The sequence below is a fragment of the Mobula hypostoma genome, chromosome 11, assembly GCF_963921235.1.
Source record: "Mobula hypostoma chromosome 11, sMobHyp1.1, whole genome shotgun sequence".
NCBI lineage: Eukaryota > Metazoa > Chordata > Chondrichthyes > Myliobatiformes > Myliobatidae > Mobula > Mobula hypostoma.
In genome coordinates, this window is record NC_086107.1 from 100838012 (window position 1) to 101414727 (window position 576716).

At 45.7% G+C, this 576716-nt stretch overlaps 6 protein-coding genes and 1 non-coding gene across 19 annotated transcripts in view; 4 read left to right on the forward strand and 3 right to left on the reverse strand.

Moving 5' to 3' along the window:
• The window catches only part of LOC134354016 (sterol regulatory element-binding protein 2-like), a 59370-nt gene extending 22175 nt beyond the window's left edge, over nt 1–37195 (forward strand). The window contains exons 9-19 of the mRNA XM_063062671.1: nt 2078–2262; nt 7560–7821; nt 9596–9762; nt 11848–12016; nt 13832–13925; nt 18829–18938; nt 19642–19774; nt 23198–23366; nt 29358–29543; nt 32572–32683; nt 35492–37195. Coding sequence (XP_062918741.1) covers nt 2078–2262; nt 7560–7821; nt 9596–9762; nt 11848–12016; nt 13832–13925; nt 18829–18938; nt 19642–19774; nt 23198–23366; nt 29358–29543; nt 32572–32683; nt 35492–35712 — 1808 coding nt within the window. The 3' untranslated portion in view covers nt 35713–37195. The remainder of the gene's footprint in view (nt 1–2077; nt 2263–7559; nt 7822–9595; nt 9763–11847; nt 12017–13831; nt 13926–18828; nt 18939–19641; nt 19775–23197; nt 23367–29357; nt 29544–32571; nt 32684–35491) is intronic.
• A 2549-nt stretch (nt 37196–39744) lies between these two features.
• nol12 (nucleolar protein 12) lies at nt 39745–67374 on the forward strand. Of its 2 annotated transcripts, none has more exons than XM_063062687.1 (6): nt 39745–39872; nt 46068–46173; nt 54275–54323; nt 56523–56665; nt 61337–61449; nt 66667–67374. In XM_063062687.1, exons 1-6 carry the CDS (start codon nt 39796–39798, stop codon nt 66821–66823), a joined length of 645 nt encoding a protein of 214 aa, XP_062918757.1. In that variant the 5' UTR covers nt 39745–39795; the 3' UTR covers nt 66824–67374. The 2 variants fall into 2 exon arrangements, with proteins under 2 accessions (XP_062918757.1, XP_062918756.1); XM_063062686.1 differs by having other exon boundaries at nt 56523–56664; nt 61333–61449.
• A 370-nt stretch (nt 67375–67744) lies between these two features.
• On the forward strand, nt 67745–373030 carry triobpb (TRIO and F-actin binding protein b). 12 transcript variants are annotated; one of them, XM_063062679.1, is made up of 29 exons: nt 67745–67921; nt 112448–112569; nt 139509–139587; nt 139690–139861; nt 141624–142041; nt 160609–160744; nt 162863–162940; nt 168875–168955; nt 174676–174756; nt 186087–186152; nt 195086–195154; nt 208137–208205; nt 212834–212911; nt 225642–225725; nt 230668–230751; nt 315792–315848; nt 318630–318698; nt 321476–321565; nt 323221–323330; nt 330128–330166; nt 335723–336275; nt 345672–345812; nt 348798–348945; nt 353652–353769; nt 355906–356065; nt 361139–361258; nt 369376–369462; nt 369596–369759; nt 371644–371782. In XM_063062679.1, exons 1-28 carry the CDS (start codon nt 67874–67876, stop codon nt 369755–369757), a joined length of 3519 nt encoding a protein of 1172 aa, XP_062918749.1. In that variant the 5' UTR covers nt 67745–67873; the 3' UTR covers nt 369758–369759; nt 371644–371782. The 12 variants fall into 12 exon arrangements, with proteins under 12 accessions (XP_062918749.1, XP_062918745.1, XP_062918742.1 ...); XM_063062672.1 differs by lacking the exon at nt 67745–67921 and adding an exon at nt 71016–72677; XM_063062673.1 differs by lacking the exon at nt 67745–67921 and adding an exon at nt 71016–72677 and having other exon boundaries at nt 141627–142041.
• Nucleotides 234019–234671, reverse strand: LOC134354382 (profilin-3-like). The gene has a single exon (XM_063063358.1). It carries the CDS (start codon nt 234669–234671, stop codon nt 234258–234260), a length of 414 nt encoding a protein of 137 aa, XP_062919428.1. The 3' UTR covers nt 234019–234257.
• Nucleotides 373031–433894: 60864 nt separating the features above from the next.
• LOC134354019 (histone H1.0-like) lies at nt 433895–436003 on the forward strand. The gene has a single exon (XM_063062688.1). The coding sequence runs from the start codon at nt 434048–434050 to the stop codon at nt 434591–434593; it is 546 nt and encodes a 181-aa protein (XP_062918758.1). The 5' UTR covers nt 433895–434047; the 3' UTR covers nt 434594–436003.
• A 37438-nt stretch (nt 436004–473441) lies between these two features.
• trnar-ccu (transfer RNA arginine (anticodon CCU)) lies at nt 473442–473514 on the reverse strand. Its single transcript has one exon. It is a non-coding gene; the product is annotated as a tRNA-Arg (tRNA).
• A 55031-nt stretch (nt 473515–528545) lies between these two features.
• LOC134354383 (histone H1.0-like) lies at nt 528546–529539 on the reverse strand. Its single transcript, XM_063063359.1, has one exon. It carries the CDS (start codon nt 529412–529414, stop codon nt 528821–528823), a length of 594 nt encoding a protein of 197 aa, XP_062919429.1. The 5' UTR covers nt 529415–529539; the 3' UTR covers nt 528546–528820.
• Between the last annotated feature and the right edge of the window lie 47177 nt (nt 529540–576716).

Sequence of the window (576716 nt, forward strand, 5' to 3'; positions counted from 1 at the left end):
TCAATATGATTCCTATAGTGTCAAGTTCAATACTGCACACAGTAACTGAATATCCTTTATATTTATAGGTTCAGTATGTTGTAAAACTATGCTTTCATCAGTTTTTGTTCAACGCCTTCAAATTGCTATCTGTAATATCCTATAGACCTCAACCCTCTCATTTCTCATCTGACCCAGAGAATTCAGTATTTAAATTTAGCTCATACTCTCATCTTAACAATATTCAAGCATTTTTGTCTTCAGAAAAATTCAGTATCTGGGTATCTACTGCAAATTTGGGCATTCTCACTTTTGCGCTATATCTAAATCATTGATGAATCCATTAAACAGATGTGATCCTAAAACGGAACCAATCTTTGCACCCTCAACTACACTTGTAGCCACTCTGAAAATCTATCTGTAGTTATATTTTTCCCTTAATAATCTTCCTCTTAAAACCAATCTTCCCTCAGCAGCTGGAGCATTTTTTTACCTCTAGTAATCTTATCACAGTGCTATCGTATCACAGGCAGAGTGTCCATGATCACAGCAGTTTCACAGTCCACTGTATCTGTTACTTCCAAGTAATTCTAGGAGTTGTGCTATGCACAGTTCCTTTTGAAATAATGTTGGACATACCTATTTTCCGTAACAAGGTCATCTCATCCTTACTTGAAAGGTTTTGAAATTTTCCATCCATAGGGTGTTGAGAAACCTGCCCTGTAATAACATGGATTACCCCTCCCTCTTTTCAAAACGTTTGGTTATTTTCTGTTTGTCTATCCATTTCGCATCCAATCTCAACATAGCCTGAAATATAATTTCTGAACCCTCTGTATTTTACTCATCTAACAGGATATATTCTGCTAGAATCTAGCAATTTTTCTGCCATCAACCTAACCAAATATTGCAGTCTTCCTTTTGCCTGTTACTAGATCTGTCATCTTTCTGTGAATATTTTCACCTCTAATAAGCTTAATAAAGGCTAAAATATTTATTAAATCTTTCTGACAGTTTTTGTTCACCACTTATTAAGTTTCATTTGTTTCTCAATACATCTGATTTTAAACATGCGTTTCTTTCTGGTATCTTAGTGAAGTATTTTGCACTTCACTCATATTTATCAAATAGCTGCCTCTTAGTTTTATCTTGGCTTATTTGTGTTTCAATCTATTATTTTCCTACATGTTTTGTTTTCACTACAACAATGGTGCTGTGGGGGAAGGGTGATGGAAAACAACAGGCAGTTTGACCTCTCTTGCCTGTTCTGCCAGTCAGTAAGGACATAGATCATCTTTTACCACAGCACCACTTTCCTGCATGAACTCCATATTGCTTGAATCCCTTAATATCTGAAAATCTAGCAATCCTTTTCTTGAATAAACTCGGTTTATGAGACTCCATAGACCTTGTGGATAGAGAATAGTAACAATTCACTACCCCATACCCTCTGTGTATCTTCCTTCCTCCTTGACTGAACATTTTCATAGTCATAGTCATACTTTATTGATCCCGGGGTTGTTTAATTTAAAGGAACACTCCTAGTAGCTTTCCTCCTCGGTGCATTGCTGTACTCAAATTTCAGACTGCACTTCGTCAACTTGAAGCCCAAGTTCCTTAAGCTCCAGGTGTGATTGGCATGAATGCCAGTGGTTTCTATTACCTTGCTCATTTAACTTCTGCATCAGTTCCATCAGTTCACTAGTGTTGCCATAATTGTCTTTTTTTAAAAATTTAATTCCTACGCCATCATTTTAACTCACCGACCCTGCACTTTGGGGACACCGTGCTGAAAAACATTGTGTTTTTCTGGACACACAAATTCAGTTTCCTGGGCACTACTAGAGTGACGACTTCAATTAAGCAACTCTACCTGGTAACTCAATAACCTGGAGACCAAAGCCTACCTGTTTGCCACTTTACATCATTGAATGGCTGCAGACACTGCTGTTATAGATAACCACAATGAGAATATGTTAGTTTTAATGATTTGTTAATATTGCTTTTGTTGTAAATTTCTACCAATAATATAACAAGTGCTCTGAAGCAATTAGGCATCATCAGTTTTAGTTTTTGAAATAAATCGTTTCTATTTTAGAAGAGTCCAAAGGCTGGTTTGATTGGATGCTCCCCACCCTAATCCTCTGGCTGGTGAATGGCGTCATTGTGCTGAGTGTATTTGTGAAACTCTTCATTTACGGTGAACCCATCACGCGTCTCCATTCTCGGTCCTCTGTCACATTCTGGAGGCACCGCAAGCAAGCAGATCTGGACTTGGTCAGAGTAAGTATTACACTTGAAAAATACGGACACTGGAAATGTGATCTAAAAACAGGCATTGACTAGAAATGCTCAGCAGGTTGGGCAGTGCCTGTGAGTAGAGGAACGGTAAACATTTCAGGTCAGTAACCCCTTATTGACCTGAATCGTCAACTCTGATTCTCTGTGAATGGATGGTGATTAACGTGCAGTATACTTCCATATTTTTACTCTCGTTGTGGATTACATTTGATTGGGACATAAGCGAGATAATCATGACTCTAGAAAACGTGTTACATGTAAATCCCTTGTAATGATCTCAAGCATCCTTAAAATCTGACTTTATACAAATTAGAGGGCTACTAAATACTTCTATAACAATTAAAAAGAGACAAGATCTGTGAGCAGTGGTGTTCTGCAGGGACCTCTGTAATTTATGGTATATCAGTGACCTGGATGAAAATGTAGGTGGGTGAATCAGCAAGTTTTCACACGACACCCTCAGATACAAGAGCAGAATTAGGCCATTCGGCCCCTCAACTCTGCTCCACCATTCCATCATGGCTGGTTTATTATCCCTCTCAACACCATTATATGAAGGGAGTGGGGGAATAACAGGATACAGTAGGGCATATTGTATAAATTGGCATCAAGACCAGCACAGTGCTGAGGGCTGAATGGCCTGTCTCATGCTGTATTGTTCTGTGTTCTATGAAAACAGGCTTTAAAGTCCGGGGGGGGGGTGTGGGGGGAGGAGAGAATGGGGGATGGTAGTAGCAGCTTTTGTGGTCTTTTTAGGCATCCGTTAGTCTCATGAGACCATGGATTTGCGCCTTGGAAGGTTTCCAGGGCGCAGGCCTGGGCAAGGTTGTATGGAAGACTGGCAGTTGCCCATGCTGCAAGTCTCCCCTCTTCACGCCACTGATGTTGTCCAAGGGAAGGGCATTAGGACCCATACAGCTTGGCACCAGTGTCGTCGCAGAGCAATGTGTGATTAAGTGCCTTGCTCAAGGACACAACACGCTGCCTCAGCCAAGGCTCGAACTAGTGACCTTCAGATCACTAGACAAACGCCTTAACCACTTGGCCACGTGCCAACACAAGCTTTGGTGATAATGATCATTGAATCAAAGTCACCCGACTGAGACTCAAGTCTCAAGCTTGGTGGTCTTGGTGTAGTATGGGTGTCTGAGCAAGTTGTTCAGTCCTTTGGAGATGTGCTAATTCAGACAGTGTACTGGGAAGACCATGTACAGAGTGATTAATGATGGGCACTCGTGGAAAATGCGATCCAAGATCCTGAAATGCATTGAAAAGACTGTTACGTGGGAAACAATATTGTCCCTTATATCCTCAGTTTGGAAATTGCATCTGTAAGTCCCTAGCTTTGTGATACAAAAAGTCCTAGGAATCCTTGTTTACGTGTTTCCCTCTAGAAGTAAATAAAATGATTTCTTAGTTGCTTAACATGAACAGAAAATGCAGTTGAATTTCTGGCATCACTGAGACATATGTCTGCAGACACTGGAATCTAGAGCAATATTCAGTCTTGGAGGAACTTGGCGGCTGACCGGTTGGGGCAGGGGAGGAGAGGAATTGTCAATGTTTTTGGGTTGAAACCCTGCATCAAGACTGAGAGGGAAGATGGCCAGCATGGCGATTAATGAGATGGGAATTGAAGGTGATAGGTGAGCTGAGGAGAAGTGGAAGATGGCAGGCAAGTTGTGCCAGGTAGGGGACGGTGGAGGGAATTGGTAGACAGTGGCATATGAATGATGGGTGGAAGCTGACAAATAGGAAAAAAACTGAGAGGCCTATGGAATGAGGTGGCAGTGGAGAAGTGTGAAGGCTGAAGACAGCTCCTAGAGCAGGAGTTCCCAACTTTTTTAAAGCCATGGAGCCTTGCCGTTAACCAAGGGGTCTGTGGACCCCGGGTTTAGAACCCGTGTCCTAGAGAGAGATAAGCAAGAATACCAAGGTCTGTCAGTACTGGAATCTGCAAAGTAAAGAAGGTGATAAATGGGAACCATAAGAGAAGAGGTGAATGGCACTTGGAACCAGAGCCAGATATGGTGGGGAGTGGGTATGAGACCCTGTGGATGTGTAGTGGTGGATAAATCCAGGAGTGAGATGGGGACACAGATGGATGATGGGGCTGCAGTGTGGTTTTGCTGGGGAAGGAGGCAAAAATTGGAAGACCAAAGGAAAGAGAAGGAGAAGGGTAAAAAAAAAACACTGGGCTTCTTAAAATTGGTTCCCTTCCACCAACCCCACTGCCAATCCTGGTGTTGTATCTCTCAGTAATTTGTTTACAATTTACAATTCTACTCTTGCTGAGAGTAAGGACACCTTTGTTATGTTCCCAGAAAAAATTTTAGCAGTCAACTCCTAATTCTGTTATTATTCTTCAGGGCTGCTCATGCTACCTATGTGCAGTCTATCTAAGCATTGCTGTAACTATAGTGATATGTAATACAATGCATATTGCTTTCCTTTGTTATTATTTCTTATTACCTTATTTAAACTTTCTGGATAAAGGGGTTTCTTGTGAAGAACTAATATTCTTACTGAGTTTTTTTTAACTGAAAGCTGACCTTTTCATGCTTTTTAAAACTTTTTTTAAAACCAAAAGGAGTCATCTACAAACCCCATTTCCAGAAAAGCTGGGATATTTTCCAAAATGCAATAAAAACAAAAATCTGTGATGTGTTAATTCACGTGAACCTTTATTTAACTGACAAAAGTACAAAGAAAAGATTTTCAATAGTTTTACTGACCAACTTATTTGTATTTCGTAAACATACACAAATTTAGAATTTGATGGCTGCAACACACTCAACAAAAGGAAGTTGGGACAGAGGCACGTTTACCATTGTGTTACATCACCTTTCCTTTTAGTAACACTTTTTAATCGTTTTGGAACTGAGGATACTAATTGTAGTAGATTTGCAATTGGAAATTTTGTCCATTCTTGCTTGATATAAGAGTTCAGCTGCTCAACAGTCCGTGGTCTCCGTTGTCTGATTCTCCTCTTCATGATGCGCCATACATTTTCGATAGGAGATAGATCTGGACTGGCAGCAGGCCAGTCAAGCACACGCACTCTGTGTCTACAGAGCCACGCTGTTGTAGCCCGTGCAGAATGTGGTCTGGCATTGTCCTGCTGAAATAAGCATGGACGTCCCGGGAAGAGACGTCGCCTTGATGGCAACATATGTCTCTCTAAAATCCTAATATACGCCTCAGAGTCAATGGTACCTTCACATACATGCAACTCACCCATGCCGTGGGCACCGATGCACCCCCATACCATCACAGATGCTGGCTTTTGCACCTTTCGCTGATAACAATCTGGATGGTCATTTTCATCTTTGGCATGGAAAACTCGACGCCCGTTTTTTCCGAAAACTAGCTGAAATGTGGACTCATCTGACCACAGCACACGGTTCCACAGTCTTTCGGTCCATCTGAGATGAGCTCAGGCCCAGAGAACTCACCGGCCTTTCTGCATAGAGTTGATGTATGGCTTCCTCCTTGCGTAATACAGTTTCAAGTTGCATTTCTGGATGCAGTGACGGACTGTGTTGAGTGATAATGGTTTTCCGAAGTACTCCCGAGTCCAGGTGGTTATAATTGTCACAGTAGCATGACGGTTTCTTAGGCAGTGCCGCCTGAGGGCTCGAAGATCACGTGCGTTCAACAGTGGTTTCTGACCTTGCTCTTTACACACCGAGATGTCTCTGAATTCTCTGAATCTTTTCACAATATTATGTACTGTAGATGTTGAAAGACCTAAATTCTCTGCCGTCTTGCTTTGAGAAATGTTCCTTTTGAATTGACTAACAATTCTCTCACGAATTTTGGCACAAAGGGGTGAGCCACGACCCATCCTTGCTTGCAAAGACTGAGCCTTTGATGGATGCTACTTTTATACCCAGTCATGATACCTCACCTGCTACCAATTAGCCTGCTTAATGTGGAGTCTTCCAATCCGGTGTTACTTGAATATTATGTGCACTTTTCAATCTTATTTTAACTCTGTCCCAACTTTTGTTGAGTGTGTTGCAGCCATCAAATTCTAAATTTGTGTGTATTTACAAAATACAATTAAGTTGGTCAGTAAAACTATTTAAAATCTTTTCTTTGTACTTTTGTCAGTTAAATAAAGGTTCACATGAATTAACATATCACAGATTTTTGTTTTTATTGCATTTTGGAAAATATCCCAACTTTTCTGGAATTGGGATTTGTACATTATTATGGACCTGTAATAAAATGGGAAACTATTTTCATGTACATTAGTTAAGGTTTTATGGTCTTTTACTTCAATGGAGTTGTACCTACAACTGAATAATATTCTTTTTCAACTGCAGCCTTTAGTCTCTTTTTATTCCTTGTTTTTTTTCCTACTCTCAGTTAATGTACTTTTGTTAAATATTGCAAGTAATCAACTTTCTTTGGACCTTTGAAGTTTGGGCTGTACTGATGGAGGATGTATCTAATGGACGTACATTCCGCTCTTTGCTCTCCAGACCTTTTATAGCAATGATACCTGGAGGACTAGATACACTGTTAGATTTTGGTACATTAACTTTGCAGACTGGGTTTCAAATCCAGAAGAAACCAATCAAGATTATAATCTACTGGCTGTGAGTCTAATGTGGAATGAATTTTTACAATTTTAACTCACTTCATAGGCAGCGTTGAGTCGCAGCTTCACACTAGTCCCAATGTAGAAATTCCACTCAAAGTTCACCGGAAAATTGGTTTAGAAAGGATAAAAAGACAGTTAACTTGGTCTAGAACAGGTGTTTTCGAATAGGGGCATATTGTTTTGCAAGGTAGCTGGGACTTTAATCTGATTAAGCTGATTTGAAATCTTGCTTATGGAATTCTGACACTGGGTTGTTTTGTAACAAAGGAATCAGTTGCTTGGATAGGCAAAGGATGGAAGAGCTTAATATAAGATTATGTTAAAGGTTATTGGTGCAAGGATATTATTGGTTACGTTATAATAAAATGTCAAACACACAAGAAAGTTTGTAGATGGTGGAAATCCAGAGCAACACACACAAAATGCTGGAGGAAATCAGCAGGCCAGGCAGCACGTATGGAAAAGAAGAAACAGTCAACATTTTGGGCCGAGCCCCTTCATCAGGACTGAAAAGGAAGGGGAGAAGTTAGACTTTTAGGTTTCTCCAGCAATTTTTGTGTGTTATAATAAGTCCTTTGATCAGGAATATGCCACTAATGATCATATCATGCATGTTAGGTACATTTACATTAAAATAATTAAGTCAAGGATTTACTTCTCATTACAGGGTGCCTTTATTGCTGCTGCAGGAAACTTACAGGCTTGTTTATTGGCACTGGGACGAGCACTGCCAGCTTCCCGGTTAGACCTAGCCTGTAGCCTATGTTGGAATATCATTCGGCATGGCATTCAGAAGCTGGTGTTTATGCGCTGGCTGCTGAAGTGGACGAGAGGTCTTCGGCAAGAAGCACAGCTTCAAGAAGAAGCCAAGACGAGTGCACGAGATGCTGCACTGGTATATCATAAACTCCATCAACTGCAGCTGACAGGTATTGTCAAATGATGAACATGTCTCAATTTATTTGACCAGATTACTTAAGGGAAGGTGGGGTTTAATGTTTATGATTGCATGCAATGCTGCTGTTTGCAGAATTTTACAATGCACAAAATGTCTGCTGCAAATGCCCCTATAACAACAGAGAAATTGGGCCATAGTTGAGACAAACAAGTCAAGTTGTTCTGTTTGAAGTTTTCCAAATTATCCTTTATGTCTTCATTTATTTGTCAGAGGACCTATTCTTGTGACTGGAATTACACCTTAACAAGTGCATCAAAATGCTTCCTATGACAAAAGGCAAAGACTTGAGAAGATTTTATATAGTCTTATTCATTACTTCCTGACTTGTTTATTCTATACGCCCTGTGGTAAGGTCTAAAATTCGTTTTTTTGTTTTTAATCCAGAATAGACTCGTACAATTTCTGTGATTGTTACCTTCAAATTCCTTCCAGTCAGAAACCAAAATTGCTGTTTGCTTTCTCTATATACCTGTTGGATTAGGGTCTAAATTCAAAGTTCAAATTAAATTTATTATCAAAGTACATATATGTCATCATGTACGACCCTGAGATTCATTTTCCTGTGGACATACTCAATAAATCCATAATAGAATCAATGAAAGATCACACCAACTTGGTATTCAATGAATGTGCAGAAGGCAACAAGTTGTGCAAATACAAAAATAAAGTAATAATAATAAATACTGTAAACATTGAGAACGAGATGAAGAGTCCTTGAAAGAGTCCATAGATTATGGGAACATTCGTGATGCAGCAAGTGAAGTTGAGTGAAGTTATCCCCTTTGGTTCAAGAGCCTGATGACTGAGGGGTAATAACTGTTCCTGAACCTGGTGGTGTGAGTCCTGAGGCTCCTGTACCTTCTCCCTGATGGCTGAGGGGTAACAACTGTTCCTGAACCTGGTGGTGTCAGTCTTGGGGCTCCTGTACCTTCTCCCTGATGACAGCAGTGAGAAGAGAGCACGTTCTGTGTGGTGAGGGTCCCTAATGATGGCTGCTGCTTTCCTGTGACAACTTGCTATTTAAATTGTTATTTTTCTTATAGTTTAACTTTCTTTATTGTTACCTATGTGTTTGTATAATCACCTGTTTGTAAATTTTCAATAATTTGCAGTGTACTTGCATATGTTCTTGTGTAGTTTCTTTGCCTGCGAGCCGGAGATGTCTTGGCAGCATTAAGCAAGCCTGACCTTGGTTGACAGACTTTTTGTCAAATGATACTGCATTATCTAACTAGCAGTACAAACCAGAACATGAGGTCTCCAGTCCTTTGTTACTTGCCTCTTCTCTTTGTTACTTGCTTGCTAGTACAGGCTGACTCTGTCTGACCATGTAATATGAAGAACATCTAATAAAATGGTTGTAACAAATAGATTTGCACTTTAATTTTTGACAGCCGAAAGACTGGACAATATGATCTCCAGATGCAACATACCATAACTGTCATAATGCACTTAATGACTTAATTCCACTGTAGTCCACCAGCCTTTTGGTTGCAATATTATTGATTATTTTAAATGGAGATACTGAAGCCATATGATAAAACTATTAAAATCATGAAAGGTTTGGACAGAATAGTTAGTAACAGATTTCAAATGCTCTGGAAGACTTGAATGTTTTTTGCCACCCTTTACCTGGAAACCAATAATCTCCCAATTTTTTTTGCAGTAAAATCAATTTAGCAAAGTTTAGAGCAACAAGCATTGTATTGAAGGGATTTTTTTTTCTCTCTTTTCTTGCAATGTAGATAAACTGGTGCAAAGTCCCGCAAGTGCAATCAATCTAGCTCTGTCCGCAGTTAATCTAGCAGAGTGTGCAGAGGAGAAAATCCCCCCAAGTGTCATGGCAGAAATCTATATAACTGCTGCCATCTGCCTAAAAAGCAACTTTAGTGGCAGATTCTCCTTCCTACTGGTAAGTAGATTCCCTGTGCTGTGCATTTTGTTATTACAGGTAAATTTATAAGAATGAATTATTTTGCATCTCCTTTTCATGAAGATTTAAAGTGGGGGCCCACCAGGATATGGATACAATGAACCAAAAGGAGTTTAACTCTGTTAAAGAATATGTAAAATCTGTGTAGGGGGAGTTTAAAAAAAAAAGCTGAAGCCTGAGCCTTTCTGAAGCCAAGAGTACCAGGAAGTGCACTCAGTAGCCACCTGATTAGGTACCCCCTGTACAGTACCCAATAAAGTGGCCACTGAGTGTATGTGTGTAGTCTGTCTACTTCAAGGTTTGATGTGTTGTGTGTCAGAGATGTCCTTCTGCACTCGACTGTTGTAACACATGATTATTTGAGTTATTGTTGCCTTCCTGTCAGCTTGAACCGGCCTGGCCATTCTCCTCTGACCTCTTTCATTAACAAGGCATTTTCACCCACAGAACTGCCACTCGTTGGATGTTTTTTTGCTTTTTTTACATCATTCTCTGTAAACTCTAGAGATGGTTGTGCATAATGCTTGTAGGAGATCAGCAGTTTCTCAGATACTCAAACCAACACCTCTTGCACATTCATTTCACAGTCAAAGGCTCTACTGATGTTTGGTCTGAACAACAACAGAACTTTTTGACCACGGCTCCGTGCTTTTGTGCGTTGAGGTGCTGCCGCGTGATTGGCTAATTAGATATTAATGAGTAGGTGTACCTAAAAAAAAAAGAAAAAGTAGCCACTGTGTGTATGAACATAAGTAGGCCACTTGGTCCCTCTTGATATCTGGCGTTCAATTTATCTGTCCCGTCTCACCATCTCTTATGTGCTGGTTCCCAATAGTCCACAATTGCCTGATCCTTAAAACATTATCTACCTTCTCACTATGAAATATGCTGTATACCAAATTATCCAGCCTTCATAGATCTCTGGAAAAGAGACAAGGTATTCTTCCACATCTCAGTTTTAAATGGCGACCCTTACCTAGTTACCATGTTCCTTTGTTGAAGGTTCTTCCATTGATGAAAACATTTCAACATATTCCTATTGTTACCCCTTAGGATCGTTAATGCTTCAATAAGATTATCCTCCGTTCTTCTAAACAACAAAGAATTTGGATGTGAATTCTTTACTTGCTCATGATTGGGCAACCCTTTCATTCCAGGAATTAGCCCAATGATTCTTGAACTCCTTCCAGTCCTTTCTTAAATAAGACAACCAAAAATATGTGGCTTTGTCAAAGTAGTGTATAATTGTAACACTGTTTCCCTGTTTCTAAACCCCAGCCTTACTGCAAAAAGCCCAATGTGCCAATTGCCTTCCTAACTACTTACCACATCTGCCTGCTGACTTCTGGGACAAGAACAAGATCCCTTTGTACTGCACTCAATTGTGATCTTTTTTCCCGTTTAAATAGTAGTTTTGGCTTCCTGTAATTGAGGTGCATGACCCCACTCCACTCCATTTGCTAAATCTTTGCCCACTCACTTAAACTGTGCTATTGCAAGGCTTATCTGTCCCCATTTAACCACCTGCTTTCATGGCAGCAGGTAGACTTGGACATCTTGCAATCTGTCCCCTCCTCCAGGTTGTTGATATAAATCGTAAGTAGTTAGGGGCCAAGAACTGAGTCTTGGGACACTCCATGAGTTGTGTCATTCCAGGCTTCTATTAAGACCATATTAACACACTTCTTCCAATAACATGACTTAACTAGTACACCAGTCTTTTATGTACCACCTTGTTAAACATCTCCTGGAAATCTAAATACACAATATCTAATGATTCCCCTCTTAGGAAGTGCATAGAGTTGATTGCTGAGAAGGCGAATTTGTGAGTTCTAATGCCACCAAGGAGTCTTGAATGATGAGATACAGCTACAACACTAAAATCCTGATTCTACAACAGTGCTCATTGATGGCATGCATCTACCAACAGAGTGGGGTGCAATTATCCTGGGAATGTTCATAATCTTCAAATGTATTGCAAAGTTACTTCAGCTGAATGTTTTTTTTTCCTAAACCACATTTAATCAAATAAATTCATGGTCTGTGTATTTTTCACATTCATAGCGCTATTTCCTGCGTCAAGCCCGGCGAGTTTGCCAATCCCAGTGCAGTTCTGACCCAGGCACCTATCACTGGCTTTTCCATCCCCTGGGGCACCGCTTCTTTGTGGACTGTGATTGGTCTCTTAAATCAGTTGCAAAGGAAAGTCTCTTCAGCTCTCCAAGGAACCCAGGTAGGAAACACTAAAGTCCAAGTACACTGTCCGCAATTCCTCTGAATTAAAAAGAATGCACTTTTTATTGATAGCTCACAGTTTCTGTAAGCAAATTGTCATTTTTTCTGCATGTAGTTCAGACACCAGAATACAAGAACAATAAAAGTGGATTCCAGTATTTGGGACAGTACTTAAAAGAACAAAAATGAAATTTAAAAATATAGTTGTGGATCCTTTGTTTATTTAGGACACTATGCCACTTAATTGGGGCAGGAAACTGTTTCTAACCCGCAGTCAGTCATGTTAACTTGTGTGGTTATTAGACACTACACAGTGCATCTAGTTTTTAAATAGCACCAGTTGTGTGTGTTTGTGTTTAAAAAAAAAGCAGTGATTATTGCCACTGATTGGCGAGAAATAAGCAGTAAGACATTTGGATCTGTTTTGCTCACTGCGGTTTCAAACATTCAGGCTTGAAAATGCCAGAAATGGCTGGAAGTGAAAATGAACGATTTCACTACTTCAACAAATGAGGAATTATAAAGAATTTGAAGGTATCGATAATCATCTTGAATGTTACAATGAAAATAAAGATTTGGAGGATGCAGTCATCTAAAACATTGTATGAAGGCAGGCCATTATCTGCAGCTAGGTGTCTGTGCTGATATTGTTCATTTAGAGTCAATCATAAGAACACAACAGATGAATTCCTCCGTCGATAACTATTAGGAACTAAGACACAGTTTTATTGTGCTGTAGAGGTATTGGTAGTGTTCTAATTTGTTCAGTATTTCATTTAAATACATGAATTGTTACTCGCTTAAATAGTAGCTTGTCTTTTTTATACCTTTAACTATTTCCATGAAACTTCAGCTAATTGGGGCAGCTGCTTAATTGGGCCAAAATGTACTGGTCCCGATGTGTTCCAATTAACTGGAATCCAGTGTATTAGAAAATAGTGGGTATGTGAAAGCATACTTGCTTAAGGAAACTTGAAGATACAAAGGAGAAAGGAAATAGAGCAGTGAAGGGGAGCCTTTAGTGGCTGGCTCATTGGAGATACTCTCCAATTAGTATACTGACTAATACCATAACAATTAAATTTTGATTAAAGGAAGGAAAAACAACAAGTTAGTTTAAGAATATTTAATAATGAGGCCCAGGCTCTGTCTTTAGATGATAAATGCTGGAAATCCTAGGTAGGCTAGGTAGCATATGTGGAAGAGGAAACAGAATTTAATGTTCTGAGGAAACATCATCAACTTGAAACAGTAGTTCTAGTTCACTCTTCCACAGATACTCTTGACCTTCTGAAGATTTATTCATAGCATTTTCTGTTTGTATTTCAGATTTCCAATAGCTAGTTTTTCTTACCCCCGGAGACTGGAACAATTTCTTGCTCTTCTATGGTAAACAGCAGCTTAGAATGCATGTAAAAAGGACTGAATTATAGAGTAAATATACGGTCAGAAATTGAAAACACTTTTTAACACAAAATATTTAAAGAACTTTGTAGGAATGTTATTGCCCTAAATGTGACACAGATACAGAGAAGATATGGAGGTTGACACCGGAAGATTTGGTTGACGTAGCACAAAGAGGAAGCTTAAAGGAAGAAAGAAGCAGGAATGCAAGGAGATGCAAGTTGAAGGCTGCATTGTTGAGGTCCCCAATTGGAACCATGCATTTGAGTTACCTGTTCAATGCAAATCAGTTGATGGGTTATTTAATACAAGAAAAAATCTAGCTTGTATAATTCACCATAGTGCCTATCTTGAGCCTGAAATGAAAATAGCTATTATTATAATTTTTTTTTTTACTTTCCTCTTGCAGTTGATCCGGTAGCCCAAGTGAACCAGGCATTTTGTGAAAATTTACTTGAGAAAGCCGTATACTCGCTAGTCAAGCCAGAGCTTGAGGATGCTGGGTATGTACGCTAGTCTGATGTCAAATCAAATCAAGTTTAATTATCGTTCGACCATTCATGGATACAGCCAAGGTGCAAAATGAACATAGTACATTCAAAACAGCGAGCAGAGCAAAAGCGTAAGTCATGCAAAAAAACCCACAGACGTACATGGCTGGGAATGGATGAGGTAGATGAACCAGTCCATCTTTTCCTAGAACAGTGGTTGGTTTTACAGAAAGCTAATTGTTTAATTGCATTGGAAAAAATCGTTCTTTATAGGGCAGAGATTTTTTATACAAATGGAATAAAGCATCAGTGGATAGCTTGCACTTGCTAGCATCTACATACATTATACTTTATTGTCACCAAACAATTGATACTAGAACGTACAATCATCACAGCGATATTTGATTCTGCGTTTCACTCTCCCTGGAGTACAAATTGATAGTAAATATTAAAAATTTAAATTATAAATCATAAATAGAAAATAGAAAAGGGAAAGTAAGGTAGTGCAAAAAAAAATCGAGAGACAGGTCCTGATATTTGGAGGGTATGGCCCAGATCTGGGTCAGGATCCGTTCAGCAGTCTTATCACAGTTGGAAAGAAGTTGTTCCCAGATCTGGCCATACGAGTCTTCAAGCTCCTGAGCCTTCTCCCGGAGGGAACAGGGACGAAAAGTGTGTTGGCTGGGTGGGTCGTGTCCTTGATTATCCTGGCAGCACTGCTCCGACAGCGTGCGGTGTAAAGTGAGTCCACGGACGGAAGTTTGGTTTGTGTGATTTGCTGGGCTGTGTTCATGATCTTCTGCAGCTTCTTCCAGTCTTGGACAGAACAACTTCCATACCAGGTTGTGATGCACCCTGGAAGAATGCTTTCTACGGTGCATCTATAAAAATTAGTGAAGGTTTTAGGGGACAGGCCAAGTACATGTTAAGTAATTGAAATGAAACTGCCATCTAATTTCAAAAAGGGATACATAATGAAAATCGATTCATCGTGTGTGTCCTAACTTGAAGCTATCATCAGAAAAAAAATGATCCTGTGGTTTTGTAAGTAAATTTCCTCGACTAACTCTCTTGAGAGAAACAAACCATTGTGGTTTGATTAAATTCCTGAAAAAATGCATATTGTCCTTCAGATTGGAATCGAGAAATCATTTCATTAACAACCTTCATAACTCCTACTTCTTTCAATTATGTTGCCTTTCATTTTGGGATTTAAATTTCCTCTTAAATTTATTTATTCATTCAATAAAGACATTAGTTTTGATTATTTTGGTATTATCAGGTCCTGCCCCAAGATTATTTTGCTTTAGGTAACAAAGGCAAATTACTTTAAACAAAATGAGTCTGAAAATAACTTGCAGTATAAATATTCTCATTCACAAAAATTACTTATGAATATCCAGAATTCCAGTGTAGAATCAATCAGACTTTTGCCAATTTTGAAATGAGGAATTGAAAAATTTCCATCAGTTTAATTTGGGTACGTTTATGTAAATATGGTTTGCCTAACTTCAGGAACCAGAAAAAAATATGATTTAAAATGTAAAGCAGCTGAGTTGCAACTGATCTTAAGTAGAAGATCTAGGTTGCATCTTTGTTGTTAAAAAACCACAAATTCTCTATCCATCCGTAAGAGCATAAGAAATAGAAGGGGGAGTAGGCATTCTGCCCCTCTTGCCCACACCATTCAATATCATACCCAATTACCCTATTCCTGCCTAATCTCATATTACTTGGTCTCTTAATATCCACTAATCTAGTTAAATCTTTGTATAATATATTCATTGTCAGAGTCTATACAGTCCAATTGGGTAAAGAATTATAGAATCACTATCCATCGGTTGAAAAAATTACTTTGAGACTGTGATTCCTTCTTGTAGACATCCAGGCCCATGGAAACCACACTGATCTTACCTTGCTGAGTTCAGTAAGAATTTTAGTATGTTTCAATGAGATCACATCTCATTCCTCCAAACTCAGAAATATATTGGCCCAGTCAACGTAAATTCTCATACAATAAAGCTGCTTTTTCAAGAATCAGTCTTTGAACTTTACTGCACTCAATTGCCTGTATACCTTTACCAAGGTAAGCACACTCGACTTGTACATAATATTCCAGATCTGGTCTTACCAAGGTCTTGTCTAATTGACCCATGATATCTCAAATTTTATAGCACTAATGGACACTATACAATTTCCCAGTTGCTGCCGTCTTTTGGAAACACTTCTCTCAAATGGGGACTTGTAATATGTTCAAAGTAAATTTATTATCCCAGTATGTATATGTCACCGTATACTACCCTATGATTCATTTTCTTGTGGACATTCACAGTAGAACAAAGAAATACGATAGAATCAATGAAAAACTACACACAGAGACTAACAAACAACCAATGTGCAGAAGAAGACAAACTGCACAAAAATAAAAACAAATAATAAATTCATTGAGTTGTAGAGTCTTTGAAAGTGAGTCCATAGGTTGAGGAATCAGTTCAGCATTGAGTGAGGTTATCCACACTGGTTCAGGAACCTAATGGGTGAATCTACGCAAACTTCTAAGAAAGTAGAGCCGTTGCTGTGCCTTCTTTATAATGGTACTTACAATCAGGTCCTAGGGCACAGTAATGCCAAGGAATGTAACGTTACTGACCCTTCCACCTCCAATTTCCCCTGATGAGGAGTGGCTCATGGACATCCGGTTTCCTCCTGTAGTAAATAATCAGCTCTTTGGTTTTGCTGACACTGAGTGAGAGATTGTTGTTTTGATATGTGGTATTGAATGACCAACCTACTGTAACTGCTGAGCAAAATGAATCAGAATAACTGGAATTAATATTGATATAATTGGAAATTGGATCTCAGGGTTGTATATGGTGACACATATGTACTTCGGTGTTAAACTTACTCTGAACTGTGAACTTTGGCTACTGTTTATGCTTTTATCCTTAGAAAAGCAAATGCCAATTTTAAATATGGATTTTTTTCTTTAAATGATGGAGCTTTAAGCTACAGAAATAACTATGTAAAATAATAATTTTGAATGTAGCAGTGAAATACCCTTTGAGAAGCACATAGATCATTGTAAGGTTAACCTACAAATCCTTGTGTGAGTTCAAACCACCTGTCTGTTTATAACTGCTGAGTTCCTCCAGCATTTTGCTTGGATTTCCAGCATCTGCAGATTTTCTCTTGTTTGTTTATATTTTTTTCCAGTTCTTTCCATTCATTTCTTCGACTCTTTATTTGTGACTACCATTTATCTTTCTCAACCTTAAACACTTTCACCACCTGTTAGTGACCAAAACTTCAGTCATTGCAGTCACGGCACTCCAGTTCTATGTAGTCACTCTGTAAAACTCTCTCCCCACCTCTCGCACTCTCTCCAAAACTTTGGGTCAATGGTTTCAACCAGGAACTTCTCCTCTGTGTCCTGCTGATCATTCTGTCCTTTTATTTTTGATTAAAAAATGCAGCTAGAGGCACCATTTATAACAAGTGCAGGTGACAGACGGGTTGAGGTAACATCAAATAGAATGGGGCTATCTAGAGATGGAGTATTGTGCCACAGCAGTTGGTGTTATTGCTCAGAAGTCCATATTTGATCCTGCCACCTGTGTGACGTGTGCACAATCTCCCTGTGACTCATGAGTTTCTTACCACTTCCGAGACATGCTTTTAGATTGATTGGCTACTATGTGTTATCCCCAGTGTAGGTACATGACCATAAGACCATTAGCCCTAGGAGCAGAATTAGGCCATTAGGTCTGTCATCTGCTCTGCCATTCAATCATGGCTGATTTATCTTCCTGCAGTGGGAAGGTGAGTGAAATTAGATTGCAGGTTACAGGGAAATGAGGATAAATTGGAGTAATGGAATTGTTCTCTTGGAAGCTGACATTGATCATATGGGCCAAACGGCCTCCCATTTTATACAAAGTAGATAACATTCCAATGTACCCATTAGGGTGCGCTAGAGTGTTATAGAAACAGGGCACTGAATTCTGACTCTCTTGGTTAGTCAACTGAGAAAACTGTTTTCCAATCTGAAAATGTGCTGCTGCTGGTCCTCATTTCCTGAGACAGGACTAGCAAAGTTATCTGGGAGATAACTCTATCTCGAATCTGGTGTGTCATGGCAGGACATGTGCACGAGGACGCAGGGGTCGGTGTACTGTGGATAGACCAGATGATTTAGGGGGTGGGGTGATGGTTAGTGGTAGCCCGTGCTGGGCCTCTGGAAGTAGTTCAGTGGAGCATTCTCAGGGACTGGGAAAGCAGGAAGCAGGAGAGTCTGCAATGCGGAGGTGTGGCGGGGGGGGGGGCGCGCCAATATATGTCCTGATGCAAATGGAGATTGGGACGACTAGTAAATGGGTTAGGTTGATAATATCATGGTAACTGCAGGGCATGCTGGAGATCAGAAAGGCTGGGTATTAGCTGGGTGGGGAGGGAAGCCTAAAGGTGTACAGTAAGTCAGTCATATCACGACCTAGTTTGCTGCTGAAATATGTAAAAAATCATGAACTACCCTGCAATAATGTTTGGAGAAAAAAAATGTTGTGTGTCCATATTGGAATTTTTGTCTGGATCACTGGGGAAACTGGTAAATATAGTCAGATTTTTTTTAAAGAAAACAAGCTGGAACTTGGAAAAAAACCTACTTTGAAATGCTGGGCTATGGGGAATAAAACAACATAATGCAATTGAATTTGTGAGCGGTTGCCTTCCCATTTAGGTGATAGTTTTTTTATGTAAATACCACTGCCTGGTCTGAAAGCATTTGTAGCCATTTCTGAATTTGTTTGATACAAATGTTAGTTGTTCCTAAACTAGCTAGAATATATTTGTGGGATCGTGATGTTCCTGAACTGACAGAACCTACATTATATTAACCAACATATATTGTCTGTTACAGAGAGTTCTCCAATGCTTTCGAGTACTTGCAGTTACTTAAAACTTGTGCTGATACAGCAGGTAATTGGACACAGGCATTTTCCATTGAATCCAGTCTGAGGAATACTGCAGGTGAGAGCTCAGCTTTGAAATGATCTAATACTGATCTAATATGGATATCCTTCAATAATTTTTACACGAGTTCAAGTTGGCAGGACATTTACAAGGACAGGTGTGTAAAGAGGTGTGTAGGATCATTGGAGACCGGAGTCACCCCAACCACAAACTGTTCCGGCTGCTACCATCCAGGAAATGGTACCGTAGCATTAAAGCCAGGACCAACAGGCTCCGGGACAGCTTCTTCCACTATGCCCTCAGACTGATTTACTCACGCTAATTTGAGTTACTCTATTTTACATTGACTTCTATTTATTATAAATTACTATGATTGCAAATTTATATGGAGACGTAACGTAAAGATTTTTACTCCTCACGTATGTGAACGATATAAGAAGTAAAGTCAATTCAATTCAAAGCTCTGTCCCAACTGTACCTTTTTGTGCAACATGTGACTTTCACTTTAATTTATCCTGAGTCCCTGTGATACTTGTCTCAGCCAGTATTTGATAAATTGTTAGCAAAAACTAAGACCGGTTTCTGAAACTATTTTGAATGATTTTGTTAGCTATTTTTCAGTATGTTAATTAATGGAAAGAATGCTTTGCTCTGAAGCTCGAAGTATATTTTTAATATTTATCCAAACAACGCGACCATCTTTGAAGAGCAAAAGGAATTGTTTGTGTCTGTAAATTAATCATTCATGTCACTTTGCCAGGTCCAGATCCTGTGAGTAAGTGGTGGACATCAGTTGTCGCATTCACTGTACACTGGCTTCAGGGTGACGATTCAACAGCGAAAGGATTGTTTACTGAAGTAGAACGAATACCCAAATCTCTGCAGATGTCTGAGTATGTCTATATTTCACTTTTCTCGCATTAAGTGAAGGTTTTTAACTTCAAGCAGCAGGATATAATTATGGAAGTGAAATAAGTTCCTTGCATGTACAGATTGGGTTTGCTTTAAAATGTTGTACTTTAAGGAAAAGTCTTGATCAATTTTTTTTAAAAGCACAGGAACAGAAAGAGACCCTCAAGCTTATTCCATCATTTAGTTAAGCAGTTGCTAATCTGCAGTTCCTATTCTCATATTTCTTATGACACAGAGGCCATTTAATTTATCAAATGAGTCTCAGAGCAATCTCATTAGTTATATTACCCCACTGACCAGTGTGTCCTCCAAGAGGACCACAACTTTGTGGTTGATTGGAGGATTGCGTGCTTCAATGACCCGGAGAGCTAGGTTGGCTGGAGTCAGGCTTTGGCTCTTGGTAGGGTCACCCATGCCAAACAGGTCAAAAGACAGAGGCCAGACTAAGAGTGGTCCACTGGTCTTCCAGGCTCGGGGGTTTAGCTGAGGGCTAACAACTCTGATTGGTAAAACAAAATTATTACGGAAACAGCAATGAAGAATCCTTCTAAATCTGAGTGCAACAGTATTCCTGACTCTCCACCCAGAACTTGCATGACTGACAGTAGTGAAAACCAAGAGGAGGCTACTGACACGATGAAGGAAGCCCTGAACCCCACCAGAGATGGAGGATCTTCAGTGCTGCCCTAAACACCAACGGCGTAACAGGCAGTAAGAAAACTGATCCACCTGAAACTTATTCCTTCCAGTTTGCCATTCAATTTCCCCATGAATTTTTTACAAGCCAGTTACCCTGGTCAATGAACCAGGCACCAGCTTTGGTATTTGTGAGGTAACTGCAGCACCAGGGTGGTAATGGAGGGAGCCCATCTCGTCACACAGATGTGCAAACTCCACATAGACAGCACTGAAGGTCCTGATCGATCTGGGTTACTGGAGCTGTGAGACAAGTTCAGTCCTCCTCTCACGTTGGGAAGTTCTGGAGGTTTCAAGGGGCAGCTATTCCCAGATTTTGAGAAGTGTATCCTGATATTCCTCCTAAGTGGTCTGGCTCCTCCTACCCAGCCACTTCCTTATTTTGAAGTCCAACATCATAGGAAGTGAATTCTCTCTTTAAAATTCAACCTGATTCAACTGAAACCTTTAATTTCCTGTGACCATGGGAATGAAAATGTATGCATCCTGACTCTCATGATCCTGGTTACGGAGTGTGATCTCAACTGAGTCATTTGCAAGTTCCTTATTGGAAACTTGCTTCCTAAAAAAAATTTAAAATAAATCAAAGCCTGAGAAGTTTTATCATAAATGTGAGCATGACCATTTACCCGTTTACACTCAGTGGCCACTTTAGTATAAGGAGGAGTGTACCTAATAAAGTGGCCACAGGAGTGAAATCCAGCGTGGTCTTCTGTTGCTGTAGTGCAGCCACTTCAAGGTTCAACATGTTGTGCATTCAGAGATGCTCCTCTGCACACCACTGTTGTATCACAAGGTTATTTGAGTTGCTGTTGCCTTCCTGTCAGCTTGAACCAGTCTAGCCATTCTCCTCTGACCTCTCCTATTAACAACACAAGTATGCAGATGCTGGAAATCCAGACCGACACATACAAAGTGCTGGAGGAACTCAGCAGGTCAAGCAGCATCTAGGGAAATGAATGAACAATTGACATTTTGGGCTGAGACCTTTCTTCAAGACCAGAGAGGAAGGGAGAAGACGTCAGAATAAAAAGGCCAGGGGAGGGGAAGGAGGACTAGCTAGAAGGTGATAAGTGAGCCAGGTGAATGGGAAAGGTAAAGTGCTGGAGAGGAAGTTAATCTGATAGGAGAGTTGACTATGGGAAAGAGGGAAGAAGGAGGGGCATCAGGCAGAGATAATAGGCAGGTGAGGAGAAGAGGTTAGAGTGCAGAATAGAAGAAGCGGGAAGGGGGAGGGAAAAGAAATTACCAGAAGGAGAACTAGATATTCGTGCCATCAGATTGAAAGTTACCTAGACGAAATGAGGTGTTGCTTCTCTACCTGAGAGTGGCCTCATCATGGCAGAAGAGGAGGCCATGGACCAACATGTCAGAATGGGAGTGGGTATAGGAATTTAAATGGTTGTCCACCGGGAGATTTGATGGATGGAACGGAGGTGCATGACAAAGCAGTCCCCCAATCTGTGACGAGTCTCACTAATGTAGAGGAAGCCGCATCAAGAGCACTAGACCCCAATAGGTTTGCAGGTGAAGTGTTGCCTCATCTGGAAGGACAGTTTGGGGCCCTGGATGGATGTAAGGGAGGAGGTAAATGGGCAGGTGTAACATTTAGGGTGCTTGCAGGGATAAGTGCCAGGAGGGAGATTAGTGGGGAGAGACAAATAGACAAGGAAATCACGGAGGGAGCGATCTCTACGGAAAGCGGAGAGTGGGGGGAAAGGCAAAGATATGTTTGGTGGTAAGATCCCATTGAAGAGGGCAGAAGTTGCGGAAAATGATGTGTTGGATATGGGGGTTCGTGGAGTGCTAGGTAAGGACAAGAAGAGCTCTATTCCTGTTAAAGCGGTGGGAGGATGGGGTGAGCGCGGATGACTGGGAAATGGAGGAGATGCAGGTGAGGGAATCATCAATGGTAGAGGAAGGGAATCCCTCCACCATTGATGCTTCACTCACCTGCATCTCTTTGAAGAAGAAAGACATCTCTGATGTCCTTGAAAGGAAAGTTTCATCCTGGGAATAGATACGGCAGAAACAAGAGAACTGAGAAAAGGCAATAGCACTTTTACAGGAGACAGGGTAAGAAGAGGAATAGCCATGGGAATCGATAGGTTTATAGTCAAGATAGCCATGGTAATCGTAGGCTCTCATTAACAAGGCATTTTCACCTGCAGAACTGCCGCTCGCTGGATGTTTTCGTTTCTCGCACCATTCTCTGTGAGCTCTAGAGACTGTTGTGCATAAAATCCCAGGAGATCAGCAGTTTCTGATATACTCAAACCACCTGGTTTGGCTCCAGCAATTTTTCCACAGTCAAAGTCACTTAGATCGTATTTCTTACGCATTCTGATACTTGGTCTGAACAACAACTGAACACATGCCTTTGTGCATTGAATTGCTGCCACATGATTGGCTGGTTAGAGATTTGCATTAATGAGCAGGTGGCCTCTGTCTCATATCGTCTCATGAGGGATGATTTATTCCTCCAATATCATATTACTGTGAGTTAAATGCCTTTATGGGGAAAGCTTAGAAACTTAATTTCTGGAAATAACTCATTATGTAAAATCAGGGGCTAGGGAAGTTTTAATTACAAATAATGTATGATTTGTCCTCCAACAAGAGAGTTAATCCAACTCTACAATAAAATTAACATTTCAAGGTATTCCTCTCTTGTATGATTTTGTTTTTTCTTTGTTTCCCCAATGTAGAAGCCCACTGCCAAAAGCAATTCTTTACGTCTATAAAGCGATGCAGACAACCCTTTTGGGGAAGCGAGATGTTCACCAGACAACATTCCTGCACTGCGAGAGAGCCAGTGGATACCTCTGCAACAGTTTGACTGTCTCTAGACCACACCAGGATACAAAGCTTCACAAGGTACAGAGCTGTGCATTGATATCATCCCTTTGTGCAAAGTGGTTTTCTGCACCTCAGCAGTAGGTTTGCAATGTCCCAGCTGCAGCTTTAAGCTTTATAGCATAAAAGGCACCTGCTTTTGTATGTAAATCCAGGGCAGAACAGGTCTTTCAAAACTGAGATGGTGGCCTCTGGGGTGCATTGTAGTTGCATTGCATGTGCCAGCGATGTTGTGCAATGTGTCTGCAGTGCAATACAGAGGTGTGCCCTGGGCATCGAGAAGTGAACATGATTTACACTAATCCTGGTCTTAGAACTCATGGCTGGTCATGTCCTTTCAATATTGTCACAAGTCTGGTAGGACTTGTCAGTGCCCTGCCATTCACTGTATGAGAGTTGTGGAACACAGAGACCTGGGAGTACAAGTTCACAGTTTGCTGAAAGCAGCCACGTTGAAGAAGGCATTTAGCATGCTGGCCTTCATCAGCCAGGGCATCAAGCGTAGGAGTTTGGGCATTACATTGCAGTTATATGAAGCTTCACTTGAGTATAATGGCCAGTTTTGGTCACCCTGTTGTAGGACAGACATAGTAAAGCTGGAGAAGGTACAGAAGAGATTTATGATGTTGCCTGGACTGGAGCATTTGAGTTATAGGGAGAGGTTGGCCATGCTAGATCTTTATTCCTGGAGCACGGGAGAGTGAGGGGGTGACCTCATAGGAATTTATAAAATCCTGAGGGGCATGGATAAAGTGGGCAGTCATAGTGTTTTCCCCAAGAATGGGGAGCCCAAAGCCAAGGGACACAGATGTAAGACAAGAAGGGAGATATTTAAAAGAGACCCAAGAGGTAATTTCTTTATATAGAGGGTTGAATAAACTGCCAAAGGAAGTAGTCAGGGTGGGTGTAATTACAACAGTTAAGAGACATTTGGATTGGTGCATGGAGGGAAGAATCTGGGAGGGTTAAGGGATGAACACAGGCAACTGGGATTGCAGACAGGATGTTATGGTCGGCATGGGCCAGTTAGAGCAAAGGGTCTGTTTCCATGCTATCTTATGACTGTAACATCAGACCAACGTGCAAGATCTTTTCAATATGCCACTGACATCTTAAAGCAACACCTAGCCTTTGTCAAAGGAAACAGGTGATTTTACACGACTGCTATATGCTCACTATGAGTCAGCCCCATCTCTGGTGCTTATCTAAGTTTCCATCGAATGTATCTGTGTTATAGATTTTCATTTCATAGGGTGTAGTGAGTCTCACGTTCCTACCACTGTTAAAGAAAGCTTGGGAGCGGCACGGTGGTGTAGTGGTTAGCACAACGCTTTACAGTGCAACCTGCCTGGGTTCAATTCCTGCCACTGCCTGTAAGGAGTTTGTACGTTTTCCCTGTGACCGCGTGGGTTTCCTCCGGGTGCTCTGGTTTCCTCCCACAGTCCAAAGACGTGTCAGTTGGTAGATTAATTGGTCATTGTAAATTGTCCTGTGATTAGGTTAGGGTTAAATCAAGGGATTGTTGGGCGGAGTGGCTGAAGGACAGGAGGGGCCAATTCCTTGCTGTATCTCAATAAATAAATAAATAGAAAGAAAAAAAGAGAAATAGATAGAGAGAGAGAAAGAAAAATACCTTCTACTAAATTCTTCATCAGTAATGTTGGTGATCATCTCCAACATTGTTCTCTCCATCAAGTTGAAATTGAAGTTATCTTTAGATTCAGAAATGGTTTTATTAAATGGCAAAACTAGCATAGGGGATCAGATGTTTGTATCTTCTCTGTCTACACTGTCCAAACTCGACCAGTCCAGCCTACTTCTGTGGACTGGGGCCCCAAAATGTTCAGTCTTCCTTGCTAATTAAGTTCTGCGATCACATTTGTAAATCTGTTCTGTACTTTCCCAAACACTTGGATTTTTTTGTAAGGTGGAAATCAATATTTGTAACAAATCTGAATAACATCTTTGCTTCTCATTGCTTTGTTTCTAGAAATTAACTCAAGTGATTGGTTTGTTCCTTCATGTCATTTTAACCTGTACTGCTGATTTTGGTCATGTATACCTTAGAGATCACTAATTTACAGTGGATGTTGTGAAGCCATACTTTTATCCACTCCTTCCTCTCTCAACTTTTCAGAGGCAAATAAAATCTGCACTACACAGATAAAATTTCAAAGGATCTTTTTATGGTTCTTCCTTCAAAAGTCTAAGCAAATTTCAATGCTGTATATCCCAAATTGTGTTTTGTACATAGCAATACTAATTTAGTATTAGGGAATTATGATGCTAGTTGATTTTACCTCAGTAATCACTGGAGGTATGGAGAAGTTAGATTTGGAGGAAGATAGGAAGTTATCAGGGAAAAGAGAACTTTTAAGAATATGAGCAAACATGGCAGATAGAAAAGAAAGTTGGTGAAGATTGAATTGGGGCAGTTCTCAAAGATGGAGAAAGTAGAGAACAGTGTGTAAGTTGGGCTGCAGGAAATCATAGTTAAACCTGGTGGCAAGGAGGAAAGAAGAGAGGTGGCAGATGCAACTGACTGGATGGTCTCCGTGAGAATGCTATGAGCTCATCATACAGAGATGCATGAGAGGGTTTGAAGAAGGGAGGGAAAGCAAGGGGTTATCTTTGTTGTCCTGCATTCCAATCATGTTTAATGTGATTGAGCTGGACTTGGCTTCATTCAACATGTTTCTGTTTTAAGAAATAAAATTACAAATTTTATAAAGCACTCAGCTGGTCAAACAACATCTGTGGAATGAGAAACAGAGTCAATGATTTGGATCAAAGGCCTCAGATTGATGGTACTACTTCTGTCCAGCTTATGTTCAGAATTCATATTCTCAATTTTTAAATTGCTGATGACATTATTAAAATAAAACTTGAATCAAAAGAGGAGGAACAATATGTTAGTTTTCTGTATAATTAGATGATAGAAAATCAATTAATTATGAATTCTTGCTGTAGTTCTGCATGTGGTGCTTCATTTTGTTAGTATCCCTATATTTTAGACAGCAGAAAATAAAACCCATTTAATTCCATGCCATTCAGTCTTTTCAGTTTGCCATTAAAACCTGGGTCGGTTTTTGTTTCTGTTCATATTTTAGCATTTATCACAGACTTTCACTTTACTCTAAACTTCCCAGAAGTGATAGAGACATAAAATATGGAAATAGGCCCTTTGGTTTACCAAGTATGTGCTAACCACCCATTCATACTAATCCCACATTAATCCCTTTTTTAAATTTTCCCTACATTTTCGTCAACTCCTCTGCCCCACCCCAGATTACATCACTCATTGACTAACTAAAGGCAATTTACAATGGCCAATTACCTACTAATCTGCAAACCTTTGGGATGTGGGATGAATCTGGAGCTCACAAAGGTGGAAATATCCACATGGCTCAGGGAGAATGTGGAAAATTAACACAGATGTCAGAATTGAACCTGGTCTCTCTGAGTCAGCAGCTGTGTGCCTTTCTCTTCTTAGGAAGGCGTTTGATTTGTTTTTCCAGTTTAACCTTGTGCAGCATCAATTATGAATGGTCAGTGTACAGCCCCAAAGAACGATACTGAAATTCATGTTTTGCCCATTAATCCTTGCTGACGGCTACTGACCAGGAAGATTATGCCATTGTTTATTGGCCCATTTCAATTAACTTTTAAATCCAGTGGTGGTTTAATCAGTAATATTTCATAAGTTAGTTAAATAAGTTTAAGCAAATTCAATGTGTCACAGTTGGCATCACTGTCAACTCCAGAGGGTTATATTCAAGCCCATCTCCATACACTTGACTTGGGTTATCATTTCACTACTACATTCCCATCGCTAAACTAAAAATCTATTTGCCAATTTAAAACAGAGATAAAGATTGCACAATTTTTTTTGAAGAGCAACATTTTTCCTGTATCCACCATAACTGGAAAGTTTTAATTGGCAATTTGTGTGATTCTGTTAATTGTACCTTGTTGAGAAGAAGCTGATTGCCAGCTTTCCTTCCAAAACAAGTCATTATACTTCAAGGGTAGTTTATTAGCTATGAAGCGCTTTAAAATGACGTTAAATAAGCTCTCCATAGTGTATTCAAATATTTAATTTTGCAAGTATAGTGTGAATTAAAATTCCTCCAGTATTTGTACTCATGTAATCAAAAATTATACTTTATGGAAAAATCTTTAAAATAAATACAGTGGATTCCAATTAATTGGGACACATCGAGACCAATAATTTTGGCCCGAGTAGGTAGCTGTCCAATTAGCTGAAGTTTCATGGAAATAGTTAAAAAGATGAACAAATTATGTATTTAAAAGAAATGCAGAACAAATTAGAACGCGACCAATACTACTACATTACTATAAAACTATGTATTGTTCCTAATAGTTATCGACGGAGGAATTCAACCAGTGTATGCTGCTGTGTTCTTTTGATTGACTGTAAATGAACAAAATCAGCGCAGACATCCAGTGGAGATAATGGATTGCCTTCCTGCATGGAGTAGTTTTGTAATCCAACAATAAATTTCCTGGCACAAAATGTTCAAAAAGCATTGCTTTTGGAATCAGCATTTTTCAGCCTAAGTGGATAACATAAGCACACACAACTGAGGCTTCTTAAAAGCTGTTTCCTCTAAGCATGGTGCAGTTTCTAATGGCCACACAAAAGCGTACAACTGATGCTCGTTAGAAACTGTTTGGCAACTATTAGTCTCCTGTTCCATTAAGTGACATAGAGTCCCAAATAAACAAAGGGAAGTTTGACTAGTTTCTCAATTAGTTTTTGTTCTTTAAGAATTGTCTCAGATAAGCAGCTGTCCCAATTAACTGACAGCCCAATTAACCAGATTATTACATTATTCCACTGTACTAGGAATAGGCACAAATTACCTCATTTGAACATAAAGTTAATATTTAATTGATAATACCTTCAACATGACAATCTGAGGCACCAATAATCCAGCCCTCGATTATTCAGAAATGCTGACCATTCAGCATCTGGCTCACGCATTAGTCTGAAACGTGAATCGACAGTGGAGTGTGCAATTAGGTTGTGTAATCGGACTGTAGCTAGGGCTTCGCTCTGGACTGCAGACCATGCATGCATCTGGAGGTTGGGTAACCAGAGCCGCAGTTCAAAGTGAACATGGAACTTTACAGCTCAGTATAGGCCCTTTGGCCCGCGATGCTGTGCTGACATTTTAACCTGCTCTAACTCTTCCCTCCTATATTGCCCTCCATCTTTCTATCATCCATGCACGTATCTAAGAGTCTCTCAAATGCCCCTAATGTATCTGCCTCTACCACCACCCCTGGCAGCATGTTCCATGTACTCACCACTCCGTGTTTACAAAAAATTTAAGCGGAAGATACATTCCTCCGACACTGGAGGAAAGTGTATTTAAGTGTTGACTTCCCTCCCCCTATACTTTCCTCCAATCACCTTAAAATTATGCCCCCTCATGTTAGCCATTTGAGTCTCAGGAAAACAGTCTCTGGCTATCCACTCGATCTGAACATCTTGTACACCTCATCCTCCTTCACTCTAGAGAGAAAAGCCTTAGCTCACTCAGCCTATCTTCATAAAGCTTGCTCTCTAATCCAGGCTGCATTCTGGTAAATCTCTTATATATTTTGTGTATTTCACACTCCCTTTAACCTCATCAGTTTAACTGGATCATTCATTATACTATTGTGAAACATGTTAAAAAAACGTGAAATAAAGGCATTTTTGTGTTTTAGTGGAATTCTAGTAACTGCTACTTCAATACTACGAAAGTGCCAAGGGTACTGGATTTTCAGAGTGTTACTGGTATCAAATAATGTTGATTTAATAATTTGCTGTAATTGTTTTTAAATGTCCTTTGCCTAATTTTTATTTTAAATTGGGTTATTATTGCAAAATTGGGGGAAAAAGGTAATGGTGTGAAATAAATTATTTAATAAAACAGAGAAAAGGTCATCATTGCTGAACTGTCTGGAGATGACATTTTTGTTTTCGTTCTGTACTTGCAGGCAATGCAGTTGTTGATCTGCGACATTATGCTCTCAATTCGTACCACCTTGTGGCAGAAACAGACGAATTCCGGCCAAGCTGTGGGCGAGACCTACCAAGCCTCAAGTCTAGAACTGAAAGGATTCCAACAGGACTTGAGCAGTCTCAGGAAGCTCGGCCAGACATTTAAACCAGCACATCGTAAGGTAAGCAAACACAGCATGTGAAAGATCTTGCCAGTTATTACATGTTGGGGCAGAAGATCATAAGCACATTGCCCAGAAATTTTTCATTACTCATACTGCACCCCTATTAAGTTGGAACTGAATTGGTCTGATTCATTGAGACAGTTGATTCCAATATCAATATTTTGTTAAGAAAACAGAGCCAGTCATAGACTTCACTGGTCTGGAGGGGCTCACTATCCACAGTTCCTGCATTCTTGCACTTGCCTATTACCCCTCCACCACCCTGAGTTGAGCAGCTTGATGCAAGTGTCAGCTCAGCCATAGGGGACACGGTGTGGTGTGAAAGGCTCAGAACTGATTCAGTAAATGAAAAAGTTGCAGATGGAGCTTTGACTCTTAACAAAACTCCTAAAATTATATATAGCTTTCAGTTGTCACTGAAACATTTTAATAAATTATTAAAACTGCACAAAATTTAAGAGTTGACAATGAAGTTAATTAAAAATAGGTGATTAAACATATTAAACTAAAGCAATTAATATTTAATAAAAATTTTGCCCTCACCTCCTACTTCAGAGGCTTAGAAATCACTGGGTCTGATCTGATGGAGTATTTTAGAGGTGTTTTTTATTGACTAATGCTGGAGAGTACCAGCAGAAAGCATATCGCTGTTGTGGAGTCATTGCTGGGCTGAGTAAGTCTAGTGACAGTTGTGGCACCATCCCTTTGGTATGTCCCAGAAAACACACGTCCAAGGCTTGCAGACAGTAGTTTGAACAGCTGAGTGCTGGTGATTGTCAGGTCAAGCCTATTTGTACCTCGGGGAACTTCACACAAAATGTAAATGCAAAGTTTGTTATTTAGGTGGTGGACAGATGTTAGTGCTGCTGCCTTGCATCTCCAGCAACCTGACCTTGAAATCTTCTCTGTATGAAGTTTACACATTCTCCCTGTGACCCCATGGGTTTCTTCTGGGTGGCGTGACTTGCTCCAGTCACCCAAAAATGTCCTATTTGATGGGATAATTGTAAAGTGATGGTAGTGTAGAAAGCTAGATGCTGGGAAAATATTCAGAGGAATGAGACTGATGGGATTCTTTGGAGAGAGGGGAGACTTGATGGGCTAACTGACCATGTGGTGTGGAAGTAGGTATAGACCACACAAAAGCCCATGCAATTCAGATAGTAACACAGTCTTTTTCATTTAACACCAGAACAGACAGACCTCAGTGTGTGTATCCTCATTTCTCTGTGTACCTGTTGTAAAGTAAAATGCCAATAAATTTGTAATGTGTGAATTGGTTTAATGATGGCATTACTGAAACACTAATCTTAAACTAACGGAGTCATAGTTTACTTTCGTAATCTGTTTGCGTCAGAATTTCATCTATATATCCCATTTCATTAAAAGTGGTAAATCAATAGAAATAGGTCTTTTTTTAAAAAGAAGATATTAGAATGTTATAAATAGGGTTCATTTCTAGAAATATTAAACAAGGTCCACTGTCCAAGTGTGCACTCCAGGACAGGCCTTGCCAGCCACATATGGACTTACCAGCAATGACTGCACAATTCTTCAACCAGTGACTTCTAGAACATAGTTCTTGATGAATTCAGGCTAATCAACTATAATACTGAAACGCTGGGTGTGGGCTAATCAGGACCTAGCATGAATCCACTTCATGGAAATTCAACCCTAGCGACATGGAAAAGTTGATGATTGAAATCCACATAATAAAAATGTCCCACAGCAGAATGATAAATACTAAACACAAGAGACTCTGCAGATGCTGGAAATCCAGAGCAACACACACAAAATGCTGGGGGAACTTAGCAGGGCAGGAAGCATCGATGGGCCAAAACCTTCCATCAAAACTGGAAAGGAAAGGGAAGAAGCCAGAGTAACAAGGTGGGAGGAGGGGAACGAGTACAAGCTAGAAGGTGATTGGTGAAGCCAGGTATGTGGGGGCGTGGAGATGAAGTGAAAGCTGGGAGGTGATGGGTGGAAAAGTAAAGGGCTGAAGAAAGGATCTGATGGGAGAGAGGAAAAGCGGTGAGGCATCAGAGGGGGACAAAAGAGAGGTGAGCAGAAGAGAAATGGTAAGAGGGGAGCCAGAGTGGGGAATGAAAGATGAGAGAAGGGGAAGAGATAATAAAATTACGTGAAGTGAGAGAGATTGATGTTCATGCCATCATATTGGAGGCTACCCAAATGGAATATGAGGTGTTGCTCCTCCAACCTGAGACTGGCCTTATCGTGCAGTAGAGGAGGGAATGGACCAGAATGGCAATGCAGATTGGAGTTTAAATGGTTGGCCACCGGGAAATCATGCTTGTTGTGGACGGAGCGAAGGCGCATGAAAAAGCAGTCCCCCAATCTACATCAGGTCTTAACAATGTAGACAAGGCGATATCAGGAACATCAGATGCAGTAGACCGCCTCGACAGATTTGCAGGTGAAGTATTGCCTCACCTAGAAGGAATATTTGGAACCCTGAATGGAGGTGAGGGAGGAGGTGAAATGGTGGGTGTAGCACTTCTTCCACTTAATAAGTGTCAGGTAGATTAGTGGGGAGTGACAAATGGATAAGAGAATCTGAAACACCTTTCCTCTAATCCTACAAACTATTGAAAAGCACCAATTGACATCTAATTTATGGTGATATTAAGTATTCGTTTACGGAGAAGACTCTGAAACACTTGTATGGCAACATCAAAAATCACAAAAGTAGCCAAAACTCAATGCTTGGGTGGATATAGTAAAGTGTAAAATGAGAGCATATTTTTCCTTCCCGCAATCTACAACTGCTCTGCTGTTTCCTCCTCACTGGAATGTGTTTACTTGGACAGTTATTGCGATGAGAAGCTGCAGGAGAAAGTGGAGGGATAGAGTTGTGGAGAAATTTATACAGGAGTATGATCATTTTAAAATCAATGTTCTCTTTACTGTTGTCACTGTAGATGAGTGAATTCAGGGGGTTGGATGAACAGAACATATTGTGTAATATTATTTTTAAATAGTTTTGCTTTGCTGGCATTGTTTTCAGATGTTTTTGCATGAAACAACGGTGAGGTTGATGGCAGGTGCAAGTCCAACAAGAACACACCAGCTTCTGGAGCATAGTCTGAGGAGACGTACTCCACACCCTGTTCAACAAGGTGAAGTATTGCCCCAGCCTTCCAGCTTCAACCGCTGGAGGTTTTTCTGTGAAATCCACTCTCAGTTTGACAAAGTAGACTGTTATAAGTTTAAAACTGTTTTAAATGCTATTTTTGCACCATTTTATATTCCTGGCTTATTGCGCTTGTGTCACTCCTAGAGAGTTATCCTGATCATCCCACTCCCTGCTCTTGCCCTGTAGTTCTGAAAATTTTTTCCATGTTCTACATCACTGTTTAATCTGCGTCCACTGTCCTCCCAGGCGGTGTATTCTAAGTCATAACAACTCATTGCATTTATTTTTCTCATCATGCTTTAGGTTTGTTGAAAAGTCACCTTAAACTTGTTATCTGTTTAGAACATAGAACAGTCCAGCTTGGTACAGGCCGTATGGCCCACAATGTTGTGTTGACCAGTTCGCTGACCTTTCTCCCGCTGAAAACAGATTTGATGCCTTTATTAAAAACCTTGCAAATGCCATTTGCCTTGTCTCCTTGATGTTCTCAATTCTAAAGAAAGATCCCACCTCCTTACTCCCATTACAGCAAATCTGTACTGCATCCTCTCCTCAGCTTTGATACTCCTCCATACAGTAATAATACAGGAGGCCATTTGTTTTGTTATTATGAACATAATGGAGTTTTTAATTTACTTGACCGTTATTTAGAAATGAAATAAACATGCACACATAAAAAAGACCCAAATCAGTGTGAGAGATTGCATTTAGTAGAGTTTTTAGTTTAAAGATGAATCGTTGATTTGCACCATAATTCTCTTAAAGTCTAATTTGTAGTTTACTATTATGGTTTGCCACCTTCTATCCTAACTCTACATTCTCCACTCTTTTATCAGGTAAAGATTTCTATCCCCTTGTCTCCACCACTGCAATAATTCTGTCTTGTGCTCTTTCTTCCTTCCCAATAACCTCCTGAGGACTTATCACTTTTTAAAGTTTGCTATTCACTTCTTGTAAAATGGTGTTGCATATTGTATTAGATAGGTTGTACTGCAAATCACTAAACTATCCTATATGTAGTACTGAACAATTGAATTGAAACCTACCTAAATAGGTTAGCGTCTGGACAGCCTGCTCCAGCACTTGAAAACCCTAGCAGTTCCTGATAATGTGTCCTGTTCACAAAAGGCAGCTCAAATCCAATTTAGTTAATTAGTACCCATCGGTATATTTTCAGTTGTCACCAGAATAATGGAAGGCGTAATTGATGGTTAGACTTGTTCTAAAATGCAATTGCACTCTGCTATAGTCATTCACACTTCCATTGATCATTACTAATCACTTTATGACACTGAGCCCATCTTTATTCCGAATTGCCACCTTCCTGTGGATCTCCTGGGCTTTTCCTTTTCTGATCAACTCTACATGTTAAACACTATGTAGAGTAAAACTCCACCAATCTGCTTTCCATTGTTTGGAAACTTCAATGGTTTGGCATCAAATCACTGGATACTGTTTCTCACACACTCCCATTTCCTGTGCTCCCTTTTAAATCCATCTTCTTTTGCTTCCCATCTTTTTAAAATCAGTGGGTTTGCTGAAAAACTTATAGTACTAGGCAACATTTGGAGTTAAAAGTGTGTTGCATTAATAGAATAAAGTCTGATAATCCACCAGTCTGGCATCACTAAAGTCCCAGAATTCAGGACTATTGGATTTCCATTGTCGTCGTCACTGTCACAAAAGATTCAATTTAGTTACTCTCAAGACTCCCCAAACAAGTCAATACTGATTGCCTTTCTTTAGCCACTGATGCTCTAAATGCTGGTTTACACCATTCCTCAGAATTGTTTCCAACAATCTGCGCACAACTGATGTTGGCCTCACCTGTGCTACATGGCCTATTGTACCTTGAAGAAACCAAACACAGGTTGGGTGATCACTTTGCACCCGGCCTGCAGGAGTGAGCCTGAGCTGGTGATTGCCTACTACTTTAACTCACCATCTAAATGCCACATTGTTAGTTGCCTCCTGCACAGTTCTAGCAAGGCCCAACAGAAGCTTCAGCAAGCAGTCTGGGCACATTTTTCCTGCCTGAAGAACTCAATATTGAATTCTTCAACTTGAAACTCTTTTGTGAAAACGGACTATTTTTGCCTACTCTTTTCTATTTTTTCCATTCTGTTTTTTTATATACAGGTAGTCTCTACAACATTTCCCACAGACGAAGAAGCTTAACTGCTCTATTATTTCATCCTATCAGAGAAATTACTTCTGTTTCACCTATCACCTTCCTCCATCTTCTCTGTTATATAGATTAGTTTCTTTCTTTTTCTCCCATTTCTGTTGAAGGGTCCAGGCTTGAAATGTTAACCAACTCTCTTTTCACAGATGCTGTCTGATCTGCTCAGATTTTCTGGCATTTTCAGGCCATCCTCAGTCAACCCATTTCAATCTTCCACTTCAAACACCGGTTTCACCTCAGTAGACTTCCAGTTCTCTGTAGCCAAAGAATATTTGAAAGTTCTTTCTTCTTTTAAGAGCCTGGGTTACATTTGATCTAAGTTTATTTTATCCACTCTTAAAAATGTTAATCTCCTTAACATGTCTGTGCACTTTGTTTATCATTTTCCAAATGTCACACTCATTCTCCTCAATGTGCTAATTTTGTTATCTGAGGCAGCTCAGTTTCAAGGAAATAATAGTGGCGGATGGTTCACCTTGCTGAGATTCACATTTTTTTTAAAGTTATCTCTTGTATGTAGAATAGGAAGTAAGTGCATTCCAATATTTGATCATTTCTCACGCGAATGGAAGCTGTAAAAATACTTTGTACTTTTTTAAAAATCAGGTGACCTGGATGCTCTTCCTGGCCAGAGAGAGAAGGCAACAGCAATACTGCTGGCATGTCGCCACCTTCCCCTCTCATTTCTCTCCTCTCCGGGTCAGAGAGCCATCATGCTAGCCGAGGCTGCGCGCACGCTGGAGAAACTCGGAGACAAGCGGTCAGTCAACGACTGCCAGCAGATCATCATGAAACTGGGCAGTGGCACTACAATTGCGGCAAGCTGATGACGGCAGTCTCTGGCAGATCTCCTGACTAAATTCTATCCTATTCACCAAGTGAAGGCCTCAGTAGGGGTTGGTGACCCGAAAGGAACAACTTGGCATATTCTTTTAAGGGTTTTATCAATCTTATCTAAAACTAAGATTGGAATGGAATGTAAAGTTGGATATTAACTGAAGAGGGCCATTAGCTTGTGCTTGCCTTATTGCTCTCACTACCAATCCCTGGACGCTTTAGTTCTTGATCAGAGTGCTGCACAATCCACAAGGTTCCACTCAATAATTTCTTAAATTGTTTCATCCTCATGATCTTGGATGTTTTTGAACTATAGGAATGTAAGTTATCGTGTATGCATTTATAAGAGTTTTTTTTTGTTTAAGATTTCACATGTGAAAGTACTTTGTTTGAATATACAGTCAATAAAGCCACAATAGCTAGTCAAGCCCTTCTCTTTTATAGATCACCTCCATCTAATTGTTTTCTCACCACATAATCCTGATTTGTATCAGATTGATCTCTTAAATCCATGTATTCTCTTGACTGCGATAGGCTTTCCATGCAATTTATTTCACAACTCTCATGCACATTGTGTGAAAAAATTGTAAGGTATTTAAGGCTGATTTGTTAAATGAAAGTTTGTTTTTTACGCTTCAGGTCTCTGTGATCAGTGTTGTTATGGGCTGATCAATTCACATGTTGAGCAAGGTGTTTGGGGCTGTCTCAAAGCTTTACCATAACAAATTCCACTGGACTAGCTTGTCTCACTCGAGTTCTATTTCCGAGTCACCGTTCATGTAGAACAATTCTGGTCCCAACTTAAAGGTTACTCCCAATAAGCTTTAAGTGTTAAAGACATTTGTTTACTGCAGTTGTAGTATTGATTGAATCTCAGAAATTGTTCTTTAACACTGTCATCAAACAAGTGCTCAAAGCTAGTAACTTGATTACATATCAACTCACTAATAGTTAAACATAATTTGAATAGTGCTTGACTCACTGCTGATTTTTAATGATGTAAATCGCAGAACTGAATGGTTTTAAATCTTTGAGATCGATGTTTCTTTTTTTTAAAAAAAGGTTTGAGCTAAAACAAAATGATGCCATAAAAATGTATGGTTGGTGTCGTGGAGTTAACAATTGTAAAATTGTTAATTTTTGGATCTAGCAACATAAAGATTAATTATGAATATTTGTTATAATTTATGAAAGTGTAAAGCGAGGCTGTTGTAGCTATTGTTTTTTATTGTTACACAGGGCATGACTGAATTTCCTCTTTTCAAAGAACTATTCATTAGCTGTGTATAGCTTCATCAAATCTTGGCTGCATCTGTAAATACTTAAGTGCAAGTTTCTTGTCATCTGTTTTCTTGGGTACAGTATGTAATGATGTTTTTGTTGTGCTATTTGGTGTTTTATTTAATTGATAAATATCGTGAAGCTGTAAGAAGATCTTAAGACATTGTATGCAAAAGAATAAAATGCATTTGTGCTGAATTAATTGCATAGAATGGTTTATTTTGTGCCAGAGACATAGAAAACAAAAAAAAACTATTTAATCAAAATCTCCAGGTCCAGACTCAACTTGTCTGTCCTTCTTTATTCCAAATAGTTATCTTCCTATGATTCTAGTTCACATCTCTCAAGCATCAAAGAAATGCTGGAGAGTTTCTGGATGAATGTCCAATCTCTTGGATTTATCAGTAAAACAAACACTGTCATATCCAGAGGAAGTCAAAAGTGCTGTTTAAGATTGAGCATTGACCCATTGCTTTCAATTTCAAGTTTATTGTCAATCAATCATACACATGTATACAGCTAAACAAAACATCATTCCTCTGGAGCTGAGGTGCAAAACTCAGTACATATAGTCACTGAGCTCATCATTATCCCAAATTGCCACTTTCCCTTGAAGCCCATGGGCTTTTCCTTTCTTGATTAATCCCGTGTGTGGGACTTAGTTGAACACCATGTACAGTAAAGCTCCAGTTATCTACAGTCAAGTTTCAGTCTCCATGCAGCTAGTCACAAATCAGAATAAAAAATCCCAATAATTTGAAGTTTTATTTGAATAGCGATTGATTAGAATATGGAACCCTCCATTCCAATTAGTATCTGAAGAAAACGGTGTATGGTTTTTGGATGATAGGTGAGTACATGAGGGAGAAAATAAAAGCACTTGGTGATAATTTTGTGGATACTTTGCCTATGAATCATGCAACTTAAATGTTACAATTACTTACCAAACACACAAACTGTTGGTTGAAGGGAACCTGAGAGAACTTCTCTGGTCTTCAAAGTTCTGTCTTGGATGTCCATTTGGGAAGACTTCAGGGTTAATGGCTCATCCTGTGTTGAATCACTGGTTTATGTTGAAGCTTCAGGTCCCTTGGCCTTGGACCCTCTGTGGGTGTTGGTTAAGGAAAAAAATAAGAAAGAACACATTTGTATTTCAATAATGGATATATGAATGGGATACAGATGGATGTCTGTACACCTGTAGCATATGGTTCAGTAAATTAGTGAATTCACCATTTATTTTTTCTAATTGATCCACATGAGCTGGATGAAAGGCAGACAAGGCCAAAGCAATTGTAGCACCAAAACACTCAGGACCATAAAGAGCAAAAGTTAATATTTTTCATCAAAGTACTGTACATATACTGTATGTCACTATATACATTTTCTTGCAGGCATTCATAGTAGAACGATAGAATTAATAGAAAAACTTTACACATAGGTTGTCACACAATCAATGTGCAAATGAAGGCAAACTGCAAATACAAAAAACCCTAATAAATAAATACATACATACATACATACATACATACATACTGAGAACACAAGTTGTAGAGTACTTGAAAGTGAGTCCATAGGTTGTGTTCACTGATCAGTTCAGTGTTGATGTGAGTGATGTTATCCACACTGGTTCAAGATCCTGATGGATGAAGGGTAATAACTTCCTGAACCTGGGACCTAAGGCTCCTGTACCTGCTTGTCAGCAGCTAGAAGAAAGCATAGGCCTGGATGGTGGGGGTATCTGATGATGGACACTGCCCTTCCACCATCAGATTTCTGAATGGACAATGAACCCACAAATACTATCTTCGTATGTTTATTCCCTCCTTTTCTGCACTGGTTATTTAATGCTTTATATATATATATATAGTGCAATTTTTAGTTTTCATTATTATGTATTACTACTGCTGCAAAACAACAAATTTCATTACATATGTCAGTGGCATTAAACCGGATTTTCATTCTGATTCTGACTGGGGTCCTGACGTGAGGAAATCGAGGATCTAGTTGCACAAAGGGGTATCGAGGCCTCTGTGTTTGAGATTGATATGTTTTGGGAAGACGATGGTGTGAAATGCCGAGCTGTAGTCAATGAAGAGCATCCGGATGTAAGCACCTTCACTGTCCAAACGTTCCAGAACTGAGTAATGAATGGATGAAATGGCATCTACTGTTGATTTGTTGTGCCGGCTGGCAAATGGAGCAGACCCAAGTCTCTCCTCAGGTACGAATTGATATGTTTCATAACCAATCTCTCAAAGCACTTCTTTACAACAGTTGTTAGTGCTACGGAACGATAATCATTGAGGATTTTCAACAAGAAGGTCCATGAGATGGAAGCACATAGAGAAAGAGTCACTTGGAAAGCTTCTTTTGATCATAGGAATTTCTAAACTAATAATAAAATCTACTTAAATACAGTTTTTTTCTTAGTATTTGATTTTCAGTCACAATAGTTCTAATATTAAGTGTTAGTGAGTGGAACATGCCTTAAGTGGGCTTAAAACAGAAACAGATGCTTAGACTGGTCTTTCTTTGCCTATTAAATAAGTTAATATGTTTAAATAATATCCTTTACTATTCTGGCTGTAAGGCGTTCTTTCATTTTATTAAACTGGTTCGACATAATTTGCAAGGTTCCACAAATGGTAAAAGGTGCTATTTGCTGAGGTAGTAGAAGCGGAACGTTTGTACGGGGGACGGGGATTCCGCTCAGAGCTCGGGAGGATTTGTTTGCTGCTCATAGCAACGTGCGTTCCCGGGAGAGGGGAAGGGTAGGAGGAACGGGGGGAATGGCGCCGAGGAATGGCCGTGGCCCAGGCAGGGGTCGGAAACGCTGTGTGCTCACCTTCAGCGAGGAGGACAGGAGGTGAGGTTCGGGGAAGGGATGGGTAGATAGCGCCCAGCCCGGATGCGGGGCAGGAGCGCCGGCGATCCCCATTTAAACAGCACTGCAAGCCGAGGCGGGGTCTGTGGCTGCCCCGCCACATCGTGCGAGCTCAGGCCCGCGGAGTAAGAGATGTCCATCTGGAGAGGGAAAAAAGACCCTTCCGTCCGTCTAATCTGAATTGATCCACTTAATCAAGCCAGAATACTGCAGAGCACTCCGTAGGCCTTCTCATTAACATCATCATCATCAGGGCCGTGCCCAGTTTGAGCTTTGACTGCCATGGCCCACACACTCCTGTTTCGGGTCAAGTGGATCAATTCACTAGTATTAATTTCCAGTTCTCTGGCTGCTGTCTCCATCATCATTTGTCTTTGTCTTCCTCTTGCTTTCTTCCCTTCAATCTTTCCCATAATTACCGTGCATTCTAACTCCTCTTTCCTGATGACATGTCCAATGAAGTTACGTTGCCGTTTCATCATCTCATACATTTCTCTTTTTGTGCTTGCTCTGTTCATGACTTCCTTGTTAGATATTCGTTTCGTCCATGATATTCTTTGCATCCTCCTCAATAACCACATCTTTGCTGCTTCAAGCAACACACATCAAAGTTGCTGGTGAACGCAGCAGGCCAGGCAGCATCTATAGGAAGAGGTACAGTCGACGTTTCGGGCCGAGACCCTTCGGCAGGACTAACTGAAGGAAGAGCTAGTAAGAGCTTTGAAAATGGGAGGGGGAGATCCGAAATGATAGGAGAAGACAGGAGGGGGAGGGATGGGGCCAAGAGCTGGACAGGTGATTGGCAAAAGGGATATGAGATCATGGGACAGGAGGCCCAGGGAGAAAGAAAGGGGGAGCGGAGCCCAGAGGATGGGCAAGGGGTATAGTGAGAGGGACAGAGGGACAAAAAGAATGTATTTATATAAATAAATAACGGATGGGGTACGAGGGGGCGGTGGGGCATTAGCGGAAGTTTGAGAAGTCAATGTTCATGCCATCAGGTTGGAGACTACCCAGACGGAATATAAGGTGTTCCTCCAACCTGAGTGTGGCTTCATCTTTATAGTAGAGGAGGCCGTGGATAGACATATCAGAATGGGAATGGGACGTGGAATTAAAATGTATGGCCACTGGGAGATCCTGCTTTCTCTGGCGGAGAGATAATGGCATGAACATTGACTTCTCAAGCTTCCACTAATGCCCCACCTCCCCCTCGTACCCCATCCGTTATTTATTTATATACACACATTCTTTCTCTCTCTCTCCTTTTTCTCCCTCTGTCCCTCTCACTATACCCCTTGCCCATCCTCTGGGTTTTCCCCCTGTCCCCCTTTTCATTCTCCCTGGGCCTCCTGTCCCATGATCCTCTCATATCCTTTTTGCCAATCAACTGTCCAGCTCTTGGCTCCATCCCTCCCCGCCTGTCTTCTATCATTTTGGATCTCCCCCTCCCCCTTCCACTTTCAAATCTCTTACTAGCTCTTCTTTCAGTTAGTCCTGATGAAGGGTCTCGGCCCGAAACGTCGACTGTACCTCTTCCTAGAGATGCTGCTTGGCCTGCTGCATTCACCAGCAACTTTGATGTGTGTTGCTTGAATTTCCAGCATCTGCAGAATTCCTCGTCTTTGCTGCTACAATTCGTTTCCTCATGTTACTAGATATTGTCCAACATTCTGATCCATATAACATAACTGGATAAACGTAACATTTCAGTACTCTGAGGCGGGTTGTCATGTCTAGTTTAGTATTGGTCAGTATACTCTTCATTCTTGTAAAGGTGTCTTTTGCCATCCCTATTCTTCTTTTGATGTCCATGTCACACCTGCCATCTGATGTCACCCAGCTTCCTAAATAGCAAAAGTTCTGTACTTGTTTTATGTCTTCCCCGTTTATTTTCAGCCTGCAGATAGGATTCTCCTTTTTGGATATCACCATACATTCTGTCTTTTTGCAATTGATAGATAGACTCATTTTTGCACTTTCTTCAACAACTATATCAATTAAGTTTTGTATTTCTTCCTCCGTACTTGCAAATAACACAGTGTCATCTGCATATCTGAAATTATTGATGTTTTCACTGCTAACTTTGATTCCCAAGATGTCTCTTATATTTTGTAATATTGTTTCGCTGTACACATTAAACAAATCGGGGAGAAAACACACCCTTTTCTAACGCCTCTCTTGATTTTAATTAACTGACTTCTCCATCTGTTCTTACAGCGGCAGTTTGTTCCCAGTACAGATTTCTGATTAGGTGGAGGTTTTTCGAATCTAGATCTAGAGTTTCTGTAATATTTCAAATAACTTATTGTGCTTCACTTTATCAAATGCTTTTGTGTAGTCGATAAAACAAACAATCTTTTTGCACGTGAATAGCTCGTTCTGATAGTATCCTTAACATCAATATCACGTTTCTTGTACCTTTGTCTTTCACAAAACCACATTGTTCTTTATCTATTTCAGCTTGTATCTTACTTTTAGCTCTTGTCATCAAAATTCTTAGAAGTATCTTACTGATATGACTCATTAAACTATGGTCCTATGTAATTCACATTCTTTTGCTCCAGGTTTCTTAGGAAGAGTGATAAATCCTGGTTTTACAATTCCATAATTTTCAAGGACAATAATTAGTTCTATTACTAATTCATCAGGACCTGCTGCCTTTCCTTTCTTCATCTTATTTGTTGCATTACGAACTTCAGCTTTTAAAATACTTGGACTTTCAATGTTCTTCTTAATTCCTGGTTCTTTGCCTCGATCGTCTTCAAACAATTCCTGAATATACTCAGTCCATCTGTTCATAATCTCATCTTTTTCCATCATAATGGTACCGCCCTTTGCTTTCAAACATCCACCTGAAGAACAGAGGAGCTTTTTACCAGTTATATTCTAGATTTGTTATGTACCGTTTTTCGATCAGTAATAGGGATTCTTTCTAGTTGCTCACATTCCTGGTTTAACCATTCTTCTTTGGCTTTTTGATATAAGCGTTTAATTTTTTTATCTAAGAACTTATATTCCATAGGATTTGCTTTCTTCCGTCTCCTTTCTTCCATTAGATTTTTGATTTCATCTGTCATCCATTTATTCTTTGTACTTTTTTCTTTTTTAGGAATCATTGACTGTTGATTCTACCAAGGCATCCATCAGAGAGTTAAACTTAATTTCTACATGACTGCTATCATCTTCAACAGATTCTATTTCTAGACTTTGAAATCTATTCCTTACTTCAATTGTAAATTTTTGTCTTAAGTTTTCTTCTTTAATTAATTGCGAGTAGTCAAAGCCTACTGGTCCTGGGTATGACTCTAAACTGCAACCGGTGATGAGGCTCTGATTTGGGACTTTCAGAGCTTTGGGGAAAGTGGAGTTACCCCTCAATCATTCATTGCTCCCAGGGCCACTGTGACCCGGAACGGTAGCACCTGCAAGGGTTCCTGCTCAGGATACGAGCAAAGGCCAACGGCAGATCCGGCAGGTTCAGTAACTGAACTTACGACGGAGAAGGCAGATGAGCTACGACCTCAAGTGACAACGGCTATAGTACAGGCGGATGAACACTTGGGAAGAGAAATGGCGATTTCTTCAGTTCGCCCAACGGAAGGCAATAGCAAACTACCGTTGTTAGATTAAAAACGCAAACAAACAGGAATTCTGCAGATGCTGGAAATTCAAGCAATACACATCAAAGTTGCTGGTGAATGCAGCAGGCCAGGCAGCATCTCTAGGAAGAGGTACAGTCGACGTTTCAGGCCGAGACCCTTCGTCAGGACTAACTGAAGGAAGAGTGAGGACTGTACCTCTTCCTAGAGATGCTGCCTGGCCTGCTGCGTTCACCAGCAACTTTGATGTGTGTTATCGTTGTTAGATACTAGGTTTCCTAGAATCTATTTGCTAAGAAAACCATGGTCAAACTCACAAAATGTATCGCACAACAACAGCGTCAAGAGGATCTTCAAGACAATTCTGAAGGTGCTTCGCTCGGTAGAGTTGATTCTGGGCAGCAGCGGATCCCCGACCGTCATCAAACTACTGCTCATAAAATAGGCCTTCTGCAAGTTAGGAAATAATGACCGCGCTTCAGAAATGGTAGATGCAAATGTTTAATAGACGGACAGAACCCCAAGGAGGGAAACATTTTTCCTGACCACATAAAGGGCTATTTGGGTTACAGAATCTAGGGTGGATCTCCCCGCAGTCCTCTCGGTTGCATTTCACATTTACCCTCTAGTAATCAATTCTCTCTGGTATATTTACCCACCACTCATCGGCACTTCGTGGCAAGTTAAATGATGAATGCCCTCAGCTTGAATGGTCGACTCCCCCCCGCCCCCCCAATGTTGTTGAGTTCCTTCAGCATTTTCTGTATGTTGCTGAAGATTTCCAGCATCTGCAGACTCTGTGTTTGAACCTAACTTGCATGTCTAGAGTACCTGAAGTAAACGTGCGCATTCACAGGAGGATTGCTGAATGAGTGGTTGAAGCTTGGTTGCTCACTGTAGATCAAGACCATGTATCTTAGCCATGGAGGGCCATTGACCAATGGGGTTAACACGGAAAGGTGCCCACTAGTGTGGGTCAGATGGGCAGAATGACTTATTTCCTTGCTGCATGATTCGAATAACGTGCAATCTTCACAGTTGATAGAATGGCCAGTGTACTGACTGGGGTTGGTGACTTTTCATCATGGCAGATTTGGTTACGGTTATTCAGCTGAATGCGAGTGGAAATATGAATGGCCATTGACTGGTGATTTGCTTCTTGTGGATGTACAAACGTAACTTGGCATTATCAGCTGAAATCTTCATCTAAAGGTGACCAAAAAATTCAAATTCCTGAGGTAAAGTGACAACGATGGACAGCAGCTTTTGACTGACTTGAGGTATCAAGGAACTTTGGTGAAACTAAAATGAATAGGAATTGAAAACTCCATACCTCGTGCAACGATTACCGTGGCTGCTGAAGGATCGGTCACTGATCCCCTGGAGTTTCCTCATCCTGACCATCCTCTGTTGCCTCATATTGTATGGGTCTTGTTTCATGAGCACACACTTGTTCAAAAGTTGCAAATTGTTTTGGAAACATCTCTTCTGACCTTATGATGGAAGGCAGATATTTAATTATTTGGACATTGACACATGTGTTGAATGTTCTCTGTCTTCCCTCTCCATATTTTTCTGATCATCATCTTGCCACCTCTCCCCCACAAGACCATAAGATATAGAAGCAATTAGGCCATTTGGTCCATTAAGTCTGCTCCACAATTTCGTGGCTGATCCAGTTTCCCTCTGAGCCCTAATCCCCTGCCTTCTCCCTGTATCCCGTCATGCCCTGACCAGTCACAAATTTATCAGGGTAAATATACGTAAAGACTTGACCTCCACAGTTGCCTGGGGCAACGAAGTCCACAAATTCACCACTCTCCGGCTAAAGAAATCCCTCCTCATCTCCAACCTAAAAGGACGTCTGTCTATTCTGGGATTGTGTCCTTTGGTCTTAAACTCTTCCACCAAAGGAAACACCCTCTCCACATCCACTCTATCAAGGTCTTTCACTATTCGATATGTTTCAATGAGGTCACCCCTCATTCTTCTGAATTCTAGTGAATACAGGCCCAGAGCCAATGGACATTGAACCCATGAACACTACCTCGCTATAAAAATATATATGTGTGTCTCTGTGTGTTTACTGGTTTATTTATATTTTAATATGTATTGCAGTGTACTGTTGTCGCATAACAACAAATTTCACGATATATGACAGTGATATTAAATTTGATTCTGATTACTTTCACAGATGAACCCGGCACCCATCTTTGTTTTCTCAGTAAGACACTTGCCACTCCTCCCCTAATTTCCTCACACTTGTTGCAACCTTAATCTGATCTAAAAGCACTAACTTCCAAATTTCCACATTCCACAGTGGCGAGAGGCTGTTGAGAAATGACATTTGTGCTGGCCTTTTCAAGGTCCTTGTCAGTGATGAAATGTCCAAGCCTCAGCTGTATGAAGGGTCTCGGCCCGGAGAATCGACTGTTTACTCTTCTCCATAGATGCTGCTTGGCCTGCTAGGCTGCTTCAGATTTTTGTGCGTGTACAGGTGCTCTAACATGATTGTAAATTAGTTTCAATTTCTTGACCCTTTTTGACAGTTAGCTTTTGCTATTTTGTATTGAAGGGAGTTTCTAACTGGCTTTCATAAGCGAAAGGTGGAGAGAAAGAAAAAGGCCTTGGAAGAAATTAAAAAGAAACTGAAGGAGGAACACAAACGTGTGAAGGAGGAGGTGAGAAAGCATTAATTCTACCAGGTAGCCAAGTAACAGAAATGTGAAAACATTTGGTTTAATATTCCCCTTTGGTACCTTCAATTGAACCTTATGACCAACATATAGTATTGAAATCTTTGGAATCAGTGGTATTGCTTTCATGACAAAATTACATTGCTTAATCAAAATCTGATGCTGATTCACACAAAGTAATATTCACCCAGAATTTGTGGTCAGCAGCAAAGCGGGTATGCTAAGGGAAGCCAGTACCAGAGGTTGTGGAGGTATTATTTATGACCATAACCCAGTAGTATGTCATGTAAAAATAAAACTTAAAAAACTAAAGAAGCAAAAACCTAAACAATCCCTTGACTACTTGCAATTGATTGAAGAAGAAAACTTAAGACCAAAATTTACAATTGAAGTAAGGAATAGATTTCAAAGTCTAGAAATAGAATCTGTTGAAGATGATAGCAATCACGTAGAAATGAAATTTAACTGTCTAAAGGATGCCTTGGTAGAATCAGCAAAGTCAGTGATTCCTAAAAAAGAAAAAAGCACAAAGAATAAATGGATGACAGATGAAATCAAAAATCTAATGGAAGAAAGGAGACGGAAGAAAGCAAATCCTATAGAATATGAGTCCCTAAATAAAAAAAGTTAAAAGCTTATGTCAAAAAGCCAAATAAGAATGGTTAAACCAAGAATGTGGGCAAATAGAAAGAATCCCTATTACTGATCCAAAAAGGGTACATCAACAAATCAAGAATATCACTGGTAAAAAGCTCCTCTGTTCTTCAGGTGGATGTTTGAAAGCAAAGGACGGTACCATTATCATGGAAAAAGATGAGATTATGAACAGATGGACTGAGTATATTCGGGAATTGTTTGAAGGCGAAAAACCAGGAACTAAGAAAAACATTGAAGGTCCAAGTATTTTAAAATCTGAAGTTCGTAATGCAATAAATATGATGAAGAAAGGAAAGGCAGCAGGTCCTGATGAATTAGCAATAGAACAAATTATCACCCTTGAAGATTATGGAATTGAAAATCTTGCTGATTAAATCACTGACGTTTATGAGACTGGAATAATACCAGAAGAGATGAAAAAAATCAGTATTTATCACTCTTCCTAAGAAACCTGGAGTAGTAGAATGTGAATTACATAGGATCATAAGTTTAATGAGTCATATCACCAAGATACTTCTAAGAATTTTGATGACAAGAGCTAAAAGTAAGATACAAGCTGAAATAGATAAAGAACAATGTGGTTTTGTGAAAGACAAAAGAACAAGAAAGACAATATTGATGTTAAGGATGCTATCAGAACGAGCTATTCAAGTGCAAAAAGATTTGTGTGTTTGTTTTATTGACTACACAAAAGCATTTGATAAAGTGAAGCACAATAAGTTATTTGAAGTATTACAGAAAACTCTAGATCTAGATTCGAAAGACCTCCGCCTAATCAGAAATCTGTACTGGAAACAAACTGCTGCTGTAAGAATAGATGGAGAAGAGAGTCAGTTTACGAAAATCAAGAGAGGTGTGAGACAAGGGTGTGTTTTCTCCCCTGCTTTATTTAATGTGTACAGTGAAACAATATAAAAAATAAGAGACATCTTGGGAATCAAAGTTGGTGGTGAAAATATCAATAATTTCAGATATGCAGATGACACTGTGTTAATTGCAAGTACAGAGGAAGAACTACAAAACTTAATTGATATAGTTGTTGAAGAAAGTGCAAAAATGGGTCTATCTATCAATCGCAAAAATACAGAATGTATGGTGATATCCAAAAAGAAGGAGAATCTTATCTGCCGGCTAAGAATAAACGGGAAAGACATAAAACAAGTACAGAACTTTTGCTACTTAGGAAGCTGGGTGACATCAGATGGCAGGTGTGACATGGACATCAAAAGAAGAATAGGGATGGCAAAAGACACCTTTACGAGAATGAAGAGTATATTGACCAATACTAAACTAGGCATGACAACCCGTCTCAGAATACTGAAATGTTACGTTTATCCAGTTATGTTATGTGGCTCAGAATGTTGGACAATATCTAGTAACATGAGGAAACGAATTGTAGCAGCAGAGATGTGGTTTTTGAGGAGGATGCAAAGAATATCATGGACGAAACGAATATCTAACAAGGATGTCATGAACAGAGCAAACACAAAAAGAGAAATAATGTATGAGATCATGAAAAGGCAACGTAACTTCATTGGATATGTGATTAGGAAAGAGGAGTTAGAATGCACAGTAATTATGGGAAAGATTGAAGGGAAGAAAGCAGGAGGAAGACAAAGACAAATGATGATGGAGACAGCAGCAAGAGAACTGGAAATGAATACCAATGAATTGATCCACTTGACCTGAAACAGGAGTGTGTGGGCCATGGCAGTCAAAGCTCAAACTGGGCACGGCACCTGATGATGATGATGATGATGATGATTATTTACAGATCCTCCACATGCTTTTGAACACCCAGCTAAGGTACAGTCTGTACAAACAAGTGAGTGTTTGGGACAACGGTGGGATCAATCTGCTGATGCTGCAAGGCTGCGATCATCTGTAATATTTCAAAAATATTATTTATTGAAATATAAGTAATACTTATTAACTTAGGTGGCGTGGTAGTGTAGCAGTTGGCAAAACACTTTACAGTACCAGCAATCCGGGTTCAGTTCCGGCTGCTGTCTGTAATGAGTTTGCATGTCTTCCCTATGACCACGTGGGTTTCCTCCGGGCGCTCCAATTTCCTCCAACAGCCCAAAGACATACCGGTTAGTAGGTTAATTGGTCATTGTAAATTGTCCCATGATTAGGCCAGGATTAAATCGGGATTGCTGGGTGGCTTGGCTCAAAGGGATGGAAGGGCTAATTGCATGCTGTATCCCAATAAATAAAACATCTATATACAAAAAAGAATCAGAGTAATACTTCTACATTCATGTTCATACTCATTAGTGTTAACTTAAATGATTTTAGAGCCATAGCATCATTACCACTGATGTGGCCCCCTGGGGTGATTTACTCTCAGGGTTTTTGCACCTTTCTCAGTCTCTCTATGTGTGTAAGTGGGAGTGGACTGTGGTCTTTCCCCACAGAGTCATGGTGGTGGTTATACTGAGCTTTGATGCATCCCTCGGCCTGGACTATGCGAGTTGGCAGCATTCCATTACGGACCTCACTGTGCAGAGGGACCAACAAGTCTTGGGCAGCCCAAAGGGTGCCTTTCACTAAGTTGATGGCTTTCCAGGTGCACATGATGTCCGTCTTGGTGTACGTCCCTGGGAACAGCCCATAGAACAGAGATTCCTTTTATGCAGCTGCTGTGAATGAACTGAGACAAAGACCCTTGCATCCTTCTCTACACCCTCTCAGCACAGTCTGCAAAAAGATGGGTGACTGTCTCCCTCTCACTGCAGCTGTCCTGAGGGTGTCTGTACAGAAAGGATCTGACTGTGAGGGCCTCTTTTACCACTAGTCTTAGTTGTTGTTGGTGAGTTATGGCGATCAAGCAGCTTCAACCATGTGAAAACTCTGTTCAAGGCTGCATTTCCGAGTTGTGTACTGTTTAGGTTGCAGGAATGGTACCCTGCCTTAATCTGAGGATGACCTGTACCACAGCGTTCCTGAGCAGACCCTTTGTCAAACCCACTGGAAGAAGTGGAAGCTGACATTACCTCAACTCCTGGTTTATCTGAGTGTCCAAACTAACAAAGAATATTCAGAATAACAATTTAAATTATACAGTTGTTAAAAATATTTTAATTAATGTATTGAACATAAATTTTAAGCATTTAGAGATAAAGATTGAGGGAGCATCCGGCCCACAATGTGCCGACCTTTTAGCCCACTCTTAGATCAATCTAACTCTTTGCTCCCAAATAGTCCTCAATTTTTCTGTAATTCCTGTGCCCATCTAGAGATCTGAGACTTCTTTTTTCCGTCGTGAAGGTGTTTGGAATCTGCAGCACACTGCCTGAGGGGGTGGTGAAGGCAGGAACGCTTGTAATATTTTCAAAGTATCTAGAAGTCCAGTTGAATAGCCAAGGCACAGAAGACTGTAGCCCAGGTGATGATAAATAAGATTGTAATGGTTGGTTGTCATGGAGGTAATGGGCTGAAGGGCCTGTTTCAGTACTGTGATTTTTTCATTATGATAAATATTTTTTGATTATGTTCACTTTAAAAATATGAAAATATTAATGCTACTTCATTTCCTCACAACTGATCAAGTTAATTGAACTGGCTGACAGTTTCATGGAGATCCGCCAGCTATCTCCTCACTGCTGAGCTCATGTCAGACTTCCAGATGGGTGATGATTGTGGCCTCCTTTGTTTCCCAGGCTCTCTCCATTCTGCAGGTTGGAGCGTGACTGATGGGAATTCTCTGTCACTTTGGATTCTGAGGAGCTCAGTGGAAAATGTAGTTGAACAAATGCGGAGGAACAGCTGTCAGCAGGCTTGGGGCTTCCACACATGAATCTGCAGAAATCCCAGCACTGTTAACCATACCCTGCAAATTCCTGGGTCATGGGATAGACAACCAAAAGTTTGGTCAAGGGGGAAAATTGCACTTGTATTGCTAATTACATGGGTGGCGGGGCGTAGATGCATCTCTACCAAAGGAGGTGTAAGGCACTCCTTCCCTCTGCTAGCCTGCTGATCACCCTTGGGCAAGGTGTAGCATCCGCTTAGCCACCCCCCCCCCACCCACCGATCAGGGTCACGTGAAACCATGGGAGCAGGTGATGGATGGTCGTATGAGCAGCTGGTGCATATCACAAGTCCTGGTTATGCGACCACTGACACTAGGCAGACAGTCTCTGAAGAGTATTGACAACGGCTGGGGTCACCCACCTTGTAAAGACACTGCCCAGAAGAAAGCAATGGCAAACCATTTGTTTAGAAAAATATGCCAAGAGCAAACCTCATCACTATGATCGCCCATGTCATACAACACGGCACGTAACGAACAATTAGCAATCACAGGTGCAAATTAGAATTATTACGAGGAAATTTATCTCGTGTTCTTTGTGAGTAATTATTATACTTCAGATTGCTTATGGTAGAATTTAAATTTTAAGACTTAATAAAAATATCATATCAATATAACGTCACACTAAATCTCAGTCACTGATGTGGGAAATAAACTGATCATTTTTGGAACTACAGATTTAACATGGATGGGTGATTCAAGTTTGTACCATTCTTAGGTAAAATTTGAGCTATCATTTTGTAAAGTGTGTTTGCAGTGTAAATTATTGGTGCATTGGCTTCCATTAGGGACTTTGTGCATTTGATAGCTATTAGTAACTCGATATTCCCCACTGACTGTAATAGACCCTGTGTCAATACCTCTTCACTTCTGGAGATTAGCCACTAACTTGAGCTACAAGCAAAAGTATCTTCCACAATCTGTTAATTTAAAAAATGAAGTAGCATTTTTTAGTTCCTTTGATGACATAGAAGGTTGCTCTCTCTTGATTGGGATCGACCATGGATATTACGTCCTAGTTGTCTACATGAGAAACATATTATTATACAAACCAGGGCAGTACGATCTGGAGAGCCCATGCAGCAGGCTCCCTTTCTCCACACAGCTGATGAATCCAAAGAAACGGCAGATATCAACACAGTTTGGCATCAGTGGTGTTGCAGGACTTGCCAGTCAGCGTTGAGCTCAATGCAGGACTGCCTTAGGGACTAGCTCCAGATTTTTCCTCGGGGTTTACTCCCAAAGCCTTCCCCATAGGTCGGTATAGCCGCAAGGCAGTGAAATTTTGGGATCAGAGTTTTCTTTCTAGATTGCTGTGACCATGGTTGACGAGCCCCATCTTCCCAAAGTGACTGGTTTTAAGACCAGTAACGGACCTTCGCCCTTCTTCTGTCGATAGAAACGGTTCTGCCTGGCTTAGTAGCTAAGCCACACATGAAGGCCGGGAGCTGGACTTGGTTGTCAGAGGCTATTTGAGATGTACATCATTGGGAGCATTTTATAGGTAGTTGGAGCTTATCCCCACCTACACATAGTCATAATCATACTTTATTGATCCCGAGGGAAATTGGTTTTCATTACAGTTGCACCATAAATAATTAAATAGTAATAAAACCATAAATAATTGAACAGTAATATGTAAATTATGCCAGGAAATAAGTCCAGGACCAGCCTATTGGCTCAGGGTGTCTGACCCTCCAAGGGAAGAGTTGTAAAGTTTGATGGCCGCAGGCAGGAATGACTTCCTATGACACTCTGTGAACACCCCTGGCTATAACAACCTTAAGGAACCAGTGTTCTGATATTCATTGTGAAGAGCTGTGGCCAGGAACTGATGCCCGTGACATTCCACTAGTTAAGTTTCTCAACCTGAAGATGACTTATTTATTCATCCCCATTAAGAGCAGGTGATCCCATGCTATAATTCTTAAAATGGCAGTAATCAATATTACATATGTCACAGTCCCAGATTCAATCCCCATTTTGCATCGTGTTAGCTGCAATAAGATGTGTAAATCACGTCACTCAAGGTGATTTTGTGTGGCTCTTTTGGGAAAGGATAGACAGAATGTTGTTCTCAGAAAAGTGATTATAGATGCTGTGAGCCTGCGAATCTGGGACCTGAGCAAAATTACTGGAGAGGAAAAAAATCATTCCCAATACCTTTATTCAGAATAAGAAGAAAGACTTGAATTAATCTAGTGCCTATTTTGGAGTGTGACTAAAATATTTTGCAGTGGATTTAGTCTGTGTTAGAATGTAAGATGTCCTTGTCAGGAATAAAAGAATGGCATTTAAGCTCTCCTGAAACCTCGCCCTTCTTGAAACCACCTTTTTTCCATGAATATTCTTCATCTTGTGCAATTCCAAAACTTTATTGCCCATTTTTTGATAGGAAGAGCCTAAGCAGTCCAGACCCTGGCTGTCACCAATGTGCAAGCACATTGCATTAAAGGTTATTGGAAAAGATTTGGAAGCAGCAACCATAGTTAATTTATTTTCCCACCTCCTATCTTAGGGGTACTATAGTGTTTCTTATTTACTGCCTAGTTATCTTGATAACACTATTGCATTGTTGCTCTAATCTAATTAAATTTTCTATTAATCCTTTGGGATGGTTCAGTGGTTCCATTCAATATCAGAGAATGTATATAGTATACAACATGAAGTTCTTGCTCTTCGCAGACATCCACAAAACCGGAAGAGAACCCCAAAGAATGAAAACACAAGAAGGACCCCGAAGCCCCCTCTCCCCCCTCCCATGCACAAGCAGCAGCAAAGCATCAACCTTCCCCCTCCCACTTATTTCTGCCTGAAGCATCAGCACCCTCCACCCACCAAGCAAGCAAAAGCAAAGCCCCCAAACAGACCATGATCTGCAGTCCACCCAACACTATTATTCAGCCAAGACTTCGACATGCTGCAGGCGTGCGTTTGTTTTCTCTCTCTCTCTCTCTCTCTCTCTCTCTCTCTCTCTCTCTCTCACACACACACACACACGGGACAGAGAGGTATCACCCTTTCCACAGCGAGAGGGGAGACCAAACAACCCATAGCCGCTGTTATAATGTTACAGTCTGCCATGTTGCTTTTATTTCCAATATTGTGAAAGTATGTGATTTGAAGGCGGTCCTACAACTGAGATCACATCCCAACCCATGTGAGCATTGGGATAGGTGACCAGAAGCTTGGTTAAAGTGACAAAGGTCGAGAGGTTTACGAAATATTTGCAACATAATTGTACATTCCTCTTGGCTTCATCAATTCTGATTTTCATGTTGTCTATAAGTTGTCTTCTTTCTCACCATGACTCACCCCTTCATCAAATCCACCTACTCCTTTCTCTCATGTACATTTAAGTGCATCTATCCTAGTCTCAACTACTGCCACTGTTAATGAATTCTATGTTTCCGAGTAAGGATTTTCTTTCTGACTTCCCCAGTGGCCATCTTATATTTATGGTCCATGGCAGTATGACAAGAACATTTGTTTAAAAAAAATGAAGTGCAGAGTTTGGTTCTAGATTGCCAGTAATGAAGCAGTGAAAGTTGGGGTGTTACAATGGAATTATTCTGAAATATTTCCTAATCTTCATCTTTTATTGATTTGCAGAGGCGTAAAGAATATTTGAAGATGTACAAAGAAAGACAAGAAGCTTTGGGTAACTTGCATTTTTTTAATCAAAGTAGATGCTGATTTTACGTGCAGTCGAACTACACAGCCAGGGTTTTTGCTTGGGGTTTTTTTTAAGGGCACATTCTCAGCACCAGCCATTTTCCAGCCACATTTATGACTCTGGAGTTCAACAGCTAGAGTCTCAGCTCTCGTTCATGACTGAAGTATGGTGATGAACAGACTAAAACTCTGCAGAATCTTTTTCCACTCCTCTCCTGACTCTCATTGGGAATGAAGTTATATACAGGCTCTGTTAAGTCTTCTAGCTTCATGTTATTTGTCCATGTGCAAATCTGTATCTAACATCCCTCGTGAATAATCCTCATGTCATGAAATATAAGTGGTTCTTTGGAAGTGCTAAGCTCCTCCCAGCCCCTCTTTCTTCTGCTCTTTATTAAGTGCTTTCTTTGTCTTTTATGTGTCAGGATTTGTCCACTGGGGTTGGGTGGGATTACAACCAGAGGTCATGGATTGAGGGCGAAAGGTGAGAAGTTTAAGGGGAACATGAGGGGAAACCTCTTCACTCAGAGGGTGGTGAGAGAGTGGAATGAGCTCCCAGCATAAGTGATGCATACAAGCTTGATTTCAAGAGAAGATTAGATATCAATCAAATCAACTGAGAAAGACACTCAAAGACACTCCCACTTGACTGGAAACATTTCCACTGAAAATATTTCACTGTTCCTTGCAGCTAAGAAATCCTTTAGAATTGTACTCACTGCTGGAGGAAATGAGGTAACCAGATTGGGAACGGCAAGGTCCCACAAACTACAACGTGTTAATGTCCAGAGAATCTAATGATCTTGGTTTTGGGATAATTTTGGTAAGGATATTGAAGAGCACTCCCCTTCTGTATAATACTTCACAATCTTTTTGAGAGAGCTGGAAGTATTCATTGAAATACCAGCATTCATTTGGAACATGCTCTTCACTTTAATGTAGCTGTTTTGATTTGTCCTCGGAATGGAGTCTGGGACATCCAGTTTGTAGCCCTACCACCTCCATGACGAAAAGTAAGGGATCATCTAACTTATTCCGGGCAGGGTAGCTCAGTGGTATGGCAGGCCTTGACTCCGGGTCATTAACCAACATCCATCAGACCCTGCATAATCCTATAGATCAGGCAGTAGCTAACGCAACTCACTTAAAAAAGGATGGAGGGAGAAAACCGGGAACTATAGATTAGTTAGCCTGAGATACAGAGAGTGAAAAAATCGGTCAAAGTTAGCATAGATTTATGAAAGGAAAATCATTGTGCTTGACAGATTTACAGGCAGGATTTGAGTATGGAACTATTAGAGGGAGAAGCAGTGTATGTGGTATATTTGGATCTTCAAAAAGATTCAGCAAGATTCCACATGAGAGTCGCATGTGGGAATGAAGAACTGGTTGGCAGACTGGAAAGAAAATGTGCCCTTTTCCAACTGGCAAGCAGTAGCTAATGGAGTACCATGGTGTTCTAGCAATGGCCTGATGTATGAAGAGAGGAGTGACTGGACTTCTGTTTGCTAGAATTTAGAAGAGTATGAGAGGGACCTTGCAGAAGTTTGAGGAATCCTAATGGGACTAGACAGACTGAAAGTGTAATCCTAACTGTGGTGAAGTCTGAACGTAAGCCGTTTAGAACCGACATGAGGAATTTCATTCAAATGTTTGGTGAACCTGTGGTTTAGTTGAACCCAAGATATATTAAAGAAGAAATCGAGTTTATGTTTTTAGGGTTAATGTGATCAAGGAATATTGGATCAACTGTGATGCTCTTAAATGGCAAAATAGGCTCAAAGGGCCAAAAGGCCTTCTGCTACTCTTAATATCTATGTAAGGAAATATGTGCACAGAAGGAACTTGTATTTCTTCACTTATTTCACTTGTATTTCATAAACCTTTCTGTTTCACTCATCACTTTTAAAACACTGCTTTAATTTTTACATTTTGCTCTTTTTTTTATTTTGGTCACCTTGTCTAACCATATTGTGTATCTGTGTAAAATTGTCTTATTGTGCTCCTTTGAGAAGCTTGGGATATTTTATCAGGTTGAAGACTATATAAGTGTAGATTATTGGCACGTTTCAGATCTCAAAAGGTCCCAGTACAGTTTTTAATTCCTGTTAGATACTCTGTGCCCATTGCATTCTGGGAATACATGTGCTTCAAGATGGTTGTGTTGTTTCCTGTTTACTTACAGAGGAAGCTGATGAGTTAGATCAACTGGCAACCTCCAAGAAAGAGTCTATTCAATATGACCATCCAAATCACACGGTCACCGTGACAACGATCAGCAATATTGATTTGGCTGGCAGGAATTTATTCCCCCATCGTGCCAATCAGGTAACTAAATAGTTGAAACTGAAGGAGAGGCAAGGGCAGAATTATTTGATTGGTAACAATCTTAAAAACATATGGAATATTTTAGTATAAATATACGATTTGCCACTACGACATCTGCTATCATAACGCTGTCAGTTTTGACGAATGGTACGCAACTGAAACTTTCCAGAAGCTATCACTACTTGCTATAAACACAAGAAATTCTGCAGACACATAAATATAAAATTTGCCACTATGACATTTGCTATCATAATACTGTCAGTTTTGACGAATGGTACACACCTGAAATTTTCCAGAAACTATTACTACTTGCTATAAACACAAGAAATTCTGCAGATGCTGGAAATCCAATGCAACACACACAAAACCCTGGATGAACTCAGCAAGTCAGACAGCACGCATGGGAATGAACAAACAGTTGATGTTTCGGGCCGAGACCCTTCTTCTGGACTTACTACTTGCTGCTCTCTCTCTTTATTCTCCTGCTGGGAATCCGCTAGTAGAGGACCAATAGGCCTCTATTCAATTACACTGCTATATAATCTTAGAGAGCAGATAATTCCACCTCCCCATCACAAAGACGTGGGTGGTTGGTTAATTAGCCACTTTATGTGTAAGTGGTAGAATCTGGGGGGAGTGAATGGGAACGTGAGGGAATAAAATAGGATTAGTGTAAATAGATACTTGACAAAGGGCCTGTTTCTGTGCTGTGTGACTCTATAAATACTGTTCAGTCAGCAGCTCTAGGAGGAGTTTCAGTTCTAGGTTCTGTGTGTACTTGTACATCAGCAACTTGCATTTTATTAACACATATCACATAGTAAAAGGTGCAAGGCATTTCCCAGAAGTGACATCAAACAAAATCTGATATTTTGAGGAGTTAGGGTGAATGACTCCAGGCATGAAGGGATACGGGGAGAAGGCTGGAGACTGGGGCTGAGAGGAAAAATGGATCAGCCATGATGAAATGGAGCAGACTCGATGGGCCGAATGGCCTAATTCTGCTCCTGTGTCTTATGGTCTTATTGTTTGTTCGTTATGTGCCGTGTCATATGACGTTGGCGAGCATGGTATTTCCATGATCATGATTGTTCTTGGCAAATTGTTCTACAAAAGTGGTTTGCCATTGCCACCTTCTAGGCAGTGTCTTTATTAGACGGGTAACCCCAGCAAATATCAATACTCTTCGGAGATAAAACCATAAGACATAGGAGCAGAATTAGGCCATCTGGCCCTTCGAGTCTGCTCCGCCATTCAATCATGGCTGATCCTTTTTTTTCTCCTCCTCCCATGGCTTCACATGACTCTGATCGGGGCCTAAGCAGGTGCTACACCTTGCCTATAGGTGACCTGCAGACTAGCAGAGGGAAGGAATGCCTTACATCTCCTTTAGTAGGGATGTATCTCTACACTGCTACCTTTATGGTCTTAAAATCTACCACTTTGTCCAGGCTACCTTTATAAGATAATATCAAATTTTGATAACTTGCAAATTGCCCCTATCTGTTACTCCAGAGCTGTTATTTCAACACAATTTATATTTTTATGCATTTTAATCTGCCTCAAATTTCAATAGGAAATAAACTGAATCTGAGCAGCTACTTCACTCTTCAATCTCATAACTGAGGAATTTACACTGTTGGAGGTATTCCTTTACTCTTCATTGCCACTGGAGACCAAGTGTGGGGGTTACTGAAATTGTCTTTGTGCTACAAATGTAAAGGAAGCATTCTTAAGGTTTAGAAAGCAAAAATCAGACTGGGTTCTTATGGATTAAAAACATAACAGGAAAGTGCTGAAGCAGGGAATTCTGGAGGCCAAAAGAGGCCTTGAAATGTTCTTGTCAAGCAGGGTCAAGAAAGTCCTAAGGCATTTTAACAAGAGGATAACTAAGGAGAGGGTAGGTCGACTCAAAGATAAAAGAAGGGAATTTGTTCTTGGAAGTCAGAGCAAGTGTCAAAGGTATTAAGTGAGTGTTTTGTGTCGGTATTTACTGAGGACGAGGATTTGGAGTAGTGTGAAGACAGAGCTGGGCATGCAAATGTGCTGTGATGTTTTAAGAATAAGGGGAGAGTCCAGAGTCTGATGAAAAGCATTGAGGTGAATAAGTCCCCAGGGCCCAGAATATTGAAAGAAGCAAGTGAGGAGATTGCTGTGCCTTTGATGAAGATCTTTGTGTCCTCCCTGGCAACGGGCAAGGACCCAGAGAATTAGATAGCAGCAGATGTCGTGCCTTTCTCCAAGAAAGGAAATAGGGATAACTCAGGTAACTATAGGCCAGTGAGCTTCACACTGGTAGGGAAGCCTTTGGAGAGGATACTGAGGGATAGAATTTGTGCACATTTGGAAAGGCATGTTTTTGTGTAGGCAGGTTATGCCTTACAAATTTGATCAAGTTTTTTTTCAGGAGGTGACAAAAGAGGTTGATGGAGTGAGGCAGTGGACTTTATCTACATGGATTTCAGTAAGGCATTTGATAAAGTTCCTCTTGGTAGGTTGATGCAGAACATAAAAGTGTCTGGGATTAAGGGTGAATTGCAAGTTTAGATTCAAAACTGCTTTCCCCATAGAGGACAGTAGGGATGGAAGGCTGTTACTCTGGAGATCCGTAACCTTTGTTGTGGAGACTTTTGTTTATGATCAACAGGCAACCTCTGATTGTCTCAAGATGGCGCCAATAAGTATTGACTCTATGTGTGCAGCTCTGAAGGAAATCATCAAAGATTGCCATTTAGGAATCCACAGACACAGCCACAAGTACTTCAGTAAGCAACATTGTTAAACAATCTATCAATATTCAAACCTAGCAAATCAGTGGACCCTGGACAGCAGAATTCATGCTGTGAATGCATTTCCCCTCTAAGAAAACAGAAGCGTGGAAGCTGAGCCAGTCTGTAGGTACGATTGAAACACAGGCTTTAGACCCCCACTCCTGACTATCCTGCTGGTAAATATAGTGTCTCTGGAAAATAAAACTGAAGATCTCAGAACTAGACTGCAGTATCAGAGGGACATCAGGGACTGCTGTGTACTTTGCTTTACGGAAACATGGCTATCCCCTGCATCACTGCAGCCCGATAGCTTCACTATTCTCTGCAAAGACAGGACAGCTCAGTCTTTGAAAGGTAGATGAGATGGAGTATGCTTTATGATTAACTCATTGAGGTGCACAGGTTCCGGGTCCAATGTATTGATGCAATTACAAAGAAGCCACAACAACAGCTATATTTTATTTGGAGTGTGAGGAGACTTGGTATGTCACCAAAGACTCTTGCTAGTTTCTACAGGTGTGCCTTGGAGAACATTCTAACTGGTTGCATCACTATCTGGTGTGGAGGAGCCACTGCACAGAATCAGAAAGTTATAAACTCAGCTAGCTCAATCATGTGCACTAGCCTCCCCAGCATTGGACATCTTCTAAAGGCAATGCCTCAAGAAGGCAGCATCCATCATTATGGACCCCCATCATCCAGGACGTGCCCTCTCATTGCTACCATTAAGGAGGAGGCACAGGAGCCTGAAGACATCCTGTCATTGTTTCAGGGACAGCTTCCTCCCCTCCACCTTCAGATTTCTGAATGGAAAATGAACCCATGAACAGTACTTCACCTTTTTGCGCTCTCTGTTTGCATCACTTAAGTTTTTATATATATCTTATTTAAAAGTTATATTTTTATTATATATTGCAATGTACTGCTGCCGCAAACCCACAAATTTCATGACATATACCAATTAAATTAAATTTGATTCTGATTCTCATGTATATCAATGATTTGGATGAAAATTTAGGTGGGTGGAGTTGTGGACAATGTAAAGGACTAACAAAGAATACGGTGGAATATAGACCAGGTACAGGCATGGTCAGAGTTTAACGGACAGGTGGAAATTAATCCAGGGAAAAGTGAGGAATTGCACTTCAGGAGGTAAAATGAAATACGAAAATATACGCTTAATGGGAGACCCCTTAATGACGTCAAGGTACAGAGGGACCTTGGGGTCCAGATCCATAGTTCATTGAAAGTGCCTACACAAGCTGATAAGGTAGTAAAGAAGTTGAATGGCATATTTGACTTTTCTGAAATGGAAGTTGAATATAAGAGTCAAGCTGCAACTTTATAAAACTTTAGTCAGACTGTACTTGGAGTATTGCATTCAATTCTGGTTGCCCCCTTATAGGAAGGGTGTGGAGAGGGCACAGAAGATATTTACCCAGATTCTGCTTGATTTAGAGGATTTGAGCTATAAAGAAAGGTCGTACAAACTTGCTCTCCCTAGAACTTCAAGGGCCGAGGGGGAAGCCTGATAGACGTTATCAAAATTATGAGAGGCATAGGATGGGGTAGAAGGTCCAAATATTTTCCCCAAGGTAGAAACGTCAAACAATAGACATCATGCTTTTAAGGTTACGGGGAGAATTTTAAAGGCAAAGTGAGGGCAACTTTTTTACGCAAAGAATTGTAGTTGTCTGGAATGGGTTACCAGGGGTAATTGTGGATTCAGGGGCGGTCTCATGGAATTTAAGAGGCTTATAGACACATGAAAATGAAGAGAATGGAGGTATTTGGAGAGAGCTTTAGTATAAATGTCATAAGATTTGTATGGCCTGTCCATTACTGTCCTGTTTCTATGTACTAATTGTGTTTAAGTGGCTTTCTTTTCTTATTTTTGGAGTCGGAAGAAAATGAGGAAGAGCAGGCACAGGAGAATGATGTGGAAGAGGAAATGCTTGTGAAAACCAACAACCCATTACCGAAGAAACGAGATGAGCCCATATTATCTGCAAAGTAGGTGGAGTATTTTGAAACATATCATTTGGTAAACTTTTAATCTATTTAGAGGTCAAGTGCAGCTAAATTGAATATGTGATGTCCTGTAGAACAGTATACTATAAACAGATCCCTGTTCAGTCTTTTCTGTCTTGCAGTGCCACGTCTGCCAAGCTCCTAGCTAAGTCTGACAAGTTGAGCCTCTGGCAAACTACTTCAGTCATCAATTAATAGTAGGTGGCAGAGTCTATGTATTCAGCTTTGACATGTGATGTGGATTCCTCCAGCTGACGGACAAAGAAATACTTGGGAAGCATCTATCACTGTTCCTTTTAAGATTGCACCTCATTTTTGCTTATCACCTCAAGTAAGGGCACAAGGAATTAATCGCCTAAGAGGAAAGTACATTTAAAAATACAGTACTGTGCAGAAGTCTGAGCCACGTATTTTTCGGTAGGAGGGTACCTAAGGCTTTTGCACAGTACTGTAAATGGCAATAAGGTTCGTTCCCTGATGACCTCGATGCCTTTTATGCTTGCTGTTAGGGAGTATTCTGGGGTTATGTGAATATAGCAGATATTAATTCAAACAAGAACCAGTCCAGTTCTTAAATGTAAATGTAAATTGCAAGCAGTAAATTGATATTATAGTACTGTCAAAAGACTTTTGTACTTAAAATCTGCTTTACCCTCTTTTTTTATATAATGCATCGATGTCCATCCCTCACTGTAAGACCGAGGCTCACACCGTATATCCTCCCACGCTCCCTTTTTTTGGGATTTCACTGGATCAGAGTCCCCCTGCCACTGCGAACAGGAGAGATTGGTCTTAGCTAGGGGTCGGCAACCTTTTTGTCTCTGTGGGCCGGATCGCGTATTAATGAGCAGACGGTGGGCCAGATAAATGCCATAAAAAGCTTGAAATATAGGAATTATCCATTTAAATATACCTAGTTATGTTTTGCCTCAAATTAATAAACAACGCATGCTAGAAAATCAATTGTGCTTAACCAAGGATGCCAATTAGTAATCAAGAACTCAGTTTAGTTGCAATTTATTTTAATCAAGGCATCTTTTGAATCTATTAAAAGGACACAAAGAATCTTTAAACATAAAACGTATGAACATGATGCATTGAATGGTGGTAAATTAAGTATAATAAAAAGAAAATTTTAATGCAAACAGTCGATAAATCACTGTGAAACTTGATGCTGCTTGTTGCTTGAAAGCTTCTCAATATCGGGTGTCAGACTTGTTGATGCCAAGAGCAAGACTTTATCCAGATGGGCATCAGTCAATCTTGTTCTCAAATGGTTCTTGGTGTGCTTCATTTTTGAAAATAATTGCTCGCACAGATTAGTGCTGCCAAACAATGATGCCATCTTTTTTGCATGGTCCACTAAGTTAGGATACTTCCCACTTGGATGAATATATTTTCAATAGAAGTCAAGCACTGACACATCTTCAGAATGAAATTTCGATCTCAATATGTCATCACACTGCATCTCAATCAATTCCATTTGAAAAATTTCTGATGCAGTGTCCACTTCCACATCAAATGGAGTAGCAAACAGCTCGAACTCATTTGCATGCAAGTGAAAATCAGCAAAACGAGATGAAAACTTTTCTCAATTCTTGGACCATATTCACAAAAAATGCCTGGATCTTGTGCTTTACTTTTTTGAAAAGTGGGAAAATGTGCACAATTTCCTTTTTGAAGCTGGTGCTCCCACAATTGCAGCTTTCTTTCCAATATGGCGGGTCTTGTAATGTTGCCTGATATTTGCAACCTTCTTCACAGCAACATTTTCTAGGCAAATGAGACAAACTGGTATCTGAAAACCTGCGTGTGCACAGAGAGTATCTAATACATATTAGTAAGGTAGTCTGCCTTCCCGTCATTCGTATATACCAGTGTTTGGTTTGGAACAAAACAGAACCTGGGGCCAGTGTAACAAGACACCATGCATGTCCATCAGTGTGGTCGCGTGAAACACCCAGAATAAGGAAAAATCGCTTGTGGGCCGGATAAGCATAGTATCCCAATATTTGCTCGTGGACCGTAGGTTGCCTACCCCGGTCTTAGCGGTGCATTGAAGAGTTTGATTTGCTAGGAAGCAGTAGGTTGGAGATCTGGTGATCACTGAGGGATTGTGATCTGACTACTTTTCCCAAGCTAGTAAATACAAGTAATGGAAGTTATTTTAGTATTGCTGATGTGAGGTCAGGTGACCTGCAGCTTTCAATGTACATGATCAAAAATTTGCAGAATGAGAGCAAAAGCCCACTCACTTCACATCCACTGTAGCTGGTCAGCTGCTCATTCAGTTAGATCATGGCTGAATACATCTTAATCTCAACGTCTTACTTTCATGCTTCCATAAATCTTAATACCCTTGACTGATTAATAACCTCAATGCTGTATGTCTAGATTGACCATTATCCACCACCAACCCTCCAGCTTCTCACAACATGTAGAAATGTGGGAGTTCCAGATACCTGCACTAGTCCTCGCATTGTTTCCTGAATCACCCTGAATAAACTGTTTCCAATCCCAGATTATTTTTTTTACTGGCTTGTTCTAAAATTTCCCATCAGAAGAAATAGCTTCTCTGTTCACTCTATCAATGCACTTAATCACATTAAACACTTCAGTTAGTTTATCACGTAATCCTCTGGATTCAAGGCAAGTAAATCATAGAATAGTTATGCTGTAAAAGCAGTCTGTGCCAATTCCTAATAGAGCAATCCCATCAGATCCCTTCCCCTGTTTGTTTCCCATAGATTGACAAATTATTCTGCTCTGAAAGCATGTATTAATTCTAATCACCATCTCTACAAAGTGAATTCCATAACTGAACTACCAAATTAATTATTTTCTTCCTGCATCCCTGGCATTCTTTTCTCGGTTTTAAATCTTTGATTATGGTTTTGGTCCACTTAGTAATGGAGATTGGCTTCCTTTTATCTATCTTCTCTTAAGCCACTCATGGTCAGGCACATCTCTACAAATCTCTTCTTGGCCATCTTTCCTCCAAGGGAAATCTCATTGCATTAAACTAAGAGCAACACAAACAAAATGCTGGAGGAAAGCAGGTCAGGCAGCATCTACAGAGAGGAATAAACAGTCAGCGTTTCCGGCTGAGATCCTTAATCAGGACTGGTTTCCAGTATCTGCAGAATTCTGAACTAAATAATTCTAATTTGAGCAATTGTTTGGCCTTTCCCATTATTATTCTAAACCAGGTGTTCCCAACCTTTTTTTCTAATGCCTTGGACCCCTACTGTTAACCGAGGGGTCCATGGACCCCAGGTTGCGATCCACTGGTCTAAACCTAACGATCCACTGACCGACAGACCAGTAAGTCCAACTCTTTCAACAATCAGATCCAATAATGCCTCCTTCAGAAAGTTCTCACCTTTTAATGTTGTTCTAATCAATATCGGGGTAACTAAACTCCTTCTCTGTGATCACCACACTCCATTTCTTGTAAATTTCTGTAATTTGCCTGCCGATCTCTCCTCACAATTTTGTGGTCTATAGAAAACCCTTAGTAGTTCCATTCTTGGTTAACTTTAACCATATGGATTCTATACTTGACCTCTCAAACACCCCTATTCCCCAGGATTAATTAACTTCCTGGAGATAGTCTCACCTAACATTTTCTCTTCTCTTTCTTTTCAAAATCTTAGTCTTTCTTTTATTCTATTTTCATTGTTCATGCTATCATTACCTTTATTTAAGCAACACACATAAAAGTTGCTGGTGAACGCAGCAGGCCAGGCAGCATCTCTAGGAAGAGGTACAGTCGACGTTTTGGGCCGACACCCTTCGTCAGGGCATTAATGACCCTTTGTCATTAACTTTATTTGTAGCTTGCCTGGTACCTCCATCTTTTGATTTGGCAGGATTAATTTCCTAGAGAGGTTGTATTGTCCTGACTTAGTGGAAGGAAATGTTCTAAGTTTAAAACACATTTATTTTCAAACTGTGTATGCAGTATACAATGCTGAGGTTCTTCTTTCCGCAGGCAGCCATACAACAAACACCATGGAACCTGCTCAAAGAAAACATCAAACACACAATGTGTGGGGGAAGAAAAGAACAAATCATGCAAACGGCAAAAAAATAAGTGAATAACACACAAAATATTAAATATCAAACCGCAGGGTCCTTGAAACGGTCCATGAATGTTCAGTTCATTTTAGTGCCGCGTGCAGGCCACAGATCCAGTCCGCGTCAAAGCGCCCCGATCAAAATCACGCAGAATAGCAACTTTAAAAAAGTAACCAGAGACACCTGTAACATGAACCACAGACTCCTCTAAAAATGAGTCCACTCTATGAGCCACGCTGATCAAACCTTGCCCAAGACCCCTTGTCCTTCCTCTGGCAGCAGCGAGTGAGAGGGAGACCGATCAAACACAGGCAGGCAATGCGGAACACCCGCTTGCCTTCCGCTCTTGTCCTCGTTGATTTCAGTCTTGCTCGGCGCTTTAATTGGTGAGTAACGGGTTCGTGCTCCGCCAAGCCACCCACTCTGTTCTCAACTAGCCGAATTCTCCCAGAGACCCCAAAAGCACCAGATCACTGAGTTGGCCCAAAAACACATCATCAAAATGTAAAATTACAGGTTCCAGTTGCACACAGATTTCTAGTTCATGCATTATATTCCTGATTATAATCCATCTGATCCTTATTGATTTCATCTCTGCCTCCCTCCACCCTCTTCTTTATTTTTCCTGCAGATCTTTTAATTTGATATATTTAGTTTGTAAACCTGAGTGTCTTGTAACCACAGTTCAGAAACAGCATTCCTTCTATCTACACTTCATTAAAATTATTTCTTACACTCTCTGCTTGTAAAAAAAGTTATTTAAATCACACATTCCACTCTCAGCTCTGTTCTTCTCTCATGTAATTCATGTCCTAAAGAATCATTTCAGACTTCCAGCTAGTTATCTGTTTATTTAATAATTCTTTCCTTAAACATTAATATTTTAACAACTTGAATAATAAGTGCACAATAGTTTATAATTTCATTTACTTTGTAATCATTATTTTAAAAAAACAATTCAAATTACTGGTTAATGTAAAACACCAGTGCTCTTTGTATTTCTTTGTTACTAGTAAAGTATATTAAATAGGCTAGGTTTCAAGTTTCATTTTAAATAGACTGAAGCTTCCTCACAATGTTTTAGACTTTGAAACAACTATCACTGTTTTGTTTTGCCAGGATTTCTTCGCTGACGTCTGCACTACACACAGCAAGTAGAAATAAGAAAGGAAAGAAGAGGAAACATTCTCGTGATAAGGTCCAGCCCCCCATCAAAGGCAAAACCACAAAATCACAAAGGAGAAAACGGACGGGAAAACTAGGGGGTGAGATGTGAGTCTCATGAACCCTTTCTCTTGGACCTCTCTGCTCCAAATCACACAAGAAGTGATATCAGTGCTTGAACTGAATAATCAAAATCTCAAGGCCTCTTTGTAACTGGAGGCAGTTTGGCCAGAAGATTGTTTGCTACACTTGGAAGATGCCAGATCAATCCTTGTAAGGGCCCTGTGTTTGAATTTTGTTTTTAAGATAATATTTCTCCTCCTGATAAATATGAATAAGAGAGTATTTATTTTAGAACGAATGTTTCTTATTCAGGTCCTTGGCATCCAATATGCATTGTTCTTCATCTACCAAGTTCCTCAATCCACAACATGGCTGTCACCTGTGATATATGTGAAACCTGCTAATGTGGTCCATGTAACCTTACAGGAGTTTGGGCATCTCTTTGCCAACTACTTAAAATCTACAATGAGATAAAGGCTATTCAGTCCAGCCTGCTCTGCTTGGAGTTACAGGTATTCTGAGGTGGACTTTTATCTTCATTTGGCCTCTGCTACCTGTCCTGAAAGGCACACAGAAGTTCCACGAGGTACACTTGGAATATCAAATGATTTTATTAATAAATTTCTATCCTTTTTTTTCCACTATGTCTTCTTTAAGCTCACTTGTGAAGGTGCCAGTTAAACCTGAGAGTCCATTACTGTGTTGATACGTGGGGAATTGGTTTCTGATTTGTTCCAGCTTAAGAATTTAATGTTGCATCTTTGGCCTGATGCTGAATGTACAGGTTATATTGTTTTTTTTTAACCTGACTGAATCCATTCTTTCAAACTATATTTTTTTACATTTTGTGAAATATTTTTATTCTCTAGTCAGCAACACTGGATCTTCAAAGGTTTGCCATGTTCTCACAATAGTTAATGTACTGGCGTTGTTGGTGTTTTCTGGGGCAACCTTGAAGCTTCAGAACTGAACAGCTGTAAGGCGTCAACTCTCTTCAGCTGCTTTCTCCATTCTGCACCCAATAATTGATCTGTTGTTCGAAGGAACTTGATCCATTTGCAACTATTTCAACAATGTGCGTTGCAGCATTGGACAACCTATGAGATTACATTCAGCACGGAATCAGCTACAGGAGTTGCCAACATTTGTACGTATTTTGCAGAGCAAAAACATGTGGAATTGTCTTCTAGAAGGTGGAGTTTTGCAAAATGATAGGAGTGTATAATCCTTGCACTTCACACAATGCATCACCATGTCCTGCTATGATTGCTACTGATTTCTTAACAAAAAGCATGTACTCTTGCTGTCAGAAGTTGTATGATATTGTACAAACATATCTGTCTCAGTTTGGGAAGTCCCTGCAGTTCTCCTTTGTAGATGGGATTTCCCTCAGAATTCCCAAAAGCAATCCAGTGCTTTGAATTATTAATATCAAAGCTGATGGTCAAGGCTAAGCACCTACCTGAAGACTTTTGTTTTACTGGCAAGAGTTGCTATGGAGTACTTGTGTTTGTTTTCAAGTGAGCTTCCAGAGCACTGTTGGCTGGGGAGCATACTTCAGACTGACTACTGTGTTAATTAAGGAGTGCTCTGCAGTCTTTTGTGTTGGATGTGAAGCCGAGGCTCGTGTCCTCTCAGTGATAGAAGATCCCCTGGCACAGCTTAAAGAGTAGGGATGTTCCTGGCCAACATTTATCCTTCAAAATCACATTTTTTCAAAAAAAAAAGAGAATTATCATATTGTTATCTTCACAAACAACAGGAATTCTGCAGATGCTGGAAATTCAAGCAACACACATAAAAATTGCTGGTGAACGCAGCAGGCCAGGCAGCATCTCTAGGAAGAGGTGCAGTCGACGTTTCAGGCCTGACGAAGGGTCTCGGCCCGAAACGTCGACTGTACCTCTTCCTAGAGATGCTGCCTGGCCTGCTGCGTTCACCAGCAACTTTTATGTATATTGTTATCTTGATGGTTTTTGTGGAACCTTGTTGGCTTCTGTTTTCCAAATTACAATGGAGATCATGTTTTAAAAATACTGAATTGGCAGCTGTGCACTAGGACATCTTAAATTATAACACTAGTATTTTTTAAAAATTTATTTTTGAGATACAGCATGGAACAGGCTCTTCCAGCCCTGCAGCCCACTGATTTAACCCGTGCCTGATCACGGGACAATTTACAGTGATCAATTAACCTACCAACTAGTATGTTTTTGCATCATGGGAGGAAACCCATGCCCACGTGGGAAGGAACGTACAAACTTACTTAGAGAAGACACTGGAATTGAGCTCCGAATTCCAACGCCCTGAACTGTAACAGTGCCATGCTAACCACTATGCTACTTTAGTAAACAGGGGTGTAATCTTCTGTCCCAGAGGAAGGTTTGTACTTCCCATTTGCAAATCAGAATAAAAACAAAAAAATGCTGGCAATATTCAGCAGGCCAGACTGCATCTGTGGGAAGAGCAACAGTAAACATTTCAGATGAAAGCCCCTTCGTCAGATCTGGGAAGGAGACAACATCTTGATAAGCTGCAGGGAGGATTGGGGAGGGGAGATGTCTGACAGAGTAAAACCAGGGGTAAATATCCCTCCTTCCTCCCTCAGCATCCTTGCAAGTTTCTTTTCTCCTTCTCAATTTTGTTGACGTGCCTTCCACTTGAAATGTTAATTCTATTTCTCTTCCCACAGATATAGCCTGATTTGCTATTTCCAGAACTTAAAGTTTTAATTTTAACTTGCCATTCGATGTAGTGTAAAGAAATGATTTATAATAACTAATTTGTTGTCTAACATTGATTATAGAGAGCTGTTACAGTCTAGAGAGGCTAAATGTTGAATCAGCCCTTTAGGCTGAATTCAGAACATTCACAACTTTCAGGATCTTGATCATATTTTATATTCACTTCATTTGAATGCATCTTAAGAAGGTGCATTGGCAAAGATTGGATACAGAGGGCAGAAAGACAAAAAAGAGAACAAGGAGTTCCACGATTATGCTTTGAGAAATCCTTTGCCAAGTTTCTTGAATCTGGTGGAATGCTCATTTGGCAATTGAATATGGAGTTTAGCAACATTATCAGTTTCACAGTTGGAAAAGGTCAAAACTTTTGGAATGGAATGGTAAGAAGGGTAAAAAGTGAACAAGACAAAGTGGAACACTGTAGAGCTGGAAATTGTCCAGTGTTAAATACATGGTGCACAATTGGAAATGTGTTTTCTGTGAGGGTCTGCTGCTGTTAGATGTGTTGTGTACAACAGATCTTTCAAGCTCAATGTGCCTTTCCTTGGTTTGCACGGCTAATGCTGGTTGGTTATGGGAACTGGGACATCATGGATTGGATCCTGGTATTTGGGAGATGGGTGGTGGTGTGCAAGGATGAACAGTGAGGTAAGGGGACCTACCTGCAGACTGTTCCAGAGACTCTTCCTTGATCACTTACTCTGTCCTGCATTGTCATTAACAAGTGTTTCCTGAATGGCATAATTGTACCTGTTTCAACCGCTTCCTCTGACAACTCATTTCATATACTTTCCACTGTGTGTGAAAAGGCCCCTCTTAAATCTTGCCTGTCACACTAAATCTGTGCCCCCTAGTTTTGGATTCCCCTATCCTGGGAAAAAGCCTGCTACCATACACCTTATCTATGCCTCTTAAAATTTTAAACATTTCTATAAGGTCACCCCTTATTGTACATTCCAACAAATAATGACGTCGCCTGGCTAAACTTTCCCTACAATTCAAGCCTTCTAGTCATGGCAACTTCCTCACGAGTTCTTTTCTGCACTGCTTTCCAGTTTAGCTGTGCCCTAGCCATAACAAAGTGACTAAAACTGTGGACAGTAATAATAAAATGTACTGCCAGGTGCTTTGATGTGTGACGACTATCAACACCATTTACACTAATCTTAGTTCGTCCTCTACATTTCTCAACAACTCCCACACAGATTCTATTATTCATTTGCACTCTAAGGCCACACAGAACATGAGTTGAAGAGTCATGTTCTGTAGTGAATCTGTAGCTTGTGGAATCCGTTCAGACTCGGCCTGATGGCTGCAGGGTAATAATTGTTACGTGCTGTCTGACCACGTGGCTTTTCTTCAGATGCTCAGCTTTCCTCCCACGTCCCCAAGTCGTACGAGTTGGCGAGTTAATTGGCCGCAGTGAATTGCCCCCAATATGTAGGTGAGAGGTAGAATCTGGTGGGCGGGAGAAGTACCGATTAAGTGGAATTAGTGAGGGTCGTTAACGGTGAGCACAAAAAGCGCGGGAGGGTTTGCTTCCTGTGAGTCAGAAATCTGATGAAAGGCCATTTCGTTGAAATTGTTAACTCTTGCTCCTCTGGTATAAGGAGCAGTCGAACATTTCCAGTACACTGCGTAATGTAAATTCTGTAGCAGCATTTTGCCATTTAGGCGTTAGCGCTCGCGTCCTAGCAAAAGTGCAGAAAGTTATCTGATTTCATTGCGAGATCTTACTTTGCACAGATTGCCCGCTAGTTTTGCTCAACACGGTGATCTCACTGCGAAACTACTTCGGCCTGGGCTGTGAAAGGCGGGTCATAGAAATGACCCCGGGAATGAAAGGATTGAAGTAAGAGGAGCGTTTGATGCCTGTACTCTTTGGAGTTTAGAAGAATGAGGGGGGAAAAGTCATTGAAACCAATCTAATATTGAAAGACCCAGAGTGGACGTGGAGAGGATGTTTCCTATAGTGGCGGGGTCTAGGACCAGAAAGCACAGCTTCGGAACAGAGATGAGAAGGAGTTTCTTTAGCCAGAAGTTGGTGAATCTGTGGAATTCATTGCCACAGACAGCTGTGGGTGCCAAATCATTGGGCATATTTCAAGCGGAGGTTGATACATTCTTGATTAGTAAAGGCGTCAAAGGTTACGGGAAGGCCCGAGAATGGTGTTGAATAGGATAATAAATCAGCCATCAGTGAATGGCGCAATTCTGCTCCTAGGTATTATGGTCTTGTAAATAATTATTTTGTCCTTTCCTACAAACTCCTATTCCATCGCTCGCCAGCAGATGTGCCCATTGAAGCGCACTTGGAGGCGGTTCCCTCTGTAATTGACAGCACAGCCCACCAATGAGCCTATGCTCCGAGTTTGGTACTCTCCAATTAGGGGCCGGCGTTGTCCGGCCCTGGTGATTGACAGCCACTGATTGTCCCGCACCACCAGGTACGATGGGTTGTAACCGGGCAGCTGCGAGTTGATGTCAGATTGGAACTCCTAAAACCTGTCCAAAAAGCGCCGCGTGTAAGTTTATTCAATGTACTGGAAGTCTGTGAAGGAGGCAATCATTTGAGCGAACTTTATGAATGTTTGCTGAAGTAAATTTGGCAGCAAAATCCAATTTTGACCACGGACTTCGGCAAAGCGTCACTTTATAGACAATAAAATGTCTTTTAAAGAGCAGCATTTTAAAATACTGGGGAATTATTTTCGAGAGCTTGGAATATTGCTGCTTGTGAATTGTGCAGGCATGTTCTCGGGATGTGTGCTACATTGAGCTTGCTGCTTGGATAACTACAGATTTGCTGCATTTCTTGACAAACAATTCCGAAATTGAGCCTCGGCTGCAAATATCTAATTGATATTTATGTAACTGGCCTCTTGTGGGGACGAAGAGAGTTTGCTCTGGTCCCTGGTTGTAAGCATGAGGCGACAAATGACCAAGTCCGCAAGGAGGGTACAGCCATGCATTGTGTCTTTCTAAGGCAATACAACTTTTAACTTGATGGCTCCGAGTGAGTTTTCGTGGATAATGTTTGTCGTTAACCCACGGGCCTGCTTGAAGTTCCAAGCAAATGTTTTTGACAGGAGCAGGTGCCAGAATTGTTTCAAAGCCTTTGATCTCCATCGAAAAGACTGCGGTCGCGATGACAACCAGGTGAAACACGAATCGAGCTTTAATAATTAATATTTTATTTTGTATATTAACGGAGAGCCCCTGCCATCAGCGCGCAGAGAGAGGGAGAGGTTGAAAAGGCACAGCTTGGCCTATTAAAAATACATGCTAAGTTGAGGAGTATTGATGATCAGAATCCTGTACTTTCTGTTGGTCAAAGGGCTGCATGCCGAGAAGTCTGGTTAAAGTATATACAGTTATGAGAGTAACACTCTCAAATTGCTGGAAGTTTCTCAGCAGGCCAGGCAGCATCTATGGAAAAGAGTAAACAGTGGACGTTTTGGGCCTAGACCCTTCCTCGTGACTAAGTGGGGGGGGGGAGATGAGAAGTCAGAGTAAGAAGGTGGGGTGAGGGGAGGAAGAAGTATAAGGTAATAGGTGAAACTGGGAGATGGGGAGGGAGGGGTGAGGTAAAGAGCTGAGAAGTCCATTGGTGAAAGAGAGAAAGGGCTGGAGGAAGGGGAATCTGATGGCGGAAGATTATAGAAGAATGGGAAAGGGAGGGAGCTCCAGAGGGAGGTGGTGGGCAGGTAAGGAGATAAGGTGAGAGAGGGGAATAGTGAAGGAGGGGGTTGGGGCAATTACCAGAAGTTTGAGAAATCGATGTTCGTGCCATCAGGTTGAAGGCTCCCCAGGTGGAATATGCGGTGTGAGAGACATAGATAAGGTAGACAGAATCCTTTTCCCAGGGTAGAAATGTCAAACACTGGAGGCCATTGGGTTACGGTCAGAAGGGGAATGTTTATAGGAGATGTGTGAGGGGAGAGTCCTACACAGAGGGTGGTGGGTATTTGGAAAGCCTTGCCAGGGGATATAGTAGAAACAATAGCAATGAATCAGAAAACACAAAATACTCTGCAGATGCTGGGGTCAAAGCAACACTCACAACACGCTGGAGGAACTCAGCAGGTCGGGCAGCATCCGTGGAAAAGATCGGTTGATGTTTCGGGCCGGACGAAGGGTTCCGGCCAGAAACGTCGACCGATCTTTTCCACGGATGCTGCCCAACCTGCTGAGTTCCTCCAGCGTATCAATGAATCAGATTTCTGATTCGGTTGTCTCTGAAAACAGAGTATTCAGTATAGACGATCAGGCAGGCAATGGAGGGACAGACCATGTGCCAGAGGATGGGATTTATATAATTTAGCATTGTGGTTGGCACAGATATGGTGCGCTGATTAGCCTCTTCCTGTGTTATGTTCTGCTGTTTCTATGTTTCTGAGATAGGCAGTATAATAAGAAATTTGTAACTTTGACACTGCCATGTGTGAAGGCTGGATTAATGCAAGGGATGAAACCATTCAGCTGGTGTTTATGTTCAGTACTGATTTCCCATTACTCCTATCCATCACAGTCCTTTCTCCCTCAAACTTGCACTTGAATGCACCTCCTTCACATCTACTCTACGTGGATTAATTGGAGAGGATATTTCCAATGGTGGGAGAGTCTACAACCAGAGGACCCAGCCTCAGAATAGAGGGGCATCCTTTTAGAATGGAGATGAGGAGGGATTCCTTTAGCCAGAGAGTGGTGACTCTGTGGAATTCATTGCCTCAGGCATTTGTGGAGGCCGAGTCTTTGGGTATATTTAAGGCAGAAGTTGATCGATTCTTGTTTAGTCGGGGCATGAAGGAATACAGGATGAAGGCAGGAGACTGGGGCTGAGAGGAAAAGTGGATCAGCCATGATGAATTGATGAAGCAGACTCGATGGACCAAATGGCCTAATTCTGCCCCCTTTTCTTATGGTCTAAACCACTCTCTGGGTAAATGAAATCCCTGCAAATCCTTTGGATGTATTGGTGACCTACTCACCTGTCCTCATTGTTTCCCAGTGGAAAGCATCCTTAATTTAGCCAGCCCTTTCAGGTCAAGGACACCTTGCTGCTTTTGCAGTTCTGAGATGGACGATGAGCACCCTCTGTGGGATCTGCAGACTGCCACAGGTGAGGTAGGAGGTGCTTAACTGCGCGTGTGGGTAGTTTGGGAGGTAATGTGCTTCTGTTGCCTTCTTCATGCTCTCATGAATACTGAATACTCTGTTTTGAGCAGTTATAGGCTATGAGTCAATGATGATGCTCGATTGCTTCCTGAGAAATTTCAATTGGTTCAGCATGGACTAGATGGGCCAAAGGGCCTGTTCCTGTGCTGTACTTTTCTATGACTCTAACCCTCAAAGTCCTTTCCCTGTCTAGCTGGTGATAGAGCTCAGCACAATGTGCCTGTTTCAGGAGACTAATGTCAGGCATGCAGATGATGTGCCTCACCCTTGGATCCGGTTGTATGTGATTAAAAGGTCTGCTGGGGGTTCTGGCTGAGGACCCTGTTGGTGGTTCTTACTGACGAAGTTCTAGGAGTTCAAGAGGTGGCATTGCTGTTACCTCTCCAGTGCTTTGCGATACCTTCTGTAGGTAATCCACATCACTTCTGCTCAGCACTGGGGACTGGAGCCTTGAATGCTCTTTCCTCATACGGTCAGAGAAATTGTTACTGAATTTCATGAGTTCAAAGGTATGGAGAGTACTCCATGTTTTCTGGGGTTTTGTCATTCATTCATTATTGTTGGGAGTGATAGCATTATGTGGCACGGGCAGCTTGTTTGTGAACCTTCGTTTACAGACATTTGATATAAATGCTATTCTTTCTTGTTCATCAGTCAACACGTTAGTAAAGTCTAAGATGTTGTCCTCAAAGTGTACTCCTACGCAAGTGTCATCTGCTTATTGTAAAATTGTTGGCCAAATGTCAGTTCTAGTGTAAACTACAGAAAATGGATGGTTTCCCTTTCTTCCTACCCGTTTGCTGTACTTCACTGGGACGATTGTGAAGATGAGATTTATTGATACGCTTTTTATGAACTAGCTTTGAACTTCCATGAGAACTACTTTCACTGTGTGTTCCCTACCAAACTCCAAACAGTTCTTAGCATTCCCTTTCTGGAGAAAGGATACCATGTACAATTTTTAGCATCTTTAATCTGTTTATTAAGAAGATATAAAATTCCTTTCACAAACAAGAAACAATCTGCAGATGCTGGAAATCCAAGCAACATACACAAAATGCTGGAGGAACTCAGCAGGCCAGGCAGCTTCTATGGAAAAGAGTACAGTCGATGTTTTGGGCCAGAACCCTCTTTTTGTCATGTATTTGCTGATATTTTAAAGCTGAATCTTTCTTTAAATCGGGGGTTCCCAACCTTTTTTTTATACCATGGACCAATACCATTAAACAAGGGGTCCGTGGACCCCATGTTGGGAACCCCTAGTTTAAATAGTTTGGAATGTTACCCTGTTGAAAATGGTTTACTGATGTAAGGTCTCAACCCAAAACTTTGACTGTCCCAGTACCTTCTGCAGTTTGTTTTCCTCTTGCTTCAGATTACAACATCTGTAGCCTTTTGTGTCTGCTCTCTGAAATGTTACCCATTGTGCCATGAGACAACTGTATGACAAAAGGTGCATGTCGAGTATTTTTCCTATGTCTTCTGAATAAAGTATTGTGTTATATAATAATGGGTGGAAATTGGTATGTGGTGGGAATGAGAACGAAACCAGTGTAACACGCTGAACCTGGGTCTTTGACAATAGGTTTCAAGTCTGGCCCACACTGATCAGAGGCACTCTCCTGATTTATAAAGGATATGAATGAAGTGAACTTGATGCAAGTTGTGTTGGGCTCCCATCAGACATGGCTATTTGGGGTGCCACGATAGCGTCGTGGTTAGCATGACACTTTACAGCACAGGTGACCTGGGTTCAATTCCTGCCGCTGACTGTAAGGAGTTTGTACGTTCTCCCCGTGACCTCGTGGGTTTCCTCCCACAATCTAAAGACGTAGCAGTGTGTTGACCAAATGATCACTGAAAATTGTCCTGTGACCAAGCTAGGATTAAATCGGGGGGATTGCTGGGCGTCATGGCTTGAAGGGCCAGAAGGGCCTATTCTGTGCTGTATCTCAATAAAATAAAATTAAATTAAAAAATATAAATTGAGAGAAATGCTGAATGGCTTACAGAGAAAATTAAGAACCTTGTGGTATGGTGCAAAGACAATAACCTATCCCTCAACATCAGCAAGACGAAGGAATTGGTTGTTGGCTTCAGAAGGAGTAGCAGACCACGACCCAATTTACATTGGTGGTGCGCAAGTGGAACAGGTCAAAAGCTTTAGGTTCCTTGGGGTCAATATCACAAATAACCTCACTTAGTCCAACCAAGCAGAGTTCACTGCCAAGGAGGCCCACCAGCGCCTTTACTTCCTGAGAAAGCTAAAGAAATTTGGCTTGTCCCCTAAAACCCTCACTAATTTTTATAGATGCACCGTAGAAAGCATTCTTCTAGGGTGCATCACAACCTGGTATGGAAGTCGTCCTGTCCAAGACCGAAAGAAGCTGCAGAAGATCGTGAACACAGCGCAGCACATCACACAAACCAATCTTCCGTCCTTGGACTCACTTTATACTGCACGCTGTCGGAGCTGTGCTGCCAGGATAATCAAGGACACGACCCATCTAGCCAACACACTTTTCATCCCTCTTCCCTCTGGGAGAAGGCTCAGGAGCTTGAAGATTCATACAGCCAGATTTGGGAACAACGTCTTTCCAACTGTGATAAGACTGCTGAACGGATCCTGACCCAGATCTGGGCCGTACCCTCCAAATATCCGGACTTGCCTCTCGGTTTTTTTTGCGCTACCTTACTTCCCATTTTTCTATTTTCTATCTATGATTTATAATTTAAATTTTTAATATTTACTAATTTTTACTATTTTTAATATTAATATTTGTAATCAAGGGAGAGGAGAGCACAGAATCAAATATCGCTGTGAAACTCTTTCAGCAAGGGGCCTGCACAAACACCGTGTGTTAGCTGGCTTCCCTCTGTTGTATAGTCCTGTGATTCAATGAAATGGATATAGGGCAGTTCTGCATGGTAAAAATGGATAAAATCTCATGTCAGGAGATTTTCCTTTAGGTTGCGGGATATTGTTTGAGGCTATAGAGCAGGGGTCCCCAGACCACTCGGTTAACGGTAGGAGTTCATGCACCCCAGCAGAGCATTGCTAATGTACATCCAACTATTTTTTGGAATTTAGCTTACTCCAAGAAATGGTACTGTAGAGGGAAGGAAGTAAATGACTAACTTATTTAAATATACAGTCATTTGTGGTGCACAAGCACACGTATGGGCACAAAGGCGCACACATGCATAAACATTTGCACACACGTTGCTGGAGGACCTCAGCAGGTCAGGCAGCATCCGTGGAGGGGAAAAAAGGGTGTGGACTGTTTATTCCCCTCCATGGGTGCTGCCTCGCTTGCTGAGTTCTTCCAGCATTTTGTATGCGATGCCCAAAATTTTGGAGGTTTTTGATTAGAACTGAGGGTATGATTGTATTGAACACTGAGCTGTAGTCAATAAACAGCAGCCTGACGTAAGTATAACTATTGTACAGGGGATCAAAGGTCAAGTGGAGAGTCAGTGAGATTACATTCGCTGTAGACCTATTGTGGTGATAGGCAAAATGAAGTGGGTCCAGCTCCTTGCTGAGGCAGGAGTTGATTCTAGCCACGACCAACCTCTCAAAGCACTTGATCGTAATAGATGTGAGTGCCACTGGTTGATAGTTACTGAGGCAGCTCACCCCTGCTGTTCTTGGTCACTGGTATGGTTGTCGCCCTTTTGAAGCAGGTGGGAACCTCCAAGTACAACAGTGAGGGATTGGAGATGTCCTTGAACACCCCTGCCAGGTTTTCAGAGCCTTTCCAGCTACACCATCATGGCATGACGCCTTGCAAAAGTTCACCTTCTTGAAAGATGTACTGGCGTCGGCACCCCCCCCGCCCCGAGACGTAGATCACAGGGTCACTGGATGCTGCAAGGATTCGCAGAGATGTAGTTTTATTCTCTCTCTGAAAGTGAGCACAAAAGATGTTGAGCTCATCTGGGAGTGAAGCAGCTCTGCCATTCATGATGGTAGATTTCACTTTGTCGGAAGTAATGGCCTGCAAATCCTGACATGCATCTGATTCCATCTCTTGCCTCAATTGGAGTTGTTCTTTTTGTTCTTACGATGGCCTTCCATAGGTCGTACCTGGACTTCTTGGATAGTTCTGGATCAGCAGACTGAGAATCTCCTGGTTCATCCACTGCTTTTGCTCTGGGTATGTCTGGTATGTTCTCGAAGGCACACACTCATCCACACAGGTCTTGGTGCTGGTGACAACAGTGGCATATTCATCAGACTCGAAAGTGAATCTCAGGCTATTGACGAGCTGCTCTATGAGCAGATGGTTTAACCATATAACAATTACAGCACGGAAACAGGCCATCTCGGCCCTTCTAGTCTGTGCCAAACTCTTACCCTATCCTATTCCCGCCGACCTGCACTCAGCTCATAACCCTCCATTCCTTTCCTGTCCATATAGCTGTCCAATTTAACTTTAAATGACAACATCGAACCTGCTTCAACCACTTCTGCTGGAAGCTCGTTCCACACAGCTACCACTCTCTGAGTAAAGAAGTTCCCCCTCATGTTACCCCTAAACTTTTGTCCTCTAATTCTCAACCCATGCCCTCTTTGTTGAATCTTCCCCACTCTCAATGGAAAAAGTCTAACCACGTCAACTCTATCAATCCCCCTCATAATTTTAAACACCTCTATCAAGTCTCCCCTCAACCTTCTACGCTCCAAAGAATAAAGACCTAACTTGTTCAACCTTTCTCTGTAACTTAGGAGATGAAACCCAGGCAACATTTTAGTAAACCTCCTCTGTACTCTCTCAATTTTATTGACATCCTTCCTATAATTCGGTGACCAGAACTGTACACAATATTCCAGATTTGGCCTTACCAATGCCTTATACAAATTCAACATTACATCCCAACTCCTATACTCAATGCTCTGATTAATAAAGGCCAGCTAGTTTACGCTTGCAAGCATTCAGAGGCCAAATTCCAAGCTGTTGTCAGCTCATTCACTGAAGCATGCAAGAGAATGGGTCGTGCCCCTATCAGTGTGATGGAAGTCCTCTGCTAACTTGCTTCCACTGTACAATACCGCCCTCTGACAGGAGAAGTCTATGATGAAATTCTGGAGCTCATGCTCCACTGCTTTGTAATCTTGGGAGCCACCAATTAACAAAGCAGGTACTGATGAAGAGTATCGGCCGGAAATGTCAGCTGCTTATTCCCGTCCATAGATGCTGCCTGGCCTGCTGAGCCCCTCCAGCAGATTGTGTGTATTGCTGCAGATTTCCAGCATCTGCAGTATTTCTTGTGTCTAGGTTTTGATGAAATTTGCTATCACTTTCAGTGCACCAGGGCAACCTTTGGTTAATTGAGGGAAAAGTCAAGGACTGAAACCTGGTGCAGAGCACAGTCTGTTTAGCCGCAGTGATTCCTGTCTTTCCGTACTGCCTGTAAAATCCTCCAAATCCACTGAAGATGGATTTTCAATGTTCATGGATGGATGGATGGATTTCATTTCTTCAGCAGGTCAACATCACCAAAACCGGGTTTGTTGGGCAGGCCACATCGCTTTCATACTTGCCACCAGACTCCATTAAAGTTCCATTATATAGCTGGAGATTACCAGGCAGACAGAGGACGTTGTTCACAACCCCCTAGAAAAAAAAAGGGAATGCAACATCTGCACTGACACTAAGGAACTTCTGGCCTGTGGTCATTCAAAGAAGGAGCTTTCAACTTGGAGCCATGTGTCAAGAGCGGGCAGAAGCCTTGTGTACATATCTCAAGGAGTGCACCACCTTCGAAGCTACAAACTTGTCCAACCTGTCTTGACGCCTCCTCTTCCCTCTGGCGCTCTGTAACTCCCACAATGGCATCATCATTTGTCTCAGAGCTCACAGAATCTGAGGGGAAGGAGGTTCTCCTCCATTCCAAGGTACTGCGCCTTGTGAAAACAATAAAATTTCAGTACAAAAGCTGCATTGAGGCAAAGGGTTTGAGGAGTCAACTACCCCTCGTGCATTGGTATTGGATTATTATTAACTCGTGTACTAAGGACCTCGACCTTGTCATGTTCTGGAGGCTTGCATGCCTCAACGACCCTGAGAAATATGGTGGCTGGAGTCAGGACTTTGTGCTTTGGCTCTTTGTAGGCTCACCCATGCCAATCAGGTCAAAGGGTAGATGACAGAGGAAGAGTGGTCCATCAGTCCTCCAGGTTTAGGGGTTCAGCTCAAGGCTAGCAAACCTGACTGGTCAAACAAAATTGTTATGGACACAGCAATGGAGAATCCTTCTACATCTGCGTGGTCAAGGATAGACAGATGGAGGACCTTCATTGTTGCCCTAAATGCCAGCAGGTGTAATGGACAACTCATATGTACTAAGATGCTGTGGATAATTAGTTTTGTATGCCATCCATAAAGGTCATTTCAAAGCGTAACCACTTTGAGGTAGTAAAGTTGAAGTTGAGTTCATTGTCCTATACGCAAGTACATGCAGCAGCCTCACAGGTAGAACGTGTCATATAAGCAACATTCACAAGAAAAAGCGTGCATTAACCATAAATTATTCACAATTTTTACAAGAATGACACAATCTAGGTATGAGGAATGAAGTATACTTTAGTGCAAAGTGATCAAAGTAGTCATCATGTTGCTAAGTTGTAGTGATTAGGGTTTGCTGGTTGGTTTATGAACTGAATGGTTGATGGGAAGTAGCTGTTCAAGAACCTGGAAGTATGGGACTTTAGGCTTCTGTACCTCTTGCCTGATGGTAGCTGCGAGAAAATGGCATAATCTGGATAGTGGAGAGCTTTGATGATAGATCTTTTGTAGACTCAGTGGTTTCTGAAGTACAAAACAAAAACAATGACAATGCAGAATAGTGTTACAGCTATAGTTCTTAGAAGTTAGATTGAAAAGAGGAGAACAATTGTAATGTATGTAATGAATAGACCTACACAAAATGCTGGAGGAACTCAGCAGGCCAGGCAGCATCTATGGAAAAGAGTCTTGCTGAAGGATCTCAGCCCAAAACATTGACTATACTGTTTTCCATAGATGCTGCCTGGCCTGCTGAGTTCTTCTAGCAGTTTGTCTGTGTTGCATCTGCAGATTTTCTCTTGTTTGTAATGAATAGACCTGCTGGGAGCCATCTGCTCATCAGTATAAAGGGGAAGTCATGGCTGGGTTAAGGATTTGAGGAAGAAATTATGGTGCGGACACTGGTAGGCCTTAATGGTCTGTGCAAACTGGTGACCATCGGACCTACATGTCTTAATGTCTTTACTCGCAGTGCTATGTGCTGGTCAGGGCAGGAATAGAATGATAGTACAGGTGAATGAGTGGCTAAGGAGGTGGTGCAGGGGGCAGGGTTTCAGATTTCTGCATCATTGGGATCTCTTCTGGCAAAGGTATGACCTGTACCAAAAGGAAATTTTACACCTGAACCCAGGAGGGACCGATAACCTTGTGAGCAGGTTCGCTTGAGTTGTTCGGGAGGGTTTAAACTCAGTTGGCAGGGGGATGGGAAGCAGTTTGATGGGCCAGTTGGTATACAAGTCAATGCAGTGTGTAGTGAGACTGTGAGGATGGACAGGCAGCTGATAGGGCAAAATTGCCGTCAGTGAGATGAGGTGAAGTGTAACATGGGGGTAAAATCGAAAAGGGTGATGAATACAGGTCTGAACGTGTTATATTCAAATGTACACAGTGTACGGAATAAGGTAGATGAGTTTGTGGCGCAGTTAGAGATTGGAAGGTATGATGTTGTGGACATCTCTGAGACATGGCTGAAAGAAGATCATAGTTGTGAGATTAACATCCAAGGATACACATTGCAATGAAAGAACAGGTAGTTAGACAGAGGGAGTGTGGTGGCTCTGTTGGTAAAAAATGAAATCAAATCCTTACAAAGAGGTGACAAAGGATAGGAAGATATAGCATCCTTGTGGGTAAAGTTAAAAAGGATCTGCAAGGGTAAAAATAAACCCTGATGGGAGTTATGTACAGGCCCCTGAACTGTAGCCAGGGTGTCCGATATAAGCTTCAATGGGAAATAGAAAAGGCATGTAATAAGGGCAACGTTATAGTTTTACAAAAGGGATTTCAATTATACAAATAGATGAGGAAAATCAGGTTGGTGCTGGATTCCAAGAGAGAGAATTTGTTGAATGCCTACTAGATGAGTTTTTAGAACAGCTTATGGTTGAGTTCACTCAGGGCAAGGCAATTCTGGATTGGGTGTTGTGTAATGAACCAAATTTGAATAGGGAGCCGAAGGTAAAAGGAACCCTTGCGAGACAGTGATCATAATATGATAGATTTCACCTGGCAGTTTAAGAGGGAGAAGATAAAGTTAGATTATCAGTGTTACAGTGGAGCAAAGTGAATTACAGAAGCCTGAGAGAGGGGAGCTGGCCAAAGTTGATTGGAAGGGAATACTAGCAGGGATGACGGAAAAACAGCATTGGCTCGAGTTTCTGGGGGCATTTCGGAAGTCGCAGGATAGATACATCCCAAAGATGAAGAAGAATTGAATTTAAAGGGTAGATGATGCAACTGTGGTGACAAGGGAAGTCAAAAACAGCTTAAAAGCAAAAGAGAGGGCATATATTAGAGCAAGAAAAAGTGGGAAGTTAGAGAATTGGGAAGGTTTTTAAAAACCAACAGATGGCAAAATATGAAATATGAAAGTAGGCCAGTCAAAATATTAGAGGATACTAAAAGTTTTTTCAGATATGTAAAGAGTAAAATAAAGGCAAGAGTGGATATTGGACCACTAGAGAAGTAGTAATGTGGGACAAAGAAATGGTGGATGAACTTAAGTATTTTACATCAGTCTTCACTGTGGAAAACACTAGCAGTATGCAAGAAAAATTTGAGAGTGTCAGGGGGCAGAAGTGAGTGTAGTTGCCTGACTTCAGTGGTTGGGAAGATGTTGGAGTCCATTATTAAGGATGAGGTTTTGGGGTACTTGGAGACACATGATAAAGTAGACCGAAGTCAGCATAGTTTCCTTAAGGGGAAATCTTGCCTGACAAATCTGTTGGAATTCTTTGGGGAAATAACAGGCAGGATAGATAAAGTAGAGTCAGTGGATGTTGCTTACTTGGATTTTTTAGGAGGTCTTTGATGTGGTGCCGCACATGAAGCTGCTTAACAAGATGAGAGCCCGTGGATTTACAGAAATAATGTGAGCATGGATAGAAGATTGGCTGATTGGCAGGAGAAAAAGAGTCAGAATAAAGGGGGCTGCTGGTGACAAGGGGTGTTCTGCAGGGGTCGCTATCGGGACTGCCTCTTTTAAAGTTACATGTGAATAATTTGGATGACAGAATTGATGGCTTTATGCCCAGGTTTGCAGATGATACAAAGGTAGGTGGAGGGGCAGGTGGTATTGAGAACGCAGTGAGTCTGTAGCAGTTGAACAGATTGGGAGAATGGGCAAAGAGGTAGCAGATGGAATATACTGTAGGGAAGTGATGGTCATATACTTTGGTAGAAGAAATAAAGTTGTAGACTATTTTCTAAATGGGCAGAAACCTCAAAGATCAGAGGTGCAAAGAGAATTGGGAGTCACTGTGCAGAATTCCTTAAAGGTTAGCTTGCAGGTTGAATCAATAGTAAGGAAAACAAATGCAATGTTAGCATTGATTTCAAGAGGACTAGAACATAGGATGTGAGGCTGAGGCTTTGTGACACATTAGATGGCACTTGGACTTTTGTGAGTAGTTTTGGGCCCCTTCCGGAGGAAGAGGTGTGCTGCCAGTGGAGACGGTCCAGAGGTTGTTCAGGTGAATGATTCCAGGAATGAAAGGGTTAATGTATGAGGAGCGTTTGATGGCCTTGCTGGAGTTTAAAAGAAAGGCGGGTGGGGGAACCTCATTGAAACCTGTCGAATATTGAAACACCTAGATCAGAGTGGATGTGGAGAGGATGTTTCCTATAGTGGGGTGAGACTAGGACTAGGGGCACAGCCTTAGAAGAGAGGGATGTCCATTTAGAACAGAGAAGAGAACGGTGCTCCCGATGTGGCCTCCTCTACATTGGTGAGACCCACCATAGATTGGGGGCCTGCTTTGCTGAGTAGCTTCGCTCCATCCGCGACAAGTAGGATTTCCCAGTGGCCGACCATTTTAATTCCAATCCCCACTCCCATTTTGACATGTCGGGCCATGGGCTCCTCCACCTCCATGGTGGGGCCACTCTCAGGCTGGAGGAGCATTGCTTCATTTTCCATCTGGGGTAGCCTCTGTTCTGATGGCATGAACGTCGATTTCTCTAACTTCCGGCAAATTTTCCCCCTGCTCCTTCCCTCTTCTTCCTTTCCCCACTGTGGAGCCCCTCTTATCTTCTCTGTTCCTCACCTTCCCTTTCTCCCATGGCCAACTCTCCCCTCCAATCAGTTTCCTTCTTAATTGGTCCTTTACCTATTCCACCAATCACCTCCCAGCTTCTTATTCCCCCCTCCCCTACCTATAGGCTTCACTTATCACCTTAATGCTTGTACTCCTATCCCTTCCTTCACTGTCTCATTCTGTCTTCCTCCCCCTTCCTTTCCAGTTCAGATGCAGGGCCTCGGCCAAAAGCGTCAACTGCTTATTCATTGCCATAGGTGCTGCCTGACCTGCTGAGTTCCTCCAGCATTTTGTATGTATTAATCTGGATTTCCTGCAGAATCTTTTGTGTTTGTCATAGGTTATAGAAAGTTATTTCTAAAAATACTTGTGCTTGCCACTCATTACATATTAAACATCCAACTGACTGGTATGCAGCTGGGAGAGTGAGTGAGCAGCTCCACAGATCCATGCCAATCGAAGGAACAAGCAAATTATAAAGGCAGATTCAGGGGAAAATTTCCTGGTGGGAGCTGGCTTATTGTGCCTGAATATGTGCCAATTCAGGTTTAAGATTTTTATGTAAAAGGTCCTTAATGCTAATTACTTTTGCAGAGTATTTGGCTAGGGAATTGAAATATTGGAAAGCAAGGAGTTGTGTGTGTGTGTGTGCTGGAATTCAAGATTCAACAGAAATCACATTACAACAGATTAACAATGTACCTATTGGCCTAAATCTTGCTAGAGAAGCGATGTGCTGTGATGCATGCTGTTATTAATGCACAGTTTTGCCAGCAAATTTAGGGGATTAAGTGATTACGTTGTCAGTCTTCAGAATTTGCAGACTGATTAACTCCATTTACTTTCCATAAACAGGATCTCACCCTTTAACCTCGTTTTTTTTTAAAACTTGCTGCATTTGCATAATAATTCCCCATCAACTTGACACAAAGTTGGGACTTGCATTTAACATCATAAGTACCCCTTTTAATCCTGTGATAATGAATGCTCTACCGGTCAAATGCAGAAGGGGAAAAGAATTAATCGGTGGAGTATTTTTTTTTCATGTTTCAGATTATTTTAAAACTTTTCAAACATAGCAACTTTTATTTATTTAGAGACACAGCTCGGTGACACAACCTTCTGGCCCGATGAACCCGCACCACCCATGTGACCAATTGTATGTCTTTGGAATGAAGCTGGAGCACCCGGAGGAAACCCACGCGGTCACGGGGAGAACTTGCAAACTCCTTACAGACAGCGGCAGGAATTGTACCTGGCACTGTAATAACATCACGCCAGCCGCTACACTACCCTTTACAGTACAGGAAGATGGACTTGAGTTCATGATGACCCCAGGTCGAGCAGTCGGCTAAGTCCTGTAGCCTCACAAATTAATTTTCCTCCAGGGCTCCGTCCAGTTCTTGTTTCTACAACATTCACAGGTGGTGAATCCCAGAACATGTCAGCCCTTGGCATGTTTTTTTAAAAATCCTTGAGCGGGCAGGAGAGATTTAGTTTAATTTCGCGTTGTGTTTGGCCCAGACAAGGTGGGTCGAAAGGCCTGTTCCTGTTTTGTGAGTCTTCTGTTCATCCCTTTGATCTGTGTGCTCCTGGTCCCCAAACCTTCTAATGGAGACGGCTCCTGTTTATCTGGTCAAAACATGCCATTTCTCTGTCCATTCTGCCAGCCTGTCGTATACTCAGTGGCCACTTTATTAAGCAGCTCCTGTACCTAATAAAGTAGCCACTGAATTCATGCTTGTGGTCCTCTGCTGCTGTAGCCCATCCACTTAAAGGGTCGACATGTTGTCTGTTTAGAGATGCTCTTCTGCACACCACTGTTGTAACACGTGGTTATTCAACTTATCGTCGCTTTCCTGTCAGCTTGAAGCAGTCTGGCCATTCTCCTCTACCCTGTCTCATTAACAAGGCGTTTTCACTCGCAGAACTACCACTCACTAGATAGTTTTACTCTTGCACCATTTTCTGTAAGCTAGAGACTCTCTGTGTGTGAAAATCCCAGGAGATCAGCAGTTTCTGAGATACTCAAATCACCCCGTCTGGCACCAACAAGCATTCCACTGTCAAGGTCACTTAGATCACATTTCTTCCCCATTCTGATGTTTGGTCCGAACAACAACTGAACCTCTTGACCATGTCTGCAAGCTTTTGTGCATTGGGTTGCTACCACACGATTGGCTGATTAGATATTTGGATTAATGAGCAGGTGTAGCTAATAAAGTGGCCACTAAGTGTATGTCCTCTCACAGTCTATTGCTTTCCTCTGCACCATTTATCACATCGCTGAGTATTGTGTTGACTGTAGCTTTGTCCCCTTGTATACTCACATCGATCATTAAAGTTTCAGGCCCAGTTACTTCCCTCTTAAGAGTCCCAGTGCCCAACATCCTCCTGTCTAGAAAACAACCGTTTACTAGCCTTTCTGCTTTCTGAGTTTGAACTAATCTTTTATTTGTGCTGTCACTAGTTCCTTTATTTCATTGTCCTCAGTTTTGCTCGGTAACCTTTTTACACGGAACTTCACAAAATGCCTTGTGAAAATCCACAGTGAAACTCTGCGCCCCCTTTGACCTTCTCTTGTCAGCAAAATTGAGTTAGTCAGATATGATTTGATTTTAACAGGTCTGTACTAGCTTTCTGACCGTCTATTGTTATTACTTTTAAAACCTATTCCCCTACTACAATTATGTTGACTGGTTTACAGTTACACAGCATACTCTTTCAAAAAGTTACTGCGTTTGTCATTGTCCAGTCTTCTGGTGTCTCCTCTATTTTGGGAGAAGTTTTTGTCAAAATTCTTGTACAGCATTTATTCCCCTTTTCCTCCACCTCCCCTTTACCACTTTTTGCAGCATCAACTTTACCATCACCAAACCTATTGGCAGCATCCTCTTCTCTGATAAAGTATTCAGCCATGCTTTATATGGATACTCAAGCTTCTGATTTCTAATTGGCCAAAGTTCTCCTGTTGCTACTTGCTTTCTGTATGGATTTGCTTTGTATTTCAATCATACATGCCTTTGTTTGGATCAGCTTTATCCTGCTAGTCCCCCTCTCCTTGCATTAAAATTAGCTTCTCTCCCATTACATCAGATTCAAAATCAGGTTTATTCTCACTGACGTATGTGGGGAAATTTATTGTTCTGTGGCAGCAGAAAGGAGAAAGATATATAACAAATACTATGAAGTTATAACAGGAAATTATACGTATTAATTTGGTGCAGAAGAGGAATAGTCATTTAGTGTTTGTGGGGTTCATGGACCACTCTGATAGTGGAGGGGAAAAAGCTGTTCGTAAAGAATGGTGGAAGAGAAAAAATGTTGTGTGTCTTCAGGCTCCCGTACCTCCTCACTGGTGATAATAATGGGAAGAGGGCAAGTCCAGGATGGTGTGGGACCTCGATGATGGATGCTGCCCAACTCTACTGCAGAAAGAGATAGAGGAGCAACTACCAGGAAACTCAGAGTGCTGACGTTGACTGACTGTAGTTGCTCTGATACTGAGTGGTGTAATCTTCGACTAAAGGAAAGGAAAGAATATTTAAAATATGTCCATGCTCATCCTCCTTGATGAGTATGTTTTTGTTCTGGGGAGTGGGGTGAGGGCTGCAGAAGGACTTAGACAGATTAGGAGAATGGTCAAGGAAGTGACAGGTGGAATATAGTGTAGGGAAGTGTATAGTCACGTACTTGGGTAGACATAGGCTATTTTCTAAATGGGGAGAAAATTCAGAAATCAGAGGTGCAAAGGGACTTGGGAGTCCATGTGCAGGATAACTTGCAGGTTGAGTCAGTGGCGAGAAAGGCAAATGCAATGTTAGCATTCATTTTGAGAGGAATATATAAAAGCAAGGAGGGTTTATGAGGCATTGGTCAGACCACACTTGGAGTATTGGGAACACTCTGGGGTCCTTTATCTAAGAAAGGATGTGCTGGCATTGGAGAGAGTCCAGAGGAGGTTCACAAGAATAATTCTGGGAATGAAAGAGCTACTGTACGAGAAACATTTGATGTCTCTGGGACTGTACTTGCTGGAGCTTAGAAGAGTGAAGGGGATCTCAATGAAACCCACAAACACTATATCACTATTTCTCTTTTGAATTATTTATTTATCCATTATTATACTGTAACTTAATATTTTTAATGTCTTTAACTACTGTTCATAGAATCTTGAGGGATATAAAGCACAGAAACAGGCCCTTCGGCCCATTTGCTCTAAACCTACGTTAATCCCTTTAATTTTTTTCTCCTCACAGTCCCCATAGATCCTATGATAGACCTTCAGCTGGGGAGGGCTCTCTGACTTGCATGTCCTTTGAATTTGGGAGGAAACCAGAGCTCCTGGAGAGAAGCCGGGTGTTCACAGTGAGAATGTACAAACTTCACACAGACAGCACCTGAAGTCAGGACTAAACCAACTCTCTCTGGTGCTGTGAAGCAGCAGCTTTTCACCCTGCATCACAGTGCTGCCGTCTTCCTGTGTTCTTGAATACGTCCGTACCCAGCAAAACCAGCATCAAATAGTGAGTAAAAATTAAAGCAGTCAGCAAATTCTCTGTGAACTTCCTGCCTCTAATCCAAAGATAACTCCTCTGTGTAATTCCTTATTAAATACATATAATTTAAAGCAGAGAATACGGCGAATTGAACTGAATGATTCAGTTTATAATTACGCACAAGCTTCCTTTAACTTGCTTATCAGCAGAACTTATTAATTTTTCCCTTTTCCCTGCTGGCTTTAATAATGACCAATTTATATTCATCCCGCTTAATCTTCATCAGTCCTGTTCAGTAATTTCATAATGTTAAAGACCTTTGTGCTTGAGGTACCATTGTATGTTCTCAATAACATAAATGGCTATTCCCATTTCCTCGGCCGAAGTATAACCCAGGGACAGGATTAGAAGAGTGAAAGTTGGTTAGTGATCACCAGCAGTTTGACAGGTAGCATGCAGATTTGAGTTGCCTGCCCTCTTCTCCTTGCCATCACCACTCTCCCACCAAAGACACTTCGGCACAATCCAATCATGAAAATTTGTCGTGTTCAAAGTAAATGTGACTATCAAAGTACATATATATCACCATATGCAACCTTGAGATTCATTTTCTTGTGGGCATACTCAATAAATCCATAGAATAATAATCATAACAGGTTCAATGAAAGACTGCACCAACTTGGGTGTTCAATCAGAGTGATGATGGATGCTAATTTCCTGTAACAGTGTCTCATGTAGATATGCTCATCGGTGGGGAAGGGTTAACCCGTGATGGATTGGGACATATCCACTGCTTTTTGTAGGATTTTTCCATTCAAAGGCATTGGTGTTTCCATACCAGGCTGTGAAGCAGCCTGTCTATATACTCTCCACCACACACCTATAGAAGTTTGCCAAAGTTTTAGATCTCATGCCGAAGTGGTAAACTTCTAAGAAAGTAGAGGCGCTGCCATACTTTCTTTGTAATTGCACTTAGGTGATGTGCCCAGGACAGATCTACGAAATAATAACACCAAGGAGTTTAAAGTTGCTGAATGTAAAGAAGAGCTGTTATTTGGAAAAGTAAGTTTTACTATGCTATTCAGCTTGTCTGAGTGAATGCAGGTCTTGTCCTCTTTTAATATCTATAGGCCCTACATAATATGGGTTTAGTTTTACTTGACCTAGTTTATGAGTTTTGGGTCCATAATATTTATTTATAATTTTTAAGGGGGGGGCATGACAGTGTACGCTGTAACACTTAACAGTGCCAGTGACCCGGGTTCAATTCCCATGCCGTCTGTCAGGAGTTTGACAGACCATGTTTCCTCCGGGTGCTCTGGTTTCCTCCCGCATTCCAAAGACGTATCAGTTATAGTAACTTGTGGGCCAGCTTTGTTGGCACCTAAAGCCACTTGCGGGCTGCCCCGAGCACATCCTTGGTCTGTGTTCGTCATTGACACATTTCACTGTATGTTTTGATGAACATGTGACAAAAGCTAATCTTGAAATTGATCACCACCGTAACTAGAAAAAAAAAAGTGCTGGTGCAGAGTAGATGGCACTTCCCATCAAAACGTGTTTTATTTGTCTGGATTTCAGGAGTGTGTAAACTATCCAAGGCTGTGTGATAACTACGACTCAGTATTGGGACGACCAAGATGAAAGATGCTTCAAATACTGCAGGGGGTGAGCACTGTCACAGTCCTTCGGTTCGAAGGCATTCTACCCTGGAAACCAAAGCTGCTAAAGCAGTGGCAAGTCAATGAGTGACCTGGGAGTTTAGTTTTGAGTGGAACAACAGAGTACCTAGAACTTACTATTAAACCTTGTGTCTGATTATCTTTGGGAAGACGGTGGTGAACCTCCTTAAAGCACTTTAGCAGGGATTCCCAACTATTTTTTTATGCGTGGGACCCCTACCATTAACCGAGGGGTCTATGGACCCCAGGTTGGGAACCCCTGCACTAGTCTTTCTGACGATGGTGCTCCAGTGGTGCTATTAGATATGGAGTGCTGATGGAGCTAGATAACTCTGGATAGCATATAGCTGTTGTCCTGAACTTCACAGGAACAACTATAGATTAAGGAAACGCACTCAAGGAAGCCTTGGTGGGTTACTACATTACGTTTAGTGTATTGCACAGTGTCAGACATTCATTTTGCCTTTCTATTGTGCTTCTACGCAACTTGTCTGCTTCATTGTGTACAGTTCTGGTCACCGAATTACAGGAAAGATGTCAATAAAATTGAGAGAGTACAGAGGAGGTTTACTAAAATGTTGCCTGGGTTTCATCTCCTAAGTTATAGAGAAAGGTCGAACAAGTTAGGTCTTTATTCTTTGGAGCGTTGAAGGTTGAGGGGGGACTTGATAGAGGTGTTTAAAATTATGAGGGGGATTGATAGAGTTGACGTGGTTAGACTTTTTCCATTGAGAGTGGGGAAGATTCAACAAAGAGGGCATGGGTTGAGAATTAGAGGACAAAAGTTTAGGGGTAACACGAGGGGGAACTTCTTTACTCAGAGAGTGGTAGCTGTGTGCAACGAGCTTCCAGCAGAAGTGGTTGAGGCAGGTTCGATGTTGTCGTTTAAAGTTAAATTGGACAGCTATACGGACAGGAAAGGTATGGAGGGTTATGGGCTGAGTGCAGGTCGGTGGGACTAGGTGAGAGTAAGAGTTCGGCACAGACTAGAAGGGCCGAGATGGTCTGTTTCTGTGCTGTGATGGTTAAGTGGTTATATGATTACTATGCAGGTTCCTTTCTAGGGTTCTATTAAATCTGAGGAGTCTGCATCCGACATTCCCTTCTGTACATGGATAGAGGAATGTGCAAAGGGAGAAGTTGATAGCACATGTCTTTGTTGACTAGATATGCTGTTCCCTTTAGTGTGTTCATTCACTGTGCTAGAAATGAGTGGAGGTGCCTTTGGTGTGGCCCTCTGAAGCCAAAGATGAGCTCCGGTAAATCCTACCGGAAGCCTAGGCCAAATAGTTTTCACATGTGCTGTAAAGCACCGTGTTCTGACCAGAGTGCATTCTGGTTCCATTCTCGGGTTGTTGGTGCCAGATGGGGTGGTTTGAGTATCTCAGAAACTGCTGACTTCCTTGGGTTTTTTTGTGCACAACAGTCTCTAGAATTTACAGAGAATGGTGCGAGGAACAAAAAAACATCAAGTGAGCGGCTGTTCTGTGGGTGAAAAAAACCTTGTTAATGGGAGAGGTCAGAGGACAACGGCCAAACTGGTTCAAGCTGAGAGGGAGGTGACAGTAACTCAAATAACCACACGTTACAACAGTGGTGTGCAGAAGGGCATCTCAACACACAGCACGTCAACCCTTGAAGTGGATGGGCTACAGCAGCAGAAGACCATGAACATACACTCAGTAGACACTTTATTAGATACAGGAGGTACCTAATGAGGTGACCACTGAGAGTAGAACATAGAGCAGTGCAGCAGAGAAATCCTTCAACCTAACTTGTCCAGGCTGACCGTGATGTCCGTCTATGCCAATCGCATTTGCCTGCATTAGATTTGTATTCCTTTCCTAGCTAAGTACAGAGCCTTTTAAATGCTGTCGTCACATCTCCCTGCACCACCTCCTATGGGAACACTCACAACACGCTGGAGGAACTCAGCAGGTCGGGCAGCATCCGTGGAAACGATCAGTTGATGTTTCAGGCCGGAACCCTTCATCAGGACTGTAGAGGGAAGAGGCAGAGGCCCTATAAAGAAGGTGGGGGGAGGGTGGGAAGGAGAAGGCTGGTAGGTTCCAGGTGAAAAACCAGTAAGGGGAAAGATAAAGGGGTTGGGAAGGGGAGGCAGGGAGGTGATAGGCAGGAAAGGTGAAGAAGGAATAGGGGAAAACACAATGGGTAGTAGAAGGAGGCGGAACCATGAGGGAGGTGATAGGCAGCTGGGGGAGGGGGCAGAGTGAAATAGGGATAAGGGAAGGGAGGGGGAGGGAATTACTAGAAGTTGGAGAATTCTATGTTCCTACCAAGGGGCTGGAGACTACCTAGACGGTATATGAGGTGTTGCTCCTCCAACCTGAGTTTAGCCTCATCATGGCAGTAGAGGATGCCATGTATGGACATATCCAAATGGGAACGTGAAGCAGAGCTGAAGTGGGTGACAACTGGGAGATCCTGTCTGTTGTGGCGGACGGAGCGGAGGTGCTTGACGAAGCAGTCCCCCAATCTGCATCGAGTTTCACCGACGTAGAGGAGGCCGCACCGGGAGAACGGGATGATTGATACGTTGACTGATCGTTTCCATTGATGTTGCCCGACCTGCTGCGTTCCTCCAGCGTGTTGTGAGTATTGCTTTGACCCCAGCATCTGCTGAGTATTTTGTGTTCACCTCCTATGGGAGTTTGTCCCATATGGCCATCACCCTGACTGTGCAGAAATCTGCCCCTCGGATGGCCTTTGAATTTCTTCCCTCTCACCTTAAACCTATGCCCTCTCATGTTGGGTTTCCCTATCCTGACAAAGAGACTGACTATCCTGTCTGTGCTTTTCATTTATAAACCTGTACAAGGTCATTCTGATATTCCAGCGCCAGTAAATGGAGCCTTTTTGATTTCCCCTTTGTAAGTAAAGTTCAAGGCAAAGCTTTGCTGAATATCTACTGTATTCGTTCTAATGATACCATATCATTCCTTTGTGAGGTGACCAGAATGGCAGACATCCTTTGACACTACCTCACTTTTTTAATATACAGTATTTCTGTTTTCTGCATGTTTTTTAAATCTATTCAATTTACATATACTACAATTGATTTACTTGTTTATGTATTATTGTTAATATTTTTATTTTATTTATTATCTATATTATGTATTGCATTGAACTGCTGCTGCTAAGTTAACAAATTTCACGTCATATGCCAGTGGTGATGAACCTGATTCTGGTTCTGACAAAGCTGCAAATCTGGCCAGGTGCGTGTTTAGTACAACTGTGGCGCGACTCTTCACACTTCTGTTCAGACTTGGCCTATGAAAGCAAGCACGTTGAATCACAAACTTGAGATTCTGCAGATCCAAAGCAATGCACACAAAATGCTGGGGGAGCTCTGCAGGTCAGGCAGACCTTTGGAAAAGAATAAACAATCAATGTTTTAGGCCGAGACCCTTCTTCAGGACATTACTTCAGGGTAATGCCTTCACTGCCCTATCCTCACCCTCTTCACTGCTCTATCCAACCTTCCATTTTCTGGGAGCTATGAAAATGCATCCCAGGGTCCTCTGCTGTTTATGGCCCTTTGAGTAGTTGACATCCAAAACAGTAAAAGTTCAAACTGCAAACCTGGTTTGACAGAGGCCATAGGACATATTCCTGCTGAGAACTCACCTAGTTTCATCTGAAGATACTATGTTTGAAAATGACTACAATTCTGCGTCACCAAGGCTCAGGACTGCACGTACACACACCCGAATTCAGGCCTGCGTACGCACATTCTGCTGGACACAGACAGTCCCAAACCCTTTGAAGTCAGTGTGTAATGCTTGAGATGGGCTGCTGTATGTCCTTTGTGAAGGAAGGAAGGAGCGACTTTATTCGCCATAAACGTTTACATGGACTAGGAATTTCCTGTGGTGAGGGTGCAAATACAATAAAAACCAACAACATTAGACAATTGTAAAGAATAAAGTATTACATAAAAATAAAGTTGGAGGTTGAAGTATAGATATGGAATAAAATGTGAATAAATACATAAATCCCAGCATGTATTTACCATGTAAACTGCATCATAAAAACTGCTTTAAAGTTTTTACAGTGCCATACAATGACTGGTTAGTAGGTAGAGAGGGGCATGGGGAGTTAAATGAATGGCTGATCAGATTAACTGCCTGCAGGGAGGAGAAATTTCAAGATGGCTTGAAGTCTTTCCTCTCAGTTGATCACAATCTCTCTGGGACTTGCTTCCACAAAGAGTGGTAGAAGCAGTCTAAGAATTTTTAAGGCAGGGATGGAGAGATTGTAGACAGGCAAGAGGGTGGAAGGTTTTGAGCATTGGCCAGGGTATGAACTCGAGATTACCATCAGATCTGATCTGATCTTGTTAAATGGTAGGGTAGATTGGAAGGGCCGAGTGGCTTACAAATGCCCATAATTTGTAAGTACATGTCTAACATTTTTTTATATATAGTTTATATGAGACAACAAACAGTTTGCTGGAGGAACTCAGTGTGTCGTGCAGCACCTCAAGAAAGGAATTCTGCTGATGTTTTGGGCTAAGATCCAGCATCAGGATTGAGAGGGGAGAGATGTGATAGCCATCATAGAGAGGAGAAGGGGACGAGGTGAGACAGGAAGCTGAGGTGATTGGTGGACTGAGGAGGAGCAAAAGATGAGAGGTGGGAAGGGAGCACAGGGATGGAGTTGGGAGGCAGGTGAGATTAGATGTACAGTGGATTTCCCCTTCTCCTTCCTGTCCAATTGGGACACATTGGGACCAGTACATTTTGGCCCAGTTTTGCTGCTGCCCAATTAGACAAAGTTTCATAGAAATAGTTAAAAAGACATTAAAAAAAAGACAAACTGAGTAACACATTTTGCATTTAAATGAAATACAGAAAGTAGAACACAACCAACAGTGTTTCCTCTAAGCTGCGCAGTCGCACAATTACTGAAATGCTACCGTGCACATAGCCTTTGTTGCCGCACAGCTGGAATTGGATGTAGCTAGAAAAAGTTTATGAAACATGAAAGATTTTCTTTGTTGTCGTGCATTTCATTATACCCTCTAATTAATAAATAAAATCAAAAGTATGATTTTTCTGTTTTCATTCTAAATTTTCATAATATGCATATTACAAAAACATTTAAGGCACCACACAGTTTTCAGGCCATTTAAAAATTTCCTGCTCATAGCAATGGTTGTTCCTTACAGCTGTAAAAAACATTAGAGGGAACATTGCCAACAGTACTATAAAACTATGATTGTATCCTCCAAATTATCGTTATAACCTTCGAGATGATTATCAATACCTTAATTCTTCATAGTTCCCAACTTGTTGAAGTAGTGAAATAGTTTGACTTTTCACTTCCGGTCATTTCTGGCATCTCCAAGCCTAAATGCTTGATACCACAGTGAGCAAAGCAGATCTGAATTGTCTCACTGCTTATTTCTCACCAATTATCAGTGACAAAAATCACTTTTTAAACACAAAAATGCACAACTAATGCTGTTTAAAAACTGTTCAAGTTACATTTATTATCAAAGCAAGTATAAGTTATACAACCTTGAGATTCGTCTGCTTACAGGCCGGCACAAAACAGAAACCCGAAAGAGCCCAATTTTAAAAAAAGACCAACGCCCGATGCACAGAGAGAGAAGAAAAAAACACCAATCATGCAAACAGTAAAAGCAAGCAACAGCATTCTGAATGAAAGTGAGTCCATAGACACGAAGTCCAAGGCAGACCCATAGCCTCAGCCTCAGTTCACTCTAAGCACGGTGTAGCGTCTAACGACCACACAAGTGCGCACAACTGATGCTAGTTAGAACCTGTTCGGCAAGCCTCCTGTCCCAATTAAGCAGCATAGTGTTCCAAATAAGCGTAGGGAATCCCAGCAATTTTCTCAATTTGTTTTTGTTCTTTAAGAGTGGTCCCAAATAAGTGGTTGCTCCAATTAACCGGAATCCACTGTATTTATGTGGAGATTGCTTATGTGACCAGTACTTATTAGCCAATGCAAGTTGTCCGTAAGAAGATGGAGGCAAGCTGACATCTGGTGCAGGCTCTTCCGTGACACTGCTGAGGAGGGAATTCCAAGATCAGGATTCAGTGAGGATAAAGGAGCGGTGACACGTCTCCAAGCAGGGAAGATGACAGATGACTTATAAAATAGTCATGACCTACACCAGAGTTAGCTCTGAGCCGATTGGATTACAATATTGTTCAAAGCCAGATATCTCAGGTTTGTGTGGGACAATGGACGCTGTTGAACGATAAATAACAGGTTAGTGTGTCACATACTCTGAGCAAGTTGAATAGTGATGAGTAGGGGTGAATGCCTATGAAGGTGAGTGTAACTGAAAGGTAATGGGGCAGCTCTGTCTATTTTTAGAATCTAAAAGATTAAGTAAAATATTACATTGAAGATGCAGTTTCCTTAGCAAAGTGTTCTCTTTTCTCATCTCCCTGTATCAGTTAATGGATGATATTTATACGGTGTGTTGGAATAGACAGTCTACCGTCTCTTAGGGCATCAGACCGATGAAGCTTCTCTCTGGGCTGAGTACAGTCTGTGTTTTGGGTGCTGGGAACGGCCTTGAACGTGGTTAATGCCACCCTGTGGATGCCTGTAGTTTGACTGGAGCCATGGGCTCCTGTCTGTTGCTCCCTTAACAAGAAAGAGTTAACTGTAATTATCTGTCGTGAACTAGAGAGCCTTGGTGACCTTCCCTGCGCGTCTGAGTTTTGCAGATATCCCAGCTCCAACCTGATTGAGCGAAAATACTCACGTTGAGGGAGACTGGCACCGCTGCCTCGCCCTCTTCTGACCTTCCCGCTGTGAGCGTGGCAGGATGAGTACTTCACTGACAGTGTTCTTGGTTGAGGGGAGACTCACTCTCTTGTTCTGAGGTTTAGGGATTCGGATTCAGGTTAAGATTCAAATCGTGTACATCGAAATGTGCAGTGAAATGTGTCATTTGTGTTTAGCAACCAACACACCTGAGGGTGTGCTGGGGGCAGCCCGCAAGTGGTACTGCACATTCCTGTACCAACACAGAATGCTCACAGTGCCAGGCAGAACAACACAAAGCAGCAACAATAACAACAGTTTAAAAAAAAACAGCAAAACAAACAAAAGAAGTCAACTACTCTCCCACCCAGCCAACCCTCATACGTGCCAACAGGCCTCGAAACCCAGGACAGGCCACCTCTGGGCCTCCACCCTTGGCTCTGGACACTCAGACTCAGGACACTTGGACGTTCTGCCCCCCACCCCCAGACACATAGAAACACAGAAAATAGGTGCAGGAGTAGGCCATTCGGCCCTTCGAGCCTGCACCGCCATTCAGTATGATCATAGTTGATCATCCAACTCAGAACCCTGTACCAGCCTTCCCTCCATAACCTCTGATCCCTTTAGCCACAAGGGCCATATCTCTCCCTCTTAAATATAGCCAATGAACTGGCCTCAACTGTTTCCTGTGGCAGAGAATTCCACAGATTCACCACTCTCTGTGTGAAGAAGTTTTTCCTAATTTCGGTCCTAAAAGGCTTCCCCTTTATCCTCAAACTGTGACCCCTCGTTCTGGACTTCCCCAACATTGGGAACAATCTTCCTGCATCTAGCCTGTCCAATCCCTTTAGGATTTTATACATTTCAATAAGATCCCCCCTCAATCTTCTAAATTCCAACGAGTATAAGCCTAGTCAATCCAGTCTTTCATTATATGAAAGTCCTGCCATCCCAGGAATCAATCTGGTGAACCTTCTTTGTACTCCCTCTATGGCAAGAATGTCTTTCCTCAGATTAGGGGACCAAAACTGCACACAATACTCCAGGTGTGGTCTCACCAAGGCCTTGTACAACTGCAGTAGTACCTCCCTGCTCCTGTACTCGAATCCTCTTACTATAAATGTCAGCATACCATTCGCCTTTTTCACCGCCTGCTGTACCTGCATGCCCACTTTCAATGACTGGTGTATAATGACACCCAGGTCTCGTTGCACCTCCCCTTTTCCTAATCGGCCACCATTCAGATAATAATCTGTTTTCCTGTTTTTGCCACCAAAGTGGATAACCTCACATTTATCCACATTAAATTGCATCTGCCATGAATTTGCCCACTCACCTAACCTATCCAAGTCACCCTGCATCCTCTTAGCATCCTCCTCACAGCTAACACTGCCGCCCAGTTTCGTGTCATCCGCAAACTTGGAGATGCTGCATTTAATTCCGTCATCTAAGTCATTAATATATATTGTAAACAACTGGGATCCCAGGCCTCCCAGACACTCAGGCCACCCCTGGGCCTCTATCCTTGGCCCCAGATTCTCAGACTCTCAGACATTAGACCTCTGGACTTTAGTCCCTGGCCCAGAAATGCAGACTTGACCTTCAGGCCTGAGCTTCCGGACTTGCTGACTTCACTCTTCGACCTTCAGGCCTCTGACCTTTGACCTCTGGGGCTTTCTGTGCTGTGTACCTCAGCCTTTGGCTTTGGTTTCCGGACTTTGCCGACCTCTAGGCATCGAATCCAGGGCTCTCCGATCATCAGTGAGCTGTGAGGTTTGACTCCCTGACTTGAATGACTGAGGTGACAGGGGAGGATGGAACACCAGCCCTGGTGACTTCCGCCCATATGCATATGGATATCATGCTGATGTGTACATTGGTGGTGGCTGAAGATGTTGAGCATGCAATTGCTGATAATGATATTAGTGATGCCTGTTTACAGCTCAGCCCTCCAGATAAATCTTCTTCAACTCAATACAGCAGGGAGATATCTCCACCATTCCCCAGTGCTGTTTGGATACAACAAAGAGATACAATAACAACTTTTGAAAGGTACTTGTGTAGGTGGATAGGAAAGGCTTGGAACAGGGGTTCCCAACCCTTTTTATGCCATGGACTCCCTACCATTAACTGAGAGGTTGGTGGACTCCAGGTTGGAAACCCTTGGCTTGGAAGGATATGGGCCAAATGTGGGCAAATTGGATGAGCTTGAATGGGTGTCTTTGTTGGTGTGGACCAGATGGGCTGAAGGGCCTCTTCCCATGCTCTGAGTACAATGGAATGGGATTTCAGAGGCGGGTAATGAGACCATGGGTGCCTCTGATACTTGCTGGTTACTGGTCAGACAAATTCACCATCTAAACTTGGTACCATTGTCCAGTGGGGTCACTGGGAGGGAAGAATCAGTGAAATACAGAATAAAGAAGATAACTATAAGTTAGCAGTAATTCAACCTCAAAGGAAGATTCCAGCCATGACATTTGAGCAGGCCTAAAGTTACTACTTCAAGTAGCTGTAATTTTTAATTGAAAGGATTTAACAAGTACAGAGTAATTGTTCCTTTGATGTTATTTTTCTTTCTGATGGTTGTCTGGAGGTTACGGTAGAACTAAAATATTAGTTAGACCTCAGCTGAATTACTGCATACAGCTCTGGTTGTCACACAGCAGGAAGGATGTAACTGAAATAGAATGGGTGTGGAGGAGACTCTCTGAGATCTTGTCTGGGATGAAGGGCTTCAGTTCTGAGCAGAGATTGGATAGGCTGGCTTTCAAAGTTCAAACTAAATTTATTATCGAAGTTACATCACCCTGTACTATCCTGAGATTCATTTTCTTACAGGTGATCACAGTAGAACAAAGAAGTAAAATACAATCAATGAAAAACTACATGCAAACGAAGGCTGACAAGCAACTGATGTGCAACAGACAATCTGTGCAAATACCTGTAGTAATAATAGTAATAAATAACTACAGAGAGAACGTGAGCTGTTGAGTCCATAGGTTGTGAAATGAAAGTGAGTGAAGTTATCCACGCTGGTCCAGGAGCCTGATGGTTGAAGGGTAATTATTGCTCTTGAACCTGGTGGTGTGGGACCTAAGGCTCCAGTACCTCCTACCTGTTTTCCTTGAAGTTCAGGAGGGACATGATGGAAGGACAGGATATTATGAAGGGCACAGATAGGATAGACACCTCATAACAAGGGAACAGTTCCAATAACAGGAGGACAATAGGTCTAAGGAAGTTAGCAGGGACTTGAGGAAAGGCTTCTTCACCCAGAAAAGTGATTGAAATCTGGAACGCACTGGCGGCAGTGGTGGTGGAGGCAGGTACTTCTCACAACATTGAGGAAGTATTTAGATAAGCAATTGAAATTCCACGGCTCAAAGGCAAGTACTGGGAGATGGGATCAGGAGGGTGAGGTGCTGACATGGAAGTAATAGGCAGTTAATTGAGCACATTGATTACACATTGCTCTGCGACGACACTGGTGCCAAGCTGTATGGGTCCTAATGCCCTTCCCTTGGACAATATTGGTGTTGTGGAGAGGGGAGACTTGCAGCATGGGCAACTGCTGGTCTTCCATACAACCTTGCCCAGGCCTGCACCCTGGAGAGTGAAGACTTTCCAGGCGCAGATCCATGGTCTCGCAAGGCTAACGGATGCCTATAATAGGCAGTAGGGTCTGCTAGTGTATGACTCTATGAGCGGTTTACAAATATGCCCACAGAGAAGACCTGTGCCTCCAGCATTTATTACTTCAACGTGAACCAAAAACTTCACACTATACGGTACAGTGTTAACGTTGTGGTTAACCAACCTGGCTGCTAACCCGGAAACCGACAGTTCCGAGACCCAAATTCATGATCCCACCATGACAGCTGTGCAATTTGAGTTTCACTAAGCATCTCAAGTTTGGGTAAAGGGTTGATTGTAATGATGGTGACTGGATTTTTATAAAGCACCATCTGTCAGCCTTGCCCGGTTTGGCCGATATGAGACTCCAGACACAACCCACGTGGTGGATCCCTTCATCTCCTCTGCAGTGGCCTCCGTTGTGTCATTGCTGCCGTGTTCAATTTGGGGGCAACCTCACCTTCTTAATGACTAGTCGGAATGGACAATAAACACCACTGACAATGACTCTGTGGAAAATGAATAAAATTTAAAAATCTTGAGTCATACTGGCCTGCAGGTCGTCCTAAATGATACAGAGCTCCGGAGTTCTGATACCCGTACATTGAGCAGGAGGTCTAACGTAGCACCCAGTCCAAAAAGTGTCCTGTCAAGACTACCGGGAGCTGTGTAGTTGTACTTGCAAAGCCCCCTATTGAGGGTCCATCTCTCAGACTGTCACATTTACCACCTGAAATTAGAATGGTTTCCCTGCAGAGCCACTGGGAGAGCTTGACTCCATATGGTCCAGAACAAGTAAGATACTGTAGTGACAAGTAATTCAACCACAACAAGGCTCCTGGCATGACACTGTAAAATGCTTATAGTTACTGCTGTTTGGATTTACAGTTATTATTTAACGGGTTAGTTATTGAGTACACACGTTAGTAGTTGATTGATGTTTTCCTCCTGGTGGTTGTCAGAAGTTTCTGGGATTGATGAGAACATTTTTTCCAGAATCCATTCTTTTGCCAGGGTTGAATATACTACTAGCAAAAGTCTTCGGCACATGTACAGTATGTAGCCAGGGTGCCTAAGTGCACAGTGCTGTAGTAATTTTATGTATTGCACTGTATTGCTGCTGCAGAAAGAAACAATTTTCATGACGTATGTGAGTGATGATAAACCTGATTCTGATATGGGAATTTATTGTGGACTGAGAGTGGGAAGGGGGCAGGGAGAGGGGTATTATAGTTGGGAACAGGGGAAGGGAGAGGGGAGGGAGTGGGAAGCACCAGAGAGACATTCAGTGATGATCAGTAAACCAATTGTTTGGAATCAAATGACCTTGCCTGGCGTCTCGGGGCTGGGTGTGTCTGTATGTGCACCAGCACCCCTGTCTCTGGCACTCCTCCTCTGCCACCTCTCCCACCCCCCTCCTGTGGCGCTCCACCCTCACCATTCCCAATATCCTTTACTCCCCCCAGATTTACAAACTCACTCTCCGCTCCACTTCGACAAGTACAGTACTGTGCAAAAGTATTAGGCACCCTGTCTATACATATGTGCCTAAGACTTCACAGTACTGTATTGATGTAAACCTTTGGAATATATCTCGAGCAGGAGACTGAACAAGGACGATGCTGAGCTAGAGTTGCTGTTGGAAGAGAGGATGAGGAGGGAGAGAGGATGTTCAATACACAAGTGTGTCTGGCTACAACGTTCAGAGAGCAACACTACCTAACCTTGAAGTAGAATACTGTCTGCTCTTGAACTGGGCCATCTTCATCAAAGTGTTTCACTTGCTACAGGGAGGTCAGAATATTGGTGCCCATGATTGTCAGGTTGTGGAGCTATGTGCTGTTTGGCTGGTTATGGACACCCACACCCACTTTTGTTTAAGGCCCTCTATTCAAAGAGGGTGTGGGGTGAAGGCAGGGGAGTGGGGATGACTGGAAGAATTGCATCAGCCCATGATTGAATGGCGGAGCAGACTTGATGGGCTGAATGGCCTACGTCAGCTCCTATATCTTGTGGTCTTATCGGACCAGTTATAACGAATCCTCTCCTGAGCGCGAGGCTGCGTGGTTTTGCAGGGTGGCATTTACTGCCAGTGCAGGAGCTGTGGTCTGCTCGGTCTCTGTATTGTATTACCGTCCAGATACAGCGGAGCCAAAGGCAGCAAGTCACCTGGTATCCTGGCACAATGTTCTCATCCATCGGTAGTCCATTGAGTCATGGTGAAGCTGAGCCCCCACAGCAAACACTGCTGAGGCCATGGCTCCTGTGCTCCGTCCACGCACAAGTACACCACCAGCTAAGGCACTCCCACCATATCACAGGCCCCTCCACCGCTGAGCCGAGGTACCACTTCTGCGTAGACTGTTCTCAAGGAGGTTCTGCAGTAGTTGGAGGAGTGGGTATCAACACTTGTGGATGTCTACAGGAAACTCCACCAGGAGAGGGGAGCCCTCCCAACCAGCTATCCAGCAAACAACAAAGGAACGGGAGAGTGGGGAGAGTGAGGAGAGGGGAAAATCCAGTTTGTGGGACGTCCATGATGAACTAATGAAGCTGTAACTACAAGCTCAGTTTCCCATTTATCAGCAGCCTTGCGACAGGCTTTCCCACTGCAATGATCGTGATGTTGATTGTCTGCAATACAGAGAGCCCCTCAACTGCAATGTGTAAATGAATGATTATTACTTCATACTTTATTGTTGCCAAACAATTGATACTAGAGTGTACGATCATCACAGTGATATTTGATTCTGCTCTTCGTGCTCCTTGGAGTACAAATCGGTAGTAAATATTAAAAATTTAAATTATAAATCATAAATAGAAAATAGAAAAGGGAAAGTAAGGTAGTGGAAAAAAACCAAGAGGCAGGTCCAGATATTTGGAGGGTACGGCCCAGATCCCAGTCAGGATCCGTTCAGCAGTCTTATCACAGTTGGAAAGAAGCTGTTCCCAAATCTGGCTGTATGAGTCTTCAAACTCCTGAACCTTCTCCCGGAGGGAAGAGGGACAAAAAGTGTGTTGGCTGGGTGGGTCGTGTCCTTGATTATCCTGGCAGCACTGCTCCGACAGTGTAGATAGATAAATAGATATACTTTATTAATCCTGAGGAAAATTTGGTTTTGTTGATAGCGTGCGGTGTAAAGTGAGTCCAAGGATGGAAGATTAGTTTGTGTGATGTGCTGGGCTGTGTTCACGATCTTCTGCAGCTTCTTCCAGTCTTGGACAGGACAACTTCCATACCAGGTTGTGATGCACCTGAGAAGAATGCTTACTATGGTGCGTCTATAAAAATTAGTGAGGGTTTTAGGGGACAGGCCAAATTTCCTTAGCTTCCTCAGGAAGTAAAGGTGCTGGTGGGCCTTCTTGGCAGTGCACTGTGCTTGGCTGGACCAAGTCAGGTCATTTGTGATATTGACCCCAAGGAACCTAAAGGTTTTGACCTGTTCCACTTGCGCACCACCGATGTAAATGTTTAAATGATTATTATTGTGCTTACAAAGTCAACTAATTAATCTTTTGAATGGTCTTGGTTTCTACCTCCTTTGTTCTTCGGATTCTAAGCTGTGCTATCCTTGGCTCTACAGCACAACATAAGAAATAGGAGGAGGCCATTCAGCCCTTCAGGTTTATCCTGTATTTATCGAGGTCAGAGCAAATTTATTCCTCAGCGCCTTTACCTGCTCTGTTCCTGGATCCCTTGATTCTCTTAATATCCAGAAATCTATTGAGATCTGTTTTGAATAAATTCTGTGACAGACTTCATGGTTCCCTGGGTTACAGAACTGCTGTCGCACTCTGCATGAAGACATTTCTCCTCATCTCAGTGCTAAGCAGCCTGCTCCTTATCTGAGGCTGACTACTGGTCCCAGGATCCTCACCCAGGAGAAATGTTGCATCCAGTCTGTGCAGAGCCCTGTACGAATCTTCGAAGGAAAATCCCTTGCACTCTGCTATACCCCAGAGATGACAGGGGTGGTCAACACAATCTCTCGTGGTGGTAACAGCTCCCTCCGTTTGCAGTTCCCATACACTGTCCCTCCCCATTTGATTTTACCAGTGAATCTATTTAGAGTTTTAATCTATTTGCTGTAACTAATGCTTTAAAGGTCTAAATAGCGTTGTAACTAATTTATCAAGTTCATGTAATGCCCATTGTTGGATACATTGTACAGTTCAATGTAAAACAAGTTCTTTGTATAAAACCTTGGCTGATTTTTCCCATACTAAGCTTAGGAATCTCATAGACTGTCATGGAGTTGCAGCATAGAAACGGTCTATCCAGTCCGAACTATACCCATTATTTTACACCAATCCTTCATTAATTCTATTTTATTCACCCCACATTTCCACCAACTCCCCAGGTCTCTTCCCTGAGAAGTCAAAGCAGTAGTATTGCTCATAATCAGCATTTCATGTAGCTCCTGTATAGGCTGCTGCCGGGCCAACCTATTGTTCCAGGCACTGCAGGTGCCATGAGAGGGCAGTGGCCAGGTGGATCATATCTCCACTCTATTTCCAGAGTTATACAGTGCTTTGCAAAAGTCTTAGGAACATAATATATAGCTTGGGCGCCCAGGACTGTATTTGTCAATGTGGAACAGAGAACAAGTTTGTAAAATATGGCAGGAGCAAAGGTTGTTGGGCACGTGGCCAAGTGATTAAGGCGTTCGTTTAGTGATCTGAAGGTCGCTAGTTCGAGCCTTGGCTGAGGCAGCGTGTTGTGTCCCTGAGCAAGGCACTTAACCACACATTGCTCTGCGACGACACCGGTGCCAAGCTGTATGGGTTCCTTCCAAGGTGCAAGTCCATGGTCTCACGAGACTAACAGATGCCTATATGCTCATTACTGTATACACTGGAAAAATTAAAACCCAAATAAATTTTCTGGAGCCTTGCGTTCATCTTCTGGCCCTGGGTATTGTCCTCGCACTGAAAAAGGCCGTGATGCTCACTATTTGATCCATACTCTGTGGCCACTTTATTAGGTACACCTGTACACCTGCTCATTAATGCAAATATCTAATCAGCCATTCATGTGGCAGCAACTCTATGCATAAAAGCACGTAGACATGGTCATGAGGTTCACTTTTTGTTCTGACCAAACATCAGAGTGAGGAAGGAATGTGATCTAGGTGACTTTAACAGTGGAGCGATTGTTGTTGCCGGATGGGGTGGTTTGAGTCTCTCAGGTCTCCTGGGATTTTCACGTACAACAGTTTCTAGAATTTACAGAAAATGGTATGACAAACAAACAAAGGAAAATCCAGTGAGCAGTAGTTCTGTGGTGAAGCAGGTCAGACGAGAATGGCTGGACTGTCTCGAGCTGACGGGAAGGTGACGGTAACCACGCAGTTCAACAGTAATGTGCAGAAAAGCACCTTTGAACCCACAACACATCGAACCTTGAAATGGATGGGCTACAGCAGCAGAAGACCATGAGCATCCGTTCAATAGCCAGTTCGTCAGGTACCAGAGGTACCTTATAAACTGGCCACTGAGTGTATCTTCAGGAATTGGATACACCAGCAATGTCTACATTAACTGCCCAGCCCTCATTGCACTTGAGAAGGTGGTGTTGAGCTGCCTTCCTGTACTGCTATAGTCTTTGTAGTGTTTGTATTCACACAGTGCCGTTGGGTATAGAGCACCAGGATTCATCCCCAGTGACAGTGAAGGAGAAGCAGTATGTTTTCACTTACTGCCTGTTACACCGCTGGTGTTTAGGGCAGCAGTGAAGGTCTTCCATCTCTGGTGGTGTTCAGGGCTTCTTTCATCATGTCAATAGTTCCTCTCGGTTTCCACTACTGTCGGAAACGCAAGTCCCGGGTGGAGACTCAGGAATACCATCACACTCAGATTTGGAAGGATTTGTCATTGCTGTTTCCGTAACAATTATGTTTTACCAGTCAGGGTCGTTAGCTCTGAGCTGAACCCCCAAACCTGGAGGACCGGTGGACCACTCTCAGTCTGTCCTCTACCCTTTGACCTGTTTGGCATGGGTGACCCTACCAAGGGCTGAAGCATAAAGCCCTGACTCCAGACAACATAACTCTCTGGGTTATTGAGGCAGGCAAGTCCCCAAACCACAACAGGGTTGTTGGTCCTCTTGAAGGAGTATATTTTCAAGCAATGGTAAGCTCAGACTGCTTTCTACTTTCTACAGTGACCTGTCGTGGATCAAAAGTAGGTGGTATAAGGCCAAGGGCCAATAAATCCAGTGGGCCATCTCTGTACGAAGTGCTGTACACGTGACTCTCACTACCTCAGACAGCTGAGATGAAGATGCAGATGTTGGGTAAGAGTACAGTGGAGAGGAAAGCAAGGATAAGGGTTATCCAGGAAAAGGCAGGGACCTTGTGCAAAGCCAAAAGAACTGAAGGTAGTGAAAAACATCAACAAAGCTAGACTGCACTCAGAGTATTGTGAGCAGTTTTGGGCCTCTTATCTAAGAAGGGATGTGCTGACTTTGGACAGAGTCCAGAGGAGGTTCACAAGGATAATCTCATGATTGGCGGCAAGGTAGCACAGAGGTTAGCACAACGCTTTACAGTACAGGCAACCAGGGTTTAATTCCTGTCACTGCCTGTAATTTGTCTGTTCTCCCCGTGACTGCATGGGTTTCCTCCGGGTGCTCCCGTTTTCTCCCACAGTCCAAAGACGTACCGGTTGGTAGGTTAATTGGTCATTGTAAACTGTCCCATGATTAGGCTAGGATTAAATCGAGGGATTGTTGGGCGGTGTGGTTTAAAGGGCCTATTCTGCACTGTATCTCAATCAATACTTTATACTTTATTGTCGCCAAACAATTGATACTAGAACGTAAAATCATCACAGCGATATTTGATTTTGCGCTTCGCAATCCCTGGAGTACAAATTGATAGTAAATATTAAAAATTTAAATTATAAATCATAAATAGAAAATGGAAAGTAAGGTAGTGCAAAAAAAACCGAGAGGCAGGTCCGGATATTTGGAGGTTACAGCCCAGATCCGGGTCAGGATCCATTCAGCAGTCACAGTTGGAAAGAAGTTGTTCCCAAATCTGGCCGTACGAGTCTTCAAGCTCCTGAGCCTTCTCCCAGAGGGAAGAGGGATGAAAAGTGTGTTAGCTGGGTGGGTCGTGTCCTTGATTATCCTGACAGCACTGCTCCGATAGCGTGCGGTGTAAAGTGAGTCAAAGGACGGAAGGTTGGTTTGTGTGATGTGCTGTGCTGTGTTCACGATCTTCTGAAGCTTCTTCCGGTCTTGGACAGGACAACTTCCATACCAGGTTGTGATGCACCCTAGAAGAATGCTTTCTATGGTGCATCTATAAAAATTAGTGAGGGTTTTAGGGGACAAGCCAAATTTCTTTAGCTTTCTCAGGAAGTAAAGGCGCTGGTGGGCCTTCTTGGCAGTGAAATCTGCTTGTTTGGACCAAGTCAGGCCATTTGTGATATTGACCCTGAGGAACTTAAAGCTTTTGACCTGTTCCACTTGCGCACCACCGATGTAAATTGGGTCGTGCGGTCCGCTACTCCTTCTGAAGTCAACAACCAATTCCTTTGTTTTGCTGACGTTGAGGGATAGGTTATTGTCTTCGCACCATGCACCAGGTTCTTAATTTCCTCTCTGTACTCAAACTCATCATTACTTGAGATATGGCCTACAATTGTTGTGTCATCAGCAAACTTATATATTGAGTTTGATGGAAACTTGGCTACACAATCATAGGTGTACAGTGAGTACAGCAGGGGGCTGAGTACACAGCCTTGTGGGGCACTGGTGCGCAGAGTGATTGTAGAGGAGAGCTTGTCCCCTATTTTTACAGCCTGGGTCCTGTCTGTGAGGAAGTTGAAGAATAAATAAATAAATAACCCTGGCAGTGAAAGGGTTAACATATGTGGAGGTTTTATGGTTCTGTGCCTGTTCTCACTGGAGTTTAGAAGAATGAAGGAGAACCTCATTAAAACCTACTGAATTATGAAAGGTCTAGATAGAGTGGACATGGAGGAGATGTTTCCTATAACGGGGGAGTCTAGGACCAGAGGGCACAGCCTCCGAAAAGAAGGATGTCCCTTTAGAACAGAAATGAGGAGGAATTTCTTTAGCCAGAGTGTGGTGAAGCTGTGGAATTCATTACCACAGATAGCTATGGGGTCAAGTCATTGGGTATATTTCAAGTGGAGGTTGATAGGTTTTTGATTCGTCAGAGCATCAAAGGAGAAGGCAGAAGAATAGGTTGGAGAGGTATAATAAATCAGCCATGATGGGATGATGGAGCAGACTCAATGGTCCAAATAGCCTAATTTTGATCCTATTTCTTATGGTCTAAATAAGTATTGGAAGTACCTCAGTTTAAATGGAAGGTGTATCTATATGGAAGCTTTGCCACAAATTGGTGAATGATTGGCCTTTAGTTGTAAGAGCCTTGTGTGCAAAGACCTTGCCTGGTGCCAGTTCATCTCCTGTTGGGTTTAGGCTTCAATACTGAACCTGCGGAAATAACCAAGTTGGTTGAACAAATACCTTAACATGAAGCCTTATCATGTTGATGCGCTTCATGTTGGATTGGTTTTGTAATGCTGGCCCTTTGGCAGCCATTAATTGTGTAAGCAATTACTCATTGAATAAAACACCAAGAGAGGTTCAGAACTGCATGTGCAATGTCAAGGTTAGGAGATGAAGACGAGAAGCAGTTACTGAAAAGGGAGGTTCACAGGAACAATTTCTCGCAGGGTGCAGTGAACCTCCAGAGTAGTCTCAGCCCCAGCAGGCTGCCGACACACACGACATTCTGCAGATGTTGGATCATCAGGGATGTTTACGGAGCAGATCAACTTCTTGAAAGGTCAGGTAATTGGAGGTTGTGTGGAACTGGCACAGGAGGAGTGATGGTCATCCCTGATCTTGGTGGAAGGTAGAGCTGGTTTGAGGGCTGGCGTGGCTACCCCTGCTCCTATTTTCTGATGTCCTGTGGCCTCCCTCAGTAACTGTAGCACCAAGGACTGAAGGATGCTCCACCAACCAATCAATACTCCTTCAATGGGGCAACTAGACCAGGTCAGTGACCAGGAGTGATGTCCAAGTTTACTGTGTCTAACGTGTGTATAGCTTGTGTTTGGGAGACTGTCGGGTTGGATCTTCCTGCTGAGGTGGGGATGCAGGCATCTTCCTGCCATGTGGGAACTCAGTTCATAGCCACCTCTCTGTCCTCTGAACTGTTTAAGCGCCATGCTGTAAGCTGGGGGAGGAGCCGTACTGCCTCTATGATACAGTGAATATGCCAGCATGTATCACAAGGATAATTGTGAAACAACATGTGACAACCAAGCCACAGAGGAGATTAAGTCAATTGCTGCAACACACACAAGATGCTGGAGGAACTCAGCTGGTCAAGCTGCATCTATGGAAAAGAGGATAGTCGATGTTTCAGGCCGAGACCCTTCAGCAGGACTGGGTCCGAAACGTTGACTGTTTACTCTTTTCCATAGATGCTACCTGGGCCTGCTGAGTTCCTCCAGCATTTAGTGTGTGTTGCTTGGATTTCCAGCATCTGTGGATTTTCTCTTGTTTGTGACTAGGTCAATTACTGGCATAATTAAATAAGTAAGTTTTAAACGACAGCTTGACAATTGAAGTCTGAACTTGGAGAAGACCAAGGAAGTGATAGTGGACTTCAGGGAGGTGCAGATGAACCATCCCCCTCTGCGAATGCGTGTCTCCTCTGTAGAGAGAGTTAAGTGCACCAAGTTCCGGGAGTTCACATCACGGATGACCTCACCTGGTCCCTCAATGTCACCTCCCTGAACAAGAAGGCACAGCAGTGTTTCCACATCGGAAGGAGACTGAGGCAAGCGAGTCATACTGCCCCCCCTCCCCGCCCCTCCCCATCTTAACTAAATTTTACAGGAGCACTCTTGAGAGCGCCCTGACAAGCTGCCTCTCCATCTGGTGTGGGAACAGCCGAGCATCAGCCCGGAAGTCCCTACAAAGGATTGTGAGAACGGCCAAGAGGATCACAGGGGTCTCCCTACCATCCATCGGGAACGATTATCAGGAGCACTGCATACGCAGGGCCCTTAGTGTTTTCAAGGATCCCTCCCATCCATCCAGCATCCTCTTTGACTTTCTACCATCAGGCAGGAGACTCTGATACATAAAGACAGGAACAGTCAGGATGGGAAACAGTTTCTTCCCTCAGGCCAATAGCTGTCTGATCTCCCTGCCGCCTCACCATTCGAAGTGTTCTGTGCCTTACAGTATTTAATTTATGCACTTTAGTTTATTTATGTATAATCCAACTGCAGATTTCATCCTTACTTTCATAAGTTATTGTGTGTTACGTGTACTACAATGCTCCTTGGTCTGGAGAAACATCTCATTTGATGGTATACATGGGTATAGTCCAGTGACAGTAAAGTTGACTTAAAGGTGGAAATAAATTTCAGACAAGAGGTTTGGAGAAAGCGTTTCAGGCTTGGGTGGCTGAAGGCACAGCCAGCAATGGTGCAGGGATTAAACCTGAGAACCGATTATATGGGAGGCGTGAAGGAGACTACAGAGCCAGACAGGGCTGAGGAATGGAAGGGTTTGGAAATGTGGTGAAATACTTTCCACTTGCTGCAAGACCAGGTGCTGATGCAGTGTAGGGAGGATGGAGTTGAGGGGTGAACCAGATAGGCTGCAAGTTGCGAGTTGCACAGTCGAATTTGGGTCAACTCTGCAGCGGAGACCACATCAAAGGCCGTTGAACAGACCAAGCAGTGGGGTAATGGGAGGGGAGGCTGGTGTGGTGGAGGCGCAGATTGGCTGTCGACAGCTCTCATGCAGATTTTTTCTGTCTGATTGTTTAGCTGCAGTATGGCGGTCCCGGCCCGAACCTGCACACCAGCGCATTTAAGGAAGGGGGTCCACACTTCATTTCTCCAGACTGGAATCTCTACTGTGGAACCAGCCCCGAGGAGGTGACTGCCAGGTAAAGGGACCCCGGGAACTTGGATGGTCACTCCTAGGGGATGGAGAATGTGACCTTACATTACCTGTGATCAGTAACTCCCGAGTGCTGATGGCTGACCTACTGGTCCTGCACAGAGGGGTAGTGGCCAGGCCAATCGTGACTTCACGGTTAATGTTCACAAGAGATTCTGTAGTTGCTGGCAATCCAGCCAACACACACAACATTCACACAGGCAGCTTGTATTGTTGTTGTTCCTTTTCGCCGTTTCTGAAGCATTTGTCTGTTTATTACGAGGCTGAGTTGCTATCTCAACGCTCAGTCCAGCACAAATGGAAAGCATGCAAAGGGCCTGCCGGATTCGAACCTGGGACCATTGGCCTTGGAGTCCGGTGCTGATACCACCACGCCACCAGCCGGCTAGACATCATCTATGGAGGGGAATACGCAATAAACATTTCAGGCCGAGACCCTTCCCCAGGACTAAAAGGGAAGGTGGAAGGAGCCACTGTAGTAAAGGTAGGGGGAAATGGTACAAGCTGGCAGGTGATAGGTGAGGGGGAAGGTTGGGTGAGTAGGAGAGGGGAGGGGGATGAAGTGAGAAGCTGGGAGGTACGAAGTTGAAGAGGTAAAAGGCTGAAGAAGGAATCTGTCCACGGTTATGTACTCTGCAAAACTGCTACTCAAATTTTCGTGAGGTTGCCATCATCTTCCGGCTCTGAGTAATTGGCTTAGTATTGTCACACAGCTGGTGGTGCAGTGGCATCAGCAATGGACTTCAAAGCAGAAGGTCCTGAGTTCAAACCCAGCCGGGTCCCAACCTGGGCAGCAGCAGTATCTGTGCGGAAGAAAGGCCTGGCGATCTACTTCCGTATCGTGCCATGAAAACCCTGTGGACCCCGTGGTCCATGAGGTCACAAAGTGTCGGGCTCGACTTAACGACTGACCGGCAACAACAAATTGTTTACACGTACCGAGGTACATTGAAGGCATTGTTTTGCTTGCTGTTCATGCCGTTTCAAACTAGTACAAGAGAAAAGCAATGACAGAATACAGAATAAAGTGTTAGAGTTACAGGGAAAGTTATCAACGGCTGTGACGAGGTGGATTTAGAGTGGTAGAGAATGGTTATAATGGTCATGACTCTTTATATATTTTCAGGACTGGGAAGGCCTGTGTTTATTGTTCACCCCCTAACTGTTCTTCAGAAGGTGGAGGTGAGCTGCCTCCTTGACCCAGTGCAGTCCCTCTGGTAAATATGCTCCCATATGTTGGAGAGGGGGTTCCAGGCCCAGTAACAGTTCTCAAGTCGGGGTGGTGCACGTCTAGAGGAAAGCCTGCAGCTTCGCCCCTGTTCCTCTTGGAGGAAGGACTTGTGGCTTCAGGAGGTGCTGTCGGAGGAGCTTCTGAGATTAACTGCAGCGCAGTTTGTAGATGGTGCACTCTGCAGCCACTCTGTACCGATAGTGAAGGAGTGGACATTTAGGGTGATAGGTTGTGTGCCATCAAGCGGGCTGTTCTGTCCTGGATGGCGTCCACCAGGGCTTGTGAACCCAGGGCTCATGTCCCCAAGTCGGCACGCACAAAAACTTTGTGGGCACGCTGCCACTCCTCAATTCTTCATACCTTGCACATTATAAAAAGATACATGATGGTTATCTTCTCTGCTAAATGAAGCAGCAAATGATTTCTTTTACAGCCTGAGAGCACTGAGACGTTTTCACAGGAAATGTTTCATGCCGGCTTGGCATCAGCTGGATGATTGTGAGACCAAGTGAAAGGTTTTGAAATCCTCTCAGACCCAGTGTGCACATCAGTATTAGGATAGGAAATGGTTACAATAACAAAACTATTTAGAAATGATGTTATTTTTCAATTGTCATGTTAAAATATTAATAATTTTTGAACTGTTTTTCTAAAATGCTTCATTTGTCTCGATCTCTGTTCTACTTTTATTAATAGTAAAACAATTAATGGCATATATAAGCAACAGGACTCATCGTTTTTCCTTAACAAAAGTCCGTAATTATTGTAACTAATTCATTAATCAATGAGAATCTCTGCTTGAAATTACCATGGCATGTGAGAGAATTTTATCGGAAGTTATGGCCAGTCTGGGCACACGCTGTCAAAAAGGTTCGCCACCCCTGGTTGACCTTCTTTAATATTGCAGCTGTACGCAGCTGGACCAGTGGAGAATGTTCCACCCTGGTGCTGACTTCTGCCTTGTAGGTGATGGAAAGGCTTTAGGTTGTCAGGAGGTACGTCATTATTCACAGGGTACTCAATCTTTGACCTGACTTCTCACAGGGTACCCACCCTTTGACCTGCTTTTGTAGTTGTATTATTTGTCTGACTGGTCCAATTGCTTTTCTTGTCGGTGAAGGTAGGATGTTGATGATGGAGGGACTCAGCAGTCATAACTCCACAGAGTTTCTGGGGTAGGTGGTGACATTGTCTCTTGTTGGACTTGGTCAATGCCTGGCACCTTCTTGGCGTGAACACTACCTGTCACTGATCAGCCATTGCTTGCATATCGTCGGTGTCCTATTGTGTGCAGGTATCGACTGCTTCAACTTGCTGAGGGGATGTGAATTGAATCGAATATTGTGCAAACATCAGTACAGATCCCACTTTTGACCTTCAGATGAAGCAGCTACAGATGGCTGGGTCCAGCTCACCGTCCTCAGGAACTCTTGCAGAGGAGGAGAAGATGGCGGCGCGACAGCAGCGCGCGCGGCCACTTCGGTGGTGATGTCTGTTATCTGTCAAGTGGGGGACCGTGCATAATTCTGATTTGATGGAGACCGACGTGAGAGCATGGAGAAACATCTGGAAAACTTCTGAAATGCCCGCTTCGCTGCCACTGCTACTGTGTGGTAATCGGAATCTCCGGAGCAGAAGGCCCCGAATCCTCGGCTTTGCGTGTTTCAGTGGCCGGGGAGAGGTCGAAGGCGCTCGGCAGAGGATGGCGCTCGGGAGGCTGTATCGGAGAGGCTGGTCGGAAGCTCGAAGTTTTCAGACGGATGGACTCAGTGTCGGCTGTGGTTGGCTGCTTCCAAGGCATCGGCAAATTGACAGTGCCTGGAGGTTTATGGCAGGGAGTTTCTCCCTTTTGCCACCTGCTATCGGGGACTCGGGAGTCGATCGACTCGGGGACTTTTCAGACTTTTTTTTTTACCATGCCCATGGTTTGTTCTTCATCAAATTATGGTATTGTTTTGCACTGCTGTAACTATATGTTATAATTATGTGGTTCTGTCAGTGTTTGTCTTTGGTTTATCCTGTCTTCTGTGATATCACTCCGGAGAAACATTGTATCATTTCTTAGTGCATGTATGCATTTCTAAATGACAATAAAAGAGGACTGAGTGTTCTCATAATCTAAAAAAAAGTAATGTCCCAGGGTCAGAACCAGAGCCAGGTTCGGTATTACTGCCATATGTCGTCACATTTGTTGTTATGCACAGTAGTGTATTGCAATACATAGTGATAAAAATGTAAATTACAGTAAATATATTTTAAAACTTAAATAAGTTGCGCAAAAAGAGAAGCAAAAAAGTAGTGTGGTAGTGTTCATGGGTTCAATGTCCGTTCAGAAATCAGATGGCAGAGGGGAAGAAGCTGTTCCTGAGTCACTGAGTATGTGCCTTCAAGCCTCTGTACCTCCTCCCTGATGGCAGCAACGAGAAGAGGGCATGTCCTGGGTGACGTGGGTCCTTAATGTTAGATGCCGCCTTTTTGAGGCATCGCTCCTGGATGCTGGGGAGGCTGGTGCCCATGATGGAGCTGGCTGAGTTTACAACTCTCTGCTGCTTATTTCAGTCCTGTGTAGTGCCCCCCCCCCCCCATACCAGATGGTGATGCAGCCAGTTAGAATGTTCTCCATGGCCCACAGCCCATCACCCCGAGCACGGACAACCATAGCCATTTTGTGAGACATCTCCAGCCACTCGAGTGTTAATTCCTTTGACGCAGATTGACTACAGTTTTACCAGGATATCTTAATGCCTATTGCACACTCATGTACTGCCGTGATATCAAGGCCTGATTCATCGTTCAAGGTAGTTGTCATGGGTGTACAGTACATACCCAGGGTAGAAATACCATGAAAATTAGCCTTTTGCAGCATCAGCACAGCACATTGCAAACATGACAAACATAAATTACATCAGCCTAAATTAACATAAAATTATACATGCATGACAAAATAAACAAGATTAAACATGGTGCATTATGCAGGTTCTGGGTGAAAAACTCTGGGCAATCGGGGTGATATAGTCTGGGCAATCGGGGCGATACAGTCTGGGCAATCGGGTGATATAGTCTGGGCAATCGGGGCGATACAGTCTGGGCAATTGGAGCGATACAGTCTGGGCAATCGGGGCGATACAGTCTGGGCAATCGGGGCGATACAGTCTGGGCAATCGGAGCGATATAGTCTGGGCAATCGGAGCGATACAGTCTGGGCAATCGGAGCGATATAGTCTGGGCAATCGGGGCGATATAGTCTGGGCAATCGGGGCGATACAGTCTGGGCAATCGGGGCGATACAGTCTGGGCAATCGGAGCAATACAGTCTGGGCAATCGGGGCGATACTGTCTGGGCAATCAAAGTGATATAGTCTGGGCAATCGGGGTGATATAGTCTGGGGGATCTGGGTGATATAATCTGGGCAATCGGGGTGATACAGTCTGGGCAATCGGAGCGATACAGTCTGGGGAATCTGGGTGACACAATCTGGGCAATCGGGGCGATACAGTCTGGGCAATCAAAGTGATATAGTCTGGGCAATCGGGGTGATATAGTCTGGGGGATCTGGGTGATATAATCTGGGCAATCGGGGTGATACAGTCTGGGCAATCGGAGCGATACAGTCTGGGGAATCTGGGTGACACAATCTGGGCAATCGGGGCAATACAGTCTGGGGAATCTGGGTGACACAATCTGGGCAATCGGGGTGATATAGTCTGGGGGATCTGGGTGATATAGTCTGGGCAATCGGGGTGATACAGTCTGGGGAATCTGGATGTTATAATCTGGGCAATTGGGGTGATACAGTCTGGGCAATTGGGGTGATTAGTCTGGGCAATCGGGGTAATATAGTCTGGGCAATCGAGGTGATATAGTCTGGGCAATCGGGGCGATATAGTCTGGGGAATCTGGGTGACACAATCTGGGCAATCGGGGTGATACAGTCTGGGCAATCAAAGTGATACAGTCTGGGCAATCGGGGCGATACAGTCTGGGCAATCAAAGTGATATAGTCTGGGCAATCGGGGTGATACAGTCTGGGCAATCGGAGCGATACAGTCTGGGGAATCTGGATGATATAGTCTGGGCAATCGGGGTGATATAGTCTGGGCAATCGGGGTGATATAGTCTGGGCAATCAGGGTGATATAGTCTGGGCAATCGGGTGATATAGTCTGGGCAATCGGGGTGATATAGTCTGGGCAATCGAGGTGATATAGTCTGGGCAATCGGGGTGATACAGTCTGGGCAATCGGGGTGATATAGTCTGGGGGATCTGGGTGATATAGTCTGGGCAATCAGGGTGATATATTCTGGGCAATCTGGATGATATAGTCTGGGCAATCAGGGTTATATAGTCTGGGCAATCGGGGTGATATAGTCTGGGCAATCGGGGTGATATAGTCTGGGCAATCTGGATGATATAGTCTGGGCAATCGGGGTGATATAGTCTGGGCAATCGGGGTGATATAGTCTGGGCAATCTGGATGATATAGTCTGGGCAATCGGGGTGATATAGTCTGGGCAATCGGGGTGATATAGTCTGGGCAATCGGGTGATATAGTCTGGGCAATCGGGGTGATATAGTCTGGGGAATCTGGGTGACATAATCTGGGGAAGAATGAGGGTTTCACAAACACGAGAATTCCTGAAGATGCTGGGAATGTAGAGCAATTCATACAAAGTGCTGGAGGAACTCAGCAGGTCAGGCAGCATCTATGGAAAAGAGTAAACAGTTGATGTTTCAGTCCAAGTCCTGATGAAAGATCTCTGCCCGAGATGTTGACTGTTTACTCTTTTCTATAGATTCTGCCTGGCCTGCTGAGTTCCTCCAGCATTTTGTGTTTGTTGCTAAGAACGAGGGCTTTTCAGGCTGCTTCAATAACCGATGGCAGTGGGGAACAAGCTGTCGTTGGGCCCTGCGGGGTGAGTCTTTAGCCTCCTGTTCCTCCTGCCTGGTGGCAGCAAAGAGAAGAAAGCACGGTCTGGATGGGTGGGTGGAGGGGGTCCCTGATGATGGACGTTGTCTTCCTGGAACGTCGCTTCTTGAAGATACTCTTACGCCGGGATCATCATCCCACTGTTGCATTTTGCTCTCTCCTCCATTGTTGGGCCTTGTCCACGTTGAGACCTGGGACCCCGTGGTTCTGGTGTAACTGTCACTAGAGTGGGGGTTCCCAACCTGGAGTCCACAGATCCTTTGGTTAATGGTAGGGGTCCATGGCATGATAAAAGATTGGGCGCCCCGCATTAGAGAGTAGTTCATTGCTAAGTACAGACTGTTGACGACAGCTTCCATCCGTGCTGATGATTGAGAGTAGGTGAGTCAGGAAGTAGTTCATGAGCATTTGCCCTGCTCTTTAATCTGCTACCTAACTACCTAAATTAGTTTCAGAACCTCACTTGTATTAGTTCTTGTGTGAACCACTGGGTTTTAACTCTTTCCCCCCCTTTAGAATGCCGTGCAACTGTTTTTGAGATCTTGACCCGAGCACCAGGGAGGTAACAAACCATGCCTGATTTACACCTCTGGCCACAGAAGTCCCTGGGTGAAGGATAATGAGATCAGGTAGTAGCATCTGCCACTGTTGTATTCATGACAGACCCTCAGAAATGAACAATACGTCATTACGTCCCGGCCTAATGTCTCCTCTCTTGCTCCCTGACAGGTTTTGTCCATTTTATCACTTCTGTCTCCGGTGATGTTTCCGTTTCTGCCCTACTGGCGTTAAGTGTGAGACGTTCTAGTGTGGTGTAAAAGTAGAGAGACAGAATATATTTACTTTTAGCTGTGAGGGGATTTAATGTTTGTGTCCTGACACATGAATCAGTGAAGGTTAATAGGTAACCAAGCTGGCAGCCGACTGGTTTGTTTTCCTTTACTATAAGAGGACCTGAGGAGAAGGATAAAGACATCTTGGCAGGAGTTGTACAGACCCTGGCTGGACTGTAGCAGGAATATTGCTTTACAGGTCCCTTTCCCTAAGGGCGAGTTTACTTGCAACGGGCCAAATGCAGCCAAAGTTCACCAGATTGATTCCTGCAAAGGGGGAACCTTCCTAACAGGAGGGAGCAAGCAGGCTGCCTGATCCTCTCGAACTTAGAAGAGTGAGAGGTGAGTCATTGATGCAAAATAAAGTTCTTGCTGGCCTCGATGGGGTAGATGCTAGAACGATGCTTCCTCTGACTGGAGTGCCTGTCTCATAATCAGGGCGGATAAGAAGGAATGTATATACCCAGAGGGTAGTGAGTCCTTGGAATTCTCCACTCCTGGGAACTGCAGATATTCATTTGGTTCATTACATTGGAGAGAGTTACGGCAGCTCTGTAGCTTAGTGGTAGCGTTAGGCTGTTATAGCTCTAGTGACAGGATAGGTCCGAGTCAGCATGGATTTACGAAGGGGAAATCGTGCTTGACTAATCTTCTGAAATTTTTTGAGGATGTATCTATGAAAATGGACAAGGGAGAGCCAGTGGATGTAGTGTACCTGGACTTTCAGAAAGCCTTTGATAAAGTCCCACATAGGAGAATAGTGGGCAAAATTAGGGCACACGGTATTGAGGGCAGAGTACTGACATGGATTGAAAATTGGCTGGCTGACAGGAAACAAAGAGTAGCGATTAACGGGTCCCTTTCAGAATGGCAGGTGGTGACCAGTGGGGTACCGCAGGGTTCAGTGCTGGGACTGCAGCTGTTTACAATATACATTAATGATTTAGATGAAGGGATTAAAAGTAACATTAGCAAATTTGCAGATGACACAAAGCTGGGTGGCAGTGTGAAATGTGAGGAGGATGTTATGAGAATGCAGGGTGACTTGGACAGGCTGGGTGAGTGGGCGGATGCATGGCAAATACAGTTTAATGTGGATAAATGTGAGGTTATCCACTTTGGTGGCAAGAACGGGAAGGCAGATTATTATCTAAATGGAGTCAAGTTAGGAAAAGGGGAAGTACAACAAGATCTAGGTGTTCTTGTACATCAGTCACTGAAAGCAAGCATGCAGGTACAGCAGGCAGTGAAGAAAGCTAATGGCATGCTGGCCTTCATAACAAGGGGAATTGAGTATAGGAGCAAAGAGGTTCTCCTGCAGCTGTACAGGGCCCTGGTGAGACCACACCTGGAGTATTGTGTGCAGTTTTGGTCTCCAAATTTGAGGAAGGACATTCTTCCTATTGAGGGAGTGCAGTGTAGGTTCACAAGGTTAATTCCCGGGATGGCGGGACTGTCATATGTTGAAAGATTGGAGCGATTGGGCATGTATACACTGAAATTTAGACGTGATGAGAGGGGATCTGATTGAAATATATATTAAGGGATTGGACACGCTGGAGGCAGGAAGCATGTTCCCGCTGATGGGTGAGTCCTGAACCAGAGGCCACAGTTTAAGAATAAGGGGTAGGCCATTTAGAACGGAGTTGAGGAAAAACTTTTTCACCCAGAGAGTGGTGGATATATGGAATGCTCTGCCCCAGAAGGCAGTAGAGGCCAAGTCTCTGGATGCTTTCAAGAAAGAGATGGATAGAGCTCTTAAAGATAGCGGAATCAAAGGTTATGGGGATAAGGCAGGAACTGGATACTGATTGTGGATGATCAGCCATGATCACAGTGAATGGCGGTGCTGGCTCGAAGAGCCGAATGGCCTACTCCTGCACCTATTGTCTATTGTGACCGGGTTTCAATTCCACTACTATCTGTAGAGAGGTTGTGGGTCCTCCACATTTCAAAGACATACAGGTCAATAGGTGAACTGGTCACATGGGTGTAATTGAACACGGTGGGCTTACTGGGCTGGAAGGGCGTGTTATCGTGCTGTATTTCTAAATAATGTGCTCTCGGATATTGGGAGAAGGAAGGACGAAGAGAAAGGAATGCATATAGATAAAGTGTTGAGGTTTGCACTCAGTCATGATCCTGTTGGATGCAGAATTGGTATGAGGGGCTGAATGGCCAGCTCCTACTTCCTGTATTCCTACATTCTGCCCTTTACATCCAGAGGGTATCATGTTCTGTGCCTTCCTTCAGAGCAGAGTGGTCTCTCACTATCCCCATTGACAGCAGACTCTGCCCAGTATCCCAGCTAAAGGACCTTCATCCCTGTGTGCCTGAACTTGGGTTTGGGCTTCAAATGTGAAAGTGTGGTCTTTATTGATCCTGCCACTGACAGCCTTCCCTTAACCCCAGCGCGTGGTAAATTAGCTGTGCTCTGTTGCCAGCCTCTCATCTTCCCCTGAACTACGCAGTGATAGTATTGTATTTACTTAGAGATGCAGGACGGTGAGAGCCCACGCTGCCCAGTTCCGATTCAGGTTCTTTTATCACACGTGCGTGGAAAGATACGGAGAAACGCACCACTTGCATCAACAACCAACAGGGCTGAGGACGTGCTGGGGACAGTCCGCAAGTGTCGCCACACGTCCCGGGGGCACCAATGTAGCATGCCCGCGGTATGCCCATGTGACCGTTAGCCTACTAACCCGTATATCTTCGGAATGTGGGAGGGAACCAGAGTACCCGGAGACAACCCACACGGGCTCAGGGAGACGTACAGACTCCTTACAGACAGCGAAGGAATTGAACCAAGGTCATCAGTGTGGTAACAGCGTTACACTAATCTTCATGCAACCACACCACCCTGAAAGTAGTTTCAGTTTGCTACCATTCCTGGTAGAGTTTTACAGTGTATTATTAGTAATACTGCAGCTTCACTCAGCCTGTTCTGGGATCAAACCAGACGTTCTGCACTGATTGACACTGAGGTTGGAAGTGATGGTGACTGGAAGGATGTTTTCTGCAAGAATCAGCTTAATCTTGAAGTACGACAGTTGGGGTTCTTATTCTAACCCTGCTTCACATTCCATTCAATGAGCTTCCAATGAATACGTTAGTTTTTTTTCAAGGCATCCGCTAGTCTCGTGAGACCATGGATTTGCGCCTTGGAAGGTTTCCAGGGCGCAGGCCTGGGCAAGGTTGTATGGAAGACTGGCAGTTGCCCATGCTGCAAGTCTCTCCTCTCCACGCCACTGATGTTGTCCAAGGGAAGGGCACTAGGACCGATACAGCTTGGCACCAGTGTCGTCGCAGAGCAATGTGTGATTCAGTGCCTTGCTCAAGGACACAACGCGCTGCCTCAGCTGAGGCTCGAACTAGCGACCTTCAGATCACTAGACCAACGCCTTAACCACTTGGCCACGTTAGTTAGGCATCAACATTATTGTTGCTGGCGGGATCTGGCTTTGTACTGGATGGATGTCTCAACACTCACCTTTGCAGCTTCAGAGTGATTGTACCTGGGCAGCTCGGTAGTGTAGCAGTTAGCACCAGCCGTAAGAACGATTCCCGCCACCGCCTGTGAGGAGCCCTGTGACTATGTGGGCTTCCCAGGCACTCCAGTTGCCCCCTACATTCTGAAAGGCCCACGGTTTGGGTTCGTGAGCTGTAGGTGTGCCATGTTGGCACCAGGAGCAAATGACGCATTTTGACGTCGTGTGCCGAAGAAAGCTAACCTCTCGGGAAAATTTCGAATCGTCAGCTCAATGCAGCATGCGCATCTCTTTGGGAAGACTTGAGTTGTTAGTGGTGGGGTGGGGTGACCCCCTTTTGGGTCAGAAAGCTGTAGGGTAACTCTGGAGGTCTTCATGAACTGGTGAGGGTGGAGAAGGTGTTTCACGGTCAGAGATGACAAGGTGAGATCACCTCCATTGTACTGCTTGGAGATTGTTGAGGAAATGGGTATCACTATCACAAGGGAATGGTGAACGTTGCATTTTTAAATTTTAATTTTTATTCCTATCTATCTACCTATCCTGTCTGTCTAACTCTCCTGTCTATCTATCTGTCTATACATCTCACCTATCTATCTTGTGTATCTCTCTTCCCTCTCCCCCCATCTTTTAAATCTACTCCTCAGCTTTTTTACTGCAGTCCTGCCGAAGGGTTTCAGCCCGAAACGTCGACTGTACTGTTTTCCATAGATGCTGCCTGGCCTGCTGAGTTCCTCCAGCATTTTGTGTGTGTTGCTTGGATTTCCATCACCTGCAGACTTCTCTTGTTTCTCCTATCTATCTATCCATCTCTCCAAGCTATTCTATTGACATACAGCGTGGAGTAGATGCCTCAGGCCCATTGAGGCACACCGCCCTGATTTCACCCCGGCCTAATCACAGGATAGTTTACAATGACCAATTAACCTACTGACCGGTGCGTCTTTGGACTGTGGGAGGAAACCGGAGCACCCGGAGGAAACCCACGCAGTTACGGGAAGAACGTACAAACTCCTTACAGGCAGCAGCGGGAATTGAACCTGGTTCGCTGGTACTGTAAAGCGTTGTGCTAACTAGTACACTACCGTGACGCCCCAAAGGAGTACTTTAAGGGTATGCTAAGTAAATTCAAGAAGTGGAGTGAGAATGGAGATGGAAAAGGATGAAGGGGCCATGGAGGATAAACACTGGCACAAATTGAATGGCCCAATTCTGTAATGTACTGTTCACGTAATTCTGAGATATAATAATAACTTATTTACAGAGCAGTTTTCATACAGAGGATGTAGTGCAAAGTGCTTTACAGACTTGCAAATAAAATATAAGTATGATAGTAAAAGAGAAAAAGATGTTAGTTAAAAGCAGCAGTTAAATAAATAGGTTTTGAGTTGGTGTTTAAAAGTGTCAATGGAGTCGGCAACCCTTATAGTTTTAGATATTGAATAATGTGTCTTTCTGTTAGTAACGAGACACATGAAGATGAACCGAGGAGATACGTGGAATAGAAGGAGCAATGTGGGTACAGCATTATGCTTTCCTAGGGGATATTGACACACATATGAAATACATAAAGGTAAATTTACTAATCATATAAACTACTCAAAGAGTAACGCGCCATTACCTCAGTTCTCCTCCATCCTCAGACTGCAATCCCCCCCTTCCTCTGCCACCAAGCCCAATACTATTGGAGGATGGAGAGAGGATCCAGCACTGACAGAGACACACTCAAAGAACAAATGGGCAAATAGACGCCAGCAGGAAAAAGGGGATTAATCGTAGGGAATAGAATGAAAGAGGGAGGCAAGCTGACATTATTTTCTTCCCTTGGTATGCCTTTTGACCCAGAATGTTTAAAGTAAATGTTATTATCAAGATTCAAGATTCAAAAAGCTTTATTGTCATTCTGACCGCACATCAGCTCTGCAGGGCAGAATGAGACAGCGTTCCCCAGGAGCAGTGCAATCATATCATAACAAATGCAACACTAAGTAATAAACATAACAATAAATAGTAAAACACAACAGCCATATGTCAGTTAAAATCAGTTATAAGTGTCCAGTGCAAGTTAAAAGTGTCCAAAGCAGAGTCAGGTAGAGCAGCTATTTAGCAGTCTGACTGCCTGTGGAAGGAAGCTGTTTAGTAGCCTTGTGGTTTTAGTTTTGATGCTCCTGTAACGTTTGCCTGATGGCAGAAGAACAAACAGTTCATGGAGAGGGTGTGAGGGGTCTTTAATGATGTACCGTGTCTCCTGGAGGCATCGACTCTGAAAGAGGTCTTGGACAGAAGGTAGGGAGACCCCAAAAACCTTCTCTGCTCCCCTAACCACCCTCTGCAAGGCTTTTTTGTCGACAGCACTGCAGCTGGAGTACCAGCATAGACAATCCTGAGATTCATTTACTCAGCAAATCTACAGAATAGTAACTGTAACAGGATCAATGAAAGATCGACCAGAGTGCAAAAGACAACAAACTGAGCAAATGCGAATATAAATAACGAGATCATGAGAAAACGAGGCAAAGAGTCTTTTTTTAAAATATAATTTTTATTGAGTTTTCTTCCCCCCCCCCCGATATATATCCCTACCAGAAAAAAAAAGAAAATAAAAGAAAGAAGAAAGAAGAACTGCCTGGATATTGGAAGGTTTCCACATGCTCCATGGGATTCAAAATAAATTTAGTATATTTATTTATTACTTTCCCCAAGGGACCAACATCTTTATCATCAGAGCAACTAAATATGCCATCCTATCTTTTGTAAATAAGGGGGCCAAATATTCAAAAATGTATCATATTTATCTCTTAAATTATAAGTAATTTTTTCGAGTGGAATACAACTAGACATTTCATTGTTCCAACGATTCATACTTAAATATGAATCCGATTTCCAAGTAACTGCTATAGCCTTGTTGGCTACTGCCAATGCAATTTTTATGAATTCTTTCTGATATTTATTCAGTTTAAGTTTCGGTTTTATCCCTTCAATATCACCTAATAGAAATAATACAGGGTTATGTGGAAGTTGAGTTCCAGTAACTTGTTCCAATAAGACTCTTAAATTTATCCAAAAAGGTTGAATTTTAGAACAAGACCAAGTAGAATGTAAGAAAGTACCAATTTCTTGATTACATCGAAAGCATTGATCAGATAAGTTTAAATTTAATCTATTTATTTTTTGCAGCGTAATATATAATTGGTGTAAAAAATTATATTGTACTAATCTAAGTCGAACATTTATTGTATTTGTCATATTGTCAAAACATAGTCTTGACCAATTTGTTTCATCAATATTAATATTCAGATCCATTTCCCATTTTTGTTTTGACTTGTGGATTCCTTGTTTAATTGTCTGTTTTTGAATCAAATTATACATACAAGAAATAAATTTTTTTAATTTTTCCTTTTTGAATTAAAATTTCAATTTCATTGGGTTTTGGCAAAAACATTGTTTGACCCAGTTTGCCTTTTAAGTAAGCCCTGAATTGGAGGTAACAAAAGAAAGTGTTATTTGATATTTGATATTTATTCTTTAGTTGCTCAAATGACATCAATATACCTTGTTCATAACAGTCTCCTATACATCTAATCCCTTTTTGGTACCAATTATATAAAAGTTGATTATCCATTGTAAAAGGAATAAGTCTGTTTTGGAACAAAGGTCTCCTTGCTCATAAAGATTTCTTTATTTCATTATCAACATTTATCTTATTCCATAGATCAATCAAATGTTTTAATATAGGAGATTCTTTCTTTTCCCGTATCCATTTAGATTCCCATTTATATATCAAACCTTTGGGTGTATTTTCTCCTATCTTATCTAATTCTATTCTAATCCATGCCAGTTTTCGATCATTGAAGAAATATGCAATAAATCTAAGCAACACACATCAAAGTTGCTGGTGAACGCAGCAGGCCAAGCAGCATCTCTAGGAAGAGGTGCAGTCGACGTTTCAGGCCGAGACCCTTCGTCAGGACTCTTCAGGAACGAAGGGTCTTGGCCTGAAACGTCGACTGCACCTCTTCCTACAGATGCTGCCTGGCCTGCTGCGTTCACCAGCAACTTTGATGTGTGTTGCTTGAATTTCCAGCATCTGCAGAATTCCTGTTGTTTGCAATAAATCTAAGTTGATTTGCTTTCTAATAATTCTTAAAGTTTGGAAGTTGTAACCCTCCTAACTCAAATTTCCATGTCAATTTTTCCAATGATATTCTTGACATCTTACCTTTCCAAAGAAATTTTCTCACACATTTATTTAACTCTTGAAAAAATTTCTGTGGCAATTGTATTGGTAATGTTTGAAACAAATACTGTAATCTAGGAAATATATTCATTTTTACAACATTGACTCTACCCACTAATGTTATTGGTAGTATCATCCATTTATCAAGATCTTCTTGAATTTTTTTCAATAGTGGTAAATAATTAAATTTATATAAATTCTTTACATCATTATCAAGTCTTATACCTAAATACTTTATACCATTTACCAGCCATCTAAATTGGGTTGCTAATTGACATTGGCTATAGTCTCCTTTAGTAAGAGGTAAAATTTCACTTTTATCCCAATTTATTTTAAACCCTGATACTTTCCCATATTCATCCAATCTAGAAGGTAATTTATGTAATGAATGCTGTGGGTTTGTTAAGTAAATCAAAACATCATCAGCAAATAGGTTAATTTTGTATTCCTCCTGATTAACTCTAAAACCCTTAATATCTGGATCAATTCTAATTAGTTCTGCTAATGGTTCTATTGCCAATACAAATAAAGCAGGTGATAATGGACAACCTTGTCTAGTTGACCTTTTTAACTGGAATGGTGTGGAAATTTGACTATTTGTCACTACTTTAGCGTTAGGGTTAGTATTTAAAGTTTTAATCCAGTTTATAAAAGGTGTTCCTAACCCATATTTTTCTAATACTTTAAATACAAAATCCTATTCCAATCTATCAAATGCTTTTTCTGCATCCAAGGCTACTACTATACTCATCTCCTCCCTTTTTTGTGCCAAATGAATTATACTGAGTAGCCGAGTTACATTATCTGCCAATTGGCAAAGAGTCCTTAAGGTGAGATAATTGATCGTGGGAACATTTCAATGATGGGTCAAGTGAGTGTAGTCCTTTTATTCGAGAGCCTGACGGTTAAGGGGCAGCAACTGTTCTTGAACCTGGTGGTGTGAGTCCTGAGGCTCTTGCACCTTCCAAGCTGTTCCTTTATATTCCAACGCTGATGGAAAATACTGTACATGACTACATGCTGATTTATGTCCTTTACTCACCTCTGCTTGTGTGCTGCTCGCCAGCTTCATCACCCCGATTATGATGTCACGGTGTCCTCACTGTAACCTGCAGCTCTGGCCTGAGTAGTCTCAGCAAGCTGCTTCTCAGCACCGTACCAGGTGGACACCACAATGGAGATTGCTCCGATTGTGAGACAGATACTACCAGGAGGGGATTACCAGGGCTGGTGGTGCCACTCACAGCTCGGTCAATGTTAGTGGCCAGAATCAGTCCTGGTCTCCGTACAGAATAGCTTAAGGTAAGTTCTAGATTCCTACGTTCATACTTCAAGGAAGGGGGGGATCATGTGTTTGGAGAGGGTGCTAGAGAATTCAGTGATGAGGAGAGACTTATTTTCCATAAAATAAGGATAGCTAAGGGGGAGCTTTGCCGGAGATATTTAAAGTTATGAGGTATGTTCATAGCATTGAAAGGTAGAAACTGTTTCCACTGGTAGGAGGACCAGGAACCAGGGGATTTAAGTTAAACTGGAGAAGGAATGAGGAGATCTTTTTATTACAGTGAGCTGTTGTTCAATGGCCTTGAATGGAAAATCCTACAAAAAGTAGTGGATATGGCCCAGACCCTCACGGGTAAAGCCCTCCCCACAATTGAGCATATCCACATGAAACGCTGTTGTAGAAAAGCAGCATCTGCTGTCGGGAGCCCCCACCATCCACCAAGGTCATTCTCTCTCCTTGCTGCTGCCATCAGGGAGAAGGTACAGGAGCCTCAAGACTCTCACCACCGGATTCAGGAACAGTTACTACCCCTCAACCAACAGACTCTTGAACCAAAAGTGTAACTTCACTCAACTTCACTTGCCCCATCATTGAGATGTTCTCACAACCTATGGACTTTCAAGGACTCTTCATCTCATGTTCTGAATATTTATTGCTTATTTATTTATTTATTATTGTTATTTATTTCTTTTTGTATTTGCAATTTGTTGTCTTCTACACTCTGGTTGAAAGCCCAAGTTGAGCAGTCTTTCATTGATTCTGTTATGGTTATTATTCTACAGATTTAGATTATGAAGACACGCAGTCCCCTTTTATTGTCATTTAGTAATGCTTGCGTTAAGAAATGATACATTAATTATTTCCTCTGGTGTGATATCACAAAAACAGGACAAACCAAGACTGAAAAAACTGACAAAACCACATAATTATAACATATAGTTACAAACAGTGTAATGATGAAGAAAGTCCGTGAGCACAGTAAAGTTCAAAGTTTCTCAAATGTCCCACATCTCACGCAGATGGGAGAAGGAAGAAAAACTCTCCCTGCCATGCCGACCACAATCCGACTCTGAGTCATCTGAAAACTTCGAGCTCTGATCAGCTCTCCAACACCGAGTACTGAGCGCCATCTCTGTCTGAGCGATTCGACCTCTCTCTTGGTCGCCAAAAGCAGGCAAGGCCAGGGATTTTGAGGCCTACCCTCCGAAGGATTCCCGACCACACAGTAACGACAGCAGCGGACGGGCGTTTCAGAAATTTCTCCAGATGTTCCTCTGTGCTTTCACATCTATTCTCCATCAAATCAGAATTGTCCAGTTATTGAGTATGCCCACAAGAAAATGAATCTCAGGGTTGTATATGGTGACATACATGTACCTTGATAATTAATTTACTCTGAACTTTGTTGTAAACTAGAATTAACTACCCGGAAGGTAAAAGCAGAAGAGTTTCAGATGGAGCTGCATTAATAGTTTTCAACAAGAGCTGCAGATGGGGACTAATCTGCTTGCTGCAGAGCACAGTCAGCAAACAGCCTCCTTCCCTGCTGGTTCTACAAAAGCTGTCAGAGTCAGAATCAGGCTCATTGTCACTGATGTATGCTGTGAAATTTGTGGTGTTTTGGTAGCGGTACAGTGCAATACATAAAAAGAAAGATACGAAAAGTTAAATAATAAATATCAAAATAAGATAAATGGAGGGAAAACTGAGCAGAATAGTGAGGGAGTGTTCATAAGACAGAAGAGAATTAGGCCATTCAGCCCATCGAGTCTGGTCCTTCATTCCATCATGGCTGATTTATTTTCCCTCTCAACCTCATTCTCCGGCCTCCCCCCTCCCCCCCCCATAATATTTGATGCCCTGGCTAATTAGGAACCTATTAACCTCCGCTTTAAATATACCCAATGACCTGGCCTCCACAGCCATGGCGATGAATTTCACAGGGTCACCAGCCTGTTCACGGGTTCATGGACTGCTCGGAAAGCTGTCTGAAGGTGAATAAACTACACCACCTCCATTTACCGAGCTGAAGCACATTAGGCCTGCATGTAACCGACGCTGCAGTCTCATATCGGTGCAGTTTTGAATGGGTTGTGATTGTAAGCTTTCACCCAGTATTGCAGCGTGTGACGAGCCCGGCAGGATATCCAGAGGTCAAGCTGAGATCCGGGCTGGCACATCGGAGTGGAGCCACTGGCTCTCGGCACCAGAGACCCGGGTTCAGACCCGAGCTCCAGGGCCATGTGTGTGGAGTTTGCTCCTCCTCCCTGTGGCCCTGTGGGTTTCTACGTGTCATCCGGTTTCCTCCCACATCCCAGAGATGTTTGAGTTGTGGTCGTAGAGGCATAGAGCAGGGCAGCCCAGAGGCAAGCCCTTTGGCCTATCTAGTCCATGCCAGACTATAGCCCTGCCTGCTTTTTGGTCACCATAAGTTGTCCCTAGTGTGTGGGTGAGTGGTAGAATCTGGGGGAAGTTGATGAGAAGTTGGGGAGAGTAACGGGTGTAGGATTGGTATGAGCTTGCTGGAATGCATGAACTCTGTGGGCCGAAGGGCCGATTTCTGTGCTGTCTCCCTCTACGATTTTGTGCTCCTGCCACAGACAACAGCGGCTCTGAACTCCTTTGCTTGCGGATCACTTTGGAAGCAGGTGATGGGGCCCGCCACTGGGCTTGCATTGTCACCGAGGGCCTGGGCTCAGGAGAAGGAGGTTCATCAGCCACATGCATGCAGAGCAGTCTGCAGTACAGACCCGGCGATGGCGGGCTCTCTGGTACAAGAGGGTCCACATGTGAACCCCAAGCCATCAACAGAAAGAGCAAAGGGCAAACAGCCAAAGGACTGTAATGGTCAGCAGACTCTACCCATGATGTTTGTACAACTTTCTGCTTTACTCTAGGGTTGCCTTCAGTGCTCGTTGTCCATTGCCAGGGCTGAATGTAACTTAACTTCTCCCTTGTACAGCCAATTTGCTAATGTTGCCGGGTTTGTCGCGATTGTTTTGGCCGTTTTCATCTGGTGTGTTGCAGTGGTCCACTCTCACCATCACACCAGGCCGGCTGGTGGCGCAGTGAGATCAGCGCCGGACGCCGGAGCGAAGGTTCCCGAGTTCAAATCCAGGTCGGGCCACCCCCGAGTACGCTTTCCATCCATGCCGGGTTGAGTGTCAAGCTAGCCTCGTAAAAAATACAAGGGTCGAGTCAGGAACGTCACATAATGTGACCCGGTTAATCCTGACACCACGTGCTAGACAAGAATGGCTGAATGTCTGGTACGACACGCTTAAAAAAACCCATCACACCAGCCCAATGGTGTGTCCCCTGAATCTATGGCCTCTCAGGCCTCTGCAGGCTTCTGAAAGTTTCAGAGAACACAAATGTAAACAGGAGCCACAGAGACCAACACTGTGAGATCCTTGAGTAAATCTCCGTACTTGGGCCAGTGAGGGTCTGCCCTGCCCAGCATAGTGACTGAGATTGGACACAGTCTCTGCCTACACACGGCTGCAGTTGCAGGAGGGCGTGGAAGAAGATGCTCACCATGATCTGCCATTCCGACAGCACCTTCACTTGTTTCTCCCCACTGATCTCCCTCCGGAGAGAGTTAGAGACAGTTCCTTTTGGAGTTTACGTGCCATTTTAAACAAGTGAGCAGGGCCTGTCAGGACTTGTCTGCGGAGTGGGAGCTTGCTTGGGTTATTAGCAATTTAGCAAGAGCCAATAAAAAGAAGTTGGGTTTTAAAAGAGTGGCCATTGTTGGAGTGGGTCAGGGTCCGAGTGGGAGGTTTCGGCTCATCAGGTTTCAGTGAGAACAGGTGGAGACTAAGGGTACTAAGTCACTTGGAATAATTTATTTGATTGTTGAACCTAAGTATAACAAGTGTAGACAGGATGGTAGTTAAGGCAGTGGACTGCTCCTCCTGTAAGATGTGGGATTGCAGAGTACTTAACGGTCTCCCTGATGATTACATCTGTGGGAAGTGCACGGAACTTCAGCTTCTGACTGACAAAGTCAAAGATCTGGAGCTGGATGCACTCGGGACCATCCAGGAGGCTGAAAACTTCATGGATGAAACTTTTACTGAGGTGGTCGCACCTCGAGTAAAGGCTTCAGATAGTAGTTGAATGAGCACCAGGAGAAGTAAGGGGGGCAAGCAGTCAGTGCAGGTTCCCCTGTGGCCGTTCCCCTCAGCAACAAGTGCACCCTTTGGATTCTGCTGGGATAGGCACAGCAGCAGTAGCCAGGACAGTGGCACTGTGGTGGGCTCTGAAACCCAGCAGGGAAGGGTAACGTCAGGCAGAGTGGCTGTGATAGGAGACTTGATAGTTAGGGCGACGGACAGGAGATTCTGTGGCCATGAAAGAGATGCCAGGATGGTGTGTTGCCCCCCACCACCCCAGGTTCGATGGTCCAGGATGTCTCAGAGCAGCTGCAGAATATTCTCAAGGGGGAGGTGAGCAACCAGAGGTCATAGTGCACATTGGGTAGAAAAGAGGAAAGAGGCCCTGCACAGAATATAAAGAATTCGGAAAGAGACAGGACCTCCAAGGTAGTAACCTCTGAATTACTCGCAGTGCTAATTGCTAGTTGGGCAAGGAACAGGATGATGGAATGAGTGGCCGAGGAACGGGTGCAGAGGGCAGGGTTTCAGGTTCTAGGATCATAGGAACCTCTTCTGGGGCAGAGGTGACCTGTATAAGAGGGACCGGTTGCACCTGAACTGGAGGGGAACCAATATCCCGACTGGGAGGTTCGCTGGTGCCACTCGGGAGGGTTTAAACTGGTTGGCCGGGGGGCGGCGGGGTGGGAACCAGAGTACCAGGTCAGAAAGTGGAGCGATGGCGAGGAAGGTAGATGTCAGGGCCAGTAAAAACAGACAGGAGGAAAGTAATAAATATGATGGGATGGATAGTTTGAAATGTGTGTATTTTAATGCCAGGACTTTTATAGGTAAAGTTGATGAACTTGGAGCAGAGATCAATACATAGAACTATGATGTTGATGCCATTACTGAAACTTGGTTGAGAGAGGGACAGGATGCTTAATGTCCCAGGGTTTCAATGTTTTAGAAAAGATTGAGAGGGAGATAAAAGAGGTGGGGGAGTTGCACTACTAATCAGAGACAGTATCACAGTGGTATGCAGAGGGACATGATGAAGGGTTCATCCACTGGGTGTATATGGGCAGAACTTACATAGGACGTGTGCACTAACCCTGATGGGATAATACTACAGACCCCCCGTAGCCAGCAGGACGTTGAGGAACAATGCAGGCAGATTAAGGAAAGGTGTAAAAACAATAGGGTTGTTGTCATGGGGGACTTCAACCTCTAATATAAACTGGGACCTTCTGAGTTCAAGAGGCTTAAATGGGGCAGAATTTGTTAGGTGTATCCAGAAGGCTTTCTTAAATCTATACGTAGGTAATCCAGCAAGAGAAGGAGCAGGACTGGACCTGGTGTTGGGTAATGAGCCTGGCCAGGTGACCAACCTTTCAGTGAGCAAGTAGTTAGAGAACAGTGACCACAGCTCTTTAAATATAGATAAGGATAAGTACAGACCTTGTGGGAGAGTATTAAATTGGAACAGGGCAAATTATGAGAGCATTAGGCAGGAACTAGGGAGAGTTAATTGAGAACATCTGTTTTTGGGCAAGTTCCAAGGAACAGTATGTAAGGCTTAGGTAGCTAGAACCAAACAGAGCCTTTGAGGATTATAAAGAAGCCAGGAAAGAATTCAAGAACAGAATTAGAAAAACCAAGAGGGGCCATAAAAAATACTTGGTAAGTAGGATTAAAGAGAATCCCAAGGCATTCTATGCATACGTCAAGAGCAAGAGGGTGGGACTACTCGGAGATAAAGGGGGGTATATTTACTCGGATGTGGAGCATGGGGGTGAGATCCTTAATGAGTACTTTACTACGGAGAATGACCTGGAGGACAGGGAAATCAGTGCCAAGCATATTGATATGCTAGGGCATTTTAATGTAAAGGAGGAGGTTGTGTTGGGTCTCTTAAAGAACACTATCCCCAAAGCCTGGTGGGATAAACCCCAGGTTATTGAGAGAGATCACAGGGGTCTTGACCGATATCTTTGTGTCATTTCTAGCTATAGGCGAGGTCCCGGAGGACTGGTGAGTAGCTAATGTTGTTTCAATAGAAAGGAACCAGGGATAATCCTGGAAACTGTAGAACGGTGAGTCTCATGTTAGTGGTAGGGAAGATACTGGCGAGAATTCTTAGGGAGTGGATTTATGAACATTTGGGAAAGTGCGGCCTGATTAGGGAGAGCCTGATTGTACGGGATAAGTTGTGTCTTACTAACTGATTACTGATTGAGTTTTTCAACGGGGTGATGAGAGTGATTGATGAAGGTAGAGCTGTCGATGTTGTCCATGTGGATTTAGTAATGTGTTTGACAACATCCCTCATGAGAGGCTCATCTAGAAGATTAAGATGCATGGGATCTATAGTGAATTGTCCATTTGGATTCAGAACTGGCTTGCCCATAGATGACAGAAGGTAGTGATTGAAGAGACTTATTCTAGCTGGAGGTCTATGATAAGTGGTGTTCCACAGGGATCTGTACTGGGACCTCTGCTGTTTGAGCTGTATATAAATGACCTGGATGGATAAGTAAGTTTGCAGATAATGTTAAGATTGGTGGTGTTGTGGATAATGTAGAAGACTGGCAAAGAATACAGTGGGATATAGATCAGTTGCAGATGTAGGCAGAGAAATTGCAGATGGAATTTAACCTCGCTAAATGTGAAGTGTTGCACCTTGGCAGGTCAAATGAAAAGAAACCGTATGTTGTTAAAGGCAAGATCCTTAACAGTGTTGATGAGCAGGGAGATCTTGCGGTCCAAGTTCATAGTTTCCTGAAAGAGGCTGCACAGATTGATAGGGTGGTTAAGGAGGCACATGACTTGCTTGCCTTTTATTAGTTGAGATATGGAGTTCAAAAGTCAAACGTTTTGTTGCAGCTTTATAAAACTCTAGTTAGGCTGCATATGGTTCTGGTTGCCCCATTACAGGAAGGATGTTGAGGCTTTGGAGAGGTTTGCAGAAGAGGTTTACCAGGATGCTGCCTAGTTTAGAGGGCATGTGCTATCACGAGAGGCTGGACAATCTTGAGTTGTTTTCTCTCGAACGGCCCAGGCCGAGGAGAGATCTGATGAAGGTTTATAAGATTATGAGAGGCAAAGATAGAGAAGATAGACGGTATCTTTTCCAGGGTTAAAATTTCTAATACCAGAGAGCATGCATTTAAGGTGAGAGGGGGTAATTTCAAAGGAGATGCAAGGGCAAGTTTTTTGCACAGTGAGTGGCAGGTGCCTGAAACTTGCTGCCTAGAGTGGTGATAAAGGCAGATACATTAGGGACTTCTATGAGACATTTAGATAGACACATGAATGTGAGGAAAATGGAAGGATATGGACATTATGTAGGTAGAAGAGGATAGTTTAGTTAGCCAATTAATTGGCACAACACTGTGGGCTGAAGGGCCTGTTCCTGTGCTGTCTGTTCTACGAGGGGTGATTGATAAGTTTGTGGCCTGAGGTAGAAGGAGTCAATTTTAGAAAACCTAGCACATTTATTTTTCAACATAGTCCCCTCCTACATGTACACACTTAGTCCAACGGTCGTGGAGCATACGGATCCCTTCTTTGTGGAAGTGGTCCACAGCAGGGAAGATTGATAAGTTTGTGGCCTGAGGTAGAAGGAGATGAGTTATACAGCTCTCGTTTTGTGCACTTGCAGTTCAACTCTTTGAGTGATTATGCAGGAAGTTTGAAGTTAATAACTCATCTCCCTCCACCTCAGGCCACGAACTTATTAATCACCCCCGCTGTGGACCACTGCTGGAGGTCCAAGACACTGACTTCTACAAAGAAGGGACCCGTATGCTCCACGACCGTTGGACTAAGTGTGTACACGTAGCAGGGGACTATGTTGAAAAATAAATGTGCTAGGTTTTCTAAAATTGACTCCCTCTACCTTAGGCCACGAACTTATCACCCCTTGTATGTTCTAAAGCATCCTGTCTGGTTACATCGTGGCATGGTATGGCAACCGTTCTGTTCAAGACTGCAAAAGGTTGTGGACATAGCTTAGCACATCATGGGCTCTTCAGTAAAGGAGCCTGCGGAGTCAAAGACCCCACCCACCCTGGACTGTCTCCCATCTCCCTTCTCCCTCTCCCAGCAGGCAATACATACAAAAGCCTGAAAGCACATACCACCAGGCTCAAGGACAGCTTCTGTCTCACTGTTGAACAGTCCCCAAGTATGATAAAATGGATTCTTGATCTCACAATGTACCTTGTTATGGCCTTATACCTTATTGCCTGCCTGCATTGCACTTTCTGTCTTACTGTGACACTTTATTTTGCAATGTTACTATATTCCCTTGTATTTCTTCAATATACTGATGTAATCAACTGGTATATAGTATTTAGATGTTATTCAAAATAATGATTTTTAACTGTATCTCAGTACCAGTGATAATAATAAACCAACTTACCTATCTTTTGGGTGGCAGGGTGGAGATTCGTTTCTGCCAAAGGAGGTGTAAGGTGCTCCTTTCCTCCACTAGTCTGCAGGTCACCCTCGGGCAAGGTGTAGCACCTGCTTAGTCCCTGATCAGGGCCACGTGAAGTCATGGGAGCAGGTAGCTGGTGGTCGTATGAGAAGCTGGTGCGTATCGCAAGTCCTGGTTATGCGACTTATGCGACTGACGCCAGGCAGGCAATCTCTGAAGAGCATTGATAATGGCTGGGGTCACTTGCCTTGTAAAGACATTGCCCAGAAGAAGACAATGGCAAACCACTTCTGTAGAAAATTTGCCAAGCATAATAATGGTCATGGAAAGACCACGATTGCCCATGTCATATGACACGGTTCATAATGAATGAACAAACCTATCTCTGGGATGCTGGAGGAAACTGGAGTACTCAGGGAAAACGTGTGTGGTCACAAGGACGACATACAAACTCCACACAGAGAAGTGGAAGAGGTCAGGATTGAACTCAGGCTGTGGGGTAGTCGTTGCATTCTTAGATCTGGCCAAGGGGCTCCCTCAGCCTAGGGGCAATTTTCAGTAGTAAGAGCCTACTGGCTATACAGTATATCTTTGGGATGTAGGAAGAAACTGGAGCTCTGCTGACAACCCATGTGATCGCAGAACGTGCAGGTTTCACACAGACAGCAGTGAACCTGGGTGGCTACAGTTGTGAGCTAGCAGCTCTACCAGCTCTGTTACTCTGCTGCATTGGAACTGGATAACATTTTGCAAAGGTGCAGTGCTATGTTAACAGAAAAAGCAAGGCAGTGGGATAATTGGATCACTCTTCCTGAATGCTAACACAGGGACACTTGGGACTACTCAAATATTATTCACTGGTTGGAGCAAAATATTACAAAATGGCAGATAGACCAAGTAAGCCAAATAGAGTTCAATATAAGGAATTGTGAGATGGTTCACTTTGGTGCCAAGGAAGATATTTTCCAGTGTGGTATTGTGAACCATCAAAGGAAGAAAGATATTTAGGAATCCAAGGACAGATTCAATGAAAATTGTCTCACTAAGAAAAAGACTGTTAGAATATGAGCTTTTATCTTGAGAAGTTTGGAATACAAATAATGTCACGGATGTCCAGAGCTTTGGTTAAGGTAACTGGATGTTTTGTATTTACTTCTAGACACCAGTTCACAGGTAGGAAAAGTCTTCACCAATATCAGGCCATGGATAGGTTGTATGAATTTGGCAATGAGAAGATTGGAGAATGGGCTAAAGTAACAGCAGTGGGATACAATGAATTAATATACAGGGCATCTACTTTCTGTGGTAGGACAAGTTTAAAGCAGAAGAACTACAAACACAAAAAAATTCTGCAGATGCTAGAAATCCCAAGCAAAATGCTAGAGGAACTCAGTAGGTCCATAAGACCATCAGACAAAGGAACAGAATTAGGCCATTCAGCCCATCGAATCTGCTCCGCCATTCCATCATGGCTGATCCCGGATCCCACTCCGCCCCGTACACTTGCCTTCTTGCCATATCCTTTGATGCCCCGACTGATCAGGAAGATATCAATTTCCGCCTTAAATATACCCATGGTCTTGACCTCCACCGCAGTCTGTGGCAGAGCATTCCACAGATTTACTACTGTCTGGCTGAAAAAGTTCCTCCTTACTTCTGTTCTAAAAGGTCACCCCACAATTCTGAGGCTGTGCCCTCGAGTTCTGGATACCCCCACTACTATTGGAAAAATCCTCTCCACATCCATCCATCTCGTCCTTTCGACATTTGGTAAGTTTCAATGAGATCTCTTCCCCCCTCCCCACCTTCTTCTAAGTTCCAGTGAGTACAAACCCAAAGCTGCCAAATGCTCCTCATTTTTAACCCCTTCATTCCCAGAATCATCCTTGTGAACCTCCTCTGGACTCTCTCCAATGACCACACATCCCTTCTGAGATATGGGGCCCAAAACTGTAAAGGTCAGGCAGCATCTATGGAGAAGAGTAACCAGTCAACGTTTTGGGATTGATGAAGGGTCTCGACCTGAAACGTTGACTGTTTACTCTTTCCATAGATGCTGCCTGACCTGCTGAGTTCCTCCAGCATTTTGTGTGAGCCACAATGTAATTAGATATTGCACCTTTGCATGAAGAGTTGCATAGTCTAAAACTCCTTTTCCTCAAAAGGCCAGTTAAGTTTTCATTCTCAGTTGGATAGCGTTTTGGGAGCTCATGGTGCCAGTGTTGTGCACCAAAAGCATTGAGGGAGAGATTAACTGGTGGAACTGGGTGATGAAATGGATTCTGCCGCGTTTCTCCAGCATTTTGTGTGCGCGTTGCTGAAGAAGGGCTGAATGGTTTCCTCCTGTGGCTGTGATTGATCTTGGCTTTTGCTTTGAAGCTGGCAGGCGGAATCGAGAATGCACAATCCATTGACCAGTCAGATCCGCAGGAAATGGTCAGCGGACTCATCCTCTCGGGTAAGCAGCATTCCAGCCCTCCTCCCACCCCCCCACCCACCGCCTGGATCAGGGGGAGCCATCGCTGCCTTTAACAGTTGCTTATTTTTCCTAACCCCACAGATCTCGGAGTTATCCAGTACGGCGGGGTCCAGGGGCTGCCTGTTAAGAGGAGAGTGGACACCGGGGTCCAATGTCTCCACACTGCAGGGAGAGAGCAGGAACAGGGACCTGCACACCGAGAGTCCAACTTGGGCCCAGTCGTGCAGCAGAACCAATTCAGTGGGCTCGCGGGGTAATGTCAAAGTAACATTGTCTCTTACAGATGACAAGATTCATCCAAGCGGGATTTCATTTAGGTTGGAATAATTCCTTGAATCCCAATGCCATCCACCCTACAATTAGGATATTCTAGCCAATCATGCTCTTTTGCTCAGTTCTGGGCAATATATATACCTTCTCTTTCTTCTGTTGCTGCTTTTGTATCTGGGCTTCCATCAGAATCTTCTCTGGTTCCTCAGACTTCAGAACATGTTCTTCTTCATCTTGTTCATTTATTGTGTTGGGCACGTGGCCAAGTGGTTAAGGCGCTCGTCTAGTGATCTGAAGGTCGCTAGTTCAAGCCTCAGCTGTGGCGGCGTGTTTGTGCCCTTGAGCAAGGCACTTAACCACACATTGCTCTAGTGTCTGTGCGAGGAGTGGTGCCCCACACAGACTTCCAATCTGCGCCTTATAAGGCATGAAAATGCCCGACGCAGGCCTCTTGAGTTGGCGTTCCCTCTCCTCCCCCCTTCTTCATCCCCTCCTTTCTTCGATTGAAACCAGTGCTTCCCACTGTTCCACACACTGTCATTATGCCCCCAACTCTTCAGAATAGCTTTCCTTCCATGGTCCTTCTTCACTTCACAGAATCGAAGGCAAGTTGTTGAACTGGTTGGGGATCTGGCCAACAGGGGATGATGGGCAGGGATATTGGCAGGATGTGACAATGTGTTCTCCGAGAATCTGCACTGAGACTGCGCTGTTCACTGTAATAACACATGACTCTGATGATGGGCTAGTAACTCACTAGTACAGCGATCTACATTTTAAAAAATCGGTCCCCAGTACACAGTACAGATTCCAGTTGCTTGGCTCCAAAGAGGGCGTGATTGAGAGACTGGGAAACAATGGGGCAAACGGATATCCTAGTAGACAATTATGAGGTTACTTGCATTGACCAGACTACTTTCTAAATGGTCAAAACATGAATGCAGTGGAGGTCCAAAGAGATTTGGGGATTGCTCACTTCACCGCACACTGACTTTTCCGGTCTCCTTTTCCCTACGACACCATGGATGTGATCTGAGCCGTACCTTCTGGAGGTGTGATCACCCGCAGCAGTAAAGCCTCTCAGTTGGTACCTGCTGAATTTCCTGTAGACACCATGTGACCATTTGCACAGCTAGTGGTCTGTAGCGACTCTGGTGGCTGCCCACGCTCGGCAGCTCTGAGCTTGAGAGCCCACGTGAAACGTCCTGAGTCTCACAGAGTGAACCAGAAATGGCAGGCCAGAAATTGTCAAACTGTGCCGCCATTTACATTCTGGGGACGTGACAGTGGCTCATTTGGTCGAGCCGCTGCGTCACAGACCCAGAGGCCCAGATCCGATCCTGACCTGAAGTGTCGTCTGTGTGGAATTTACATATTCTCTCTGTGACTGTGTAGGTTGCTCCCAGGTGCCCCAGTTCCCTCCCACATCCCCGATGTGTGGGTTGTTGACTTACTCATCCATAGTACAGTATATTGTTAAAGGGGAGTGAGATTGGAGAACTTAGTGAGGGAACTCCACAGCCTGTAGTCAGGGGAACAAAGGCAGAGCCTTTAAAACTGAGGGGATGATGGGCAGGAGGCCAGAGCACTGACATCTTGGAGTGTAAAGGAAGAGGTTACAGAGCTGGGTGCGGACTGGTGTGGAGGGACAAAGCCAAGACTGCGGTTCCTTTAGCTGGATCTGACGATGTGTATGGTGTTTGGAGGGAGGTGGGCAGCCGGTCTGACTGTGTTCTCCTCTCCAGCAGGCACAGAGCTGGTGAGCGCTGAGCGAGTGACTGGCCGCAAGCCTCGGGTGGAAAGTGGGTACTTCTCCTTGGAGCGAGCAAAGTCAGACTCTGTCCACAGCCAGTCCCCCGACGGGCGCCGTGCTGCAGAGGCCCGGAGTGCGGGAGGAGGAGGAGGGCTGCTCAACCTCGGCCGGCTCACCTCGTCCCAGAGCTCCTTTGAGTCGGGGTCGAGCTGGGGCACAGCCTCCACCGTGGGCAACCCGGAGTCCAGGCTCCTCCGCAGGGACTACACAGCACTGGCGGACATCCCAAAGCCCAAGAGGATCATCGGCCGAGAGAAGCTGGAGCAGGACTGTAAACAACTGGGGCAGAGGACGCGGACGCGGAGCCCCGGGCGCGAGGAGGTGGAACGCTTGTTTGGGCAACAACGCAGGTTGGAACGATTGTAACATCTGTCCCCCGCGATTTATGTGCCAGGCAACTGGTCAGCCAGGGGTCCATAGATCCCTTGCTTAAATGGTATTGGTCCATGGCACTCTTTGATTTAGACCAAAGAGTGGCCTTATTGTGGTGTCTAAATCATTAGAAGTGGTTAAAAGAAGAGGGAGGGTTCATTTGTGGGAAGTTAAAAACCAGTTGTAAATCTGAGACAGACATTAATAGACAGCAAATATTGCTTCGCTGTTCCAAAATAGCGCAAGGATGTGCCAGGCAGAGACGGTTTAATATCAGCGGTGGGAACGTATTTAGGGATTATGGTCAGAGAAAAATTTGGCAAAGTTGTAGAGAATGAAAGCGAGGCAGCACATAATGGCTGAAGGGGAATCGTGAGTGATGAAATGTTATGGTAAGGCTGATGAAGAGAATGGAGTGGATGCTGCCTATAAATTTTCAAGGGGTGTTTGATAAAGCACCACCTCAGCAGGCTAGTTAGCAAAGCTGCAGGTCAGATTAAAGTTTCAGAAGCAATATGGATGAGGAACCACCCCAGTGCAGAAAGCAGCGGTGGGTTAACGTTAAACAGGGTAAAGCGTGCAGACGCTGGAGATCCAAAGCAATGCACACAACATGCTGGAGGAACTCAGCAAGCCAGGCAGCATCTATGGAAATGAATAGACAGTCAACGTTTCGGGCCAAGACCCTTGTTCAGGACCGATCAGGAAGGGGGAAGGGGCCAGAATAAAAAGGTGGGGGGAGGGGAAGGAGGCTTGCTGGAAGGTGTTTGGGGGGAAAGGTAAAGGGCTGGAGAAGGAGGAATTGATAGGAGAGGAGAGTGGACCATTGGAGAAAGGGAATGAGGAGGGGACTCGGGGAAGTGATGGGCAGGTGAGAGGTGGTGAAAGGCCGGAATGGGGAAAAGTAGAAGAAGTTAATGAGTTTCAGACTGGAAGTGGGGTGCTTCAAGGATACACTTAATATTAATGGCTTAGACTGCAGCTGAAGGGCGAAACTTCCAAATCTACAGCTGACAAGATTTGGAAGTACGGTAACCAGCGAGGAGAGTTGTAAAAGCATGAGAGAAGATGTAGATAGGCAGACTGAATTGGTAAACGTGGCCCATGAGAGTTAATGTAGCTGGATAAACTGATAGAGTTTGACACTGAGAATAAGGAGAGACACTGCAGTTTAAGCGGTGCCATTGTAGAGGTTGCACCAAACAAAGGGAACTGGGTAAATGGGTAGAACACAGTGAGTGAGCAGGTGGTTCAGGAAATGGGGCCCTAGGCTCCAGAAGCAAACTGGGAGGGTATGAATGGCATTCTGACTGGATGCATCAGCATCGTATGGGGGGGGGGGGTGCTGCTACTGCACAAGTTTGAAATAAGTTGCAGAAACTTATAAAATTGTTCAGCTCCATCATGAGTACTATCCTCCCTAGTATCCAGGACATCTTCCAGGAGCGGTGCCTTAGGAAGGCAGCGTCCATCATTGAGGACTCCCACCATCCAGGGCATACACCGCTTCTGATTGTTACTGTCGGGAAGGAGGTACAGGAGCCTGAAGGCACACACTCAGTGATTCAGGAACAGCTTCTTCCCCTCTGCCATCAGATTTCTGAATGGACATTGAACCCACAAACACTACCTCACTACTATTTTTTATTTCTGCTTTTTTCACTGCTTATTTTGGCAACGATTTTATATATATAAAAAATTCTGATTCTGATTCCGATTAGGCGACAATTGGAGTATCATGTCCTAGTGGTAAGACTGTGGATTTGGGTACAGAGAAGACTTGCTTGAATGGTTCTCAGAATGAAAATTTCCTTTCCAGGTTTGGTTGGGGAAGCTGGAGGCAAAGCTTTGAGATATCAGGCAATGGGAAATCAAGGAAAATGTTAACTTGGGATGTACTTATGATTTGGAATTCAATGCTTGTTGTTAATTCAAAATGATGTTACGAGCGCTATTTGCAGGGCTGAAGAAGAGTGGGACTAACAGGGTTGTTTTATCTTGAGCTGGCATAGACTAGATGGGCCAAAAGCCCTCCTCCGAGAATCACAGAGAAATGCACGATTCAGGTCCTTCAGTTCTATGAGTCTTTGACGAATACAGTACCCAGCCAGCTCGTCCCAATTTTCTGCATTTGGCCCATATCCCCCCAAGCCTCTCACCCCTCCATGTACCCGTGCAAGTGTTTCTTAAATCATTCTATTGTACCTGCCTCAACCCCCTCCTCTGGCAACTCGTTCCATATCCTCACCCCCCCCCCAGTGTGAAGAAGTTGTTGTTCCTGCGCTTTAACACAGGGACTATTACTGATGCCCTATGCTACAACATTTGTTTGATACTCTGTGGATTCAGAGAAGTGTCTTCGCCCCAGCATGGAAGGAATGTGTGATCCCCTCCTCTCCTCCCTCCCGATGGAGTCATATCACTCGGAGATATTTGAAGGACATCTAGGTAAGGCAGCAGAGTGCGATATTTTTCAGACAGTGTTGGACACAGTAGCTTTGAGGAAGGCATGTGTGGTGCAGTGGACCCGTTGGGCAGAAGGTATTCCTTCTGTCCCTCAGAAGTTGGAGTGCCAGGTGCTTTTCTAGATAGAGCTCCAAGGGGTCCTCCACCATCATTTGCACTGCCCCTTCCCCCAGTACCCTCCCTCCTGGTGCCTGCACAGACACCGGTTGGTAACAGGATGGGGTGGATAGGTGGGGGCTCCTTGCTTGCTAATTTTGGGGCAGTTGGGCCTTGCGAGGTATGTAGAGATGAGGGAATCATGGAGCACTGGTGTTTATAAACTGGACTGGGTCACCTGGCCCATTAGTTCCTCCCTTCTGGTCCGTCAGCTCCTCCCCTGGTCCATCAGCCCCACCCCCTGGTCTGTTAGCTCCTCCCCCTGGTCTATTAGCTCATCTCCCCTGGCCTATTAGCCCCTCCCCTGGTATGTTTGTATATTAGCTCCTCCCCCAGTCTATGAGCTCCTCCCTCCTGGTCCATTAGCTCCTCCCCCAGTCCATCAGCTTCTCCCTCATCTCTTCATGGTTGGATGTTGAGACAACATGGGCTTGGTGTTAAAATTGCATTGCAGCATTAATAACCTCAGTGGGCTCACTGGGCATCTTAAATCACCCCCGTCTATAGGGAGCCATGAATTATTGCTGTAAATGTTACGACAAGTGGCTACATTCCAAGATGGAATCTTTATTTCATCGTTTTGGTTTTAATCTCTCCCCCAGTTCTCTGCAGCCTGTTAGGGGAGGGTTTAATCTGATAGTGACAGCTATCCAGAGGAAACTGGTTTTGCCACCAGCAAGAACATGTGTTGTCAGTGCAGAGTAACAGAAGTAAAAAGCTCGCCATTTAACAAAATACACAAATCTGTGAGGCGTGGAGAGTCCCAGTTCTCAGTTCCTGCTATGGCTGACCAGAGCTTGTAGAAAGGGACAATTCATCCCCTTGACGGAATGCTGGCTGTTCATACAAATTCCCACTGGGTGTGACTTCTGAATCCCTATCCACCACCATTTGCACACTACATGACAATCTCTCATCTACCTTTTGTTTTGTTTGCCAACTAGAATCAGAATCAGGTTTAATATCACCGGCGTGTGTCATGAAGTTTGCTGTCTTGCAGCAGTAATACATTGCAATACGTGGCAATAAAAGCTATTAATTACAATGAAAAGCATATATAAAAATAATTAGAATTGCAACAAGAGAGAGAAGAAGAAATAGTGAGGTAGTGTTTATAGGTTCATTGTCCATTCAGAAACCTGATGGCGGAGAGGAAGAGGCTGTTCCTGAAACACTGTGAGTGGAGCCTTCGGGCTCCTGTATCTCCTCCTTGATGGTAGCAATGAGACTAGGGCATGTCTGTGGTGATGGGGGCGGGGGGCGTCTTTCATGATAGGTGCTGCCTTTTTGAGGCATTGCCATGTGAAGATGTCCTCAATGCTGGGGAGGCTGGTGCCCATGATACCAGTGGCTGAATTTACAACTTCCTGCAGCTTTCTCCTAGATCCTGTCTAGTTCTGCGCCACCCCCACCCCCACATACCAGACGGCGATGCAGCCAGTTCTCCTTAGAGTCCTGCTGAAAGGCCTCAGCCTGAGATGTCAACCAGTCCTGCCGAAGGTCGCAGCCCAAATCGGTGACTGTACTTTTTTTCCGTGATGCTGCCTGGCCTGCTGAGTTCCTCCAGCATTTTCTGTGTGTTGTTTGGATTTCTGACACCTGCAGATTTTCTCTTGTTAGTTCTCCTTAAGTTTATTTGCTTTTCTTTAGATTAGTGGTTGCCAACCTTTTTAAGCCCAAGATCCCCTACCTCGGCCTTAGTGAAAGGCAAGATCGACCTACTTAATAGTTTAGAGAAAAAACAGCTCAGATTGTACTTCCAACTTGAGGCTTTTTATTTGGGCTAATTGTAATTGAATTACATAAAATGCTTTCGTCAAACTTTCAAATTAATTCAACCAAGAAAACACTGTAACTAGCATATCAAACAGGCCATAGCTGTCTTTCTTTAAGAATATTACAATACCTCATACCTTTAATTCTAAGTTTAATTATTTAATTTTATTTCAACACGAAAAATAAATGAATAAAAATTGACTGTTGCACTCAGTGTGGTGACTGGGGCTGAATACTTTCTTCTAGTTCCCTGAAATTTGGCTCAGTCAGCCAGTCTGTGAGGTGTCTGTCAGTAAGACAGCTCCTGTACTTAGATTTAATGATTTTCATCTGTGAAAATGCAATTTCACACAGCTAAGTTGACCCGAAGTAGGCAATGACTTTTAGTGCACATGTGGTGAGATGAGGAAATTGACAAGCCCCCAGAAGTCACTGTCCCTTGATCTAGCTTTAGGCTCGATATCATTTTGCAAATCAATTATTTCCATTTCAATAGCACTTAGCACACCAAATACTTGCTGGAATTTGGCTGCTATCTGTTCTATATCGATTGGCAGAAATGGGTTTGAAATAAATGCAGCAATATCTTTCATGACGTTTAACTCCTCAAAACGCCGATCAAATTCTATTGCCAGTTTGTCTAGGTAAGCACAGTACTGCTCGGGCCAAAAAGCATTTTTTTCCTTGATGGCCTGTAACATTTTCTCCAAGTTGGGAAAGCGTGTCAGCCTCCTGTTCTTGAAATTTGAAATCCAAACACCGAGTTTTGCCTTAAATGCATTTACTGCGCTTATCATGTGGGGCAGGTGTTGGTCTTTTCCCATGAGCTCATTGCTAAGTGCGTTTAATTTAGCCATTAGGTCTGTCAGGAACCCTAAATCCAGTAGCCACGCATCATCTGACAGTCCCTCGTGCTCCTCGTTTCTTGTCGACAGAAAAGTCTTTATCTCAGACAGCAAGTCAAGATATCGTTGCAGCACTTTCCCGCGACTCAACCACCGAACATCAGCATGAAGAATTATGTCTTCGTAAGCGGCATCGAGCTCATCCAATAACGCCTTGAATAAGCAGTGCTGAAGCACTTTTGCTCGAATCAAGTTTATCAGTTTGACCACCAGTGTCATTACATGAGAGAAGTCCACGACCTTCCCAGCCAAGACCTGCTGATGAATCACATAGTGATAATCCAGGAAGCTGGGAAAATCAGGGTCATTACGGCACAGTGCTATAAAACCAAGGCGCACACCGTGCATTGCTGGGGCCCCATCAGTAGTAATTACCTCCAGTTTATCGATGGGGATGTCATTTTCATGGACATTTTTTTAAAACTCATTGTGAAATATCCTCACCTCTCGTTTTCTCCTTTAAGTGCAAAAGAGTGAGGAAGTTGTAAAATCCTCGAAAGCCATTCTAACAAATACAACAAGCTGAGCTGTTTGCAGTGGGAAAAGAGAAGCACAAAAACCAGGGAAAGCAACTAAGTGTGGGTTAAAAACGACTCACATATGCGCTCCAGGGGTAAAATTTGCTTTTGCATCAAAAGGTTTATCAGGAATAATGTATTTGTGTATTTCTTTTTCTTTTTTTTTTGGGATCTACTGGGAAAGTCTCAAAGATCGACCGGTCGATCGCAATTGACTGGTTGGCGACCACTACTTTAGATAGTTTATCGTGATTATTCTATAAAATCCATTTATAATTTTGTTCGGTTCTATTATACATTCCTTTAGCCGTCTGTGCTCCAAGCAGAGTGCTACAAATTCCCCTAATCTCTCTATCGTTAAGCCACCGATCTGGCAAATCTCCTCTGCACTCTCCAAGAGTTGCTGAAGTGTGGGGATCAGAACTGGATCCATTGCTGATCTGAGAGATGCACACGGAAATCCGATATACCTTCCTTGTATTATACCCTGTTTATAAAGCTAAGGATTCTGCCTTTTTCCTTTAACCAGCTTTTCCAATGTGTCATTCGGAAAATATGATTTAAAAAAAAATCTGTCTCTGACTGTCTCCCACAAACAAGTGGGATTTATTCCACCCAGGAAAACAGCTGAGGCTGAAGAAATTAAGTAGTATAAAAATGAGCTGTGTGTTTAATTGGAAGGAGATTAGATGTCACAGAAACCAGGACAGAATGAGCTGGTTGTAATGACCCAGAATGTCTCGTGGTGTGCCTAATGAGATGGATTTTTTTTTGTATTTCAACTCAAATTCTTTTTTGTTTCCCTTACAACTTCCTGGATATGTGGGCGCCACGGCAGCGTAGCAACTAGCGTTACAGCTGGGGACGTTCCTGAGTTCAGGGTTCAATTCCAGCACTAGCTGTAAGAAGTTTGTACATTCTCCCCATGAGCTGCATGGATTTCCTCCTGGTGCTCTGGTTTCCTCCCAAAGACCAGTTAGGTTAATCGATCATTGTAAACTGTCCTGTGATTAGGCCAATTAAACAGGTGGGCTGCTGGGCAGTGCAAATCATTGAGTTGGAAGGGCCTCTCTGAATAAATACTAAATTAAAGACAAATTTTAAAACCCTCAACGAGGGCAATGGATTCTCGATGTGATCAGAGTCGTATACAACACGGAAAAGGGCCGTTCAGTCCGCTGACCATCAACCACCCATTTACACAAATCCTATACTATTTACATTATTTATCCTCTCACATTGTTATCAACTCTTCCCAGATTCTACCACTCACACTAGGAGTAGTTTAGAGCAGCCAGTTAACCTACAGAGCTACACACGCAAAATGCTGGAGGAATTCAGCAGGCCAGGCCACCTCTGTGGAAAAGAGTTGACAGTCGACGTTTCGGGCCGAGACCCTTCCTCAGGACCTGGAGAAGGACTCAGCCTGACGATGTCCTGATGGAGGATCTCAGCTCGAAACGTCGACTGTTTACTCTTTTCCATGGATGCTGCCTGGCCTGCTGAGCTCCTCCAGCATTTTGTGTGTGTTGCTCAGATTTCCAGCACCTGCAGATTTTCTCTTTGATTGTGAACCTACCAAGCTGCACATCTTTGGGATGTGGCAGGAAACGGAGAGAAACCCACAGAATTCAGAGAGTGGTGAGTGCATGGAATGGGCTGCCGGCAGCGGTGGTGGAGGCAGATATGATAGGGTCTTTTAAGAGATTTTTAGATAGGTACATGGAGCTTAGTAAAATAGAGGGCTATAGGTAAGCCTGGTAATTTCTAAGGTAGGGACATGTTCGGCACAATTCTGTGGGCCAAAGGGCCTGTATTGTGCTGTAGGTTTTCTCTGTTTCTATTAGAATCTACCTCACCGTAAGAGATAGGAGCAGATTAGGCCATTCAGCCCATCGAGTCTGCTCCACCATTTCATCATGGCCGATCCATTTCCTTCTCAGCCCCAATCTTCTGCCTTCTCCCTGTATCCCTTCCTGCCCTGACTAATCAAGTGGCCAAGTGGTTAAGGCGTCGGTCTAGTGAGCTGAAGGTCACTAGTTCAAGCCTTGTGTTGTGTCCTTGAGCAAGGCACTTAACCACACATTGCTGTGCGATGACACCAGTGCCAAGCTGTATGGGTCCTAGTGCCCTTACCTTGGGCAATATTGGTGGTGTGGAGACGGGAGACTTGCAGCATGGGCAACTGCCGGTCTTCCATACAACCTCGTCCAGGCCTCAGTCATCATCGAAAATCGATGGACAGCTGAAGAATCAGGAATCTATCAGCCTCTGCCTTTCATCTACCAGTGAGAGTAGTGGAGTGAATGTGACAAAGCTGGGGTGGATTCAAGGAAAAGGATGGATTCTGGGAGAGGAGGATTAAATATGAAATAGTGTCTGAAATACAAATACAAAATTGCTGAAACAGGCCAGGCAGCATCTGTGGAGAATTCAAAGTTCAAAGTAAATTTATTAAAGTATATATATGTTATCGTATACTATCTTAAGATTCATCTTCTTGTAGGCATTTACAGGAAAATAAAGATGTGCAATAGTGAAAAGTTTTGAAACTTAGGAAACTTATGTGCAATAGTGAAAAGTTATGAAAAGTTATACATAAACAAAGACTAACAAACAACTAATGTGCTTCAGAAGACAAATAGTACAAAGAAAAAATACTGAGAACATGTTGTAAAAGAGACTGTGAAAGTGAGTCTGTAGGTTGTAGAATCAGTTCAGAGTTGTGTCGATTGATGTTATCCACTTTGGTTCAGGAGCCTGACGGTTGTAGGGTAATAACTGTTCCTGAATCTGATTGTGTGGCTCCTGTATCTCCTGCCCAATGGTGGTAGTGGGGAGAGGGCATGACCTGGATGATTGGGGGTCCTTGATGATAGATGCTGCTTTCTTATAGAGTGCTTGATGTGAGAGAGAAGGAGAGCGGATGTTTCAGTTCAAAGATTTCTTTATCAGAGCAACAAGGGAAGGGAAGCAAAGGGAGAGAGGAGCAGGGATTTTCATGAGGTGGCACCAAGTCAAAAGTAATTGAAAAGCATAAGAACATTGAAAATGTTAAATGAAGTAGGAAATACTGGAAACACTCAACAGGTCAGGCAGCGTTCGTGGAGAGAGTAACAAAGCTAATATTTCAAGTCATTGACTTTCCCTGATAGGGGAAGCACTGCTTCATTGACGAAGCACTGCTGGGCACGTTATTCACTACTGTCCCAGACATTCAGGTCACTGACTCCTGTTCTCCCTCTACAGATCCTGCCTGACCTCCTGCAGCAGTTTTGTTTGTTCTTCTGCATGTGACGGTCTCTCCCTCCCTCTCGCTCGCTGCTCTCCAGGAAGGTCCTTGCATTCGAATGATCTCTCTGGAGAATGGGGCCGGAGCAAGGTTTAATTGCCACAGTTTGTAGACTTGGACTCTAATTCAGGTTTATAAAGTGTTCTAGTTCTGGTCACTCCGTTGCTTCTACTGGGTGGTTTTTGAATCGGGACAGACTGCAGATAATGAACACTGAGCTGAACTGAACTAAAATATGCCTTTGATTTTGTGTTTTATACTCAGTGTTTTCACTTGTTTTTTATGTTGCTTTTTGCACGTGGCAGGAGGGGGGAGTTGATGTTTTTTACGTTAAGTGGTTGATTCGTGGTTCTTTGTTTCGTGGCTGTCTGTGGAGAAGACGAATTTCAGGGCTGCTTTGATAATAAATGCACTTTGAATCTTGCAGATTTCCAGCATCTGCAATTTCGTTGTTTTTCAAATATAATTTTAAAAATGGTCATTGCACGCAGGAACTCCATCATTATAATCGTCCACTTTCTGAATAAGAGAAAACTACTCATTAATAGCGTTATAAACGGTCAGACTTAATGTTTGTTGTGAGTTTACTGTGCAATTAATGTACTGACGCAGCAACTTCACGACACTCATGTGGAGGTGAATTCACAATACTGCTTAGACGGTTTGTGATCGAGACAGGAAGAATTGGACTGGTTTGTTACTATTATAGGTAAAAAGCTTTTGCTTTAAACATAAGAAATAGGAGCAGGAGTCGGCCACCTGGCCCATTGAGCCTTCTCCGCCATTCAAATAGATCATGGTTGATCTGACCATGGACTTATCTCCAGCTACCTGCCTTTTCCCCGTAACCATTAATTCCCTACCTATGCAAAAATCTATCCAACCTTGTCAAAACTCTATCCAACTTTGCCTTGAGATAGTCTCCACTGGTTCATTGGGCAGAGAAATTCCACAGATTGTCCACTCTTTGGGAAAAGCGGTTCCTCCTCATCTCCGTCCTAAATTGACTCCCCCAAATCTTGAGGCCATGTCCCCTAGACAGACAGATTGTTGCATACATAGTTACATTGAGGTAGTGAAGAGAAACCTCCAAGAGGGTTACAACCTTGTCGTAGGGTTTGGAGGCTTGCCTGCCTCATGGACCCAGAGAGCTGTGTTGGCTGGAGTCAGGGCCTTGTGCTTTGGCTCTTGGTAGGGTCACCTAGGTGAAAGGATAGGGGCCAGAATAAGAGTGGTCCACTGGTCCTCCAGTCCTCCAGGTTTGGGGGTTCAGCTCCAGGCTAACAACCCTGACTGGTCAAAAAACAATTGTATGGAAACAGCAATGAAGATCCCTTGTATACAGACAGAGATGGAGGATATTCATTGCTGCCCTAAACACCAGTGGTGTAACGGGCAGTAAGTGAGTGAAAAGAAAAGCAGAATGCAGAATATAGTGTTACAGTTACAGAGAGAGTGCTGTGCAGGTAGACGGATTAAGTGGAAGGGGCCACAACGAGGTAGACTGGGAAATCGATAATTCATATTTTAGCGTATAACAGATGTATTCAAGAGTCAGATTGAAGCAGGACAGCTGCCTTTGAGTCTGAGCTGCACTTTCCATAGTTTCTTGCAACCTAGGAGGCTGTTCAGCCCTTCAAGTCCATGCCAGCTCTCAGAACATTCCATCATTGGTGTTGTCGAAGTTGTAACTTTTGCTCGCCCACATGCCCATTGAGTCTCCCGATTATTATTGTCACTGAGATACCGTGCTGAATAGGCCCTTCCAGACCCGTGAGCCGCGCCGCACAGCAATCCCCCAGTTTAATCTGAGCCTCATCATGGAACAACTTACAATGACCAGTTAACCTACCAACCGGTACGTCTTTGGACTGTGGGAGGAAACAGGAGCACCCAGAGGAAACCCACGCGGTCACGGGGGGAACGTACAGAATCCTTACAGGCCAGCGGCGGGAATTGAACCCGGGTCGCTGGTACTGTAAGGCGTTGAGCTAACCGCTGTGTTACCTTGCCACCAGTCCTCCTGCCACCCACTTACACCTGCAGATAACCTAAAGTAACCAACTGGTGTTTGAATGGTGGGAGGGAAGCAGAGCACGTGGTGGAGGGGAAGCCCAGACGGTCACAGTGACAGTGGCGCGACTGAACCAGTTTGTGAGTGCTGTGTGCCTCCAGCGCTGCCCGCTGCACTGTGGTGCTGACTAGAGGAAGAACAAGACACAGTCCCTGGGCCATCTCCCTGTACCCTCACGTCACTGACTGATTTACCCATCGATGACAAAGAGCTTCGATCACACCCGCCTTCTCCCCAACACATCTTGACTGTACTCCCGCACCACAAGCATGGCTGTTGATTTGAGAAGAAGGAGTTTAAAGTTCTGGGAGGGTCACAGGAACTTTTGCGAGGTTCTCCCTAAAAACCAGGGATTGATTGTACCATAATTTCCCGGAGCGTATTAAGAGTGTGGGATGGAAAAGACTAATTTGGAAAACCCCTGAAATGAAGCATTGGCTTCATTTTGCCCACATGTCCCAAGGTGCAGTGAGAAGCTTGTCGCCCATACAGATCAAAGCATTACAGGGGTGCACTGAGATAGAACAAGGTAAACACCCTCTCCAAGTTCACTCCATCTGGGCCTTTCAATATCCGGTAGGTTTCAATGAGATCCACCCTCATTCTTCTAAACTCCAGCGAGCACAGACCCAGAGCCATCAAATACTCATCATATATTAACCCTTTCATCCCCGGAATCATTCTTGTGAACCTCCCCTGGACCCTCTTAAATCTGTCTGCCTCTGTAGAAAGGTAAAACAACAACAATGCAGAATAAAGTGTTTAAAAACAGACTATCGATAAGATGCAGTGTGGATGCAAGGTCATAATGAAGTAGATTTTCAGGCTGAGAGTCCATCTTATCATACAAGGGGACCGTTCGAGAGTCTGATAAAGGCAGGATAGAAGCTGATGGTCCTTCAGCCTGGTGGTAGGTGCTTTCGGGCTTCTGTATCTTCTGCCCAACAGTAGGGGGAGAAGAGACAATGTCCCGGTGGGTGGGTCTTTGATTATGCTGGCTGTTTTACTGAGACAGAGATTGGGGGTTGGAGAGTGTGATTAGCCAGTGTTCTTTGTTGATACGTTAAGCTTCTCCTGCCCTTTAATGATTGTAGTCTGGGCTGCTCATTGGCTATGGTGTATAAACCGTGTCCCCATACTCTGATTACAAACAAGAGAAAATCTGCAGGTGCTGGAAATCCAAACAACATACACAAAATGCTGAAGGAACTCAGCAGGCCAGGCAGCATCTATGGAAAAAAGTACAATTGATTTCAGGGTCTCGGCTCGAAACATGGACTGTACTTTTTTCCAAAGATGCTGCCTGGCCTGCTGAGTTCCTCCAGCATCTTGCGTGTGTTCCCCATACGCTGACTGCCTTGTCCTCTGTGGTCTGTTCTTCATGGCAGAAAGACGGATGGCAGCAAGGAGCAGAGGCATCTCTTTGCAAACTGAATCTTTGTTGTCATGCTCCAAGAAGCGGCTGAAAGTGTGAAAGAAGGCACAGTAGGCCATGGACCAAGTGCTGGTATGCAGGTTGTCCCGGGGTTACAAACGTCCAACATAGGAACAAGTGTGGCGCGTGGCCAAGTGGTTAAGGCGCTAGACTAGCGATCTGAAGGTTGTGGGTTCGAGCCCCAGCCGAGGCAGTGTGTTGTGTCCTTGAGCAAGGCACTTAACCAAATACTGCTCCAGTCCACCCAGTTGAAAATGGGGACCGGCAAAAATGCTGGGGGTTAACCTCGCGATAGACTGGCGTCCTATCCGGGGGCGGGGGAGTCTCGTACTCTCAGTAGCTTTACGCCACAGAAACCGGCATAAGCACCAGCCTGATGAGCCTATAAGGCTCGGGACAGACTTTAACATAGGAACAGCTCCCATGATCTTGTTAAACTCAAAAGTCCAATGTACAGATTTTGTGAACAGCAGAACTAATTTCTTCTTCTGCAAAACAGAAAATGCTGGAGGAACTCTGAAGGTCAGGCAGCATCTAGAACGTAGAACGTTACAGCATAGTACAAACCCTACAGCTCACAATGCTGTGCTGACCTTTCAAGATACTGTAAGATTGATCTTTCAACCAACTCTAAAAAGAACAACTGCATTGGTGCTGCTTCATGCACCCGTGCTGAGCTCGTTAATTTAATCAATTTTGCCTCCAGCTTTCACCCTGCCCTTAAGTTCACTTGGCCATTTCTGACATATCTCCCCCTTTTTTGATCTCTCTGTCTCTGGGGACAAACTGTCTACCAATTGCTTTTATAAACCTACCAACTCTCACGGCTATCTCGACTATACTTTTTTCCATCCTGTCACCTGTAATAATAATGTCATTTCCCTTTTCTCGGTTCCTTTGTTTCCACCAAATCTATTCTCAGGATGAGGCTTTCCTTTCCAGAACACCAGAGATCTCTTCCTTCTTCAAAGAATGGGGTTTCCCTTCCTCCACCATTGATGCTGCCTGTACCCGCATCTGCCCTCACCCCATCTAGCCACCGTCCTAACAGGGGTAGAGTTCCTTTTGTCCTTACCTATCAACCCACGTGCTTCCGCATCCAAACACATCATCCTCTACAACTTCCACCATTTTCAATGGGTTCCTACCACCAATACATCTTACTCCTCCCCACCCCCAACTCTCTGCTTTCTGCAGGGAGTGTGCCCTCTGTGATTCCCTTGTCCATTCGACTTTCCCTACTCATCTCCCTCCTGGCACTTAGCCCTGCAAATGGAAAAAGTGCTACACCAGCCCATTCACCTCCTCCCTCGCCACCATTCAGGGCTCCAAACAGTCCTTCCAGGTGAGGCAGCACTTCACCTACAGACCTGTTGGGGTCGTCTACTGTATACAGTGCTCCTGACAAAGCCTGCTCTGCATTGGTGAGATCCGGAGAGATTGGGGGACCACTTCGCTCTATCCACGACAAGCAGGGTTTCCCGGTGGCCAAACGTTTTAATTCCAGTCCCCACTCCCATTCTGCCGTGTCAGTTCATGGCCTTCTCTACGGCCACAATGAGGCCATCCTCAGGTTGGAGGAGCAACACCTCATATTCCACCTGGGTGGCCTCCAACCTGGTGGCATGGACATCAACTTCTCTAACTTCCGGTAACTCTTTCCCTCCCCCTTCCCTCCTCTTCTATTCCCCGCTGTGGCTCCCTGCTTCCCTCTTCTTACCTGCCTAACACCTCTCTCTGATGTCCTCCCTCTCCTTTCTCCTGTGGTCTACTACCCTCTCCTACCAGATTCTCCAGCCCTTTGCCTTTTCCACCAATCACCTCCCAGCTCCTCACTTCATCCACCCAGCTGGCATCAGATACCATCTTTAGCTTGTGCTCCTTCCCCTCTTCCCACCACCTTATTCTGGATTCTGCCCCCTTCCTTTCCTGTGCTGATGAGGGCTGTTAGCCCAAAACGTCAACAGTTTATTCCTTTCCGTGGATGTTACCTGACCTGAGTTCCTCCTGCACTTTTGTATGTGTTACTCAGAATCAAACTAACCTTTCCTTCCCACATAACCCTCAATTTTTAAATCATCTATATGCCCATCTAAGTCCCCAATGTATCTGCCTCTATCATCTCTGCTGGCAGTGTGTGTTCCACCTACCCAGCACTCTGTGTAAAAAAAAAACTTGCCTCTGACATTCCTGTGTAAAACAACTTGGCTCTGATATCCTGACATCCCCTTACCTTTGAAATATCATTTTCCTCCATAGGTGCTGCCTGACCTGCCGAGCTTCTCCAGATTTCGTGTGTGTTGCTCAAGATTTCCAGCATCTGCAGAATCCCTCGTGTCTTAGCTTCCCCTCTCTACTTTTAGTGATTATTCTTTCTCCTCACTCTTACCTGTAGCCTTTCATTACAATGCCCATACGATTTGCCGTATCAAGTGACTCTTCTGTATTACCTGACAAAATTAACTTGAGACAGCTGTTAAAAAAAAGGGGAACCCATTCGTTACCTGAGGACAGACTGTAAATAGTCGGCGTAGAGCTGATGGGCCGAGTGGCCTGTTTCTGTGCTGGATGGCTCTGTGACTCTAATCCAGAACTGGACCCTGGACCCTTCCCTAAGGAAAACAGAAAACACACAGTGGCTACTCAGCTGTATCTGTGAAGATAGGTGAAGTATTAATGGTTCAGATCGATGAATTTTCATCAAGACCAGGAAAATTTAGAAGTTGCAGAGAAGAGGGCACAAAGAAATGTCTGTGATAGGGTGGGGACCAAGAGAGACTGAATGATTGAGGGTGAGCATCATTGCTGTGGTTGGGAGGAGACGTGTGAATAAGGACAGAGAAAGAGAAGGAACAAAAACCTGGGCTGAAACTGTGAGCTACAGACCACATCTGATACAAACCCTGTATCCAATGTTCCAGCATCCAAACTGACTTACTTAATGCGCGTTATACTACTGGCATTTTGGGCACCAAAAAAGCCTTCCATCTCTGATCGTCCTTGGCCAAAACCAATTTTGGTCTTGGCGGTGTTCAGGGCTTCCTTCGTCATGCCAGTAACCTCCTCTCGGTTTTCAGTCCTGTCAGTCATGCAAATCCTGAATGGAGTCTCAGAAATACCATCACACTCAGATGTAGAATGACTCTTCATTACTGTTTCCATAACAGTTTTTAACCTGATCTGGATTGTTAGCCGTAAGCTGAACCCCCAAAACCTGGAGGACTGGTGGACCACATTTAGTCTTGCCTCTACCCCTTGACCTTTGGCATGGGTGACCCTACCAAAGCACAAGGCCCTGACTCCAGCCATCATAGCTCCCTGGGTCGCTGAGACATGCAAGCCTCCAAACCCTATGACAAGGTTGTGGTCATCTTAGTCCAGCACCTGTAGTTCCCTGCTTATTAAATTCTTGTACCTTCTCAACCAGGGGAGGAAGGAGAAGATGACGAGACCCCAACACTTAGTCTAGCACCAACGGTTGCCATCGTAAAGATGTGTGTTTGAGGCCAGAATGGAAAGGATCCACGCTGGCAGCCATTTTGGTGGGTGGCGGTGGAGGCTGGGGTTGGGGTGGGGGTGGGGGAAGGTGATCACCTCTGCTGCACTGGACTGTGCTAGTCTACAGAGGTGGGCAGATGGGTTTCAGCACATCCTTGAATCTTTCTCTCTTTCTGTTTGGCAGTCTCCTCCCACTAGTGTTCAGTACAGAGTGTCTGCTGTAGAACATGATTAACCAATTAGAGCATTCTTGTGATCCCAGGACAAATCCTTTCCTTCCAGTTTAAGTATTTTCCTTTGATCATGTTTAATCAATTAGATCAAAAATTTATCTCTTTAAGCCTTAATTTGACCTTGTTGAAAACACATTGGAAATCCATGTAAACTACTCCATGGATACTCTTCTGAACACAACTCCCGATACTGCCACAAGTTTAATTAATTGCTTTTGACTTGGCCTTCACTTATCCATTAACATTGGTCTTTCTCTATCAGTTTAATTTCCCCAAGTGGGAATACAGTTAGTCTATAGCAACATCCTCCCAGTAGAAGCTAAACTAATGGGCCTAGACTTCCCCTGAGATCGGCAGTGGATGTGCCAACTGATAATTTCGTAACTGAGCCACTCCCGTACAGCCGGCTGTGTGGCCTTCGGCACAGTGGAACTCCGTCTCTCCGGCTTCGGTGCGGCCAGGTTGGGCTCCGGGTGAAGGTAGCCTTCGGCACTGTGGAACACTGACCCTCCGGCTTCAGCGCTGCCACGCAGGGGTCCGGGTGAAGTCCCCGGGGGCAGTGTGAGTGTTCAGCAGTCTCCAGATTCCAGGCTGGAAAGCCACCGTCTGAACCCGTGCCAGGGCCTGTTGAAGTGGTGAGTAACTGAGAGAAGGGCTAGTGCAGCTTTCTACTTAGTCACTGAATCATAGCGCACAGAAACAGGCCCTTCAGCCCACCATTTCCAAGGCAACCACCACGTACCCATCTATACAAATCTCAGTTGGCACGTGGCCTCTTTGCCTTAACGATTTCAGACCTTGTCTGGACACAGGCCCACCCCGGGTCACAGCATGGTCCCATTCCCGTGAGCTGTTTGTATGCGTGGGGATGTAAGCTGGCAGGGCTCTGTACTTTTTCCAGTGTGTGGGAGCCTCAGCCTCCAACCACCGTTCCGCAGGGAAAAAATCCCTTCGAAGCTTCTTACTCACACCCTTGCAGTGAGGAAAAGTTTCCTACTGTCCTAATGAAGGGCAAGACGCCGACGATGACTATGACTCTTGGTTGTGAAAAACTTTGCATGCCATTCATACAGATCATTTCAAACGTAAGTACATTGAGTTAGTACAAGGGAAAACAATAACAGGACATGACAGTTACAGAGAAAGTGCAGTGCAAATAGTTAAAGGCTCAGAATTTAGATTTCAAAGAGTACAATTATTGAAGGAAATAGACCTGCAGGGAGCTGCATGCAAAGAGTCACAGCGCTCTGACATCGTCTTTGGGTGTTTCAGAGGGCCTAGGATAATTGACGGGAATGTACGGGGAACAAAATGATGTTTGATGGGCTGGGCAGGTTATACTTATTGATTAATTGAGATACAGCGTGGAATAGGTCTGTTGTTGCGTGAATGAAGTCACTGGAGAAAAGTACTGGTAGATATGAAGCAGCGGGCGGCATGCGGAGAGGCTTTTCGAAAGGTCTGGCTGGCCGAACGTGGGGCTTGGTATTTTATGTGCTGAACATCAAAGGTCAATTCCATATTTACAATGCTTTCTTTGAAACTACACACAAACTTCACGCCACACGATTTGCACCCACACCACTGACATCAAGATGAATTTTAATCAGTTTTGTCCGGTCTGTGATACACAATTTTAGGAACCTATTGTTCATTTAAATTGAATCTACAATTTACATTCAGATTTGGAGATTGGTGGCTGAGGAGTCAATTGCTAAATGCGAATGTGCTGAACCCAAAAATCGCTCTAACAAGGCCCTGCTGGTCCTTCGAGGCACGCCACCCAGCACTCGCCCGATTTAACCCTAGCTTAAACATGGGACAATTTGCAATGACCAATTAACCTACCAGCTGGTACAGTATGGACTGTATGTGGTCACGGCGAGTGACGTACAAACTCCTTACAGGCAGCAGCGGGAATTGAACCTGGGTCGCCTGCACTGTAAACCGTTGTGCTAGCCACTATGCTACCGAGCCACCCTATGGGTGAAGGGTTTGTTTCAATGCTCCCGGAGTCTGTAAAGGAAAGGAGCATGAGGGGGAGGGCTAGCAGAGGAGGTAAGGATGAGCTGAATGGCCTCGCTTTCTGTTTGCGTTATCTAATGTAAATGGTAAGGAAACCCAATGGAGGATTTGTTTCCCCGTTAAACCCAGTGTCTCTGAGTGAGGTCACTTCAACTGTCTTGCAACAGGCCGGTTACTGAGGCATATCGTGACTTCATCCCTACCAACGTGGGTAGAGCACAAAGAGAATCTACGATATCCCATCGCCTCGAGGAAGAATCGAGCATGAGTAAGGTCTATCCCAGGAGATTTCAACAGAAAGAGGTTAGTGGCTGTTCCTGTTTTTTTTAATGTTTCAACGTTTATCTCCTTGATATTTTCTGAACAGCTGAGATGACAGACAATTCCTGACGTTGGTTAAGTTAAAAATCAATCTCCAAAAGTTATGGGTTTTGACTGCAAAGAGGGTGCATGAAAACCAGCAGAGGGAAGAAAAGAACTCCCAAAGGTATTCTATAAATACTTAAATGGAAAAGGGATTAAAAAAGGAAAGAGTAGTTTCTTCTGGAGGCAAACTATCAACCTGGGTATTGATATTGATTTATTATTGTCACGTTTACTGAAATGCAGTGAAATTCGTTTGCAACACACAAAATATGACTGTAAGATATAGAAACAGAATTAGGCCGTTTGGCCCATTGAGTCTGCTCCGCCATTTCATCATGGCTGATCCATTTTCCTCTCAGGCCCAATCGCGTGCCTTCTCCCCATACCCTTCCATGCTCTGACTAGTCAAGAACCCCATCAACCTTTGCTTCAAATATACCCAATGACTTGGGCCTCCACATCTGCCTGAGGCAATGAATTCCACAGATTCACCATTCTCTGGCTAATGAAATTCCTTCTCATCTCCGTTCTAAAAGGATGCCCCACTATTCTGAGGCTGTGTATGCTGGTGGAACTCAGCAGGTCAGGCAACATCTATGGAAGGGAATAAACAGTCGACGTTTTGGGCCGAGATCCTTAAACAGGACTTCCTACTGTAAATGTTGCCTGATCTGCTGAGTTCCTCCAGCACTTTGTGTGTTGCTCTGGATTTCATGCATCTGCAGAATCTCTTGTGTTTGCAGGAGTCTTTTGTCTGGGTGCCATCCAGACATCACTCCATCCATACGTACATTTTTAAAACATCAGAATTCAGTGTTATAGTTATAGAGAAAGAGCAGTGCAGGTAGACAGATAAAGTGCTGGGGTCTCAATGAGGTAGATTGGGAGATCAAGACTTCCATCTTTTAGTCTGTACAGTGGGATAGAAGCTGTCCTCGAGCCTGATGGTACGTGCTCTCGGGCTTTTATATCTTCTGGCCAGTGGCAGAGGGAAGAAGAGAGAATGGCCAGGGTGGGAGAATTTCTTGACTACGTTGCAGTGGAAGATGTGGACAGAGTGAATGAAAGGGAGGCCGGTTTGTGTAACGGACTGGGCTGCGTTCACAGTTCTCTGCAATTTCTTGCGGTTACGGGCAGAGCAGTTGTCCCAAGTGGAAGATAGGTCTGGCTCTCCACAAATACTTCCCATTTGTTTGCACAAATTAAGAAAATGATGAAGGCATTGCCATTGAGGAATAAACACTGGAATTGACTGACATGGAGAGAGAGAACAATGAAACAGTGAATTAGTCAGGCAACTTTAAAGTGAATAAATTACCAGTGCTGGGACGGGGAGGAAAAGATGCCCGACTAATGCACTATTTCATTATCCTCTCTCTATACCAGTCAATTCCAGTGCTTATTCCTTAATGACAATGCCTTTGTCATCTGGCACCAATACTGCCCAACACTCCTTGGTGCCAGACGTGGTGCTGGAGGGTATCTTTGTTAAAATGTTAAATAAAACTTTATGAAATTGCTCCCAATTCCCACCAGCAACCCGGCCACACAAAGGGTCGTATCAGTTGGCCAGAGGAAGTGGTTCAGGTCTGAGGAGTTCCTTGGACGCGTGGGGTTCATTTTAATCTAGGAGAGCAGTCTCTTGTGGGTGGAGGATGGTGGCCATGGCGACGAGGCCCAAGAATTCCCTGTGGGAGGATAATACATTTTTTGGATATGAGAGGGCACCTTCTGGCCAGCTGGCTCCTGGGTCAGAGAGTCTGGGATTCCCTGTGACCAGATGCTATTTTATTGTTCATTAATAGTTTTTGTCCACTTTATTTGGAGATTTATTTGGGGTCTAATTGTCAGACATAAATAGTTTAATGGATTCTTGGTAAGAAGCAAGGATTAAATTCTTCAGATCCAAATAGTTAAAATCAGGGCTGGCATCTGTGGGAGTTCCAACCACAATGTGGGCAGATGATTGAGAGTATTTCCAGGGAAATTAATATTGGGATAGTTTGAGGAAAAATAATGGAAGAAAAACGCTTAATGGATAATACTCCCTCTTAGACCGACCGGGAAGGCTCTCAGCGGACTTTCTCCAAAAGCAGAATGCGAGATGCTTCCACAGACACTAAGTACGACGTGGTAAGTGTGTAGATTGTTAATGTATCACAGTAAATGGATTTGGCATCCTTCAGGGCATTTACCACCGTTTGGGCAAGAAACCGATTTAATACTGGTTTCAGCGGGCAGTGTCAATGGAACAATGGCTTTGGTTTTACCACCTCAGGGGAATTACTAAACAGAATCTGACAGTGACTCAAATGAGGAGGCGTCCAAAAAGCCTTGTCAACAACAGAAGGTTTTAAGGAGGATAGAAAGGTTTAGGAAGAGATTTAAGGCCGATGTAGCATAAGGAGTGCCCAGGAAAAGTGAAAGCTGTTAAGCAGGTTTGGATAGCAGAGGCTGAAGGTGGTTTCAAGGGATAGGGATATATATTTTGCTCCAAGTATATGCCTTTAAGACCATGAGACTAGAAGACATAGGAGCAGAATTAGGCCATTCGGCCCTTTGAGTCTGCTCTGCCATTCCATCATGGCTGATTTATTTTCCCTCTTAACCCCATTCTCCTGCCTTCTCCCCGTAACCTTTGACGCCCTTACTAATCAAAAATCTATCAACCTCCCCTTTAAATATTCCCATTAATTTGGTCTCCACAGCCATCTATGGCAATGAATTCCACAGATTCACCACACTCTGGCTAAAGAACTTCCTCCTCATCTCTGTTTATCCTTCATCCTTCTATTCTGAGGCTGTGTCCTCTGATTCTAGACTCCCCCACTGTAGGAAACATCTTTGCCACATCCACTCTACCTGTGTCCTCTGGTTGTAGACTGCCCCACTATAGGAAACATTCTTTCCACGTCCACTCTATGTAGACCTTTCAATTTTCGATAGATTTCAATGAGAACCCACCCCCCCATTCTTCTAAACTCCAGCGAGTGTAGGTCCAAAGTCATCAATTGCTGCTCGTACATTAACCTTTCCATTCCTGGGTTTATTCTTGGTTTCCTGATCTGAGATGGCAGACACTATGTTTGAACAGAAAGATGGGTAGGATGAGGTCACACAGTCCCTCAATCCTTCTCCGCTATTTGATAAGGTCACCTCTGTGATTTGATTGCTAGGCAGTTGCAATCTTCTCCCACCTCATCCTCAGCTTTCCATGCGGATAACATCGGACATCTCCAGATTAGGCTTGGTTTGACTCTACCGGACCATTCTGCCCAAGATGTTGAGGTCTGCGTGTGACGATTGGGTTTGGCCACCATCCTGACACTCATGCCCGCTGGCATCATCGGTAAACTTGCAGGTTGTTTCCTAAAATCAGAATCAGGTTTATTATCACTGATATGTCATTAAATGTGTAGTTTTGCTGTAGCAGACCCGAGTAAGACATAAAAATGACTGAGTCACAAATAAATAAAAAGTTCGAAAGAGGAACAGCGAGGTAGTGTTTACGGGTCAACGGACTGTTCAGAAATCCAGTGACATTGGGGAAGAAGCTGTTCCTGAAATGTTGAATGTGGGTCGTCAGACTTCCGGGCTTCCACCCTGGTAAGAGCAATGAGAAGAGGGCACGTCCCGGATGGTGAGGGTCCTTAATGATGGATGCCACCTTCTCGAGGCACCGCCTTTGGAAGATTTCCTTGATGTTGGGGAGGGTTGTACCCGTGATGGAGCTAGCTGTGTCGTCGACCCTCTGCCCCCTCTTGCGATCCTGTGCATTGGAGCTTCCTTTCAATCAGAATGAGCCGCCAATCAGAACGCTCACAACCACCAATATGCAGGAATCTGCTAGACTTGGTGGCAAACCAAACCTCCTCAAGCTCCAAATGAAGCTGAGCTGCCAGCAGGGCTTCTTTGCGATTGCATCAGTACGTTGGGCACAGGACAGATCCTCTGAGATGTTGACGCCCAGGGACTTGAAGCTGCAGGCACTCTACATTTGGATCATTGTTTTAAGAGAAAGCAAGCAAACAGACCAACACTGATCCAAATCTGCCTCTGGGCATTTTGAACAGTGCTCAATGCAACTTGTACTCAAGAGCTTAATTCTTGCAATTTATAATTTTGAAATAGAGGTAAAATCAGAATCAGAATCAGGTTTAATATCACCAGCATATGTTGTGAAATTTATTAACTTTGCAGCAGCAGTACAATGCAATACTTGATAAATATAAAGGAAAAAACTATAGAGAAATAAATGAATTACTGTAAATATATATGTATATTAAATAGTTAAAACAAGTAGTGCAAAACAGAAATAAATAAAAAAGTGACACACACACACAAAATGCTGGAGGAACTTAGGAACTTTTGTGTGTGATGCTTGGATTTCCAGCATATGCAGATTTTCTTGTTTGTGAAATAAAAAAAGTAGTGAGGTAGTGTTCATGGGTTTAATGTCCATGTGGAAATCAGATGGCAGAGGGGAAGAAGCTGTTCCTGAATCACTGAGTGTGTGCCTTCAGGCTTTTGTATCTCCTTCCTGATGGTAACAATGAGAAGAGGGCATGTCCTGGGTGGTGGGGGTCCTTAATGATGGACGCCGCCTTTCTGAGGCATCGCTCCTAAAGATGTCTTGGATTCTACAGAGGCCAGTGCCCATGATGGAGCTGACTAATTTTTCAACTTCCTGCAACTTACTTCGATCCTTCGCGGTAGCCACCCCTCCCATACCAGACGGCGATGCAGCCGGTTAGAATGCTCTCCACTGTACATCTGTACAAGTTTTCGAGTGTGTTAGATGACAAACCAAATCCCCTCAAACTCCTAAATCTTACAAGAGTACTGAACAAGGCACAGTGAGGAGAAGCTTCCTTCAAGGAGGGCAGGATCTAGGTCGAAGATGAGTGCAGACAGTTAGATAACAGTGGCTCTGAACTGCAGCTGTATACCTTCAGCCCCAAACCTCTACATCTTTACTCTATATCCAAAATAAAGGCAGCTGACCTCCAGAATCAGCAGCCTTTTGGGGTGAGAATTCCAATTTTCCTGTACAATCTGCGAAGTGATTCAGTCCCAGATGTCAAAGGGCTTGTCCTGGATTTACCACATTTTGGAAGTTAATTCCTCCAACGAGTCCTTCTTTCGTTACGAGTTCTCAATTATGCCTTGCTTCTCCAGTACACCGTGTTTCAGTCCAGTCCATCCTCAGAGATTAACCCTTTCAGCCCTGATGTTATTCTGATGAATCTTCTTTCCATCCTTGGGAGACGAGGTACAGTGTAGAGAGGCAGCGGAGGACCTCAGAGGTTTTGCACCTCTAAAAGAGTGCTTTAAGGCTTTAAAATTCCAAGCCCATGAACCTGAAGTTTAATTGGCCTCCCTCCCTCCCATCTGCCTGTGTCAACCTGCAACTGAGTCATAAACATTAAAAGCTGAAGCATCTCTACATGATCCCTGGAGACAGACAGTAGGAAATCAGCAGAGGCTGGAGCGCACACAAAATGCTGGAGGAACTCAGCAGACGAGGCAGCATCTACGGAAAAAAGCAAACAGTCGACATTAGGTTCCTGGAGAAATTATTATAGCCTACCCGCCCCTCACCCCCGTGCCTGTTTCCTAATACCAGCCATCTCATAATCCCACTTCTAATTCCGTGCAATTCAAAGACTCACTTGTAGTTATCCTCAAGTTGTCTATATGCAACCTCACATACGCTTCTATCCACCACATTAAGGCAACCGACAAGTCTGAACTAATCTGGTTTGATCCTCCCTGTTTGCATTAGGAGCAACATTTTGCAGTGTGCCCATCTGACAAAGGGATGAAGAAATGTGGGATGTCGAGGGTAAGAAAGAAAGATGCGATGAATCAGTGTTGCTCGGATTTCCAGCATCTGCAGATCCTCTCTTGTTTGTCAATTAGTCCATCGCAGCTACTTAAAACAAAATGGAAATTGCTCTGAATGCTCAAATGGCCAGGCGGCATCTGTGGGGAACACAGAAGACTTGTTGTAAGAGGACGATCAGAATTAAAGAATTCTGTTTCACTCTCCACGCGCTGCTGTCCAATCAACTGAGTATAACCAGAGTTTCTCTTGCATCTCAGAATCCTGGTGTCTGCAGTATTTTGCTTTTGTGAAAGCTGATGAAGATATGCGAGCATCAAAGGGGGGTAGGGAAAGGGTAAAGAGTTCAATGGGCCTAAATCAATCCCTGGTTTTAACTGGTTCAGATTGATTTTATTACCAGTTCCTAAAGATCAATAGTTTAGTAATTAGGAGATCCCACTCAGTATGAATCCTATTCCCCCTGCAGCTGGATCCTTGTCTTCCTAACCGGAAGACCACAATTTGTGCGGATTAGAAATAACTTCTCCACCTCGCTGACAATCAATACTGACCCACCTCAGGGATGTGTGCTTAGCCCACTGCTCTACTCTCTCTACACTCTTGACTGTGTGGCTAGGCACAGCTCAAACACCATCTTTAAAATTAGCTGATGATACAACCATAGTTGGCAGAATCTCAGATGATGACGAAAAGGCGGACAGGAGTGAGAAATACCAGCTAGTCGAGTGCTGTCGCAGTAACAACCTTGCACTCAACGTCAGTAAGACCAATGAACTGATTGTGGACTTCAGAAAGGGTAAGATGAGGAAACACACACCAGTCCTCAGTGAGGGATCAGATGTGGAGAGAATGAGCAACTTCAAGTTCCTGGGTGTCAAAATCTCTCAGGATTTTACCTGGACCCAACATATCGATGCAGCTACAAAGGAGGCACAACAGTGACTATATTTCATTTGAAGCTTGAGGAGATTCACTTGCAAATTTCTGCAGATGTACTGTGGAGAGTGTTCAAAATGGCTACAAATCCATCTGGTTTGTTGGGTGGGGGGTGGTACTGCACGGGATCGAAGTAAGTTGTAGAAAGTTGTGAACTCAGTCAGCTCCATCATGGGCACTGGCCTCTGTATCTAGGACATCTTCAAGGAGCGATGTCTCAAAAAGGCAGTGTCCATCAGTAAGGGCCCCATCACCCAGAACATGCCCTCTTCTCATTGTTAACATCAGGAAGGAGGTACATAAGCCTGAAGGCGCACACTCAACGATTAACAATTCAGGAACAGCTTCTTCCCATCTGCCATCAGATCCGTCTCGGTTCACAAGACCCTGCAGCGGATAGTGAGGTCAGCTGAGAAGATCATCGGGGTCTTTCTTCCCGCCATTACAGACATTTACACTACACGCTGCACCTATAAAGCCAACAGCATTGTGAAGGAGCCCACGCACCCCTCATACAAACTCTTCTCCCTCCTGCCATCTGGCAAAAGGTACCGAAGCATTCAGGCTCTCACGACCAGACTGTTCAACAGTTTCTTCCCCCAAGCCATCAGACTTCTTAGTACCCAGAGACTAGACTGACATCTACATCATTTATTATTATATTGTAATTTGTCCCCTACTGTGCCTATTGTCTTGTTTATTATTTATTGTACTGCCCTGCACTGTTTTGTGCACTTTATGTAGTCCTGTAGTGTAGTGTAGCTTTTTGTGTTGTCTTACATAGTCTAGTGTAGCCTTGTGTTGTCTCAGTCTAGTGTAGTTTTGTGTTGTTTCATGTCACACCATGGTCCTGGAGGAATGTTGTTTCGTTTTTACTGTGTACTGTACCAGCAGTTTATGGCCGAAATGACTTGACTTGATTTCTGAATGGACGTTGAACCCATGAACATTACTTCACTACTTTTTTTATTTCTGTTTTGCACTACTTTTTAAATTTAACTATGTTTTATATACTTGCTGTAATTCATTTTTTCCTCTATTATTATGTGTTGCGTTGAACTGCTGCCACCAAGTTAACAAATTTCATGACATATGCCAGTGATATTAAACCTGATTCTGATTCTATTTTGTTTGACGCAGTTAATTAGCTAAAGCAGCGGGGGGAACCAGGTACTGTGTGCAGGAGACAATTGAAAAGGGTTGTAATATGGCTTGTGTGCCTTTAAATAGGTATACTGATTGTTACTTGCAATGCGTTCTTAAGGATGCATCATTTTTTACAGCCTGACAGAGGTGTCTCAAAACAGGCCTCCTCATTCTCAATGAAAATCAACCACCGATATCTAACACAGCAGCGTGATAAGGTAATTAATGTTGGTAATTATTATTTATTAGCTGTTAAACCTGGCATTGCTCTGGTTTTTATACTGGCAAACATGATGTTTCCATGCAACTATGTTCTATAAAACTTCATATAAGTGAAATAAAATCTGACTTAAATATATAATTATTCCTTGAATAATATATTTAGCGGATTCAAAATTTGTAGTTTAACTAAAGTTTCCTATAAAAAGGAAGATATACTAAAAAGTAAGTATGCTTACAAAATTCCCTTTAAGTGGGTACGTATATATACACAATGCCTAAATGCGTGGCCAAGTGGTTAAGGCGTTGGCCTAGTGATTTGAGGGTTGCTAGTTTGAGCCTTGGCTGAAGCTGTGTGTTGTGTCCTTGAGCAAGGCACTTAACCACACATTGCTCTGCGATGACACTGGTGCCAAGCTGTATGGGCCCTAATGCCCTTCCCTTGGACGACCTCGGTGGCGTGGAGAGGGGAGACTTGTAGCATGGGCAACTGCTGGTCTTCCATACAACCTTGCCCAGGCCTGCGCCCTGGAAACTTTCCAAGGCGCAAATCTATGGCCTCATGAGACTAACGGATGCCTATAAATGTATTCAATTGTAATGTTGAAATATTCCATTGCTTCGTAAACACTTCAGCTCAGTGTTTAACACGATCTTCCCTTGGAGGCTGGTGGGTAAACTGTCCTTGTTGGGACTCAACGCCCCTCTCCGTAATTTCTTGGCAGAAAGACCATAGTCAGTTGGAGTTGGCAGCAACACTTCAAGCTCCATCATGCTGAGCACTGCTGCCCTGGGGCTGTGTGTTCAGCTCACTTCTATTCACGCTGCTGACTCACGACTGTACTGCCAGATCCACCTCAAACTGCATCATCAGGTTCGCTGATGATACAACAGTGGCTGGCCCCACCGGCAACAGTGATGAGTCAGCAGACAGACAGGAGGTGGAGAGGCCTGTCAAATGGTGTGAGAACAACAACCTGAGTCTCAACGTGGACAAGACAGAAGAGATGATTGTGAACTCCAGGAAGGCACAGGCCAACTATTTTCCATTGCACATCAATGGCTCTGCTTTGGTGAGAGTGAAGAGCACAAAGTTCCTTGGTGTGCACATAACGGACCCTGGACCCACAACTCCTCCTCACTAGTCAAGAAGGCACCGCAGCATCTGCATTTTCTGAGGAGATCGAGGCGTGCAAGGCTCCCCACCCCCATTCTAACAACTTTCCACAGGAGCACCGTTGGGAGTGTCCAGTCCTGCTGGATCATTGTGTGGTACGGAAGCTGTGAAGCTTTGGATCACAAGACCCTACAGAGGATAGTGAAACCCGCCAAGAGGATCACTGGGGTTTCCCTCCCACTGTTTGTGGCATTTACCAGGAGCGTAGGGCCCAAAGCATTGTTGAAGATCCCTAACAACCACAATCTCTTTGACTCATTATCGTCAGGAAGGAGGTACAGGAATGTCAAGACTAGGATTACCAGACTGAGTAACATCTCCCTCCCTCAGGCTGTGAGACTATTGCATACCCTGTGACCACCAAGGTCTCATCGCCAGGATACCGAGCTATTTACCGTTTATTGTACTGTTTACCGTTTACCTCTGCTGCACACCACATGCACTTTGAATTATATTTTATTAACTTATCTGTGGTAATGTTGTTAACGTGCTGTGTGTGATACACGTTTTGTGGGTACGCTGTAGTCCAGAGGGACGCTGTTTCATTTGGTTGTAGATACGTACAGTCAGGTGACAATAAACTTGAACTTGAAAACACTGGACATTTTGTTTTTGAACCTGATTATTTTTATTTCTGACTCTGGAACAACCAACATAGAGCTGACCATGGGAAAAGCATTCCTTTCCAGATAAAGGTCACAGCTTTCAGTGGTCGTCCTTGGTCCACTGATGGTCACAACAAAACTAAGCTGAACAGGAAACTGAGTCAATTGTGTTGGAAAGGTCAATCAGGCGGGATAATTGGTATCTAAGACATTTTCCCGAACATTATAACTAACCCTTATTGTAGACTCAATTGTATGTGGTACCATTTTTGAAAACTTTTCCGAAAATTTGTATCTTTAGGTGCGCTGTTTGTCAATAAAGATGCAAGAGTTTTAGGAAGGACCTATAAGAAGTGGTATTTGAACCTACCCATTACTAAGGCACATTCCAGAATTTTCCTTTCCACTTTAAAGCAACCAGTGAGTGCAAGAAGTGGGCATTGATCCAATCAAAACTATTGGCTCAGAGAAATAGACAACATTTGGGTTATGAACAAAAGCAGATAGCTTCCAAATGCAATTATTTTTTTTTTTTGCTGCAGTTTTTCTGCTAAAGCTAGTTGGGAATGTACATTTCCTTCCACACTTTGAGCCTCTCCTGGTGCAGCCTTGGTAATACACTGCCTCTTCCACTGGAACCTTCCTCTTTCTCTGCAATGTCTCAGGGGGATTCTGTAGCTCAGTAAAACTTCTTAAAAATTGATGCAATGTCATAAAAACTGTACAAATGCAGTGTACCTCTCAGAACCAAGGTTAAACATGTACCTGTTTATTAAAAAAAAGATTTAAATTTTAGGTGATTTATTTCAATAAACAGAAATGCAAATTAATTTAGATGGTTGAAGGTAAGAGGATTGGCCAGAATTTTTAATTATTAATTTTCAATGGAAAAATTCAGGAGTTTTGGGACCCATAACTTCTAAACCAGGGTTCCCAATCAGGTGTCCACAGACCCCTTAGTTAATAGTAGGGGTCCGTGGCATAATCAAGGTTGGGAACCCTGTACTAAAGTATATTAAACTTCGCCACTCTTCACATGTCTTTAGGGTAAACCTCGTGTCCTAGATTCACAAGAAAAAAGTTATCCACTTTCATTTGGGGGAAATTAAAATATAGTTTCTTTTAATCGATGGGAAAATGCCTGTGATGGATTTAGAAAAACTAAGAGTGTGGTACACGCCCTTGTTCAAAACTTAACTTAGATACAAAATTTCAGGTCTCTTAAGTTGTTTCCTTACTGAGCAGGTCAAACAAATATTCTGCTTTGTTAAATATATTTAGCTGATGGGCATTCTCACTTGTTCTCTGTGCTCCTGCCACTGTAATTCTGAATCTTCTCAAAGCACCAGTTATTAATTTGCCTGTGTTGGCCCAGATGGAGACTGTTGGTGATCCGGGGTTGCCACAGCTGAATTTGACCCCTTCCTCTCCGGACAGTCACATTGATGCACAGGAAGAGGCTGTCTGACCCATGATGTCTGTGTTAGCTCTTTTAAGAGTTAATTCTTCCCTACACTCCCTGTATGACTGCAGTCTCCATAGTCATCCAGTTCTGAATCTGCCTCCGCCACTCACTGTATCCCCGTCACAAACTTGAACTTGAACGACCCAATGTAACTATAAAACCTTCTTCCACTGGACGTCTTCCCTCAAATTTGTGCCTTCTGCTAATGGGACTAGTTCTCCTTATAGCAGTGGAAACTCTTGGCAGTTTTAAGCAGCTCTGAATTTTTCCCTTAACCCTCTCTGACTTCAGGAAAACAATCCCACTTCCTGTGTAGAACATAAATCCTTCAATCCTGTTGCGACTCTAATAAGCCACCTACACTGTGCTCCCTACAGTGTGGCCCCCAGATGTGGCCACAATACTCCTGATGGTTTCTACAGGTTCAGCAATCCCCATGCCAATTTACAAAGCTAAGGTATCTGTAGATATCTTTTTAGTCATAGTCATACTTTATTGATCCCAGGGGAAATTGGTTTTCGTTACAGTTGCACCATAAATAATAAATAGTAATAGAACCATAAATAGTTAAATAGTACCATTTAAGCCATCCACCCAAGATATTTTGCCAATTTCATCAACTTCTAGGTCATTGTGTCCCTGGACACTCTTAAATTTGTAGTGTTTAGTTGAGTCGATGTACTTATTAAGTAGCTGAATGAAAACTCTAGATGATTCTGCCAGCCCTTTCGCTAATTCAGGAGAATTACAGTAACCCCATCACAACGGCTTAATCCTTATGTCATTGGTACACCTAGTGGCGTTCTTTTCCGAGCTGAGTCCCATTCTAAAGATATGCTTGTCACATATACATTATAACATCAAAACATACAGTGAAATGCATCATTTGCATCAATGGCCAAGGATGTGCTGTGGGCAGCCCACAAGTGTCACCCTGCTTCCAATGCCAATATAGCGTGCTCACAGCTCACTCACCCTAACCCGTATGACTTTGGAATGTGGGAGGACAATGGAGCACCCATATAACCATATAATCATATAACAATTACAGCACAGAAACAGGCCATCTCAGCCCTTCTAGTCCGTGCTGAATGCTTACTCTCACCTAGTCCCACCGACCTGCACTCAGCCCATAACCCTCCGTTCCTTTCCTGTCCATATATCGATCCAATTTAACTTTAAGTGACAACATCGAACCTGCCTCAACCACTTCTGCTGGAAGCTCGTTCCACACAGCTACCACTCTCTGAGTAAAGAAGTTCCCCCTCGTGTTACCCCTAAACTTTTGCTCCTTAACTCTCAACTCATGTCCTCTTGTTTGAATCTCCCCCACTCTCAATGGAAAAAGCTTATCCACGTCAACTCTATCAATCCCCCTCATAATTTTAAACACCTCTGTCAAGTCCTCCCTCAACCTTCTACGTTCCAAAGAATAAAGACCCAACTTGTACAACCTTTCTCTGTAACTTAGGTGCTGAAACCCAGGTAACATTCTAGTAAATCCTCTCTGTACTCTCTCTATTTTTATTGACATCTTTCCTATAATTCGGTGACCAGAACTGTACACAATACTCCAAATTTGGCCTCACCAATGCCTCGTACAATTTCAACATTACATCCCAACTCCTATACTCAATGCTCTGATTTATAAAGGCCAGCAAACCAAAAGCTTTAATCACCACCCTATCCACATGAGATTCCACCTTCAGGGAACTATGCACCATTATTCCTAGATCCCTCTGTTCTACTGCATTCCTCAATGCCCAACCATTTACCATGTATGATCTATTTTGATTAGTCCTACCAAAATGTAGCACCTCACATTTATCAGCATTAAACTCCATCTGCCATCTTTCAGTCCACTCTTCCAACTGGCCAAAATCTCTCTGCAAGCTTTGAAAACCTACTTCATTATCCAGAACGCCACCTATCTTAGTATCATCTGCATACTTACTAATCCAATTTACCACCCCATCATCCAGATCATTAATGTATATGACAGAGGAAACCCACACAGTCACGGGTCACATTTCAGTCTCTTGAGCACATAATTTGGGCTGCAACTTCTGTTGTGTTGTTCAGCATTGGAACTGCTGTCTAAACTTTCAGGCTGGATGTAAAAGAGCCCACAGCATTATTTCAAAAAGAAGCAATTGCCCCTGGTGTCCTGGTTAGTATCTATCTTTAGCCAATATCGTCAAAGCAGGTAATCTGGTCAGTAGCTCACTGCAATGTGCAGCACCTTACAATGAGCTCCTGTCTGTATTGACATCTCCTATGGCAGAACATCAATAGTACTTCATTGACAATAATGAAGTTTGAGGCTGTGAAAGTTATGATTCATTTATAATTCAAAGAAATTCTCTTTGCCGTTTTTTTTTGTTTCCCTATACATCATTCTAGTTGACTGAATACATTGCATATTTTCCGAAAACCTCATGCTGTTTTTTTTTCGAATTCTTCTGCTGTTAGGTGGATACAAGGGTTTACTCCCAAAAAGAAGAACTGACCATCTGCACTAAATGTTCCCGCTTTGCTTTGGAAGTTAACAAGGTTTGTTTGCCAGTGAGAAACATGAGGAAGGAGAGGGAGACCAGTGAGGACTTGGTACAGATGCGTTAACTGGTGTGGGATTGGGGTTGCCGATATTCCAGAATTTAACAGTTAAAATAGAATAGAATAGAATAGAACTTTATTGTTGTTGCTCAAGACAATGAGATTGTGATGCTACTCCAGTCCATGTAAAACAGACACTTACAACGTGGAAAGTCTTAATATATATTAAAAAATCCCCATATTTACACGCAACGTGACTTTGATAGTCCATGACACTCAAAGGCCATTGGCAAACCAGGGTGCAGCATTGTTCAGCTGCACAGTAGCCCTCAGGAAGAAGCTGATTTTCGGTCTTATTGTCTTGGCTAAGATGTTTCTGTATCTCCTACCGATGGCAGGAGATTGAACAGACAGTGTCTGGGATGGGAGGGGTCTTTAATGATGTTACGAGCGTGCGTGGGCATCGAGAGTTGTAGATTGTCTCCAGGTTTGGTAGTTGAGTCCCAACGATGTGCTGAGCCATCCTAATCGCCCATTAGAGTGCTTTGTGTTCTCTGCAGTGAGAGCACCACACTGTCATTCCGTATGTCAGTATGCCCCCTATCACACTTCAATAAAAGTTAGCCAGCACTCTTTGAGGCAGACCAGCACCTGAGCAGGTATAGTCACTGTCACGCCTTCCCTCCTGTCGAGGTCGTGTTTTAATCTCCAGCACACTGCAATGAGCAAAAACAAAATTTCATCAGTTTTTGAACAGATGGGCTTCCTCCCACGGCCTAGATTAATTACCCTCTGTAAATGCCCCTAATGTGTAGGGGGTGGAATCTGGGGGAGAGCTGGTGGGAATGTGGAGAGAAAGAATGCGATGGGATTAATGTGAATGGCGCTCGGCAGTCAGCACAGACTTTATGGACCGAGTGGCCTCTTTTCATGCTCAATTGCCGTAAAAGTTTTGTTTGCATTTTCCCTGAGTATTTTAGCTTTTATAAGAATTTGGATGTAGAAGGGAGGCGGGAGGTTGTTAACTGGGTGGGGTGGCTGGAGGTGGGATGGCCATATCATGAGGTCTCCAGGAATCACAAGCTCTCAAAACCAGACATTGTGGATCCATCTGGGAAGGCAGTCAAAGATTCTTGACCCTACTGAGCTCAGCCCACAATCCCTGTTCTTAATTACAACCCAACAATACACAGTGGTAGATGAACAGACAGACATCAGATGGGACGGTGTTGAATTCTGGTATCTGTGTAGTCTTCCAACTCTCACGCATTAGCTATATGTACAAAGCTCATCTGCAGCGGCCTGGGTGGTCCCTTTGTGATCTTCACCATCCTGTCCCTCGAAGCATGGCCAAGGCAAGGGGTGAAGCTGGGCAAGTAATGACAACAACTAAGAGAGGACTGGCTGGGAGAGTCTTTAACCCAACTCACCCAGGGAGCAGTCAACCTCATATCATGTTGAATCAAGTCATGTCGATGGACCTAAGGGAACCGAAACATAAATATTAAGGAGAAAAGAATGTAGATTGTGCTAAGAGGGTAAAAACTTCAAAGTACATTTGTAATCAATGTACACTGCATACAGCCTTGAGATTTGTCTTCTTGCAGGCAGCCACAAAACAAAGAAACACAATAGAAGCCATTTTTAAAAAACACACAAAAAGAACAAATGGTGCGAACAATGAAAAGGTAAACAGACCGTTAACCATAGAGTCCCTGAAAGTGCACCCACAGCCATAGAGTCACCTCAGCCCTGAGGCGAGTGAAGCTGGTCCAGGAGCCCGATGGCTGCAGGCCTCAGCCACAGAGTCAGTTCAGCACTGAGCAGTGTCGATGGCTGCAGGCCACAGCCACAGAGTCAGCTCAGTGCAAGTAAACCTCACAGAGTAGTGAGCTGGACATCACTTCGTCCTCCGCCCTCGATCGAGTTGCACAAATATTAACACAAGTAAACAAAAACACATGGAACATGAGCTGCAGAGTCCTGGAAAGTGTCTCCACATCTGCATAGTAAAGCCCATCCAGACTGAAGGGCGACAACTGCTCCCGAACCCGGCGGCATGAAGCCCAAGACTTCTGTACCTCTTGCGTGACAGCTGTAGTGAGAAGAGAGGGAGACTGATCAAATGCAGGCAGTTGGCGCTGAACACCTGTTCATTATTTGCTCTCATCCAGGACCATTTTAATCTTGCTCGACTCTTTAGTTGGCACGGAACAATGCAGCTGACCACAGGCTTGTCTTCTGCCATTAGGCCTCAACACAGCGTCTACACCCAGCGTTAGCCAGCCCGGCCGTACCTGTACTCTCAATAGTTTGGTCCACCAAATCTCCCAGAAGACCGCAAATGTCTGCCTAGTCGGTTCAAAAGTAGGTGGGGGGGAGGAGGTTCACGGTGGGTGCTTATACCTGCAAAGGCTCAGTACTTCAAGCAGTCCATCTCTGGATTAATTTATGTTCCACTAATGAGAAGGCCACAAGATAAAGCTGGGGTAAGTTGAAATTTGTGGGTTAGATGGTAATTGGCCACTGTAAATTGCCCCTGTGTGAGGGTGAGTGGTATTATCTTGGGGGGGTGTTGACGACGTGGGGAGAATACACTGTGGTTAACGTAAATGGGCGGTGGATGGTGACCAAAGACTCAGCGAAGGACCTGTTTCTATGCTGTGCAATGACTGTCAAACGGTCACCCCGGGTGAATTCTCATCACATCACTTCCCCTTCCTTAACGAGACACTAAAATTGTGGCCTTACTCTGGGTAGGTTCTCATTATAGTCCTGAGCATACTAGGAAGACTTGTTCATAATCCTTTCAATAAAGGCCAACTTTCTATTTCTCTCAGTGCCTCAACTTCCTCAGGAGACTAAAGAAATATGGCATGTCCTCTTTGAGCCTGACTAATTCTTATCGATGCATCATAGAAAGCATCCTATCTGGATGCATCTCATCTTCGTAATATAACTGCTGTGCCCGTAACTGCAAAGTGTAGGTGGACACAGCTCAGCACATCACAGGAACCAGCCTCCCTTCTGCGGACTCTGTCTACAATTCTTGCTGCCTTGGTAAAGCAACCAACGTACCCACAGACCTCAACCACCCTGCACATTCTCTCTTCTTCCCCCACCCCCCATTGGGCGGGAGATACAGAAGCCTGAAAGCACATCCCACCAGGCTCAGGGACAACTTCTTTCTCATTGTTATAAGGCTTCTAAATGGTCCCTTTTAGTATGATAAGATGGATCTCACAATCTGCCTCACTATGGTCTTATATCTTGTTGTCTGCCTGCACTGTTCTTTCTCTGTAACACTTTATTCTGCTCTCTGTTATTATTTTGCCTCAGTGCACTGTTGAAATGAAGTGATTCATGTGGTAAGCTATTCATACGGTATGGTAGCATAGCGGTTAGCACAACGGTTTACAGTACAGGTCATCGGGGTTCGATTCCCACCGCTGCCTGTAAGGAGTTTGTAGGGTGCTCCGGTTTCCTCCCACGGTCCAAAGACTTCCCGGTTGGTGGGTTAATTGGTCATTGTAAATTGTCCCGTGATGAGGCTGGGATTAAATAGGGTTGCTGGGCGATGCGACTCGAAGGTCTGGAAGGGCCTATTCTCTGCTGTATCTCAATCAATCAATCAATCAATAAATAAATAAGAAAGAAAGAAAGAAGCAAAGCTTTCACTGCACTTTGGCCTACGTGACAAAAATTAACTAATTTACAATGACTGGTAACATCCTGTTTCTTGCACAGGCTCACCCAGATCTCTTCGTTCACCATCATTTGATAGTCTCGTGCCATTTTATTATTGTTCTGCTTGTCTGCTCTTCCCTTCAAAATCCATAATTTCCAATAATTTTCAATTTCAAACAAGAGAAAATTTGCAGATGCTGGAAATCCAAGCAACACACACACAAAACGTTGGAGGTACTCAGCAGGCTAGGCAGCGTCTATGGAAAAGAGTAAACAGTCGACATTTAGGGCTGAGACACTTCGTCAGAACATTTAATGTTCTCAGACCCTTCATCTACTCTCCTATTTCTCCACATTTCTGCCTCTTTGCCTGCTCACTTAACCTGCCTCTGTCCCTCTGAATCTCCTCTCAACCTGCTTGCCTTCCATGGGGTGCCACAGTAACTTAGCAGTTAGCATGAAGATGTTACAGCTCAGGACATTCCAGGGTTCAATTCCAGCACCGTTCTGTAAGGAATCTCTGTACGTCCTCCGCGTGGAACGCCTGGGGTTTTCTCCGGGTCCTCCAGTTTCCACCCACGGTCTAAAGATGTACATGTCAGATTAATTGGCCATTGTTAGTTGTCCTGTAATTTGATTAGGGTTAATCATGATTGTCGGGAGTTGCTGGGCCAGCGTGGTTTGTAGGGCCAGAAGAGCCTACTCTGTGCTGTAGGCAGACGGACAGACAAATCAGTCAAATTTGACTACACTCAATTAGGTTTCTCCTCTGCATCCAAATATCCCATAGAAAGCATTCAGCCTGAATGCATAATGTCTTGGTATGGCAATTGTTCTGTCCGTGACTGCAAGATACTACGGAAAGTTGTGGACACAGCTAAGCACATCACAGAAAGTAACCTCCCCTCTATGGTCACTGTCCATACTTCCTTTTACCTTGGTAAGACAGTCAACATAATAAAAGACCCCACCCACCCCGGACATTCTCTCTTCTCCCCTCTCTCATTGGGCTGAAGATACAAAAGCCTAGAAACACGTACCCCTGGGCTCAAGGATGGCTTCTACCCCGCTGTTATCAGACTCTTGAACAGATCTCGTATATGGTAAGATGAACTCACTCTATCCCTGCTCAGCGAACGGTCTTTCTCCCTGGATCATGAGCGCAAGTCCCTGAGAGAGTCTGAACCCAATATGTTTTATAAATTGCTACCCACCCTAACCCTAACCCTAACCCAAAGCCAAACCTTTGGAGAAAACACAGTCTGCGCTTCCTCCTGTTTAATTTTTAGTAAGACATCAAGTGGAAAGGTCAAATGCCAGGGTATACAGAGGTCAGAGGGTATAAGGTGAAAGTTGAACCAGTATCGGGTTACTCAGGGAGGGGAGTGAGATTGTTGATGGAGAGTTGAGTTCAGCAGTGGTGAGAGCTGGGGACAGCACTGTAACAGTGGCGCCGGTTCCTTTATTTAGATGAACATTACTTGTCTTCAACTCCAGCCCAGGATGTCTCCAAACACCCTTTCAAAAATGGAAGAAGTCTGTTTAGGTAGGGGCTGGCAGCTCTAAACCAGGGGTGATGTGCATGGGGAAATGATCCTCAGCCCAACGTGAATTGTGAAGTCTTTCAAGTGTTGATAGCCGTAACACAGGGGGTAAAAGAGAATTGGGTTATTTTATTAGACGAATCTGTGTTTCACTTCCTTCCCAAAGGCTTCAACTCCATTCCAGCTGACAGTTCAACCTTGCTAAATGTTCCCAGTACCTTCCCCAAGCTTAGATAACACAAAATGTACCTTATGAGAATAGGTTGAGTGAACTTGGCCTTTTCTCCTTGGAGCGACGGAGGATGAGAGGTGACCTGGCAGAGGTGTATAAGATGATGAGGGGCATTGATTGTGTGGTTAGTCAGACGCTTTTTCCCAGGGCTGAAATGGCTAACACGAGGGGGCATAGTTATAAGGTGCTTGGAAATGGGTACTGAGGGGATGTGAGGGATAAGTTTTTCACACAGAGATTGGTGGGTGCATGGAATGCACTGCCAGCGGCGGTGGTGGAGGTGGATACTATAGGGACTTTTAAGAGCCTCTTAGATAGGTATATGGTGCTTGGAAAAATAGAGGGCTATGCAGTAGGGAAATTCCAGGCAGCTTCTAGAGTGAGTTACATGGTCGGCACAACATTGTGGGCCTAAGTGCCTGTAATGTGCTGTAAATTTCTATGTTCTATGTTCTAAAATGGGAAAAATGGATTTAAAATGGTTCAAATGGTTCAATTTAATATCAGATAATGTATACAGTACACAACCTGAAATTCTTACTCTTCACAGACATCCATGAAACAAGAAACCCCAAAGAATGAATGATGGAAATATCAGAACCCCAAAGCCCCCCTCCCCCTCCCACAGACCAACAGGAGTAGAAGCATCAACCCTCTCCCTCCACCTCCCCCCCCACTTGCGCCAGCAGAAACACCCCCTCCGCCATGCAAGCAATAGCAAAAGCCCCCAAAAGACCTGGATGTAGAGTCCATCGAAGATGACAATCCATAACCCTGCTCTTTGGTATCTCAGACAGGCTCTCTCTGTCTCTCTCTCTCCAGAGAGATCGCTGCTGCAGCGACGAGAGCAGAGGCCAGCAGCTCGCTGTCCCAAGGTTACGTGTGTAGTCTGCAATCTCAGAGCACTCCACAGTGCTTTAAAGGCAATGATACACATTCAGAACATAGTCACAGCAGCCCATTTAGGATCAGCAATATCCTACAAATGCAATGTCCCATTTTGGTGGTTTTTGGGGAGGTGGAATATTAATCCCTAAAGTAGAGGATCAATGGAGAGAGTCAGAATCAGGTCTATTGTCATTGACAAATGCTGTGAAATTTGTTGCTTTGTGACAGCAGTACACTGGAAGACAAACATTACTACTGTATATGCTACAATAAATAAAAATGTAGCAAGATATTGTCCATAGACCATTCAGAAATCAGATAGCAGGGGGAAGGATGATGTTCCTAAGTCACTGAGTGTGGGTCTTCGGGCTCCTGTATCAATGGTGGTAATGAGAAAGGATGATGAAGATCCTTATTGATGGATGCTATCTTCTTGAGGCACCGTCTTTTGAAGATGCCCTTCTTGGTGGAGAGGATAGTGCTTGTGATGGAACTGGCTGATTCTACAACCCCCCGCAGCCTCTTGTGATCTTGTGCATTCAAAGTCCCGTACCAGACAGTGATGTATCCAGTCAGATTGCTCTCCATCTGTGGAAGTTTGCAGAGCCTTTGATGACGTACCAAATCTCACATAGAGACGTTATCTTAATATCATATGCAGCCTTCCATCAGCAGTGACAGTGCAGTGTTAGGTTAGGTTATGTCCTGAGGTTCCCTGAATATGGTTTAAAGCTACAGTCAAACTCAGAAGCTGGTTGCATTTCTCATCTCTGTAAGAGTAGGTGTACCATTCATATACACGTGGAATCATCTGTACTCAGCAATGAATCCAACAGTGGTCCATGTGATGTTGCCTCATCTATCAAGCTCCTCAAAGGCAAATGGGCATCTTAGCTGCATAACACAAAATCGGGCCATTTGGCCCATCGGATCCAAGCCAGCACCCAGCAGAGCTATCCCATCAGTCCTATGATTCCCCCTGCCCCTGCATCTTATTCTCACTCACAGGCTCATTAGTTACCCTTTCTTTCCTTTGCCATCTGGTTACACTCTGGGTAATTTATAGCAGTGAATTAACCAGCCACCAACAGTCTTTAGGATGTTGGAAGAACCTGGAGCACTAGAGAGAACTCAACCACTCTGGAACAACCCCAGATCTGGATACACCATGGAAGGAGCTGTATCCAGTAGATTTCCAAATGTTTATTGATGCAAGCAAGGTTATCTTACTCCTGTATGCGACTGGGATATTTATAATATTCCACATGCAGAGGTTTACGAACCTCCTCTCCACTATAGATTTGCTTGTCTGAACCGTTAAGTTTCTCCCCTTGTTTAGCAAAGGTGTTTGCAACAGCTCACATTTGCATAGCTCTTCTAATGTAGAAGATGTTCCAAGACACTTTGTAGAAGTGGAGTCAGGCAGAAGTCAACACCAAGCCTATGAAGATGTTAAGGGAATGGAAAGCTTGTCACAGAGTTGCGTCTCTTGGAAGGCTGTTAAGGGAGAAGGTGCTGAGGGTAAGAGGTTGAGAGAGGAAATTCCAGATCTGGGATTCAGATGGCTTGACTGTTGGGTGTCGGGAGGACAGAAGAAAAGGTTTAGAGGGCTGAAGGATGTTAGAATCACGGCACTTAGGAGGAAGCTATGCAGTTTGTGGAGCTCCTGCCAACCCTTTGAAAGAAGTATCTGATATCTCACCTCCCTGGCCTCTCTCCGTAGTCCAGTAAAACTTTTCAAATCAACATCCACTCTTTCAAGCATAATTGGTAAATGGTCTTTTATAGTCGCATGTACCAAGGTATAGTGAAAAACTTTGTTTTGTGTGCCATCCATATAGATCACGTCATCATATCTAGTACATAGGAAAGGCAATAAGAGAATGCAGAATGAAGTGTTGCAGTTACAGAGAAAGTGCGGTGCAGGCAGACGATAAGGATCACAGCCATGGCGAAGTAGCTTGTGCGTTCAAGACCATCTTATCGTACAAGAGGACCAATAAGTAGTGGGATGGGAGCTGTCCTTGAGCTTGATGCAATGTGCTTTCAGATTTGTTGTATCTTGTGCCCAGTGGGAGGGTGGGAAAGAGAGAATGTCTGGGGTGGGAGGGGTCTTTGGTTACGTTAGCTGCTTTAATAATAATACTACTTTGTTGATCCCAAGTGGGAAATTTGTTACAGCAGCAACATTTAAAAGCACACTTAGCAGTGTGCAGACTTAACTAATAATAATGTACAGAATAATAATATACACAATAATAATTTACCAAGGCAACGAGAATTTTATTGTGTATTCCAGTTTCTATCACTTGCCTATTGCGTCTAAAGAAGCATCTCGGTTTTCTTCCACCTCCTTTGCCAATCCGTATTTCTGATTAGTGGTCCCTCGCCTGTCGAAACGTTCTTGATCTATTTACTCTAACAAAGCCCCCCATCATTTTGAGAGCACCCATTAAATCGCTTAACAGTTTTAATCCTGAGAAAAGATTCTTCAATCTCCTCCTTTCGGACAAGCATCCTCTGCACTCTGACTGGGATGCTATTCCAAAATGCTGTGCTCTGAAATGGGCACAGTACTCCAACTCAACACACACAAAGTGCTGGAGGAGCTCAGCAGGTCAGGCAGCACGCAAAGTGCAGGAGGACTCTAACTGAAGCCTATCCGGTGTTTCTTAAAGATGTGTTGTTTGTACGCCCCATGTCTCAATAAACGTCCAAGGATTCCATCTTTTTGTTTATGTACAACTTTCCTTGTGGCTACCAAGTTTTGTGTTTGTCATCACATCCATTTTCCTGCACTTCCTCTCAAACTTGAGCTTTCACCCAGGAGTCAGAGAGTCACACGGGTCCTTCGGCCCACCTTGTCAATGCTGACCATCAAGTCCTATCTGTATTGAGCCCACTTACCAGTACTTGGTCGTTAGCCCTCTATATCAAGATCAATCCAGATACTCCTTAGATGTTATGAGGATACTTGCTTTCACCAACCCTCCTGGTGAGAACATGAGAACAATTCTTCCTCAGATCCTCGGACTCTTCCCCCTTCCCCTGTACTTGCATCCTCTTGACTATAACACCTCTGTCATAGAGCAAGGTTTCTACTGTCTACCCTGTCTATGCCCAAATACTGCCTCTCATTGATTTTTGACCTGCTTTGTGAAGAGAAGGGCGAAGAGACTTGAATATGAGGGTTCACGTTTAAAATTTTGCACAATAGGTGGCAGAAGCATCTGAATAATAAAGAAATTGAAATTCTAACGTGTGTAGTGACATTTACTGGACCAGGCTGGTACGGATTTATTGATGATAAAAGTAACCAGCTGGAATTAGTTAATAGTCTGATGGGTGTGGATAACTTTGCAAAGAGTGATTGAAAGTGATGCAAGATAGAGAGAGAGGAAAAGAGTGTAAAGTTGTTACATTTAGCGAAGGTGAACGTAGGAAAGAGGCTTGACTTAATCACAAACAACAGGAATTCTGCAGATGCTGGAAATTCAAGCAACACACATAAAAGTTGCTGGTGAACGCAGCAGGCCAGGCAGCATCTCTAGGAAGAGGTGCAGTCGACGTTTCAGGCTGAGACCCTTCATCCTGATCGACAGGCATCAGTTAAACATCTGGCGTGATGCAAAACTTCTAGAAGTCCCTAAAAGCCTTCAATTGTGCCATTTAACAACCGTAGCCAATGAAGCATTAGATATAAGGAAACGATTTCACAAATACAAAGGTAAACTGATTCGGTGGCTTAAGAAATACGTGCATTGGAAAAACACAGCAAGCGATGTTACACAGGAGTTTCTGCAGATGCTGGTAACCTTGAGCAGCACACACAAAATGCTTCAAGAGACTTGAAGACCTTGGCCTCGTACCTCCCCGTGCAACTGGATCCTTGATTCCTCACTTGCAGACTCCAGTCAGTTCGGATTGGCAACAACACCTCCTCCACAATCTCCATCAGCACAGGTGACCCACAAGGCTGTGTGCTTAGCCCCCTGCTCTTCTCGCTTCATACTGTATTTATGACCGCGTGGCTTATTTCCGTTGCCTTATTTTAAGTTTGCTGACAACAGTACTGTCATTGGCCGAATCAAAGCTGGTGACACATTACACCAGCATGTCGGAGAGAGGTTGAAAATCTGGCTGAGTGTGGCCAACCTCACGCTCAGTGTCAGCAAGGCCATCGATCTGATTATTGACTTCCAGAGGAGGAAACCTGAGGTCCACGAGCCCGTCCACATCGGGGGATCAGAGGTGGAGAGGGTCAGCAATGTTAAATTCCTCGGTGTTATCCTTTTTCCACTATGGTTATAACTTCAGTCCTGGCCATGATTGCTCAATACCTTTCCCTAGATGATGCTCTGCACTTTGCACTAAGAGGATTACCCTTTGCTCTATGTTTGAAGCTGTATTTATAGAGCTCCTTCCACGAGTTTGGGGTTGCACTGATAGAACAAAGCGGAGAGCGTTCCTCCCCAAGTCTGGTGTTGTGCTCATTGACCTACAGGTGACACAGTGGTTACCCTTCCAAGTCCAAGTGGCTACTAGGTCTTGCTGAGCCTGGCCATGAATCGTCTCCATCCCAGGTATTCAGCAGGGCAGGCAACATCTCTGGAAAGGGAACTTGGGTTAATATTTTAGATCAGTAACCCTTCATCAAGCCAATGAACCGAAAAAATTTCTCTACGTACGCTGTCTGAACTACTGAGTATTTCCTGTGTTCTGTTTGCATTCTAAGTGATGGTGCCTCCTGAGACAACATCCGAAGGGGGAGAAATGTTGTGTTGATACCCACTGTCAGTGTGAGTTGCCAGGCTACTGTTGGTGAGAGATGGCATCCTATAAATTCCTAACCTTCTTGTCCCCAGGTTGGTCGCCAAATATGAGTGTCACATGCCTTCAGTTTTATTAGAGTCTCAGCAAAAACCCAAACTCTGTTCCTTTCCTTGTATAAACCCATGGTTTGTTTACTTTTTCAGGTAGATGGAAGGTTTTCAAAAGAAGACTCAAGTTCATACACTGGATATCTGCAGTCTGCTGCCAAGGTTGGTATTTACATACCAGAAAGGACAAATCATTTCACAGCAGTGGGAGTGATGTGAGATTATCTGGTCAATAAAACTGTGCTAGGAATTCCTCGCGCCACACATCAAAAGCTGGAGTAACTCAGCAGATCAGGCAGCATCTATGGAAATTAATAAGCAGGCGATGTTTTGGGCTGCGACCCTTCATCAGGACTGGGAAGGAAGGGGGAAGGGGAAGGAGGACAAACTGGAAGGTAAAGGACTGGAGAAGAAGGAATCTGAGAGGAGAGGAGAGTGGACCATGAGTGAAATGGATGAAGAAGAGGCACCAGGGGAAGTGATAGGCAGGTGAGGGAAAGAGATAAGAGGGCAGAGTGGGGAATGGTTGAAATGGGAAGGGGGAAGGAGAAAAGAAAAGAAAAAAAATTACCAGAAGTAGAAATGTATATTCATGCCATCAGGTTGGAGGCTACCTAGACAGAATATGAGGTGTTGCTCCTCCACGCTGAGAGTGGTCTCATCTAGGCAGAAGAGGAGGCCAGGGACTGACATATCGGAAAAAGAATGGGATTTTCTGCTGCTTACAGGGATAAGTCCCAGGAGAGAGATTAGTGAGGATGGATGAATGGACAAGGGAATCGTGGAGAGAGCGGTTCCTACAGAAAGCGGAGAGTAGGGGAGGGGAGGTAAAGATGTACTTGGCGGTAGGATCCTGTTGAAGATGGCGGAAGTTGTAGAGAATGATGTGTTGGATGCAGAGGCTCATGTGGGGTGGTAAGTGAGGACACGAGGAACTGTATCCCTGTTAAGATGGGGCGAGTGCAGTGTCCGAGCAACAGAGGGGATGTGGGTGAGGGAAGAATCCATGGTGAAGGAAGGAGAACCTCATTCTTTGAAGAAAGAAGACATCTCTGATATCCTGGAAAGAAAAGCCTCATCCTGGGAACAGATGTGGAGATGAAAGAACTGAGAAAATAAATAACCTTTTTACAGGAAGAGGTGTAGTCAAGTTAGGCATGGGAATCGGTAAGTTTATAAAAGAAGTTGGTAGACAGTTTGTCTCCAGAGATGGAGAGAGAAAGACCGAGAAAGGGGAGAGAGGTGTCAAATGGACCAAGTGAATTTAAGAAGGCAAACACGAGGAATTCTGCAGATGCTGGAAATTCAAGCAACACACATCAAAGTTGCTGGTGAACACAGCAGGCCAGGCAGCATTTCTAGGAAGAGGTACAGTCAACGTTTCAGGCCGAGACCCTTCGTCAGGACTAACTGAAAGAAGAGCTAGTAAGAGATTTGAGAGGGGGAGGGGGAGATCCGAAATGATAGGAGAAGACAGGAGGGGGAGGGATGGAGCCAAGAGCTGGACAGGTGATTGGCAAAAGGGATATGAGAGGATCATGGGACAGGAGGCCTAGGGAGAAGGAAAAGGGGGAGGGGGGGAAACCCAGAGGATGGGCAAGGGGTATAGTCAGAGGGACAGAGGGAGAAAAAGGAGAGTGAGAGAAAGAATGTGTGCATAAAAATGAGTAACAGCTGGGGTACAAGGGGGAGGTGGGGCCTAGCGGAAGTTAGAGAAGTCAATGTTCATGCCATCAGGTTGGAGGCTACCCAGACGGAATATAAGGTGTTGTTCCTCCAACCTGAGTGTGGCTTCATCTTTACAGTAAAGGAGGCCGTGGATAGACATGTCAGAATGGGAATGGGATGTGGAATTAAAATGTGTGGCCACTGGGAGATCCTGCTTTCTCTGGCGGCCACACATTTTAATTCCACATCCCATTCCTATTCTGACATGTCTATCCACGGCCTCCTTTACTGTAAAGATGAAGCCACACTCAGGTTGGAGGAACAACACCTTATATTCCGTCTGGGTAGCCTCCAACCTGATGGCATGAACGTTGACTTCTCTAACTTCCGTTAATGCCCCACCTCCCCCTCGTACCCCATCCGTTATTTACTTATATACACACATTCTTTCTCTCGCTCTCCTTTTTCTCCCTCTGTCCCTCTGACTATACCCCTTGCCCATCCTCTGGGCTTCCCCCCCCCCCCTTTTCCTTCTCCCTGGGCCTCCTGTCCCGTGATCCTCTCATATCCCTTTTGCCAATCACCTGTCCAGCTCTTGGCTCCATCCCTCCCCCTCCTGTCTTCTCCTATCATTTTGGATCTCCCCCTCCCCCTCCCACTTTCAAATCTCTTACTAGATCTTCCTTCAGTTAGTCCTGACGAAGGGTCTCGGCCAGAAACGTCGACTGTACCTCTTCCTACAGATGCTGCCTGACCTGCTGTGTTCACCAGCAACTTCGATGTGTGTCAAGTGAATTTAAGGACAGGGTGGAAGCTGGAGGCAAAGTTGATGAAATTGATGAACTCAGCATGGGTGCATGAAACAGCACCAATGCAGTCATTAATGGGGAGCATGACCAGGGAAGGCTTGGAACATGGACTGCTCTGTGTAGCCAATGGAGAGGCAGGCATAGCTGGGGCCCATGTGAGTGTCCATAGCTAACTCTTGAGCTTGAAGAAAGTGGAGGAGCCGAAGGAGAAATTGTTGAGGTTGAAGACCAATTCTGACAGACGGAGGAGGGTGGTGGTGGTGGAGGAGAACTGGTTGGATCTTTTGCCGAGAAAGAAGCAGAGAGCTTTAAGGCCTTCTTGATAGGGGTTAGGAGTGTATATGGACTGTACATCTGTGATGAAGATGAGGCGGTCAGGGCTAGAGAATTGAAAGTTACTGAGAAGGGCATGAGAAGTGTCTTGGATGTGGGTGGGAAGGTACTGAATGAAGGGAGATAGAATTGAGTCGAGGAATACAGACCAAGTTCAGTGGGGCAGGAGCCGGCCGAGACAATGAGCGTACCTAGCCAGTCAGGTTTCTGGATCGTGGGTTGGAGGTAGGAACAAGCAGTGTGGGGTTAGGGAATTATGAGCTTGCTGGCAATGGATGGAAGATTTCCCAATTTGATGAGATTAGTGATGGTGTGTGAGCCATTGGCCTGATGGTCTGGACTGGAGTTACTCCTTCTCGAGGGGTAGGTAAGAGGAGGGTCTGAGAGTTGCCGCCTGGCCTCTGCCAGATAGAGGCCAGTCCGCCACACTACGACAGCACCCCCTTTGATGGTGAAGCTGGGATTGGTGCGGAAAGAGTGGAGGGCAATGCATTCAGAGGGGGTAAGGTTCAAGGAGGAGAGGAAAGCGCTGAAGCTGAACCCGTTGATGTCTCGTCAGCAACCTGAGATGAAAAGATCCAGAGCAGGGAGAGACTCACAGCGGGATGTCTAGGAATAGGACGAGGGTTGGAGGTGAGGGAAGGGGTCATTGGTGCAGGGTGAGGAATTCTGGCAAAAGAGGTGGGCTCGGGGTCAGAGGCAACGGGCGAAGAGCTCGCCGTCATGATGTGCACTGAGGAGCGGGAGAAGGGGGAAAAGGTAAGGCCCTTGTTGAGGACAGAACATTCCGCCTCAGAGGGGAGGGTTGGAGGGAATGGTGAAGACATGGCAGTGATTAGGTCGGCAATACGAGGTGAAAAGATCCAGAACCAGAGCGGGGTGTTCGGCAATTCGAAATGAATCCCTAATTAGCTTCTCCTCTGACGTCACTCCCATTCTTACTGCCTGTTATGTGGCTGACGTGTAGGGCGGCAGTGAAGGTCCTCTATCTCTGGCAGTGTTCAGGGCTTCATTCATTGTGCCAGTAGCTTCCCCTGGGTTTTCACTGCCGTCAGTCACACAAGTCCCGGTGGAGACTCAGGAATACCGTCACACTCAGATGTAGAAAGAGTCTTCAGTGCTGTTTCCGTAAGAGTTTCGTTTTACCAGTCAGGGTTGTTAGCCCTGAGCTGAACCCCTAAACCTGGAGGACTGGTGGGTCAATCTTAGTCTGTCGTCTACCCTTTGACCTACCAAGGGCCAACGCATAAAGCCCTGACTCCAGCCACCATAGTTCTCTGGGTCATTGAGGCACACAAGGCTCCAAACCACTGCAAGGTTGTGGTCTGCTTGGAGGATCATAGAAACATAGAAAACCTACAGCACAATACAAAGCTGTACCGAACATGTCCTTACCTGAGAAATTACCTAGAGTTATCCATAGCCCTCTATTTTTCTGAGCTCCATGTACCTGTCCAGGAGCCTCTTAAAAGACCCCATCGTATCCGCCTCCACCACCGTCGCCGGCAACCCATTCCACGCACTCACCACTCTCTGCGTAAAAAACTTACCCCTGATAACTCCTCGGTACCTATTCACTCCCATTCACTGTATAAAAAGAAACACATCCGGCTGCTTTAATTGAATGTGAACCGAAATATCTGTAGTGTAAGCTGACTTCGGATCCATTCCTCTACAAGCCACACATTCTCAGTCTGTTTATTAATTTCAGTTGATATTTGCCTTCATCAGTCTGTGGAACTGACTTTCAGTTATTTATTGCAGAAGGAACAGAACTCTTAATGGTTCAAACTTGAAAATTTGATTTTGAGAGCAGATTGGGTTGAAGAAACTTAACACCAGAGTCTTAAGTTTGTTGACATGCTGAAGTTTAGTTTCTACAGTTCAGGATTTGTCCAATTTGCTTTGGAGAAATTCCAATTTTCTGAGCTTTTGTTCAAATATTTTTCCCAGTGTTAACAACACCGGAACAGGTAGTTTCCTCGAACCTGCTCAGCTTTTCAGTGAGATTATAAACGATTCATGAACGAGCTCCGTTATGCACGCCTTCCCCTCATCCCCTTGATATCTTTGTTCAGCAAAAATCTAACATCCTCCGATTCAAAGTGAACTCAGTATTGGTTGCCATTTGGTAGAGGAGATGTCCAGCCAGTATCCTGCTGCTCGTTGCTTAACATCAATTCTAGGCCCCTCTTCCAGATTGTCTCCCAACCAGCAGCAGTACGCTCTCTCTCGCTACCACATTATTTCCCCTTAACACCCTGAACAATAGGGATTACAGGAAATCCAACCCTAGATGGTAAAACCTCTCCTAACAATTTAACTTCTTCTGTCCAAGATATTCCAGTAAATTTGTGCATTCTAGAATTGAACTTCAGTGTAGTCCAGTGAGGACTTTGTGTATCTATGGGATAACTTCTATTTCCTATCTTTGTCTATTAGACCATAAGGAGTAAAATTTGGCCATTCAACCCATCAAGTCTGCTCCACTGGATTCTCAACCCCATTTTTCTGCCTTCTCCCTGTAACCCTTAACCCTTCTCCACCGTCTGGCAGAGGAAATCCCTTCTGGTCTTGCTTTTCAAAGAACGTCCCTTTATTCCGAGGCTGTGCCCTCACATTTGATTCTCTCCCACTGGGATTGTTCTCTCCACGTCTGCTCTATCCAGGCCTTTCAGTATCCAGTGGATTCCAATGTGATCTGCTCACCCTTCTGAGTACATAAAGTACAGGCCCAGAGACATCAAATGCTCCTCAAATGTCAAGCCAATCATTCTTGAGAACTTCCTCTGGATCGTCTCCAAATACTTCCTTAGATACGGGGCATAAAATTACTCGGGATATTCCGAATGCCTGATTATTCTCTGATGTACAGGCCAACATTCCTTTGACCTTTCTGATGACTTAGTTTACTTGTCCATGATAATTTAGTATTACATTTGCAGGAACCCCCAAGTCTCTCCTAGTTCCATAGCTTCCAGATTTTCACCTTGTTTAGCTACAAACTCTATGACCTCACCTCTGCTGACATTAGAAATCCATTTTCTGTAGTTTTGCCAACTGGTCACGGGTTCTGACTGTGTGGAGTGTGCATTTTTTCTCTCCGCAAACACGTGGGCGTCCCTCGGGTGCTCTGGCTGTCCCAGAGACTATGCGAGTTGGTTGATCGATTCTGCAAATTAGCCCTAGTGGAGGTGGGTGGCAAATAGAATCAAAAGTGTACTGTGAGCACTTGAGAGAGTGAATTGCGGGGAAACAAGTAGAAAAATGCGTCTGATGAGGATGCCCTTGCTAGAGAGCTAGCATGAACTCAATGGGCAGAGTGGCCACCTTCTGCAATATAATAAGTCAGTATCCTGCAAGGACCTGTACTGAGGCTGGAGCTGTTCACTTTATTTATAAACGGTCCACGAACATTATCTTGCTATTTTTCTTTTCCACTATATATTTTTTGTAACTTTAATTTTTTTTATACGTCTTGCACTGTACTGCTGCCACAATAAAACAGATTCCGTGACACGCCAGTGCTAATAAACCTGGCTCTGACATTTAGATAACTGGTTAGAGAGCCACATTTCCAAATTGCTAACAGAGAGGTAGCTGGTGTGACAAGCTCTGCAAAGAAAAGCATTTTGTAGTGATGTTTAAAGGGTGTTTAAATGACACATGAATAGGCAGGGAATGTTCAAACTTCAACATGTCACCTCGTACAATCCAGAGATTCATTTTCCTTCAGGCATATCCAGCAAATCTATAGAATAGGAACGACAACAGGATCAATGAAAGATCAACCAGACTACAGTAGACAACAACGGAGAGATGTAGAGCAGGGTCAGGCTGATGGAATTAGTTAAAATTGGAACGCAAACACGAGGAAATTTGCAGATGCTGGAGTTCCAAGCAACACACATAAAAGTTGCTGGTGAACGCAGCAGGCCAGGCAGCATCTCTAGGAAGAGGTACAGTCGACGTTTCAGGCTGAGACCCTTCGTCAGGACTAACTGAAAGAAGAGCTAATAAGAGGTTTGAAAGTGGGAGGGGGAGGGGGAGATCCAAAATGATAGGAGAAGACAGGAGGGGGAGGGATGGAGCCAAGAGCTGGACAGGTGATTGGCAAAAGGGATACGAGAGGATCATGGGACAGGAGGCCCAGGGAGAAGGAAAAAGCGGGGGGAACCCAGAGGATGGGCAAGGGGTATAGTGAGAGGGACAGAGGGAGAAAAAGGAGAGAGAGAGAAAGAATGTGTGTATATAAATAAATAAATAAATAGATAGATAACGGATGGGGTACGAGGGGGAGGTGGGGCATTAGCAGAAGTTTGAGAATTCAATGTTCATGCCATCAGGTTGGAGGCTACCCTGACGGAATATAAGGTGTTGTTATAAGGTAAAATTGGAATGTTGGCTATAGTCATAGTGGGCTGAAGGGCCTGTTCCTGTTCTATATTTTATGTCCATTACTTTTTCAAATTATTCAGTTTAACAGAGAGGGCCAATGTAGATTTGTAAGGATGGGTCTTGCCTCATATAACAGAGGCAAAGCTCATCCTTTATAAAATCTACAGCAATGCACACAAAATGCTGGAGGAACTCAGCAGATCAGGCAATGTCTGTGGAGGGGAATGAACAGTTGTCGTATCGGGTCGAGGCCCTTCATCAGGTCTGGAAACGAAGGGAGAAGAAGCCAAAATAAGAAAGTGGGGGCAGGGCAAATAGTACAAGCTGGCAGGTGATTGGTGAAGCCAGGTGAATGAGTGAGGCATGGGGGAAGAAGTGAGAGTCCGGGGGGTGATAGGTGGAAAATAAGAAGGAGGAATCTGACAGGAGAGGAGAGTGGACCATGGGGAAAACAAAGGAGGAGGAGCACCAGAGGGAGGCGATGGACGGGTGAAGGGGTACAATGGGGGCCAGAATGAGGAAAGGTAGGGGGGGAAGGAAGGTAGGAGTACAAGCTGGAAGGTGATGCATGAAGCCTGGGGTGGTGGGGAGAGGAATAAATAAGAAGCTGAAAGGTGAGAGGTGGAAAAGGTTAAAGGGCTGCAGAAGAAGGAATCTCATAGGAAAGGAAAGTTGACCATGGGAAAAAGAAAAGGGAAAATGGTCACCAGGGGAAGTGATAGACAGATGAGGAGAAGAGAAGAGGGGGAACCAGAGTGGGGAATTGAAGAAGAGGGGTGGGGGTGAGGGGATAGACATTTTTGGAAGCTGGAGAAATCAATGTTCATGCTGTCAGGTTGGAGGCCACCCAGGTGGAACTCCAACCTGGAATGGCTGGCCTCATCAATGCAGCAGAGGAGGCCCTGGAACAACATATCAGAATGGGAATGGGAAGAAGGATTAAAATCTATCTTGGCCCTCTCTGATCAGCTGAGAACTTTCAAGCTGTCCATTCACTGAACTTAGTTACTGGTCCATCATTGTCTTGTTGAAAGGCCAAGGCAGCTGGATCAGAGAAGAGAGTGATTTCAAGCAAGTGTTATAAAATATCTGTACATTGGAGTGGCAATAGAGTTGGAGATTGAGGAGAAATTTGCTTCAAGTTCTGTGGATAAAAAGCTCTTTATAGGACCAAAGTGTGATTACATTTAGTTTCTCCAGGAATCGGTTAACACTTAACTATTTATAACCAGTTGGAGTCTGAGGATCTTTCTCTTTGACCGCAAGATATTTGGTCTATTCCTGGTTGTTGTTCAAATTGTTTTGGAATTTTCAGGATCATTATGTTTCATTGAATCACCTAAAGCTTAAAAACTTGATTAAAAAATCAAATAACTTGAATGAAAACAAAGCCATTTGGTCCCCAGTAGGTCAATACAGGTTTGCTGGAGGCTATCCCTTAGAATAAAAAGTTTGTGAGGATCATTTGTTGCCTCTGGGCCTGTACTCAATGGAATTCAGAAGGATGAAAGGTGGGAGATCTCATAGAAACTTACTAGATACTGAAAGGCTTAGATAGGGTGGATTTCGAGAGGATGTTTCCAATATTGGGAGAGTCTAGGATCTGAGGGATCCCTTTAGAACAGAAATGAGGAACAACTTCTTCAGCCAGAGAGTGATGAATCTGTGGAATGTGTTGCCATAGAGGGCTGCGGAGGACAAGTAATTGAGTATATTTAAGGCAGAGAATGATAGATACTTAATTGGTGAGGGGATTAGGGGTTTTGGGGAGAAGGCAGGAGAATAGGGTTGGAATAAAGATCAGCCATGATTGGATGGTGATACAGACTCAACAGGTTGAATGGTCAATATCTTGTAGTCATATGGTCTTATTTGCTTATTCTTTAGAAGGACAACAAATTCTTCTCACAGAGTGGCCACAGGGGATATCTGCGATCTAGCACCAAAAGAGGCGAGGTTTGTATTTGATTGTGTGCACAGTGAATCATCTGTCAAAGGCCCTCTGTCTGTGCAAGTCATCCCCTGGTGGGGAAGTTGGCAAGGGAGTCAAGTTTACAGAACTGGTTCTGGAACAAGTACTACTAGCATTTTACTTTGCTTGAACATTGAGTGGGCTGAAAGATTTAGGGAATTACTTTCTATTGTTTTTGTTAAAATGCCAGCCTGGAGCAAGGCCAGATTGTAAAGTATGGGTTGAATGTAATGAGAGCTCCTTCAATTCTTTCTGAAAAGCTGCCCCAGCTTCGCTCGTGTGTCTCTGACATCCACGGGGCCCTGGGTTAAAATTGCATCGGGGCATTTTGTGGATGACTTTTAACCCCCTGTGGCAGTGTAATAGCTGCCAGTCACAGATGTCTCACACATGCATTCTTTTAAAAGATTGGGGTGATTAATATCCTCTAAAAGGGAACTCGATGGTTCTGTCACTGACCAAGCGAGCTCACATTCACTGGTAGCAAACTCAATCTTGTGCAGGTGACGAGAGGACCGATGCCAGGGAATTTTTTTTTCATCTCCAGGAATCAGACCAGGGTCAATATTTATCGCCATCCCTAATTTCCCTTGAGAAGGTGCCGGTGAGTCACCTCCTTGAACCGCTGCTGTCTTACTGCTGATCTCAACCTTGCCAATCTGGGATCACCGCCACCAGCTTCAGGTTCCCCTGACTTGAAAATATTTTGACTCGCTGTAACTGGGCCGGAGTTCTGGAACCTCTCCTGGACTAATCCTCTCCCTGAGAGACGGCAGCAGGGCAGGGCGTTGACTCACCAGCGCCATCTGCAGGCCAGTCAAACATTGGCTTTGCTGGCAGTGCTCACATCCAGAGAAACGCCGGGGGAAAGGAAGGATCAGTCAGGGTGGGACCTGGGGAGTGACCAGGTTCTGCCTGCACTGTGTTATGTGACCCCATCACCGTGCCAAATAGAATATATGGAGCAAACAGCTGGAATCAGTGTGAAATTACAGGCTGCTTTAGAGCAGCACAGCACAAGAACATACCTTTTGGCCGACAATCTAAAGCCTGTGGCCCGGTGTCTGCACCACAGCCAGGGAATTAGTCCGACACCTTGGAAGAACATGTCACGATGACACAACATGTATTGGAAAAGCAGCACCAGCTGACGATTCCAGTCAGTGACTGTGCTAAGCCACCCCCCTAACAGTGGTTCACATCACCACCCGGCCATAGGCACTGGCTTATAGTGAAGCAGCCTTAGTGAAGAGTAGCTTCCCTGAGTCTTAATCACAGAGCAGTTCACAGAATCTAAAGGTAGAATGATCCCTCTGGGCCACCTCCCTCGTACACGTCAGTCTAGAACTGGTTCAAGTAAAAGTATGTGGTTGCGGTTGGCTGCATGAATAGCAAGAAAATTAGCTTTTTGCAACAACAGAACCGTGCATTAAAATATGACAAACGTAAATTAACATTTACATAACTCGTAAGTGTGCAAAAGTGCACAGAACAAACACGGCGGCTCTAGTGCAATTTGTGTGTGACAGAGAGGGAGAGAAATAAATCGTGTTAAGAACTCACATATAAAATGTTGGAGGAACTCAGCAGGTCAGGCAGCATCTATGGAAATCAATAAACTGTTGACATTTTGGGCCGAGACCCTGTATCAGGACTGGAAAGAGAGGGTGAAGATGCCAGAATGAAAACATGGTGGTACGGGAAGGACTACAAGCTAAATGGTGATAGATGGAGCCTGATGGGGTGGGAGGGAGATGAAGTAAGAAGCTAGAATGCGATAGGTGGACAAGCAACACACATCAAAGTTTCTGGTGAACGCAGCAGGCCAGGTAACATCTACCGGAAGAGGTACAGTCGACATTTCGGGACGAAGGGTCTCGGCCCGAAACGTCGACTGTATCTCTTCCTATAGATGCTGCCTGGCCTGCTGCGTTCACCAGCAACTTTGATGCAATAGGTGGAGCCTGGTGGGGTGGGAGGGAGATGAAGTAAGAAGCTAGAATGCGATAAGTGGAGCCTGGTGGGGTGGGAGGGAGATGAAGTAAGAAGCTAGAATGAGATAGGTGGAGCCTGGTGGGGTGAGAGGGAGGTGAAGTAAGAAGCTAGAATGCGATAGGTGGAGCCTGGTGGGGTGGGAGGAAGATGAAATAAGAAGCTAGAAGGCGATAGGTTGAAAAGGTAAAGGGCTGTATGTATTTAAGGCAGAGATTGATAGGTATCTGAGTAGCCAGGGTATCAAAGCTTATGGTGAGAAGGTGGGGGAGTGGGACTAATTGGGAGAATGGATCAGCTCATGATAAAATGGCGGAGCAGACTCAATAGGCCGAATGGCTGACTTCTGCTCCTTTGTGTTATGGTCTAAGAACATGATAGGAGAGCAGAGTTGACCATGGGAGAAAGGAAAGGAGAATGGGCTCCAGGGATAGTGATAGGCAGGTGAGGGGATGAGAGATGTGAGAGGGGGAGCCAGAGTGGGGAATTGAAGAAGTGGGAAGGCGGAGGGGAAGAAATTACTGGAAGTTAGAGAAATCGATATTCATGCTATCAGGTTGGAGGCTACCGAGACAGAATATGAGGTGTTGCTCCTCCAACCTGAGAGTGGCCTCATCCTGGCAGTAGAGGAGGTCATTAACCGCCATGTCCGAATGGGAAAGGAGACTGGGATTGAAATAGTTGGCCACCGGAATATCGTGCTCTGTGTGAGTGGAGCGAAGGTGCTCCCCCCCACTCCAAATCAGAGAAAATCTGCAGATGCTGGAAATCCAACCAACACACACAAAACAGTGGAGGAACTCAGCAGGCCAGGCAGATGGGAGGTGAATGGACAGGTCTAACACTTCTTCCACTTGCAGGGTTAAGTGCCTGGAGGGAAATTAGTGGGGAGGGATGAATGGACAAGGAAATCTTGGAGGGAGCTATAACTGCAGAAAGTGGAGATTGCGGGGGGGGGGGGTGCGGTAAAGATGTATCTGGTGGTAGGAACCCAGTGTTTTTCAGATTGGTTCAAGAACCTAATGGCAGTGGTGCTGTTCGACTTTGGGGTGTGAGCCTTCAGTCTGCTGTACCTCGTGCCCAATGGCAGCTCCAAGAAAAGGGCATAACTGGGATTGTGGGGGTCCCTAGCGATGGATGCTATCTTCCTGAGACATCCCCTCTTGAGATGTCGTTGATGGTGGGAAGAGCTATACCTGTGATGGAACTGGCTGAATTCCACTACTCTCTGCAGCCTAAACAACAGGAATTCTGCAGATGCTGGAAATTCAAGCAACATACATCAAAGTTGCTGGTGAACGCAGCAGGCCAAGCAGCATCTATAGGAAGAGGCACAGTCGACGTTTCAGGCCGAGACCCTTCGTCAGGACTAACTGAAGGAAGAGTGAGTAAGGGATTTGAAAGCTGGAGGGGGAGGGGGAGATGCAAAATGATAGGAGAAGACAGGAGGGGGAGGGATAGAGCCGAGAGCTGGACAGGTGATAGGCAAAAGGGGATACGAGAGGATCATGGGACAGGAGGCCTAGGGAGAAAGACGGGGGGGGTGACCCAGAGGATGGGCAAGAGGTATATTCAGAGGGACAGAGGGAGAAAAAGAGTGAGAGAAAGAATGTGTGCATAAAAATGAGTAACAGCTGGGGTACGAGGGGGAGGTGGGGCCTAGCGGAAGTTAGAGAAGTCAATGTTCATGCCATCAGGTTGGAGGCTACCCAGACGGAATATAAGGTGTTGTTCCTCCAACCTGAGTGTGGCTTCATCTTTACAGTAGAGGAGGCCGTGGATAGACATGTCAGAATGGGAATGGGATGTGGAATTAAAATGTGTGGCCACTGGGTGATCCTGCTTTCTCTGGCGGACAGAGCGTAGATGTTCAGCAAAGCGGTCTCCCAGTCTGCGTCAGGTCTCACCAATATATAAAAGGCCACATCGGGAGCACCGGATGCAGTATATCACCCCAGTCGACTCACAGGTGAAGTGATGCCTCACCTGGAAGGACTGTTTGGGGCCCTGAATGGTGGTAAGGGAGGAAGTGTAAGGGCATGTGTAGCACTTGTTCCGCTTACACGGATAAGTGCCAGGAGGGAGATCAGTGGGGAGGGATGGGGGGGACGAATGGACAAGGGAGTTGTGTAGGGAGCGATCCCTGCGGAATGCAGAGGGGGGGGGAGGGAAAGATGTGCTTAGTGGTGGGATCCCGTTGGAGGTGGCGGAAGTTACGGAGAATAATATGTTGGTCCCGGAGACTGGTGGGGTGGTAGGTGAGGTCCAGGGGAAGCCTCACCTACATGGACCTACCACCCCACCAGCCTCCGGGTCCAACATATTATTCTCCGTAACTTCCGCCACCTCCAACGGGATCCCACCACTAAGCACATCTTTCCCTCCCCCCCTCTCTCTGCATTCCGCAGGGATCGCTCCCTACACAACTCCCTTGTCCATTCGTCCCCCCCATCCCTCCCCACTGATCTCCCTCCTGGCACTTATCCGTGTAAGCGGAACAAGTGCTACACATGCCCTTACACTTCCTCCCTTACCACCATTCAGGGCCCCAAACAGTCCTTCCAAGTGAGGCATCACTTCACCTGTGAGTCGACTGAGGTGATATACTGCGTCCGGTGCTCCCGATGTGGCCTTTTATATATTGGTGAGACCCGACACAGACTGGGAGACCGCTTTGCTGAACATCTACGCTCTGTCCGCCAGAGAAAGCAGGATCTCCCAGTGGCCACACATTTTAATTCCACATCCCATTCCCATTCTGACATGTCTATCCACGGCCTCCTCTACTGTAAAGATGAAGCCACACTCAGGTTGGAGGAACAACACCTTATATTCCGTCTGGGTAGCCTCCAACCTGATGGCATGAACATTGACTTCTCTAACTTCCGCTAGGCCCCACCTCCCCCTCGTACCCCAGCTGTTACTCATTTTTATGCACACATTCTTTCTCTCACTCTTTTTCTCCCTCTGTCCCTCTGAATATACCTCTTGCCCATCCTCTGGGTCACCCCCCCCCCCGTCTTTCTCCCTAGGCCTCCTGTCCCATGATCCTCTCGTATCCCCTTTTGCCTATCACCTGTCCAGCTCTCGGCTCTATCCCTCCCCCTCCTGTCTTCTCCTATCATTTTGCATCTCCCCCTCCCCCTCCAGCTTTCAAATCCCTTACTCTCTGCAGCCTCTTATGTTCCTGTGCATTGGAACGTGTGTACCCGGCCGCAATGTTCTTCATTGTACATCTCTCGAGGTTGGTCAGTCTTCAATGACCTGCCAAATCTCCTCAAACTTCCAGGAAAGTAGAGACACTGACACACCACCTTCCTGGTTGCATCAATGTTCTGGGCCCAGGGTAGGTCTTCCAACATGTTGACACACAAGCTGCTCGGTATCTCCACCGCAGCAAGGACTGGTGTATGTTCTTCTGACTTGCCCCTCCAAAAGTCCACAATCAGTTCCTTGGTCTTGCTGACATTGAGCACTAAGCTATTGTTGTGACACCACTCACCAGCTGATCTATCTCGCTCCTGTATGCCTCCTCATCACCACCTCTGATACAGTGGTGTCACTGGCAAACTTGTAGATTTGTCCGAGGCACACCGTTGTAGGTTGACAAAGAGTAGAGCAAAGGCTGAGCATGCATCCCCGAGGTGCATCTGTGTGAATAGTGAGGAGGAGGAGGCGACGTTTCTAATCTGCACTGACTGTGCGCTGAGTAAGGAACTTGAGAACCTCGTTACAGAGGGAGGTACAGTAGCCTAGGTCTTGGAATTTGAAAATAAGTTTTGAATGAACGATGGTGATAAACGCTGAGCTGTAGTCAGTGAAAAACAGCCTGACAATGAAGGGCTCTACAACTCATGTTCTCAGTATTATTTATCCATTGGTTTGTTTTTTTTCGCGTATTTGCGCAGTTTGTCTTTTGCACATTGGTTGCTGGTCAGTCTTTTGAATCAGAATCGGGTTTATTATTACCGGCATGTGTCATGAAATTTGTTAAATTTGTGTGCAGTTTTTCATTAATTCTATTGTATTTCTTTGTTCTACCGTGAATGCCCACAAAAAATGAATCTCAGGGATCTATTTGGTGACATATATGTACGTTGATAATAAATTTACTTTGAACTTTGCCCCTCTCACCTGAAACCTATGTCCTCTGTTTTTGTTTCCTTTTCCCTTGTGTGCTTTGCCCTCTCATGATCTTATACACCTCTATAAGGTCACCCCTCAAGGTATAGAGTCCTAATCTGTCCAGCCTCTCCCTGTAGCTCAGCTCCTTGAGTTCTGGTAACATTCTTGAAAACTTCTTTGCACTCCTTCCAGCTTAATGGTGTTTTTCCTATGATAGGGTCATCGAAGCTGCACACAATACTCCAATCCACTTTGTTCTACATTACCAAAACGTCAGGGGTTGAGACCTTGGTCCACCATTTTCTCTGGCCTGCTCAGCCAAACTACCACCTTGACCTTTGAACCGGGTCCAATTAAAGCACCTTCTACTTCTCCCACCTTTGTGCCCCTCTGATGTTGCTCTCACCCCTGGTCCTTAAACACCAGTTAAAGTTTAGTGAACTTTGAGATAACTGTTGGCTTCCTTCCTCTTCTGCAGGCTGTTCATTTAAACCCCTCTCCCCGCAGGGTTCCATCCTCACATCCAATATGCAAGGAGCTCGGGAAATTTGTTGTGACTACAGCTGAGATCTTCTTGTGACCGGCCTCTGCAGCTTCCCTTCCTTCTCACCGTCCTGGCTGCCCCAATTACTCAAGTTTTCTCCGGCTCTTACTCCAACCTCCTTCCATCTGCTTCTGTTTTTGTCTCCACAGGACTTCTCCACCAGGTCCATTTCCCCATTCCTTGACCCTTTCCCACTAAACACACCACCCTGACTTCCTTCATGGCTTCCAGGTTAGCTGATGTCCACAGTTCTCTCTCCCCTTCTGATCAGTTGTCATCACCTTTTCCGCAAAGGACAACCTGTACTGCTGCTTTGTGAAGCACCTTCCCATTTCTGGACTATAATTCCTGTTCACCTTTTTCCAGAATCTGAATTATGGGGTTCTAGAGACACTGTGACCCTTCGGTCCACTGAGTCTGTACTGACCATCAACTGCCCATTTGCACCTCCTCTACTTTAATCCTGTTTTGCTGTCTCCACGTTCCCATCAACTCTCCCCAGCTTCTACCGCTCACCTACAGTCTAGGAGCAATTTACAGCAGCCAGTTAACGCACCAACCTGCACATCTTTGGGATGTAGGAGGAAGCCAGAGCAGAGCACCTGGAGGAAACCCACACGGTCACAGGGAGACAGAGAGAACCTGTAAACTCCAAACAGACAGCACCTGAGGTCAGGACTGTGGAGATGTGGTGCTGTGCCTCCGGATTAAGTCTCTCCCATGTCACGACACCCTTACAACACTTATCAGGGTCAGTAATGAGATCTCGTTTGATTAAATCAAATCAAATCACATTTAATTATCATTCAAAACATACTTAGCTATAACTGAACGAGAGAGTGTTCCTCTGGGGCCAAGGTGCAAAACATTCAAAGTAGCAAGGAAACATTCAAAAATAGTGAGTAACATAATTCAAAACACAAATACAAAATACAAAGATAATATTTTCCTGGGGTGGCAGGGTGGAGACACGTCTTTACCAAAGGAGGTGGAAGGCACTCCTTCTCTCTGCTAGCCTGTGGATCACCGTTGGGCAAGGTGTTAGCACCTGCTCAGCCCCCTGATCAAGGGCACGTGAAGCCCTGGGAGCAGATGGTGGATGGTGGTATGAGCAGCTGGTGCAGATCACAAGTCCTGGTTATGTGACCACTGATGCCAGGCAGACAATCTCTAAAGAGTATTGATAATGGCTGGGGTCACCCATCTTGTAAGGACTGGCAATGGCATGCCACTTCTGTAGAAAAATTTGCCAAGAACAATTATGGTCATGGAAAGACCACAATCGCCCATGCCATACAACATGGTCATAACAAACGGATGAATATTTTCCTCCTTGATCTTTCTATGGCCTTTGACATGATTGACTACACCCTCCTTCTCCAAAGCCATTACTTAAGTCGCTACGTCTGGGTACGTTTGGTTCCTTTTTTCCAACCATAGACTGAGAATCACTTTCAACGACTTCTCTTCCCAAGGTCTTAGCTTCTTCCTGACTCGGTCCATAAGCTGCACCTTAGCCGCAATGTCCAAAAACGTAGCGTCCATACATTTGCTGGTGATACCGCCACAGACCCTCCATCACCATGGGATACATTAGGGTATTGGTGGTGCAGAAGTTAAGTTACTGGCCTAGCAACTCAGAAGACCAGAAATGCAGATCAAATCCTACTATGACAGGCGTGGAAAATGAAAAGATCCTCCAGCACTTTGTGTGTGTTACTTAAAGGCAATGCCAATTTTTCTTTCTGCGTCCCGGAATAAGACAGCCAGCTTCCCTTGTACTTGGTTCCTTAGTGGCCATTTCAAATCATTGTCAGCTGATGGTCAGAGAGGGGGCTAGAAGGTCATCTTGTGCCTAGCATGACACCAGCATTGTGGACGGTGCGGTTTCATTTCAGGCTGAGGCCAGGCAGAGCGATGTTCTCAGTGACTGCTCTGCCTGCTGTGTTACTGTAGCTCTTCTAACTTGTCCCAGAGTGCTTTACAGCCAGTGTAACGTAGCCACTGCAGGGTCTCAGTCGGGAATTTGTCGAAGGCAGCTCTCACAAACAGCTGCTTGTTAGTTTCCAAAGTAATCCGCCTTGTAATGATTTAAGCCTGAGCTAAAACTTGGACAAGGGCAGGAGGTGTACAGGTCTCCCTTCCTACTGCACTGCAATGCCACCATGGAGCTTTATATTCACTCCCCAGACTGCAGCTTGACCCCCAGGGTAAAGAAGGCTTGCGTCATAGACCTCAGCTAGCACTTTGCTGCTGGAGTTCCTCAGGGCTGTGCCTCAGCTGTCATTTCATGAGTGATCCTTAAGACACGGAGGTTCAAAGTTCAAAGTACACTTATTACCTAATTATACAACCTTGGGATGTGTCTGCTTACAGGCAGTTCATCACCACCTTCTCAAGGGCAACTAGGGATGGGCAATAAATGCTGGCTTAGCTGGCAATGCCCACATCCCATAAATGAATAAAAAAAACCCCAAAAGAATCCATGAAAAGAAATCTCATAGAACATAGAAAATCTACAGCCCGTTACAGGCCCTTCGGCCCACAATGTTGTACCGACCATGTATCCTACTCTAGAAACAGCCCAGAATTTCCTTACCGCATAGCCCTCTATTTTTCTAAGCTCCATGTACCTATCTAAGAGTCTGTTAAAAGACCCTATTGTATCCGCCTCCACCACCGTTGCCGGCAGTGCATCCCACGTACCCACCATTCTCTGTGTGAAAAACTTCCCTCTGACATCCCCTCTTGTACTTACTTCCAAGCACCTTAAAACTATGCCCCCTTGTGTCAAACACCCTATGTGCAGAGGGAGAGAAAAAAAAGCAACCAAAAACCAAAATTGCATAAATTGTGCGAGCACAAAAAGTAAGCAAGTAGCATTTAAAATGAAAGTGAGCCCTTAGTCACAAAACCTGGAGCAGCCAGAGCATGGTGACAGCCTTAGTTCAGCGCAGAGCGGAGTAAACATCAAGGAGCCCACAGACACGAAATCCGGAGCAGGCCCACAGACTCAGCCTCAGTTCAGCGCAGAGCGGAGTAAACATCAAGGCAGACATCCCACCCTGCAAAAACTCATTTCAGGGAGGTAGCACCATCAATTTCCGGGAGAGGTGGGATGTCTGCAATAGAGTAGCTCCTTAGCAGCTAGCCAGCAAGTTTAAATAATGTTAGCTATGCTAATGAACAAATGACACCTGTTAAACTCACCTCAACATGTCTTTTACAGTCTTAACCCACCATGGGCAATAGAAAAGTCACTGTTGCAAACAGTGCAGCGAGCAACACTGTCATTATTTTTGACCCCTATCAGGCAGGGGTACACTTTAGTGTAGTCTGGGGTGAGGTACGTTTTATATTTTTTTTTGGAACAGCTCTGCCATGGCGCGCACGTGCTCTCTCTCTCTCTCTCTCTCTCTCTCTCTCGGTCTCTCTCTCTCTCTCTCTCTCTCGTGGTCGCTGTCACGCTCGCTCTCTCGTTCTCTCTTGCTTTCTCTCTCTCAAAAAAATTGATTTCCGGGATATTGTATATAATTTGCGGGCATCAGGGACCCACGATTAATATGCGGGAGACTCCCGGAACTTCCGGGAGAGGTGGGATGTCTGTCGAGGAACCAGCAGACACGAAATCCAGAGCAGGCCTACAGCCTGGGCCTCAATACACCACAGAGCGTAGTAAACGTTACAAAGCAGAACCGGCCTGACCCTCGCCTCTGGTCTAGGCACCCTGCCTTTTCAATCCGCCCGGTGTGCTGGTTATAGGCGCTTCACTCGCTCTGCAGTGGTCCGGATGATCCTGCGTGCCAGGCCCTGCTTCACACCCCCAGGTGTTGCTAGTACGTCATGACACTTGACCCTCCGGCAATGAGCTCCAGCAGAAGGAGGAGCCTGACAAAATCATCTCAAAGTAGAATGGTACTACGATCACCATTGTTGCCTGAGGGCTTCTACAGACCTGAGACTCATTGCAGGGAACTGCAAGTCCCACGCCACCAAGTTCAGGAACAGTTATTACTCCTCAACCATCAGGTTCCTGAACCAGCAGGGATAACTTCATTCACCAACTGTGAACTGATTCCACAACCTACAAATTCACTTTCAAGGACTAGTCAACTCACATTCTCAATATTATTTTTTATCAGTCGTCTTTTTTCTACATTAGTTGTTTGCCTGTCATTATTTGAGTGCAGCTTTTCATTGATTCTGTTGTATTTCTCTGACTGACCGTGCTTTGATAGTAAATTTACCTTGAACTTTAAACAACTCCATATATGTTTTATTTTGCATAACTTGTCTTCTTTTGCGCATTGGTTGTTTGTCAGTCTCTGTTTATATATAGTTTTCCACAAATTCTGTTGTATTTCTTTATTTTCTTGTAAATGCCTGCAAGTAAATGAATCTAAGCTGACATGTTGTACTTTTAGAGATGCTCTTCTGCACATAACTGATGTAATCGTCTATTTGAGTTACTGTCGTCTTCCTATCAGCTAGAACCAATCTGGCTATTCTCTTCTGACCTCTCTCATTAAGAAGGCATTTTTACCCACAGTGGCCAAGTGGTTAAGGCGTTTGTCTAGTGATCTGAAGGTCGCTAGTTCAAGCCTCAGCTGTGGCAGCGTGTTTGTGTCCTTGAGCAAGGCACTTAACCACACATTGCTCTATTGTCTGTGCGAGGAGTGGCGCCCCACACAGACTTCCAATCTGCGTCTTGTAAGGCATGAAAATGCCCAACGCAGGCCTCTCATGGTCTGAGTCGACATTCCCCCCTTTTGTCCACAGAACTGCTGCTCACTGGATGTTTGTTTTGTTTCTCACACCATTCTCTGTAAACTCTAGAAACTGTTGTGCGTGAAAATCCCAGGAGATCAGCAGGTTCTGAGATATTCAAACCACCCCATCTGGCACCAACAATCATTCCACGGTCCAAGTTACTTAATGACATTTCTTCCCCGTTCTGATGTTTAGCCTGAACAACAATTGAACCTCTTGACCATGTCTGCATGCTTTTATGCACTGAGTTGCTGCCACATGATTGGTTGATTAGATATTTGAATTAACGAGGAGATGTACAAGTGTACCTAATAAAATGGCTACCAAGTGTATATGTACTCAGATAATAAATTAACTTTGACTTTGAGATTTACCTGGAGAAGCAACTCTAATACTGTGACTGCAAGAGCAAAGGTTGGGTACTCTCTGGACACCAGCTCACCTACCGACTTCCCAGAGGCACAGCTTTGGAATATGCTCCTTGTGCAGGCAAAAGAAATCATTTGAATAATGTTGACATGTCGTCTGGCATCTTCCCCACCTCCAGTGCCAATGCGCCCACAAAGGCTTTGCCCAAGCCCACTTTAGACCATAAGACATAGGAGCAGAATTAGGCCATTCAGCCCATCGAGTCTGCTCCGCCATTCCATCATGGCCGAACCTGGATCCCACTCGACCCCATACACCTGCCTTTTGGCTATGTCCTTTGACGCCCTGACCGATCAGGAAGCTATCAACTTCCACCTTAAATATACCCACGGACTTGGCTCCCAGCAGTCTGTGGCAGAGCATTCCACAGATTTACCACACTCTGGTTAAAAAAAAAATCCTCTTTCCCTCTGTTTTAAAGCGCCGCCCCTCTATTTTGAGGCTGTGCCCTCTAGTTCTGGATACCCCCACCACTGGAAACATCCTCTCCACATCCATCCTGTCTAGTCCTTTCAACATTTGGTAGGTTTCAATGAGATCTCCATGCATTCTAATAAATTACAGTGAGTACAGGTCGAAAGCTGCCAAAGGTTAACCCCTTCATTCCTGGAATCATCCTCATGAACTACTCTAAACTCTCTCCAATGACACATCCTTTCTGAGATATGCAGCCCAAAACAGTTGACAGTACTCTAAGTGTGGCCTGACTAGTGTCTTATAAAGACTCCGCATTATCTCCTTGCTTTTATATTCTATTCCCCTTGAAATAAATGCCAAACTTGTACTTGCCTTCTATTGCACAGACTCAACCTGTAACTTAACCTCTGGGAGTCTTGCATGAGGACTCCTAAGTCCCTCTGCACCCCTGATGTTTGAACCTTCTCCCCATTTAGATAGTAGCCTGCACTATTGTTCCTTTTACTAAAACGCATTATCGTACATTTCCCAACATTTCATCCAGATGAATGGAGCAGAGAAACCCAGGGTTCCCCTCTGCATCATTACTGGAGTTGCATGTTGGTGTTTGATTGCCTTCTCACTTGCAACAGTTTGAAACGCCCAGATTTACTCCTTCATGTTTTGATTTGCGTCTGTCCATCATTCAGGTTGAAGCAAATTTCTCCGAACGGACTGCTCACCGAGAGAATGCTCGGACTTTCTCCAGGAGTGATCGGGTCAGTGCTTTCACTTTTATCTTTTGTCTTGAGCGTGGCTCCCAGTGCGACAAAGCAGTCTTGTATCATGTGCCAAGATGTGTGATAATCCCAATTAGTCATACTTGAGGCATAGCTACTGTTGAAACTCCACAGTCAGTTTGATCGTAATTATGGTCCCACAGAGAGCAATGTGATAGAAGCCAGATACTGTGCGTCAATGACAGTACCTGGGAGAACTCTGTTTTTCAAAGCAGTCTGACGGGACCTTTTACAATCAAGATTGGTCACCACATTAATCAGAATCAGGTTTAACATCACCGGCACATGTCGTTAAAATTTGTTAACTTTGCAGCAGCAGTACAATGCAATACATAACAATAGAAAAAAATCATGAGCTGCAGTAGGTAATAGTTAAAATGGTTAAATTAAATAAGCAGTGCAAAATAAAAATAAAAAACTAGTGAGGTAGTGTTCATGGGTTCAATATCCATTCAGAGAACAGATGGCAGAGGGGTAGACGCTGTTTCTGAATCATTGAGTTTGCGCCTTCAGGCTCCTGTACTTCCTTCCTGATGGTAGCGTTGTCCTTAATGATGGATGCCTCCTTTCTGAGGCATCACTCCTTGAAGATGTCCTGGATACTATGGAGGCTAGTGCCCACGATGGAGCTAAATTTACAACTCTCTGCAGCTTATTTTGATCCTGTGCAGTAGTTTCCCCCCCCTGCCCCCCACTCTTCCATACCAGACAGTGATGCAGCCAATTAGAATGCTCACCACAGTACATCTGTAGAAGTTTCCGAGTGTCTTTGGTGACGTACCAAATCTCCTCAAACTCCTAATGAAATATAGCTGCTGTCGTGCCTCCTTTGTAGCTGCATCGATATGCTGGGCTCAGGAGAGATCCTGGGTGTAATATATCAATTACATCGAGGCTTTGGAGAGGGTGCAGAGGAGGTGAACCAGTACGTTGCCTGGATTGGACAGTATTAGCTATGAGGAAAGATGGGACAAACTTGGATTGTTTCTCTGGAAGTTTGAAGGCTGATAGAAGCACAGAAAATTATATCAGAATAAAATTATAGGAGTCATAGCTAGGGTGAGTAGTCTGAGTCTTTTACCCAAAGTGAAAAGGTCAAATACTGGAGAGCAGAGGTTTAACACGAGGTGGAAAAAGTCTAGAGGAAACTTACAAGCAAGTGTTTTTTACACAGAGTGGTAGGTACTCGGAATGTACTGCCAGGGAAGGTGGTAGAAGCAGATCTGAAAGCAACATTTATGAGGCATTTAGTCAGACACATGAACAGGCAGGGAATAGAGGGATATGGACCATGTGTAGGTGGTAGATTAGTTTAAGTTGGCATCATGGTTGGCACAAATATAGTGGGCTGAAGGGCCTGTTTCTGTGCTGTATTGTCCATTGTTCTAAGAAATTATGTTTTGAAGCTGATGGATGTTTTGGTTACAATTTTCCAAGATGTTATAGACCATGGAGTGATTCCTGCAGATTAATAGTCTAAGACTTTGACTGTACTCTTTTCCATATATGCTGCCTGACCTGCTGAGTTCCACCAGCACTTTGTGTGTGTTGCCATCCAAGTCATCTTCCCTTTGTCCTGTCCCACTCTCTCTGCTGCTGATCACTTACTTACCCGGATATGACAAAGGGTTTCCAACCTGAAACTTTAATTGGCCACAGATGCTGCCGGACCTGCTGAGTGTTTCCGACATTTTCCGTTTTTATTTCAGATTTCTGACACCTGCGGGTTTTTAGTTTTCAGTGTCTACTGTACGATAAACATTCAATTGTCTGCCATTCAGGTGGATATAAATATTTCTTCATCAGAAGAACAAAATTCATACACAAGGGCTTTTCCCAGAAGAGACAGGGCCAGTATGTGGATTTGTTTTCTTAATTTAAGTGCGTCTTTCACAGCAAGAGAGAGAGCCTTGCCCTAAAATCCTCCCTTTGAAGTCATCAACATGTCCCAAATTGCTTTACAACCAACAAAGTATCCTGAAGTTAATCACAGCATCAAAATACATTGAAGTTAATCAGGAAAAATATCAATAAGATCAAAAAATACAGAGAAAATTTCAAGGATGTTGCCGGGACTTGGAGGGCCTGAATCACAGGAAGAAGTCGAAAAGGTTAGGACTTAGCGGGAGCGCAGTGTGCGCAGGGTCCTATGTATTAAGGATCCCACCCATCCGTCCAGCAACCTCTTTCACTTTTTACCATCAGGCAGAAGATTCGATGCATAAAAACGAGAACGGTCAGGGTGAGAAACAGTTTCTTCCCTCAGGCCATTAGGCTTCTGAACTCTCTGCCACATCACACTCAAAGTGTCACTGGTTAATCTGTTCTGTACCTTATCATATTTAATTTATGCACTTTAGTTTATTTTATTTGTAATCAATCTATAGATTTTATCCTTACTTTCATAAGGATCCCTACATATCCTTACAACACACATCAAAGTCTCGGCCGGAAACGTCGACTGTACCTCTTCCTAGAGATGCTGCCTGGCCTGCTGCGTTCACCAGCAACTTTGATGTGTGTTGCTTGAATTTCCAGCATCTGCCTCTGATTTAAAATTCTCAGCTTGTTATCAAATCTTTTCATTAAATCCCATTTGAATTTATTTAAATCTTACATCCGTCTCACAACGTGAGGGAATAAAAATCCGTTGTAATGTACGTACATGTGAATTTTTAAGTTTAATGGCTTGTAGAAAGAAGCTGTCCCATAGCCTGTTGGTCCAGGCTTTAATGCTGCAGTCGTCGTCATCATCGTGGCTATCCCTCGAGGTCGAGGATGATGGTCTTCGTTCTGTTGATCAAGTGGCCCACAGAGCGAAGATGCCTGTGCGTGTATTTGTTTAACGTGTACTTGATGTTGCACTCCAAGAAGCACACGGTACTTCACAAATCAACCATCTGATTCCAATGGCATGGAAACCATGATGATTGGAGCTGATGGATTTGTTGCAGCCTTCATCTGCCTTCACAGCCGTTGAGTTCGAAGTAACTTCGTCCACCTGTTCCACCGTTGAAGTCTTGGTTGGATTGTTCTTTGTCGGGGACCTCACCCTCGACCTTACCGCTATGGGTGACCCTACCAGGAGCATAGCTCCAGACGGCATCATTCTCAGGATCACAGGACCACACAAGCTTCTCCACCGCGACAAGGTGACAATCCACAGAGAAGAATGCTGCAGTACCGTTTGCCAGATGGAAGCAGCTGAAACAGTTTATGGTTGGGGTGGCTGGTGTCCCCAGTTATCTTCCAGGCCTTCATTGCACACCTGCTGCTGTTAATGTCCTCAGTGGAGGGAAGTTCACATCCACAGATGTGCTGGGCTATCCATTACTTCTGATCACCCCCAACCTCACCATTGTTCTGGCCTTCCCCAGCTCCTGTCTCCTGCATGTCACTGAATTTAATCCTGAGCATTTCTTCAGCTGCCAATCCCCCTGACTCTCTCTTCCCTGTAAGATTTTTTTAAAACCACCCCGTTTCCTACATTCCTCCTTATATGGCTCTCAATCGGCTTGAGTTTGATGGGATCCCTGCGGAAGACTTTGAGTCGTCTTCCTATCTTCAAGACAGAATATAAACTCAGTGGCCATTTTGTTGGGTCTCTCCTGTACACTGGGTGTATCTCGGTCTGTTTGTGATTTTCTGCTGCTGTAGCCCATCCACTATAAGGTGTGACGCGTCTGTACGTTCAGAGATGCTCTTCAGCACACCACTGTTGTAATGCGTGTTGATTTGAGTTACTGTCGCCTTCCTGTCAGCTTGAACCAGTCTGGCCATTCTCCTCTGACCTGTCCCATTAACAAAACATTTTCACCCACAGAACTGCCTCTCACTGGATGTTTTCTGTTTATTGCACCATCCTCTGTAAACTCCAGAGACTGGTGTGCATGAAAACCCCAGGAATTCTAAAATACTCAAATCACCCCATCTGATACCAACCATCATTCACAGTTAAAGTCACTCAGCTCACATTTCTTCCCCCATTCTAATGTTTGGTCTGAGCAACAACTGAATCTGTTCCCTTGCCTGTGTGTTTTTATGCACAGAGTTTAAGAATAAGGGGTAGACAATTTAGAACGGAGTTGAGGAAAAACTTTTTCACACAGAGGGTTGTGGTTCTGTGGAATGCTCTGCCTCAGAAGGCAGTGGAGGCCAATTCTCTGGATTCTTTCAAGAAAGAGTTAGATAGAGCTTTTAAAGATAGTGGAGTGAAGGGATATGGGGAGAAGGCAGGAAAAGGATACTGATTGTGGATGATCAGCCATGATCACAGTGAATGGTGGTGCTGGTTCGAAGGCCTGAATGGCCTACTCCTGCACCTATTGTCTATTGAGTTGCTCCCACACGATTGGCTGATATTTGCATTAACGAGCAGGTGTATCTGATAAAGTAGCTACCGAATTGAACATATGAGGTCATTGCCACAGGACCAGAGCTTGGTTTGAGGTACTCCAGTTTAACGATACGGGTAACGCTGATCTGCGCTGTAAACATCACATAAGTACGGCCCCGTCTGGGAGAGTTGTTCCCTCTGGCTCTCCAAAGCCTGCACTAAGCCAAACACTAACTCAGTCCCATTACTGTCTACCGTTTGTACCATCTAGGTGCCTACAAAGCTCAACTCAATAGAAGAAACAAGCTCTTGCATAGGATACCGTCAGTCTCCCCTCGCGAGCAATAAGGTCAGGAATTCCCCTTCACAGCAGGTGTGTTTGACTGGGGATGAGGGAGGGGAGGTTATTTAGCGATCTTGTAAATGCAAGAGAGGCACCCCAACAAAACAGGTAGATGATTCTGAAAGAAGACCGGTGATGTACTGATACACACTTATTAATATGCAAATCTGCTGGCAAAGGATTGAGAGAGAGGGCAACACACAAAATGTCAGGCAGCGTCTGTGGAGAGAAATGAGCAGCTGAGGTTTCATGCCGAGACCCTTCGTGAAGACTGGAAAGGAAAGGGAGTCAGAAGCCAGAATAAAGATGGAGAGAGAAGAGCACAAGCAGGTGATTATTGAATCCAGGTGGATGAGGGAAAATAGGAAGATGGAAGGGAGATGAAGGGGAATGATGTGAGAAACTGGGGGGAGACAAAGGGCTGAAGAAGAAGAAGAAGGAGAGGACAATAGACTATGGAATAAAGGAAAGGAGGTGGTGAACCAGAGGAAGGATGCCTGTGAAGTTAGCGGGGGGTGGGGGGAAGAAGGAGTAAAGGTATGTCACCAATAAAGCTGCCAGTTCATGCTCCCCTCGCCCTTATCCTGGCTTCTGTCCCTTTCCTTTGCAATGCTGATGAAGGGTCTCGGCCCGAAACGTTGACTGGCCATCCCCCTCCATAGACGCTGCCTGACTTGCTGAGTTCCTCCAGCATTTTGTGTGATGCTCCAGGGGTTTCCAGCATCTGCAGAATCTCTTGCGTCTCTGATTGCGAGGCTGTGAGTTGCAAATTTTCAGAAGTGCTGAATTCTTCAGTCTTTTGAGAATGTAGAAGTTTTGGATGTTAGTTACCTGCTAATCTAACTGTATATTAATAGTACTAGTACCCCTGTGATGGTGATTTAATGGTGGATGTTTGCCAATCAACCTTGCTGGCCCAGAAAGGGATCAATCTAACTGCTCATTCCAGCAGCTCATTAATTGTTTAAGAATATCTATTTCTCAACTTTACTTATCAGTCTCTTTTTTCCCCTTCTGATACTCCTGTCTTCCCCTCCCTATTCTGATTTTGACTATTCGTGGACACATTTTAAAAAATAAACTTGCAGCTGCAAAAAAGTCTGAAATAAAAGCAGAAATTGCAGCAACCACTCATCAGGCTGGGCAGCGTTCGTGGGAAGAAAAGCAGTTACCGTTTCAGGTCTGGGACCCTTTGTCGGAACTTGAGTTCACTGTTCCCTGTCCACCAGGTTGTCCCACTTCCCTTGTGCGTATATTTTTAGCATTACGACAGCACACAATGTCTGAAATAAAAGGGCGAGGACGTGTTCCAAGTTGTAGATGAAGTTCCAGGAAAGTTGGTGTTCCCATTGTGGACCATACTGTGCAACAGTCTGGGAAAGATTAATTGTAGTCTGCATGAAAGTTTAGAGCTGAGGGTGCGATCTCGCAATGTGACAGTGGTGTGTTCAACTGGGTATTTGTTTCCTCTAGTGGAAGTTGATTCTGTGTGAACTCGGGCAGTGTGAAGAGCCCGCGTGTGCTGACTACCTCACAGAGTGGTCCTAATGCACGCCGTGGCGCTGTGGCTGCGGTTGCACCTTGACCTTCAGCAGCACCCAGAGCTGCCGATCCAGGATCCCCACAAGGATACCAATGTGGGAATGCAACAAGTGCAGGTGTTGGGAATGTGTATTTAGAGCCAGAAGTTGGGTGATGGGACGTTATGGAGGTTGAGTGGGAAAGTATTCACTTTGGAAAAGGGGGAATATATTTTGTAAGGTGATCAAAAAGGCGCAACAGTGCCTTTATTTCCTGCAGAGCATCAAGAAAGCTCACCTCTGTCCCAGGATACTGACAGACTTTTACTGCAGTACCATTGAGAGCATACTCACCAACTGCATCTCAGTGTGGTATGGCAATTGCCCCGTATCGGACCGCAAAGCACTCCAGCGTGTGGTGAAAACTGCCCAGCGGATTATCGGCACCCAATTGCCCACCATTGAAAACACTGCCTGGGCAGGGCGAAAAGCATTATCAAGGATGCATCTCACCCTAACCATGGACTTTTTACTCTCCTCCCATCCGGTAGGCGCTACAGGAGCCTCCGCTCCCGCACCAGCAGGCACAGGAAGAGCTTATTCCCTGAGGCTGTGACCCTGCTGAACCTCTCATCACAGTGCTAAGCAATATTGCACCCATATTGTACTGTCTCAGTACTTTTATATTTGTGTGCTATAGCACTTACTTTTTATTCGCAGATATTTTGTAAATAACACTATTCTTTGCATTTTTGGTTAGATGCTAACTGCATTTCATTGGCTTTGTATCTGTAGTCGGCACAATGATAATGAAGTTGAATCTAATCTAATCTAAATGGCAGCATCCAATTTTTGGGAAAGGAAGGAAATATGAATGTGAATCCTTCCCAGATTATGAACTTCTGAGAGAGGAACGAGCATCTGGGAGTTGGGTGGGATGGAATTGCCAGCTGCTGTAGAGCTGCAGGCATCCTCTGCTGCATGGGAGATGGTTTGCAGCTCCATTTTAACTTCTGAGCTATTGACAGGAATGGGAACCCTGCCATAACCCTGCGGGCAAACTCTACTGAGCGTTATTAGCATTTATTTTATTTTTGATTTTAAAAAAAGTTTATTGAAATACAATGTAGAATAGGTCCTCTTGGCCCTTTGAGCCACACCACCCAGAAATCCCCTGATTTAATCCTAGCCTAATCGTGGGACAATTTACATTGACCAATTAATCTACCAACCGGTAGCTCTTTGGACTGTGGGAGGAAACTGGGGCACCCGGAGGAAACCCACGCGGTTACGGGAAGAACGTGCAAACTCCTTACAGGCAGTGGTGGGAATTGAATCTGGGTCGCTGGCACTGTAAAGTGTCGTGCCAACCACTGCGCCACTGTGCCACATGTTAGTCTTTAATATGTAAAAATGGAGCCGCGTTGCAGTTACATCTGATCATAATGAAGCCATAGGTCCAGTCATGAGAGAATCTGCAGATGCGGGAAATCCAAAGCAACGCACACGGAATGCTGGTGGAACTCAGCAGGCCGGGCAGAATCTGTGGAAAAGAGCAAATGGTTGAGGTTTCATGCTGAGATCCTTCAACAGGAAGGTGTCCACAGGCCCAGTGTTGGCGTCTTTACATAAAAGTAGACTATCCTTGGAGGAATGCCATGATGACTCACTGTATCTGCAAGGGGGACACTGTGAGGGGAATTCTTTGAAGAGAGACGGAGGAGCTCAGTATGGCATACCCCAGAGTTCCGGAAAATTGGAGATAATCTCATCGAAGGATGTGGGTCTGGGAATTCAGTTGCAGGGTGCCTTTTCTTCAGTGCTAGGTGATTGAAGATCAACTTTCCCTGTGGTGAAATGGGCTAGTGACCGCCTGTGGGTCACTGTGTGCCACTGCAGGGATTTGAGTGATCACCTTGTATAACTGAGAGTTTCATCAGGTACACTTGGGATAATGTCTCTCCCTGTGAATCATTTGCCCAGGGAATGGGAATGATTGTTTGAACAGGTAACCAGTCATGCTGATTAACTCAATGCTGGACTTGGACCTGCGTAAGTTAACATAAAACATACATAGAATAGTACAGCACAGTACAGGCCCTTTGGCCCACAATGTTGTGCTGACCCTTAATCCCTGCCTCCCATATACCGCCCCCACCTTAAATTCCTCCATATACCTGTCTAGTAGTCTCTTAATTTTCACTAGTGTATCTGCCTCCACCACTGACTCAGGCAGTGCATTCCAGGCACCAACCACTCTCTGAGTAAAAAACCTTCCTCTAATATCCCCCTTGAACTTCCCACCCCTCACCTTAAATCCATGTCCTCTTGTATTGAGCAATGGTGCCCTGGGGAAGAGGCGCTGGCTGTCCACTCTATCTATTCCTCTTATTATCTTGTACACCTTTATCATGTCTCCTCTCATCCTCCTCTCCAAAGAGTAAAGCCCTAGCTCCCTTAATCTCTGTTCATAATGCATACTCTCTAAACCAGGCAGCATCCTGGTAAGTCTCCTCTGTACCCTTTCCATTGCTTCCACATCCTTCCTCTAGTGAGGCGACCAGAACTGGACACAGTACTCCAAGTGTGGCCTAACCAGAGATTTATAGAGCTGCATCATTACCTCAGGACTCTTAAACTCTATCCCTCGATTTATGAAAGCTAACACCCCATAAGCTTTCTTAACTACCCTATCTACCTGTGAGGCAACTTTCAGGGATCTGTGGACATGTACCCCCAGATCCCTCTGCTCCTCCACACTACCAAGTAACTTACCATTTACTTTGTACTCTGCCTTGGAGTTTGTCCTTCCAAAGTGTACCACCTCACACTTCTCTGGGTTGAACTCCATTTGCCACTTCTCAGCCCACTTCTGCATCCTATCAGTGTCTCTCTGCAATCTTCGACAATCCTCTACACTATCCACAACACCACCAACCTTTGTGTCGTCTGCAAATTTGCCAACCCACTCTTCTACCCCCACATCCAGGTCATTAATAAAAATCACAAAAAGTAGAGGTCCCAGAACCGATCCTTGTGGGACACCGCTCGTCACAACCCTCCAGTCCGAATGTACTCCCTCCACCACGACCCTCTGCTTTCTGCAGGCAAGCCAATTCTGAATCCACCTGGCCAAACTTCCCTGGATCCCATGCCTTCTGACTTTCTGAATAAGCCTACCGTGTGGAACCTTGTTAAATGCCTTACTAAAATCCATGTAGATCACATCCACTGCACTACTCTCATCTATATGCCTGGTCACCTCCTCAAAGAACTCCACCGGCTTGTTAGACACGATCTGCCCTTCACAAAGCCATGCTGACTGTCCCTGATCAGGCCATGTTTCTCTAAATGCCCATAGATCCTATCTCTAAGAATTTTTTCCAACAGCTTTCCCACCACAGACGTAAGGCTCACTGGTCTATAATTACCTGGACTATCCCTACTACCTTTTTTGAACCTTTTTCGAAGACTGATTATTTTCAACCTTCACCCCTTTCCCACTGTTGCACTCAGTATGTTACCAATCTCTTCCCCCCACTGCCTCTAGCTAGCCAATCGGTTCTCCTCCCACAGTCCAAAGATCAAGCTCCAACCCTCTGATCTCCTGGCCCTTGACCCTCCAATCCCTTAATAGCTTTGACCTTCTAAAACCCCAATCAATGCCTAGAGCCTCCGAGGCCCAAACCCTACCCCTGTGCCTCCATCCTTTTGTTATGTTCTGTAACTTCAAAACATTAAATTAAGTCAAATAAAAATGCGGGGTCTGAAATACGGGTCTAACTTCGTCATTACTTTAAGACACACACATGGTACATGGTAGAATGATGACGTAGACAATTAACATATTTGTACATAGAACCCATATTTAATTTTTGAAATGAACAAGAATGCTTAATCAACCTATATATATATACACACACACAAGATTACTAAAATATTATTGAAATATTAAATACACAACACCTTTGACCATTTAGTCCCTGAAACCCCTGATGCTGGTCCATATCTGCTAGAAGGGTCAGTATTCCAGACCTTTAACCTGAGGTTGGATCCTTCAGAGTCTGAGAGAAGCTTCTCAGATAGAACCAACTGAATCTCACTGGGCAAGGATGTCTACCTACAGACAGTCAGCAAGTGTACAACTTTATATTGGTTCTTGCACTCTCAATGACACTGCCAACAGTCCCACACCACCAGGTTTGTGACCCACACCACCACGTTTAGGAACAGTTATTAACCTTCGACCGAGGCTACCCAAGCCTTCCCCGCCCGTGAGCACATCTACACAGAGCGCTGTCGCGAAGAAAGCAGCATCGATCATCAAGGACCCCCACCATCCAGACCATCTTCTTGCTGCTGCCATCAGGAGCTTTAGGTCCCACACCACCAGGTTCAGGAACAGTTGTTACCTGTCAACCATCAAACTCCTGAACCAGTCTGGATAACTTCACACACCTCTACTCTGAACTGATTCCACATCCATTGGACTTGCTTTCAAAGTCTCTACAACTCATGTTCTCAGTATTTACAACAACACACACAAAATGCTGGTGAACGCAGCAGGCCAGACAGCATCCATAGGAAGAAGCACAGTCGACGTTTCAGGCTGAGACCCTTCGTCAGGACTCTCAGTGTTTATTTATTTATTATTATTTTGTTTTTTAATTTTTGTGCAGTTCTTTTGCTTGTCAATCTTTGTATGTAGCTTTTCATTGGTTCTTATTGTATTTGTTTGTTCTGCTTGTTGTGAATGCCTGCAAGAAAATGAATCTCAGGGTAGTATATGGTGAGCAACACACACCAAAAGCTGGAGGAACTCAGCAGGCCAGGCAGCATCTATGGAGAAAAGTACAGTTGACATTTCAGCCCGAAACCCAATCCTGCTAAATTTCCAGCATCTGCAGATTTTCTCTTGTTTGAAGTATATGGTGACATGTACTTTGATCAGAAGTTTACCTGAAACCTTGACCAGTCTATCTCTACCTCGGTACGTGGTGGTGGGCTCCCTCTGGAAATCGCGCGGCCACTTCGGTGGTGATGTCTGTTATCTGTCAAGTAGGGGACCGTGCACAATTCTGATTTGATGGAGACGGATGTGAGAGTACGGAGGAACATCTGGAAAACTTCTGAAATGCCCGTTTTGCTGCCGCTGCTACTGTGTGGTAACCGGAATCTCTGGAGCAGAAGGCCCCGAATCCTCGGCTTTGCTTGTTTCAGCGGCGGGGAGAGGTCGAAGGCGCTTGGCAGAGGATGGCGCTCGGGAGGCTGTATCGGAGAGGCTGGTCGGAAGCTCGAAGTTTTTGGATGGATGGACTCAGTGTCGGCTGTGGTCGCTGCTTCCAAGGCATCGGCAAGTTGACGGTGCCTGGAGGTTTATGGCAGGGAGTTTCTCCCTTTTGCTGCCTGGTATCGGGGACTTGGGAGTCGATCGACTCGGGGACTTTGAGACTTTATTTACCGTGCCCATGGTTTGTTCTTCATCAAATTATGGTATTGCTTTGCACTGCTGTAACTATATATTAGAATTATGTGGTTCTGTCAGTGTTAGTTTTTGGTTTGTCCTGTTTTCTGTGATATCACTCCGGAGAAACATTGTATCATTTCTTAGTGCATGTATGCATTTCTAAATGACAATAAAAGAGGACTGAGTGTTCTCATAATCGAAAAAAAAATCTGCAGCCCCCGAATCCCTGCTCCACCAGTGGGATTTGATATGAAAGTTCCAAAGGAGACTAAACCAAGTAATGTCAAGTGAGAAGGTGCATGAAGTAGAGACAGTTGTACTGTCAGAGATGCTCTTGTGTAGTTGGGAGCAGGTTCAGTGGGGCTGAGCTCAATCAGCTCCTGCAGGGTCTCCTGTGAACAGTATGTAGTGTGAGAGCAGTGGAAGGAATGGGGATCTTGGTGGGCTCCTTTGCTTACCACTGGGACCCCTCTTCCCTCCACCATACCCATTCTTGTCCTCACCCATTGGGATTCTGTGCCCCTCCCTCTCCAGTAAGACCTTTGACCCTCTCTATTGGGACATGTACTCTATCCACACCTCTCCACTGGGATCTACCACTGGCTTGTGATTGGTTGGTTTCCTTCTGCTGATCTGTAAAGGTAATTTTGATTGGTCAGCCTGACTACCACACAATGCTCTCAGGGTTTCCCTGACACTGAGTCTGGCATTCTCATCAGCCAGAGGAGGGGTTTGTTGGAGTGGAGGGGTCCCATTGAGGGGGAGAGGGGGACTTGGTGGAGATCCTCTTTCCTGCTTCCCCTCCATCACTCCTGCTCTACTTGCTGTTCAGAGGACATGAGCCCCAGTGAGCCTGTTGGCCCACCCCTTCCTCCGTCTACACGGAATGGCGCTAACAGCACGATAGTCTGCAGATCAGACACCTTCTCACCTGAACACAGACCAGGGCGTTCCTCAGTTTAGACATCTGGGAATTCTCACAACAAATGCCACTCAGCAAAGGTGCAACCTCGGAACAGGACGTTCCTTTAGACGGAGGTGAGGAGGAACTTCTTTAGCCAGAGAGTGGTGAATCTGTAGAATTCTTTGCCACGGGCAGCTGTGGAGGCCAAGACACTGGGTATATTTAAAGTAAAGGTTGATAGGTTCTTGATTAGGGTGTCAAAGGTTATGTGGAGAAGGCAGGAGAATGGGGTTGAGAGGGAAATTAAATCAGCCATGATAGAATGGCAGAGTGAATACAATGGGCTGAATGGCCTAAGTCTGCTCTTATATCTTATGGTAAGGAGTTGTGGCATTCTGGAAGGAGTCTAGTGCCACGTTCCCAGATTAAATGGGGATGGATTATTGTCAGTGTCGTCCATTTTTATAGTTAACCAATCAACAGTAATTAATGGAGTGGGTGATACCAAGTTTGTCAAAACATTTCCACATCCTCCCAATCAACACACACAAAAACTGCTGGTGAACGCAGCAGGCCAGACAGCATCTATAGGAAGAGGTACAGTCTATATTTTGGGCCGAGACCCTTCATCAGGACTAACGCCTTGTTAGTGCTGACGAAGGGTCTAGGCCCAAAATGTCGACTGTACCTCTTCCTAGAGATGCTGCCTGGTCTGCTGCGTTCACCAGCAGTTTTTGTGTGTTTTGATTGAAATTCCAGTATCTGCAGATTTCCTTGTGTCCACATCCTCCCACCCTGTTTCAATGACAGTGTCTGCTACTAATTTCTGGTAGGTGGTATCTCATTAATCAGAGTACCTCAAGGAGCCAGTGTTCTACTGTTCTCACCCCACTACACAGACAGTGTCCAGTTGTTACGCCCCCTACATTGCAGTGTCCAAGCCATCCCATCCCTCACATTGCCACTTTCTAACCATCTCAGCTCCACATCGCCAGTGCCCAAACCATCTCACCCCCTACATTTCCAGTGTCCAAATATTCCCAGCCCACACCGCCACTACCCAACCCATTTCATCCCCCACACTTCCAGTGTCCAACTATCCCCAGCCCACACTGCCACTGTCCAACCCATCTCATCACTCACACTGCCAATGTTTACCTGTTCCCATCCCCCTCACTGCCAGTGCCCAACCCATCTCACCCCACACATTGCCAGTGCCCAGTTGTTCCCACCCCTCAACGCCAGTGTCCAATCTGTTCCATGCTCCATAGTGCCAGTGTCCCCAGCCCATCCCAACCCCTCCCTCACAGTTCCAATATCCAACTGCCAGTCTCAACTGTTCCCTCTAAACAGTGGTCCCTGGTTTAATTTCTCTGTGGTCATTGTCAACTTGAAAGTGACCGCTGTTGCAGGTTCTCTCTGGAAATCTGCAAACTTTCCCCACAACTCCTGGTGTTCTCTGCTGTTCCGTTGCACTGGTCCTGCCACCTCAGGACTGTACTGAGGGAGCAGGAGGACCCACTGTGATGGTGTGTTACCACCAATGGCCACTGAGAAGTGAAAACGCGAGGTCCAGCCTCAGACTGTGAAAAGACTTTGTTAACTTCCTGCACAGACTGAGAGAGGACTCACAACCAGGACCATGCCCACCTCACCAGACAAAGATGTCTATCCACAGACAGCGAACAAGCAGGAAAAGGTGAGGCCGATGCTGCATCCATGGGTGACTCTTGTCCAGCTGCACAGACTAGGGATATCCCAGACAATCTGCCCTAGGATACTCTGAGAAGGTGGTAATTAGCTTCCTTTAACAATGGAGTTCATCTTCAAAAGGCAATGCCTCAAACAGGCGGCATAAGGTATAGGAGCAGAATTAGGCCATTGACTCATCGAGTCTTCTCCGCCATTTCATCATGCCTGATCCAGTTTTCCTCTCAACCCCAGTCTCCTGCCTTCTCCCGGTATCCCTTCGTGCCCTGACCAATCAAAGACTCGGCCTCCACAGCTGCCTGTGGAGAAGAGTTCTACAGATTCAGCACTCTCTAGCTAAAGAAATACCTTCTCATCTCCATTCTAAAAGGACTCCCCTCTATTCTGAGGCTGTGTCCTCTGGTTTTAGACTCTGCCACCACAGGAAACATCCTCTGCACATCCACTCTATCAAGGTCTTTCACCATTTGATAGTTTTCAATGAGGTCACCCCTCATTCTTCTGAATCCTAGTGAATACAGGCCCAGAGCCATCAAACACTCTTCGTATGACAAGTCATTCAATCCTGGAATCATTTTCGTGAACCTCCTTTGAACCCTCTTCAGTTTCAGCACATCCTTTCTAAGATAAGGAAGCCAAAACTGCTCACAATACTCCAAGTGAGTCCCCACCAGTGCTTTATAAAGTTTCAACATTACATCCTTGCTTTTATATTCTAGTCCTCTTGAAATGAATGCTAATATTGCATTTGCCTTCCTCACCACAGATTCAACCTACAAATGAGTCTTTAGGGAGTCCTGCACAAGGACTCCCAAGTCCCTTTGCACCTCAGATTTTTTGTATTTTCTCTCCATTTAGAAAATAGTCAACCCCTTCATTTCTTCTACCAAAGTGTGTGACCGTACACTGCCCGACACTGTGTTCCATTTGCCATTTCTTTGCCCATATTCTTAATCTGACCAAGTCCTTCTGTAGCCTCTTTACTTCTTCAAAACTACCTGCCTCTCCACCTATCTTCATATTGTCTGCAAACTGCATCAAAGCCATCAATTCCGTCATCCAAATCATTGACACATAATGTAAAAAGAATTGGTCCCAACACAGACCCCTGTGGAACACCAACGGCCAGCCAGAAAAGGCTCCCTTTATTCCCACTGTTTTCCCCCTGCCAAACAGCACTGCTTTGTCCATGCTAGAATCTTTCCTGTAATACCATGGACTCTTTGCTTGTTAAACAGCCTCATGTGTTCACCTTGTCAAAGACCTTCTGAAAACCAAGTACATAACATCAACTGATTCTCCTTTGTCCATCCTGCTTGTTGTTTCTTCAAAGAATTCCAACAGATTTGTCAGGCAAGATTTTCCCTTGAAGAAACCATGCTGACTGCTGGCTATTTTATCACATGGCTCCAAGTACCCTGAGACCTCATCCTTAAATCGACTCCAACATCTTGCCAACCACTGAGGTCAGACTAACTAGCCTATAGTTTCCTTTCTCCTGTATTTCTCCCTTCAGTTCATCCTCCATTTCCTTGTCCCCCATTACTACTTCTCCAGCATCGTTTTCCAATGGTCCGATATCACTCTCGTCTCTTTTTTACACTTTATGTATCTGAAGAAACTTTTGGTATCCTCTTTAATATTATTGGTTAGTTTACTTTCGTGTTCCATCTTTACCTTAAGTACTTTTTAGTTGCCTTCTGTTGGTTTTTAAAAGCTTCTCAATTCTTTAACTTCCCACTAAATTTTGCTCTATTATATGCCCCTCAGGCCTGATGAAGGGTCCCAGCCTGAAACGTCGACTGTTTACTCTTCTCCATAGATGCTGCCAGGCCTGCTGAGTTCCCCCAGAATTTTGTGTCTCTTGCTTTGGCTTTTATGTTGGCTTTGACTTCTTTTGTTAGCCAGGGTTGTGTCATCTTTCCTTTAGAATACTTCTTCCTCTTTGGGATGTATATATCCTGTGCCTTCTGAATTGCTTTCAGAAATTCCAGCCATTGCTGCTCTGCCATCATCCCTGCCAGTGTTCTTTTCCAGTCAATTGACTGGATTGGGGAGCATGCCTTATGAGAATAGGTTGAGTGAACACGGCCTTTTCTCCTTGGAGTGACGGAGGATGAGAGGTGCCCTGATAGACAGGTACAAGGTGATGAGAGGCATCGATCGTGTGGATAGTCAGAGGCTTTTTCCCAGGGCTGAAATGGCTAGCACGAGAGGGCACAGTTTTAAGGTGCTTGGAAGTAGGTACAGAGGAGATGTCAGGGGTAGGCTTTTTACGCAGAGAGTGGTGAGTGCGTGGAATGGGCTGCCGGCGCTGGTGGTGGAGGAGACGGATACGATAGGGTCTTTTAAGAGACTCCTGGATAGGTACATGGAGCTCAGAAAAATAGAGGGCTATGGGTAACCCTAAGTAATTTCTAAGGTAAGGACATATTTGGCACAGCTTTGTGGGCCCAAGGGCCTGTATTGTGCTGCAGGTTTTCTATGTTTCTATGTTCTAATTCGGGCCAACTCCTCTCTCATGTCTGCGTAATTCCCTTTACTCCACTGTAATACTGATACATCTGACTTTGGCTTCTCCTTCTCAAATTCCAGGGTGAATTTGATCATATTATGATCAGTTGCCCCCAAGAGTTCCTTTATCTTGAGTTGTCTAATCTATTCTGGTTCGTCATCCATCATTTAGGAACCCCATCACCCAGGAGAAGCCTTCTCCTCATTGCTGCCAGCAGGAACCTGAAGACACACTCTCAAAATTTTAGGAACAGCTTCTTCCACTCCTCCATCAGATTTCTGTATGCATAATAAACACTACCTCACCTTTTGCTCTCTTCCTGCACTATGTTTTTAATATTTGTAGTTGTAACATAACAATAAGGGTCTCGGCCCGAAACATCAACTGTACCTCTTCCTAGAGATGCTGCCTGGCCTGCTGCGTTCACCAGCAACGTTGATATGTGTTGTCCATGGAGGGGAAGTTGGTTTCTGTGTTGGACCAGACTGTGTTCATATCTCACTGCAATTTCTTGTGGTCTGAGGCATAGCAGTCGCCTTACCAAGCTGTGATGCATCCGGACACGATGCTTTCTATAAAACGATCTTAAGAACTCTTCTCTGCCTCTCATTCCTTAACAGGCTGAGAGAGGTTTACCTAATAGGTACATCTCCAACTCGCTGAACAGAGATGTCCGTCAGCAGGGGACCGAAAAGGACAAGAAGGTAAAGCGGGTTTTAGAGTGTGAGTTGATGACGGCACTCCCCTCTGAAGGTGCTGCTCCTGTGCCCCAGGGGCAGGGTTTTCTGGGGGAATCCTGGGAGGTTGATATGAATGTCTATGGGTGCACATGTTGGGATGGTTGGTAGATAGGTAGATACTTTATTGATCCCAAAGGAAATTACAGTGACACAGTAGCATTACAAGTGCACAGGTATAAATATTGGAAGAGAAGTAGGAAGAATAAAAAATAAGTTACCACAAACAGTGTAACAGGAAGGGGTTATCACTTACCTGGTGATATGTTGACTCATTATAGAGCCTAGTGGCCGATAGTAAGAATGATCTCATATAGCACTCTTTGGAGCAACACAGTTGTCTTAGTCTATTACTAAAAGTACTCCTCTGTTTGGCCAAGGTGGCCTGCAGAGGGTGAGAAACATTGTTCAGAATTGCCAGGATTTTTCATAGGGCCCTTTGTTCTACCACAGCCTCCAGTGTGTCCAGTTTGACTCCTATAACAGAGCCAGCCTTTCTAGTCAGTTTGCTGAGCTTGTTGGTATCACCCATGTTGATGCCATTGCCCCAGCACACCACCACATAGATGATTGTATTGGCGACAACAGACTGGTAGAACGTGTGATGGAGAGGCCTGCATACTCCAAAGGACCTCAGCCTCCTCAGGAAGTAGAGGCGACTTTGGCCCTTCTAGTACACAGCCTCTGTGTTGGTGCTGCGTTCAAGTCTGTCATCCAGGTTCACCCCCAGGTACTTGTAGGTCTTCACCACATCCGTATCCTCACTATCAATAGTAACAGTGAGCAATGCAGGCTTAGTCATCCTAAAGTTCATCACCATCTCTGTGGGACTTCTGGAAAATGGCAAAGGTACTGGTGCTCCTGTTGATTGTGGTTCCATGTGAGGAAGTGCAGCCGGCTGCAGTATCCCTGGAGAGACTCCACGAGCCACCAACAGTGCAGGTTGAATCGAGCATCCTTCGGTTATCCCTCTGGATTGCAGATTCACTCCTTATCTCCTGCTCTGAGCTGCTGCCAGGACCTTTTCCAGCAGTTGTGATCGCAGCTTTGACCTCAGAGTCACCGATGAAAATTTAAACTCTCTTACCCTCAGTACCCGCTCCAGAACTCGATCCTGGCATGCGCCCGCTACTCTCTGTCAGTCCCTCCATCCAAACCTGCCCCCATTCTGTGGTCCAGCGCTGGTTCCTGTACGATCTACATATTCCAATACTAAGGCCTCCACAATTTCTTTAACCACCTCCTTCAGAACCCTGGAGTGTAGACCATCTGGTCCAGGTGACTTATCTACCTTCAGACCTTTCAGTTTCCCCATACACCTCCTCCCTAGTAATGGCAACTTTGCTCACTTCTGCCCCCTGATGTTCTTGAACTTCTGGCATAGTACTAGCTTCTTCCACAGTGAAGAATCTTGCAAAATACTGTTCCGTTTGTCCACCATTTCCGCCTCTCCAGCATCATTTTCCAGCGATATAATATCTACTGTAGCCTCTCTTTTAGACTTCATATATCTGAAAAAACTTCTGGTAGGTTTTTTTTACACAGAGTGGTGGGTGCATGGAATGCCATGATGGGGTGGTGATAGAGGGCAGCTACGTTTAAGAAACTCCTTAGATAGGCACTTGGATGATAGAAAAATAGAGGATTATGTGGGAGGAAAGGGTTAGATTGATCTTAGTGTAAATTAAAATATTGGCACAACATTATGGACTGAATGGGCTGTACTATGCATTGTAATCTGCAAAAAAAATCAGACTTTGGTTACATAAAGGCTTTGGAGAATGGATAAGGCAAGTATAGAGACACTCCCTGGCTTACAACCACTGATTCATAGAGAGTTTGTAGACACAAAGTAGTGTTTGGGAAACTGGTGGGATGAAGGGGGATGGATTTGCCTGCTGCAAGCATCTACCAAATGGAAATGGAGTATTTGCACTTGTGTTTTCTCCCTTGCCCAACCAAGCTACAACAATGGTGCTGGGTGGAGCCCAGCAGGGCTGGGAACGCTGAGCGGACTTGCTCGCTCGCTCACTCACGGAGTCAGTGAGCCTGGCTGCCGGCCGCTGTTTCTGCATCTGCTTGCAATCCCATGACCGATGTTCCTCTGATCCTCTCCGACACGTCTGACTTACGACCAGTTTTCAGGAATGGGACCTTGTGGTAATCCGGACACTGCCTATACAGAGTTCGGACTCAGACAGCCACAACCTCATTGAATGGTGGAGTGTAGTCAGACCAGGGTCTAGTATAACAGTAGTATAACTTCCTTTTTCCTCCCAACCTACAGTTTAAAAACCAGAACTTTACGTAGAACACTACATAAGCAGTGTAACACAGTTCAGCCCTTTCCCCCATGATGTTGTGCCACCTTTTAGCCTGTTTCCGTGCTGTAATTGTTATATGGTTATATGGTTACTCTAAGATCAGTCTAACCTTTCCCCTCCACCATTGCCCTCTATTTTTCTATCATCCATGTACGTATCTAAGAGTTTCTTAAACCTTGCTGCCTCTATCACCACCCCAACAGGGTATTCCGTGCACCCACCACTCTCTGTGTAAAGCCCCACCTCTAATGTCCCCCCTATACTTTCCTCCAAATCACTTTTAAATTATACTCCCTTGTATTAACCATTTCTGCCCTGTGGGAAAGTCTCTGGCTACCTGCTCAATCTGTGCTTCTTTATTATCCTGTACACCTTTAGTTTCCATACCCAACTAAGCTATGCCGTGTAACCTTTGGTAACACCAGCCTTTCACCACACACAATGACTTTATTTTGAATGCTCTTGTATCTGCCTACACTGAATCTCATTTACCACAGCAGCCACTCACTTACTCTGCTAGTAGCTCTCATTTTGCACCTTCAGTGGATTGCCTCCGACCTGACACCGAACTTGGCCCTGTGACAATGGAAGTAGCACTTTGATCCTGGGAATGAAAGGGTTAATGTATGAGGAGTATTTCATGGCTCCGGAGTTTAGAAGAATGAGGAGGATCTCATTGAAACTTATCGAATGTCGAAAGGCCTGGATAGAGTGGAAGTGGAGAGGATGTTTCCAATCGTGGGAGAGTTTGCGACTAGAGAACACAGCCTCAGAATAGAAGGAAGTCCCTTTAGAACTGAGATGTGGGGGAATTTCATGGTGAATCTGTGGAATTAATTGCCGCAGACAGCTGTAGAGGCCAAATCATTGGGTTTATTTAAGGTGGGAGGATGATATGTTCTTGATTAGTAAGGGTGGCAAAGGTTACAGGGAGAACGTAGAAGAATGGGGTTGAGAGGGATAATAAATCAGCCATGATTGAATGGCAGAGTAGACTTGATGGGCTGAATGGCCTAATTCTGCTCTTATGGCCTTATGGAGTCATTGATATTACATATTACCTCCAGTAGCCATGACCTGTTGAATATTTCCAGTGTTTTATATTTGATGCAACACTCACAAAATGCTGGAGGAACTCAGCAGGCCAGGCAGCATCTGTGGAAAAGCGTAAACAGTCAAGACCCTTCTTCAGGACTGAAAAGGAAGGGGGAAGATGCCAGAATGAAAAGGTGGAGGGAGGGGAAGGAGGCGGGCTGGAAGGTGATAGGTGAAGTCAGGTGAGTGGGAAAGGTCAAGGGCTGATAGGAGAGGAGACTGGACAATAGGAGGAGGGGCACCGGGGGATGGGGGGAAGTAATAGACAGGTGAGAAGAAGTGAAAGATTAGAGTAGGAAGGGGGAGTGGAAATTAGTTATCTGATTTTTCAGCTTCACCATCCGCAGTGAGTTATTGTAGTCACCAAGACGCATCATCACACACCCCACCCCCATCACAATCTCCCAGAATTTACCTCTTGCCCATTATATGCGCCCTCAGAACACTTCCAGATCAACAGCTTGTCCTCAATGTGCCACCGGTTTCAACCTTTGATATCTCTCCAAGTTGAAACTTTGACACCTTCGGGAGCCCATCTAATCAGCAACTCTAAGTATTTCCCAGCGTTTTAGGCCATGAGCAGTCAGATGTTACTGAGGAGCTGAACACAGTCAACAGTCAGGGGGAAAAAAAGTCCCTACTTCTCGTCACACCAGCAAACACAGAAGGTTAAAATTGACCGTGTGATGTACTGTACGTACAAACATTTAAATTAGAATGAGGAAAAGACCTCTCAAGCCTGCTCCACAGTTCTGTAAGGTCATAGCTAATTTATTTTCTGCATTCCAGCTGACCTTCCACCCTCTTGCTTATTAAGAATCGGTCTATATTTGGCTTAAAAATAATTTGATTCTGCCTTACCGTCTTTGAGGAAGAGAATTCCAAAAAAATTCTAACGTCTCCACATCATGGGTGATCTCTTAGTCTTCAACAGTGACCTCTAGGTTCTCCCATAAGAGGACATTTTCTCTGTGTGCAGCCTGCCAAGGTTCCTCAAAACCTCGTATATTTCCGTTAAGTCCTTGCCCCCTCCTCAGGACCAGGGAATACAAGTCTGGCCTCTCCACCCTTCCTCATGAGCAAGCACACTCGCTCCAAGTATTAGTCTTGTAAACCTCTCTGAATTCTAACGAGACATTATTACCCTTTCTTAAATAAAACCAATACAGTTCTCCAGATAAGGTTCCACTGATAATAGAGCACAACTTCTGTATTAAATTCTTCTCACAATAAGCAACAAAATTCTGTTAGTTATCTGCACCTCAAACTAATCCTTTGCCAGTGATGCACCATGACACCAGATCCCTCAGCATCTCAGAGCTCTTCAATCTGCTGCAAGTATTGAGATCACATAACTAGGAACTGCTCATTTATTAATAGCCATTCGTAGCTCCAAATATAAATACAATTGGGTGTTGACAGAAGCTGAAAATAAACAGGCTTTCCTTCAAACCCTAAACGCACGTGTTGGCTTCCATTTCCCCCGACAGACTGACAGAGGATTCTCAAACAGGGCCACTTCAAGCTCGCTGAACAGAGACGGCCATTTGCAAACAGCCAGCAAGCACAGTAAGGTAAGGTGGCTCTTGTATCCCGTTCTTGGGTCACAGGTGACACTGGCGAGGTGGTCCCGCCTGGACAGAGAGTGGGGGGGATGGTGAGTTTCCTTACCAAACTGTAAGGCTGGGCCCAGATGGTGGGAGTGAGTGTTTCCTACATGTAACGATGAAGGAATGTTGTGATAACGAATGAATGATTGGAAAGTTTGGCTATTTGCAAGATCTCAAGGACAGAGGTTGCAGCTAGTGTTGCATATTGAACTTAACTGCAGCCCATCCAATATAGAACGGTGCTGAAAATGAACATTATATAAGGAAGCAGAAAATAGAAATGCAAGAAGTTATGTTAAATCTTTATAGAGCATTGGTTAGGAACTGGGGGGCAGGTTTGTGTCCAGTTTGGGGTCTCACACTAAATAACGATGCGGGGAATAAAATCCGTTCAGGAGAGGGAGCGGTGGGGATTGATTCATGTGGTACCAGGGATGTGGAACGTTGGCTGTGTGGGGAGAGGGAGAGAACGGATTCAGGGCCATGGGTCACAGATCCTTGTGGGTTCTTACAGTGAAACTGTGCCCAGTGTCTGTTACCTGATGATACCGTTATAAGTTAATTTGTAAAGACTCAGAGAAGAGTTAAGGATTCTTTTAATGCAGTGTGTATCCTATCTGTTTATACTTATGACAATGCAGATGATGGACGTTCAGAGTCAAAAGCAGGCTTGTTACCAATGATACACGCGTGTTGTGAAATTGGTTGTTTTACAGCAGCAGCGCAGTGCGGGACAGTCTTTTGTCGCCAGTTCTATGCGGTGGTGTGCTGGCTGGGGCAATGGCATCAACACGGGTGAAGTCAACAGGCTCAATAAACTGATTAGAAAGGCTGGCTCTGTTATAGGAATCAAACTGGAGCCTGTGGTAGAACAAAGGATCCTACGGAAAATCCTGGCAATGTTTCTCACAGTCTGCATGCCACTTTGGCTGAACAGAGGAGCACTTTTAGTAATAGACCAAGACAACTACACTGCTCCAAAGAGCGCTATATGAGGTCATTCTTACCCTTGGCCATTAGGCTCTATAATGAGTCAACTATAGCCAGGGAAGTGATGACCCTTCCTCCTGTTAGACTGAGGTGGCTTATTTTTTATTCTTTCTTACTCCTCTTCTAATATTTGTAGATCTGTGCACTTGTAATGCTACTGTGACACTATAATTTCCTTTGGGATCAGCAAAGTATCTATATATCTGAATATTATAGGTTACAACAAAAAATATACAAATAAATAATTAGTGTAAGTAGAGAGCATGTTAATGAGGTATTGGTTATGGCAAGGGTTCCCAGCCTGAGGCCCACGGACACCTTGGTTAATGGTAGGGGTCCATGGCCCTAAAATACTCTATGGGTCCCTGATGATAGTAATGGGAAGAGTGGCACGGTGGTGTAGTGGTTAGCACAGCGCTTTACAGTACCAGCAACCCGGGTTCAATTCCCGCCGCGGCCTGTGAAGAATTTGTACCTTCTCCCCGCAACCCCGTGGGTTTCCTCCGGGTGCTCCAGTTTCCTCCCACAGTCCAAAAACATACAAGTTGGTAAGTTAATTGGTCATTGTAAATTGTCCCGTGATTAGACTAGGGTTAAATCAGATTTTGCTGGGCAGTGCAGCTCAAGGGGATGGAAGGGCCAATTCTGCGGTGAATCTCACTAACAAAAAGTTCATATCAGCTTCCAGATAAGCAATCCCATTAGTTTCAATCCCCCTGTGTGTATTTTCCCCGTATTTATTTATTTATTCATTCATTCATTCTCAATCCCTCTCTCTCTCTCTCTCCCCCCCTCACCCCCCCAACTCTCCTCCCCCTCTCCCCCTCTCCCCCCTCCCCCCCCAACTCTCCTTTGATTCTTCTGCTGCTCGCCAACACCAAAGAGTCAATGACAGTGGCAGGAATCTGGGGCATGTCGGGGGGGGGGGACCCACACACAGTCAGAAGGACCGTGCACCTCATACCCGGGGTCAGGATTGAACCACCCATGGGGAGTGGAAGCAGGTGGAATACAGTCAGTATGCAGTGGTCTGAGGCCAGGTCTGCATTCCAGCGACTGACACAGAGAGGAACGGTGTAGACTGTCAGCGGTTTCTGAGCCGTCTGTTTGCCCAGCTTGCCTCTAGTGTTTGGAATCACTGGGCCCCTCAAAATCCGGTTTATAATCACTGATTTATGTCATGAAATTTGTTGTTTTGTGTCAGTGACACAGTGTGATGCATAAACAATGCTATAATTTACAAGGGTGCATAAATAGCGTAAAAGGAATAGTGAGGTAGTGTTTTTAAAAATGTAAACACAAGGAATTCTGCAGATGCTGGAAATTCAAACAACACACATCAAAGTTGCTGGTGAATGCAGCAGGCCAGGCAGCATCTCTAGGAAGAGGTACAGTCGACGTTTCAGGCCGAGACCCTTCGTCCTGACGAAACGTCGACTGTACCTCTTCCTAGAGATGCTGCCCAGCCTGCTGCGTTCACCAGCAACTTTGAAGTGAGGTAGTGTTCATGGGTTTATGGACCATTCAGAAATCTGATGGCGGAGGGGAAGAAGCTGTTCCTAAAACATTGAGTGTTGGTTTTCAGGCTCCTGTACCTCCTCCCTGATGGTAGTAATGAGAAGAGGACATGCCCTCGATGGGTCCTTAGCGATGGATTTTTGAGACACTGGCCTTTGGAGACGTAGTTTATGGTGGGGAGGGTTGTGCCCATGTCGGATCTGGCTGGGCCTGACAAAACTGGGGAGCTATGGTCCTGTGGAAGGTACAGACCCAGCCATTAACTGTGCAGCATGGTCCATGGGCTGTGGGACAGAGGCAACGCCGCAGGGCAGTGACTCGCCTCTATCCTGTAGCGTTAACTGTCTGAGCAGTGACACAATAAAGGAGCTGTGAGGTTTCAGCACTCTGTACTGCTGCTGGGGGTGGGGGTGGGGGGAGGGGGGAGGTTTCCCCTTGCTGGCCGTCTAAGCCGTTCACAGACCAAGCCACCGCCCCTCCCACTGTGAGTAAGCCCAGGGACACGCTGGGTGAAACAGCGTGCTCCAAAGATCCTGTAACCCGGGCACTGGAAATCCAAGAAAGAAGGACCAGAGACAGAGGGATCTGAGGCTGGGCTGAGGAAGGTTCAGGATGAGAAGGAGCAGACATTTCCATCTGCAGGTCAGAACTGTGGTCTGTAACAAGTAAATGCATTGTGAAATTCTTTAATGGAATATAGTTGGAATATTGATCAGGCAACAGAGGAGCGATGTACCAACATTGGGCAAGCTTCAAAGGAATAGGGTGACGGATTGCTGGTGGGTTTAGATAGGTGGGGGTTCACATGAAGCATAAACATTAGCACTATTGTATCAACCCAATGCCCTCTACTCTTAATTCTATAATAACAAATACAACACCAATTAACAGAATTGTTGGTATTTAACAATTTATTACTAATCTGGGTTTGTAAAAATGTTTTCAAAGTCCCTTCCCTAACTTTAAAAGCCCTTCTCCTTCAGATAGTTATCCATTTCATGGACCTGCTTGTTGAGGAGTCCCCCGTGGACCCCTCTTTTGCCCATGATAAACACCATGATCTTGTTGGTTTTGCCGATGCAGATGCTCTTGCCTTGTCCGCCTTTCATCCTTACATCCATCACCTCGTCGTTGTTGACCAGGAGGTTGTCCCTGATGACGGAGCATTTCTTCCCTCCGATGGTGATGCCCGTTTGTAGGAAAGTCTTGCGGTCCTTCCCTATTAGCGTGCTGACCTCATGCGGGGAGATGGCAGCCAATATACCGCCGGGTTTGGAAGCCCAGACGGCCTTGTTGTTGGCGTGGCCCACAATGGCAGCGTCTTCCACGTTCTTGTCCTTCAGTATAGTGTTGATGTAGTTCTTCCAGTCTGACATCTTCTCCTCGATTGAAGATTAGTTTCGAGAACAAAGTGGTCTTGGCACTGTCTCACTCGATAATGTGAGGGGAGTTAACGGGCATCAGTCCAACATCACCATGTCATTGTGAGGTCAGAGTGACCTCACTCCATTATGATTATTTATGTCATGAGTTGTTCTGGTGACTTGCTGTACCTCATATAATTGATTGCAGTTGAAACAGCTGGAGTTTTATTTCAGTGATTGGGTGCCTTCTTTACAAATGGGATCCCCCTTCCCACTTGCCGCCCATCCTTGAAGCCGTTGAATCCCATTGGGTATGAGTCCTTCGATTTTCAAATCACTTGCACCAAAAAAAAAGCCCACCCTTTTAGGCTCGTCACCAGCATCAGGTGATCTTGTAATGGAAATGCTCCCACCATTCTTTCCAACATCATTAAGTTGTGGTTATAACTGATGATCAGGCTCTTCTTCTGAAGCTTTCCTCACCAGGAGGGGGAGAAGATCATCCGATCAGAGGGGCTTGCATCACACAAGGAGGTCACTTTGCCTGTGTTCATTCTGCCCAGACATGGACAATTTAGATGACTCCAATTCCTCAACCTACTGTCCTTTGGGTTACTGAAGGTGATCACACAGGGGAGACTTCTGCCTCCACACCTGTTCATGAAATGAGCTTCACACTCCCACCGCTCTTGGGGTGGGCCCTTGTCCCCTATTCCCTTCAAATCCTTATAAATCTGTGTTCCGCATTACTGGCCTCTTTACAGAAGGAAATCGATCCTTCTTAAAGATTAAAGATCTTTAAGGATAGATTTATTTGTCACCCATACATCAAAACATAAAGTGTGCAATTTACCAAGACCACCTCTCATAATCTAAAGCATCTGTGTTAAGTCTCTTTCTGCCAGCCGGTCACTTTTGTTGACAAGAACAATCCCAGCATAGGCTGTGATTCCCTGTCTCCTGACACCTGAAATTCTCCTCTTTGCCCTCTATACAGAACCGCTGTCTTGGTAATGATTTGTGCAGTCCTGGCACGAGCCTCCCGCCCTTGGGCTCCATGCTAGGCCAATTAAGGCAAGTTTCCTGTGTGTCATCTTATCCACTCGCGCTGCTGTCTTCAGAGATCGGAGACACCAGGGACTGCAGATGATGGAATCTGGAGTACACACAAAGTGCTGGAGGAACTCAGCAGGTCAGACTGCATCTGTGGAAGGAAATGGATAATCAACATTTCAGGTCAAGACCCTCCATCTGAAATAATGGAATAACAACTGTCCTGTCCCCTCCACAGATGCTGCCTGACCTGCTGAGTTCCTCCAACACTTTGTGTGTGTGTGTGTGTATATGTGTCTTCAGAGACCTGTGAAAATACACACCAAGCACCCTCAGGTCCTCAACTAATGCTGGTGTCCTCCCATTATTCTCTGGACTTATCTTACCCTTTACAAATGTGTATTACTTCCCATATCCCCACACGGAATCCCAGTTGCCACATCTGTGCCAGGGACTGCAGATGCTGGAATCCGGAGCAATGACCGATTTGCTGGAGGAACTCAATGGGTTGAGTGGCAAGGAGGGAGGAAACGAGCTGCTGATGCTGCAGGATGCAACTCTGCATCAGGAGCGAGTCAGAGTCAAAGGAATCTTTCTGCAGCCTGCAGACACAAGGGCAGACATTAACCTTCTGTCTCTAAGTAATGTTTATATAAAAGGAATAGAACGGGAAGGAGCTACACCGTATTTCAACTATCAAGGCACTCCTTTCCTCAACAGCACCTTAATTTCGGGGGAGGGGGTGGAATTTCAACTTGAGCATTCTGCATTCAGAATTCAAGATTCAAATTTACTTCCTCGCGTGCACATCGAAGCACACAGTGAAATGTGCCCTTTGCGTTAACGGCCAACATGCGGGGTTGGAGGCGAGAGGTGGGCTGGTTCGCCTTGCTGGGGGTTTGCTAGTCCCTGTGCTGACTGAGGCTGTGGCCTGCCACTAGTGGACTTCTGGACCGGCTGCGGTGATGCCTGGCGTTGTGAACTTCAGTTCTGAATGCTCCTTGCTCACTTTTATTGATTTTGCACGATTTGTTTTCTTTTTCCCTCTCTGCACACTGGGTGTTTCAACGGTCTTCTGTTAATGGGTTCTATTGGGTTTCTTTGTCTTGTGGCTGCCTGTAAGGAAACAAATCTCAAGGTTGTATAAAGCACACATACTTTGATAATAATTGAACTTTGAACTTTTGAACTTTGAACCAGAGGGTGTGCTGGGGGCAGCCCGCAAGTGCTGCCACACTTCCCAGCACTAACATAGCACGCAAAGCAACACAAAACACAACAAAACAGCAGCAGCAAAACAGGCCACTCTCCTCCCCTCCTTCCCACCCACGTACATAGTCCTCCAACCCCAGCACCAACAGTCTCCAGCCTCCAGTGGACTTGGACTCGCAGACCTCGGGCCTGCAACCTCCTCAGCAGACTCACAGAGGTTCGCAGCTCAGGCCCTGGCCAATGGGCCTCAGCTTCCAGACTTCCGATTTGACCCTCGGCCCTCGATCCTTCGCATTGACCCCGGGAACCTCACCAGGGGGTCATCTTCATTCCAGTCCGGGTGTCACTCTGGGCCAGCAAGTGCAGTGTGAAGCTGAACAGGTCTTAGTCAAGTTAAAGTGATCTCCGGCTTACAGAAGGGGGCAGAGTTTTCAGCAAACACCATTGCTCTGTTACCCTAAGTCTGAACATTTTTGTAGGGCATCCTCTCTGTTCAGTAAACACAAAATAATCTGCAGATGCTGGGGTCAAAGCAACACTCACAACACGCTGGAGGGCTGCCCAGCTGTTGAGTTCCTCTCTGTTCAGTGTTTTGTGGAGATTTTTGGGAAAACTTTTTAATTGGTCAGTTGCAGCGTAGTTGTTTCATTGCTGCCTGACTTCCTGAGCCCCTCCAGCATTTTGCGCGCATTGCAGTGGCGTTCGTACTCTGTTTTGGTTTTGCCATGGTCAAGTGGGTGCTGGTGGTCTGCCCCACCTCTTCATACACAACAGCGAAGGCACCAGAATGGAGGACATTTGCACTAAGAGTGAGGGCAGCGCTGGGTTCTGGTGACAACGTCCTGGCTGCCAGTCCCTCCTCTCTCGATGATGCGGTGGTGCTGCCTGAGCTCCTGTGCTCTGACACAACTCCTGTCGGTCTGCCTGATCCCGTGGTGCTCAGTTCTGTGTCCTGTCACCTGCCTGGGCAAAGTCTGAAGTTTCAGCGCCAGCCCAGTTTTTTTATGGAAATCCCCTTCGCAGTCAGAGAGCACCAGCGGAGAACAGAACTCACAGCCGACTTATCAGACAACACTACAAACCAGCTCGATGTGTTCCATCTCTTGGTCGGCTGGGATTCAACGTTTTCTGTGACGCGAGTTGATAGGATGGTTAAGAAGGTGTCTGCTGTGTGGCCAGCATTAGTCAGGAGGGTTTGAGCTTAAGTAATGTTGCAGCTCTATAAAAATCCTGCTTAGCACCACAGTTGGTGTACTGTGTTCAGTTCTGGTCACCTTATTATCGGAAGGGTGTGGAAGCTTTAGAGAAGTTGCAGAGGAGATTTAGATTGATTCCAGAGATGAGGGGTGCTAGACTATGAGGAGAGATTGAGTCACCTGGGACTGTAATCACTGGAATTCAGAAGGATGAGAGATCTTATAGACACATAAAATTATGAAAGGGATAGATAAGAGAGAGGCAAGAAAATTGTTTCCACTGATGGGTGAGGCTAGAACTAGGGGACATAGCCTCAAGATTTGGGGGAGTAGATTTAGGATGAAGATGAGGAGGAACTGCTTTTCCCAGAGGGTGCTGAATCTGTAGAATTCTCTGCCCAATGAAGCAGTGGAGGCTACCTCAGTAAATATATTTAAGACAAGGTTGGATAGATTTTTGCATAGTAGGGAAACTAAGGGTTATAGGGGAAAGGCAGGTAGGTGGAGATGAGTCCGTGGCCAGATCAGCCATGATCTTACTGAATGGTGGAGCAGGCTCGATTGGCCAGATGTCCCATTCCTGCTCCTATTTCTTAAATTCTTATGTTCTTATCACATGGATGAAAGAAAAATGCAGGACCCTCTGGCGTTGAAGGGTTAAATTGATCTTGGAGTAGGTTTGAGGGTTGGCACAATATAGTGTGCCAAATGGCCTATATTGTTCTATGTTCTATGTCAGTGAGACCATATCACTGATCAAGGAATGCCACTAATTGTCTTGGCAGCTGAATAAAGGACGTCTGTTGGATTAAAAGCCTTGTAAAGCACTTGTGATTTGCATTTGGGGGGGGTGCAGGAACATAATATTGTAACACATTGCATCAATGGCAAATGAAGGAATGCAGTTTCATGACGTAATGTGAGCTCGTTTAGGATGGCGCAGAAGAAGTAAAAGAAGAAGAAGAAAACCCTGAACTCTGAGTGGAGTCATCGGGACGCTGTCATGACAGCGTTTTTTTTAGCAGGCTTTCTTATTTTTACAAGGCTGAGTTGCTAGCTCGACCGCTCAACCCAGCACGGATGGAAAGCGTGCAAGGGAGCTGGCTGGATTCGAACTCGGGAGCCTTCGCTCCGAAGTCCGGCACTGATGCCACTACACCACCAACCAGCTATTAGGATGGTGCAGGGCCACAGTAATTCACACACTGCTCCCAGGTGCTGGGTTCAGTTCTGACCCTGGACACTGTCTGTGTGGAACCTGCATGTCCCCCCTCTGGGACCTCTTAGTTTTTCTTCTGGGTGCTCTGGTCTCCTTCCACATCCCAAAACACATGCAACTTGGTGAGTTATTTGGCCACTGTAAAATGCCCCTGAGTGTAGTTAGGTAGCAAAGGAATGAGAAGGGGTATTTGGAAATGAATAAATTACAAGCGTACAGAGAAATAAGGAGGGGAAGTGAGACGAATGGGAACTAATATGGACCAAGAGAATGGAATGGTCTCGTGTTGAGGTACGTTAGCTTCCAGTTTAAAAAATCCATTCCCTTTTAAGTTCAGGTGTTTGGTACGATTCACTTGAAAGGTTTCATAGATTTGTGCTCAAAATCACATCACAGAAAATACATCCAGGTTTGGGGCATTCACCTTGTTCACGTACTTGTTCTTTGTTGTCTTCAGCCCATCACCACTGCTGGGGCATAGGCCGCTGACAGCGGCTCGCCAGGGGCTTCTGTCTTGGGCCGATAGAAGGCTGATCGGCCCTATGGTTCCCACTTTCACCACCTGACTTCAGACTTCTTCTAGGTGAAGATCCTTCCTCTCCCAGGGATGAGGACTTTGGAGCTTCTGTTGGCGTTTCTGTAGCTCTGGGTTTTTTTACGGGATGGGGTTACTAGGCCCCAAGCCCAACCCTCCTTTTGCATCTAGGCTTGGGACTATCCATGATGGAGTTGCTCGTACATATGCCAATAAACTCGACTATATGTCCACGGAGGTTGCGTGGGACTACAACCAGCGGTCATGGGTTAAGGGTGAAAAGTGATAAGGTTAAGAGAAACATGAGGGTAAACTTCTTCACTCAGAGGACTGTGAGAGTGTGGAACGAGCTGCCAGCACAAGTAGTGCATGCAAACTCAATTTCAACATTTAAGAGAAATGTTTGGATAGGTACATGGATGGTGGGGGTATGGAGGGCTATGGTCAATGAGAGTAGGCAGTTTAAATGATTTGACATGGACTAGTTGGGCCGAATGGCTGCTTTCTGTGCTGTGTGTTTCTATGACTCTATGACTGTCTCTTCCTTTAAATGCATAATACTGACAGGAACTACATCTCCCAACACCCTTTGCAGCTGCTGTGCAAAGGATGCTGGATGGTGCAGTCCTTAACTACCCTGAAAGCAATGGAAGCAAGAGGTAGTGGATCTGCCCTTCCCATCTGCGTTTGTAGGACACTGGAAGTTGTAGTCCCATATTTCAGCCTGCAAGTAAAGATTGCTGAAAGTTACAATCAGAATCAGAATAAGGTTTATTATCACTGGCATATGTCATGAAACTTGTTGTTTTGTGGTACAGTACAGTGCAAGATGTAAAAATTACTATACATTACTATAAATGAATAATTAAATAATTGCTATCGCCTGCTCTAGCTGCAGTGATATCTGGCTTTGTATCTTTTGTAAAGCTTCAGTTCTGAATGCTATTTGCTTACTTTTATTGTTTGCGCGGTTTATTTTCTCTGCTTCGGTGTTTGACAGTTTTTTTTTAATGGATTCTTTTGAGTTTCTTTGTTTTGGGCCTGCCTGTGAGGAGGTGAATTTCAAGGTTGTATAAAGTATACATACTTTTGGTAATAAATGTACTTTCAACTTTGAAATAAATCGAGGAAAAGAGGACCTGGCTGCATTGAAAATCTTTGGGAATAGATTTGTTTCAAATTTGCCAATCTTTGAGAAAGGCTGGGAATGCCTGTTAGTGACATTTACGATCATCTTTGGCTGATTATCACTCTAGACCAGCATAGCTGCCTTTTAGTGTTGGAAACAGAACTTGTAATGTAATTGAGTCTAAGAAATCTTCCTGGTTCATCTACCTGCAGTATATTTCCTCGTTCAGTTTCCGTTCCTTGTATCCAGGTGCTCTGGTGTTCTCCCACGTCCCACACACGCTTGGGCTGTTAGGTTGGAAATAAAGAGAAAACTGCACATGCTGGAAATGTGGCGTAAAAACAAAACATCAGAGAAACTTATTTCTGTCCACCTTGTCTCTGTCCTTTCTCCCCTGGTCCTTTGACGTATCTGATGCCCTTAACACTTCAATTGCAATTTGCTTTCACGTCCTAAAGATGTGCTGGGTCCTATAAATTGTCCTTTAATGTGAGATAATAGTTATAATTATTAAGGTTGTTATAGCTGGGTGTGGTAATGGGGATAATCTCCCACTACCTATTAAATGCTCCCAATAGCCTCTGACAACTAAGTCCAGCTCCTGGCCTTCACGTGTGGCTTAGCTACTAAGCCCAGCGGAACTGTTTCTACTGACAGGAGAAGGGGCAGAGTTGGATTACTGGCACCTTAAAACCAGTCACTTTGGGCAGATGGGGCTCATCAACTGTAGTTGGCAGCTCATCTAGGAGAAGGAAAACTCTGATCTCAAACCCCCGCTGCCTTGCGTCAACACCCGCTCATGGGGAAGGCTTCGGGAGTAAATCCCGAGGGAAAAATCCGGAGCTGGAGTCCCTAAGGCAGTCCTATGTTGAGTTCAACACAGATTGACAACTCCTGCAATGCTACTGGTGCCAGACTGTATCGGTCTCTGCCATTCCTCATTCCTTTGGGTTCATCAGCTGCGTGGAGATGGGGAGCTTACTACATGGGCAACACTGTGCTCTCCATATTGTACTGCCCTGACTTGAAGCAATAGACGGCTAGAAGAAATATCCATGGTCAACTCTGACCGACAGAGGCCTCAATAGTAGAAAGAATTAAAGGGAAGTTGATGGATGTGTGGGGTAGAGAATATATTGTGGACGTACAAGAGAATAAGGACGAGGGTGGATGGGACTAACAGGATTGATTGCTCACAGAGAGCTGGCATGGACCTGATGGGCCCAATAGCCTCCTGCGTTGTTGGAAGTCGAAGATCTGGAGCAAGGACAATAGTCTTGAGCTTTTCTCTAAGGGGGTTGTCAACAATGGGCCGAACGTCCTCCTTCATGCACATTGATCTGTCTGGTATCTGTACAATCAATATTATGGCAGATGAATTTTAAAATTTTATTGAGATACAGTGTAGAATAAGCCCTTCTGGCTCTCCGAGCGGCGCCACCCAGAAATCCCCTGATCACAGGGCAATTTACAATGACCAATTAATCTACCAGCCAGTACATCTTTGCACTGTGAGAGGAAACCAGAGCACCCGGAGGAAACCCACGCAGTCATGGAGAGAATGTACAAACTCCCTAAAGGCAGCGGCAGGAGTTGAACCCGGTATGCCTGCACTGTAAATCTTACTGGTTCTGAATGAACATTAATGTTGTTAAAAGAAAATATTGAGATGTAATAGATAATTAGTCTGAATTTCCCCAGTTTTTCTCTCAGCTAGTGTGTGGTCCCTTTCTGTCAGTCATTTCTTGACCACAATCACTCAGGAGATCTGTAATCTTATCAGTGCCTGCAGTTCCACCTAGGCAATTCTTGCCTCTCAGCAGTGCCGGTTTTTACTGAAGGCCCCAGGACTGCGGGCTATCAGAGGGCACTTTTAACACCTCCTATCTGTTTCATTTCTGACTGCTCTAAGCTGCCCCCTCCCAAGTCTGACTGTCTTCAGGTCAGCCAGGGGGTCTGAGAATGCAACACAGCTCCTGATTTCCATTCCAGGTGCTGCGGTGACCTGGAAAGTGATGCCAGAAATGTCAGTGGAAGCAGATACAACAGTAACTTCCTCAAAGGCACAAGAGATCGCAAATACTGGTATCTGGAGCAACACACAAATAGCAGGAGGAACTCAGCAGATCTATGGAGGAAAATTAACAGTTGATGTTTCAGGCCGAGACCCTACATCAGGATTCAAGATGAAAGGTCTCAACCCAAAATGTCGACTGTCTGTTTCCCTTCATAGATGCTGTCTAACCTGCTGAGTAGGTAAAAACTTTTAAATGTCTGTACACTGTCATGAAAAAGAAGGGGAAGTGGAACTACGCAGGCGTTATATTGAGCCAGCATAGACCTAGTTTGTCAAATGTCAGTCCAAGTTCCATTTCCATTATAACAAGCAAGATCAATGACAACGTCAACCTCCCAAGCTTTCAATAATACACATCACAATTTTAATTAGATTGTGTATTAATTTCTCAGTCATTTAAAATCAATAAGAATTTAAGCAATTCAACAATCATAATTTCTTTTTTTTCAAGCTCAGTTCAAACCTGTAAATTTGAGAGCCCAATATAACACAAATAGCCAAAATTTCACTGTGGCATGAATAGAAGTTCGTTCTTCATAGCAATTAGTTGCGTATTTCCCAAAACCACTTTTTAATTTAGACCGTTATGTCAAACAAAAATACAGTGCAGTAGAGGGATAATTATTATAATCAACATGTAAACCATATGTTTCTATTTCTTTTTGATCGTTCTTTCAATGTCTTTCCAAACAATTAAATAACTATCAAGTCAAGTATTAGCATTCCTGCTAAAGGAAAAAGCACATGAGGATTTAGAGGAGGATTGGAGTGCTCACATGGGCAGAGTGTGCTGACTTTCTGCAGCCTGTGTCAATAGCAAGGGATTGCAGTTTCATCTTTCTCGTATTTCTGTCAGTCAGAGATGTATTTGTTCTCCTTTTGTTCCCTTTCCAAGTCTGTGTCTTCTCTGCTTCCTCACTATAGCGGTGAAGCACGCTGAATCCTACCCTTCCTGGCACAGCTTCGGATCCAGCCCCTATTTCCTCCTGAAATGCAGTCTGTCTGTTTACCTCTTAGTTTTTCTGTCTCTTCCTCTGTCCCCTCTCTCTTTTTCTGCCCTTCCTTTCCTCCCTTCTCCAGTCTCTCTTTTCCTTTCTCTGCTTTCTCTCCACTCTCACCCCTCCTCTCTCTCTTCTCTCTCTCCGCTCCTCCCTCTCTTCGCTTCTCCCTCTCTCTGCTCCTCCCTCTCTCCGTTCCTCCCTCTCTCCACTCTTCCCTCTTCTCTCTCCTCTTTCTCTTGCTCTCTTCTCTCTTCCCACGCTCGCTCTCTCTTTCCCTATTCTCTTGCTCGCTACTTTGTCTATCCACTCATTTTCTCTCTCTCTCTCTCCATTCTCACTCTTTCCTCTCTCTCTACTCCACCCTCTCTCTCTCTTTCTCTCTCCCCCCTTTCTCTCTCTTTCCTCCCCCCACTCTCTCACCTTCTCTGTCTCTCCCTCTTCCCACACTGAGGAAGCTGTTTACATTACTGTCTCCCCTACCCCTCTACTCTGATTTTCATTCAAAGTACTCTGTCTCATTACGAAAAATTCCGCACACTAATCATTTGTAAAAAGAGATGACTTTTGTGTTGCTGACTATTAATAATTTCCCTCATTAAGTCTGTTCCATTTCTCTGCTGGACTGTTACACAGGCCTTCCATGGCCAAAGTTTTGTAAATTCAGCTGTGCTCACTGCCTATGCAATCTTCTGTAAAATAATTCAGATGTAGTGTTCTAATAGTTTCACTGCAATTTGTATGAAAATTGAAGTTGATATTTTGTAAAGGAAATGTGATTTCTGAATCCAATAACATCACTCCAGAGCTTCAACTGGGGACTTTGGTTGTGGGTGAGTCCACATGGTTCTGGGCATGCATCCCACTGGGGACACGCACAACACCAGAGCTTCAATAACACCGGGAACCTGACTCAGAAAGATGGTTTATGTCTTTGGTCCAACCCCTATACTGAACTCCAACACCTTCTCATGCATACACTCACACTCTCTCACTCTCTCTCTCTCTCTCTCTCTCTCTCTCTCTCTCTCTCTCTCTCTCTCTCCCTCTCTCCCTCTCCCCCTCTCCCCCCTCTCCCCCTCTCCCCCTCTCTCCCTCTCCCCCTCTCTCCCTCTCCCCCTCTCCCCCCCTCTCTCTCTCCTCCCCTCTCCCCCTCTCTCCTCCTCTCTCCCTCTCTCCCCCTCTCCCTCTCCCTCTCTCTCCCTCTATATGTGGGATATGAATATCCTGGACCAGGGACTGCTACATTGGAAAGTACATTGAGCATGTTTCCATGGTGAAACTGTACACTGCCAGGGCAAGCCAGAAACCATAGCTGACTACAGAAGTCCGTGTATTTCTTAGACATTGGGAACAGGACGACTCCACGGTCAGCTACAGCCGTGCTCTCCCATGCCATCAGAAAGGCAAAGTGTGAGCACGCACAGAAAAACCGCAGCCACCTTTGGGACTCCAGGGACACGTGGCAGATGTGGTAAAGATATACGAATCATAACCACGCAACGTTCCCTTTTTTTTTTAACGGCTGTGCAGACCAACCATTGCTCTGAGCAGCAAATTTTTAAACAGCCTGTAAAACATTATACAAAAGAAAATCCCAGCTGCGTGGCAACAAAGGCTACGTGCGTGTGAGCATTGTAGTAACTGCGCGGCCTCGCACCTGTGCAGCTCAGAGGGGACAGCAGGCCCACGCCTTGTGTTTAAGTGACAAGTTCACAGTTGAAGTGACTGTTGGTGTATTGCACAAGGGCCATTTAATGCACTAAATTGGGAATACTGTGCTCCGTGCAGACTGATAATTTGTGCGCCTTCTTGCTGCGTTTTATGGAACTTGAGGATTAGTAGCTGAAGAGAACAGGGAAGGGTTTGTCCAGAAATGAAACAAGGGTGCTCCGAAACATGTTGTGTGTGGGACTAGAACCAAGTCCGTCAGCATCTGTGAGGCTATTTTCATACCCATATAGTTGGATTCCCACACGGATCCTGAAACTCAAGCAAGGGTCATCTCTTAAGGGCGCACTCCCTATGGCAACAGTCTGCCACAGAATGAGGCGGAGACAGCTCCTTTGCTCATTCAGAAGGACGTGTCAGGAGGGAGAGCCTGTGTGCCAAGGAGGAAGAGTCTGGAGGAAGGTGGCTACAGTCACCTCCTCCAGGATTAACAGTCCCGTACAGGAGGGATACGTGCCCTTGAGCTAGTCAGAGCATTCCACACCCATTCCCGGCTGCTGTGATGGGATTTCTCACAGGAAATAACTATAAGATGACATCCTGGTCATTCCAACATGATGCCATCATGAGGAAGTTGAGAGATGTTGAGGCATGCCACGAAGTTACTACAGCCAGGATGCATTCGTTCACAGAATCAGTGCTGCAGGATGGGAGAGGGATTTGTGAATCATCTGGATTCCCCATCTGATTATTGATGAGCCATGTTTGTGTTTCAACTGAGCCTGCAGAGGTACTCGATTTGCATTGGGAATTATGATTTTGCCATCTTAAACCTCTCTCGAAGAAAGAGACCCTCGCACTTGGTCCTCTGCTTAGCTGGATGCCGGCCAGGGATATTCCCTCAGTAGCTGTCCTCCTCCTGCTCCTCTCTGAGTCTCCTCACTGCTCTTCGTCTGGCACGGGTGCAGTGATTGTTGCTGGGACTTGCAGGAAATCGCCAGCCCTCACTGGTCCCAGGTTACTATAGAGGTCCCTAACCGTCCTGCAGCCCAGTTCTGACCAGAACGGTGCTTGCAGTAATGGAGAGCCGAAGGCAGTGTCTTTACTGAGGAGCAAGTATTTCAGTAGCTAACTGCAGGAGATGGCACTTCTTCTCAGTTTAATCACTGTGGTTGGTTCTTCTGCACTTCTGAAGAAGCCCGTTTAGGTTTACATCTGTCACCAGAAGGGTTCTTTAAACTCTCTAGAGATGCTTTAATGGTGACCATCTTCGGGAAGATAAGGCAAATCTGATGTCAGTAACTACTGACATTTTTTTTTAAACTGCTGGTGGAACTCAGCAGGTCAGGCAAGATCCGAGCATTGACAATCCCTCCAGGGATGCTACTTGACCCACTGTGTTCCTCCAGCAGATTGTTGCTTGCTCCAGATTTCCAGCATCTGCAGTCCCTTGTGCCTTGAGGAACTAACGTTGCTGCCACAGAGAAGGACCTTCTCATTGGCCTCCTCCTAGCAGCTGAAGAGCAGCTCTTGAATTGTAGTGACATTTTATTCGCTGTCTGATGACTCCAAGCGGGGTGGAGATACCGAAGGAGGGGCAGGGCGCCTCTTCCCTCCGCTAGCCTACAGCTCACTCTTGGGCAAGGTGTTCCCCCCCCCGATCAGGAACACGTGAAGCACGAGAGCAGATGGCTGTATGAGCAGCTGCTGCACATCGCAGTCCTGGTTTTTTGACCACTGACGCCAGGCAGACAACCTCTGAAGAGTATTGATAATGGCTGGGGCCGCCCGCCCTGTAAAGACACTGCCCAGAAGAAGGCAATGGCAAACCACTTCTGTAAAAACATTTGCCAAGAACAATCTTGGTCATGATCGCCCACGTCAGACGAGGTGGCACATAATCAACGAATGAACAGTGATTTCAAGAGAAGTACAGGGAGCAGCACACACCATCAGAGCCCTTTCTTATCTTACTAAAGCCTCTGACCCTGTCAACTGAGATCAATTGTGGAATACCCTCCTCAAGTTTACCTCCTGTAGAAACTCATCCCTGTTCTACATCAGCTTGACAAGGGTATGCAGGCAAAGGTTTCAATGGAAAAGGTCCATCATAGACCTAGTCTCAGTGCACAGCGATGTCAAGTCAGCTGTGTCATTGTCCCAGTACTTCCCTCAATCTTACACAACACTGCACCTCGGCTCCAACAAATTTCCCCCTAGGATGGAGCTTAGCTACATGTCTAGTGAGAAACTCATTCACGGAAGCCTAGGAGAGGATGGGCTTTACATTTAACATCTGTACCATCTACCATCGTGCCCTCCAACAATAAAGTTACATAAGAAGACCTTGGAAAATATAGACTACCTGAATTGAATTGACTTTGTTTCTTACATCCTTCACATACATGAGTAGTAAAAGTCTTCAAGTTTTCCATATATTGATTGGGTCTCCCATACTGTTAGGGGTCGAGATGGTTTAGAGTTTGTAAAATGTGTTCAGGGAAGTTTTCTAAATCAATATATAGAGGGACCAACTAGAGGGGATGCAATATTGGATCTCCTGTTAGGAAATGAGTTAGGACAAGTGACAGAAGTCTGTGTAGGGGAGCACTTTGGTTCCAGTGATCATAACACCATTAGTTTCAACTTGATCATGGACAAGGATAGATCTGGTCCCAAGGTTGAGGTTCTTAACTGGAAGAAGGCCAAATTTGAAGAAATGAGAAAGGATCTAAAAAGCGTGGATTGGGACAGATTGTTCTCTGGCATGGATGTGATCGGTAGGTGGGAAGCCTTCAAAGGAGAAATTTTGAGTGCAGAATTTGTATGTTCCTGTCAGGATTAAAGGCAAGGTGAGTAGGAATAAGGAACCTTGGTTCTTAAGGGATATTGCAACTCTGATAAAGAAGAAGAGGGAGTTGTATGACGTGTATAGGAAGCAGGGAGTAATAAGGTGCTTGAGGAGTATAAGAAGTGCAAGAAAATACTTAAGAAAGAAATCAGGAGGGCTAAAAGAAGACATGAGGTTGCCTTGGCAGTCAAAGTGAAGGATAATCCAAAGAGCTTTTACAGATATATTAAGAGCAAAAGGATTGTAAGGGATAAAATTGGCCCTCTTGAAGATCAGAGTGGTCGGCTATGTGCGGAACCAAAGGAAATGGGGGAGATCTTAAATAGGTTTTTTGCGTCTGTGTTTACTAAGGAAACTGGCATGAAGTCTATGGAATTAAGGGAAACAAGTAGTGAGATCATGGAAACTGTACAGATCGAAAAGGAGGAGGTCCTTGCTGTCTTGAGGAAAATTAAAGTGGATAAATCCCCGGGACCTGACAGGGTGTTCCCTCGGACCTTGAAGGAGACTAGTGTTGAAATTGCAGTGGCCCTGGCTGAACTATTTAAAATGTCGCTGTCTACAGGTGAGGTGCCGGAGGATTGGAGAGTGGTTCATGTTGTTCCGTTGTTTAAAAAAGGATCGAAAAGTAATCCGGGAAATTATAGGCCAGTAAGTTTAACGTCAGTAGTAGGTAAGTTATTGGAGGGAGTACTAAGAGACAGAATCTACAAGCATTTGGATAGACTGGGACTTATTAGGGAGAGTCAACATGGCTTTGTGCGTGGTAGGTCATGTTTGACCAATCTATTGGAGTTTTTCGAGGAGGTTACCAGGAAAGTGGATGAAGGGAAGGCAGTGGATATTGTCTACATGGACTTCAGTAAGGCCTTTGACAAGGTCCCGCATGGGAGGTTAGTTAGGAAAATGCAGTCGCTAGGTATACATGGAGAGGTGGTAAATTGGATTAGACATTGGCTCAATGGAAGAAGCCAGAGAGTGGTGGTAGAGAATTGCTTCTCTGAGTGGAGGCCTGTGACTAGTGGTGTGCCACAGGGATCAGTGCTGGGTCCATTGTTATTTGTCATTTATATCAATGATCTGGATGATAATGTGGTAAATTGGATCAGCAAGTTTGCTGATGATACAAAGATTGGAGGTGTAGTAGACAGTGAGGAAGGTTTTCAGAGCCTGCAGAGGGACTTGGACAGCTGGAAAAATGGGCTAAAAAATGGCAGATGGAGTTTAATACTGACAAGTGTGAGGTATTGCATGTTGGAAGGACAAACCAATGTAGGACATACAGGGTTAATGATAAGGCACTGAGGAGTGCAGTGGGACAGAGGGATCTGGGAATACAGATACAAAATTCCCTAAAAGTGGCGTCACGGGTAGATAGGGTCGTAAAGAGAGCTTTTGGTACATTGGCCTTTATTAATCGAAGTATTGAGTATAAGAGCTGGAATGTAATGATGAGGTTGTATAAGGCATTGGTGAGGCTGAATCTGGAGTATTGTGTTCAGTTTTGGTCACCAAATTACAGGAAGGATATAAATAAGGTTGAAAGAGTGCAGAGAAGGTTTACAAGGATGTTGCCGGGACTTGAGAAACTCAGTTACAGAGAAAGGTTGAATAGGTTGGGACTTTATTCCCTGGAGCGTAGAAGAATGAGGGGAGATTTAATAGAGGTATATAAAATTATGATGGGTATAGATAGAGTGAATGCAAGCAGGCTTTTTCCACTGAGGCAAGGGGAGAAAAAAACCAGAGGACATGGGTTTAGGGTGAGGGGGGAAAAGTTTAAAGGGAATATTAGAGGGGGCTTCTTCACACAGAGAGTGGTGGGAGTATGGAATGAGCTGCCAGACGAGGTGGTAAATGCGGGTTCTTTTTTAACATTTAAGAATAAATTGGACAGATACATGGATGGGAGGTGTATGGAGGGATATGGTCCGTGTGCAGGTCAGTGGGACTAGACAGAAAATGGTTCGGCACAGCCAAGAAGGGCCAAAAGGCCTGTTTCTGTGCTGTGGTTTCTATGGTAAGTTACGTCTCCGTCTGAATGTGCTATGTGCAAATTACAATAATTTGTAATAAATAGTATGTTCAGTAAGATGTACAACAGAATGGTCAATATGTTGTAGGAATACAATTGTGTCCGCATGAATAAATCAGTCTGATGGTCTGGTGGAAGAAACTGTCCCGGAGCCTGTTGGCCTTGGCTTTTATGCTGCAGTATCGTTTCCCGGATGGTAGCAGCTGGAACAGTTTGTGGTTGGGGTGACTTGGGTCCTCTTCGGGCCTTTTTACGCACCTGTCACTGTAAGTGTCCTGAATAGTGGGAAGTTCACATCCACAGATGCGCTGGGCTGTCCGCACCACTCTCTGCAGAGTCCTGTGATTGAGAGAAGTTCAGTTCCCAAACCAGGCAGTGATACAGCCAGTCAGGATGCTCTCAGTTGTGATCCTGCAGAAAGTCCTTAGGATTTGGGGACTCATGCCGAACTTCCTCAACCATCTGAGGTGAATTTTGGGATTCAGTGATGACAAACATTGATGTTGAAGCTCGCTGTGTTTGGACTTTTGAAGGTGTTTGATTAGCCTGCAGGTAGTTCTGAAGCTGGTGGTCAGACCTAATGTCAGCAGGGTGTCTCTATGGTTGAGAACATTTCAAACGTACTTCATTAGTTTGAAAGTGCAATAGAAGGTCATGAAAATCAAAATAAAAGTACATGTCCTTCTCTTTCTTGAACTCAGTTGCTTATTTTAATTGGAATGACTTTCTCCTAATTGAAATTGAGCTGACTGGTCTGTGGTTTTATGCATATTCTTTTCAGTTGCAGTTTCTCAATTCCAAGGCACAGAATTCGAGCCCTGGGAAGATATGACTAACATATCTGGAATTACTCCACCTATTTCTTTCATGGAAAAGAGGCAATAATATCCTTGAAGGTTAACTATTTTTGCTCTTGCTGTCCTCTATTACCAGTCCTTTACTGATATTTCTCAAAAAAACTGTATATTTTCATAAAGTTTGCACATATATATAGTACAGTGTCCTCATGTTGCCATTCACATTACGAATCATATCTTTGCATTTGCATACAGAATTTACATTATATCTGCAAGGGTGTGGATGTGTTTGTGTCCATCTGGAGGCATGTGTGTGTCCATGTGTCTGTCTGTACACCAAGAGTGTCCTGTGTTTGTGCATGGGTTAAACTTAATTTTGGACTGTTTGCCATTTGACCAGGATCTTGCCCAGACGAGGTCAGAAAATTCACACACATTCATGTGGGAATGTATCCACTATCCGGAACTAGGGTGGAAGAGTGTCATCCTGAGGGACTGTCAGAAAAAGTTTATATCCATTACTAGTTTTCTTAATGCTTAGTACATCCTTTACATCCCTTTGATTTATTCATCCAGTCAAGTGGGTCTCTGCTTTTCTTCACATTAGTGTAAACTCGTTCTTTTGGCAATCAGTGTAAAATGCAGTGGGATGTTTGAGAACTGTGAATGGTACTAAATGACTCTAAGTTTGTTCCTTTGCAATTTATTTCAAGATTCAAGATGGTTTAATGTCATTTCCAGTGTACAAGTGTAAAGGAGAACAAAATAATTGTGACTCTGGAATAGAGCACAATAACACAATGAGATAAAGAACACAATAATAAAAAACACAATAAATATGAATACACAAGGTAACAAAGGTAACACACACACACACATAGATGACGGATTATATGTTCATAAAGCGACACTAGGTACAGGAATCTGTACTTAAGGTGAATCTAACAGGAAGTGATAGAAGTGGTGGTGGTGGAGTGGGCTAGTGGGTGGATCAGCTTTATTGCTTGTGGAATATAGCAGGGGAATTATATGGAATGTACATAACTGCATGTGATTGTGTAGTGATGGACATACTTGTGGATTGACTGAACATCCCCTGTGCCTAGGATTTCTGACCTACCCCTATTTGTAGTCTTGATCCATTGTTGTGAAGTGAACGGGGGGTGGGGGGAGGGTCTTTGCGCACACCCATTCGGGATGCCTTGGGTCTTTGTGTGCCGAGGAGTTCTACAGCCTAGGGGTGGGTGGTATGTGTGCATTGTCTCCATTCATAATGTTCTTGGCATGGAGCAGTATTGTGACTCTGACCCCTGTCCTCAACAGCACCTCATTTTCTGGCCTAACATTTCATCCTGAATATTTTGTCAAACTCGGGTAAAGTTTGATTGAAGTTAACCATCTGACATTTTCGAGAAAATAACCCTTTATGTAATCCGTCATCATGTTTGACCCCAAGAGTGCAGCAATTATTCCTATTTGCATGCCCTCTGGGGATAATGTATTCTCACTGACGTGGATGTTCAGAATTACAAAGGCTCCCTGTAAGACCATAGAAATAAGAGTAGAATGAGGCCATTTGGCCCATTAAGCCTGCTCCACCATGGCTGATTTATTATCCTTCAACCCCATTTTCTTGCCTTCGCCCCATAATCTTTGACCCCCCCCTTACTAATCAAGAACCTATCAACCTCTGCTTTAAGTATACCCAATGACTGGCCACCATAGCCATCTGTGGCAATGAATGCCACCGATTCATCCCCCCCACCCCCTTTGGCTAAAGAAATTCCTCCTCATCTCTGTTCTAGTATTCTGAGGCTGTGCCCTCTGGTCCTAGACTCCCCTCACTATATGAAAACCATCTTCTCCACGTCCACTCTATCCAGCCCTTCCAATATTTGAGAATATATGTTGGGTCTTTCATTCCCGTGATCATTCTTGTGAACCTCCTCTGGACCGTCTCCTTTTAGATAAGGGACTTAAGGCAGCCCACAATACCCTACGTGCAGTCTGATCAATGCCTTGTAAAGCCTGTAACTTAGATTAGCTTTGATTCAACTTTATTGTTGTTGTGCCGCATACAGATATGAAGCCAGTGAAATGCAGTTAGCATCTGACCAGAACTTCTTGCACAATATCTTATCTCCTTGGACCCCAGTCCACCAAATTTAAAAGCTAACATTCTGTTTATATTTTGATTATTTGCTGTGCCTGCTATCATTTTTCTAGCAGTCCATAACTCAGAGAAGCCCAGGTCTCTCTGGGTCACCAGGTTTTTCACCTTTAAGTAATGGTTCAATCCTTTTGGCAAGATGTTTCGTGTCAAAATCCAATTGCCATACATTGGCTTATTGTCCAAATCCGTCAGTCTCTCTATAATGTTCTCACAGTGCAGCCTGTCCTTCTGTCACTTGTAGCCCTGCTGTCCCATCATCTGTGTTCTTAATAAATATGGAGAAATGGTCATTGGTTTATTGTTATCACCACCTGTACCAAGATGTTGTGGAAAACTTTTGTTTGCATGCCACCCAGGCAGATCATTCCATACGTACAGTGAGATGGTACAAAAGGAATATAGTACGCTTGGGTTCTTCGAGGCCAAGACATGATGAGGCTTGGGTTCTTCGAGGTGAGGACATGACGAGGCTTGGGTTCTTCGAGCCAGAGACTGGGCAAGGACCCAGAACCTGGGTGTTGACTCGGGCTCGGACTCCGGAACTAGGCGAAGACATGACATGGTCTTGGGAGACAGGAACCTTGGAGCCTTGGACGAGGACTGGACGCTCGGAGCCTTGGTCTAGAGCAAGGGAACACAGAGCCTAGGACTTGAGAGACAGGAACGCAGAACACAGAGCCTTGGCCTTGAGAGACAGGAACGCAGAACACAGAGCCTGGACCCCTCCTAGGGAGCAGGACATAGGGCCGGGACTCATACACAGAACGCGAAGAGACCGATCTCCACTCAAGGTAGTGGCAAATGGCTGGACCTACCCAGCAAAGGCGTGGACACAGAGATGGTTCCCAACACAAGGTAGCGGCAAACGGCCAGACCTACCTAGCGAAGGCATGGACACAAAGAGACGGTTCCTTTTGTAGACACAGCAAGGCCCCGATCTTGCCCTGGTGGATGAACCTGACAGCATTACAGGGAAGGACGTAGGCAAAGGTAGCAGGCGAGGCTTCAGAAGGAAGGGGGGGCATTCAGACAGGCAGTTTTGACAGGAACAATCCAGCAGCCAAGCCCTGGTCTCCAGAGGTATTTATGTGTCTGCCCAAGTGAGAATCATGTGCCTCAATTAGAGCACCCAACAGAACAGTGAAAAACTGGAAAACCTGGAATACGGATTGATGGACCGGACCATGAACCGGAATGCGGACTTCACGGACTGGACCATGACAGTTAGAGGCTTTTAAGAAATAGGCACACAGATGTAAGGAAGATGGAGGGGTTAGTGTTTGGGTGTTTTTGATTTGCTTTTTGGCTGGTTTGGCGCCACATTTTAGGCCGAATGGCCTGTTCCTGTGCTGTACCATTCTATGTTGTAGGTACAGAGAAAGCGCAGTGCAGGCAGACAAGTGCAAGAGCCACGATGAGGTAGAGTGAGAGATCAAGAGTTCATACTTATGTGGTACAAGAGGTCAGTTCAAGAATTTTATAATGGCAGGATAGAAGCTGTCCTTGAGCCCGTGCTATGTACTTTCTGGCTTTTGTGCCTTCTGTCCGATGGAAGGGAGGAGAAGAGGGAATGACTGGGGGGAGACTGGTCCTTGATCACAAACATGAGGACATCTGCAGATGATGGAAATCCAAGGCAAAATACACAAAGTGCTGTAGCAACGCTGCAGGTCAGGCACCATCTATGGAAATGAATGAACAGACAACGTTTCAGGCCGAGACCCTTCATCAGGAATGGAAGAAAGGATGAGAAGTCCTTGATCATGTTGGCTGCTTTCTGGAGGTGTCGGGAAGCGTAGGCAGAGTTAATTGAAATGGAGGCTGGTTTTTATGACGAACGAATGCGTTTGCAATCTTCTGTGATCTCTTGCAGCCTTGGGCAGAGCTGCTGCCACACTAAGCTGCTCTGGGATGGAATACTTTCTACGATGCAGCTGCAAAAGTTGGTGAGGGTCATCGGGGTCATGCCAAATCATCCTTGCTGGAATAAAAATACCAGTGCATTAAGTGTGGATTTGGTCACACTATTGTAGGAAAGACATTGTCAAGTTAGAGAGAGTTGAGAAGTGACTTATGAGGATGCTGCCTTGACTAGAGAGCTTGAGTTAGAGGGAGAAGATGGTGATGCTGGTGAATGAGGGGTGACCCCATAGAAATTTATAAAATCATGAGGGGTATGCATAAGATGGATAGTCTGAGTCATTTCCCCAGGGTTGGGGAGTCCAAAACTAAAGGGTACAGATACAAGACAGGAAGGAAGAGAGCTGAGAGATAACTTCTTTACATAGAGGGCAGTGAGTACCTGTTATGATGTGCCAGAGGAAGTGGCCGAGGCGAGTACAGTTGCAACACTTAAGAGGCATTTGGTTAAATGGGTAAATAGAGGAGAGGGGCTTGGAAGGTGATGGCCTGAATGCTGGGACCTGGGATTACTGCTGGCCAATTGGGACGAAGGTTCTGTTTCTGTGCTGCATTGCTCTCTGACTCGTTCAGTGCTGAGAACACGCAGCAGGTCAGGCAGCTTCTGTGGAGGAGGGAAACAAGCGTTAACGTTTGCAGAGCTCAAAAGCTCGAACTGTCCTGGTCACCAGTTTCACCTTATCTCCGCACTCCCACCAACTAGCTCGGTAAGGAACTGAAAGGGCTGGTTCTACCTCTCCAGCACACAGGGCACACGCAGTTGGGTATACACATTTTGTAAACAGAAATGTGCAGTTGCCATTCATCCTGTCAAGAGTTAGAAATTTGCCCAGGGGGCAGGTGTGGGTCCGAGAACTGAATGGGCCCTGTGATGATATCTGCTCAGCACAGAGGGGCTGGAGTTCGTAAACAGCGTCCCCCCCCCCCCGCCTTTTTCTCATACTTGTTCTGACGATTAAGTGCAGATTGCAGGGAACGGAGGGAGATGGATCGTGTCCAGGCAGAAGAGGTTTAGCTTCTTCATTCGGCATCGTTTTTGGCACCGACTTTATGGCCAAAGGACCCGTGCTGTACTGTATTGTTGCACAGTATGTTATGTGTTCTGACGAAAGTGTTCTCACTAGTCGGTTGTGCAAGGGCCTGGGCGTGCGGGTTCAGAGCAATAGATCAATATACTCACGGTGTCGGGGGGCTGTTGTGACCTGGAGTTCATGCCACCAGAGGCGACCAAGGATGGAGAAGAGGGGTGGATTAACGGTAGCGGGTAATTTGTGGAGCTACAGGAAACGAGATGGGCAGTCGGACGCATGGATTGCTTTACAGGGAGCTAGGATGAACTCAACAGGCCGATGGGCCTCCTCTGCTGTTGTAGCACGGCAGGTCTTATTAATTTAGTTCTCCCTTCACCCAAAGCAGCTGCATCCCTGTTTCCAGCCAGCACGCCCCCTTTCCCTTTCTGTAACATTCATGTAGTGAGTGGTTCCAGTCCAGCCGTTTAGTAGAGAGCCCGTGAATGGCTGGAACGGAGCCCATTTCGGGGATGGCCTTCCCAACTGTCTCGTTCTCTTGTTCTTTGATCTTACAAAATGTTTCTGAATGCCAGTGCTCCGTATTTGGATTCTTTGAGCCCCTGTACGCTGGCTGTGCTTGGACTCTACTATCTGGGCTCCCAGGGCCAGGGGCCAGGGGCTGCACTGAACGCACATCTGGAGCTGCACAGCCGGCTCCCTGAACCCGGGTGTCGCAACATCTGGAGCCGGCCAGCATGCCAGCGTCAGGCAACGCGGCCCTCTGATTGGAGGAGCGCGGGGTGGGCGGGTTCCGGAAGTGCGGGCTGTTGCTGAGTTCTCCAGTGAAAACAAAACTTCTCCGAGAAGTGAAGTGAAGTGAAGGGAAGGGCGGGCGGCGGGACCCGAGGCGGCCGCAGCATGACGGTAACCTTCAACCCGGCTGAGGGGCTTCGCTCCCGGGGGCGCGAGGAGTTGGGGGGTCGTCTCGATGCGCGCGCCCGGCCGTGCGGACGTAGGGGAAGCGCGCGGCCTGCGCGTCTGCGAGCGGCGGTTGGGTGGGCGCGCGTTCTCCAGTGTCAACGTGGGCGCGTTTTCCCGATGTTTAGTGTGGGGCGCGAGCGCTGGTGCGAGGGGGCCCGCGGGCGCGCGCCCGCCCACAAGCCCCTCGGGTGCACGCACACGGACACCTGCGCGCAGGTGATGTTGCTTTGGGACCTTCTAGTATTGAAGAGTATAAGTACAGTATAAACAGGGCGGTGAGTTACTCATGGCAGTGGTATCAGCTTCACTTGTAAGTCTTAAGTAATGATACCCATATGTGAGTGTGTCTTTTGATTCTCTTACTTTATATTCTACCTCACTTTCTGTGCACGTTCTCCTTCTCTCGCATTCCTTTTTACTGCTTCACCTTTCATTTTTCTTTTTTGGTTTCTGCCAATCCTTCTCTCTTAATTTTGCTTCCACTCTTTGTTTTACAGTATGGCTCTCTCTGTCCTGTCTGTTTCTCTTTCTCTCTCTCTCTCTCTCTCTCTCTCTCTCTCTCTCTCTCTTTCTCTCTCTCTCTCTCTCTCTCTCTTTCTCTCTCTTTCCCTCTCTCTCTCTCTCTCTCTCTCTCTTTGTCTCTCTGTTTCTCTTTCTGTTTCTGTTTCTGTCTACTTGGCTGTGGACTGTGACGGTGTAACACTCCAAATCAAAGGAGCCAAGCAGTTAATTTAAGAGCCTGTGTGCATTCCCATCAGGGGAAGTGTAAGCAGCAGCAGGAATTGTCCCCAGAGGGAGTTCTCGCTTGCCTTTCGATGACCATCTGACATAGAACGTACATCACGGGCTGATGAGCCTGGCTGGTTCAGGTTGGATTACACGCCAAATGAGGCTCTTCTCGCTCCTCTGTCAGCTTCACCTTGCATTTCTACCTTCCTCTTATCTGGCTTCTCCTTAAATGCACCTTTGCTGTTTCTGTCAGTGGTGACTCCTGCAACCCCACTGCTCGTTCTGGACAGATTCAGCTTCCCGGAATACCGAGGCAAAAGTACAGGACATCCAGAGGAAATCCTCAAAACCTCAGCACAAGGGTTGAGTATTTTATCATCATGCACACAAGTTCAGTGATGTATCATTTCGGTTAAAAGCTAGCAGCAGCATCACAGGCTCTTTGTTCACTGTACGGTCGCATCTGTAGGTCAGGAAGCGTCTGTGGAGAGAGAAAGTCCTGGTTTCAGGTTCATGACTCTTCTTCAGAACTGGGGAAATTTGGAGAAAAGCTGGTTTTGAGATGCAGTGGGTGGTAGTGAGGGAACAATAGAGTCAAGGTAGGAGAATTTAAATGATGAAGAGGTGATATTGGAAAGAGAACTCACAGAACTACCAAAGCCAAAGCAACACACATCAAAGTTGCTGGTGAATGCAGCAGGCCAGGCCGTATCTATAGGAAAAGGTACAGTCGACGTTTCGGGCCGAGACCCTTCGTCAGGATTAACTGAAAGAAGAGATAGTAAGAGATTTGAGAGGGGAATGGGGAGATCCGAAATGATAGGAGAAGACAGGAGGGGGAGGGATGGAGCTAAGAGCTGGAAAGTTGATTGGCAAAAGGGATATGAGAGGATCATCGGACAGGAGGCCTAGGGAGAAAGAAAAGGGGGAGGGGGAAGCCCAGAGGATGGGCAAGGGCTATAGTGAGAGGGAGAAAAAGGAGAGAGAGAAAAAAATTAATAATAATAATAAATACATAAATAATGGATGGGGTATGAAGGGGAGGAGGGGCATTAACAGAAGTTAGAGAAGTCAATGTTCATGTCATCAGGTTGGAGGCCAAAGTAATGCCAGATTGGAGCTGTGTGAAGGGGTTACACCCTCTGCCGTCGCCCAGCTTCTTGCACTGTTCGGAACAGCACCTCACCTTCTGCCTGGGCATGTTTACAGCCTGCCTGACTCAACCGTGACTTCAGCTCTTTCAGCTAATCTGTGCCTCCAACCCTGAGTTCTATTTATTTGGTATTTCTCGGCAACGGGGGGAGGAGGGGTCCGGTGGTGTGTGTTGATTCTGGCCCTTGCCTCAGCAACACAGAAACCTACAGGATTCTGCACAGGCAGGACCGGGTGGATGCAGGGTCAGCGGCTGAAGTGCCCACATGTGTCGTGTTTCAAAATGCAGGGGCAGAGACAAAATACTTGCAGACGCTTGAAATTTAAAATAAAAACTGAAAATCCTGCAAATGCGCAGCAGGGTCAGGTGAGAGAAACACGGGTAACTTTTGTGATGCGAGGTCACTTATTTCTCTTCGCACTGTTTCCAGGTGCCTCCAAAGATTATTTTCAAAAACAGCATGGCGATTCAAAAATAAAGTGATAAATTCATGTAAAAGAATAGGGATGTACATTGAAGTAAAGAAAAATGAGTAAATGACTTTGCTTCCCAGCGAAGGGGGCAGGCTTGGATCTGGTTCCACATCTTGTCCACCCATTCACAACCCGGGCAAGGCGAGTGGTGAAGCGACTGAGTCACGTAGTGCGGAAACAGGCCACTCAGCTCTAGAGCTGCCGTCTGTGCATCTGGAGCCCCCGTCTAGCTGTCTGTGTATCTGGAGCTCCCGTCTAGCCGTCTGTGCGTCTGGAGCCCCCGTCTAGCCGTCTGGTCGACCGATTTTACTTCCCCTATTCACTCATCCTCTGCACTGACCTATTTGTCCTACCAGCACCTGGCGCAAAGCATCCTTTGGTCATTCAGTCTGCCTTGCCCTTCTGTTTGCTCTCTCCCCACCTCCTTGCAATCTGTTCATCGTCAGTTTTTCCCAGGCTCTGATCAAAGGTCATCCGTTTAAACTCTTGCTTTCTTCCTGTCTGTCTATACCCCCTCTCTGTCTGACCACCGGCTGCTACCCCCCATATGTAGCCCCTCTCTGTCCCCCTATCTTTGTCTCTCCCCCCCCACTGTCTGTCCCCCTATCTTTGTCTCCCCCCACCCCACTGTCTGTCCACCTACTCCCTCCATTTGTTGCACTTTCTATCTTTGGTGTATCGTCTGCCCCTGAGAGCTGTCCAGAGTAGGTGCTCCATGCCATTGACTGGCTTTCCATGGAGATGGCTCCCTAACGAGGCCTGGTTGGAGCTTGCGTGGCACTGGGACTGGTGAGCTTTCTTCTTCAGCCCAGCTCCTGGGAGATACTATCCAATGTGTGTGGTTCTAAACAGATAACGTTGGAATCACTCAACAGGTCAGGCAGCATCTGTGGAAAGAGAAACAGTTAATGCTTTAGTTCTGACTGTGAGTCTTTGAGTTGAAGCTAGTCTGACTTCAGTCCTGACTCAGAGGTCACTGAATCCTGGTTCTCTCTCCCCAGCTGTTGCCTGATCTGCCATCTTTCTCCAGTGTTGCCAGTTTTGATTTCAGATTTCCAGTGTGTGCAGTGTGAATCTTCAGATAATGTGCTCCTGTGCCTTCCCGAGCAAACATTACCTGCACCAACTCTGTATCCTACAGGTGATGCACACGGCAGGGAAAGTCAACAGAGGCACAGTTGTCCCTTACTGTCTTTTACAGTTCGGCAGTCAGGATGAGGGACAGGACATGGGCAGCCATGTTGATAGTCTTAAATTCAACGTGCATTTCCTGTTTGAGAGATATTTTTGTGCTAAACCTTTAAACAAGAGAACAAAAAATGCTGGGTGCAAATTACAGGTTTCAAACAGTTAACGTATGGAATAACTGATAACTGCTGTGATTTGGAACGCAGAGACGAGGAAATCTGCAGATGCTGGAAATTCAAGCAACACATGTAAAAAATGCTGGTGAAAACAGCAGGCCAGGCAGCATCTCTAGGAAGAGGTACAGTCGACGTTTCGGGCCGAGACCCTTCGTCAGGACTAACTGAAAGAAGAGATAGTAAGAGATTTGAAAGTGGGAGGGGGAGGGCTTCAAATCTCTTACTATCTCTTCTTTCAGTTAGTCCTGATGAAGGGTCTCAGCCCGAAATGTCGACTGTACCTCTTCCTATAGATGCTGCCTGGCCTACTGCGTTCACCAGCATTTTTTGTATGTGTTAGCAATTTAGAGCATTTGTATAAGATGGCTGGGAGTAGTTACAAATTTTTATTTAGAGATCCAGCACCTTCCTGCCTAGGGAGCCCACACTGCCCTATTACATCCATGTGACCAATTAGCCTACTAAGCTGTGGGTCTTTGGAATGTGGGAGGAAACAGAGCACCCGGAGGAAACCCTTGCAGTCACAGGGAGAACATACAAACTCCTTACATACAGCGATTGAATTGAACCCAGGTCCCTGATGCTGCAATAGTGTTATGCTGTGTGAAATACAAGAGCATGCAGCAATATCAGAAAACCGTGCAGATATTTTACTTCATTCGACGATACATTTCAGGAGTAATAACTGATTCTGTGATAAGGTACAATTCTCTGCTCTCGACAATAAGTCAGTCCTTGCGGCTGCTGGTTCCTCAGAAAGAAGTGGCTCCAGGTAGAAAACTTTTCCATGCAATCCGCTTGAACGCGTGATACTTCCCTCATCAATCTTTTCTGAATGGAGCTGCACACTGTGGATGGGTGCAGACTGAAGGGCTCTTGAGCGTAGCCAGGAAGCTGAGCTGTGGGCACACGGCCACGTGCCCATCCACACCGTGCTTGGCTGAAAGCTGCACAGCCAGGCTGGTCATGCTGGGAGTCCGAAAGGGCTTTGCGTACTGCCACAACCTGATGTCAAAGTTGAGAGAGGCAGCTTGGAGATCCTAGGAACCCCAAGTCCAAGTCTGCAATCCAAGTCCTTGCAACGATGGAGGAAGCAACAAATCAAAGGACGATAACGACATGGAGTATTTCAAAGGGATAAATTTTTGATTGGAGTTGTATCGGAGCCATGTGCACTGTGAGGAGGAGTGTCAGTACAACTAAAAACTTATTGTTAGAGTCAGAGAATCACAGTTCACTACCGCACACAAATAGGCCCTTTGGCTCATCTAGTCCATAACAGACTATTGTTCTGCTTAGTCCCATCGACCTGCACCCAGACCGTAGAACTCCATAACCCTCCCATCCATGTACTTAATCAAAATCTCTCTTAAATGTTGAAACCAAACCCATATCCGCCACCTCTGCCGGCAGCTCGTTCCACACACTCACCATCCTCTGAGTGAAGAAGTTCCCCTAACGTTCACCTTCAGTCTTAACCCATGAACTCACCCAATCTCAGCAGAGAAAAGCCTGCTTGCATATACCCTATCTATACCCCTCGTAATCTTGTACATCTATTGTAATTCATTTGGATTACTTAAATATTTATATAAAATAGCCAATGGAGGCCATGGATGTTGCGTCCTAGCGGTCTAGATGCACAAGCCAGGGCAGTACAATATGGAGAGCAAACTGTTGCCTATGTAGCAAGTTTCCCTTCTCCATGCATCTAAAGAACCCAAAGGAACAGCGGAGACCAAGTTTCGCACTAGCAGTGTCGCAGGAGTTACCATTCGGCATTGAACTCAACGTAGGGCTGGCTTAGGGACTCCAGCTCCGGATTTTCCCCTTGGGGTTCACTCCCAAAGCCTTCCCCGTGAGGGGGAGTAGCCACAAGGCAGTGCAGGTTTGACGTCCGAGTTTTCCTTCTAGATGAGCTGCCGACCACGGCTGGCGAGCCCCATCTGCCCGAAGCGACTGGTTCTAAGGCACCAGTAACCCGCCTTTGCCCCTTCTTGTGTGGCTTGGCTACTTGGCCTGTCAGTAGAAACGGTTCCACCAGGTTTAGTAGCCAAGCCACACGGGGAGGCCAGGAGCTGGACTTGGTTGTCAGAGGCCATTTGAGTCTCACATCATTGGGAGCATTTAATAGGTAGTGGGAGCTTGTCCCCATTACCAACCCCAGCTATAACAACCTTAAGGAACCAAAATAATGAACAAACCCAATAACATCTCATCATATATAAAATACTAACCAAGGAAATGCCAGAATTTAAGTGCTACCAGACCATTGTACGTTAAGCACTGACAGACCCAGTTCTGATACCCAGCACGTAGTATTGACACAGCCTGTAACTGTAAACTGTATATGGGATAATGACAGATTATAGTGACGATGGGCTTTAAGTAAAATGCTGATAGACACAGTAACTGGATACATGCAAGGGATCCAGTATCAGCAGGCTGCGCATAAAAAAAAGGCAAACAGATTTTGAAGAACAAAATAGGTTCTTCAGCCCACTGAATCCAGACTGACCAATAACTCATTAGAAACCATAGAAAAACTACAGCACAGAAAACAGGCCTTTTGGCCCTTTTTGGCTGTGCCGAACCATTTTCTGCCTAGTCCCACTGACCTGCACACGGACCACATCCCTCCATACACCTCCCATCCATGTATCTGTCCAATTTATTCTTAAATGTTAAAAAAGAACCTGCATTTACCACCTCGTCTGGCAGCTCATTCCACACTCCCACCACTCTGTGTGAAGAAGCCCCCCCCCATGTTCCCTTTAAACTTTTCCCCCCTCACCCTTAACCCCTGTCCTCCGGTTTTTTTTCTCCCCTTGCCTCAGTGGAAAAAGCCTGCTTGCATTCACTCTATCTATACCCACTATAATTTTATATACCTCTATCAAATCTCCCCTCATTCTTCTATGCTCCAGGGAATAAAGTCCTAACCTATTCAACCTTTCTCTGTAACTGATTATCACTGATCCTACACTTAATTCCATTTTATATTCTCACACGTTCTTATTAACCTCCCCCAAATTTGGCCCCTCAGGTGTTTTACAGCAGCTAGTTAACCCGCTTACTTGCACATCTTTGGGATGTGAGATGAAACTGGAGCATTCCAGGGAAGACCCCTGTGATCCCAGAGAAAACGTGCAGACACCACGCAGACAGCACCAGAGGTCAGCCTTACCCAGGTCTCTGGCGCTGTAAGGCAGTGGGTCTGTCGGCTCGCCTCTCTGAAAGCACACTCCGTAAAATAACTGCACTTGCGTACCTAAATGGCAGCAGATCAGAAGTCGTTGATCAGCACTTGTGAATCTGCCGAAGTTGTAGGCGGTGCTTGATGGTTGTCATGGTTACAGATTTGGGGGCTGACAGGCCTTTCTCCATGTTGTACCTGTCTGTGGGTCTCTATGACTATGGGTGCCCACTGGGTACACAGCTGGCAAGTTTAGCCTGCCCCTGGCAGCGTGCAGACCACCAGTTGGTACGCAACCTGCTCCGGTTTGGTAGTTTGGGGTCCACATCACTGTGTCAAGTGTAGGTTAGCTGGTGAGTATGGAGATAGTTTAGGACTTGGCACCCCCCCCCCGCCCCCCCGCCAGTTGCGGGTGGGGCCATTTCATTCTCTACCACCCCTCCCCCCTCAAAACTCCTGTCTGAAGATGCCCGTGAATCAGAATTGGGTGTTTTATCACTGACATATCATGAGATTTGTTGTTTAGACAGACGTACCATGCAAGACGTAGAAATTACTGTAAATTACAAATAAATAGATAGACAGAGAGTGCACCAGAGGACTAGTAAGGTTGTGTTCATGGACCATTCAGAAATCTAATGGCAGAGGGGAAGCGGATGTTCCTAAAACGATGAGTGTAGGCCTTCGGGCTGGCTGATGGTAGTAGTGAGAAGAGGACATGCCCAGGTGGTTAGGGTCTGACGAGTGTAGGCCTTCAGACTGGCTGATGGTAGTAGTGAGAAGAGGACATGCCCAGGTGGTCAGGGTCTTCTCTGATGGATGTGGCTGCCTTGAGGACGTCCTTGATAGTGGGGATGGGACTGGCTCTGCAGCCTCTTTCCATCCCGCCCAAGTGTTGGACCACCTGGGAGGAGACAGGAGATGGGATGGTCGCAGTGGGAGTGCTGGTGACCTGTGTGGTGAGGAAGCTCCTGGTAGCTCTAAGCAGTGTTGGAACCATGTCTGATGTCCGCCATCCATTGCCCCCTGGCTGGCACTGCTCTCCGGGGGGGGGGTGTCTAATGGGGGTCTGTCAGCAAGTGGAGATGACAGTCACTGCTCTGGGGCGGCCTGTATCAACTCTCCAGCTGCCCCTGCACCCACCCAAAATGGTGTCAGTATCTGGGGTCAGAGGTGCCACCACGTGAGCTTGCAGAATTCCCAATGCCCTTGTTTAAGCCGCTGGCCTCACCTCTCAGCGTCTCAGTGTGCTTCCTGTAAGAGAGTGCGTGGCCCAGGTCATGAGATGTGCTAGGTACATGCAGTGAGTGAGACATGGTTTAATTCCTATCCACATTGGAGAGGGCTGGGCTGTGGTCCGGTGGCACAGAGAGACACCTGGGCAGCTGCAGCTGTTACCAGGTACTCGATCCGGACACCAGGTCATCATGTGAGTAAAGCTAGGGTTGGATTGGTTTTCTGTGTGGGCGGGGAAGCCATATTCTTCATTGGGGTAGGATCCTGCCTTGCAGGCACCAGCAGCAGGGTATAAACTCCACAGTCTGGATGTGGGGACACTGTAGACCCGGTAATTGCTCCTTGTCAGGACTCGCGCCTTCCGTAGCATCAGTGGAGAACTGTCAAAACCACCAGTCCACAAACCATCTCGAATTTTCAGCACTAATAACACATCCAATGAAAGCAACTGGTTGGTGGTAACTTACAAGAGCACAGGACAATACCACCACTGGAAATGGAGAGTTGGTTATAACCTGTGGCCCTGGCTCATGTCCCCAGGTTCTCGGGCATATTTAATAGTGGACACTGTATAACCTTGTTGTCAGTAACAAGGACTTTACACTTCAAGGTGGAACAGAATCTAAACCCATAGTTTTTAAAGCCTGACTCTAGAAAATACTACCAACCTGCTAAAGTTACATCGCGTATAAAATACCATCATCTGCTATTGCTTCACTGGGTGTACAGTCTGATATTTTACACTATAAAATACTGCCTATATTCCCTAAAACAGTAAGATATTAGATAATGTTGTGCTATACATTCAGTAGCCACTTTAATATTAGATACCTTTTAAAGTGACCATGGAGTGTATGTTCATAGTCTTCCTCTGCTATAGTGTATCCACTTCAAGTTTCAATGCATTGAGTGTTCAGCGATGTTCTGCACACCACCATTGTAACGTGGTTTTTTATACTTTAAACTTTACTGTCGCCAAACAATTGGTACTAGAACGTACAATCATCACAGCAATATTTGATTCTGCGCTTCACACTCCCTGGATTACAAATATTAAATATTAAAAATATTAAAAATAGTTAAAATCAGTAAATATTAAAAATTTAAATTATAAATCATAAATAGAAAATAGAAAAATGGGAAGTAAGGTAGTGCAAAAAAACCGAGAGGCAGGTCCAGATATTTGGAGGGTACGGCCCAGATCCGGGTCAGGATCCGTTCAGCAGTCTTATCACAGTTGGAAAGAAGCTGTTCCCAAATCTGGCCATATGAGTCTTCAAGCTCCTGAACCTTCTCCTGGAGGGAAGAGGGACAAAAAAGTGTGTTGGCTGGGTGGGTCGTGTCCTTGATTATCCTGGCAGCACTGCTCCGACAGCGTGTGGTGTAAAGCGAGTCCACGGACGGAAGGTTGGTTTGTGTGATGTGCTGGGCTGTGTTCACGATCTTCTGCAGCTTCTTTCGGTCTTGGACAGGGCAACTGCTTGAGTTACTGTTGCCTCCCTGTCAGCATGAACAAGTCTGGCAGTTCTTCTCTGACCTCCCTCATTAACAAGGCATTTTAGCTCACAGAACTGCCACCCACTGGATTTTTTTTGGCATCATTCTCTGTAAAACTTTAGGGCAGGGTTTCCCAACCTGGGGTCCATGGAGCTCTCGGTTAATGGTAAGGGTCCACGGGAACTCCTGCTGTAGAGATTGTTGCGCATCCCAAGAGATCAGCAGTTTCTGAGACACTCAAATCACCCCATCTGGCACCAACAATCATTCCACGGTCAAAGTCACTTAGATCACATTTCTTCCCCGTTCTGATGTTTGGTCTGAACAACAACTGAACCTCTTGACCACGTCGGCCTGCTTTTATGTATTGAGTTGCTGCCACATGATTGGCTGATTAGATATTTACATTAACGAGCAGGCATTCTGGCATGTGGTCACTGAGTGTATGACTCCCCCACCTCCACTCACCCCTAACTGTTGTCCAACACTCTCTTCTTCTCTAATGGCCCCTATATTGCATTAATGAGTAGGTGTACCTAATAAATTGGCCATTGAGTGTATATAAAACAATTTCAGTCCCAGGAGTGTCACAGATGTAGAATATATTTGTCTTATGAGTAAAGGTTGAGCGAGCTAGGGCTTTTCACTTTGGAGTGAAGGAGGCTGAGGGGGCAATCTGATAGAGGTGTACAAGATTATGCGAGGCATAGATAGAGCGGACAGACAGCTCCTTTATCCCAGAACGGCAGCAACAAAACCACAGGATGTCCACTTACGGTGGAGGAAAATTTAGGGGAGGTGTCCGAGATAGTTTCTTTTTATGCAGACAGCATGGTAGCTGACTGGAATGCTTGGTAAAGACATTTCAGGGACTCAGGGACATGGAGGGTTATGGCTGTGTAGGAGGGAATAGATTGATCATGGAGTAGGTTAACTATGGGTCAGCACAACATTGTGGGCTGAAGGGCCTGTGTAATAATGCTGGATACCAAATACAAACCTAGCAATGCCGCTCTGTTTAAGAAAATTAACCAATCCCATTAACTCCTGACTGAAAAGACTAATGGACCCAATTAGGGATGGCATGGCTGCCTAGCAATTAACCTAAACCCAGTGACCTGGGTTCAATTCCTGCCACTCTCTGTAAGGAATTTGTATGTTAGAAACATAGAAAACCTAAAGCACAATACAGGTCCTTCGGCCCACAAAGTTGTGCCGAACACGTCCCTACCTTAGAAATTACTAGGCTTACCCATAGCCCTCTATTTTTCTCCCTATGACCTATTGTGTTTCCTCCCACCTCCCATGTAGTGGTTGGTAGGTTGTGGGCATGTTGTGTGGCTGCTGGAAGCTTGGTGACACTGATGGGCTGTCCCCAGCACATCCTCGGACCATGTTGGTCATCGACACAAATGATGCCTTTCACAGCATGTTTCAAATAAAGCTAATCTTTAATCTTCTTCAGTGCCACACGCTGTAGGAACTACTTACAGGCCCTGTTAGCGTCATGTTGCATATAAAGTCCGAACTGCTTCAGTGAAATCACGCGGTGTACAAACAACCTCCGTAACAGTGCGCTGTGTGTCTGTGTCAAATCGTAACAAAGCCCCATAATATCTGCTAACTGAACTGAAACCCCCACATAGAGTAAAAATCCAAACAAGTGCAGTGACACGTGACTGAATGCAAAAACGTTCCCAATTATGTGGCAGTGCACATGACTTCTCGCCACACGTCAGTCTGCCGGCTCCCACGCTTGGCTCACTGCCGTGAGCTGATCAAATCTTGAACCGGGAGATGTGACCTCAGACAGCTGCCTCCCACTTCGAAGGCTGTGTCCTGGAACGTGGGGCCCACCCGTGTTTTCATTTCACGGGGAGTGGGGGGGGGGTCTGTCCAAATGATTTGTGCATAGTGACCTTTCCGCCAGGATTAATTGCCAGCACACAGCTTTCTGTTCACCACGTTGGCCTACTAAATGCCTCAGAGAGTTGCCCCTTTAAGGTTGGAATGTTAAACATCCCAACGTGTTGCTGGAGATTCCAGAGAGCCCAGGAATGATGATTCACAAAGAATTTATTTTCCTGTGATACATGTTGGGCTGCACAGCCCACTGGACCAGGAGTGTCAAGGAATGTAAACAAAACAATGATTTGTGGGACTGGGGCAAATGGCATAGACCTGGCATCTGCCTTCGAGAATCATCAAGCAGGACTGTAGCCTAGGAGCTGAATCGCTTGTCTTTATTTTAGGCACAATGCAATCCAAGATCAATTCTGATCTGGAGTAATTTGCGCTAGTGATCAGTGTGAGGAGAAGTTGTAAAATGGGACCGAGAAATTCCTGGTATTGGTATCTGTGTGTTGTCACATATACTGTTATGATACGCTCCTGGCCACGCCAGCCTCTGGACTTTAGACACTCTAACTCTCCAGAACATTGGTAGCTGCTGTGGCCCCTTCAAAGATTCAAGGTCACCCCGCTAATTGACGGCCATGTTTTGGCGCCAGGATTTTAATATATAAAGAGCATCTGAACTGAGATTCCGTGCTCGGTCATGAGCTCAACTTTTCTCGTCCAGCATCTTTGTTTTAGTCTTGTATCATGTCTCGATTCTAATCTCAGATACTCCAGCAATTAGGTCCTTACCGTCCTCACCTAGGCCTCTCGTCACAGTTAATGGAGGTACTGTGAAAAGTCTTTGCTTTGTGTGCCACTCAGACAAGTCATTCTGTGAGATAGTTAAAAACACAATTCAGAATGCAGTTACAAGGTGCAATGCAGGTAGACAAGTGAGCCATGGTGAGGTAAGTTGGGAGATCAAGAGTTCATCTTTTAGTGTTTGAAAGGACAGTTCAGGAGTCTGATACTAGTGGGACAGAAGCTATCCTTAAGAAGGACGCTGGTGGTGTGGCATCAGCACCGGACTTCGAGGCGAATGGTCCAGGGTTTGAATCCAGCCGGTTCCTAGCACGCTTTCCATCTTGTGCTGAGTTGAACGTCAAGCTGGCAACTCGACCTTGTAAAATAAAACTGACAAAATGCTGCCTGGTGCACACAAGGAATAACAGGAAGCTGTCCTTGAGTCTTGGTAGTACCTATCTCAGACCTCTACCTTCTGTGCGATGGGTGAGGGGAAAAGAGAGACTGAGCAGGTTAGAAGTGTTGACCAGGAGAGGTGAGCTGAGTTCACAACTCTGCAACTCCTCCTAGTCTTGGGGAAAGCAGCTCCTGTACCGAGCTGTGAAGCATCCCAATAGTGGTAAGGGACGTCGAGTCCATGGTGGATTTTCTTAGCTTTCTGAGGAAGTAGAGGTGGTGGGGGTTCATACTAATTTGCTCCTGGGGGAGCCATTTTTGCAGAACTTCTGCTTCAGCGCACACTGCAGACTCCCGCCAGCGTGGAATAGTCTCACTCCAACCAGAAGCACAGTCAGTTTGCTGGTTTGCAGAAATGCTCTGCTAATGTTGGAAGGACAGCTTCGGAACTGACTGCAGGCTGTTGGTGCACTTTGCAAGGTTGTACATGGTGCACCAGGGATCCTTTGCTCCAGCATTCAGTTATGTGGCTGCTACAGTGCTGATAGTATCTATCTATCTGTCTGTCTATCTACATTCAGTGTGGGACAGGCCCTTCCTGGCCTTCTAGCCACGCCACCCAGCAATCCCCCAATTTAATCCGACCCTAATCACAGGACAACTCACAGTGACTAATTAACCTACTGACCGGTGCGTCGTTGGACTGTGGGCGAGAACCAGAGCACCCGGAGGAAACACGCGTGGTCACAATTTCCCTACAGGCAGTGGCGGGAATTGAATCGGTGTCACCTGTGCTGTAAAGCTTCGTGCTAACCACAACGCTACTGTGCCGCCCAAGGTGTATCTCACAGGTAGACGCACGCTACGGGTATTGTTGTAGCTATGACCTACCACTCAGGGTCTTGTGGGGAATTCAGTGCTGGTGACAAAGACCTGCCTATCAGCAAGAGCACCTTTAGCAAGACTGAGTCCTGCCTGTGCCTTCCTGACGAACAGTATATTTGCAACTGTAGATTTTCCAAGGTGAATAGCGTTCTGCAGGGAGACTTTCGGAATGCTCCCACTCCTGGAGTGTTCTCTGCTTCAAGGTCAAGGTTGTACTGACTCCCACCTTCCTCGCTGTACGGTTATTGTGGGCAGATGCCTTCTTTTACGATTTTAGGAACCCATCCTGCCTTCAGGGAGGACCAGCTGGAAATTATTTCAGGATAATCCGTAACCCGTCTTGTTATGGCCGGCGTGGAGACCCAGGACCCTGAGAGCAGCAGGAGGAAGAAGGCAGTTGATGGGTTGACCCCATTAGCACCGATTGCCCTTGCACCCTTCCCTCCAGGAGAAGGCTCAGGAGCTTGAAGACTCGTACGGCCAGATTTGGGAACAGCTTCTTTCCAACTGTGATAAGACTGCTGAACGGATCCTGACCCGGATCTGGGCCGTACCCTCCAAATATCTGGACCTGCCTCTTGGTTGTTTTGCACTACCTTACTTTCCATTTTTCTGTTTTCTAATTATGATTTATAATTTAATTTTTAATATTTACTAATTTTTACTATTTTTAGTATTTAATATTTGTAATCCAGGGAGCGGAAGGCGCAGGATCAAATATCGCTGTGATGATTGTACGTTATAGTATCAATTGTTTGGCGACAATAAAGTATAAAGTAAACTCCCTTTTAAGAATCCAAACCTATTACTCAGCATGAAAGGCAGTTGTGGATTGGCAGAAGGCTTCTCTCCTTGTTTGTGGCTCCATCCTGAGGGAGTCCACTCTGGATATTTCCAGTGGCCAGCTCAGCCTGGAAGGTTTCCCTTCGCCTCCATCCCCTTGGTGTCTCTCACCACCTTAAGTAACATCAGGATTAGGTTTCTTGTCCCTGTTTTATATGAACTGAATTAAATTGACTTTATTACTTACATCCTTCTCATACCTGAGGAGTAAAAGTCTTTACGTTACATCTCCATCTAAATGTGCAATTCATAGTAATTTCTAATAAATAGCACGTACAACAGGACAGTCAATATAACAGAAATACAATTTTATCAGTGTGAATTAATCAGTCTGATGGCCTGGTGGAAGAAGCTGTCCCGGAGCCTGTTGGTCCTGGCTTTTTTGCTGCGGTACCATTTCCCGGATGGTAGCGGCTGGAACAGTTTGTGGTTGGGGTGACTCAGGTCCCCAATGATTCTTCGGACCCTTTTTTACACACCTGTCTCTGTAAACGTGAAGTTTGTTGTTTTGCAGCAGTGGTATGGTCTAAAGACACAAAATTACCGTAAATTACAAAACAAATAGTAGTGTGAAACAAAAGGAATAAGGAAACAGTGTTTGTGGGCTTGTGAACCGTTCAGAAATCTGATGGCAGAGGGGAAAATGTTTCTGAGTTGTTGAGTGTGGGTCTTGAGACTCCTGTGCCCCCTCCCCAGTGGTAGTAACAAGAAGAGGACATGTCTGGTGAGGTCCTCAGTGATGGATCCTGCCTTCTTGAGGCACTGATATTTGAAGGTGTCCTCAATGATGGGAAGGGTTGTGCCCTATAATCCTCTGCAGCCTCTCGCAATCCTGTGCATTGCAGCCTCCTTACCAGACGATGCTGCAACCATGCATCACATCTGCAGTGAAGATCACCACAGGTTTCCAGAATGAGAGACAGTATTGCCTGCACCAGTGCAGTGACGTGTTACATTGCTTGCCAAGCAGATGTGATACCTGCTGTTTCTTACACAACCTCGCTGATCATAGGCTGTGGTGAACGTGCAGGGGCGGAGACGACATGGAGACCCAGAGGCTGGAGAGTATCAGGAGAAGAGGATGGTGTCTCTGATTAGCAGTCCCGTCTCCCTAATAAGCAAAAAAGGCAGGGAATATAAGGAATTCCTCAAATGCAAAACTATTTTCACAAGAATCCTGAAAAAAATGTGAAGCATGTAACACTCTCCAAAGTACGATCCTTAACACCCACTCAGGGCACAAAGTACACCGGCTGGGAGAGACTAGGAATCACTTCAGATCTCTTCATATATTTATCGGGGGCAGCAATCAGTGTTGGTGACACAGCACAAGGTTTAAAAAGAGCTCGAGTGCTTTTCAGCTTTTTTCTCACTAGGCAGCAGTCAGCATGGGGCCAATAAAGTGAAAGGGAGGTGTAAGCAGAGCAGCCAGTGTTGGAGTGGGACAGTGTTAGAATGTGCCTCAGCAGGATTCAGTAAGAACGGGCTTGAGCAATCGCAGGTGGAGGATCTCAGGAAGTAAGTAAGAAAGTTTCCAGTAAGTTTTTTTTCTGTTAAGTGCATAGGATGGATCCGGAGGTAGTGGTAGGTTCCTTGAGTTTTATGTGGGGAATTTGGGAGACATCTACGTGAAGTGCATTGAGCTGCAGCTCCTCAGAGACCACGTTAAGGAAGTGGAGTTGCAGCTCGGTGACCTTCAGCTCATACGTGAGAATGAGGGGGTGATAGATAGGAGCTACAGGGAGGTAGTCACCCCTAAGTTGCAGACTGTCAGGAGACGGAAAGGTACCCCTGTGGCCGTTCCCTTCCATAATAGGTGTACCACTTTGGGTACTGTTGGTGGGGGGAGGGGGACTTACCAGGGGTAAGCTGCAGCAACCAGCTCTCTGGCACTGAGTGTGGTTCTGTGACTCAGAAAGGAAGTGGGGTGAAGAGAACTGCAGTAGTGAGAGGGGATTCCATAATTAGAGGAGCGGAAAGCAGATTCTGTGGACATGAAAAAGACACCTTAATGGTATGTTGCTTCCCAGGTGCAAGGGTCAGGGATGTGTCGGGTTGGATCCACAACATTCTAAAGGGGGAGGGTCTCTATTTCCTGAGGAGACTGAGGTCCTTTAACATCTGCCGGACGATGCTGAGGATGTTCTACACGTCTGTGGTGGCCAGTGCGATCATGTTTGCTGTTGTGTGCTGGGGTAGCAGGCACCAACAGAATCAACAAACTCATTCGTAAGGCCAGTGATGTTGTGGGGATGGAACTGGACTCTCTGATGGTGGTGTCTGAAAAGAGGATGCTGTCTAAGTTGCATGTCATCTTGGACAATGTCTCCCATCCACTACATAATGTACTGGTTGGGCACAGGAGTACATTCAGCCAGAGACTCATTCCACCGAGATGCAACACAGAGCGTCATAGGAAGTCATTCCTGCCTGTGGCCATCAAACTTTACAACTCCTCCCTTGGAGGGTCAGACACCCTGAGCCAATAGGCTGGTCCTGGACTTATTTCCTGGCATAATTTACATATTACTATTTAATTATTTATGGTTTTATTACTATTTAATTATTTATGGTGCAACTGTAACGAAAACCAATTTCCCCCAGGATCAATAAAGTACGACTATGATTACTATACTATGAACAGGCAGAGATTGTGGTACATATTTGTACCAACAACATGGGTGGGAAGAGGGAGAATATAGAGACAGAAAGCTGAAAAGCAGGACTTCCAAGGTAATCATCTCTAGATTGCAGCCTGTTGCCACGGGCCAGTGAGGGTAAGAAAAGGACGATTTGGCAGATGAATGTGTGGCTGAAGAATTGGTGCAGGGGACGGGGTTTCAGATTTCTGGATCATTGGGATCTCTTCTGGGGGAGGTCTGACCTGCACAAAAGGGACGGGTTGCACCCGAATCTAAGGGGGACCAAGATCCTTGTGGGCAGGTTTGCTTGAGCTGTTGTGGAGGGCTTAAACTAATCTGGCAGTGGGATGGGAACAGGACTGACAGGGCTGAGGATGGGACAGCATAAAAGCAAAAGGCAGGACGTATAATATCGCAAAATTAGTTGGAAGTTAGAGAATTGGGAAGCTTTTAAAAACCAATTGAAGGCAACTAAAAAGATATAAAGAGAGAAAAGATGAAATAAGAATGTAAGCTAGCTATAGTATAAAACAGAATTTTTTTCACATATGTAAGGAATAAAAGAGAGATGAGAATGGATATCAGACTGCTGGAAAATTATGCTGGAGAGGTAGCAATGGGGGACAAAGAAATGGTGGAGGAATTTACTAAGTATTTTGTGTCATTATAGTCTGTGGAAGACTCTAGCAATATGCCAGAAATGCGGGAGTGTCGGGGGCAGAAGCAAGTGTCACTGCTATTATTAAGGAGAAGGTGCTCATGAAACTGAATAATGTGAAGGTAGATAAGTCATCTAGATCAGATGGACTACACCCCAGGCTTCTGAAAGAGGTAGCTGAAGAGATTGTGGAGGTATTAATAATGACCTTTCAAGAATCACTTGTCCTGGAATGGTTCCTGAGGGCTGGAAAATTGCAAATGTCACTCCACTCTTTAAGAAGGGAGGAAGGCAGAAGAAAGGAAATTATGGGCCAGCTAGCCGGTCTTCAGTGGTTGGAAAGATGTTGGAGTCTATTATTAAGGATAAGGTTCGGGGTAGCTGGAGGCACATGATAAAATAGGCCAAAGTTAGCATGGTTGTCTGAAGGGGAAATCTTGCGTGACAAAACTGGTGGAATTCTTTGAGGAACACACAGGCAGGAGAGACGAAAGAGTGTTAGTGGATGTTGTTTACTTGGATTTTCAGAAGGCCTTTGACAAGGTGCCACACATGAGGCTGCTTAACAAGAGCCCATGGTATTATAGGAAAGATACGAGCATGGATAGAAGATTGGCTAACTGGCAGGAGGCAAAGAGTGGGAATAAAGTGAGCCGTGTCTGGTTAGCTACCGGTGACTAGTGGTGTGCTGCAGGGGTTGGTGTTGGAACCACTTTTTTTACATTGTATTGTCAATGATTTGATGGCTTTGTGGCCAGGTTTGCAGACGATACGAAGATAGGTGGAAGGGCAGGCAGTGTTGAGGAAGCAGAGAGGCTACAGGAGGTCTTAGGCAGATTGGAGGAATGGGCAAAGAAGCGGCAGGTGGAATCTAATGTAGGAAAATGCATGGCCATGCTCTTTTGTAGAAGGAATAAAGGCATGAACTATTTTATAATTGGGGAGAAAATTTTAAAAAATCAGAGACTTGAGAATTCTCATGCAGGATTCCCTAAGGGTTAACTTGCAGATTTTAGCCAGTGGTAAGGAAGGCAAATGCAATGTTAGCATTCATTCTGAGAGGACTAGAATAAAAAGCAGGAGTGTGATGCTGAGGCTTTGTAAGGCATTTGTCAGTCAGCACTTGGAGTATTGTGAGCAGTTTGGGTCCCTTATCTAAGAATGGATGTGCTGGCATTCAGGAGAGTCCAGATGGTGTTCTCACGAATGATCCAGGAATGAAAGGGTTAACATATGAGGAGCATTTGATGGCTCTGTGCCTGTACTCACTGGAGTTTAGAAGGATGAGGGAGGATCTCATTGAAAATCAATTGAATATTGAAAGGTGTGGATTGAGTGGATGTGGAGAGGATGTTTTCTATAGCTGAGGAGTTTAGGACCAGAATGCACAGCCTCAGAATTGAGGGACGTTCATTTAGAACAGAAATTAGGAAAAATTTCTTTAGCCAAAGGGTGGGGAATCTATGGAATTTTTTGCTAGAGACAGCTGTTCAGGCCAAGTCATTGTGTATATTTAAGGCGGAGGTTGATAGGTTGTTGATTAATCAGTGTCATAGGTTACAGGGAGAAGGCAGGAGAATGAGTTTGAGAGGGATAATAAATCAGCTACAATGGAATGGTGGAGCAGACTCGATCGGCTGAATGGCCTAATTCTGCTCCTGGGTCTTGTGGTCTTTTATTGCTGAGCTCATCCACACTTGCTGAATACCACACAGAAAGGAATAATTACCTGAGTCTATACCCTGAATAGCCTTAAACTCAAACTATATTTCCCAAAGACTGGTCCCTTGCCTGAGCAGCTATGACCTCTGCATAAAACAAACTTTCTTTAAGAGGGCTCCCAGTCATAACCGGGACCATTTCACAAACAGGGAGAGCATTCCACTCCCTGGATGTTCAGGTTGTTGTGGATTATGCGGAGTTTCCTGATCCTGACTGCTGAGTTTCCGGGAAGCTCACGTGACTCGCTCTGAGGGAGTCGGATAAGTGCAGGTCCTGAACCCTTTGCGCACAGCTGCTCGGCACAGTGGCTGTCAGCAACGCAGCCACAGCAGCTGAGATTAATGCACTTTGCAATATATTGACTGGTTTGGCATTCATTAGGGTGGGGTGGGGTGGGAGGGGGGTTGCGACGAAGAGCTAAAGTTTCAAGCTAAATAACATCCAAAGAGAATTCCCCCAGGAGATTCCAGCTGAGGCTCATTGTAACCCATCGCAGAAAAGGTCGTTGACAGATTTCACAATGGAACAGTACCATCAGTAGAAGCACTGATGGCAGGAGTTGGATCCAAGCAGTATAACATCAGGCCTTGCTGCATGTTCTTGCTTCTCACCAAATCACTTTCCCCTACACAAAGGAGGCTCCTTGAGAAGGGCAACATGGGGCAAATGTTTCATCTTACCACAGTAACTTCCCATATTTCAAAGTCTCTTGCAATGGCCCCTGCGAAACGCCTGTGACAAGTATTTGTAGGAGCAGAACCAGCAGGAGAATGGGAATTGCAAGATGGCGATTGCCCTTGGATTGCTAGCATTCATAGTCAGTGCCGCAGTAACTCTCTGGAATTCAGAAGAATGAGAGGGGATCTGATAGAAACATACAAAATTTTGAAAGGGGTAGATAAGATAGAAGCAGGGAAGTTGTTTCCATTGGTAGATGAGACTAGAACTAGGGGATATTGCCTCAAGATTCAGGGGAGAACATTTAGGATGGAGATGAGGAGAAACTGTTTTTCCCAGAGAGTGGTGAATCTGTGGAATTCTCTGCCCAGGGAAACAGTTGAAGCTTCTTCACTAAATATATTTAAGAAACAGTTAGATAGGTTTTTACATAAAAATGGAGGAAATGGCAGCGCGACACAGCGCGTGCAGCTCTCCGGTGAAATGATATCGTATTTGTACGTAGGATGCCGTGCACAGTTCTGATTTGATGGAGACAGATGTGAGAAGGCACAGAGGAACATCTGGAGAAACTCCTGAAATGCCCGGTTCGCTGCCGCTGCTACTGTGCGATCGAGAATCTCCAGAGGGAAGGCCCCAAAATCCTCGGCTTTGCCTGCTGCTGGCGACCGAGGCTGGGGTCAAAGCGTTCGGCAGAGATGGTGCTTGGTACTTGGTGTCTGGTCAGAGCTCGAAGTTTTTGGATGACTCAGAGTCGGACTGTGGTCGGGCATGGCCGGGAGGGTTTTCTTTCTTCTCCCATCTGCGTGAGATGTGGGACTTTCGAGAGACTTTGAACTTTTTTACTGTGCTCATGGCCTGTTCTTCATCAAGTTATAGTATTGTTGCACTGTTGTAACTATAATTATGTGGTTTTTGTTAGTTTTTCAGTCTTGGTCTGTCCTGTGTTTCTGTGATATCACACCAGAGGAATATTGTATCATTTCTTAATGCATGCATTACTAAATGACAGTAAAAGAGGACTGCGTGTCCTCATAATCTAATACATAGTAAGGGAATTAAGGGTTATGGGGAAAAGGCAGGTAGAAGAAGCTGAGTTTATGGACAGATCAGCCATGATCTTATTGAATGGCAGGGCAGGCTCGCTGGGCCGGATGGCCTACTCCTGCTCCTATTTCTTATGTTCTAACACTGCCGTTTGACCTTTTCACAATCACAATAATGAGGCTGGCAATTTTAAGGGAGAGCGTCAATGATGTAAAGCCACAACCAAGGTTTTGCTCACACATGTCCACCAAACATGCACACTTGCAAGTTTTCTACATAAAGATGTTAAGATATGTAGCAATACCAGCTGCTGCAACACACCAGTGTGACTTATCTGTGCAGAAGGGAAGTATATTATCTGAACTCAGTGAGGACACATTTAAATATTGATTCTGCTCTTCAATAGCAAAGCGAAATGAATTAATACATAAATGGAATATCGTGACATTTGTCCATAATGTTAGGCATCCATGTTGCTTTACCACTTGGCAACCTAGTTGGTGGGTTTTGATATCCTAACACTGTACTACAGAGTCCCTACTGGGCTGCATTCTAACTGATGGGGACTGCTCTTTTTCAGCCTTGATGGTCTGGTTTAGATTCCACTCCAAGGGTGGTGGTAGACGCAAGTACACTAGGGACATTTAAGAGACTTGTAGGCACGTGGATGAAAGAAAAATGTGAGAGGGAAAGGTTAGATTGATCTTGGAATAGGTTAAAGGGTTTGGCACAACATCATGGGCTAAAGGGCCTGTACTGTACTGCTTTCTATGTTCCACGAGACCAATTGAGGGGACTCTTGGGCATGGGTGCATGTTCTGCTGAGAGAATGTGGTGGAACTAATGGACCCTCGTAAGGCCTGAAGTTTCACACCAGGTGACCTGTCAGGGGGCTGGGTTGTCTGTGGTGTGCTGGTGGCCATCCCATGCCACACCACTGTATCCACCTTCTGAATGTGACTCACCTATCACTCCACCTAGCATTGCTGTCTGCACAGTCTGAGCAGGACCACATTGAGTAGGGTACGGGGAGCCTGTCTCGGCTGCTTCAGAAGCGAGATTGTCATAGTGCGATACCACACAGAATCAGGCCTTTTTGTCTTGCCAACCATCAACAATACACACCCATCGTACATTCACAAACAAGAGAAAATCTGCAGGTGCTGGAAATCAGAGCGACACACACAAAAACTGGAAGAACTCAGCAGGCCAGGCAGCATCTATGGGGAAAAAAGCGCAGCCGATGTTTTGGGCTGAAACCCTTTGGCAGGACCCCCCTCCATCTTAGGTTCATCTCATTTTTGAAATTCACTGCGTTTTCATCACCTGCCCCCAGATTTTACCACGTGCCCATAACTTGCTGTGCCTGATTAACCTACCAGGCAACACATTGGGATGTGGGATGAAAGTGGAGCACCTGGAAGAACCCATGGTCATGGAAGGCGTGCAAGTTCCAGAGATAGCTCCCCCCTGCCCGGGTCAGGATTGAAGCTGGGTCTCCAGCACTGCGAGGCAGCAGCTCGAAAGCAGCCCTCCGTGTTGTGTGCAGATTCCCAACTCCTGCAGGAGAACCGTCTGCTCGCAGTTGGTAGGGAGCCCAATTTACGATGTGCAGCACCCGTCCCCCTGACGCCATACAGGCTAGATGGAGTGTTCTCAACCGGGGTCTGTGGACCCCTCGGTTAATGGTAGCGGTCCATGGCAGAAACAAGGTGGGAACCCCTGGGCTCTTGTTGGCCATCGCACGAAGGGGCATCAGTCAGAGCTGAGCCAAATTCTGTCCTCTTCCGACATCGCCCACTTGGACACAGTAACCCAATCCTCTCCTGCAATCAGAGCGGTACAGGCTAGAGGAGCTGTTGCCTCATGGTTCCAGAGACCCAGGTTCGATTCTGGCCTTCGGTGCTGTCTGTGTGGCTTCCTCCCACATGCCCCGGTTTCCTCGTGCGTCCCAAAGGAACGCGGTTAACTTGTTTGTTACCTGCTGTGAATTACCCCCAGTGTGTTGAATGAGCAGTGGAATCAAGGGAGTGGATAGGAACGTGAGGAGAATAAAATGGGTTAGGGTTGAAATAAATCGGTGTTTCATGGCTAGTACAGACTTGATAGGCCAAAGGGCCTATTTCCAATCTGAATTTCTCCTTGACTGTATCATGTAGTAGAGGTGAGGGATGCTCCTCTCTGGCCAAGATCACTTGTCGGCACTGCTTAGATCTTGGATCCATTTGAGGCGGGGGGGGGTTTAAATTGTTTGGACTTACTGGAGGGATTACAGGTCATAGCTTAAATCCAGAGTATGGATCTGGCTTCTTCACACCTGTAACTGGCTCACTGTCTGAATCACTGGGTGCTGGAGGAGGCCAGCAGGGCAGGATGGGAATAAACAGTTGACGTTTCGGGGTCTCGGCTCTAAGCTGGTTGCTGGGTCTGCTCTACGTTTCCAGCATCTGCAGTACCTCTTGTGTCACTGACAGAATCGTCACTCTTTCAAATAAAGATTGTTTGCAGTGGCCCGAACAGTACAGGACCATGCTCAGTCCCTGTGGAACACACTTATCTGCTCCTAGACACCTGGATTGAAAGCACTAAACACTCTTCTGCTATTGTTTCAGTGCTTCCTTTTCTCTGGTGTCAGGAGGGCGAGAAACAAGGGCCCCTCCTGCTGTTTGTTCAGAGGCTCGATGGTCCGCTAAGGTCGGACGTTCCTGCACCATTGTTTCTCCTTTTCCGGCTCCCGCAAACTCCACCTCTTTGACTTGCATTGCGGCACGTATCTGATCAGGAAGAAGGTCTCACGTTAGCATAGAGACTTGCATTCCCTTGGGACACCCGAAATACCGGCAACATGGCACAGCAGGTATTGATGCTGCCTCGTAGCTTCAGTGATCTGTTTCACTTATGACTTACAAGTCTCTGAGCTGTTCAGTCTGTTTCTCACTCCACAGATACTGCCTGACCTGCGGAGTATTTCTGTTTATATTTCAGAATTCCAGCGCCTGCAGTTTTTTTGGATTGAACTTACTGTGGCAAATAGGGCCTCAGTTCATTGTCTGAGACACTGCTGGAGGATGAGTTTTATTTTTTTAGTTAGAGATACAGCCTGGTAACAAGCCCGTCTGTCCCAGCGAGCCCACACTGCCCTATACACCCATGCGACCAATCCCAGTACGCCTTTGGAACGAGCAGCCGGCAGAAACCCGCGCAGTTACAGAGAGAGTGGTTAAACCCTCATTGTCGTACAGACAGCAACGGGAATTAATCGCTGGTCGCAGGGTCTGCAATATTGTTACGCTAATCACATACGACGGTGCTGCCCCCCATGATTTCTGGTGTCCTGACCAATATTATCAGAAACGGATTTAATATCATCGGCATATGTTGAGAAATTGTTTGTGGCAGCAGTACGATGCAATACATAATAACAGAGTGAAAAATGTGAATTACAGCCTATATATTAAATAAAGTAAAGGCATCCGTTAGTCTTGCAAGACCATGGATCTGCGCCTGGAAAGTCTTCACTCTCCAGGGCGCAGGCCTGGGCAAGGTTGTATGGAAGACCAGCAGTTGCCCATGCTGCAAGTCTCCCCTCTCCACGACACTAATGTTGTCCAAGGGAAGGGCATTAGGACCCATACAGTTTGGCACCAGTGTCATCGCAGAGCAATGTGTGGTTAAGTGCCTTGCTCAAGGACACAACACGTTCCCTGGGCTGGAGCTCGAACTCACGACCTTCAGATCACTAGTCGAATGCCTTAACCACTTGGCCACTTGCCGATATATTAAACAGTTAAATTAAATAAGTAGTGCAAAAACAAAATAGAAACAAAAAAAGTGGGTAGTGTTCAGGTGTTCAGTGTTCATTTAGATGGCAGAGGGGAAGAAGTTGTTCCTGAATCGTTGAGTGTGTGCCTTCAGACTTGTGTACCTCCTTCCTGATGGTAACAATGAGAAGAGGGCGTGTCCTGGGTGATGGAGGGTCCTTAATGATGGATGCCACCTTTTTGAGGCATCTAAAGACATTATTTTAGTAAGTGTTGGTGGGAGTTTGGAATGTGCAGATTGGGTCCCCTTTCCTTGGAATGGGACAGCGAGCACCCTTCAAACACCTTCAGTAGTTCAAACTTCGTATTTCATGCAGCACAGCGGGAGATGTGAAATACTTCCCCTCAGGGTGGGACCTGTTGGCTTGGGTTGTGACCCGTAGCTCTCCCTGATCCTTGGCTGAACGTGGCATCTTCTGCAGCAGCACTGGAACTGGGGACAGCCAGGACCATCTCCAGCAGAGCACCGGTCCAGTTACAAAGTTAGCCTGTTGCTATTTCGACCCCCCCCACCCCATTGTACAGAGAACACCGAAAACTGGCTGTGGAATTGTGGCAGGCACTGTAGCAGCAAGGCCACAAGACCAGTGTGGACAGCCTTCTCTGCACTCGCTGTAAACACCAAACAACACCCTGTGGTTCCCCTTGCTTCATTTGCCTGAGCTGTAAAGAGAATATTTGTATTTCCTCTCTGCGGCTTCTACAACAGGCGGCTGGGGGAAGGGCCTTATGTCTGGGGAGTGAGGGAGGCTGTTGTGTAGAGCAGTGGCAAAGGATAAGCGAGGGGGGAACAGGGAGAGGGTGAGGGAAGTAGGAGTGTGACAGAGAGAGGGGAGAGGGTGAATGAAGTAGGAGAGGGGGAGGGGAGAGGGAGGATGAGGCTGGGGTGGGAGAGTGAAGAAGGCAAGGGGGTGAGGGCAAGGTGAGAGGGGGACGATAAGGGAGAGGTGTAACCAGCTGCGAGGAGGGTACTGTGAGGATGTGCAGGTTGGAGGTTGGAGGTTTGAGGGAAGAGAGAGTCACACAGTAGGTGGGCAGGAAGAGGCTGTTCTGGGCAAAAGGATTGTCAGCTGGAGGGGTTTCACTGAGAGCAGGGAGGGGGAGCAAACACAGAAAAAGCAGATGTTGCTCGAGGATGGGGAGCGTGCCTGTGCCTCCTTCCGTTCCCCACCCCGTCTTCCACTTCCTCTCTCTATCTCTCTCTGGCCTACCTCCCTCTCCACTGTCCCATTCTCCCCACTTCCATCTCCCTCACTTTCTCTCCTCCACTTTTCCCTCTCTCCCCTCATTTCCCCTCTCACTCTCTCTTTTCTACCCTTCCCCTCCCATCTCTCTTCCTATCCTCCTTCTCTCTCCCCACTTTCCTATGTCTCCCCCTCAACCCCTCCCCCACCCCTCCCACTCCACCTCTCTCCCTCCCCCTCACCCCCTCTCCCTCCCCACCTTTCCGATTCCCCCTCCCTCTCCCCTCCACCTATCTCCCTCCCCACTCTCCCCTCCCCTTCCCACCTCGCTCCCTCCCCCACTCTCCCCTCCCCTTCCCACCTCTCCCCTCTCCTTCCCACCTCTCCCCCTCCCCATCACCCCTCTCCCCTCACCCTCTCTCCCCTCCCCACCTCTCCTATTCCCCCTCCCTCTCCCCTTTCCTATTCCCCCTCCCTCTCCCCTCTCCCATTCCCCCTCCTCCTCCCCTCTCCCTCCCTCCCCCTCACCCTCCTCTCTCTCCTCTCTCCCCCATTTCTCCCCCTCCACTGTCTCTCCCCCACCCTCCTCCCGCTCTCTCTCCCCCTCTCCCCTCCTCCCACTCTCTCTCCTCCCTCTCCCCTCCTCCCCTCTCTCTCTCCCCCTTCCCCCCTCTCTCCCCTACCCTCCTCCCCCCTCTCTTTCCCCCACCCTTCTCCTGCTCTCTCTTCCCCCTCCTCTCCCCTCTCTCTCCTCCTCCCTCTCTTTTCCCTCCTCCCCTCTCCCAGCCTCCTCCCCTTCTCCCTCTCCCTCCCCCTCACCCCCTCCCTCCCCTGTCCTCCCCCACCCATCTCCTCCCTCTCCCCTTCTCCCCTCTCTCCCTCTCCCTCCCCCATCCTCCCCTCTCCCACTCCTCTCCCTCCCCTGTTCTCCCCCTCCCCTTTCCTCCCCTCTCTTCCCTCCCCTTTCCTCCCCCTCTCTCTCCCTCTTTCTTCCCCCTCCCCTCCCCTTTCCTCCCCCTCACCCCTCTCTCCTCCTGTCCTCCCTCTCTCTCTCCCCGTCCTCCCCCTCTCTCCCCTCCCCCTCCCAATCTTTACCCCTCTCTTCACCCTTCCTCTCTCCCCCTCACCCCCTCTCACTCCCCTGTCCTCCACCTCCCCCGATCTTTCCCCTCTCTTCTCCCCTCCCCTCATCTCTCCCCTTCCTCTCTCTCTCCTCCCTGTCTCTCCCCTCCTCTCTCTCCCCTCTCTCTCTCTCCTCTCCCCCTCTCCCATTTCTCCCCCTCCTCCCATTTCTCCCCCTCCCGTTTCTCCCCTCCTCTCTCCCTCATCTCTCCCCATCTCTCTCTCCCCCCTCCCCCATTTCTCCCCTCCTCTCTCTCGTCCCTCCTCTCTCTCCCCCCTCTCTCCACCCGTCTCCCCCTTTCTCTCCTCTCCCCCTCTCTCACCCGTGTCTCCCCATTCTTCCCGCTCACCCTACTCTCCTCTCTCCCCTTCTCTCCCTCATTTTCCCACACACTCTCTTCCCTATTCCCTCCCTCACCTCTCCCACTTCTCTGTGCCTACCTCTTTCCGTCTCTTCCCCCCTCTCTCTCAATGCATTTTCTTTTGCCAAACACTTACAATACTACAGCAGCAGATCCTGGAGCTGAAATCTACCCTTGCCAGAGATAAGTGTGAACTCTGAACTCTCCCACTGTAAAGGGGTGTGGCTGCCTGCACACTGAGGCTGATGTCTTGCTGTTTTTGCAATCTGGTATGAGGAGCATTGGCTGTGAACTGAAGGAAGCTGTTCCTGGGGCTGGTAGCAGGGCCTAGTCAGGAGGAAATATGTAATCGTGTGCTGGTGGCAGGAATCTGCACTCAGTACATGCCTGGCTCCACCATGGTGAGTCTGTCCAAAGTTTAAAAAGTTGTTTTGAATGGGAGAGAGTGTGGTGTCGTTCTGTTTTGGGAGCATCGGACCCTGCAGCTGTTATGGCAGCTCCGTGCAGGAGAAGGTTTTCCCTGTAGCCGTGTTTGAGAGAGATTACTCAACGCTCAGGAAACAAATTGGAAGATCGTGGTTTACTTTTCTGGTTTGTGTGGTGGGTGTTCACGTATACTATCACTCCAGATCTCACTTCCCCGTCCTTCACTCTATCTTCACCCTCTCTCTCTCACACACACACACAGTTTTCTTACTTTTTTACTTCACTTTTGCTCTCTCTCTCTCTCACCTTTGCTCACTTCCTGTGTTCTTTTTTGTACACACACACTCCTCCTTCACTCTTCCTCTTCCTCACTCTCTCTCTCCCTCCGTACCCTCTTCCATTATCTCTCTCATTTGCAGTGTCTCTCTCCCCTTGCTCTTTCATTCCCCATTCTCTCTCATTTCCTCTCCCTTTCTGTCTCATTCTCGCTCTCTCACTTGCTGTCTCTCTCTCTTTCTCGCTATCTGCCTGTCAGTACTCTCTTCCATTACCTCCCACTCTTCTCATTTCAGTGTCTCTCTCCCCTTGCTCTCTCATTTTCTTTTCCTTTTCTGTCTCTCTCTCTCTCTCTCTCTGTGTCTCTCAGTCATAGTCATACTTTACTGATCCTGGGGGAAATTGGTTTTCGTTACAGTTGCACCATAAATAATTAAATAGTAATAAAACCATAAATAACTAAATAGTAATATGTAAATTATGCCAGGAAATAAGTCCAGGACCAGCCTATTGGCTCAGGGTGTCTAACCCTCCAAGGGAGGAGATGTAAAGTTTGATGGCCACAGGCAGGAATGACTTCCTATGACGCTCTGTGTTGCATCTCGGTGGAATGAGTCTCTGGCTGAATGTACTCCTGTGCCCACTCTCTCTCTCTCACACACACTCACACTTCCTTTCTCCTCTCTCCTGCATCATTGACACGGATCAGTTTTGCAGTGTTCCTGAGCTCCGTACCTGAGACTGTAGGTGGGAGGTGTGTGGGTTTGGGGTGAGGGAAGGCCGGGCCAGCTCCGCTTAACACTTTGTTTAAGAGTGCGACCCACTCGAAGGGTCATACAGCACATAAACAGGCCCTTTGGCCCATCTATGCTAACCCTACTTGCTCAGCTTCTGTTCCTGGTCTATTTAATCATCTGTATGATCCCACCACCTCCACTGGCCAGGCTCTCCCCATTAAAGCAAAAATCAACCTACCCTTAGCATGGCAGTTCGACTTGGGCTGCCAACTCAACTGTGCCTTGTCCCATCCACAACTAACCCTTCCTCAGCCGTTATGGTCATGTCACTGAGCAATGCAGTACCAAATGTCTCCCCAGTACTCCAGGGTGACAAACTTCCAGGGCTGCTCATTGACAGAGCCGCTGCCTGGCAGCGTCAGAAACCCGGGTTGGATCCTGACCTCCTGAGGACGAATTTCACCCATGGTATTTAGTCCCTGACTCACCCACTCGTGCTGTTGTGGGAGTGGGAGCCGATGCATTAACCTTGGAGGTGCTTTAAGAGAGGAATTTGTTCCTTTGGTCTTCCTGTGTCAGTGAAGGCAGGAATGGCTGTGCTGGAGCCAAGAGATCACTCAGTGCTCCAAGCTTGAAGTCAGTTCAGTCGGATCATGGGTTGCCTCTATCTCTATCTCAGTGCCAGCCCAGTGCTCCCATTCTCCTTGCCTATCAGAAGTCTACCAGTTAGCATGATGGGTTTCTGCTAAGACTTTGACGAAGACGTTGCTAAATTTCTGATGACTCGAAGGTAGGTAGGAAAATGAGTTCGGAAAAGGACGTCATGGGACAATTACTCTCCCAAAGTAGTAAGGCTGATCAACACCTCCACTGACTAACCCACCCCACCAGACCCCGCACCAAAACTACTTTATCATTTCCTGTCAGTGTCAGCTTATGATGAGTCGCCTTAACTCTGATACCTAGCGTCACTTTATGGACATACAATCTATGTACATAAGCTATCTTATGTATTTATATTTATTGTGTTCTTTATCTTACTGTGGTTTTTTTGTGCTGCATCAGATCCGGAGTGACAATTATTTCGTCCTTCCTTCAGACTTGTGCACAGGAAATGACATTAAATAATCTTGACTCTAAAGTGAATGAGCAAACAGAGAATAACATGGGAAAATGTGAAATCATTTTGATAGGAAGAGTACCAGAAGTTATTTAAGTGGTGACAGCTTTGAGGTACAGTTACGTAGCCTCATGCTATTACAGTGCCAGTGACCCAGGTTCAATTCCGCTGTCTCTCCTCTTTCTCTCTCCCTGCGACTGCGTAGGTTTCCTCCGGGTGCTCAGGTTTCTGCCAACATTTCCAGGTCGTGTGGGTTAGTAGGTTAATGAGTCACGTGGGTGTTTTTGGCGACGCATGCCTGTTGAGCTGGAAGGGCCAGTTCCCCTGCTGTATCTCTAACTAAAAGAGGGATGTGGGTGTCTTTGTGTAAGGCGAGTGTGCTGGTGTCATTGATTACCTAAGAAACTGAGTGCAAGATTTCGAAGATTTATATAGGTCACTGGGGCAATCATATCTGGAGCACTGTGTAAACAATTGCTCTCCATATTTACGGAATGATGTTAATACTTTAAAAGCAACTCCAACAAGGCTAAGATTTGAAATCAGTGGTTGTCCGATGAGGGAAGATTTGACAGGCAGGGATTTGTATCCACTGGAGTTTAGAAGAGAGGAAAATGGACTGAAACAGGTTCAGATCCTCTTGTGGGGGAATATAAAGATATGAGTTGTTCACTTAACAAAACAGATAAGGCAATCATATTTACTCTCAGACAGTTCAGAGTCCTTGGAGCTCTCTTCCTCAAAGGATGGTGGAAGTAGATTTTTTGAATATCTTAAGGCAAAGGGAGATGTGTATATGAGTAAAGGAGTGAACAGAGAGACAGGAATGTGGAGTTGTGGCTGCAGTCAGATAAGCCATGATCTTAATGAATGGCAGGGCGGGCCTGAAGACCGAGTTGAAGATCCTCAATTTTAGGTACTTGTGATTTTTCCTTCCCTTCTGCAGGAGAACTGAGGTCAGTTGTCATATGCTACCCTGGTTGGCATCGGCTAGTTCATCAGGGAGTGAATTTTGCCAGCTTTCTCCCAAGGAGTTTATAGCACTTAGTCAGGCCATTTGTCTCCAGGAGGACCGCAACCCTGTCACTGGGTTTGGAGGTTTGTGCCCCTCAATGACCCAGAGAGCTACGTTGGCTGGAGTCAGGGCTTTGTGCTTTGGCTCTTAGTAGGGTCACCCTTGCCTAACAGGTCAGAGGGTAGAGGCCAGACTGAGAGTGGTCCAGGTTCAGGGGTCAACTCAGGGCTAACAACGCTGACTGGTCAAACAAAACTGTTATGGAAACAGCAATGAAGAAACCCTCTACATCTGAGTGCGATGGTATTCCTGAGTCTCCATCCAGGACTTGCATGACTGACAGGAGTGAAGCTGCTGACATGATGAAGGAAGCCCTGAACACTACCAGAGATGGAGGACCTTAGTTGCTGGTGTAACCACCAGCGGCATAAGGGCAGTAAGAAGCAAGTCAGGCCATTTGAGTACTTCATCCAGAGGAGTACCTTGTCCTGATCCTTTCTCCCCATTTTATTTGCCACGTCCACTTAAACACACAAGTCCCGAGAAATCGCAGATGCCTTCGACAAAGTACCAGAGACTGTCCAAGAGGACATCAGACGGTTTATAAAGTGATATGGATTGTTTAACTCAGATTATTTTTATGCCATGGACGCCTACCATTAACCAAGAGATCTGTGGACCCCAGGTTGGGAATCCTTGGTTTAAATAAATGAGCGAATTGATTATTTGTGGGAAAATATGAAATTGTCCATTTGACAGGGAAAATAACAGCAAATTCACTTTGGAAGATTGAATCTGATGACACTCTACAGGGTTAGTGCCTTGATTCATAGCTAGTGTGGAGGAACAGATGGACCTTGGGGTCCACGTTCATAGATCCCTCAAAGTTGCTGCTCAAGTTGATAGTGTTACTAAGAAGGCGTTTGGTGTGTTGGTGCTCTTTAGTTCAAAGTTCAAAGTGCATTTATTATCGAAGTATATATACTGCATACAGCCTTGAGATATCATCTTCTTGCGGACAGCCACAAAACAAAGAAACACAATAGAACCCGTTAAAACACCCTCACACAACAGAGACTGTCAAACACACAGAGTGAGAAAAAAGAACAAATTGTGCAAACAATAAAAATGTAAACAAATACACATGGAATGTTAACTGCAGAGTCCGCGAAAGTGAGTCCACAGCCACGGAATCAATTCAACGTTGAAGCGAGTAAGCCTTGTGGAGTTAAGAGCCAAACACCAGTTCATCCTTCACTCACGGCCTTGATGCCTTGATCAAATCATGCAAATAGTTTTTTAAGAAAGTACAGTCGGCCCTCCGTATCCACGGGGGATTGGTTCCGGGACCCCCTGTGGATACCAAAATTCGCGGATGCTCAAGTCCCTCATATAAAATGGCGTAGTATTTGCATATAACCTATGCACATCCTCCCATATACTTTAAATCATCTCTAGATTACTTATCATACCTAATACAATGTAAATGCTATGTAAATAGTTGTTATACTGTATTAGGGAATAATGACAAGAAAAAAATTCTGTACATGTTCATTACAGACGCAACCATCGTAGCTCTTCTAGGAACGTTGATGCTGCCTCAGTGAAAATAGCGTTCAGCGTTTGTTCTGCAGCGAGCTGTTATACAGGCAGCACGCACCCCGAGCAGCAAGAGTGGCGAAAAGCAAAAATAGCGTTCAGCGTCTGTTTTGCAGCGAGCCGTTATAGAGGCAGTGCGCACGCCATAGCTTTGAACTGCGTGAGGTTTTCACTACGATTGACAGTGCTGCAATGATTGCAGAAAAGTATGACTTTAATTTTGAAAGGGTACGTAGGTTTGAGCAGGTTTGCAGGATGTTTTGAGTGCTTACAATGAACTGTATGATAGAAAACGGCATGAACCTTCCAGTGTGCTCGTTGCCTTCCCAATTCTAGTAAGTGAAACTACACTGTACTGTACATACATTATTCTACTTTATATAGGCTGTGTGTTTATCATATCATTCCTGCTTTTACTATATGTTAGTGTTATTTTAGGTTTTATGTGTTATTTGGTATGATTTGGTAGGTTATTTTTTGGGTCTGGGAACGCTCAGAATTTTTTCCCATATAAATTAATGGTAATTGCTTCATCGCTTTATGCCATTTCCGCTCTACTTTCGGATAGCGGGGGAAATCTGTACAGTATTTTCGATCTGCGGTTGGTTGAATCCGCGGATACGGAGGGCCGACTGTAAACAAAAACACATGGAACTTGAACTGCAAAATCCCCGAAAGTGAGTCCACAGCCACAGAGCCCGTTCCACGGGGAGGCGAGCGAAGCTCTTCCAGTAGTCCGGTTACAGCTAGGGGTTAGGGTTCCAGAGTTTGGAGATGAAATCCGGCTCCGTCTGTAAGGAGGTCGTACGCCCTCCCCATGAATGCGTGGGTTTGCTCTGGTTTCCTCCAACAGTACCAGCCAGTAGGTTAACTGGTCATCGTAAATTGTCCTGTGTTTGGCCTCGTGTGAAGGAAGTGGGTGGCTGGGTGGTGCTGCTCATTGGGCTGGAGGTGCCTGCTTTGCACTATAAATCTAAAAGCATAAATAAATAAAGGCTGGCTCATGGTGGGCCGAAGGGCCTGTAACGTGCTGCAGTGTTCTACGTTCTAAATTATCAAGGTAATGAGAGCTCGGAGATGCAGGGTGATTTAGGTGTTCTCGTATCAGGTGGGTATGTCGCTTCCCGTTAACTAGCGGAACTCTCTGACGGTGGTGTCTGAGTAGAGGATGCTGTCCAAGTTGCATGCCATCTTGGACAATGTCTCCCATCCACTACATAATGTACTGGGTGGGCACAGGAGTACATTCAGCCAGAGACTCATTCCACCGAGATGCAACACTGAGCGTCATAGGAAGTCGTTCCTGCCTGTGGCCATCAAACTTTACAACTCCTCCCTTGGAGGGTCAGACACCCTGAGCCAATAGGCTGGTCCTGGACTTATTTCATAATTTACTGGCATAATTTACATATTACTATTTAGTTATTTATGGTTTTATTACTATTTAATTATTTATGGTGCAACTGTAACGAAAACCAATTTCCCTCGAGATCAATAAAGTATGACTATGATGATAACTGAATACAGGAGTAGGGAGATTATATAGAGCACCAGTGAGACCACGCCCGGGGGCACCGTGAGTACTACTGGCATCTTCATCCGGAATGGCTGGTCGCCTTCTGAGGGAAGGTAGTTCAGGCAAGGCTTGTATCCACTGGAGTTCAGAAGGGAGCAGATTGGTCTCTGATCAGGTTACGGCAGCGTTCCCTCTTCCTGTGACTCCCAAGAGTTTGCGAGTCCGAAACGCGGCAGGAAACCGAGTTCCCACCCCGCAGGAGGTATCTCAGTCCCATAGTAGCCCGTAAATCCATCCTAAACATTCAATTGTATGGACGGGCTATACACAAGACGAGTGCTTCTAAACTGGGAGAACCTGTGGTTGTACAAGTCAGTAAGTGTTTTAGGGGAAAACAGGTTGCACTGCATCGACTGCATCTTAGTACACGTACAAACACTTTGCACCTGCCAGCCACAGTTGTTAGGACCCAGCTGCTGCCTTTCTGAGTGCGAGAAGCGGCACTTGGTGCTGATACCTCAGCCGAGGGAGGTAGGCTGTTTCACTCCCTCGCTGCCTCAGCTAGGGCAGGGCTGGCCACCAGCACACGGCCTGGTCTGCCTTGCCATCCAACCAGTCGCCTCTCACTGACACAGCAGGCTGACCACAGAATCTCTACAGATGGTCATCGTGACCAAGCTTCACCTGCCATCTGCCTGTTGCTGACATTTGATCAGGGGCTGTGCACTCGATCCCTTTCTCCTTCTCCCTCTCACTGTCTCTGTTGTTCTGCCTCCTTCTGTCAGACTTCTCTCTTTGTCTTTCTGTACTCTCCTCTCTCTCCCTCTATCTCCTGCTCTCTCTCTCTCTCGCCGTCTTCGTCTCTCTGCCTGTCTCCATCTTTCTCTCCCCCGTCCCAACCCTTCTTTCTTTCTTTCCCTCTCTCTCCCTCTCTCCCTCTGTCTATGTGTCTGTCTTTCCATCTCAGTCTCCCTCTGACTTTTCTCTATCCCTGTCACTGTCTCTCTGTCTTTTCTGTTGTTGTTCCTTTCTCTCTCTCCTCTCCTTCTCCTGTCTGCCTTTCTGTCTCTGTCTTTGTCTCGCGCTCTCTGCTTGTGTGTGCATGAGAGAGGGAGAGGGGGAGTGTGAATGTGTCTGAGAGAGTGGTCAGTGTGTGGGAGAGAGGGAGCACCGGTGTATGAAAAGGTGTGGGAAGGGAAATGTGTTTCATTGTGTGTGAGAGAGAGTGACAGTCAGTGTCTGAGTGTGGATGAACGTGTGTGGCAGTGAAGGGAGAGACGCCCAACAGCTGCTATAGATCACAGTGTTGTAGCTGAGGTCTAACACTGCAGAATTCTCAATTCCCTCAAGTAGCATAACATAGGACGCAAGTGGCAGCCACTCGAGGGTGCAGGGAATCTCACAGGTACCTTTTGTATTTGTGACTCCTGTGTGTTGGTGACTGCTGGTACTGAAAACATCCATTTTAATTCCTCTTTCCATTCCCATTCCGATATGTCCATCCATGGCCTCCTCCACTGTCAGAATAGGGCCACACTTAAGTTGGAGGAACAACACCTTAAATTCCGTTTGGGTAACTTCCAACCTGATAGCATGAACAGTAATGCCCCCCCCCCACTTCACCACTCCCCATCCCCTGGTCCCTCTCTCATGTTATCTCCTTGTCTGCCCATCGCCTCCCTCTGGTGCTCCTCCCCCCCTCTTTTTTCTTTCTTCCATGGCCTTCCGTCTCTTTCCTAGCACTTTGCTTCATAACCTCCCCCTCTGAGTTTCGCCTATCCCCTGGCATTTCTCTGTCTCTCCTCTCCCCACCTTTCAAATCTTTCTCCAGTCTTGCCAAAGGTTTTGGCCCAAAATGTCAGCTGTGCTTTTTTTCCATAGACGCTGCCTGGCCCGCTGAGCTCCTCCAGCACTTTGTGTGTGTCGCTCGGATTTCCAGCACCTGCAGATATTCTCTTGTTTGTGAACTACAGTATAGGTTTCACCCTGATCTCAATTCTAAAGATTGGCTTTATTTGTCGTGTGTATATCGAAATACAGTGAAATGCGTTGGTTTGCGTCAACAACCAACGCGCTCTGGGGATTGTGCTGGGGGGGGGGGGAGCCCACAAGTGTGGCTGTGCTTATGGCACCAGCGTAGCACGCTCACGGCTCACTCACCCTAACCCTCGCCATACAGTGAGGCAAGCGGGAGGAAACGGGGAGAACATACAAGCTCCTTACAGTAAAGCAGGGGGGATTGCACAACACTCGGTGATTGCTGGCTACTAAAGCGTTGCACTGACCGCTACGCCACCGTGCTGCCCACGAGCCATCTTCATGTACCTTTCCTACTTTCTGTATCCTCCCAGAACAAACCCTTTTCCTATTAATCTGTAATTGTAATTTCTAGCTGAGTTCCTTTCGCCAACTCCTTCTTTTAGACTCATACTCCAAGGAACATTTTGTCTCCTATTGTGCTCTACCACCCATTTATGTACATTGAAATGTATTTGCCAATGGCCAATTCTTGCAGGCCTGTTTCAGGTTGAAACATGTTAACTCAGCCAATTGAGAGGAATGAAATAAAAATGGCAATCCTCTGGTTTTCCCCAATGAGACAGTATTCCCAAAACTCCTTTATCCCGAAGATAATATCAGCATTCCCAGAATTGTGCTCCCTGTAAGACACTTGAAGCATTCTGAGATTAAGATGTCATTTGTACAGCATGCATCAGGATAGTACAGAGTGAAATAATAACTTATTTACAGCTTAACAAGCCACAGTAAGGGTTAGGGAGACCGCTAAAAGATGACAGAGTTTTCTCCCCTTCCTCGGCCCTCCGTTCCTGGAGGTGTTGACTGACAGTCATGATCCATAACTCTATGCTACCATTGAATCTGATACTCCGTTCGAGATAAGGGTCTTAAATTAGGCCGAGGCAATGACTGACCTCAGTAAACTGGAACCTCCTGATAAAAGGGTGAGCTGTTAGGCTAACAGTAGCCAATTACAGACCCTGAGTCAAAAATTAGGCAACACTAAAGAATCAGAGACATCTCTTTTTCCCTTATTAGGGAGAGAGAGAGCCTGTGGTATTTCAAATTACTGGGTGAACAAGTAGTCTTTGGGGTACTGCAAGTCTGTGTCTTTATTGATGCTTTGCTGCGTGCTTGAGTGCTTGGTAGAGGGTGCCGATGCTTTCTCGCTGGTGGGGGGGGGGGTTGTTGCTTTGCTGCTGCTTATGCATGGGAGGGGGAAGTTCCGGGGGGGGCTTTGAGGTTCTAGCATTTAGCTGTTATTCATTCATTGTTCGTGGATGCTTGCAAAGGAAAAGATTTCAAGATATATATTGTGTACATTTCTCTGACATTAAGTGTACCTTTGAAGCCTATTGGTTGGCAACCAATTTAAAAAAAAATGTGATTGTTTAAAATACAGTGAAACCTTCGAAGGTGTTTCAGAGAAACATTCACAGTCACGTCTGTCATGTTATTGAATGAAGCGTCGTCCCCAATAACTGGAATCAGAGCACACACACACTTACGACTCAAAAATACCTTATTTTACTTACACACGAGGAGGACGGTGTGGCTCCTGTCACCACACTGAACTCTGAAGTCTGAACAAAGAGATGCCTTGCTTATCCAGAATTGGCTAGCAGTTATGTATATTGATCATTTGGTAAACTCTGTAGGTTTGAATTCCTTACTTGCAAGATCAATCGGCATTCACAATAGAGGTGTTAAAAGTTAATAGAAACTATAAGCTTTGATGTTAGTAAAGCAATTTCCCCTTAGTTGGTGCTTGCACCTTGGATCACTATCTTGTCTTCAGACTCCTGGTGTGTAAGGAAAGGTGTGCTCTTTAAAGCCCTTTCTTGCCTGGGCTCTCAATCTGGAGCCTGTCATTGCCTGGATATTACATTAACCCTTTCCTTGCTGCAGCTTCCACAGGTCACTCCATCAATATGAATGTGAGGGAAATGCAAGGATGTTGGCTTTGTGTGGGCACAGGGGATTAGTTTGGTTGGCCGTTTGATTAGTAATTTAATTGGTTCAGCTATTCTATGTTCTATATTAAACAAAGGTTTATAAGTATCTTTAGCAAGCGCATAGTTTCAGAGCCTTTACTCATTCACTTAGTATGACAGAGGAGAAGGCCTTTCAGTCCATTGAATCTATGCCAGCTATCAGAGCAAACCCATTCTCAACCCGCCCTCTTAATTCCCTGTAACCTGTTCCCTTTAATATTTCCATTATCTCTCCTATTGGCTATCTGCACTAATTAATTCAGTGTTATAGAACACTATAGCACAGGAACAGGCAGTTCAGCCCATCTTGTCCTTGCTGCCCTGGCCCTCTGCCTGGTCCCATCTATCTGCCCCTTGACCATAACCTTCCCACTCTCATCCGTGCACCAATCCAAACTTCTCTTAACATAGAAATCTACAGCACATTACAGGCCCTTTGGCCCACAATGTTGTGTCGACCATGTAACCTACTCTAGAAACTGCCTAGACTTACCCTTGCTTATAGCCCCCTATTTCTCTAAGCTCTGTGTACCTTTCTAAAAGTCTCTTAAAAGACCCTATTGTATCTGCCTCTATCACCTTCTGCCGGCAGTGCATTCCACGCACCCACCACTCTCTGTGTGGAAAAACTTACCCCCTCTGTACCTACTTCCAAGCACCTTAAAACTGTGCCCCCTCATGTTAGCCATTTCAGCCCTGGGGAAAAGCCTCTGGCTATCCACATGATCAATGCCTCTCATCATCATCTACGCCTCTATCAGGTCACCTCTCATCCTCCGTCACTCCAAGGAGAAAAGACCAAGTTCACTCAACCAACTTAGGTGTTGCAATTGAACTTGTATGCACCACTTCACTTCTGCTGGCGGCTCGTCCCCACCTTCTGAATGAAGAAGTCCCCCCCCCCCCAGATTAAAGTCACTTGGCCCACTAACTTGAATTCCTTTGGGATGTGGGAGGAAACTGGAGCACCCGGAGGAAACCCACTCAGACGTAGGGGAGGATGGGCAAACTTCTCACAGACAGCACCCGGGGGCAGGACTGAACCTGGGTCACTGGACAGTGGCTGTCCTCACAATCCTTGTCAGTATCATTCAGTGCAGTTCCTCTCCCGATGAGACAACCAGCTCCTGCACCACAAAGTTGCAATGGAGTGTGTGCCCAGTGCAAACCACTTACTGTGGGTTAAAGGGTTAAAACGCGTGCTTGTGCTTGAGATGCGACGGGAGGGGGGGAGCAGGGAGTGGGAAATGGAAGGCAGGAGGACAGGCAGCCTGGAATGGCTGGTGAACGAGGATCTGGTGCTGGTGGAGCGAGTGATAGCTGGGTGAATGGAGGGTTCGGGTGCTGGGGTGGGGGTTGTCCGGAGGTGTTGCTGGCCGAACGCCAGTGGGTCTGGGGAAGGGAACACTGTGTGTGGTGTGTGCTGTGGTTGTGGATAAGGCAGTTTGTGCTGGGGACTAAGCCAGGCACTGAATCTTTGAACTTTGGGGATACTGCTTTATTCGTTAAACTGGCAGAAGTGCATAAACACCAGGCGTTTAAATATCAGCAAGTTGGGTGCAAGCCAAGCCATGCCATCTGCGTGACATCAGTTTTCTTTACAGCCATTCCGTGAGCATCTCCATTGCTTCTTAAAGGCGACCCTGCCCTGGCAGGAGGTCCCACAGCCAGGCACTGTGGTCGTGGGCGGGTCTCCTTTAAGTAATGCTGAGGCAGCCGCACCAGCTTATGAAAGCCTCCTTCTGTGTGAGTGCCCGCAGCAGGCTGCGGACGCACAGATGGAATTCTTGGGAGCTGTGGTCAGTTGTCCGTGGAATGCCGGGGTGGGGGAGGAGGAGGGTGGTGGACACCTCCGCACAATGGCAGCGCTGCTTTGCGCACTGAGGTTCAGTGATCACTTCGGCGAAATCAGATGCCGACGGGGTGATCACTTTGTCAGGCAACTGCAGTCAGTCTGCAGGAACGACCTTCATCTTCCTTCTCCCTTCCCTCCCCACCCCACTCTGACCTCAATGTCTGTGATCTCTTGCACTGTTTCAGCAAGCATTAGGAGCGACACCTCATCTTCTGACCAGATACGTCGCAACATGTCTACCCCTCCAAGTTTACGCAACTCACTCTTTCTGTTTTTATCGAAATTGGCCATTTCTGTCATGATCATTCAAACTCACTTTTTCTTTTGTGTTTTCCTTCTAAGGTCTGGTCTGTTGGATATATCCCATGGGTTTACTATGAGCAAGGTATCACTCAAACAACAGTGCTTGATGGCTCCTTAATTGCCACACAGTTGGTCTCACCCTATCAGAGGTATTCCCTTTTCCCCACCGTTCTCTGCTAGCTAGAGCTATCGTGTTCTGTTCTCTCTTTCTCAGTCCTGATGAAGGACCCGAAACACTAAATGCTTCTTGTCCCACTCATGGGGCCATGGCTTGCTGAGTTTTCCTGAGCATTTTCTGCTTTGATTTTGTGTTATAGCCCCTCACACACAGGAGAACGAGAGGGAAAATCCAGGTCATTTGTGCAAGCCACACTTAGCCTTTGTTTGACCTCAGCAGGTCCCATTCTTCTCTTCCTCCATCTCCCAAACCTACCCCTAACCCTAACATCCACACCTCTCTGTCCTCCAGCCTCTTTCCTCCATCTCCCAAACCTACCCCTAATCTTAACATCCATACTCCTCTGTCTTCCAGCCTCTTTCGTCCATCCCCCAACCCTACCCCTAACCCCAACATCCACACCCCTGTGTCCTCTGGCCTCTCTCCTCCATTCCTCAACTCTGCCCCTATCCCTAACCCTTACCTCCAACAAACTTCCAAACAAACCCTGGCTCATATCCCCCAAATCCAAGCACTCATTTCCAACAAACCAAGTCCCCCTCCCCCAACTTCAACCGCAGGTTATAACCCCACCACCTTAGCATATTCATAACCGTGCACCCTAAAATGGATGTATGGGGGAGGAAGATCTCAGTAAAGGCAAGTGTTGGACCAGGTTAATGAAGGTGTGGGCCAGGTCAAAGTAGCAGGGTCGAGTAACACTGAATCTCCAATAACAAGATCAAGGAACAGAAGAGGGATCGTTTCAAAGAAGTTTACTTGTTACTGTGTTCTGTATTAGTCATAGCCATCTGTTTTTACATGGTGTTAGTTAATGGATAAATGTTGGTCCAAGAGAATTCCCCTGCTATACTTAGTGGCAGTGGATCATTTTTTTCACCTACCGATAGGGCAGATGCTTGTAAGTGATCCCAAAGGCAGCAGATTGAACCACAATCCAAGGAAGGGCCCATCACACAGGGATCCTTTAACACGTGTCCCAGTGTGCCAGTAGATCTGTGCAGCAGGAGAGCTGTATGTCTGAGAGGCGGTGAGCTATCTGGATGGAGATGGAAGTCACCATGAGACAAAGAGGGAATGAGTCAGAAGCTGGCAGATAGCGTACAGTCTGTGGAATTATGAGGTCATCAGCTTGGCATCCGAGAACAACACATTGGAATATTTTGGAACTAGATTAAGAACAGAGGAAGGACAAAGGTTTGCGCATTCATCAGCGAAAACAAAACAGCAATCAAAACAGGCTAAAAGAATGCTGGTTTTGATCTCAAGGGGGCTAGAATGGAAAGGAGAGAAAGTTGCATTATACTTGTCCAAAGCCTTGTCAAGGAATACTGCAAAACAAACCCGGGGCTTAAAACGATAAAATTTCATTGCAAAGGCAGGCAGTTTCAACATCGAAATAACTCCGAGAATGTGTAGCTCGGGTAGTTGATGGTTGGTTCACTTGTTCTCCAGTCTTAGCAAAAACATTTTGTCACCATACGAGGAGACTTCATCAGTGCACTGTTCATTTGTGGTGTGTCCTCCAATTGCTTGGCTTTTATATACTTATCAATCAGTTGACTGGTCATCATTACAGAAATTCAATTGTGACATAGGGAGGGGTCTCGTCGCTGATTGGTTATGTAGTGACCTCTGCACGTTGTGGTCTGGAGTTTTGCTGGCATTGTCTTATAAAAGGGATCGAGGTCTACACGTCTATTTACAGAATTGTTTGCGGAAAACCATGTTCCTAGGAATTCTCTTGCATGCCACGTGTTAGCTTGCGCTATGATGCCCGGTGGAATTTGTGCCCCTTGCGATCTTCATGGGTAGTGAGAGTTGGTCTGCAAAATCCAGCGCGGGGAGTGCAGCAAAGATGGCGTCAGCCAAGCTGGGAGTAAACTGTTTCAACGTGGTTTCTACTCCTTCGAGACCATGCGGTTAAGAGTAATAAAGAAGGGATTCAGCAACACCCACAGTAGCGTAGCGGTTAGCTTGGGGCGTTCCAGAGTTCAGAGTTCAATTCCAGCACTGCCTGTAAGGAGTTTGTACGTTCTCCCCGTGACCATGTGGGTTTTTCCCCATGTGCTTCAGTTTCCTCCCACAGTCCAAAGATGTACTGGGTAGGCCAGTAGGTCATTGTAAATTGTCCTGTGATCAGATTTGTTGGCGCTTGTGTGGAATGGCTCGAAAGGTCTTCTCCGAGCTGGATCACTAAATAAAACAAAATAGAACATAGGAATCTACAGCACACTACAGGACCTTCAGCCCACAATGTTGTGCTGACCATGTGACCTATTCTAGCAGCTGCCTAGAATTTCCTTACCACATATACCTCTATTTTTCTGAACTCTTTGCATCTCTCTAAGAGTCTCTTAAAAGACCCTATAAATAAATAAAAATCCCTGGAGGTACTCAGCATGCCAGGAGGGAAATAAACAGATAATGTCTTGGGCTGAGATCCCTCATCAGGACTTCATCAAGAAGGGATTCAGTTGGCTGAAAAGTTTTTTTTATTTCCCTCAGTGGTGGGTTCAAGATGGAAAGAGTTGTAATATATTAAACGTCGTTCTTAGTATATTTAAGTCAGTGCTCTGTGGAAAGTGTTGTTGGGCTGCAGCCTGTGCAGACACAAAGCTGTTAGAAAGGAAGCACAGAAACTGTAACCCAGTGCTGATAAAGGAAATGCAACAGGATGTTCCATCCTCTAAGTTTAGGTGAACTATAAATATGGCAGGTGTGGCTTGTCTCTTACCACTGACTCAGTACTCCCTGGCTCCTGATGAACTTCAGGGAATTAATCATGATCGTGATTGCGTGTGGCTTGAAATAAAGCACCAGAGACGTGTTAAAGGAGACGTATCTTGGTGTTGTTCAGGGCCCTGGGTTGTGATAATCTGTAGCAGACTGGGCCCAAGGTTGTGATAATCTGTAGCAGACTAGGCCCAAGGTTGTGAGAATCTGTAGCAGACTAGGCCCAAGGCATCGTACACAGTAGGATAGCCTTAGTGATGGAACAAATGCACTATGGTCTTTGTAGGAGAAGTTCCTGCCATTGTGGAGTGTGAAGATCACAGAAAAAACACACTGAAGAATTGATGGAGGATAGGGTGCAGGTGGTTGAGAGGAGAAGTGGGGATGTATTGTGTTTATGGAATCTGTGCCCATTTAGAATTAATTTTCCTATTCTTCCGGTATTCCCATCAACATCCCCAACACCCCCTCTCGCCCCATGTAACCCTGCAGTCGGGGCAGTTTACCAAGGGCAATTAACTTACTGACCTATATAGGAAGCAACCAGAGGAGACCCATGCAAGTACAGGGACGACGTGTAAACCCCGCAGTGACATGTCTCACTTTTTAGCTGTTGTGCCTGCTCTGCAGGCATCCCTGGAGGTCAAGTCATCTCAGGTCTCAGCTCCCTTCCCCAGGGTCTTTCCAAGATCTTCAGCAGATCTCCACAATGCCTCCTGAGCCGTTGCCCACCACACTTCAGGCAGGTCGCCCAGGTGAAGGAATGGTTTCAGTGACAGTAAAACTTTGTAAGCTGCTGTCTGGTTGTTGGGACATCTGGCTCATCACCGTCCCATTTCCCACACACTCTTTAAACACACCAAGGTCCAGTCTCCCCCCACCCGCCGTCAATTCACCAAGGCCCCATTTCACGCATCCCTGTTCATTATAATGTAACTTATTATATGTTGTGTTTTAAAAAAATTAAATGAATGTATTGGGGTATGAGTAGGAATTGTATCAATAGTTCAGTAAACCTTCCAGTCCATCATTACCAAAGTCCAGATGGGGTTGGATTATTGAAGTGTTATGATAAATTAATTCCAGTGGGGAACAGACAGCATCTTTGCTGCCTCGCCTCTGACTGCCCTCTTGCACACAAGGATTCCCTCAAATTCCCCTCAACAGGAAGGCTCTTCACTACCTCGATGTTCAGGTGGTTGTCCATCAGGTTGTTGGGACAGTGTTTCCAGGAGACACATGTGGGAATTTTAGTCTCAGGGAGAGTGCGCCGTCGGACGTTTTCAGGAGCTGCCTCATTGTGGAGGGTGGCGGGGGATGAGAGCTGCCCTCTACACCCCCGTGTGTCCAACCACAGCAGCTGGCCACTGACCTAAGAGCAACACAGTGGCGGGCTGGTTGTGCTTAGCACTGTGGATCTTTGGAAAGTTCAAAGTTTAAAATTCAAAGTAAAATTTGCTATCAGAGGACGTACATGTCACCACATTCAACCCTGAGATTCTTTTCCAGTGGGCAGTCTTAGCAAATCTATAGAACAGTAACCTTAAACGGGATCAATGAACTGTGCAAATGCAAATATAAATAAATAGCAATAAATAACAAGTACGAAATAACAAGATAAAGAGTCTTTAAAGTGAGACCGTCAGTTGTTAGAACATCAGAAGTAGAATGAGTATAGTTCTCCCTTTTGTTCGAGAGCCTGATGGTTGAGGGGTAGTAACTGTTCTTGAACCTGGTGGTGTGAGTCCTGAGGCTCCTGTACCTTCTACCTGATGGCAGCAGCGAGAAGAGAGCATGACTTGGGTGGTGAGGATCTTTGATGATGGATGCTGCTTTTCTACTGCAACATTTCATGTAGATGTGCTCAATGGTTGGGAGGGTTTTACCCATGATGTACTGGGCCAAATCCACTACCTTTTGTAGGATTTTCAGCTCAAAGGCATTGGTGTTCCTGTATCAGGCCGTAACACAGCCGGTCAGCACACTTTCCACCACACATCTAGAGAAGTTTGCCAAGATTTTTGATGACATTCCAAACCTCTGCAGACTCCTGAGGAAGTAGAGGTGCTGTCGTGCTTTCTTTGCGATTATATTTATATGATGGGTCCAGGACAGATCCTCTGAGATAGTGACACCCAGGAATTTAAAGTTACTGACCCTCTCCACCTCTGATCCTCCAATGAGTACTGGCTCATGAACCTCTAGTTTACCTCTCCTGAAGTCTACAATCAGTTCCTTGGTCTTGCTAAGCACACAGCTCTGTGGAGCCCCTGTGTTGATGGAGATCGTGGAGGAGGTGTTTTTGCCAATCTGAACTGACTGGGGTCTACAAGTGAGGAAAACCAGGATCCAATTGCACAAGGGCATATTGAGGCCCAGGTCTTGGAGTTTACTGATTAGTTTTGAGGGATGATGGTGTTAAATGCCGAGCTGTAATCGATAAAGAGCATTCTGATGTATGCATCTTGATTGTCCAGATGTTCTAGGGTTGTGTGAAAAGCCAATGAGATAGCATCTGCTGTAGACCTGTTGCTTTGGTAGGCAAATTGGAGCAGATCCAAGTCACTATTCAGACAGGAGGTGATAAGCTTCAACACCAGCCTCTCAAAACACTTCATCACTGTGGATGTGAGTACCACTGGGCGGTAGTCATTTAGACAGGTTACCACACTCTTCCTGGATACCGGTACGATTGAAGCCTACTTGAAGCAGATGGGTACCACACACTGCTGGAGTGAGGGATTGAAGATATCCGTGATCAGCACAAGTCTTCAGTACTCAGCCAGGTACTCTGTCCGGACTGGATGCTTTCCTTGGATTCACTCTCTTGAAGGCAACCTTCACGTCATCTTCAGATACTGAGACCAAAGGATCATCAGGAGACATGGGGTGCGCGATGGTCTCTCCTTATTGTGGTGGTCAAAGCGAGTATAGAAAGCATTGTGCTTTTCTCAGTTCAGGAAGAGGCGATTCCAGCATCTGCTTCAGTCCAGGGGAGCCTTGCTGGGCACACTACTGAACAGCTGCATTGTGGTGCTGTCTAACCAAAGTTCAAAGTACATTTGAACCTACAGTACTGTGCAAAAGTCTTAGGCGCATTTAATAAAACATTCTGTAAAGCAAAGATACTTTCAAAAATAACAAAAAGTTTCTAAATATCAAAAAAATCACCAGAAGCAGCAGTAAACAGTAAAAAATTAAATCAAATCAATATTTGGTGTGGCCATCCTTTGCCTTTCAAATTGCATCAATTCTCTGAGGTACACTGTCGTGCAGTTTTATAAGAAAATCGGCTGGTTGCTGTTCCTAGCATCTTGGAGAACTTGCAACAATTTTTCTGAAGACTTTAGCTTTCTCACTTGCTTTGTCTCTCCAAGAAATTCCAGACAGCTTTGATGATGTTGAGGTCAGGGCTCCGTGGAGGCCAAACCATCTGTTGAAGAACTCCTTTGTCCTGAGGGTAGTTCTTTATGACTTTGGCCGTGTTTGGGGTCATTGTCCTGATTCAGAATTAAGTTGGGACTAGTCAGACGTATCGCATGATGGATGAGAACCTGCTTGTACTTCCCGGCATTGAGGATTCCGGTAATTCTGACCAGATCACCAACTCCATTTACAGAAATGCAGCCCCAAACTTTCAGGGAACCTCCATTGTGCTTCACTGTTGGCTACAGACACTCACTCCACAGCTCTTCTACAGACAAATTGTCTCCTGTTTGAGCCAAAAATTTCAAATTGTGACTGATCAATCCGGAGCTGTTGCTGCCATCGTCCAGCACCCAGTCCATGTGTTTTTGTGCACAGGTGAGTCTCCTGGCTTTGTTTCCACTTTGGAGGAATCGCTTTTTGGCATCGACTCTCCCATAAAGACCACTTCTGACAAGACTGCTCTGGACTGAAGACGAATGTATTTGAGTCCCAGTGGTTTCTGTGAGTTCAGAACTGAACTTCTTCCGACTTTAGAAGGGAAGTCAGTTTGATGTATCTCTCGTCTGCTACACTCAGATTCCGTGGCCGACCGCTGTGTTTCTGGTCCTCAGTCTTGCCCGTTTCTTTGTGCTTCTCCAGAAGAGCTTGGACAGCACATCTTGAAACTCTTGTCTGCAGGAAATTTCTGCTGGGAGAGAACTTGTTGATGCAGGATGCCCACCTTGTGTCTTGCACTCACTCTTGCCATGGTGCAAGAACTGATGATTGGAAGGTTAAACCGTCACATCTGCCACACCTTCACCTTTTAGTTTGGTTGTCCTTCACCCAGTTTGGCTCTTTCTACACCCATTTCTGTTTCAGATAATCGGTTTAGTTCATTCAGCTTACCATGTCATTGATCATTAGCACCTGTTTGTTATCTTTGTTCAAAGACCTACAAAGGAATCAAGTTTTTATTTGAAAAGTGGTCTATTACTTAATATATTACTTTCTTTAATGAAGTACAAAAAATTCTCTGTAACATTTAACTTTTTGGAAAATGGTTGTTTGAAAATCTAAAATTTGCTTTTTTCTGCTGACACACTAATGCAGAAGACAGAAAAAAGATAACCATCTAAAACAAAATTTATAGAAAAAATCTAGGATGCCTGAGACTTTTGCACAGTGCTATTTATGTCACAGTATGCAACCCCAAGGTTCGTTTTCTGTGGGTGTACTGAGTAAGTCCAAGAAACACAATAGAATCGATGAAAGACCGCGCCCAGCAGGATAGAGAAGCAACCAACATGCAAAAGACATCAAACTGTGCAAATACAAAGTAGAAAAATAATAATGATATTTATTGCTTATTTATTTATTGAGAACAGGAGATGAAAAGTTCTTGGAGTTCATTGATGGGGTGAGTGAAGTTACCCTCTCTATAATAACCATTCCTGGACCTGGTGGTGTAGGTCCTTGAGGCTCCTGTTCCTCCTTCCTGATGGCAGCAACGAGAAAAAAGCATGGCCTGGATGGTGGAGGTCCTCGATGATGGATGCTGCTTTCCTAGGAGGGTGCTCCGTGTAGATGTGCTCAGTGGTGGGAAGGGTTTGATGGACTGGGTTGTATTGACTACTTTTGTAGGATTTTCCATTGAAGGGCATTGGTGTCTCCATTCCAGGCTGTGATACAGCCAGTCGGTATACTCTCCACCGCACATCTATAGAAGTTTGTCAAAGTTTTAGATGTCATGCCGATTTTCGCAAAGTTCCATGGAAGTAGAGGGGCTGCCGTGCTTTCTTCATAACTGCACTTACTTGCTGGACAGATTCTCTGAAGTGACAACACCGAAGTATTTAAAGTTGCTGACCCTCTCCACCTCTGATTCCCCTGATGAAGACTGTCTCACCGACTTCCGGTTTCCTCCTCCTGAAATCATTAATCAGCTCCTTGGTCTCGCTGACACCGAGTGAGAGGCACCACTCAGCCAGATTTTCAATCCCCCTCCTATTTGCTGATTCATCACCACCTCTGATTCAGATTAGGACAGTGGTGTTGTCAGCAAACTTAAATATGGTAGCAGAGCTGTGCTTAGCCTCGCAGTCATAGCTATAACGTGAGTAGAGCAGGGGGCTAGGCACACAGCCTTGTGGTGCAACTGTGCAGACGGAAAGTGTGGAGGTGTTGTTGCCAGTCTGAACTGACTGGGGTCTGCAAGTGAGGAAATCAAGGATCCAATTGCACAAGGAGTTATTGAGGCCAAGGTCTTGAAGCTTATTGATTAGTTTTAAAGGGATGATAGTATTGAATGTTGAGCTGTAATTGATAAATAGCATCCTACTGTATGCATCTTGCGACATGTTAAAGATCACAGTGAACACTCCAACCATTTGATTGACACAGGTCTTTAGTACTTGGCCAGGTACATGGTGTGGGCTGGATGCCTTCCATGGATTCACCCTCCTGAAGGTTGTTCTGAAGTTGGCCGCAGAGACTGAAATCACAGGGTGATTGGAGGCTGTGGAGATTAGTGAAGGTTCCTACATATTTTGATGGTCAACGTGAGCATAGAAGGCATTGAGCTGATCAGGGAGTGAAGCCTTGTCATCACCTATGTTGTTTGGTTTCACTTTGTAAAAGGTAATAGCATTCGAGCCCTGCCACAGCTGTCAAGCATCCTTCAGTGTTTCAGGTTTGGTGCTGAATTGCCACTTCCTCTTACTTTTTACTTGGACGCCAGACCTAAATGCCACTGATCTGACCCTCAGCACATTGTGCATCTCACCGTTCATCTTGGGCTTGTGGTTGGGGAAGACCCTGAATGATTTTGTGGGAACACACTCATCTGCAACTGTTTTTATAAAGTCCGTGACAACTGTGATGTATTCATTCAGATCCTCTGATGTATACTTTAACACGGCCCAGTCCACCAATTCAAAGCAATGTGTAGCCGCTCCACTGCCTCCTGTGACCAGTTCTCTGTTTTACTTTCCTCTGAAGCGAACCTCATTGGCCTCTGCCTGTGTGCGGGTAGGAGAAGGACAGCCAAATGATCAGATCAGCCTGTGTCTGACGGTGACAGGTACAACATCCCCGTCTGCCTGTGACTCACAGTGACAGGTACAACATCCCCATCTGCCTGTGACTCACAGTGACAGGTACAACATCCCCATCTGCCTGTGACTCACAGTGACAGGTACAACATCCCCATCTGCCTGTGACTCACAGTGACAGGTACAACATCCCCATCTGCCTGTGTCTCACAGTGACAGGTACAACATCCCCATCTGCCTGTGACTCACAGTGACAGGTACAACATCCCCATCTGCCTGTGTCTCAGTGACAGATACAACATCCCTGTCTGCCTGTGTCTCACAGTGACAGGTACAACATCCCCGTCTGCCAGTTGATTGGGGAAGCAAGCTGTTAAAAACACAGGCAACGAGGAGCTCCGCACAGACACTGTTTGTAAAGATCTTGCAAGGGTTCCCCAGTGTGGACAAAAGTGACCCCTCCCCACAACCCTTCGCATCACCGGAGCTGACAAGGGACCTGCCAAGCGGGTCCAGATGGCCAATAATCCCCTCCCCAACCCACCTTCCAATATATGAGCACCTGCACTGATGGTAGCATGTGAATGAATCTCCAGTCCCCCTACTGAGGCGTCTCACCCCAGCTGATGTTGTGAGGGTGTGAGGTTAGTGTCTGAATGAGTGAGTATTGACTCAGCTGGAGGTCATATCTGTGGCCACGTTCAGCCAGGGTCTTCCTGGGATAGGAGGGATGGTTCCCCGGCCCATTGGGACCTTAATGAGTCACTCACTCCATGGACCCCCTGTTCTGCTCCTCCCACAGCCCCTGACTCCAGTGCAGCCAAGCTGTGTGTTGTGGGTGAATACCTGCTGAGGGGACTGTGCCTTTAAGAGCTGAGATCCTTCTCGGGTCAGTGGACAGCAAGGTGTTGGAATTTTCCCTCAGTGTATCCCGTCTGGCCAACAACTGTGTCAGCTGCTTTGTTCTGCCTGGCTCCAGCTGCAGCCGTCTTTATGCAAATTCCACTAGACTTTGCCCAGTCGCGAATGCACTGACAATCAGTGCTGGAGGATCATTTCTGGGAGTCGTGTTTTAATGACGTAAAGCCACTGAGAGTTGGCTGCTCCCCTACATGGAGGACCCTTTACCCGGCTCCTGAGAGTTGCCTTGTCAACAGAGTGGTCTTGAGCTTGCAGCCTCCAGAGGGAACACACACAAAATGCTGGAGGAACTCAGCAGGCCAGGCAGGTGAGGCGAGGGCCTATGTCAGTCAGAGTTGACCATGGAGTGTCCTGGCAGTCTAGATACCCAAACCTGGGCAGTACGTTACGGAGAGCAAGCTGTTGCCCATGTCACGAGCTCCCCCTCTCCACGCATCTGATGAACCTAAAGGAACTGCAGAGACCTTTCAGAAGAGCAACTGTGAAGGTCTCCTGTCCTCCTGGTGTCTTGACCTCCGAAGGTAAAGGATGCTGAGTCTGAGGAAGATGGATTCTTGCTGAACGAAAGGTTACTACAGGGTAGACAGGAATGTAGAGCCCTTGCTGCACTCACATCAGCCCCGACTTTATGGGATGGCGGAGTAAACTCAAAGGGCCTAGTTGCATCACACACAAAATGCTGGAGGAACTTAGCAGGTCAGGCAGCATTGATGGCAAAGAGTGACGAGTGGACGTTTGGGGCCGAGACCCTCCCTCAGGACTCCTCTTTGGGTCTTGGCCCAAGACACTGACTGTTCAGTTTTTACCCCAGAGTTGCTACCTGAGTTCCTCCAGTATTTTGTGTGTGTTGCTTTGGAGCTCCAGCATCTGCAGATCTTCTCGTGTTTATGGGCCTTGTGGCTCCCAGTTTGAATGTTTCTGTACACAGTATCCCTCAATTAACTTTAATAACAAAGTTTCTGTTGGAGACAGAATGCTTTCTATAGTGAATCGATTAAAAAGTGTTATGAGTCGAGGGCGACATACTGAATGTCTTTAGCCTCCTGAGTAAGTAGAAGCAGTGGGGAGCTTTCTTGGCCGTTACATCATTGTGATTGGACCATGACAGGCTAATGATGATGCTCACCTCTAGGAACTTGCCAGACTTGGGCAACTGGGACTAGCTTAGATGGGAATCTTGGTCAACACAGAACAGTTGGTCTGAAGGGCCTGTTTCTGTAGAACTGTATGACTCTATGATGGTGAACTTCTGGTCCCCACGTTTGATATGTTTTCGTGCATTGTCTGAATGCGGGCAAGATCAGCGTTTACTCTCTATCTCTGACTATGGAGATCGGTCTCCATAGTCTATTTGGAGAAGGTGCTCCCACTATCATTGCCACATTGGTGTGTCATGGATCGCTGCCCCGTGTGATGGGCAAGCAGTAGTATGGTGCGAGACTTGGAGTGGTCACTTTGGTGCCAATATTCCATGAAGCTGCATCTCTTTTTAGCTGGAAAGATTGTGCAATGAAAGGAGGTTGATGTTGATTCAGATTCAGATTTATTTATCACATCAGCACATAGAGTGACGTGTGTCATTTGTGTTAACAAGCAACACACCCAAGGATATGCTGGGGGCAGCCCACAAGCGTGCCACACATTCCGGCACCGACATAGCACGCCCACTGTGTTCGGCAGAGCCACGCAGAGCCCCACAAGACAGGGCAAACTTAGCAGCAAAGCAGCAACAGAAGAACGAGTCGCGCTCCTACTGCAAGCATACACAGTCCTCTAACCCCAAGGCAGCCCCCAGTGGGCTCGTGGATTCGCAGGCATTGAGATTCAACTTCCCCAACGGACTTGCAGAGATTTGAAGACTCGCAGCTCCAGCCATTGCAACTTGACTTCTGGTCCTCCTATCAACCTTCGTGCTTTGATCAGGACTTCTGATTGACCTTTGGGCTACACTGGTGTTGGGATGTCCAGAGTCATGACCTTGTGTGGGCGACAGATAAAGGAAAGGAAACAGTATTTCCATGGGACATCTTTGAGAAAAGCCCTTTAACAACGCATTGTCTTTATAGTTGACGATCTTGCGTTAGTCCCACCATCGCTAACAATCAGCACTATAGGAATGACAGCAAACTAGTACGCCCAGACTTCATTTTCCATTTGATTTGTTGGGTGTTCCATTCAGTTTAAAGGAGATCTCAATTGTACTGTGAATATGTACCACACCCATTGTGTGGGAATATACCCACAGTCAAGAGAAACTCCCCGAGAACACACCTGCAAAGAAGTGTGAGGACAATGCTTCGCTTGCTCAGGTGAAAAGGTTTTTGGTGGGCTGAAGATTTCACATTGGAGTTTAGCTTCACTGAAAAAAAATCACCTGCAGTACATGGTTTGTGGTTATTTTGTACGTCAGTGTAACACTTTCTAGGAATTAAGAGGTAACACTTGGGGAACATTCTGTTAATTTCTGCAAAGCTATTCCTGAATCTTCCACCGACCCAAGTGCATCTAAATATTCTGGGAATAATGAGAAGGTGATCCGAGCATATTGTGTATGAAGTTGGATAAGAGTCCAGGATTCCCATGCGTAAAAGAGCAGAGGAAGACCGATTTTTACATTTTATTTTATTGAGATACAATGGGGAATAGGTCCTTCTGATCCTTTGAGCTGCTCCGCCCAACGGTCCCCCAATTTAATCCCGAGACAATTAACAATGACCAATTAACTGGAGCACCCAGAGGAAACCCACACGGCCACGGGAAGAACGCAGAAACTCCTTCAAGGTAGCGGCGGGAATTGAACCCCGGTCGCAGGTACTGTAAAGCGTTGTGTTAACCGCTACGCTACCATGCCGCCCAATCCCAGACCGATCTCCCAGATCCTGAAAGTCACTCATTCGGAGTTTCGACAGGTCCAAGGTAGTGGGTAGAGGCTTCATCGCAACCGGCAGCAGCAAGTAGTTGGCCTAACAGAGGCAAGATTATCTGAAGTTATTGAGATCAGACCCTCCCTGCTCAGGAGATAACCTTTCCCTTCTCAAGCAAGGGGAGTTAGTTGGAGTCATAGCCTAGACCAGAACAGACTTGCTAGTGGCAGGTCGGAGCCTGGCCACCCATTACTCTGTCAAGATGTGTCCTGGATTGGAGGCCTCTAGCTCCGAGGAGAGATCAGGCCGGCAGGGCCTCCTCAGGTGAAGGAGATTGAATGGCAATCCGATAGACGTGTACTGTTTAACACTGTGAAAGACTTAGATAGGGTAGTTAGTTAATATCTTGTTCCATGGCAGGGGTGACAAAAACAAGGTGCAGTTTAAACTGAGAGAAAAGAATTTGAAAGAGTATTGGAGGAGTAAGGCTTTTACACAGAGAGTAGTTGAAATCTAGAACATTCTGCCAGAGGAAGTGGTGGAGTCAGATACAATCAGTATATTTAAAAGGAATTAAGAAGATACTTGAGTAGGCAAGGCTTGAAAGATACGGTCCTAAAGTGGGCAAATAGGATTGTGTAGATGACCAAAAACATCAGCATGATTTCAGGAGTTAGATGGGCTGAAGGGCCTATATTTGTGTGTGTTTATTTATTGAGACACAGCGTGGAACAGGGCCTTCCGGCCCTTTGAGCCGTGCTACCCAGCAATCTCTTGATTTAATCTTAGTCTAATCACGGGACAATTTACAACGACCAATCAACCTGCCAACCTGTACATTTCTGGACTTGTGGGAGGGAATCGGAGTACCCAGAGGAAACCCGCGCGGTCACGGGGAGTATGTACAAATTCCTTATAAGCAGTGGTGGGAATTGAACCCGGGTCACTTGTACTGTAAAGCATTGTGCTGTCCACTAGGCCTCCGTGCCACCCCAATTTGTACCACTCAATCAGACCCACAGATTCCACTTTGATGGTAAATGCTCAGGAGCAGACCTTTCTAGCCTCCTCTTATCATTCAATACGTCCATGTCAGATCTTCCATTTTAATGCCACATTCTCACTCTCTGCACAGACCCTTTGGTGCCTTCTGTGTTTAGAAACTTGTCTTCCCCCTCCTTGAAAATTTAGTGTCCTGACTTCGGCCACCCCCTGTGGGCGAGGCAGGTTTGTAATTAAAGCTCACCCACTGGCTCACCCCATCTGAGTGAAGAAATGGTGCCACGTCCCAGTACTCACTGTCCTTCCCTGTATCTCAATAACTCTGCCTGTTAAATCTGCTGAGGCTTTATAGGGCATCAATCAAGACTGCACTTGGAGTATTGTGAGCAGTTTTGGATGTTTTATCCAAGAAAAAGGGCGTGCTGGCATTGGGAGGAGGTTCATGAGAATGATCCCAGAAATGAAACAGTTAACATATGAAGAGCGTTTGAAGGCCCTGGCCCTGTGCTCACTGGAGTTTAAAAGAATGTGGGGAGATTTCATTGAAACCTATCAAATATTGAAAGGTCTGGATAGAGTTTCATGGAGTGGATGTTTCCTAGAACAGCAGAGTCTAGAATCAGAGGGCACAGCTTCAGAATGCAAGGACACCCCTTTAGAACAGAGATGAGGAAGAATTTCTTAAACCAGGGGATGGTGGATCTGTGGAATTCAATGCCACAGATGGCTGTGGAGGCCAAGTCATGTGGTATATTTAAAGCGGTGTTTGGTAAGCTCTGGATCAGTCAGGGCGTCAAAGTTATGAAGAGAAGGCAGAGGAATGGGGTTGAGAGGGATAATAAATCAGCCATGATCGAATAGCAGAGCAGACTCAATGGGCCAAATGGCCTAATTCTGCTCCTACGTTTTATGGTCATCAGCACCCTGAGCGCAGTCTGGGAAATGTAACGGTGTGAAAATCATTAAAGGGTTTGAAAGGGTAAAAGGAGAAAGGCAGCTTCCCTCAGCTGCCAGAGTTTGTGTCCTATGTGAATCACCAAAAAATGCCAAGCATGTGATTATGGAATTTGATTTTATTCCGCAAGTTGCTACTTCCTGCAGTGTGCTGCCTGAAAGGCTGGTGGAACCAGATTCAGAAACAACTTCCAAAAAGGATTCGATGAAAGAGTAAGGATCAGGAGAGCGGGGTCTTTGGATCATGGAGCCGGGGCTGGCAGCATAAGCGGATATCCTCCTCTGCTGTGGCAGGGTTCTGTGAAAACTAATCAATAAGCTTTAAGACCTTGGCCTCAGTTCCTCCTTGTGCAATTCGATCCTCGATTTTCTCACTTGCAGACCCCAGTCAGTTCGGATTGGTAACAACATCTCCATCTACGCACGTGCACCACAAGGCTGTGTGCTTAGCCCCCTGCTCTACTCACCTTACACTTATGATTGTGAGGCTAAGCACAGCTCCAATGCCATATTTAAATTTGCTAACAACACCACTGTCGTTGACCAAATCAAAGGTAGTGACGAATCAGCATATTAGATTAGATTATGAGGACCCACAGTCCTCTTTTATTGTCATTTAGTAATGCATGCATTAAGAAATGATAAAATTTGTTCCTCCAGAATGATATCACAGAAACACAAGACAAACCAAGACTAAAAAAACTGACAAAAACCACATAATTATAACATATAGTTACAACAGTGCAAAGCAATACCGTAACTTGATGAAGAGCAGACCATGGGCACAGTAAAAAAAAGTCTCAAAGTCTCTCGAAAGTCCCATCATCTCATGCAGACGGTTGAAAGGAGAAACTCTCCCTACCGTGAGCTTCCAGTGCTGCAAACTTGCCGATGCAGCATCCTGGAAGCACCCGACCACAGTCCGACTCTGAGTCCGTCCAAAAACTTCGAGCCTCCGACCAGCCCTCCGACACCGAGCACCGAGCACCGAGCACCATCTCTGCCGAGCGCTTCGACCCCGGCCCCGGCAACAGGCAATAGGCAAAGCTGAGGATTTGGGGCCTTCCCCTCCGGAGATTCTCAATCGCACAGTAGCAGTGACAGTGAAGCAGGCATTTCAGAAGTTTCTCCAGGTGTTCCTCCGTGCTTCTCATGTCCGTCTCCCGTCAAGTCAGGATTGTGCACGGCCCCTATTTAGCAAATACGATTATCAATTTGGAGCGGCCACGCGCACTGCGTCGTGCCACCATCTTCTCCTCCCCTCCTAGAGCATATAAGAGGGAGATTGAAAACTTGGCTGAGTGGTGCCACAGCAACAATCCCTCACTCAATGTCAGCAAAACCAAAGAACTGATTATTGACTTCAGGAGGAAGAAACTGGATGTCCATGAGCCAATCCCCATCGGGGAATCAGAGGTGGAGAAGGTCGGCAACTTTAAATTCCTTGGTGTTATCTTGTGGTTTTTGTATCGCTATATTTATGCTCTATTCTTGATTGGTCCAGCTGTAACGAAACCCAATTTCCCTCGGGATCAATAAAGTATATCTATCTATCTATCAGTCACCTCAGAGGATCTGTCCTGGGCTCAGCACATAAGTGCAATTAAAATTTAAGATTTAAAGCACATTTATTATACACCTTGAAATTTGTCTACATCTTGAAAATTACGAAGAAAGCAAGGTAGTGCCTCTACTTCCTTAGGAGTTTGCGAAGTTTCAGCGTGACATCTAAAAGTTCGACAAAATTTTATAGATGAGTATTATCTAGCCTCATCGCAGCCTGGTAAGGAAACACCAATGCCCTTGGATGGAAAATCCTACAAAAAGTAGTGGACATGGCCCAGTCCCCACCATTGAGCACATCTCCACGGAGCGTTGTTGCAGGAAAGCAGAATCCATCATCAGGGACCCCCACCTCCCAAGCCATGCTCTCTCCTTGCTGCTGCCATCAGGAAGAAGGAACAGGAGCCTCAGGACTCGCGCTACCAGGTTCAGAATCAGCTTTATCATCACCGGCATGTGTCATGAAATTTGTTAAGTTAGCAGCAGCAGTTGAATGCAATACATAGTATAGAAGAGGAGGAAAAATAATAATAAATAAATAAATTGCTGTATACATATGTTGAATAGGTTAAAAAATCGGGCATAAACAGAAATAATATATATTAAAAAATGAGAGGGTATTCACAGGTTCAATGTCCATTTCGGAATTGGATGGTAGAGGGACTCAGGAACGGTTATTCCCCCTCAACCATCAGGCTCTTGAACCAGAGGGGATAACTTCACTTGCCCCATCATTGAAATGTTCCCATAACCTATGGACTCACTTTCAAGAACTCTTCATCTCAATTTCTCAATATTTATTGATCATTTATTAATTTTTGTATCTGCGCAGTCTGTTGTCCTTTGCACACTGGTTGTCTGCCCTGCCAGGTGCTGTCTTTCATTGATCCTACTATGGTTATTGGATTTATTGAGTATACCCGCAAGAAAATCAATCTCTGAACATATGTACTTTGATAATAAATTTACTTTGAACTTTGAATAAGTAACTAATCAAGTTTTATGTTGTTTGGGAAGGTAATTAGCATGTTTCCATTTAGTTTGGGACAGAATGCATCACCTTATCTTTGCTTTTCTGATTTCAGCCAGACCTCCTGAATTTCAAGAAGGGCTGGATGTCCATTCTGGGTGACTCTGGCGAGGTAAGTGTCCATTAGCAAAATGCCCTGTGTTAGACCATCAGACCATAAGACAAAGGAGCAGAAGTCAGCCATTCGGCCCATCATGTCTGCGCCATTTTATCATGAGCTGATCCATTCTCCCATTTAGTCCCACTCCCTCGCCTTCTCACCATAACCTTTGATGCCCTGGCTGCTCAGATACCTATCAATCTCTGCCTTAAATACACCCAATGACTTGGCCTCCACTGCTGCCCGTGGCGACAAGTTCCATAGATTCACCACCCTCTGGCTAAAAAAAATACTTTGCATCTCTGTTCCAAATGGGCGCCCTTCAATCCTTAAGTCATGCCCTCTCGTAGTAGACTCCCCCATTATGGGAAACAACTTTGCCACATCCACATCCACCCTGTCCATGCCTTTCAACATTGTTGTACCTGCCTCTGGGTAATCCCTGCTCTGCATGGTGTCTACCCCTGTGTCATACCCTGTCCCTGCATTTCATCACCCCTGCACGTTATCCACCCAGGCATTGTACTGACCTCCACGTCCGAACCCATCCCTGCGTCCAAGCCACCCCCGCGTTCAAGCCCATCCCTGCGTCGAGGGCCACCCCCGTGTCCGAGGCCCCCCTTCCCCGCGTCTGAGCCAGCCCAGCGCCCAAGCCACCCCCGCATTATACCCATTCCAGGGAACCTTCAACAGAAGAGATGGTAATTAATATTACGCAAGAGATTCTGCAGATGCTGGAAATCCAGAGTAACACACACACAGGAACTCAAGGTCCGGCAGCATCTGTGGGGAGAAATAAAGGGTCGACATTTTTGGCCAAGACCTATCATCAGTAATGAATAGTTGTTGCCACCTTCCTACTCTGTCCGGTGATACCAGCGCCTGTGGCCATCGCTTAAAGTTGCAGCCTGCCTCAGTCATTGGCAGGGATCTGGCACAGTGGAGTGGAGGTCGAAGTTTGAGTCAGATGTTGATGTTGATCAAGAATTTGTTTAGATTATGACACTAGATTCGGACCTAGATCTGTAAATAGCACGAGGCACAATTACTTTTTTTTTGGGGATATGGACGTTGACCTGGATCTGGCTCAAACATTGACAATGATCGGAATCTGTTCCGGATACTGAGCATAAATCTTTGAAGGTGGAAAGGCAAAACGTGCTGGCTGCTGTACAAACACTGCAATTTGCTCTATTAATACAGGATGTGAAGCTAACTGTTTAAGGCACACTGCTATAGAATTCTTCTGGGGAAGGGGTTATGGTACTGTGGCACCTTCAGGAAGGTTATCGAGACCGTGGTGAAGTATAAGAGTTTAGTGTCATGGTTCCGACACAGAAGCTGTTCAGTTATGTGGGGAGACTAAGATAAGGTTATTACTAACATATGAATGGACGAATCAGAAGGAGGAAACTACTCCACACCTCAAACCTGCTCAACATGGCAGAGTTGACTGTAACTTCCACCCTGCGTTCCCTGCAACCCCCACAGAAACCTTTCACCATGTTTCTTATTATAATCTTTTCAACTATGCTTTAAAATTATTTTTAGTCTCTGCTTCCGCTGGTCCTTAAGGAAGAGGGTTTCAGTGTCTCCCAGACTTCTGAGAGAAAAGCAAATTGCCTTCCTTCGTCCTAGATGGGTGACCCCGGCCCTCCCCCAGAAGGAAATATCTTCTGCATGTTCATCCCGTTAATTCTTCTTTGGGAAAGCTAGAGGCGATCTGAAAGTTAAACAAACAAAAAAAAAATGTGGGGGAAGTCAGTAACCAGAGGAAATAGTTAACAGGTGTTTGGTAAAAGAACATGGGGCCATTCAGCCCTTCGAGTCTGCTCCACTGTTCCATCATGGCTGATTTGTTGTCCCCCTCAACCCCATTCTCCTGTCTTCTCCCTGTAACCTTTGATGCCCTGACTAATCAAGAGCCTGTTAGTTATAACCAATAAGGATGAGGCATCAAGAGAAGCATTCTTTTGCATATTGAGCTGTTGTCATCGGCAGGATCAAACGTAACAGTTGGAAAGACCATGTTACAGCTCGGGGCATTCCAGAGTTCAGAGTAAGAAGGTTGTACGCCCTTCCCGTCAGCAAGTGTGTTTCCCCCGGGTGCTCCGGTTTCCTCCCATAGTCTAAAGATGTACCAGTTGGTAGGTTAATTGGCTGTTGTAAATTACCCTGTGATTAGGCTAGGGTTAATAGGTGGGTCGTTGGGTGGTGCGGCCCGTGGGGCTGGAAGATCCTATTCCACATTGTACCTTTAAATGGGATAACGCATTGGAGGGCCTTGGTGAGGTGGCACAACTTGGTATGATGGGCTGAATGGCCCTTGGTGAGATGGAGTGCCCTGGAACTTGAAAGCAGTTCGAGCTGAACTGTGTGTAAGGGAAGCTCAAATCGTGGTCAGAAATCAAGGCACCACGACTTGGAGCTCCCTTGCCCATTGTTGGTCCCTTCCCCTTTTCCTCTTTGACTGTAGAATTCAGGTTGGTTTCTGTTTGGTTTGTGAGGAACATCACAAGCAAACAGGTTACACAAACTCAGTCCCAGTGTAAACTGAAAGGCATCCATCAGGAGTGAGTTACCTGCCTGCTCTTTCCTGGGCTCAAGGGTGCTGACTTCATTGCTACTCTCAGGCTATGGTCACTTGGCCCCGACCAGAGACAGAACATGGTACCTCCCAGCCATGGGTGCCCATCCACTACACTGGGTAAACGCACGGACACAGATGCCATCTTACTGATTAATCCTCCTGAATAATAAGAGACAATTCATGTCAATGTTCTCCTGTTTCAGTGGAAGAAACACTGGTTTGTTCTGACAGACTGCAGCTTGAGATATTACCGAGACTCCACAGCGGAGGAGGTAAGAGGTTTTATGAAGCATCAGCAACACCCCCAGTCCTTGGTGCCGATGCAGCAGAGAGAAAAGGTTAGGACACGAATTGGCACTGGGCGGAGGGTGTTGTGGGTTGGTTCCCTTTTATGGGCAAGGATTCAAATCTAGCTGGCATTGTGTATAGCTCTTTGATTTGGCTGAGGGGAGACCTGTTTGTGGTTTAAGTAATGAGATGCACAGACAGAGCAGGCAGCCAGTATCCTTTTCCTGGGGAGAGGGGCTAAATTCAAAGGGGATGTGAGGGGCAAATTCATTACACAAAGAGGAGTGGGTGCCTGGAATAGAATACAGCCATTTGGCCCACAATGTTGTGCTGAACCAGCTGAAAAGCAAATTAAAAACACCCGAAATACTAATCACTCCTACCTACACCATGTCTATATCCCTCCATCTTCCTCACATCTGTGTTCCTATCAAACATCTCTTAAAAGCCTCTAATGTATTTGCCTCTATCACCATACCAGGCATACACCATACCAGGCAGTACATTCCAGGCATCCACCACTCTCTGAGTAAAAAAACTTACCCCTCACATCCCCTTTGAACCTACCCCCTCTCACCTTCAATACATGCCCTCTGGTATTAGACATTTCAACCCTGAGAAACAGGTACTCCCTGTCCACTCTATCTATGCCTCTCATAATCTTGTAAACCTCTATCAGATCTCCCCTCAGCCTCCGACGCTCCAGAGAAAACAACCCAAGTTTATCCAGCCTCCCGTGATAGCACATGCCCTGTGAGCCAAGATTGTGCTGCCATGTGTGGGAATGGGGGACAAATATGAAGCTCTTAGATAGGTAATGTGCAGAGAATGAAGCGACAGGGATAGGCAGAAAGGATTAATTTAGTTGGTGTTTTAATCTCTGGTTTAGTCATTAAGGTACGACATTGTGGGCCACCCTCGCTGTTTCTCTATGTTGTACGAGCAGGGAATTTTAAAATGACAACAGCTTAAGCTAACTTGATTTTAGAGAACTGGATCAAGAAGCTGATCTTGGCAATTAACAGCTGTCAATCAGAGACCCTGACGTTGTAAGAATATAGTAGTTCGGATTATAGGAAGGATGTGGAAGCTTTAGAGAGGGTGCAGGGGAGTGTCAGAATCTCAGAATTACCAGGATGCTGCCTGGATTAGAGAGCATGTCTTATGAGGAAACGTTGAACAAACTAGGGCTTTTTCACTCTGGAGCAAAGGAGGATGAGAGGTGACTTGATAGAGGTGTGCAGGATGATAGGAGGCATAGATAGTGGATAGCCAGAACTTCTTACCCCCAGGGCTAATATGAGGGGGAATAATTTTAAGGTGATTAGAGCAAAGTATTGGGAGGATGTCAAAGGTAGTTTTTTTTTAAACACAGGGAGTGTTGAGTGTCAGGGGTGTTGGTAGAGGCAGGTACGTTAAGGCTGGGGTTCCCAATTTGGGGTCCACATACCCCTGGGTTAATGGTAGGGGTCCATGGTATAAAAAAGGTTGGGAACCCCTGGAAACTCTTAGATAGACACTTTGATTATAGAAAAATGGAGGGCTACATAGGAAGGAAGGGTTAGGTTGATCTTAGAGTAGGTTAAAAGGTCAGCTCAACATCATGGGGCAAAGGACCTCAATGGTGTTGTAATGTTCTATGTTTTAATAATGGTCCAGGACATTAACCAAATTGTGGTTAAGGTTTGTTGAAGGTTAAGTACAGATTTAATCATTGTGGTAGAAAGGTTTTCAGCACGAGGGATGACGAGGACAGCTCAGCATTGGAATTTGAACCTGTGTTTTGCAGAGGAAGGACAAAGGTGTGTGTCATCGAGCACTGCAAATGGGGTTGAATTGCTTTCTAAGGTCTGTAGTCATGCTGGAAGTTGGGGTCAGAGAGGCACAGCTACAGTTTCCAGTTCCCCTCCAACACACCAACAGCATCCGGGCTGAGAATCAGAGAGCCCCCGGCATGGGGTTGGGTGAAGGTGCTGGCTCCTGTCTGCTGTGAGGGCGGGTGGGTGGGTGGTCAGGAGGAGGAAAGGAGATGTGGCAATGGTCCTGAGTCTCAGAATGTGAACTGAACACGTAGGTATTAGGCTGGGACAGCTGTTCCCACTTGGTAACATAAAGTCGTAGAACTTTACAGCACGGAAACATGCCCTTCAGCCCATTTGCCTGCATTTGGCCCCTGGGGTATAGATTGGATGGATGGGATGATCACAGTCTTGCTCCCAAGGTAGAGGAGTCTTAACACTAGAGGGCACAGATTTAAGGTGAGAGGAGAAGGATATTAAGGGCACCTGAGGGGCAGGTTTTTCACACACCGATGGGTTTATGGGACAAGCTGCCAGAGGAAGTGGTAGAGGCAGAGACAATTACGTTAACAGGACATTAGGATGGGTACATGGAAAGGAAAGGTTGAAGTTGAGATTCTGACACCGTTCCGCTTCAAACCTCTTGCATGAATCTGATTGTAATCAGGCCTGTTTTGGTGGCTGTTCCTAAGCTCTTGAATTCCCAAGCCAAATCTCCCAGTTCTTCCTTTCTCCTCATCTCCTGAAAACCTAGTTACTGACCTAGATGTCATCATGCACCCAACACCCAATATACAGTTTGTGTGAAGTTTTATTGAATACTGCCTCTCTGAAGTTTGGAACATTTTGGAAGCTGAAGGGCTCTATATAGATCTGTGTGTTGCACGAGTAGTCACACTGGAAGGGTGAAGAGGTTTCTGTCTGTATCTTGTCACATCTAACTTCTGCACCTTTCCTCTCAGGCTAATGACCTAGATGGAGAGATTGACCTGCGGAACTGCAGCAACGTCACTGAGTACCAGGTGCAAAGGAACTATGGATTCCAGATTCACGTGAGTAAGCTTACCCCCACCCCCCCCCGCCACCGAACCACTTCCATCTCTCAATCTGTGTCAGACTCCCCCATTCATTGCATTCTATCAACTTAAGGGTGGAGGTGCAATCCTCAACCAACCTTGTAGCCAGGAAGTGTCCCTGAAACTTACAGTAAGCTTTAGTTGTCTAATCTGTGGGGCTTGTGTATCCTTATTAAAGGTGCAGTTTGCGTACAGAATTGACTCAAGTAGGCTCAGGGTTCACTTGGATTCCACTTCGTAATCCAATTTCCATGATGTTCTCACCTTTCCATATGAAAACTACAGTTGGAAATCACAAAGGAAGTTTAAGACTAATAGTTACTGGGTTACTGGGAGCAGGGGTCAGCATGCGGGATGCTGTCGACCAAGTCTCCCTTCTCTAAAGCTGGATGGGACCTGCTCTCATTCTTGTACATTGAATAGTAGCCGGAGAATCACTAGCAATAGTTTCTACTCCCAACCCCACATGCTTCTTGGTCCCCAAATGTTCCTTATTTCCCTGCGACCGCTCACCAATATTCCCTGACCGCACCATCAGATTTCAAACTTGCGTCTCGACCTCGCTCCTCATTGCTTTACTACTAAACACAGGTGAGCGTAAATCCCTAGACGCTACGTCTATGCCATTGTCTTCTGTCCACGTTCTCTTGTAGTCCCCCAAAGCTGAATTTGGCTGGTAACAACTTTGGAGGGTGAGCTTCCTATCACGCATCTGCTGATTCACTGGTGTAACGATGTTTGACCCAGCAGCTGAACGACTGCAATGGTCACCTTCGACCTTCCACCCTGCACTCGCACCCATCTCCATGTTCCCTATCTGACTCTGCGCCAAGCCTCGTTTTCCGTCGCCCCCGTGAATGCTCCCCAGCACTTCTCATAGTTAACTTTTTTTTTAAATTTAGAGATACAGCATGGTAATGGGCCTTTTCAGCCATCGAGCCCACACCGCCCACTTGTAGCCATGAGGCCTCTTTGCCTATTGATCCATACGCGGTAGGAAACCGGAGCATTCAGAGGAAACCCCTGTGGTCATGGGGAGAATGTATCGCTGTCCTTATGGACAGTGGCGGAATTGAACTTGGGTCACTGGTGTTACGCGACCATGTCGTCCACCAGAAAGTTAGGAGCAAGTTAAAGTCTTCACTGTTCCTCTAACTCACCTTTCCAAACTTTGAGATGTCCTCCAGTCCTGTTTCCACAACCTGCGTTGCACCAGTTCTGGTCTCTCCCACATCTCCAGTTTCAATCATTTCCCACTGTGCCCATTGTCCTGATCTCCCTCCCTTAAATCTCGCCATCTTCCCAATCTATCGAACACTTTTCAGTGATGGCCAATTTAAAGGCCTTCACTGCCCCCCCCCACCCCGTTCCCCTTCCTCCATTTTTGGATCAGTGTTGAAAAAATAACAGGGGAGGAATTAATCCAGTGAAAAGCCTTAGCCTGGTTGTAACGTTAAAGGCAACGTTTAAATGCTGGTTGACATTGATGTGATATCACCATCGTAGACAACGTGGAACCCATCACTTCACTAGTGGAGTGATGGGCTGGTGTTCACTGTCCACCTGTAGGTCAGGTGGCAGAACTGATCCCCGTCTTACTGCCACTGTCTAAAAGGTGATCTGTCCCCTAGACCAAGGAACTGGTGTACACCCTGTCGGCAATGACCTCTGGGATTCGGAGAAACTGGATTGAGGCTCTCAGGAAGAATGTTCGTCCAAACTCTTCGCCCGATGTGACAAAGTAAGTTACTTAGAAGGATGCGAGTGAGTGGGCGTGCAGGGAGAGTGCCGGGACTCGGCTGGAGGAGGAACTGGAGTGGTTGGTGGAGACATTGGAGATGGGTGTGAATATGGCAGTACTGGTGACCATGAGGGTAAAGGGGATGGGCAGGGGTGAAATAGGATGGGTGGGGAGAGGGCGAATACACTGGTTGGACAGGGGGACTCTGGTAGATGAGTGAGAGGGAGTGGATGAGCTAAGGTGAGCAGTTGAGTGAGCTGGAAATCTCATTAAAGGAATTTGAATTTTTTGGGGGAGTAGTTGACAAAAACGTTTGGATCCCTTAGATTGCAATCCAGACGTAGTGAGCCAGGGTGTGAGGAACAGACAGCTATTTGACCTCTCGAGTTTGCTTGTTCAGTGAGATCATGGCCGGTGTGCGAGCTAACTCCACGCATCCATCATTGATCTGTCCCAGAATAAATTACATTCCTCAGTAATTCATTTTGTTCATCCTCCTCAAGCATGTTTACATTTACCTGGACTGAATTCCTTTGCTAACTCTGTTAATGTTTTGAAGTTCCAAGCAAGTTTATCAAAATACCTATATGTCATCATATACCATCTTGAGATTCCTTTCTCCCTGTAAATACCTGCATGAAAATGAATTTCAAGGTCATGTATGGTAACATAAAAATACTTTGATAATAAATGTACTACCTTGAGGTTTATTTTCTTTTAGGCACTTACAGGACAAAAAGAATCTCAAGGTAGTACATGGTCCAGATGTTTCTTTACAAGGGATTGTTTTCAGCTGAATGGTTCACAATATCACCCATCTGTACGTCATTGTTAAACTTGTACATGAACTTGTGTGTTCTGAGTTATTTATAAATCTGGTTCTAAGCTGTGGCACCAATGCTATCCGTGTGAGTTAGCTGTGACCTGCCAGTGGGTCCGCCCACCTCACCATCGTCCTGCACTGTGTTTCTTGCCACTCAGTTCATTTCCCAGGCAGGCTGATAACTTTCCAACGCTTCCATGAACTTTAACTTTAGTTAACGGTCTCTGAATGGGAACTTGCAAGTGCCTGAGAATATCCATATAAATCAGGGGTTCCTAACCTCGGTTAAGGGTAGGGGTCTATGGCCTAAAAAACGTTGGGAACCCCTGATTTAAGTATCTTAGACTTTCTCTGAGTTCTACGTTAAGAAACTTTTCAAAAAATTGATATATTTGAAACACCCTGGTTTCCTTGGCTGCCTAAGTGTAGGGAAGACACTGTCCAGTCCCGCCAAACTTGTGAGATTGAGATGACTCTCCCAGTTTGTGTGGTTGCTGTGTAATTTGTTACCCTGTTACAAATTAATGTCACGAAACATCAGACAGCACACTGCATACAATTAAAGGAATTATATTTATTGAATCTTTAATTAAATTTTAATTAAACAGTCAAATATGCACAAGATGGAGCTCATCCTGAACTTCTCAGTCACTCCTGTTCTGGGCCCTCGACCTGCGTGAAAGCACACACCACCTTCTGAACGTCACTCGCAATCCATCTCGAACAAACGGGTCTCCCACCGGGTCGTAACCTATGACTGATTCTCCCCAGTGTCTTCTCTCTTCATCTCCTGCCGAACAAAAGCCCCAAGACCAACCGTAGTGTCCCTCACCCCAAAAAAAACCTCCCCCCAGTTCCGGCATCCTAATTGGATGGCACGTATCCCTCATCATCCCTTATCTTCAACAATAACCCAAACAGATTGAAAGCAGAACATTCTGCTCTTACAGAACTGCTAAGTGAAATACCTACAGCATAACAGTAAAGATGTGAGCCAGGGCATTACATATTCATCAGTACAACTTACTTTTACAGGTAATAATAATAACGTGGCTATTAACATAGAACATAGAAATCTACAGCACATTACAGGCCCTTCGGCCCACAATGTTGTGCCGACCATGTAACCTACTCTAGAAACTGCTTAGAATTTCCCTACCACATAGCCCTCTATTTACTATCTAAGAGTCTCTTAAAAGACCCTGTCGTATCCACCTCTACCACCTTCCTTGGCAGTGCATTCCACGCACCCACCACTCTCTGTGGAAAACTTACCTTTGACATCCCCATTGTACCTACTTCCAAGCACCTTAAAACTATGTCCCCTTGTGTTAGCCATTTCAGCCCTGGGAAAAAGCCTCTGGTTATCCACACAATCAATGCCTTTTATCATCTTATACACCTCTATCAGGTCAACTCTCATCCTTTGTTGCTCTAAGGAGAAAAGGCAAAGTTCACTCAACCCATTCTCATAAGGCACACTCAAACTTCCCATAACTCAACTACAAATCTCGAATCCAGGAACTAAGAGTACAAACATTAGGCTAGCCACTGGCCTTTCTTTGTTGTACCTTGTAAGGAAATATGCAGTTTTCCATTCTAAAGGAGTGTTTCCTGAATCAGGAGGAGTTTGGAAGCTCAAGGCATCGTAATACATGTGCTTGCCTTCCTTGAGCCTTTTGATGAAAGCTCTCTGGTCTTGGTTGTGCCAGTTCTTAATCGCATTATTTTCTTCACTGTATTTTTCGCACAATGGATTTTGTTGGCTCTATGTATTTGATTTTATATTACCTGGATTGGCTGGCATGTCTGCTTCACTGTGAATGCCCAAACGAAGTAGAGGCCTGCTTGGGAATAAAATGAAAGCCTGACCGCAGCCTGTCCAAACCTGGCCATCATGGTAAGTATTGCAACTTCAACATGCTATTCAGATGCCAATGATATTGCGCAAGTCATCTTGACCTGTCTGAAGTACAAAGCTGTGCCAATGTGGCCCAGACCGAACCAGAGTGTGCAACTGAACTTACCTGAGCTCAGCACTTACAGTGAGGTAGTCATGGTGTAACATTGAGTAGCTAACCATGATCTTCACCAACTGCTTTTGTTTCCAACAGCACTTGCAAAGTGCTGCAAATTCCTGTTTTCTTTGTGCTTTTATAATATGTGGATATCACAAGCATGTTTCTTTTCAATGCCCTCTTTCTATAACTTGTAATATCTTTCTAGTCACCTTTTGTTCATTGCATCTCTAAGCTTGAGTGAGGCTTCCTTCGACAGCAGGACCTCTTGCTCCTTGGGGCTAGGAACTGGTTCAGTAGTTAATGTGAATCAGTTTGTATCCTCAAGGAGAAAGAGGGAGTATTAACTGGTCCACATTCCCTATTGATCGTCTTTGGTTCTACCAATTAACAGATTTTGCATGGTTTCCATGGAAGTCTGGCATTGCGTTGAAGTTAGTTTTGCGCAAATTGAGACACTGAGTGGCAATTTCATGCTCTTCTCTTTAGAACGTTAGTTGTGTTCAATCATGACTACTGTTCAATACACGACTGGGCTATTAGCCAAGTCTGCCTCATCAGTAAATCTTAAATGGCCCATGTCCTTTGATTTAAGGACATATAGTTGCAGAAAACTCACACCAGAAAATGTACTGCCTTCTGATAATCAGCTAACCTGTCTGTCCTAACATAATCAAAGTAACTTTCTACATTTTACCATTATGACAGGCTTGTCCAACCTTGTATTTAAACATTCTACAGGAATCCTTTGTGTAACTCCCTTTGTTTTGCCGATGAAATCTCCACTGCCTGTTTGACCCTTATACCATCTCTCTTCACTGAGCTGATCAAAGTTCAAAGTAAATTTATTATCAAAGTACATATATGTTACCACATACAGCCCTGAAATTCCTGTTCTTGTGGGCATTCATAGTATATAGAAAGAAACACAGTAGGATCACTGAAACTTGGTGAGAGAGTGAGATTGAGCACCAGTGTGGGGCAGTTGCCAAGGACCGGACCAGGTTGGTCCACACTCCAGAACTCCAGTTGAGACCGGAAAAATGTACTTATCCAGGAGGCTCTTAAAAGACCCAATGCCAACTAACTGGTACGTCTTTGGACTGTGGGAGGAAACCCTTGCTGTCACAGGGTGAACGTACAAACTCCTTACAGGCAGTGGTGGGAATTGAACCCACACCGCCTGCATCGTAAACCGTTGAGCTGTCCACTATCCTGCCATGCCGTCTTAGCTTAAACATTAGACCTCGATGTCCTGTTCTTTAATTTGGCTTGTAGCATTTATTATTTTCTGAACAGCACCTCTGTCTACCTTTTATCATGATGTGGCTTCCACTTCCCCCAGTAATGTTCTCTGATGGTCATCATCGTGGTACAAACCGTTAATCATGTAGGTTCACATTCCTACTCTCAGCACATTGCATCTCACTGCGTTATTGATTCCCTTGCCCCGCCTCATTAGATTCCCCTTCCTTTTCCCAACTCCAAGAGCCCCGGTTTACTATTCAGCTCCCTCCTGACAGTCTATACTGTACCTCGCAGGCAGAAAGGACATTTTGCATAATAGTAAAAAAAAAGGCACAGAAAATGTTTCGGAAACACTCAGCAGGTCAGGCAGCATCTGCGGAAAGAGAAGCAGAATTAACGTTTCGGGTTAATGACCCTTCATCAGAGTTCCAGTTCTAAGAAAGCCGCCGTGTAATTTATTTCTCCCTCCACAGGTACTGCCTCACCTGCTGAGTTACTATGCACAATGTTCTTTCTGCCTGTGAGGGTTGCCAACATTTTCCATTTTCTACACTTCCAGCATCTGGACTTTATTTTCAATCATTAACTGCATTTTGTGAGTTGGATATGGTCAGTGATATATCGATGCAGCTGTAAAGAAAGCAAGACAGCTGCTGTATTTCATTAAGAGTTTGCTGAGATTTGGTTTGTCAACTAAAACGCTTGAAAACTTCTACAAATGTACCGTGGAGACATTCTGACTGGCTGCATCGCCGTCTGCTATGGGGGCATGGGGGGACTACTCCACAAATTGCAGAAACTTGTACAATTAGCCAGCTCCATCATGAATACCAGCCTCCATGGTATCCAAGACTTCTTCAAGGAGCGGTGCCTTAGGAAGGCGGCGTCCATTATTAAGGATCCCCACCACCCAGGATATGCCCCCTTCTCATTGTTGCCATCAGGAAGGAGGTACAGAAGCCTGAAGGTACACGTTCAGTGACTTAGGAACAGCTTCCTTCCTCTGTCATCCGATTTAAATGGGCATTGAACGCATGAACACTTAATAGACAGATAAATACTTAATGTAGCTCAGCTTTTTGTGTTCTCCGTACGAGTGGTGATTGGTAAGTTCGTGGCCTAATGTGGAAGAAATCAGTTTTAGAAAACCTAGCACATTTATTTTTCCTACATTTACACACTTAGTCCAGCGGTTGTGGAGCATACGGATCCCTTCTTTGTAGAAGTCGGTCTCTTGGACCTCCAGAAGTGGTCCACAGCAGGAGTGATTGATAAGTTTGTGGCCTAAGGTAGAAAGAGGTGAGTTATTAATTTCAAACTTTCTGCATAATCACTCAGAGTTGAACTGCACGTGCACGTAACGAGAGCTGCATAACTCATCTCCTTCTACCTAAGGCCACAAATTTATCAATCACCCCTGCTGTGGACCACCTCCACAAAGAAGGGATCCGTATGCTCCACGACCGCTGGACTAAGTGTGTACATGTAGGAGGGGACTATGTTGAAAAATAAATGTGCTAGGTTTTCTAAAACTCAGAGTCGGACTGTGGTCGGGCATGGCCGAGAGAGTTTTCTTCCTTCTCCCATCTGCGTGAGATGTGGGAGTTTCGAGAGACTTTGAACTTTTTTTACTGTGCTATGGCCTGTTCTTCATCAAGTTATGGTATTGTTGCACTGTTGTAACTATATGTTATAATTATGTGGTTTTTGTTAGTTTTTCAGTCTTGGTCTGTCCTGTGTTTCTGTGATATCACACCGGAGGAATATTGTATCATTTCTTAATGCATGCATTACTAAATGACAATAAAAGAGGACTGTGTGTCCTCATAATCTAAAAAAAATTGACTCCTTCTACTTTAGGCCACAAACTTATAAATCACCCCTCCTATTTATTTATCATGTATTTGATTGTGCTGGTGTTTGTAAAGTTAATAAATTGCACGCCATAAGCCTGTGTTATTAAACCTGACTCTGATTGGAGATTCTTGCTGTCTGTCTCACCGGGGTTCCCTTTTACACCAACCCTTTGCATGTCCTGCTCTGCGCCATGGGTTATTACTGAAATCTGGCCTAGAGAGTTCCTCCTCACCACGTTCTCTGTGTGTTGAGAGTGTCTGACCCACGATGCAGGAGAGATTGGAGGTGACTGCAACCAAGCATGGAGAACAGTCAGTGTCTGCAAATTTCCGAATCCTGCAAATTTCCGAATCCTGCAAATTTCCTAATCTTGCCAATTTCCTAATCCTGCCATCCGGGCTCACAATTACTCAGTGCCACAGCTGATCATTACCTCCACTCTCAATCTCTGCTGTAAATTGGGGCTTTTAAGTCAGCATTCCAAGCCACAAATCTGGAACCACAGGACCAGCCTTCAAATACTTATTGCATTGAGTGTACTACTACCAAAAAAAAAGCATCTCCTTCTACTCCCAAACCAGAGAGTGCTTCCCATTCTTAAAACCTGTGTAAACATTCTGCATGATCATTGCCTGCACACTGCTCTCTGTAGACTATTGTGTTTCAGACCAGTCACTGCACACCACACCCTGTAGACTGGTGTATATCAGACAAGCATCTACAGACCTCTCTCTAGACTTCCCTGTGGACTTCTGTCTGTAGCTGCTCTTGTGTTGAAATGGTTTGTGCTGATTTATGTTTGAAATTTCTAATGTCTGCTCTGTTTTTCTCTTCTGCTTACTGTTGTGTAGGAGGAACAGTTGGATGAAAACCCCACCTTCAAAAGCCAGGTTAGAATGCGCAGTATTAAATTGTTATCGGTTCCCCCTCCCTCTCCTGTACATCACCCCTGCCTGCCCTTTGGGCTGGGTGCAAAGCACTGGGTGACTGGTGATCTCTGACGCCACCTCTCGAGTCTCCCTCCAAGCGCCCCCACTGTGATGAACCCCTAGTTCCTTCTCCCTCTGGCTTCTTGACCTTGTCGCCCGACGAGGAGTGAGCCTGTGATCGGTCAGTTGGTCTTGGAGGGTGTCCTACCCTGCTGTGGTCAGTAGCCATTCCAGTAGTCCGGTGGACAGAGGCAGACTCCACGTGGTCAGGGTTACAGCCAGGCTGCTGGTAAAGCTCTTGCACAGAGCTGCCCCACCCACTAATTCAGGTCATGGAGTCTCGGTGAGATAGTAGGCCACTCGACCCATCAGGCCCGCACTAACTACTGAGCTCCTGTTACACCAACCGGCCTTATTCACGCTGCACGTCCCCCTAGATTCTATTAGCCACCTACATACTTGGGGCGGTTTTCACTGTCCGGTTAGCCTCCTAATCTGCACATCTTTGGGGTATGGGAGGAACCTGAATGAAGCCCACATGGTCACAGGAAGATCATGCAAACTCCGCACAGATAGCACTGGGAAGCTGGATTTGTGTGGCAGTAGCACTCCCTGCTCCCTTCCCCCCCCCCCCACCCCCAGTTATGGGCAATAGAGTCTGGTTGCTCTGGGCAACCTGAGACCACTCTGCCCATTGACCTTTCACAGGGAGAGCATGCAAACTCCACACAGACAGCACCAGAGGTCAGGATCAAACCCAGGTTACCGATACTGCGAGGCAGCAGCTCCAACAGCCGCACCACCGGGCGATCAGGTGGCCAGAGTGTCGGAAGCTGAGCGTGCTTGCTGGCAAAAGTGGGCTCCATGTCAGGCAGACTTGCTCGCAGTTTTCCAGAGGCAACGGATTAACAGATTATCTAAAGTCGGATTAAGAAACTTGGTGGCTTGCTGCAACTCTTAAAGCAGAGTGTGTTGGTGGACGGGGGGGTGAATATACAAGCCCAGTAGGACAATGAGAGAGTGGATAGGCCTGTAAGAATATGAGAGGTGGGGAAGGGGGTAGGGCATATGCGAGTAGGGCAGTGGTGGGCAGGAGGGTCTATTAGAGGAGGGAATGGCCATCTGGATTCTGTGCCTCTGTCTCGAATGTGGGGAATGAGCCCACGATTGTTTGACTCAAGTCAGCGTGCTATCAACTGAGCTGTACGGCAGAGGTGAGCAATATTTGTGCTGAATGGCAATCCCACTAACGTATTTGTTTCTTATACTGTATGGTGGATGTTTAAAGTGCGTGATCCTTCCCTAGTCAGAAGGGAAGTACTAGGGAGGTCCCCTAGTCCCCTCGCCCCCTCTTGCAAACAATTAGTTACGTCCTTCTCTAAAGCAACACTCTCACTGAAGGCTTGCTGTACGCCCTCAGGTGCGACACAGAGTGTTTTCCATGAGGAGAAAGGGTAGGTGGCCAGCCTGTTCTTTGCACAGTTAATGAGCTCACAGCTGTGTATACAGTGGCCAGGGACGAGGAGTCAGAAGTTCCAACTCCTTCCCCAAAGCCTAAAAGGTAAAATGAGTTCAAGTGCCTGGCTTTGAGCAGGAACTCCAAGGCAGGAAATTGACAAATTCCTTAACAGGGAGGGAGTGAGAGGATGCAGACTTCCTCCTTGGGCAGGAAGGTGATGATGCACTTCACCCTGTTATTGGAGACACTGGTCCTGCCGCTGCTCGCTCACTAATGCCCGACTGGACGGAGCTTCCTCAGTGGCGGAAGTAATCTGCTGGCAGCTTGACGTTCCTCAGGGTGACGACGCGGGAGGACACTGTGTGCCTTGTCCGCGAATCCCATAGCTGATGTTCCTCAGGGTGATGACGCGGGAGAACACTGTGTGCCTTGTCTGTGAATCCCGCAGCTTCGTGTCTGTTACAGGGGCTGAGCTCCTCGTTGGTCATTGTCCGGAGACTGACGGAGCAGAGTGTGGTACCTGTGCGCCCTCTCAACACTCGGACTTGAAACCATCCCCTGCAGGGAGCTTCTCCCTGCCAGAATCTCTGTATGGAACTACCATTTAGGCACGGTAACAGATCTATAGCCCACACCAATCTTAATCACAGCTACACTCCCCAGTTCATTCCCGGTGATCCCAGATTTGACCTCCTCCACACTCTGCCGTCTCTGCATTTTGACCCTGTGATGACGCCTAACCTGTATTGCTTGAGCGGATCCTCTTCACGTTTCCCAGTCTGTTCCAAATTTCTCCTTTTGCTTCCTCCAATTTAATCCTTAACCCCGATGGAGCTTCCTGCAGACGGCACCCTGCATTGAAGCAGAGAGCCGAGAGGTGAGATGCTCAGCCCCAGCGCCGTTCATCTCCAGATCTCATTGCAGCCTTGGTCCAAGCACGGACCAAGATCCCCAGAAGTGGGGTAAGAGGGGCAAATCTGAACTCAGTGGGCATCACGGTGAGAGCTGTCCAGTGCGAGGCAAGGCTTTGCCAGTGGGCACCTACATCCTGTGGAGCAAATAGTCATAGTCATAGTCATACTTTATTGATCCCTGATGAAGGGTCTCGGCCCGAAATGTCGACTGTCCCTCTTCCTAGAGATGCTGCCTGGCCTGCTGCGTTCACCAGCAACTCTGATGTGTGTTGCTTGAATTTCCAGCATCTGCAGAATTCCTCGTGATCCCGGGGGAAAATGGTTTTCGTTACAGTTGCACCATAAATAATTAAATAATAATAAAACCATAAATAGTTAAATAGTAATATGTAAATTATGCCAGGAAATAAGTCCAGGACCAGCCTATTGGCTCAGGATGTCTGACCCTCCAAGGGAGGAGTTGTAAAGTTTGATGGCCACAGGCTGGAATGACTTCCTATGACACTCTGTGTTGCATCTCGGTGGAATGAGTCTCTGGTTGTGCCCAACCAGTCCATTATGTAGTGGATGGGAGTCATTGTCCAAGATGACATGCAACTTGGACAGCATCCTCTTTTCAGACGCCACCGTCAGAGAGTCCAGGAAATGGAATATGGATGAGCTCAGCCGGCTCCTGCAACCTTTGTGCTAAATCCTGTGTCTCTCGCTGGGTTTCAGCTCTGGCAACGTATCTCAATGTGTCAAATGTGTGGCTCTCTGATGAAAGTATCTTCCAGAGTCACACAGGCCATTGGGTCCATTCCAACCATTTATGCTCATTCTACTCTAATCTCATTTATTCTCTCCACACTCCTCTGACCTACCCCCCCCCCCAGAGTTTCTACCCCTCACCCACGCACCTGGTGCAATTTACAGCGGCCTACTGACCTACTAGTTCTTGAGATGTGGGAGGAAGCTGGAGCTCCCAGAGGAGATCCACATGGTCACAGGGAGAGTGTGCAAACTCCACACAGACAGAGCCCGAGGTCAGGATGGAACCTGGCTCTCTTGAAGAGTGAGGCAGCGGCTCTTCCAGCTGCACCAATGTTTTTCTTTTTGATGTCTTCCCCCTCGTTCTAGATTCTCCCTTGCTAGGTAACCAGTGTTTCCATCCAAACTTAAAATTGTTCTAAACCAGGGGTCCACAGACCCCTTGCTTAGTGGTAATGATCCATGGCATAAAAAAGGTTGGGAACCCCTGTTCAAAAGAGTCTCGGTATTGTATTTTCTCACATAAGGAGCCTTTAGTAAAATCGGCACTGTGAGCTCTCTCTGACGCCCAGATGTGGTTCCCACATCATGAGGCCCATGAAACCCCATCTGAAGTTTCATTAAAGATTAATGTGGTTTCTCAAACTGCTAAGTAGCCATGTGCCCCAGGAGGCAGCTGCGAGTGGCCTGAATCTGCCCCTACCCTGAATCTTCTGAGTCTACTTCCAGTGCTGACTAATTATTTCGAGTAAATTTATTTATTTACCAAAACGTTATCAGCTTTCCTACACTGACACTGAATTGCATATGCTATCATTTTCAAGCAATTATCTTATCAGCGTCTTGTACAGTTTCCTCTGCTTTTCTAAAGAATTAACAGTATCTCCCATTCTGTCAGTGACAGTCCCCAACACAGCTCCCTCCAGACCAAGGCCTTATCACTGATCAGCACATACAAAAGAGCTGGTATGGCAGTGGACCATGTGCAGCATCGCTCAATTTCAGCCACTCGAACTATCTGCCCATGACGTACTGTCCCAAATAGCCAGGGTTCCCTGACATTCAATACTCATCCCTGATTATGCATATGAGAAATACAAACTGCTGAAGGAACTCAGAGGTTCAGGCAGCATCTGTGGAGGGAAATGGTCTGTTGACGTTTCAGGTTGAGACTTTGTACCTGGGCTGAAAGAGGAGAGATGGGCGGGACGAAGAGGTGAGGGGGAGGGGTGGGTGGCAAGAGCTGGCAAGCGATAGGTGGATCCAGCTGATTGACAGGTGGAGTCAGGTTAGGGTGAGGGAAGGTGACAGAGGCCGGGAGGCAACAAGGGGCTGCAGATGATGGAACCTGACAGGAGTGGAGAGACCCAAAAAAGCCTTTAACAAAGTGCTGATGAGACGCTTTTGTGAACCGCTGCAGTGTTTTTGGGTGAAGAGGAGAGAAGGGTCTTGGCCCAAAGCATTGACTTTTTATTCCTTTCCGTAGATGCTGCCTGACCTGCTGAATTCCTCTGGCATTGTGTGTGTGTGTGTGTGTGTATGTGTGTGTGTGGTATTACTCTGGAGTTTTTAGCATTGTTTCTGTGTTTAAGGGAAGTGAGTAAGGTTTGGACCCAGGGACAATGAAGGATCTGTTTGTCACTCAGCCTGGTGTGTGAGCTGGTGGTGGAGCTCTCTTGCCCCTGCTGCCCCTCTTCTTGGTCACTGTCGTCTCAGTGATCAGTATCACTGCAGAAGCCAGCCTTCAGTCAAGTGGATTCACTCGCGGTGGTAACGAGGAGTGACTTGAGGCTCTGCAAAGGCTGGAGAGCATCCCAGCTGCAGTACCTGAACCCTGCACCAAGTGTACTTCTAGTCAAAGAACCAGAGCGTAAAAGGTCTAGGGTGAGAGGGAAGAGATTTACAAACGTTTATAATAGGAACCTTGGGGGCAATTTCTTCACCCAGAGGGTGAACGCAGCGAGCTGCTAGAGGAGGTGATTGAGGTATTTAAAAGGGTTTTTGAGCAGTATATGTTCATGGGTTCCCAAGGTTTTTTAGGCCATGGACACCTACCATTAACCGAGGGTCCATGGAACCCAGGTTGAGATCCCCGGTTTTAGAGGGAGTTGGACAAAACACAGTCAAATGAGAGTTGCTTAGATGGGAATCTTGCATGGCATGGGCCAGTTGGACCAATAGGCTGGCTTCTGTGCTGTGCGACACTGTGATTCTCACCCTCCCCTTTAATCACAACTGACCTTCCCGTGACACATCTTCCTCTGTGGTTCAAGGGCCAGGAGTCGCTGGGTTTGCAAAATGTCCAAGTTAGAAGTGCGTCACCAGCACGATTTGCTGTTGTCTGCAGATTGTTGGGCAGGAACTGGCAGTAACGATCTCACGTTTTGTTTGTAGTTTAACAGACAGCAATAAGGAAAACACTTTCCGTGACGTGATCACCAGGAGGACCACAGGGAGACAGGAGGCGGCATCTGCAGAAAGGACGTGGGGGAGCCGCAGGGCAGATGGCCATGAGCAGCGTCTACCCGCGCACGACTGCGTGGAGCTGGAGCCCGTGCAGCAGCCGTGCGCACCAGAGCCCGCGGACTCGCGCGTGCAGGATCCCACACCGGCCAGTACACGCATCCCAGAGCCCGCGCTGCTGCGCGGACAGGACTCAGCCAGGGCGGACGAGCTGCAGCGCGACCAGGCGCAGCGGATCACCGAGCGGAGCAGGTGGTTCGAGTCCACGGCCCCCAGCGACGGCCCGAGGAAGGAGACGGACTGGAGCTTCGAGCCCATCCACATCCCCGAGGCCCTCAGCAAGGACATTGAGGTGAAGTGGCAGGAACTGGAGCGCATTCCTCTGCGGGACCACAAGCAGGTCCCCCTCGTCTGCGTGCGGCCTTCCCCCTCCAGGCAGAACGACAGCGGCACCTCGGCGACCACGGAGCGGCTGGAGAAGGAGGTAGGAGAATTAGACCCAATTTTCTGTGTGGCTGTTTGTCCTTGGCCCCAGTCTCCTCCACCTGATCAATGTCTGTTGGCTTCTTACTGTCACATGAACCAATATACAGTGAAACTTTTTGTTTTACCTGGCATCCATACAGATCGTTCCAAACAACACAGGACCAGTAACAGAATGTAGACTATGTTGCTACAGTTACAGAAAGTTGCAATACACGTAGACAAATAAGATGCAAGCACTCAGCAAGGCAGTTGGAGGGATAAAGAGTTCATCCTTAACATACAAGGGCATTAGGAAGCTGCCCATGAACCTGGTGGAGTGTGTTTTCAAGCTTTTGTGTCTGCCTGATGGAGGGGGTGGGCGGCAGAGAAAAGAGAATGTCTGGGGTGGGATTACGCTGGCTTCTTTCCCAAGGCAGTGGGAAGTGTAGACGGATTCAATGATAATAGATAACATGTTCTATTAGGTAACTTGGTCAGCATGGACAAGTTGGGCGGAAGGGCCTGTTTCTGTACTCTATGACTCTATGATGTTTCCTCAGTATTAATCACCAAGCCTCAAAACCTGGGCCTCTGTTCTTCCGTCTGCAACTGGATCCTCAACTTCATTTTCAGGAGACCACAGTCAGTGTGGACGTTTAATAACACCTCCTCGCTGAGAATCTACACAGGCATACCTCAAAGATGTGTGCTTTAGCCCACTGCTCTACTCTCTCTACGTGTCTGGGCACAAATCAAACACAATCTGTAAAGCTGCCGATGACATCACTATTGTTGGCAGATGCTCAGACGGCGATGAGGCGGTGTGCAGGGCTGAGGTAGGTCGGCTGGTTAAGTGGTGACACAGTAACAACCTCGCAGTCAGTGTCAGCAAGACCAAGGAACAGATTGTGGGCTTCAGGGAGGGGAGGTTGGGAGAACACACACACCCATCCTCATTGAGGGGTTAATGGTGGAAAGGGCGAGCATCTTCAAGTTCCTGGGCATCAGCATCGTGGAGGATCTACCCTGGGCACAACACATTGATGCAATCACAAAGAAGGCTCTACTTCATTGGGAGTTTGAGGAGATCTGGTGTGTCACCAAAGACTCTTGCAAATTTCTGTGGATGTACAGTGGAGAGCATTCTGACTGGTTGCATCAAGGCCTGCTTTGGAGCTGCCAATGCACAGGAACGCAAGAGGCTGCTGAGTGTTGTAGACTCCTCCAGCTCCACCGCCACCACAGCATTCCCCACCATCAAGGACATCTTCAAGAGGTGGCAGTTCTAGAAGGTGGCATCCATCATAAAGGACCCTCACCATCCATGACATGCCCTCCTCTCAGTACCTCAGTCAGGGCCGAGGTACAAGACTTTGAAGACCCACACTCAATGCATTAGGAACAGCTTCTTCCCCATCACCATCAGATTTCTGAACATTCAATGAATCCATGAACACCACCCCATTATTCCTTTTTAAAATTTTTTTTGGCTCAGCATAACGAACGTTTCAATTTCCAGATACACTTACATTTACATTTCTTCCCCTCACAGATATCAGCTATCAGAACACTACCATCAAAATATAGACATCACCACAACATCCTATACAAAAACCTTTATCAGTTTAGCAGATAAGTTTACATCTACATACTGCAGAAAAGGTTGCCATGTTTTATGAAAACTATTTGTTTCAGTGTGCACCATACATGTCAAAAAGTCCAAAGGAATGTGTTCCATGATTAATTTACGCCAATCAAAAAGTCCAGGGGCCTTATCGGATGTCTAACAAAGTAAAATGTTCTTCCTCACACAAAAAGTCAGAATGTTAAGAAGTTTTTTCTGACGTGCATTAATAATATGACTGCTGGGTAAGCCTAAGAGAAAAGACGCTGGGTCCAGTTCAAGCTCCATCTTCAGAATCTTTTCCATTTCACCCAAAATATCACTCCAGTATTATTCCTTTTTTTAAACAATTATTTTGTAATTTTATGACTTTGCACTGACCTTTTGCTGCAAAACAAATTTCACTCCCATGTTATTCAGTAACAATAAACCTGATTCTGATTATTACGTTCTCCTTTCCGCCATCTTGTTTCATCAGAGACCTTCTTCCTGACTACATGGTAAATGTTTTCCAGTTCTGATGAAAGATCATTGCCCTACCCTAAAGAATTAGCACAGGTTCTCACTCCACAGATGCTGCTGAGTGTCTCCTGCATTTTCTGCTTGATCTTGGTGCATTTTTCAATTGCTGCCCTCCTTGAACCCAGGAGTCTGCTGGGGTCTGTAAAGCACAGCCTGTAGTGGGATTGGGGGCTGTGTATGTGCACAGGAGGAATGGGGCTTGCTTCACTGTTGTTGCTTGCCTCCAGCACACCCTTGGGTGTGTTGGTTGTTAACCTAAATGACATATTTCACACTCGATACACATGTGATAAATAAATCTAAATTTGCAGCCTTCCCTTAAATGCATCTCCATATTTCTCCCTTCACTCCCACATCTTCACTCTGGCTTTCGACAAACAACAAATTACACTGACCAAGTTTTATTAATCTCAGATATTTTTTCCCTCTTTACCTTGGGACGTGGCATCTGGCTGCTTCCTCTCGCAGGCACACAGGTACCAATGTTGGAGCTATCTAGGAGAGCACAACTTAATCAGGTGCCAGGGTGGAGATACGTTTCTACCAAAGGAGGTGTAAGGCACTCCTTCCCTTGGCTAGCCTGGAGATCACCCTTGGTCAAGGTGTAGCACCTGCTGAACTCCCCCCCCCCACCCCGATCAGGGTCACATGAAACCATGGAAGCAGGTGGTGGATGGTCATATGAACAGCCAGCACATCACAAGACCTGGTTATGCAACCTCTGATGCCAGGCAGATAATCTCTGAAGAGTATTGATAATGGCTGGGGTCACCTGTCTTGTAAAGACACTGTCCAGAAAAAGGCAATGGTATACCACTTCTGTCGAAAAATATGCCAAGAACAATTGTGGTCAAGACCATGATCGTTCATGTCATATGACACGGCATGTAATGATTGAATGAACACACAACTTAAGTGAAAATCATTAAAAAAACAGGAGATTCTGGAAACCTAAATGAAAATAGAAATTGCTGGAAATATTCAGCAGATCAAGTCGCATGTATTATTGGAAGAGAAACAGATAGAACACTTACCCCTTTTCATCAGAACTGATCACAATTGTAAGGAAGGGCCTTCACACAGAAATGTTAACTCTGCTTCCCTCTCTGCTTTACTTTCTCTGCTGCTTTAAGCTGTGAAAGAAGTCAGAAAGTGGGAAATGCAGCCCAGCGCACTGCACTGAACAGAGTAGTGAATGGCCAGGCCTTTTGGTGATTAAAGTTGAGGAAGAGATATTGACCAGGCTACTGGGGGAGATGCCTGTCCTTCAGGTGGAGCTGTGGAGTCTCTCTTATGTCCATCCAAAAAAGACAGTTGAGTCAGGAATCAGAGTGATACAGCACAAAAACAGGCTCTTTGGCCCATCTCACCCATGCCAATCAAGGTTCCTTAGCCCCACTTGTACATACCCATCTAAACCTTTCCTATCCACATACTTATTCAAATGTCTTTTAGCACCTGCTTGAAGCACTTTCCCTGGCAGCTCATTCCATGTACACACTACGCACTGCACGAAAAAAGTTGCCCCTCCAATCCCTTTTAAATCCTTTCCCCTTCACCTTGTCTCTGGCCTCACACTGTGAAGAAAATACCTCTTCAGAGGGAGTGGGGGTTTTGATTCCCTCTCCCAATGGGGGGAGAAAAAGAGTGCGTGCATTCAGGAGGTCACAGACTCACTCTGCCGCGCCCCACAAATGACTGAACTTTGCAAACACGAGGAATTCTGCAGATGCTGGAAATTCAAGCAACACACATCAAAGTTGCTGGTGAACGCAGCAGGCCAGGCAGCATCTCTAGGAAGAGGTGCAGTTGACATCTCGGGCCAAGACCCTTCGTGACTGTACCTCTTCCTAGAGATGCTGCCTGGCCTGCTGCGTTCACCAGCAACTTTGATGTGTGATGACCGAACTTTGCATACAGGATCTTGGCGACACTCTCAGTGGGGTACTGTCTCAACCGGAAGATGTTCTGTCTTTACCGCTGCACTGGGAGCATCCGCAGGCATCTTTCTGTTGCAGATCTCTGGAATTTGGGCTTGGACGCGTGGCATCAAAGCAGGAGCATTCCCATCCTCAGACAAAGGTCCATCTCCGAGGATCGTAGTGGAGAGGCTTGCGAGTTCCTGAGGTCCCGAGAGAGATGGCGTCTGGAGTTTACCCATCTCGCGTTTAGCTTCTGGTAGGACCACCCGTTGCAGTATGGTCAAGGAGGAGGTTTCAGACAAAGAATGATCCAACTAAGACCTCGTCGGTGGAGCTGGCAGAAGATGGGGACACATCACAACAGCAGTGGACGGCTGCAGGAGTAAAGGGTCCCCAGTCATCTTGCATTCCATGTCACTGGACCCTGACCCTGATCTGTCAAGGACCATGTGGTGGCGGCTGCCTGTTTGTCGGTTTCCCCCCATTAAACAAGCAAACACTTGCATTCTCCATTATGGGAATCCACCCTAACGTCCCGGATTTGACAACCCTTTCAGAGAACATCATACTCGACTTGAGTGATCACATCAATATTAAGACTGAGGTCAGAGAGACTCTTTCAGATGATGAAGACAGAGAAGGACGTCAGAAGAACAGAGTGTGAAGCAATAATAACGATCCACTTCCTTGGTCTCAGTTCTGCACAGGAGAGACAAGAAACATCGTACGGCCTCTGCATCTACTGATGGGCGTTGTAAATTAGTGTCAGTGATGTCTGCACTTCAGGCGTGAAAACCGCAATTGCACATCCAGAGAAGGTGTGAAGAAAATAAATGAGGCTGGCCAAATTAGGAGCCCAAAAAAAAGCCAGAAACCGCGCCTCCCTCCCCATCAACCTCACGGAAGCACTCCAGTGTGGTGTCTGCACTCAGCTAGGACCTGGCCTCTTCCACTGGTGTTGCACTTCCCTATTCGAGCGGTGTAACGACAGGCTGGATTGTGCTGTCAGTATCAGTAACAAGGGTCAGTCCACTTACATCTAGCTATTGTAGAGGTTAATTCTTCTCACTGGGACTTTGTTACCTCTAGACTGAGTGCTGTGTCCATGCTGACCGTCAAGCACCCATTTTTTTACATTAACCTGACCCTAACCCATTTCATCAACCCCCTCCCCACCACTCGCTTAAACACACTTGGGTCAATTTACAGTGTCCAGTTAACCTAACGACCGGCACCTTCCTGGGATGTGAGAGGAAAACTGGAAGACTGGAGATTGGCAGAGAGAAGGTGCAAACTCCACGTGGACAGCCTGTGTCCTCTACAGTGATGCTGTGAAAAGTCTTATCTCTGGGGTCTTAATGCTTCAGACACAGGGAGCACTGCCAGCTGGGGACAACTTCTTCAGCATTACAGGAGAGCAACAGAATGCTACTCTAAGTTATTGGCTCGTGTCTCTGAAGCGGGCCGAGAACCCATGGCCTTGCTCAGAGGGTACAGTATAACCTACTGGTCCCCAATAGCTCATAACTGGTCCCTGTAAATGTCAGTCAGGCCAGTCATAGTTCAAGACACTGAATATGAAAGACAAACAACAGGAATTCTGCAGATGCTGGAAATTCAAGCAACACACATCAAAGTTGCTGGTGAACGCAGCAGGCCAGGCAGCATCTGTAGGAAGAGGTGCAGTCGACGTTTCAGGCCGAGACCCTTCGTCAGGACTAACTGAAGGAAGCTTCATCAGTTAGTCCTGACGAAGGGTCTCGGCCTGAAACGTCGACTGCACCTCTTCCTACAGATGCTGCCTGGCCTGCTGCGTTCACCAGCAACTTTGATGTGTGTTATATGAAAGACAATGTTGTTTTGATTTTCACTTGAAATACTTTTAAAAATTAATTGGATGGGTAGATGGATTGGAAGGGTTTAGAGGGATATTGGCCAGATGCTGCCGTGTGTTTGGTCAAATGGAGAATTCCTGTGCTCTTTGACTCCACACTCAGTAGCCACTTTACTAGACACAGGAGATACATAATCCTGAGTGTATTTCTGCATGCTCATGATCTTCTGTTGCTGTAGCCCATCCACTTCAAGGTTCGATGTGTTGTGTGTTCGGAGATGCTCTTCCGCACACCACTGTTGATATGTGTGATTATCTGAGTTACTGTCACCTTCCTGTCAGCTTGAACCAGTCTGGCCATTCCCCCCGACCGCTCACATTAACAAGGCGTTTGCACCCACAGAACTGCCCCTCACTGGTTTTTTTTGTTTTTTCACACCATTCTCTATAAACTCTAAAGACTTGTGTGCGAGAAAGCCCAGAGGATCAGCAGTTTCTGAGATGCTCAGACCATCCCATCTGGGACCAATAATCATTCCACAGTCAAAGTCACTTAGATTACATCTCTTCCCCATTCTGATGTTTGGTCTGAACAATAACTGAACCTCTTGATCTTGCCTGCATGCTTTTATTCATTGAGTTGCTGCCACGTGATTGGCTGATTAGATATTTGCATTAATGAGCAGGCGGTCTGGTAACTAATAAAGTGGCCACTGAGTGTATGATGCCCCCACCTCCGCACACCCCCCCATCTGATTCCAACTGTCGTTCAACACTCTTTTCTTCTCTAATGGCCCCTATAATGGGTACTCCCAATGAATGCATGCACACGACCTCACTCAGTAGCGTAGTGGTTAGCGCAGTGCTGTGCAGTACCAGTGACTAGGGGTTCAATTCCCGCCGCTGCCCACAAGGAGTTTGTATGTTCTCCCTGTGACTATATGGTTTCCTCCAGGGGCTTTGGTTTCCTTCCATAGTCCAAAGAAAAGTGTACAGCCGGCATTTCAGGCCGAAACCCTTCGGCGGGACTGACGAGAAAAGGCTGAGGATTAGATTTAAAAGATGGGGGGAGGGGGAGAGAGAAACACAAGGTGATAGGTGAAACCTATCTCCATCCCCTCCCTCCACCATTCTGCTTCTCAGCTTTTTTTTCTCCAGTCCTGCTGAAGGGTCTCGGCCCGAAATGTCTGCTTTACTTTTTTCCATGGATGCTGCCTGGCCTGCTGAGTTCCTCCAGCATTTTGTCTGTGTTGCTCTGGATTTCCAGCATCTGCAGATTATCCCTTGTTTGTGATTAAATTACAGGAGCAGTTGGGCAGACTAGGACTTCATTACTCGGTGTTTACGAAACTAAGGGGTGATCTTATAGAGGTATATAAAATCATGAGGGGCATAGATAGGGTGAACGAACTCAGTCTTTTTGCCAGGGCTGGGGAATGAAGGAATAATGACCTGGATCTGGGCCATCCCCTCCAAATATCCAGACCTGCATCTCGGTTTTTTTGTACTACCTTACTTTCCATTTTTATATTTTCTATTTATGATTTATAATTTTAATTTTTAATATTTACTATCGATTTGTAATCCAGAGAGCGGGAAGCGCAGAATCAATTATCGCTATGATGATTGTTCATTCTAGTATCAATTGTTTGGCAACAATGAAGTATAAAGTATAATGGACATAGGTTCAAGGTGAGAAGGGAGAGATTTAATAAGAATCTGAGGGAGAACATTCCCGTAGAGCGTACTATGTGTATGGAATGAACTGCCCGAGGAGTTGGGGCAGGTACAGTAAGGACATTTAAAAGAAATTTCAGACAGGTACGTAGATGGATGAGGTTTAGAGGGATATGGGCCCAAAGCAGGCACATGGGATGGACTGAAGGGCTTGTTTCTGTGCTGTATGAATCTATATTGGCACATTAAAACCAATTTATTTTTGCTGTGGTGCAGTGGGGACCAGTAAATTGATGACAACTGTGTTCGAGCCTCCTGTAGAGATCCTAAAATTGACCCAGCTTCAGATGCTGCCAGTTATAAACAACAGGCATGGCTCCTGTTTCCTGTGTTAGTGGGGTTGTGAACTACTGGGAAGGATTCATTGTGTTCCTCACTTCACTTATTTATTTATTTGTTTATTTATTTATGCATTCATTGAGATACATCACAGAATAGACACTGCCCAGTAATCCGGGCCTAATCACGGGACAACCTGATGATACAACTGGGTTGTGAAACTGTGAAAGCCGTGCTGTCACAGGGAGAAGGTACAAACTCCTTACAGGCAGTGGTGGGAATTGAACCTGGGTCGCCTGTACTGTAAAGCGCTGTGCTAACCACTATGCTGCCGTGCCTTAACTACAACTTTGGAAGCAGAAGGCTGCTGTTCCAGCCCTCAGTCTCGTTCACCGCTCGCTGTGGCAAATGCCAATCCTGCCTTTCAGCCCCTGCCTCGGTTTCTTCTCACTTTGAAATTGATTCTCAGATTCTGCTAGGAAGTCTGTACAAGTCCTAGAAAACCATACAGGCCGTTCCCGTGTAAGGAATGGGTTCTGTTTCTACAGAGGTGGATAAGATGATTTAATTTATTAAGTCAGAAAGACATGAGGAAAAGCAGTCACTTGAGAGGGTGCAGAGGAGATTTACAAGGATGTTGCCTGGATTGGGGAGCATGCCTTATTGAGAATACATTGAGTGAACTCGGCCTTTTCTCCTTGGAGCGATGGAGGATGAGAGGTGACCTGATAGAGGTGTATAAGATGATGAGAGGCATTGATCGTGTGAATAGTCAGAGGCTTTTTCCCAGGGCTGAAATGGTTGCCACAAGAGGACACAGGTTTAAGGTGCTGGAGAGTAGGTACAGAGGAGATGTCACTGGTAAGTTTTTTCACTCAGAGAGTGGTGAGTGCGTGGAATGGGCTGCCGGCAACGGTGGTGGAGGCGGATACAATAGGGTCTTTTAAGAGACTTTTAGAAAAGTACATGGAGCTTAGTGAAATAGAGGGCTAGAGTTAAGCCTAGGAATTTCTAAGGTAGGGACATGTTCGGCACTACTCTGTGGGCCGAAGGGCCTGTATTGTGCTGTAGGTTTTCTATGTTTCTATGACAGCAGGGGTTCTTTTTAAGCCGTGGACCCCCCGGATGGGAACCCCCACTCTAGTGACAACACCTCCACTGTATTGTAATGAAATGTATCAAAAGAGCATCAGACCGATGAGAAAGACTGATTACTGAAAGTGGTGGGAGACATGAAACAATGTAGTCTGGCTATCTGTGGGATCAAATGTACACATGAACATTTGGGATTTCATTCATATGTAGGGGTATCCATGAGCTGGGTGTGTTGTGTAACCCAGGGACGATCTGTAAGGTTGAGCACACAACTAGCTGAAGGAACTCAGTGGCATCTCTAGAGGAGAATAAGCAGATGACATTTCAGGGCCCTCATCAGAATTCAGCAGTTTACTATCTCTCTTCAAGGGTTTGAAGGCTATCTTTTCCCTCAAATTTCAGATCTCCACCCTAAATCAACAACTGGATGAAACCAGGAAAGAGCTAGAAACTTTCCGGGAGCAGAGTTTTCAGCTGCAGGGGCAGCTAAACGCATCCGAGGACCTGAAAAAGCAGACGGCTCCTAAAGGCTTCATCTCTCAGGTAGGGGGCTCGCCACCGAGCTGGGAAAGGCTGCGTCCCTTTGCAGACCGGGCAGCGGGGTCAGTAACGGCCAGATTCGGTCCACGCCTGTGAACCTGTGTTTTCCCCGTCTCCTGCGGCTGAACCCGGCGCAAAATGTGTAACCCCCACACATGAGAGGTAACTCTCAGTTCCAAGCCACGAGGTCCAGCGTTAAGGAGGGAATCACAAACATGAGCAAATCTGCAGGTGCTGGAAATCCAAAACAACAAGCCCAAAATGCTGGAGGAACTCAGCAGGTCAGGCAGCATCTATGGAAACAAACAGTCGACATTTCGGGCCGAGACCCTTCATCAGGGCTGTTAAAGAGGGTGCAGGAACAGGGGGAGCTGTCAGTATAAAATGCAAATGTCATTAGTAAAGAGCAGACTGCTGGAGGAGTTCAGTGGCTGGGGCAGCATTTATCAAGGGCAGTGTGGGGAGGAGAGGAATTTCAGGTTGAGACTCTGCATCAGAACCCGAAACATTGGCAGTTCCTTTCCCCCACCGATGCTGCTCGAGCCCATGAGTACCTCCAGCAGTTTCTGTTTTGCTCCAAATTCCAGCTTCTGCAGTCTTTGGTGTCGACATATTAACCAGGGACAAGAGGAGGTGAAAAAACAGTGGGGGCTGAAGGTGTATATGTCATTACCTGGAGTCCAGTCCAGCTGACATGTTGAATCCGAGACCTGGAAAAGATGCTAATCTTTGCAAGTAGTGCAGATTGTTATCAACGATGAAAGATTCGGGTATGTGAGGAGGCAGGAGACATTTGCATTATTCTTAAATCAGTAAATTGGTTTAAGATTGTCGTATGCACTGAGGTACAGTGGAAGTCCATTCATACAGATCATTTCATTGAAACAGTAGTACACGGGAAAACGATAGCAGACTGCAGAATATTAGGGGTGTAGGGGTATAGACCGGGTAAATACAAGCAGGCTTTTACCACGGAGGCTGGGTGGGACTACAACCAGAGGTCATGGCTTAAGGGTGAAAGGTGAAAAGTTTAAGAGGAACATGAGGGGAAACTTCTTCACTCAGAGGGTCGTGAGAGCGTGGAATGAGCTGCCAACGAGTCCATGCGAGCTCAATTTCAACATTTAAGAGAAGTTTGGATAGGTACATGGATGGTAGGGGTATGGTCCGGGTGCAGATCGATGGGAGAGGGTACTTTAAATGGGTTCAACATTGACTAGATGGGCCAAAGGGCCTGTTTCAGTGCTGTACTTCTCTATGACTCTGTAATGTTATAGAGAAAGTGCAGTGCAGATAGACAAGGTAGTCTCTGAGGTCAAGAGTCCAAGTTATATGAGGGGACTGTTGAATAGTCCTACAGCAGGCAGATGGAAGTTGTCCTTGATCCTGTTGGTACATGTTTTCATGCTTTTGTATCTCTATCCAGTGGGAGAGGGCAGAAGAAGGAATGTCTGGCGTGGGTGGGATCTTTAGTTTGGTTGGCTGCTTAAGCAAGGCAGTGAGAAGTGTGGATAGAGTCCATGGCGCTGTGGAGCCCATAGAGATGTATCGAGCTGTGTCCACAACGCTCTGTAGTCTCTTACAGTCTCGGGCACAGCAGCTGCCATTATAAAGTACAGAGACATAGAACATGGAACCAGTATTTTGGCTTACCAAAGCCATGCTGGACCATCAGCCACTCATTTACACTAATCCTGCCCAAACCCGTTCTATTCTCACTACCTTCCCATCGATTCCCCCATATTCTCCAACTCACTCGCATACCAGAGGCAATCTACATCGGCCAGTTAACCAGGCAGCCTGCGTGTCTTTGGGATGTCGGAGGAAATCGGAGCACCCAGGGGAAACCCAGGCAGTTACAGGGAAGGCATGCAAACTCCACACAGAGAGCACCCGAGGTCGGGGCTGAACCGGTTATCGATCTCACTCTGAAGCTGTGCGCCCTGCCACCTTGCGCGAGGTGTTCAGACGCCACGAGCATTCTAGTAAGGGGAAAGTGATCCAGGTGGCAGGGAAGGCCAGTAAACCAGGAGTCAGCAACAGCAGGGAATTGGCAAATGAATCAGAGCTGTCACAGGATTTTATAAAAAGCACAGATGTGATCATCAGGAACATGCTGTTTTTGAAAGGGCAGCAGTGGCAAAGTTGAACCCACTTCCACTGGCATTTGTAACAAACCATGGGTAAAGCACTGGAGTCGAAAGCAAGGATGGTGCTCTCAGCACCAGCTGCTGCTTAAAAACACTATTAATGCACCAAAGAGGTCCCGATGTTTGACGATAGAACACAAAGGACAGATAATCCAAAGTTCTGTCATAGATGAAAGAACGACAGAGAGATGCTGAGGTTTAGGAAGGAAGTTGCTGCCCTAGACAGCCCGAGCAGTCAGAAATGGAGTCAGGTAATTTAGAAGGTTGTGTTAGTGGGTATTACAGAGGAGGGCCATGGAGGACTTTGAAAACGAGGATTTAAAATTGGAGCATAATGTATGTGGGAACTGGTGACAGTGGGTGAGCACGGGGCAGATGGAAGGGGTCAGGGCTGCTGGTTGCCTCTTCTGTGACATTTTACACCCTCCCCCGTCCCCTTCCTGGTGACACAGATTGAGGCCGTTCAGTGGCCAGCCTCTTCTGCCATTGTTAGATCAAGGCTGAACTGAATCTGACCCCATCTTCCCATAACCCTTCCCCGCACAGATCCATTCATCTCTGTGCTGACGTTTCACTTGCCTCCCAGCTCTGGGGAGGGGGTTGTCAGATTGCCACTCCCCTTTGTGTGAAGGGCCACGCTCGAATTACATGCTTCTCAGGCTAGACCTCGCCAGAGGAAATGGCTTCCACTTACCCTATCAGCTCAGTGCGAGCACTTCTGTCAAGTCCGCCCGGGCTCTGGGCCATCACTGCTGATGATTTAACCCTTTCAGGCCTGTGGTGAAATCCTGGCCCGGACTGAGAGAGTTTTCTGATCTCTGGCCCTTTTGGTGTGCAGGCAACCTGCGAGCGAAGCTTTATGGAGATGGAGAAATCCCACCAGAAGGCGATGGAGGAGCTGCAGAGGCAACACCAGCGGGAGTTGGAGAGGGTCCAGCAGGAGAAAGAGCAGCTGCTGTCTGAGGAAACCAACGCCACAATCGCCGGTACGAACAGGGAGGCTTGCAGCTGGTGCTGGTGTGGGGGAAAAGGAGGGAGAGAGGCTGCATGCGGAAAGTAATCTCCCAGCAGGGCCCCTCCCAAGGGGGTGTCTCCTCCAAGACCCCTATCTTGTTACAACACAGCAGGAGGGCATTTGGCCCATTTAGTCTGTACCAGCTCTCAGAGCAATCCCACCAGTTCCTTTCACCCTTGTGTTTCCCTATAGCCTATACAATTTGTAAAGTGCACTGTTGAAATGTAGCTATGGTGGCTGGGAATTTCAGAATCAGGTTTAATACCACCGGCATTGCAGCAGCAGTACAATGAAATACGTAATAAGAAGGAAAAGAAAGTGTAAATTATAGTAAGTATATATGTATTAAATTGTTAAAGTACACAAGTAGTGCAACAACTAGAAATGAAAATGTAGTGAGGCAGTGTTCATGGGTTTATTGTCCATTCAGAAATCAATGTGTTCATTCAGGCTTCTGTACCTTCTTCCTGATGGTAGCAGTGAGAACAGGGTGATGGGGGTCCTTAATGATGGATCCCGCCTTTTTGAGGCATCGTCCCTTGAAGGTACCGCATACTGGATAATCTGGTGGCGTATTGTAGAGTAAGGGTTAACCATCGGTCAGGGATGATCATGTCCTTCTGAGGAAAGGGTCCTGACCCGTTACCTCGGTGAGTTGGTCTGATGATGTGGCTCCTCCGACAGTGAGGCACACCCTTAATGCTAGATCTTCTTCTTAAGTCTCCAGGGTATTTTGACCCCTCTAAGTATCTCTTAAATGTTATGAGAGTCCACCATCCCTTCAGACAGTGTCCAACAAGTTCCAGATTCCAACCAGTGGCTAAATTTTTTTAAAAATCCTCTGACCCTGTTGGGGCGTATTCTGGAGTTAGGGTATATAGCAAAGATTAATTTCAACAGCAAGCAATCTTCAGATCTGAATGTGGATTGTAGATTGAAGTTAAAATGCAGCTTGGAACAGCAAGTTGCAGACTAGGGGAAAAAATTCCTCTGACCCCTTCTAACTCTCCTACTTCTTAACCCTGAGACAGGGTTCCCAGCCTGGGGTCCACAGACCCCTCGGTTAATGGTAGGGGTCCCACGCATAAAAAAGGTTGGGAATCCTTGCCCTAAATCAATATTCATCATAAACACCTCTGCCAATGGGAAACGACCCTCACTATCCATAACATAGGTTTAATAAGATCCAGGCTGATCTTTTACCTTAGCACTACTTAGCCCCACATTGCTTGACTTCATTGACAGATTAAATGTTCCTTGATAAGTGATTAGCTAAACCAGTAGGAGGTTTCCCTTCATTAAGATTAGTAGAGATTCTACTGAATGTCATCAAACCTGTCGTGAACAGAATCAGCAGTTTACAACAGCCACTCGGAAGAGGATGTGGCAAACCTGCCTGAGTCTGATTGGCAAGGAAAGTCTTGCTGGAAACAGAGTGTTAGGTGGGGTGGATTTAGGGAGGGGTTGATGGGTGTGTGAGAGAACCCTTAAACCCACATTAACCCATTCTGTTCTCACCAGCTACCCCAGATTCCTCCACTCGCCTTACACACTTGGGACAGTTTACAGCAACTTCCTGACCTGCGCAACTCTGGAACTGGGAAATCATGGTGTAGAAGTTTACAGATTGAATGCTGGAAAATGGGATTAATATAGAGAGATACTTGATATCTAGGATAAACTTGGTGGGCTGAATGGCCTTCTAGTCTGTTCTATGATCATTGAGTCGCTTTCTGATTGGAGAAGCGGGTGTGTAAAGGGGGCAAATGTCTAGCATCTGTTTATTATATTTTATTGTAATCCTGTTTAACTCACATGAACTTCAGATCAAGAGGAATTAAATCCGCTTGACTGGCCAACAAATCTTTAACATTCTTACATTTATTTATTTTTATTGTTTTGTGCGGCTGTAACGAAGGGGTGGGAGGAGCCGGTGGGTCTAATATATTTGGATTGTTAGAAAATATTCGATAAGTTGTTAGACAGTTAACAGAGAGCAGAAGGTGAGAAGGCAAGGGGCATCTACCTTGGTTGTGTCGCCAAAAAAAAGCATCATCATAAGAATTGTTGCTGGGATGGGGGCTCAACAATCAATCAATTTATTTACTTATTGATTGATTGAGATATGGGGGGAACAGGCTCTTCGAGCCACAGCACCCAGTAACCCCCCGATTTGATCCTAGCCTAATCACGAGACAATTCACAATGACCAATTAACCAGTTCGCCTTTGGACTGTGGGAGGAAACTGAAGCACCCAGGGAAAACCCACACGGTCACAGGGAGAAGGTACAAACTCCTTACAGGCAGTGGTGGGAATTGAACCCAGGTCACCTGTGCTGTAAAGCGTTGTGCTAACCAGTACGCTGTTTTTCAGTCCGTCTCACTGAACTGGTTGTGCTGGGTGTTTCCAGCATTCTGATCTGCTTCCGGTTCGTTGCGGAGGCAGTACAGGGGTACAGCTGGTGGAGCCGCTGCCCCTCAGTGGCGTTGTCACAGGTTCAGTCCTGACCTCAGGTCTCATCTGTCTGGAATTTGCACATTTTCCCTCCTGACTGTGGGGGGGGGGGGTTCTGGTTTCCCCCCACATCCTAAAGATGTGCGGGTTAACAGGCTGTAACCTGTCCCCAATGTGTAGGTGCTGTGTAGAATCCGGAGGAAATGGAACTGGGATTGGAATTTAGTTTATTATCATTGTATATACTGAGATACTATGAAAAGTTTGCCTTGAGTGCTGTTCATACACAGTGTACTGAGGTAGAATAAAGTGTAACAGCTACAGGGAAAGTGAAGTGCAGGTATATAACAATCTACAAGGTAGATTGAAAGGTTAAGAACCCATGTAATCATAGTAGGGAACTCTTACTACATCGGGTTAGAAGCTATCGAGCCTAGTGGTGCGTGCTTTCAGGCTTTTGTATCCTCCACGCTTTATAAGGGGGAGGAAGTGAGAATATCTGGGGTGGGTGGGGTCGTTGATTATGTTGGCTGCATTACTGAGGCAGCGAGAGGCGCAGGAGGAGGCTGCTTTCTGTGAGGCGCTGAGCTGTGTCCGCAACTCTCTGCAGTGTCTCGCAGTCACGTGCCGAGCATTTGCTGTACAAAGCCACTGGTGAAAACGAGATTGATGTGGAATTGTGTGTAGGGCTCTCACATACATCCACCAACTCCTCCCAGAACCTGTGCCCACCTGCACCGTACATTTCTGTGGCTCTATTTCCTGCAACACTGTTTTCCGTTTCCAGTGTGTTCCTCTGTTACTGCCAGCGCTGGGAGCAGTGATGTTACCTGGTGAGCCCTGGACCCCATCCTCACATAGACGTTCCTTCTGTTCTCTCCGCTCCCACCCCTTCTCTGCGACTGAGACCATGCTCCTTTTCTCCAGTTCCGAACGGGGAGAGGTTCTGTCTCTACAGGCGCTGCCTGACTTGCTGAGAGTTTTTTCACCTAGAACCTGCCAGCCTTCTCCTTCCCATCCTCCCCCCACCATCTTTATAGGGCCTCTGCCCCCTCCCTCTTGTACTCAGTACCAGAGCCCATGAAGGCAAGTATGCCAAGTGCTATTTTTTCCACCACCCTGATGGCCACATACTCCTCTTACCTCTCCTCACCTGCCTATCAGCTCCCCCTGGTGCCCGTCCTCCTTCCCTTTCTCCCATGGTCCAATCTCTTCTCTTATCAGCTTCCTTCTTGTCCAGCCCTTTGGCTTTTCCACCCACGTGGCTTAACCTATCACCTTCTAACTGTAACAAACGGAAGGGTCTCGGCCTGAAACGTCGACTGTACCTCTTCCTAGAGATGCTGCCTGGCCTGCTGCGTTCACCAGCAACTTTGATGTGTGTTGTTACCTTCTAACTGTCCTTCTTCCTCTCCTTCCACCACCTTGTTCTGGGATTTTCCCCCTTCCTTTCCAGTCGTGATGAAGGGTGTTGGCCCGAAACGTCAACTGTTCATTCCTCTCCATAGATGCTGCCTGACCTGCCAGTTCCTCCAGCGTTTGGTGTGTAGTTGCTTCAGATTTCCAGTGTCTCTGGTGGTGACAATTTACAGTGGCCAGTTAACCCCTACCAATCAAGAAGTAGCCGGAAGAACGTGCAAACTCCACACTTGACAGCACCATAGGTCAGGATAGAACCTGTGTGATTAGTGAGGCAGTAGGTCTGCTAGTTACTAGTTAGTGTCACTGTTGGACAAACGGACTGGAAACCAGTGATACGTGGCCAATGGCGGGTGAAATGAGTTGTGATAAGGACAGGGACCTGGAAGAATTTGAAAATGGAGATGAAGATAATAAAATGAATGTGTTTCTGTAATGGGAGAAGGTCAGCAAGTGCAGAGCTTATGGGTGAATGTGATGACTCCATGCCTTCATTTAGCTTTGTGACAAATGGCTCTCAGTCTCAATCTCAAAAAGACCCAGGTCATTAATTGCCTGAGGGTCTGGAAGTAATTTGGAGAATGTGTAGCTTGGGTGGTTGATGGTTGGGTTGAGCTGTTCTCCGATCTTGGCCATTTACTTGCAAACATTTCATGAGGAGACATCATCAGTGCGCTGTTAGTTGTCTTCTTGTGTGGTGACGAAACTTCTTGCGAGTGAGTTGCCAAGATCAGAGGGCCACGCAACCCAGCATGAAGGGCCTGCTCCTGTCGTGGTTAACAGCCTGTGTTTCATGTGACAGCCATCGAAGCAGTGAAAAAGGCACACCGCGAAGAGCTGGAGAGGGAGATGGAGAAAATGCGCTGCACGCAAAGCATTGCGGCCAACAGCGATCTGGAGAGACTGCATAAGCAGCACCAGTGAGTACGGGTTAATGGTGTGGCTGGGGAACCCAATACACAGCCAGTGCAGTGCATTCCGATGGAGGCTGCTGGCTGCATTCCACTTGTATAAACTGTTTTATTCCTGTTCTTTGGGAAAACCAGTATATCTATTGGCACCAGGGCACAAACTAACCGAAAATAAACTCAGACAAATGCTGGAAATACTCAACAGGTCTGTGGAGAAACAGTTAAATCTTGCTCTGATGAAGAGTCATTGACTGGACACGTTGATCGCTTATTCCTCCACAGACGCTGCTTGAACAAGCCACGTGTTTCCAGCATCTTCCAACGTCTGCAGTCTTTGTTTTGATTTTCAACATGGACTCACTGAGTTGGACTTGGAACAACATTTATTTACTCAGCAAACTGAGCCTTGCATACACAGCACACCAGAGCAATCACTCCATAGTTTTAATCAAAGTGAAACTCTCCGAGGAGTCACAGAGTCGTACAGCAGAGAAACAGGCCCTTCAGCCCATCATGTTTATTCTGCTCTTTGTAACTACATATGCTGATCCCTTCTGGACCTTAGCAATTCAGGTACTTGTGGAGATGCTTCTTGTATGTTATGAGGGTCTGAACTTTCCCCAGCTCTACAGGGAGCATGTTCTCATCTGTTAGCAAAAAACAACCCCCTCCACTCAAATCCCCTCTAAACCTCCCATCTCTCTCCTTGTCTGAGAACACCCACCAAGGAAAAAAAGCGCTTATTATCTGTCCCCTCATAAAGACCTCTATCAGGTCACCCTTCTTCCTCTGCTCCAGGCCCACCCAGTCCCTCCTCATGTCTGTAACACTCCTTCCCAGCCATCATGCCAGTGAAACACAAGAGACCTCAGACGCTGGAACCTGCAGCAACTATCGGTCTGCTGGAGGAACTCGGCAGGTCAAGCGGCATCCGTGGAGAGAAAAGGAATTGTCGACGTTTTGGATCCCGATTCGGGTTTTCAACTTGAAAAGCCGACAATTCCTTTCCTTCCGCAGACGCTGCTCAGCCCACCGAGATTCCTTGTTGCTGCTAGCCTAGTGAGTCTCTCCACCTCTCCGGTGCAATCATATCCTTCCTATAGTGTGGTGACCAGAACGGAACACAATACTCCAAGCGTAGCCTAGACAACACTTTATAAAGCTGCAACACTGTGCCCCAATTCCTATATTCTCTGCTGTGGCCAGTGAAGAGAAGGGACCTTTATGTCTTCTTCACCTGTCTGGGGTTGCTGGGATAGCATGGCTCGAAGGGCCAGAAGGGCCCACTCTGCACTGTATTGCTAAATAAATAAATTATTTCAAGAATTTATGAACACATCCCTCAAACTCTTCCTGTTCATACTCCCTAGTGTCCTACTACCTACTGATTACATCCCACCCTTGTTGCCTTTCTGAAAGACATCAGTTCACTCTTGTCCATTTGCCATTATCCCACTTAAGTTTTCCAACTGATCTGTGTCCCTCTCCAGGCTGAAACGGCCTTCCTCGCTATCCACAGCACACAGCCAGTTTTGCATCGGCTGCAACTTGCTTATCGTATTTGTACATACATGCACAAACATAAGAGGGCAGAGGTCTGGAGAACACAACAAAGTTCTCCTGCTGAAAGCAGGGTGATACTTGCAGCAGAGTAGGGATTTCTACATAACACAAGTTAAGGGTGTAAAATCCATTCCAGTGGCAGCACGAAGATTACTGCACAGGACGGGAGAGCAAGCTTCAGATTTTGACTGTGGGTTGTATTTACACCATGGAAGGTCAGGATTTAAATTCCCAAAATTGTAAACAAAACTTTGGTATAGAAAGCTTCCCTTGATAATGGCAAACATTAAGCAGTAGGGTTGTTTTAAAGCTGACCGCTAGAGAAGCAAACCTAGCATTTGGAACATAATTGACTCCCAGCCCAGAACGGTACACTTGATGCTTACCTCCCTGCTGATGTTGCCCAACAAACCACTCGGTCTGGGAGGCAACTAGGGATGGGTCATAAATGCGTGCGGTGCCCGTGACTGGATAGGCTGTGTCTCCAGCTGTGATTGACAGGCGTTTCGCCCAGTCACGCGGAGGGATGGTGTGTTGGGTCTGCCGATGCAACTGCATATTCCGTATCTGTCTGTGTCACAGGAAGGAGCTGCAGGTGCTGCAGCGGGAGCTGCAGGTGCTGTCGGAGCAGTACTCCCGCAAGTGCCGGGAGATCGACTGCCAGGTGAAGGAGACCCAGCTGCGGGAGAAGGACCTGTCGCGGAGCCAGCAGGAGAACAAGGAGCTGCTGCGGCAGAACCAGGTGATGAGAAAGTGCTCTCTGTTTCCCGGCGGCAGCCCACCGTGTGGGAGAAGGCAGGGGTTGAAGCATTAATAGTACCCGGCAACACTCTGCTGATAGAGTGAGATCATTGAGATAATCTCCTAGGGTGTATAGTGTCAAAGAAGCAGGCCTTTCGGCCCACTGTGTCTGTGCTGACCATGGGGTGCCCACCTACTCCGATGCCGTTTTCTGTGCACACACTTTGCCATCACCTCTCACCCCACTGATCGCCCACCGCCTACACTAGGGGCAGTTGACAGCGGGCAGTTCATCCACTGACCCCGCACGTCTTTGGGATGTAGGAGGAAACTGGAGCACCCAGAGGAAACTATAGAGTCACATGGAGAACCTGCAAACTCCACACAGACAACACCTGAGATCAGGATTGATCTATGAGACACCAGCACTCATGGCTGCTGCACTGTGCCTGTGCTCCAGATCAACTGGGTGGCCTACAGGCCTAGGTAGGGTGAATCAGTCTCTTTTCCCCAGGGAACCAAAAACTAGAGTGAACAGATTCAATGTGACGAGAAAACTTTAAAAGAGCAACTTACTAATGCATAGGGCAGTGTGTAAATGAGACAAGCTGTCAGAGAAAATAGCTGCAGGTACCGTAATAACATTCATTTGTATATATACTGTACATGGATAGGAAAGGTTCAGCATCAGAATCTGGTTTAATATCACTGGCGTTTGTTGTTATGTGGCAGCAATACTTTGCAAAAAAACTGTAAATTTCAGTAAGAAGTGAGAAAAATTAAGTAGTGAGGTAGTGTTCATGGGTTCAGTGTCCATTCAGAAATCGGATGACGGAGGGAAAAGCTGTTCGTGAATCGCTGAGTGTGTGTCTTCGGGCCTCTGTACCTCCTTCCTGATAGTAGCAATGAGAAGAGGGCATGTCCTGGGTGATGGGGGTCCTGAATAATAAATGCTGCCTTTTTGAGGTATGGCGCCTTGAGGATGCCCTGGATGCTGGCGAGGATAGTGCCCATGATGGAACTAACCAAGTCTACAACTTTCTGCAGCTTATTTCAGCCCTGTGCAGTGGCCCCACCCCTGTACAGACAGTGATCCAGTACCCCACCGTACAGATGGTGATCCAGTGTCCCCCTCCCTGTACAGACAGGGATCCAGTGTCCCCCTCCCTGTACAGACAGGGATCCAGTGCCCCACCCCCCGTACAGACGGTGATCCAACCAGTTAGAAATCTCTCCAGGGCACGTAGGTAGAAATTTGCGAGTGTCTTTACTACAACTGCTGTCGTGCCTTCTGTGTGGCTGCATCGATATGCTGGGCCCAGGAAGAGACATTGACGTCCAGGAATTGAAATTGCTCACTTTTTCCACTTCTGATGCCGTGATGAAAGCTGGCATGTGTGCCCTCCTCTTGCCCTATCTGAAGTCCACGATCAGCTCTTTAGTCTTACTGATGTCGAGTGCAAAGGTTGTTCCCTGCAACACCACTCAACCAGCTTAGAGGGATACCAGCCAAAAACAGGCAAATAGGACCAGCTTAGGTAGGCAAAGAGAAGTTGGGCTGAAGTGTGTGTTTCTGTACCGTACTCTTCTCCTGCTTGGGCCCTTAGCTCCCTGTGCAGCATAGGCCATGTATGACCTCCCGTCTCCAGCATCCAAAGTCGATGACATGGTTGGAGTTCATCGATTCTTCTGTAATCCATTGCATCCACTGTACAGGGATTGTTCTGTACAGCTTCACCTGAGCCCTGTTAGCTGGCCTTACCCATTTCCACCTCTCATGACATGGACATAGAGTTGGACTTCCCATACCGAATTACTCTGACTCATTGACTCCCACGCTGAGGATCCCTCTAGACTGAACCCAGAGCCTCAGTATTTAAATTTCTGGTCAGTGATTTCCAGGATGGGGGTGGGGGTTGGTGATGGGAACCCTGTAAAATATTACGCTGGGGAGTTAAACCTCTCTTGCTGGTGGTGATCACTGAGAGGCACAAGTGGAACTTCCATCGGTCTGTGTTTCGATGTTATTAGGGGTCAGGCTTTGTGCGGCGATGGGCTGCTTCATCCACCGAGGACCTGCAACTGGAATTGAGCACCCTTACAACTAGAGACCATCGAGGCAGAGCTGTCGGGGAGGTGTGGAGAATCGTTGTTAAGGAATGCCCTGCGTATTTGACTGGCAAGGAGTAGGATCTTCTCTGTTACTCCAAACCAGGCTTGTTGGGTAACCTGTGTTTCCTAATAAATGCACGTAGACTGTCTGGGTCAACTCATAAAAGTTTGATTACTGTATCCCTAAAACAGATCCTGCTCATTTCCCCAATGAGCCTCTAATCCCATTGTTTTATCCCTCCACTGCTCTTAAATAGCAGGAAGGAGGGAGGTAATCAGGAAATGGTGCAGCAGTCTAGAAAATCTAGTTAGCAGGAAACATTAGGGCAGATTTTCAATTTCCGGTCTGGCGGATGTGGGGAGGTTTGGTGTTCAGTAGGTGTAGAGTTTGTCTGACCGGTCCACATTCACTTCACTTGGGTAACCCAGGACACCAGCAGTCTGTTGGATCAGAAACTAATCCAGGACCCTTCTCTTCTCTTGAATGGGCGGAAAGACCCCAGAGGGGTGTCTCTAAAACAAGGCTCCTATGCCTTCTCCTTATTTACCCTGTTCCCACTATTTCGGAAAGTTGGAGAGGTAAGTGCACGGTGGCAGAACTGCTGCCCTACAATGCCAGCGACTCCGGTTCAATCCTGACCTCAGGTGCTGTCTGCGTGGAGTTTGCACGTTCTCCCTGTGACCATGAGGGTTTCCCCCAGCGTTCCTGGTTTCCTTCCCCATCCCAAAGACATGTAGGTTGTTTGATTAATTAGCCATTGTCATTGCCCCTAACGCGTGGGTAAATTGTAGATTCTAGGGGGATCTGATGGGAACATGGGTGGAATAAAATGAGATTAGTGTAGGAGAAGTGGAAGTGATGGTGAGCATGGACTTGATGGGCTGAAGGGCCTGTTTCTGTTCTGAATGTCTCTATGATCATGACTTTTCCCAGACACTGTTCATACTTCAATCAGTATCACCAACAAACAGCTTTAACTGGTAACATTGTTGGGAAATATCTGCCTGAATCGTCTACATCACAACACTTCACGTTTCTCTAGGGGATGTAAGAAGTAGAATTTGGCCCCTTGTGTCTGCTCCACTGCTTTATAATATCATGACTGAAACTGATTGTAAGAAACTTCGTGATGGCCTGAAGTGGGTGGTACAAATGCAACTTCACTTCCCTGTCAGGAATAGTTCATACTCAAAGTGATGAATGAATGAATAAGTGAATGGAATGGGTTTGGTCCATTGGAACTGAGTATAACGGGCTTGAATGGGAATTGATTCAAAGCATTGAAAGTTGTTACAATGAGAATGAATGGAGAGGGCCAGGTCAATCACAGTTCTGTACGGTGAATGGTTCACATACGGCTTGTGTTTATCAAAAACCAGAATGCTCTCAGAGGATTATGCTTGAAAAAGAGTAACTAAAAAGTTCAAAGTAAATTTATTATCAAAGTACGTATATGTCACCATATACAGCCCTGAGATTCATTTTCTTGCAGGGATTCATAGTAGCATAAAGAAATACAGTGGAATTAATTGAAAACTACATACAAAGCATCTGTGGGTGTGAACTTCCCACTATTCAGGACACTTACAGCGACAGGTGTGTAAAAAGGGCCCGAGGAATCATTGGGGACCCGAGTCACCCCAACCACAAACTGTTCCAGCTGCTACCATCTGGGAAACGGTACTGCAGCATAAAAGCCAGGACCAACAGGCTCCAGGACAGCTCCTTCCACCAAGCCATCAGACTGATTAATTCATGCTAATAAAATTGTATTTCTATGCTATGTTGACTGCCCTGTAAGACCATAAGATATAGGAGCAGAAGTAGGCCATTCAGCCCATCAAGTCTGCTCCGCTATTCAATCATGGGCTGATCCAATTCTTCCAGTCATCCCCACTCCCCTGCCTTCTCCCCATACCCTTTGATGCCCTGGCTAATCAAGAACCTATCTATCTCTGCCTTAAATATACCCAATGACTTGGCCTCTATAGCCGCTTGTGGCAACAAATTCCACAGATTTACCACCCTCTGACTAAAGTAATTTCTCCGCATCTCAGTTCTAAAAGGAGATCCTTCAATCCAGAAGTCATGCCCTCTTGTCCTAGAATTCCCTACCATGGGAAATAACTTTGCCATATCTAATCTGTTCAGGCCTTTTAACATTCGGAATGTTTCTGTGAGATCCCCCCTCGTTCTCTTGAACTCCAGTGAATACAGCCCAAAGGCTGCCAGACGTTCCTCATATGGTAACCCTTTCATTCCTGGAATCATTCTCGTGAATCTTCTCTGAACCCTCTCCAATGTCAGTATATCTTTTCTAAAATAAGGAGTCTAAAACTGCACACAATACTCCAACTGTAGTCTCACAAGTGCCTTATAGAGCCTCAACATCACATCCCTGCTCTAATATTCCATACCTCTAGAAATGAATACCAACATTGCATTCGTCCTGTTGCATTTATTTCTGTACATATTACTTATTACAAATTACAGTAACTTGCACTTTGCACATTCAGATAAAGGCATAATGTAAAGATTTTTACTCACGTATGTGAAGGATGTAAGAAATAAAGTCAATTCAATTCTATTCAAAGACTGACAACCAATGTACAGAAGAAGACAAGCTGCAAATACAAAAAAAAGAATAATTAAATAACACTGAGAACATGAGTTGTAAAGTCTGTTCAGAGTTGAGGTGTCAACTGAAGGGTCATAACTGCTCCTGAACCTGATTGTGTGGGACCTATGGCTCCTGTACCTACTGCCTGGTGGTAGCAGTGAGAAGAGAGCATGGCCTGGATGGTGGCAGTCTAAATGCAGGTTTTGCTAATTTTCTTGCTCTCAGTTTCCTCTAGATTGTAATCCAGCCAAGCCCTGATGCCCCAGGATTTCTTCGACCTCCTAGGTGGACAGGGAGGGTTAAGGTTCAATGTTTCAGAAGTTTCTTTCTGTCCCTTGCAGGAGCTGAACAGCCAGTTGCTGGAGGAAATAGCACGGATACGAGAGCTCGTTACAGGGAAGAGCCAAGATAGCACAGCCACTTTACCTGTGACAGGTGACAGAGACAGCTGTGAACTAGAGGTAAAACTGTGGAGGAGGGAGAGGGATGGGGGTGAGGGTGAATTGGGGTGGGTGGTGAGGAACAGTGCTTTTCACTGAAATCTACACATTAGACACTTGACCAGGAAACACTGTAAGAATTATACAGTGGGGAGTGGCCAGTCAACCCCAAGAGGCCCTTCTATTCAAATATCCCAACTCCACTGGCTTTATACCAAAGTCACAAAGCCTTCCTTTTTAAGCTCTTAATGCATTATTTCTATGTACTTACCATTGAATTAGCTTCCACCGCCCTCTCAGGATGCATAGTTTCTGATCTTGGCGAAGTTCAAAGTAAACTTATTATCGAATGATGTGTATGTTGTCATGTACCACCCTAAGATTCATTTTGCTGTGGGCATTCATAGTGAATACAAAGAAACGCAATAGAATCAATGAACAACTGCACACAAACAGAAATGGGTAAACACTGAATGAACAAATGAAGAGAAACTGTGCAAATAAAACAGAGATAAATTAGAATTACAAATAAATAATATTGAGAACATGGGTTGTAGAGGCCTTGAAAGTGAGTCCATAGGTTGTGGAATCAATTCAGTGATGGGGTGAGTGAAGCTATCCACTTACTGTGCTAAAGAAAGAATTATCTCTTTCCCCGTGCTCACATGTGTTGATGTATTATTTAAGAGAAATTTGGATAAGTAGGCGGATGGGAGGGGTACGAAAGGGTACGGTCCAGGTGCGGGTCGATGGAACTGGGTGGAATGGTGGTCCAGCATGGACTGGATGGGCCAAATGGCCTGCTGTGGTACTCTATGAATGTGTGACCATGTGTCCATTCCTTGTTCCCTCTGGCTACAGAAGCAGTTGGGCACGTTTCTGATTTCTGCCGATAAGGAGTGTTAGCCCATCCTCCCCGTGACTACGTGGGTTTCCTCTGGGTGCTATTGCTTCCTCCCACTTCCCACGTGGGTTAGGGCTAGTAAGTTGTGGGCGTCCTGTGTTGGCGCTGGTCGTGTGGTCCCAGCAAAATTTGATTTGATTTGACGCATTTCAGTCTATGTTTCGGTGTGCGTAACGACAAATAAAGCTCATCTCTAAATCTTCCTTTGGGGCCACTACAGTCGCAGCGAAGGCCGTGTTTTGGAGGGAATTCCAAGGGTGAGATCCAGTGTTGGTGAAGGATCTGCATTATATATTTCAAGTCAGGACGGCACACAAGTTGGAGGGGAAATCTGTGAGAGGTGGTGCTCCCATGCACCTGCAGTTCATCCTGTCTAGAGGACATATGTCATGGGGGCGGTGTTGCATGTTACTACAACGTTAAAGCAGATCAGCTCTGGGTAATCTTCCGACCGAAGTATTCCCTGGAGAGTGACCTGGGGAACACTGGCCTAGTTAATACAGTACAGTGACCCTCAGATTCTGGTAATCTCTTCCCCTCTGTGCCAGATAGCCCAGCAGTCCTCTGCTGTTCCAGTGGTCGCCTTTGTTTGTCACTTGATTGCAGATCAGAATTGATTTGATTCGTCCCTTAGCTGAACCTGAGTGACCGAGATGTATCAAACGTGAAGTATGAAACAGAAGTCAGGAGCTTTTAATTATGAACTTGCACTGCTGTTTTTCATTATTCTTGACCTTGGAAGGCTAATTACAAATATACATCTAAATTTGATTCCTGTGACCGGGCAGGCTGCTGACATGACATCATTGGATGTACTGAGTTCGGCATTGTGTCTTTATTACTCTCAGTCTTGACACCTCTCGGACTGAATTATTACTGGACTGGGAGGTTCAAATCTTTTGCTACATCACCTCACAAATATAGGACCAATCTTGATTAAAGACGTGAGTCTTGAGTTTAGTTAGTGAAAAATAAACGTTATGATTTTGATTGAAGTTTAGTGAGGAGATTTAATTGCATAGTGCATGGAGTTCTCTTCAGTCTCTGGATTTCTGCACTGTTATGGAATTAGAGGACAGTGCAACACACAAGACTGCCTTTTGGCCCATCTTGATCTCCCAAAACCAACTCTCTGTGTGGACTTTCTCCCCCTTCCACTTCTTATCTCATTAGCTTTGACGGAGATGGATATGGGCCAAACAGGATTAGCTTAGTGGGTACTGTGGTCAGCATGGACAAGAGATGCTGAAGGGCCTGTTTTCATGCCGTATATCTCTATGACTGAACTCCTGTTTCCACTCCCTTTTTAGCTGCAAATGGCAGCTGCCAACAACCTGGAATCTTTACTGAAACAAGCTCCCTTCTCTTTCTTCAACTGATCACCTTGTCTTTCTCTCTGGCACCTGAAAACTATTTCCCTTGCTCTGAAATAGGGGAGGGTTCAGTCAGCTCTGAAGGTGTTTTAAACAGACAGGGGAGGCTGTCAGTCTTCTCTCTCTTCCCCTGAACAACAGCGCTCTCCGCCGCTGCCTCTGGCATCTTGCCGAGGCTGAGCTTTGTAATGATCTGTAACCCCACCAGCCTGCTAACACTCAGCAGTGCTGCTGAACCCACAGATGCAGCCCTTATCGTTCACCAACAGACAGCCTGTTGCAGGTGCACTGCTGGGCGATATGGCAGTGAGAGGACTTACAGGGGCTGCTGGTCCTCTGAGAGAATCAAGTTCTTAGCTGCTCCTGGGGCAGGCTGTTCCTGATGTGGTAGAGATCCACTCCTGCGGCAGGCTGTCCTTGATGTGGCGCAGTTCACTAACAGCTTCTCTGTGGAAGGCAGTTCCTACAGCAGTACGTCGATAGTAAAGGCGCTGAATTGGAATCGCGCAACAATAGCGCAGCGGTTACAGCTCGCAGCGATCCCGGGTTCAGAGTTCAATTCCGGCGCTGTTCTGCAAGGAGTCTCTGTACACCCTCCCCGTAGAACGCTGGGTTTCCCCTGGGTGCTCCAGTTTCCTCCCACAGTCCAAAGGCATACCGGGTAGGTTAATTATAAATTGTCCCGTGGCTCAGTTAGGGTTAACCGGGGTTGTGGGGTGGCTGGAACAGCGTGGCTCGAAGGCCAACTTCGCATGGAATCACTAAAGAAATAAATAAATTCTCGGGTTTATTATCACTGACACGTCGTGAAATTTGTTTTGTGGCAGCAGGGCAGAGCAATGTATAAAAATCACTAAGTTACAGTAAGAAAAATAAGTGGAAAAGAGGAATACGGAGGTAGTGTTGATGGGTTCATGGACCGTTCAGAAATCTGATGGCCAAGGCAAAGGGGAAGAGGTTGTTCCTGGAAGTTGAGTGTGTGTCATCAGGCTCCTGTACCACCTCTCTGATGGTGATGAGAAGAGGGTGTGCTCTGTACAGTGGATGCCACTTTCTTGACACGCCACCTTTTGACGATGTCCTCGATGGTGGGGAGGGTTGAGCCCCTGATGGAGCTGGCTGTGTTTACAACCCTCTGCGGTTCCTATCCATTCTGCACCTTGGGGGCTCCACGCCAGGCGGTTATGCAATGCTCCCCATGTACCGTGGAGATGTTCTGACAGGCTGCAGCACTGTCTGGCGTTGGGGGTGGAGGGCACTGCACAGGATTGAAGTAGGCTGCAGAGAGTTGTAAAATTGGTCAGGTCTGTCATGGGCAACATCTGTAGTATCCAAGACATCTTCAAGAAGCGGTGCCCCAGAAAGGCGACCCCCACCACCCAGGACATGCCCTCTTCTCATTGTTACCATCGGGAAGGAGGTACAGAAGCCTGAAGTTCAGGAATAGCTTCTTCCCCTCTGCCATCTGGTTTCTAAATGGACACTGAATCCATGAACACTGTCTCACTACTTTTTTTAACAATTGTTTTTGCACCACTTGTTTGAATCTAACAATTTACTATACATATATACCTACTGTAATTCAGGTTTTTTCTTATATTTATCATGTATTTCATTGTACTGCTGCCGCTCAGTTAACAAATTTAACGACGTTTGCCGGTCATATTAAACCTGATTCTGGTCCATCATCAGGGGCAAACACAGGCAAACGAGACTAGCTCAGAAAGGTACCCTGGTCAGCATGGGCAAGTTGGTCTGAAGAGCCATGTACTTTATAACTATTATTCTATTAACGGGTTATGACATAAACTTCGTTAACACATACACATACCACCTGTGGAGTGACATTAAGTTTTACGTCCCAAAGAAACCTTTCAGAGTTTACATCGGATGTACTTCTACCTTCCTTCATTGGAAATTTTTAAAAAATCGATGTTGGTGTAGCTGATAACAGTATTCAGGTATCTGTGGATGGACCTAAGGTACAAAGGACTAATCGGTGACTGGTGGTGATTGAATGACAGGACAGCCTTGAGGGGCTAAATGGCCTTCTCCTCTGTTTTCCATCTTCCTGTCTAAGTGAAGTAGTGACCTGGTTTAGACACGTGTACCCATGCTGTCCTCTTGACCATTCTCTCTGCTCACTGGCACAGTCAACAATCCTACGTTGAGGGCGAATACAGCCAAGAATCCCCACAGGAGCCACAAGGACTTCCAGCTGAGCAGCAGTGTTAGCTGGCAATCCCAGTGTGTCGGGGTCAGGGGCCATACATTTAACCACCACTGGATGATCTTAAACCAGCTCCTCCTGCGGGTATACGTAGTTGCCTAGGAACTGGGTCACAAAACATTGTTTGTCTTTAGCAGCCTCGGCTCAAGGCCGATGCAGTAAATCGTTTCCACACGAAAACTTGAGGGCCAGTGTTATAGGGAAAGCTGAATTAATTAGGACTTTATTGCCCCGAAGCACAGGAAAATGAGGAGAGCTTTGATAGACACACACATACACACACACACGCACACACACACACACACACACACACACACACACACAGACACACACACACACACATACATACACACACACACACACACACACACAATGCTGGAGGAACTTGGGTCAGACAGCATCCACAGAAATGAACAAACACTCAATGTTTCAGGCCGAGACCCTTCTTCAGGACTGGAAAGGAAGGGGGAAGATGTCATATTAGAAAAGTGGAGGGGGGAGGGAAGGAGGACGGCTAGAAGGTGATAGGTGAAGCCAGGTGGATTGGAACAGTAAATGTCTGGAGGGGAAGGAATCTGAAATGAGAGGAGAGTGGACCATGGAAGAAAGGGAAGGAGGGGCAACGGGGAGGTAAGAAGAGGTAACTGGCCAGAGTGAGGAAAAGAAGAATAGGGAAGGGGGAGGGAATTTTTTTTACCGGAAGAAGAAATCAATATTCATACCATCAGGTTGAAGGCTACCCAGATGGAATATAAGATGTTGTTCATCCACCCTGAGGGTTGGCCTCATTTTGGGACATTTTGTGACATGTCAGAATGGGAATGGAAATCGGAATTAAAATATTTGGCCACCAGGAAGTTCCACCTTTGGCGGATGGAGCCGAGGTGCTTGACGAAGCGTTCCCCAGTTAACGACGGGCCTCGCCAATGTAGAGAAGGCCGCATCGGGAGCACCCAACACAATAGACGGCCCCAGCAGGTTCACAGGTGAAGTGTTGCCTCACTTCACCTGGAAGGACTGCTTGTGGCCCTAATTGGTGGTGAGGGAGGAGGTGAATGGGCAGGTGTAACACTTTGCCCTCCTGTAGGGAGGGAGATTAGTGGGGAGGGATGAATGGACAATGGAATCACGGACGGAGTAATCCCTGGGGAAAGCGGAGAGTTGGGAAAGGTAAAGATATGTTTGGTGGTGGGGTCCCATTGAAGATGGTGGAGGTTGTGGAGGATGATGTGTTGGATGCAGAGGCTCATGGGGGGGTAGGTAAGGACAAGAGCAACTCTGGCGCTGTTAAGGCGACGGGAATATGGGATCAGCGAGATTTGATAGAGGTATACAAATACGAGGGGTACAGAAAGGGTTAATGCAGGCTTTTTCACTGAGGTTGGGTGAGAGAGCTAGAGGTCATGGGTTAAGAGGGAAAGGTGAAAGGTGAAATGTTTAAGGATGCTCTTCACTCAGAGTGGTGTTGATCTGGAGTGAGATGTCAAAGCAAGTGGTGGATGTGGGATTTCAACATTTAAGAGAAATTTGAATAGATACTGTGCATGAATGGGCGGGATGTGAAGGGCTGATCAAAGGAACTAAACAAGAGTAACAGTTCAACAGGGACTAGATGGGCCAAAGGACCTGTTTCTGTGCTGTAGTGCTCCATGAGTCTATACCAGGTGTTACATCTGACCAGCGCATACCCTCCCCGTCCCCGGGGCTCTTTTGGGGCTGTGTCCAGTCTTGGGTTGGGTCTCACTGGCCTCTCTGCAGAGCGAGCCGCGCTCTCGGTGGGCGGTGTTGGCCCGCTCCAGGGTCACTGCGCCAGCAGAGGTGTGAAATGCAGAAATCGGTGTATTCCCAAGCTGTAGCTCAGCCTCACAACTGGGAGATCTCTCGAGTGTTAAAGTCAAGTCAAGTCACTTTTTATTGTCATTTCGACCATAACTGCTGGTACAGTACACAGTAAAAATGAGACAACGTTTTTCAGGACCATGGTGCCACATGAACAATACAAAAACTATACTGAACTACGTAAAACAACACAAAACTACACTAGACTACAGACCTGAAGATCCTCCCACAGGGCTGCAGCCTCGTTCACTCCGTTATATCATCACAAAGCTACACCTGGCCCGTGATGAGCTTCCAGCCAATAACTTACTCCCTGTTTATTATGCCACACTTAACCCATTCAGCTCCTTCCATCTTGTACCTGATGCTGGGGAATCCATTCTGTACATGAACCAACCAGCGACCTGCGGCAGGATCTCAGCAGGTCTCAAGCAGCATTTGAGCTGGAGAAAGTATTTATTTATTTATTGAGCTATAGCGTGGAATAGCCCTCCTGGCCCTTCAAGCCACGCCGCCCAGCAATCCCGATTTAACCCTCACCTAATCACGGGACAGTTTACAATGAGCAATTAACCTACCAACCGCTGCGTCTTTGGACTGTGGGAGGAAACCGGAGCACCTGGAGGAAACTCACAGGGAGAATGTACAACTTCCTCACAGGCAGCGATGGGAATTGAACCTGGGTCGCTGGTACAGGAAAGTATTGTGCTAACCACTACACCACAGTGTTTCTCCACGGATACTGCTCGACCTGCAGAGTTCTTCCACCAGCCTGTGTGTTGCCCCGGCTTCCTGCATCTGCAGTCTCTTGTGTCTGTACAGTATATAAACCATTTGAGCGCCCCGTGGAGGGGAGGCTTGGAAATGATGCTTTTTTGGCCTTAAGCTGCGAATTTCTGCTGGAATTACTCCAGTGGAAGAGGTTAACCTTCACAATGAACAGTTCAAGGTTAATGCTAGGCTCCTCTCATATCGAAGCACAATCCAGCATAGGACAGGGACAGCCTGTGCACAGGGGGGAGCAGGGGAGGTGAGCGAGTGGGAATGGGGAGAGAATAAAACGGGACTGGGGTATACGATTAGCATGGGCTTGATGGACCGAAGGGCCCGTTTCCGTGATGCAAGAGCAGATGAAATTCTGTGGCTTCAGAAAGTAACATTTAACGGCACCAGAGACCCGGATTCAATTCCCGCTGTGGTGAGTGTGTACGTTCTCCACATGACCGCGCGGATTTCCTGGCGCTCCAGTGTCCTCCAACATCCCAAGGGTGTACGGGTTAGGGTTAGTAAGTTGTGGGCATGTAACGTTGGTGCCAGAAGCATGGTGACACTTGCGGGCTGCCCCCAGCACGTCCTCACTCGGACTGTGTCAGTCTGTAGTGAAGGACCTTGGCCTGAAACGTCGACTCTTTACTCTTTTCCACGGATGCTGCCTGGCCTGCTGAGCTCCTCCAGCATTCTGTGTGCATTCGCGCATTTCACGTATGCTTTTCAAAGTTTTGATGCACGTGTGGCAAATAAAGTTATTTTTTTCCTTTACTCAGTAGTAACAACCTCTAGCCAAACCATTCACAGAGTAAAGATGAGTCAAAATTTAACATGAGTTACTTCCAGCATCTCTAACTTGCTCCATGGTCAATGTTATTCTACAAAAGCTAATCCCTCGAATGGATTGAAGCAACTCGCTCCTGGGTATTTATTGTTCTGCCTTATTGCCAGCATGTTTCTGGGCTCCTTGTTCTTGGGATTGGACACTGGGGGTGAGCTTACAGCACTCTCTCTCTGTCCTCAGATGTTGCTGCGGGTGAAGGAGAACGAAGTGCAGAATCTCAGGAAGGAAACGCTGTGCCTACGCGATGAGCTTCAGACCGTGCAGTGGGTGAGTGCCTCTCACAGGCCTTCCGGCGAGTTAACGAGGCAGGTCCAGTTCGGGGGCCTGACCCTCAGCGCTGTCGCGGTCCTCCCACCGCCCGTCTGCCCGCTGTGACTTTGTTCGTGAATTCTCTCTGCAGGATAAGAAGTACGCCACGGACAGGTACAACGATATTTTCGTGGAATTGAGCGTCATGAAGGTGAGAACGGAGCGTGAGCTGTGCCAGGTGAAAGAGCAGCTGAAGCTGGCACTGTCTGCACTGAATGAGAAGACGACTTTACAGGACAGCGGCAGAAAATAACGGTGAGTGCGTGCACCCCGGGGTCTGGTGAGAGCTGTGTGTACTGACCCTGGTGTTCGGCTTCATATCACCTCACCCTTATCTTCCTCACTTCCCCTACCTGCCAGGAACCGGCTCTGGGGCCTTCCTCCAGTTCTGAACTCTTCCATTCACCTGTGTCGATGGAGGCTGCAGAGGCCCTTAACACTGGCATTGCCCCCTCAAGGTGGTCCACAGTCACAGAGAGAGACACAAACAGGTCTTTTGGCCCTTTGAGTTTGTGCCAACCAGCAAGCACTGGTTATTTCTCACTTATCCTCTCGGACAGAGCCCGAGGTGCCATCTGTTCTCCTACCTGCGCAGTGCTTGGACAACTTAAACGTTGGCCCAGATGCACTGGGAGCCTAAGTGTCGGGTGCAGAGTCGAGGGTCGGGCTGATTCCACCCGCCCTCCTGCCAGTGTTTGTTCCTTTCTCCGCAGCGCCGGGACCGTGAACCGATCCGGCTGCTGTGCGTTTCTGCCCCACTGGTGTGGTGAACTGGGGACTGAGGCTTGGGCCTACTCCGGCAGCTCCGGGAGCAGATCTGGGATCAGTCTGGTTCGGGATGCTGTGGGCTTGCTTCTGTTGTTTGCATAATGCGTGCTTCCTTTCCCCCCCTTTTTTTAATTGGGTTATTCGAGTTTCTTGCTTTGCGGCTGCCTGTAAGCAGGCAAATCTCAGGGTGTATAATTTATCCATTCATTGATAATAAATGCCCTTTGAATCTTTGAATCTCTGTGGCTGGAATGTTCGGCTGAAAATGAAGCAGATAATTTCATGATCAGCTGTTATTCCTACACTCCAGTGCATTGTGTGGCTGCTATGGACAACCGGTCTGTATGACAATAATCCCACAGGGGCAAAGCGGGCAAAACCAGCATTTATCAACATCGCTAATTGCCATTGGGATGGTGATGGTGAATTGCATTCATAAACCACTGCAGTCCCGCTGGAAAAGGTAGTCCCAGAGCACCACTGGGGAGGGAATTCCTGGGTTTTTACCCAGTAAAGAAATTGTGTTATATTTTAACTCAATTCTATTTTAATTGTCATTCAATCATATATGAATGCAGCCAAATGAGACAGCGTTATGATGGAGTCAAGGTGCAAAATCACATTACCAACAGTCACACTGTCACAGTATAAAATAGTCCCGACACCTCCCCCTACCGTCCCCCAGCACTGCACCTCCCCCACCCCCGGCACTGCACCTCCCCCACCCTCCCGGCACTGCACCTCCCCCTACCGTCCCCCCCCACTGCACCTCCCCCACCTTCCCAGCACTGCACCTCCCCCTACCGCCCCCCAGCACTGCACCTCCCCCACCCCCCCCCCGGCACTGCACCTCCCCCACCCTCCCGGCACTGCACCTCCCCCTACCGCCCCCCAGCACTGCACCTCCCCCACCCCACCCCCGGCACTGCACCTCCCCCACCCTCCTGGCACTGCACCTCCCCCACCCTCTCGGCACTGCACCTCCCCCTACCGCTCCCCGGCACTGCACCTCCCCCACCCCCCGGCACTGCAGCTTGAGGCCCAGTCCTCGCATATAGAATATTAGTAAAAACAAAACCAGACAAACATATATGTACATAGTCCAGACCCCTCAGCCCATTTGAAATCTTCAGTTGACCACAACTGCGCTACACATCCCCCTGTGGAGCGTGTCGGTTCAGATGCCGCTCCCCGGTGGCTGATGATGGTGGTCTCCGCCTGCTGCCCCTGTGGTAGTAAGGATCGTGCCTTTGGTAGGAAAGGCCAGTGCTTTGGCAAGTCTCTGTGGGCTTGGGGAGAGGATACGCAGGGTCGTGATTGAATGTTGGTTTTGCTCACCCCTCTGCTCCGCTCTCGCCCCTCCCCTCGCAGGCTCCCCCTTGGCCTTGCCACAGAGGAAGAGACCCAGCGATGAAGCCTTCAGTCCCGGCCGAAGGCTCGGAATTACCTGTGGATGCGGAGGTGCCTGGAAGACTCGCTCCGTGCCTTTCTTCTGGTCCTACTGTTTAATAACGGCTCCCAATGTCGAAATTGCTGTGAAATTAAAACTGAGAATATATATATATATATATATATTATGTATACACACCGGTTAGCAGTTATCACCTGTTCCATTCAACCCCTCATCCATCCTAACCCCTCGCACGGTTGCCGTGGTATCCTGCAACCACTAGGCATTGGCCTGCTTTTCCGATGCGTCCGAGTCGGCGGCTGTGAAGACCACAGTGGCTCTGGGCTGGGATTCCCCACTCCAGCGTCTTGGCTTTGTACTGGAAGGTACACAGCCCATCCTTTGGCGCCATAGCCAGTTCCAGCGTCCAGGGTGGCCAGCTCGAGCTGGGGCTGTCTCCAGAGCTTGTCTTCCCTCGTTCCGCCCAGCCCGCCACCCCACCCGCGGAGCAGCCGGTGGGAATGGGCATGGACACACTGACCCATCACCACGCTCTGTTTGCAGAGGGAATCAGGAGTGTTCTACCTGTGTGGTGGGAATTCACCCTCCCTGCCGTACAGATTTCTCGAACTTGTCAGTTCAAAAGGCTTTGTTCCTCATCACCCCCCCGCCAGCTTTTTATGACTGTCAGCATTGAACTTCAACGCCCTGAAATCTTCCTCCCAGCTGATCCTCAGGGCAGCTTCCAGGGAGTGAACCAGCCTTCTCCTGGAAATCCCGGGATGGACAGGCGGTTGGTGACCCGAAATGGGAATCAGCTCTGTTTAAGCAGGATGTTCAGGGGGTTCATTCAGGACCCTTCTCTCCCCTCCTCCGCTATCCAAGCCAAGTGACGAGTGGCTGAGGAAGAAAGGAGGTGTATTATTATGTGAGGTGCTGTGGCAGAGTCCAGTTCAGTCTGTACCCTGCCGTGCTAAAGCTTTGGACAGATGCACGTGATTTTTTCATGTTCGTACATGTGCTGCAGCCCGGAAACTTCCTCTACCCTGCAGGTTTAGCAGACAAAGGCATTCACACCATCAAGCCCATTCTACCATTCAGTTTGATCCTTAGGATGAGCGGGGAGGAGAAACCACTTTCTCCCATCTCACTTTTCAAAATCCTTGATACGCATATCCAATGGGACTGGATGGATAGGGTATAAGGACACCCAGGGGTGGGGCATATCCAATGGGACATGGATGGGCAGGGTATGAGGGCACCCAGGGGTGGGGCATATCCAATGGGACATGGACGGGTCGGGTATAAGGACACCCTGGGGTGGGGCATATCCAATGGGACATGGACGGGTCGGGTATAAGGACACCCTGGGGTGGGGCATATGCAATGGGTCATGGATGGGTCGGGTATAAGGACACCCAAGGATGGGGCATATCCAATGGGACTGGATGGGTAGGGTATGAGGGCACCCAGGGGTGGGGCATATCCAATGGGACTGGATGGGTAGGGTATGAGGGCACCCTGGGGTGGGGCATATCCAATGGGACATGGATGGGTAGGGTATGAGGGCACCCAGGGGTGGGGCATATCCAATGGGACATGGACGGGTAGGGTATAAGGACAGCCTGGGGTGGGACATATCCAATTGGACATGGATGGGCAGGGCATAAGGACACCCTGGGGTGGGGCATATCCAATGGGACATGGATGGGTAGGGTATGAGGGCACTCAGGGGTGGGGCATATCCAATGGGACTGGATGGGTAGGGTATGAGGGCACCCTGGGGTGGGGCATATCCAATGGGACATGGATGGGTAGGGTATGAGGGCACCCTGGGGTGGGGCATATCCAATGGGACATGGACGGGTAGGGTATAAGGACAGCCTGGGGTGGGACATATCCAATGGGACATGGATGGGCAGGGCATAAGGGCACCCTGGGGTGGGGCATATCCAATGGGACTGGATGGGTAGGGTATGAGGGCACCCAGGGGTGGGGCATATCCAATGGGACATGGACGGGTAGGGTATAAGGACACCCAGGGGTGGGGCATATCCAATGGGACTGGATGGGTAGGGTATGAGGGCACCCTGGGGTGGGGCATATCCAATGGGACATGGATGGGTAGGGTATGAGGGCACCCAGGGGTGGGGCAGACCTGCCACAGGGTACTGTATCTAAATGCAATGACTAAAGACCACTTAGGAACTTTTCTCCACCTTTTTCTCTCCAGTTTCCTTGCAGGTAGACCATTAGACATCGTAGCAGAATCAGGCCATTCAGCCCATTCATTCTGCCCCGCCACTGGACCATGGCTGATTTATTTTCCCTCTCCTGTCTTCTCCCCATAACCTTTGACGGCCTTACTCTGCTTTCAATGTACCCAGTGACTTGGCCTCCACAGCCACTGGTGGCAGCGAATTCCACAGATTCATCACCCTCTGGCTAAAGAGATTCCCCTCATCTCTGTTCTTAAGGAACATCTTGTATTCTGAGGCTGTGACCTCTGGTTCTAGACTCTCCCTATTGGAAACATCCTCTCCATGTCTATTCTGGCTAGGCCTTTCGACATCTGATAGGTTTCAAAGAGATCCTCCGCTCACTTTTCTAAACTCCCAAGGGCAGGCCCAGAATCATCAATTGCTCCTCATATGTTAACCCTTTCATGGCCAGGATCATTCTCATAAACCTCTGGACGCGCTCAAATGCCAGAACTTCCTTCTGTTTCAGTTTCTGGATACCACATCCCTCCCTTCATTGCCCTCCTGTCCAGTCACTATGCTACTTATTTACTATGTTCATGTTTTATTTTAGCAGAAAGAGACCATTCAATCCATCAAACCCATGCTAGCTCTCAGAACAATTCCATGCCCTCACTAATTTTCCCTGCGCTCTATCCTTCTCACATTCAGGTTGACTTCCTCCATTTTCGACCACCAGCGGCCAATTAACCCACAAAGCAGATTCCTGGAGTGTCCAGGGGAATCCCATACTGTCACAGGGAGAACGATGAAACTCCAAAGTCTGGATTGAACCCGGATCTCTGAAGCTGTGAGGCAGTGGCTCCACTCACTACCTCACCAAGGCACTCTGAGTCTCTTTCTGCCACTTCCAGTCTCTCCCCACCATTCCCACCCTCACTCAGGAGCCTCTATCATCCCAACCTCTCCCAGTTGGCCCTGGCTGTTTCTGGTCATTCACAAGCCCTCCCAGGCTCTCTCAATGACTCCTAGGCAGTTCCAAATGCTCCCCACCAACCTTGGCTTCTCTAAGTGTTCCTCGCTGCTCCCGGTCACTCCCAGCCGATGAATAGCTCCCAAATTGCCAGCAGAAGGAACAGAGCGAGTACAGGCAGAATAGAGATACCAGTGGACTCTTGTCTCGAAAGCAGAGTACACTGTGTAGTGTTGCCGGGGAATAATCCCTGGACCGTGATGTTTCCTAAACCGAGGTGTGAAGAGCCCCCATTGGGTTGCAGTGTGCACGCTCACTGGTACTGTCTGCTCTGCACTGACGCTCCCCCTTCGTGGCTCTGCCTCCCACTGACCTGGAGGGTAGCAGCCAACAACTAGAGTTCACCAGCCCCGTCGCTCCAACCACCCGATTATCTCCTGTGCTGGTGAGTCTAGTCAGTTGACTAGACAGTCCTGGACACCCAAACCACAGCCATCTCCACTCGTCCAGCTGCCGTCCACTGCCCAGCTTATCAGAACGTTCCATGTCTGGCCCCAGAGAGAGAGAGCCATCCCGTTGAATACTCAAGAGCTGAGATCTTCGGTTCTCTCTCCAACTCCTTCCTGTTCCCTCTCCAAGGCTGAGCTGTGGATCCAAGACATCCCTACTGGTGAGATTCCCGCTTTCTGCCACTGTTGCCAGTCTTCACCCCCAACTTAACTGATCTTCTGAAGCCTTCACACCTTCCTCCTCCCCCGTGCTGCTTATGGGTTCTTCCAAGACCAGGGTACCGATCCCACCCAGCCTGGAGCTCTTTCCAAACTGTGTGGTGTCACACCGCACCCTGTCTTCCTCATCTTAGCACCCGGCAGCCTCAACCCTCCCCATCGATGTCACCTCTCCTATTTCTGCACCCCTCCAATTCTCGAGCAACGCACACAAGATGGTGGAGCAACCCTAGTATCAGGCAGCATCTATGGAGGGAATAAACAGTCACTCTTTCAGGCTGAGACCCTTCACCAGGACTGCCAAACAGAGGAGAAAATCTTCAAGGTTGGCACGTCTCGAAAAGACTACACAATTGTTTGTTCCCATCCATAGATGCTGCCTGACTTGCTGAGTTTCGGTTTGTTGCTGAAGATTTCCCAAGTCTCATTCTCATCTCATTATTGCCCTGTAGAAGCCCAGAGCCTGCTGCAGCCCCTACCAAACTCTCTCCCTCCCTCCTCAACATTTGACCAGGATCAACGCCAATTGCCTTAAAGTCACCTTAAGTGTCTTGTCGTTTACCAGGGCTGTGAAGCACATCATCATTGTGTGCCGTGTGGTATGACATCATCATGATGTGCCATGTCATGATCTATCCATGACCATGATGGTTCTTGGCAAATTTCTCTACAGAAGCGGTTTGCCATCGCTGCCTTCTGGGCAGTGTCTTTATAAGACGGGTGACCCCAGTCAATATCAATACTCTTCAGGGATTGTCTGCCTGGTGTGAGTGGCCACATAGACTTGTGCACCGGCTGCTCATTTGGCCGTCCACCGCCTGCTCCCATGGCCTCATGTGATCCTGATTTGGGGTGGGTGGGAGGGGTGGTGGTGCTATACCTTCCCCAAGGGTAACCTGCAAGCTAGTGGAGGGAGGAAGTGCCTTACACCTCCTTTGGTAGAGACGTAACTCCACCCCGCCACTCAAGAAGCATCTCAGGGGTTTAAAACTCTGAGGCAACATATTATCATAATGACCTACACCCTGGCCTTCGGCTAGTTCCTCTGACACAAATGCCTCTTGTGCTTGCAAAGTTACCAGCCCTCCCGGGACAGGAATGCCTTCTCTGTGAGTCTTGGGGTGGCCAGTTGTAAGTGAGGAACTCAAACTACACCCCCATCCTAGGAATTTTGAAGTCTTGGACTCCACCCTGCCTGTTACATTTATAAATGCACCCCCAGTACTGCCTATTGCGTCCACAGTCCTGCAGGTTACAGATCAGGATGGAAGACACCCTCATTGCAATAAGTCACAACAGTGTGGCCTGGAGTGTGAAGCACTGGAGTGGCTGATAATGTATCAAAGAAGCTACTGTGATATGAAGCACGTGTAATATTCTAAAGAGTATTTTCATTGTAGACTAGCATATAAAATAAATTTGTTAAATATGAGTGAAACCTCGTGTGTGGCCAGTTTGTGTGTCAGCAGCTGAGGCTGTGAATGGGAGAGCGTGAATGGAAGAAATTGCTGAGGGACTCAATGGAATCAAGCCTTAGCCCATTGTACCCCCAACGTCATAACCCTCGATCATTTTCACTCCTAGAGCCTCTCTCTCCCCTTTCCCCACTCCTCTCACATTCAGGGAAGGAAAACCTGCAGTGCCCAGGGGAGAGTATTACGAAGGAGCATAGCTCATGGGAAGGAATTTCTTCTCAAATATTCTCCTATTTCCTTACGACCAGGAAAGAAGCCATTAGGCCCTTCAAGTGTATGTTGGTTTATACAGCATCCCACAAGAATACAAGGAAATTGGAACAGGAGTTGTCAAAGTTCAAAGTAAATTTTATTATCAAAGGTCAAATACGTCACCACATACAACCTTGAGTTTCATTTTCCTGTGGGCATACTCAGCAAATCTATAGAATAGTAACTATAACCGAGGCAATGAAAAATCAACCAGAGCACAGAAGATAAACTCTGCAAATGCAAATATAAATAAATAGCAGTAAATAACGAGACAAAATAACAAGACAAAGAGTCTTTAAAATGATCTCCATGGCAACGCCCTACAGCCTTGAATTCCTCAATCTTTTAAAAATGTCTCTACCTCCCGATGATCCAACCTCCACATCCCCCAATGCAAAGAAGTTCCTCCACTCCTCAACGTTAACTGACTGTCCCGTATTGTAACTATGTCCCCTCATTGGAAACTCTCATGATCTCTCATACACCAAAGATGAATTGACTTTATTACTTGCATGTGAGGAGTAAAAATCCTTACATCTCCGTCCAAATGTGCAATGTGCAATTTATAGTAACTTATAATAAATAGTATGTACAACAGGACAGTCAGTATAACATAGAAATACAATTGTGTCAGCGTGAATTAATCAGTCTGATGGCCTGGTGGAAGAAGCTGTCCTGGAGCCTGTTGGTCCCGGCTTTTATGCTGCGGTACCGTTTCCCGGATGGTAGCAGCTGGAACAGTTTGTGGTTTGTGATGAATTCTTCATCCCTCAATTCGTCTCATCATATCCCTTGCATTTTATTCGTTCACCTGCACTGAATTTTCTCCATAGCTGCCACAGAATAGTCTGCATTCTGTTTTTTTTTGCTACCTGGGTGTACTCACCAACTGTGATGGCACGATCTGTCTGGATGGAGTACAGACAAAAGCTTTTCACTCTGTCTCCGTGCATTTGACAAGGATAAACCATTATTCCAATGTTACATCTTGACACAGGCACTACTTTCACAAGCACTTTTATATAGAGCAGAGGAATCAGGAAATACAGGTCTATAGTTCCTTGAAAGTGGTGTCACAGATTGATAGGATCATAAATATATTTGCCAGCAGGGTTGAAACTCCAAAACTCCAGATTAATACTTCTTTGCAAAATCCCTCTCATCCCAGGGATATCATAGGTCCCATTCTAACACACATTAAGACTATAAGATATAGGAGCAGAATCAGGCCATTTGGCCCATCTCGCTCAGCCCCATTCTCCTGTTTTCTCTCTTTGTTCCTTCACGCCCTGACCAATCAAGAATCTATCAACCTCTGCCTTAAATATACATAATGACTTGGCCTTCACAGCCGCCTGTGGCAAAGAATTCCACAAATTCACTACTCTCTCTGTGTTATTCCATACATCCCTCAACTCCCCCCCCCCCACCGCCGCCGCCCCCAATTCTAGTACTAGCTGCCTACAGCAATGACAGTTTACAGCGGCCAGTTATCCTGCCAGTCCGGGTGTGCTGGAGATGTGGGAAGAAACCAGAACACCTGGGGGAAACCCCAGTGGGTCATAGAGAGGTTCGTGGTGAACTACAGCACAGGAACAGGACCCTCGGGCCATCTTGCCCGTGCCAGACTATTACTCTGCACCTGGACCATAGCCCTCCATAACGGAGCCCAAATTCACCACACGCTCACCACCCTCTGAGTGAAGAAGCTCCCCTTCACGTTCCCCTTAAATATTCCACCTTTCATCCTTAACCTAAGACCTCTAGTTCTCGTCTCACCAAACCTCAGTGGAAAAAGCCTACTATAGATAAACCCTATCTATACCCCGCATAATTTTATTTATATATAGGCATCCGTTAGCCTCGTGAGACCATAGATTTGCGTCTTGGAAGGTTTCCAGGGCGCAGGCCTGGGCAAGGTTGTATGGAAGACCAGCAGTTGCCCATGCTGCAAGTCTCCCCTCTCCACGCCACCGATATTGTCCAAGGGAAGGGCACTAGGGCCCATACAGCTTGGCACCGGTGTCGTCGCAGAGCACTGTGTGGTTAAGTGCCTTGCTCAGAGACACAACACGCTGCCTCAGCTGAGGCTCGAACTAGCGACTTTCAGATCACCAGGCCGACGCCTTAACCACTTGGCCACACGCCAATGCGGTAATTTCATTTACCTCTATCAAATACAGGGAAATGTTTATAAAGTCCTAACCTATTCAACCTTTCCCTATAAGTCAGGGGCTCAAGCCCCAACAACATCCTTGTAAATTTTGTCTGCACTCGTTCGATCTTCTCGTTCCTGGAGGTAGGTGACCAGAACTGCACATACTACTCCAAATTCAGCCTCACCAACATCTTAGACAACTTTAACATAACATCCCAACTCCTGTACTCAATACTTTGATGCATGAAGGCCGATGTGCCAAAGACTCTCTTTGTGACCCTATCTACCTGTGGCACCACTTTCAAGGAATTATAGATCTGCACTTCCAGATCCCACTGTTCTACCACACTCCTCAGTGCCCTGTCGTTCACTGTGCAAGTCCTACCCCAGTTTGTCCTCTCAAAGTACAACACCTCGCACTTGTCTGCATTAAATTCCATTATGCAGACCATGGAAAGTGTGCAAACTCCAGACATACAACGTGGGAGGGTGGGATCGATCCTAGATCACTGGAGCTGTGAGGGAGGGGTGCATCTCAGTCCAAAATCCCAGCCCCTTAGGGAAAGGTTGGATAGATCCCATCTCTGCATCTGTAGGCAGCCTTCTTTCTGTCAAACTTTGAAAGGACTTCTTGACGGGGTCATCTCTCATTCCTCAGTACTCTGGAGGAGGTGGGATCCTTCCACATTAATGGGGTGCAACCCCTCACTCTGGGCTTAAGCTGAAAGCTTCTGTTGCCCCAATGTTTTTGGACCACAGTTGCTGCTGTGTTTCTGTTGCTTCTCCTCAAGGCCTACTGTTCGCTTCATTACTTAATCCTCTGCCCCTTTGCTTCTTTCCCTGACTGCCTCGTGCAGCCAGGTAAAGGGTTTCAACCTGGAATTTGACTGTCCCCCAACACTACACCCCCCCCCTCCCTGCCCGCCACCCCCATAGATGTTGACTGAGTTCCTCCAACATCTCTTTGAGAAGCAGCCAGGACCACATATGACTGTTGTGTAACAAGATTTGCATTGAAGTTAGTTAATGAGCTGAAACTGCCCACTGAACTCCAGAGAACACCGTCTGAACTGTGGATTCAACCACCTTGATCCTCTCATGCAATCAGATGAGACAGAAACAGGTCCTTCAGCCCATCACATCAATGCTGACCTTCAAGTGCCCATCCACGGTAATCCCATTCACCAGGGACACAAGGGATTCTGCAAATGCTGGAAATCTTGAGCAACACAGACAAAATGCTGGAAGAACTCAGCATGTCAGGCAGCATCCGTGGAAGGCAATAAACAGTCGACGCTTGGCCCTGATAAATTGTCTCAGCCCAAAACATGTGCTGTCCACTTCCCTGCATAGATGCTACCTGACGTGTTGAGCCTCAGAATTTTGTGTGTGAATCCCATTTACCACCTCTCTAGCGTCCTTTGTTACTAGTAGTGCACATCCACGGTACAGGGCATTCAGTGGATAAAGAACAGGTGCCATTTTACAGATGTCCATAAATTTGATCATACAGTCAGAAAATACACTTGATATGGTAACTGTACCTCCACGGTATTGTATTGAATAGCATCAAGAGAACATCAGACTGACAAGAAAGAACAATCTTGTAGTGGGGAGAGAGAGAAGGGAAACTAGTTCTGCCACAACACACATAAAACAGTCTTGGCCCAAAATGTCAACTGATTATTCCTTTCTATAGATACTGACCTGCTGAAGTCCTCCAGAATTCTGTGTGTGCGCTCTGGATTTCCAGCATCTGCAGAACCTCTTGTTTTTAAAACTAATTCCGCCATTGTTAGGACAAACATATGTATATACATGTTGGATTTTTGAATTTAATAACATTACAGGGTCTCGTGCTGCCAGGGTGTCAGTAACCATATAACCATATAACAATTACAGCACAGAAACAGGCCATCTCGGACCTTCTAGTCCATGCCGAACTCTTACTCTCACCTAGTCCCACCGACCTGCACTCAGACCATAACCCTCCATTCCTTTCCTGTCCATATAGCCATCCACTTTAACTTTAAACGACAACATCGAACCTGCCTCAACCACTTCTGCTGGAAGCTCGTTCCACACAGCTACCACTCTCTGAGTAAAGAAGTTCCCCCTCATGTTACCCCTAAACTTTTGCCCTTTAACTCTCAACTCATGTCCTCTTGTTTGAATCTCCCCCATTCTCAATGGAAAAAGCCTATCCACGTCAACTCTATCAATCCCCCTCATAATTTTAAATACCTCTATCAAGTCCCCCCCTCAACCTTCTACATTCCAAAGAATAAAGACTCAACTTGTTCAACCTTTCTCTGTAAATTAGGTGATGAAACCAGGTAACATTCTAGTAAATCTTCTCTGTACTCTATCTATTTTGTTGACATTTTCCTATAATTCAGTCACCAAAACTGTACACAATACTCCAAATTTGGCCTCACCAATGCCTTGTACAATTTCAACATTACATTCCAACTCCTATACTCAATGCTCTGATTTATAAAGGCCAGCCTACCAAAAGTCTTCTTCACCACCCTAACCACATGAGATTCCACCTTCAGGGAACTATGCACCATTATTCCTAGATCCCTCTGTTCTACTGCATTCTTCAATGCCCTACCATTTACCAAGTATGTCCTATTTTGATTAGTCCTACCAAAATGTAGCACCTCACATTTATCAGCATTAAACTCCATCTGCCATCTTTCAGCCCAGACTTCTAACTGGCCTAAATCTCTCTGCAAGCTTTGAAAACCTACTTCATTATCCACAACTCCACCTATCTTAGTATCATCTGCATACTTACTCATCCAATTTACCACCCGTCATCTGGATCATTAAAGTATATGACAAACAACATTGGACCCAGTACAGATCCCTGAGGCACACCACTAGTCACTGGCCTCCAATCTGACAAACAGTTTTCCACCACCACTCTGTGGCGTTTCCCATCCAGCCACTGCTGAATCCATTTTTACTACTTCAATATTAATACCTAACGATTGAACCTTCCTAACTAACCTTCCATGTGGAACCTTGTCAAAGGCCTTACTGAAGTCCATATAGACAACATCCACCGCTTTACCCTCGTCAACTTTCCTAGTAACCTCTTCAAAAAATTCAATAAGATTTGTCAAACATGACCTTCTGTGCACAAATCCATGTTGACTGTTCCTAATCAGACCCTGTCTATCCAGATAATTATATACAGTAAGTCAGGTGTTTGCAACCCAGGTACAGCTTATACTTTTTAAATATGTCTTGACCTCCACCACTCCTTCAGCCCGTGCCTTTCTGATTCCAACCACTCCCCAGGGAAGAAGGTTTGTTCCTCAAATCTCCACGGCCTGGTATGGAAACACCAATGCCTTTGAATGGAAAACCCTACAAAAAGTAGCAGATCCAGCCCAGTCCATCACAGGTAAAGCCCCCTCCATCAATGAGCACATCTACATGGAGCTTTGTCACAAGGAAGCAGCATCCATCATCAGGGACCCCCACCACCCGGGCATGTTCTTCTCACTGCTGCCATCAAGAAGAAGGTACAGGAGCCTCAGGACTCACACCACTAGGTTCAGGAACCATTATTACTCCTCAACCATCAGGCTCTTGAACCAGAGGAAATAACTCTACTCGCCCTATCACTGAACTATTCCAACAACCTACAGACTCACTTTCAAGGACTCTTCATCTCATGTTCTAGATTTTTACTGTTTATTTATTTAGTTTTTTATTATATAATTATTTTTTCCTCACCTCTAGCTGGTAAAAGCTGAGGTACAGGCACTGCCAAGCACACTCATTTCTCAATTGTTAGAAACTTTCAGACTATTCCAGTGGTGTTTAGTATTGTTCTTCTCTGGATATTTACAAAAACATTGTTGTGGATGCTGAATTGTTTAATGCTATTGTGTAGTGACTTTGGGATGATACCCGTTGTAGATATTACTACTGGGACAATGTATACTCTGGTCCTGTTTCATAGTCTTTCAGTTTCCTTTCTTAATTCAGCATATTTCTAGTGCTTTTACTTATTGATTTCTGTATGTTGTGTGTATTTGCAATGGCTATATCTATTAAATAAGTTGTCCTTCCTTTTTAATTCTGTGATATTATATCCAAAGTTATTATTGGTTGTGCTAACTGTATTAATGGATCAGTTGTAATATAATTTGTAGGACTCTGACTCTAAAATTGGTTCAGGTTTGTATTTATACTGTAATAAGGTGTGGTGTCTTTTATGAGTTTGTATTTTAAAGTAAGATTTTGGTGAGTAATGTTTGCCACTTGATTGTACCTGTGTAAGTAATCAGGTTGAGTTAAACTGCTACAGGATCCTGTAATAAGTTAGATTGTTTCTGGTTTCTCTCGGCATTTTCTGCATTTATCATCTTGAATTTGTTGATCTTTTATTATGTAGTTTTGATATTTTTTTGTGTTGGTCACCTGGTCCTGTATTTCCACAAGAAACCACTCTTTTTTTTGAGAAGAGGTCTCCAACTCTGAGCTAGGCATTTGACACTTCCTTGTTGACATCTAGTCTACTCAGATCATGGGGATGTCTTCCATGAAGGGTCATGCTCTTCCATTGGTTAACTTTTTCATCTACAGTGATAATTTCTTCATTTTTCTGGGTTGTGCTTTCATTTAAGTTTAGTGGTGTGTCCTTACCAGAATTGCATATGCTCATGTGGAGTGCTGAATTCTGGTTTCGTAGATGAAAATATATCCTTAGAAGTTTTATCAGATTGTTTTGTAAATCTTTAATGTCTGTTATTCCTCTTCTTCCTTCTGTCCTAGATAGGGTTAATCTAAGTACATTCAAGTGTACATCATGTTTTCTAAAATTTGTCATTTCAGCTCTTATTTTTCTTTGTAAAATTTCCAGATCAGTTTCAGACCAAGATATTACGCCAAAAAGAATATGTTAATATTTTTGTTGCCTTTTTATATTTTTACTATTGAGTTCTGTTTGGCAGATTTTCTTAAGTAAATTTGTTTAAAGTTTTCACTTTATCACACTATGTTCTATTTTCTTTGCTTATTGATATCCCAGATACTCATACCCTATAACTGGTTGCATTTTATATTCTGCTAGCTCTGTTGCAACTTTCCCTATGTTTAATGTTCTGCACTTCTCCAGTCCAAACTTCATGTTTATATCTTTAGAAAGTAGTTCTACTATTCGAATTAATTGCTTTAGCTTTACTGATGAAGGAGTGTATCATTTCAAATCATCCATGTCTAAAAGGTGTGCCAGGGTACAACTCGTTTGGTTGTCTCTGATTTGATACCAATTTTTCATCCGATTCAGCAAATTAGAGAGTGGGTTTAAAGCTAGACAGAACCATAGCAGGCTTAGAGAGTTGGCCTGGAAAATGCCTCAGTTTATTTTGATAACAGTGGTCGTTTTTTTTGGTTATTAATAGATAGGGTGATTATAGTACATCAATGTTGCATCAGATGTTGGAATTTCACAAGTATTGGGTGTAGTTTATATACTTTAAAAACTTCTATCAACCATGAGTATGGGACAGAGTCAAATGCCTTTTGGTAGTCAATATAACGACATGAAAAATGTCTGCTTTTCCAATGGGCTTGATTTGGAATTATAGAATCGATTATCAGTTGTTCTTCACATCCTTTCATACCCTTTCAGCATCCTTTCTGCTCTTCAATGAGTTTCAATAGGTGTATTTAATGTCAGAGAAATGTATACAATATACATCCTGAAATTCTTTTTCTTTACAGACATGCATGAAAGCAGAGTGCCCCAAAAAATGAATGACATTAAAACACTAGAACCCCAAAGTCCCCCCATTCCCTCTCCCACACACAAGCAGCAATGACCCCCACCAGCAAAAAAGTATCAGCACTCTCCACTGAACACTCAAGTGTGCAGCGAAGCATCAATAAAGAGACAAATTTGCAGTACCCCAAAAACATCATGTTCACCCAATAATTTGATACACCACAGGCTCTCTCTCTCCCTAATAAGGGAAAAAGAGATGTGTCCATTTCACAGTGAGAGGGGAGGCATAACAAACAACTCGCCGGTTTATGATGTTCAAAGTCTGTAAATACATTGTGATTATCTAAGTGAGTGGTGATTAGTTGTGAGATACATGATGTTAGAATTTTATATATAGTTTGTAAACAAGTGATAGGACGATATTTTGATGGGTTATTTGTGAATTCTCCTTTAGGTAAGAGATACATTTTATCTGCTGTCAAAAATTCAGGCACTTTTTCAGGATTTTTAGAAAATTTTTGGTATGTATTAATAGTTAAAGATGAAGGCAAGTACATTTTTTATACAATAATTATGAATATGATCACTGCCGGTACTTTCCTAGTTGTGGGTATTTTTTTATAATTCTTTTAGTATATCCATTGTCACTTCAGGTGTTTGCATTTCTTCAATTGTGTGAGTGTGTTCTTTTCCCTCCCCAATCCAGCTTGCTTTTCTTGATTGAGTATCACCCTGTTTGACCAGATATTAAACCAAAAATTCATTATCTCTGTGTTTGTTGGTAATTCTGTGCTAGGGTTTGTCACATTATTATTATTATTTCTTTTTTTCTTCTTTTATAGTTACATATTTTTGTGTCTTTTGTACATTGGTTGTTCATCCATCCTGTTGGGTGAGTCTATTGCTGTGTTATTTGCATATACTGTGAATGGTCGCAAGAAAATGAATCTCAGGGTTGTATATGGTGACATATATTACAGAACTTTGATAATAAGTTTACTTTGAACTTTGAACTTTCGAACTCCCAGTATCTTATCCCCTTCCCTTAAACCTACACTCTCTCTGGCTTCGGTTCTCCTCTGCCAGACTGTCCTCAACCTCTGGGGTCTGAGACCATCCTGTTATCCTGTTTGTTTCCGTTCCCACTGCTGAGCGTGACCTCTGGCCTGGAATAATCCCATTCGCCCCTTTCCCTGTATCCCTGTTGCTTGACACTTCCTCTCTCTCCTGCTGCGACCCAGGTCAGGATGAGGTGCAAGACTGGAGTATGCTAGTGGACCATAAGATCTACATTAGGAGCAGGAAAAGGTTATTCTGCATGCACCACTTCAATCATGGCTAATTCTCCCGCCTTCTCCCCTAACCCTTAACCTTTCACCCCTCCCCCTTGTCCAATCAAAAACCTATCAATTTCAGCTAGCCTGTTCTGGTCCACCATGTTAATGTCACCGCCAAGGAAGCTCACCAATGCCTCTACTTCCTCAGGAGGCTAAAGAAATTTGGGATATCCCCAACAACTCTCACTAATTTTTATTGATGAGCCACAGAAAGCATTTTGTCTGGATGCATAACAGGGTGGAATGGCATGGTGATCTCAAGAAACTGCAGAGAGTTGTGGACTCTGCTCAGCACATCACAGGAACCAGCCTCCCCGCCATGGACTCTGTCTACCCTTCTCACACTGCCTCAGTAAAGGAGCCGGCACAATCAAAAATCCAAAAAGCCCAGACATTCTCTTTTCTCCCCTCTCCCACTGGGCAGAAGATACAAAAACCTGAAGGCACAGACCGCCAGGCTCAAGGACAGCTTCTATCCCACTGGTTATCAGACCCTTGAATGGACCTCTCGGATGATAAGATGGACTCTTGGCCTCACAATCTACCTTGTTATGATCTGGAACTTCATCATTCACTGGCACCACACATTTCAAGTAGCTTTTACACTGTATTGTAGCTGGCCTGTGGTGTAGTGGCATCAGCACTGGACTAAGAGGCGAATGGTCATGGGTTCAAATCCGGCGAGCTCCTTACACGCTTTCCATCCGTGTTGGGTTGAGCATCGAGCTAGCAACTCGGCCTTGTAAAAAAAAACAGACAAAAATGCTAAATAAGCAGAAAGGTTGCCGCCCCGATGTGCCACAGGGGACAGAAAAGAAAAACGACACAATATTCTGCATTGTTATTGTTTAACCTTATACCAGCTCAATGCACTGTGTAATGATCTGATTGTATGAGATTGGAAGCATCCCCTCCACGCGTGTGCTATCTGGGCCTTTAAGTAAATAATGTATGAGATCATGAAAAGGCAACGTAACTTCATCGGACATGTGATTAGGGAAGAGGAGTTACGGTAATTATGGGAAAGATTGAAGGGAAGAAAGCAAAAGGAAGGCAAAGACAAATGATGATGGAGACAGCAGCCAGAGAACTGGAAATGAATACCAATGAATTGATCCACTTGACCCGAAACAGGAGTGTGTGGGCCATGGCAGTCAAAGCTCAAACTGGGCATGGCACCTGATGATGATGATGATGAATCTGATGATGATGAATGATCTGTGATGATGAATGATGATGATGAATCTGATGATGATGAATGACCTGATGATGGATGATCTGATGATGATGAATGATCTGATCTGTGTAAGGGTGTGCAAGACAGGCTTTTCACTGTATCTCGGTACATGTGACAATAATAAAGCAATTCCAACAGCAACACCAATACCCAGTAACTTAACCCCCCACCACCCTCAGTGGCAACAAATTCCACAACCTCACCGCCCCTCGGCCGAAGAAATTCATCCTCATCTCATTTTTAATGAGTTGTTCCTTTATTCTGAGGCTGTGCCCTCGGATCCTGGACGCTCTCGCTAATGGAAACATCCTCTCCACGCCTATGCTATCCGGGCCTTTAAGTATCCCGTAAGTTTCAATGAGATTCTCCTCCTGTTGGACTAGGAAATGATGATGCTGGGGAATCGGCAGGAACAAAGGTTGGGAAAGAAGAATTATGTCAACACTTTCTATGACAGCTGTTTTGAATGGCAGGCTGGAGTCACATCCCTCTAATTCACTGTCAGTGGTGTCCTGGGACTGTGGAAACAGAAGGACACTGTCCCTGATCCCGTTACCCCCTCTGGAAACCAAAACAAAGACTACAGACGCTGAAAATCTGAAATAAAAATTGAAAATGCTGGAAACACTCAGCGAGTCAGGCAACGTCTGTGGGGAGAGAAAAACAGTTACCATTTCAGGTCAGAAGCCCTTTGTCAGAACAAGGTCAATGTTGCTACCACTCCTGTATGGGCATAGTACGGATGAAGTGGTCTGACCCTGGCACTGGCCCTGCGTTGGAGTGTGGCTGCCCTTTCCTTTGGGAATTCTGGCAAGGAGCAGGAAGTGATTCAGTGTGGCGGAATGTTCTGCTTGCTGGCTGGGATTTTCAGTTCACCGCGTCACTGAGCACTTTCTCCAGTGGAGCTGTGGGCAGAGCTTGACAGTGTGTGTGTGTGTGTGTGTCTGTGTGTGTGTGTGTGTGTGTGTGTGTCTGTGTGTGTGTGTGTGTGTGTGTGTCTGTGTGTGTGTGTGTGTGTGTGTCTGTGTGTGTGTATGCACACACGTGTATATGCATGAGTTTGTGTACATGTGTGCACACGCATGTGTGTGTGTATGTATGCATTTGCACGCACGTGTATATGCATGAGTTTGTGTACGTGTGTGCGCACAGGGATGTATTTGTACATGTGCGTGTGGGGGTGTGTTTGTGTAAATGTGTGTGTTGTATACTGGAACAGCGGTCACTATACACTGGACCCAGGCACTGATGCAATGCAAGACATCCCATCTGAAGGATCCAGTGTCTTCGTCCCGACAGGCTGCTGACTGTGAAAAGACCTGGAAGGACAGTTTCCCTTTCGCCGTGACTCAGAGTTACCTGGGAGCAGGGGCATGGGGCACAGGAGAGGAACTGCCACCCAAATCCCCTCTCCGTAGGAGCGGTGAGTTCCAGCTCTTCTGGTTATGCCTGACGGACAGTGAAGTGGGGTTTCAGATCAGAGCACCGTGCTCGGTGACGGCTGTGGATTTGGGTTGGATGTGAGGTCTGCGGTGGGCCATCCTCAGTGGGGCCAGAGGAGGCTTCGGCCCTTGGGGATCCCCAAGATTGCAACTGAGGACATTTCAATGCAGGTTTCAGACCACCATTCTTTACTGGGGGTCTTGCTCTTGCATGGATGGTGGGTGGAGGGGCTGATGCTTTTTTTGCGGAGTTGGGTGGAGGTGGGGGAGGGTCGTTGCTTTGTTGCTGCTTGTGCACAAGGCGGGGGGCTATTGTTTTAACTGTCATTCATTCTCTGGGGCACTCTTCTGTTTTTGTGGATGTCTGTGAAGAAAAAGAACTTCATGGTGTATATTGTATACATTTCCCTGATATTAAATGCAACACACACACAGGAGCAAAAAGCATATGCACAGGGAAATAGGAAATTTACAGGGGTAAATAGAGGAACACACAGGGTAAGCAGGCCATAAGGACACAGGAGCAGAGTTAGGCCCCAATTTTGCTCCTATGTCCTCATGTCTTATGATCTTTCCCGCTGGCGCAGGCAAAATAAAGAAAAATCACAGAGCAAAATTCTGCAGGTGCTGGAAAATGGAAATGCAAAACAGAAAATGCTGATAACTTTCAGCAGGTCAATGAGAAAGTCCTGGAATGTTAACTCTGCTTCTCCCTCTACAGGCGCTGACTGATCTGATGAGAACTTCTACTGTTCCTTGCTTTTGTCCAAAACATTGGAATATCGGCAGTTGGAGGCATCGACATATTAATAGCTCGGCTCTGCTGCAAGTGTACTGATAAGAACGAGTATGCTGCCTTGCAGGAACTCTAACACGTTTCTGCAGGGGCGTTGGCCTTAACCGAGAGTTACCACCCGCAAAATAAAGGATGTGTTGATAGTTTAATCCCTTAAATATAATTTATGTTCTGTGTGTTGCCTGTGATGCTGCTGCAGGCAAAGTTTTCCTTGTACCTGTACCTCTCCACACTTGTGCACATGACAATATAACTCAACTTGACTTCATTTTAAGACGTGCCCAGCTAAACACACACTAAAGCTCACGGAGGGGGCTTTAGAACGATATGGAGGGACACATCCAGGAACAAGATGGGGAATAAGGATGATATCAGTCAGTAAGATGCAGAAGAATGTGATGACAACATCATTATGATGGGACATAGAGACTGATATGGAGAAGTACACAGGAACATAAATGGGGGTGTATATTTAGATTATTACTCAGGAACTTAACCCAGGAGAATATCCTAACTGGTTGCATCACAACCTGGTACGGAAACACCAATGCCCAGGATCAGAAATGTCTACATGAAGTGGTCTACATAGTGTTCCTTCCTGAGACCGCATTTCGGTGAGTCAGATCATTTGGCTGTACTCCCACTACCTCCACACAGAGCCTAAAGAGCAAGGCTCCAGAGATCAAAACAACTAAATGCAGACTGCAGGAGGCTGGAGAGTGGCTACGGGACTGTCCTGAGCCATTGGACTGGGCCATTGTTCAAGAACTCATCCGAGGGATTCCACGACAAATTTACAAATTTCACGACACATGCCAGTGGTAGTAACCTTGATTCTGAGGACCTGCATGATCACACCAGGGCCGTAACAGACTTTATTAATACAGCTGTGTATAAGTGTGTCCCCACAAAATCATTCAGGGTTTACCCCAATCAGAAGCCCTGGGTGAGTCATGAAATCCGGAATCTGCTGAGGACCAGATCAGAGGCATTCACGTCTGGAGTTCAAGAATGCTACAAGAGGTGTAGGTATGATCTCCGGAAAGCCATTCCTCGAGCCAGGTGGAGATTCCGGACTAGACTGGAATCAACGAGGGATGCTCGACAGTGGTGGCAGTGTTTGAATGCCATAACCTTCCACAAAGCTAAATCTTGTGACACAGGGGACAGCAGAGTTTCGCTTCCAGGCGAACTCAATGCCTTCTATGCTCACTTTGACCACCAGAACGGTGGGGGGGGGGGGCGGGGGGTGGAACCATCCCGTATCCCCATCGTGTATTTCTGGTGCTTCCACAACTGACGGTCTCACTTTAAGGACTCTTTATCTTGTTATTTCATGCTCATTATTTATTGCTGTTTATTTATATTTGCATTTGCACAGTGTGTTGTTCATTGATCCTGTTTACAGTTACTGTTCTATAGATTTGCTAAGTCTGCACACGGGAAAAGAATCTCAGGGTTGAATGTGATGACATGAATGTACTCTGATAATAAATTTTACTTTAAACATTGAACTTTGGAAACAGCCCAGTCCATCCCAGTCAAGCCCTCCCCATCATTAAGCACCACTACAAGGAAGCAGCATCCACCATCAAAAACTCCCACCATCCAGGCCATGCTCACTCATCACCCCTACCCTTCAGGCAACAGGTACAGGAGCCTTTTGGTCCCACCACGTCCAATAACAGTTACTACCCTCCAAGCATCAGGTACTTGGACCAGTGAGGATCATTTCACTCACCTCAACATTGAACTGGTTGCACAACCTATGGATTCATTTTCAAGAACTCTACAACTCACGTTCTCAGCATTAATTAGATGTTATTTGCACAAATTGTCTTCTTTTGCATATTGGTTGTTTGTCAGTCTTTGTTTATGAACAGTTTTTCATGAATTCTATTGTATTTCTTTTTTTTTCTCTGTAAATGCCAGCAAGAAAATGAATCTCAAGTTGGTATATGATAACACATACGTGCTTTGACAAAAATTTACTTTGACTTTTGCCCTACAAGCACTGTGCACAAAAGAGAAACGTGCAGAATGCAGGACAAGAAAATCAAAGTCAAGTTCAGTATCAGAAGTACATTCCCTCAGTGGTCATTTTATTAGGTACACCTGCTGATCAATACAAATATCTAATCAGCCAATCATTTGGCAGCAATTCAGTGTATATAAAACCATGCAGACATGGTCAAGAGGTTCAGTTGTTGTTCAGACCAAAATGAGAATGGGGAAGAAATGTGATCTAAGGGACTTGGACCATGGAATGATTGTTGGTGCCAGATGGGGTGGTTTGAGTATCTCAGAAACCGCTGATCTGAGATTTTCATGCACACCAGCCTCAGAGAGTGGCATGAGACTCAAAAGGCATCCAGTGAGCGGCAGTTCTGTGGACAAAGACATCTTCTTGTTGAGAAAGGTCAGAGGAGAATGGCCAGACTGGTTCAAGGTGACAGGAAGGCGAAAGTAACTCAGATAACCACGTGTTACAACAGGGGTGTGCAAGAGAACATCTCTGATCCACACATGTGCAACCTTGAAGCGGACGGGCTACAGCAGCAGAAGACCACAAACATACACTTAGTGGCTACTTCATTATGTCCAGGAGGTACGTAATAGAGGCCAGAGTGCATATGCACAGATGCATACTTGTAGCAACATCACAGGCTCCTGGCATAGATAAACAGCTATCACCAGACAAACAAAGACTAAACACAACTTCTACGAGAAAGGCCACAAAGCAAACAAAAAAAACCTCGTCCATTTTAGTGCAAAGTGACCAAAGTAGTCATAGTGGTGCAGAACTGAGATAGTGATTAGGGCTTTTGCTCAAGAACCGATTGGTAGAGGGGGAGATTCAGATTAATTAATTAATTAATTAAATGCATTGACATTGAAACATACTGTGAAATGTGTCGTTTGCCAACTCAACCTAAGGACGTGCCAGGGCAAGGGTTGCCATGCATTCCGATGCCAACATAGCATGCCCGCAATGTTCACGATGATCTTGAACCTGGTGGAGTGGGACTTAAGGTCCCTGTACCTTCTACCCCGACGTTAGCTGTGAGAAGGTGACGTGGCGTGGTCAGGATCCTTGAAGGTAAATATTGGCTTTCTTAAGGCAGCACTTCACACTGATCAGAATCAGAATCAGGTTTCGTATCACCGGCTTAGGTCATGACATTTACTGAAATGTGGCAGTAGTAGATTGCAATACATGATATTAAACACTGTGAATTCGACCATAAGACATGGGAACAGAATTAGGCCATTCATCCTATCGAGTCTGCTCCGCCATTCCATCATGGCTGATCCCAGATCTCACTCAGCCCCGTACCTCTGCCTTCTGGCCATATCATTTGATGCCCTGACCGATCAGGAAACTATCAACTTCCCTCTTAAATATACCTGCAGACTTGGTCTCCACTGCAGTCTGTGGTAGAGCTATCCACAGATTTACCACTCTCCGGCTAAAAAACAATCCCTCCTTACTTCTGTTCTAAAGAGTCACCCCCTCAATTCTGAGGCTGTGCCCTCTAGTTCTGGATACCCCACCTCCTCTCCACATCCACCCTATCTAGTCCTTTCTACATTCGGTAGGTTTCAATGTGATCGCCCGCATTCTTCTAAGTTCCAGTGAGTACAGGCCCAAAACTGCCAAACACTCCTCATATGTTAACCCCGACATTCCCGGAATCATCCTCGTGAACCTCCTCTGGACCCCCTCCAATGACAATGCATCCTTTCTGAGATAAGGAGCCCCAAACTGTTGACAATACTCCAAGTGCGGCCTGACTAGTGTCTTATAACGGCAGTAAGTGTGTAGTATTGAGGTAGTGTTTGTGGGTTCAATGTCTGTTCAGAAATCTGTTGGCGGAGGGGAAGAAGCTGTTCCCGGATCATTGACTGTGTGCCTGTAGCTCCTCCCCGATGGTGGCAATGAGAAGAGGGCACGTCCTGGGTGTCCTTAATGATGGATACTACCAATGGTGGGTGGTGGGAGGGGATGTCTCCACGATGTACTGGACTCAATGCACTACTCTGTGTAGACTCCCTGGTACGGGGCAGGGAACCGCCCAGTGTAGTCAGAGTCTCTGTGGAGAGATCGTTGACTTGAGAAAGGACAGCGACGTTTCATTCCTACTAGAGAGTTTGGATGATTCTGTGTGGGCGGGGAGGGTAGATTGGGACAGAGATGGTGCCGGGAGGGGATGGAAAGGAGGTTAATGGCGTGATCCTTTGACCCATAAAAGTAACGGCATAGAACAGTGGGATCGCAGACAAGAAAAATGCTGGGAAGTGCGGGGTTGTTGGACGTGCCCGGTGAGTCAGTCTGTGTGAATGGAGACGATATGACCATAATCCACAGGAGCAGAATTAGGCCATTTGGCCCATCGGCCAGGCTGATGGCGCGGAGCCGATATCACGGGCAGACGGACGGGAGACGTGCCCGGGTCTGAGAGCAAGAGCGCTTTGAGACCGCCAGTGCCAGGACGGGCGTCACTTCAATCCTCATCTTCGTTAACCAGGCACCCACCAGCGGCAAAACCCGCCAGGGCGCCCCCCGGCTCCGGGTGGGCTTTGTAAAAGCGACAGCTGATGTTCTTTCTGCGCTACGGCTCCGGCTCCGGCTCCGACTCGGCTCGGCTCGCTGTGTTTAAGGCAGGACGGAGCGGCTCGGTGAGAGAGCCCGCCTGCCACCTAGTGCAGGAAACGGCAGCCGCAGCATCAGCCAAGCCCTCCGCACCGAACAGACCCGGCTCGTCAGGGCAGCGCCGGGCTGAGGCCGGTTACCCGAGAGGGCAAGCCCGCCACCTGTTTATAAAGGCGGCCAGATTTCTCCCCGGCATGGGGAGGGGACAGGGGCCGATTAATTGGGATAGGTTGGAGAAAGACTGTAAATAAGGACAGCAGTTAACGGATGGGGGGAGCAGGGACACAGATTGTTAATGTGGAGGAGCAGATTCAGATAGGGAGGGGAGGATAAGGACAGTCATCTTAACCAGTTTATAGCCAGCAGGTTGAAGACATAGTTCCTAATCTAAAGGAGAAGGGTATGACATCAGTGACTGGGGGCAGGTTACTGAGAGCCATCTATATGACTCAACGCACGTCTGGGTAATCAGACTGGCGCTCTCCCTAACGAGATCAATAAACAGAAATTCCTTACTAAATTTGGTTGTCCTTGCCCCTTGCAGTCTGGGTAAACAATCCCCCTTGTGATACTCTTGTCAGGAAATGCAGGGGAGGCTTGACCCTAGACCAGGTCAGCGGAGAGGATTTAGCAGAGAGAGAGAGAGATACTTTACTAATAGACGGCAAACTACCAAGCCACAACACAAGAGAGAACAGAATCTGAGCACGACAGGCAGCCAGGTAAACTTCAGGCAGGGAGTGTAGAGGCTTGGAGCAACTGGACGAGGCTGGCTGGTTCAATGTGTGAACAGGGACTCTGCATGAGAACTGGGTTTAAATAGGCTGCAGGTGATGGGCTTGGATCAAGCGGCATAGAGTCATAGAAAAGCACGGCACAGAAACAAGCCCTTCGGCCCATCTAGTCTGTGCTGAACCATTTAAACTGCCTACTCCCATCGACCTGCACCAGGACCATAGCCCTCCATATCCCTACCATTCATGTAACTATCCAAATTCTCTTGAACATTGCACCCACCCCTCACATTGGCAGCTTGTTCCACACTCTCACGACCTTCTGAGTGAAGAAGTTTCCCCTTAAACTTTTCACCTTTCACCCTTAACCCATGACCTCTGAAGTCCCACCCAAACTCAGTGGAAAAAGCCTACTTGCATTTAGTCTATCTATACCCCTCAGAATTTTCTATCGAATCTCCAGGTGGCTCCTGTTAGCTGGGTAGAGCCTGTATGTGCAGGACTGACAGCTTAAGGGTTTTAAAAATAAAAATAAAGATTAAAGATCTTTCAAAGAATGGCTTTATTTGTCACATATACATCAAAATGTTGGCATATGGCCTTGTGGTTAAGGCATCAGTCCAGTGATCTGAAGGTCGCTAGTTCGAGCCTCAGCTGAGGCAGTGTGTTGTGTCCTTGAGCAAGGCACTTAATCACACATTGCTCTGCGACGACACTGGTGCCAAGCTGTATGGGTCCTAATGCCCTTCCCTTGGACAACATCGGTGACGTGGAGAGGGGAGACTTGCAGCATGGGCAACTGCTGGTCTTCCATACAACCTTGCCCAGGCCTGTGCCCTGGAAACCTTCCAAGGTGCAAATCCATGGTCTCATGAGACTAACGGATGCCTATAATACATCAAAATATACAGTCAACAACCAACATAGCCCAAGGATGTGCTGGGGTGGGGAAGCCCATCCTGCTTCCAGTGCCAACGTAGCATGCCCACAAATTACTAACCGAACCCATACGTCTTTGAAAACTGGAGCACCCAGAGGAAACCTACCAGGTCATGGAGAGAACTTTCAAACTCCTTCCAGACAGCTCTGTGACAGGACAGGGGATGTGATGGAAGGAGGGGAAGGCTTTGCTTGGGGAGGAGGTAAATGACTTGCCAGTGCGATGAGGAAGTTGATCTCTGGGGAATACACTCCTTGCTCTGGAGAGTAGCTGGTCTTATTGGAGAACGTTTCTGATGAGACAAGGCAGAGTAGATACCAAGAGTTTCTTGACCTACAGCACATGCAGAGGACAGGTTTCAGAATAAAACTTTGGGGGAGGGAGGAGGCTGGTGAATTCTTGTATATCCCAGAGGTCATGAACAATCTGTTCCTAATAAGGCTATGATTGCTAACTGGCTGGAGCCATGGATGGGTATTAAGCAGGAATGTGGGTGAGGAACTTCAGGAACTTCACACCTCTCTTCCTTACCTTCTTAAGGCGAGAAGGTTGCAGTGCCAGAAGGAGGAATTCCCTCATTCCTCTTCTTTGATGTTATCATATCAGAGGCTCTGCCCTGGGTCCAGCACCTAAGTTCCATCACAAAGAAGGCATGGCAGCACCTCTACTTTCTTAGAGGTCTGCATAGGTTTGGCATGTCATCGAAAACACTGACAAACTTCTATAGAAGCACAGAGAAGAATATCCTAACTGGTTGCAACATAGACCCGCATCAATGACCAGGAAAAGAAAAGGCTACAGAAAGCGGTAGATATAGATAAAGCCCTCCCTTCCACTGAGCACAGCTACAAGGAGCACGGTCACAAGAAAGCAACATCCATCATCAAGAATGCCCACCATCCAGGCCATGCTCTCTATTCTCTTCTACCATCGGGCAGGAGGTCCAGGAGTCTTTGGTCCCACACCACTAGGATCAGGAACAGTTAATATGGTTCAACCATCAGGCCCCTGAACTGCTGTGGAAATCTTCACTTGCCACAACTCTGAACTAATTCCACAACCTACAAACTCACTTTCACGGACTCTAGAACTCATATTCTCGGTATTAATCGTTTCTTCTTATTGCACAATTTGTCTTCTTTTGCACCTTGGTTGTTTGTCAGTCATTGTTTATGTATAGTTTTCCATAAATGTTATTGTATTTCTTTATTTTCCTGTAAATGCCCATAAGAAAATTAATCTCAAGGTAGTATATGCTAACATATATGTACCATGATAATAAATTTACTTTCAACTTCTTTTCGTTTCTCCTACCAGACTGCAACACTGCCCGTATCTCAGCATTAAACTGCATCTGCCACCTCTCTGCCCATCTGCCAGCCTCCTCGGAGTCTGTTGCTCTCCTCTTCATCTCCTTTCTAATGGATGTCCCTCTGTTCTGAGCTCACACCCTATAGGAAACATCCTCTCCACATCCATTCTACCCAGACCTTACAATTTGATAAACTTCAATGAGATACTGCCTCATTCCTCATTCTTCTAAACTCCAATGAGTACAGGCCCACATCCTTCAAATGCTCCACATATAGTACATTAGCCCTTTCATTCCAGGAGTTATTCTCAAGAAGCTCCTCTGGACCCTCCACAGCACATCTTTCCTGAGAAAGGGAACCAAAGTTGCTCACAATATTCCAAGTGCAGTCTGACTAATGCCTTGTAAAGCCTCAGTATTATATCCTTGCTTCAGTTATCTCCTTACATCATAGCACTATAGACTAGATGTCATGGTCTTACTCAAGAATGAGTGACAAAAGCACATCATAGAAAGTATTCTGACAGGATGCATCTCTACTGCTCTGCTCTGGACAAACACAGCCTGCAGAGTGGCAAACATGGTCTAGCCCGTTACAGGCTCATCACAGTCCAACTTCATGGGGCATTGCTTCAAAAAGGCTAACAGTAACATCAAAGGTGGCTGTTACCTTCCCCCTTCTACCTCTGGAAGAAGACATGGGAGCTTGAATACCAAGACATCCAGACTCAAGAACAATGTCTTCCCCACTGCTTTCAGACCCCTGAAATAATCTCATTTCTCACATCCCCTTCCCGGTGGTCCTCCAAGAGGACTGTAACCTTGTCGTAGGGCTTGGAAGCCCTTGTGCCTCGGTGACCCGGGGAGCTATGCTGGCGGGAGTCAGGCTTTATGCTTTGGCACTTGGTAGGGTCTCCCATGCCAAGCAGGTCAAAGGGTAGAGGTTAGACTAAGAGTGGTCCATCAGTCCTGCAGGTTCAAGGGTTCAGCTCAGGGCTAATGATCCTAACTGGTCAAAAACAATTGTCACGGAAACAGCAAAGAATTCTTCTACAACTGTATGGACAGACAGAGATGGAGAACCTTCATTGCTGTCATAAATGCCAGCGATGTAACGGCAGTAAGTAAGTTCCCAGTGGTGCTTGGACTTAATTCTTCTCTCTCTCTGTTATTGTTTCTTTCTGCACGACTTCAGATTGCACAATTTTTGCACCATTCTGTTATTTTGTTCTTGTCACTGTACTTAATGGTGTATTCATTAATATCATTCACACTCTTTACTTCATGAGTTTCATACAAGCAAGGGAATTGCTTTGCATCCTGGTTTATATGACAATGAACTACTTGGGAATTTGAACAACAATGATCAAGATGAGAAATCAGTTTGCGTGAACGGAGAGTTGCAGGCGAACCACAGAGGGAGACCTGAACACTGGTCACATGAGAAGCTTCAACTTTAGTCCGGGTCAGACCAATGGGCAAAAAACACCCACATGTGAAATTGCTTCCAACACTATCAGTGGGCAGATGGATGAACAAGACAGAAGGCATGGAGGTCAGGACTGGGTTAACAAATCTTCCCGGTACACTATCTTCCAGCGTCGGTGAAGTTACCCAAAGGGATTGCGAAGCACAATTTAACTCCCTGCCCCACGCGTTTAAGGCAAAGATAGTGATAAAACTTGGTTCTACAAGTTGTTCTAAGGAAGGAAGAATGGTGTGAAGCTAGAGAGGTTTAGGAGTAGTGTTCAGGAGCTTAAAACCATGGGAGCCGATGGTACGAGATCATAGGTAGAGATGCACAGAAATAATCAGGTAACACAATAACCATGGACAGGTTTAATCTTCACGCTGATGGGACACCCAAGTTATGTTGCAGTTTTGGTTAGAGTATTGGGTTCAGTTCTGATTCCCTTATTATAGGAAGGATGTGGAAGCTTCAGAGAGGGTTCAGCAAAGATTTAGCAGGATGCTACCTCAAGATCCAAATGAAGCTGGTGCTATTTCATTACATTTTTTTTTAAGAATAAAGCATATCTTGAAATGTAAAGTAATAGCTCTAGCGTGTCCAATCCCAGACAAGAGAAATATGCAGATGCTGGAAATCCAAGCAACACACACAAAATACTGGAGGAACTCAGCAGGCCAGGCAACATCTATGGAAAAAAGTACAGCGGGCGTTTCGGGCCGAGACCCTTCGGCAGGACCGAAGAAAAAAAAAACAGGAATAGATTAAAAGGCGGGGGGGCATGATCTCTGAAGAGGGAGGGATGAAGTAAAGTGCTTGAAAGTTGATAGGTGAAAGGGACAGAAGGCCATGGAAGAAAGGAAATGGGCGAGCAACACCAGAGGATGGGCGGGCAAGGAGATAAGGCAAGAGAGGGAAAAGGGGATGGGAAAAGATGACGGAGAAGTGGGGGCATTACTGGAAGTTTGAGAAATCGATGTTCATGCCATCAGGTTGGAAGCTACCCAAACGGAATATAAGGTGTTGTCCCTCCAACCTGAGTGCACCTAGGCCCCAGTATGTGGTGGGCTACTCTTCACTCCTCCATCCCAATGGGGTCGCCCCCCCCCCCCGCCAGTGGCTTTGTTTCTGCCCGCCGCCACCCTCACAACCTGTGACCCTCGCCCTACGACCTCCCCCGGTCTCTTCCCCTCATCTTCGCCACCGTCGTGGAATAAGGTTGTTGCCTACACAAAATATGCCCGGTCGCCCCTCATGAGCTCGGGGTAAGGCCTGCTCCGGCCCGCCCGGAACCTGCTTCCCTCCCGGTGAGGAGATGTCCCGCTGGCACAGTCCGGGAGGACATGCTGAAGGTCGGTGCATCTAAAGCTGAGACTCCTTGGGGAAGAACCACGGTCAAGACTCCTGTCACTCCTGGACACCGAAGGACTGAACTCCCGTGTGACAGTCAGACACTTCGGGACAGGGGCGCGTTGTTACTGTACACGCGTCCGGGAGCGAGTGCCCTGGATCTGACTTGGAGACGGGAATCCGTGGCGGCCGCCATCTCTGCAGCCGGGCGCAACTTCAGGGCGAGCAACTTACTGAAAGGCAGCGCCCCAGATGTTGGGACAGAACACTGGTGCTTTATCCGGGGAGCTGAATAGGGCTTTCAGCCGCGGAGATATAGAAGGCTGCTCCACAAACTGGGAATAAAGCCTCATTAAGAAAGTGGTGTGGGCGACAGTGCATCGCTCAGCCCACTCAGAACCAGGGCTTGGGCATTGTGTCAGGATTCCCTGTAACAGCTGCAGGGAAGTTTCGGCAGCCTGGTTCCCGGAGGGTGTCAGGAGCCTCGCAGATGCATACCTGAAAACAGTCGCAGATTTCGCTAGATTCTCCCAGCCAGCCTCCAGCAAAACCTTCACCCTGACGACCCAATGCCCTTTAATCTCTCCTGCCCACTGCCCACTGCCCACTGCCCACTCACGGACCTTTGCCAGGCCGCCCCCCACCACCTTCCGTAATTTAGAACTTGTTTTCTTCTCACTAAGTCTAATGAAAGGTCACCGTTCTGAGATGTGGATACAAGACACACACACACACACACACACACACACACACTCAAATTCGGCAAATCAAGCAACGTCTGTGGGGGAAATAGACAGATAAAGTCTTGGTCTGATGAAGAGTCTCGGCCTGAACTATCAACTGTTGATCCCCCTCCATAGATGCTGCCCAGTGTTTCCATTTAAAAACTCATTTTCTCACAGAAACGTACTGCACAGAAACAGGCCATTCGGCCTATCTTGTCCATGCTGGGCGAGATGCCTGTCCACTCTAATCCCATTTATCTGCATTAGGTCTGTATCCCTTTATACCCGGGGCTCCCAATCTCTTTTATGTCATGGGCCCCTACCACTAACCGAGGGGTCTGGACTCCGGGTTGGGACCCTCTGTTCTGTACCTTTCCCATCTAAGTACTTATCCAAATGCTTTTAGACATTGTAATGGTGTCTGCCTCTACACCTCTTCTGGCAGCTCATTCTAGATAAGTACTAGCCTCTGTATGAAATACTTTTAAGTTCCTTTAAGATCAACTTTGAATCTCTCCCTTCTCACCTCCTCTGGCTCTAGTCTCCTCTGCCTTGGGCGGGGGGAAAGACTCTGAGGGCCTTCTCTGTCCCTCGTGACTTTACAAGTCTCTATAAGGTCACCCCTCAGCCCCCTACACTGCAGTGAGAATAAACCCAGCCTGTGCAATCTGTTCGTTCACCTACAACCCTCCATTCCAGGTAACACCCAGTCCTCCCTGTGCTGGCAACCAGACCTGTGCACAATACTGTTCCGCGTGATGTGCAGCTACAACACGACTTCATAGGAAGAACACGCAAACTCTGAACGGACAACAGCCAAAGTCAAAGTTCAAAGTGAACTTATCATCAAAGTGCATATCTGTCACCATATACAACCCTGAGATTCATTTTCTTGCAGGCATACTCAATAAATCCATAGAATAGCAGCCATAACAAAATCAATGAAAGATTGGACGAACTTGGGCATTCAACCAGTCTGCAAAAGGCTACAAACTGTGCAAGTATTTTTAAAAAGCAATAAATATTGAAATCCAGAGATGAAAAGTCATTGAAAGTGAGTCGATAGGTTGTGGGAACATTAGGCCAGACTTGGTTTTCCGGTCCAATTCCTTACAGGTTGTCTACATTGTGGAACTCACAGTCCGGTGGGAGGAATCAGTGGTTGAAACATATGCATGCAAGAGACTTCGCTATGTAGATCTAGCAGCTGAAACTCAGCAATGGGGCTGGAAAACTGAAGTTTGTCCTATGGAAGTGGGTTGTAGGGGATTTATAGCCATATCCACCATCAAATTGCTGAAGGAGCTAGGGATCCATGGTTGAACTGTACGGCAAACCATCCGAGTCACATCTTTAGCAGAGGAAAGAAGCAGTCACTGGCTTTGGATCAAGTGAAAAGTCTTCTCTTGGGCTGTCAAGAGAGTGGGAGGACACAACGGGGGGGGGCAGGGGGGGTGACTCTGGGATGCCGGAAGTCATTGTCAAGTCCTCCAGAGATGTAGTGGGCTAATCGATGAAACCTTGAGGAAGGAGGGTGCCCACTTGAAACCCATGGGTGCCAACCCTGTGCTACTCCCAACATCAAGGCAGTCTCGAGCAAGTGCTCAGGACCCATTGGCAAGAAGGATATTAACATCTTATCCTATGTTTTTTGATTTTTTTCAATGATGGGGAAAATGAAGTTGATTGAAGTTATACCCTCTGTTTCAAGAGCCTGATGGTTGGGGGGTAATAACTGTTCCTGAACATGGTGGGGTGGGTCCTGAGGCTCCCGTACCTTCTTCCTGATGATAGATGCTGCCCTGCTGCGACAGCGTTTCATGTAGATACGGTCAATAGTGGGGAGAGCTTTACCTGTGATGGACTGGGCTGTATCCACTACTTTTTGTAGGATTTTCCATTCAAGGGCACTGGTGTTTCCATACCAGGCTGTGATGCAGCCAGTCAATATACTCTCCACAACACACTTAAAGAAGTTTGTCAAAGTTTTAGATGTCATGCCAAATCTTTTCAAAGTCCTAAGGAACTAGAGGCACTGCTGTGCTTTCTTCATAATTGTACTTACGTGCTTGGCCCAGGACAAAGGGTCTGAAATGATAATATAGAGGAGTTTAAAGCTGTGGGCCCTCTCCACATCTGATCCCTAATGACGACTGGCTCATGGACCTCTGGTTCCCTTCCCTTGAAGTTAGTAATCAGCTCTCCGGTCTTGCTGACATTGAGTAAGGATTGAACCTGTGTCTCTGGTGCTGTGGGGCAGTGGCTCTACCAGCTGTGCCTCTATGCCATGCTCCTTTGAAATGTTGCTTGCTATTGTGTCTTTGAGCTGGACTTTGGTCTCCTTTCACAGCTGAGTGTTCAATTTCCACTACTAATGTACCAGAGATGTTGCACCTTGTGAATGGTACTATAAATGCAAACTGGTTGATGATGCTGCTTCCACTGCCTCTCCTTCGATGCACCTCACCCCCCAACCCCGGAGGGATCTGTTGGGATGTGAAGGGCCCAAGTATGGAACAAGGTTCCTCCCGGCCTCCCACACTAAGTTGCTGAGATCCCAGCTACCCAATTTCTTGGTGCCTTCACCTGCCCTCCTCCTTCCTGAGGTGGGATCCCCTGAATGCATTTCCTTCTCTTTCTCCCTCTGCAGTCTCTCTCCACCCTCCTTCCACCTTCCCATCTACTACACCCTCTTTATTCAATAACCCCTTGGACCAGCAACACCATAACTTTAGAATTAGAACATAGAACATAGAAGATTATAGGCCCTTCAGCCCACAAATTTGTGCTAACCCTTTCACCTACTCCAAGATCAATCTAATCCTTCCTTCCTATGTAACCCTGCATTCCCCCTCATCGATTAGCCTATCTAAAGTCTCTTAAATGTCCCTAATGTATCTGCCTCTACCACCTACTCCGGCTGCATAATCCACGCACCCAGCACTCGGTTTAAAAAAAACCTTCCTCTGATTTCCCCCTCCCCATACTTTCCTCTGAACATCTTAAAGTTATGTCCCCTTGTATTAGCCAAGTTTTCCCTTGGAAAAAGCTTCTTGGTGTCCATTAGATTGATGCCTCTTATCATCTTATGTACCTCTGTCAAGACACCTCTTATCTTCCTTCTCTTCAAAGAGAGGAGCCCTAGCTCGCTCAATCTTTCCTCATAAGACATGCTGTCTTATCCTGGGACAGATCATGTGTTTGAGAGGGGGTGACGGAGTAGCCGGGGACAAGAACTTTAGCAGATGGTTGCAGGAGCCACTGGGCACTGACGGTAGAGGGTATAAATGTTCAGGGTAATGCCAATCAAGCAGGACTGCCTCGTCCTGAGTGGTGCTGATTTTCTTGAGAGTTGCGGGAGTGGCACTCGCCCAGGTAAGCAGGGAACCACTCCTGACTCGTGGTTGAAAGGCATGGAGGTATCGGGGCAGAAGTCACTCACCACGGGATCCCCAGCCTCGGACCCCGTGCTCGTATAGGTGGTAAGACTCTCGTATGAAAGCTGGCCGTAGCATGGCGCCGTTTACGGGCAGGAGTCCAGCTTCCCTTGGCAGAACGGAGAAGTGCCGCGGGGGTTCTAGAAGCCAGCTCCATCACAGGGAACGACCCCCCCCCCAGCTTCGAGGGCATCTCCGAAAGGCCGAGCCTCAGGAGGGCAACGTCCTCCATTAAGGATGCTCACCGTCCGGGACATACCCTCTTCCCGTTACTACCGTTTGGGAGGGGGCACAGGCACCCAAAAACCCCCACCCAAAGTTTTAGGAGTAGATACATGGATGATAGAAAAATGGAAGGTTATGTAGGAGGGAAGGTTTAGATTAATCTTAGAGCACGTTGAAAGGACAGCCCAGCCTTGCAGCGAAGGGCCTGTATGGGGCTGTAATGTTCTATCCATCGATCTATTTACTGATTTATCTACTTATTAATTTTATTTAATTTATGGTAATTATAATGGCTTGCTCTGTACTGCAGCCACAAAGCAGCAAGTTACGTGACGTATGTCAACGATAATGAACCTGATTCTGATTGTGATTCGATTTCTTGCAGCGTGCGGGGACGGGCTGCTTCACCTCGCCGCCAGTTGTGAATGGGCGCCACTGCGCGGTCGCCCTGAACGTCCCCTGACGGAAGGAGGGTCACTGAGCAAGCCGCTGAAGGTGGCCGGGCCCCCAGAACTCAAACAGTGATGAGCTGTGGCCGGGATGGTTGACCTCCAAGACCCACTCCTCCCATACCCGGTTTGTGTCTCAGCCCAATGGGCGTGGAGAGGACCTTTCCTTTGGTGGGGGAGTCTAGGACCAGAGAACACAGCCTCAGAACTGAAGGACAGAGACGAGGAGGAATTTCTTTAGCCAGTGGGTGGTGAATCTGTGGAATTCGTTGCCACAGACAGCTGTGGAGGCCAAGTCACGGGGTATATAAAGCAGAGGGTTGATAAGTTCTTGATTAGTAAGGGCAACAAACATTATGGGGAAAAGGCAGGAGAATGGGATCAAGAGGGAAAATGAACCTGCCAAGATGGAATGGTGGAGCAGATTCGATGGGCTGAATGGTCTAATTCTGATCCTGTGTCTTATAGTCTTAGGGTCAATGGAGTGTGATCTCTCTGTTGCCCAGTGGCTGCCGTGATGTTGAAGGCGGTCTCTCACATTGCCTCTGGAGTTCAGTCTTTGGTCCATGCTCGTGATGAGGTTGGGAGGTGAGTGATCCTGATGGAGCCCAGGCCGGCCACTGGTGATCAGCTCCCTGGTGGGTGAGTGCCATATAACAGCGCTGCTGACGGCGGCTTCCGGCACAGCGAGTGTTGGGGCGTGGAGTGGAGTGGAGTGAGCAGGCTGCCATTATCTGGATTGGATTTGTCCTGCCTTTTGGGAATGGGGCAGACGTGGTCAGTTCTCCACATCGCCAGTGCCATGACCTCACTGGCCCAGCGTGACTGCGGGGGCAGCTAGTTCTTCAGAGGAGGTCCCCAGTACTCTAGCTGATCTCACAGCCTTCTCACCGCTCACCGCTGTACCCAGCGCCTTTCGGCTATGTCTTGGCTGAAGACAGGCTTTTCTGGTGGGAATCTCAGGAGAAAGCACTCGGTGAATACCCACTTGGTGGTCACGAGTGCGGCAGACTTTTCTCGAGCCCTGACCTTGCCGAGGACGGCACCGTCTTCTTCTGTCGGCAGTCTAATTGTTCCTGACTCGGTGTGGCGGGATCGCCAAGCTTTGATCTAACTGGGGCTAAACATTGGCTGACCTTCTCCATTGATACCTCCTGACCTGCTGAGTTCCTTCAGCATTTTGCTTCTGTTGCTCTGGATTTCCAGCATCTGCTAAATTGCTTGCGTTTTGGATCTAATCCATCAGACGTGGAATTGCTTTCCTACCCACTCAATGTGACGGTTGCTGTTTTCACCCTGTGTTGCATCTTCACCAAGTTGACACCTTGCACTGGCAACATCAGAGGTCAGGGAAAGGGAGTAGAAGTGGGGCCATTTGACCCAGCTGGGATCTTCAACAATATCATGGAGAATCTGGATCTTCACCTGAAAACCCCTGCCCAAAATCTGAAACACTCAGCAGGTCAGGCAGCATCTGTGAAGAGAGAAGGACAGTCGACGTTTCAGTCTGTAACCCCTCGTCACAAGAGTATCATCGTTTCTGTCTCACTGTTTTTGATCCCCACAGAAACGTAAGTGCGTTGGTCTTAAATCCTCTCAACAAGACTTTTTTTTTAGATTATGAGAACACTCGGTCCTCTTTTATTGTCATTTAGAAATGCATACATGCATTAAGAAATGATACAATGTTTCTCCGGAGTGATATCACAGAAAACAGGACAAACCAAAGACTAACACCGACAGAACCACATAATTATAACATATAGTTACAGCAGTGCAAAGCAATACCATAATTTGATGAAGAACAAACCACAGGCACGGTAAATAAGGACTCAAAAGTCCCCGAGTTGATCGACTCCCGAGTCCCCGATAGCAGGTGGCAAAAGGGAGAAACTCCCTGCCATAAACCTCCAGGCACCGTCAACTTGCCGATACCTTGCAAGCAGCCGACCACAGCCGACACTGAGTCCATCCGTCCGAAAACTCTGAACTTTCGAGCAGCCCCTCCAATACAACCTCCCGAGCGCCATCCTCTGCCGAGCGCCTTCGACCTCTTCCCGGCCGCTGAAACATGCAAAGCTGAGGATTTCGGGCCTTCAGCTGTGGAGATTCCGATTACCACACAGTAGCAGTGGCAGCGAAGCGGGCATTTCAGAAGTTTCCAGATGTTCCTCCGCACTCTCACGTCTGTCTCCATCAAATCAGAATTGTGCACGGTCCCCTACTTGACAAATAACAGACATCACCACCGAAGTGGCCGCGCGCACTGCCACCTTCTCCACGGCTCTCTGGGTCAGGACATCCCACACATTCACAGTCCTGTCTGACAAGAAATTCCTGCCCATCTGCGCTTCGTCCTGACACTTACCTCCTAACTCCAGATTGCTCCAAGATGGCCTCCCCCCACCATGATCATAGAGTTGTATAGCACAGAAACAGGGCATTCTGCTGATCTTTTTCCCTATCTACTCAATTCCCTTTGGACTGTATCCATCTTTGCCCTTGCCTATTTCAGTGTAGAGAAAATTTATCTTAAACCTAGAGATGGTGTCTGGTTCTACCATCTCCTCTGGCCACGCATTTCAGATGTCAACTACCCTCAGTATAATAACTTCTCCCTCAGATCCCCTTTAAAGCTCCTTTCTCTCACCTTTAACCTCTGCCTTCTTGTTTTTGATATCCCTACCACGTGGAAAAGATTCTGACTCTCTATCCCATCTGATTCTCTCATTACCTTGCACATTTGGGAAAGTTCCTCTCTCATTTTTCTACCTCTGGAGCTTGGACCTCCAGCACGGTCAGCAGGGCTACTGACAAACTCTCTCGGGTCCTCCTGAAATAATTTCGAGAGAATCGCGGAATTATAGAATGTTTACATTGCAGAAGGAGGCCGTTTCGCCCGTCATATCTGAGCTTGTTGAATAACTTCCAAGTCTGATTCCACCGTCCACCACTCAGTCTGTAGTCCTGCCCTTCAAGTACACAACCAACTCAAGTTCAAGGGTGAGGAGGTCTTTCCCACCCTCCCAGGCAGTAAGTCCCAAAACAGTCAGACCTCCTGCATGAAGAAACGTTTCACCATTTCCCGTCTAATCCCTCCTGCGCTCTGCTTTCTGACCACTCAGCTCAGGGAACAAGATCTCCCTAATTACCCTGTCCAAGACCCCCATAATTTGGTCTCAGTTGGACGCAAGCCCTTCCCTTCTTCAGCGAATGCCACTGACCTCTTACAATAGGACAGATCAGTGGCCAGACCATGTGACATAGCAGAATTAGGCCATTCAGCCCATCAAGTCTGTTCTGCCATTCTGCATCTGCTGAAAGTCTTGTGTTTAAGACTTCCCTATCCCTACCACTGACAGATAAGCTCACCACAAAATTGTTACAACTTTTTGCAGCCTACATTTAAAATTAGCTCTGAAAAAAGTCAACAGATTCCAATGATTGCAAACCATACGATTTTACAACCACCTGTAAAAAAATCATTTGCAGGATCGAATCTACATTTTACGTTTTGGTGAAGCTTCCCAATAATTTATAATCATTAATGGAAGAAAGTTATCATTTACCAGGGATAAGCAATTGGTGCTGACGGAAGTTTTAAGTTTGACTTTTCTAACCATGGTTGAGAAATTAAGACTGTGACCTGTTCAAAGAATTTTTGATGGTCAGGAGTTATTTATTGGCTTCCTTACATAGGGAATGGCATTCCATTACGCAGGTTATCTGATGGACATCCGTGAAGTGAAAAATCAGCTGTAATTTTTTTTCAAAATGCTGCGCTGGTGTGAAAGATAGAATCCCATGCCCTGATCTCTCCTCGTAACCATTGGGAAAGCTTGTGTTTAATAGGCTGAGAAGGTGTGACTAAGAAGTAACTTCAGAGCGATCCTCATCTTTTTTTCCCTCCAGTCCTGATGAAGGGTCTCGGCCCAAAATGTCGACTGTACTCTTTTCCATAGACGCTGCCTGGCCTGCTGAGTTCCTCCAGCATTTTGTGTGTGTCGCTTAAAATGGCGGGTGGTTTTAATAATGTGGATACAGAATTGATTAACTTAGCAGAAGTTATTAGAGAGGTATAGCACAGAAACAGGCCAATCAGCCCACTATCCACCCTCATTCTATGCTAACCCATTCTCACAATTGAAAGCGCAAAGTACTTTTATTATCGAAGTATGTATACGTTACACAGTCTTCAGATTTGTCTCCTTACAGGCAAAGAAACCCAAAAGAACACATTTTTAAAAAGAGCACCGTCAAACACCCAATGTGCAGAGAAAAAGAAAACGAATCTTGCAAACAATAAAAGTCAGCAAATAGTATTCAGAAATGGAGTTTTACAAAAGTAAGTCCACAGACATGAGGCCAGGCATCACCGCAGCAGGGGCAGGCCACAGCTTCAGTTTAGCGCTGAGCAGAGCTGAACAAACGTCACAGGGCAGTGAGCAAACTGGCCTATCCCTCACCTCCGGTCCTGACACCCTGACCTTTTCAATCTGGCTTAAACTGACCAAACCTCGGGCCTTTCCTCGCCCTTGGTGACAGGCCTGGGCTCCACCTTGAATCTGCCTCATCTCCGCTCGCCTTGACTCTGCCTCGATTTTACCTCGCCTCACCTCAACTCCACCCCGACTTTGCCTTGCCTCCACTTGCCTCTCTATTGCTTGTGGTGATCGTTTGCCGGGACAGGTGTAATTAATAGAGTCTTTGTTTGCTTTCTTTTGTTTGCCGCTGATGAGTAGTCTCTGGGTTTCACCAGTGCTGTGTTAAACCAGAACCCATCCTAGCCTAACCCAGTCTGTCCTCCCCCACACTCCAATCCACACCCCCCCCATTTTTATCTACTGGGGGCAATTTACAGCAGCCAACTGACCTACCGACCCTCCCGTCTTTGGGATGTGGAAATTAACCAGAGCACCCAGGGTAAACCCACGTGGGTCACAGGCAGAGCGTGCAGACTCCACACAGAGAGCCTGGCGCTGTGAGGCAAGGGTCTTACCAGTTCCTGTCAGACCTTTGGAGATCCACATAAACATACACCATGGACCCCCTCCTGCAGCTTTCTAAAACCTTCGCCCACAGAGCAAAAACATTGTATATTGAACCCTGGAGCTGTTAGTGCCCCAGTGGGTGCGCTGACAGTCCGATGTCAGTGGCTCTCTCAGGATTCAAGATTCAACATTGTTTAATGTCATTTCCAGTGCACAAGTGTAAAGGAGAACAAAATAATTGTTACTCCAGATCTGATGCAGCCCAAAAAAAAACACAATAATAATTTTAAAATCATAATAAATATAAATACATAAGATAGCTTATATACATAAATTGATTGTATGTCCATAAAGGTTCAGGAGTGTCTGTTAATGTAAGGTGACTGAAATGATAGTGCTGGTGGTGGTGGTTGGGGTGTGGAGGTGTGTGTTAGTGGGTGGTGGTGTTGATTGGCCTTACTGCTTCGGGATAGTAACTGTTTTTGAGACTGGTGGTCCTGGCGTGGATGCTACGTAGCCTCCTCCCTGATGAGAGGGGGAAGAAAAGTCCATGGGATCCTTCATGATGCTACTGGTCTGCTTTTTGGCACCTTTCTCTATCTCTGTGTGCCCTCGATGGCGGGTAGGCCGGTTCCCGTGATGCTGTGACTACCCGTTGTAAAGCCTGCTAGTCTCCAAACCCTGCAAGTGATGCGGCTTGTTAGGGCGCTCTCTACTGGGCACCTGCAGAATGACATGCCGATGGAATGTGCAGAGCTGAGCTCTCGTCAGCCTCCCCAGAAAGCCGATGCACTGGCGAGCTTTCTTCGCTGTGAAGGACGTGTTCCGGGACCATGAGATGTGCACGTCCAGGTGGAGGCAAAGGTCAGGAGGAGAACATGCAGACTCCGCGCAGACAGCACCTGAGGTCAGGATTGAACTACCAGCTGCGCCACTGAGTCTCCCAAGGCCACTAAGAAATCCAGCAGGGAACTCGGGCAGAAAGTCCCTTGATCAGAGAGGGATTGGGAACATGGAGCTCACCCCTATCGGAAGTGGTTGAAGGAAGGAACAACGACTTATGTAAGGGGAAGCTGAGGGAGGAGCCCCTGTGTCCGCCAGGACTGGTTGGGCCAGATGGCCTGATTCTGTCTCGGGGGCTGATGGGCAAGGGAGAGAGGGTGGGTTGTAGGGGAATTGGGGGCTACTCTGAAAGCTGGCATGACTCGACGGGCTGAATGGCTGCCTTCCATGTTGTGAGGAGTTGTGTCCGACTGGGTGCAGGGCCAGTCACCACCGTCGGCTGCCTGGGGGGATTGGCAGGCAGGGAGCTGTACAGGAAAGCTGACTATCACATTGACCACGGCAAGGCCCCGCAAACCGATCTGATAAACCACCCGCTGTCGGACATGAGATAAGTATGAACAGGACACTGCGGAGACTTGTCACTGCTCTTCGAGGCAGACCTTGAAGGTTCTTGGATTTTCCTCTCCTCCCTTCTCATTGCACAGTTAGAGTGGGGGGGGGGGTGCCAGGCAGGGTGGTGGAATGCTCCTCCTGCAGGATCTCTGAAAACTACGTCTGTCAGAAGTGCATCCAACTGCAGTTACTTATAGACTCTGTGCTGGAGCCGGATGAAATCCGGATCATTTAGGAGGCTGAGGGGTTGGTCGACAGGGCCTACGGAGAGGTAGTAACGTCCAAGGTGCAGTCAGGATGGGGAACTGCCAGTGTAGAGTATCCTGGTGGCCATCCCCCTCAACAACAGGTACACCAGTTTGGACCCATTTGGTGGTGGTGGGGAGGGGTGGGGAAGCTGGAATAACCTAGCAGAGGAAAGTTTCAGGCTCTGTGGCTCAGAAAAGAAGAGGGAAGCCGTAGAGATAGGGGATTCATTGCTTAGGGGAACAGACAGGAGGTTCTATGGACGAGAACAAGATTCTCAAATGGTATGCTGCCTCCTGTGTGCCAGGGTCAGGGACTTCTCAGATCAAGTCTTTCTTTTTTCCAAAAAAAAATAGCTTTTACATTTTGTTTTTTTTTATTATTATTGATATATGGTTTAACTTGGTTGATAGTTTAACTCTTATTGTACATATTGATAAGTCGACTCGATTACTTCAATGTATTTTTTGTTGTTGTTGATTTTCAATAATGATTAATAAAAAGATTTAAAAAGAAAAAGGAAAAATGTAAATAAGATTGAATGGGGACAGAAGATTCTCAAGGACATTGCCAGGTCTTGAGGACCTGAGTTATGTCGAAAGGTTGACGAGGTTGTGACTTTATTCCTTATTTGACAGAGGCATACAAAATTATGAGGGGTGTAGAGAGGTAAATGTAAGCAGGCTTTCCCCACTGGGGTTGGGAGATACTAGAAATAGAGGTCATAGGTTAAGGGTGACAGGTGGAATGTTTAAGGGGAGCATGGGGGGGGCTTCTTCACTCAGGGGGTGGCGTGAGTGTGGAACGAACTGCTGGTGGATGCAGGTTGGATTTCAACATTTAAGAGAAGTTTGGACAGGTACACAGAAGGGAGAGATGTGGAGGGCTATGGTCCAGGTGCAGGTCGATGGGACTAGGCAGATACATATTTCGGTCAAAGGGCCTATATTTGCACCATAGTGTTCTAAGACTCTGTGACTATAACTAGACACAAATTCATACCCTCCAGGGCAACATTGATCACTACCCTGCTCTGCCTTAGAAATGCACAGCTAACACCTCAGGGCACTATACAGATAACACCAACGTTTTCTCTGCAAATTGTTCCAAATACATTGGAAGGTTAAGTGAACCAACATCAGCATCCTCTCCGAGGGCAACATCCTCAGTTGTAAACAGGAGAAAATCTGCAGACGCTGGAAATCCAAGCAACACATGCACAAAATGCTGGTGGAACGCAGCAGGCTAGGCAGCATCTATAGGAAGAGGTACAGTCGACGTTTCGGGCCGAGACCTCAGTTGTAGTCGGCTACGTGGGCCAGCTCACAGCACTAGATCCCTAAAACAGAAACACTAATCCAAGCCCCAACACGGCACAAAGTTACCGGGTGGACAAGGATGTATGCATGGACTCGGAAAAAATTACATCATTCCCTCACATCACAGAGAATCCCTTCCCCATGCGTACTCAGAGCTGGGAAGGATTACTCAGGATGGTTTTGAGAACTGACTGCATGCATCAGCAGCACAGAGTGAGCAGCTGAAGGAGATTAATCGCTCAGCACAGACAAGATGGGCTGAAGAGCCTATTTCTTCTCTGCAGTGTTCTATGACTCCATGACCCTCGATGTTCCTCTGATAGCATGGCATTCTGACAGTGCCTAGACTTGGCCCCACAATCTCCTGATGTAGAGGCATCAGTTGCTTCCCCACTGAACTACAGTGAGCTAGTCACTCCACCCAGGACTGAACTACAGTGAGTTAGTCACTCTACCCAGGACTGAACTACAGTGAGCTAGTCACTCCACCCAGGAGTGAACTACAGTGAGCTAGTCACTCCACCCAGGACTGAACTACAGTGAGTTAGTCACTCTACCCAGGACTGAACTACAGTGAGCTAGTCACTCCACCCAGGAGTGAACTACAGTGAGCTAGTCACTCCACCCAGCAGTGAACTACAGTGAGCTAGTCACTCTACCCAGGACTGAACTACAGTGAGCTAGTCACTCCACCCAGGACTGAACTACAGTGAGTTAGTCACTCCACCCAGGACTGAACTACAGTGAGCTAGTCACTCCACCCAGGAGTGAACTACAGTGAGCTAGTCACACCACCCAGGACTGAACTACAGTGAGCTAGTCACTCCACCCAGCAGTGAACTACAGTGAGCTAGTCACTCTACCCAGGACTGAACTACAGTGAGCTAGTCACTCCACCCAGGACTGAACTACAGTGAGTTAGTCACTCCACCCAGGAGTGAACTACAGTGAGCTAGTCACACCACCCAGGACTGAACTACAGTGAGCTAGTCACTCCACCCAGGACTGAACTACAGTGAGTTAGTCACTCCACCCAGGAGTGAACTACAGTGAGCTAGTCACACCACCCAGGACTGAACTACAGTGAGCTAGTCACTCCACCCAGGAGTGAACTACAGTGAGCTAGTCACACCACCCAGGACTGAACTACAGTGAGCTAGTCACTCCACCCAGGAGTGAACTACAGTGAGCTAGTCACTCCACCCAGGAGTGAACTACAGTGAGCTAGTCACACCACCCAGGACTGAACTACAGTGAGCTAGTCACTCCACCCAGGAGTGAACTACAGTGAGCTAGTCACTCCACCCAGGACTGAACTACAGTGAGTTAGTCACTCTACCCAGGACTGAACTACAGTGAGCTAGTCACTCCACCCAGGACTGAACTACAGTGAGTTAGTCACTCTACCCAGGACTGAACTACAGTGAGCTAGTCACTCCACCCAGGACTGAACTACAGTGAGCTAGTCACTCCACCCAGGAGTGAACTACAGTGAGCTAGTCACTCCACCCAGGACTGAACTACAGTGAGCTAGTCACTCCACCCAGGACTGAACTACAGTGAGTTAGTCACTCCACCCAGGACTGAACTACAGTGAGCTAGTCACTCCACCCAGGACTGAACTACAGTGAGTTAGTCACTCCACCCAGGAGTGAACTACAGTGAGCTAGTCACTCCACCCAGGACTGAACTACAGTGAGCTAGTCACTCCACCCAGGACTGAACTACAGTGAGCTAGTCACTCCACCCAGGACTGAACTACAGTGAGCTAGTCACTCCACCCAGGAGTGAACTACAGTGAGCTAGTCACTCCACCCAGGACTGAACTACAGTGAGCTAGTCACTCCACCCAGGACTGAACTACAGTGAGCTAGTCACTCTACTCAGGAGTGAACTACAGTGAGTTAGTCACTCCACCCAGGAGTGAAGGGGAGACTTTGAGTTTCTTCTCTTTGGATGCGTCTCTCCCCCTCCACCTGTCACAGAAATTTTCCCGAAAGGCCGTTGTTCACTGCACCCATTCAGCATATGAACTTGGTGCTGCTTTCCTTAAATGAGGCCCCACAAAATTATAGGTAATTAGTCATACGTGGGCATGTGGCCAAGTGGTTAAGGCATTGAACTAGCGACCTGAAGGTCATGAGTTCGAGCCCCAGCAGAGGGAACGTGTTGTGTCCTTGAGCAAGGCACTTAATCAAACATTGCTCTGCGACGACACTGGTGCCAAGCTGTATCGGCCCTTCCCCTTCCCTTGGACAACATTGGTGTTGTGGAGAGGGGAGACTTGCAGCATGGGCAACTGCCGGTCTTCCATACAACCTTGCCCAGGCCTGTGCCCTGGAGAGTGAAGACTTTCCAGGCGCAGATCCATGGTCTCGCAAGACTAACGGATGCCTTTATTTATTTATGGTCATAAAGTTGGCTGCAGCAGAAACCAGTGGGAGCTGAAGGAGATGACAGCCAGCTGCAATGAAGAAAACTTCCCCTATCTTGCTGTCCACTGACCTGAGAAGGACCTCGACTCTTAAAGGCACAGACCCCAGCAGCAGCCACTCACCCATAACACACAATATGGCTGCACTGGAGCCAGGGGCTGCAGAGGGGGAATGAGTGAGGAGAAGAATCAATGAATAGTGACTCATCGATGTCCTAGTGAGTCAAGTTGGGTGGCGGGGAGGAGATACACCTCTAGCAAAGGAGGTGTGAGCTGCCCCTTCCCTCTGCTAGCCTGCGTGTCACCTTTGGGCAAGGTGTAGCATCTGCTTAGCCCCCCATCAGGGTCACGTGAAGCCATGGGAGCAGGTGGTGGACGGCAATATGAGCGGCTGGTGCACATCACAAGTCCTGGTTATGCGGCCACTGATGCCAGACAATCTCTGACGGGTATTGATAATGGCTGGGGTCCCATGTCTTGTAAAGACACTGCCCAGGAGAAGGCGATGGCAAACCACTTCTGCAGAAAAATTTGCCAAGAACAACCATGGTCAAAGACCATGATCGCCCATGCCATATGACATGGCACATAATGATGATGTCATATGACATGGCACATAATGATGATGATGATGACATGGCACATAATGATGATGATGACTGTTGCAAGTATCTTGAAAGGTTGCATCATGGCCTCATACATCAATTCCAATAAACGGGATTATGTGAGGCTGCAGATAAGTGAACACAGCATTGTCCTCACAGGGACTACTCTCCCCACCGCACCTCAGCACCTACAGGACAGGAGACCTTGCCGGATGAAAGTGGCATCTATCATCAAGGGTCCCCATCATCCAGGCCTTGCCTCTTCTCACTGCTACTGTCAGGTAGGAGATACAGAAGCCTGAAGTCCCACACCACCAGGTTCAGGAGCAGCTGCTTTCCTGCAACCCTCTGGTCCTTGAACTGACCTGCACAGCCCTAACCCAACCTTAGTAACGGAAACTACAGACCAGCCTTTTATCTTCACTAACTCACTGGACCTATTATAACTAAATAATCTAATTTACATATAATTTGTTTGGTGGGTTGTTGTCTGAATGAATGTGCTGTGGACAAGTCTTACAACATACCTGTACCTCACTGTGCTTGTGCCCACGTCAATAATCTGGACTTGACTTCCCATGCAGAGAGCGGGCCAGGGGAGCCACCCCTCCCGTCTCAGAGAGACCCTGGGAAAGTAGCTCCAAATGATGCCTCCAGCTGTGAGAATTTTCAACACTCAGATACTAATTCTGCACCCTCGTAACATTTGTCGGGGTCTGAGAAAAGCTGGGGTGAGACGTCCCAGTAAGGGGATCAGGGATTCATACACGTGCTACAGGCAGTGCAGGTGCCCGTGTGATCTGTTGTTTTCTGATCGTCTCCATGCCTTGTGGTGCATTAGGTGGTAACCTTGCTGTGTCTTTAGCATTTGTCTGTTATTTTTCTGTACGAGGCCGAGGTGCTAGCTCGACACTCAACCCAGCACGGATTGAAAGTGAGCAAGGAGCTGGCTGGATTCGAACCTGGGACCACTCGCCTCGAATTCCGATGCAGATGCCACCACACCACTGGCCGGCTGTTGTGTTGAAAATGGGAGGAGTTATTAGTCACCTGGGCCACCTCAGCAAGTCCCTGGTGGAGATGGTCATCTGGACACCTTCAGCAGGTCCCTGGTGGAGATGGTTATCTGGGCACCTTCAGCAGGTCCCTGGTGAAGATGGTCGTCTGGGCACCTTCAGCAGGTCCCTGGTGAAGATGGTCATCTGGGCACCTTCAGCAGGTCCCTGGTGAAGATGGTCGTCTGGGCACCTTCAGCAGGTCCCTGGTGAAGATGGTCATCTGGGCACCTTCAGCAAGTCCCTGGTGGAGATGGTCGTCTGGGCACCTTCAGCAGGTCCCTGGTGAAGATGGTCGTCTGGGCACCTTCAGCAGGTCCCTGGTGAAGATGGTCGTCTGGGCACCTTCAGCAGGTCCCTGGTGGAGATGGTCGTCTGGGCACCTTCAGCAGGTCCCTGGTGGGGATGGTCATCTGGGGAAGGTCCCTAGGGAGCTCAGTCAATGTTAAGGGTTGTAATGGGGAGAGAGTTACCCTGTCACCATTGAGAACTTCTGCGTTTGCAGGCTCAAGGAAGCATCTCCAGACAGGAAGCCATGCAGTCAAAGGACCCTTTCACTGGGGAATGAGACTGGTGATGTCCTTTCCAGCAGAAAGCCAGAGGTGGCGAAACCACACTTGTATGCAGTTCTTGTCAACCAGCTCTTGAAAGGATGAATTAAGCTGGAAATGGTGCAGAAAGGATTCACAAGGATTCACAACTTGATAGGCTGAGTAGCTGGGATTTTTTGCTCTGGAGCACAAGAGATTAAGGGGTTAATAGTGAGCGGGATATAGGCTGTCCAGGTTGGTGGTACATACTGTATGTTCAGGCTTCTTCTGTCCAATGGGAGAGGGGAGAAGGGATAATGTCTGGGGTGGGTGGGGTGTTTGATTATGTTGTCTACTTTACGGGGGTAGTGAGAAGTATAGACAGATTCCAAGGAGGGGAGGCTGGTATTCTGTGATGTGCCCACATCTCTGCAGTTTCTTGCAGGCACATGCAGTGCAGTTGCCATATCGGATGCTTTCGATAATGCATCAATAAAAATCACAGTCACAGAGTTCACAATCTTTTTCCCATTGGAAGGAGAAGTCAAAAACTAGGGCGTAGGTTCATGGTGAGAGGAGAAATTTTTAGAGGGGGCCTTAGGGGCAAATTTTTCACAGAGGGTGGTGGGTATAGTCTGCTAGAGGAAATGTTAAAGTTGGGTACAAACATTTAAAAGACACCATGGCAGGTTCATGGATAGAAAATAATGTATTGGGATGATGGTCCAACACAGACAAATGTTCAAACTCTTGTACAACCTCGAAGTACTTATGTTCTGAAATGATCTGTATAGTTGGTTTACAAAACAAAGATTTTCACTGTATCTCGGTACACGTGACATCATGAATCCATACCAATACTAAATGGCACTAGCCAATGTAGGCAACTTTGTTGACGTAGACAAGTTGGGCCGGAGGGCTTATTTCCATGAACCCTTTTGTTGTAGCCCATCCACTACAATGTTCGACATGTTGTGCATTCAGATATGCTCTTCTGCACGTCACTTTTTTTTGAGTTACTGTTGCCTTCCTGGAAGCTTGAACCAGTCAGGCCATTCCCCTCTGACCTCTCTCGTTAACAAGGTGTTTCACTCAGAGAACTGGCACTCCCTGGATGTTTTTTTCTTTCTCACACCATTCTCTGTAAACTTTAGAGACTGCTGTTCATGAAAACCTCAGAAGATCAGTACTTTCTGAGATACTCTAACCACCCCATCTGGCACCAACAATTGTTCCATGGTCAAAGTCACTTAGATCACGTTTCTTCCCCACTCTGATGTTTGGTCTGAATATCAACTGAACTACTTGACCATGTCTTCGTGCGTTTATGCACTGAGTTGCTGCCACATGTTTAGCTGATTAGATACTTCCATTAATGAACAGGTGTACAGGTGCACCTAATAAAGTGCATGTCATGAAATGTGGAGTATAAGAGCAGTACAAGAAGTATTGCTCATGGGCGGCTTCATTGTCCATTCGGAAGTCCGATGGCGTAGGGCAAGAAGCTGTCCCTAAAAGGTTAACTGTGTGTCTTCAGGCTCCTGTATCTCTTCCATGATGGTACTAACAGAAGAGAGCATGTCCTGGGTGATGGGTGTCTGTAATGATGAATGCCACCTTTTTGAGGCTTTCTTTTGAAAATGTCCTCGGTGATAGGGAGGATAGTGCCCATGATGGAGCTGGATGAATTTGCAAGCCTTTGCAGCTTTTCCTGATCCTGTGCAGTTCCCCCTCTCCCTGTTAGATGGTGATGGAACAGTCAGAATGTGCTCCATGGTACATCTATAGGAATTTGCTAGAGTCTTTGGTTATATACCTAATCTCCTAATGAAGCATAGCCGTTGATATGCCTTCTTTGTAATTGCTTCAATATGTTGGGCCTAGGATAGATCTTCAGAGATGTTGACACCCAGGAAATTGAGGCTGCTCTCCTGTTCCCCTGCTGATCTCTCAATGAGAACTGGTGAGCATTCCCCTTCCTGAAGAGCCCAATGATTCCTTGATTCCCAACAGAATCAACAAACTCATTCGTAAGGCCAGTGATGTTGTGGGGATGGAACTGGACTCTCTGATGGTGGTGTCTGAAAAGAGGATGCTGTCTAAGTTGCATGCCATCTTGGACAATGTCTCCCATCCACTACATAATGTACTGGGTGGGCACAGGAGTACATTCAGCCAGAGACTCATCCCACTGAGATGCAGCACAGAGTGTCATAGGAAGTCATTCCTGCCTGTGGCCATCAAACTTTACAACTCCTCCCTTGGAGGGTCAGACACCCTGAGCCAATAGGCTGGTCCTGGACTTATTTCCTGGCATAATTTACATATTACTATTTAATTATTTATGGTTTTATTACTATTTATTATTTATGGTGCAAATGTAACTAAAACCAATTTCCCCCAGTATCAATAAAGTATGACTATGACTATGACTAAGTCCACAATCAATTCCTTGGTCTTACTGACATTGAATGCAAGGTTGTTGTGCGACACCACTCAACCAGCTGATCTGTCTCACTCCTGTACGTCTCCTTCTGTGAAATTCCTCAGAAGCTCCTCTAATCGCAGTCTGGACACTGTCCACTTAGAGATGGAGTGGATATTGCTGTGCAACAATTCAAAGACTAACTATTATTTATGGCCTTGTTCAACCACATTAAAGCCCCTGAGACCATCAAACTAGAGACTGGTGAACACAAGGAGGCATAATTTAAAGTGATTGGAGGAAAGTATAGAGGGGATGTCAAAAAATAAGGGTTTTTTTTTAAACACAGAGAGTGGAAGGTGCATGGAACACAGTGCCAGAGGTGGTGGTAGAGGCAGATACACTGTGGACATTTTAGGCACATGGATGATAGAAAAATGGATGGCTTTGCAGGAGGTTGGAATTAGGTTAATCTTAGAGAAGGTTAAAGGGTCGTCAAAACGTTGTGGGTTAAAGGACCTGTACTGTGCTATAATGTTCTATGAGTTGTGGACATCCTCATGAAATTCTGAAAGTAGCCAGAATCTTGCCTACAAATTAGAAAGGGAGACAGAAAGGGCATGTAAAAAGGACAATGCTGTGATAGTCATGGGGGATTTCAATATGTAGGTAGATTGGGAAAATCAGGTTAGTGCTGGATTCCAAGGGAGGGAATTTGTAGAATGCCTTTTCTACAAGATGGCTTTTTATAGCTGCTTGAGATCGAGCCAACTAGGGAAACGGCAATTCTGGATTGGTCGTTATGTAATGACCCAGATTTGATTAGTGAGCTTAAGCTAGAGGAACCCTTAGGAGGACAAAGATCATAGCATGATAGAATTCATCCTGCCGCTGAGGTGCAGAAGCTAAAATTTGATGTATCTGTAATGAGAATTACACAGAGAGAGGAGCTGGCCAAAGTTAATTGAAAGGGGACACTAGCAGGGATGACGGCAGAATAGCAATGGCTGGAGTTTACAGGGGAAATTCAGAAGGCACAGGAAAGATACATCCCAAAGATGAGGAAGTAGTCTAAGGGGAGGATGAGACATCTGTGGCTGACAAATGAAGTCAAAGACAGCATAAAAGCTAAAGAGAGGGCATATAGTAGAACAAAAATTAATGAGAAGGTAGAGGATTGGGAAGCTAATGAAAATCAACAGAAGGCAACTAAAAAAGCCATAGAGATCGGAAAGATGAAATATGAAGGTATGCTAGTCAATAATATAAAAGAGAATATCAAAAATTTTTTCCAGATATAGAGGGATAAGAGTGGTTATTGGACCACCAAAAAATGATGCTGGAGAGGTAGTAATGGAGGCAGAGAAATAGCAGATGAACTGAATAAGCATTTTGCATCAGTCTTTGCTGTGGAAGACAATAGCAGAATGCCAGAAATGCGAGAGTGTCAGGGTACAGTGTCGTTGCTAAGGAGAAGCTGCTTGGGAAGCTGAAAGGTCTGAAGGTAGATAAGCCACCTGAACCGGATAGAACCCAGGGTTCTGAAAGAGGTAGCTGTAGAGACCGTGGAGGCTTGAAAATGATCCTTCAAGCATCACTAAATTCTGGAATGGTTCCTGAAGACTTGAAAATAGCAAATATTATTCCACTCTTCAAGGAAGGAGGGAGGCAGAAGAAAGCAAATTGTAGGCCAGTTTACCTGACTTCAGTGGTTGGAAAGATGTTGGAGCCTACCAATAAAGATGAGGTAACACACATCAAAGTTGCTGGTGAACGCAGCAGGCCAGGCAGCATCTCTAGGAAGAGGTACAGTTGACATTTCGGGCCGAGACCCTTCGTCAGGACTAACTGAAAGAAGAGCTAGTAAGAGATTTGAAAGTGGGAGGGGGAGGGGGAGATATGATCTCGGCCCGAAATGTCGACTGTACCTCTTCCTAGAGATGCTACCTGGCCTGCTGCGTTCACCAGCAACTTTGATGTGTGTTTCTTGAATTTCCAGCATCTGCAGAATTCCTCGTGTTTGAGTAAAGATGAGGTGTCAGATTACTTGGAGGCACGTGACAAAATGGGCCAAAGTCAGCATGGCTTTCTAAAGGGGAAATCTTGCCTGACAAATTTGTCGGAAGTCTTTGAAGAAATAACAGGCAAAGGAGAGTCGGTAGATGTTAGTTAATTGGATTTTCAGATGGCCTTTGACAAGGTGCTGCACATGAGGCCGCTTAACAAGGGCCCATGGTATTATAGGAAAGATACAAGCATGGATAGAAGATTAGCTGACTGGCAGAAGGCAAAGAGTGGAAATAAAGAGAGCCTTTTCTGGCTGGCTGCCGGTGACCAGTGGTGTGCTGCAGGGGTTGGTGATGGAACCATTTCCTTCTTCATTATCTATCAATGATTTGGATGATGGAATTGACAGCTTAGTGGATGATATGAAGATAGGTGGAGGGGCAGAAAATGTTGAGGAAACGGAAGGAGCTGGACAGATTGAGGGATTGGTGAAAGAAGTAACTAGAATACAGTGTCAGGAAGTGTATGGTCATGCACTTTGGTAAAATAAATAAAAACGTAGACTATTTTCTAAATGGGAAGAAAATTCAAAAATCAGAGGTGCAAAGGGACTTGGGTGTCCTCATGCAAGATTCCCTAAAGGTTAACTTGCAAGTTGAGTCAGTGTTATGTAAGGCAAATGCAATGTTAGCATTCATTTTGGGAGACCTGGAATACAATAGCAAGGATGTAATGCTGAGGCTTTATGAGGGATTGGCCAGACCAAGCTTGGAGTACTGTGAGCAGTTTTGGGCCCCTTATCAAAGAACAGATGTGCTGACATTGGAGAGGGTCCAGAGGAGGTTCACAAGAATGAAAGAGTTAACCTGTGAGAAGCATTTAATGGTTCTGGGCCTGTACTCACTAGAGTTTAGAATGGTTGGGGGGGGGCATGGAGAATCTCATTGTAGCCTATCAGATATTGAAAGGCCTAGATAGAGTGGATGTGGAAAGGATGTTTCCCATAGCGGGGCAGTCTTGGACTGGAGGACACAGCCTCTGAGTTGAGCTATGTCCATTTAGATCAGAGTTGAGGAAAAATCTCTTTTGACAGAAGGTGGTGAATCTGTGGAATTCATTGCCACAGACGACTGTGCAGGCCAAGACAATGTGTACATTTAAGACAGAGTTCTTGATTAATCAGGACGTCAAAGATTATGGGGAGAAGGCAGAAGAATGGGGTTGAGAGGGATGATAACTCAGCCAAGATGGAATGGCAGAGCAGACTCGATGGTTCGAATGGCCTAATTCTGCTTCTATGTCTTATGGTCTAATTCAGCAGTCCACAGCAGTTCATCTCCATCCTGTGCTTCTTCCATGAAGGCGTGAAACTATGACCCCAACCAATGGATGTGCAATGGACCAATCTCAGTGAAGACCAGTGCCAAACAAGGCTGCACCAGAACTTCTTGCTACAATTTTGTGCCTCACCTCCCACACACATCCCTTACAGCACAACTACTGAAAAAACTGTTCACTACATGCCAGAACAAAGATCACTCAAACTTTAAAGATATAGAATTCTTTTAAGCTTTTTTTTTGTCACAAATGTTAGCTTCTTTGCCTCGGCCATCAGATTTCTGAATGGACATTGAACCCGTGAAAACTACCTCATTACTTTTTAATTTCTGTTCTTGCACCACTTATTTTAACTATTTAATATGCATATATATTACTGTAATTCATTTTTGTTCTATTATCATGTATTGCATTGTACTGCTGCCGCAAAGTTAACAAATTTCAGACACACGCGGGTGATGTTAAACCTGATTCTAATATTGCAGCATAAATGAAATGAGTTGTTTGCGTCACATTAAATCAGTGAGGATTGTACTGGGGGGCAGCTTGCAAGTGTTGCTATGCTTCCGATGTCAACACAGCACGTCCAGACCTTTCCTGTCCTAACCTGCATGCTTTTGGGATAGGGGAGGAAACCAGAGCACTTGAGAAAACCCACGCGGTCACGAAGAGCAAGTACAAACTCCTCAAAGACCGTGGTGGGAATCGAACCCTGATCCTACAGCTAGCGCTGTAGTAGTGTTAAGCTAACCACCGGGCTACCAACTTTGGTGGCGGAGCCGTGCTTCTCATTTTGGTCCGCGCCTGGGGGACGAAATCCAAGTCACCACCAACACTTTCACTGAAGTGTTCAAGATCCAGGTCCTCAACCAGCCTGACCCTTCTGCCCCACACAGAGAACCCCTTACAAAACGACGGCTCGTGGCAAGATCCTCCTAAACTTCCTGTTTCTTGGCAGTCCCTGTTTGACAAAGGTTTATTATTGTCACATGTACTGAGATACAGAGGAAAACTTTGTTTTGTATGCCATCCAATCAGATCACTCCAAACATAAGTACTTCGAGGTGGCACCAAGAGGAAATAATCTTATAGTTGCAGAGAAAGTACCGAGTACGTAGACAATAAGAATAGTCATAGAAGTCATAGTCATACTTTATTGATCCCGGGGGAAATTGGTTTTCGTTACAGTTGCACCATAAATAATTAAATAGTAATAAAACCATAAATAGTTAAATAGTAATATGTAAATTATGCCAGATGGAAATAAGTCCAAGACCAGCCTATTGGCTCAGGGTGTCTGACCCTCCAAGGGAGGAGTTGTAAAGTTTGATGGCCACAGGCAGGAATGACTTCCTATGACGCTCTGTGCTGCACCTCGGTGGAATGAGTCTCTGGCTGAATGTACTCCTGTGCCCGCCCAGTACATTATGTAGTGGATGGGAGACATTGTCCAAGATGGCATGCAACTTGGACAGCATCCTCTTTTCAGACACCACCGTCAGAGAGTCCAGTTCCATCCCCACAACATCACTGGCCTTACGAATGAGTTTGTTGATTCTGTTGGTGCCTGCTACCCTCAGCCTGCTGCCCCAGCACACAACAGCAAACATGATCGCACTGACCACCATAGACTCATAGAATATCCTCAGCATCGTCCGGCAGATGTTAAAGGACCTCAGTCTCCTCAGGAAATAGAGACGGCTCTGACCCTTCTTATAGACAGCCTCAGTGTTCTTTGACCAGTCCAGTTTATTGTCAAATCGTATCCCCAGGTATTTGTAATCCTCCACCATGTCCACACTGACCCCCTGGATGGAAACAGGGGTCACCGGTACCTTAGCTCTCTTCAGGTCTACCACCAGCTCCTTAGTCTTTTTCACATTAAGCTGCAGATAATTCTGCTCACACCATGTGACAAAGTTTCCTACCGTGGCCCTGTACTCAGCCTCATCTCCCTTGCTGATGCATCCAACTATGGCAGAGTCATCAGAAAACTTCTGAAGATGACAAGACTCTGTGCAGTAGTTGAAGTCCGAGGTGTAAATGGCGAAGAGAAAGGGAGACAAGACAGTCCCCTGTGGAGCCCCAGTGCTGCTGATCACTCTGCCGGACATACAGTGTTGCAAGCACACGGTCATGAATCAAGGGTCATGATGAGGGAGATTGGGAAATCAAGAGTTCAGAGTGAGAATCACTTTCATTATCACTGGCACTTGTTGTGAAATTTATGCAAGACATAAGATTACTGTAAGATTCAATAAGTAAATAAATACATAATAGAAAAAAAAGAGTGAAATAGTGAGGTTCACAGTTTCATGGACCAGTCAGAAATCTGACGCTGGAGGGGGAAGAAATTGTTCCTAAAAAGCTGAGTGTGATTCTCCTCCCTGATGGTAGTGATGAGAAGAGGGTGTGCCTCAGATGGCGAGGGTTGTTAATGATGGACTCTGCCTTCCTGCGGCACTGTCTTTCGAAGGTGTGCTTGACGGTAGGGAAGGTTTTGCCCGTGACAGAGAGCACTAGAGCTTCCATACTAGGCAAAGATGCAACCTGTCATAATGCTCTCCAAAGTACATCTGCAGGGATTTATCATACAAGAGGCCTGTCCTGGAGGGCAGAATCTGTCCTTGGGATTGGAACATCGCCAGATCTGGAGGCAGATTTCAGCAAACGTTGTTATTAATTCTTAAAGTCATAGAACTGAGACTTAAAAGAACCATTACAATAGATGTTATGAATTGATATGCTAAGAGCAGCTAGCAAGGAGTCGCTACGCTCCAGTGGCATGCAGTGGAGTTCACCTCTGCCTTCAGGACTCCCATGTAGCCATTGTGTTTCCCTGAGAGTGGTGTCATAGGTAGATAGGTGGCAAAGGCAGAGCTTGGCATGCTGGCCTCCAGTCAGGGGCACTGAGTCCAGAAGTTGGGATGTTATACTGCAGACATATAGGATGCTGGTGAAACCATATTTGGAGTATTATGTTCAGTTTTGGTCAGCCTGCTAAGCTGGAAAAAGGGCAGAAGAGATTTACAAGGATGCTGTCAGGACTCAGAGGACTGAGTTATTGAGAGAGGTTGAGCAGGTTGGGACTTTGAGTGTAGGAGAATGAGGTGCTTAAAATCCTCGGGGTATAGTTAATGTGCAGTCTTTATCCAGGGGTTGAGGAATCAAGAACCAGTGGGCATAAGTTTAAGGGGAGAGGGGAAAGGTTTAACACAGACCTGAGGGGCAATTCCTTTTCACCCAGAAAGATGTTTCCAGTTGGAATGAACTACCAGAGGAAGAGGCAAATGCAGGTACTTTATCAAAACTTGAAAGGTACCTGGACATGTGATTGTTGGGAAAGGTATACAGCAGAGGTTGCCATTCTGTGGCCCATGGATTTCTACAGCATAAAAAAGGTTGGGAACCCCTGGTTTAGAGGGATATGGGCCCAATGCAGGCAAATGGGACTAGCTTAGTTAAGGATCTTGGTTAGCATGAACCAGTGTGACACAGGCCTGTTTCTACACTGTATGATTCTGTGAATTGAATTGACTTTATTACTTATATCCTTCATATACATGAGTAAAAATCTTTACATTACATCTCCGTCTAAATGTGCAGTGTGCAATTTACAGTAAAATATAATAAATAGTATGTTCCACAGGACAGTCAATATAACATAGAAATACAGTTGTGTCAGCATGAATTAATCATTCTGATGACCTGATGGAAGAAGCTGTCCCAGAGCCTGTTGGTCCTGGCTTTTATGCTGCAGTACTGTTTCCCGGATGGTAGCAGCTGGAACAGTTTGCGGTTGGGGTGACTCGGGTCCCCAATGATCCTTCGGGCCCTTTTTACACGCCTGTCTTTGTGAATGTCCTGAATAGTGGGAAGTTCACATCTAGAGATGCCTGGGCTGTCCGCACCACTCTCTGCAGAGACCTGCGATTGAGGGAAGTACAGTTCCCATACCAGGCAGTGATGCAGCCAGTCAGGATGCTCTCAGTTGTGCTCAATTTTGCTCTAACTGATGACAAGGATATTTGGAGATTGATACCTCAGTGCTCACACTTATTTTATGGCCTCCCCCGTGTTTCGGAGACTCGGGCCATCCACACTAAACACCTGCAGCCACTGCAGAGACACCACCGAAATAAGTTTCTCCAAATACACTCGAAGAGTAAACGAGTCAGCCCCCTCGCCCAGCACTGAGGCCCTAGGCTGTGATGGGAAAATGGAGTCAGTCACAGACTGAACCCTACACTCCAAGAACAGACACTCCATTCCTGAGAAGAGGTTAGCAGGGAGACAATGGAAAAGTTTCAAGGTCCGCTCCAATGGATGAAGCGGCGCACTGGCTCCTGGGAACCTCTGGGCGTGACTGGTTAGAGTGAGGGAGATGGTATTGAGACCCTCGAGTTTGTGCATTGGGAATGTGAGGCGGGACAAATACATGGCCTCGCTCATCCGCCTTCACCCTTCTGCTAAGCATATTCTGGGGGAGTATCTGGCAGGAGCCAGTTACCTTATAGAACCACGGAGCAGGCAAGGGAGTCTTGGTAATGAGGAGCTGCCAAAGAAGATCTGGGGTAGCGGTTAGCGCAATACTTCACAGCGCGAACTGGGAAATCACTAGGGGTTCAATGCCTGCCGAAATCTATGAAGAATTTACACGTTCTCTCCGTGACTGCACGGGTCTCCTCTGGGCGCTCCGGTATTCCCCCCCCCCCCACCACCCACCCCCCATATGTCAGAGGTTTGAGATAGTTTGCGGGCATAATATGTTGGCACTGGAAGCATGGCGACACCAGCAGGATGCCCCAGCGTTAGAAGGCAGTCCTACTCCCCCTCCCCGTCTCCTCCCGATTCACCTCTCTGACAGTACCAGATGCTGAAAATTCTGCTCCCACGTCTTATAGTCTTTTGGTGTTATGAAAATGTCCAGCAGTGCGGTCTCCCCGAGGATGAAGGCACTGTCTGTCGGGAATCCTTCTGATAATCCACAGCTCCCTTGGTATCCTGAGGGAGTGGGAACCACTGCAGCCGAGGGAACACCAGAGGTGACATGAGTGGAGTCAATGCTGCCAGTGATGGTGGGAAGGAAGATCCTGAGATCCCACCTGCTCCTCAAGTCAGAATCAGGATTTCTATCACTGGCATATGTCATGAAATTTGCTGTTTTGCACCTGGGAGGTCACTCCAGTACCCCAGTGAGTGGCAAACCGGGGAACACAGAGATCGGATGAAGTTGCTGGGAAAGATCTCGAGGCAATGAAATGGGGAGTCGACGTTGTCTTGGTCTCCACTGAGAAAGCTAGCACAGCCAAGGATTTCGCGAAACGTCACATATCTCTGTGGAAGACCCAAGCCCGTGAATAGGTTGCTCATCGGAGAGGTCCCGCTGTGAGGTGGTGGTGGGGGGGGGGGGCGGGGGGGGGAGGCTCTTCACAGTTGGAGCAACACACAAAGAGCCGGAGGAACTCAGCGGGGCAGGCAGCAACCATGGAGGGGAATAGAAGACAGCCAGTGTTTCAGACCAAGACCCTTCAGCTGGGCTTATCTGACCCACTGAGCTCCTCCAGCGCTTCGTGTCTCGCTCCAGATTCCAGCGTCTGCAGTCTCGGGAGATACTTGCCTTTGCCTCTCCAACCCCCAGATCCCGGATCCCTCTGCCCAGCGGACCGTAATGGAGAGGTGTCGGTGCTGTCACTGACTGAGCAGGTCACCGGGGTCCTTTGTCACACAGTACAGAACCAGGCCCAGGCCAGCCACCTGGTTTGCAGCATTCCGGCGTAAGTTCCATTTCATCCCGATCAACAGCTTCTACCACACTTCCGTCAATTTACAGTGGCATCTTTGGGATGCGGGCAGTAACTGGAGCCAGGGGATCACAGGTAGAGCATGCAAACTCCACATAGACAGCGGCAGCATTGAACCCAAGCTGCTGGAGCTGCTCTCCCAGCTGTGCCTCCCGAGGGTCAGGCCTCACTGACAGACCCTCTGACCATTTGCCAGAAACAGGTCCCATACGAAAATCTAAAATATATCTAAAATATATTTGGCCAGGTACATAGACTGGAAAGGTTTAGAGGGATAGGGGCCAAACGTGGGGATGGGGGGAAGACGTGAGCATCTGGGGTTAGCATGCATCGAGCTGGGCTGAATGGCCGTGATGTATGACTCAATGACGTCACTCCTGAGGCACACACCAGATATCAGCTGACGGACGGCAGGGAGGTCCAATTTCCCAATGAATACGCAATTACTCAGAACTTGGGATTTTAAAATAATGTGTGTTTGTGGGGGAGAAAACTGTCTGCTCGTTGGGCACTGGCCTTGTAATTAATTCCGATGAAGGAACTCAACCCAAAACATTGTCTGTACATTTCCCTCCAGATTTACTGCCGGACCCGCTGAGGTCCTCCGGCGTTTTACGGATTGCTGCAGATTTCCAACATCTACGGTCTTCCTTGCGTAATTGGTTTATTATCATGATGTCTGGCGAGATACAGTTTAAGATCTTACGTTTACATGCCATCCAGACATATCGTTTTACACCTAGGTACATCGAGGTGGTACAAAGGGTTAAAGATAAACCGAAGTGTAACAGTTACAAAGTGCAGTGCAGATAGACAAATAAAGCGCATCGGTTAAGGTAAAGTAGATTGAGAGATCAAGAGTTTACGGCGTGAAAGGATTGGGATTCAACTGGAGGCAGGGCCACACCAAAATCCGATCTGTCTCCGCGGACTCGGGAGGGGTCCCGGGTCAGATTTGGGTGCCTGCCCCACCTAAGGCGTGTGGCATGCTGGGATTTGTAGTTCAGCAACGGGAGGCTCAAACCTAGGAGCAAGAGTTACTACACTTCCCAGGGCACTTTGCGCGGGTGGCTCGTCCCCGGTGCTTTGAAGTCGCTTCACCAGTACGGGGAGCTGGGTTGCTCTCGCTTCTCAATCGCAGCAAAAAAAAAGGGTGGGGGGGGGGGCAAACATTTAGGAAGGGAGGGAGGGCCAGGAATTGCTGCCCGGGGTGTAAGCTGCAGGAACTATTCATCCGAACGCTGTAAGTGTCTGCAAATTGCAAAATCCAATGCAGTCCCAGACAGTTTTACATCCCAACAGCCCGGGAGACCAGTCCTGTACTGGCTTCTTAGAGGGATTAAACTGTTCCACATTTCCTCTCCTTTCCCCATCGCTCTGCAGATAATTTTTCACTTTTCAGTCGTGGCTTCTAGATTGTCCCGCATTCGACAAGTGTTAAACTTCCTCGCGGACATTTAATCAGACCTTACTTCTATATAAAACAGGGAATGCAATGAAATAGTACAGTGCTACTCAACTTTAATCGACACCACGCAACCTTCCTCAATGGATGTTTGACTCACCGCAACCTCAAGGGAAGACGAGCCAATAGGAATGCGCAGGGTCGTCTTAGAGCGGCTGCCATTGGACGTGCCAGCAGATACGGTTCATTCAACCTGAGGGTGTGACTGCTTAAATAGAACAGACGGCGGCGAGAGCTATGTCAAAGAAAGAGGGACAGAAAGAAAGAAAAACGCAGCGAGAATAGATTGAAATGGGAGGAGAGACGAGATGGAAAGTAAAGTTAAGGGTGGAAAATAAACGAGGCCAGCAGTAAGAAAGTTACAGTAAGAAGGATTGAGAGAATGGACAAGATGCAAGGGGGCGGCGGGTGGGGGGAAGAGGCCGGGGCGAAAAGGGAGAGAGGGGCAGAGAAGAGGAACAGGGCATAAGTTGAAGACGGCACGGGGGGGGGGCAAAAATTGCAAATCTGGGGAGTTGAGAAAGAAGGCACAGAAAGAGAGTGTGGAGGAAGAGAACACAAAAAGAGAATGGGGGAAGAGGGTGGAGAGCGAGAGACAGCAGAGAGAGAGAGACTGGAAAAGAGAGCGGAGAGAACGGCCAGGAGAGTGAAGTACGAGAACAGAGAGAGATAGTTCGGAGGATGAGGGCAGAAAGAAAGGAGCAAGTGGGCAGAGTGTGGAGAAAGGGCACAAGAGCAGAGAGAGAGGGAGAGAGAGATGGTAGATCGGGGCTTCCCAACCCTTTTTAATGTCATGGACCAATACTATTCAGCAAGGGCTCCGTGGAACCCTGGTTGGGAACCCCTGCAGTATAGGAAGGGGCCACAGAGTGAGATAATGGAGGAAGGAGGGAGCGAGAGAGAGAAAGAGGGCAGATGGAGTGAAGAGCGTTGGGGATGATAACATACATTTCTTTCTTCACGTCTCGCCTCTGACTCCACTAAGAGTACAGGGAGAGGACGAGAGACGAGATGGAAGTGGGGCAGGGGTGTGCGCCACAGAAGACGGGGAAAGTTTGCGGGGTCGGGGGGCGGAGGTAGAGGAAGGGAAATGATATGAGAGGAAGGATCGGAAAGTCGCTTTCGAACAAAGGTCCAGCGATCGGAGACAAGGAGATGAAAGACGGCTGAAGTGATAAAGCAATCAATTTAAACACGGGGAATTCTGCAGATGCTGGGCAGGCGGACGGAAGGATGGAGCTAAATTAGTTGAGGGATGGATAGCAGCCTTGTGTCACAGCCCCCAAGCAGTTTAACCAGTTTTTCCCCCAAGTAAAGTTTTGACTTTGGAAGTGGTCCATTAGGCTTTGGTGTGGAGGATCTTCCCTGGCTTTAAATCGAGTAGGATAGTGTCCTGGTGTTCCAGGGCAAAAGCCCCCAGCCTGAAATAATTTGACACAACGTGTGTTTGTTTAAAGCGAAGAACACAGTAACACCGCCCGTTTATACCGCGCATTTCAAACGGTAGGGAGGGAAGTGCATATTTCCAAGTCAAATCTTCCCCGCTCCCAGTGACATCTGCAATCAGTTCCCCTCACAATAAAACAATTACAACACTTAACGTTGGTAGCTCGTACCGAAGAAGTTGCTTAATTTAAAGAGATTAATAAACCTGGGGTTCCTGGTTTAAAACTGTTAAAATAACACAATCCAAGATGGCGATCGCGCTAATCTATAAGGAGATGCCTTTCCACTTTATAACTCTCCTCTCTTTATGCAAGACACTTGTGTCTGCCCAAGTGCAACGTAACTCTGCATTTAACAAGTTGCCCCTGCTAAGATAAACTTAACCAAATTGCAATTGTTGGTCCCGGCCCGGACGCTCCGACGCAGAACCGACAGAGTAAACAACTTGCCATTCACTTCATTGCAAATCCCTGCTCGTCTAGCCCCGTGTATTTATGTCGGGAAGATGACAGTGCACAGTTAACCCGCTCCAAAATTCGTCTCCTCTCGACTTGCTGACCCTCTCTGGAACTTTTAAATTAAGTTCTCTGCAATGCCGCCGGAGCTCTGATGCTGAGCAACTCCGGGTCTGCAAAGAATGAAACGCATTTCACAGTTCAGCCGATTAATCCCTCCCTACGCATTATTTTTTAAAAAGAAATAAAAGTGCCCCCAGGGCTCCGACTTGCTGATAACGGGACTGTTACAGGGATCAAGCACCGAAATCAAATTCAAACCCCTTCCAGCTTCTACCCCCAATTTTAGACCCCGTTAAAGACTTCAGCAGCAAAAGACGAAGAGCTTTGAACCTTCGGTCAGCCCGGAGTGCAGGTTTACAAAACACCGAAACAGAGTCGCAAAGCCACCAACAAAGCATCGAGATATGTTCTTTAAACTTCAAAGCAGTCCCAAGCAGCACCCATTCCACACATTGCACGAGTTTGAAACTCGTTTAAAATTAATTGTAAATAAAATAGTGAAAGACGTCACGGAGTCAATGGCGGATCCCAGTGTGTTCCTGTGTTAGTTGACTAAATGTATCGCTTTATTACTGCGAACCGAACCAGGAAAGCGCCGCTCCTCTCCGCCGTACACGTTGGGCAAGCATTATATTTTGTTTTGCATTCGGCAGCCGGTGCATCGGCCTTCGCAATTTGCAGATTTTTTAGCAGAAATCCCAATTTCTGCGCCCGCCCGCCGAGTCCTCGCGCCGTTTTCCACCGATTGCGCCCCGTCCGAGCGGCGCCGGCCGGCCCTGCCCGCGGCCACGGCGAGACGAAGGAGTGGGGCTGGCGGCGGGGCGGCCGGCGGGGCCGGCGGGCGCCGGGAAAGGGCCGGGATCGGCCGCTTTTGCCAGCGAAGAAACACAGATGGAAGCACAGCTCGCCATTTTTGCCTGCTCGGAGCTGCCAGCAGTTGCTGTTCTCACTGAGGTCCGCGCCGAGCCTACTAATTCCCAGCGTCAGCGCAGAGGTGCTGAAAAGCACTTGAGAGCAGAGGCAGAGGCGTCCGGGCTCCGCTGCCAGGGAGGTGCGGTGGTACCAGTCTTCACAAGTGCTCACAAAGGTCCCCCTTTTGCTCTTGGCTTTGGAGGAGGCAGCTACCCACTCATCTTAAAGTCAGCCAAGCAGAAGACCAACCATGACTGAGAACTCAGCTCCAGTGACACCCAAAGGCAAGAGGTCCAAGGCGGCCAAGAAGTCATTGGACCACCCCAAGTACACCGAGATGATCACAGCTGCCATCAAAGCTCTGAACAGCCGGGGCGGTGTCTCCAGGCAGGCCATCCAGGGCTACATCAAGAGAGAGTACAACGTGGGCGACAGCGCGGACGTCCAGGTGAAACTGGGGCTGAAGAGGCTGCTGGTGAGCAAGGTCATCAAGCAGATCAAGGGCATGGGGGCTTCCGGCTCCTTCCGGCTGGCCAAGGCTGACGAGCCCAAGAAGGCGGCCAAGAAGGTGGCCAAGACCACCAAGAAGAGCACCTCGCCCAGAAAGGTGGCGGTGGCCAAGAAGGTGGTGAAGGCGCCACCAAAGACGAAGAAGACGAAGGCCGGGAAGAAGAAGCCCAAGACGCCGAAGAAGAAGGTGGCCGCGCCCAAAAAGGCAAAGAAGATGAAGCCGGTCAAGGCCAAGGTGAAGAAAGCCCCAAAACGCAAGGCACCCGCAAAGAAATCCAAGAAGTGACTGCCGACCTTCCTGGCGATGGAGGACTGGCCTTGCTTTCTGTCTGAAATCCTCAGAAACTTTTGTGTACATACAGTTTAAAAAAAAATGTTTTTTGGATTTAGTAAGGAGACTTTTTATTTTGTCAGGAACTTATTGTGTCTTGCATTTTTAAAACAAACCAATGTGTATGCAGTAATCATGTGTTGGAGCTGGTGTTGGACTTTGGGATTGTGACAGGGGAATGTAAATGCTGTGCTGCTGTGACTATCTTTGCTCCGGACTGCCAGGTCTTGTGTTAGTGCCTTGTCAACGAGCAGGCAGGATCTGTGCATGTGTGTAGCTTCTAAATCCCAGAGGATAAGTCCATACGTTTGTTGAGAAAAGCCAGGCCCTACTAATGAACAGTGCATTATAATTGCAGATTACAGCAGTTTATCATGTAGTTCAATAAGATCAACCTTTACTTTGAAATTACTTACTTTTTAAAGCTGAATGGAACTACTCTTTGCTTTCTAGAGAATTCTGCTGTGCTGTTTGTTCTGTTGCAGTGTTCATGAAGTTTTTAAGAAGAGGATTCCCTAGCTGAATTTTAACTGTTGGCCTTAAGGACAGCTGGAGGTACTGATCTCTTTTCCCTTAGTGTAAGAGGCTTACTCAGCGATACTGTTAACCAGGTGAACAGCTGTAACTATTGTAACTAAATTTGACAGAAGTAACAGCGCTGGAGGGTGCTTTCCTGGTCCGGAGTTTAGTAGCTTGCAGCAGTAATAACTCCGAGCATCCCGACATCCTCACTTGGAGGCAGTGCTGATTCCCTGAGGTGTACGGGATGTTTGAGTCTAGAGGCATTCAGTGTAGAAGGAGGTACTTGCAGATGGCAGCAATCACACTTAACAAACTAGCAGGATCTAAAAGACCAGAATTTAAAAAAAAATTAAACAGTGCTCTCTAACTTGGCCAAAGAAAAATTAAGTTCCTGACTGAAAGGCACCCTTTTATAAAACAGCTCCAAAAAAATGTGATACATGCTGATTTTGTTATTTTTTACTAAACCGCTGTATTTTACTAATTGTTAGGATGCTCTACAAGCAGTTTGTATCTGTGATTAATGTCTGTTTATTCTAATTAGCTATCTCTGGAGCTGTCTATTGTATGGTATTGTTCAAAGCCATATTGGGACATTCCTACTTACGCAGTGAACTCCACTTTTAAGTTTTTAAATGTACATGATGTTTTTTATTAAGCAATCTTCTCTCCTAATTATTTTATGCCAGGGTGTGCTTTTTTAAATCTGAATTCAGATGAAGACTGAGTGCAGTCCATAGACTCAAAAATCACATCAGTGGAATTGGATGGCTCAAGACATTTATAGGTTCACCTGTTCCTTTGTATGTTTATAATGAATAAAAGCTACATTTTGATTTGAAAGTGGTCGCCTTTTTATCAGCAGAGCTTGTCTACGCCGTTAGGTGGGAGTGGGGAGGGGTAGGGGTCTTTGAAATGACCTAGAACCTGGCCATCTGAGGCCACCTGGTTTGTGGGTGGGGGGTGGTTTCAGTCGCCCCAGTCACTTGCTCCCTACAACCCTTCTGGAATCTCCAGAAGTCCCTCTGGTGAGGGTTGAGGGTTTGTTACCATCTCTGGGATGAGCATCAATACAACTGCAGGCCATTTGGGCCCTGGCTGCTCAGCGCTGGATCAACAGCCTGCTGGAGATCAATTGCGCTGATGCACCCAAAATATTGGTAATACCTTCCCCACTACTCCTTCCCTTCAACCGATGCTGTGTGATCCTCTGAATTCCTCCAGCTGCTTCTTCCTTGCTCCAGATTCCCGCATTTGTCGTCCCCTTGTGTCTGCTTAATTCAGGTGCTTACATGCTACCTGAGCATTCTGCCACTGGTTAAGTATTGCCCTGGGTGCCCCCCAAAGGGGCATCTGCTCCTTGCAACAGCAAATCCCACATCGCATTGTAGCACCACTGAGCTCCACAGTGCACGTGTTTCTGGTAAAACTTTCAGAGTTGGAGTCGGACTTTATTGTTGCCCGCACAGGTGAAATGAAGAACTTGGCTGCGGCAGCGTCACAAGCACAGAGCATCAGGTACGCACATTCAGAAGAGAAACTAGCAAATTAAACATAAATCATGTAAAATTATATAAGGAATAAAACAAAGATAACCAAGTCCATTGTAGTGCAAAGCAGCCTGTTTGCCGTACTGTGGTAGTGCTTCAGGTTGTGCAGGTTGGGGTGGAGGGAAGTACCTATTCTTGAGCCTGGAGGTGTGGACTTCAGGCTTCTGTACCTCCTGCCAGGTGGTAGCTGTGTCATTACAGGTTGCTGGTAAGAAAGTAGCTGGCAGTATGTTTGCAATAAGGCCATACCAATAAGAAATCTAAGTTGCTTTCACTCCTGATAGCCTAGTTAGGGTGATTTGACATCAGTCTACACATGTTTAAGATTAATGTACTTGCGGTGATGGTCAGGCACGGAGAAATGCAAAGCAATGAAGTTCTGGGCAGGATTCCAATTGGCTGTGAGTGGGTTGGGTTTTAATTTTATACCAGAATACATGGTGATAATTTCCTTTGGTGCCCCCTTAGGAAAGAATTCATGAAGGTCAAGTGTCCATCGCTGGTCAGGATCACGCACCATCAGATGCATGGAGGCTTTCAAGTAATGACAGAATGGGCAACGTTAAAAATATACCAATACCAGCACATACAAAACCCTGGAGAAACTCAGCAGGCCAGGCAGCATCTATGGGAAGGAGTAAGTAGTCAACGTTTTGGGAGAGACTCCCTTGGCCTGAAACTTTGACTGTTCGCTCCTCTCCATAGATGCCATTTTTTTAATGCACCGTTTGTCTTCATTGGCACATTAGTGTCTGTAGTCTTTGTCTGCATAAAATTCTATTGTATTCTTTTTCCCCTGTAAATATCTGCAAGAAAATGACTCTCAGGGTAGTATATGGATACTTTGATAATAAAAAATCTTTGATAGAATTAGGCGTGTGATCTAGTGATGGATCCGTGTACTCACCATCTGGTAAGAAGTTAGGATCTCGGAGTGACTGTAGACCAGCAAGGACAAGGGATACTCAGTAAGGCCTTCACATTTAGAGGTGCTGCAAATGATTTTATCCCCATCTGCAGTTTGCAGCTTGGACAGAGCATGTCAGGAAGTGAATGCAACACACAGTCACCAGGATATCAGGTCGACAGCTCCTTTCAGATGCTTCTCAATCCACCGAGTTCCTCCTGCAGCTTCAAGTCAAGTCGAACGAAGTTTATCGTCATTTAACTATATATGTATTTATGACATATATAACCATATAATGTCTATAGAACTGAGACATTTCTTCGAACCAGGGAGTAAAGCACATAACAGACACATAGCATATGATCACCTATGAAGGTAAGAATAAAATTGACCGATGAATCACATATAAATAACAAACTAAAGTGCATTAATATTAAATATTATAAGGTACAGAACAGATTAATCAGTGGCACTTTATATACGATGCGGCCGGGAGTTCAGAAGCCTAATGGCCTGGGGGAAGAAACTATTTCTCATTCTGATCGTTCTTGCTTTTATGTATCAGAGTCTCCTGCCTGATGGTAGAAAGTCAAAGAGGATGCTGGATGGATGGGAGGGATTCTGGATCATACTAAGGGCCTGTGTGTACACAGCACTCCTGATAAATGTCCACGATGGATGGTAGGGAGATTCCAGTGATCCTCTCGGCTGTTCTCACAGTCCCCTGTAGGGACTAAAGGCTCAATGCTCGACTGCTCCCAGACCAGATGGAGATGCAACTTACCAAAAGATGCTCTCAATGGTGCTCCTGTAAAATGCAGTCAGGATGGTGTGGGGAGGGGAAGCCTCTTCTTAGAAAGCTGAGGCACGACTGTGCCTGCTTGGTCAGGGAGGTGATATTAAGGGATATTCAGGTTCCAGCCTCTGCCACCTCTTGTGTTTCCGGGTCAAAGGTTTGCCGCGTGGACAAGATTTCTATTCCTTTGAAAGGTCAAAGAGCTATCTGCTCCTAATGTTGAAGCAAATGAAAGGTGGTTATAGAGAAAACATTGAGTTCGCCCTGGTGGGAGGGAGAAGGACAAGGCAGCCAGCTTTAGATCCAGGGTGTGGTCGTTCAGCTGGGAAACAGAACAGAAGCACTGAACGTGGTGAATAGCTGAGGCTGCAGCAGCAGAAAGAGAAACACAGTTATTGTTTCAGGTCAATAAGGAGCCAACAGAACTGGAAAAAGTTCAGGAGGAAGTGGGGGAGAGAGAGCTGGGGACCGGGTGGATTGAGTCTTGGTAAGGGTAGTAAACCCTCATCCATCTCCTCATCTCAGCCACGACTGGGGTGAACATCTCCTTGAATCCCTGTCCCATGACTTGGCCAAAGTAGGGAAAGAACACTCTGGCTGGTCTGCACACAGACAGAAGGGGCACACCACCACATTAACTATCAACCCATTCCCCCCTCAGTCTCCTCCTGCCTGCAGATCCCACATCACCCTCCTCAGCTGCCTCAGGATCCCCACAATAGAAGGTGCAAGTCTTCCCCGAGGGTGAGGGGCCACTGGAGAAGGAGAGACAGAAGATGAGAGCAACATGAAGCTGCCAAAAGAAAGAAAAGGAGAAAACAATCTTGGAGGCTGGAAATGAGAGAAACGAGATGATTATTTGAAACTTGGATTTGCAGGTGCATGGGAAAATAGAAAATGGGAACATGCTGTACTTTCGGCCCATCAGTGCTGTTCTATTCAATATAATCAATGCTAGTCCTCCGTCTCAACAACACAATCTCCCCCCACCCCTCTCTCCCCATTATTTTGAGTTTATCAATCCCTCCACCATCTTGTTAAGTGTACGGTAGTGAATCCCACAACATCCATCTCCTCATCTCAATCCTAAATGTCTGATCCTGTAACCTATACTAGACATCCCCGCCATACATCTAGTCTGTCTTGCCCTGGAAGAGATTTGTGAGCTTCCATTAATTGCTTGGTTTGATCTCCACCCCTGCCACGAGTGTGCTCAATCTCCATCTATAAATTTACCACTGTTGCTGGCAGAATCACAGATGGTGGCAAGGAGGCGCACAGGACTGAGATAGATTAACTCGTGATGTTGCAACAACAGCAAGACGAAGGAACTAATTGTGGACTTCAGGAAGGGGAAGTCAGAAGAACACACACCAGTTCTCACTGAGTGGTCAGCAGTGGGAAGTGTGAGCAACTTCAAGCTCCTGGGAGTCAAAGTCATGGAGGATCTATCTTAGGTCCAACACTTTGAAGCAACCACAAAGAGGGCACGTCAGCAGCGATGCTTCATTAGGAGTCTGAGGAGCTTTGGTAGGTCATCAAAGCCTCTTGCAAATTTCTACAGATGTACGGTGCAGAGCACTCTGTGTGATTGCATCACTGCCTGGTATGTGTAGTGTCGAAGGAGACTGCAGAGTCTCAGCCTGCTTCATCACGAGCATGATGCTCCCCCACCGGAGAGGATATCTTCAAAAGGCAGTGTATCAAGAAGGAGGTATCCATTTTAAGGATCTTCAACATCCGGGATATGCCCTCTTCTCACTATAAGACCATAAAATTTAGGAGCAGAAGTAGTCCATTCTGTCCATAAAGTCTGCTCCGCCATTCAATCATAGGCTGATCCACTTCATCCAATCATCTCCACTCCCCTGCTTTCACCCCATACTCTTTGATGCCCTGGCTAATCAAGAACCTATCTATCTCTGCGTTAAATACACCCAATGACTTGGTCTCCACAGCCGCTCGTGGCAACAAGTTCCACAGATTTACCACCCTCTGACTGAAGTAATTTCTCCGCATCTCAGTTCTAAAAGGATGTCCTTCAATCCTGAAGTCGTGCCCTCGTCCTAGAATCCCCTACCATGGGAAATAACTTTGCCATATCTAATCTGTTCAGGCCTTTTAACATTTGGAATGTTTCTATGAGATCCCCTCTCATTCTCCTGAACTCCGGGGAATACAGCCCAAGAGCTGCCAGATGTTCCTCATCCGGTAACCCTTTCATTCCTGGAATCATTCTCACGAATCTTCTCTGAACCCTCTCCAAAGTCAGTATATCCTTTCTAAAATAAGGAGCCCAAAACTATACACAATACTCCAACTGTGGTCTCATGAGTGCCTTATAGAGCCTCAACATCACATCCCGGCTCTAATATTCTATATATTCTATACCTCTAGAAATGAATACCAACATTGCGCTTGCCTTCTTCACCACCGACTCAACCTGCAGGTTAACCTTTAGGGTCTCTTTGCATCTCTGCATTTTGAATTCTCTCCCCATCTAAGTAATAGTCTGCCCGTTTAGTTCTTCCGCCAAAGTGCATGACCATACACTTTCCAATATTGCCACTTCTTTGCCCATTCCTATCTAATTCTCTCTGCAGGCTCTCTATTTCCTCAACTCTACCCACTCCTCCATCTATCTTTGTATCATTGGCAAATTTAGCAACAAAGCCCTTAATACCGTAGTCCAAATCATTGACATAGATTGTAAAAAGTTACGGCCCCAACACCAACCCCTGTGGAACTCCACTGGTAACTGGCAGCCAGCCAGAATAGGATCCCTTTATTCCCACTCTCTGTTTTCTGCCAACCAGCCAATGTTTCACCCACATTAGTAACCTCCCTGAGATTCCATGGGCTCTTATCTTGCTAAGCAGCCTCATGTGCGGCACCTAGTCAAAAGCCTGAAAATCCAAGTACACCACATCTACTGCATCTCCTTTGTCTACCCTACTTGTAATTTCCTCAAAGAATCGCAGTAGGTTAGCCAGGCAGGATCTTCCTTTCAGGAAACCATGCTGGCTTTGGCCTATCTTGTCATGTGCCTCCAGGTACTCTGTAATCTCATCCCTAACAATCGATTCCAACAACTTCCCAGCCACTAATGTCAGGCTAACAGGTCTATAGTTTCCTTTCTACTACCATCAGGGGGGAGTATAGTGCCAATATAATGCAAAAAGACAGCAAAATACTGGGTAGTATTCATGGGCTCATGGACTGCCTGAAGTGTTCAGAAATCTGATGGCAGAGGGGAAGAAGCTGTTTCTAAATGTTGAGTGGGTATCTGTTCCTAAACATTGGAGTGGGATCCTTCAGTCTCCTGTGCTTCCTTCCTGATGGTAGAAATGAGGGGAGGGCATGCCTGGATGGTGAGGGTCTTTAATGATGCACGCCACCTTCCTGGGACACCAGCTTTTGAAGATGCCTTTGTGATGCCCGTGATGCCGTTGGCTAAGTCTACACCCCTCTGCAGCTTTTCCCGATCCTGTGTAGATGCAATGAATCAGAAACTGAAACAGTTTCAATCAAAAACCTTCCCTCTCCCCACCTTCTTTATTCTGGTCTAGCTATCCTTTGTCCCCTCCCCACCCCACCACCTTTTCACTTGGGCATCTTCCCCCTTCCTTTCCAGTCCTGAGGAAGGGTCTCAGCCTGAAACGTTGACTGTTTCTTTATTTCCATGGATGCTGCCAGGCCTGCTGAGTTCCTTCAGCATTTTGTGTGTGTGCGTTGCTTTGGATTTCCAGCATCTGCAGAATTTCCTGTGTTTAGAATCCTTCCCTGCCGAAGCATAAAAGGGTCATTATCACAGGTTACAAGAAATCATTCTACCCCTGTACATTCCTTCTGTCTGCACACTCCACCCACAGTAACGTGATCACTCCAAATCTATTATTACAGAGTGACAGAGCAACAAGTGGCCTCGATAATCACTGATTTAATTGTGAGTTAGCCATGCTGTTACTGGGAAACACCACAGGTCCTTTGTTAAGACAGTGCTTGTTTATCAAGTATTTTGTTCCTTGCCTTGCTGTTGTTATTACCAGGAGATGTCAAGTTACACAGAAGAGTGAAATATTGGTACTTTCCACCCCTACATTCCTTCTCGAGCAGACATTTCCAAACCCGGATTATACACGACTATAGAAACATCCAGGTACAAGGAGTGTTGGTAAAGGCCTTGGCTGGACACAATGCTCTCATTAACACAGAGACTCCCCTCTCCACCATCCACTCTGCACTGCGAATGGTGTGTGTGTGTGTGTAAGAAACCAGGGTTATTATGCAGCTGCACAGAAACACATGAAGAATGGACAGTGGGAAATCGAGGCTTTAGTGGTGGAACTGAGAAATAAGGTGGGGCTGATCACTTTGTCTGGTTTTATATTACTGTACTGTATTAGGCGCCCTAATTATCATTGAGAATTAGGGGAGCAAGTATGCAGGGAGATTTCAGAAAGTTGTCAAAGTAGGGGAGTTTAACTTTCCTGATGTGGGCTGCTACACGATGTTGGTGGGGCCGCATTTGGGATGTTGTGTTCAGTTTTGGTCACTGTGCTACAGGAAAGATGCCATGAGAAGCAAAAGGTGCAGATATTTACAAGGATACTACTGGGACTCAAAGGACTGATTATGGAGAGAGGTTGAGTAGGTTACAAACTTTTTCCATTGGAGGGTAGGAGGCTGAGGGGTGATCTTCTAGAGGTGTGTAAAATCATGAGAGGCATAGATGGGATGGATGCACTTAGGATTGTGGAATCAAGAATTAGAGCCGATAGGTTTAAAGCGAAAGGGGAAGGGTTTTAATGGGATCTGAAGGGCAACTTCATCACCGGGGTTGGTGAGTGTATGGAATGAGCTGTCAGAGGAGGTGACCTAGGCAGGTATGTTAACAACATACAAGAGGAAGCTGGACAGGTACATGAACAGTAAAAGTTTAGAAGGTTGTCTTAGTCGCGCCAATGGGAATCCTGGTCAGCTGGGTCAGGGGTCTATTTCTGGGCTGTATGACCACGACTCGGAGTTGCCATCCCAAAAACCTCAGACAGAATTGTCAGACATAATTCCTCTTTCATAATCAACACACACAAAGTGCTGGAGGAATTCAGCAGGCCAGGCAGCATCTGTGGAAAAAAGTACAGTCGACGTTTTGGGCCGAAGGCTTGGATTTCCAGCATCTGCAGATTTTCTCTTGTTTCCTGTTTCAAAAGACCATTTCAACTCTAACCAGTAGTACTTTGTTTGTTTTTTTAAAAAAAAATTTCAATATTGTTTTCCCTTAATAATAGATTCTAGAATTTTCCATGCCTGTTAACTGAATTATGTTTCTCCATTTTCTCTCTCCCTCCTTTCATATCTAGTGGAACTGAATTTGCAATGCTCCGATCAGTGGGAATAGTTTTAGAATGTATGGAATTTTGGAAGTTGGCAGTCCGTGCTTCGACTACCTCCACAGCCTCACCCCCAAAATCCCTCGGAACCTGATCCAGATGATTTATCACATTTCTCCAAAAATATCGTTTCAACCGTGCCAATTTTCTTCAGCTCCTGGATCCATCGTTCTCAGGGAGGATTTTTGTCTTCAACCATGAAAGTAATCACAAACTCCCTTTTAGCGGCAAGTGAGAAATCAATCACCAGAAAGTGGCTAAATCCAACATCACCTACATTGGAAGATTGGCGTGAAATTATTTTGGAAATATTTTAAATGGAAAAGATGACTTACTCTCTGAGAATTCAAAAAGAAAAAAGTTATCAAATTTGGAATAAATGGATTGAATTTATAACCCTTATGCGAGCAGACTTTAGATGACTCTCCCAATGGTTCATACTGCTTTCCTCATCAACATAGTAATCGTGTTAACGTAAGCTCCCTTGGTTCGAATGTTCACTGTTCTATTTCTGGAAAATGTGGAATTAACACAAGTAAAGAAAAAGATTTGGGAAAAAATGATAAATGAAGTAATTAGGTACACAGGGATTGGATAATTATGTTTGGGGGTAGGAACAAACATGAACATGTTAGGATACAAACACCTGCAATGGAAGTTACATAGGGTTACACACAATATTTTGGACTAGAAAGAAATGGACCAGAAGAGATACATAGAAATTAATATTCAACCACTATTATTACTATTTTTTAACAACTATTATTATTATTTAGTTTAATAGTGTGGAATCACAATTGCACATAAATATCTATTTAAGTGCCTAATTATATATTCTTTTTTATTCCCACTATGTTACTTAGTTTGTTATGCCCCCTTATTTATTATTACTTTTTTCTTCTTTTTTTTCTCATCATTTTTCTTTTAATATCATCTCAGTGTGTACTTGTGAATGTATAACTATATATAGATTTATACATATATAAAAATGGAAAAGGTTTTATATGTAAAAAAGTGTGTGTAATACCTGTGAATACGTTATCCAAATAAAAATAAAATTTAAAAAAGAAAATAATCACAGATTACTTGTTTAATGCAGGGATTCCCAGCCATTTTTATGCCATGGAGCCCTACCATTAACCAAGGGGTCTTATGGACTCCAGTTGGGAATTCCAGGTTTAATGTGTCTGTTCCCCAATTTAGTGTCTCCTGGATGAACAACAGCCTGCTGGAGGAACTCAGTGGGTTGAGCAGCATCTGTGGGGGAGAAAGAATTGCCGATGCTGTGGGTTGGGACGTTGCACCAGCACTGAGAGAGGAGAAGATCGCTGGTATGCAGAGGAGAGGGAGAGGTAGGTGACCGGTGGACAGAGGAGGAGTGAGGGATGACTGGCAGATGGAGGCAGGTAGGGGAGGGGGGGGACAAATGGCTTTGGAAGGTGGAAGACCAGCAGGAACAGAAGGGCTAACAATGATGGAATCTGATAAGTGAGGGGTGTAGCAATGGGGGACCATCAGGGAAGAGGTGAAAGGCAGATGATGATGGGGGGGGTGGTTGGGTAGTGGGTGGATGGAGGAAAATGAAAATGTGATGGGTGACTGGAGAGGTGGGTATGGGGAAAGGGACAAAAATGGCCTCAGGGGACAAAGGTGGATTGGGAGGACGGGAAGAGGGGTGCAAGGGAAACACAACAGGTTAGGTTTGAAAAATTCAGTGTTCATGCCATTGGGGTGTAGACTACCCAGGCGGAATATGAGATGTCGCTCCTCCAGATTGTTGTTGCAGAAGGCCAAGAATTGGCAGCCAGTGTTGGAATGGGGACGGGAGCAAAAATTGGTCTGAGACAGGGAGCTTCGTGGGCAGAGTGCAGGCTCCCAGTCTGCACTTGGTCCCGGCAATGTAGAGGGGGCCACGTCAGGGCACCGAATGCAGAAGGTACGTTTGGGGGGTGGGGGGTGAGGCTGTGGAGGTAGTCGACGCACGGACTGCCAACTTCCAAAATTCCATGCATTCTAAAACTATTCCCACTGATCGGAGCATTGAAAATGTCGTTCCACTATTTATGAGAGGAGGGAGAGAGAAAATGGAGAAATATAATTCAGTTAATAGGCAGGGAAAATTCTAGAACCTATTATTAAGGGGAAATGATATTGAAATTCACAAAACGTTACCAGTGCATGTGAATCTTTACCTCACCAGCTGTTTAGGTCCCTGGCTGGTAGTGAGGGAGGAGGTGTAAGGGAAAATATTGCAGTCTCTGTGACTGCACGAGAAGGTACCAGGGGTCAGACAGGAGTGGGTGGTGAGGGATGGGTGGGCCAGAGACTCGGTGAAGGAGTGGTCCCTGTGGAAGGCAGACAGGGTGAGGGGGGGTTGAAGGGACTGATGGTGGGATCTCATCGCAGCTGCTGGACATGATGAAGTTTAGGTGCTGGATGCAGAGGCTAGGGAGGCGAATTCTGAAACCCGCACAGTTTGTCAGCTTACTGCTTCATTCATACACCCTTACCTTCGATCCTGGGTGTCAGCACCTCACAGGACCTACCCTAGGCCCAGCACGTGCAGAAGGCACACCAGTGACTATGCTTCATTAGGAGTCTGTGGAGATGTGGTCTGTCACCGAAGACTCCAGCAAGTCTCTACAGACGGAGAGCATTCCGACCTCGTGTGGCGGCTCCGGTGCACAGAATCGACAGAAGCTGCAGGGGTTCGTAAACTCGGTCAGCTCCATCATGGACAAGAGCCTCCCTACCATCGAGGACACCTTCAAAAGGCAGTGCCTCAAGAAGGTGGCAGCCATCATCAAGGACCCTGACTATCTGGTACATGCCCTCTTCTCATTACTACCACGAGCCTGAAGACCCACACTCAACGTTTCACGAACAGCTTCTTCCCCTCTGCCATCAGATTTCTGAATGGACCATGGACCCATGGACACCACCTTACATTTCCTCATTTGCATTATCTATTGTTTGTAACTTATAGTATTTTTTTTGTCTTGCTGTCACAGAAAAACAACATATGTCAATGACAATAAACCTGCCTCTGATTTTCCCCGTGTTCCTGCTGCCCATTTTAATAAGATCACGACTGACTTTTGACTTCAGTGCTGCCTTCCCGCACCAAACCCTTAGCCTATCTGTCTATCCTGGGCCCGATGTATTGATGCAATTACAAAGAAGGCAAGCCAGCGGCTATGTTTCATTGGGAGTCTGAGATTTAGAATGACATCAAAGAACTTAGCAATTTTACACAAATGTACAGTGGAGATGATTCCAACGGGTTGCATCACCGTCTGGCACGGAGGGGCGACTGCAAAGGATCGGAAAAAGCTGCAAAGGGTCGCAGACTCAGGATGCTAGCCTCCCGGCATCGAAGACACCTTCAAAAGGCAATGGCTCAAGAAGGCAGCATCCGGTATTAAGGACCTTCACCATCCAGGAATGCCCTCTTCTCATTGCTACCTTCAGCGAGGAGGTACAGGAGACTGAAGACACACACTCAATGTTTTAGGATCAGCTTCTTCCCCTCCGCCATCAAATTTCTGAATGGTCCATGAACACTACCTCACTTTTTTCTCTCTTTTTGCACTACTGATTAGTATTTTTAATATTTATTGTAACTTATAATAATTGTTATGTATTGCACTGTTGTTGCAAAACACTGATATAATACTTGTTATCATTGACACAAATTTCACAACATATGTCGGTGATAACAAACCCTATTCTGATTCTATTTCTGACTTTTGGTTCCCTTAATATCTTTCGATCTCGGGAGATTCCACTGTCACAGATCTGGAGATGAAGGATGTGGGTCCGATGAGGATGTCGGGAAAACTGTGGAGTTTTCTGCAGAGTGGAAAGAGTAGGAGGAAACTTTCTAAAGGATCTCACAATTTTGAGGGGCTTTAGTAGAGAGAAGTTATTTCCATTGGTTGGAGGGTTGACCCGAAGATTTAAGATCACTAGCAAAAACTTCAGTGGGAGATGATTAGGAAGCACACCAGCTCCTCTGCTTCCTCAGAAGGCAAAGGAAACTGAACAAGTCCCCAAAGACCTTCAGCAAGCTTTACAGAAGCCCATAGAAGGCATTCAATCTGGATGCACTATATCTTGGAGCATCCAAGGCTGCCAGAATTTCCAGGGAGTTATGAACGAAGCCCAGCCTATCACAGAATCCAGCCTCCACTCCACTGTAAGGCCTGGACAGAGTGGACTTGGAGAGTAACAGAGTCCAGAATCTGAGGGCATTGCCTCGGAATAAACGTTGTGCCCCTTTAGAACTGAGGTGAGGATCAATTTCTTCAGTGAGAAGGCAGTGAAACTATGAGGAGCCATGGCCTTTGAGGACAGTGAAGGTCAAGTCATTGGGTATATTTAAAGCAGGTTCTTGTTTTCTAAGGGAGAAGGCGGGAGAAAGGGGTTTGAGAATACAAGTCAGCAATGATTTTAGGGCTTGATGGGCCAAATGGCCTAATTCTGTTCCTGTTTCTTATGTTCCATTACATTTCCCTCTGTATCAGAAAAGTAGCCAACAAAATCAAGGGCTCTCACCCCGGACATTCTCCCATTGAGCAGAAGATACAAAAGCCTGAAAGAATGAACCACCAGGCTCAAGGACAGCTTCTATCCCGCTGTTATCAGACCACCCCTATGCCAAAAGATGAACTTTTATACACTTGATCTCCCAATCTACCTGGTTGTGATCCTCACACTTTCTTTGTCTACCTGCACCCGCGTGCTCTCTCAGTGCAAGGCTGCCCCCAGTGGCCACTTTATTAGGTACACCTGTACGCCTGCTCGTTGATGCAAATATCTGTATTGGCCAATCACGTGCCAGCAACTTAACGCGTAAAAGCATGCAGACATGGTCAAGAGGTTCAGTTGTTGTTCAGACCAAACCTCAGAATGGGGAAGAAATGTGATCTAATTGACTCTTGACCGTGCAATGATTGTTGGTGGCAGACAGGGTGGTTTGAGTATCTCAGAAACTGCTGATTTTGTGGGATTTTCTCACGCAGTAGTCTCTAGAGTTATAAAGAATGGTGCAAAAAACATTTTAAATGAAACATCCAGTGACTGGAAGTTCTGTCGGTACAAATGCCTTGCCAATGAGAGAGGTCGGGGGGAATGGCCAGACTGATTCAAACTGACAGGAAGGCGACAGTAACTCAAATAACCACAGGTTACAACAGTGGTGTGCAGAAGAGCATCTCTGAACACACAGGAGGTACCTAAAGAATCTGAATCAGTATCAGTTTTAATATCTCCAGCATATGTCATGAAATTTATTAAAAATAGGAAATAAAAAAAGTAGGGGAGAAGTGTTTATGGGTTCAATGTCCATTCAGAAATTGGATGGCAAGGGGGAAGAAGCTGTTCCTGAATAATTGAGTCTTCAGGCTTCTGTACCTCCTTCTTCATGGTATCGATGAGAAGAGGGCATGCCCTGGGTGGTGGGGGTCCTTAATGATGGACGCCGCCTTTTCGTGGCATTGCTCCTTGAAGATGTCCTGGATACTACAGAGGCTCATTCCATGATGGAACTGGCTAATTTTACAACTCTCTGCAGCTTACTTCGATGCTGTGCAGTGCCCTCCGCCCCCAATACCAGACTGTGATGCAGCCAGTTAGGATACTTTCCACAATACTTCTGTAGAAATCTTTGAGTGTTTTTGGAGGCATACAAAATCTCCTCAAACTCCAAATGAAATATAGCCGCTCTCTTGCCTTTTTTGTAGCTGCATCAGAATGTTTGGTCCAGGTTAGATCCTCAGAGATATTGACATCCAGGGACTTGAAATTGCTCACTCTTTCCATCTCTGATCCCTCTATGACTGGTGTGTGTTCCCTCGTCTTATCCTTTCTGAAGTCCACAATCAGTTCTTTAGTAAAGTGGTATCTAATAAAGTGCATATAATGCACCCTGTTTTCATTTTTACTATCTTGATGTGCTTCCAAACACATGCGACCTTCCTGGTAGTCAAAAAGCTAAGAAATCCGACTTAAAACATCACTAAAAATACCCTTTCTGAGGTAAATTTTGTTAAATTATCGGTGCAAACAGTGAAGGGGTGAGCGATGGTGAGGTGAGTTAAGGGGATAAATCGAACAGATGGAGTTCCGATGCTGGTGCAGCTGGCCCGGGAGGGAGGCTGGGTTATTCTGAGCGCCGAGCTGACTTGAAGAGCTTGAGAGGGGCTTTGGGCCGGGCGGCAAAATCTGAGCCCGGAGCGAGTTGCTGGGCAGTGTGGCCTAGGCCCGGGGTCCTTTGCAGCAGCGGTGCCTGGGTCCCTAGTGCGAGGTCTGATACACCATTGAGACATTTTAAACGCCGGCCCAGATTAGAAGCAAGAACTGATTTCGCCCGTTCTCTGCCATGTTCACTCCTCTCTCCAGTGTGCTGGAGCCTTTTGTTGTTCCATTGTTGGGTCAATTTAAACACCGGCCCGGATAGACTGAAAAGACAGGGTGTCGGTCGGGACAAGAGCCAGTTTCTCTTGTTCTCCGCAATGGTCATCTCCATGGCACTGAGGCTATGAAGACTGCACCGGCTGCTGAGCTCCATGCCCCCCAGTATGATAAGCAAGGCTTTGGGCCTTCTCTGGGCTGCCCTAGGGTTCAGATCTGAGGGGTCAATTTTGGTTCAGAATATTGTTGTTCTCAATTGTTTGTACGATTTTTTTTCCTTTCTCCTGCACATTGGGTGTTGGTCTTTCATTTTTATTTTTATTCTTTTTTCCTTTAATTGTTTTTTTTGGGGGTTTCTTGCTTGGTAGCTACCTGTGAGCAAGCAAAGCTCAAGACTGTATAATTTATACATTCTTTGATAGTAAATGTACTTGAATCTTGACTTGAATCTAATTATGCATTGCATGATCTGTCCGGATGGCAGACAAAACAGAAGATTTCCACTCTTTCTTGGTACATGCTTTGATAGCAAAGCAGTACCAAGAAATACTGAAAGTGATTTAATTCAATCTAAAATCTGGGTCTTAAGTATAAATAAAGGTATATGATATGAATTGGCGGCAGTAGATTGGGAAACTGCATTACAATAGATGGCAGAAAGGAACGAGTGACTAACACGACCTAGTTTACAAAGCATAAGCAAATAAGAAAAACTGACAGAAATCAGTCGACCATCCATGGTCATTAAGAGAATTTATTCAAAATTAGATCTGAGTCAGAAGAAAAATAAGGTTCAGGTTTATTAGTGCTGCCTCCAAGACGATCACAACCTTGTGGTTTGGAGGCCTGTGTGCCTCAACGACCCGGAGAGCTACGTTGGCTGGAGTCAGGGCTTTACATTTTGGCTCTTGGTAGGGTCACCCATGCCGAACAGGTCAAAGGGTAGAGGCCAGACTGGGAGTCCTCCAGGTTCAGGGGTTCAGCTCAGGGTTAACAACCCTGACAGGTCAAACAAAATTGTTACAGAATCAGCAATGAAGAATCCTTTAACATCTGAGTGTGACAGTATTCCTGAGTCTCCACCCGGGACTTGCATGACTGACAGGAGTGAAAACTGAGAGGAGGCTACTTATGGGACGAAGGAAGCCCTGAACATTGGCAGAGATGCAGTCCTTCGTTGTCACCCTGAACGCCAGTGGCCTAACGGACAGTAAGTAAGTAAGTTATTTTCACTGACATATGTCTTGAAATTTGCTCTTTTGAGTCAGAAGAACAGTGCAAGATATAAAAATTACTACAAGTTTCAAAAACATACAGTGTAAAGGAGAATAGCAAGGCAACGTTCATGGATTCCTAGACAGTTCAGAAATCTGACGGTAAAAAGGAAGAAACTGTTCCTAAAATGTTGAGAGTGGGTTCAGACATTTGGAGAAGGACATGGATGGGAAAGGCTTAAGGGGTACAGGTAACTGGGGCTATTGGTCAGCATGGACAAGTTGGGCCGAAGGGTCTGCTGTTTTCCTCAGTGACTCTATGCTTTTATTTTATTCTCCCCTTTGATACCCTGTACATTGCCTCTCATTTCATTTTAATTTATTACTTTCCATCACTAGAAACCTCCTCCCCTTCTAACATTGTGTGTGTGCGTGTGTGTGTGTGCGTGTGTGTCTGTGTGTGCGTGTGTGTGTGTGTGTGTGTGTGTGTATGTGTGTGTGTGTGTGTGTGTGTGTGTCTGTGTGCATGTGTCCCTGTGTCTCTCCCCCTGCCGCACCATGCTCCCCTCAGACAATACGAGACCCTGAAACCGGTGAAACCACCCTTGTACCTCAGTACGTGAATGATAAAGCTCACCACACCTTCCATGGAGCAACACAACCTGTGGCTGTTTGAAGATATAGACTACAGACCCGGTACAAACCTCCTAGTGATACCCTATCCTCCTGTACACATGGATACCTGGACCACCCAGGGCAGTGGTTCAGGGACCCAGAGAGAGAGAGAGAGGGGGGCCACCGACCTTGTGACCACAAGGTCCTCCAGGTCATCAGGAGGATCAGTCATTTCCCAGGGACAGCGTTCCCAACAGTGGTCCTACCTACCTCCAGCCGGTTACACAGGGTAGGGCACATCACACACACGATGCCAGAGCCTGGCAAACAGACACTCCACTCCCAGTTCTGCTTTGGGCACACACTTCCAGTCAGACAGGAAGGAAGATTCCTGGATTTGTTCAGCGCCTCCTTCAAGGAATGAAACAGTGCCACTAGCTCCTGGGAATCTCTGGCCTACAACTGCTCAGAGTTTAGAAACAGCATGGTGGATGGCCCTGGGAACACTGAGTCTGGGGATCAGGAGCCCGGTGTAAATCGAAGGAAGAGGGCAGCAGTTCACAAACTGCTCACCCACCAAATCAGAGGGGAAGCAAGCCCTGGAAGCCAGGGAGTCATGCAATACAGCAATAGTCCCTTTGGCACAAGAGCAGAGGGACATAAACTACGTGCAGGTGAACAAGGGTACTTCCAATCGGCATCAAGGTCAGCACAGACACTGGGCTGAAGGGCCTGTTCCTGTGCTGTACTGTTTTATGTTCACATCACGGCTCCCCCTAAGCTGCGAGCATGCACGGCCACACAGTAACTGAAATGCTCCCGCACACATAGCCTTCATTGCCACGCAGCTGGAATTGGATGCAGCTAGAACAGGATTACGAAACATAAAAAGATTTTTTTTTGTTATACTGCATTTTATTATACTCTCCAACGAATAAATATAATCAAAATTATGTGATTTTTCAATTTCCATTCTAAATGCTCATAATATGCATATTACAAAAACAACATTTAAAGTGCCATGCAGTTTCAGGCCATGTAAAAGTTTCCTGCACAAAGCAATGGTTGGTCTGTGCAGCTGTAAAAAAAATTAGAGGGAATGTCAGTTTACATCCATGCTGACTTTTTTGTCCATTCTCACTATAATTTCCTTTGCCTGCACTAGGTCTATTTCCTTCTATGGTTTGCCTATTTAAATATCGAAGTATCTCTTAAATGTAATGATTGTATCTGATCCCACCACCTCGTTGGGCAGTGAGTTCCAGATCTCAACTGCTCTCAGCTTTCCCCACACACCCCCTTTAAAGCTCTTTCCTCTCACTTCAAACCTGTGCCCTTTTGCTTCAGAGTTGAGTCTTTTATCACCGACATTGGGGCGGCACGGTAGCGTAGTGGTTAGCACAACGTTTTGCAGTTTCCAGTGACCCGGGTTCGATTCCCACCGCTGCCTGTAAGGAGTTTGTACGTTCTCCCCGTAACTGCATGGGTTTCCTCCGGGAGGTCTGGTTTCCTCCCACAGTCCAACGATGTACCAGTTAGTAGGTTAATTGGTCATTGTAAATTGTCCCATGACTAGGCTAAGGTTTAAATTGGGGATTGCTGGTCGGCACAGCTCAAAGGGCCAGAAGGGCCTACTCTCATTAAATAAAAAGCATCATGAAATTAGTTGTTCTGTGGCAGCAGTACAGTGGAATACATAAAATATACTATAACCTACAATAAGAAATATATCTAAACTAAAATAAGTAGTGTAAAAATAGTGAGGTAGTGATCATGGGTTAATTGTCCGTTTAGAAATCTGATGGCGGAGGGGAAGAAGCTGTTCCTAACTGTGGAATTTTGACCTCTTACTTTATTTAAGCCTCTTATGATCTTATATAGCCGTCAACTTCCTTCACTCCAGGGAAACCAGTCCCAGCCTGCCCAGCCTTGATCCTGGGGGACTACATAGGATGAAGTGTAAATGAGGGGGAGGAGAGAAGAAGAAGTAGTTTAACGTCGTTTGCTTGGTGCATTTCCAAGCCCATGTCACGCGGACCTGGGGATTGTAGTGGAAATCACTAGGATCCTATCAGCTTCGGGATCAGAATCCTAGGCCAGGGACTGGAGGCTGGAGGCCTGGCTGTGTGTGTGAGTGGGAGGAGAGGGGCTTGTTTTGCTGTTGTTGTTGCCTAACTGCTGCTTGTGTTGTCCTGATTATCATCGTGCGCATGCTTTGCTGTGATAACCCTGCTGGGCTGCTGCCAGCTCATCCTTAAGCCTGAGAAGAGTTTATTCATCATTTGGATTTGATGTTTCTCTCTGAACGACTTTTATGTTCTTTCTTTGTTTCATGGCTATCCGGAGAAGGCGAATTTCAGAGTTGTATATGGATACATGCTTTGATAATAAGTGAACCTTTGAACATACAGTCACACAAAAAGATAATCAAGTAGATACTAGTCCCTGAGTATCATGTCTTGTTGACTGATGGCGCATGGCATGTCGTTGGCAAGGACAAGCCCACTGCAGTCCAATCATCACACACTAAACAAAATAGTGCAGCCACAGATGAACACAAACAGCTTGTCTTCCACCAAGCAAACTCTAGAGGGCAGCACCAACAAGAGGGGGAGCAACTCCCAACGCAGGTGGGTGCTGTTCCACACTGCCTCCAGCGCCTCCTCCCCAGGCACCTGCAACAGGCAACCCCGCGGCACGAGGTCCTACTCCGCGCTACAACCGAGGCCACGCAGCTCCCTCGCCTTTGGTCTTTCCAACGTAGCAGTGAACCGATCTTGTAGTAATCCACGTTACCAATGTCCAGCAGGGTCTAGCGATCACAAGAAAAACGTCCAAGACAATCACCCGCTCTGCTTGCTGGATCGCGCACCGCCTCTGACAGCTTCTTCCTTGGGTGGCTGAAGCAGGCTGCAACACAAAGTCCAACTCCACTGCTATTCAGCTACTTGCTAGTGTGGTAGATGTTCTTTCCACTCAGGGAAGCAGCCATCATATTCAAAGACCCCTCCAAAACTGGCCATTCTCTCTACTTCATCTTCCCATCAGGCAGAAGATACAAAATCCTGAAATCGCAGGTGACCAGAGTCAAGGATATTTTCTATCCCACTGTTATAAGACTCTTGAATGGATCTCTTACACAATAAAGTGCAACTTTTGACTATTTGCTCTACCTTACTTGAGGTTCCTGATAACCAGCAGTGTCTGCGATTGTGAAAAAAAGAGCAAAGGACGAACAACTACACCTTTGGTTGGACCCAGAGAGCTGCTGCGTCCAAGCACGACGCCATTTTAGCAGGACAGTGGACTGTCCATTTTCACAGCTGCCCCTCTCCCCACCGATTTAATTAGTGATTGGTTTATTATTGCCACATGTACCGGGAAGGGATACAGTGAAAAACTTTTGCTTGAACACCATTCATGCAAATCAGTCCAAACATAAGCAGATTGAGTTAGGACAGAAGAAAAAGCAATGGAGGTCACAGAATGTCGTATTACTCTTGCAGAGAAAGTGCAGTGCAGACCGACAAACTTGTTGTACGGGCCATGACAAGGTAGAGCAAGCAATCAAGAGTGATCTTTATTGTATAAAAGAGTTCAAGTGTTATGAATCTCATAATAGGCATCTGTTAGTCTCGTGAGACCATGGATTTGCTTGTAAGGTTTCCAGGGCGCAGGCCTAGGCAAGGTTGTATGGAAGACCGGCAGTTGCCCATACTGCAAGTCTCCCCTCTCCACGCCACCGATGTTGTCCAAGGGAAGGGCACTAGGGCCGATATAGCTTGGCACTGGTGTTGTCGCAGAGCAATGTGTGGTTAAGTGCCTTGCTCAAGGACACAACACACTGCCTCAGCTGAGGCTCGAACTAGCGACCTTCAGATGACTAGACCGATGCCTTAACCACTTGGCCACGTGCCAAACAGTGTTATAATAGTCAAGACTCTGAGAACAGTAAGATAGAAACATCTTTGATTCTGTTCAAATGTGTTTTCAAGGTTGTGTGTCTTCTGCCTGACAGGAAGAAGGAGAAGAGAGAACGACCAGATTTGGAGGGGCCTTTGATTATGATGGCAGCTTCCCTGAGTGGGAAGTGTGGACGGAGGAGAGGCTGGTTTTCAAGCATTCACCGCCCTCTGGAATTTCTTGTGGTCTTGGGCAGAGTAGTTGATATATCAAGCTGTGATGTATCTGAATACAATGCTCTCTGTGAGGATCTATACAAATTGGTGTGATCACTAAGGACATGCCAAACTTCTTTTATCTTCTGAAGAAGCTTCCTTGGCCGTAGTTCTACATGTCATGGCAGAGGTGTTACCACCTATCCTTACAGATTGCAGTCTATTGATGGAAATGTCAATCCCTTCAGATCCCTTTGAGTGGGTACATGAAGCTGACAGCTTCCTCCTTTGTCAAGACATCTTTCAGTAAGATCTAAGATATTGTAATTCACTTCATTCACGGCATTGACAGTTTTAAGCTCAGATAGATACCATTAAGCATTACAAGAATCCTTCTTTGTTGACTTCCCACCATTTTCCACCCTAAATGTGGAAGCTGGTGGTGAAGTTGATGGGTGCAGTCGCTAAAGTAGTGTAGAAAGAGTTGGGGAGTTGGGGTGTGTTAGCAGTGTGGACTTGCAGCATGGACTGCTCCATGTAGGCAACGAAAAGGCAGGCATAGCCGGGGCCCTTACGAGTGCCCGTGGCCACACCTTTGGTTTGGAGGAACTGTGAGGAGCCAGAGAGTAATTGTTGAGGGCGAGGGCTAGTTTTGCCAGATAGAGGAGGGTGGCGGTGGAAGGGTCTGATTGTCAAGTTTTTGGCCAGAAGTACCTCAATTGTAGAGGAAAAAGGAAGCTTGAGGACTAAGGGTTAACAGAGTCATGGGGACAGCATGATAAGATGCAGAATGGGTCTATCTTACTTGTACTAACAAACAATAGATCACGTCTTTAATGAGGGACTGTTGACCCTTGTCTGAAAGGCAATGTGATTCACACATAAAGTTGCTGGTGAATGCAGCAGGCCAGGCAGCATCTCTAGGAAGAGGTACAGTCGACGTTTCGGGCCGAGCCCCTTCGTCAGGACTAACTGAAGGAAGAGCTAGTAAGAGATTTGAAAGTGAGAGGGAGAGGGGGAGATCTGAAATGATAGGAGAAGACAGGAGGGGGAGGGATGGAGCCAAGAGCTGGACAGGTGATTGGCAAAAGGGATATGAGAGGATCATGGGACAGGAGACCTAGGGAGAAAAAAAGGGGGAGGGGGGGAAAAACCCAGAGGATGGACAGGGGGTATAGTGAGAGGGACAGAGGGAGAAAAAGGAGAGAGAGAAAAAGAATGTGTGTATATAAATAAATAATGGATGGGGTACGAGGGGGAGGTGGGGCAATAGTGGAAGTTTGAGAAGTCAATGTTCATGCCATCAGGTTGGGGGCTACCCAGACGGAATATAAGGTGTTGTTCCTCCAACCTGAGTGTGCTTTCATCTTTACAGTAGAGGAGGGCGTGGATAGATCCTGCTTTCTCTGGCAGACAGAGCGTAGGTGTTCAGCGAAACGATCTCCCAGTCTGCGTCGGATCTCACCAATATATAGAAGGCCACATCGGGAGCACGGGACGCAGTATATCACCCCAGCCGACTCACAGGTGAAGTGTTGCCTCACCTGGAAGGACCGTCTGGGGCCCTGAATGGTGGTAAGGGAGGAAGTGTAAGGGCATGTGTAGCACTTGTTCCACTTGCAAGGATAAGTGCCAGGAGAGAGATCAGTAGGGAGGGATGGTGGGGACGAATGGACAAGGGAGTCGCGTAGGGAGCGATCCTTGCGGAAAGCGGGGGGGGGGAGGAGGGAAAGATGTGCTTGGTGGTGGGATCCCGTTGGAGGTGGCGGAAGTTACGGAGAATAATATGTTGGACCCGGAGGCTGGTGGGGTGGTAGGTGAGGACAAGGGCAACCCTTTTCCTAGTGGGGTGGTGGGAGGATGGAGTGAGAGCAGATGTACGTGAAATGGGGGAGATGCGTTTAAGAGCAGAGTTGATAGTGGAGGAAGGGAAGCCCCTTTCTTTAAAAAAGGAGGACATCTCCCTCGTCCTGGAATGAAAAGCCTCATCCTGAGAACAGATGTGGTGGAGACAGAGGAATTGTGAGAAGGGGATGGCATTTTTGCAAGAGACAGGATGAGAAGAGGAATAGTCCAGATAGCTGTGAGAGTCAGTAGGCTTATAGTAGACATCAGTGGATAAGCTGTCTTCAGAGATAGAGACAGAAAGATCTAGAAAGGGGAGGGAGGTGTCGGAAATGGACCGGGTAAACTTGAGGGCAGGGTGATAGTTGGAGGAAAAGTTAATGAAGTCAACGAGCTCAGCATGCGTGCAGGAAGCAGCGCCAATGCAGTCGTCGATGTAGCGAAGGAAAAGTGGGGGACAGATACCAGAATAGGCACGGAACATAGATTGTTCCACAAAGCCAACAAAAAGGCAGGCATAGCTAGAACCCATACGGGTGCCCATAGCTACACCTTTAGTTTGGAGGAAGTGGGAGGAGCCAAAGGAGAAATACCACTCTGCTCCGTCTAGCGGAATTAGTCTTTACTCTTAATAATTTCTCCTTTGGCTCCTCCCACTTCCTCCAGACTCAGAATCTGTCCTGGGCCCGACACGTTGATGCAACCGTGAGGAAGGCCCACTGGGTGGCTGTGCTTCACTAGGAGCTCGAGGGGCTTCGGTGTATCACCACAGACTCCGACAGCCCCGCAACAGAGAGCATTCTGGTTGGTTGTGTCTCAGTCTGGCGTGGCGGCACCAGTGTGCAGGATCAGAAGAGAACACAGAGGGCTGGAGTCTCAGACAGCTCCGCCACGGGGATAAACTTCACTGCCATCGAGGACGTCTCCAAAAGATGGGCCTCAGGAAGGAGGCGTCCATCACTAACGACCTTCCCCATTTGGGACAGCGCCTCTTCTCATTACTATTTATTCAATTTCATCGATTTTTATGTCCTTGCATCGCAAAATAACAACTTTTTATATCTTTCCTGCAGCAAAGTAACAAGCTTTGTTGATTGATTTATTTATTGAGATACAGTGTGGGGTAGGCCCTTCCAGCCCTTTGAGCCGTGCTGCCCAGCGTGACCCCTAGCCTAATCACAGGACAATTTACTACAGGAGTAACAAAGTAGAGTTCGTGGGGTTCATGGGCCGTTCAGAAATCTGATGGTAGAGGGGCAGAAGTTTTTTATAATTCATTGAATGTGGGTCTTCAGACTCCTGTAGCTCCTCCCCAGTGGTAGTAGGAGGAACAGTGATTAGGTGAGATGGTGTGTGTGGCGTGAAGGAGATCAGAAGTGTCAGCGGTCCTCCACAGGCTCCTGAACGGACATGAGGACATTCAGTCCTCGTTTATTGTCATTTAGAAATGCATGCATGCATTAAGAAATGATACAATGTTCCTCCAGAGTGATATCACAAAAAAAAACAGGACAACCAAAGACTAACACTGACAAGACCACATAATTAGAACATATAGTTACAGCAGTGCGAAGCAATACCGTAATTTGATAAAGAGCAGGCCATGCGAACGGTAAAAAAAGTCTCAAAGTTCCGATCGACTCCCGATAGTCCCCGATAGCAGGCGGCAGAAGGGAGAAACTCTCCCTGCCATAATCCTCCAGGCGCCGACAACTGCCGATGTATTGGAAGCACCCGACCACAGCCGACTTTGAGTCCGTCTGAAAACTTCGAGCCTCCGACCAGCCCTCCGACACTGAGCACCGAGCACCATCTCTGCCGAGTGCTTCGACCCCGGCCCGGCCGCCGAGCAACAAGCAAAGCCGAGGACTCGGGGCCTTCTCCTCCGGAGATTCTGGATCACACAGTAGCAGCGACAGCAAAGAAGGCATTTCAGAAGTTTCTCTAGATGTTCCTCCGTACTCTCACGTCTGTCTCCATCAAATCAGGATTGTGCACGGCACCCTACTTGACAAATAACAGATATCATTCACCAGAGCGGCCACTGCGCGCTACGTGGCGCCGTCATCTTCTCCTCCTCCCTCAATAAGATGAGCCCCTGACCTCACAATTTACTCTGTTATAATCTTGTACTTAACTATTTACCTACACTGCCCTTTCTCGGTAGCTTTTACACTTTATTCTGCATTGTTATTGTTTTACCTTGTTCTACCTCAATGCACTGTGTAATGATCTGATCTGGATGAACTATGTGCCAGACAATATTTTCACAAGAACATGTAGCAGCAGTAAGCCAATAATCCTAATAATGAGGAAAAGCAGAGATCTTTCATGTTGTTTTACTGACTACCAAAGAGCTGTTTTGTGACTGCCTGTAAGGAGACGAATCTCAAGCTTGTATGCAGTATACATACTTTAATAATAAATGTACTTTGAACTTTGAACAAGATGATAAGAGGCATACAAAGTGTGAATAGCCAGAGCCTTTTCCCCAGGGCGGTAATCGCTAATACAAAGGGGCATAATTTTAAAATGATTGAAGGCAGTATGGGGGGGGGGGAATGTCAAAGGGAGGTTCTTTATTGTGAGAGTGTGGGTATGTGGAACGGTTTAGGCAAACACATTGGGGGGCATTTAGTTAAGCACGTGGACGATAGAAAAATTGAGTGTTATGTAGGAGTGAAAGGTTTGAAGGGGTTAAAAGGTTGGCACAACATTGTGGGCCAAAGAGACTGTTCTGTGCTGAATTGTTCTATGTTCCATAGTTTCAAGGAAAGGGGCCAGTCATTTAAAGCTGAGGCGCGTTGAAATTTCTTCTTCAGAAGTTGTGAATCTCAGGAGTTCCCTGCTCCAGAGCATTGTGGAGGCTGGGTCAGCTTAAAGTGAAGGTTGATATACTTATGAAGGATCAGTGGGCATCTGGTACAGAGGAGGAGATGAGGCCTGTGTGGTAAACCATGTATATATGTTGTAACTGGGTTACCTGTCTGGACACGCCCCTCTGCTGACTGCTCCTGTGGCTCCTCCCACAGACCCCTGAATAAAGGTGATTGTGCCACTGCTCCTCCCCCAGTCCAGGACAGACACAGCATGGACGTGGATCCATTTTACTGTTAATAAAAGCCTTTCAGTATTTACTCTACTTCCAGTCTTTTGGAGTAATTGATTGTACAACCTATATACATGGTTTACCACATTCTGGGACAGATCAGCCATGATCATGTTGACTGGGGGGGGCAGCTTGAGGGGCCAAGTGGCCTACTCCTGCTCCGAGTCCCTTTGTTAGTTAGAAAGGCACAAGTTAATCTGGGACAGTCAGGAGTCTGACTGAACTTTCTAGAGAGGTGGAGAGTGGATGAGGGTATAGCTTTGCTGTCGTCTATGTGAATTTTGGCTGGCTTTTGACAGGGTCTCATGAGAAGCTGTTCAATAAAGAGAAATATACATCAGATCCATGAAAGAAGAGTAAATTGTGTCCAGAACATCCTCCATGATGAGATGGAGCAAGGAATGGTTGTCCGTTACCAGTGGGGTCTCTCTGCACTTAGTCCCCGTCCCTTACTCTCTGTAATATATTACTTGTTCGTCCATCGTCGTCGTCGATGAGGACCTCGACACCATTATTGATGGTGTTGAGACTAGCGCATGATTTGAATTTAAGTGAGGGAAAGTTGCACAGTGTCAGCCTCACTCTCTCTTCCCAATTCCCATCTGGATCCAGTGGCAAGACAGAGTCGAGACGGCTGGAGATGGGACTAGGCACAATGGATGACCAGGACATCTTCTGGGTCTTGTCCTGCTCTACACGTTCCACGACGCTTGCAGAGACCGTCTTCTTGACTGTTGGACCTTCCATTGGTCTCGTCCGCTCAATCCGCCGGAGTCTGTCTTCACATGCTGGGATAGACAACTTCCTATCTCACCGAGGGTTTGAGACCCGTCGGCTACCCTCACCTGGTCTAGCCGGCTTGTCGAAGCCTTTGCCCAGGGTGTGACTGCTGCCGCATGCAAACAGCTACGGGGAGCCACAGGTGAGAGCTGAGTGCCAGGTGGGGACCAAAGGTGGACAAACTGCCCTGAAAAGGACGCGACATGTTCCCCCACCAGAGGTACTACCCCTCCCTGACACCCCATACACCCCAGGTATGTAATATAATAATGTATACCCTGTTCATGTTCCATAGTCTTTCTATTTCCTCTCTTAATTCAGCATATTTCTGCTGTTTTTCACTTACTGATTTTCATATGTTATGCGTGTTTGGAATGGCTATATCTATTAAGAGGCATAGACTTTAGTAAAGGTGGCAGGAGAAAAGAGTATGCAAATGATAGGGAAGTTCAAAGTTCAGAGTAAATTTATGATCAAAGTACATATATTTATCACAATATGCAACCCTGAGACTCATTTCCTGGTGGCATACTTAGTAAATGCATGATAGAATAGTAATCATAACACAATCAATGAAAGACCGCCCAATCTGGGCATTCAACCAGAGCACAAAGGGCAACTAACTGTGCAAATATAAAAAGAAAGAAATAATAATAGAAAATAAATAAATAATAAACATTGAAAACATGAGATGAAGAGTTCTTGAAAGTGAGTCCATTGGTTGTGGGAACATTTCAAAGATGAAGCAAGTGACATTGAGTGCAGGTATCTGCTCTGGTTCACCAGCCTAATGGCTGAAGGATAGTAATTATTCCTGAACCTGGTGGGGTGAGTCCTGAGGCTCCTGTACCTTCTTCCTGATGGCAGCAGCGAGAAGAGAGCACATCCTGGGTGGTGGGGGGTCCTTGATAATGGATGCTTCTTTCCCGTGACAATCATTTGTGTAGACGTGCTCAATGGTGGGGAGGGCTTTACCTGTGATGGGCTGGGCCTTATCCACTACTTCTTGTAGGATTTTCCATTCAAGGGCATTGGCGTTTCCATACCGGACTGTGATGCAGTTGGTCAATATTACTCTCCTCAACACATCTTTCGAAGTTTGTCACAGTTTTAGAGGTTACATCGAATCTCTGCAAACTCCTAAGGAAGTAGAAGTGCTTCTGTGTTTTCTTGGCAATTGTACTTACATGCTGGGCCCAGGACAGGTCCGCCGAAATAATGACACCCAGAAATTTAAAGTTGTTGGCCCTCTCTGCCTCTGACCCGATGATGCGGACTGGCTCATGGACCTCTGGTTTCCTTCTCCTGTAGTCAATAATCAGCTCCTTGGTCTTGCTGACATTGAGTGAGAGGTTGTTGTGACAACACCACTAAGACAGATTTTCAGTCTCTCCCCTATATGCTGAGTCATCACCACCTTTGAGTTGTCCCTGTGGAGGAAGGATGACAATGCAGGAGACAGAGATCGTCTGGGCACTGGGCAAAGTGGCAAACGGAACCGAATGTGAAGAAGCATGAGGTGACGCAGTTCAGTTCGTTTCGGATCCCACAACCCACCTGTGGGTCGTAGGGGTGCTTTCGCGTGCCTTGGGCTAGTGAGGCCTAGCGGTGCCCATCTCTCTCCAGGCCAGACCACAGCCGATGTCCTCCAACTCGCTCCAGTCTTGAACACTTGGCTGCTGTAGTTCTCTGGGGAACTCATCTGCCCTGGCCGGTGACTTCGTTGACACGGTCCTTCGCCCAGTGATGCCGTGTTAACGCCACCCCGCTCACGTTGTTTAGCCCGCCAGCTGAAGCAGTGTACTGGGGTGTGCCACTAGGAGGCAGATGTGAGAGATTTAGGAGATGGATGAGGACCAGAGGTGCCCGTCCACCCTACTAGGTAGAGTGCAGCTGCCAGACATCAAAGATGCTACTTCTATCCAGAGCGCCCTACACCCCAAGGCGATGCAGTATAACATGGAAAAGGCATCCGTTAGTCTTGCGAGACCATGGATCTGCGCCTGGAAAGTCTTCACTCTCCAGGGCACAGGCCTGGGGCAAGGTTGTATGGAAGACCAGCAGTTGCCCATGCTGCAAGTCTCCCCTCTCCACGACACCAATGTTGTCCAAGGGAAGGGCATTAGGACCCATACAGCTTGGCACCAGTGTCGTCGCAGAGCAATGTGTGATTAAGTGCCTTGGTCAAGGACACAACACGTTCCCTCGGCTGGGGCTCGAACTCACGACCTTCAGGTCACTAGTCCAATGCCTTAACCACTTGGCCACATGCCCACACAACATGGAAAAGGCACAGTCAATAAATAGAAAATACAGAGAAGAAAGGAGGGAAGGGACATTGGGATGTCCGTCCCCTTGTCCTTACTGGTAGCAGGGCAGGTTAAAGAGGCAGACATGACGTATTCCTTCATCAGCCAAGGCACAGAATACAAGCCTAGGCTGGTTTATTGTTATTGTTGCATTGTTATTTTTTTCTCAGCTCAAGCTGGTATAACCTGAGGTATGAGCATAGCCAAGCACACTCATTTCTCAATTGCTAGTAACTTTCAGACTATTCTAGTGGTGTTTAGTATTGTAGCTTTCTGGAGATTTACATAGATATTGCTGTGCAGCTACTGTGTAGTGACTTTGGGATGATACCAGTTGTAGATATTACTATCAAGACAATGTACACCCTGTTCATGTTCCATAGTCTTTCAATTTTCTCTTTTAATTCAGCATATTTTTAATGTTTTTTACTTATTAATTTCTGTGTGTTATGTGTAGTTGGAATAGCTACATCTATTAAGTAAGTTGTTCTTGCTTGTTTATCCTGTAATATGAGGGGTGATTGATAAGTTCGTAGCCTAAGGTAGAAGGAGTCAATTTTAGAAAACCTAGCACATTTACTTTTCAACATAGTCCCCTCCTACATGTACACACTTAGTCCAGTGGTCATGGAGCATACAGATCCCTTCTTTGTAGAAGTGGTCCACAGTAGGGGTGATTGATAAATTCGTGGCCTAAGGTAGACGGGGATGAGTTATTAATTTCAAACTTTCTGCATTATCATGCAAAGAGTTGAACTGCACATGTATGTAACGAGAGTGTCTTGGACCTCCAGGTGGTCCACAGCAGGGGTGATTGCTAAGTTTGTGGCCTTGGGCAGAAGGAGGTGAGTTATACAGCTCTTGTTACGTGCACGTGCAGTTCAACTATTTGAGTGAAAATGCAGAAAGTTTGAAGTTAATAACTCATGTCCTTCTACCTTAGGCCACGAGCTTATCAATTACCCCTGCTGTGGACAACTTTCTGGAGGTCCAAGATGCCGACTTCTACAAAGAAGGGATCTGTATGCTCCACGACCGCTGGACTAAGTGTGTAAGTGTAGGAAAAATAAATGTGCTAGGTTTTCTAAAATTGACTCCTTCTACCATAGGCCATGAACTGATCAATCACCCTCGTATTGTATCTGGATGGTTATTGTTGGTTGTCCTATCTGTATTAATGGATCAGTTGTAATATAATTTGTAGGAGTCTGACTCTAGAACTGGTTCAGCTTGTATTTATAATAAGGTATGGTGTCTTTTATCAGTTTGTATTTTAAAGCAAGATTTTGGTGAATAATGTTTGCCAGTTGGATTGTACCTGTGTAAGAAATCAGGTTGAGTTAAACTGCTGCAGGAGCTTGTAAAGTGTTGGATTGTTTCTGGTTTCTCTTGGCATTTTCTGCACTTATTGCCTTAAATTTATTGGTGTTTTATTATGTATTTTTGATCATCTTTTGTGTTAACCTCCTGGTCCTGTATTTCCACAAGGAACCCCTCTGTTTCTGGGAAGAGGTCTCCAACTCTGAGCCACATGTTCGACACTTCTTGTTGACATTTAGTCTGCACAGATCATGGGGAAATCTTCCATGCTCTTCTATTGATCAATGTTTTCTTCTATAGTGATAAAGGGGCAGGAGAAGATGGTGGCACAGCGCAGTGCCCGCGGCCGCTCCAAATGATATCGTATTTGTGAACTAGGATGCTGTGTACAATCCTGATTTGATGGAGACAGCTGTGAGAAGCATGGAGGAACATCTGGAGAAACTTCTGAAATGCCCGGTGCTACTGTGCGATCAAGAATCTCCGGAGGGGAAGGCCCCAAATCCTCGGCTTTGCCTATTGCCTGTTGCCGGGGCCGGGATCAAAGCGCTCAGCAGAGATGGTGCTCGGTGCTCGGTGTCAGAGAGCTGGTCGGAGGCTCGAAGTTTTTGGACGGACTCGGAGTCGGACTGTGGTTGGATGCTTCCAGGATGCTGCATCGGCAAGTTTGCGGTGCTGGAAGCTCATGGCAGGGAGAGTTTCTCCCTTCAACCGTCTGTGTGAGATGATAGGACTTTTGAGAGACTTTGAGACTTTTTACCATGCCCATGGTCTGTTCTTCTATCAAATTACAGTATTGCTTGCACTGTTGTAAGTATATGTTATAATTATGTGGTTTTTGTCAGTTTTTTTAGTCTTGGTTTGCCTTGTGTTTCTGTAATATCATTCTGGGGGAACAAATTGTATCATTTCTTAATGCATGCATTACTAAATGACAATTAAAGAGGACTGCGTGTCCTCAGTTTTCTGGTGTGTATTTATCAGAATTGCATGTGATTGTGTGGAGTGCTGAATCCAATATCCTTAGAAGTTCTATCTAACTGTTGTGCAAATTTTTTTATGTCTGTTATTCCTCTTCCTCCTTCTCTCCAAGGTAGTGTTAACCTCAGTGTGTTCAAGTGTTTTCTAAAATTTATCATTTCAATTCTTATTTTTCTTTGTAAATTTTCCAGATTGGTTTTGGAACAAGATACTATGCCAAAAGAATACGTTAATATGGGTATAGCGGAAGTGTTTAATTACCTTTGTTATACTTTTACTGTTGAGCTCTGTTTGGGAGATTTTCTCAACCTTGAAGTAAATTCTGCTGGAAGTTTCCCTTTATTGCACTATGATCTATTTTCTTTGTTTGTTGCTATCCCAAATACTTATATATTTCATATTCATCCATCGGTTGTATTGTATCCTGCTGCTCTGTTTTTATATTCTACTAGCTCGATTGCACCTTTCTTTATGTTCTGCACTTACCTAGTACATGTTTATATACCTTTCAAAATAGCTCTACTATTTGAATTAATTGCTTTAGCTTTATTGATGAAGGAGCGTATCATTTCAAGTCATCCATGTATAGAAGATATGTCAAGGTATAATTTGTTTGGTTGTCTCTTATTTGATACCCCATTTTCATCTGATTCAGTAAATTAGAGAGTGGAGTTAAAACTAGACAAAATCATAGTGGGCTTAGAGAGTCACCTTGGAAAATGCCTTGGTTTATTTTGGTAACAGTGGTCGTCCTTTTTTGTTATTAATAAATAAGGTGATTATAGTACCCCATTGCTTCAGCAGATGTTGGAAATGTTGGAATTTCATAAGTATTGGGTGTAATTTATATATACACACACACACACACACACACACACACACAGACACAGACACAGACACAGACACACACACAGACACAGACACACACAGACACACACACACATTCCTATTAACCATGAAGTAAAATCTGGACAGAATCAAATGCTCTTTAGTAGTCAGTATAACAACATGAAAGATCTCTGCTTTTCCTCATTATTAGGATTATTGGCTTACTGTTGCTATAGGTTCTTGTGAAAATATTGTCTGGCACACTGTTCATACAGGTGAGATCATTACACAGTGCATTGAGGTAGAACAAGGTAATAACAATGCAGGATAAAGTGTAAAAGCTACCGAGAAAGGGCAGTGCAGGCAAACAGTTAAGTACAGGATTATAACGGAGTAAATTGTGAGGGCAGGGGTCCATCTTGTTGTACAAGATGTCCGTTCAGGAGCCTGTGGAGGACTGCTGACACTTCTGATCTCCTTCACGCCACACACACCATCTCACCTGGATGCATAATCACTGCTCCTTCTTCGTTCAGATCCAGGAGCCTCCTCTCCAGCAGCGCTGGGGGGTGGTACCACTCACCAGAAGGACTCCACAACAGTTTCACTACCACAATTAGATCATTGGAGACGGACAATAAATGCTAAGAGTTGCCTCTGATCCTGTGGCCTGGATATAATAAATATAAAAATGCTCCAGGTGAAAATCTGTGGGGATTCTTAGGAATATAAACATCTTGAATATCTCTTGTGAAAAAAAAAATTGGAAGTTCTTGTTTACATCAGGAAGAGTCTACTGGCAGCAGAAGTGACTGTAAAGTAACTGGGTTTCTGCTCTTGTTCGGTCCAGCCCTGTATGAGCCCAGACTTAGACCAGAATAATTAATTCTTCATGACCCGTAGCTTGGTCTAGCCAGTCACTCTGCTGATCTATAAATACTTGAAATCCATATCCTACTCCAATGCCTTGAACTCCAATACCCCGAATGGAAAATGCTGCAAACAGTAATGGATCCATCACAGGTGAAGCCCTCCCCACCACTGAGCACATCTACACGGAGCGCTGTCACTGGAAAGCAGCATCCATCATCAAGGACTCCCCCCACCATCCAGCCCATACTCTCTTCTTGCTACTACCCTCCAGCCAGAGGTCCAGCAGGCTTAGGTCACACCACCAGGTTCAGGAACTGTTATTAACATTCAGCATTTTTTACTAGAGGTGAGTAACATTAAAATCAATAATTAAGAACAGGCAATTAATTTTCTGATCAGAAACTAATTCAGAGGATTATTACTCAGCTAAGTGATGAACAAAATTGATCAATGTTTGCGACTGTATTTGACAGAAGAGATCAAATCCAAGCCAGCATTAAACACAGGGAATTAATTTCAGGTCAGCTTTTAAAACAAGATTAATAATTAGACTTAGCCTAAACACAAACAATTAATGCGCAAAGCCACACAAACACAGAGCAGTTAGTGGTCACATTAGCTTTGAATACGAGAAATTAATGGTCAGATCAGCATGAAACATGGGTAATCAATGTGCAGATTAACATTAAGCATGAAAGAATAAGGCTTGGATCAGCACTAAATCATAAGGACAGGAACAAGACAAGATCATTGTAACCCACATGGTTACAGGAGGAGCATGCAAACTCCACACAGACAGCTCCTGAGGTCAGGATTGCATTTGTCAGAATTATTCTACATTGTTTCTCTTGTCTCTAGATGATTTAGCAATGTTTTCTTATTTTTTTCTATTTTATTTTCATCAAATGTTTAGCCATCCTTTCACCACTTTGAATACTCTCCCAACCTCTTTTCATAGACTTTCTTTGGAGCACAACAAGTCTCTTTGCTCACTCTCACACCGTCCAGATTTTGTCACACGTGGGTCACCCTTCCTGTGAAGTTTCTAAGTTTTAGTGGAAGGTAGAATTGGGAACCGTGAAATATTTCTCCAAATGCCTGAGACAGCTTATGTCCTGTCCATGTTTTTAATCCCATTTCCCAATCTTATCCCTCGCCCTTGGCAACTAACTGATTTATTTTATTTTAAGGCTGTGGGGTTTTAACTCAAGTTTGTCACTCTCAGAGGGAACACAATATTCTGTCATGTTATGATCACCCTTCCCCAAATAACCTTTTTGTAAGGTCACAAATTTATTTATTACATGTGGCAACAAGCATATCTTCCAGTGACAGGCAATCCACCTGAACTAGTCTAAGTCATGACCAAGGAAGGAGAGTGGAGGGATACAGGGAAAACCGATTTGTTCGCCCAGCGAGTGAAAGGGAGAACACTGGTGTTCGTAATTAAAGGAGTGATAACAGAGCATGAAGGAGCAAAGAACCTGACTGGCTAAAGCTGACATGAGCTTCTAAAAGAAAATGGTGTTTAATAAAGTTCTCTGAGAATTTAGTTGGCAGGAGTTGACAAGGGAGAACAAGTGATCCATAAAACAGCAGGACAGATCACCTAGAAACTAGAATCAGAACCAGGTTTAATACCGTATGTCATGAAATTTATTGGAAGAGGTACAGTCGACGTTTCGGGCTGAGACCCTTCGTCAGGTCTAACTGAAAGATCTCAGCCTGAAACGTCCACTGTACCTCTTCCAATAGATGCTGCCTGGCCTGCTGTGTTCACTAGCATTTTGTGTGTGTTGCTTGAATTTCCAGCATCTGCAGATTTCCTTGTGTTGTCATGAAATTTGTTGACTTTGAGGCAGCAGTACAATGCAATACATAATAATAGAAAAACACTAGTGGATTATGGTAAGTATATATGTATACACATAAAATAGTTGAATTAAATAAGTAGTGCAAAAATAGAAATAAAAAGTAGTGAGGTAGTGTTCATTGGTTCAATATCCATTCAGAAATTCAATGGCAGAGGGGAAGAAGCTGTTCCTGAATCATTGAGTGTGTGCCTTTAGGCTTCTGTACCTCCTTCCTGATGGTAACAATGAGAACTAGGCATGACCTGGGTGATGGGGGTCCTTAAAGATTGATGCTGCCTTTTTGAGGCACCGCTCCTTGAAGATGTCCTGGAAGCCAGTGGCCATGATGGAGCTGGCTAAGTTTACAACACAACTGCAGTTTATTTTGATCCTGTGCAGTAAGCTACCTCCTCCCCACACCAAATGGTGAGGCAGCCCATTAGAATGCTCTTCACAGTATGTCTGTAGAAATTTGCGAGTGTCTTTGGTGACATACCAAATCTACACAAACTCCTAATGAAACACGGTCGCCGTCACACCTTCTTTGCAATTGTATTGATATGCTGGACCCAGGGTAGATCATCAGAGATATTGACACCCAGGACCTTGAAGTTGCTCACTCTTACCACTTCTGATCCCTCTATGAGGAGTGTTGTGTGTTCCCTTGACTTGACCTTTCTGAAGTCCACAATCAGTTCTTTGGTCTTACTGATGTTGAGTGCAAGGTTGTTGCCACGACACCACTCAACTAGCTGATAGATCTCACTCCTGTATGCCTTCCTGTCACCATCTGAAATTCTACCAACAATAGAAGTACTGTCAGCAAATTTATAGGTGGCACTTGAGCTGTGACAGCCAGCTCAACTAATGCTCAGATCATCTGGAACACAGTTAATTAAAGAATGGTTTGGTGGTGTCCCCAGATCATAATTAAACATAGGGAGTAATAATTTGAATAATACTGCATACAAAGGCTTCTAAGGTTTAAAAGGTACATTTAATGTCAGAGGAATGTATACAATATACATCCTGAAATGCTTTTCTTCGCAACCATCCACAAAAACAGAGAAGTGCCCCAAAGAATGAATGACAGTTAAATGTTGGAACCCCTAGATCCCCCCCCCAGCTCCCCTCCCTCCCGCGCATAATCAGCAGCAAGCAACAATCCCCCCTCCCACCACCGGCAAAAAAAAGCATCGGCACCCACCACCAAGCACTCAAGCGTGAGCAAAGCAACAGCAAAGACGCAGACTTGACGTTGCCCCAAAGACTACTTGTTCACCCAGTATTCAACATACCACAGTCTCTCTCTCTCACTAATAAAGGAGAAAGAGGTGTCTCCATTTCAAAGCAAGAGAAGAAACATAATGAACCATGTTAAAAGTCTGTTGCATCACTTTTTCTGAGCTCTGTGCCTAAAGGTCTCAGGTCTCTGGGCACACAGCCAGAGATCTTCCGTCTCCAACGACACACCGATCTCTTGCAGAGGCACCGACCTCCGATCCCCCTGTCTCCAGAGCCATGAAATCCCGGTCCTCCGAAGGCGAGCGGAGCTCTTAGGCCGAGACCTTGGCATGCTGAGCAACGGCCATTCATGAGAATACGAGAGCAGGTCTCATTCCCGCAAAGAACCGTAGTCAGCATGTAACTCCAGGGCAGGGTCTTCAAAAGAACCCTGAAAGGGAAAAAATAGAGATATTAAAGATGGAAATAGAGCTGTTACTGAAGATGTAAGCAAAGGAGTCGCCGTTAGGCGCCTTTAATCCTCCTAAGCTCCTCCCCAGTTCAGGGACGTAATGCTCTGATTAACAGCAATCCCTTTTGTTAAATGTGGATCTGAGTACTAGGTTGTGTTTATTACTGATCTGAGTATTGTAGTTTTTCATTACTGACCTGAGTAACAATTACCTTTCTCTGATACTACACTGAGTATTAATCACCTGTCTTATGGTTATTAATCAGCTCTATCTAATTACTGGTCTAGCAGTACTCACCCGTGTTTAATTCCTGCTGGCGTATTTCTCACTAGCTTTTAAAATTGGTCAGCCAAATTTTATAGGTGAATATTGCTGATCTAAACACAAATCATATTCACTGTTCCAGGTATTACTAATGTTGTTCGGTCTATTACCTGTTTTTGTGCATGATCAATGCCTTCTAATTATTAGTCACCTGTGTACAGTATCATTCTATACGGGTGGCCACTTTATTAGGTATGCCTGCTCATTAATGCAAATATCTAATGAGCCAATCATGTGGCAGCAACTCACTGCATAAAAGCATGTAGACATGGTAGGTTCAGTTGCTCTTCAGACCAAACATCAGAATGGGGAAAAAACGTGATGCAAGTGACTTTGACCGTGGAATGATAGTTGGTGCCAGATGGGGTGTTTTGAGTATCTAAGAAACTGCTTATCTCCTGGGATGTTCACACGCAGCAGTCTCTAGAATTTGCAGAGAACGAGAAACATCCGGCAGGCAGCAGTTCTGTGGGCAAAAAAAAAACACCTTGTTAATGAGAGAGGTCAGAGGTGAATGGCCAGATTGCTTTAAACTGACAGGAGAGTGACGGTAACTCAAATAACTATGCATTTCAACAGTGGGCTGAAGAAGAGCATCTCTGATTGCACACCACGTCGAACCTTGGAGTGGATGGGCTACAGCAGCAGAAGATCACACCGGGTTCCATTCCTGTACCTAATAAAGTGACCACTGAGTGGATATTTCTCACATTTATTTCTGACCTGAGCAATGAATAACTCTGTCTGGAGCTCTAATCCAATTATTCGTCACTGACCCTGAGTATTAATCACCATGTCTAGGCCCAACTGATCTTTAATAGTTTTGAGTACTGATCGCAGCTTATTGCTGTCAGGATTTGAGCCATAGCTGTCTGTTCGATTATCTAAATGCCTATGAACATTGTTCAGATTAGCACTAAAAGACAGACAGGTATTGCTTTCACAGATGCCCAATACTCTGTGTAAAGCATTGGCAATTAACGCTGCCTGAAATAAACCCAGGAGATTCACGCTCAATTGAGATCTAAACGTTAAACTGGACCCTTGACCTCACAATCTACCCCGTTGTGACCTTGTACCCTATTGCCTGCTGCACTGCACTTTCTCTGTAGCCGATGCACTCCTGTAATTGGTTAATCTTGTACGACCACAGTACACTCTGTAATGAAGTGAATGGTATGCAAGGTTTGCAGGACAGGTTTTTCACTGTACGTGTGACAGTAATAAAGCAATTTACCAATTGAAACAGACAATGTGCTCAAAAACAGAGAATTAGTGCTTGGATTATATTGAATAGACTACAGAAACAGGCCTTTTGGCCCTTCTTGGCTGTGATGAAAATGAAAACTCACCACCACCCCAGATGGGACTCGAACCCACAATCCCTGGCTTAGGAGGCCAGTGCCTTATCCATTAGGCCACTGGGGCTTCACACTTCTTTTTTGAATGGCACTGAGCTGCGGTCTCTGTTGAGGTCACAACTCAGACTGTTACTTTTTCAGGCTTGTATTTAGCTTTGTAGGGATGGTTTTGGGAGGAGAGTTAGGGTTTAAGGACAGGGATGTGGGGGAATTAGAGGACAGGCCAGAGTCTAAGCCTCTGCTCTGAATGCAAAGGCCAGCGGCGAGAGGGTGGTCAGATGTCCAGCCCGCAAACCAGCCAGAAAGTTCTGGGTCCTGTCATCGGCGAGACCTGAGTTCAAGGCCTAGCTTTTTTTGGGGGTCTGGTCATCAGTGAGTCCGATGTTTGAGGCCTGGAGTTCGGGCCCTCATCCAGGATCCTTATTCATCATCATCTGCGAGTCCTGGGTTGATACCACATATCAAAAGCTGATTAGAGGTCCGGAGCAAAGCTCGAGTATCAATCAAAGCACAAATGTTAATCAGAGCTCCGGATCAAAGTCGGAAGGCCAATCAGAGGACTGCTTGAAACCCGAAGGCCAATCAGAAAACTGATTGAAGTTTGAAGGCCAATCAGAGGACTGCTTGAAGCCCGAAGGCCAATCAGAGAACTGAATGAAGCTTGAAGACCAATCAGAGGACTGTTTAAAGCCCGAAGGTTGATCAGAGAACTGATTGAAGACCGAAGGCCAGTCAGAGGACTGATTGAAGCCCAAGGGTCGATCAAAAGTCCAGAAGCTGAGGTCCAAAGGCCAGAACCTGGTTTTGCAAATCTCTGCGAATCCACTGGGGGAGTCAGGGCCCAGTGTCTGTGAGTCCACAAGTCCACTGGAGGTTGAAGAAGATGGCCTGTCCTGGGGGTTAGAGGACTGTGTATATGTGCGGATGAGTGGATGGAGGGAGGGGGGAATGGGACTGCTGTAGCTTTGTTGTGTTGTTCTGCCAAGCACTGAGGGCATACTATTTTGTTGGAGGCCAGTCTGTGTGTGTGTGTGTGAGTGGGTGGTGGGTGGTGGGTGGTGGGTGGTGGGTGGGAAGGAGTTTGTTTTGCTCCTGTTGTTGCTTGTGTTGTTCTGCTGAACATGGTGGGCTTGCTATGTTGGCACTTGGCGACTCTTGCAGGCTGCCCCCAGCCCATCTTTAGGCTGTGTTGACTGTTAACTGTCATTCATCCTTTTGGGGGGACTCCTCTGTTTTCATGGATGTTTGTGAAGAAAAAGAGTTTCAGGATGTATATTGTATACATTTCTCTGTCATTAAATGTACCTATTGAAACCTAATGCAAACGACACATTTCACTGTAACTTTGGATATACATTGATAGTAGTGGTAGTAGGCAGCCATCGATCCCAGGGGATCATGGGTTTGTGCCTCTGGTGGACTGTGTCCTCTCCAGGGCGAGAAGATTTGAAGAACTGGCTGTTGCCCATGCAGCGGGTTCCCCCTCTCCACATCACTGATGTAGTCCAAGGGAAGGGAAAGCGCCAATATAGCTTGGCACCAGTGTTGTCGCAGAGGTTGCCAGAGTGAAGTTGTAAACAACATCAAACTGCCTTAGGGAACCTGGCTCCGGATTTCCTCCTCGGGGTTTACTCCCGAAGCCCACCCCATGGGTGAGTATAGCCGCAAGGTAGTGGAGGTTTAAAATCAGAGCTTTCCTTCTCCTAGGCGGGCTGCCGTCCAAGGCTGATGAGCCCCACCTGCCCGAACATGTGATAGGTTAATAAATACATCTGAATCTGAACAGAATTAACAGTTCACAGTTATAGAAAGTTGAGAAAACCTCAAGTAATGAAAATGACAATGAATGCATTTTAAAAATAAAATTTTATTCATGATTTATAAGCATGAAATCCTTGAAATACTAGCAGATACGGGATGACTTGACTTAGCTGAAGCCTGAGGTGTCTGGTGTTCCACCACCAGTGAAGTACTTCGGAAGATTTGACAACCCACTGTCATTTAGATCCCGAGTACACACGGTCCGATCTCATAAATTACAATATGCTACCAAGAGACTTAGTGCTCCTGCAACACTGAAAAGTCAAATTCTCACATGATGTGCTGCTCTAGGGTCAAAGGTCAATGATCCTGGCGGTCAGGTCAGCTCAGGCTAGAAGGTCAAACCCATGACTGGCGAGCCCTGGGGTTGAGGTCCCCAAGGTCAAGCCTGTGATCGGCGAATCCTGTGGTCAACACCCAGAGGTCAGCAAAAGTCCAGAGGGCAAAACCAAAGGTCAAAGTCCAGAGTTAGAAAGCGTGAAAGCTTGCAGTCTGAAGTTGGCAGCTCCGTTGGCAGGAGGGCGAGTCCAGGCCAGAGACTGGAGGTTGGAAGCCCAATGTCTGTGAGTTTGAGAGTCCAGGGAAAAGGATTTAGATCCAGAGACTGTCTGCCCTGGGGTTGGAGAGCCTGTGTGTGTGGAAAGGCACAACAGCACAAGCTAAAAACTTGACAATCTTGAACAGTGGAGAGTATACTGACTGCTTGCATCATGGCCTGGTATGGAAACACCAATGCCCATGAATGGAAAATCCTGCAAAAAGTAATAAATACAGCCCAATTCATCACGGGCAAAGCCTTCCCCACCATTGAGCACATCTACAAGGAGCGCTGCCACAAGAAAGCAGCATCCAGCATCAAGGACCTCCACCAATCAGGCCATACTTTCTTCTCGCTGCTGCCATTGGGCAGGAGATACAGGAGGATTAGGTCCCATATCACCAGGTTCAGGAACAGTTATTATCCTTCACCTATCTGACTCCTGAACCAGTGTGGATAACTTCACTCACCTCAACTCTGAACTGATTCCACACCTATGGACTCACTTGGAAGGACCTGACAACTCAAGTTCTCAGTGTTGTTTATTTGTTTGTTTGTATTTGCAGAGTTTATCTTCTGATGCACATTGTTTACTTTTGTCCATCTCTGGGGATAGATAGAGTTGACATGGATAGGTTTTTTCCATTGAGAGTAAGGGAGATTCAAACAAGAGGACATGAGTTGAGAGTTAAAGGGCAAAAGTTTAGGGGTAACATGAGGGGGAACTTCTTTACTCAGAGAGTGGTAGCTGTGTGGAACGAGCTTCCAGCAGAAGTGGTTGAGGCAGGTTCGATGTTGTAATTTAAAGTTAAATTTGACAGCTATATGGACAGGAAAGGAATGGAGGGTTATGGGCTGAGTGCAGATCGGTGGGACTAAGTGAGAGTAAGCGTTCGGCATGGACTAGTAGAGCTGAGGTGGCCTGTTTCTGTGCTGTAATTGTTATATGGCTTGTGTGTAGCTTTTCATTGATTCTATCGTGTTCCTTTGCATCTACTCTGAATGCTCGTAGGAAAATGAATCTCGGTCATATACGGTGACATATAAATACTTTGATAGTAGATTTACTTTGAACTTTGAGAGAGGCTTGTTTTGCTGCTATCTTGTTTTGTTCTGTTGTCATTGTTGTCTGAGCTGTGCATTGCGCTGTTGTGTTGAACACTGCGGGCATGCAATGTTGGAGCCGGGATATGTGGCAACACTCGCGGGCTGCCCCTAGCACCTCCTTGGGTTGTGTTGGTTGTTGACACAAACGACATACTTCACTGTGTGTTTTGAGATACACGTGATCAATAAACCTGAATCTGGATCTGACTCTGATATCCTGGTAACACTAAGACCCTCACCATGCGGGACATGCCCTCTGCTCCTTACTACCATCAGGAAGGGAGTACTGGAGCCTGACGACCCGCAGTCAATGTTTTAGGGACAGCTTCTTCCCCTCCACCATCAGATTTCTGAACGGTCCATGAACCCATGAACACACCCTTGTTATTCCTTTCTTTTGCACTATTTATTTATTTTCAGTAATTTAGAGTAATTTTGTGGTTTTGCAATGCATTGCTGCTGCACAAATAACAAAATTCACGCTATCTAAGCCAGCGTTAATAAATCTGGTCCTGATTCACTGCTACTTTAGCGAAGGCTGTCCACACCACACTCGTCCATCAACCCTCCCCACGCCCACAACTGGAGATGTCTCTACTGGAGACATCAGCTTTCTTCAACAGATTCTTCTCCTGCCCTACGCCTCACGTTACTCCGGTTTTCCACATCTCTCTGGTGTCCATAGTCCTGCTCCAGTCTCTGCAAGGAATGCCCACCTTCCTGCCTTGAGGAAGCTTCTCTTCGCTCTTCGACAGCTGTGACCGCCCCCCCCCGCCACACCACTCACCACCAAAGGTCTTCATGACCCATGTTTTCTACTCCTCTTCCAGTCCTCAAACATGTTTGCACCAAGCCCCATCATCTATTGCCTGCCTGCCCCTCAACCTCCTCACATCTTTATGCCCCTACTCTCTACTCTCTCAAACTTTATGCGGGGCCTCAACCCAAAACGTTCCATTTGCCTTTGATGTTGTCTTGGCAATTAGCTTGCAGACATTTCATCACCTGTCGAGGTGACAACCTCAGTGCACAGTTGTTCCTGTTTCTCTCTTGGGAGCGCTCACATTTATTTAGCCCCTCGTTCACTTGCCTCCACCCTGATTGGCTACCCCTTCAATTGGCCTTTGAATTCCACGGGTTTGCCTAGCTTTGGCTCTTCGGGGTCCGTAGATGGTGCCTATTTTGATATGTTAGTTTATGGGATTCCCTTTGCCTCTACAGCTGTTGCCTTGCCCACAGAGTTCCTCCCGTAGTTTGTACTTCTCCCCTAAAGTTCAGTATCTGCTGTCTTAAGGGCATAGATAAGGTGAATAGTTGCAGTCTTTTCCCAGGGTTTGGGAGTCACAAGTTAGTATCGGGTCACAAGTTTCACGTGAGCGGGAAAAGGTTAAGAAGGGACTTGAGGGGTAAGTTAGGTAAGTTATATGGAACGAGCTGACAGAGGAAGTGGTAGAGGAAGCTACAGTTAGACTATTGGACAAGTACTGTACATGGAAAGGAAAGGTTTAGAGGGATGCAGGCCAAAAGTGAGCAAATGGAACCAGCCCAGCTAGACTATTTGATTAACATGGACAATTGACATATTCCCTCCATGACCATTGGGTTTATCCCATATCCCAGAACTGCTTGGGTTGGTGGGTTAATTGGCTGCTGTGAATTGCCCATCCTGTGTAGGTGAGTGGCAAAAAAGTCAAAGGGGAGCTGATGGACCTGTTTCGGAATACATTACAGAGAAATCTTTGAGATGCAGTGTGGATCAGGCCCTTCCAGACCTTTGAGCTGTGCTGCCCAGCAATCCCCCAATTTAATCCTAGCCTAAATACAGGACAATTTACAATCAGTACATCTTTGGACTGTGGGAGGAAACTGGAGCACCCGGAGGAAACCCATGTGGTCACGGGGAGAACATACCAACTCCTTACAGGCAGTGGCGGGAATTGAACCCGGGTTTCCTGTACTGTTAAGCGTTGTGCTAACCACTACGCCACTGTGCCACGGAGAGGTGCTGTGTCCCCCGTGAGCTGGCATGGATGGAATGAGCCAAATGGAAATGTCTGATGGTCTAAACCTTGCTGCTGCTTCAGGCAAAATCACCAAAGCCACCAGATCTCACTTCTGGAACCCGGCCCATCTACTGTTCCCGCCTCTAGAATGTGGGAAATCTCCGGACCCTGCCTCCGGAATCTGGGCCATCTCCTGACTCCACCACTGGAGGGCACGGCCTGAGAATAGAAGGACGTTCCTTTAGAACAGAGATGAAGAGGAATTTCCTTAATCAGAGGGTGATGAATTGGTGGAATTCATTGTCACAGACTGTTGTGGAGGTCAAGCCATTGGGTATATTTGAAGTGGAGGTTAACAGGTTATTGATTAGTAAGGTGTCAAAGGTAACAGGAGAATGGGGTCAAGAGAGAAAATTAATCAGCCATGGTCTTTTTTGGGACCCCTTCTCCTTATCCTTTTTATAAATGACTTAATGAGGAAGTGTTGGTTTGCAGATGACACTAAGATCGATGAAGTTGTGGATAACGTAAAGAGTTGTTGTAGGTTGTGAAGGGACATTGACAGGATGCAGACCTGGGCTGAGAAGTGGCAGGTGGAGTTCAACCCAAAAAGGAGTGAAGTGATGCATCTCGGAAGTTTGAATTTGAAAGCAGAGTATAAGGTTAATGATAGGATACTTGGTAGTGTGGAGGAAGCAAGGGATCCTATGTTGGCAGATCCTTCAAAGTTGCTGGGCAAGTTGAAAGGATTGTTAAGAAGGAGTGGGGATTGAGTTCAAGAGCAACAAAGTACTGTTGCAGCTCTATAAAACTCTGGTTAGATCATACTTGGAATATTGTGTTCCGGTCACCTCATTATAGGAAGGATGTGGAAGTTTTAGAGAGGGTGCAGAGGAGATTTACCAGGATGCTACCAGGACTAGAGCATATGTCTCCTGAAGATAGGTTGCATGAGCTATGGTTTTTCCCTTTGGAGGGAAAAAGGATGAGAAGTGACTTGATAGAGGTGTGCAAGATTAAGAGACATAGATCATCGAGGGCAGCCAGAAACTTTTTCCCAGCGTGGTAATGGCTAATAAAAGGGGGAATCATTTTAAGTTGATTGGAGGAAAATATAGGGGGAATGTCAGAGGTAAGTTCTGCCTTCTCCCTTTCCCAGTTCTACAAACCTCTCACTTCTCAGGCCCTTTAACTCTTACCATATTCAGATTCATTAGTATCTTTCTCCTGCCCAGGACCTCAGTCTGAATGGGAAGTCATTCAAAGGCAAGTCAGTCATGGAGAATCACAGCAGAAGCAGACCCTTCAACCCACCGTGTCTACGTGGGCCCTCAAGCAGCACCGTGGTGACATGTACCGCAGAAACACATGGCAGGGCTTGTACAAGTGAACTGCCTGGGTCTGGTTTCATCACAGAGTGGTCCAGCTGAGAGGGTGAACAGCTTCACGTTCCTCAGCATACATATCATCGAGGATCTCACGTGGTCTGTACATACCGGCTGTGTGGTGAAAAAAGCACAACAGCTCCTCTTTCACCTCAGATGGTTGAAGAAGTTTAGCCTGAATTGCCAGATCCTAAGGACTTTCTACAGGGGCACAACTGAGAGCATCCTGACTGGCTGCATCCTGCCTTCTATGGGAACTTTCCCTCCATCGCAGGACTCTGCAGAGAGTGGTGCAGACAGCCCAGCGCATCTGTAGATGTGAACTTCCCGCTATTCAGGACATTTACAAAGACAGGTGCGTAAAAAGGGCCAGAAAGATCATTGGAGACCCAAGTCACCCCAACCACAAACTGTTCCACCTGCTACTATCTAGGAAACGGTATTGTAGCATAAAAGCCAGGACCAACAGGCTCCAGGACAGCTTCTTCCACCAGGCCATCAGACCGATTAATTCATGCTGACAAAACTGTATTTCTATGTTATACTGACTATCCTGTTGTACATACTGTTTATTACAAATTACTATAATTTGCACATTGCACATTTAACTGGAGACGTAACATAAAGATTTTTACTCCTCACATATGTGAAGGCTGTAAGAAATAAAGTCAGTTCAATTTAATTCAATTCTTCAGATGGAAAGGTGGAACTGGGCTGTGCATAGGGACAGAAATCCCTCAGTGTCAAACTCGCAAGATTAACTTCTGACACTAACCACCCCTCTGACCCACAGACCCTTGTTTCTGCTGAGAGTGTTCAGTGTTCACCAACCTGTGCCGGACAGCTGTCGACAGCAGCTGTCCCGGCGGTGGAATGTGTGAGACACAGGCACCCACTGTCCCGTCTGCAGATGACGGAGGGGGAGAGCAAGCAGACAGCCCGCTCTGGAAACTCGCTGGAAGTCGGCAGAGAGCTCAGGCGAACTGTGGGGTAACCAGACCAGCCACACAGAATTGTCTGTGCCCGGTGTGAGTTGTCTAAGCACAGACCCAGACCCTGAGACAACCTACAGATATTACCCGTGTTCTTCCTGAGAGACCCATTTACAGCCTTCGTCAAACCAAACCATCATCGGCCCATCCCAAGCCACCCAATGCAACCACACCCTCACCGATATCTCAACAGATCTGAAAAGATGAGATCAAATCCTTTGCAGAGATCAGGGAGAGGACATTTATGATTTAAGTAAACTCTACAATGGAAGGTTGTTCAGAGTCAGGACAGGTTTAATTTCACTGATTTATATGATGTGACATTTGCTGTACAGTGCAAAGACATAAAATCTCTCTAACTAACAACTTGATGCCTGTTATGGTGGCCCGACTGCTGTAGGAGAGCATCTGGTGTGAATGTCAGGAGAAGGGGCAGACACATAACAGTCTTAAAACCAGTTGCTTTGGGCAGATGGAACTGGTAAGCCAGATGGCAGCTCAGCTAGAAGGAAAACTCCTAGATGCTGCAACCTCAGCTGCCTTGTGGCTATACCCACTCATGGGGAAGGCTTCAGGAGTAAACCTCAAGGAGAAACCCGGAGCTGGAGTCCCTAAGGCATTTCTACAGAGAGTTCAATGCTGACTGGCCACTCCTGCGACGCCACTGGCGCTAAACTGTATCGGTCTCTGCCATTTCTTTGGATTCATCAGCTGCATGGAGATTAGAGCTTGCTACATGGGCAACAGCTTGCTCTCCATATTGTACTGCCCTGGCTTGAGTACTGGCTATAACAACTGGGACACAATGTCCATGGGCAACCCCAAGCAATGGAAGACATCAACATACAGACACACACACACACGTATACACACATGAGCTGGACACACATGCATAGACACACATGTGCAGAGATGCACACGCGTGGGTGTACACACGCATACATGGTCGAACATACATGTGCCAACACACGAGTAGACAAACACGTACACATGTGCCGACAAATATGTACACACACACACACACACACACAGACGTTTGCAGACAGCTACAAACACACACACACACACACACATATAACCCCTCCCGCACACTCACACACTAACCTACACATCACAGACACATATACAGTGGCACTAGAAAGTTTGTGCATCCTGTAGAATTTTCTCTATTTCTGCATAAATATGACTTAAAATGTGATCAAATTTTCATGCAAGTCCTAAAACTAGATAAAGAGAACCTAAATAAATAACACAAAACATTACACTTGTTCATTTATTTATTGAGAAAAATGATCCAATATTATATGTATTTGCTGGAAAAAGTATGTGAGCCTTTGCTTTCAGTAACTGGTGTGACCCCCTTGTACAGCAGTAACTTCAACTAAACGCTTCCAGTTATTGTTGATCAGTCCTGCACATCGGCTTGGAGGAATTTTAGGCCATTCCTCCTTACAAAACTGTTTCAACTCTGGGATGTTGGTGGGCTTCCTTGCATAAACTGCTTGCTTCAGGTCCTTCCACAGCATTTCTATAGGATTAAGGTCAGGACTTTGACTTGGCCATTCCAAAACATGATTTTTCTTCTTTTTAAACCATTGTATTGTTGATTTACTTTTGTCTTTCAGATCATTGTCTTTTTGCATTATCCAGCTTCTATTAAACTTCAGGTAACAGTCAGCTACCCTGACACTCTCCTGTAAAATGTCTTGATAGAATTTTTAAATTCATTGTTCCCTCAACGATTGCAAGCTGTCCAGGCCCTGAGGCAGCAAAGCAGTCCCATGATGTTCCTTCCACCATGCTTCACGGTTGGGATGAGATTTTGGTGTTGGTGTGCAGTGCACTTTTTCCTCCAAACATAGCAGTGTGCGTTTCTGCCAAAAAGTTCAATGTTTGTCTTACTTGTCCACAGAACACTGTCCCAAAAGGGTGTGGAACATCCAGATGGTCTTTTGCAAGCTTGAGATATGCAGCAATGCTTTTTTTTGGAGAGCAGTGGTTTCCTCAGTGGTGTCTTTCCATGAACACTATTCTTGTTCAGCATTTTTCTTATAGTGGACACATGAACAGAAACTTTAGCAAGTTCTAAAGATTTCTGCAGGTCTTTTTCACCTCCTTCAGCAATGCACGTTGTGCTCTTGGTGTGATCTTTGCAAGACGCCCACTCCTAGGGAGAGTAGCAACAATACTGAATTTCCTCCATTTTGTAGACAGTTTCTCTTACTGTGGACTGATGAACACTCAGGTCTTTAGAAATACGTTTGTAGCCTTTTTCAGCTTCATGCAACTCTACAATTCTTCTTCTAAGGTCCTCTGAAAGTTGTTTTGACCGAGGTATGGTGTGCATAAACAGATCTTTCTTGAGAAGAGCAGGCTTTGTCAGTAACCTGACTTAGTGTATCTTTTTTATAGGGCAGGGCACCTCTAAAACCCACACATCCAGTCTCATCTCATTGATTGGAACACCTGACTCTAAATAGCTTTTGTAGAAGGCATTACCCCAGAGGTTCATATACTTTTCCCAACAAATATATATATAATATGGGATATTTTTTTCTCAGTAAATAAATGAACAAGTATGATATTTTTGTGTGTTTTTTTAACAGGTTCTCTTTATCTAGTTCTGGGACTTATGTGAAGATCTGGTCACATTTTAGGTCATACTTATGCAGAAACAGAGAAAATTCCACAGGGTTCGTAAACCTTCTAGCACCACTGTATATGGAAGGACAACACATCTCATCTTTAAACATCATTCAGCTAATCCGGATGATAAATACCAAAGTGCCCGACTGTTTCAGTAGGAAACAGCCTTTAAGAGAATTTGCTTTGACTGGGACCAGAAGTTCACACTTTTGTGAACTTCTATTAAAGGGAGCGGGCCACGTTGTCAGGTGGGAGGCCGACTTGGGCTGCTCATCATGAAAGATACGTCAGTATTGTACATACTACAGCGAGTAGAGTGTGCGGGCAGGAGCTTCCCCACAGGTTTCTGAGAACAATTAAAGGAAACCGGAGCACATCCCCACGGTCACGGGGAGAACGTGGAAAGTCCACATAGACAGCAACCCTGGTGAGGATCGAGTCTTCTCGAGCTGTGAAGCTCCAAATGCGCTGCCTAGTTATTTAATTCATTTTTCTTTGACCTGAAGCATGATGTGTTTCTCGTTCTCGGGAGGATTTTGCTGTGCACATCTTGGTTGCAGCGTTTCCCACGGCAGGGCAGTGACCTAGGGCGCAGCGTTTGGGAGGATGCGGGCGGCGCTATACGAACGCAAGTGTCTTCAAGGACGCTGCCTCGGGTCTGTACAGAAGCTGGAAAAAAATCACATCCCCAGATCCTTGAAAATCCCTCAGTGCCGAACCCCCCTGTGGTTAACTTCTGACCCCCAACCACCCCTCCGACCCACACGGTCCCCTGTCTCTGCCGTTTAGTGTCTGTTCCGTGTTCATCAACCTGTGCCCACAGCTGTCGACAGCAGCTGTCCCGGCGGTGGAATGTGTGAGACACAGGCACCCACTGTCCCGTCTGCAGATGACGGAGGGAGAGAGGAAGTAATCAGCCCGCTCTGGTGACAGCTAAAGTCCTTCGCCTTTCACTTTGTGAGGACGGAACTGCGGGACGCCCAGCCGTCCCTGGAGAGCTGATCTTTCAGTTCTTCCTCCCCTTCTCACGGGTGCTCACTTCTCCCAGCGGGCCAGGGAGAGTTTCCTGCCACCGGCCGGAATGCCGGCGGACACAGCCCGTTGCCGGGCATTCTCAGTCGGCACCTCTCAGCACCCGGCAGGAAACTATTGTATCAGCCACTTGCTCCCTGCTCATCGCACACTAACAGGCGATGAATCCAACGGGGAGAACTCGACATGAACTCACCTTGGACCCCACTTCACCGAGACACTCCAGCCTTTCCCCTCAGATCAGGAGCGGACCCCCGCCCTCGCTCCACTCTCCCCACTCCCTCTATGACCTTTGAAGCCTGCTCCTTTCTCCCCAACCGTGGAGCGGTAATGGCTTTACAATTGTCCCGTGTACCGCAACACAGAGAGTGTCGACCGGACGGATCATCCCACACATGAGATTATCGAGTCCGTACAAAAAGAAGAACGTTACAAAATGCAGAGTAGAGTGTGACCGTGACATGGGGAAAGTGCAGTGCGGTTAGGCAGATGAAAGTGCGAGGGCCACGACGACCGGAAGATCATGGGTCCGTGTTTATTGTTCACGAGTCTAACAGCGGGGTAGAATCTGCCCTTGTGCAACGCACACAGAATGCTGGAAGAACTCAGAAGGGCGGGCAGCAAAAATCGAGGGGAATAGACAGTCGCCGAGGCCCTTCATCAGCTGGTGGTAGGAGCTCCAAGCGCTTGTTTCTTCCGCCTGATGGAGAACGTCCGCGAAGGGACGGGTCCGTGATTATGTTGGCTGGTCCACTGAGGTGAAAGGCCCCTCAGATACACCCAGGAGGAAGATTATTGAATGGCGAGACCTTTCGCACCACAAATGGGCGATGAATTCAAGGAGGGAAACTCGACGTGACCTCTCCTCTGTCTCACCTTTGACCCCGCGGGTCACCGGCCTACTACTGCCCGAGCCCTCAGCCCAGGAGTGGACCCTCACCCTCGCACTACTGCCCAGTGAGTTCCCCCCGCCTCTGCTCCCTCCTTCGGGCTCGGATAGAGACAGCAGCCCCCGTTACTGGGCCCGCGTCAGCCGCTCTAGGCCCTCGACTCTTGGGAGGACGGTGGATTGGAGACCCCGAGGGAGGGAATGAATGAATGATCGCTTTCGTCGCCCGGTAGAGGGGTAGAAGGTGAACCTACAGCAACTTTGAGGGAGGGGCGGACGGAGACAAAATCCGAGGGGTGGGGGAAGCAGGATCAAAGATGGCGAATTGGCTCGTTAAGCAGCCTGGCAAAGGCACAATCGGTTGGATGGTCTCCTGGCTTCAGAAATATACTATCCACCGTCTGTCAGAGGGTCCAGAAGGCACACCGCCCCAGCAGCTGGTGTCAGTGATGCACAGGAACCATACAGCATTGGAAACAGGCCTTTCGGCCCAACTTGTCCATGCTGCCCAAAGTGTGCTAACTGTATTTACCCCCCCCCCCTTTGGACAATATACCTCTACATTCTTTCTGTTAATGCACCTGTAAAAATATTTTTTAAAACCTATTTGTACCCACCTCTACAAGTTCTTCCGGAAGCTTGTTCCATATACCCAGCTGCTTTTTTTTCAAGTCAAGTCAGGTCAAGTCAAGTCACTTTTTATTGTCATTTCAACCATAACTGCTGGTACAGTACACAGTAAAAATGAGGCAACGTTTTTCAGGACCATGGTGTTACATGAACAATACAAAAACTACACTGAACTACGTAAAAAAACAACAACACAAAACTACACTAGACTACAGACCTACCCAGAACTGCATAGAGTGCACAAAACAGTGCAGGCATTACAATAAATAATAAACAAGATAATCTGCTCAGTAGAGGGCAGTAGGTTTATAATTATAAATAAATAGAGGTGTCAGTCCAGGCTCTGGGTATTGAGGAATCTGATGACTTTGGGGAAGAAACTGTTACATAGTCTGGTCGTGAGAGCCCAAATACTTTGGTGCCTTTTGCCAGATGGGAGGAGGGAGAAGAGTTCATATGAGGGGTGCGTAGGGTCCTTCATAATGCTTTACGGATGCAGCATTTTACCCCAATCCCATGTCTTCCACCTCTCACCTTAAACCTATGCCCTCTAGCTTAGACTCCAGTGCCCTGGGGAAAAAACTATCCACCTTATGATTTAAAAAAGCTCTCTATCTCCCCAGCTTCTTTGATTCAGCGAAAACATAAGAATTAGGAGCAGGATTAGGCCACCTGGCCCGTCAAACCTGCTCCGCCATTCAATAAGATCATGGCTGTCCTCTCTCTGTAAAGCTCCAGTCCTCCCATCCCAGCAACACCCTTATGAATCTTCTTTGCACTCTCTCCAGCTTAACCTGCACCCTTTTCAGTTTAAGGGAGGGCTTCCAAAAACCCGCAAGGACCGAACAGGTGCAGCAAGGTTCCTGCGCACTGCCAGCGTTGTGTTGAACGTGTGAATGGAGAGCAGGAGGCGACCAGTCGATTCCTTCTGCCAGCTCCACCATTAATACGTTAGTTCACGTCTGCATTCCTGTCTAACCACCCCACCTTGTAGAATCAGTTCCATAGAAGGAGTTCCATAGATTCAGGACTCTCTGAGGGGAAAAAAATATCTCCTCACCTCAGCATAAAGAAGCAACCACTTATTTTCAAACTATTATTTACTTATTGAGATACAGCGCGGAACCAAACTTTCCAGCCCTTCAAACTGCACCGCCCAGCAATCCCCTGATTTAACCCTAGCCTAATCATGCGACAATTTACAATGACTAATTAATCTATCAACCAGTACGTCTTTCGACTGTGGGAGGAAACTGGAGCACCTGGAGGAAACCCACGTGGTCACGGGGAGAATATACAAAGTCCTTACAGGTAGTGACGGGAATTGAACCTGGGTCGCTGGTACTGTAAAGGCTTGTGCTAACCTCTATGCTATCGTGCCAGACTCAGGATCTGTCCTGGGCCCGACACGTTGATGCAACCGTGAGGAAGGCTCACTGGTGGCTCTGCTTCACTAGGAGCTCGAGGGGCTTCGGTGTATCACCACAGACTGTCCAGCACATCACACAAACCAATCTTCCGTCCTTGGACTCACTTTACACCGCACACTGTCGGAGCAGTGCTGCCAGGATAATCAAGGACATGACCCACCCAGCCAACACACTTTTCGTCCCTCTTCCCTCCGGGAGAAGGCTCAGGAGCTTGGAGACTCGTACGGCCAGATTTGGGAACAGCTTCTTTCCAACTGTGATAAGACTGCTGAATGGATCCTGACCCGGATCTGGGCCATACCCTCCAAATATCTGGACCTGCCTCTTGGTTTTTTTGCACTACCTTACTTTCCCTTTTCTATTTTTTATTTATGATTTATAATTTAAAGTTTTAATATTTACTATCGATTTGTACTCCAGGGAGCATGAAGTGCAGAATCAAATATTGCTGTGATAATTGTACGCTCTAGTACCAACTGTTTGGCGACAATAAAATAAAGTAAAGATTTCCATAAAAGCTGGAGAGGTACAGCACCAAAACCAGCTTTTTAGCCCATCGAGTCCATGCCAGCCATAATCTAATCCTGTGCTGGTGGTGGTTGATGGGAAACCTGGGCAGGAGGGTTTTTAAAGTGGAAAAACCATTGCACTGGGGCAGTTCCACTCTCTTGACCCTGGAAGTCCAGGTCCAGTGATACAAGATGTCATCATAGATGTCTTCTTCGTTTGCAGTGGATGACCATGATTCCTCTGTGCCTCATCGTGCTCTTCGCTCTCCATGGAGCACTGCAGATCCGCCTTCCTGGTTGTTGGATTTCACTGTAGATCTCATCCACCCAGCCCGCCGGATCTGAATTCACATCCTAGGATGAGCATGCCCCTATCTCACCGGGCTATGATGCCCTCCCGTTACTTTCACCTGGTTTAGCCTGCCGTCGAAGCGGTGTACCGGGGTGTGGCCTCTGTTGCACACAAACAGCTACTTGGAGCTACAGGTGAGAGTTGAGCATCTGGTGTGGACTAAAGGTGACCAAGCTGCCCCAGAATGGACATGACAAGTCCCTGCATCAGAGGTGCTACCCCTCCCTGGACACCAATACGCACCAACCTTGCACTAATTCATTGTGTTCTCCCCAAATTCTCATCAACTATGCCACCCACCTCATGTTCACCCCTACACACTGCTCACACAAATATGTCCCTACCTCCTACTCCCACCCCACACCCTGTTCACCCCCACCTGTTTCCCCTCCATTTTCTCCACAGCCACCCTCCCCCCCACACCTGCTCTGCAAGGAACCCTCTCTCTCTCTTTCCTGACCCTGCAGCCCTCTAACCCTCTGAAAGCTCTGCTCTCCCCCTCTATGGCTTCATACTCTGTCACCCTCTGCCAGTGGTAGCTGTGCCTTCAGTTAATGACAATCTGAGCCCCAGTACAGCCCCACTCTGTCCTGCCCTGTCTGCCTTTCTCCCCACCATTTGTTCACCCCTCTGACCCTCCCCAGCCTTTCCTCCCCATATTTCATCAAGTCAAGTCAAGTCAAGTCACTTTTTATTGTCTTTTCAACCATAACTGCTGGTACAGTACACAGTAAAAATGAGACAACATTTTTCAGGACCATGGTGCTACATGAAGCAATACAAAAACTGCACTGGACTACGTAAACCAACACAAAAACTACACTAGACTACAGACCTACCCAGGACTGCATAAAGTGAACAAAACAGTTCCAGCATTACAAAAAATGATAAACAAGACAATATGCACAGTAGAGGGTATAGTAGGTTGGTGTCAGTCCAGGCTCTGGGTATTGAGGAGTCTGATGGCTTGGGGGAAGAAACTGTTACATAGTCTGGTTGTGAGAGCCCGAATGCTTCAGTGCCTTTTGCCAGATGGCAGGAGGGAGAAGAGTTTGTATGAGGGGTGTGTGGGGTCCTTCATAATGCTGTTTGCTTTACGACTGCGGTATGTGGTGTAAATGTCTGTAATGGCAGGAAGAGAGACCCCGATGATCTTCTCAGTTGACTTCACTATCTGCTGCAGGGTCTTGCGATCCGAGATGGTGCAATTTCCGAACCAGGCAGTGATGCAGCTGCTCAGGATGCTCTCAATACAACCTCTGTAGAATGTGGTGAGGATGGGGGGTGGGAGATGGACTTTTCTCAGCCTTCGCAGAAAGTAGAGACGCTGCTGGGCTTTCTTTGCTATGGAGCTGGTGTTGAGAGACCAGGTGAGATTCTCCGCCAGGTGAACACCAAGAAATTTGGTGCTCTTAACGATCTCTACGGAGGAGTTGTTGATGTTCAGCGGAGAGTGGTCGCTCCATGTCCTCCTGAAGTCAACAACCATCTCTTTTCATGCCCCCATCACTGTCCTTCTCCCCTTTCTCCTACTCTCTCTTTCTCCAGTTTCTTCTCAGATTTTCTTTCTCTCAGCTCCTTATCCACCTCTCCATCTGGTTACTCTCTCACCCCTTCTCTCCTCCCCAACCCTCATGATCTGTCCATCACCTTTTTTTGGTTCTCCTCCTCGTCTCTTTATTCCGTGTCCTCTCCTATAGATTCCCTCTTCTTCAGCACTTTACCTCTTCCACCGATCACCTCCCAGCTTCTCACATCACCAACCCAACTTCCCCCCTCACTTGGCCTCACCTATCACCTGCCAGTTTGCACTCCTTCCCCTCCCCTCACTTTCGTACTGTGGCTTCTGCCTCCTTCCTTTCCAGATCTGATGAAGGGCCTCAGCCCGAAGTGTCGACTATTCATTTCTCTCCAAAGATGTTGCCTGACCTGCTGAGTTCCTCCAGCATTTTGTGTGTTACTAAGATGTGAAGGAGCTGTTCTACCAACTGTCCCCCTGTACTTCCTTCCCACCTCTCTGTCCCACAGCTCAGCTCCCCCTTCCAAGCATCAGTCAGAGTGACGGTTCCTTTCACAGTGCTCCTTCAACTTCCTCCCACCACCCTCATCCTAACCCAGCCACATTGCTAATTTTCCAGTTTTTACCCTTGGGACAAGTTCGAAGCAAGTGTAAACGCAAGTCAGTTGTTGGCAACCTAATCGAAACAGTGACCTTCAATTCAAAGTTTGTGCCCACAGCAGGGTTACTGCTGTAACGCATACCCAATGGCCCAATGGTCATCGATGCAAATATCTAATCAGCCAATCGTGTGGCGGCAACTCAATGCATAAGAGCATGCAGACATGGTCAAGAGGTTCAGTTGTTCAGACCAAACATCAGAATAGGGAAGAAATGTGATCTAAGTGACTTTGACTGTGGAATGATTGTTGGTGCCACAGGGGGTGGTTTGAGTATCTCAGAAACTGCTGATCTCCTGGGACTTTCATACACATGAGTCTCTAGAGTTTAGAGAGAATGGTGCAAGAAACAAAACAAAACAAAACAAAACAAAATTGCTTTGATAAAGAGAGAGGAGAGTGTCCAGACTGGCTCAAGCTGACAGGAAGGTGACAGTAACTCACATTACAACAGTGGTGTGCAGAAGAGTGTCTCTGAATACACAACACGTTGAACCTTAAAATGGATGGGCTGCAGCAGCAGAAGACCACCAACATGCATTCAGTGGCCATTTTATTAGGTACCTCCTGTGCCTAGTAGAGTAGCCACTGAGTGTAGCCCATTATTTCTGGATAATTGGGATCCCTTCTGGGGCAAGTGTGACCTGTACAAAAGGGATGGGTTGCACTTGAATCCGAGGGGAACCAATATTCTTGTGGGCAAGTGTACTAAAGCTGTTGGGAGTGGTTTAAACCAATATGGTAGGGGGATGGAAACCAGGATGATAGAGCTAAGGATGAGCCAGCAGGTTTACAAGTAGATGATGGGTGTAAGATGAATGTAAGGAAGGACAAGCCAATGATTGTGTACAAATGCAGACAGAGCGAAGAGTTAAATTGTACCACAGAGGCAAAATTCAAAAGGGCGAAGAATGTAGGACTGAAGGCGCTGTACTTAAATGCACGTAGGATTTGGAATAAGGTGGACAAACTCGTGGCACAATTACAGATTGGTTGGTATGGCGTTGTGGACGTGACTGAGTCGTGGCTGAAAGAAGGCCATAGTCGGGAGCTTAACATCAAAGGATATACTTTGTATTGAAAGGACAGGCCGGAAGGCATAGGTGGTGGTGTGGCTCTGTTGGTAAGAGATTGAAGGGGGTGACACAGGGTCAGAGAATGTTGAGTCTTTGTGGGTGGGATTAAACTTCAAGGGTTAAAAAAAATTATGGGAATCATATATAGGCCTCCAAATAGTAGCCAAGACGTGGGGTTGAGATTGCAAAGGGAGCTGGAAAAGGCATGTAATAAGGGTAATGACACAATTGTAATGGGGATCTTCAATATGCAAGGGCATTGGAAAACGCAGTTTGGTGTTGGATCACGAGAGGGAATTTGTTGAATGCCTATGAGATGGCTTTATACAGCAGCTTGTACTTGAGTCTACTTGGGGAAAGGCTATCTTAGACTGGGTGTAATGTAATAACCCAGATCTTATTAGGGAGCTTAATGTAAAGGAACCCTTAGGAGGCAGTGATCATAATATGATTGAATTGATACTGCAGTTTGAGAGAGAGAAGCATAAGTCACACATATCAGTACGCAATGGAATAAAGGGAATTAGAGAGGCATGAGAGAGGAGCTTGTCCAGGTGGTTGGAGGAGGATACTGGCAGGGATGATGGTAGAGCAGAGATCGCTGAAGTTTCTGGGAATAGTTCACAAGGTGCAGAATAGATATGTCCCACAGAAGAAGTTGTTCTCAAATGTCAGGATAGGCAACCATGGCTGACAAGGGAAGTTGAGGTCTGCATAAAAGCCAACGGAAGGGCATATTAGGCAGCAAAAGTGAGTGGGAAGTTGGATGATTGTGAAGCTTTTAAAATCCAACCAAAGGCAACTAAAAAAGTGATAAGAAGGGAAAAGATGAAATATGAGGATAAACCAACCAATAATATAAAGCAGGATACTAAAAGTGTCTTCAGTTATATAAAGAGTAAAATGGAGGTGAGAGTTGATATTGGACCATTGGAAAATGATGCTGGTGAGGTGGTAATGGAGGACAAAGGAATGGCAGATGAACTTAACAAGTACTTTGCATCAGTCTTCACAGTGGAAGACGCTAGCAGTGTGTCAGAGATCTGTGAGTGTTAGGGAGCTATTCACAAAGTGAGTGCCATTGCTATTACAAAGGAACAAGTACTAGGCAAACTCAAAGGTCTCAAGATAGATAAGTTACCTGGAGCAGATAGATTACATCCAGGAGTCCTGAGAGAGGTTGCTGAAGAGATAATGGATGCATTGGTCATGATCTTTCAAGAATCACTTGTTTCTGGCATGGTCCCAGAAGACTGGAAGATTGCTAATGTCACTCCACTCTTTAACAAGGGAGGAGGGCAAAAGGGAGGAAATTATAGGCCAGTTCGCCCAACCTCAGTAGTTGGGAAAGTGTTGGAGGTTTTGAGGTATTTGGAGATTAATGATAAAATAAGTCAAAGTCAGCATAGTTTCGGTAAAGGGAAAATCTTGCCTGACAAATCAGTTAGAGTTCTTCGAGGAAGTAACAAGCAGTGGATGTCATTTGCTTGGATTTGAATTGAATTGACTGTATTACTTACATCCTTCATATACATGAGGAGTAAAAATCTTTATGTTACATCTCTGTCTAAATATACAATTTTTAGTAATTTATAATGCTATAAATTCAGAAGGCATTTGATAAGGTGCCACACATGAAGCTGCTTAACAAGATAAAATCCTATGGCAGTTGCAGCAGGACTTACACAAATGGGCAAAAAAGTGGTAGATGGTATACAGTGTTGGGAAATGTAAGGTAATGCATTTTGGTAAAAGGAACAATAGTGCGGACTTCTATCTAAATGGGGAGAAGGTTCAAACGTCAGGGGTGCAGAGGGACTTAGGAGTCCTCATGCAACACTCCCAGAAGGTTATTTACGGGTTGAATCTGTGGTGAAGAAGGCAAATGCAATGTTGGCATTTATTTCAAGAGGAACAGAATATAAAAGCATAGAGATAATACTGAGCCTTTATAAGACACTAGTCAGACTACACTTGGAGTATTGTCAACAGCTTGGGCCCCATATCTCAGAAAGGATGTGTTGTCTATGGAGAGAGTCCAGAGGAGGTTCATGAGGATTACTCCGGGATTGAAGGGGTTAACATATGAGGAGAGTTTGGCAGCCTTGGGCCTGTACTCACTGCAATTTAGAAGAATGCAGGGGAATCTCATTGACACCTACCAAGTGTTGAAAGGACCAGATGAGGTGGATGTGGAGAGGATATTTCCTATGGTGGGGGTATCCAGAACTAGAGGGCACAGCCTCAAATTTGAGGGGTGACCTTTTAGAATAGAGGTAAGGAGGATTTTTTTTTTTAGCCAGAGATTAGTGAATCTGTGGAGTGCTCTGCCACAGACTGTGGAGGAGGCCAGGTCCGTGGGTGTATTGAAGGTGGAAGTTGATAGTTTTTTTGATTGGTCAGGGCATCAAAGGATGTGGCGAGAAGGCCGGTGTATGGGGTTGAGTGGGATCTGGGATCAGTCATGCTGGACTGGCATAGCAGACTGGATGGGCTGAGTGGCCTGATTCTGCTCATATGTCTTATGGTCTTATATTGTAATAAGGCTTTTGGCTTAAGCAACAGTGACACACATTGATACATTATCACAAACGAGCTCTATGACAGAGAACAGAATTCTCACTCTTGCCATGAACTCTAGGCTTGATTTACTCCAAATTAGGATCATACATCTTACAGGCAGCAGTAGTAAATCAACTTTGTGTAACGTCCTTGGGTTCCTCTGTGGCTACAGCCTGCGCTGTCACTCAGACAGAACATCCTTTCCTGACGGCAACCACTTCAAACTGAACACTGGTGTTTATTACAACCATATATCAGGCCATTCCACTCCCCACCCCACGCTTCTCTGTGGGACAGTGGAAATGCCCAGAAGACCATGGATGTTAGTTTTTTTGAGAGAGAGAGAGAGAGAAAGAGAGAGAGAGAGAGAGACAGCCAGCCAAGAGCAGGTTATTGAGGACGGTGTCAGCAGGAAAGAGATAAAGATTAGCTTTATTTGTCACATTAACATCAAACTATACAGTGAAATGTGTCGTTTGCGTCGAAATGCGATGATTGCGCTGGGGGCAGCTCACGCTTCTGGTGCCAACAGCGGTGCCCACAACTTCAGGTGCCAACATAGCAGTGCCCACAACTTATTAACCCTAATCCCAGGTGTTTGGAATGTGGGAGGAAGCTGGAGCACGAGGAGGAGACCCACACGGTCATGAGAAGAACACCCAGTCTCCTTACCGACAGCAGCGAGAATCAAACCCGGATTGGTGATTGCCAGTGCGGTAAAACGGTCGCACTAACTGCTACACTACCAGAGGAGCCAGAGTTTTGGGAGAAACAAGGAGAACCTTGAAACATAGGATATAGAACCCAGAGCAGGTCAGTACAGAAACGGGCCCTTCGGCCCGCCACGTCTGTGCTGGATACAATGCCAAATTAAACTAATTCCCTCTGCCTGCATATGATATACATCCCTCCACTTTGCATATTCATGTGGTTATCTAAATGCCTCTTTAACACCACCACCTCTTGGAGCAAATTCCAGGCACCCACCACCATCTGTGTGAAAAAACAAAACCTGCCCCATGCATCTTTGGGCTTTTTCCCCTCTGGCCTTCGGGTACCTGATATTTCCACCCTGGGGGGAAAATATTCTTTCTACCCTCTCCAGGCCTCTCGTTGTTTTATTTATATCAGTCTTTATTTGCTCTAACCCTCAACAATCAGGCTCTTGAATCAAAGAGAAAGCTTCACTTCCCAACACTGAACTGTTCCCACAACCTACAGGCTCACTTTCAAGGACCCTTCATCTCATGTTCTTGATATTTATTGCTTACTTATTTATATTATTGTTTCTTCTTTTTGCATTTGCAAGATTTGTTGTCTTTTGTATTCTGGTTGTTTGTCCATCTGGTTGTGTGTGGTCTTTCATTGTATCTTTTACTTCGATACAAAACTTACTTTGAACTTTGATACATAGTCATAGTCATAGTCATACTTTATTGATCCCGGGGGAAATTGGTTTTCGTTACAGTTGCACCATAAATAATAAATAGTAATAAACCATAAATAGTTAAATAGTAATAAGTAAATTATGCCAGGAAATAAGTCCAGGACCAGCCTATTGGCTCAGGGTGTCTGACCCTCCAAAGGAGGAGTTGTAAAGTTTGATGGCCACAGGCAGGAATGACTTCCTATGACTCTCAGTGTTGCATCTCGGTGGAATGAGTCTCTGGCTGAATGTACTCCTGTGCCCAACCAGTCCATTATGTAGTGGATGGGAGACATTGTCCAAGATGGCATGCAACTTAGACAGCATCCTCTTTTCAGACACCACCGTCAGAGAGTCCAGTTCCATCCCCACAACATCACTGGCCCTACGAATGAGTTTGTTGATTCTGTTGGTGTCTGCTACCCTCAGCCTGCTGCCCCAGCACACAACAGCAAACATGATCGCATGTCTCGATCTTTTCTATTATTCCATCATGTAGGAGGGTCTGAGGGTTTCCCGATGACGAGGGCGCAGAGAGGGTTGTGCGGAAGCAGTGAAGGTTAGAGCTGTGATGTCGATCAGCAGTCAGAGAGATAGAGAAAGGGATGGAGAGGATCGTGATGAAGAATAATCAAAGGCAAATGGTTCCAGCACCAGTCATAGACTGTGGGGTCTGCTTAGGCCATGGCAGCCCTCACTCAGACATCTCCATTGGAGTTAGAAGTAGGAGGAGGCAATTCAGAACCTCAATCCTGCCCTCCCATTCATGGCTGACTACCACAAACATCACGTTCCTGTACAGTTTCCATATCCTGTGAATCCCACCCCCCAAGTATCCAGAGGTCGAAGGAGCAATGCACAAGCCCACTGAGGAACTCAGCAGGACAGGCAGCATCTATGGAGGGAAATGGATGGTCAAGATCTCGGCTTGAGACTGTTCATGGATCTCCATCATGGATGAACTCAGCAACCAAGATTCCGCACCCCTCGGGTAGGGAATTAGATTAGATTATGAGGACATGCAGTCCTCTTTTATTGCCATTTAGTAATGCATGCATTAAGAAATGATACAATGTTTTTCCAGAATGATATCACAGAAACACATGACAAACCGACTTAAAAACTAACAAAAACCACAAAATTATAACATATAGTTACAAGAGTGCAAAGCAATACCGTAATTTGACAAGAACAGACCATAGCACGGTAGAAGTCTCAAAGTCTCTCAAAAGTCCCATCATCTCACGCAGACGATAAACCTCTAGCGTCGCAAACTTGCCGATGCAGCATACTGGAAGCATCCGACCACAGTCCGACTCCGAGTCCGTCTGAAAACTCCGAGCCTCCGACCAGCTCCGATACCGAGCACCGGGCACCATCTCTGCCAAGTGTCTCGACCCCGGCCCCGGCAACAGGGCAATAGGCAAAGCTGAGGATTTGGGGCCTTCCCCTCCGGAGATTCTCGATTGCACAGTAGCAGCGACAGCGAAGCGGGCATTTCAGAAGTTACTCCAGGTGTTGCTCCGTGCTTCTCACGGCTGTCTCCATCAAATTCGAACTGTGCACGGCCCCCCTAGTTAACACATACGATATTCATTTGGAACGGCCGCGTGCGCTGCGTCGCGCCGCCATCTTCTCCTCCCTCCAAAGATTCCCCTGACTCTGGGTGAGGAAGTTTTTCCTCAGGGATAAGTCTTTCTAAGACTGTGGCCGCTGGCTCCACTCTCCTCAGCAGGGAAACATCCTCCCAGAAACCGGCCCATAATTATGTTATATATGTGGAACAAGCTGTAGGCCCCGCGCTTCCCCGGGCTGCAGGCCCCACATTCCTCAGCAGGGAAATGTCCTCCCGGTAACCAGCCCATAATTTCATTACATACGTGGGCCAGAATACCAGGATCCATGTGGAAAGAACAGAAGATTTCAAATATTCTGTTCCAAAACCAGAATATTTTCCCAGAATCAATAATAGTGTTGCACAGGATTTTCCTATGGGCCTGGTCTCTGTGGTCCATTGGGAGGGGAACGGTGGTGAAAGGTGGGTGGGAAGCACAGAGAGGAGGGCAGATGGGAGCAGGGTCTACCTTGCCCACAGACGTCACCCTCAGTCCAGGACCACTGACGGCCCTCCTCGGGGAGCAGTTGCAATGGGAAGCGGGTTGTCATGGTCACAGATGAACGTGGATGTTACCGGCAGGTTGGGCTGAGGTTACTTGATTTGCTTGGCATGGCAGGATGGACCAATAACGCCAATACCTCATCCAGTGGGGCTGGGAAAGCACATTTATTATCAAAGAATGTATAAGTTATACACCTTGAAATTTGTCTGCTTGTTGACAGCCACAAAACAAAAAACTTGACTAATCCAATTAAGAAAAAGACAAAAAAAAATCTGCAGAGGAAAAGAGGGAAAAAAAATGCATTATGCCAACAGTAGAAGCAAGCCAACAGCATCCTGAACCAAACTGAGTCCTAGGTCTGCTCCCGGAGCAGCTGGAGTGGGCCGAAGTTTTCACACCAGAGTGGCAGAAATACTCAGCAGCCAGGTCAGTTCACAACCTCGACTCTGCAGAGAAAAGATTGAACATTTGTGGGAGAGCGGGTGACAATCAGCTCAACCTTTGCTTCAGTACCTGACATTTAGGCTTCCAGCCTATCTAGGCCAATGTTTAAATTGTCCAAACACCCAGTTGTTGAAGGAAATCTGGAAGTCGAACCTGACCAGAGGGCTTAAAAAGAGGATTTTCATAGCAGTCATAGAGTCCATTCTCATGTACGGATGCGAGACGTGAACACTCACCAAGACGACGTGAAAGTCTGTGGATGGTTGCTATACACGAATGCTCCGGATGGCTCTTGACGTGAGTTGGCAACAGCACATGACGAACGTCGAGCTCTATAACAACCTACCGATGCTGTCCACTAAAATCAAGGCGAGAAGACTGCAACTAGTGGGGCACTGTCTGCGCCACCCCGAGCTACCTGCCAGCCTAGTCATCATATGCGAGCCTAAGCACGGGAGGATGAATCCTGGGCACCCTCCCAAGACTATGGTCAACACGCTCCTAGAAGACAGCGGCACGGCTAATGTAGATGAACTGAACACACTGATGAGGGAGAGGGAGAAGTGGAGAGTCCTTTATCGTGCCCGATGCCGGCCCCCTAGGCCTGAATTGACATAGTCGTACTAGTAGTAGTAAACACCAAGTAGTGCCAAGACTTTATAATGCACTAGTGAGGCCTCACTTGGGGTATTGTGAGCAGTTTTGGGCCCCTTATCTTAGAAAGGATGTGCTGAAACAGGAGAGGATTCAAAGGAGTTTCACAAAAATGATTCCAGGATTGAATGGCTTGTCATATGAAGAGCATTTGATGGCTCTGGACCTGTATTCACTAGAATTCAGAAGAATGAGGGGTGACCTCATGGGAACCTATTGAATGTTGAAAGGCCTTGGTAGAGTGGATGTGGAGAGGATGTTTCCTTTAATGGGAGAGTCTAAGACCAAAGGACACAGCCTTAGAATAGAGGTGCATCCTTTTGGAACACAGAAGAGGAGGAATTTCTTTAGCCAGAGTGGTGAATCTGTGGAATTCATTGTCACAGGCAGCTGTGGAAGCCAAGTCTTTATGTACATTTAAGGCACAGGTTGATAGATTCTTGATTGTTCAGGGCATGAAGGGATACGGGGAGAAGTCAGGAGACTGGAGCTGAGAGGAAAATTGGATCAGCCATTTTGAAATTCAGGAGAAGACTTGATGGGCCAAATGGCCTCATTCTGCTCCGATGTCTTATGGTCTCTGTGACTCTAATATTAAAGCCACTTGTTGTGGTGAAGGCAGCCAGTCTGAATCCTAAAAGCAATCGGTATCCTAAAGTTTTCACACCCCATTCCCATGGGAATCGTGGTGCTAATTTTAGTTCCTATCCTGTTCTCTTGACATTAAAATAACAATTCATATTTATACAGTGCTTTGAATGTTGTAAGATGTCCCGTGACACTTCCTTGGGGCTTTACCAAATAAAATTTGACACTGAGCAGCAGAAGGGTTGTTGGGACAGGTGGATAAACTTCTGCCTTAGGGCTAACGTGATGGCAGGTTTTTGCAACACAAGTGGATGCACGTGCAATACGCAAAAAGCCAGAGGAACTCAGTGGGTGAGGCAGCGGCTGTGGAGGGCAATGGACAGTCGATGTTAGGGGTCAAGACCCTACATCTGGACTGATAGATAGAGGGGATATGGGCAGATACATAAAAGTGGAAGGAAGGGGGTGGAGGTGATGGGTTGATTCAAGTGAGGTAGGCAAAAGGTAGGTAGGGAAGAGATCTGTCCTGGGTGAGCAGTGTGGATCTCCTGGCTGCCAGGTGCCTTAATTCTGCTCCCCATTCTCACACCAACAAGTCTGTCCTCTGTCTCCTGCATTGCCAAGATGAGGCGAATTACAGAGAGCATCAACACCTCATAATGTACCTGGACAAGATGGTGGTATGTACAGTGAATTCTGTGACTTCTGGTATTGGAAAGCGGAGCTTAAGAGGATTAATGGCACCTAACGGCAACTCCTTTGTTTGCATCTTCAGAAACAGCTCTATTTCCATCTTTAATATCTCTGTTTTTTCCCTTTCAGGGTTCTTTTGAAGACCCTGCCCTGGAGTTACATGCTGACTACGGTTCTTTGCAGGAATGAGACCTGCTGCCAGGGTTTCATAACTGGCTGTTGTTCGGCACGCCGAAGGCTTAGTCTAAGAGCTCTGCTTGCCTTCGGCAGACCGAGGTTTTGTGGCTCTGGAGACGGGGAGACCGGAGCTCGGTGTCCGAGCAGAAGATTGGTGTGTCGTGGGAGATGGAAGATCTAAGACTGTGTGCCCAGAGACCTGAGATCTTTGGGCACAGAGCTCGGAAAAAACGACACAACGGACTTTAACATCATAAACCGGCGAGTTATTTGTTATGTCTCCCCTCTCGCTATGAAATGAAGACATCCCTTCCTCCCTTATTAGGGAGAGAGAGAGAGAGCCTGTCGTATGTCGAATACCGGGTGAACAATATAGTCTTTGGAGTATTGCAAATCTGTGTCTTTGCTGTTGCCTTGCTCAAGCTCGGTGGCGAATGCCAATTTTTTTGCGGTGGGGGGGGGGATTGTTGCTCGCTGCCATTTATGCGCGGGAGGGAGGTGAGCTGGGGGGGGGAGTCTTTGGGGTTCTAACATTTAACATGTCATTCATTCTTTGCGGGGCACTCCTCTGTTTTCGTGGATGGTTGCAAAGAAAAAGCATTTCAGGATGTATATTGTATATATTTCTCTGACATTAAATGTACCTTTCAAACCTCTGTCACTTATCTCTCCCCTCCTGATCTTCCACATCACCGTCTCTTTCCCCTCCTCCACCGTCTCCATCTGCCTGTCACCCACATACACCTCCCACTGGTTCCCCTCCCCTGATCCCACGCTCCACCATCTTCTCCTATCAAATTCCATTATCTTCAGCTCTTTGTTGTCTCCACCTATCATGTCACAGCTTCTGACACTATTCTCACTCCCTCTTCCCCCTCTGCCTGTCAACCCCTCTTAACCTGTGTCCACCTATCTCCTGCCCCATCCCTTCCCTTCACCACTTTATGCTGTTCATCCCCCTTTATCTATCAGTCCAAATGAAGGATCTTGGCCCGAAATGTTGACTGTCCATTCTTCTCTGTAGGGGCGGCCTGACTTGCTGAGTTCCTCCAGCATTTTGTGTGTTGCTGGAGAGTTTATGTGGAGGGAATTCCTGTACCTCGGGCTTTGATAATGAAGGCACAGCTGCAGTGGTGAGTCATAGACGCATTGAGCACAGGAACAGGTCTATCGGCCTATCAAGTCTGTGCTGGCCATCAAACACCCAGTCACATTCATCCCATTTCTTATCGTCTCCACACTCACATCTACTCTCCCAACCCTGATTCTCCCCCTCACCAACATATAGAACACACAGGAACAGGCCATTTGGCCCACAGTGTTGTGCTGAACCAGCTAAAAAGCAAATCAAAAACACCCAAACACTAATCCCTCCTACCTACACTATGCCTATATCCCTCCATCTTCCTCACATCTGTCTGTCTATCCAAACGTCTCTTAAAAGCCTCGAATGTATTTGTCTCTGCCATCATACCAGGCATCCGCCACTCTCTGAGTAAAAAACTTACCTCTCACATCCCCTTTGAACCTACCTCCTCCCACCTTCAATGCATCCCCTAGGTATTAGACATTTCAACCCAGGGTAACAGATGCTCTCTGTCTACTCTATCTATGCCTCTCATGATCTTGTAAACCTCTATCAGACCTCCCCCAAGCCTCTGATGCTCCACAGAAACCAGTCCAAGTTTGTCCAGCCTCTCGTGATAGCACATGCCCTCTAAATCAGGTAGCATCTCAGTAAACCTCTTCTGCACCCTCTCCAAAGCCAGGACATTGTCCCAATAGTGGAGCGACCGGAACTGAATGCAATACTTCAGACGTGGCCTAAGCAGCGTTCTACAAAGTTGCAAGTTTATGAGGGGAACTTTGCAGCGGCTAGTTAACCTCCCAAACTGCACACCTTTGGGATGCAGGAGAAAGCTGGAGCACATGGAGGAATTCCACCTGAACACAGGATCAGGATCGAACCAGGGCCACCCTTGCTGTTAGGCAGTCACTCTACAAACTGTGACACTGCATCTCACAAATAAAACTCATCCCCCTCCTATGCCATGATCTGCTCTCATTCCCCTTGCCTGGGTTACACTTACAATGAGCTGTTGGCTCCTCATTCCTCTCAATATCAACCAGTCCATTGCTGAGAGGGTCTGATGGGCTTTATAATCATGTGTATGGGTGCAAATGCCTGATATCTAAAGTAGACATGGAGAGGATGTTTCCAATAGTGGGGGAGCCTAGGACCAGAGGGCACAGATAGAATGAAGCAGAGAGGATGTTTCCAATAATGGGGGAGCCTAGGACCAGAGGGCACAGCCTCAGAAGAGAGGTGTCCCTTTAGAACAGAAATGAGGAAGAATTTAGTTAGCCAGAGGGTGGTGAATCGGTGGAATTCATTGCCTCAGATGGCTGTGGGACAATTCAATTGGTATATTTAAAGCAGAGGTTGATAAGTTCCCGATTAGTCAGGGTGTCAAAGGTTAAGGGGAGAAGGCAGGAGAATAGGGTTAAGAGGGATAATAAATCAGCCATGATTGGATGGTGGAACAGACACGCTGGGCTGAATGGCCTAATTCTGCTCCTGTGTCTGGTCTTATTAACTCAAATATTTTCAGTGCCATCAGTAATGCAGTTTTCCTTCATTAACAGGAGGGGTCTCAGGAACATAATACAGCCCAGCCCCAGGAATCTGCTAGTAACGAATTAAACTAAATCCCAAACAAAATAATGGTAAGTGTGGCCTCGATTTTACTGTCCTTTTTCATAGAAACATAGAAAACCTACAGCACAATACAGGCCTTTCGGCCCACAAAGCTGTGTCAAACATGTCCTTACCTTAGAAATTACCTAGGGTTACCCATAGCCCTCTATTTTTCTGAGCTCCATGTACCTGTCCAGGAGTCTCTTAAAAGACCCTATTGTATCCGCCTCCGCCACTGTTGCCGGCAGCCCATTCCACACACTCACTGCTGTCTGCGTAAAAAAACTTACCCCTGACATCTCCTCTGTACCTTCTTCCAAGCAGCTTAAAACTGTGCCCTCTCATGCTAACCATTTCAGCCCTGGGAAAAAGCCTCTGACTATCCACACAATCAATGCCTCTCATCATCTTATACACTTCCATCAGGTCGCCTCTCATCTTCTGTTGCTCCAAGGGAAAAAGGCTGAGTTCACTCAACCTATTCTCATGAGATATGCTCCCCAATCCAGGCAACATCATTGTAAATCTCCTCTGCACCCTTTCTGTGGTTTCTACATCCTTCCTATAGTGAGGCGACCAGAACTGAGCACAGTACTCCAAGCGGGGTCTGATCTGGGTCCTATATAGCTGCAACATTATCTCTCAGCTCCTAAACTCAATCCCACGATTGATGAAGCCTAATGCACCGTAAGCTTTCTTAACCACAGAATCAATCTGTGCAGCAGCTTTGAGTGTCTTATGGACTCAGACCCCAAGATCCCTCTGACCCTCCATACTGCCAAGAGTCTTACCATTAATTCTATACTCCGCTATTATATTTGACCTACCAATATGAACCATCTCACACTTATCTGGGTTGAACTCCATCTGCCACTTCTCAGCCCAGTTTTGCATTCTATCAATGTCCCTCTGTAACCTCTGACAGCCCTCCATACTATCCACAACACCTCCAATCTTTGTGTCATCAGCATATTTATTAACCCATCTCTCCACTTCCTCATCCAGGTCATTTATAAAAATCATGAAGAGTAGGGGCCCCAGAACAGATCCCTGAGACACTCCACTGGTGATCGCCCTCCATGCAGAATATGAACTTTTCTGAAAGTTCTCTGCAAATTCTTCTGTTGTGCACTCTCACATTCTGACGAATTCAAGGCAAATTTTTCTGGGAATTTCTTTACTGCAGTCCATCATGGATTCGGGAGCTTGCTGGAAATCCTAGCACTGCCCCTGGGATCGGGTCGGATCTGACACCAGATGTGGAGTCCATGCATTTCTCAGCAGAATTAGATTAGTTCCTTTCTTTAAATTATTCTCATTTATTGTGATAGTTTCCAATCTTTTTTTAAAATTTAAATTAAGTTAAATTAATTTACTTTCAATAACTTGAGGTGCTGAATGCTGGAAGTTTCCGGGAGTATTGAAAACTTTGACAGCTTTGACAGGTGGCAAAACTAAGGGGGAGGAGATGGGACTGTGCTGTCAGTCAAAGCTTTCCTGCTGGAGTTTTGGGGCGGATCTTGTAGCCCCACCCAGGTCTCTCAATTACATAATGTGAGGGTCGACCACCAGTTCGTGTCTGTTCTTGTGCTGTATTGTAATTATCCAACCAAGAAATCGGAGCAGTTGGTGTTAACCCACGTGGTCACAGGGGAGAATGTGCAAAGTACACACAGACAAGCCGCTGAAGTCAGGATCGAACCCGCGTCTCTGGAGTTATGAGGCAGTGGCTCTACAAGGCCTGCCACCATGGTTGATGACCAGCATGACCATGTGGTTTAGTGTAAGGTGACTCTGAGAATGATATCATCCACACTCAGCTCAAAGTCTGTATTTCTGCTGATCTTCTTCTTGGACCTTGTTGACACCAAAATGAAACAATAACAGAGGAGAGCTCAGAAACACAAGGACTTAACGTGACGCAGAGAGTAATGGGTGTCGTCGGTAGTGTAGAAGGTTGGGATACAGACAGGATACAGAGCTGGGCAGTGAAGTGGCAGATGGAGTTCAATCCAGTAGTGTGAAGTCTCAAAGGCAGAGTAAGAGGGTAATGGCAGGATTCCTCGCAGTGTGGGGGAACTGAGGGATCTCTGGGTCCATGTCCATAGATTCCTCAAAGTTGCTGCACAAGTTGGTATAGAGGTTAAGAATGCGTCGGGTGTGTGTCATGAGCCCTCCTGACCTTGTGCCTGTATTTGTTAATTATTGAGTCGTTAGGCCCTTGTTCTTTCTGTTTAATCTTGTCAAGTTTATTTTGACTGGCATGGGTTTTCCTCGTACTGTGATTATTTAAAGCGGACTCCTAATTAGCGCTCACCACGGTGTCCTTGTATGTGTGTGTGTGTGTTTCAAGAGTGCTTTCTCTTGCAGTGTCACTTGGTCAGCTGGAGTCCGGACGAATAAACACTTGTTTCTGCCTCGACATGGGAGTTTGTTATTCCTCCGCACCTGATTTCAGCTGTCTGTCAGCACACATCGTGACAAGTGTGTTGCCGTTTTTTTAGTCTTGAGTTTGACTCCAAGAGCTGTAATGTTGAATCAAGTTTCTGGGTCTGGCAAGTGGTAAAGAAAGCATTCTCTGCGAATCGATATATTAATTGTTTATTTACAAACAGTAAAAGTTTTACCAAACATTCATGTTCCCAAGTTACAGACATTATAAAGCTGAATATTCATCAAACATACTTAGTTAAAAGTGCATGTAGAATATACCTTCCCAATCATCATGTGCACCCTTGCCTTAAACAAAGGAAGAAGAGAGCAAGCCCCTTCCATGTGCTATTTTATATTCCCAGGATAATTGACACTGGGCACCAGGCATCTATCCAATGGGAAAAGCAGCTTCTAAACTAACCAAACACAACGCAAGCAAAATCAGAATAAGGCGTGCCCCCACAGGACAAGAGCTGCAATGTAATATTGTAGCTCTATAGAACTCTGGTTGGATCACATTTAGAGGATTGTGTTCAATTCTGGCTGCCTCATTATAGATAGGATGTAGAAGCTTTAGAGAGGGTACAAAGGAGGCTGCCATGTGCCTTATGAGGAATGGTTGACTGACCTAGAGTTTTCTCTTTGGAGTGAAGGAGGATGAGAGGTGACTTGATAGAAGTGTATGAGATTATGAGAGGCATGGATAGAGTGGACAGCCAGGGCAGCAATGTCCAATACCGGAGAACATCCATGTAAGGTGAGTGGACAAAAGTTTAGGGGTGATGTCAGAGGTAAGTTTTATAACTTTAAGGTGCTTGGGCTGGTGGTAGAGACTGATGCGTTATGGATAGCTAGATCACGTGGATGTAAGAAAAATGGATGGTTATGGGCTGTGTAGAGGGAAGAGTGTGGAGTAGGTTCATATAGATCTGTACAAGGTTGAGGGCCATAGGGCCTGTATTGTCCTGTACTGTTCTATGTTCTACATTTTATGCTTAAGTGGACAAAAAGAACCCTGCTCAGTTACACTCCAGCAATATCTAAGATCCCACCCATGGACCCAAGACCCCAACCCTATACAAAGCTTTGGTTAAGTTTCATTTGGAGTATTGTGTGAAGTTTTGGTCACCCCGTTACAGAAAGTGTATGGAAACCTTTGAAAGGGTGCGGAAGAGGTTTACCGGGATTAGAGGGTATGAGTTAAATGGAGAGGTTAGACAAACTCGAGTTGTTTTCTCTGGAGCACTGGAAACTGAGGGAAGACCGGATAAAAGTTTAGAAAGTTCTGAAAGGTGTAGATGGAGTGGACATTCAGAAATTTCTTTCCCCCAGGGTAGACATTTCAAATTCTAGAGCAGATGCATTTAATATGAGAAGGGAAATTTTAAGGGAGATGTGCGGGGAAAATTTCTTTACACAGAGAGTGGGGGTGCCTTGAAAGGAGTGGTGGAGCAGGTACAACAGAGGAGTTTAAGAAGCTGTTAGATAGGCATGTGACCTTGTATAGATGGAGAGACATAGGTCATGTGCAGGCAGGAGAGGTTTAGTTTAATTTGGTATTGTGCCCAGCACAGCACAGTTTTATGTTCTGAATGCCATTTTGCATCTGCAGTAACATTGACGTGAGCATTGGAGTTCTTGGCCATGTTGTTGCTTAGGCAACAGCAAATGGATTCCATCCCCCCCCACCCCCCGTCCTTTCATTCCCTGCAGCAACGATTTCCACTTGGAGCTGAGAGCAAATCTACTTTGGTCAGTTAGCGGCCCAGTGAGGAACAGGTGGCGTTGTGGCGGACTCTAGTGGTCTCGGCAGCAAGAACTTGCTCCCTTCCAGTGCCGAGTGTCTTTCCAGAAGTTCCCTGGCACTGCAACATTGGCAGGCTGGCTGAGCCACTCATGACACTAAAACAGTTCTCTGAGGGTGTACCAGAAAGGAGAAAGCTTAAATTACACTTTTAAAGGTACATGTCTGTGTCTAAACAAGGAGCAGGAAAAGGCCCCACAGCTCTTCAGATTCCTTTGCTAGTTAATAAGACCATAACGCCATTAGACAGAGGAGCAGAATTAGGCCATTTGGACCTTCGAGTCTGCTCCACTATTCCATCATGGCTGATTTATTATCCCTCTCAAATCCATTCTCCTGCCTTCTCCCCATAACCTTTGACACCCTGACTAATCAAGAACCTATCAACCTCTACTTTAAATATACCCAGTGACTTGGTCTTTGTAGCTGTCTGTGGCAATGAATTCTACAGATTCACCACCCTCTGGCTAAAGAAATTCCTCATCATCCGTGTTCTAAAGAGATGTCCTTGTATTCTGAGGCTGTGCCCTTGGGTCCTAAACTCCCCCTTTATAGGAAACCTCTCCACACCTGCTCTAATCTCAGCCTTTTAATATTTGGTTGGTTTCAATGAGTTCCCCTCCCTCCTATTCTTCTAAACTCCAGCGAGTACAGACCCAGAGCCATCAGAGGCTCCTCATCTTTTCATTCACGGGATCTTTTCCATAACCTCCTCTTGACCCTCTCCAATCCCAGCACTTAGATAAGGGGCACAAAACCGTTTCACAATACTCTAGGTGCCGTCTGACCAATGCCTTACAAGGCCTCAGTTCTTTAGGACCATAGGTAACCTAACTGTAACCTTTGCTCCCCACGTCTGTGACCACACCTGGATCACCCACCTGGAAGGTGTCTCTAAATCAGAGTCCTGACCCTGCACCCTGATGCTCACCTGCAGATAACATCTGGACTACACGCCTGGAGTGTCGGCTCAGACCCCAGTCCAGTAACGGATACCTGAGCCTCCGCCTCCGGGATGCACCCGCAAAGCACCCAGGATCATGTGCAAAAATTCAAATTTTATTAAAGTAAACTTATTTTCAAAGTATGTATATGTTACCATACACAACCTTGAGATTCATTTTCTTGCAGGCATTTAGAGGAGAAAAGGTAAAAACAATAGAATTTTGTGAAAAGCTACACACAGACAGACCAAGACTGACTCACAACCAGATATAGTTCAGGTGTGTTTATGAAATACACGCTTCGTGTCTGCGGTGTATGCCTGACCTGTACTGGTGGGTTACTCATCTGGAAAACACAGTCAGAATTCCAGGGAAGATATCCCCGGAATACACAACTGGACCCAAGAGATTCAACGGATGCTGGAAATCCTGAATAAGACACACAAAGTTCTGGAGGAAGGGGGTCATCTATTGTATCCCAGTGTGGCCTCTTTACATCGGTGAGACGTGATACAGTAGATCAGGAGACAGTTTCACTGGGCACCTTTGCTCTCTCCGCCGCAGAAGGCGAGATCTCTCAGTGGCCACCTATTTCAATTGGACGTCCCAGTCCCATTCCAACATGTCTGTCCATAGCCTCATCTGCAGCCATGATGAGGCCACACTCAGGCTGAAGGAGCAGCATATCACTTTCTGCCTGGGTAGCCTCCAATTTGAAGGTAAGGACATCGATTTCTCTCACTTGAGGTAAATTCTCCACCTTCCCCTTCCACTCTTTCACCATTCCCCATTCTTGTGGCTCTGTCACCTCTTCTCCTCACCTACCCATCTGCTCCTTCTGGGGCCCCACCTCATTCCCTTTCTTCCATGATCTACTGTCTTCTCCCGTTAGAGTGCTTCTTCTTCAGCCCTTTGCCTCTTCCACCTCTCACCTGCCAGCTTCCTACTTCAGCAGCCCTCCTCCACCCTCCCCTCCCACTCATGGCAGTATGTACCCCACTCCACCTCCACTTTCCTATTCTGGCTTCTGCCCCCTTCCTTTCCAGTCCTGATGAAAGGTCTGGCCTGAAATGTCGACTCTATTCCCCTCAAGACGTGCTGAGTTTCTCCACCACTTGGTGTATAATACATAGCAGGAATGCACATCTGCTTTGTACTCCTAAAATATCTCCCTGGATTACACATTTTGAACAGCTGTAAGGAGCCAAGGTGGAATTAGTTGCCTGAATTAACCTTATACAAGAGGACAGTACTAAGGTGTACCCCACAAATCATGCTGCTGGAACACCCTGGTCACAGCTCTAGCTGTCACAACTGGAATACCCTCTGAAGCTGCAGGTGAAACAGCGTCCCAGGTGTGAGAGCACATTTGGATCCGACCTCTGGATCACTAAGCTGGAATTTGCACAGCAAGCATTCACCATTGCGTCACACAACCTTGTGCACCCCAGAAAAGGCTGCAGGAAAGCCAGACTGAATGTTCCAAGATAGATTCCTTCCCTAAACACTGATCTCGATCAGTGACCTTTCATACATGCTGGCACATCGATCAGACTCACAAAGCTGACATAGTGACTAACACAATGACCTTACACTGGGGGAAGACTCTGATTAACCACTCTCCCCAGGCACACTGACCTGGGACGTGAACTTTGAACAGGGACCTGACCCACAGATCTTACCCATCCACCTGATACCCCTAATGGAACACAGAACTGACAAAGTGACCTAATGTAAAGAACTGATACACTCATCTTGTACACAGATTGGAAACACTGGCCTCACACAACAGTTGGATACAGTGATCTCACACTCTGATTGAATACACTGATCTCCCACACTGGATGCACTGATTTCACTCTCTGATCGGACACTCTGACCTCACACACTGATTGGACACACTGATCTCACAGACTGATTGATTGGACACAGTGATCTCACGGGATGATTGGACACTCTGACCTCATACACAGATTGGACACACTTACCTCACACACTGATTAATTGGACACACTGATCTCACAGACTGACTGATTGGACACACTGACTGACAGCGCACATTGTGTGTACTCACTCACATGACAACCTGCCCTGACAGGATATCAGACACTCACCCTTCATCAACGACCCTCCTTCCACTATAAAACTGGAAATGGAGATACTCACTGATAATTACACCCTGTTCAGTTCCTCAGTGAGTGAAGCAATCATCCACCCAGGCCATGTCCTCTTCTTGCTGCTACCGTACAGTAGGAGGTATAGAAACCTGAAGTCCCACACTGCCAGGTTGAGGAACAGCTACTTTCCCACCTGCACATCCCTCACACTACCTCAGCAATGGGACAGTACGGACCACCTCTTGCCTGCCCGCGGACTTACCTCTAATTGTGGTTTTTATTTTGCATTGTGGCTTTCATTAATATCTTGCTTGGCACAGTTTCCCCCCCTCTTTGCTGTCTTGTATTATTTGTACAGTATGTAGTTTATACTCGTTGTGTTGTAGGAATCTATATGCCCTTGACGCTGCTGCAAGCTTTCCATTGTACCTGTATCTCACTATACACAAGACAATGAACTTGACCTGCTTTGCCTGCATGCCACAAGACCTGGACAACATTCAGGCAGGGGCTGAGAAGTGGCAAGTGACATCTGTGCCACAAATGTATCTGGTAATGACTTCCTCCAGCATTGCCCTTGACCTTCAGTGACTTTGACACTTTGCCTTCAGTGACATTGCCCTTTGACCTTCAGAGTCATTGGCTCTTGCAGGCCGGGCTCCCCACTGTATGCATCCCGAGATCACCATTGACCGGAAACTCAGCCACACTGTGGTGACAAGAACCAGTTCACAGGAGACTGGGTATCCTGCATTGTGAGAAATCTCCTGGTGCTCCAAGGGCTCTCCACCATTTGCAACAGTTAGGAATATGATGGAATGCCCTTCACTTTCCTGTGCAGTGCAGATCCAGCAATTCTAACAAAGCTCAACACCATCCATAATAATTCAGAGCTCAATTCCCAACCTCCCTTCCCATCAAACACCTAAACAATCCAATATTATTCCTATTCCCATTCTGACAAGTCTGTCTATGGTTTCCTCCACTGCCATGATGAAGCCAAATTCAGGCCGGAGGAGCAACACCTCACATTCCATTTGGGTAGCAACCAACCTGATGGCGTGAACATTGATTTCTCCAACTTCCAGTAATTTTCCCCTCACTCCCCTTTCTCTCTTTTTTCCCCCAATCCCCATTCTGGTTGCCTTCTTACACTTTCTCTTCTGCTCACTTGTCTATCACCTCCTTCTGTTGCCCTTCCTTCCTCCCATGGTCCCACTCTCCTCTCCTATTAGATTCCTCCTTCTTCAGCCCTGTGCTTCTTCCACCAATTGCCTCCCAGCTTCTTGCATCATCCACCCATCCCCCACTCACCCACCATTCCCCCTCATCTGAACTCCCTCAAACCTGCCAATTTGTACCCCTCCCCTCCCCTCCCCTCCCCATTCCCTTCCAGTCCTGACCAAGGGTCTAGGCCTGAAATGTTGACTGTTTATTCCCCTCCATAGATGCTGCCGGACCTGCTAAATTCCTCCAGCATTTGGTGTGTGTTACACTAAACATTCTCTCCCTTCAGGAACAGTATAGCATGGTCACAGTATGTACTATTTCAAAGTTCAAAGTAAATCTATTATCAAAGTACACCATATACAACCCTGAGATTCATATTCTTGTGGGCATGCTCAATAAATCTATAAAATGATAACCAAGACAGAATCAATGAAAGACCACCCAACTAGGGTGTTCAACCAGAGTTCAGAAGACAAGAAAGAAATAATAATAAATAAGCAATAAGTATAATTTACTATATGCCAGGCTATCCCAACAGCACCTCCCAAGCCCACTGACATAACCTACAAGAAATACAAGAACAACTGCTTCTTACCGTTGATACCAAAGTGCAGAGGCCACTTGGTAAGGTAACGGTTAGCACAATCAGTTTACAGCACCAGTGATTACCAATCAGGATTCAATTCCTGCCGCTGACTGTGAGGACTGTGACCACCAATTTCCTCCGGGTGCTCCAGTTTCCTCCCACACTCCAAAGACGTTTGGGTTAGGGTTAGTGAGCCGTGGGCGTGCTATGTTGGAAAGTGTGGCAACACATTGTGGCTCCCCACCCCCATACAATCTTCATGATTTAATTTGTTGCAAATGACACATTTCACTGTATGTTTTGATATAGTTGTGACAAATAAAGCTAATAAATCCTACACTGTACCTCGCCTGTGAGGGGAAAGGTGGGTGGGTAGGGGATGGGGAATGCCATAAGAAGCTGGAAGGTGATAGGTGGAAGGGGTAGTGGGCTGAGGAAAAAGGAATCTGATAGGTGAGGACAGTGGACCATGGAATAAAGGGAAAGGGGTGGAGAACCAGAGAGAGGTGATGGGTGGGTCATGAGGGTGGGGGAGAACAAGAAAAATGGTGAGGCCACCAGAATGGTGGAAGATCAAAAACGGTGTGCGAACAGAGGGATATAGTTACTAGAGGTTAGAGGAGTTGATGTTTATGCTTCAGGCTGGAGAATTCCCAGATGGAATATGAGGTGCTGCTCCCCCAGTCAGCGTTTGGCCTGATTGTGGCAGTGGAAGAGGCCATGATAGACATCTCGGTGTGGAAATGGAAAGTCAGATTGAAATGAGTGGTCACCAGGAGAAACCATTTCCCTCTCCTTTTCCACACTCCCTACCCCAGGCCACCCCCACCTTTCTACTTCTTCTGCTCGCTTCCTTCCCGGTCCTGATGAAGGGTCACGGCCCAAAATGTTGGCTGTTCATTTCCTTCCATAGATCCTACCTGATCTGCTGAGTTCCTCCAGCACCTTGTGTGTCTTGTTCAAGGTTTCCAGCACCTGCAGAATCTATTGTGAAGTCTGTGTTTGGTTTCTCCGGTGTGGCAGATGCTACGTTGTGAACACCAAAAGCAGCCCCCTGCATTGGAAGGAGTGCTTGTGAATTACTGCTTCTCCTGGAAGGACTAGTTGGGAAGGGAAGAAGTGAGAGGACAGGTGAGGCAGTGCCAGCTCTGATCAGCCTGTGTGGATTTCTTCTGAAATTCCACCCTTCCTCACTCAGACCCTCTTTTGCTCACAGGTATGGCCAAAGTGTCCAGTCCTTCTCAATGCAGAGCTGTCACCACATACTCCAGCCCATTCAGTTCCACATGACCGTCCTCTGCAACAACACCCACTCACTCTATCTCAAAGCTGCCATGGTTCACCACATCCCATACTGAAACACTTTTCCCCTTCCTTTCCAATGTAAAAGATTGCAAACTTCAACAGCTCTTGGATTCCAGCAACCCCCATCCCCGCCCAACATCACACCTCCTGATATGTTGTCACCAACCCTCCTGACCCTCCCCTGTCTGGTCCTGATGATCATTTCCTAGCAGAAATCCCTTCTTCATCCTTATCTCAATGCATTTTGGGCTCAACATGACCTTGAACTCTCCTTCCACTGCTTCTGCCTTCATGCCAACTTCTTTGCCTAAAATCTTCACCTGAGACTTTGGACTTCTCTTCCTGTCCTCAGAATTCCCAATCCTGTTAGATCCTTTCCTCTGTCCTTAAGAGTTCTCTTGATCCATTCATTGCCAATGATGGTAGGATATTGACCACTTGATTTTTTTTTCCAGTACTTTCTCTCTCCACCTAACCCACTCCTCTTTGACTTACAACTCTTCACTCACCAAAAACTAATCTCTACCTCGTCATCAAATCTGTGAGCTATGTGGTCTAGTGAACTGACCTCTACCTCACAGGTAGAGATAGAGGTTATGCTCCTGAACCAGTGTAGATATCTTCACTTATCTCAACCCTGAACTGATTCCATAACCTATGGACTCACTTTCAAAGATTTTACAACTCATATTCTCAGTATTTCTTTATTTTTTCATTTGCAAAATTTGTCTTCTTTTCCACATTGGTTATTTGTTAGTCTTTGTTTATGTATAGTTTTTCATAAATTCTACTGCATACTCTTATTTTCCTGTAAATGTCTGCAAGAAAATGAATCTCGGGTTTGTATATGACACATATATACTCTGATAATAAATTTACTTTGACTTTGACTTCAGCAGAGACCAAACATCAGCCCTTGAACACCTTGTCAAACCTCCCTCTGGTCCGTGACCCTACCATTGAACATTGGGCCATTGTTTCCCACCTCATTTCCTCAGAACTCTCCAGAATGGATTCCAACCTTGTGGTGTTCCAGCACTGTAGAATACCATTCTCCCTCCTGCCCAAGATCCACAAATGGGACTATCTGGGCACACCCATTGCTTCAGCCTATTTTTGCCCAATCAGAGTTTGACTCCATCCTTTCTTCCCTGATTCCCACTTCCATCTATTACACTCTGCTTCACAGTTTCCAATTGCCTGGTCCCACCAGGCTAATCTTAGCCTTGGGCATATGAAGCTTCGACACTTCCATCCTGTAGAGAGTTGTAGACACAGCTCATCTCATCACAAACAACACCATGCCCCCTGTGAACTCCATCTGCTCTTCTTGCTGCCTTGACAAAGCAGCCAACAGAATCAAAAACCCCACCCACCCCAGTCATTCTAAATACGTACCACCACTCCCATTGGGCAGAAGATACAAAAGCCTGAAAGCACCTACCACCAGGCTCAAAGATAGCTCTTAACCCACTGTTACAAGACTATTATGAAACTGTTCTACAATAATGTGGACTACGGCCCTCATAATCTACCTCGTTTTGGCCTTGCATGTTATTGTCTGTTTACACTGCACTTTCTCTATAACTGTAACACTTTACTCTGCATCCTGTTATTGCTTTCCCTCGTACTACCTCAATGTATTGCTGACTACCCTGAGTAAACATAGTCTCGCTTCGAACAACTTCCCCTTTGTGGGAGACATGGAGCAGTCTTTGTTTCAGTCCTACTTGTTGTGACTGTAACTAAGTCACTGGAGAAATGGGAGAACTTGTGGATTTATTCTAAACTTAAAGTACATCACATTCTTTTACCCTTAAGATCAAAGGTACAACAGGCAATTCAATACAATTTCCATAGTTACAATGACATTGTTTACTTCAATATTTTGTGTTGGACAAATGGTTCCTTTGAGGTTCACACATATTTATAGTAAATGCTTGTTGTCATTCATAGGAAACCTTTGAAGGTCCAGATACCTTTGCTGAGACAAACTAATTCACACAGGTGGTCAAAAGGCTTCTGAGGACAGTGAGCAACACATCCAATATTAGTTTTGTGAGGGCTGACTCTCTGTGTGCCCAGGTCTCCCAACTATTGATAGATAAGCTATTTGATGTGCTAAGTGATAGTATCAGTCTAGTCTGCAAGCTTCCTTGAACTTGTTTACTATGGTGCAAGTTACTTAACCGGAGTCCCCTGGTGATGCATGCCAATTAATATAACCCCATTGTCTAATATTTGGCTAGCAGCCAACCCAGGTGTCCTTTTAACTTCAAACTGATTACTGTCTGTAATTTATGTTAAGAACTGAAGACTGGTTCTTAGTTGAATTAATAGCTGCTATGCTCAGATAATTCCATAATGCCCCAATAATCCCTAATACTTCCCAGGCTCTTCCACTGACAACTGCATAAGTTCTGAATACACTCAGAACTCTCAATAACACAAGAGATTCTGCAGATGCTGAAAATCCAGAACAGCACGCACAAAATGCCGGTGTAACTCAGCAGGTCAGTCAGCATCTATGGAGAGGAATTATCCATCAACGTTTTGGGTTGAGACCCTTCGTCAGGACTGGAAAGGAAGGGGGATGAATCCAGAATAGGAAGGTGGGAGGGTATGGAAGGAGTACAAGCGAGCGGATGATAGATGATACCAGTCCCCTTCTCTCACCTCTACCTCGTCTATCTCTTCTTTTCCCTTTCTGAATCCCACTATCTCAATCCCACGGGATAGACAGGCCACCAACACCCACCACGAACCCACAGAGTTAATGTATGAGGAGTGCTTGATGGCTGTAGGGGTTGCTGCAGTTTATAAGACTGAAAAGGGATCTCAATTAAACCCAAGGCTTAGATAGAGTGGACGTGGGGAGAATGTTTCCTATAGTTGGGGAGTTTACGACCAGAGGGCACAGCCTCATAATACTAGGACATCTCTTTAGAACAGAGAGGAGAAGGAATTTCTTTAGCCAGAGAGTGGTGAATCTGAAGAAATTATTGCTGCAGATGTGTCATGGTTCGGTCCGTGAAGTCCGCGTTCCGGTTCACGGTCCGGTCCGTGGACTCCGGACTCTGGGTCTTCCAGCTGTCCCTTGTTTCAGTTGGGCTTAATCATAAGCACCTGATGCTCATCTTGGGGCTGGGAATATAAATGGCCCTGGGTTCAAGTGTGGGTGCTGGTTTGTCTTGTTAGTATCCTGTCCTCGCCTCTGTGGGGTAAGTCAGGCTATCTTTGCTGTTACCCTGCGGGTGGATCTGTCCCTTCCTGTCCTTGCCTCCGTTGGGTAAGCCAGGCTGTCTTCGCTGTTACCCTGAGGCTGGACTGTTCCCTTTCCTTCCCCTTCCTTCTGAAGCCTTGCCTGCAACCTGTGTCTGGAGCCTTGCCTGCAACCTTGTCAAGTTCAACCACCGGAGCGAGACTGGATCCTTGCTGTGTCTAGATAAGGAACTGTCTATCATTGTTTGGAACTGTCTCTGTGTCCATGCCTTTGCTAGGTAGGTCCTGCTGTTTGCCGCTACCTTGTGTTGAGAACTGTCTCTCGGTGTTCTGCGTTCCTGTCTCCCAAGACCAAGACTCTGTGTTCTGAAAGAAATTAGCACAAAATGGTGTTGGGTAAACTGATGGGTCTGAAGGTTGATAAATCCCCAGGGCCTGATGGTCTGCATCCCAGAGTACTTAAGGAGGTGGCTGTAGAATGCATTGGTAATCGTTTTCCAATGTTCTATAGATTCAGGATCAGTTCCTGCGGATTGAAGGGTAGCTAATGTCATCCCACTTTTTAAGAAAGGAGGGAGAGAGAAAACAGGCAATTATAGACCAGTTCGTCTGACATCAGTGGTGGGGAAGATTCTGGAATCAATTATAAAAGATGTAATAGCAGCATATTTGGATAACTGTGACAGGATAGGTCCGAGTCAGCATGGATTTACGAAGGGGAAATCATGCTTGACTAATCTTCTGGAATTTTTTGAGAACGTAACTATGAAAATGGACATGGGAAAGCCAGTGGATGTAGTGTACCTGGACTTTCAGAAAGCCTTTGATAAGGTCCCACATAGGAAGTTAGTGTGCAAAATTAGAGCAAATGGTATTGGGAGTAGGGTACTGACATGGATAGAAAATTGGTTGGCAGACAGGAAACAAAGAGTAGAGATTAACGGGTCCTTTTCAGAATGGCAGGCAGTGACCAGTGGGGTACCGCAAGGCTCGGTGCTGGGACTGCAGCTATTTACAATATACATTAATGATTTAGATGAAGGGATTAAAAGTAACATTAGCAAATTTGCAGATGACACAAAGCTGGGTGCCAGTGTGAAATGTGAGGAGGATGTTATGAGAATGCAGGGTGACTTGGACAGGTTGGGTGAGTGGGCAGATGCATGGCAGATGCAGTTTAATGTGGATAAATGTGAGGTTATTCACTTTGATGGCAAGAACAGGAAGGCAGATTACTATCTGAATGGTGTCAAATTAGGAAAAGGGGAAGTACAATGAGATCTAGGTGTCCTTGTTCATCAGTCACTGAAAGTAAGCATGCAGGTACAGCAGGCAGTGAAGAAAGCTAATGGCATGCTGGCCTTCATAAGAAGGGGAATTGAGTATAGGAGCAAGGAGGTCCTTCTGCAGTTGTACAGAGCCCTGGTGAGACCACACCTGGAATATTGTGTGGAGTTTTGGTCTCCAAATTTGAGGAAGGACATTCTAGCTATTGAGGGAGTGCAGCGTAGGTTCACGAGGTTAATTCCCAGGATGGAGGGCCTGTCATATGTTGAAAGGTTGGAGCGACTGGGGTTGTATACAGTGAAATTTAGAAGGATGAGTGGGGATCTGATTGAAATTTATAAGATTATTATGGGATTGGACACGCTAGAGGCAGGAAACATGTTCCTGATGTTTGGGGAGTCCAGAACCAGAAGCCACAGTTTAAGAATAAGGGGTAGACAATTTAGATCGGAGTTGAGGAAAAACTTTTTCACACAGAGGGTTGTGGTTCTGTGGAATGCTCTGCCTCAGAAGGCAGTGGAGGCCAATTTTCTGGATTCTTTCAAAAAAGAGTTAGATAGAGCTCTTAAAGATAGTGGAGTCAAGGGATATGGGGAGAAGGCAGGAAAAGGGATTGTGGATGATCAGCCATGATCACAGTGAATGGTGGTGCTGGCTCAAAGGGCTGAATGGCCTACTCCTGCACCTATTGTCTGTTGTCTATTCTGCGTTCCTGTTGTCCCAAATCCAAGGTTCTGAGGTTCCTGTCGTCCCAAGTCCAAGGCTCAGCTGTTCCTGAGTACCAAGTCAAGGCTTCATGTTCTCGTCCTGTCCACGTGTTTCGTCCTATACTGGAGTTCCCTCATCTTGCCCAGGAGTCTCTCATTCTGTCCTGTAGCCTTGCCTAGTCCTGTCTCCCAAGACCATGTCATGTCTTCGCCTAGTTCCGGAGACCGAGCCCGAGTCAAGACCCAGGTTCTGGGTCCTTGTCCAGTGTCTGGCTCGGAGTCCGAACCCAAGCCTTAAGGAACCCAAGCCTCGAGGAACCCAAGCCATGTCCAATCCTGTAGCCATGTCATGTCCTCGCCTAGTTCCGGGGTCTGAGCCCGAGTCAAGACCCAGGTTCTGGGTCCTTGTCCAGTCTCTGGCTCGGAGTCCAAGCCCAGGCTCCTAGTTCCCAGTTCCTTGTCCTGGTCCCGCTTGCCTAGCCAATGTCCTAGGTCAAGTCTGTGTTCTTGTCCCAGCTCTTAGTCTGTGTCCTGTCTGGTCACTAACTCTAGTCTCTAGTCCTGTCCTGTTCCTAGTACTTCAGAGTCTGTGTCCTGCATTTGGGTCTGCTACCAGTGCCCCTGTTATGACAAGATGACTGTGGAGGTCAAGTCATTGGGTACAGTTAAAGCAGGGGTTAATAGGTTCTTGATTAATGAGGGCATCAAAGATTGTGGGGAGAAGACAGGAGAATGGGGTTAAGTTTGATAATAAATTAGCCATGAAAGAATGGAATCAGCCATGAAAGAATGGTGGAGCAGACTCAATAGGCTGAATGGCCTAATTTTGGTCATATTTTGTGGACCCCCACACTTATCCTCTCCCATCCTGCCTCCACTCCAATCTCCCAGTCCCTCCATCTCCTTCGTACTTATTCCAATGAGGACACTTTGCACAAAGGTGACTCTGAGGTATCTTTCTTATTGCCAGCCATGACTTCTTCTATACCATAATTGGCATCCTATCCATCGCCCAAACCCCAGCTCTCAGCCCAGACAGAGCAAGAAAGGCGTTCCTCCAGATCATCAGACTCAACATTCAGTGATCTCCCTTTGCGATTTCACCTGCTTCAGCGAGGTTCCACCACAGACACACATTCCCCTCCTCTACCCTTTCAGCACTTCCAAGGGACCCTTCTCTTCACTACTTCTTGATCTCCTCTCCCGTCACCACCAACAACTTTCCATCCAGCTCTGCTCCCTGTGACCATAGGACGTGTTACACTTACCTTTGCCTTCACATCCTCCTGATGATACTTAGATTCTAAATATCACCTAGAGGTACACTTGGTGGGCTGTCGGCAGAGGGGATTCCCTGTTCTTCTTAGTCAGTCCCTAGGGATCAAGGGTGATTTCGGTCCTGTGATCTTCAGGATCCTTTCTCATATACATTCAGTGGCCACTTTATTAGGTAGATCTGTACCTAATTAATGCAAATATCTAATCAGCCAATCATTGGCAGCAACCTGTTGCATTAAAGCATGCAGACATGGTCAAGAGGTACAGTTGTTGTTCAGACCAAAAATAAGAATGGGGAAGAAATGTGATCTAAGTGAATGATTGTTGGTGCCAGACAGGGTGGTTTGCGTATCTCAGAAACTGCTGATCTCCTGGGATTTTCACTTACAGAGAAAATCAAAAAATAAAAAATCCAGTGAGGGGCAGTTCTGTGGGTGAAAATACCTTGTTAATGAGAGGGGTCAGAGGAGAATGGCCAGACTGGTTCAAGCTGACAGGAAGGTGACAGTAACTCAAATAACCACTGGTTACAACAGTGGCGTGCAGAATGGCATCTCTGAACACACAGCATGTTGAACCTTGAATTGATTGGCTGCAGGGGCCCATTGAGTCTATCCAACCTGTCTCAGATCAATCCTGTCGATCCCATTCCCCCACTTACTTCCAGGTAATCTATTCTCTCCCACATGCTGTTTAGATCCCCCCTGACTTACCTACTCACTAGGAATGGTTATCAGTAATCAGTAAACCAACCAACACACCAATGGGATGTGGGAGGAAACCAGGGTGTCTGGGGACAAAACACACAGTCACAGGAAGAACGTGCAAACTCCACATGGACAGTATCCACGTTTGGGACTGAACCTGGCGGGCTGCCCTTGGGTGTGAACCCGGCCCTGTACGTAGGTGCTGGACTGGTGCACACTCCTGTTGTTTTGTGCATGGTGTCCTGTCAGAGTGCTCTGTGCCCCTCACCAGCCTGGGTGGGATTCCCGTCAGTGCGCGAGGGACCAGCAGCACTTTCCCCATTCTTCCCAGGAGTTTATTTCATTTATTTTTTATTTGGAGACACCGGTCCTTCTGCCCAACAATCCCACACTGCCCAGTACACCCCTGTGACCAATTAACCGACTACCTCATACATCTTTGGACTGTGGGAGGAAACTGGAGCACCCGGAGGAAACCCACACGGTCACGGCGAGAACGTACAAACTCCTTACAGACAGCGGCGGAGTTGAGCTTGCGTTGATGGCGTTGCAATAGCATTATGGTAAACACTCCACTACCATGCCTCCCAATGTTCCCAATGAGGTGTGCGCGCACACACACACCTTTTGCTACCAGCGCACAAAGGAATTTAAACTGCGCACAAAAGCTTGTCACCCTCCACCTGGTTGGCACGTTAAGTATGTTTCATGATTGTTCACAATACAGAAACTGGTGTAACCTGCGCATATTGTTGTGATGCAAAAGTTGCTGGAGAATTTGCAAGTGGGAAGAAGCGGAGTAATATTTGGAAACTTGACTTTTTAAAAGCATCATTTTGCGAGCAATTCACATATAAACGGTGTGCAAAGACTTTGGGGAGAAAACCCTTCACTATAGGCCTGGTTTCTTTTAAACAATGAACAACAAACTGGGCTAGGTAGTTGATGATCCTTAGAATAGCTTGAGGCTTACTTCCTCTTAAAAATTCAGTATGCACTTGTTGTTGTCACCGGGCAAAACGTTGCTCAGCACAAGAATTTTGTGCACACTGGTCATTACAAATTAGAGGGAACATTGGTGCCACCCCGTTTGAAGAATCTTCTATCATATCCTCCCCCCCTATCACAGCAATAAGTGCTTATTGCAGACTTATGGAGCTGGAAGCAGTGAGATTGTATCAGGAGTCTGGCATTAGCTGTGCAGATGACCTGGAGCCCCTGGAAGTGTCTGAGTGTAATTAGAGCCAGGAACCTTGGCGGGCTGGCAGGGGAAAGGGTGCTAACTTTGGTCCATCTCTCTTACTAGTAGATGTGGGGAATTATAAATGTAATGCAGACGGTACACAGAGTAGCCTTTAAGCTGTCCATGTCTCCTACACCGCACCACTGCTACTCAGCAGACCACGAGCTTGAGGCTGGGTCTGAGGCGTCAAACACTCTTTTCATTCAAGTGATGAGATTAGGGCCGGCACAGTGGAACAGCTGGCAGAGCCCCTGCCCCTCAGCTCCAGAAGCTCCAGGTTCGATCCTGACTTTGGGCGCTGTCTGAGTGGAGTTTTACTGCCCTGGCGTTCCAGTTTCCTCCTGCATCCCAATGTTTAATTGGCCACTGTAATTTTCCTTAAGAGGTGGAATGGGGATGAGGAGGGGGATGTTAGTGAGAATGTGAAGGGAATAAAAGATAGAATTAATACAGGATTGGTATAAATGGATTAATGGTTAGTATGGACTCAGTGGGCTGAATGGCCTGTTTCTGTGCAATAGGACTCTATCATTGTTTCTAGGCATTAATTTCTCAGCCCTGTACAGTAAACACATCCCTGCCACACGGCCAATTTATCAAACCGATTGACTAAGGCACATTGACTAGTCTTTTGCAGTAATTTCTGATGTCAATATTTATGCTCCTCATCATAAACAGTATTATTGCTGGGGATATGGAACATGACTTCAGCACCAAATATTCCCAGGTCTGGGACAAGAACTTCACAACGTAAGAAACAGCAGCAGGAATCGATTTCTGAACCCTCGGACCAGCTCCTACATTCGTCTTTCTTGATCATGGCTGATGCTTTATGTTCACACCGTCTGCCCGCCTTATTCCCACAATGCTCCGCCGATCTGCGTTAAAAACAATGACTGAGCATCCACAGGAACTGGAGGGCGAGAATCCAGAAGATTGAGCGTGAAGGCCATTCCTTATTGTAATCGCAATAAGGCTATCCCTTATTTTGAGTCTATAACTCCAAGTTCTCAAACCCTTAGCCAGAGGAAGCAATCCCTCCAACTGGGCCCTCAAAGTATTTTGTATGTCTCAACGAAGACATCAGCCATTCTTCTACCTTGTCTACTTGTGTGGTAGACTGGCCACCTCAGAACCAGCCTAGTGAATCTCGTTCCTGCACTCCCTCAGAATCAGAATCAGGTTGAATATCACTGCCGTATGTTGTCAGATCTGTTGGTATATGGTAGCAGTGCAATGCAATACATAATAATGAGAACTGTGTATTACAGTAAGAAGTGTATATATTTAAAAAGAGAAAAAGAGTAGTGAGGTAGTGTTCATGGGTTCAATGTTCATTCAGAAATCGGATGGCAGAGAGGAAGAAGCTGTTCCTGAATCATTGACCGTGGGCCTTCGGGCTCCTGTATCTCCTTCCTGATGGTAGTAATGAGAACAGGGTATGTCCTAGGTGGTGGGGATTCTTAATGATGGATGCTGCCTTTTTTGGGGCACTGCTCCTTGAAGATGTCCTGGATGCTGTGGAGGCTTGTGCCTACGATGGAGTGGAATGAGTTTACAACTTTCTGAAGCTTATTTCAATCTTTTGCCGTGCCCCCCCCCCCATACCAGACGGTGATGCAGCCAGCTACAATGCTCTCACCGTACACCTGTAGGAATTTGCGAGAGTCTTTGGTAACATAGCAAACCTCCTCAAACTCCGAATGAAATATAGCCACTGTCATGCCTTCTTTGTAGCTGCCTGGATGCTCAGAGATATATTATACTTCCTTAAGGAACCAGAATCGCATACTGGTGTGATCTTATCAAGGCCTATAGAATCGCAGTAAGTATCCCTCCCTATTTAATCAACTCCTCTTGCAAGAAAGGCCAACATGCAATTTGCCTTCCTAATTACCCACCGCTCCCCTATGATGGTTTCAGTGACTGATGAACACAGACAAGGGATTCTGCAGATGCTGGAAATCCAGAGCAACATACACACACACACACAAAATGCTGGAGCAACTCAGCAGCTCAGGCAGCATCCATGGAGAGGAATAAACAGTTGACCCTTTGGGTTGGGACCCTTTATCGGGACTCATTCAGTAACTGATGCTGATCAGCATCATTTCCCAGTCTCTCATTCGTCTAAAATAACATAGCATTCCTGCTTCGTCCACCAAAATGGAAACTTACTTACTGACTTATGCCCATTTTTTTTAGATTATGAGAACACTCGGTCCTCTTTTATTGTCGTTTAGAAATGCATACATGCACTAAGAAATGATACAATGTTTCTCCGGAGTGATATCACAGAAAACAGGACAAACCAAAGACTAACACTGACAGAACCACGTAATTATAACATATAGTTACAGCAGTGCAAAGCAATACCATAATTTGATGAAGAACAGACCATGGGCACAGTAAAAAAATGTCTCAAAGTCCCCGAGTCGATCGACTCCCGAGTCCCCGATAGCAGGCGGCAAAAGGGAGAAACTCCCTGCCATAAACCTCCAGGCACCGGCAACTTGCCGATACCTTGGAAGCAGCCAACCACAGCCGACACTGAGTCCATCCGTCCAAAAACTTCGAGCTTCTGACCAGCCTCTCCGATACAGCCTCCCGAGCGCCATCCTCTGCCGAGCGCCTTCGACCTCTCCCCGGCCGCTGAAACACACAAAGCCGAGGATTTCGGGACCTTCAGCTGGGGAGATTCCGGTTACCACACAGTAGCAGCGGCAACGAAGCGAGCATTTCAGAAGTTTTCCATTACCCCTAATGGGCCATAGGCTGCCAGAATCCTCTGTCCTGGGTCAGTCTTTCATTCTGTCTCTAGGTGTAGCACAACTTACATCTTCTAATTGAAGATCGTTCAGCTCCAGAGTTTTCGAGGTCTTTGGAGCTTCCGCTGGCATTTCTGTCGCACTGAAATTTTACAGGTTTGTTTGCCCGATGTCCAACTCACAACCAGACTTGGGACTGTCCATGGCAGAGTTGCCAAAGTGGATAACCTCACCTTATCTCACACAGTTAACCACTCATCTATCTTACCCTTATCTGCTCAAAGCCTCTCTGCATCCTCACCCCCCCCACCCCCACTCTTGTCTTCACTTAGCTTAGTGTGATCTGAAAACTTGCAAAATTTCGAATGTGCTCTCCTCAGTCAGATTCTGGATTTAGATTGTGACTACTGTGGGCCAGGTACCCATCCCTGCACAGCCTCCCCAACAGGGTTTATCGCAGCAAATTAAATGTGAAGGTCCCCCTGCTTTTCTCTGACCCAGTCTCAATCCCATAAAAGTGCTCCCGTTTGCCTCTGCACCTTCCCAACCAGCACCCACCCCTCCCACTGTGATCCTCTCCACTGCAGGGACAACTTAAGGCCTTTTGAGTGACAGTAGCTAGAGTAATAGGGCAGAACAGCAAAGAAACAGGTCTGACCCATCTAGTCCGTGATAAACTGTTGCACTGCCTGCTCTCATCAACCCACGCCTGGACCGTCACCCTCCACACCCTTCCCATCCATGAATTTATCCAAACTTCTCTTAAATGTTGCAGTTGATCCCGTATCCACCACTTCCACTGGCAGCTCAGTCCACCCTCTGAAAGAGGAAGTTTCCTCTCAGGTTCTCTTAAATATTTCATCTTTCACCCTTATCTTATGACCCCTACTTTTAGCCTCAACCTCAGTGGAAAGAGCCTGCTTGCATTTCACCTAATTTTTTATAGCTGTATCAACACCCTCCACCATCTCCTGCACTCCAGGGATAAAAGATCCTAACCTTTCAACTCTTCCCTATAACTCGGGTCCTCAAGTGCCGGCAGCATCCTTGTAAATTTTCTCTGCACTCCTTCACTCTTATTGATATCTTTCCTGTAGGTGGGCGACCAGCACTGCACACAATGCTCCAAATTTGGCCTCACAACCATCTTATACAACTTCCACATAACATCCCAACGCTGGTTTATGAAAGCCAGTGAGCCAAAAGCTCCTTTATGGCCCTGCCTGCCTGTGACGCCACCTTCAAGGAAAGTGGAACCATTCAGCTTGTGAGCTTCAACTACTCTTCGCCTGGAAGGGAATTGGTTTGTGCGTTTGCTCCATCCGCCTATCTAAAGAAAAGGCAGTCAGTCCCACTGGATGTTTGCGGAGGCATCCAGCATTTTGGAAGGAGGGGCCCCCACATATTGTGTCATGAAGTGCCCGACAATCCCCCTAACAATCTTGCTCTCATTGTTATTTACATCAGTCCTGGAATCTCCCACCACCACAGGAAATGATTCCTCGCCATCAAACCTATTTAACCTTTTAATCACCTCAAACAACTCACTCAGGCAGCCTCTTAATCTTCTCTACCAGGGTGGGTGTTGGCGGGGGGGGGGGGATGCAAAAGGAGTTGCTGGAGATCCCAGGTCTGATCCTGACCTCAGGTACTGTCTGTATGGAGTCTGCACGTTCTCCCTGTAACCACACAGCTTTTCCTTGGGCGCTCCAGTTTCCTCTCGTGTCCCAAAGACAAGCGGATCATTAGCCTTTTCATACAGGGGAATGGTAGAATTTGGGAGAGTTGCTGGGAATGTGAGGAGATTGATATAATGGGTGTTGATGGTTGGCATAGACTTAGTGGGCCGAAGAGGCTGCTTCTTGTGCTCTCTCTCTCGATAACTCTGTGGGTTGTAGGTCCAGTGAAAAGTTGAAGTGACAGACAGATTCCTACAGCCAACAGACGCCAAGGATCCCCACCTGATTTATAAAAGTGAAATGCCAGGGTCCACATTCGTTGCCAGATGCAGACCTGAGCTATAGACTTCCCATGCTATCCAAAGGCTGTGAGGACATTGTCCACCATCTAGTCTGTGTCTTTGCAGACATTTACCTTCTCAGCCTGACTGCGTAAATGCTCAAAGGAGCCTGGATAAAAATTTGCAAAAGATAAAAGGATGTTCTAAAGCAGGGGTTCCCAACCTGAGGTCCGTGGACCCCTCAGTTGATGGTAAGCTTCCATGGCAAAAAAATGGTTGGGAACCCCTGTTCTAAAGCCTCCTTGATGAAATACAACATCCCCACCGTTTCTTGTAAACCTCTGGCCCCAGTGGAAGAGCAGTCGGCATGATTTTGAGAACTTCGGGTCCGTGCAACAGGAGTCCATCAATGGCCAGCATAAATGTCAGTACACTCCTTACCAAACTACCCACACAACCTTCTCCCACCTGTGCAGGTCGAACTATAGCCTGGTAAGCCCCCTTAGAAATGGAGGGGAAGCTAGTCACCCTCAGGACCACCTGACAGGAATGGATTGGCATTTAGCTTCACATTAGGCTGTCCATGGCCGCAACAAGAGACTATTCAGCCTGTTGAGCCTGCTGTCCCCTTCCCTTGGCTCATGCCTGATCTTGCTTCACTTCCATTTGACTTTGCACCATTTCTCGTTACCCATGTACATCAAAGCTCTGTCCATGAGGGTCTTGACCCCAACCAACCTTAGCCTTGGAGCAAGCTGAGGTTCTTCCAAACAAGCTGCTCAGAATATTTGAAGGGGCTTATAAATCCCCCCTCCCCAGTATCTTGCTTTCCAGAATCAGGGGTGGAGGTGGAAGCATTGATAGGCCTCTCCAGGATGATTGAAAGGAAGGATCACAAGACGTCAACACAAGAGATTGCAGATACTGAAAATCCAGAGTAACATACACAAAAATGTTGGAACTCACCAGGTCAAGCAGCATCAATGGAAAGGAATATACAGTTGACATTTTGGGCCTTCATTCCAGATGGAGGATCTTGGCCCAAAACATTTACTGTTCATTCCTTTCCAGAGACGCTGCCTGGCCTGATGAGTTCCTTCTATAGAAGACGTCCAATTCTACAGGAGTTCTGATAAGCCAATATTGAGGCTTTAAACAAGAGAAAATCTGCAGATGCTGGAAATCCAAGCAACGCACACACATCGGAGGAACTCAGCAGGCCAGGCAAGATCTATGGAAAAGAGTACAGTTGACGTTTCGGGCCAAGACCCTTCATCAGGAGATGAGAAGTCCTGATGAAGGGTTTTGGCCCAAAACGTTGACTGTTTACCCTTTTCCATCGATACTGCCTGGCCAGCTGAGATCCTCCAGCGATTTGTGTGTGCGTTGCTTGAATGTTAAAGCTTCGTTCCCTTCCCTTCTTAATGATAAAAGGCAAATGAAGACCTCCATTTTGACCCTCCCCCCAGTCTATCAAATGGGAATCCAAATACACAGGATACTTCAAGCCTACAAACAAAACCAGTTAACACTAAAAAAAGGATGCAACAGGCCACATAATTGCATGGATTCCATTTTATTTGAAACTTAAAGACAGTAATTGGATTCATAAGAAATTAATTTTCCAATGCATGGCTAAGCTCAATTAACCAATGTTGTACATAAAAGCATGATATGAAAATGACTACAAAATATAGCAAATGTCAACAATGCTAGCATTACTCATTTGCATTCACCTCAGTAAAAGATCAAACAAAATTTGATAAAAAAATTAAAACAACTATATACAGAAATGGCTAAAGTCTGTATTACTGCTTGTCTGGCGAACTCATTCACTTCTTTTTGGAAGCCATTTTCTTTACACTGGTTTTGGCTCGCGGCTTGGTGGTTTTTGCCTTCTTGGTGTTTCTCTTAACCGCCTTTGCCTTCACCGCCTTCGTTTTCACTGGTTTTGCTTTCTTTGCACCTTTGGGTGTTCCTGCCTCCTTCTTCACTGCCTTGTGCACCTTGACCTTCTTGGTTTTAGCCAACGGCTTAGCTGGCTTCTTGGCTTTGGCTGGCTTCTTGGGTTTGGCTGGCTTCTTGCTTAAGATGGACTTCTTCACCGGCTTCTTCACCTTTTTAACCGCCTTCTGGGGCTCCCCGCTCTTGGAGATCTTGAAGGACCCTGAGGCACCAACTCCTTTTGTCTTCTCCAGAACCCCCTTGGTCACCAGCTTCATGAGTGACAGTTTGATCTGACTGTCTGCGTTGTCTGCCAGCTTGTACTGGCTTTTGACCAGCTTTTGGATGGCTTGGCGGGATAGTCCTGAGCGGCTGCTGGAGCCCATGATCACCCCAGTGATCATCTCGGAGTACTTGGGGTGTGTGGGGGTTTTCTTTGCTGCTTTGCCCCGTTTGGGCTTTGAAGCTGAGTTGTCAGTCATTGTGATCACAGACCTCTTTTTGTTTTCTTGTTAGTTGTGATCAGCACCGTTGAGTTAGACGGGCCGCCTGTCAGCGCCAACCTCTCCACCCTTCCCACTTCGGCTCCAAGTCCCCGTCTGCGGCGCTGGCTGACGCGGGGAATTTATAGGCTAAGCGCGGACCTGATTGAGAACAGCGGCTGTTGGCAGCAATGGAGAGGCAGAAATGGCGAATTGCACTCGCATCTGTGTTTCTTCGCTCGCAGAAACGGCCGAGCCCAGCCTTTTCCCAGCGCTTCCCGTTCAACGCGCCCGATCCCCCCGCAAGCCAACTCCCTGCTCTCTTCCCCACTCTGCAAACCGGGGCTCTTCGCCGCCCGGCAACGCTGCAATCGGTGCAAAAGTGCGCCGGGACTTTGCAGCCGCTTGCAAGATTTGGGATTTCTGCTCAAAAATCTGGAGATCGCGGCGGCCGATTGTCCCGGTCCAAATTGCAACGGGGGGAGCAATGCTTAATGAGACGGGGGAGGGCCGGGTGGCAGGGTTTGGTCGCCGTGTCTTTGAATAATAAGCCCATAATGACGGCCAACTAACACACAACCGAGCCCCGCGCCGGTCGCTGAGAGTCGCGTAATGTAGATTCACCGAGGGCTTTATTTTCGCGTCCATTTTGGGGGGGTAGATGCTGAGGGTCGGTGCTTTGGGGAGGGGGGACCCATTAGTTGTTCTTTTGCTCCAAGTAGCCACTCAAGGGGCAGAATAACGGACGGAGAGTGACTCCGAGGTGCGGAGGCTATATATAGCCTAAAGGGAGCTGTTGTTTTCACTTTAGCTTAAACCCATGGGGTCGTTGGTGCTTGTTGCCGTTGGGAGTCCGGCAGAGTCAGATGCTAAATAAAGGGTCTTCGGTGAGAGTGATTGGGTAGGTTTTGCCCTGGCGTGTTTTTTTTTGTTTGGGGTTGTAAAGTAAGACGCACGATACCGTTGCTCCCGCTGTTTGACTCGTGTTGACCCCCCTAGACTGACCTGGGCTAAAATAAACACTGGGCTTCTCGGGGTTTAGGGTAAAATGGGGGTCTATTCTCATAACCCGTGCTTTGACAGAGTTGAGGTTCCGGGATCTAGAGACGGGATTGAAAAGTTTTTCATATAAGTTTCTCTTCCACTCCTCCCCCTTCCACCCCGCTTTCTTTCTCGTGTCTGGTTGACAGATAACATCACGTTCGCCATTTTAGCTTATTTGCTCCCCTTTAACCCACCTCGCCACCACACACACGCACACCTTCCATTTGGGGTTCAGGGCATGGGCTGAGCAGGGGGATCGGCGACCTGCCGTTCGCCCAGCCGGAACAATGGTGGACCGGTTGCACACAGGGCGACACCTCCCTGCCCCCGGCTGCTCTACACGGAGCTTTCAGATACTTTTGAATTGAACTTTGATTTTTTTTACACCGCTGACGATGAAGGGGCAGCTCCCTGAGTGCGAACCCAGCCTTCACCCCGCCTCACTCGGGGTTGGGGCGAGTACTTGCCACCTTTCTGAGCGGCAGCGAGAACCTCGCAGGATTTGACCCTAACCCACACTCAACGATCCCGAAACAGCTCCTTCCCTTCCGTCATCAAATTCCCTTTCGTCTATTTACTATCATTTGCAGTAAATTTATGTCTTTGCGCGGTACTGCTGCCGCAGATCAACAAATGTCACGTCATGTAAGTCGGTACTGTACTAATAAACCTGATTCTGATTCTGAGCGGGCGAAAGTAAAAGGGCTGGGCCGGCTCCAGAGAGTTTTGTTCCGCCCGCCGGCAGGCCAGGGCGCAAGGCCGTTCGGCCCGTACAACCTACGCCCCCCTGCGAGCCCCCCCACCCCCCGTGTCTCGCTTCTTGCAGACTTCGCAAGAAGAAAGAATGTTAGTTAAACAGCGAGAGCCCGGCGGTTTGCAATTTCATTCGGTTTGGCAGCGCCTTTGTTTGACGGTCTCCGATCGTGGCCACAACTTCTGAAATAAAAGTGCGGAAGTGCCGCAAACGGGGTGGGCGATCGGACCCCGGACACTCACAGCCAATGTTGTTGACATTCCTTGAGGTGGGTTCAGCCTGTGAACGTTACACTGACTGAACCCGGGCGCAATATTTCATCCGCTGCATTAATCTGTAGTTTAACCGTTTTACCCAAGTTAGGGAGCAAACAAGAAATGTGGCTGCTCGGAGGAGGGGGGGTATTTTAATACTGATTTTAAAAATGAATTTAACCCCCTCTGGTGAAGATCAGTGACGTTGAACTCATAAGCAAATGTAAATTAGTTTATAGGAATCAGACTTCGTTGTTCTTTATTACGTTATTTAAGAGAAGCAACAAACAAAATGCCGGTGGAACTCTTTGGTTCCGGTAGCATCTCCGGAGGGAAATGAATTGGGTCGAGATCCTTCATCGGGATTTCAAAGAGCCCGATCCCAGCTCCCGTACTTCAATGAGCGGAAAATTTCCCGCAACAAAGCCGAACTACATCGAGTCTCCCAATGTGTACGGCTCGGCTCCCCGCGACGCATCCGCAAATATTAAGCGAAGGGACGCCGCTAGATCAGTGCACACCTGTTGGGGAGTTGCATTGCGCAGCTTAAATCGAAATCGTACAAGTTATTAACTTCCCAGATGTGCCGGATGAAAAAAAATGTTAATTTTCTGGTTCTTTCACGCCCTCTACTGGCGAAGCCGGGTATTTCGGGTTTCAGTCCCGTTTATAAACGCGGCCGAAAGGCAGCATCGCCGACTGCGCCGTACTCTCTCAACCACTGCGTGGGTCTTTACCCTCAAGTACTCCTGTATGAGGCTTCAACCAATACCCTGTGAGTCAGAAAATGCTGCCACTAAGTCAAAGCGGCAACAATTTTCAATAACTTCTCGTTTTTCTAAAACTTTGACAAACTTCTATAGTTGTGTAGTGGATAGTATATCGACTGGTATGGGAGCACCAATGCCCTTCAACAGAAAATCCTACAAGAAGTTGTAAATACAGCCCAGTCCATTCACGGGCAAAGCCCTCCCCACTATTGAGCACATCTACGTGAGAGTTGTCGCAGAAATGCAGCTTCCATCATCAGGGACCCCACCCCCCAAGGGCATGCTCTCTTCTCCCTGCTGCCTTTAGGAAGAAGGTACAGGAATCTCAGGACTCACACCACCAGCTCCAGGAACACTTACTACCCGTCAACCATCAGACACTCCACTTCACTTGCCCCATCATTGAAATGTCCCTACAACCGATGGACTCACTTTTAAGGTCTCTTCATCTCATGTTATCGACATTTATTTATTTAATAATAATAATAATAATTTTTTTCTTTCTTTTTGTATGTACACAGTTTGTAGTCTTTTGCGCACTGTTTGAACGCCCAAATTGGTGAGGTCTTTCATTGATTCTATTATGGTTATTACTCTATTACAGATTTATTGCGTATGCCCACAAGAAAATGAATCTCAGGGTTGTATATGGTGACTTTAATAATAAATTTACTTTTGAACTTTGAATCCTCTTTGACAATTATGAAGAATCTGTTGTATCGATTTATTTTGTGTGTGTTGTATCGATTTATTTAACTGCTGTTAAGATTTTTTTTTCAGAACTATTTTTTCCAAATGGGCGTAGGAGGCACTAATATCTCCCAGGATGTATTTAAAATAAATAACACCAAAATAAAAGTCGCTGAACTCAACCGTCGTGTTGCAATTTATCCCTCGCAGCAGACTTTCATTGGTGGAGTCTACCCCATCAAATGTGTCAAGTTGAAAGGTGCCTTTACTTATACCGTACTGAGTTTGCTTGTTCATAGCGCTGCGAGGCTGGAGTTAACTTTTAGCCAATTACATTATACTGAGCAAATTCGTTGTATGTTCCATTATAAACCCAGGTACAGCCTTTTTTTTCTGTTCAAACTCATTTCCTGCTATAAACAGTGGCGCCTGCAGACGGCGCTACTCGGTCGGAAGTGGTCACGGTTCACCACGGAGCGCAGTGTTCCCAACTTGTCCGAACATCGCCCGAAGCCTCCCACCACCGGCGGCGCTAAGGAGAGGGCGCCCAGTTCCTGGCCGTACGGAGTATGAAGTCTGCCGGCGCATGACGCATGCGCAGTTTGGGAGCTGTGGCTCAGCGAATAGCGTTCAGACGGAGAGTTGTGAGTTCGAGTCCAGGTCTGGGCAAGAGGGAGTGCAGGATTTGAGATTGATTGTATGGGTAGGCTGTTCTTCGTTTATTGAGCTGTTGTAGGATTAGGATTGTCCTTTGCCAGACAGTGGTTTCAGAACTCTGAACTGTCCTGTTCTCATTACGGACTAATGTTCGTAGACTGCGTACCTCGGATTGGGAAAATACACCGGATTTCATAATAGTGAGACAATCCCCTATTTAAACAAATGTAAGAATAGGACTTCTAGCGACCTTGGCTGCAGTGTTGGAGGCACTGACTTTGAGATGAGATAACACTGCCGGCTCCGTCGGGTATGTAAAGGATCCCTGGCTGAGGAAAAGCTATGGCAGTTTACTCTCAATATGAAAATACTGTGAAAGAAAAACAGTAGCGTAGTGGTAGGCATAACTCTCTACTGAGGAGTAGTTTCCACATTCTCCCCGTCACCGTGTGCGTTATTGTCAGTGGTGGAAGCATGGCGGCATTTGCGGGCTGCCCCCAGCGCACCCTCAGATTGTGTTGGTCATCGGCGCAAACGATGCATTTTTATTTTGTCCGGTGCTCCCACTGCGGCCTCCACTACGTTGGCGAGCCCCGTCGTAAATTGGAGGACCGCTTGGTCGGGCACCTCCCGCTCCACCCGCCAAAAGCGGAGCGTCCCGGTGGGCAGCCATTTTAATTCCGATTCCCATTTCCGTCCCGCCATGTCGGTCCATCAGGCTAGCGACGCGACACTTAATATTTCGTCTGGGCACCCTCAACCTGGTGGCATAATTATCGATTTCTCCTTCCTGTAAAAAAAATCCCACCTCCCCTCTTCCTTTATTCCCCACTCTGGCCTTCTCACCTGCCTTCCCCATGGGTCCCCCTCCTCCTTCCCTTTCTCCTATGGTCCACTCTCCTGTCCTATCAGATTCCTTCCTCTCCAGCCCTTTACCTTTCCTACTCACCCTGCTTCACCTATCACCTTCTAGGTAGCATCACCTTCTTCCCCTCACAGCCCCCCCCACCTTTTAATACTGGAGCCTTCCCCCCTTCCTTTCCAGCCGTGAAGAAGAGTCTTGGCCCCAAACATCAACTATCCATTGATGCTGCCTGACCTGCTGTGTTCCTCCATCATTTTTGTTTCTGTAACGCTTTGGATTTCCAGCACCTGGAGACTTTCTAGTGTGTACGTTTCACTGTGTGTTTTCGGTGTAGGCGTATCAAATAAAGTTAACTTTTATCTTTATTCCAATGTCTACAGTTTTCAAGACTCATCAAATAAATGAGTCATCTCAGTATCCTGAAGGATTTTTATTCTTCGGTTGAGATCCTGGATACAGATTTTCTGTTCTGTCCTGGGATCTTGCTATGCACAAATGCTTGCTGTGTTCCTTACATGCAACTACACATTAAGAGTTCTTTGTTGGAGTTCTGGCATTGTCAAGTTACGAAAAGAAACAGGGAAAAGTAAGTATTTTACGAGCAGGGCTCAGGGACATAAAACTTAACAGAGCGGAGCACAGAAGAGTTTCTCCTGACCGTTGATGGCGTCTGTGTGGAGTTTGCATGTTCTCCCCTGTGACTGCATGGGGTTCCTCTGAGTACTGTGACTCCCCCCCCCCACGTCCCCAAAGGAGTCTGGGTTGGTAGGTGAATTTTCTGCTGTAAATTACCCTAATCGCAAAGGGTGATAGAATCTGTTCGGAGTGGAAGGGAACAAGAGGAGAGTATAGAGTGGCTTTGGTGTGAAGGGCATGATATGACACTACAGAGGCATTTTTCTCCAAAGACCTGCTGGTTGGTAGTTAATTGGTCATTGTACATTGTCCCATGATTAGGCGCGGATTAAATTGGGGGATTGCTGGGATGGCATGGTAACATAGTGGTTAGTGCATTGCTTTACAGTAACAGCAACCCAGGTTCAATTCCACGTCTGTCTGTAAGGAGTTTGTATGTTCTCCCCCTGAATGTGTGGGTTTCCTCTGGGTGCTTCGGTTTCCTCCCACAGTCCAAAGACGTACCGGTTGGTGGGTTAATTGGTCATTGTAAATTGTCCGGTGATTAGGCTAGGGTGAAATCGGTGATTAGGCTAGCGTTAAATCGGGGGATTGCTGGGCGGCGTGGCTCCAGGGATGGGAAGAGCTTATTCTGCACTGTATCTCAATTTAAAAATATTTTTTTAAGGATGATCAGATTTGTAGCCAGGCAGCTGAATATGAGAATTGCAGAAGAGACCCATTCCAACACATGGTGGCTGGTCAAGGTTAGCACAGATGGCATCAGGAAACTCGTATTACGACCTCCTGCAGTCAAGAGACTACAAGTCCAAACATGCACTGTTATTTAAACTTAAGCGACCTTTGAATTGATGCATTTATTGCCTGCCTAGGTAACAATATCTCCCTGTCAGGAGGACTGGTTATTTATTGACATGGTCAGAGTAAGGAAAGGTGATAAGATAATTTTGATGATATGACAAAGAAGTTTACAGTGGATTGTAGCCACATTAATGATTTTACTGTCGTCATTGCAGGCGGAAATGTAGTAACAACTAAATTTGGTTTCCTGTGGATGTGTTTTCATGCACGGAGTAAGGTGGACAGGGTTGGTGGGTTGTATCTGCAGCTTGCCGCGTGGGAATGCGACGAAGTGGTGACAATGGAAACTTAGTTCAAAAAGTGGCAGAACTGGAATGTGTCTGGGGTAATTTTCCAGAGCAGTCTGTTTCTAGTCCATTGAGAAAGGAGGCAATACCGGACCTGATTCTGGGGAAAGGGGCGGAATTGAAACTAGTCTTCCTCCTATCAATTCCTTCCTTGCTTTGGTCTGCCTGTTCTCCTCCCAGTACACAAAGTTTGAGTGGGACCATTTAGGTGATCTTAACACCATGGGATTCAGGTTAGCTGTAGAGGAGAATAATGGGCAGCCCAAGCAAGAAAGGAATCAATAGGAGGGAGACCAGATTCAATTGGTGCATCTGACTCAGGTAAAGCAGAACAAAAGTTCTGGGTGAAATGAAGGCAGAGCAATAGGCTGCCCTTAAGGAAAAGGTCGAGGCATTTTCCGTAGGGAGCAAAGAAATAACAAAAATAAACCCCGAGTTCCTTGGTTAGTAAATGAGACACAGAAGAGGACAACGGCCAAGAAAGGGGTGATTATGATGAGCGTCAGGTTGTAAGTGCTGGTGAAAACCAGCTGAATATAAACCAGGGGTTCCCAACCTGGGGTCCACAGACTGCTTGGTTCATGGTAAGGCTCCATGGCATAAAAAAGGTTGGGAACCTCTGATATAAAAGGATCAGAGTTGAAGTGGAAATTAAAATGAGGGGCAGAAACACAGAATGAGGAAAGGTTAAATGGGAATCCCAAACTGTTCTTAATCTAAAAGAGGACTGCGTGTCTTCATAATCTACAGAATATACAGTAAGTAATAGAAGGGCAAGACATTGAGGGTAGACATGGGGACCAGCACATCTGAATTTACACTGAAGAACTTTCTACAGAGGCACAACTGAGAGCATCCTGACTGGCTGCATCACTGCCTGGTACGGGAACTGTACTTCCCTCAATCACAGGACTCTGCAGAGAGTGGTGCGGACAGCCCAGCACATCTGTAGCTGTGAACTTACCACTATTCTGGACATTTACAAAGACAGGAGTGCAAAATGGCCCGAAGGATCATTGGGGTCCCGAGGTACCCCAACCACAAACTGTTCCAGCTGCTACCATCTGGGAAACAGTACCGCAGCATAAAAGCCAGGACCAACAGGCTCTGGGACAGCTTCTTCCACCAGGCCATCAGACTGATTCATTCTTGCTGATGCAACTGTATTTCTATGCTACATTGACTGTCCTCTTATACATACTATTTATTATAAATTGCACATTGCACATTTAGACGGAGACTTAAAATTTTTATTCCTCATGTATGTGAAAGATGTAAGTAATAAAGTCAATTCAATTCACTAAGATCAGATCAGATGCACCTGAGGATATTGGGGGAAATCCACAGAAAAGTGTCCAGGACATCTTCAAGGAGAGATGCCTCAAAAAGGCGGTGTCCATCATTAAGGACCCCCATCACCCAGGACGTGCCCTCTTCTCACTGCTGATGTCAGGAAGGAGGTACAGAAGCCTGAAGGCACACACTGAATGATTCAGGAACAGCTTCTTCTCATCTGCCATCAGGTTTGTGAATGGACATTGAACCCATGAACACTACCTCACCACCTTTTAAGTTTATGTTTTTGTACTACTTAATTTAACAATTTAATGTACTTACTGTAATTCAATTTTTTCCTATATTATCATGTATTGCATTGTACTGCTGCCTCAAAGTTAATACATTTCACGAGATTTCATGCCAGTGATATTAAACCTGATTCTGATTCTGAGAAATGATGGGGACCATTGACTAGATTCTTCAACAGGGCTGATACCAAAGACCTAGATTCTTCAACAGGGCTGATACCAAGGGAGTCACATACTCCCTTGTTCAGAAAAAAGAGCGAAGAGAAACTGAGTAAATGCAGGCAGCCAGTTTAGCATCGACGATGGAAAAGCTTTAGGGAGCATTCATCTGGGACACGATTAATAATCACTTGGAGAAAATGGATAAATCAAGGCAAGCCATCAGTGAATCATTAACAGTAGATCATATTTAACCTGGTTTAGCTCTGGATTTCCAGCACCTTCAGGACCTCTTTAAGCAAATGGATCTAAAATTTTCCTTGAGGCAATGAATGGAGGTAGTGAGGGTGATGCAGTCAACACATTAAAAGTAGATTTCTAGAAGCCCTTTGATAAGGTGCCACATAACACGTTTCTCACATGTGACGTAAGGGATGTGGAGGCCTGCTTTAGTAGTTCGCTAAGTAACTGACAACAGAGAGTCTGTGGCAAGTGGTTGTGTTTTGGACTGGAGGAAATGATCTTGCTGGGCAATAGTTTTCTTTTCTACATTAGTGACTTCCACTTGAGGGTTCAAATCATTACTTTTAGAATCAGAATCAGACTTAATATCATTCACAAATGTCGCAAGATTTGTTGTTTTGTGGCAGCAGTACATTGCAATACATAAAAGTGCTATAAATTACAACAAGTTATACAATTAAATAGTGCAGAAAGAGAGCACAACAGTGAGGTCACGTAAATGGGTTGCCCCATTTTCCATTCAGAAATAATAATAGTAAGTACTTTATTGACCCCGAATGGGAAATTATTTCGTTACAGCAGCAACATTTGAAAACACACTTAGCAATAATAATAAATAATACTACTACTAATAATATTAATAATGTACAGAATAATAATATGCACAATGATAATTTACCAATGTACAATAATAATTTAAGAAATAATAAAACAGAGACTATTGTACTATGATGTGTGTTCTCCTGTCACACAGAGATGAACTGTTGTATATGCTTATTGCATTTGGTAGGAAAGATTTTCTGTAATGATCCTTGTGATAGGGGAGCTGAGTGAGCCTGTTCGAAAGGGTGCTCCACTACTAACTCAGTAGCTCATGGAGAGGAGGTGCCTGATTGTCCATAATGGATAACGGTTTGTTTAGTGACTTCCTCTCCACCACTAACTCAAAAGAGCTTGGGTTGTAGCCAAGGATGGACCCAGCCTTTCTGATGAGCTTATTTAGTCTTCTTGCATCACCAGCACAGATGGAGTAGAATCTGGCAATGGAGGGGAAGAAGCTGTTCTTAAAACGTTCAGTGTGTGTCTTCAGGCTCCCGTATCTCCTCCTTGATGGAAGTATTAAGAAGACAGCACTTCCTGGGTGCTGGTCACCCTTAATGATCGATGCCACCTTTTTGAGGCATCACCTTTTGAAGGTGTTCTGGATGCTGGGTAGACCAGCGCCCATGATGGAGCCTGTCGAGTCTGGAACCCTCTGCAGCTTTGTCAGGTTCTGTAGAGTGGCCCCTCCATGCCAGACAGAGATGCAGCCAGTTAGAATGCTCTCCACAGTACATCTGTAGAAATCTGACAGAGATTTTGATGATATACTCAATCTCCTCAAACCCCTCATGAAATATAGCCACTGTTGTGCCTTCTTTATAATTGCATCAATATGTTGGGCTCAGGATAGATCTAAGGAAATATACAGAAACTGCTCATCCTTTCCGCTGATACCACAACCTGTATCATGGACTGTACAGAGTAGAGCGACAGATTGCAGCAAGATAGACAATAAACAATAGGTGCAGGAGTAGGCCATTCGGCCCTTCAAGCCAGCACTGCCATTCACTGTGGTCATGGCTGATCATCCACAATCCAATTCCTGCCTTATCCCCATAACCTTTGATTCCGCTATCTTTAAGAGCGCTATCCATCTCTTTCTTGAAAGCATCCAGAGACTTGGCCTCCACAGCCTTCTGGGACAGAGCATTCCATATATCCACCACTCTCTGGGTGAAAAAGTTTTTCCTCAACTCTGTTCTAAATGGCCTTATTCCTTTCCCCTTATTAAGCAGGTGAGTGGTTCGGACAGAACATGGGTGATGCAGTCTGGCAGGAAGAATGAGGAGAGAGGATATAGAGTGAAGGAAAGTGCTCGACAAGGAGTTCGGGAGCTTGGAATCCAGCTGCATAAATCTGAATGAAGCAGGAGAGCTTGAGAAAATGATCATAAGTGGTTCTTCAACGGACAGCATAAAATCAGCGAAGTCATGTCGAAACTTTTATGAAACACTGGCCGGGCCTCAGTTGGAGTATTCAAAATGTTTCATTGTAATATCAGAGAATGTATACAGTATACAACCTGAAAGTCTTACTCTTTGCAGACATCCAGGTAAAACAGAAGAGAAAAACAACCCAAAGAACGAACAACAGAAAAAGCATTAGAACCCCAAATCCCCCCTGTCCCCCACCCACGCACAAGCAGCAGCAAAGCACGAAGCCCCCCCTCCCTCCCACCCACTTCAGCAGAAAGCTTCTGCACCTCCCATCCAGCAAAGCCCCCAAAGAGAGGCCATGATCTGCAGACAACAGAAACTATTGTTTACCCGACAGTCTGACATGCCACAGGCTCTCTCTCTCTCTCACTAATGAGGGGCAGAGAGGTGTCACCCACTTCACAGCGAAAGGGGAGGCCTGCAAACAGTTACTGTTACGGTGTTATGATTTGCCGCATTGCTTTTTATTCCGAGGTTCTCCGACTTGAGAATCGGCAGCAAACTCTCCGTACCATGGAGGGGAAGAGAAAGGGAGTGATCATTTGAGTACAGAGACCTCCATCAGCTGTATCTGCCGACGTGAAATTCTGGAATCGTTCTCCCATAACATCTCGGTCACCGACACTGGCTGGGGCCGTGCAGGGTCACACTGCGGAAGCGCACATCTTCCAGGCTGCTCCAGGATATGTCAAAAAAGCAGCTGGTCGGTGAGCTCCAGGAGTGGGATCTCATCCACGGTGGAAAAACGCAGTTTGAGTGCATTTGCAAATCAGAGACTTCAACAGAGCCCCAACCATCTTGAAAAGGGAAAAAAAGAGACATTAAAGGGAGGAATTCAAGCTAATTTCGCAGATGAGCTGGAAGGGGGCAGGCACTTGGTGCCATCTTATCTCTGCCTCCACTTGTGTTCAAATCTGGTCCCTCATTAACAGCAAGGATGTGAGTGTGTTACAGAAGCTCCTGAATAGAGTCATGAGAATGCTTCCTGTGAGGCAGGACTGTAGTTATAAGGATAGAATGAAGAGAGCTTGGAGAAGAGAAGGTGAGAGAAGATCTGACAGAAGAGTATGAAATGAATAGGGATCTGAACAGGAGAAGCTGTTCTCCTTGGTGGAGGGGCCAAGGGTTAGAGTTCAAGTTGTCAAGATGGTGCCACGTACAGCGGATGTGTTGTGAGCTCCGTACCAACTTTACAGTGTACTGCTAATTTCTGCAATTCCCTTCGCATTTCTTGTTCACATCAGATATGATGGACTAACTCTTCTGAATATTGGGAAGACGGCATTTACCCACAATGTGCCGCCTTTTCTATGGTGGGAACCCCTGTTTACGTGATCCATGGGATGTTCATTCATTACGTCACCGCTACCTCGGATGAGGCACCAGAGGTAAGGGAGAAGGGCCGGTGTCCGTGTGAGGATGAGATGGCGTGCTAATCGGCCGCTGCTCCCTAGCATATTCCTGGCTAACGTTCAGTCCCTGGACAATAAGCTGAGCGAACTGAGAGCTAGAATCTCCTATCTCAAATAATAATGAGACAGCCGACAGAGAAGAAGTCATCACCCTGACACGATGTCAAGAAAACAACCTCTCCCTCAATGTCGCAAAAACAAAGGAGCTGGTTGTGGATTACAGGAAGAATGGAGACAGGCTAACCCCTATTGACATCAATGGATCTGGGGTTGAGAGGGTGAACAGCTTCAAGTTCCTTGGCATCCACATCACTGAGGATCTCACGTGGTCTGTACATATTGGCTGTGTGGTGAGAAAGCATAACAGCACCTCTTTCACCTCAGACAGTTGAAGAAGTTTGGCATGAGTCCCCAGATCCTAAGGACTTCCTACAGGGACACAACTGAGAGCATCCTGACTGGCTGCATCACTGCCTGGTATGGGAACTGTACTTCGCTCAATCACAGGACTCTGCAGAGAGTGGTGCGGACAGCCCAGTACATCTGTAGATGTGAACTTTCCACTAATCAGGACAATTACAGCGACAGGTGCATAAAAAGGGCCCGAAGGATCATTAGGGACCTGAGTCACCCCAACCACAAACTGTTCCAGCTGCTACCACCCAGGAAACGGTACCACAGCATAAAAGCCAGGACTCTGGAACAGCTTCTTTCACCAGGCTATCAGACTGACTAATTTCTATGCTATATTGACTGTTCTGTCACAAGTACCATTCATTACAAATTACTATAAATTGCACATTGCACGTTTAGACAGAGACGTAACATAAAGATTTTTACTTCTCCTGTATGTAAAGGATGTAAGAAATGAAAGTCAATTCAATGAGGAGGGAGAGAATTAGCAGGATACAACAAGGGAACTGTCTTTGCCTGCGGGTGCGGAGGAGTCAGGTTCCATCGTGGCCTGCAAGAAGGAACGGGACAAACAAACAGTGGAGAAAGTTTTGCAGGGTTGCGGAGAGAGAGGCCAGTGAGTTGCTGTGGTAGAGAGCCAGTGCAGACATGACGGGCCTTCTGTTCTGTAACCACTCTGTGGTTCGCTGATAACCAGCCAAGTTTTCTTGTTTTAGGTGGTCAGGTGATACAGCTGTTCCGACTCCAGTCGTTGCAAGATCCAAGATCCAAGATTCAGGATTACTTATTGGCATGTCTCAGTACGCAAGTGTAGAGGAGAACAAAATGATTGTTTCTCCAGGTCCAATGCAGCATAAAAAAACACAATAAGCATAAAGGGCACAATAAAATAAATTAAAAAGCAATAAATATAAAAGCAATCCTACAAAGCACAATGTACAAGTAATTGTTATACACATAGGGTGCTTGTGTGTACATAAAGTGACGCTGGGTGATCTATACATGGTGGGGATATGGGGTGGTGGGGTGGGTTAATGAGTGGAGGTGTTGATCAGCCTGACGGCTCGGGGGAAGTAACTGTTTTTGAGCCCAGTGGTCCTGGCGTGGATGCAGTGTAGACCTCTTCCCTGATGGGAGTGGGACAAGCAGTCCGTGAGCGGGGGGGGGGGGGGTAGGTTTTGGATTGTTGAATGGTCCCATGCGCACCCCCACCCCCGCCAACCGCCCCAGCGGTAAAACCAAGTCCACTGGAATTAACACTTGTGCAGCCCTAACAACTGGACTTCAATATAGGAGAGAGAGTCAGTTATTTTGTCGTGCGTTTTATGTATAACCGGCAGCAAACTTTAAACTTCTGCAATTGAAACCCCACTGCCTTTAAAAAAAGTTTTGCTTCAGCAGTTGTCGATTAAACGCTCCATTCCTTTCACCGTAATCTTCAACCAACTCATCCGACCAACAAGAGACTATAAAGAATTTGGAAAATTTCAAGGTAAACCACAACTTCTTGGTCTTTAGAAAAACTCGAAGCACCTATAGAAGAGTTCAAATTGCTGGGGCTTGTAGCCTGGGAGCGATAGGACATCGTGCGCAGACTTCCCTTTCGTGCAGGAAGTTTCAGTGTGAAGGAACAGCGTAGAGACAGGGCTTCTAAAGCGTTTCTGCTTCTGCTGGTTGATCCCAGTTGAAAGTTCCGGGGAATCTCAATCCTAGCATTGGCTGTAGCTTTGCAAACATCTTCAGCAGGGACTTGATGGTGGCGAGCAGAATGTTCTGCCCGTCCCATTTGTTCTCGCTTTCCTTGGCTAATTCAATTCAGCGTTTTGCCCATCACACAGGCACAAAGCGTTGGAATCTCTCTGCAGCCGGGCAGCATCTGGGGAGAGAGAAGCAGAAGGACATGAAGAGACTTAAAACTGAAGCAGTGACTCTGTTCCCCTCTCCACAGATGCTGGCTGACCTACTGAGTGCTTTCTAGTATTTCTGATTCTCTGTCAGGCTTCCAGCGTGGCTCATCATGCTGGTTTTGGGGACAGCTGATCTATAGGAATAGAAAGAAAGGCCATTCAGCCCCTTGAGTCTATGCTGTGGCCAACCTGAGTGAAAAATTGCTGGAATGGGAGTTCCCTCCACAGATGCTGCCTAACCTACTGAGTCTTTATGTTTTATTAATCTTAAGCCACTCTATTGTGTACACCTCTCTATTTAAGGGCCTACGGGCCTAGAGCACATGGTGGATTTGAGCTGCTTTTGCTGCAGGACCTCTTTATCTTTCCTCATTGAGGCCAAGACAGAGGTTCACAGTGAAGCCTTTCATGACTGGTAACTCTTCAGCTTGTCCACGGTTGAGAGCCCCTCACCATTTAGACATTACTCTCCCTGGGGTCAGAAGTGGGTACCCTCCCCTCTGCACTGTGTCATTGTTCCCCTGCCTCATTTACTCCATCGACCCAGAATGGCCGCCAGCTCCCGAACTCACTCATAATCATAGAGAGAGATACAGAGCGGGGGGCCGATCCTTCAGCCCATCAAGTCTATACTAACCTCATTTTATTCTCCCCAAAGTCCCATCAACTTTCTTCCGTCCTCTCACCCACATGCTGATGACCATTTACGGCAGCCAATTAACCCCTCGACCTGCACGTCTTTAGGTTGCAAGAGGAACCTGAAGCATGCAGAGGGAACCCACGCGGTCGCAGGGACGACGTGCACACTCCACGCAGTCAGCACCGGTTTGCTGCTGCCTAACCAGTAACAACGGGAAACCCAGATACATGGCTCTCCATTCCTTTGGTCAAATCATTGATAATCCACAGACCCGGGGGGATGTCTTGCTGAACTAAAACGTTCTAGTGTGGCACAGCACAGAGGCAGGTTCCTCGGTCCAGCATTTCCATGCCCACTTACACTAGTACAATGCGTCTGCATTATCACAAGACAAAGGAGCAGAAGTAGACCACTTGGCCCATCGAGTCTGCTCTGCAGCTCCCCCATGAGCTAAACTATCCACCCATCTAGTTCCAATTTCTGGCCTTTTCCCCATATCCCTTGATACCCTGACTAATTATATAGCTGTCAATCTCCTCCTTAAACACCCTCAATGATCGGGCTTCCACAGCTGTATGTGGCAATGAATTCCACAAATCCACAACCCTCTGGCTAAAAAATTTCTTCTCATCTCTGTTTTAACTGGGTACCCTCTAATTCTAAGACTGTGGCCTCTTGTCCTGGACTCACCCACCAGGGAAACAACCTTTCCACATCTACTCTGTCCAGGCCTTTCAACATTCGAAATGTTTCTATGAGATCCCCTCTCATTCTTCTATACTCTAATGAATACAGTCCAAGAGCTGACAAACGCTCCTCATATGTTAGCCCCTGCATTCCAGGAATCATCCTCATAAGTCTTCTCTGAACTCTCTCCAACATCAGTATATCCTTTCTAAGATAGGGGGCCCAAAACTGCACACAGTATTCCAAATGAGGTCTCACCAATGCCCCATAGAGCCTCATCAACACCTCCTTACTCTTATACACTATTCCTCTTGAAATGAATGCCAACATAGCATCTGCTTTCCTTACTGCCAATCCAACTTGGTGGTTAACCTTTAGGGTGTCCTGCACGAGGACCGCCAAGTCCCTTTGCACTTCCGATTTTTGAATTTTCTCCCCATCTAAATAATAATCTGCCCGATTATTTCTTCTTCCAAAATGTACAACCGTACATTTGTCAACGTTGTATCTCATCTGCCATTTCTTTGCCCACTATCCCAGACTGACTAAGTCTCTCTGCAGCCTTTCCGTTTCTTCAACATTTCCTGCTCCTCCACCTATCTTGGTGTCATCCGCAAATTTAGCCACAAAACCATTTAATCCATAATCCAAATCATCGATATACATTGTAAAAAGAAGCGGCCCCAACACCGACCCCTGCGGAACACCACTAGTAACCGGCAACCAATCAGAATAGGATCCCTTTATTCCCACCCTTTGCTTTCTGCCTATCAGCCAGTGCTCCACCCATTTCAATATCTTTCCTATAATTCCATGGGCTCTCATCTTATTAAGCAGCCTCATATGCGGCACCTTATCGAAGGCCTTTTGAAAATCCAAATACACAACATCCACAGCCTCTCCCTTGTCAATCTTATTCGAGATTACCTCAAAAAATTCCAATAGGTTGGTGAGGCAGGATCTTCCCTTCATGAAACCATGCTGGCTTCGGCCTATCTTGTCATGCACTTCGAGGTATTTCATAACCTCGTCCTTGAGGATTGACTCCAATATCTTTCCAACTACCGATGTCAGACTAATAGGTCTGTAATTTTCTTTTTGCTGCCTCCTTCCTTTCTTAAATAGCGGAACTATATTTGCAACCTTCCAGTCCTCCGGAACCATGCCAGAGTCTATTGATTCCTGGAAGATCATTTCCAATGCTTCCACAATCTCCAAAGCCACCTCCTTCAGAACCCTTGGGTGCACCTCATCCGGACCGGGAGACTTATCTGTTCTTAGTCCACTTAGCTTCCCAAGCACTTTCTCTCTAGTAATCTTGACTGTACCTAATTCTATTCCCTGATACCTCTGGCTATCAGGTATATTGCTCATGTCTTCCGCTGTGAAGACTGATGCAAAATACTCATTCAGTTCCTCCGCCATCTCTTTGTTATCCATTATAATTTCTCCAGCATCATTTTCAATCAGTCCCGTATCTACCCTTGTCACTCTTTTACTCTTCATATATTTAAAAAATCTCTTAGTATCCTTTTTTATGTTAATCGCCAACCTCCTTTCATAATTCATCTTTACTTTCCTAATGACTTTCTTAGTTTCCTTCTGTAAGTTTTTAAAAGTCTTCCAGTCCTCATTTTTCCCACTAATTTTTGCTACCTTGTACGCCATTTCTTTTGCTTTTATTTCTGCCTTAACCTCTCTCGTTAGCCACATTTGTGCCATTTTTCCATTCATGATTTTCTTTTTTCTTGGAATATATTTTTCCTGCATTTTCCTTATTTCTTGTAGGAATTTCATCCAATTCTGCTCTGCCGTCCCTCCATTTAGCTTACTTTTCCAATCGACTTGGACCAGTTCCTCTCTCATACCACTGTAATTTCCCCTGTTCCACTGAAATATCGATACACCTGATACCAGCTTCTCCTTTTCAAATTTGAAACTGAACTCAATCATATTATGATCACTACTTCCAAGAGGTTCCTTTACCTCCAGCTCCCTAATCTCCTCAGGTTCATTACACAGCACCCAATCCAAAACAGCCGGTCCCCTGGTGGGCTTCTGGACAAGCTGCTCCAAAAAGCCATCCTGTAGGCATTCTACAAACTCCCTCTCCTGAGATCCATTACCTTCCTGACTTTCCCAATCCACTTTCATATTAAAATCCCCCATAATTATCTTGACATTTTCCTTCTGACATGCTTTTTCTATTTCCAGCTGCAACTTGTAGTCCACATCCCGGCTGCTGTTTGGAGGCCCGTATAAAACTACTATTAGTGTCTTTTTACCCTTGCCATTTCTTAATTCTACCCATAAGGATTCTACCTCTTCTGATCCTATGTCCCTTCTTTCTATTGATTTGATATCGTTACTTACCATCAGGGCCACGCCACCCCCTTTACCTACCTTCCTATCCTTCCTGTACACTGTGTATTCTGGGATATTCAGCTCCCAATCACATCCATCATTTAGCCATGACTCAGTGATGGCCACAATGTCATATCCTTTAACCTGCAGCTGTGCAGCAAGGTCATCCACTTTATTTCTAATACTGCGTGCATTTAAGTATAGTACATTTAGATCAGTATCTGCTGCCGATTTTGCTATATTTCTATCTTGTAGCAAATTATCCTGTGTATTCACCGGCCTGTCCTTCTTGCCATCTTTGCTGCACAGTATTTTTGACTTATTTCTATTTTCCTCTTCCTCGACCCTAACACCTTGGTTTCCTTCCCCTTGCCAACTTAGTTTAAACCCTCCCTAACAGCTATATTAAACAATCCCGCTAGGATATTAGTACCTTTTGGGTTCAGGTGTAATCCATCTTTTTGGGACCATAGACATGCCTGTTATTTCTCCTCTTTGTACCCGTCGATGGAAATACACTTGTGTTCAGTAATGGTCTTTTGGAATTTCAGTCTCCTTTTGCTCAATGGGTGAAGCGATATTGAAACTGTGTCTTAGGCAAGATGCCCAAATGCAATTTAAACTGCAGATTACAAAAGTACGCCGAGGGATTGCGTTTATGTAGCAACTTTAATGGAGGGACTTCTTACACGTGTTACCAACTAAATTTGATGAGGAAGCCAGCTAGGAGATCTTACGCCGATGATACTTGGCAGGTTTTACAAGCACCAGTGGAAGACCAAGAGATGGAGATGGAGAGGGTTAAGGACGGAGTTTGGCCTCTGGGGCTTGGGCTGCGAAAGGACAACCAGAGTACGGGTAGGTTTCAGGGATGGAGTAGGTTACTGAGGTCGACACAGGTTTCCGGCCTGCTGTCACAGATACCTCAAAGGTCGTAGGAGCTGGAGGAGAGGGTTAAAGAATATATATGAGAAAAACCTGATGTTCCAGCAATTAGTGTTTTCAGAAGCACCAAATAAATCACTGTGAGCTGTTTACTGAAGGGAATGCCTGGGACTGGTAAATTAATGAGTGTATTCGGGAAAGGTGAGGTTGGCGTTAGGAGCTCAGAGGCCTGGGATCGGAGAGAGTGATACAATAATGTTAATCCCTAGTATCTCCATGTGTTCCAAGACACAAAGGTGCAATATAAATATTACGGTCTCCTATTTCCTTGATGTACTGTATAACTGGAGGAGCAGTGGAGGGGCACGTCTGAACAGGCCCAAAAAAAAAAGCAGGACAGAAGAGGGAACATCAAATCACAGTAATATCTCATATGTCACCTTTGTGGTAAAATACATCTCCCTAACATCAGTTACAAAGCCACCTTAATGCCTACCAAACCCACGAACAGTCGGACTCGACATTACTGAAATAATGCAAATATAAACAAAAGATTGTCTTTATGGAAAGCCTTTCACATCTGCCTAACACACCAATGCTCCCTGCAGCCTCTGAATACACTTCAAAAGTACTTCAACGCCTTACTGTAGTTAACACAGCAGCAGACTTATGCATGGCAAGCTGCCATGGCTAACAATATTCCTGTGATGGTAATTGGGAGAGAATTGTCTGGGACACCAGAGAAAGTCCCTTTGCTCATCCACATGTAGGAAGAGAATATTCATTGAATAGACACCAGTACCATAGAATGGAGACCAATACTGTACTGTACCTGTCCCATGGGATAGAGCACTGTTGCATACAATTCAATGGAATAGAGGCATGTTCTTAGGCTGGAGAGCACTCCAGTTGTATGGAATCCTATCTCATTGGAAGGATGTCTGAAGTCATAGTGGAGACCTCTCCCACTGGTTAGGGACCGTCCACAGAAAGGAGATCTTGCCCAACATATTACAACATGTAATTACCGTTGAATGGACACTGCCTGTAAGATGGAGATTTACCCTGTTCTGTCAAGTTTCACCTATTGAATAAAGATATTTCCAATTGGTTTCTGATAGGACTCAAACTTATCTCATTGATTGCTGACAGGTCTCCTAGAACAGAGGCTTGTCCCATCGGATGTAGATCAATACCACAGGTCATCTGCCTACTGTGTTGTAAGGATACATTGCATAGAGTAACAACCTTATCAGTTCAATGACCCATAGGCTGCAGAGAGGGCCCATTGAGTGATGTATCCACAGAAGGGATTACTATCCCCTGGATGGAAACCTTTCCCAAGAACATCAAGTTCCATTTGGGTAGAGACCCGGCTCACTGGGTTAACACTTATCCTAATGAAAAGGAAACATTTTCCGTTAGTTTATGATTAACCCTATGAGAATCTGCTGGGTGCAGACCTATGCCACTGAATGGAGAGGTGCTCCAAAGTGTGGAGTGCTGCCCAAATCTGTCCTAAAGGAAAAAAGACCAAACCATGTTCGGGAGACTTAACCCATTAGATGGGGAGTGGTGGTCCAGGATAGTGATCACGACAGTAGGTAGAAGACCTGCTCCATAAGAGAGATGCCTATATGGAAACTAATCACTGGAGTAATCCCACATGGTGCAGACTACATGCATCAGATAGAAACCAATCATATAGAGTGGAGATGGGTCCGTGAGATGAGACAAATCCCATGAAAAGTGTTTCTATTAAGGAGATACTTTTTCATCAAATATAGAATGATTCCATTTATACAGACTTGTCAATACAACAGAGAATCTTGATAAGCTGGAACTCTGTGCATGGGACGTTAGCCCCCCCCCCCCACCAAGTGGTGAAACCTTGCTCTCTATGGGTGGAGACATATCCAACAGAAGAACGGGTGTGCAGAATTGAGACAGTCCACTTGAATGGAGGCCTCTCCCATTGGATAAAGGGCTGTCCCATAAGTTGAAGGCCCATCTAATTGAATGAACACTTGTCTCAAACACTGGAAGACTTTCACACATGGGGTAGATCCTAGCCTATATAATGGACATCTTTCCCATTGGGTTGAGATATTTCTACAGATTCCCTCGCCACAGCCCCCTTCCCCTGGGATGTAGACCTGCCCCTGGAGAGATCAGATCCTGCAAGAAAGACCTGCTGCAATGAGAACTGTCCATGTCATGGAGGTCTTCCAAGAGTTGTAATCTGTTGGTCTCTCCACAGGATATGGTCCTGTCCATCAGAATGAACACTTACCTGTAATGGGTGACCTCTCCCACACAATGATGGTCAGTCCATTACGTGTTCACTCATCACAATACAGAAACCATGCCATTGAATTGAAACCTATTCAAGTTGATAGGGAATGGTGTCATAAGACAGTGACTTGACAGTGACTCAAATTGGTTCTGCCCATAATAAGCAAACCTGTTCCATTAGATGGAGACCTGTACAAAGGGTGCAGAACTCTGACTGGTTGGAGAGCCCTCCCTCTGGACAATGACTATATTAGGGAGGTTTAGCCAACTGGCTGAAGACCTGACACATCAGAAGGAGGCTAACTTGATTGGATGGAGGCCCTTTCAAAGATTCATCAGTGAGCAGTTCTGAAATGATAGACATTAATCCTACAGAATGTAGACTTGAGTGCAGGATGTAGGCTGATGTAATGATATGGAGACCTGCTCCATGAGATGGAGACCTACTCATAAATTGTAGACTAACCACACTGGTTGGAAAGCTGTGAAATATTGGAGAATGGTTGATAGATTGGAACTCGCCTGGAGGACAAGAACCAGTCCTGTTGGAAGAAGACCTGGTCCATGGAGAGATGACATGCTCCATTAGATGAAGTCATCTCTCAGTGGATGCAACCCCTGTCCTGTAGGATGGACATGCGCTTCATACAATGGGTGCCTGACTGAATGATGAAGATTGGTTCCACTGGTTGGAGAGCAGTGGCTTGAGTGGAGATGAGATCCACAGGATAACATCTAGGCTCAATAATAAAGACCCATCTCATTGGACAGAGACACAATGATAATGATTATGTTCTGTCCCATTGAATTGTCACTCCCTTGAAGATGTAACCTTGTCTGTTTTGGTGGAGGTGTATTCCACCACCATAGAAACCTGTCTGATGAAATAAGGACCTGTCCCATGGGACAAAGACAAATGCCATATTATAATGCAGGATGAAGAGTTATTCTTCAGGTAGATGATCTGTCATCTGAGGTAAGAAGAGGATATCTCCTTGAGTCAGAAAGAAGTATCACAGAATGGAGATAATCAATCTTATGTTCATGAAACATCTCACTGCATGGATGCCAGTCCAATAAGTTGGAGATCTTTCCCACAGAATGGATATCTGACAATGGGACTGAAATATGTTGAGAGGGACTGTACTGGGCAGGTGGTAGAGCTGCAGCAACATAGGGGTTCAATCCTAAACTCGGGTGCTGAATGTGTAGAGTTTACTTGTTCACCAGTGTCCACGTGGGTTTCCTCTGGTGCTGCACTTTCCTTGCACATCCCAAACACTGACGCGTTATCTGTACCATTGGATGGAGACCTATTCCTCAGACAGAAACTTGGAGCTGCCCATCGGATGGCGAGCTTCCAGATGAAAGAGACCTGTAAAACATCTTTGCCATGGGATAGTGACAATCCCTATGGATAAAGGTATGTCCAGAATATTATCCTTCAGGATGGAGATCAGACATGTGGAATGGAGATTGGTCCATTGAATAATGAACTAGCCATGGAATCTGTCTTGGAGGGAGACTTATTCCAGAGAATGGAGGACAATTCCGCATGATGGAATGCTACAACACATATGCTGCAACATGTAGACCCTGATCATTGGATGGGGGGACCTGTTGATAGATTGAGTCATTTCTCATCATAAAATGGATAAATCACACAAAAAAAATATCTGTCCCACTTGAAGGACTCATCTCTCAGACGGATACCTGTCAATATGGACATGGAACAATCTCACACAAAGCTGATCAAACCCTTTGGAAGGAAGCTTGCCTCACTGATGGGCTTGTCTCTGATTAATAAATCCTAATAATGGAAACCTGTTCCATTTAATGGAGATTTACCCCATTAAATACAGAGCTGTTCCATTAGTTGGTGATCTCCTGCATAGAAATCTCCTGCATAGAATGGAGGCTTCTCTGTGTGGAATAAAGTTGTGTCTCAGGGGAAAGAGATTTAGGATACAGACCTGTTGTATGATCTGGCGGAGCTTCTGTTGGACAAAACCCCATCCCACAGACGTTACACAGGAGACTCCATGGGCATCATTGGGTGGAGATCCCTGCCTCTGATTGAACATCTCTCCATATAATGGAGACCTGTTCCATTCAATTAATATTAATCCACAGGTCTGAGATGATAACAGCCCCAGCCCATGGGTTAGGATCTGCCTGTAGAATGTAGAACAATTCCTGAGGATGAAGAACTCTCCACAGGATGAAAATTAGATGTATAGGATCACATGAAGTGCCTTTGTGAGAGAGAACTTACTATGAATGGAGATCCATAGATTGGAGAATTGCCTTACAAGATGAAGATATCTATGTGAAGGAGGGCTGCTTCATTGATGGATCTCTGTGAGATAGGGAAGGCACCAATAGCAGAGGATAAAGTCCTATCTACCCTTTCAGATGAAGATCTGTCTGCTAAGATACAGCAAAACACCATTGGAAAGAGATGTCCCATGGAATGAAGACTTGTTTGTTTGGAAGATGACCTAAGTGCTGAATAGTAACTCATAGGACGGAGAACTGTGGTCTTGCACTGTGACCAGTCCCCCTACACCAGGGGTTCCCAAACTGGGGTCTACAGACACCTCAGTTAATGGTAGGGGCCCATGGCATAAAAAAAGTTGGGAACCCCTGTATTAGGTGGACAGCTCTCTATAGCGTTGAGGTGAACTGCGCAACGGAGGATAGTATGGTGTGTAGATGCAGAGGATGGAACACAATTGGTAGTGGAGAAGGAAGATGATCCAAAGTGTGCAGACCTGTATGTATGAGGAATCCTGATCCACAGCAGTTGGTACTATCCTTTAGGAATGTAACAGCTTAATGTCATCCTTCCTATAGCAGGCTGAACAAAACTGAACACCAAATTTGACTTCACCAATGTTTTGGACACTTCTTAGTGTGGCACCTGTTTCCTTTTTTGTAATTTATTTTTTATTGAAGTTCATCATCAAACAAAACTTTCCATAAGATGTATTTCAGATACTGTACATATATATCATATAGTCATATTTGTCACAAATCTCCACATAATATTTATCTGAGGTATACACATAGAAAAGAGAGGAAAGAAAGATCAATCGAAAGAAGAAAACTATGTACAAAGTAGGGAGTGATCTTTTTTTTTTACAACATATTCATTGACATGTGAGAATAAAATCAGGCCTATGAGGTTTTATGTAATTAACCATCTTTCCCATATGAATCAAATTGTTCGAACTTATGATTAGCAGATGCTGTTATCTTCTCCATTTTGTAAATGTCCATTGTAATTTCCATCCATACATTTAAAGTTGGGCTCTCCTGTGATAACTATTTCCTGGTAAGGGTTTTCTTTACCAGCCACCAGCAGTATATTCATTAAATATTTATCTCTTTTCAACCATTCTTGAGGTATATACCCAAAATATATGGTCTTATTTTCTAAGGGTATTTCACATTTAAAGATGTCTTGTAGGGCATTGTGTATCCCATTCCAATAGTCTTTGATAACGGGGCATTCCCAGAAAATATGATAATGGTTTGTATTTTGATTTCCATAATTTCTCCAGCAAACAGGGAAGTTACTATCACAATGGGATTTCTGAGAGGGTGTAATCAAATATCTTACCAAGTTTTTCCACCCGAACTCCCTCCATTTCTGTGAACTGGTACACTTCCATTGATACCTCCATATTATTGTCCATTCTTCCTCAGAGATCATTATCCCTCCTTCCTTATCCCATTTTGTTTTAATGTATGAAGTCGAATGTGTTTTAAGATTTAACAAACCCTTATACATGCTTGAAATTATTCTACTACCATTGTCTGAATTATATGCTTTTCTAAATAGCTCTATCAAACATGTACTTGCCTTGGTTACATTTTTAACCATCCTATTAACATACTGTCACATCTGTAAATATCGATAAAAGTCTTGTTTTTCTAGTAAGTGTTTCTCTTTGAGCATTTCAAAACTGAACAGTGTTCCTTCTTTCATTATATTGCAAGTAGGTGTTATTCCTTTAGCTGTCCAGTCCTTAAATCTAGCATCCAGTTTATTCAGCGTAAAATCCAAGTCATATGCACACCATTTAAGAATTGCAATGTCTCTCTCTAGTTTATATTCTTTTATAATAGTTTTCCATATTTTAAGAAGCCATTTCACCCATGGGTTATCAATAGTATTTATGTAATTTTGTAGGTTGTTATCAGCCAAAATTGCCTGTATGGGGATGGAAAGTATCCCCTCCTCAATGTTTTGCCATTGAGGGCCATATGATAGGTTGCACCTGTATATCACATTCTCAACTGTGCTGCAAAATAGTAATCTGTAAGAGAAGGTAGGCCCCATCCCCCCTTTTCCTTTGCTAATTGCAAAGTTTTGAGATGAATTCTAGGCCTTTTACCTTGCCATATATATCTTGATAGCATCTTGTTCCATTCATTGAATTGATTTTGGTTAATCTCTATTGGTAGGGTCTGAAAGAGCTATAGTAGTCTGGGCGGTATATTCATTTTAATAGATTGAATCCTTGAACTAAGATAGAAAAGGAATTAGGTTCCGTCTTGTTATATCTTCTTTAATTTTTTTATATATAGGCTGATAATTGCATTCTGATAATTTTGCTAAATCTTTTGGTGTAATGATGCCCAAATATTTGACAGACTCTGTTTGCCATGCCCAAGGATATCTACCTTCAATTTCTCATGGTGGGCTACAGTTATATGAAAGTAGTTGGGTTTTATCTATGTTGATCTTGTATCCTGATAATTGGCCATATTGTTCAAAGGATTGCATCAAATTAGGTAAAGAGTATGTTGGTTGCCCTAGACAGATCAAAATGTCATCTGCGTAACAGGCCAATTTATGTTCTGTCCCTTTAATAGTAATTCCCCTGATATCTTCATTTTGTCTGATGTGTTGAGCTAATGGTTCCAGATATAATGCGAAGAGTAGCAGTGACCATACACAACCCTTTCTCATGCCCCTTTCTAGGATAAAACTATTAGATAAATATCCATTGATTTAAATCCTAGCAGTAGGATTGTCATATAGTGCCTGTATAGTTCTAATAATTGTGTCATGTAGACCAAATCTATGTAAAATTCTGTAAAGAAAATTACAATTAACCAAATCAAATGCCTTTTCAGTGTCCACGCTTATCACTACTGCTTAAATTTCACTTTTTATATGATCCATGATGTGAAGTGTCCTTCGCATATTGTCTTGTGTTTGGTGTTGTTGGTGTGGCACCGGTTTCATAGAATGGAGGTGTGTTCTGAGTCTAAAGATCTGATGTGCAGGAAGCAGACCTCTTTCAATAAGATGGATATCTGTCCAATAGGATGGAGACCTTAATCATATTGGGGCACTACGGTAGCGTAACAATTAGCTCTGGGCATCAGAGTTTAGAGTTCAACTCCAGCATCCTCTGTACATTCTCCATGCATGGGTTTCCTCCGGGTGCTCTGGTTTCCTCCCACAGTCCAAAGGTGTACAGGTAGGTTAATTGGTCATTGTAAATTGTCCCGTGATTAGGTTCGGGTTTAATTGGAGTTTTCGGGGGTTGCTGGAACGGCGCAGCTTGAAGGGCTGGAAAGGCCGGCTCCACACTTTATTTCTAATTAAAAAATATAAATCAATAAAATATGATAGTGGCCTGTTCATTGGATGGAGGTGACTCACAGGGCAACCTATCACATTGGACAGAGGCCTGTCCCAAAAAATGGATGAAGATCTCTCCTTTTGAATGGAATTATATCCATGATGAACACTCATCCAGGGATATGATGAAAATAGGAAAGTGTCTCATAAAATGGAAACCAGTCCCATAGATTATATGACTAACTTTGAGAGAGAGAGAGAGCTCTCCTACAGGTTAAGGATAGAACCTTTGGAAAGGGACATCTTATTCGATAGAGATCTCTCATGGTGGTTTGAGATTTGTTCCTATGATGAAGACCTGTTCCATACAATGTAGATCAGTTTCTTTGTATGTAGGGCAACTAACGTTCCATAGGATGGAAACGTGTCCCCATGGAGTGGTAAAGTATTCTTCTGGATAATAACCTCTCATGGAGATCAATCCCATTGGATGCAAAACTATCCAGATGTCAGCATTCCTTTCCAGGGGTGGTGATCTATTCATAGGATGGAGACCTCACACGAGATGGGGATTTTCCCAAACGTTGGAGACCAATTTATAGGATGGAGAATCATCTGATGCAGGGAAGCATAGAGTCATCCACAGGATGGTGAAGTTTTCAAAGGATCCAGATCCACTCTGTGATTTCAGTCATGTAGGATAGACTCTTGTATCATTAGATGGAGACAAATTCAATGGCATTGGGGGCTCTTGAAGATATGAGGAACTATTCATTGGATGATGATGGAAATCTATCCATAAGGTCATTGGAAAATGCCCCACAAGAGGGACACCTGTTCCATGGGATGAGAACCTCTGCTGTAGGAATGAAGATGGCTGATGTGAAGACCTTTTGCATTGGATAGACAGCCCTGACCAAAATGCAGCCATTGAGAACTGTCCTAGGATACAAGATATCCTTTTGCATGAAGACATATCTCATGGGGGAAAAGGAAACTCTCTTTAAGTAGATAACTCTCCTTTAGTCTTAATAGTGGAAATCTGCTTCATTGCATTGGTACGAACTGGACCACAAGATGATTGTTTCCTGCCTTCTGAATTGTGATTTGTCCATCAGAAATAATCCATACCCAAAGGGTGAGTATCTATTTGTGGGACAGTGCCTTGCCTCAGACGTTGTAGGCATTTCCCTTTCGAAGATGATCAGTGTCAGAGAACGGATATACAGAGATCTGTTCATTGGATTAAGACCTGCCCATTGAATCAAAGGTTGACCCATTAGATGGAGATCAGTCTCAGGATGAAGACCTTTCCCATTATCTGGAGAATTTTTCAGCTGGTAACAACTTCTCCCTAGGATGATAATCTGTTCATAGGTGGAGATCAATATCAAAGGTTGAAGCCCCTTCCAAGGAATGGAAAATTATCCCATAGGGTGGAGACATTCCCATCAAAGGAGAACCAAGCAGGGAGGATATGCAAGTGTGTACAGGAATGAAGACCAGACCCACAAGACCTTTATATAAATGGGAGTCATGCCTCATATGATGGAGACCAGTATATCAGATAAAGACATTCCAAAGGATGAGGAACTGTCTAATTGGATGATAGGATGGGAGTTTGTCCCATTGGATGGAGCTCCCTCCCATGGGATAGCATTTTGTCATATTGAATAAACATTTAGAAGAAGACCTGTTCCATTTTCTAGCATCTCACCCTCTGGCTGGAATTATTCATTTATACTGCCGTTGCTTCCATTCACCATGGAATGGAAACTCATGCATCTAATGCAGATCCATTGCCTGGATGGAGAACTGTTTGTAAGGCCGAGAGCTGGGTCAAAGGACGTAATGTCTTTCATTGGATATTGACCTGTATCAGAGGGTGGTGTTCTCCCCCACTGGTGGGAGTTCTGTCCACATATTGGAGATTTATTCTGTCCATGAAATTAAGACATCCACCACTAGATGGCATGTGTTCTGTCACTGTTCTAGTAGTGGGGACATCTCCCCTGGTTTCCCATGGGATTTTTCTCTGCCGTCCGTGGGAAGGGACCAGTCCCTTTGGAGAGAGATTTTTTAACAAGTTGGAGAGCAATTCATAGGATGGAGAAATGACCAAAGATTCAAAACCAGACTTATAGGCAATATGGGGAGTTTTCATGGGAGGAAGGCCTGCCCCATTGAATAAAGATCTGTTCTATCGGATAGAGATGTTCTTCGGGTGGTGACCCATCTCATATGGGGAAACATATTTATTTCGAAAGGGACATGCTTTGGTTAGAGAAATTTATTCTCATCTCTTATCCAGTCTTACTTAGAGAATCAAATAAAATGCAGATGCTGCAAATCTGAAACACAAACAGAAAACACTGGCAAAACTCAGCAAGTCAGGCAGCAGCTGATGAGAGAGAATGAGTATTGAGCCTGAGGGAGTGCTTTTAATCAATGACACCCCCTCTAAAGAGCGAGGCACTCCCAGTGACCCCCTGTAAGTACTAACATACTCAATGTGACACCCTTGAAATTTCTCACACACTGCCAATGTACAGTATCTGTGTAAATATTGACATACTTCCGGTGACCCCCTGTGACCACTGACACCATGATCCAATAACCATTTGTAAATACTGACACACTCCCAGGGATTCATCTGTAAACTCTGACGTGCTGCAGGATGGTGCCCTTTATATACTGGCGAACTTTAATGACTCCTGCAAATATTGACACAATCCAGGTTTTTATAAACAGGTATTTATTCAATGTCTGTAACATCACAGTAATACACTATACAATATTCAGGAGCTTATAAAACATACTATTTATACTTTCAAATTCAAAAACAATTACTCAAGTCTCTGAGGGGCCCAGAAATCGCACGTTGCACCTGTGGATAATGCACGCTCCTTCTGCAGGGACACCCTCTTGGCGAACCGCCCCCCCCCCGTGCATACTGACACACTCCTGATGACCCCCACCGACACAGTCCTGATGACTCCCCTGTACATACTAACACAATCCTACGTACAAGTATCTGTGGGCGCACCTGGATGACAGACTTGAGACTGTGTACAAGAAGGGCCGGAGTCGCCTCCACTTCCCGAGGAGACTGAGGACCTTTGGAGTATGCAGGCCTCTCCTTCACATGTTCTACCAGTCTGTTGTCACCAGCACGATCTTCTTTGCAGTGGTGTGCCGGGGCAATGGCATCAACGCAGGTGATGCCAACAGGCTCAATAAACTGATTAGAAAGGCTGGCTCTGTTATAGGAGTCAAACTGGAGCCTGTGGTAGAACAAAGGACCCTACGGAAAATCCTGGCAATTCTGAACAATGTTTCTCACCCTCTGCAGGCCACATTGGCTGAGCAGAGGAGCAGTTTGAGTAATAGACTAAGACAACTGCGATGAGGTCATTCTTACCCTCGGCCATTAGGCTCTATAATGAGTCAGGCTATAGCAGGGAAGTGATTACCCCCTCTTGTTAGACTGTTTGAGGTAACTTATTTTTTATTCTTTCTTGCTTCTCTTCTAATATTTGTATATATGTATATCTGTGCACTTGTAATGCTACTGTGACTCTGTAATTTCCTTTTGGATCAGTAAAGTATCTACTTATCTATCTATCTATACTGACATACTCCTGGTGATTCCCTGCACACATTGACACACTCTTGGTGACCCCCCTGTACACACTGACACACACCTGGTTAACCCTATGCATACTGAACACTCTTTTATGACCCCCCCACCCCCGTACATACTGATACCAGAATCAGGGTTAATTATCGCCAGCATACGTCATAGAATTTCTTGGCTTTGTGGCAGCAGTGCAATACAATACATGATAAATATAGAAAAAAAGAGTTACAGTAAGTATAAATATGTATATTAAATAGTTAAGTTAAAGTAGGTAGAGCAAAAACAGAAATAAATTTATAAAAAGTAGTGAGGTAGTGTTCATAGGTTCAATGTCCATTTCAAAATTGGATGGAAGAGGGGAAGAAGCTATTCCTGAATCGCTGAGTGTGTGGCTTTAGACATTTGTACCTCCTTCCTGATGGTAACAATGAGAAGAGGGCCCCAGTGACTGGGTCTAGCTAATGACATAGTCCTGGTCCCTGCAGTAATTACTAAGACGCTCCGAGTGAGCCAGTGGGAATGCTGTCGCCCCTCCTGAGACCCTGTGCACGTACCTTTGAGGAATGCGGGAAGCATTCATTAATTTTCAGAGTGAACACGACTGGTCAACGTCATGAACACCGCGGACAGCAAGATGACGGACAGACATATTTGCAACTAGGGATGAAGGACTTGCTTTAGGACTGGGTGAGTGGGTCAGACTGACTCTCGGTGGAGTTTAGAAGAGTGACAGGTGATCTTGTTGGGTATTTGACGGAGTGGCTGGTGATGGGTTGTGGCCCTTGTGGGGAAATGTAGGATTAGTAGGCACCATTTCAAGGGGATCTCCTATTGAAGTGATGATGAGGGATTTTTGGAATGGCTGGAATTCTCTCCTCTGGATATCTGTGAATCCTGATTCACTGAATCTATTTAAGGTGGAGATGGAAAGATGATTGTGTGAGGGGGTGGGGAGGGGTCAAGGCTTACAGAGACCAGGCAGGACAGTGAGGCCAAGATCGAAACTGGGAACAGCATGGGCTCATGGAGGGGCTGAATGGCCACATTTACTGCTGGTTTTTATTTTCACTGAGACCCAGCAGTTTTCCCTCTCCCTTCTTCAGGGGCAGTGCCAATTTCCAGAGGCCAATACTCAATACTTTGATTTATAAAGGCCAATGTACCAAAAGCTCTCTTTACGACCCTATCTACCTGTGACAATGTTTATATTTGAATAAGACTGAGATTTTTGATAAAACACATCTGTGGCTGTGAAGCACCTTCAATAACTCCAAAAGACTGAGGCTGGGTAAAATACTGAAAGGCTTTTATTCGCTGTACAATACGACCTCCACGGTGAGTGTCTGCCCCCGGACTGAGGGGGAGGGGCAAGGCGAAACACCTTTATACAGGAGTCTGTGGGAGGAGCCACAGGGGCAGTCAGCAGAGGGGCGTGTCCAGACAGTTAACCCAGTTACAACATATATATGGTTTACCACAGGCTGGTTTGCCATCTTCCACTTTGACAGGCTTGATACTTCATCAGAAACAATTGTTTTAAAAATAAATCATTTACCTTCCCAAATGCTTGTTGTATTCGACAGTTTTCAGTAACTAGCGTAAAAGTTCAAATGGGTCTCAATGTACCTGCCCCTTTCCCAATCTACTACCATTCAGAATCTATCTTTGTTTTTAGAACCGAACTAAATAACCTAGCAATATCTACCACGCATTTACCCACTCATCCATATCGTCTAAATATCATTTAGATATATATTAAAGATATAATTTAAATAGCTTTTCACCCTCATGACAATTTCACAAACTGCCCTGACCTCTCCCCTCGACTTTGTGTACAACACAAACTTGGAAATGTTACATTTAATTCCCTGCTCCAGATCATTGACGTACACTGTGAATAACCGGGACACAAGCTCTAATCTCTGCAAAGACCCACTTACCTCTAACAGCCACCAAGAAAAAAGATACATTTCTACCTATTTTGCTTTCTATAAACTAACCATTTACACATCTGTACGTTATCCTCAATCCCTTTGTTTTAAATCTGCACATTAACTGTGATGTAACATTTATAGCAACAGCGTTTTGAGAATCCCAAAACATTGTATAAGAAAGGTGTAATGGAGGGATATGGTCCAGGTGGGACTAGGCAGAAAAATGGTTCGGCAACAGCCAAGAAGGGCCAAAAGGCCTGTTTCTGTGCTGTAATGTTCTAAGGTTCTATGGTTGGTGCTTTGAATCACTTTGGGAATCAACCCAAAGAATATCCACTCTGGAAAGCTCATCAATGGCTGCGTATGTGGAAATGCTCAGCAGCAAGAGTTTTATTTTGTTCTTGTGGTTTAATTCTGCAACTTTACTCCATTGCCACTTATTCATCTGACATCACTCCCCGCTGCAACATCTTTTTTTCATAGCCTTAACCCGCTTGGATAAAGCTTAAACCTCTCAGATGGATTTAGCATGTGGTGATGTTTACAGCAAAGCTTCTAACAGATCTGTCCAGAAATACCCGGGGTGGCTGGTGCTAATCTGAAGACGCTGTGACAGATGGTCAGAGTCGGCTGCTGGAGGTTGTAACAGGAAGGAGCCAGTGGACTGGACACTACAGGCACGCATAGAGCAGAAGGAAGTAGCCCTCGTCCACAAATGCAGAACCGATTCAGTTTCACCTTTAACTGCACATCTTTCACTTTTTAATTGAAGTCTGGTAGGGTGCCTAAGAATTTTGCAGAGCACTGTAGTAATTTCATGTATTGCATTGTACTGCTGAGACCAAAAAAACCAAATTTCTTGACCTATGTGAGATAGATAGGTAGATACTTTATTGATCGAAAGGGAAATTACAGAGTCACAGTAGCATTACAATGCACAGATATACAAATATTAGAAGAGAAGTAAGAAAGGATAAAAAAACCTCAAACAGGAGGGGGTCATCACTTCCCCAACTATAGGTTGACCCATTATAGAGCCTAATGGCCAAGGGTAAGAATGACTTCATTTAGCGCTCTTTGGAACAGTGCAGCTGTCTTAGTCTATTACTAAAAGTGCTCTTCTGTTCAGTCAAGGTGGCATGCAGAGGGTGAGAAACATTGTCTGGAATTGCCAGGATTTTCCGTAGGGTCCTTTGTTCTGTCACAGCCTCCAGTATATCCAGTTTGACTCCTATAACAGAGCCAGCCTTTCTAATCAGTTTATTGAGTCTGTTGGCATCACCCATGTTGATGCCATTGCCCCAGCACACCACTGCGTAGAAGATCGTGCTGGTGACAACAGGCTGGTAGAACATGTGAAGGAGAGGCCTGCATATTCCAAAGGATCTCAGTCTCCTCAGGAAGTAGAGGTGACTCTGGCCCTTCTTATACACAGTCTGTCATCCAGGTGCATCCCCAGGTACTTGTAGGTCTTCACCACATCTACATCCTCACCATCAATAGTAACAGGGAGCCGTGCAGGCTTTGTCTTCCTATCTCTTTTGTCTTACTGATGTTGAGCTGCAGATGATTCAGTTTGCACCATTTGACAAATTCCTCCACCAGGGCCCTGTATTCATCCTCCCGTCCTCCCTTTATACACCCGACTATTACTGAATCATCAGAGAATTTTTGCAGATGACATGACTCAGTGTGGTATCTGAAGTCCGATGATAAACCTGATTCTGATATGGGTCTCTGTTGTGGACTGAGAGTGGGAAGGCGGCAGGGAGAGGGGAATCGTGGTTGAGAAAAGAGGATGAAGCAGGACGCACCAGAGAGACATTCTGTAAGGATCAATAAACCAATTGTCTGTTGTCTCAGGGCTGGATGTGTCTGCACCCACACCACCCCCCTGCTCCTGGCACTCGTTCTCTGCCACCTGTCCCATACCCCTCCCGTGGCACTCCACCCTCGCCATTCCCAACATCCTTTACTCTCACCAGGTTTACAAATTGGCTCTTCACACCACATTGACAAATATATCCCTGTGCAAACGTCTTAGGCACCCTAGTCATATATGTGTGCCTAAGACTTTTGCACAGTACTGTATGTCACCATATACTACCCTGAGATTCATTTTCTTGTGGGCATTTACAGGGGAGAAAAGAAATAAAATAGAATTTACAAAAAAAACAGAAGAAGACTGTCATGGTCTGGTCCGTGAAGTCCGTATTCTGGTTCACGCTCTGGTCCATCGACCCTTGCTCCAGGTTCTCCTGTCTACCCTGCTTCTGTTCTTGTTGAGTTCTAATTGAGTCAGCTAATGCTCGTTGGGGCTGGCTGCATGAATACCTTCAGAGACCAGGGCGTGGCTGCTGGATTGTTCTTGTCCTTACTCCCTGTATCCCTTCCCCTGCCTTCTGTTTCCTGGCCTGAAGCCCTGCCTTGTCTTGCTGGTAACTCTCGCCTCACCTTGCTTTGCCAGAAGCCTTGCCTTGTCTTGTCAGTAACTCTCGCCTCGCCTGAAGTTCTCGCCTCGCCTTGCTTTGCCTGAAGCCTTGCCTTGTCTTGCTGGTAACTCTCGCCTCGTCTCGTCTGCAGTCTTGTCCTGGAGCCACCCTGTACCTAGCTCCCTTCCTGTCCCTTGCCTCCGCCCAGGTAAACCAGGCTGTCTTGCCGTTACCTGCGGTTGGTTCTGTCCCTTCCTGTGCCTTGCCTCCGTCAGGTGGAGTATCGCGCCCTGCCCAGGAGGAGCCTGCCTAGCCTCAAGCCTGAAGACTCCAGCCTCCTGCAAGCCTCGCCTCAAGTCTCCTGCCTCCAGCCTCCTACCAAGCCTCACCTCAAGTCTCCTGCCTCCAGCCTCCTGCCAAGCCTCGCCTCTCGTCTCCTGCCTCCAGCCTCTTGCCAAGCCAAACCAAGTCTCTAGCCTCTTGCCAAGCCAAGCCAAGCCTCTAGCCTCAAGCCTGAAGACTCCACCCTCCTGCCTCCTGCCAAGCCAAGTTTCTAGTCTCTAGCCTCAAGCCTGTAGACTCCAGCCTCGTCCTTGCCTAGTTCTGGGGTCTGAGCCAGAGGCAAGACCCAGGTTCTGGGTCCTTGTCCAGTCTCTGGCTCGGAGTCCAAGCCCGGGCCCCTAGCTCTCTTGTCCAGTCCTGTTCCAGGTTCCCGGTTTTTGTGTCCATGTCCTTGCTCTCACCCTGTATCCTAGTCCTGTCCCTAGTACTTCAGTGTCTGTGTCTTGCACTTGGGTCCGTTCCTAGCCACCTCCGTATGACAAAGACTGACAAACAACTAACGTGTAAATGAAGCCAAACTGTGCAGACAAATATTATGGAGAACTTGAGTTGTAAAGAGGCCTTAGACTTGAGTCTGTAGACTGTAGAATCAGTTCAGAGCTGTGGTGATTGAAGTTATCCACAGCTGGCCCAGGAGCCTGTTGGTTAGATGATAAGAACTGTTGCTAAACATGGTATTGTGGGACCGAAGCCTTTTGTACCACCTGCCTGATGTTGGTAACGAGAAGAGGGTATGGCCTGGATGGTGGGGGTGACTTTTAATGATGGATGCTGCTTTCTTGTGGCAAATCTCCTTTTAAATGCATTCAGTAGTTTGGTGGGCTTTGCCTGTGACGGATTGGGCTGCATCCACCACTTTCTGTAGGCTTTCCTGTTCCTACGCATCGGCATTTCTATAGAAAGCCATGTGGAAACCAGTCAGGATACTCTGCCCCGTGCATCCACAGCAGTTTGTCAAAGTTTTTGGTGACATGTCGAATCTGTGCAAACTTTTAAGAAAGCAGAGGCAAGTACAGTCAATGGCCCAGCCCAGAGGTGGTGGATGTGGATGGCTGGGGCTGTATCAGAGTGAGGAGAATCTGACGCCCGCACGAGGCAGAAAGGAGTCTTACCCTGAACGTGGGGGCACACTGACTTCCCAATACCCCAGTAGTGATTTGGGTAGTGGCAGATCATTCAGCACGCTCCAGTGCCCTCCTTAATGCCCATTTTTACTGATGTCCTTACAAAATTAAAGGAGGCTATTTGGCCCATCGAGTTTTTGCTGGCTTACTGTAATCCCATTTACCCTCCAGTTTCCCCTGAAACCTATTCTCCACACATTCCAAGTTTTCACCTACACCAGGGGCAATTTACAGCTGCCAATTATCCCATCAACTCATATGGCCCGATAGTGTAGCGGTTAGCGCAACACTTTACAGTACAGGTGACCTGGGTTCAATTCCCGCCACTGCCTGTAAGGAGTTTGTGTGTTCTTCCTGTGACCGCGTGGGTTTCCTCCGGGTGCTCCGGTTTCCTCCCAGAGCCCAAAGATGTATTGGTTGGTAGGTTAATTGGTCATTGTCAATTGTCCTGCAATTAGGCTAGGATTAAATTGGGGGATTTCTGGATGGTGTGGCTCGAAGGGCTGGAAGAGGCTATTCCACATTGTGTCTCAATAAATAAATAAACACACAAATAAATATCTTGGTGTGGTGGGATGAAACCAGAGCACCCTGGGAAAGGGCATGTAGTCTCGCAGAGAACATGCGGACTCCACACAGAGGTCAGAATCGAACATGGGTCGGGATGGGCCATCTTTTCCACATCAGTCTTCCAGTCAAGACCCATGTGGTTTCAGCACCAGGCATAAGAACACAAGCAAAGTAGGCCACTCGGCCCCTCAAGTTGCCCTACCATTCAATCCACCCCATGTTTCATCTCCTTGTTCCCCATGGCTCTCAATTTCCCCAATTTTACCAAACTTTATCTCCCTCCTCTCGAAGTACCCCAAAAGCTCTATTCTCCACAATCTTCTGGGTAGGAGAATTCCAGAGATTCATCGCCCTCCGCAAGAAGAAATTCCTACACAGTTCAGTTTGAAATAACCGGCCCGAAACTATTGTAGGTTTCCTCATTCGAGGCTCTCCCACAATGGAAATATCTCGATATCCATCCTATCGCTTCACCTCAGGATTTTATGTTTCAATAAATTCACCCTCTTATTTTACATTCTGAAGAATAAGATGCTATTTCTTGAGATGCTCATGTCTATAGTCCAGGAATTACTCCTATCTATACTTCCTGGTCTGCCTCCATCACTGGTGTATCCTTCCCTGAGCAGAACCTTGCTCAGTACCCCAGGCCTGGTCTCATCAGTAAACTGTACACGTGTAACTCTACTTCCCTGGTTCCAGCCTCCAACACCCCCCAACCCCGGATATCACTGGGCAGTTGCACTGTGGATGCGACTGACAACCAAAAAGAAGCCAGTGATTCTGCCTACATTGTACCAGTGAAAGCAATGACTACACTTTAAGACATTTAGGACAAGGGTGGATGGGCCATTTGCCCTTCTGCCCTTGCTGGAAAATACCCACCAGTGCCCTTCTGTGCTCTTTACCCACAGCTCTGTAAATTAGGGTCAAAGTCAAAGAGAAATACATCACAGATACAGGCCCTTCAGCCCAACTAGACCATGCTGACCATCCCACCAAGCTAGTTCCAGTTTCCTGTATTCAGCCCACAAACATCCAAGTGTCACCCCCTAAGGTCAATATCCAGCTGCCTCTTAAATAACACTTCTGTATCTGCCTCGTCCACTCCCACAGGCAGCTCGTTCTATATACTGCATGAAAAAAAGTTGCCCCTCAGGTCCCTCAGGGGAAATTCTCCCTCCAGTACCTGCCCAACCACTGCAGACTCTGTTCCCACCTCCCTCTCAGCATTGTCGTCCCCACCACCATAGGTTTTCCTCACACTTTATCCAAAGTCTGCAACCTCTTCAGGCAGTCACTGGCCCATCCACAAATGGGGTCACCTTTCCCCCAGACCAGCGGCAACCTCGTCCAGCTCTGTCAGACTTCTTTTGCTGTGGGAGGCGCAGGGGGTGGGGAACTCTGGTTTCTCCTGTCTGAACCTGGAGCTGAAATTCATCTTCCACGGAATGATTTCCCACTACCCACGGGAAACCTCGCAAAGTTGAGGCGACCAGAAGTGGACACAATAACCACCTGCGCCCTGAGCAGTGCTTTCAGGCAGCTTCTGTGCAACTTCTCTTTTCCATTCTCCTTGTCTGTGTACGAAGCCCAGGTCCCACACTCTTCCAGCATACAGATCGATGCACAGCTGAGCCCAGGTGGTGGTACGAAGGAGTGAAGCAGTGTGCCAGCGGGACCCCAGTGAGTGTATAAGGAGCATGGAAAATGAGCAAAGTACAAGATGCCGGAGAAGCTTCAAAAAAGTTCAAAGATCAAAGTAAATTTATTAACAAAGTGTGCAAATAAGGATATGTTCCGGCCACTGTCTGTAAGGAGTTTGTACGTTCTCCCCGTGACCGCATGGGTTTCCTCCAGGTGCTCCGGTTTCCTCCCACAGTCCAAAGATGTACCGGTTGATACATTAATTGCTCATTGTAAATTGTCCCGTAACTAGGCTGGGGTGGATTTGGGAGATTGCTGGGTGGTGTGACTCGAAGGGCTGGAAGATTCTGTTCTGTACTCTATCTCAATCTATATGCATCCGTTAGTCTTGTAAGACCATGGATTTGTGCCTTGGAAGGTTTCCAGGGTGCAGGCCTGGGCAAGGTTGTATGGAAGACCAGCAGTTGCCCATGCTGCAAGTCTCCCCTCTCCACGCCACTGATGTTGTCCAAGGGAAGGGCACTAGGTGTCATCGCAGAGCAATGTGTGGTTATGTGCACAACACGCTGCCTCAGCTGAGGCTCGAACTAGCGACCTTCAGATCACTAGACCGACGCCTTAACCACTTGGCCACGTGCCAACACTATCTCAATAAATACATCTAAAAAATACTACCTTGACATTCATTTTCTTGCAGAGATTTACAGGGGAAAACACAGCAAGATGTTTTTTACGAATTCTAGGCATAAACGAAGATTGATAAAGAACTAATGTGCACTTAGTACAAATAGAAATAACGCCAAGGACAAGAGTTGTAAAGCATCCTTGAAATAGAGTCTGTGGGTCATAGAAGCAGCTCAGAGTAGAAGTGATTGAAGCTACCAACACCATTTCAGGAGCCTGATTGTTGTAGACCATGGATGAGGAGAGGAGAAGATGGCGACGCGACGCAGCGCGCAGCGGCCACTCCGGTGGTGATGTCTGTTATCTGTCAAGTAGGGTGCTGTGCACAATCCTGATTTGATGGAGGCAGACATGACAGCACAGAGGAACATCTGGTGAAACTTCTGAAATGCCTGCTTCGCTGTCGCTGCTACTGTGTGATCCAGAATCTCCGGAGGGGAAGGCCTCGAGTCCTCAGCTTTGCTTGTTGCTTGGCGGCTGGGGCTGGAGTCGAAGCGCACGGCAGAGATGGTGCTCAGTGCTCGGTGTTGGAGGGCTGGTCGGAGGCTCGAAGTTTTCGGACGGAATCAGAGTCGGCTGTGGTCGGGTGCTTCCAGGGTGCTGCATCGGCAAGTTTGCGGCACTGGAGGTTCATGGCAGGGAGAGTTTCCCCCTTCTACCGTCTGTGTGAGATGATGAGGCTATCGGGGCTTTGAGGCTTTTTTTTACTGTGCCCATGGTCTGCTCTTTATCAAATTACGGTATTGCTTTGTACTGTTGTAGCTATATGTTATAATTATGTGTTTTTGTCAGTTTTAGTCTTGGTCTGTCTTGTGTTTCTGTGATATCTCTCTGGAGGAACATTGTATCATTCTTTAATACATGCATTTCTAAATGACAATAAACGAGGACTGAGTGTCCTCATAATCTAAAAAAATGCCATTGGGTCCATGAACCCCAGGTTGGGACCCCCTGAATTAGAGAAAGGTAGGCAGTAAAAGGGGCTGAGGGAAAGGGATGGAGCAGGTGATGGGTGAATCCAATTCAGGACAGTGACAGACAGATGGAGGAGGGAAGAGTGGGATTAGTGACGGAGGAAGGTAGGTGATAGGTGGAGCTAACAAAGGGCTGCAGATGATGAATCTGAAAGGAAAGGAAGGTGGGTATTGAAACGAAGTAAGGGAGATGGGGAGGACAATGGGGGCAGTGGGAGGAGTCTATGGGTAATGGGCAGGTGGAGTTGGTGGAAAATTGGAAAGGAATAAGGCAATGTGGCCTGGGGTGACTGTATGAAAAACTGGGCAGATTTGGAGATCACCTCTTGATGCTGTCCGGGCCTCCTCCGTCTTTCAGTCCGGATGAAGGGTCTCGATCTGTAACGTCGACTGTCTCTCTCTGCCAGATCGTCCAGCAGTTTGTGCTTTTTCGTTTAGCTCCAGGTTCCCGCATCTGCAGTTTCTTGTGTCTCCGCGTGGAAAATGAGGCGCCGGTAAGTTTGGCAGAAAGTTTAGTAGACCCGGTGGTATATGGAGCGGTAACGGAGCCCCGGTGACTGACCCGGTGGGTTGATATGGAGCGGTGACGGAGCCCCGGTGACTGACCCGGTGGGTTGATATGGAGCGGTAACGGAGCCCCGGTGACTGACCCGGTGGGTTGATATGGAGCGGTAACGGAGCCCCGGTGACTGACCCGGTGGGTTGATATGGAGCGGTAACGGAGCCCCGGTGACTGACCCGGTGGGTTGATATGGAGCGGTAACGGAGCCCCGGTGACTGACCCGGTGGGTTGATATGGAGCGGTGACGGATTCTCAGCCAGTCGAGAGTAACTAGAGAAAGCAGACGGGAAACCGAATGTCGACGTTTCAGGCCAGAACCCTTCATCTGAAATGAGAGAGTAGACGGGAGATCTCAAAGAAGTGTGGATCGGACTCGGTGTTCTAAAACGAGAGGAGGCAGGGCGCCATCCGTGACGAGACAGGGAAACATCCCGGAGGGTTCAGGAGCCCGGGACCGCGACCTGATTGAGTGCATAAACAGTGTGGGAGCGGAGCCGGTGAATTTATCACAAGGGTCGGAAGACAAGAAAGGGAACGGCCACCCGGTGAGGCATAGTACATCACCTACAGGCCCTTCGGCCCTGCACGTCTATCCTGACCACTGTATCCATCTATCACACGCCTTGGCGATTGAAGTATTGGTGAAACCCGGGGGGTTCACTACCAACCTCGACAGATTCAAACTTCTGTGGGATCACCCCTCACCCTCCTGCGCTCCGTGAAAAACAAACTCAGCTTGCACACCTCTCTCGCCCAGTCACCTTGTTAGTCTTCCTTTCCTTGGACGGGGTACAGGGAAGATTATGTTTATAAGGAAGGTCGCGAGTTTACAAAATGGGTGGGAATGGAGACCCAGTGACTAATGAAGTCCCAGTGAGATATCAAGCCGCGTCCTTTGTTTTCGGTGAAGTTGCTAGGACAGGGGAACGAGCGCCCGCTGAGTGCATGGGGAGGGTGGGACAGAGGTCCCGGTAAGGAACGTGTATAATGAATACAACAAGTCTATACGAATTGTGTGACCGGGACCCTGTGAGTTTATTTTTAAAAAGAGCATAGAAACGGGGTGACAGAGGGTCAGTTAGGAGTGTGGGACCGAGACGAATTTGCAAGAAGAGTGGATGTTCGTAATGTAATTTGTCAGGTAATGATGCAGGGGGACAGGTCCCGGGGAGATGAGGGTGCGTGGGAACGGGACCCGGCTGAATTTCTGACTGACATTGGCGCGGGGTCCCGCTGAGCCTGTAACATCAGGGGACGGGTCCCGGTGAGTTTATTAGGGGCATGGGGACGGTCCGAGGGAGCGCGGGAAATCTGTGGTAAAGCAGGCGCCGAATCATCAGAATTTCTCAGACAGCCGGATAACCGATTATCGGATTTCACTTCAGCTACTGTCTGTCCGTAGAGAAAAAAAAAGGCCCCTTTTTGCCAGTGTTCAGGTAGTCCACCCTGATCTCCATTAGATTTCGTGCTTTTTAAAAATTCTAATGTTGAAAACCTTTCACAAAATGAGACTGTTCTTAAAAAAAGGAAATGGTGGGAAAAGTGGAGGAAAACGAAGAGTAAGAGACCATTAAAACAAAGAGAAAGACAGTTATAATGTTGCATACAACAGGAATTCTGCAGATGCTGGAAATTCAAGCAACACACATCAAAGTTGCTGGTGAACGCAGCAGGCCAGGCAGCATCTCTAGGAAGAGGCGCAGTCGACGTTTCAGGCCGAGACGAAGGGTTCACCAGCAACTTTGATGTGTGTTGCTATAATGTTGCATTCTTTGTTGTGTTTATGTAAGGAGCGTAAGTCACACTCCCCAAGAGGACCACAAGCTTGCGGCTTGGAGGTTTGCGTGCCTCAGTGACCCGGAGGGCTACGTTGGCTGGAGTCAGGGCTTTGTGCTTTGGCTCTTGGTAGGGTCACCCATGCCAAACAGGTCAAAGGGTAGAGACCAGACTGCGAGTGGCCCACCGGTCCTCTAGATTCGGGGGTTCAGCTCAGGGTTAACAACCCCGACTGGTCAAACAAAACTGTTACGGCAACAGCAGTGAGGAGTCCTTCTACATCAGAGTGCGACGGTATTCCCGAGTCTCCACCCGGGACTTGTATGACTGACAGCAGCGAAAACCGAGAGGAAGCTACTGACACGATGAAGGGAGCCCTGGAACCGCCAGAGATGGACGCCAGTGGCGTAATGGGCGGTGGGTAAGCATAAGTTCCGTGCTATGGGTAAAGTGAACTGAATCATGCAATTTCAGTGTGAATATAATTTCAATGTAGTTCTACAGACCAGAAATACCTACCTAGTTTTTCGGTTTTTACGTTGTGGTAGTTAATGGGTTAATCCTATGCTTCTCAGTTAGCCGCCCCCACATGGGAGGAGTTCACATATTGTACCTGCAGTGTTATGAATAAAGTTCATTCAAACATCCTGCGTGCCGCTGTCATCCTCGTGGTCTCTGGACTCTCCCTCATAACGAACGTAACACTTTCTATGCGTGGCTTGTAGTTAATATTTTTATTGGAAACATAGAAAATAGGTGCAGGAGTAGGCCATTCGGCCCTTCGAGCCTGCACCGCCATTCAGTATGATCATGGCTGATCATCCAACTCAGAACCCTGTACCTGCCTTCTCTCCATACCCCCGATCCCCTCAGCCACAAGGGCCATATCTAACTCCCTTTTAAATATAGCCAATGAACTGGCCTCAACTGTTTCCTGTGGCAGAGAATTCCACAGATTCACCACTCTCTGTGTGAAGAAGTTTTTCCTCATCTCGGTCCTAAAAGGCTTCTCCTTTATCCTCAAACTGTGACCCCTCGTTCTGGACCTCCCCAACATCAGGAACAATCTTCCTGCATCTAGCCTGTCCAATCCCTTTAGGATTTTATACATTTCAATAAGATCCCCCCTCAATCTTCTAAATTCCAGCGAGTATAAGCCTAGTCGATCCAGTCTTTCATCATATGAAAGTCCGAGGAAAGACTGGATCGACCAGGCTTATACTCGCTGGAATTGGAAGTGGAATTGGTTTATTATAGCCACGTACTGAGGTACAGTGAAAAGCTTGTCTTGCATACTGTTGGTACAGATCAGATCATTACATCAGCGTATTGAGGCATTGCGAGGGACAACAATAACAGAATGCAGAGTGAAGTGTTGCAGTTAAGGTGGGAGTGCAATGCTGGGAGACAATAAGGTGCAAGGTCTTACTGAGGTAGATTGTGAGGTCAAGAGTCCATAGCGAGTAGCGTAATGTTTTCACAGTGCCAACTGTTAAGATCAGGGTTCAAATTCCTTCACTGTCTGAAAGAGGTTTGTACGTTCTCTTCGTGACAGTGTGGGATTCCTCCAGATGCTGTGATTTCCTGCCACACTCCAAAGATGGACAGATTAGGATTAGTAATCTTGGGCCTGCTGTGTTGGTGCTGCAAGTGTAGCAATACTTGCGGGCTGCCCAGCACCATCCCCACTGATTTGACTTGACACAAATGATGTGTTTCGCTGTGTGTTTCAATGTAATTGTGACAAATAAAGCCAATCGTTATCTTCATCTTGTTGTATATCTAACCCTAGAGTGTCTGTCCAGAGTAAGACTGGTGGCATTGACCTCCCACATCATGGAGACCCTGGAGAGACTTGTTCTGGAGCTGCTGCGGCCTATGGTCAGACCACACTTAGATCCCCTCCAGTTCGCCTACCAGCCTCGACTAGGAGTTGAGGATGCCATCGTCTACCTGCTGAACCATGTCTACGCCCACCTGGACAAGCCAGCGAGCACTGTGAGGGTCATGTTTTTTGACTTCTCCAGTGCGTTCAACACCATCTGCCCTGCTCTGCTGGGGGAGAAGCTGACAGCGATGCAGGTGGATGCTTTCCTGGTGTCATGGATTCTTGATTACCTGACTGGCAGACCACAGTACGTGTGCTTGCAACACTGTGTGTCCGACAGAGTGATCAGCAGCACTGGGGCTCCACAGGGGACTGTCTTGTCTCCCTTTCTCTTCACCATTTACACCTCGGACTTCAACTACTGCACAGAGTCTTGTCATCTTCAGAAGTTTTCTGATGACTCTGCCATAGTTGGATGCATCAGCAAGGGAGATGAGGCTGAGTACAGGGCTACGGTAGGAAACTTTATCACATGGTGTGAGCAGAATTATCTGCAGCTTAATGTGAAAAAGACTAAGGAGCTGGTGGTAGACCTGAGGAGAGCTAAGGTACCGGTGACCCCTGTTTCCATCCAGGGGGTCAGTGTGGACATGGTGGAGGATTACAAATACCTGGGGATACAAATTGACAATAAACTGGATTGGTCAAAGAACACTGAGGCTGTCTACAAGAAGGGTCAGAGCCGTCTCTATTTCCTGAGGAGACTGAGGTCCTTCAACAACTGCCGGACGATGCTGAGGATGTTCTACGAGTCTGTGGAGGCCAGTGCTACCATGTTTGCTGTTGTGTGCTGGGGCAGCAGGCTGAGGGTAGCAGACACCAACAGAATCAACAAACTCATTCGTAAGGCCAGTGATGTTGTGGGGATGGAACTGGACTCTCTGACGGTGGTGTCTGAAAAGAGGATGCTGTCCAAGTTGCATGCCATCTTGGTCAATGTCTCCCATCCACTACATAATGTACCGGTTGGGCACAGGAGTACATTCAGCCAGAGACTCATTCCACCGAGATGCAGCACAGAGCGTCATAGGAAGTCATTCCTGCCTGTGGCCATCAAAGTTTACAACTCCTCCCTTGGAGGGTCAGACACCCTGAGCCAATAGGCTGGTCCTGGACTTATTTCCTGGCATAAATTACATATTACTATTTAACAATTTATGTTTTTATTACTATTTATTATTTATGGTGCAACTGTAATGAAAACCAATTTCCCCCGGGATCAATAAAGTATGACTATGACTATGTAAACAATGTCTTGTGGTCCATCGTATCACTTCAATGCTGCTGGTCCAATTTGGGCCCAGCAATAGCCAGCTGCTCTGGAGGAAAACACAGTGTAGCCAATTCTGGCTCAAGATGACTTGGACCTCCACATCCCAAGGTCAAAGGCCTTGTGTGCACCACCCACTCTTACAATTCCCTCCCTGGTAGAAATGACTCCCTCAATAAAAGTGCTGAGCTCTGAGATTTCATCCTTCTTCTCCTTCACCTTAGGCCAAGCTCTTATGCAGATAGAGAGAGTTACACCGTACCAAAGGTTCGAAGATTGAAAGTTCATTTATTATCAAAGTGCGTATGCAGAATACAACCCTGAGATTCATCTTCCCATAGACAGCCACAAAACAAAGAAAACCATGGAACCTGTTCAATTCTGCTCAGTTCATTAATCCGCAGGACACTTCCCCCCCCGATGAAAATCACCCGAAATAGCAACAGAAAAGGCAGCGACCAGAAACCAGAAACAAACCATAACGTGAACTACGGAGTCTAATCCACAAATCGTAGTGATTAAACCCTTCCCAAGTCCCAGAAACCTGGCACCGTCCTCCAACAGCATCAAGGAGGAGAGAGCATTTGGACTCGAGACCTTCCTTCAGGAGCAGCAAGGGAGAGGCTGCTTTCGTGCCCTTGAGTTCAATGTCTTCATGTTAATGACGGGGCTCTGATTTGCACCAGTCGTACAATGATCCAATCTTATGCTTTCCACATTTCCAAGTACTCCCCTCAGATTCTACCGCTTGTCTACACACAGGGGAGATATACAGCAACCTGCGAACCCAACTACCTCAGGGGTGTGTGAAGAAACCCAAGAGAAACCACACAGTGACAGGGAGAACGTGCAGACTCCACTCTGACAGCACCCGAGGCCGGGTTGCTACCAGCGACCCTACTGTGCTGTCCCATCACCAGGTTGAAGTGATTCAGTGGGAAATTTTGTCTGATGGCCCTCCTGAAGGATACAGAAGGCTCCATCCCAATGAAACTTCTTGCCCTAAAAAATTTTGGTACTTTTTTTCCTTGCTGGCGGTTTGATGTTTATCTTTAGAAGCTTTTTGTATGACGCATGGCTCTGGGGTTGAACACCTAATGGGGTTCTTTTCTTCCCACTTTTTCTTGCTTAGTAGGGCTTTTCTTCAATCACCAAAATTTTTCCAATCTTTTAAATAATGTTTTTTTTTCTTGAGTCATTGTAAGTGTTGCTTACTTCGATGTACTCGTGTTAATTTTGGATAATAATAGCAAAAAGATTTGAAAAGAAAGAAACTTCTCGCCCTTGTTACCCCTAGACACATTACCAACCTTCCAAGGATTAAGGATCAGACTCCAAGATTTTGTACCACACCCTCATCTAACCTCGGGCAAAATACTTCAGAGTGAACAAAGAAGTACAGGGTACC

Excerpts from the sequence above, each read along its gene's own strand:
- LOC134354019 (XM_063062688.1), top strand. The coding sequence starts at position 434,048 with ATGACTGAGAACTCAGCTCCAGTGACACCCAAAGGCAAGAGGTCCAAG.
- LOC134354382 (XM_063063358.1), bottom strand. The coding sequence starts at position 234,671 with ATGTCAGACTGGAAGAACTACATCAACACTATACTGAAGGACAAGAAC.
- LOC134354383 (XM_063063359.1), bottom strand. The coding sequence starts at position 529,414 with ATGACTGACAACTCAGCTTCAAAGCCCAAACGGGGCAAAGCAGCAAAG.
- nol12 (XM_063062686.1), top strand. The coding sequence starts at position 39,796 with ATGGCGCCGAGGAATGGCCGTGGCCCAGGCAGGGGTCGGAAACGCTGT. Across the intron at positions 46,174-54,274 it reads ACAAACGTGTGAAGGAGGAG|AGGCGTAAAGAATATTTGAA; the intron begins GTGAGAAAGCAT and ends ATTGATTTGCAG. Across the intron at positions 61,450-66,666 it reads GAGCCCATATTATCTGCAAA|GATTTCTTCGCTGACGTCTG; the intron begins GTAGGTGGAGTA and ends TTGTTTTGCCAG.
- triobpb (XM_063062672.1), top strand. The coding sequence starts at position 72,525 with ATGGCTCCGAGTGAGTTTTCGTGGATAATGTTTGTCGTTAACCCACGG. Across the intron at positions 162,941-168,874 it reads CAGACACTAAGTACGACGTG|CCTGACAGAGGTGTCTCAAA; the intron begins GTAAGTGTGTAG and ends CATTTTTTACAG. Across the intron at positions 318,699-321,475 it reads GAGACTCCACAGCGGAGGAG|GCTAATGACCTAGATGGAGA; the intron begins GTAAGAGGTTTT and ends CTTTCCTCTCAG.